The sequence below is a fragment of the Heterocephalus glaber genome, unplaced genomic scaffold, assembly GCF_053883595.1.
Source record: "Heterocephalus glaber isolate CG9 unplaced genomic scaffold, H.glaber_assembly_v1.0 deba00000122, whole genome shotgun sequence".
In the NCBI taxonomy this organism is placed as follows: Eukaryota; Metazoa; Chordata; class Mammalia; order Rodentia; family Bathyergidae; genus Heterocephalus; species Heterocephalus glaber.
In genome coordinates, this window is record NW_028258138.1 from 33,896,023 (window position 1) to 34,472,738 (window position 576,716).

The 576,716-nt window shown below is 34.4% G+C and overlaps 1 protein-coding gene, 1 long non-coding RNA gene and 1 pseudogene across 4 annotated transcripts; all 3 read right to left on the reverse strand.

Moving 5' to 3' along the window:
• Positions 1 to 1,948: 1,948 nt before the first annotated feature.
• LOC147830393 (uncharacterized) lies at positions 1,949 to 76,183 on the reverse strand. Of its 2 annotated transcripts, XR_015452298.1 has the most exons (6): positions 75,368 to 76,183; positions 72,967 to 73,091; positions 72,717 to 72,837; positions 63,428 to 63,746; positions 63,202 to 63,333; positions 1,949 to 2,321 (listed from the first exon to the last, which is right to left on the reverse strand). It is a non-coding gene; the product is annotated as an uncharacterized LOC147830393 (long non-coding RNA). The 2 variants fall into 2 exon arrangements; XR_015452299.1 differs by lacking the exon at positions 1,949 to 2,321 and having other exon boundaries at positions 61,275 to 63,746.
• Positions 76,184 to 141,760: 65,577 nt separating this feature from the next.
• Gbe1 (1,4-alpha-glucan branching enzyme 1) lies at positions 141,761 to 426,584 on the reverse strand. Of its 2 annotated transcripts, XM_087213936.1 has the most exons (17): positions 426,223 to 426,582; positions 420,667 to 420,719; positions 376,919 to 377,088; positions 340,950 to 341,065; positions 299,933 to 300,058; positions 298,884 to 299,019; positions 296,328 to 296,418; positions 286,812 to 287,021; positions 233,852 to 233,967; positions 231,196 to 231,323; positions 226,864 to 226,962; positions 221,397 to 221,507; positions 217,355 to 217,526; positions 172,117 to 172,301; positions 170,409 to 170,542; positions 151,607 to 151,721; positions 141,761 to 142,492 (listed from the first exon to the last, which is right to left on the reverse strand). In XM_087213936.1, exons 2-17 carry the CDS (start codon positions 420,702 to 420,704, stop codon positions 142,436 to 142,438), a joined length of 2,004 nt encoding a protein of 667 aa, XP_087070062.1. In that variant the 5' UTR covers positions 420,705 to 420,719; positions 426,223 to 426,582; the 3' UTR covers positions 141,761 to 142,435. The 2 variants fall into 2 exon arrangements, with proteins under 2 accessions (XP_087070062.1, XP_087070058.1); XM_087213932.1 differs by lacking the exon at positions 420,667 to 420,719 and having other exon boundaries at positions 426,223 to 426,584.
• A 41,343-nt stretch (positions 426,585 to 467,927) lies between these two features.
• LOC147830394 (small nucleolar RNA U3) lies at positions 467,928 to 468,010 on the reverse strand (annotated as a pseudogene).
• Between the last annotated feature and the right edge of the window lie 108,706 nt (positions 468,011 to 576,716).

The window sequence follows — 576,716 nt, forward strand, 5'->3', positions numbered from 1 at the left end:
GAATTTATGAATTAGTGTTGTGTTTATCTACTATACAAACAGTAATGTAACAATTTTCTTTAAACTATAATGGGCCGGGGATTTAGCTCAGTGGTTTCGCCGCCTGCTGCGCAAGCGCAAGGATCCGAGTTCGATCCCTGGTACCAAAAAAAAAAAAAAAACTATATGCAATAATTACTTGTATAGATATATTTGTATTGATATAGCTTTGGTTCTTCCTATTATGTACAATATACCTAAAATTAAAATATTACTGTAGTATTAATTTCTTAGTTTTAATAATTCTTTGGTAAGAGGTTATTAATATTAGAGGAAGCAATGTAACTTCTATACCATTTTATAACCTTTTTGTAAGTCTAAATTTTTCTTCAGAACAAAGTTTTTATGGCTTGTGCTTAGATGTACCCCCAAAGCGTTATGCAGTCATAGGTGGGGCTTTTTTACAGGTGGCTGGATCTAGAATGTGTGATGCTGGAATAATTGAAGGGCACTAGGATTAAGGGTATTAGTGCAATCTGGCCTAAGTGGTCTTGATAAGATGAAAAGGACAGAAAGGTACTGTGAGGTTCCGTGTTGCCTTTGATGTCTTTCCCTGCAATGAACTGTTTCACCTCTGTGATGCTGCTCTCCCATATGCCACTTAGAGCCAGCCAACTATGGACTGAAACCTCCAAGAGCTGTAAGCCAAATAAACCTTTCCTCCCTTAACTTGTGGATGTCAGGTATCTTGTCTCAGCAATGAGAAAATCGACTAAGAGAAAGGTTTAAAAATTAATTGTGCTGAAAAAATCAATACAGAAATGAATCCTCTTACATAATCCCATTTATGTGAAAATTTTAGAAAAGTAAAATCTAAAGCAACAGCAAATAAATGAATGTCAGGGTCTAGGTGACAAAAGGCAACTTTTTAAAGGTGATAAAAAAGTTTCAAACCTGGTTTATCATGATCATTACATGACTGAATACAGTACTATAACTCAGCAAAATATATATAGGGTTTAAAATGGGTGTATTCTGTAGAATAATGTATATTATATTCAATAAAGATTAAGAAGGACTATGTAGAGATATTCATACCTATGAAAAGATGTATAAAGAAATTTCATTGCAGAACTGATCATAAAGAAGAAAATAGTGAGAATATCTTTCAGATTACAAAATATTCAATAGTAAGACACTGAATAAATTATTACTCAGTTATACACTAGACAATGCACTGCTACTAAAAGTGAAAATGTAACATATTTATATCCTGATACAGAAATATTTCCAGAATAAATTAAGTAACAGCAGCAACAATCAAAGGAGAAAAAAAAACCCTGCACAAAAGGGTATATATAGTAAAGTTTACTTTTTATTTTATTTATTGTTTTTTATTAAATTCTTTTATTGGTACATTGTAGGTATACAACACAATTACATTTCTCATTGGGAATTGTACCTTTACATAATGCATCTTGGTTCTTATTTTTTCCCCATTCCTAGCCCTCCCTTCACCCCCTCCACCCTTCCCTATTTACAAAGACTTTATTTCCATTTTTTCCATTTCTCATCGTTTTTCCTTTCCCTTCTTTCCTTTCCCCTGCCCCTCCCACTACCCCTACCCCTTTGGACCTTTTGTTCCTATTTTGCATTATCGATTATTCATTCTAATCATTGGTACATTTTAGGTATACAATATAATGACTTTCATCATTGGAAATTTGCACCTTTACATAATCTCTCTTGGTTCTTTCTAAAGAGGAAGAAATAGTAACCTGGATATTTCCAGTAAGTATAAAAATATCTGAAAAGTCCACAAAAATTAGTAGTAGGACTAAAGAAATGAAAAAAGAAAATAAAATTTATTTTTCATTTAAATTCCTCTAATTTTAATCACATATTCACACATATATGTAAAATACATACATATATATATATATATATATATATATATATATATGTGCTCATTATCCCACAGTATTTTCTTCCCCCTTCTTCCTCCCAATCTGCCCAGTAGTAACAAGGCTCATATCAGTACTGCTAAAGATCTCAGTTGTCAGCCTCTCTTGAAACTAAGTGGGATGATGTAATTAAATTTTTGCAGTGAAAAAGGAGCAGAGATGGGGTATGCAATTGCTTGAGTATTTCCTCGTAATAAAGCTGCTCGCCTTGCACCTCCTTGTCTGTTACTCTTCTAATAGAGTGTGGGATGGAGTTTAGCCAACTTTGCTTGGGCAGATGAGGACAGCACCTAGGCAACAACGCACCACGGAGATGAATTGACCATCATGGGGCTGAGAAATCTGACTTTTACTTCCTCCATTCCTTGAAATTTTTATCTGCAAAAAAAATAAATATCTGTCCTTTACAAGCTCTTGCATTTTGAGATCTTTTATAGCATCTCAGTCTAATACCCTCACAGAGAGAGAATATATTGTTTTAAATACAGATTGAATTTTGAAACAAACACATTTTAAATTAAGAAATTAAAGTGTGGATTTCAACATTATCGACCCAATGTACATACTTCAGTAGTATTTGGAACATTCTCTTAAGAATGGGATACCCATTTACTGTTGATGTTTTAAGCACTTGTACTATAACTCTGAAGTTTTTGATGACATATTTGTGTTAAAATATTGATTGATTGTTATGCTTAAAGGAAAAAGGTAGTTCTTTTCAATTTGTTTCTAAGATTATTTTTTCATATTTATTCTTCATCATTTTCCTAGATGACCCTCTTACAGGACTATATTTCATTTTTTAAAATTATTTTATCCGTACATTTTAGGTATACAATGCATTTACATTTATCATTGCGTGCTTGTACCTGTATATGATGTATCTTAGTTCTTATTTTTTCCCCATTACCAGTATGCCCTTCATCCCCTCCACCTTTCCCTATTTACATAGATTTAGTTTCCTTTTTTTCTTTTCTCATAATTTTTCCTTTCCCTTCTTTCCTTTCCCCTTCCCCTCACACCACCCCTATACCTTTTTTTTTTCTTAAATTCTTTTATTGGTACATTTTAGGTATACAATACATTTACATTTATCTTTGGGTGCTTGTACCTGTACTTGATGTATCTTGGTTCTTATTTTTTCCCCATAACCTGTGCACCCTTCACCCCAAACCCTTCCTTATTTACATACTTCATTTCCATTTTTTTTCTTTTCTCATAATTTTTCCTTTCCATTCTTCCCTTTCCCCTTCCCCTCCCACCACCCCTACCCCTTTGGACCTTTTCCGATTTCAAAGTATCAATTATTAGTTATTGATCCTTTTAGTCCTTATTTACACTCTCAGTTTCTCACACTAGAAAAACTATTTGGTATTTACACATGTGTCTTTATTTCACTTAAGAGTATGGCCTCAGTATACATCCATTTAGCTATAAATGACTCTAGTTTCTCATTCTTTAAGGCTGAGTAGTACTCCATTTTATAAAATAACCACATCTTCTTTATCCAGTTTCCAGTTGATGGGCACTTGGGCTGTTTCCAAGCTTTAGCTATTACAAACTGTGCCACAATAAACATGGGTACACATATCTCTGTGATATGATTCTTTTAATTCTTTTGCGAAAATACTCAGCAGGGAAATAGCTGGGTCAAATGGGACCTCTAGCCCTAGTTCTTTGAGGTATCTCCATACTGATTTCCACAGTGGTTGCACCAGTCTGCACTCCCACCAACAATGGAGAAGGGTTCCTTTCTCTCCACACACCCACCAGCATTTGTTATTGGTTGATTTCTTGATAGCAGCCACTCTTTCTGGGGTGAGGTGGAATCTCAGTGTTGTTTTCATCTGCATCTCTCAAATGGCCAGTGATGTTGAACATTTTTTCATATGTTTATTTGCTGCTTTTACTTCTTTGTCTGAGAAATGTCTGTTCATTTCAGATGCCCTTTTTTGAATTGGGTCTTTGAATTTGGGAGGTCTGATTTTTTTCAGTTCTTTATATATTCTAGATAGTAGCCCTTTGTCTGAGTTACATCTGCTAAAAAAATTTTTCCCACATTGTAGGTTGTCTGTTAGCTCTGTTGGTGGTTTCTCTTTCAGTGCAGAAGCTTTTCAATGAGATGAAATTCCAGTTGTTGATTCTTTCTGCTAGTTCCCGTGATACTGAGGTTTTGTTCATAAAGTCTTTTCCTATGCCAATATCTTCAAGAGTTCTACCTAACTTATCTTCCAGGAAGTTTAGTGTTTCTGTCTTAATATTTAGATCTTTAACCCATTTAGATCTTAGTTTAGTGCATGGTGATAGATATGGGTCTAGTTTTAATCTCTGACAGGTTGAAATCCAGTTTTTCAAACACCATTTATTAAACAGGCCATCTTTCCTCCAGTGAGGGTGGTTGGCTCCTTTGTCAAAGATGAGGTGGCTGAGTATGTCTGGAGTTGTTTTCCATCTTCTAATCTATTCCACTGATCCTCGAACCTGTTTCTTTGCCAGTACCATGCTGTTTTTATCACAGTAGTTTGTGGTATAGTTTCAAGTTGGGGATTGTGATACCCTCAGCCATGTCTCTTGCCCAGAATTGCTTTTCCTATTCTAGGTCTCTTCTGTTTCCAAATGAATTTTTGGATTGTTCTCTCTAGCTCTGTGAAGTATATTGTTGGAATTTCAATCGGCATTGCATTAAATCTATATAGCAGTTTTGGAAGTATGGCTATTTTCACTATATTGATTCTTCCTACCCAGGAACAAGGGATGTCTTTCCATTTTCTTATATCCTCCTTGATCTCCTTTTTCAGAGTGCTGTAGTTTTCAGTGTAGAGGTCTTTTGCTTCCTTTGTTAGATTGATTCCTAGATATTTCATTTTTTTGGATGCTATTGTAAAAGGAGTTGTTTCCATAATTTCTCTCTCAATGAGTCTGCTATTTGTGTATAAGAAGGCTATTGTATTTTGAGTGTTGACCTTATATCCAGCTACTCTACTGAATCTGTCAATTAAGTCTAGAAGTCCTTTGGTAGATTTTTTTGGGTCTTCTATGTAAAGTATCATATCATCAGCAAATAATGACAGTTTAACTTCTTCCTTTCCTGTCTTCATTCCTTTTATTTCTTTCTCTTTTCTAATTGTTGTGGCTAATGTTTCCAGAACTATATTGAACAAGAGTGGTGATAGTGGGCATTCTTGTCTTGTTCCTGATTTTAGCATGAAAGTTTTCAGTTTTTGACCATTTAGTATGATGTTGGCTGTTGGTTTTTCATAGATAGCCTTAATCAGGTTGAGATAAAGACCTTCTATTCCAATTTTCTGGAGGGTTTTTTATCATGAATGCATGTTGGATTTCGTCGAATGCCTTTTCTGCATCTATTGAGATGATCATATGGTTTTTGTCCTTGACTCTGTTAATATAGTGTATTACATTTATTGATTTATGTATGTTGAACCATCCTTACATCCCTGGGATAAATCTGACTTGTTCAGGGTGAATGATCTTCTTGATGACCCTCTGTATTCTGTTTGCCAGTATCTGGTTGAGGATTTTTGCATCTATGTTCATTAGGGAGATTGGCCTGTAGTTCTCTTTTTTGGTTGGGTCTTTCCCTGGTTTTGGAATCAAAGTAACACTTGCTTCCAGGAATGAGTTTGGAAGCTTTGCTTCCCTTTCAATTTCCTTGATGAGTTTAAAGAGTAATGGCATTAGTTCTTCTTAAATGTCTTGTAGAATTCAGCAGTGAAGCCATCAGGACCTGGGCTTTTCTTTGTTGGTAAATTTTTTGTTACATTTTCAATTTCATTCATTGTAATTGGGGTGTTTAGAATTTTTATATCTTCTTCATTTAACTTTGGCAATTCATATGTATCTAGGAATCTGTCCATTTCTTCTGTGTTTTCCACTTTATTAGAGTACAGGTTCTTGAAGTAAGTATTGATGATCCTCTGGATTTCTGCTCGTTCTGTTGTGACTTCCCCTTTTTCATTCTTAATTGCGTGGATCTGAGTCTTTTCTTTCCTTTTTTGATAAGGTTGACTAAAGGTTTATCGATTTTATTTATTCTTTCAAAAAACCAACTCTTTGATCAATTTTTTGTATCGTTCTCTTAGTCTCCATTGCATTGATTTCTGCTCAGATCGTTATAATTTTCTCTCTTGTGTAGGCTTTGGGTTTGTTATTCTCTTCTTTTTCTAGGAGTTTGAGGTTCTGCATTAGATTATTTATCTGAGTTCTCTCTGTTGTCCTAATATGGGCATTCACTGCTATGAATTTCCCATGTAGAACTGCTTTCATTGTGTCCCATAGATTCCTGTATGATGTAGTGGCATTTTCATTTACTTGTAGAAACTGTCTAATTTCTTCTTTAATTTCTTCTGTGACTCATTGGTTGTTCAAGAGGGTGTTATTCAGTTTCCCTGTGTTTGTAGGGATTTTGTGGTTTCTTATGTTATTGATCTCCAATTTTATTGCACTGTGGTCTGATAATATACAAGGGGTAATTTCAATTCTTTTACATTGACTTAGACATGTCCTGTGAGTTAGTATATGGTCTATTTTGGTGAATGACCCATGTGGAGCTGAAAAGAATGTGTATTCTGATTTTATGGGGTGGAACACTCTGTAAATATCTTTTAAGTCCATTTGTTCAATAGCTTGGTTCAGTTCTAGAATTTCATTGTTAATTTTTTGTCTAGATGACCTATCTATTGTGATAGTGGGGTACTGAGGTCCCCAACTACAACTGTATTAGTGCTTATTTGGTTTTTCATGTCCATTAATATTTGTTTTGTATAGTTGGGGGCATTCATATTTGATGCATATATATTTAGGATTGTCATCTCTTCCTCTTGTATTGTTCCCTTCCCAAGGATGTAATGACCATCTTTGTCTCTCTTAATTAATTTTGGTTTGAAATCTACTTTGTCTGCAAATAAGATTGCTACCGCTGCTTTTTTCTGGGTTCCTGTTGCGTGGAGAGCCATTTTCCATCCTTTTACTTTCAGTCTATGAATTTCTTTTTGAGTTAGGTGTGTTTCTTGTATACAGCATATTGCTGGATTTTGCTTCTTAATCCATTCTGCCAGTCTACTTCTTTTGATTGGTAAATTGAGGCCATTAACATTGATAGTTATAATTGAGAGATATTGACTGATCCTTGTCATGATGTTTTAATATTGTTGGCTCTTATTTCTTTTTCACCTTTCCGTTTAGTTTCTTGCCTTGTCTGGTGGCTTCCCTCTGTTGAGCCTCATGGAGTTGTGACCTTCGTTGCCTTTTTCTAGGATATTGCTTAGAATTGTTTGGTATGCTGGTTTGGTGTTCATGAAATTTCTCAGGTGTTCTTTGTCATGGAAGTATCTAATTTCCCCATCAATTTTGAAAGATAATTTTGCAGGATACAACAGTCTAGGTTGGAAGTTATTTTCTTTTAAGGCTTGAAATACTTCATTCCAGGCTCTCTTTGATTTGAGGGTTTGTGTTGAGAAGTCTGCCATGATTCTGATGGGCTTTCCTTTATAGGTGATTTGTTTCTTTTCTCTAACTCCCTGTAGGATTTTGTTCTTCTGTTGGGTTTCTGGGATCTTGACTATTATATGTCTAGGTGTAGATTTTTTTTGATCATGGCTGGGTGGAGTTCTATATGCCTCGCTTATCTGTATGTACAATTCTCTACCTCTGTCTGGGAAGTTTTCTACTATTACTTCTGTGAACAGTTTTTATATCAGTTGTACTTGCTCCTGTTTTTTTGTGGACTCCTATCAGTTTTATGTTATTCTTCTTTGTATCATCTAGCAGCTGTTGAATTGATCTCTCGTGGTCCCTTACTATTTTTAAGAAATCTCTGTTTTCATAGTCCTTCACCACAATCCTGTCTTCTATATCTGATATTCTACCTTCAGACTCCCTTAATCTGCTCTGCATGCTTTCAATGGTGTTTTTAATCTCCTGAATATCTGTTTGAATCTGTTTCATGGATTCCATTTCTTTCTGATGTTGGGCGATCATGGTTTCCATTTCTTTCTTATGCTGGGTATTCATGGCTTCCAGCATGTTTCTGAGCTCATCTATTTTTTTATCAGTTTCTGTTCTAGAGCCTCTAATCATGCCTTTCACTCTGTTCACCATCTCTGTAGTTATCTGGGAGATTATTTCTGCTTTGAATTTTTCTAGAGCCTCTTTCTTCTGTTTTGTTACTTCCTGTGCTATCAGTTCAGGGTGTCCAGGTGGTTGATTATCAGACTTTTGCACCTCATTTCCCCCAGAAATTGCCTTTTGTGGGGTGGAAGTCTGGGGTTGTGACTTGCTTAAATGCCTTCTCATTTTTGTTTTTGGTACTGTCCTTGGTTTAGTTCCTGGGTTGATATTATGAAATTGTTTATTGTAAGTATCTTTGTTGATCTGTTTAAAACCCTTACAGAATGATTGCTTCTCAGAGGTGTCTACCAGATATAGCTGGTCTTTCGGTTTTGAGTCTCTAATGACTCTGAGGCTATCTCATTTTCATTATACCAGGAAGGAAAACTGTTTAGATAAAGCATGACACCATAGCCCAAGTCATACAATCAGCAACACCATAGCATCAAATACCTCTTAAAGAATGACACTTTGTGGTAGTTATTAATCTATCATCTTTAAAAATTAAAGGGCCTCCTTCAAGGTGTGTCTCTGCTGTCACAGTAGACAACATGGGCAGCAGTGTGCAGTTATAAGTCAATGAGTCCCAGTAAGCTAGTCCCAGACCTGTGAGATTCAGGCAGATTTCTGGTCCCAAGTCCCAAGTTGAGGTCCCTGTCCTCCTACAGGGTTGCACTATGCAAGTTTCTACTGCAGGTTTCAGCTCCTTTTCTCCTGAAGAAAATCCAGTTCACGATGGGAGCTGATAATCCCTCCAATTTACCAATCACAGTTGTCTGGTATACCTTTATCGCAGAGATTTCTTTCACTTTTCCAGTGGGCTTGTTTTCATCAGGGAGCCTGAGACAGGCACTCTCTCTGTTGTTCACTTCTGGAGCACAGGACAATGGCTTTTGTCCCCCTGTGCCTCTACAGTGTGTAGCCAAGTAGCTGCATACCCAAAAGGCCAGAGGCCGGGGGGATGGGGGTTATTGTTGGAGGTGCCCACGTGGCCCAGCCGTCAGCTGGGGGGCCTGTCCGGGGGTGGGGGGATCCTCCTCAAACTGTCCTGGTGGCTGGTGGAAAGCTGGTGGAGCAACCTGGAGCAAACAGGTCCCGGTCTGCAAACGCTTGGACCCACTCAGCCCAGCCATCAGCTGGTGGGCCTGTGGCGGGGTGGGGGGGTGGGGGTCCTCCTCACCCTGCCCTGTTGGTTGATGGAAAACTGGTCCACCCCTATACCTTTGAACCTTTTTCCTATTTCACATTATCAATTATTCATTTTAATCATTTTACTCCTTATTTACGCTTTCAGTTTCTCACACTAGAGAAACTGGTATTTACACGTGTGTCCTATTTATTTCACTTAAGGGTATATTTCATTTTGACAGCTATGATATTGTCACTTTTCTCATCAGATAATGGACTTTTGTATCTGATTAGCTTTACTTTATTCTTGAAAGAAAAATGTCATCCTCAGGCTAGCAAATCTTACTGATAGGTGTCATAAAGTAGCCTTTAGCACCTTTCCAAAACTACTCCAACAACTTCTACAAAACATACCCTATACAAGGCTCATTGCATTCAGAAATTGACAGCCATAATTCAAAAAATAAGTTTTCCAATAATTACAGTCTACAAATATATAAAATTCTTAATTTGTAGGAAACTTAACAATTTAGCAATCACTTTCATGAACAGCTACTCAAAGTGAGTGCCACTATCTTAATGACTGTGATGTGGTTTATTTTCATTTGATTCCTCTAATTTTTTTTTAAATCTTGAAACTTTTTCTGCACAGTGAATAAGTTTGAACATCAATATTTAGATGAATAGAATGTTTTTTTATAGAGCTCAAGAGTCTGAAACCAGATATATCATGGTTAATCATCCAATTCAAGAAATGATACCCCCAAATATGGCTCCTTGGCATTTAAGGAAACTGCAGAAGTGGGACAGTTAATCTCTCCTTCCCCTACCCAACCCCCTTGAATCAAGCCATGGAAGAAATCTCTCACCATCCTCTGAAGAAAATCCCCATTCCAGAGGAACCTTGTCCTTTACATACAGGAAAGGAACACAGTCATCCAAGAAGAGAGACAAAGTCTTCTGGACAAGCTCACCAAGTCCCTCAGACTGTGACTACTAGGTCATACCCCTTTGGCCTAACCATATTTTTGTATGACTGTCAACTCTTCATCACACTTAAGCATAAAAATTTTGTTTCCCTTGTTCATATCTTCATTTCTGAAGATTTTACTGTCATGCAAAACTTAGCAGTAAGTAAATATTTTGCTTTTCTTTTGTTAATCTGTCTTTACCACAGGGATCTTAGCCATGAATATTGTAATGGATTGAAAAAAATCTTTTGTCCCATACTATGATCAGTCCTACATTTATAATATTTTTGTTTATGTAGACTTTGTAGCAAAAGCAATTTTTCTCAGAATTTTTACAGGATCAATTTCTATATTCATTTTGTTATTCTTTCTGAAAAATGCAAAATTATGAAAATATTTTCCATCTAATAAAAAAGAGTTACAAAAACTCATCCCAATGAAATTAAAACTGTGTCTGCCTAAGTTTAATGTAAAATGGACAGGCAGAACAGAACTAATATAGGAGTACAGTGCATTTGGGAAAATTGAAACATAGTAGGCATTCAAACACTTGGATTCCATTTATTACAAATTCAGAGAAGCATCTCATGGTCTCTTGAGGCATTTCTTTCTGTCAGAATTAACTCTTGGAGAAAAAAAGGTGGGAGAGAAAAATAGGTATTTGACATCTTTAAAAACTTATTTCAAACAAAGGATTTAAGAAAATTGCAATTCAACAATCATTTATTTGAAGATTTAGTGTTGGAGTTTGGGCTGCAGTTCTCCTCAAGTGGAAACACAATTATTCAAGAATTCTAAGAAGATACAGATTAAGTCAATAATTGTAAGGAAAATAACAACTTTGAATGGTTACTTTCAAATAAAGTTTATGTCACTTTTATTTAGAGATATGTAGGAAAAAATGGAACACATAGAATCTGTGTGGAAAATTTTGCTATGCTGCTTACCCAACCTAAATCCACTGCCTTCAGTCAGTGGAAATAGTGGTCACTGGCTTGTGAAGACATAAGTACAAAGATTCAAAGGATTTAGAGGCTTTGAGAGCAATTTGAAATTGTGTTTTGATTAAAATAACAACAACAAATTGGGGCTTATATTTATGTGACTTTTTATACTTATTTTATATTTGTGGAAATTTATTTTTTATTTTGCAGTGTTGAACTACAACTAACTAGGAACTGTCAAAAATCTTTCCTTCACCACAGAAGAGTTTTAGAAGCACTGTGTTAGAAGATGAAAAAAATATGTACATAAGTATGGAAATAATTCCCAGCATTTTTTCAAAGCAAAGCATTGCACATACACTAGAAATACAAGCAGTTTAGTTTCATTAAAGTAGTACAGTATGGATTAAATTTTAAAGATACAAAAGATTGTGAGTTAACTTTAGGTTATACTGTGAGAAGTCTTGAATGCTAAAGTTTAACTAATAAAGGGCCTCAGAGAGTGAACTTCCTGGCTCTTTATGCCAAGAAAGTTTACCACTGAAAATGAAACCATATATAGATAGCAGGCTAGTTGTAAATTTCTAGTATAGATACAATTTTAAGTAGTGATTTTTCCTTTGTTCTTTTCTCACTTTCTTAGGACAGATTAATACCAAGCAGAAAGGGATAACCAATACTAAATAATATGTTATTGTATATTTCCTTATCTATCCAATGATTTAACAAAAGTCCTTACCTTCAACCTCAAGTTTCATCAACATCTCCGTAAATAAGGTTCTGAATAGCTACCTATCAGGCATTTGAATGTAAGTTCAAGTTATCCCATTAGTCTTTCATGAAAATAGGTTATGAGTTCCCTTTCTTTTTCTTACTCCTGGATACATTTAAATTTGAAGGGAAAATAAGAAAGGATTTATAATTTTCCTTGGAGAATTCATTCTGGTTTATTAAGACACACTATATTTGACTGATTTTAAAATATTATTGAAAGGAAGGAGAAAATGCTTTCCAGAAAGCCAGATTCCTAAACATTCATGACTTGTAAATCAAAGCCTTCAACATAAATCTCATTCAAGTGAATAATGTGGTATGGTGTGACTTCACAAGTGTGACCTATAATGCACTACCAGAACACAGCTTTTTCTTGGCTCGTAGTCAAAAGTAGCTATTGGAGAATGTGTATGCTATATAATGAAGCAGACATAGCCTACAGAGCTAATCCATTAATCTCTTAAATTCATTTTTTTTCTTTTGTTCTATGACAACATTCATTTCAGTGAAGTTGCATCAAAGCATACAAATAGAAGAGTTTTTTAGCAGCATAGTTTCTTGTCTATGCTATATCCAACATCCTGAAAGACTAAAGGGAAAAACAGTCTGACCCTGTATTTTTGCTACCCAATGATTGTAATCTTCATTTTAAAAATTATATTGTCAGCCTAAAATTAATTTTAAAGAGATTTAACATAAGTATTGCATTGAAACCAAACAAAAACAAAACAAAAAGTCCCCTAAATTGATTTTAATAAATATAATATTTTTAAAGTTTAATATAACTTGCAGAGAGATATAAAATGAGTATTACCAAATATTTTATTTAACTCATTAATTAACGAGGAAACCAATAAGATATAACAACTGGTTCAAGGGGAATTCAAACTATTCAAATGTACATAGGCAATCAAGAAGGCTGCAATCAATTTGCAAATAGATGTAAATTTGATGAATATTAACATAGCAAGAATAAGCTGCCTTCTACCAGACAATGCAAATTTTTATTTATGTGACAAGAATTATTTGCATTACTAAACAGTTGATAGAGGATGCAAGGTATAGGACCTAATAGAGAGCCTGATCCCAGGAAAAGTGTGCCCCACAGAACACTCAGTAATCTTTGAGTTTTGTCTGCCTCTGTGCAATTCATGCAATTTTCCCCTACAGTCCTATCAAATGGAACCTTCTGTTTTTGTTCCGCTGTGATTTTGATCATGTTATTATTCTTTTCCCAATTTATTGTAACAAGAGAAGAAAGACAGCTAAGCTTCTGTCAAGGTAGGGTTTCAATTCAGCTGCCTTTCAAAAAAAAAAACAATGTAAAGTATTTGAGAAAGCGGTGCATTAAGGCACCCAACCCTCTGTGCCTAACACCTTTAGATGACACTTACAAATAACCATCTGCTGTATGTATACGTTTCTTTCCATTCTCCAAGTAGCAAATTCACTTCTTTTTAATACACAAGCATTAACTGGCACTTAAAAGATTATGTTTCTCTCAGGAAGTTGGCTTGACAGCCTGTGATGTAGAAGAAAGATTCCCTGGACACTTTGTTATCCCTGTCAGTGGAGTGTGGGGTGAGCATCTATCTGCTCAGATTAGCAAATGGGAGTGCCAGCAAGTGATGCGTTGTTTAACAGCAAATGGTTTCAGAGGAGGAGGCTCATACCTTACTGTGGCTACTCTACCTTGCACTGTCAATTTAAAGCTCCAACTGAACACAGCTTAGACTTGATTGGTGCCCTCTGAATAGGAGCTCATCCTTTCCAGAAAGGCCCTATTAGGCAGGCATCAGTGCTCCCTGGAAACTTGAAAGTGATATCACAACCCTAAGGGGCTTTCTGGCTCACTCCTCTGAGCCTTGTTGGTTGATTAAGTTTGAGGCTCTTGTGTGAAGTGCTTTGGGGGAGTCCACACTGTGAGGCTGGCAACACAATACTTCTTTTTGTGATTAACTTCCCCAGGGCTCTCAACTCAAAACCTTGCACTTGCACTCACTTCACTTAAAATTTTACAAAAGCCAGAACCCCTGAGGTCTCATTGGCTTCTACTGAAATCTATCTTTTCTGCCAAAAATTTATCTTTTTTAACAGAAGCCTATATCCTCCTACCCATTCTCCCTTTGGGAAATTGTCCAGCTGTGGATCAGACCTCAGATGCTCTCCTTCTGATATCCAAGATAAATCTGACTTTGTTCATACAATCATTCTGATTCAAATAATTACATGCCTGGTTTAGTAATGGGTGCCAGCCACAAATGTGATAATTTCTTCTTCCTGCAGCCTCACACAAAGAGGTAATTTGTTTCATGCCCCCAGCAACAGGTGAATGGCTCAAAACATGAGCAATGTGTGCATGGAGAGAAAGCCACGCTTTATGGATAAAATGGGTGACAGGGAAATGATCCATGTGCACAATTACTAAATTTGCATTAATCGTTTTGGGATGGATGCTCTCATTGTATGAGTCTTGGGAAATTTGGCAGAGGAAAGCTGTTGCCTAGAGAATAAAAATAGCTTTATTCTTGCCGTCATAAGCCTGAGCACTGGGGAATTCAATTCCCTTGCCAACTCTCTGAAACTCCAGCCCAAGGCACTGGAGTGTCACTTAAAGCCCTCACTTCTTAATCAAATTCAAACTTTTCTTTTTCCCAATTCTTTGGTTTTATTTGTTCTCAAATAATACTATCAAGTAAGTGTAGGTGTCTTTTCAGAATTATGTGCTGTCCCCATATTTATATGAGAAAAATTAAAAGTCAGCCCACAGGCAAATATATGGAAGGCAGAACACAGCTACTAATGTTTGTTTTAAACCATTTACCTTTCTTCCTAACCATTTATTCTAGTTTATAAACTGCCAAGAAGAAATGGTCACTCACTCTGAATGCCACGAAAAACCAATGCTTAAGCCGCAAGTAAAAATGAAGTAAAATCTATGCCAGCAAGGCAGTATGAAGAAAACTATTCATCTCCAGCAGCATCACAACTATAGATAAACAATGAAAGTATTGAAGGAAAACAAATTAGAGGTTATAATGGTTACATGTTGGTTACATCAATCATACCAACACTAGATCTTTAGTTACCTAGGGAATAGTGCTCTCTATACCCAGAAACTTGGACAGCCACTCTTCAACAATTTCTTCTCCATCACTCCTAAAATCACTAAGAGCCAATTTGTACCTTATCAAGACTGCTCTCTTCCACTCATACACACACATGCTCAATATTTTCCTAGCCTCTACTTCTTACATTTGCTTTTACAGTCCCATCATTGTAAGCACTGACAAAACTCCTTCCCATTGGACCCAATTCTTTCTCCATTCTCCTGCAAAAAATATTGTCAGATAATATTTTTTTTTTTGCTTATGAGGCTACTCTCACTTGAAAAATGGACTTTGAATTTAGGATCTCCTTTGATCTATCTTCAGATAACAACAGGTGTAGACCAAGCAGATGGGACAGGGGTGTATCAATATCATCCATTATCCCTTTCAACTCCAATGTGTTTCTTCATTCATATCATTTCCATATTTCAAAGCTTTGTCTCCCTATGAAGCTGATGAAGAGAAGTGTTTCCTGGTTGAAAAATTGGGGAGTGGAGAACTACCTATATTTTACCGAATATGTTGGACTTTTAATTATCAAATAATAGTTTCAAGTCAACTTAATTGTCACAGTTGAGGCAGAATGATGAAGGCACACAGCCTAGATCCATAAAGCTGCTTATCCAACTAGACAAAGACACGTGAATGGTAGCACCAAGTCAAAACCAGGTCTGCATAACTACTCATAAGTCTCTTTGATACTGCTAATCTGCAAAAGTCTATGCTAACTAAATGCTCATTGTTGTATGTTACTAAATTTGAGAGTGACTTCTTGCACACATATTTTCATCCATGTCATATGACTTCAGAAAAGAGTGCACATGACTAGATATTTATATACCCAGATTCCTGCATGCATGAATTTTGTAGCAAGGAAATATAGCAATATGTATCATATAACCTAGGTTCTTAGTCACTTTCTTATCCTTGGGACACAATATCTGATGCTCAAAAATTAAAGGTGAAGAGGTTTACTTTTTGTTACTGTTACAATACCTGGTTGGCCAGACCCAAAGCAGAAACAGGATAGCAGAGAGGTACCGAGGAGGAAAAGCTGCTAACATCATGGGTGGCTTGGAAGCATAAAAGGAGGAGATGGGGAGGAAGATTTCCTAGGTCATGCCCAGTAACCAACCTCTAATCAGGCCCCACCTCCTAACTAGCCAACTGTAGCATCCCATAGTCCAATCACCTTCCATGAGCCATGCTTTTGAACCAATGAGGCTTTGGGTGGACATTCATATGTAACCCCTAACATTTGGCCCTCAAATTTATCTGTAAAATAAGAAAAGTCTAAATGTGATATGCTTTATGCCTCTAAGGATAAAAAGAATATTAAAATATTTCTTCTATTAAAAACAAACAAGCAAATAGAGTAAGCACATCAAACATTATCATTCTCACTTTCCTGGGGAAATGAATTTTAACAATTCTTTTTTTGTTTTTGTTTTGGAACCAGGGATCAAACTCAGGACTTGGCGCTTGTGAAGCAGGCGGTGGAACCACTGAGCTAAATCCCTGGCCCAACAATTCTTAAAATAAAATCAAACCCTTTGTTTGATATGACACATTAAATATCCTACTTTCTCTCATTTTTCATATATCATCATAACAGAAGAAAATGAAGAATAGAGTTTAGTAATATAAAAATAGAAAATTTAGGAAGAAAAATGGTTGAATTTTGAGATATCAGGTCATATTACTGTTAGTAAAAATAATACTGTATTTCTATATAATGCAAACTGTAATTTTGGATTTATAAACAATCTAGGAAACCCCTCTGTAGATTCTAAAATAGAATTAATCACCACCAATAAGTTGAATATTTGATTTATTTTAAATGTGAGAGTAATAGAAATCGCATGGGTGCACCCACACATGTAGTGTTACCAATTATTCCTCTTGGTCCCAAATCCACATTTCTTACCACTTATTTTGTGGAGTTGAAGCAGAACTAAGATTTCTCCTTTGCCAGCAGGCACTTAACAAAACTGGTCAGCAGAGGGAGCTGGAGGGATTCTGAAGACCCAAACAGGAAGGAGCTCCTTCTGTTCTAGGTTTAGAACCTTCTGGAACAGCTGCTAGCACAGGGGTATGCAGTTAGCCCAATAGTGGTCACTCCCTGGTTAGTTTCTAGGACATAGTGTTCCATTACTATGGTCCAGCTCAATCTACAATTACTGTGACAAGTATCTCTGCTCCCGTCTGGCTGCTCCCTCTGAATGTACTCCAGTTCTTGGTATTTTCATTGATCAAGTTCCCTTATAAAGAGCCAGTGCTGTAATAACACTTTGATCCTATTTTGTCAGCTGTCATATGTTATTATATAAAAATATAAGACCAAAAAAGTACATGAACTAATAATCTATATCTCTTTTTGAAGTTTCAAAAATAAGATTTTCTACCCCTCAAAGCGAACAATGTAATCGCACTATCAAACTATAAGCAAATTAGGAAGCTTACATTCAGGATTCCATTTTTTTTTTTTCAGGAGAATATAACTTTATTGATTCTGTTAAGAACAAAGCCACAATCATTCTTAGTTCCTAAAATATCAGTCATGATTTTAGGAAAGTATCAATCTGATATAATATATCAGTACTGGAAATACTTCAGAATTTTACTAAGAACTAAAGTTTCTGTAGAAATTTCATTATGTCCATGAGCTACAAGAAATTAGTCATGTGGCTTGTAGTTTGTTTCCAGTCACATTCCACAGAAACAGGTCCTGAAAAGAAGAGCCTTTTACTAGTGATTAAGAAAGAGCTCCCAGGAGAGATCTTTGAGGGGGAGGGGTGCCAAAGGGTACAACTGCAAACAATATCCCCCACAAAGTTCTGTTCAGCCCACTACTGCAGAACTCTGGCATATTAAGAGATGGATTGTCATCATCTCATAAGATCAGTCATTAGCTAAGGACCAGGCCAGTAAAAAAAATCTCCTTTCGGGCATTTTGGATTCTCTGCCCATATGAACAGAACCATTCCAATAAACTAAGGTCAGATATCAGAAGAAGATGAAAGAACACAACAGACAAGGGAGGGAATGCAAGGTTGGATGGGGGTAAGGATAAATCCAAAGCCATCTGATCAGAAAAACATCAGTGTTTGCTACTCAGAAAAAGGAAACAACTCTTCTGTGCTCCTTAGTATCTTAATTTCAGATAATTGTCAGAATTATCTAGAACAACATGCAACTGAGCACAAATATGGTATCAAAAACTTTATCAAAATATCAGCCATGGGTAAAAAAAAAACCAACCCGGATAATCAGTGATAGATTTAGTAATCCCATGGTACTCCATAAGTCAAGACCCATCTCTTGCAAAATAAATAGACATGATCTGAGGGAACAGAGTGAATCATATGCCTAGAACTCAAAAGATTCCATAATGTGCTGTTTAATTAAAATGACTGAACATTCTAAAAGTGGAGGAATTCTACAGGGGACACTATAGCCTCTTTTCTTCTTAACACTGTCACCTTGTGTATTCATTTGAGACTTTAGATTAAACCTGAAAACTTAGGTGTGTTGTCTAGTTTGGATTCAGAACATTTCTCTTTGATTCTATGCAATCTGAATCTCAGTCATATCCATCTTCTGACAGATGTGTAAACAATGAAAGTAAAGGGGTGGAGGATAAACTGCTGAGCCAGAGAATATAAAGGATTCAGAGAAAGGAAATTTTAAAGGCTACAACTAAAAAGAAATTTGGCTGCTGATATTAAAAATCTGCACTCCACTCTAATAAAAGAAATATAAGGAAAAGCAGGATGGCTTCAATATAGCTTACTACAACCAGAAAGAGAGCTAAGGTTTAGAGAGGACTAGTATCTGTATTTATGCCAGGTAATGAATTTCCCTCACATTCAGAAAATGTGTATTTACCTGAAAATAAATCTCAGATAGCTTAAAATTACATTCTAAGAAGGTAGGATAGACAGTGCATGTTAAGAACAATATGTCACTATGTCAAATGGTTTTTGTTTCTGGCACATGTCACCTTATGGGAAGTAAATAACATATACATATAGTCCAGTCTTTGGCAAAGAATGAGAAATATATATCAAAATGAATTTGAGATAAAACAATACTAATTAGATTAAGTCAGACTAATTTGGAAAACTCATTCTCTAATTCACAAACATAAAATGAAAGAAACAATAATATCTTGGAACAAAGAGGAAGTTGAAATGAGAGATAAGTGGAGAAAATAGAAATTTTAGTTATACTAACAACAGGCATTCTTTTTTTCTATCTCTGCTCCCTTTTATCTCTCCCTCTTTTTTTCTGAAAAAGAATGAACTACAGGAAATGCACTGAATATACTAATTTTAGCATATAGCCTAATGATTGAATTTTTACATGCACATGCAGATCGTTTTCACCATAAAAACTCTCAATTATTTTCCTCAAAAAGTAAATGTCATGCTGATGTCTATCAACATATATAAATTTTGCATACCTTTTAACTATCATAAATAGAATTGCTCACTATGTATTTTAGATGTGGCTTTCACAACTCACTATTATATTTGAAATCATTCACATTGCTGCATCTATCAGAAATTCAGTCCTTTTTCACTGCCATGTGTGCTACATTGTTTGACTATAGTAAGAAACCATTCTAGTTATGAATAAATTACACTTAGTTTTTCTTTGGAAATTATTATGAATACAGCTGCAATAAATATTTTCATCCATGATATTGGTGTATATCAGACACATTTCTATATAGTAAATGCCCAGGAGGGAAACTGCCAGAACACAGACGATGAAGTTTGGATTTGTAAGTACAAACAGGTTTCGAAAAAGGCTGTTTCTATCTATAGTATGCTAGCAAATATCAGTGTTCCAGCATGCTGGAAAGATGCAAACTTCCATTTTATATTGTCAAGAGAAACAGTATTAAAATTATATTTATTTTAGTGTTAGGTTTAGCCTTTTGAGGATCTTAAAAACTAACTATTAAATGGCCAAACACAGCCAGGCATATGGTGCCGCAGGTCTACAGTCCCAGTACTCTAAGAAGTTGAGGCAAAAGGACTGCAAGTCCAAGCCCAGACTGTGCAAGTTAGGATCTTTGTCTCAAAATTTTTTAAAAAAGGCTGGAGATGTAGCTCAATGTGAAGGCCCTGAGGTCAATCCCCAGTACTTGGGCAAACAATTGTCTAAATACAATGTAGAAATTTAGGTACTTCCTTCTACTAAATATACTGCATTTGGGTAAAAGGTTAATAAAATCCAATGTAACAGAATTTCAGAATGTGGTAACAGTGATTGTGCTGGTAATGATAATGGCCTGATAATTATTAAAATGATGATGATGACAATGATGGCGATGATGATAAAAACCTCTAAAGTCTATTGGAAGCTAAACATAACAGTAATTCACATGTTCATCTATTTATTTCTCCTAAAAATTCATACAGATTATTGTGTTAGTTTTGCATTGCTTTGATAAAATACCTGAGATAATTACCTTTGAAGGAAGAAAGATTTATATTGGCTTACAGGTTCAGAGGTTTCAGGCCAGGGTCACTTGGCAATGCAGATTTGGGCCTGTGGCTACATGGTATCTCCTGGCAAAGTGCATGGTGGAGATTTCCTCCATAAACAAGAGAAAGAGGAATGGTTCTGGCTCCAGTGCCCCCTTCAAGGACACATACCAGTTATCTAACTTCCCTGCACAAGGCCTTACCTCCTGAAGGTTACACCACCTCCCAAACAGATTCACAGGCTGCTAACCAAGCCTCTGATACAGGGCCTTCAAGAGACACCTAAAATCTAAACCACAGCAGTTATGCGTAATTATCTAGCCTGTTTTTCTCAGATACAAAGAGGTTAAATGTGATATTCAAAGCCATATAATCAGTAACTTTTAGAATCAGATATATATAGATATATATATGGATTTATATATCTATATATATATAATTTTGTCACTAATTTGTGTCTATTATTTTTAGCCAATAGAAAGGAATACTAGCAAAAGGCATTTTTTTTGTTCTATGACTTCACAAAGGAAAGCTGGTTAAAAGAAAAATACATTATGTATGAGTTTGTATGTGTGTGTGTGCTTGCGCACAGTGGGAGCATGGTGTGGTATGTTATAACAATGACCTGAACTTTATCTATTGGATGTATAAAAATCAAACATTGAACTCTATTTAGGGATTTAAGAGCCAATTCTTCATCTTTTCTAAGCTTAGGAAAAAGTATTTTGTCTCTTTCCTTTACAGGAGTGAGAGGTGGCCTTTTTACTAATCTCCAAGAGCACTTATGAATTAATTCAAACATGATAAAAACATTTCACTTGAAAGAACAGAGGTTGTTATGTTATGGGACCTTTGTTAAAGAAACAGTGGCTTTGAAGGTACTACCATATCTGTACAAGTTATTTATTGTCAGGAAGATAACATCAAAACTACTCCAATTCTATTCAGAAAATAGTGCTTCTTTTATGTGTTTTATTATGAGAACCAATCTAACAAAATTACTTTAATCTTCTGTACTAATATTAAAAATTTTAGAGTTTTAAATTCTAAAATATTGTCTTTGAACAAAATGAGGATGGGGTGGCAATTTGGTGAGGCATTATGAGACCCTCCATAAGACAATCAGAGAAATACACTGTAAATGAAAACTTTATGAATGAAACTTTAGCATTTGTTTAGTATTTGTTTCTTAACCTCTTGAGCGGTTTACAATTATTCATTGAAAAATAGATACTTTTAATGATTTAATTTAAAATTTGTAAAGTACAGTCAACTAAAACTCATAGTTATAGATTTTTGCTTGACTCACAGTGTGAATTATTTGCCTTCCGAATGACAGAAAATTTCCACATACCTGGTTAGAAACTATGAAAAACATATGAATGCTTATGTTTTATACAACGAAAAGAAAAGTACATTCTATTTTCTACACTTGACATTTCTTTACAACGATGTCAAGTGTTTTCAGCAATAAATCTGTATTTCAACAAAAGCTGAAAGAACTACCATCCCTTGAGTATTCATGAAAATTGCATAAATGATTACAGTGTTACTTGTAACAACTCCTAATATGTTCAATACAAACTTGGTAATTCTGGGAGCTCTTATCCCAGTGAGCAAAGAGGCAAAATTCAAAACCTGTATTGAGACTTTTCCAACTTTTTCAATCAGGCCATAAAGTAAAGTAAAATGATTTCACAAGTTTCAACCAAACAAACACTTCCAAGCAAATCAGAGTATAAAAGGATCATTTTTAATCCTAAGACATTTTCAGGTCATGTAAAAATTGTTTGTCAAATATAATTGTTCTCTGTCCTTTTTTAAACATCATGATGTTTGGCTTTGAAATGTATTTGACTATACTAAAACTGACAGTACACAGCAATTTATATGTAGATTCCAAAATGGTGAATACAAAGACCCAGAACCTCAAAGAGAGCCTGCAAAGCATAATTATGAACTGGAATACAAAGCATCCTTGGTTTCTACAATCTACCAAGAGATATTCCTAATAGGAATATAGTAGAGAATGTCATAAATATTCCAATATCTACTCCTAGGAATTCACTTATATTTCTAAGCTCCCTTTTCTCATTAGGGAAGAAATAGTTACTCTTCAAACAATTTATTTACCTAAAAATAGTACCGTTTTATGTTGTGTGTTGTCTTAAAAAGCACTTAGGTGTTTAAACATTAAAGTACACCTAAATTTACACACACACACACACACACACACGTATAAAATGTACCAATAAAATAAAACAATAAAAAATTAATCTTTCAGAGTTGAAGTTCCATGCATTTTGCAGTATACTAAAAAAGAAAAAAATCCTAAAAGTATTGTTTTTTATTAATTATATTGACATATTTAAGATATACAATATAATGATATTCATCATTGGAAATTTGCACCTTTACATAATCCATTTGGTTCTTATTATTTCCCCATTCCCCTACCCTCTCTTCAACCCCTCCACCCCTCCCTATCTACGAAGACTTTGTTTCCATTTTTTCTTTTTCCCTAAAAGTATTGTTTGAAAGACATGTTTGATTCAAAGAGAAAAGGAAGATCTCTACGATACAGCCTAAATAATTAACACTAAAATGTAGTACTTATTGTGCCCACTACTGAAGTGTCCCTGTAAGCATCACCTTTCTCTATGCCCTTACTAATACCTGCTGCAGTATAAAATGATTATCCAGAAAGGTAAATCAGGTAAATCAGTTCTTAACCCACTAGGTGAAAGTGCATAAATGATTACTTTCCAAGGTTAATTATCTCTCCTGGGGAAAAACTGGAATCCCAGGAGGAATGTGAACACACTAATATATCAAGAATTAAACTTATACTTTCTGAAATTGCAGTGATTTTCTTCACCCAACAATAAGCTAACAGGAACTACACCAGAAGCTGCAAAATAGGAACAGAATTTCCAATTTTGTTTTTAATAAAAGGATTTACTCCACAAGCTTTTCACTTAATCATCTCCCACTAAAGAATGTAAAGCTCCTAAGTCCTGCAGTGGGAGTCATTTCAAAGGATTCCAAATATACCCTGGTTCCAAAGCACACCATAAATTTAGTAGATGAAGATTATTCATCATCTTCAGTCTCAGAATTTATATTCTCAACTATCAGATCGTCAGTTGCATGATGATCATTCAGAAGTCAATCATCCTTTAGCATTATTTATTCTGAACACTTACAAATATCTTGCACAGCTGGCAAAAAGAGATCTATAATATCTAAAAACAAAAACAAAACAAAACAAAATAAAACAAAACAATTGTTCTGGAGGAGGAATGTATTTGAAAATGTACCAACAGTTTGACAGTTCCTAAAGTTGTGTGAGATTTTTCTGGTAATGGAGTAGATAAAGTTAGCTCACTATAGCTTACTGTAGCCTATAGCTTGCAATGTTAATAACTAAAATCTGGACAAAATACAAAGAGAAATGAAAAATTGAACAATAATAGGTAGATTGGAAGGTCAGTCAGAACTTGAGGAAGGCCCAGCGTGGTCATGAGTTAATAAGTTATATTTTTCCAATTCTTTATCACCCAGGTTTGAACTGAGAGCTAGCTCAGCCCCTGAACTCTGCAGAAGAATGAATATCAAAAGTCTTGAAGTCCAGCAAAAAGAGTGGAAAAACTAAGCTCTTTAATTTGTGAATGTAGGGGGAAGCAGGAGGGTTGCTTTTTACTTTTCTTTTCTTTTCTTCGTTTGTTTGATTGTTTAGTTTAACTTATTTTTTTAAAAAAAATAGACTTTTTTCCTTGGCCAACTTGAGTTCAGCTCCAGTTGACTTGTTACAGCACTGAAGATATCAAAAACCCTAAACCAAATGAATCATTCGTACATTGCTGGTGAGAATGCAAGATGCTACAACTGTTCTGAACAGTTTTTACAAAACTAAATACACACTTTCCATACAAGGTAATATTTTTTTACTCTTGGGTAATTAGCCCAAATAAAGAAAAACACATTTTCACACAAAAAAGTTCCACAGAAATATTCATAACAGCTTTAGAGGGCTCTAGCTTTCTATAGGTGAATAAAGCTTAGCACATCCATAACAAGAACATACCGAGTAATAAAAGGAAAACGTAATGATAAATACAACAACATGGATGGAGCTAAAGAAATTATGCTCAGTAAAAAATCCAATCTTAAAATCTCACACCCTGTATAAATATGCACATGTAACATCGTTTAAATGGCAAATCATAGAATGGAACAGAGCAGAGAATAGAAGAGTTTAAGAAGTTGGGAATAGAATTTTATGAATGTGGCTGTGATTATAAAAGAGGTAAATGACACTTGTGATGGACCTGTTCTACTTTTGAATGTTACGGTAGTCACACAAGCATAAGAGAAAAATTGAGTACAGCCGAACTAAATTACATACACACCAATCAGTGCATCAAGACTGGTGAGATCTGAGGAAGTTGTTAGTTGTACCAATTTCCTAATTACAATATTGTGCTACAGCTATGCAAATTATTATTAAAGGAAACAGTAAAAGGTATATGTAAGCTCTCTATATTATTTTTACACCTGTGTGGGAATATTACAAGTATCTCAAAATAAAAAAGAGAAAAACAAAACCAAAAACCTCTGAAAGAAACCCTGACCGGCATGTATATCTATAAATTTCCTTCAAAGCATTGCCTAGCTGCACCATAAAAGTTTGAGTAGTTGTGGTTTTATTTTTATTCATCTTTAAGTATTTTCCAATTTCCTTTATGATTTCTTCTTAGAACCACTGATCACTTAAAAGTAAGTTTTTAATGTATTATACATATATTTGTGAATTTCTTGCTTAATTTAGCTGTAGTCAGAGAAAATACTTTGTAAGATTTTTAATATTTTAAAATTTACTTAGACTTGTTTTAGGGCTTAACACTTAATCAATCTTTAATAATATATATTTTATGGCAGTTTCTGTCTTTTAATTTTAGGCACTAACATTTATTACAAGCCAATCCTCAAATTTGTATAAAATTTTAAAAGCATTGTATAGGTGAAAAAACTTATAAAAAACAAAATTGGGGGTTTACATATCCCAATTTCAAATCCTACTAAAGCTACAATAGTCATATAAGTGTGACTTTTTAAAAAAGCATAATGATAGCCAGGGATTTAGCTCAGTGGTTCCGGCGCCTGCCTTGCAAGCCCAAGGTCCCGAGTTCAATCCCTGGTACCAAAAAAAAAAAAAGCATAATGATAGACATATAAACCAAAAGAAGAGAACTGAGAGTCCAGAAATTAACCCATGTATGTATAACTAGAAGATTTCCGACAAAATTCCCAAGTTCATTTAATGAGGAAATAATAATATCATCAATAGATGATGGTATACAGTCAGATTTCCACATGCAAAAGCACCATCTTGGATTCCTACCTCACAACATATTCATAAATTTAGGAAAAATTGAACCATGCGCTAAGCATAAAATTAAATCTGTAAAATTCTTTGAAGAAATCATAATAATAAATCCTTATGACCTAAAATTTGACATGGATTCTTAGATACGATAACAAAAGCACAAACAAAAAGATAAACTAGACAATCAAAATTGAAAACTTTTATATATCAAAAATAAGACAGTGAAAAGACTACCAAAAATAGGACAAAAATTATAAATCATATGTCTGATAAGGATTTAATGTTCATAATAGAGAAGGAATTCTTAAAAATAAATAATTAAAATATATCATAATTAAAATATGTTTTAAAAACTTGAACAACATTTCTTCAATACAGAAAACAAGCATGGAAAATACAAATCAAATCACATGACATACTATCTCACACTTGCTAGAATAATTATAACTAAAAACAAACAAATAGAAAAAGTAAGTATGAGTAAGCACTAACAGAAGTTGGAATCTTATATATAGTTAGCCCAAATAAAATATCCTACAATAATATAATAATAAATGTAATGTGGAGTAGCTGCTGTGGAAAACAGTTTGGTGGCTCCTCCAAAAGATATTCAAAACAGTCCAAAGGTAGAAACTAGCAAAATATTAATCAACAAGTGAATCAGTAAACAAAAAATGTGATAGATACAAAGAGTGAAATAACATTTGGCTATAAAAATGAATAAAGATCTGATACATGTTACAACATACATCAACTTTGAAAATATTGTGCTCAATTAAATAGTTCATACACAAAAGAAAAGATATTTTGTAATTTTGCTTATACTATATACCTGCCTAATACAGGCAAATTTCTACAGGAAGCCTGTAGATCTACCCAAGGGTGAGGTATAGAGGAAAATTAGGAATTATGGCTTGGGGTGATGGAAGTATTCTATATTTTGATTGCGCTGGTGGGTACACAAATGCTTTATAAATGTATAATGTTTTTATCCAGCAAAATAAATGATTGATGGTCTTCATTTGTTTTTTAAGAAGTTCTCCATTTTTGTATGATGCCTATTTTATTTTACTAGTATTATTTCCTTATAATTTGAAAACATTTCCAAGTAATGTGAAGAAAGGTGTGTGTACTTTGGCTCTCTACAGAGGATAGAACTATAATTATAGACTATGCACTCATATACCATTCACAAAAATTGAACAATAATATTATTATTAAGTACTTCATCAACTCAAAAGAATATCATGATTTTCTAATGGAATGGGATGGTTCACTCTTTAACAATTGACAGGCTAAGCCCATCATAATATTTAAACTTTTATTTTGCCTCAGGTTTAATTCTGTTCCTGTTAAGGACAATGGCCATTGGTCCACTGAGTCTTGCTATTGTTTCTGAAGTTATGCCACTAAAATTTTTAGTAATTTTCATAAGATTGAAGAAGGGCTCTCTTTTTTCACTAAAATAAAATCCAGCTATCTTCTATATTCTGTTTCTTCCTAAAGATTCATGAGCCACATTATCTGTAACTATTTCTGATTTTCCATATTAGGAGTATTCATTTTTCTCCCAATGCATTTTTAATAAGTCCAATGGTGAAGAGTATTACAATTTCAGTTCATTCAAGGTGTCTAAAGTGAAATCAGCTATGCTTGTCATAACTGCCTGTAAGACTTTGAATTCCTTACCTAATAGTTCAGCTGCTATAACTTCTAGGATGCCTCCCTTTTTCAGAGAGGCTTGCAACATTCCATCTGTCCCACCCACTAGCTCACCCTACCTATTCTCTGAAGCAAAATTCTCATAGTGATAAGAATTCCTCTGTAACTGCCTGTTTTTGTTTTATATTTTCAAACATAGCAGGGTATGCAGAAGTTCAGATTTAACAAAACCCATTCTTTATTTAACATGACTTCTGATCTCCCCAAATAAAAATCAAAATTTCCTAACTCAGAAAATTCCAGTGAAGTCATAAAGCTTTCATTCAGTTGCATATAGAAACATCAATTTCATCGTTGGTCTCACAATAACCATACAAAATGATATTTGTAGTTGTAGGTGTGAGCTGGATGATCTGTAATGTGTCATGTTTATGGAAATCCCTTTGGAAAGAAAACTCGTGTGTTCCTCTCCAGTACGTAAGATCACTTTTATTGGAAATACTGTTCACTGAGCTGAAACTCTCTGCACTATGATTTATTATACTTCATATATGGATTTTACAGTTATAATCTAATGGTAATAGAAGCAGAGTTATCTACATGCACAAAAGGCCTTGTAATATTTTTCTCTGTCTTCTGAGGCATAGGCCTATTACAATGTATTTACATCTTACATTTGAAATGATTTAAGTTATGCATTACATATTCATAGGTTTTAAATTATTTTCATCTACTTGAAATAATGTGAACAAATCTTATGGCTCCTATTAGGCCCTTAATAGATCTTCCCCCTCCCTACCATCAAGATAAGATAAACAAAGGCCCATAGGTAGAAATAATATCTAATATTATGTTCTATTGGCATCTGTCATGCATGAACACATGTGCACCATTGCACAATGGGCTCAGATATAAAATAAAATAAGGTTTATTGGGAAAACATACAAGCAGAAATGCAGCAAAGTACATGACTCCTCCATGCTCTTGGCATCAAGGAGACAGCAAGGTTTGGGTGGAGCATAACTGGAGAAATTTGAAGCTTCTGGTATCAGGTTGTTTTACTATTGAACCAATTCATAACTGCTATGCCAGTGTCCAAAACAAAGAGGGGAATATGGAATGAGCCTCAGAGCCTTCCAATTTTTTTCTTCTCTGTCTACTCTCTGGCCCTTGGAGGCTCACTGAATGTGTCTTTCCACTAGCTTTCACGAATTCTGTGTTAGAATGACTCTTGCATAATTGCTAGAGTTCTCTTAAAGCTAATACAGATAGCAAGCCATTTTTTGAAACAAATATATAAGACCATTTTTTTTCTTTTTCATCCATATCTGAAACGGGAAATGTACACCCACCACATTCTTTTAGCAGTCAGTGGCGTTCTTGCTTAATTGAAGGCTGTTGTCTCTCTTTGTTTATAAGATAAGTATATGGGGGAAATGTTCTATAAGAAATTAGGAATCACACTTTTGTCATCAAAAGCAACCCTGGGGTAGAGAAGATGGTAGTCATACAATTATGTCACTATTCAGGGTCAAATCTCTCCAGGTATCCACAATCTTAGCTACATACATTTCTTATTCACCAAGGTCATAAACTATTCATCCATATATCACTGTTAAAACAAACATGAATTTAAGAACTATTTAAATAACCAAACTGTTCATCCCAGATGCTCCTGGCTTACTGTTCCATCACTCTTGGGTACCCTGTTGGTCAGCAAAATAGAAGAGATATAGAAATGTGCAACTTTGGAATAACATCAGGCCCAGCCTTGCCAATCTTGCTACTAAAATTAATCAAAAGGCCTAAACAGAGGACAAAAAGCAGAACCTATAAACATCAGGATTTTTCCCATGGGGCACTGCAGTCAATTATGGCAGCTCAACTATCAGAGTGGGTTCAAGCCTGACTCAAACAAGCAGTAATAGAAATGATGGCAATATAGGTCTGATTGGCTGCTTCAGTGGAAATAGTTTCTCCTAATTGTAGTTACTTCATATGGAAATACACATGTGTAACTTTAAGATTGAGTTCATTTTATTTAGTTGTTCTGTTTCAATAGAAGGCAGCTGTTAAAGACGGTTCTATTTTGCCTTTCATAGTCCAGTCATGAGTGGTTCAAAGATAGAGCATATATGTAAGTCAGAAAGACACACAAAGGCATGTATGTAGATGGTTGTTTTGGTCAATTTCAAAAGAAACTGATCAGGAGAACTAAAATTTACTGCGTGGAACCAACAGTGCTGTAGAGTACCAACATTTTTCCATGATTATGTTTAGCAGATGGTAAAGGAATTTCACAAGAGCTATCCTCCCTGTAGAAGTGATATTTTGTTTGTTTGTTTGTAGGTTTTTATTTTTGTTTTTATCATTGATTCATGCTCTTTACCAAAGTTGAAAATCTTGTTCACAAGACCCCTACAGTGATAGGAGCTTGGGTAAAACCATGAGCATGTCAATTTGTGAGAAATTAGTAGTAAGTCACCTAAGTCTCAGAAACTCATGCTGGATGTTGATATGTTGTATCATATACATTTTCAACTGAGTATTTTTATACTCACCTTTTTTACAGGGCCTTATGGTTCAGTGCAAATGCTTTACAAGAAAAACTCACAAAGCTCCTTTTAATAAAAATGACTTTCTTTCAGTAGGATCAAATTACAAGATATCAGCTGTTGCTAAACATCAGAATAAGGTTCTCAAGCCCAAAAGCCCAGAAGTAATTGAATACTAGTGGAAATTTTTGTTTATACATTATCTTTCATTTTGCTTTTGTTTGAACAATTATAAGGCACTGAACAAATATAATAATGGTTCTAGGAATTTGGAGTCCTAAGTAATTGGAAACCCATGAATAGGGATTCTTTTAAGGCTTGAGAAGCTTTTCAAGACAGTGCCCTGCCAGTCAAGTATGGTAAGAAATTTTTGTCTAGAGATAGAGATTTTTGTAAACATTCCAATTATAGGATGTATTTCCTCCAGTATCCAAATAGGTCAAATATTTGAAGGACCTCCTTATTTTGGAAGGAGCCAAAAGAAGGCCAGCAAATTTTATTCAACAGACTTCAATATAACTAGAGATTACAGTCCGGCTAGTTGTGTGGCAGAGCCTATGCTCACTGAAGATCCAATTCATATTTAGTCACTTATGTTTGAATACCATGTAATGCGATTTTTTTCAGAGGTGACCACTCTCCAAACATCATCAATACTCTGGAATGTTTAGATTCATCTGTTGGTCCACATAATACTCAGGTTTGTCCAATTTCTGATGACATTTCCCAGAGAAGCTTGGGAAAATAAAAACATACGGTGTTACTTGTCAGGCAAAGCAAACTGATTTGGGGGCTGTTATTATGGGGATATTGAAGAAAGCAATATTCATGGTTCCATGTAACATATCATTCGTGACAGATATTTGTTCAGTCATTGTAATGGAATATGGCATTAAAAGAACAACAGCTCTTTTCTTTCCAAGGCTCAGTAGTTCACAGTGAGTCTCCAAGTACTATTGACTTTTAATGACTTTTCACTGGGCAGAGTGGGAGATTATTTTATACCACTGCTTCCTACAATGAAGCTTGGATGAGGAGAGTACACTTTTCTCCTTTGTAGGGGGAGGTGATATTGTTTCAGTATTACAACCATAAATAAGCTTTAACTTACAATCAGATTGAAGTGAAACTTCCAGCTACTAGAAACACCACCAAGAAATCACAATGAATACATTTGATCATCAGGTCACGTAGCTGTACACTCAGAACATCCATATTTAATCAAAAGTCAGGATACTAGAGCAAGCACAGTATCCTTTCTGGGATCTACCTCCAACAATATGATTAACAACCATTAAAACATGATTTACTGGATAAAGATGTGTTGTTGTGGGTTTTTTTTATAAAATGGAGTACCACTCAGCCATAAAGAACAAGAAACTAGAGTCATCTATAGATAAAGGGATCCATATTGAGGCCATACTCTTAAGTGAAATAAATAGGACACACATGTGTAAATACCAAATAGTTTCTCTAGTATGAGAAACTGAAAGTGTAAATAAGGGTTAAAATGATTAAAATGAATAACTGATAATTTGAAATAGGAAGAAAAGTCCAAATGGGTAGGGGTGATGGGAGGGGAAGGGGAAAGGAAAGAAAGGAAAGGAAAAATTACGAGAAAAGGAAAAAAAATGGAAAGAAAATCTCTGTAAATAGGGAAGGGTGGAGGGGGTGAAGGGCGCACAGGTAATGGGGAAAAAATAAGAACCAAGATACATCATGTACAGGTACAAACACCCAATGATAAATGTAAATGTATTGTATACCTAAAATGTACCAATAAAAGAACTTAAGAATAAAAAAATTTTAAAAAACATGATTTACTCAAAATTCTCTTAAATGCAATAACCTGGATTTTTTCACTATAGAGGCAATTAAATATATCCCAGGTATTCTTGTCAGTCAATTAGACTGGATGCATTTTGGAGCAGCCCCTGTCTTAGTTTCTTCCTAGTATGTTTGTTCTCCAAATGTATTCACCTCCCCCCACATACCAAAATATTGCTGGTTTTGTAATTTTCTTAAATCTCTTTTAGGCACTATCATCCTCAAAGTTAGCCACAGCACAGTTCCTCTTGTAATTCCCTCTAGCCTTAGAAAATTTACCTTAAATGAGATGTTTTCCACTTCCCAGACTATCCTCTACCTAATGCCATCCCAACTCTCCTAAACTCTGCCTACTTCTCATTAGTTACTGACAGCCTCATTAATTTATTTTGCTTCTTTCCCACAGAATCCATCACTAAAATTTTGGATTATGAGTTTTGATGCCATGTCCCCCCAAACACTGCATATATCTAAACAAACACTACTAAGAATTATTCCATGAAGAGCTTGGAATACCATGGTTAACTCACCCAACAAGAGTGTAGAGGACCCCTAAACACTAGCTAGCCAATCCCCCTTTCCTTCTTCCAGGAGGGAGAATAGCCTAAGTCTGCCATTTCCAAAACACATACCCTAGAATGGAATGCTGCAGCTGCCTTCATGGTTACCTGATATTATTCAAAGGAGACTTCCCACCCCTCCATACACAGCCTAAATGTAAAAAAAGAAAAGTATTTTAAGGAAACTTGAAGACAGTTAGATAGGTGAGGTGGAGAAATTGCAGGCCATTTGTATTTAAGTGGCTTTACCTCAAGGGAAAGTGAATATTGTCTTCATAACAAGAGGTAATTTTATAGTTTGGAGCAAATATCTTGTCTAAATTACTCTCCTACAAAAACTTGGAAATAGAAGACTATCTTTTTTATTTTTTTTTTTTTTGAGGCATTCAAAGCAGTGGCCCACAGATTCTCGAGAAAAACAATTTCTGGATTCTAAAACTGGCAAGAAGCATTTAAGAAATTTATAACCCAAGGGGCAAGGAAAGAATTTATAAGTTTCTCCAGTCAATGCTCAACTTATGTGGAGGTGGTGGTTATAGCCTAGAGTTGGGAGAAGCTCTTAATGCAGCCTAATTAAGCTGAGAGAACATGTAGTAATTATTGCTCATGAAGCGCTTTCCTGGAGCAAATGCTCAATAATACAAGAGCAATGAATGAAGGCAGAAAAATTCTGGCTGTAACCAAGTAATATCTATTATTCAGGGAGTCACTATTCATTGAGTAAGTGGCACTGAGCCCAAGAAAGAAAGTGAGTAAAGTGTGAGGGATCCAAATGTTACCTTCTTTCAATAAAAAAATGGAATATAAGTCAAAGAAGTTAAACAATGTGTTTTATTCTGTCTGAGGCCATACATTCTACTGAACGTTGCTGAATATCAAATTTCAAGCATATTTCTTCAAAGATTCCGTCATCACACAGGGTTCTCTTCCAACCTACCCAATAGCTGCACTATCTTTGACTTGAGTAGGTTTTTTTTACCTAGAAGTCCCCTTAAAAATCTACTGAAGCTGGATCTAGCAGCAAAGGACTGGTAACCCAGCATTCTTGGAATCTGAGGCAGGAGGATTGCAAGTTCCAGCCCAACCAGAGTAATTCCTCAATTTTATTTTTAAATGTAAGAGATGGGTTGGGGACACAGCTCAGCATTAAGCTGAGGGGGTTGTTCAATCCCCAGTACTGTTTTTAAAAATTATTGGAACAGATTTAGTTGGTTATTCTTGATCAAAGTCCTCAATTTATTGAGTCCCACACATTTTTCAAAAGTCATCCAGTCTCAGAGGCAGTGCTTTCCTGTAGGTCAAGCACAGGTGCATTGTGATGGAATCATTAGTTACTGAGGAAACATATCAGGTGGGCACATGGAGTCAAGCAAAAAGGGAGAGACACCAAACACCCTCCAGCACACTCATCACTACCAGTTAAATTAATGGACACATTAGCCACTTTCATGCTAACATATTAAAACTATTTGGTTTCATCTTGTCTAAATGGGATACTTAAAATAGCTATTCCTTCCCTTTAATTCCCATCCAATGCTGTCACTGAGCTTTGCTACACTTAGAAATAATCCCATCAATTTCTTTCAGTTTTCCAGTGGCTCTTCTCAAATTGACAATAAAGTTACTATAATACTCTTTAACCTAGCAAGAAGAAAAACACATTTGAAATGTATTTCTTCTTCCCCACTTCACACTAGTGGGTCTCACTCACTGGCACATGAAAGGTATTCCCCTACTGAACCTGCCCTCTTACCCAGCAAAAGATATTAGTCCAAGCTTCTAACAATATTATAAGTTGTAACAAAGATAGCGTTTACTACTGTAGTCAAACTCCTTCATTTGATTCCTCATATAAACAGAATGTAACCTCTTTAGGAATTTGTAATGTTGTACTTATTTTTGTTATTCACATTGAGTACAGCATAGAACTGGCTATTATGGTTTGGATAAAGGATGGCTTCCAAAAATCTTGTGTGTTCAGAGGTGTGGCTTTCTGAAGGTGACTGGATCATGGGGTCATTGTACTAATGCATGGATTAATCCATAGTTAAATGTGCTGTTGGGAGGTGGGGTGTGGTTGGAAGAGGGTCATTGGGAGCATGACTTGGAGGATGCTTCTCTACCCCTCATCATTCCTTCTCTCTGCTTCCTGGTCACCATAACTTGAGCAACTTTGCTCCTCAGCAGGAACTTCAACCATGCTATATGTGTTTTGGAGCTACCTGACCAGCGGCTGTAATAATGAACCAAAATAAACCTCTCTTCCTTTGAGCTGTAAGAGTTGGATATTTTGCACCGCAACAAGAAAATTGACTAAGACCAATTTGGTGCCAGAGAAGTGGGGTTGTTGCTGTGACGGTACCTGACTGTGTGCTTTAAGTCTTTGGAACTGGTTTGCGGAAAGATTTGGAGATGCTGACTAGAGATGCTCTGGAATGCTATAAGCATAGCTAAATGGGAGATTCTGGTCAGAGCTCAGAAGACCACAATTCTCATAGAAATGCAGACAGGAAAGACAAGGATAAGAAGACTTCAGCTAGGAGGAAGGAGTCCATTGGCATTTGGGCTTGAAATCATGTATGCTACACTGTGGCAGAAAGTTTGTCCACATTTTGTTCATGTCCAGAGACATTATGAGAGACTGAAATTAAGAGCATGGACTAAGTCATCTGGAAGAGGAAATTTCAAGGCAGCTCAAAGTTCAGGCTATGGCATGGGTACTGCTGGCAACTTTTAGCCAGAGAGGAAGCATGTGCAAAGTAGGAGCATTTGAGAAATTGGTTACTAAAAAGATTAGCATTAAAAAGAGGCCAAATACTTTGGATCATGACAAAAGGAAAGATGCCTGGGGGGCATCTAAGGAATCAAGGAGACCTCACCATTCACTGGCTAAAGGATATAAAAGAGTAAAGATAAACTTTGGAAAACATTGCTTTGAGAAGAGAGTTCTAGGGATCCCAGTACATTCAGGGCCAAATAGAAAAGAATTTCCCATGCTCAGCCATCCACACTCTCAGAAGCCTCTAAAACCATGATTCAATGGGGCCAGCCTATTGTAAAATCTTGGCATTATCCAGGTTGTGCTGGTTTTACTGGAATGCAGAATGCAATAGTTGTGGAATCAGGGAGAATTTGACCCAAATTTCAGAAAGAGGAATGAGAGATTAAGCAGTGTGCACCTGAAAGGGCAGTGAATGAAGCCATTAGAGTAAAGATAGCATACAGCACAGACCCCAGATGTTGGAGATGCCAGGAACATGAATATCTACTGAGGAAGGCCACAGGCAGTGAGCAAACCCACTCCAAAAGAAAAAAACATCAGTCTACATGCAGCAGTGATGTGGTAATGGGGCTACCCAAGCCATTTGGAGTTTACATCTCATTCCAACTTGTTCTGAGGGACAGACATAGGGCCACAGGATTTAATGTTTGCCCTCCTAGGTTTCAGCTGTGCTTTGGTACAATTTCTTCCTATCCTCCTACTTCTCTGTTTTGGAATGGAAGTGTTTATCCTCTGCCATTGTATGTCAGCAGTGTTTCACTGTCTTTTTTACTTTTATAGGGGCTCACAGCTAAGAGTTTGCCTTGAGGGTCAGGGGAGGCTTAGACTTGAACTTTGCAGCAATGCTGGAACTTTTAAAAATTTGAAGACACTTAGAGATGGACTAACTTTATACATAACTAGTATTATGTATAAAGAGATTCACCTGGATCTTTTTAGGGCTAGGAACAGAATGTTGTGGTTTGGATTAAGGATGCCTCCCAAAAGTTTCATGTTTTCAGAGGTGGGACTTTCAGAAGTGGATTGGATCATGGGGGTGTTATACTGAATGTGGAGTTAGGAGATGAGGTCTGACCAGAATATATCTCCCTCCTTAGCTCCTCCCTTCTCCCTCTGCATCCTGTCCACCATAACATAAACAGCTTTTCTTCACAGCAGGCTATTCCATCATGACATTTCTGCCTTGGAGCCAACTGACCATAGACAATAACTGAAGCAAAATAAACTTCTCCTCCTTTAAATTGCAGGTGTCAAATATATTTTCCTAGTGACAAAACAAGTGAATACAATACTGGCTCAGAGTTGACCCTCATTTAGAGTATGCCAAATTAATAAAATTAACTGTTAATGAGTGAATGAATAAATAACCATGGGAAAAATAGTTGGAATTAACTTATAGCTCTGCAAAAGAGAATTATAAATATGCCCTCCATAGAATCAAAGTGATAGTGTAATATGCATTAAGTAGGCTGAACCACTGAGTCAATGATTTTATATATATATAATATATATATAATATATATATTATATATATTATATATATATATATGTTCAACAGCAACAATGGCACAATTCCTAGGATTCTTTTATCTCATTTCCTCACTTAGAAAGAAGGAAAATGAATTCTATTTCCCTTACCCTGACAATTTTTTCAAGACTCTAGTATTGATTAATCTCCATCAATTTTAGCCTTGAAATGATAAAAAGGATGGAACATAAACAATAAGATGCCTGTACAATATTTAGATGGAGAACATTCATAGTGAACAGCTTTAACTGAAAAGCAGTAAAGAAGAGTAGTCGTCCAATATCCAAGTATAGTTCTCAGCTTTAATGAAAAAAAGACAATTAGAACAAAGTCACTTGCTCACTTCAAGTCACAATTCATCAACCTGTCAAAGACAATAAAATGCTACATACCTAATCTTTCCTTTAACCATAATGTAGGCAATGCAATTACATTGTTGCAGCAAATTGGCAAGAATTAGAGGAAGAATTAATGTAAAAACCTTGTGAAATTTTCTGTTTCAATAAGTGGTGTCATTCACATTTAAAAATCTGATAAAGAAATATTAAGTATTAAGTGAATTAGCAATAAATACTTCTTATTGGGCACATTTCCATTAGAAATTTTAGAGATATGTTTTTAAGTATATGTGCAAGGAAAATCAATTAACACCACAAAAGCTCACTACTAAAATTAAAACCTACTGATAATTTTGCATGAAATAGAAAGTAACAACACAAACAATTTACATACACAGAAATGAAAAGAGGACAGGTAAATTTAATTCTGAAAGTTGTCAAAATGCTTTAAGCACACTTCTTCCAAATAGTAGATCATGTACACATAGAAAAGAAAATTGTACTTGATATGAAATTATATAATTAAATGTAAAAAAAATTCTAAATATCCATTGTTTTTCCAAAGTGACTTTTTGACACTATAAGGAATATAGAAAAATGAAATAAGATCTCTCCACACTAAAGGTACAAACATACATTAAGGACTTGTTAATGCCAATCCCAAGGATTAAATAGGTGAAGAGGGGTCATGTCTGACCTACAGAAGCCCCAAATCCTCTTATGTCATGTAAACAAATAATTGTGATTTATACTTACTTTTCACAAATATCAAGAAAATGGAGGATATTTATTTCTACATCTGCTTTAATCTTTCTTTCAGTTTCCATACAGGTACACAGCAATGATAAGATTGGTTTCCTAGGTGTGTTTGACATCCTCATTGTATTATTTATTCATTTAAGTCAGTTTTACCTTATTATTGTTATTTTTCCTTCCACGAGAAAGCAAGGCATATATGGAGAGGTGGAGCTTACAAGAGTTAGAGATTTCTACTGTCTCTTTAATCTGTCTCTTGTTCTCTGGATCCTGGCTGCTCTTGCTGTGGGTTTGTCAAACTCAGTTCTCTTTTGCTATTTCATTCCACTTTGGTTCTTGTTGCCATTTTGGTTCTGCTTTATTCTCGTTTTAGCTTTGTCCATGTGTGTACTGTGGCCCACATGCTCAAATATTTCCCTTCATTCCTGTCCACTGCGAGCTCATCAGGCAGTAGTATCAGCCACCTGCATCCTTTTTACATCATGGAAAGCGTTCACTTCTACCCTTTCCATATGCCACATGCACTGAAATCACCACTAGTGCTCTCTCGCTCTCTTTTCTTACTCAAACAAGACATCTATTTCTACTCTGATGTGGCCACCCATATTGAATTCTCATTTTAGTTTCAGAAAAATGGAATAAAAATATCACCTTTTTTTCCCACAGTGCTAGGATCAAACCCAGAACCTTGCACATGCTAGTGAAGCACTCTGCCACTGAGCTACATCTCCAGCTGTCTCTTTTTTGTTTCATTTGTTTGTTTGTGTTTTTCCTCCACAAAACACTTTCCTACACAAACTCATCTATCCTACAATTCTCATGCTGCTCTAGAGAACAAGAAGAACTTTCTGATACTATTTTTTGTTAGATAATATGTACCACATGTTATATTCTTCCTACGTTTCTTCCAGGAGGTTTAAAACCACCTACTTTAGCCCTAATTACGAACAAGTTTCAGGAAGAGGGAATATTTTTTTTCTGTAAGTAAATAACATACAGAAATTTCTCCTAAATACTGTCCCTATTAGATTCATAATTTCGTTACAAGTATTGGATAGGAAAACCATGCCAATCCTGGGAAAGTATAAGTAAGAAAAATCATATTAACTTTGGACACTGCTGGTGAACCTACAGCATGCATGTCACAGTGAGCTCTTTGTATTATTTTTTTTGTATTAAATTATTTTATTGGTACATTGGAGGTATACAACACAATTACATTTCTCACTGGGAATTGTACCTTTATATAATGCGTCTTGGTTCTTATTTTTTCCCCATTCCTAGCCCTCCCTTCATGCCCTCCACCCTTCCCTATTTACAAAGACTTTATTTCCATTTTTTCCATTTCTCATCATTTTTCCTTTCCCTTCTTTCCTTTCCCCTGCCCCTCCCACTACCCCTACCCCTTTGGACCTTTTCTTCCTATTTTACATTATCGATTATTCATTCTAATCATTGGTACATTTTAGGTATACAATATAATGACATTCATCATTGGAAATTTGCGCCTTTACATAGTCTCTCTTGGTTCTTATTTTTCACCCTTGCCCAGCCCTCCCTTCAACCCCTCCAGTCCTCCCTATTTACAAAGATTTGGTTCCTATTTTCCCATTTTCTCATATTAAACCCATTCCCTTCTATCCTTTCCCCTAGCCCTCCCACTTCCTTCCCCTTTGCCTCTTTTCTTCCTATCTCACATTACCTATTATACATTTACTCCTTATTTACACTTTCAGTTTCTCACACCAGAGAAACTATTCGGTATTTACACATGTGTGTCCTATTTATTTCACTTAAGAGTATGGCCTCAATGTGCATCCACTTAGCTATAAATGTCTCTAATTTCTCATTTTTTATGGCTGAGTCATACTCCATTTTATAAAAAAAAACACATTTTCTTTATCCAGTCTCCAGTTGATGGGCATTTGGGCTGTTTCCAAGTTTTAGCTATTGCATACTGTGCTGCTAGGAACATGGGTGCACATATATCACTCTGGTATGATTCTTTTAATTCTTTGGGGAAGATCCCCAGCAGTGGAATAGCAGGGTCAAATGGGACTTCCAGTCCTAGTTCTTTGAGGTATCTCCATACTGATTTCCACAGTGCTTGCACCAGTCTACACTCCCAGCAGCAGTGGAGCAGGGTTCCTCTTTCCCCACAGCCCCACCAGCATTGGTTATGGGTTGATTTCATGATAGCAGCCATTCTTTCTGGAGTGAAGTGGAATCTCAACATTGTTTTCATTTCCATCTCTCCAATGACCAGTGATGTTGAACATTTTTCCATGTATTTATTTGCTTTTTCTACTTCTTTGTCTGGGAAATGTCTGTTCATTTCAGATGCCCATTTTTGGATTGGGTCTTTAAATTTGAGAGGTCTGATCTTTTTAAGTTCTTTATAGATTCGAGATAGTAGACCTTTGTCTGAGGAAAAGCAGGTGAAGATTTTTTCCCACATTGTGGGTTGTCTCTTCACACTGCTGGTGGTTTCTCTTGCTGTGCAGAAGCTTTTTAATAAGAAGAGATCCCACTTGTTGATTGTTTGTGCTAGTTCACGGGCAACTGAGGTTTTGTTCATAAAATCTTTTCCTACACCAATGTCTTCAAGGGTTCTACCTAACCTCTGTTCCAACTGGTTCAGAGTTTCTATTTTAATATTTAAATCTTTAATCCATTTTGATTTTAGTTTAGTGCATGGTGAGAGATACAGGTCTAGTTTTAATCTTTGGCAAGTTGAAGCCCAATTTTTCCAACACTCTTTATTAACAAGGCTAACTTTCCTCCAGTGAGGGTGTTTGGCTCCTTTATTGAAGATGAGATGGCTGTGGGTGTCTGGCGTTGTTTCTGCATCTTCTAATCTGTTCCACTGGTCCTCAGGTCTGTTTCTTTGCCAGTACCATGCTGTTTTTCTCACAGTAGCTTTGTAGTAGAGTTGCAGGTTGGAGATTGTGATACTCCCTGCCATGTCTCTGTTACCTAGAATTGCTTTTGCTATTCTGGGTCTCTTCTTGTTCCAAATGAATTTTTGGATTGTTTTCTTGAGGTCTATGAAGTATGCTGCTGGGATCTCAATTGGAATTGCATTAAATCTATATAGCAGTTTTGGAAATATGGCCATTTTCACTATATTAATCCTTCCCACCCAGGAGCAGGGGATGTCTGTCCATTTTCTGATATCATCGTCAGTCTCTCTTTTCAGAATGTCATAGTTTTCAGAGAAGAGATCTTTGATTTCTTTCGTTAGGGTGATTCCTAGGTATTTCAGTTTTTTGGATGCTATTGTGAATTATTTGCCATTTTTCTCTCTCAGTGAGTCTGTCATTGGTGTAGAGGAAAGGTATTGATTTTTGTGTGTTGACCTTGTAACCAGCTACTTGACTGAATTTGGTTATTAAGTCTAGAAGACTTTTGGTGGAGTTCTTGGGGTCTTCTATATAGAGTATCATGTCATCTGCAAATAATGACAATTTGACTTCTTCATTACCTATTTTTATTCCTTTTATTTCTCTCTCTTTTCTAATTGCCATGGCTAATATTTCCAGAACTATATTGAACAAGAGTGGTGATAGTGGACATCCTTGTCTTGTTCTTGATTTTAGTGTGAAGGATTTCAGTTTTTGACCATTTACTATGATATTGGCTGTTGGTTTTTCATAGATGGCTTCTATCACTTTGAGGTAGAGACAATCTATTCCAATTTTTTGCAGGATTTTTATCATAAATGCATGTTGGATTTTGTCAAATGCTTTTATGCCTCTACGGAGATAATCATATGGTTTTTGTCCTTGGCTCTATTGATATAGTGTATTACATTGATTGATTTTCGTATATTGAACCATCCTTGCATCCCTGGGATGAATCCCACTTGATCAGGGTGTATGATCTTCTTGATGATCTTCTGCATTCTGTTTGGCATTATCTTATTAAGGATTTTTGCATCTATGTTCGTTAGTGAGATTGGCCTATAGTTCTCTTTTTCAGTTGGGTCTTTCTCTGATTTGGAGATCAAGGTGATGCTTGCTTCCAGGGATGAATTTGGGAGTATTGCTTCCCTTTCAATTTCATTGAAGAGTTTAAACAGTAGTGGCAGCAGTTCCTCTCTAAATGTCTTGTAGAATTCGGCAGTGAAGCCATCAGCACTCAGGCTTTTTTTAGTTGATAAGTTTTTAATTACATTTTCAATTTCATTGGTTGATATTGGGTTGCTCAGAATTTTAAGGTCTTCTTCATTCAACTTTGGTAATTCATATGTATCTAGGAATCTGTCCATTTCTTCTGTGTTGTCCATCTTATTGGCATATAGGTTGTGGAAGTAGGTATTGATGATCCTCTGGATTTCTGCTGGGTCTATTGTAATTTCACCCTTTTCATTCCTAATTGCATGGATTTGGGCCTTTTCTTTCCTTTTTCTGACAAGGTTGGCTAAAGGTTTGTCAATTTTGTTGATTCTTTCAAAGAACCAACTCTTGGCTTCATTGATTTTTTGTATTGTTCTCTTAGTCTCCATTGCACTGATTTCCCCTCTGATCTTTATAATTTCCTCCCTTGTATGAGCTTTGGGGTTGTCCTGCTCTTCTTTTACTAGAAGCTTGAGGTTCAGCATCAGGTTGTTTAATTGAGCTCCTTCTGTTTTCCTAATATGTGTATTCACCACTATGAATTTCCCTCGTAAGACTGCTTTCATTGTGTCCCATAGATTCCGATATGTTGTATTGTCATTGTCATTTAATTGAAGAAACTGTCTGATTTCTTCTTTCATTTCCTCTGTGATGCATTGGTTATTCAGAAGTGTGTTGTTCAATTTCCACTTGTTTATGAAATTTTTTGAGTTTCTTTTGCTATGGATCTCCAATTTCATCACACTATGGTCTGATAATATACAGGGGATAACTTCAATTCCTTTGCACTTACTTAAACATGTTCTATGTGTGAGTATGTGGACTATTTTGGAGAATGACCCATGTGCAGCTGAGAAGAATGTGTATTCTGATTTTGTGGGGTGGAAGACTCTGTAAACATCTGTTAAGTTCATTTGTTCAAGAGTTCGATTGAGTTCTAGTATTTCATTACTTATTTTTAGTCTAGTTGATCTATCTATTTGTGACAGTGGGGTGTTGAGGTCCCCCACTCAATTGTATTAGTGCATATAGGACTTTTCATGTCTGTTAGTATTTGTTTTACATAGTTGGGTGCACTAGTGTTTGGTGCATAGATATTTATGATTGTCATCTCTTCCTCTTGGATTCCTTCCTTTACAAGGATGTAGTGTCCTTCTTCATCTCTCTTAATCAGTGTTGGTTTGAAATCCACTTGATCTGCCAAGAGGATAGCTACTCCTGCTTTTTTTCAGGTTCCTGTCACATGGAGTATTGTTTTCCACCCTTTAACTTTCAGTCTATGAGTTTCCTTTTGAATTAAGTGTGTTTCTTGTATGCAGCACATTGTTGGATTTTGCTTCTTGACCCATTCTGCCAGTCTATTTCTTTTGATTATTGAATTGAGACCACTAACATTGATGGTTATAACTGAAACGTATTGACTTATCATTGCCATGACTTTTTCTTTTTATTGAGTTCTCCCCCTTTACATTTAATTTCTTGTCATGCCAGATGGGTTCATTCTGCTTTGCTTCCTGGGGTTGTGATCCTCAATGTCTGTTCCTAGGATATTGTCCAAAATTCTTTGGAGTGCTGGTTTGGTATTCACCAAGTTCCTAAGGTGCTCTTTGTCATGAAAGTATCTTATCTCTCCATCAATTTTGAAAGATAGTTTTGCAGGGTACATCAATCTGGGTTGGAGGCTGTTTTCTTTTAGGGCTTGGAATATGTCACTCCAAGGTCTTCTTGCCTTGATGGTTTGTGTTGAGAAGTCTGCTGTGATTCTGATGGGCTTTCCCTTGTATGTGATTTGTTTCTTTTCTCTGACTGCTTAGAGAACTTTGTTCGTCTGTTGTGTTTCTAGAATCTTAACAATTATATGCCTATGTGTAGATTTTTTTTTGATCAAGGCTGTTTGGAGTCCTATATGCCTCACTCATCTGTATGTCAAGCTCTTTTCCCCTGCTTGGGAAGTTTTCTGCCATTATTTCTGTGAAGAGATTTTTTTATGTCATCTCCACTCTCTCCTGTTTCTTCATTTAGCCCAATCAGTCTTATGTTATTCTTCTTTGCATCATCTAGCAGCTGCGGGATTGATTTCTCATGTTCCCTTATAATTTTGAAGCAATTTTTCTTTTCCTGGTCACTAATTGCAATCTTATCTTCTGTATCTGAAATTCTCTCCTTACATTGGCTCATTCTGCTGTGTAGACTTTCAATGGAGTTTTTCATGCCCTGGAAATCTATTTGCATCTGTTTTATGGATTCCATTTGTTTCTTATGTTGGGATTTCATCATGTTCCTGAGCTCCTCTCTAGATTTATTAATCATGTCTTGCACTAGGGGCACAATTTCTCCTGTTATCTGAGAAATTATTTCTGATTTCATTTTTTCCAGATCCCCTTTTGCCAGTTCAGTGGGTCCAGGTGGTTGAGTATCAGAGTGTTCCATCTCATTTCCCTTTGGGGTTGCTGTAGGTGATCTGAAAGTCTTGTTTTGAGACTTATTTACATGTTTTCTCATTTTGACTGGGGGGGGGCTGTTGGCACCTGCACAGCTTACCTCCTCTGAGCTGGGTAAGGTGGGACAGGGGCCGGGAGCAGCTATAGGGATGGTGACCCAAAAGCCCTTTCCTGTGGGCTGGGAGCAAAGGGAGGGATGGTGGCCAGGAAGCCCCTTTCTCTGGACCAGGAGCAGTGGGATGGTGGCTCAGAAGCCCCTACCTCTGGGCCGGGAACAGCAGAACTCAGTACCTTGGTCTGGTGGTCTGGTGTCCTCTGCATCTTTGTATTGTGGAACCAGGTGGCTGCCTGTCTGCAGCGGTGTGATTCGGTGTCTTCCGCACAACTCAGGACCTCGGTAGGGCGTGCACAGACCTTCCTGTGTGCAACGGGCTGATTCGGCATATTCTGCGTGGCTGGGGACCTCGGTAGGGCGTGGGCAGATCTGCCTCTCTGCAGCGGGGTGATTCGGCATCTTCCGCGTGACTCCGGCTCTTTGTATTATTGAAAGATCTAAAAGATTTGCTGCCACTGACTTAGGAAATTGAACAAGGTTTGAAAAAGAAAGCATCTGATTTCAAATATTAAAAATCAAAGATCTAGTTATATCTATAGAAAATATCTTGATTTACCAAAAAGAGGTCTGTTGTAGACAGATATTTGTTTCTCAGAGACATCCTTTCAAAGATAAACTTCTGCTATGTTATAATACATCCACCAGATAGTCCTCAGTCACCAGCTCCTTCAGACTCTGCCTCAATCAAGGAAGTCACACTGTTTCAGAGCCCATAATCAGTGACTGAGCAAGGTGAGGTCACAAAATCCCATGAATTTACATCATTACCCACTCCAGAGCCCCCTGCCAAGTTCTCTGGGGATTTGTGGAGTACACACTGCTGTTTACTTAGATAACCAAATTTTGTACTTTCCATTTCCTTTTATACAAGTTGCCCCTTCACAACGACATTGCATCTCAAGCTCTGTCTCAAAACAGACAACCCAGAAGTGGGGTACAAGAAATTCTGCCATCAGTGGGGGCTGATTCAAACAGCAGATACCAGGCAATGGTAAAGCTACCAACACAGGTAGTTGAAGAACATCCACCTAACAAAGTGGCAGTTAATGCTTTACAGGTGGTGAAGGTATACCAAGGAAGATCATGTATTAAATCAAATAAAGAGCAGGTGTTGCACTTTAGGAAAAAAATAGAAGATATAAGAATAAAAGATAGGGATGACTATGGCTAGAAGCTATTAATGGACTGTTCAAAAAGATAACAAGCAGCTAACATAGCAGGCAAGCAAAAACTAGACATAAAAGATTGAGTCCTTGTTGATTGTCCTCAAAGAAGCTGCTATCACCTTCAGGGGCAGGGAGAAAAACCCAAGAACCAATCCAGGATATAAGAAGCAAAGTGGTTCAATGCTCCCAAACAAATGTTAAATGCTCAACCCAGTCAAGTCAGTTATTCCACATGCAGGGCTCTGTTTATGAAACCCTTGCACTGTGCCATGAGATGCAGCTATAATCCAAATGGAGTTAAGTATATCCTAGTGGTACAAAAAGTGACAATATCCCACCCAGCCCATCCTTAAAATAAGGACTTGTTACAGGGACAGTGTTCAGCAGACACACTCCAGCTCTTGTCCCCTTCAGAGTTTGTACTGGAGTGAACAGCCAAATAAGAGGTTGCATCCTTTATCCATAATACATACCTTGAACCTCATACTCCAATAACAGCTTCAGATGATGCCAGACCACAACGTGAATAGTTCAGATAGAAAATTGTTAGTACAAATATTAATGTACAACTTGAAGATCCTTGTATTGTTGTTGTTGTTGCCTAGAGATAATAGTTAATGAAATCTTGATATTTGATTGAAAGTATCTTGAGAAACTTTTTACAGTTCTGAGAAAAATATTCTTTTGTTTTTACTTTTTATTAGTCCATTCCTTATGGGAGTTTGTACATCTACATAACAATATCAATCCTTTATTTATCCTCCTTCCCTCCTCTCGCTCCCAACTCTCTCCATCTCATGAGTCCTTTGCCATTTGAAAATGATCTTTCTCCCTAATTCCTGCTATTTATTTTTTCTTTTTCTCTTTATTTATATTTTAGGTTTTGTAAGAGAAGTCATGTGACATGTAAACTTGTGTGTCTGATTTATTTCACTTAATATTATGGTCTCAAGGTGAATCTATTTTTCTACAACTGATTCAATTTTTTCTCATTTATAAAAACAATCCATTTTTTGTGGTATAAGGCCTAAAACAAAATATTATATCTGAATCATTCATTTCAATTTTCCTTTGAAAATTTCCACATTTTTGGTTTAAGCATAGCACATTTTATTCAAAATAAATAGAAAACCAGCAAAGTATATGGCTTCTCTGAGGTAGCTGACCTAAGTAAGATCATGTTCCCATTTATAAAATAGATAACACACATGAAGTGACTCAGATATAGTATGTGTTTAATAAAGTATAGCTGTAGTAACAATTATTATTTCATAGACATTCATTTTAGATATCTTATCTGGGGTTCAATGAAGGAAGTCATAAAATTGGAAAATCTTATTAGTGAAAGTTGAAAGAAAAGATCTACGGACTTCCAACATTAACTCCTCAGGGAAATGAAGAGAAACTGAAAATGAGCAGCCAGTAAGAAAAGAGAGACCCAGTGAAAAATGTACGTCATAAGCCAAATGAACAACTATGTGTGACGGTGCATGCCTGTAATCCTAGCACTTAGGAAGCTGAGGCAGGATGATCCTCATGAGTTCTAGGCTAGTCTGGACTACGTAGTAAGTTCAAAGCTATCCTGAACTATGTAGCAAGACCCTGCCACAGAAATCAAATAAATAAATAAATAAATAAATAAATAAATAAATACCAAATAAAAAATGTTTTACAAAGGAAGGAATGGCCATATGGTCAATCATATAAAATCCTCTGAAATGTCAACAAGAAGTGTAATTATCAATTAGATTTTGCAAAATGGAGATCAGTGGTAGTCTTAAGGCATTTTTATACTGTAATGGGTTCAACAAATGGATTGGAGTAGGTAAGAGAAGGCACATTCATGCAGCATATGTCAACATCTCTTTTTAGAATTTTTGTTATGAAAAGGGTAGAGAAATGGGAAAGCTGCTGAAGAGAAAAGGGATTACTAAAAGATGGATGAACAGAGCCCGTACATAAACTCTATCTCCTTTTCAACCTCCAGATTTAGCATCATGATCATATGAAGAGCAATCTAATGCAGTATTTTGCCTTGCTAAACCAATTTTTTTTCACGTATATAGCCTTTAACAAGATTTAATACATAAATGTCATTTTAAAATATTCCTGTTTTTCAGTCAAGTACTTTAAATTATGATCTACTCTCTTAAACACCTGCTCACTTGTAATACTCTTCAGAGCAGCTCACTGTTAAACACCCAAGTTAACTTAAAATCTCTTAACAGGTTAAACACTAGCACTTAACTCCTAAAGTATATTAGCTCCAAATTGAACATTAAGTAAAAAGCACTCAAGGCTATTTAAGGGGTTAGTGCCTTCTTATAAAGCTACCATATTTGCAATCAGATATGATTTTCATTAGCTATTATGGAAATAATCCACAGAACAATGACTCTAATTGGTATTATAAGAAAATGTTTCTCTTTGGACAGGCAATGAATCTAAGCAAAGGCTTAGGTTAAAGAAAATAGCTCCCTTACTCTCTGGGCCCATTTATTTTTGTTTCTCTCTAGTTATTTATCCAGACATAAGCAGGGACTCAGGGGTGCAGGTTATATGTAATTGACCCTCCCCATCAGTACCTGCTTGCTTTTGGAGGCAGGTGAACACCTGAGTATTGACTGCACCCCTCCCAGACTAAGTAGACATCTAACTACTGCTTTAGCTCCTGGCAGTAACTGCATTACCACTCACCTTTCCAATTTGCCATCCTGCTGCCCAGAGATGAGTTCTAAATGCCCGGGGCTCAAGGTGAAGAGATTGAAGCTAAGCAAAGTTATCCCAATTTCCACTGCATTTGTATTGTTAACAATTTAACCTTTCAAAGGATTTTGGAGTAAAGCAATCAACCCTCTGCTGGAATTGGGCAGGACACAAGGCTGAGATTGCTGAATCAATATGTGGAAACCTGACTGACAACTTAGGTAATTTGATGCAGGATTTGGGACAACTGGAGATAAATTACTTAACATAGTTGGGAACTAAAATTGTGTTCAGAAAGAGAGACCTTTTTTCTTGAGAGGAGTAAGGAGGATTGCACTGACAGGGAAGCAATGGACTCAAACAAATCTCTAACAATTATTATTCCATATGTTACTGTATGAGTTCTGTTGAATCTCTTTGAATTGTCTGTGTAGGGGGTGAAAATTATTGTGAAGTATATGTAAATCAACAATGATATAAATGTCTCCAGCTGGAAGTATGTAACTAGAGAACATTGAGGGCTAAAGTATAGGAAAATACTTACTTCATGGTGAGAAAAACTCAGTATGTAAAAGTCATATTTGTATTGTAAATCAAGAAGCAATCCATTTAGAATTCAATTTGACTTATGACTAACCTGGATAAAAACACCTTATTGAAGTTATTTGTAATTTTAACAAATGTGTTTACATACTAGAGGGACGTTTCTCCCAACTCCCCCAGCCCACTTCCATTGCCTACTAAATTAATATGCATTAAATTATAATGCAATATATCCAGTAGTTACAAAATTCGAGATGAATACATCCAGCCACCTGAATATGAGAGGTGAGGAAGAAAGGAGGGCTCATAGAGAGAGCACTAAGCTCCATCACTTGGTCATTTTCACAGCTACTACCAATTAAGAGAAGATGCTCCTAGCTTCACATATGGGAAGAAAACCAAAAAGGATCACTGCTTGTCTGCATGGCTGTGGTAAAGACCTAAAAGACAAGAAGGTGAATACTTTACAATATAGCACCAATGTTTTTAGATTTCATTTCTTCTTTCTAATAGAAGCATGCTGTCTCTGAGGAATTACCTTCTCCAGTTTGGCCTGTTTCTGCCATATTCAAAGGATGACATGTGATCTGACCTAGGCAAGTTAGAGGCTGAGTATTGAGCAGAAAGAGAATGTAGACATGATTGGAATCTACCCCATTCTGGCAGCCATGACTCATCTAAGTTATTACACTTCAAACTCTTGCTGTGCTGCCTGCTTTTTACTTTCTCAGACCACCTGAAAATCTTGCTCTCAGGACCCGTGTTCACATAGAGAATCTCCTAACTTTTATAATCTATTATTTTTCCCAATACATTTTCTCCCTTACTTTCTTCCTTCATATTTACAGGACTGAGGATTGAACCCTAGGCCTCATGCACGCTAGGCAAGCACTCTACCAGTGAGCTAAACCCCAAGTTCCCTGCCTTGCTTAATTTAATCAAACTTACTTTCTATCGTTTGTAATCAAAAATCCCCAAACTGATCCACAGGACTCCAATTGACTGGCCCCAGTGCTGACAATTCCATCATACCTTTTCCTCAACATATAAGGATCTGGGTATGGATGGAGCTCTCAATATAAGGTCTCTAACACTTGTGCTACATTTTGCCACTAACTTTTAAACTCTTTTGTAGTTTGTGCATATCATTATAGTAATAAAATTTATTCTTTTTTTAAATTACTTTCTTGGTAAAATTGATCAATGAAGAGTATAATTACAAATGCCAAATACCTAGGAATTATCCTAATACCTCTCCTTTTTACCCACTGCCTTTATCCAGGACTTCAACAAGGTTTTTAAAAATTTTATTAGTACATGTTTGCAGTACATGTTTACATTTCTTGTGTGGAGATGGTACATGTCCATAACACTTCTTAATTCATTTTTTATACCCTTTCCTCTTTCCCTTTCTTCCTATCTTGATCCCCTTCCCACTTGAGAAAAATTTGTCTTCCTACTTCCTTTTTTCTATCTTTCATTTTGTTCTTTATTTATAATTTGGGTTTCTCATATAAGAGAAATCATGCTATGTTTAAGCTTATGTGTCTGATTTATTTCACTTAACATTATGGTCTCAAGTTACATTCATTTTCTTATTAATGACTCAAGTCTATCTTTTTTTAATGGCAGAGTAGTACTTCTAAGTTTCTGTCAGTTCTATGTACAGGACTCTATCTCCGCCGTCACTACTATGGATGATGGTCATTTGTCTCCCAAGCAACCTCAAGTGCTGCCTAACAATTCTGCTCATAACTACTTGCATCCAGTCCATTCTTCATATATTATCAGCAGACCAGTCAGAATGAAAGAATAATTAAACATCACACACCTTGCTTTAAATACATCAGTAGAGTCCAGAGCTCTTAGAACAATGTCCAAGCTGCTTAAGTGTCCTCCAAGACAAGGAGTCTAGAATCTCTCACTCAACTTTTTACTTCGTATAACATTTGTATTTGATTCAAAATGTCTTTCACTGTCTGAAAGGAACTGTGTTCTGCCCCACAGGGCCTCTATATCTACCACTACATCTTTTGCCTTATAGTTTTTGCCACACTTCTTCTAGTAAAATCTTAAACAATTTAAAGTTAAATATTGTGTCCCAAGAAAACATTTGACTTTTGTCAACTTAGTCAAGTTTCATAAATATTCTCTCTTTGAAACCATAAGCTTTTCATGACACCAGTAATATCAGTTAGATATGCATTTGTTAACCTTTGATCAACCTGAAAGGCAAACAGAATAATACTACATATGAAAACAAAGAGTTCATACAAGGCAAAGTGAGGATGGTCAGCTGGAAAGATGATGTTCTAGTTGCTCAGAATAGGTCTCCAAAAAGGCATGTTGTTTTATAGGTTAAGAAGAGAGTTACAGCAAACCTTTGTTACAATTGCATTGGTCAACATGAATAGCACAGGATGTTGATTGGTCATTACTCATGTTATAAATTCCAGGTAAGACATCGTAATAAGTAATAAAAAGGCATACTCCAAGTTATTTTATTCTTAGAATTAAATTAGCACATCTATAAAGAACTAAGTTGAAATAGTTAGAGGCTAAAATAAATCTGATCATAAGATTTTGAAATCCAGGAGAATGTCATGGCTTTCCCACAACCCATGTCTACCAGGCCTGATAGATATTTGTGGAATCTCTTTTTTACTTATATCTTCACATTGTAGTATTATTTGGCTGTGATTATTTCCCACCTACCAAAAATGTCTAAAGGTCTAATATACATGAAAGTATAAATTGTTTTCATCATTGTTTCTCTAAAATTATGTGTAGTATTTGGCACAAGTTATATACACGGTAATAAATTAGTAAGATCAGTCTTCCTTGAGAAAACAAATTTTTCTTGAGGACAAGGACTGTAATATCTAGTGCAGATGACCAAAAATATTTGGTAATAGATCTTCTACCTGGACTTAGTAAAAGAACTTCACACTTTGACTACTAATAAAGGTTCTAAACATTGTCTTTCTTAATATAATGTAAACATTTTACTCACCATATAACGTTCTATAATTTTATAAAAGTTATTATCAGATTTCTTTTGTTTTATCAAACTTAACAAGCCAGAAATAAGTAAGATACACAAGCTTAAATATTACATGATTTCTCTTATGTGAGAAACCCAAAATATAAATTAAAGAAAAAAAGAATTAAGATGTGTTATGGTCATGTACCATCTCCCCACCATAAGTGTAATCGTAGTATACTTCAAACATATACTAATAAAAATATTTTAAAACATTCCTTGGTATACTTTTATTTCATTTTGACAGAGGCTATTTTAGAAAATCTGAAATAATCAACTTCAGCAAAACAATGAAATTTTCCACTAACAGGCTACTTGGTTATAAATAATTTAGATGCAAAGGCATAAATTAAACATCAATCTTACCCCAATTAACTACCATACATATGTCTCTGATTTTCTGGTGGCAATCCAGAGGTAGAGATTTAGACTAGGAACTCAAGGCTTCATCCAAGATCCTCCCAAGAACCCCTCTTTGGTCTCTTCTCATTTTTTTAAGGTTTGCCCTGGTCCTCTGACATTGACTATTTGCAGTTGTTTCTGGATGAAGATTGGCCACTTTTCTAGTAAATGGCAGTGATTTCATCTATTCAATAGCATTCATCTTTGATAACATTAAATCTCACTGAACTTCATGATATTCAAAAACAAAAATTGCTTAAGTAAACCAAAGAAATTTATATGCATATGATAAGATCAAAAATGTATTTGTATTTTGTATGTTTTCATGTACATTTGTCCCTTAATAAGTGTTTGTGTGAAAAATAACTACATTGTGAACTACATCATGAGTCCCATCCTTGTCAATTCAAATCTATTCTTTAGGATTACTTACTTCTCAAACCTCGGATGAAACAGAATGCCAACTAATGCCTATTTTTTACAACTTAAATATTAAAATGTGCCATGGATAATCAATTTTACCAAGCTAAACACATTTTGGGGTTCAGTAGTCATTGTAGCTGATCTAGCTTATAGTGATAGATCCCAACCTGTCATAACTGCATTACCTTCCTGGAGTGACTTTGTATCAGAAGAAGCCTCCAGATCATGGATGAATTTTTAGAGAAGTTATTCAGTAAATACTCAGTTAAAAAGAATGTTTGTCTATGTTGCTATTTAGCAAATGTATACACATTATTGGTTAATGCCTATGTAGCAATAAGAAAACATAATCCATTCATATATCAAGTTTTAGCTTTAATTTGATCAGCAATGTGTAGGGGTTATCTCTCAAGTGTGAACTGAGAAAGGTCTCCTACTCTAAGTCCTTACCAGTGCTGGACGGTACACATTGGAAATGCACTAAGAAAATAACTTTATTGTCTCTAATTTTATAATTCATTGTCAATCAGGATTAATCAATAGCAATGCTGATGCTCTGTGGTATAGACTTCAACAGGCACTGATAAATTCTGTGGAGATGGGGTTCCATTCATCTGTTACAGGTAGGGAAAAATGTCCCCCATAGGACAAGGTCCATCTGGCATCCTGAGGCTATTCTCAGTGTAAACCACAAAAACAATAATTTGACAGTCTTGCATTTGTCTTTGATCCTTGCTATCCTAGGTATGGTAGGTTAACAAGTAAAATGCTGAGCAGGAAGATCTGCAGTTGAAACAAGAACAAAACAGAAGCTATTTTCTTAGCAGTTATTCAAATCTTTAGTTCTTTTTTTTTTTCTCTCTCAAAGCACAAGATATTTATTCCTAGTATTTGAGATATTTTATATGGCTATGATTCTACTCTAGAAGTTTTTTATAAAATTTTTACCTGAAAAAAGAAGTAAAACTAATTGAAAAATACAGAGAGAACTTAGTCTGTCATGCAAATTTTCATCCCAAGACTAAATCATACCAAAATCTTTGCAATTCTGTGAGCCAATACTATCCTTTTTAAAACTTAACTTAGCTTGAATTGGATTTTCAGTATGTATAATTGGTTTATGGTCTATCAAGTATGGTCAAGGCAGACATTTCCCAATTGGCTAACCAAACACACAAACTTACTCACTGAGCAAAGACAATCATTACTATCAGTTCTGAGAACTCAAAAAGGAGACCACTAGAAGGAAAGCAGCTGGAGAGCTTTTTGTGGCCCTCATATTCTTTCACCTCTTAACTCGGATAGTGAGAAGGTCCTTTGGTGCTTCACTTTGGTTATCTGAAAGACTTAGGCTGACTCCAACCAAAGACAAGAGGATATAGTTTTTATCAGCTCTAAAGTTATACCAGAAACAGCCCAGGATTTTCTTCATGACCATTATTTTAAAGCTTCCTGCCTGCATGGATTGAAGTCCCTAGGATCCTGATGAAGAAGGCACACATCATTGGAAAAGATGTAGAAGAAGCCAAAACATCATGGGAAGGGAATGGCAAAGGTGGGGGGGGGGGGCGGAGAAGTATCAGAGAAGAAAACGTTTTCAAAGTGCCCATGTGATCTCAGTACCTCCTGAAGGGTGAGGATGTAAAAAGCAAAGGATTTTTTTGTTATCAACTCGTCTCCATGTGCATTTTTGTGTGTGTGAAAGTAAGGTTGTTTTTTCCCTGCTCACAGATTGTTCTTGCAAAGACCTTTAAATTGTGTAAGACATAGCAAAGCAGTTAGAAAAGGAACAATCCTGGAACATGTTTAAATGTTTCTTCTCATTCTTTCAGTCTTCAATCCCTTTCTTGGCTCCCTATGGAGATGTGTTTGCCTCTTTTATAATAAATCAAGAATTATATCTGAAGGCCATATAGATAAAAAATTCTTTCCAATAAAACCTTAAAGTGGAAAGAAAAATAACAGTTGCACTTTTTGTTTTTCTTTTTTACATTTCTCTAGTTGTCTATCATAAAATCTGTACTAGAGTCTATACTTGCACTAGCGCATAAAGGATCAATTTATTTGGAAGAGGAGGCAAATTTCTCATTGCTTGTCAGATTATATTACACTTCTTCCTTGTCCCTCAAAATTTCTGTGCAAAGAAATTTTACTTAGAAGCTGCACTAAGAGCAAAATTTTTATTGTTGATTTTAATAGCAATAATCATTTATAACTAAAATAGTCAAACATAAATAAAATGGGAACAGTAGCTCAACATATTTTGAACAGAGTCTAAGGAGCTTTTGTCCAAGGAACAATAGAAATTTAAATTGCTTTCTAAAATAGATTATACCAATTATAAAAACCTGGAGTGGGGAGAAAGGAAATGGGGAAACACTGTCTACCCTGTGTCTAGAGGGCAGATGTTTTCTTCCCCACTTGCCAAGAAAAGAAGTGAACTGAAAAAAGTGCTTACCCAAGGCTGCCATGAGTATGTAAATGCTTTTGGAATTTTTCCAAAGATTTTAACCAAATACACAAACCATAACAAATATTCCCTGTGGCACCATTGAAGCATGCTGCAGTTACACATTATAAATGGAAGCCAAATCACACACTTATGTAAAATGACTGGTATAGCAGAAAAACAAGTTATGTATTTAATAAGCAATCTTGAGCTTCTAATGTAGTGAAACCTACTTGTAATTTCTTTCAAAGTTTTTTTTCCGGCACACACTGTTCATTTTTAAAGCTCTCTACAAGGCTTTTATAGAAATCAACTTAGCCAATATAACATTGCTCCAATTTTCTTTGCCCATTCCTTTAAAAAATTGTACTTCCATTCACGAATATTTGTCATATTGAAATGCATGAAATATGGTTGCACTGCATTCCTGAAAGCACGATTTTACTTATGAAATATGCATGTTAAAGAAAGAAGCCCTCAGTATGTGTTTATATTTCATATAGGCATGCTTTCTATCTTTTCCAACCTGTGGGATATATTTACAAACAAAAAGCTATTTTCATCTATATTTTGTCTACCAAAAGAAAGCTATTATATAGTTCCTAATACTGACATGTACTACCCCATGATTGTGATTGTCTTAATGAAGTAGCCACGTGGGTATTTTTGCTAATTAAACATAAGGTTATCAATACAAATTCAAACACTGAATATGACATTTTATTTCAAGACAACCTCACCTTAAGTTCCCACCAGCAAACCAAAGATGTCCATTCAAAGACGAAAGAATGTATTATTGCCTTCAGAGAACTCTTTACTTGTTGGGTTCCCTCTACTAAAATATTTTATGAGTTCCTATGACATTCACTTTTATATAAAGAGATAATTATATAATTCTATTTGTAAATGTGTTTTCCTGTGTCCAATTCCTCAGAATATATTTCATTGTTTAGCAGGCATTCAAACACACTGCTGCCTAGCAGACAAGGGGAAAATATTATACTGATAATTAATTTCCTTCTGGGAAAATATTATTAGAAATTATTCTCTAATCAACTTTGATTGAAAAGAAAGAATAATATTTTACCAGTGTGTGCATGTTGTCTTAGGTGCATTTTAGATTTATTTTTAACCTTGGCCTTCGGTATGAGCCAAAAACAATCATCTTCTTCCTGAGGATTTTTCTCCTCTTTTGCTGATTAGCTATAGAATAAGGAGAAGCACCTGATGGGCCACATTAAGAAGGATGCTAAGCGGTTTACAAGTTTCAGTAATTAATGACTATTTTTATCACAATGAATATAGATTGGCTACCTCCATCTATCTGAAACTCAATGTAAGACCCTCTAAGCCTCAACATAACATAATTGGTGCAATAGAGCTGAAAATGAGATGGAGGATATATGCAGCCTCAATAATCCTGCCTTTTGCTAAAATGGAGCAGTAGAATCCTTGACAGCCTTCAATGTGGTTGCCACTAAGATTTAAAGTCAGCAGCTGTCTGGTGTTCCTTGTATTGCCCACATCACTGTTTATTCACTTAAATACAGTTCAAATGTTTTAAATGATTGTATTTATGAGAATGATTTATTGTTGTAAATAATTTGTTTCTCAGCCTTTTGGCTCTAATTGGATGTTTTCTCCAATTAGGAACAATCATAGACTGTATACTTGTATCAGTTTTTATTCTGACCACTCTGCGTTTATAATGTGCTCTCAAACCTCTTGGGATGAGCAAATGGGTTTTGCTTTCTCCGTGTTGTTATTAAAAACGCACTCTCTTGTAAATCATAATATGTAATAATAAGTCTGGAGATTCAATTGGGAAAATGAAAAAAGCCTCACATTCATGAAGGCATGCTAAGTGAGACCACAATAGTGCTGGGTAATGTATTTGTTTTAAATTTGTGACCATCCCCTCCAAAGCCTGGATAGCATTCCAGTGACTGAACAGAAATAAGCTCCTGCTGAGCTTTTTTTACAATATGGCTGAAAAGAAGACTCAAAACAAAAAGCAAACAAAGAAAGAGGCTGGGAATACCTTCTAGAAGACACTAAGACAAGTCAGTTATTTCACCGATCTGTTTAAATCGTGTGTATTTCATTCATGTTCTTCCTACCAGCTCTGGCACAAACCTCCATAAAAATAAAAGTTGTTTTGTAAAGAAGGATATGTTTGGAGATCCACTAGAGCTTGTCCCGTGAGTATTGTTTAACAGCTGCATGACACCTCTGTGTGGATATCAAAGTTAGAAAGGCTTTCTAAAATACCTCTTGAGTACATATCAGGTATTCAAAAATCAAAACAATAACTGAAAAAAAACAAATGGAATCAGATTACTCAAGGATGTAGTTAGAGCTACCATAATAATATAGCCAAACCTAGTAAGATAGAAAACATCTGTAGTTCAAATCTTTGAAAAGTTACAAATGATAAAATTTTATGCTAGCATAGAAGTCTAAAATATTATGTAGTCAATTATCCGTTATGTAGGACAGGGGTTTTAATATGAGATATGCTTTTCTGAGAGATTGTCTACCCAGTTAACTATTGCAGAAATCTCTAGTGGGGAAGACAAGTTCACAAGTCACAGATGAAGGTCCAAGAATGACTACAACTGTTGAATGAAAAATGAAATAAACAAAAGCAAAATTTTAATAGAACAGTCATCAGAAAAGAAGCCATTATCTGTCATTTTCATTTGACTATTCTTACAAGGTTAAAGACTTTTCTAACTGGATTTGTACTTTCCTGAAATATAGACTCAGGCACACAAAATTTAATTTCTTTAAACACAAAGCAGAATAGTTTTAAGATGTAAACTTATAGCATATAAGCAACATGACACAGGTGAGGTAGCATAGTGGTTAATGTTGATGGACTCTGTATCTAGATTTCCTAGGAGGAATTCTTGATTCTTCTAATTAGCAGTGTAACCTTAGGCAAGTTCTTCATTTAACCTTGAAATTGGGATAGTCATACAAACTACCTTAACAGGTCTTTGAGAGAACTAAGTAAATGCACAAACATACTTGGTATAGTAGTACTAGTAGATAGAACTAAATAAGCATTAGTTATTGTTATTTTTATAACAAAGCTATCATTAAATAATATCCTTCAATATGTATATATACATATGTTTCACAACATACGTCATTTGATAATCAACTAATAATCCTGTAAGACAGTAATAGTCAATATTATTTAATAAATGAGTAAACAGAAGTCCAAGTATGTATAGTACTTTCCCAAGGTCACATACTCAGAAAACAGTGGGGACAGAATAAACATCCTGTGATTCTGATATGTACTTTAAAGTACTTTCTTTTAACCTCTCTCCTCAAACCTGCTTTCTAAGATTACTGTTGAATTTTTAAAATATTTTTATTTTAATGAAAACATGATTTTTTGATGAAAGCGATTTTGGTGGCAGAGTACAAGTGAATGTAGGGACAAATAGTTAGAAGGGGAAGATTCAACCCAGAGCATGAACAAGATAAACTGAAGAAAGAACACAGAAAAGGTTAGAAGAACAAAGGAAGGTGGCTAAATGCTCTTCAGGACATGGATACTTGATTGGAACTAGTCTATCTTAGACGAGGAATTTCCACTCAATTGATGTTGACAACTGTTTCAGGTAGACAACATATGGCTTTCTTATTTAATTATTTACTGTATCATTGTTCTATGACATCTTTCATGCAGGGTCTAGAAAAACCACTGGTCCCTTAATCTCTTGCAAGTTGAGGGTACATTCTGTGACCGGCTGGCTAGTCAGCCTACCTCAAACATCTCAATTTCTTTTAAGTTTTTCATTATTACAAAATAAGTAGATATTATAGCTGCCATCTTCATTCTCTTCTTAGTTGTTTAGTTTTGATTCATGACCTAAACATACTGTCAAAAAGGTACAAACTATTCTGCATGAAAATGTTGGTAATATGGAACAGTATGTCATGTTTCATTTATTGTTCCTTCCAAGAAATTATTTCTATCTAACACTATCTATGCCAGAAATATCTCCTTTATAGTTTTATATTCTGTAATGTTACCTCTGATGTTTTGAAAAAAAAAATTTTTTTTTTTTGCAGTATGGTACACCTGCATCCAATGTAAAATGATTTCCTCACTGGATAACCTTGGCTACATCTGACTCAGAACAATTCTCCACATTTTTTATGGGATTATCATAGTATTACATGGTTCTGTTGCTACAGTGCTATTGCATTAAAATAATAATTCACCCAGCTAGGATAAGAAATTATAAGATGTTTAAGGCAAAACAATAAAATTATTTTCCTAACCACTTTGGAATTGAATATTCTTATGAATTTATTGTTATTTGCATTTAGAATGTCTATATACCTGTTCATTTTTGCTTAGTTTATCTCAGTTTCACATTTTTATGAAGACATTTTTAACTTTTGTGACTTATTTTGATTATAGAAGAATCAGAATCAATATATACATTAATGAAGGCAACTGTCTGCCCAGGAATAGAGAATGTTTTCACATTTTTTAACCTAAAAATACTCTGTAGTGCTCCTTGATTAGTGTAGATATACATATTTTTATAAGAGGAGAAGTTCCCTGCTACCACAAGTGTTTACAGAAGCAAAAACTCTACTTATCGCTGATATTATAGTGAAGACTCCTGACTCATGAAAGATTAGACAAAGGGCCTCCTGGGATTCCATGATTCTACACTAAATACCTCACAGAGGATCTGTCTGAAAAGGTGAACTGAGAAGTTTTCAAGAGAACCAATAATAATTTTGTTATATTTTTCTATTTAATATTTGGAAATGAAGTTATTAGATAAATGTTATATCAAGGCAATAGCCATGAACTCTGGAATCCTAGAGTTGACTTTAAATAACAGTTGTGATTAATTACATGTCATTTTTATTGATAAAATTAGATTAATAATATCTCTTATATATGATTAATATGCCCTTAATATAAGGGTAGAGTGATAATCTTTTCATTGTCAATACAATTCTTTGCATAAAGTACATGCACAACACAGGCACATCAATAGAAATAAAAGTTTTATGGGGCCGGGGATTTAGCTCAGTGGTTCCACCACCTGCCTCAAAAGTGCAAGGACCTGAGTTCGATCCCCGGTACCAAAAAAAAAAAAAAAAAAAAAGTTTTAAATAGTCACATTAATGAAAATGGTTAAAAAGATAAAATATAATTGTGCCATAGTTGTGCATAGAAATTACACATGTATAAAATGAGTAAATCATTTTATCAGATCAATAGATTCATCCTTTTTAGTTATTACACCTTGATCAATTAACATTTCTTTGCTTCCGGTATAGAACTCGTTTATGTTGATATTCTCTGAAATCATTTTAAAATGAAACGTGTTTTGTTGTTGTTTAGTAATTTTGCCTTTCGGAGAAGCTGTAAATTTAGAGTTCATTACCTTTGGATGAAGGATCTGAAGGAAGTGGGAGGCAGAGGAGGAAAACTGAAAGCACTCACTGGAAGGAAGCCATTTAGTGAGGAGAGAAGGAAATGTTAGCATATGTAAAATGAAGATAGTAAAAACATGAAAGGATCAAATAAACACTAAATCTCAAACATTAAATGGAAAATTAAGAAAATTGGAAATCCAACAAAAATAACAATAGAACAATTATTGAATATTTGTGACCTTGTGAAATGCTAATTTTTAAATCCCTTCATCTTTGTGTATTCAGATCATGGAATCCTGCCAGAAAGTGGCTAGAGTTATCTGTTCAACCCCTTGGCCTACATTAGGATTGAATTCTCTCAAGGGCATGATTAACACAAGCCTCACAGAGGGTGAACTGAATGAAACATTTGCCCTGGTTGTAAACCACTTCAAGAATTACTTATTTGAATAAAAAAGCTACTTAATCTCAATTTTGCAAATTATTATCAAGTAATCATTAGTTTTTATTTACTAAGGCAGTGAGCAATGCATCTTTATTATATTTAAAAATTTTCAATGATTTTTATTAATTGTTGAAAATGAGTGAGAAAATGAATGTCTCCAAACAGCAAATATCTAGCATCCTCTACTAAAAGGAGTAAATTCTACTCAACAACAGTATAAGCTTAGATTCATACCTTTTATTCTCCAAAATTAATTTCCATCAGAGATAAAGTCACTCAGTGTTAATAAAACAATGTTTTCTCTGAGCCTCAACTTTATGAAGTTTCTTCAGTAACCAATTGACAATACCCATTTTCTATTATACCACTTGTGTTCTAGTCTGTCTTTCCCCAATTTGTTACCTGAAGCTTGTAGATATGAAAATAAAAATAAAAATAAGAAAATAATTCCAGCTTTCCTGTCCCCTTGCCACTGAAGAGGGAAGGACATGCCTGCTAAGTTTCTTCCTTTTCCATGGTGAGGAGCACTCTGTAAGTCCAAGTATATCTTTTCATTATTGTAATGCAAAATTATGGGGAAAATGGAAGGAAGAGATTACACTAGAGGCTAGAAGGTTGGGAAGGTGTTTTTCAGCAGTTGGAAATTTGGTAGATGTTATGCTATGGCACACATGCCACAGTTTGCTTCTTGTTGTCATTGAAAGCTCTAAAAGGTTCACCATCACTGTGTTAAGGTTTGATGTTGGATCTGTTAGAGGTGGATAGAAGTCTATTACAACAAATCTTGTTTATCTTCCCATAAAGTTTTAGGCAGGCATATAATTCTCTCTCTCTCTCTCTCTCTCTCTCTGTCTCTCTCTCTGTTTCCTCCTCTCCTCTCCCTCTCTCTCATTTACTTTTTCCTTTTCTTTTTAATACTTAAGCTTTATTTTTACATTTCTTTTTTATAGTATAAATGAGAATGCACAACATGATGTTTTGAGACATGTGTATGTGTATATATGTTTATATGAGTAATACAGGAGAAAAATTTAATACATGTATCCAAATTTCTCATAGATACCATTTTGTGTGTGTGGTAAAAGCACCTAAAATACTTTCTTAGAAAAATTTCTGCATATAGTATAATATTATTACCTTAGTCCTCATGCAGTACTTTCGATCTTTAGATTTATTAACTCTACATAATTTCAAATTTGAATCCACTGGTCTAAGTATCCCCTTTCCCACCCTCACAATACCTTTGTAATCACCATTCTATTCTGTTTCTATGTATTCAACTTCTTTGACCTTTATTTTTTAGATTTCACTTCTTAAAAAGATCATATATTATTTCTCTATGTCTGGCTGATTTCATTTAGCATAACATTCTTTAATTAATACCTATCCTCACAAGTGACAAGTTCTCATTTTTAAAAGCTGAATAATATTCCATTATGTGTGTGTGTGTGCATGTGTATATAGAACAAAATGTGTTCATCCAGTCATCTGTTGACAGACAGACATTTGTTTCCATTACTTAGCTATTGTAAAAACACTGCAGTTATGAAGTGCAGATATCTCTACAAGGTGTTAATTTAATTTTCCTTGTATATAAATCCAAAATTAATGTATTTTGACATTTCTTCTTAGAAAGTAGCCTTGATTGACCAGGGCAAGGCTAAAAACTAGTCGACTATATTAGTTACCCAACAAGTGCTTTTTACTATCAGTTTATTGAATAACCATTATGAATATGGGAGAAGTAATAGCAGTTGGCAAGGAAGATTCATAGCAGAAAGCGGTTATACTACAGCAGAAGCCAAAAGACTGCCAAAACGGTCTAGGAAAAAATTAAAGTTTAAATGTATAAATTCATAAGAAACTATACAGGCTTGAAACAACAATACAAAAATTGTAGAAATAACAACGGAGGTCAAGCAGAGAATCAGCAAGACATTGCAGATGTATCTTTTTAGGCACAACAAATGAAGAGAACTGTAGACAGTGAAGATGGCTATTTTCAGGAGAGACTGCCCAATGTAGCACTCACCCGCATTTTCAGTTTCAGTAATACCCATCTGTGTATTATCAATGCTTTCATAATGTTGATTCAAACTTCAAAGTGAACTACAGGCTGAATCACATAAGGTCTGTTTTGATCCACCGAGGGGTGAAGGATAGGCTGTGAAACAGATTAAGAAGGAATTTGTGTTGTAAACACAACCGAAAGGTCACGAAAAAAATTTTTGAGTTAAGACTAAAGACCCAAATTGTACCTCTAATTTCAACTGAGCTCTAGGGTACAGTATACCATTTTCTTTGCCCACTGACTCAGGTCTTATTGGCACTTGTAATAAATCATGAGACTGCATGTCCGTGAAGTTCTGCCTCACCTACTGGCTGGCATCTCTCCCACAAGCAACACCCAGAAAGTGAGAAATGGAGAAATCTCTCTTCTGAGGCCTTTAAAATAGTCTGGGATGAGAAGAACAGTTGCACTTTGACCTTTCTGTCACCTAAACGGGCAGTGAGAGTGGAAACAGAGCACGAGCACTATTATCCCAAGCCCTTGATGTAGACGGTCTCCTTTAACACCTGTAACAAACAAATGTACTGTGAGTTATGTTTCACCGATACAGAAACTGACTCAGTTATGTTTTCCAAACCACAAAGGTAGCTGCTTTCAGGCCAGAGTTGAACCAAATCTAATAGTGTTCTCTTTTTTATTTTTTAAATTTCATATCACATTACGTCTTTTCAATCTGCATTCCTTTTTTGTTAATTGCTTTTCCATCTATAAGTATATGTCTCCCTAGACTATATTTTTTTGTTTTTTTAAAATCAGAACTATGTAAAAATGAGTTCAGCAGTATCATATTTCCAATAATACACCTTAGGCTACCTCACTGAAAGGAAGTATAAATCCTTGGTTGATATAAAACAAATTAACCTAACAATCAGATTTTTGTCCTAAATCCAAATAGCCAGAAAGTTTCACCACTCATTTTTCTCCCCAAGATTGTAATGCTATTAATGAAGATCCTAAATTAATGCTAGTTTTCTAAGGGACTTCAAAGCTATTAAAGAAATATTAAAATGCTTTAAATAGTATCAGTAGTATGTATATTTTATTGCATTATAATACCTGAAACAGTTTTCAATTTATGTATGGTGCATGTTGTTATCCTCTGCCAATTCCCTGATTTTGGCTTATAAATGAATGTTTAATAGAATTGTCTTTATTCAAAGCTCTAAGGTCACTGGGCTTTTACGCTGCTTTTCTGTACTAACATATTCACTTTTAAAGTCCTAGAAATTATTTGCAGTGAGAAGAGAAACATTCTACCAGGTTTGTAAAGTTTCCAAATATAACTTGAAGTATGATCTGTATAAATATTTAAATGCTCCTTGGCCTATTATTATCCTTGTGTTCATAGTATGAGATTCATCTATGAGAGGAATCAAAGGCTGAATTTAAATTCTCTATCAAGATAATTACCCATTGCATCTAATTTTGAGGGTAAGTTATTAAAGAAACCAGGGTCATCTTTTAGAAGACAGGCATTAGCTAAAATCAAGGAATGATCCTTCTTGTCATATCTTAAGATTAATTTCTTTCTCTTGTGGTCTTTGGGCTTGCTTTCTTACTGCATTGACCAAGTTTTCCACACTGCCTGGCTACTGAGAATTGATGTCTATTTACATACAGCCTGTTACTATGAAAAGTTATGTGACGATGATTCTAAAATAAAACTGCTGGATAACATGGATATACCAGTATTCTCTGGTGATGTTGTGAAGACATTCTGAGTGAGTTTGAACTCACAGGCTTTTAAAGAATTTCAAATCTGTGTCTACTCTGGGATGCTGCCTGCCGGCTCCAATTTCTCTACTTTCCAGGACTAATCTCCTTTTAAGGGAGGGCATTAACTTACCAAAAGGGAAACAGTTTGCTTTTGATGACAAATGAACATGACTCTTTTCTTCTAGTTCATAGAAGAGCACTTGTTCTGTCTAAATTGTGTATTCTTTTGTAAACAGACTCTCCAGCCCTCCAGCTAAAGGAATTAATGCCCTGTGCAGATGGTGCCAGACCTTTGTTCAGAAATGCATGCACTTGATTTATATTAAAGTTTTGATATTTAACCTTCTGTCTAAACCTTAAATCAAGGCCCTAGGGCAAGGACAAATGTCTTCATCTTTTTAAATTTAAAATTTTGTTTCAAACTCTGGAAGAGAAATTAAACTCCCAGAATGATTTGAGTCTGTGAGCGTAAAAATAGCCCTCTAGCATAGTATGCATTTATAACAAGAGTCCAGAGTCATAATCTAAGGATCAGTCTCTCAAAATGAGAATGAGAATCAAAAGGAATTACAAGAAAAAAGTTCTGTCTGTAAAAAGACATATATAAAGCCTTATGAATGTAAAATCCAAGCCAACCCAATTAAATTTCAAGCTTATTTAAATACATCTCTATACTTAGTCCTCCAACACACATACAAATATACACATAAAAAATACAATGCAACCTAAAATTATGCTATTTAGATTTTTTAAAAGTAATTATAGGATTTAACTCATATAGCAGCTAGGGAAATTATCACAGGTTGTAGCTACTGCCACCATTAGAATTGGTTTCAATTCAGCCTTTAATGAGATCAGCAATTTCTATTCATTTTCATGGGTACCTACTCCTGTAATGAAAAGGATTAATTTAAAGTCCTAGAAATGCATCATCTAGCTCATGTTGGAGGGTAGCTAGTCTATGGGCCATAAATATAAATTCTTCAAGTACTAGGTTGACTCATTAAAACTGATGATGTTTTAGTATTTCATATGCAGAGCCATGCAAAGGTTGTGTAAAGCAGGATTTTAATATAGACTGTACTTGAAGAGGAAAAGATGTCATGGAAAGGTGATCATTCGTTACTCAGAGATGCACTAGTGGGGGTGGAGGAATGCTTCTTTTGTCAAGCAAGTGCAAAATCATCTCTGAATCCCACATCTGAGAGAGAATGCAAAGACAGAAAAAAGGCACTTTGCCATGGTTACTCCTTAAAACCAATGATATAAATTTATTCTATTTTATGCTATGTAAAAACCACAATCTTTAGAGGGTAGGGTTAGTGGTATTGAAGAAGGGGATGCACAGATTATGGATGGAGCCACTCCCTAGCTCCCTCTGAGCTGGCCCCTGATCTAGTGAATATTTCCCATTAGTCCTTCTCCATCTTCATCTCCATAACTAATGCCATTTGGATTGACACTGTTGACAATGGCAGCTAAGTGCCATGCTAAATATGAGGGGCAGCAAAACTGACAGCAGTTCCACAAAGCAAAGTCTACTCCATTCTCTGAAAACTGACTCATGAATGACACTTCTGTGTAATGTAAGTGATGCACATATAATGATCAAGCAAGTAATTTAGTTCCAATTTGATGAATTCACTGAGGAGAAAAAAAAAGACAGCCAATTTGTTTTCATATGAAAACAGGGGCAATTGGTGCCTAGGCGTTTTACATTTTAATTAGGAGACTTATGGAATTAGGTTTACCCAATTTCTACTTTCTGATGATTTGATTTGGATTTTGAGAGTTGACCATTAAAAATGTTTAAAATACCATAAATTATTTGTAAAAATAATATTCCACCTAATTTTTAAAGTGAAATCATGCAGAAAATGATTAACCATATATTTATTTGAAAATTATTTCCAGAACTATTTTTCAATCTTAATATAATATTTATCAGCTTGCAAGTGAACAGTAACATATATAATGATTATTGGCCTTGCCACAGTAGCCCTGTTTTTGGACCAGTATTCTCCCTGACACCTCTAAACCAATGACAAGAGAAGATCACCAATAATGGTGCCCTGGACAGTAATCAGCCACAATGTACTGAGCCCATTCAGGGGTTATTGTTCTCCCTGGAACCAGACAGGTGAACAGGGGGATTGATAAATGATGTATGAATGCTTCTGTTGTACTGAACAGAGGTAGAGTGTTTATCTTCCTAAATATTTGTAAGACTCTTGTCACTTAGATATATAATACTCCAAAAAGGCAAAAGGGAGAGTATACAAGGCAGGTTTTTAAAAAAGAAGTATCTTTGAGGACATTGTGCTAAACCGTGATGGGGAGGGGTGATGCCAAGGCTGAATAACTCTGGGTTCCTCAGTGAATGTGTTTATTATGTAAAATGAAAACAGCACATTGATTCAATGAGAAGAGAACAAAAAGATTTCCAACATAGTTATTTCCATATTAGAGGCCAGATCACTAAGGCTCTTGTAATTTCCAAATTTTCAAATGGCTGTTTTATTAGGGTCATGGTAATCAAAGCTAACACTGACAAAATATTATATAGATAGGAAGAATGCTCATGTTTTCTTAAACATCCAAACTTGACTTCTAAGAGAAAGTATTTTTTCTACCTTTTGCTAAATACATTCCATTTCACTATTAACAATGAAGATTTAGAATCTTTAGTTTGAAGAATCTGTGAAATTCACATAATCCAACTCTATTAGTTGAAATATTAAATCTAGAGTTTAGAGAATGGCACAATGGTAATACCTAAATATAAGTTCTAAAACAAGTCACAAATTTTGCCCATGATATACAGTGCACCAAGTAAATAAAACTTTCTCAATTTATGATTATTACATATGTAAGCATTAGCCTTTTCTGTATGCATGTTCCCATTGTAAGAGAGGGAGAGGTCTTCTCTGCCTCCCTGTAGTTCTTATGTGGTTTATTGGCTGGGTAGAGGAATATAATTAATACAAGAGTTGATTAATAAGAGAACAGTATCACTACACATACATGGTGTTATGGTTTGTATATAGATATCCCCCCAAGCCTCATGAGCTTGTAGGTGGGGCTTTTCAGAGGTGGCTGGATCATGGGTGTGGGATACTAGATTAGGGTGTGTGGGCTTAAGGGTGTATAATAACCAAACTGGCTTAACATATCTCTAAGTGTGAATAATGTAAGCCCTGTCCTGGTTGTGGGTGGCACCAATCAATATGGTTGTAACCTGGATGGAATATAAAGAGACATAAAGAAAGCAAGCCTGCTACTTGCTGCTTGCTCCCTTCTATCTGCTCTGCCATGGACTGTTTCTCCTCTGAGAAGCCGCTCTACCATGCTCCCCTCCCTTGGAGCCTGCCAACTGTGGACTGAAACCTCTACAAATCTTGAGCCAAAATAAACCTTTCCTTCTTTAACTTGTGTGTTGTGGGTATTTTGTCCCAGTAATAAGAAAAGTAACTAAGCCACAAGAGAATTAAGTCTAAAGATATAAGCAAATAACAATGATTTTATACTTTTTGGCAAATAACAATAAATTTGTGAAGAAATGACGTGACAAATGGTATCAAGACTAAGGTGGTACATTCTAGGGATGTTACTATGAGATTTGGGGGAGGAGGGTTAGAAGTTAGAGGAATATAAGGACTAGTTTAGTTTGTCTGTTCAGCACCAATGATCAAGGTTATTTTCCAGCCTTGGTATGTTAAAGATATTCTTCTCAAAAGAGTGTGGCTTGCTGCCTGTAGCAATAAAAAGACCAAGGGGCCCATTTTGAAATTGGGCTCCATCAGATAATCTCAACTTGTAATGATACAATAATTTGGCAGCATATTCTTAACTTCTTCACTCTGTCTGTCTGTCTATCTATCTATCTATCTATTTATATTCACTTCCTTTAAGTGGTCAGGGCAAGTGTAAATGATAAGAGCTGGGCTGTTGTCAGACCTAGTTCCCAAATACAGTACTTCTAACACCTATGACTATAAACTCAGGCAATTACTCTATCACTCTGATACTACATTCCATCCATAAAATGGGATGAATAATTCATAGGGTGGCTATAAAGATTAAGCGAAGCAATATATGTAAAGTGGCTAGTGCATTACAAGCACTCAATAAATATTAAATGTAGTGTATTTATTTCTACAGCACAAAATATTTAAGTGAATGAATCAGTAAAAATCAAATTTTTCTTAATTTTGACAATGAAGCCAGTCTTATTCACAGTTGGAAAAACGTAGAACAAAAGATTAGGAGAATTTGAAGATCCAGGCAACTGTTAATCACTATAATTGAATTGCCACTTGTGGTTAAACTTCAACTTCTTAATGACTGACAAGATCCTAGAATAATGGGTCATAACATTTGTTGTGGGTACCACATGTAAAAAGACTGATTATTTCTGTCTATAAGGCACCAGTGCACTTACATTGCATTTTATAATTAGACATTATATGTTAAATGAAATAAGTCTGAGGCAGAAAGAAAAAGTCAACATGTAATTTCTATAAATAGATGTTAAAAAATAGTCAACATGAATGCATAATAGTGGTTACTAGAGGATAGGAGGGGTTGGAGGGAGGAGGAGTAGGGGAAGGGTAGATAACAAGTACCTAAACAGAGTTAGATAGAAATAATAAACTCTAGTATTTTACAGAACAGTGGGAACACTATAATTTACAATAACCTGTTATGTGTCTTATAAATAACTAGAAAAGTGGAGCTTAAAGGCTTCAAACTCAGAGAAATAATGAGATAGAAACATTAATTACTCTAATTTGATGAGTATGTATTGTACACATTTCTTGAAATATCACACTCCCTATAAATATCTACAATTATTATAGATTAATAGAAAAGAATTTAAATGTTTAATAGAAATGTTAACCACTTTTGCTTACTTGCATATTTGCTTACACATTATATAAGTGTGTAGAATTGTCACTCTGTTCCCAAGTTTGTACAATTAAAATAATAATTAAATAAGAATAATCCTAATATCAGTTCTTGATTTATATATCAGTGTGAATAATATTGCAGAAAAACCTGATTAAAATGAAATTCACTGTATAAAGAGCACTTTCTGCTGTCCTAAATAGCACATATTCTTTTGTCATTAATTTAGCAAATATATTTTGAGCACTTACTTTGTACCAAATACAATGCTAATGCTAACAGGAAATAGTAAAGGTAATAAAACAAGATAATGATTCCAATTTATATACACAGTCATTCACACACACACTGGTAATCAATTAGAAAACAATATTGAGCAAGATGACCATCTACATATCCTAGAGTGCAGTGGGTTGGTGACAAGTAGGTACAATGAAGAAGGACATTAAAGGAATAATAGTATGATCAACTGTCCAGAGAATGGAAATGTTGAGATGTTGTTTGTTCTTTCTCTCCTTTCTTTGTCTGGCAAAACCCCACTCTTTTTTAAAGCGCTAATACAAATTATAAGATGATCATTAACTTTCCCCATCTACTGATTATTCTCTTCTCATAACATTTTTCATTTCAACTCGGTAAATTAAGAGCAATTTCAGATGAGGAACAATGCCTCCACAAGGTTAAATTTCCTGGGACTTAATATGGAATAAGGCACACAATAGTCATTAAAGATGTCCACTCTAGAATACAGGCAGCTAGGAAAAATGAGAAATCAGGGTGATCTCTAAAACTGAAGTTTCAGTGACTAAGTAGAGATATACAGAAATGTATGGTCCTTGAATAAATAGAGATAATATTAGTTTTGATGACAACCCAACATTCAAGCAGAGGAGATTCTTGCTGGTGTTTATATATACAGAATTAAAATATTAAAGGAGGTCAAAATTTTAGAAAGAAATTTTAAGAGTAACTTTAATAGTGTAAAATAGATGAGGAGTGGTCTAATAGAGCAAATCTAAAGAACAACTTTGTATGGGATAAACAAAGAAAATTTGAAAACAAAATTGAGAGAAATTAAAAGAGAACTCAGGAAACTTATTGTTGGAGGGCTCAAGATACAAATAGAAGGAAAAAAAGAGAAAGATATGAAGGAGAACTGAGCGTTCTTAGATTTGTGGCTCTGGTAGCCACTGGTTATCATAAAAAAAATTTTCAGGACAGAATGGAAGTCTGTATAGCTGAAGAAATTTTTCTTCCCATACTTTCACACCTACACCACTGAACATCTTATTGCAAAATAGTCTATAAAAAGTAATATGATATGTCAGTAACTTTAGGAAGAGTGAAAAAAAGATGTTTGAAGCTATTTTACTGTTTTACTGTGATTTGCATGGTAACATCAATTTAATATTACATTAGAGAATTTATAGTTCCTCATCATTTTATAATATGAATTTTTAAATCTATCATTATTAACAATTGCAAAAGTTGTAAAATTTATACCAGCTATCACAATTAAACTACAGGAGGGAGTCATTGTTGTTGCAAGAATAAGAAGCCTACACACTATTTGGGGATCAATGGCTACCATTTTTATGAAGTACATGTATTATAAAATACAATAGTGGGAGAATCAGACTACTCAAAGGTAAATTAGGGCCGAGGATATAGCTCAATGGCACCACATCTGCCTCGCAAGGTACTGAGTTTGATCCTCGGTATAAAAAATGTTAAATTAGCTTACAAGTAACCTGTTTTCCATTTTGAAAATTGTGTACAGGTTGGAGGATAGGAGTAAAACAGAAAGAAATGAATATAGATGACCAGCTGCCCAAAAAATCTGCTTGATCTAGTGTAAAAAATATGTACTTAGGTAGATGATCACTTTTAAACTTTAAATTATTTAAATTCTGTTGAAGTTGATAGTCATGTTACAAATTGTGGAGTCCTTTTAGCTAAGGTAGTTGAAAAGAGGCAGCATAAATGCATATTGGGAATTGCCTTTCTGTATTATTATGTAAGGACTAAAGGCAACATTACCCATAGTAAAATGAAGGTAAATACATTTTCATGGTGGAACTAATGCAGTAATCTATAATCATATCCTGTGAAACCATAGAGAATCTGTATAGTATACTTAATCCCATTGAAGTAGATATCTATTCAACTATCTGCCAATTTATTCATTCAAAAAGAGTTGAGGACTAGCTTATTGTATGTCAGGCACTGTGGTAAATTCTGGCCATAAAATCATAAATAAGATGCATCCTTACCTCTCAGAAGCTGAACACCCAGATATTTCCGAGAGCTATTTAATAAAAAGAAACAAATAATAAACTGATCTTATAAAATCCACTGTGTTAGTTACTTTTCTCTTGTTGCTGGGACAAAATGCCCAACATCCAAAATTAAAGGGGGAAAGGTTTATTTTGGCTCACAGTTTGTAGAGGTTTCAGTCCATAACTGGCTGGCTCCAAGGCAGGCTGGGTGGCAAACAGGCATCACAGAGGAGAAATAACATGGCACACACAAAGAAGCAAAAGCAACAAGGGAATCTTGCCAGCATCTTCTTGCCCCTTTCATCTTATCCAGATCACTGGGATTAAGGTGGTGCCAAACCAATCAGTGCATTGATTTAGCGATCACGTGCCCTTAATCCCAGCATCACACACTTTAGATTCAGCCACTTCTGAAAAAGCCACCTAGGACTACATGAAGCTTTGGGGGAGACATCTAAACACAAGCCATAGCATCCACTACAGTTGCCAAGCAGCCACTGCATAAAAGTTTCATCAGATTGACATTCCCTCTTTACTCTATGACATATCATATGCGAGGTCTATATAACATACCTGGTATTCAAAACACCCTTGCAGTATACCCGAAATAAAAAGTTTAATATAGGGGCCAGGGATTTAGCTCAGTGGTTTCACCACCTGCTGCACAAGCACAAGGACCTGAGTTCGATCCCAGCTACAAAAAAAAAAAAAAGTTTAATATGTAGATGTATGTTTTAGGCTAATAAAAAGTCATTACAATATGCTTATAACAGATTTCTTTGTGATTTCTCATATAATCAACTTTTTATATGAATCGACTTACTAGTTGTCTTCTTCCATGGCCAGAAGATTTTTACTCTGCCAGTCACATACTAGTATCCCCTAAATGTATGGATAAGGCAAAAAGATGTTGCGCACCAAGTGATAGATGGACATAATTTCGTTACACTGAAACAAAGAAAGATGTTTAAGTTTCTTGGCTGAAATGCAGCATTGGGAAGTGATCATTCTAATGACAAAAAGACAACCCAGGAGTACCCAAATTGCTTCACGTATATTCATATGTCAACTATAGTTTTTATTGGAGAAAATGAGAGATTAAACTTCATAGTTCCAAGGCTCTGTTCTATGACCATTTCGTAGAGCCCAATACCTCTCCCCAACTGATGGATTAAAAAGTGCACCATATGGGAACAAAAGGGAGATAGTATGTCCCTAGAAGAGAATGAGATATGAGAGATGGGAAATGGAGTTTTCTATTGAATGTTGAGAAATTCAATTCTCAGTAGTTCTGGGTAAGGGTAAACGGTTTTATTTGGGATGCACATCCTTAAATGTTATGTTACAAAAATGTCAATAAAATAGGATCTGAACAAACTAGTTTTCTCCCATTATATATAATAACAGAAGAAAAACAAATATAGGGATATATTCTTTCCTTTATTAAACTACTATCACTTCAGTTTTATAAGTAGGTTTTTGAAAACATTTTCTCGTGCTACTCACTGACATGGAGGTCTTATAATCTCATTAATTTCCAATCATTAGCAGACTTACTGTCTTACTTGCTCACAATATAAAAACTAAAATAATCACATACTTTAAAGAAAAGGTCTACAAACTATGGCCTATGTACTTAGTATGGCTTATGTATTTTTGTATGTGCTAAGGCCTGACAAAAATTAGAAGAATGATATTTTTTCATATATGAACATTCAAATTTCAGTGTCTATAAACTTTTATTGTACCATAACTATTTTCAGTTTTTTCATACCATGTACAGGTGATTTCATGCCACAATGACAGTGCTGCATAACTTCAATCAAAACCTTTCTGTTACCTATAATATTTACTACCTGGGTTATGGTAGCTAATCATTATATATGTCCATATATATACATATATATATATGGACATATATACATATATATGTATTTAGATATATATGAATGTTTGTTATAACATCACACTACCTGTCATCATTATTCAATATTATGCTCTGTATTCCAGAGCATTTATATTTATGTATATTTGTATATTTAGATCTTTAGGAAATGTGTATTTTTAAAATTACTGTAGAATATTGTCAAATATTGTCAAATCAAAACTCAGTTTCACTTAAGAGTATTGCCTCAATGTGGATCAATTGAGTTATAAATGTCTCTAATTTCTCATTTTTTATGCTCAGTAGTACTCCATTTTATATTTTAAAAAACCACATTTTCTTTATCCAGTCTACCAAATAGTTTCTCTAGTGTGAGAAACTGAAAGTGTAAATAAGGACTAAAAGGTATAATAGATAATGTGAAATAGGAAGAAAAGGGGCAAAGGGGAGGAGGAAGTGGGAGGGGTAGGGAAAGGAAAGAAGGAATGGAATTAATATGAGAAAACAAAAAATCAAAACAAAGTCTTTGTAGATAGGGAGGGATGGAGGGATGAAGGGAGCATAGGGGAATGGGAAAAAATAAGAACCAAGAGAGATTATGTAGAGGTGTAAATTTCCATTATATTGTATACCTAAAATGTATCAATAAAATGTTTTTTAAAACTCAGTTTGCTGTTTATACTTAAAGGCCTCAAAACCTTGTAAAATGCAGTTGTTGATTTTTATCTATGAGTCTCTTGTCAAAAAGCGTAATTGAGATTTTAGTTGACATGGGCAAACAAACCACATGGGCAGGTTTCAAGGCTATAGATTGCTGATTAAATATCATTCTAAAAGTGAGGATTTATTGAATGATTAAGTTTCAGTCATTCTTTTAACACAGTAATCCTGCAGTGTATATGCAAAATTATTCCTATTTCCATCAGAGGTGATCATGTCGCAAAAAGGTTTTTAACTAACTTACCCATATTTGCAGAAGTAGGCAAGTAGGGGAGCTGGACTAGGAACCTAAATTATCTAACATCAGAGACATGCGATTCACCACTATGCTAAGCTGAGATAACCTTCTAAGCATCTAAATGTATGAGATTTATATTAGTGAATTCCATTTTCAAAAGAAAATTAATTACTTTTTCCCCACAAGGCAACAATTTGAATATATAATAAGGCTATTCAAATATATAAAATATTATCTTTGAAGACAAAACAGCACAGCAACCCACCCAACAAATGTACACATGCATACATATCGGCACACACACCATTACAGTCACAGTGGCAAGATGTGCTTCTGCAGTCACAAAGATCCTGTACTGAATTATGATGCTTATCAACTTACCAGTATTAAAGAACTCTGATAAGCCACATGTTTTGACCATAGAGGAGTTGCTTTATGTTCAAAAGAAGTGTCTCTCCTTCGGGCAACAGTCCCATCTAGCTTTCCTCATCATAAGATCTGGGTATTGTTAACATAAAATGTTTGGTATCATTAGTGGACTATAAATGGTGCATAAGGAACAAACAGCCTTGGGTAGCCACAGTTCACATAGTTGCCAAACGCTGATGAGCACAGAGATTGAGCTATCTTTTCAACCTTCTTACTGTTTTTAAGTTGATTTCAAGATATGAGGTCTCTGGAATGAAGAGGAGGAATCTCATGGCTGCTGGCATAACATTTGTCAGCAAATTGCCTTGGATATTTTATCAACACAATGCACTGCCTTTCACAGGAGATACACTATATAAAAAGACAAATGCTAAAATGATATTGTAATATTTAGACACTCTTTCCTTGAAGGTCGATGTAAGGACACCAAACAAGTAATTACACCATAACATGATATACTTAATTACAAATGCACATATTATTGCTACTAAATAAGGTCATTTTTATTATAGCAATTTCACAACTCAAAGAAACATTTTTTCCCCATATAGGAATTCTGAAACCTGAAATTGTGTGTAAATATGTACTTTTTATGAGGTGATATTCTACCTTAAATACTGATTTTAATTCAAAGGTATGTCTTTTTTATCAATATATACTTGTGATCCATAATAAATACATTCATTGGGAGAATCAGGACACATAAATGTCATATCTTAATCCATTTTACTTCCCCTTCCCACTGCCCCTTCCCTCCTCTCTCTCCTGTCTCCCCACATCCCCAGTCCTGCTTCCCATCTCCACAATGAGGTTCTATTAAAGTAGGAGAAGTGAAATAATCTAATATTGGAATGAAACAGAAGCAATAATAATAAAAAGCCCTTTCAGTATTTTCCACTGCTTTTAAAATTGAATTGATTTTTCCTGATCACATAGAATGCTCACCACCTCCTCCTGACAAATTGAAACATCAATAATCTCAGTAACCATAACATCTTGTCTATCTTGCTGCCAAAGCCAACACCCCATAACATGGTGAGAATTTAAGGTTCTTAACCTTCCACTCACTTGATAGGAAAGTTTTCATTAGAAGTAAGTTCTATCATAGCCCTATAACCTACATTTTAAAGCTCATTATCCTCTTTTAGCAGTGACGAGCTGACAACTATAAAGCATTCATGAAAACACAATTTCAGTCTTGATAAATGCTTCCACAATGTAATCTAATGTAGCAATGACCTATGTAACACTACTACCTGTTGAAGTACCAAAACCAACAATTTACATTGTTTACATAAATACACACATATACATGCATGCACACATACACAAATACATATATACACACACGTGCGTGCCCGCATGCATGGGGCCTTAAAACTTAGTTTTAGATTGATGCCTTATTTGCTTGTTATCAAGGAATTTTGCTTACCATACTCCTGTAGTTGTTCGACATGAATGACTTTTTTTTTCCATCCATCAAACACCAGTGCTCACCAGGAGTGCAAATAACCCCAAAACACTCAGTTTTGATAGTCAAGAAAGTGTTAATCATTACATACATTATGTCATATTTACCAACCTCTAATGTACTGTTTTCCCTGTTCTCCTACAGTGTGAAGAAATTTGTAAACCAACTTGCCTAAAAGATTTTGTATAACAACAACCAAATTGTATAAGTAAAAAAATAGAAGCAACCTGGAGTTCATTTAAATTAAAAATCCAAAGCTTAAAAATGTCATATATAGATTTAGTAACAAGTGAAATGTTCACCTCACCTTCATTTTCATTCTATTTAAGATGTTAAACATATAAATATCAGGACTTTATATTGTAGAAACTGTATTGAAAGTATTTTCCAAAGCATATCACTCTAGACCTCTAGATGGCAAGCTTTAGCAAATTTTTATGACTGGCCTAAATTCACAGTTTCTTACCAATTCTATATAATCCACCTATTGAAAAGATTTTCAGTTTAATAAGCTACTCAGATGTATTTGTGCTTTTATGAAAAAAGGGAAATGCAATTTTTCCCCAGAATTTAATCTTTTTCTTTGTGATTACCTAATTGTAACAAGATGGTGTCCCAGTGTCTTCTAGCAGTGCCTCTGTAGTGTGGTGAATGTTCTGGAAAAGTTTTACCTGATAAGTGATTTCAATTGGCTTCTTAAAAATCAAATATTGCTTTATAATTATAAAGATTAGTTACAGCTTTTGTTAAGGGATTTTAGAGATCTCAAAGGATAATAACAAAAGTCCTTTGAGAAATACAAAGTCAATGGTATATATATGAATGTGACATCAGAATCCTCTCTTCCTCAAGCATATCTTTTCCAAACCCTGACCAATTTCCAAATCAGGTGTGTTCTATGAATATATATATATATTTCTGTAACCATTGGTAGTCCTTCAGTCAAGTTAAAATGTTTATTTTCAGTGCTAACTGTATGTAAAGATTACCATGGGATGAACAGAAATAAAATTAGAGTTGATAATTAAAATATAAGCAAGTGGCATTGAAATGAACAAGTTAATTTTGTGAATAACATAATTAACAATACAATAAGACCCCAGCTCATAAACATTCAAGTTTTGAACATTGACAGGTGCACTGTGCAAGACTCCTTTTGTCAGCTTAGGAAAAAGAACAATTCTCCCAGAATAGAACTCATTCGAAGTCAGGGACTTACTGTAATGTTGAAATACAAAATACAGTTATACCTATGATACATATCCTAAACTTTCAGTGAGGACTTGAACATATCCTAAAGCTGTCTAAGAGCAAATCCATAAGTTAATATGTTGGATATCATAGAACCCTCTTTTCTAAAAGATGGCTCCTCCCACACACATATGGCTAACTGAGGATAATATTTTAGTGTGATGTAATACTGGATACTGATCACAACAGGGCATCTGACTTGATTAGTATAAACATCTGAGAAAAACTGGGACAAAGTTCTTTTCAGATTCCAACTTCTAGCAATCAGGATGGGTGCCTACCCAAAGTGAACCAAGAGTAGTTCCCAAAGATTATAAAACTGAAAATTCTGTATACATTTTGTAAAATAGTGAAAAATGCTTTCTCCTCCTATATAAATATAGGCAAAGGGAAAAAGAGTTCCTTTTTTGTTTTGCAGTGCTGGAAGGAAGCTAGAGCTTCACATGTTAGTTAGGGGCCTTACCACTGAGCAACGTCCCAGCTCTCCAATTATTCTGGGGTTGAGCTTTCTTAACTTCCCAAACTGTGAGATAGTCTAGAAGTCATTCATTAAGTTATCAATTTGCTTAAGGTTCCTTAAGCTTTGTTTTGAAAACTTGAAATCAATGGAAGCTTAACTAATACTCTTGTTTCTTTCTGTCATTATGTTTTGAAGGAAAATAATTTTAGAGCTAAATTAAGTTCATAGTTTTAATTATTATTTATGTAAATATTGAGACTGAATATACTTTTTAAGATATGATAGAATCATTATAAATACTTTCTCATAAAATTAAGCATATTATTTTATAAGAATAAATAAAATAGTACATTTAAATTAGATAACAATATAAAGAAGTCTGTGACCATATGTGTAAAGAAAACTCAAAACTAAGATTTCTTTTCATTAAAAGTATAACTAAGTTCTTTGGGGGTATACATGTATGTATCCTCCAAGAAATACACTAAGATAAAGACCTTTTCAAGCTTTGGGAAGATACTTTGGTTACATTGTGCATGCTAAATTGAAATGAGATGTAAAGAAGCCATGGCTTGAACTTGGCTCTCCTACTCACAAGCTTGATGACCTTTCAAAAACTCAGAACTCAGTGTCACATTTTTTTCTAGACGAAAAGACCTCCTCTTTGTCAACACAAAACCTTGAGATTTGCTCTGTATATGCTGTTTAGATGCTCATGGAATCTATTTTAATTTTGCATCATGAAAAATTCAGATGGCTTCTAGTAGATCCTAGCATCCTGCAATGTGGAAAACACCTGCCTGAGAATTCAGACAATCACAAGGGAAGAGAGAGGCAGGGTCATGAACAGCCACTTGGGCTCATGGATCCTCTTATACCTACATAACTCCTGCCTTTTTATTTTTATGTGAGCTAATAATTGTACATTTCCCCTAAACTAGTTAGTTTATAGCTTCATTTAGAGCTAAAGCAGTCTAGAAATGTACATGGTCAAACCTTCTGATTCATGTTTTTCAGTGAAATCTCTTACTTTTCATGGTGCTAAAGAGTAGAATCACAAATTGAAAATAAAAGGGAAACTACTTGTATTTTTGCACTCATCTTAGATTATACAGGCATCTTTTTCATCTAGATATAATTACATACATAAAAGCAGCATGGTATATATAAATTTCTATCAGATCATGTATACAGATATCTGTGTTCAGAAATGTTACTGGCATATAGAGAATGACAGACTAAGGTTTTTAGAAATTGAGACCCTTAAAGAAAAGTGGATCAAAATTTAAAATGTGAAATGTCAAAGAGATTAATCTGTTTAACATAAGATTAATGAAAACTGCCTAACATATCTTCAAATGGAAAATATAGCAGGGATTTTACATTACAGCAAAGATGTCCAGAATAAATAATACAACTTAACTGAAGTAAACATTAATAACATTAAAGAGAATTGTTTCCTATTTTTTCTTGGTTTTCCTTGCTCTGTCGTGTGACACATTCTTGGTACCAAAATATTCAGAAGCTGAACACTTGAAGAAGAGTTTGATTGAAAGAGTAAAAAAGGGTACTTAGCTAAACACTACTATAATGCAGGTTAGAAGAGAGAAATCTTTAGGGAAAAGACCAACAAAGACATAGTGCAACAAAACTAAAATGAAATTTGTGACATCATTTGTAGAACATAATGTCTTAGGAAAATTACCTGATTTCTACAATCCCAGTTTCTTCTTCTATAATATTGGATTGATGAGACAGAGCACGCGAGAGAGAAGACTTGTCACAGCACCCATTCCTAGAAACTATTCATCATCTATATAGCAGCAGCAGCACTATCTCTAGCTGCAATTGTGGCAAGTGCTGGACCATGATCCTGATCAGCCCATCAGGTCCTTCACTTGGGTTTGTAAACCAGAGAGAAGTCACATGGTCTTCATTAGCCAAAGTCGAAGATGACAGCAAAGAAGCTTCTGTCTGTAGTGTCAAACAAAGGAATGGAGCCTGCAGTAAGGAAGAACCTCATAAGCACAACAACACAATTAAAAACGGAGTCCTGTTGTTCTGATGCCCAAGTTACTCTGAGTCCAGCTCCATTTTGCAATACCTGATGCATAGTTTCACATTTTCTTGGAGTCATTGACCAGGACATTCCTCCTTTTCACTTCATCTTTAAAATTATTATCTCTCTCGGGGCCAGAGATTTAGCTCAGTGGTTCCACCGCCTGCCTCACAAGCGCAAAGTCCCTTTCGATCCCCAGTACAAAAAAAAAAAAAAAATATATATATATATATATATATATATATATATATATATATATATATAATCTCTCACTTGCTGCCAGGAAATTTTTATTAGGCTTCTCTAATTTCATGTTATTTTTTATCGTGTTGAAGTAACAGAGCTTTAAGAACTTTAAGCACTATCCAAATGTAAGTCACTGTTACCATGATTGTTATATACAGCTAATTTCAACGTTTGAAGGGCTTCTATGCAAAACAAGGATTTCTTACTGTAAGTAGTTTCAAATGGCAACATCAAAGAAAATGGTTTAGTGAAGCTTAAAGGGAGGAGAGTTTCAGATCAGTGTTAGAAAAGAGCTTTTCCAATCTGAGTCTTCTGGTTTTCTAATATTAAACCCTAATATTCTATGAAATTAAGTCTGATTGGTTCCAAAGGTTGAATCTGTCCTAGTTCAGCAATATTCCTTCAGCTCTATTTTTAGATAATAAGCTAACTTTAAAACTCCTCCATCATCTTTGTTTAATATACACCCACAGATACATATGCTATCTACAGACAAGATAATGTAGTACACATATTTTACTCATCATTTCTTGTGCTAGGACTACACAGTTACAAATTAAGGGAAGGATCCATTCCCATTCTTTGTCCATGTATTTCAGGTGAAGCTGAATATCTGGCTGCAACTGTTCAGTTAAACCCCTTGGTTTCAATTTCTGTGAAATCCCTTGGTGGGTTGAATTTCCTGCCCATAGAAATCACTTAATGAACAAACCCAAAACCCAAGCTGTTGTTCTGAACCAATTAAAGGGGCCATTAGGACTTTTTCTGGGACAAAAGCTCTTTCTTCTGTTGGAATCATTTGGCCCTGAAATCTGGGGGCAGATCTTTACATGACAGTGGGGAAAAAATGATATGGTAGAGCCTAGTATCTTAGAAACTGGATGAAGAAATAAGCCCAACTAATCCCTTGATCAAATTGGATCCCTGGATGAAATCCAATGTTAAACTTATCACATAAATGAAGTGTTAATGTTTGTTTTGTTTTTATGGTGCTGGGAATTGAACAAAGGGCCTCACACATGCTAGGCAAGTACTTTACCATTGAGCTACACCCCTACCCTTCCCTTTTAATGTTTAAAACAGTTTAAGCTCAATTGTCCTTTACAGGTTACTAAAGCATCCTAATAATGCAAATGAAGGGACTGAGAGAAAAGACTGTTTTAAAATCTTACTTTTATAAATTGCCCTGCTATATTTTTATAAACTCCAAACATTTGTTCATTTCCACATTTTATTCTCCTGACAACACCCATAAAATCCCCAATGCAAGGATTAAGACAGCAAAATTTTAAAAATAAAAATTTTTTTTAAAGTTTGTGAAAAAAATTACTTCCCTGTTCATAGACTATGAATTAATTGCCGGGCAAACACACTAAGGAAAACACTGAAAATTCTGAAATTTAGGTGAAATTATGTAATACACAGAATATGGCTTCTGAGTCATATTCTTTCCCTTGCATTCTAAATCTATGCCTTTTCCTCCAAAGAAACATATATACCGAATATTTACCTTTCCCCATCAGTATGTAACACATCCTGAATATTTCATGAATTCCAATGTCCTCCCCTGCCACCCCCCACTCCACCCCCCCACCCCCACCTAAGAAATCTGTATCTTAAGTGGGTACAGATTCTTTATTGTATGTTTCCCAGAGATCTCTGCATTTGAAGTGCAAATAGCTGTGTAATTCAACAGGTGATGAATTCCCATAAAACATTTTTACAAAAATAATTATAATAGAAAAACAGAAACTATTGTAGAAGATGTAAAAAGTCATAGTCTACTAACTCAGGTGGTAAAAAAAACTAGAAAAACTTTCTTTTTCAACTACTTAATTTCTGTCTTCAGTCCTCATTCTGTGTCATGACAAAAACTTACCATATCATTGTTCATTGTTTGGATCATTGTTTGCTCTCTGCTTTCTATTATTATTTTAGGAGCAGGGAAGAAGAGGTTGCATACATAGTGACTAATTTGAAAAATATTCCAGTATGAAGAATAAAAAATGCCAAAATATGTTCTACTCCAATAATTTATCAATAATTTTAAATGTAAATTGAGAAGTTTTAATATGATTGCTATAATAACTGGAACTTTACCTTAACCCAATCTTCAACGTGAAAGCTCACTTTATCCAAAAAATGTTGGTATTTGGATAAATTTGGAAAGGCAATGATTATGATACCGGGATGAGTGGGTAATGGTGAAATCTACATCAATTATCAGAAGACAGGAATCTGACAACTCTATGCTAATGGTTGAGAAAGGAAAGAATGGCTTTCAAAGAGAATGTCTGAGAAGTATAATTTGCATATAGTTTCCAGAAAACAGGTCTGATAAAGCAAAAATAGAAGATAATGAGTTGGGATATTTCTTCTTCCTGCAATTCTGTGCAACCTCATCAAGATCAAACATAATCTGGCCTGGCTAGAAGTCAATTGGTAAAATAATCAAAAATATAATTAAGTAAGCAGAGAGGCTTGGGCAAGCTTCTTGGACTTTCTCATATCAAAGGTATAAAAATGGAGCTTTGGGGGTCAAATCATCAAAATTACTAACAAAGGCCACATCTGGCTTGACTCTGTGCGAAGATCACTCTTCAGAATCAATTAGGGCAATTACTAACCAGTGGTGCACAAAGACAAGTCTGTGGCTAATTGAGTAAAACACAGTTAACTAACCTTTCTAAGTAGGAAATATACAGAAAATCAAAATTCTTGGTGGTTGTTGGTGTTGGGTCCTAAGCCCTGCTACCTAAAATCTGACTTTCATATGGCTATGAAAGGAAAATGTTTAAATAAGGGGAATGGATGGCTCAGGATGTTTTTTATAAGATAGCATTTGGTATTTTTTGCAAAGAGTTTAAGACGCCATACCACAGTGATACATATATGCATACCAATGTCTGTAACAGCCTAATTCATAATAGCTAAATCCAGGAAGCAGCCTGTATGCTCATCAAAAGACAACTGAGTAAAGAAAATATGGTATCTATATAGAAAATATCTATATAAGATATCTATCTATATCTTATATCTATATAAGAATCTATATAAGAAAATCTATATAAGTATCTATAAAAGAAAATATAGTGTCTATATATAGAATGGAATATCTATATATAGCATGGAAAACTACTCAGCTACAAAGAATGACAAATTTGAGACATTTGAAGGAAAATGGATACATCTGGAAAATATAATATTGAGTGAAATAAACCAGACACACAACCTTAAATACCACGTGGTATCTCTCATCTGAGTGAGGCAAAGTATAAAGAGAATAATGCAGGATGGATAGAAGAGGACAGGGGGATGGATCTCTCACAATAGGGAAGTGGTCCAAAGGAATAAGGGGGAAGGGGGAAGGGTGAGGGGAAGGGGAAAGGGAAATAAGTAGAATAAAGATATGCCATGTACAGGACCTAATAACTTCAATGAATGTAAATAGTATATGTCATAACTTGAGCTAAGATTAATAATAGCAAGAACCAGAATAGGGGAAGGGATTTAGAGGAGGAGGGAAGGAGAGAAGAAGAAGATTAACAAAAAAAGAAGCAAGCTGTGTATTGTAAACTGCATGTACTGCAAAAATGTACTAATGAAATTGTTTTAAATAGTAGAAAACATGGAATGTGAAAGGCATGTTTTAGGTACATGCATAATTACAAGCAATGAACCATAACACAATCTATTGGGATTCAACATAGAATAGTACAAGCAGCATATTTTGTAGTTACCTAGACCAGAATTAAACAGTGCTTCCTGAAATTAGCTCTTTGAAAAGGGACTAGTCCTTTAAACTCTCATCCTCACTTTGATTATGTGCAAAATGGCAGTAAAATATTTATTTAAAATATTTGTCAAATTTATTAAATGAAGTAATGTAAAAAAAAGAGGGCATTAGAGGGGATCCCTTCCTATTATCACCTTCCCACCGAGCCCTATTCGTAGCACGGAAGACTCTGTGCACAGGTGAGAGCACAGGCAGGTAAAACCAAAATAACCAAGCCAAAGCAGCTAACCTGGAAGCTGTGCTGATCAACAAACTAAACTTTGATCTAAAAGTGAAACTGTGAGAAGATTTTAATGAAAAATTCATTTGTCATTCTCCTCTTGATGATATATTCTCAAAATTAAGTGGAAAAAAATAAACCAGTATTAATTTTATTCAGCACTCCTTTTGTTTTCAGGATATTCCTAGAGGCAAAGGGCATAGCCTGCCTGCTATGGTAAGAAAGCAGAAAGTACAACTCCTTGGAATCCAGGATTTTCCAAACAGGGTTATGTCCAAAAATTTATGTAGCTTACTAGAAAACAGATTTTTTACAGAAAGAGCCAAAACATCCTTCACAGCCATGGAGTGTTGGAGAGCTAAGAGGTAATAATGAGAAAATTATTTACCTCATTTAAGTCCAGAGGTTTTTACCGTGTAACACAATTTCTAACCAAGCTATTTGAGGAGTGGCCCTCTTGTGTCTGTGCAAAGACAATTCTCTAATTGTTATCTTAAGCACCAGGCAAATAAGCAAAACTATTTTAAAGAATCAAAACAGTTCATATTCTCCTCCTGCTGGGTACATTTCTAACAAGTTGGCATTAGTACACACCTTCCTCTGAATGGATAAGAACAAAGAGAAAGAACAAAGGAGATATAAAACAGAAAACAAAAATGCCCTAGGGTTGTTCTGAGCTCCAGTGGCTCAGCCTAGGTAAATGGTGCTTCATCAGCACAGTGGGAAGCTCCCAGGCACACAAGTCCCGTGCCTTAGAAAGCACATCTGATGCGGATCTCTAATCAAGCTAAACAAAGAATTTTAAAGGGAGGATGAAAAACAAGAGAAAGTGGCATGTTTTTGTAGGAATTATATTAAGTTGCCTCACCTGCTCTGGAACCATGTAACTGGAGTTCTCTCCCAGCAAAACCAGACTGGAATTATTTATGTTTTCATTGCATCACATTACATGAGGCTATAATGCATAATAATTGACAAAAAGAAGCCTCCAGTGACACAGATGGTAGCACCAATTGTTTAAGGAAAAAAAACCCTGATCACAAGCTTCACATTAAAACTCCGCTGACAAATGAAATCATCATAAGAAGAAAATAGAGCTTTGATTGAATAATAATTCTGAGTTAGTGTCAACTCCTCCTCCATCCACATTCATCTCTGGCATTAAAGATGGCTTCAGAATAAAATAAAATGGACACTATTTCTTGTTTCACATGAATAAAGGTTAAACACTACATGATCATTGAGAAGCAAGAATTCCCACAAGGTTCAAATAGGCTATGATTTAACAAGATGTAGTGCATATATGTGCAGCCTACTCATACTCACCATGTACGTTTCTAACATTCAGTCTCTCAGCTGTGTGGGAACAGAAGCCATCATGCTAGAAGAGTAACAGAGGGGAACAAAAGATGCTAACTAAGTTTAAATACACTTTTCCTGTGGCCTACATGGAGGTATCAGTGTATATAAAAATAACAGATACATAGAGCATTTAAACAATCTTTTCTGAAATGTGCTGTGTATGGTTGTGATCTCATGTTGAGAGTGTCATTTATGTAGCCTTAATATTTAAAATGTCTCTTCAGCTCTTTAGTCTCTTGCCCTTTATATTGAACAATGACACAGATGACAGCAAGAGCATCAAATAAAGCTGTCAAGTTTGATAAATAACCCAGAGTCCTTCAGAATCCAGTGTTCAAACGGATGTGACCCTGCATTCGCAGCTGCTGGCTTCCTGAGCAGGTCTTATCTCTAGGGCAGGCACTGCCCTTGCACACCCAACGTGGCCTCTGTGTTATTTTTCTTTCTGTCTATTTGCTTCTGCAGAGCTAAGCCAAAGATTTCTCTTTTGTGAGTCTTTTTTCAGTTTTGTTGCCTGTCATTCCCAGTCTGCCCCCTTTCTCATTCTATCCGTAAGCTATTTTAGCATCTTACTGTCTTCCCTCTCTTGTCCGTGACTTGCCTTATGAGGCTCACTTACAGCTGCACACTTTCCACGCTGGTTAGTAGGCTGAGCTGCAGGATTTCATTTTTAGTGAGCTTTGTGTTACTTGATGTTCCTTATGTTGTAAAAAAGAGCTCTGACTTCAGGAAGAAAAAGGAGCATACCAATCAAAGCCTTGATAGTAATGGTAGAAGACTTAAAGGAGATTAATGAACTAGTCCTACTTAGGATTTCTTCCCCACATACACCCAGGTGTATCCATGAACTGTTCTATTGCTTCACTTTTCCCTTGTTGAAGGGTGGTCTTGGTAAAGGGATAGTGCTTAATACACTTCCATGAATTTCCAAGCTATTTGAGCATCCTCAAGTGAAGGTAAGGCCTTTTTTCTGACCAAATGCTATTAATAACCACTTTTCAGAAAGTTTATAGCCAGTAGAATGTACCATTTAGAGACAGCTTTCATCTTGAATCTCCAAAGAACATCTTCATTTTAGCATTCTAAATGGTCATCACGGGGTAAGGTGATACTGTTATTCTAGTCATCCAGATAAAGACACTGTCCTATATTTCTCTGGTGTGTATGGCTGATTCCTATTTTTCAGAGTTACCATGTGTGCAGAATACTTTCACAAAATTATAAAGGTGTCCATAATTTTTTTGAGCTGAAACAGCTTCCCCAGAGCCCAAATTTATATTCTAATAACATAATCTTCATTTCTCATCTCCCTAAGCAGGCCCTCAGGAAAAGATTATTCCAATGCCAAATCTACAATCCATTCATGCTTCTACACCATTAGCAATGAGAAATGGATCTAAAACAGCTCCACAATTGTCTCCCATAGGCCACGTTCTCACATACTGGCTTTGAGTCATAACTAATTTTATTCACATCCATATCTCTTTAGGTGCACTATAATTTTGGCTTGCTAATAACTGAAAATATATCAATGTGAAGTTCTGAGAGATGTATCATTCTTTGTATTTTTCCTACCAAGAGACTATTGCTCTTACAGCAGGCAAAAATTACAAACATTAATTTAGCACTGCTCATGACTGATTGAAAACAGTCAAGGATTGTGCCAGTGCTGGAAAGAGAAGAGTCCAGTCAAATACTGCAGTCAGATAGCAACTTGACTCTTCTTGCAGCTAGTATGGGTGGCTCCACTGCATCTTGAGGGCTTTATGGAAAGCCTCCTCATAGCTGTCAAAGAAGCCCTTTTTGGTTTTTTGTTTGTTTTTGAGGCAAGGTCTCACAATGTAGTCAAGGCTGGCCTGGAATTTGCTATGGTCCTCCTGCTTCACCCTCAGAAGTGCTAGTGCTGGGATGACAGGTATGCACCACTACACCTGGCTCCATTTTTGGTTAAAAATCCTTGGCAATACTGTGGCAATTTCCAAGGACTTTACTATTTTTTTTTCTGCCTGCCCTGGCAAATCTGTGTATATTGTCCTAATTGGCTTTTTGAGTTTTCTGTATAATAAAACCTTGTACATAATTGTAAAAAGTTTTCAGAAGATTGATAAATTATCACCATAAAGGATTCCTTTCTAAAGAAATGTGGGAAGAATAGAACTTTTGCCTTTTCTGTCACTGTATACATGTGACAACCCACAGTAGCAACTAACAGGAACCCAAGGAGGTGTGGAATTAGATAAAATCCAGAACTTAGAAAAATACATCAGGTCTTAAGGTTAGTCCAAAGTCTCAACCCTTGAGGGTCTACCAGTGCTGATCTGCCTGAAGGGAAATATTCTCTAGATAACTTTGAAAGGAGGTGAATGTGGGCAAGAAGAATACCAAACTTAAGATTTTAGAGTTAGGACATTGGCTTTGTTATGAACAAGCTTTAGCTCCTCAGCCCATAATTATTCAAATTTTATTGGTATTTCTCAAATGACTATCTCAGAAAATCTTTTTCATCACCGCTTCTATAGTTACCTGAATGTGTTTTACAATTTCTCATGCTGCCAGTTCTGATTTCAAAAGAATTCACATATTGAATGACAATGATGAACCAGAATTTTTTGTACAACTCTTCATAGAACTATGCACTGTGGCCAAAATGAACATAACATCATGATCAGCAAGGTAAAGAGAGGAAGTCCATTAAACAAGGTTCTATTTATACCAATGAACAATAACTAACATTTCTTGATACTTATTCCATGCTAGGCACAGTTCTAAGTATTCTCTATATATTAACAAATTTAATATACACAGCAAAATTTATAAGGTACTAACTATAGTAATTTGATTAAGGTCAAACTTAATAAATGGCAAACATGGGGCTAAAGTCTGAACTGTCTGGTTTTAGAATAGTCTACCTTAACCATTATTCTATACTGCTTATAGTCAACATTATTATGTTGCATTTACCAACAGCCTTGTGGGTTAAGATCACAAATGATCATGAATGTATCATGTGTAAATTGTGACAAATAATGCTGCATAATGGATCACCTAAAATTTCAGTGTCATGGAACAGTGAGCATTCATTGGTGGGATTCCTTTGATGTATGTTAGGCTTTGCTGAAATTGGCTGTGGTCACTCATTCTTCTGCAGAGTGCTTTGGTTTCATAAGTCACTCCAACAGTCTCTGATTGCATCTTGTTTACCAATAGTGAGAGACATATCACACAATGCAATAGTCAAGAGTTCAGAGACCCTAAAAAGGTATGTGGCACTGGGCATAGATTCAAGAAGAGATAAAGAACTGGGTATTTATTTCAATTTACCATAATTAGTAACAAAGGAAGTGAATTACATTTAAAACCAAAATCTATTCTACTCATTCATTCATCCATCCATTCTGTAAACTCGCTTCAGTTTTTTAATCATTGACCTAACATCTTAGACACACCAAGATAATATTCAGAGTTTATACTTTAAAAAGACTTGTGATCTTATGGGCCTGATAGATAAGTCAGTACTTCAATAAACCATGGCATTTCAGAAATGTTATGAAAGCAAAAAGTAGAGCTCCAAAGAAGGGGTCTGTTAAAGCTGGGGAAAAGAGACAGGGTAGAGATGACCACTCACTAGACAACTGCTGGATGAATCCTCAATTATAGGTGGTTCTAAGGAGAAAAAAGAGACTAGCAAATGTGCATTAGTATCCTTTGCATGAAATAGAATGGCAGGAGATAAAGATATGAAAGCCAGATCATTAAGGGAATCATTGTGCATCTCCCTAAATAGCCTTGAGTAACTGGTTTGCACTAATAAACCCTATGTAGGATAAACACCAAAAGGTTATTTTACATTTTGGGATTGAGATATATAATTCTCATTCCAACCATAAATATTTGAGTCAGCAAGTCTGATGCACTGGCTCCCAGTGGTAAAAGTATATGGTCATGCAGTAATAATAATCAAAGCCTGTTTTATTGATTTACTATGAAATATTACAGTGACAGGGACTATAAAACAAAGGGTGGGCAGACATGGGGGTCGGGATTTTTGATGAGCTGAGCATTTAATCAAAACAATGGCAGATAAATGAAATTGAAAGCTTAATTGCAACAGGGGAGGACACCTGATGTTTCTGTTCTATGACAGAGTTGAGATTTTCATTCAGATTAGAAATAGCTTAGCCCCTGACTCCAAATCCCAAATCTTCCCTTTCCAGTGGCCATAAATGCTTGATGTCCAATGATAGATCATCCTCTTTATTTAATGGTCATTACTATTTTCACAAATATATCACTACTGTTTGGCTTTCTATGGGTGACTGGCACCCCTAGTATGTGGCATTTTTTTCTTAAAATATATTAATATTTCAACTAGAAACCCCTTGTTCTGTCATAAGTCTGTATCTATAATAACCTATAATAATCTATAATATAATATTGATTTTATCATTTATCTCCCAGAGAGCCAATTATTTCCTTCATTGCCAACATTCCTAGTGAGCTGCTTATTATAACTTTTAATAATGTAAAACAAGGACACTGGAATGTCTAGTCAATAACTTATGCAAACATACATATACAGTGAGGTTAAAAAAAATCTTTAGTTACTTAATGATGGAGCCTCTCGGTGAGTTTTGACCTATAATAAAAAATATGAGTTTTCCCTATGTAATTTAGATCAATATATTCATGAAAAAATGTTTTTTATACAGTGGAAAATTTAACTTCAAGTAATGCATCTTTCTAATTATATAGTAAAGGGCAACAGATATCTCCAGGTTATCTTTGAAACAGAAGAAGAAACAATTTGTTTGTTCTTTGATTTCTCATTTTTTTCTTGTCCACTTTATTACTATGAAGAAAATATTTGAATGAAGCAGGATTTTTGTTTATAGGTGACTGTCTTCTGTTAATGTTGAGAAATCCTCTTGACTTCTAAGTAATACTTTGATTACATTATGTAGATTTCCCTGGCAACAAATGAAAGAAAAGAAAAGAAGCAGTCTGTAAATTGCATGCTGATATTGGGTGTATATGGCTTCAACTATGTTGAAAAAAGATAAGCAATTAAAATAAAGAATTGCATATACCCAAGATACACAAATCATGCACAAAATAAGAAAAAGTTTTTCCTACTCAGAAATAGTGCGATTTTTGTTTTTGTTTCTGCTTTCATTTTCTTAGATCAGAGTTAGAGATTGGAGAATGGAGGATTACTACATTTATCAGAATGCTTTTGTTGGCAAGTAGAAGAAAACACAATTTAAACAAGCTTAATTAATAAAGAAAATTACTGTGTGCTTGAAAGTTTTTATGGCAGTGCTTTAATCATAACTCAAAAGGTATCACCAAGAATTGCTTTTATTTTATTTTTGTATTTCTCAACTCCTCTTCTTATTTACTTGATTCCTTGGGTGCTTCTCCCCTCATGAGCTGAGATGTATGTCAGTGGCTCTCAAGGAACCATACTTCCTCATACCTGTACAGTATTTTTATCTTGTGCCTGGCTTCTTTTATTTAAAATTCCTACCACAACCTCCAAATCAATGCTCTAATATGCATTCTGATTGTATCACCAAACCATAGGCCAACCTTCCAGCAAAGTAGTATAGCCAAGGTGCTATGTGCCACTTTTATGTCTCACAATGTAACAGCTTCCTGCAGTGCATGGTTATCATAGGAGAGGAAGGAGATGCTCATTAAAATCAGAACAGTGTGCCAAGAGAAAGGAAATACACATGATTTTATATCCTAATTTTAACACCAAATATATGTAGTTTATATATATATATATATGTATGTATATGTATATAACAATTATTTCTGCCAGCTATTAACTCACATATTAATGGTCAATTGAGCTTCAACAAAGGTGTCAAGAATACACAATGGTGAAAGAGCATTCTCCAATAAATAGTGCCAAGAAAACTCAACTTCATTTGGCAAAAGGATGAAAGTAGGCTCTTATTTCATACCATCCTAAACAATCAACTTAAAATGTATTAAAGGCATAAACATAACATCTGAAACTGTCAAACCATTAAAAAAAACAGAGGAAAATCTTCATGATATTGATTTGGGCAATGATTTTTTTTTCGATATGACCCCAAAAATTATAGGAGCAAAAGTCAAAATATCTGGATGGGCTATCATCAAATTAAAAACTTCCATATAACAATGGAAACTATCAACAAAGTGAAGAGACAAATTACGAAATAGGATAATTGGCTCTCTGGAAGATAAATGATAAAATCAATATTAGATCATAGATTATTATAGGTTGTTATAGATACAGACTTATGACAGAACAAGGGGTTTCTAGTTGAAATATTCACATATTTTAAGAAAAAAATCCCACATACTAGGGGTGCCAGTCACCCATAGAATGTCAAACCAATAGTGATGTATTTGTGAAATGATAATGATCATTAAATAAAGAGGATGCCCTATCACTGGACATTAAGTATTTATGCCAACTGGCAAGGGCAGATTTGGGATTTGGAGCCAGGGGCTGAGGTATTTCTAATCCCTATGTAATTTAAATCAATATATTCATGAAAATATGCTTTTTATACAGTGGATATTGTGGTAGGAATTTTAAGTAAAATAAGCCAGGCACAAGAAAAAAAATACTGTATAGGAATGAGGAAGTATGGATCCTTATACAAGAAAATTCTACAGAATCACTATCAAGAAAATGAATAAGCCAATTTAAAAATGGGCAAATGTCCGAATAGATATTTCTCAGAAGACATACAAACAAACAAGAGTTATGTGAAATCACTTAATATCATTAAATCATCAGGAAAATCCAAATTAAATTCACAATGAAATCTCACCTCATACTTATTAGAATGACTATTATCCAAAAGGTGAAAGATAAGAAATGCTGTTGGGTGGAGAAAAGGAAGCCTTGAACATTGTTAATGGGAATGTAAATTAGTACTGTCATTCTGAAAAAAGAATTTCCCCCCAAATTAAAAATAATACTATAGGACCGGGGATTTAGCTCAGTGGTTCTGCCTCCTGCCTCCCAGGAACTAGGACCTGAGTTCGATCCCCGGTACCAAAACAAAACAAAAAACTATAAAAATTATCCAGCAATCCCACTACTGGGTATATACCCACAAGAAATGATCAGTATGCTGAAGAGATATCTGTACTCACATGTTCATTAAAGCATTCTTCATAATGGCCAAAATATGCAATCAGCTAAATGTCTGTTAGTGGATGGATGAATAAAGAGTATATGCTATATGTACACGATAAAAACATATTTGCACTTAGAATGAAATACTGTCATTTTTTAACAACATAGATGAACCCAGAGGATATAAGTAAAGTAAGCCAGGTACAGCAGGTGAAACTCTGCATGATCTCATATGTGCAATCTGAACAAGTAGAGTAGAGTGGTGATTACGGGCTGACTGAGAGGGCAGGGGTTAGGAAGATGCTCAAAGGACATTTTCAGGTAGAGAGGGGGAGTAAGGTTAAGAGATCTATTGTACAATATGCTGAATATAATTGATAGTTAATATATTTAGAAAATAAATAGGAGCAGATTTTAAGTGTTCTTACCATAAAAAGTAAGATGTGAGGAATCATATGGTAATTACTGCATTGAATCACTCCATGATTATACATATTGCAAAATATCATGTTGCAAGCCACAAATAAATGCAATTTTTGTTTTTCAATAAAAACTAAAATATTAAAAATTTTATTTGTAGTAATATATTTGGGCAGCACGAATGGAACACCCCCAAAATAATTTTGATGGAGTTATTCAATGAAATGTTAGCTGTAAATAGATTGAGACAATTGATGTCTTCATTTACCCTCAATAGAATTCCATAACCATGTTTCTTTCCCGTTAGGATTCCCCTGAAATACCACTATACCACTGCTATTTAAAGGCTGCTGTAAGCCACTAAGAGCAGCTTCCACTTTTATATCCTAAGAAGCCAACCTGCTCTTCAGTTTGCTTACTATCTTCTGTCATCACCTTTCTGTATACCAAGAGAATGATAAATAATGAGCCAGGAGGAACTCCGACACGTCACTAATGAGGAACAAATGTTTAGCACAACTCCAGGATGCTCTTTGTGATCCAGTTAGGAGACTGGGTTATTTAAATACTAAAAAGAAATATCACTGCAAATGTAAACATATATTTCTCCATTGTAATGTTCTGCCTGTTTTGTGCTTTCTCTATATTGTGTTTTAAATTGGCTTTACTGGGAGATTTTTTTTTTCTAAAGAGCTATTAATTGTCCTTTAAGAATGACTAACCTGAGTCTGAATCTCCTTCTTTAGGAGTCTTTAAACTTGTTCTGTATTTATTTGCCAGAAAACATTTATTGTATTTTAGGAGGCACAGAAAACTTAAAGGCTTTTGCAAAAGTAAAATTTTTGCATATCATCTAATAATAAGGTAAGAGATATGACAGCTCTTCTCTTTATCCTCTTTCATGGTGAATTGCCATTTCCCTCATACTACTATCCCTGAGCTGAGGGAAAATTCTAAGGTGTCCACCTCATACCATCTAGACTTCGATACACAGAACCATCAAACTCTTCTGCACATTAACTAAATTGTGCACGGGCAATGAATATTTCTCTGGCCAAGGTTGGTGTTATAAAGATTTAAAATGCAGAAGCACAGCAATAAAGTATATATATATAAGCAACAGTTGGAAAAGAATTGATTGAATGTGAGTTTAAAATAAAGTTTTACACAATCTCATGAGTGCTTTAGTAGTAAATTATTCGGTAGTTTTTCCTAATGAAAACTTGCCTTTTATGCTAAACAGCTAATGAAAGACGTAGTTGTTTTATATTAATATTTCTCTGTAATGAAACTTAATTTACTTTCAAGAACTGCTCTTTTAATTATTACCAGCTTGTACATTATAGAGGGGAAAAACACACTGTGAGTTATAGTTACTTGTTTAAACAAGTATGATATTGTATTGCTTAATCCCAACATAAACCTCCTTATCCACAAGTATTTATTATAATGATAGTTGAATTCAAAAGTTGTTGATATTACAAATACTTAATGTTGTCTATTAGATGAACACCTAAGATAAAGAACACTGCAATAGATCAATAAGAATGTTCCACAGTATATCTTCATAATAATTTATAGCCATTTTTTGTCTTTGCAATTCTTACTTAAACTGCCCTCAGTATTCCTAACTCACATAGAAGCCACTGCCTTCTACCCAGACTTTTTTACTTCACCTCCTGATACAGTGTTGTGCCCTGCTTTCTCCCACACAGGAGTGAGACACTTATTCCCCAGGTGCTGTGAGTGTTACTGCTAGAAGCTTTCATCTGACTCTCAGAAAACCTAAAACCAGTGGCTCTCAAACTTTAGTGCACATTGGGAGAACCATTGGCTGTGCCCTAGGCTTGTCATTTACTAGACTTTGGCTTGGGCCTGATATCCTGCCTTCCTTAGCTGGGTGCTGCTGCTGCTTTTACTGCTGCTGCACTGTGATCTACACTTCAAGAATCACTAACATGAGCTGAAGATTTCTGGTCACTCAGAATGTTAATTCTCTCCCTGGGAGCAGCACAGATTCACTGAGGGCATAAAACCCTGGCCTACACTGCCTCAAAGGGAAAAATCTGAAGAACCATGTCGGCTACAGCTCTCCAGGTGGAAGTGGCTGGTCACTTGTCAATACTGCAATCCTATGCTGTCTGTAAGCATTGACCCAGGGAGTGTTTTAAGACCCAACTGATCTACTTAACATACTTATTTAATATTTTAGTGGCTTTTCAGACCTTGTAGAATGTCATCCAAACTTTTATCCCTACTTTTTATTATCCCCAATTCTAGATTAATAAAACTTCTTAGTTTCTACTGGGTACTGAGTGCTTCTGAGGGGAAAATGTACAAATTCATAATACCATGCTCTAAATGACCCCTTCACACTGATTCAAAGTACCAGCACATTTGTCTAGGTAATATTCCCTCCACATTAATATCTTTTCCATTTTTCTTCCTACCTTCTGATAGATCAACTCCCAGTGCAGTCTCAGAAGATGGCCAGATAGTTCAATAGTAGTTAGCTAATTGCACAAACCAGGTGCCAAAGTCAGCTTCCATGATGCCCTTTTCCTTATTCTTCAATCTACTTCAATATCAAGTCCCATTGATTCTATATACAAAATACTTCTCTAATTTTTCCATTTATCTTTTTCCCAAATGTCCATTCGTGCCCTGTGCAGGTAAATATGATTTCTCACTCAAGTAGCATGTAGCCTTCTGGAACAGACAGAGCCTAAAAAACTTCAAAACTTCTTGGAGAAGCAACAAAACTTAAAGGTAGCATGACACAATTAGGTGGAGAAGAGACTCCAAAGTGATGTTCTCTTCATTCTCCACAGTCTGGGAAAAGGGTGGAAGAAAGCATGATGTTTCATGTTACACCTTAGTGGATACAGTGGTACTTGCATTCATGAACTTAATTCTTCCCACTATTCTAGTTGCAAACCAAAATTGGATGAGAACCAAATCAAATTCCATGGTTAAGTTCAATGTTGATCTTATGGGGGAATTTTATTTGGTTCTTGTCCAATTTGGTTTGTGACTGGAATTGTGGAAATAAGTTCATGGACTAAGGTGCTACTGTATGTGCTAAACAGCTCTGAATCAGACTTTGACATCACAGTGTCTGGAATCCCAGGAATAACTGAGTTGTGTGACCTGTATTGCCAAAGATAACCAGATTTCCAGGAAGTTTCTGAAAGACAGACAGGACATTCACAGACTTCACAGAATTTGCATCACAGGTGGACACTAAGGCCTGTGAGTAGGCAAGATGATCTACACCTCAACTAAAGGTACCCAGAAGCCACCAGATACAGATCACATAATGTGATCCCTGCTTTCAGTTTGTGCTGAAAGAAGACTCAAAAACAGAAGTATTAGAAGAAGGAGGAAAGTCTGCAGTTTGGGACATGTATCGGATATCTTAAACGGCAGAATTAAAAAATGTAAAGTGGAAAAGGCTATTATATATTTAATTGCCAAGTATGCGACTTAAAATGTGCCACAATTCTACTTTTCTTTTAACACTCTTTCTCTCCATTAAAATATTCTGACCTGTCATTAAAACTTAAGAAGATTATAAGGTGATTTCTAAAAATATAACATGGGATATCATAAGAAGCTTGGGTCAAAAACAATGTGATTTTGTGCTAATATTTTTGGAACTAAATAGTTAACTCATTTCCCTTTACTATTCAGATGATGAGAGATTAATCTATGCCTCATGTCAATACCCTAGGGTAAAACAAATTTTCAGACAGTTCTTGCTTATAAAACTAATCTGCTTTGTACTTTTTGATATAAAAATATTCTTGGAGTCTTCCAAAATATGTGAAAAGAATAAAATATGAAAAGGATAAACAGTTGATAAATTGTGAGCCATTTCTGGATAAATATGTAACTGAGAATAGAATGTACTGCATCTAACCATAGAGCAGTATAATCCATGGCCATTTGTGTTATACTTCAATGTTTCAAATGATTGTTGGATTTTAGTGTATGCCTGCCACTATGTATCACTGGACTAAGTGGGCACTGAGGATTACACAGTTGAGCAGGATAGAACTGTTACCCTATCAAATGTGATTGTCTAATTCTATGTGGAAAACTAAACCATTACCAAACAATTTATACAATAATGCAACCTGTGGCACATTCCATGTGCTAAAGGATCAGTGAGTTGGGTCTGTCTTCTTGTACTAGGAGGATTCAAAGGCAAAACTGTGAGGGATGTCTTTACAAAGAGGTAACTGCAGGGCACTTCTCTCCTTTGGACTTACCTAGCTATCCCTCCACCCTTCTTTGCTCATAGGTCTCAAGAATAATGGTAGAATATGCTGGGAATCTAACATCTAAAGATAGAGAAGGTCTGACCAGAAGAGCCTGACTGTTCTAGAGCCACCCCCTCTCCATGAAATATGATGTCCCCTAATGCTTTAACCCTTTGTGGACTACTTTCCGAGGTCCTTCAGCAGGGATGCAATTGGGACACAGTGAGATAGGTCTTCATCTTTCCCAAGCAACTTCCCCAAGTCTTGGGGGATTGGCTGGTAATGAATACTAGGCTTTGCTATCTCTTACTGCCTACCTACTAGTAATAAATGCACTTAGTGTACTTTGCTGCATATGAATGTGCTCTATTTCACCAGACTCAGATATGTTGGGAAGCAGTGCACCACGAACCTTCTATACAGTGACAACTGGCCTAAATCATGTTATGTGCAGGAATGTTATGGGTTTTTTTAATAGTCCCTTTTTTATATATATGGAAGAGACCTGACTGAATCCTGTTAAAAATATTAGACTAGAGTAAATTGGTGCCACAAAAAAATGAATATTTAATTGTGACATTTTACTTCACAATTTCATGGGTTGAATACTATGAAAATTCATGCAGTAGATTTTTATTTTGACAAGACTGCAACATACACTTATAAGCATGAGCAAATACTAATATTCCTAATATTACCAGAGTGACTACTTGTGGCTTAGAACAAAATATCCAACATTAATAATATGTGCCAGTTCCAATACTGGGATCCTTGTTGTCTTGATTTCTTTGGTTTGGGTGCTTTTAATTTTAGTCCTTTGCAAGGCACAGCTACACTTCCCATTTTTGCATTTCACAGGATATTCCAAGACTGCTGTAGGTTTTACCTAGGTAATTATGAGTGGGTTTTGTTACTCTGAGAAAATGATTAACATTCTTGGGTCTTTTAAAAAAATTAGAAGCTTTGTTTCCATTTTTTTCTCTCTTCTCATACTTTTTTCTTTCCCTTCTCCCCCCCCCCCCCCACTTCTCCTTTGCACCTCTGCTTACTATTGCTCATTTTCTGTTAGGAAAGACAACAAATAGTTTAGTACAATGTATATTGCATCTCTATCACACTATTCTTCTATTTATTGACTCCACTAAATGTAAAAAAATAGAATATACATCAATTTTTATGCTGCCTTTATACTCACCTGTGGTGCATAGTTATACTAAAATTATATGTGATCTTGGCTGAATGAGATTGTTCCATAGTTTTATCTATAAATGTTCAGTTTAGTGAAAAATTATTCACTCTATCTGTTCCATGTCTATTCTTTTGTTAAACAGATTAAATTAAAATGCTCAGGGTGGTAATGAGATGTTGTTTGAAATTATGATTTTTCCATCTGGAAAGAAGGTTAAAAGAACAGTAGTTGATTAGCCATTTATTTTCAAATACATTCGCTGAGAGTCTGATTGAATTTTTCATTAATTATCTGGATTTTGTACATATATAGAGTAAAACAGAATAACAACTGCCACTCAATAAGTCATAGGTTAGGATAGCATTTGGCATAGAAATAACTTGAAGAGGCAAATGTGTCTTTAATGACATCAACTACATTTTCTTATTGAGTGGTTGCTCTCACCATCCTTTTCTATTATGCAGTAACTTTATAGAAGCTCTCCTTGTCACTGTCCCCTTCTAAATTCCTTTTCATATTAAATTTTCAAAAATTCCTTCACACAAAAGGGATTGATAGTTGCTCACACAAAAGAGATTGATAGTTGCTCAGTGTAAGCCCTCCCAGGAGAACTGTCATTTTAAGCTTTTAATTAAACAGAACAATCTTTTACTTTAGGATTTTGCAAAATGTAGTGAATAGAAAAGAGACTGTCTGAGAGACAAAAATTTCCCTGCTATTCTTACATCGTATCATAGTAGGAAGCTCTCTATTTCATCCACCATCCGCAACAAAGCAGGACTTTCTTGGCCTCAATATATTGAGCAAAAATAGTTCCAATCCTAATTCTGCCTTGTCATTGAAATGATCATTACTATTTTTCATATATCATCCTTTTTGAATCTATTTAAACAAAAATAATTATATGAACAATAATGTACATAAAGGATCAATGGTAACTTAATCAAACTGATTCTGTGCATGTTGGTCTTCTGCAAAGTTTCTTGAAAACTCATAATATTCAGATGCCTAAGGCAAATAATGCTTGTAGGGTGCTGAAATGGTGAATAAGCCACCTCTCTATAACATCATATTAGCTGTAGTGGTAGAGATGGATCCCAGTCCATGACTAAACCAGGGCAGGGGCTGATTCTTTTCAAGCCAAAACAGAAGAAATGGCAGATCATGCCATTTGCCAATATACTAACTACCTACAATCACAAGGGTTGGATCTCTGACAATGGCAGGAAGGGGATAAGTTCTTTATAATTAAAATAATAATAATTACATCTCTTAAAGACCACCAGCCCAGCTGAGGGGTCTCTTCCTCTGTCCTGGCCATAATGCTGTAGTCCACACCAAACCAATACCTCTTACTCCAATTCATGGTGAGGAGTCTCTGAATTTTTTTCCCATAGGACTAGCACACGTGAGGTCTGGCAATTTTTCTTCATTTTGTATGAAAATATAATACACAGCATACAAAAGAGATTTAACATATGCATGAGGCCAACTCTGCCAGAAACTGTGTTATGCATAGTACTTATGCAGCACTGGAATACTAGACAAAGAGCAAGAATGGGCTTTGAATTGGGACAACAGCTTAGCACTTCAGTGGCATCAACAAATGGAACCATGGCTTGAGCAAGTGATACTCTCTAAATTACAGTGTTAATCCCATAAAATGGATATGCTTTCAAAGTTGTCATAGGAATTAATGAAAACATGAATAGTCCTTAATATTATGAAAATGACAACTAGAATATTCCACTTTGGTCAATATATTATCACTTTTCTTTGAAAAATAAACCTGATACAGTAATCAGGATGTGTAATGGATTCTTAATTTCAAAAATAAAAATGATTAAGAAGCATATTAGAAGAATATTAAGATCATGTTTTTGTTAAACTGCTTACTAAAACATGGGATGTGTCTTCTATTGAAATAGTCTGTAAAAGCATGAACACTTTAAAACAGTATTTGTAAATAGCTTCTTCCAAAATTCACACCAACAATTATTATTAAGCCATTTGTTAAAGGGAAAAATATCAGATTTCAGTGTCTAAAAGCAAAATTACAAAAAAAACCTTCTGAAGAAATCTCATCTACAATTTTATAGAACCCATCTAAATAAGTCAGTAGCGTGGGTGGGTTGCTAGGGAATGCTGTAGTTTAGAGTATGTATGTGATAGCTTTGAAAACTTGGGTCCACATAGAAATTAAATCGTAAGAATTAAGCAGCCAAATCTAGCCACAGCATACACTGAAGACACTATCTAATGTCGCAGATTGTAAGGAACTCTCCACCTATGGCTATGGTAACCAGTGACTTATGCTTGATAAAGCTGCTCATAATACAGCCAGGAAGATGTAACATTTCAGTAGGAACAGTCTTTGCCATACCTTGCTCTAGGTGCACCCTAAAGGATTTTAATTTAAATGAACAAGTCAAAAGTTTTCAGTATAGAGCTCTGAATATCAGGATTATTCCAGGGATACAAAATAACCAATGAACTTAACTGATTGGTTCCTGAGGACTTGGATACCCAAAGTATTCCTATTCCTATTAATTCCTGAGAAAATTTCTTCCTAAAAATATCATAGTAGAATAAAGTTACTTTGCTTATGTACATGGGAAACCATAAAGAATAAAGGTATTTTTAAGAAAAAAGAATTGAAAATCTTTGGTTGCCTCTTAGGAGCTGAATTTACTCCTAAAACAGGATCAGAATTCTAGTGTCCACTAGGTCTTAAAAATATAAATAATTTGAATGAATAGGACCTGGACCATCCTCAACTTCCTGGCAATGTGGAAGAATGAATGAATAAATGACTCCTTGTCATCAGATGATTTAAATATATGCTCTATTTCATCTCCACAAGAATTATATTTTATATACCAGCTATTTAAGAGACTGAAGCAGGAAGGTCACAAGCTGGAAGCCAGTCTGGGCTACTCAGCAAGATCCAAATAAATAAATAAATAAATAGTCTGGGAATGTAGACCAGTATCACAAAAAATAAATAAGTAGAATAAAAGGAATTCATTTTACAGATGAAGGAAACTAATACACAATGACCCTTTACCCCCAAAGACAAAGTAGGGATGTCAAGATCCTTCTAACTAGAGTTACATCTTCAAATCAATCTTCTTTACAAAGGATGTAGGTTACAATTAAAGAGCAGTTATGAAGATACATAAAATATATAAATATATAAGGTTAAGAAAATGATCCAAAAAGTTTCTGACTTGAGTGGCTGAAAATGACAGGCAGAAGTGACATATTTGAGCTTCCCTATAACTGTGCATCAACTGTATTTTTGAAGATTAAGAATCATTTTTTAAAAAACAATGAGTTTCTCTTGAGGCATTGTCATTTACTCTGTATCCCTCCTTAACTGAAGGTAGTTAGTTATGTTACTTGTTCCTAATGTAAAGCATAAAAATAGAATTCATTTTTGAAATTAAAATCTATGAGAAATAGTGAATTTTATAGAACTTCTATAGCCTTACCATCACTTTTACAGTGTACAATTACATTCACTGAAGACTGGGAAAAAATACACTCCGGGGAGTCATTCAGTATTGGCTAAAAAAATACAGTACATTTTAATTTGTTGTTGTTGCTATTTATTTCATCACTTGTTTCTAAAATGCTATGATCAAGCTTTTGGAAATCCAGACTTCTCAGTTTCTTGCACAGATTCTGTGGAACTGCAGAATAATTTAAGCTTTTCATCTGAGTTAGAATCTTTACTTCTGTAGTTCATCAACCTCATCTGTCACGTATATGTCACTAAAATGAGAAAAACCTTAGAAGGCAGGAAAAAATTAAAAACAAATTAATATGGGAAGATGATATAAATCAAGTGGTGAAGTCAAGAGTGAATTATCAAAAGATCTTTCATCAGGAGTGAATATATTTTCCTTTATCTCAAGAGGAACCTATTATGTGTTTTTGTTTGCACTACTATCCTTCAAGTGGCATATTGAAGAAATAGATTTATTAGAATTTACTCTGTGTTTTACTCTGATAGGAAAGACTAGTGGTCCTTTAAATTTAATTTGAAAAGACTTAAACCTTGAAAATCTATGTAGAACCGGACTAGTAATGAATGCTAATAAAAAATACTATTTTTCACTTAAAACACACAAATGAGTCCTCTTACAAATTAAAAACACACACACAATGCCTTATTTACTCTATCAAATATCCTCAGAAACTATTTGGTCAAATATGGCAATTTGACATTTTTATGGCAAATGCATGTTCTGATTAAGGATAGAGGAAAGAAACAATTAAAACAAAGATTGCTTCTGTTTTCTAGGGTTGTTTTTCCTGAATCAAACTGATTGGCCTTACCAATGGGTTTTTACAAGACATCTGCATAAAAGAGAGATCTCAATAACATGTTTGATATTGCCAAGCAATTTAAGGGAGGATCAAAAGTAGACTGAAATTCAAGATACAAAGAAAGATTTGCTTTTCAGTGGCCAACTACTTATAACTGTCCAATCACCACACCTGTTCTTTTATTAGAGAAACATAAATAACCAAGTTGGACTCTTTCTGGAGGTGTCTGTGTGTGTGTGTGTGTGAGTGTGTGTGTGTGTGTGTGTATGTGTGTACATGAGGGAGAGGCAGACAGAGGCAGAGAAAGAGAAAGACAGAGACAGAAAGACTGATCTGTTAGGGAAGAAATGTCTCAGGATTTAATTTTATCTAAGGTACCAATAAGTGAAGTGATAACAGGAGAAAAAGGCCTGTTGCAATAGGGAGAACTGTTTTTAGATTACGAGATATAAAAGTGTATCATAGGTTGGACAAATAGAGCTTTACTTTTATAGGGCAGAGAAAAGAAGACTAGAAACAACCAGATTTGAGACAGCAGAAACAAGTGTTTGACGGGGTAGTAGATCAGAGGTTGTTTCATTGTGATGCCAGGCTGTTAGTGGCAGGGCTCCTTAAGGACTGGGTTTTTGTTTTTACAGGCTGAGGATACATCAATGCTCAGGGATAAGGGGAGAGGAGAAAAAAATGCATTTGGCTAGCAGCCATTTTGTTCTCATGAGTCAATGAGGAAGAGCTGTTCATGTAATCTGTTAGGAGGCAAAGAATGGATTTGGAGAGACTGTATCTGGCCTTGTTATAGGTAAACAGGAGAGCTTAAGGGTGGTTCTTTGCAGTACACTCATCTGAACCCAAAGGCTCGAGGATTTCTTACAAAGTTTCTTTTTCCGCAGTACCAATCACAGAGCTAGAATAAAATTCACCACTGTCAGTCTTGATGTCAGCTCTGAGACTTTCTTCTTGTTCTTGCCTTAAAAAAAATTTCTTCCATTTTCTCTTCTGTTGCAAAGATCCTCAAAGAGCCTGATCACTGTACCAAAGTGCTTGAGCAGGGCCTCAAGAAGGAATGGCATTGGGAAGATTTTAAAGAGGAAAGAGAGCTCCTGAGACAATAGTATGTGAGCTGATAATGACCACATAAAATAATCATGGTCTTTCAAACAAGATAAAAGCACATAAAAGGGATCTATTAGGTCAGAAAGTCAATTAGGCTGATGAGAGGGTCTCTACTAGAGCCTGTGGTTGGTTTCCAAAGCTCTGAGACAGGGAGATATTGAGACTTCCCATGGTGAAGGGGGATAGGTACAGAAGGAAGTAGCATAAAGGAGTTAAGTATGTGTTGGAATTCTCTTCCATGCAGATGTTCACTGAATAGGTGTGAACTGAACAGAAAGAACAAAAGGGGCACAACTGATAAGAGATCTCAACAGAGTGAAGCAATATACACCAATGGTTTTATTATGTCTCAGAGACTTAGGATGAGGAGGTATGTGGAATTAATTGGGTGGTGTTATTTTTCCTCCTGGGAAATGCTGCATTAACTTGAATTGCATAAAATTCATAAATCTTTAAATTCCTTTTAGTTTATTTTCTTAATCAAGAACACTACTTATCATGTTGTAAGTTTATCCCGTGAATTCATAGGCCAATAAGGGCTTGGAAAAAAAAAGTCTTCAAAACAGACCGAACATCGTTACAATATAGACAATAGTACTATCAAAAGCATCAAAAGTATACCATAAATTATATAATTAATTCCATAAAGGTAGAAATTAATTTTACTCATAAGTAACCCAGTGCTGATAACTTGCATTCAGTTTCATCTTTTGGAAATAGATCTTTTATCACTATTGTGATAAATTAGAAGTGGAACAGAGTCTGTGCTTTCTATAATTTTGCAGTAATAATGTCATTTCTGACAAACTTTGTCTCTGTCATGAAGGTAATATGATTTGCTTCTTAATTACATTTCTGGGCGAAGGTAAAATAACAAAGAAGCACACAAGTGAATTCATCTTCTTATAATACCTGTTACAGTGAGCCTTGGTTAATGCTAAAGAGGTAGAGAGGAAAGAGGTTTGGCAAACTAGATTAGATTTTCCTTTTCTCTTACTTGTCCTAGTTTACAGAATGTTATTATTCTGCATTCTATAAATTAAATGTAATTACATTTTAGTGTCATATCCATTTCTCATAATGTTGAAGTATTCACTGTAGCTTACCAAGAAGGCTGCAATGTGGGAGCATGGGAAGTAGGAAGGAACAAAAAAGATACTAGTTTTGATTTCCACATGGTATTATCAAATCTCCCTTTAAACATTCTCCTACAGGAGGGGCAGTCATACCTAAATTACACCACCAACTAAAGAAGACCACCTGTCGAGACTCTAAAAGTCTTATACACAGTAATTTTAGAGCTTTTTCATTATCTTTTATTCACCAGTATTCACAATACCCATATTAGTATTTGGTGAATGATTCTGAAATTGAAGCATCATTTCCTCCCTTCTCACCCACTCACCAACATCCAGGTAAGTTCTGTCCCCTTCCAGGTCTTCTCTAAAGTTGCCACCTCTCTGTACCTGCTGTAGCACAGACTCAAGCACCAAGTGACAGGCATCTAAAAAGAGATCCCCTTTCCTCCTTCTTACCTCCAACCTCAAAAAGTCAGCTCAGAGTAATATGGTACAGCAGGTTGACCTCAGCTATTTCCAAAAGCATTTATTTAGTAGTGTGCTACATGTGAATAGAAATAAAGATAAATAAAAATAAGGCCCAAACCCTCCAGAAGCTGACAAAGTAGTAATCCACTTGGGAAGATTGTGATAAGTTTATTCACACGAAACTGGTACCAGTTGACAAGGGTTAGCTCTGTAAGGTGTTATTACAACAAGTTTCTTAGCAACACAGTTCCACCTCCTGTGGCTGGAATGTCCAGGAGGCAGAGGCAGGATTACTTCAGTATTGCTATGCAGAAAGAGCTTCAGAAGAAATCGGTCAGAGAATTATAAAGTTGCCCAACTGAAGCTCTGGAGAATCACTTGCCACCCTATTTCTTCCCAGGCCTGTTACACAATGGGATCCTAGAAATGTCCCATTACACATTTTCTGCCAACCAAGATGGCAAGTGTGCAGAACTGACCTTGGAGCCTGTATCTTCAAGAGACTCATTTTCTCATTAAGGATTTTATTTCCTTTAAAAGCACCATAATGTAGCATGAAAAACTGCTTTCCTAGAAGAGCTTGTTTCACAGCCTGATCTACGTTGTGGAGTAGTGGCCACAGAATTTAGGTTTAACTTGCTGTTATTCTAAAGGGCACCATGGCAAATGTTCAGAATGTTAGTAATTTAGGCTAGAAATTAAGTAGCCTCCTGAGTGAATTTCACATTTCAGTGAGTGTATAAATGAGATGTGTCCTGAGCAAAGGTTTTGAGTAGAAAAGTATTTTCATAGAAAATATCTATATGTATCTCTAAATATATTTACATTCTATAATATGTACTTATATTTGTGCATATAAATTATATATATTTTATTATATTCAATTTGTGATTATTTAATAATAAAAAATTTCAAAACAATGGCTACAATACTTACAAACTAAGTTATTTCTTTTATTTGGTCTGTAAAAATAAAATAATAAAAATTAAAAGTAAACTAGGGGTTTTACAAAAATTTTTTTGAAGCAAATTATTATGGCCTCTCCTATCATTTAGTCAGGATACTAAGCTTAATATTTATAAGGTAGCTGTGCAGATCCAACAGGCTTACAATAAGGTTCTTTTCATCTATGAGCATAAGGATTCAGTGAACTGTCCTTAGCTGTGGATGAGATCCAGTTTTCATCTGCTCTAATCCAAGGGAATAATTTACCTAAATTAAGTAGGAAAAAAATAAGAACAGGAGCATTCTATAGTTTGTGTCTTGCAACTTTTCATGAAAGTGTTCTACACACTTACCTATTATGTAATTCTATTACAGTAGAAGATATGGAATGCCCACTCCTCAGTGGCACAATAAGGAAGCAAAATGGTAAACTTGTTGTTCCTACTGCTTATCACCTCCCATACAAAAAAGGCAGGTGAGTCAGGAGAACAGAGCAAGTGCAGTGGAGGGACTAATGGAGGGGACTGAGAGAATGTGAACCATTCTTATTTAGGAGGCATTGGGCTGGGTGAAGTTTTAAGACATGATGGACAGCTACTTCCAGTTTTGTCTGGAGCTTCTACCATCATAGAATAGGAAATGTATGTAGACTATATATATTAAAGTTATCTGAAAGGAAAAATTTAAGGAATTTTTTTAAAGAAAAGCTCTTCTGACTGATATTTCTCTCCTGAAGTTTGGAAAGTTTTGCTCATATTCTTAAAAAGAAAAACTATTATTAATCAGGGTCTTCTGAGAAGAAATAAGAGTGCCAGACTTTAACCAAGAAGTTGCATAGAATAATAAAATATACCAAGTTAAAAACATGGTGGCCACTCAATAAATGTTTTCTCTCAATGATGAGATTAATAACAATAGATGATGTGGGAGGGGGGCTTACTATGTGCTAAACACTTGGCTAAACACTATACTCGTGGTTCCTGCAGTGCTATCAATAGCTTTTTATAATTTAATTGGCAGCGAAAATTGACTTGACCTAAACTCCTTTTATGCCAATACTGGACCTGATCTCTATAAAACCACTGCTAGTCTTTACTTATTCAATTTAGAAGCAGTATTTGTGTAGCTCCCTACATAATTGTTGATGTGTTTCACTATGCAAGGCTTCCTGACACTCTTACCATGGGAAATATAAACACATCTATACACACATACACACACACACATGCAATAGGTTCTCCTTTTAAAAATAAAGAATTCTCAGCTCTAAAGAGCTAAGAATATCTTCTGGATAAAGTTTTAGATAAGAGTTATTGACTCTAAATCATTTCAATAACCTTTGAGTCAGTAATATTATGTTTATTTTCTACTTTTGTGGCTAGGACCTTGAAGCACAGAGAGGTTGAGTAGTTTCTCTAAGGTCACATAGTTGGTAATGGTTGGAGATACAACTTGATTTTAGCCTCTCATCAATATTATGGCCTTAACCATAATCTTGTGTTTCATAACACAAGAAATAATTGCTCAAATTCAGTAGTAAGGTAAAGGAAATGTCTATATGTAAGAATAAGAAAATACAGTATTATGAAAAAGTAAAAATATTTCTGGTTATATTTTTGACAACTAGTCATTAGAGCTGCAGACACAAGAAAGAAATTTTGGATAGAAAAAGAATGGAGGACACCATGTCAGTGCAGGACCTGGGATACCCAGGATATCAGGGAGACATCTTTGAAATCTTTATGTCAGAGCCACTGGGTCAAGGACCACATATAAAAAGCAGAAGACCCATAGTCCTTGTGGGTCCCCCAAAGTGGCTGGGGATCTGCTTTCTCTCCCCTTCACCTTGAAGTTGCTCATGTATTATGAGTCACAGCCAGTTCTCTGGATTCTCTTCCTTTTACTTTTTCCTGACTGATAAACAGATTTTGGGTTTAGGAGCATTGATAATGAAGAAAGTCCCTTGTTCCCCACACATAAACAAGCTACTGCAGAAGTTTTTGGAGACAGAAGGAGAGAGACAGGAGATAGAGAACAAACTTGCATGATGTTAAATATCCACCTTGAAAATATCTCAGGCAAAAACATCTTCCAATCATTTCTAATATTTAGATATATACTTAATAAAGTAAAAAGAAGAGATAGAAAGTAGAAAAGGATATTTTCTATAACAAAGGAGGTAAGGTATCCTTTGCAATAGAACTGGTTACTGAGAAAGAGACCAAAAAGTCTTCAAGAAAAGGATGAGGACAAGCAAGCCAGGGAGAATTTGACAAAAGAGATACTAATGAAGGTGAGAGATGTGAGTGCTCTAGAAAGTTTTATTTTCTTATGGTGTATTCTGGAGCTGGAAGGGGCTCTGAGTAAGTCAGTACAAGTGAGGATAGGATAATTGAATTTTCTAGTCTCTGAGCTCAATGCTAGGAAAGTAAATGAATTGTTTAATGTACTCTGGAAATTGGTGTCCAACTGTTTTCCGTGACTCTCAGGCCCTGACTCTAGAATTCAGAAGGAGAGTTCTTAAACTAAGGAAAGTTGCTTATTGAAGTGCATAATGATTTATTTTCCAGTATGATTTTACAAAGCAATGGTATTAGAAGATAAGTCTTAGATTAGCAAGAGGGCAGTGATGTGTTTTAAAGTCTTTTTGTTCAGAGGTCAAGATGTGAAATAAAAACAAGCTTGTTTAACCTCGAGGTGATGTCAGAGATAATTTACATGTAGACATTGGGTGATTTGCATCTAAGACTAAAAAATAACTTCAAAAAGATTTAAACTCTTCTTACCCTTTACCCATATAAAATGGCCCTTCTGCATAGAACTCTGATGAGTTTCTAATAAGCAAGTTCTTGCAAGGCTTACAAATCAGCTAAATGGGCTTTTTTAATCACTATAAAAATGAAACATTCTTGAGAGATCAGAATGCCAATTATTTGATCTAACAATTCCTTCAGAGAAACTACATCATAAACTGTTAAAACCTAGCCTAGAACTGATTACAGCCTGGTGATGCATTCATTCGACTATCATTAGGGGCTAAGAAACAATATTGAAAAGTCAAAACATACACATTGTATCATATCCTAGCACATGTGTCAGAGGTTTTGACAAGACAAACAAGATTTGGGTTCGGTGTTCTCAGATAAACTCTCTAGATTCATTTTACATAAGCAACCCTTTGAATTACATTGCAAGAAGAAATCTGGTATCTTCATGCTTTAGAGAAGAAGGTAAAGAATAATAGAAAATAATTGTAGAATAAGATTTCCATTAAAATAAACACCATAGTATGGCTATTTAATTCCTGCATATCCTTAAACTGTAGTAATCATCCTTTTTTGTCCATTTAGCATGCATTTTTATTCTGGAAACCAAAATTCTGTTTTTTCTCTTTAAAACAATTTTGGTAAGTTTTGCTTTCAGCGTTCTCACTGTTAGGGATGGGAAGCAGAATATATGGAGTCAAAGAGATTTATCATGAGTGGTTCAAGGACAAGTATAGGACCCTATCTCAACCAGGGAAGGAAACACAAGACTCTTTCAAAAGCCATTAAAATTCCATGATTTTATTATTTTAGTAGTTTCCCAAACAGAGATTTGTAAAACTGAAACAATCCAAAGGAAAACTTGTGGACAAAATTAAGTTAAAGAAATATACTTTTTCATAGCCATTTACATGACAGAATTGTACAGAAATTTCTCCACTGCTGGTGGGAGTGTAGACTGGTGTAATCACTGTGGAAATCAGTATGGAGATACCTCAAGTATGGAGAACCAGGACTGGAGGTCCCATTTGACCCAGCTATCCCCCTGCTGGGCATCTTCCCCCCAAAATTAAAAGAATCATACCAAAGTGATATATGTGCACCTATGTTTATCACAGCAGAGTTTGTAATAGCTAAAGCTTGGAAGCAACCCAAGTGCCCATCAACTGGAGACTGGACAAAGGAAATGTGTTTTTTTTTTTTAATAAAATGGAGTACTACTCAGCCATAAAAATGAGAAATCAGAGACATTTATAGCTAAATGGATGCACATTGAAGTGATACTTGTAAGTGAAATAAATAGGACACACATGTGTAAATACCGAATAGTTTCTCGAGAGTGAGAAACTGAAAGTGTAAATAAAGACTAAAAGGTATAATAGATAATGTGAAATAGGAAGAAAAGGGGCAAAGGGGAAAGGGAAGTGGGAGGGGGAGGGCAAAGGAATTAATATGAGAAAATGCAAAAATGGAAACAAAGTCTTTGTAAATAGGCAGGGATGGAGGGGTTGAAGGGAGGGCAGAAGAATGAGGAAAAAATAAGAACCAAGAGAGCTTATGTAAATATGCAAATTTCCAATGATGAATGTCATTATATTGTATACCTAAAATGTACCAATAAAATTAATAAAGAAAATAATTTCGAGTTTTTACATTTAACAACTATCTACTGAACATACATTTATGTAAGGCCCTTAATGGAAGCCTAGGCTAATGGCTGGGATACAAACAGATTTAGGAAAGTTTGGGGACTTCATCTCAAGTGAAATTCTGTATTGCTTCACAATTTGTCTGTAAAGCTATAGCTACAGCAACTTCTCTGTATAGCTACTGCATTTTTTTTTTGTATAGCTCTAGCACCTTCAGCTTGGATAGCTAAAAGAACTAAATGTTAAATTCAAGAATGTGTTTTTCTGCCTTGTGAAGTTTAGATCCAAGTTTAACTGTCAATGGCCAACTCCATGGCAGATGAAAAACCACTCTTGGAATACAGCCAGCTCCTGCTTCTGGGCTGATTTCTAACAGATGTCCTACCTTTGCAAATTAACCCTTTTCATTTCAGCTCCTGTCCTTTTCAATAACAAATGGAGTCTCTTGGTCATTTAATGTGCCCATGGAAAGCCAAGTAGCCTAGTAAATAGAAGCACATCTAAATTAGGATTGGCTTTTTCCTTGGGCAAACAAATATGCAGTACTTCATTGTAGTTTGCAGTCTTTGTCTCTCAGTTGCTTGCAAAGGGCTGAGCAGTCTGATAGATTTAATACTATGACACTAAGATCACAGAACCACAGGACTGACATTAAAGCATTATGGTGAATGTAAGATGTGACCATTAAAACAAGTGACCACACACACACAAAATATTACCTAATGTAAAGACTATGTTCAAGGAAGGAGTATGAAACATTGAAGAGTAGCCACATTCGCTTCCTTTGGAATTATACTAACTGCAATCATGGTTCCGATTAGGGCTGACTTCAGGTTCTCATTTTTAGGAAGGTCTCATTATTGTCATCAAATGTAGGCCAAAAGTTAAAATAACACATGTTTATTTCAAATGGCACAATTTCATCTGGTAAATGCTGTGTTCTCCCACAGCTCCATAATAAGTACAAAGCTAAATAAAAATGGAAATTATTTTGTAAGCTTCCCCCCAAGTCAAAAAAAAGTAAAAGATACCTTGGGATTTATTTTTGAGATACAGATTCTTGAAATTCTTTATTCTTTTATCAGCTCTGTTGCCCAAGGGGAAATCTGTTCAACAGGCATCATATGTCTTTAATAATGAAACAAACTACTGTAGCTCAAATCTTTTGAGCAGCTAAGAAACCCAATTGTGTGTAGGAAATGCCAGAAGAGTTTGTTTTACAGAGCTATAAATTCAGCAACATTCAAGGGTTAGGCTCATTGCAATCGAAGGCAGCAAGGCAAAAGTGATGAAAGCATTTTAAAGGATAATCCACAAGGGCTGAGTCTGAGGAAAATTTCCCATGAAGCAAGTACCTTTCTTATATACCAAAGAGTTCTAGAATCCTCTCACTGAATTTTTGTTTAGGAGCTCAAACTCCACAAGACACAGAACAATCAGTTTCATCCTACTTAGCAAAGGAAAAAAAAAGATTTGATTTTAAAACCTTTCTATGAAATTTCACCAAGTGAAATGTTTATAAATTTATAAATTTGCATTTCAGATTGAAAACTGCAAAATTAGATTTAGTAAATTAGATATTGAAGATTTTGCTTCTAATGACACTTGGTTACACGAGACAGCACATTATATGCCTTAGCCAGTGAAGAACAATGACTAAATGCTGCTATTAAACAAAGTAGATACATTAAAGATGACAAAAATAACTGTGTTTAAAGCATTGAATAAACAATTTAGGCATTATTCCCATATGGTCTTCTTGGAGTTTCAAGTTGATGTTTAGGTACTCATCCATCCAAAAACGCTCAAGGTCCTAGAGATTTAAAGAATAATTAGTGAATAATTTGCTTTTCTTTCAAAAACATCCATCAGCTGACAATATGTGTAATATTAGTGAAGACCAGGTTTACTTAGATGTTTTCACATGGGAAATCCAGGCACTATAGAAAACAATGTACTGATAGCATACCATCTCCAGTTTTAGCTGCGTAAATAAGAGAAAAACCACTGAGCCTTGATACTTAGGTCCCTTTTGTGAGCTAAAGGATCATATGAGATCTTGGCCAATGCATATTTTGTAAGACTCTTTACAGATATAAAATTTAAATGTTATGTGACAACAAGCCTACTTCAGGGAAAAATCCAAATTAATTCTGTGTAAATATTGCTCATCATAATCCTTTATTTTATAAGGTTTAACAGAAAAAAACCTTTCATCTACAAGTGATCTTTTTATTTTTCAATTAACAAACACTAAGACTGTACCTGTCTTAAATATTTAGGTATCTCAAATGAAATAACTCAATATCCTTGTTTCAGAACTTGGTATATGACACACATACCCCTACTAAAAACTCTTGACTTCTTTTTTAGATACAGTTCTAAAAAGCAGGAATATTTGACTTTCTAATCTAGAATAATTTAGAAGCAGAAAATTAGGAAGGGCATGACCATATTGGTGGGCCATCAGAGAGCAGCAAGAAATGACAACTGACAGTTTGACAGAAAGGGGCAAGGCAGAGGAACCATAAAATATACAGAAGAATTGTAAAAAGTAAATAGAACAAACTGACCTAAGAATTAAAAAGGTGTAGTCACTTGAGGCAAATGTCGCCTCAAATAATTACTTTATCATACACTGTACATTTGGTATGCACAATGATGACCTTGAGTCATCAGTAAAACATTAAATTATGTACCATGCTTCAATAAGGCAAGAAGTATTTTATACACTAGAAAAGTATTCTCAGAAAAACTTAGCTATTATTTTTTTTACAGAATCAATAATCCAAGTAGTCTATTTTGTGGAATACCTTATTCCTAATTTTGTCAGAATATTGAGACCTAACAACATTAACAACAGAGTATAAGATACTTATATAGGATTGCCATATGCTGACTAATAACTGAAGTAATAAAAAGCAAAACAAATTATTTGTAATCTTAAAGACTAACAAAAAGTCCTCATGGTTATAATGCCTAAAATATGCAAAATACTTCTTCAAATATTAGAAGATTTGTTTTCTATTAATTTTTGCCTGATCATTTAGGTTGTTCTCAATAACATCTAATTAAAGTTATATGTCTCAAGATATTTTATTGTATATACAACAGAAGAAAAGATCATACATAACTCCAATCAGATAGACATGTATTTGTTGACGTAGCTGGATATGAAGAGGTAGGAAAACTTTCCTTCTCCCAATATAGTGGTGTTGGCTTTATTTTGCTGTGATTCCTTAGCTGTGCCCTTCCAGGGATTCCAGTCCCAGGACTGCCTTCTGTTATGGTTGCAAAATGCCTGGAGTACTTCCAAACTTTCTCTGTCCACAAATCAAGATGTGGGGCAGAGCAGGAAACTTCATTTTCATTAATTCTTTCTTATAAAACCCCCAAACCTCATTTCCATTATCCCCAGAAAAACTCCCTGGAATTTCATTTTTGTTGGCTCTTTTATTTCTTATTTTTTCCCCCCTTTCCCTTTAGTGTCTTATCTTGCCTGGTGGCTTCCCTCTGTTGGGCCTCATGGAGTTGTGGCCTTCATTACTTGTTTCTAGGATATTGTTTAGAATTGCTTGTAGTGTCGGTTTGGTGTTCATGAAATTTCTCAGGTGTTCTTTGGCATGGAAGTATCTAATTTCCCCATCGATTTTGAAAGATAATTTTGCAGGATACAACAGTCTAGGTTGGAAGTTATTTTCTTTTAGGGCTTGAAATACTTCACTCCAGGCTCTCTTTGATTAGAGGGTTTGTGTTGAGAAGTCTGCCGTGATTCTGATGGGCTTTCCTTTATAGGTGATTCGTTTCTTTTCTCTGCCTGTAGGATTTTGTTTTTCTGTTGGGTTTCTGGGATCTTGACTATTATATGTCTAGATGTAGATTTTTTTTGATCATGGCTAGTTGGAGTTCTATATGCTTCACTTATCTGTATGTCCAATTCTCTACCTCTGTCTGGGAAGTTTTCCACTATTACTCTGTGAACAGGTTTTTTTTAATGTCAATTGTGCTTTCTCCTGTTTTTTCATGGACTCCTCCTATCAGTCTTATGTTATTCTTCTTTGCATCGTCTAGCAGTTGTTGGATTGATTTCTCGTGGTCCCTTACTATTTTTAAGAAATCTCTATTTTCATGGTCTCTAACCACAATCCTGTCTTCTATATCTGATATTCTATCTTCAGATTCCCTTAATCTGCTGTGGATACTTTCAATGGAGTTTTTGATCTCCTGAATATCTGTTTGAATCTGTTTCATGGATTCCATTTCTTTCTTATGTTGGGCGATCATAGTTTCCATTTCTTTCTTATGCTGGGCATTCATGGCTTCCAGCATGTTTCTGAGCTCATCTATTTTTTTATCTGTTTCTGTTCTAGATCCTCTAATCATGTCTTTCACTCTGCTCACCATCTCTGTAGATATCTGGGAGATTATTTCTGCTTGGAATTTTTCTAGAGCCTCATTCATCTGTTTTGTTACTTCCTGTGCTATTAGTTCAGGGTGTCCAGGTGGTTGGTTATGGGACATTTCCATCTCATTTCCCCCAGGATTTATCCTTGGTGGGGTGGAAGTCTGAGTTTGTGCCTTGCTTAAATGTCTTCTCATTTTTGTTTTTGGCACTGTCCTTGGTTTAACTCCTGGGTTGATAGTTTGAAATTGCTTATTGTAGGTATCTTTGTTGCTCATAATTAGAACCCTTATGGAATGATTGCTTCTCAGAGGTGTCTTCCAGATATAGCTGGTCTTTAAGTTTTGAGTCTCTAATGACTCTAAGGCTATCTCATTTTCCTTATACTAGGAAGGTTCATTGACTAGATCAATCACAACACCTTAGGCCAAGTGATACAATCAGCAACACCACTGCATCAAGTACATCTTCAAAAATGACATTTTGTGGTAGTTTTTAATCTATCACCTTTAGCTGTGTGAATTAAATCAAGATTGAGGACCAACCCAACATATAGTGAAAAAACTCTTCAATATAACAACTTTACCCTCTGGGATAGGGAGTTAGAAAGAGTTGGGGAGGGAGGGACAGATGGGAAGAAGGATAGACCAGAGGAGCTGTTTGGGGGTGGTGGTGGTGGTGGTGGTGTCCAGTGGATTGTTGCCGGGGCATGGGCTCATTCGGCATGTTCCACACGACTTGAGACCTCGGTAGGGTGTCCGCAGACCTGCCTGTCTGCAGCGGGCTGATTTGGTGTGTTCCGCGCGACTCGCGGCCTGGAATTTCATTTTTATGAATTACAGTTATCCTGGTACTTGAGTTCTGGGGCCCATAGAATGCTACTCACTGACTGGCTCAGGTTTGGGGCATTGAACTGAGCTAAATGGAATGGGAATTCCTTAAGACAATCACGCTCACCCTGGAGGTCACAGAGGGAGAGAGGACTTTGAAAGAATGAACACTTGTGAAAACTGGGCTGGGTATCATGAGGATGAGGGGCAAAGCAAATGCTAGGTGGCAAAAGACACTGACTTTTGCATGATAATGAACATTCTATATTTGGAACTTTCTATGTCCTTTGGGTTCCTTTTTTAGGATAGCTTGTCTTACATAAAAATGTGATTTAATAATTTAAACATTTTTGGTGACAATGGAATTCATTTGTATTAAGCAAATGAGGAAATACTGGAATATGTAAGATATACTTATTACCTTGCTTTTCCAGGGTAGTACTCTGCTGTCCTCTTTCCAGGAAAGTGTTTTTAATGAGTACAGCCTTACTTATTTTCTGTTTGGTTGGTTTTGAGTTTTTACATATGCTTTCTTTCCTGGCAAGAAGAGTGTGGTTAAAAGATAATCATCTCATGCAAACTCAGCCAGTCACGGTTCCTTAGATCCCTGCCTAGAATGTGCTTAGTCTAGAGGAGGGACACATGGCCCTGGACAGATCTGCCTGCTTTACTAAGAGTTTTGTGAGACAGGGTTGGGTGGTTGAAACCCGATTTCATCATACCTTTAAAAACTGTGTATGACCATAGTTGCAGCTTGTGGAGAAGGTAAGTTTTCAGTAAATGGAGCCAGAACCAAACAGTAACAAAAGAACAGAAAGAATAGGTGGAACAAATGAATCCTAAGATACCCTAGCATCTTTCTCTATTTTTTCTGGCAATATTCTGGCCCTCTCCATTTATTTCTGTAAGCAGTTTTCAGAAGAATGTTTGTCTGTGGGTATTTCTACAGATGTCTGCTACAAATTTCCATTTGCTGTCTTAAAATTTACTAACTTATACACTGCTTACATATTCATCATAAATCAAGAAGTGATTTGCTACTTAATGATTACATAATGGATACTTCTAAAATAAGATAATACCACAGAAAAGTAGTAGTTGTAATGGAAATCGATAGTGGAAAATATGAAGCCTTTGGGTTCAGACAAATACGAATTCCAAAATCCGCCCTTCCTGCTTACTAGCCACAGAATTTTTGGACAGATGCTGGAGTATCAATCATTTTCATTACAAACTGGCCATAATACCTCAACAGTGTCCAGGTAAAAAGTCCAGTATTCAGTTAACATTTCTTTTTTCCTAATAGGTAAAGATCTGTTTTATTTCTAATTTAAATACATTTATCTAGAACTCACACCCATTTCTCTGTATATCACCCAAATTTTTACCTGAGACCTAAAATTTTATATCAAAAATGACTAATAGCTCCAGACTATTAGACATTGTTGTAGTTTAATTTAAAAGTGAATAATTTAAATCTATGCAATAAATGTACATCTTATTTTTTTAAATCTGCATACAGAGAATGGATAAATGATATTTCTTGATGTTCTTTGAGCCATAAATGAGCCTGATTTTATTTGACTGGTGTCATTAAGTCAAGTACAAAGGGAAGCAAAGATTTTGGTATTTCCACAAAAGACATTCCAAACTCTGTATTATCTTTGTTCCTTTGTTAACAATTTGTTCTGACAAAATTCTATCTTTGGAAATTTAATAGTACACTTAGGAAAATGAAAAACCTGTGTGTGTAAAAATCAGTGGTTTTATGAGCTTCCCAATTATATACTCAAAACATATGCAATAAAGTAAATTCCATGTGTTAATGAACTTCTATAATAAAACCTTGGCTATATATGATTCATCAGAACTCTTTTTTTTTTTTTGGTACCGGGGATCGAACTCAGGTCCTTGCGCCTGCACAGTAGGTGACGAAACCACTGTGCTAAATCCCCGGCCTCATCAGAATTCTTCATTGATGGATAGTTATGTCTTGGTAGATTTTTCCAACTTAATTTGCAAGCTATCTAGGAAATATTCATTAGTATATATTCTTATAGACTGAATTATTTTTAAGGGCTTAATGAATCATTTCAGCCAGTTCACTTTAATTCAAAGAGAATACTTTATTGCTCAGCCTTAAATTTTAAATTTATATGTATGCGCACATCAGGAAAGTACCTTAATTATTTAAGCTTTCCTTAACATATGCAGATATAAAACAATAGTTTTATGAAGGCCAAAATATTTTTACACTAGAAGAGACTAGGAAAAATAAATAAGAATAGAAACACCGCTGTTTTTCATTTTCTTACATGCATTTGTCAGCTAAAGGTTACTTTTCAGGTCAAGAAAACTCGTATGATAATCCCTCTGATGAGAGAATGAAGGAAGTATATTGAAATTTGCTGTCTCAGGTAAAAAAGATTACAATCCTCAGATGTAAAGATGATATTACATTCAATTTAAAGTTCCTTTTCCTTTATTATCAAACATGTATAACCCAAATATATATAAACATATACATCTTAACATTTATCCTCATTTTTTCATTTATTTAATACTTACTTAAACAAGGGAGCAAAGTTTTCAAGTTCTAAATCTTTCTGTAATTCTCAGATTACAATACTCAATCTGGAAAACTTCTAGACACTGTTATTCAAGAAGAATTGCATATTGCACAAGGGTAGAGCAGAGGGGCACTGGTGAAGAAAAGAGAAGTAAAAAATGTTAGAGGAAATTGGAAGAAGGTGGAGTGTAAGAGCTGCTTTCTAGTTAAGTAAGGGATTAGATTTAACCCTTCATGTTTCAGTGAAAAGAAACACGAATATACACAGGAGTCACAGCAATCATTAATAGATATTTAAGGAAGTGGCAGACTGACATTAGTTTTCAGACATCGAGTGGACATACTGAAAGTAGATTTGAGGAACTAAGGTTAACAATCATGGCTGTTCTCAGAGTATATCCCAAATAGGTAAAGGGAGGTGGTAGATTGTGGCATATATTCAGGATTGTAGCCTGGCTTTGTTGACATGAGAGGAGATTTGCAAGAAAATGAAGGGCATCAGTTGTTTATGAAGTGCTTTTATTGAAGGAAGAAATGGCTGGTGGTTACTGAGACATTATCAAAGAGGACCACAGGTGTAAGGGAGATGAAGAGAATTAGAGATTGTGGTCTTACAAAACACTAGATTTCAGATTTCGGAGGCAGACCCTAGTTCCTTTTGTCTGATCATGGCATACAGAGGAACCAATGATTTAGGTATCAATGCTTCAGACTTTTCTGAGTCTAATAGAAGATTGGAGAATGGCAGCTGTTAGGAGAGATGAAATATGACATGAAACTGAAAGAAGGGATTTTGTAAATGAATAACAGAATAAGTTTTGGGAAACTGAAATTCTTCCCAACATAATGAAAACACATCAATCCCTGTTTTGCAGCCACCCAGGGGACCCTGTGTGTGTAATAGGTGTATGCTCCTGTGTGTGAGAGCAGTGTCAGGAAAGATCACTTCCCTGTTACCTGGTGGCCTCCTACACACTAGCTTGGCAGTGACACATTGCCTTTCAATGAATAAATTCATTGAACATCAAGGTGGCAGAGCTAAGAAAACATGGTGAGCATTTTATTACTCATTAGAGATATTTAGCCATTTGTAAGGCTGGCATATTGCTGACTGTGTTTTCACTTCCATTTTCTTTAGCTATATGGTAAGGCTCGACTGCGCCTTCTTTCAAAATGTCTCATATTTATACTTTCCTCTCCATCCTCTTTTCTTTCTCAGCATTAGTTCAGTTGAAATCTGTGAATATTAATTCCAATTCTCACCTCTATCCCCTTTCAATCATTTTAGGACACAGATATGATTAATCTTTGCAGAAGAATGATGTCATTTTCTAATTCCATTGCTTAGAAACATAAACAATATTTATTCTTCATGGGGCTCACTATACAGTTCTGAGAAGTCTTTCATAAATCTATGTCTTTATCCTCACCCCCCCAATCGCACGACATGTGTTCTCCTCTGCCTCTGAGTGTCTGAATGTCTCTCTGACCCCTGGCATGCAATGTTCATGCCTATAATTGTGTCTTTATGCTATTTCACCTGATTTAGTCGATAACTGATTGTTCCTTTGGTGAATCTATATTCTACCCCATTTTGTGATCAAATAATATCCTGGGTCAGAAAAATAATCATTTGAAATATTCCCACTTACCCTCCTCTAAATTTTATACTTATAACCACTTGCTCCATTGTCTCTTAAAATCGATTTCTAACTATAAAGAGAAAGTACCATCTGATATACTTTCTGTTCATTGTCATTTTGTGCAAGAACATGATAGTGGTGTTGTAATAGTTGACACAGTCTCTCAGTATGCCATTAAAATATAACATTTCTTGAACAGCTGACTTGATATATTTCAAGGAACTTCATGAAAAGTTGATGACTATATATTTCTTATGTTGCTCAATTTTCTAATAGTATTGCCTTTTATGGAATACAGATACCTGCTAAAATCAGCTCATAATAAGCCATCACTAAAATTATCAAGGCCAGAGCACAAATGGACTTTGATTATAGGTGGATGCTAACTTTCAGATAGCAAATTTTGACTATTCAATTTGTAAGTCTCCATTAAAAGACCTTCATGACCTCATCCATAAGCCTTAGGAATGTCAATTTGTAGTTTCATAACCTAGGAAGGCCAGACACTGGTCTACTAAGCTCTGTGACAGAAAGTAATATTCAGAATCATCTGAAGGTCAGTCATGAGGAAAAACTGTAGCTCAATAAAAGAAAAAAAGAGAATAATTTCTAAAGTGATGCATAACACACCATTTCGTTGCAGTTAATTCTATTTTCCACCTCTTTACTGTAAGAGTCCAAACATAAGAAATTTTAATTCTTGTCATACCCCGGAAAACACTTTTATGAAGAATTAAGTGTGAAAGTGACTTAGATTCAGAAGTAATGAAATTATTCCTATGCCTCAAACTTGTATTGTAGAAAATCTAGACAAACCCAATTTCTACAGTCAAGGGAAGGAAAGTCAGGCAACACATTTTAGGGTAGAAGTCAGCCCTGCTAAAGATTTATGTGGCTTTTGCCTTGCCTGTAACTATTGCTTTCCTTCATAGTCTTCAGTAAGTTAAAGTCATCTGACAGTCTTGTTTCCAAAACTGCACAATAAAATAGCTAAATCTGATCTGCTCTCCTACTTTAAGCAACAACGTAACAAAAACTACATTATAATTTCAGTATGTTGGAGTCAGTGAACTGAATTACATGAACCTTATATAAAACTGAAAGACAAAATATTGAGGGATAATTATATACATTAGGTAAAATACTTTTATAGGAAAGATTATTTGTTCATGCAAAAATTAACAAAATATTCTATGTATAACTCTGCTATACACTACATTGTATTTTTTTTTAAAAAAGCAAGCAAGCATGGAATATAAAGAATTGAGCTTTAAGATTGTATAATAGTATAATTAGGGAAATAAAATATAGGTGAAATGTTCATAACAATGAACAACTTTAAAAACAGTCCCTGGGAAATGCCACCACATGCTAAGAATTCAGGGAACAGGGAATCTGGGAATCAAGATAAAATTCATTTCAGCCAGTGTATTAAAACTTTAATATATATTTAATGTCCTAGATGTTTTTCCTATCTTACCTCCTTTAAGGAAATTTAAAATGGGCTTTGAGGAAGAAGAGTTTTAGCCCAGAAGGAGGGCCTAAAATCTGAGGTCTGCAAAGGAATTAACAGAAGTATAAACAGGATGAGCAAAACAAAGAGAAGTTTTGAAAGTAGGGAAATGTGGAAATTAAATGGGAGGAATATGTAAAAATTTAAATACTACTGGTCCCATCACAGCAGCCAAACAACTGCCTTCCTGAGGTGCCTTTACCAGTTCACCAGCTGTGCCATCTAAATATACTCTTTGGGAATTGAAAGCACCACAGAGCAAGTACTCTTTTCTTGGAGCTTGATTTAACACACAACTCACAATTGTCACATGCAAAGCACTTTTTAGCCAAACATTTGAGTACCTGTGAACTGCTGTGGAGCACCAAAGTTAGAGCTGTACTTAAGTAGATATGCTGCACGTACATATTCACATATACGTTTCTTGGTTTCCCTTCATGTAAGCCAGGCCTTCTTTTTACCAAGTTTCTGGGTCTGCTGCCTCAAAATGCTCATTCTTTCTTTTTCCATTGTCACCTCATTGTACCATGGATAGAATTCTCTATCCATAAGTCAAGATCCTATTCTGGAAACTGAGTACAGTAAATAAAAATTACTATTATAATAATTTCAGCAATTATACTCAACTCTTAGGTTGATTGCGACTTTATACCTTTCTTGGACATATTAAGGTTTTAGTTATTAATTTTAATATTGAATTCAGTTATACACAAATTTATTTGGTCAATATCCAGTTTAGGATTATGATTTTATATTTAAAAAACTAATTTCTCCATTTCTTAACTCAAAAGTTAATCCAAGTTAAATTTCTTCTTTTAATCTAACAGTTTTTTACCAGGTGGTTCCAAAAGAAGAGTCAGTTTGTTTTGTAGAATCTATGTACAGCCATACTAAATTCATAAAATGATTGGGTATGACTGACTTATAACCAGTTCGTGGTTTAGCAAGAGCCACCTTTCCATATGGAAATAATTATGTAAAAGGAAAACTACTTGTAAAGGCACTGACCTATTAGACTTTGATTTTACTTTATGTTTTAGACTATGTTTGCAGTATAGAATAATGATTGTTCATTTTGGTGAATTAGTGCATGCATATAACATATCTTCATCATTTTCAATTCCTTTACCACCCTTTTAATTTTTTCCTCCTTAATCATGATACCTTCCTCATCCTCATCTCTAACTAGTTTTTTCTTCTTTTCTCTTCTCCTTCTCTCCTCTCTTCCTTCCTTTCCTTCTATTTTTTCTTCCTTCCTTCCTTTTTCTTTCTTTTCTTTTTTCTTTCTTCTTCCTCCTCCTCCTTCTTCTTTTTTCTTCCTCTTCTTCTTCTTCTCTTCCCCTCTCTTTTTCCCTCCCTCATTCTGGAAATCAGTTTGATAGGAGAAAACTCAAAACTAAATTACACTGAATAATGTTGTCAAAAATGTGGTCAAGAACACTGCCACCCCCAAGCTACAGATACCACAGGCTGACTTAACTATAGAAAAAGAGATCAACATATGTGGAGCTAAAGGGTATCCTATAGTTGTGTGAATATAATTATGTATTTGAACCTCAAAAGTACAATATTTGACATTGGTGAACCACTCTCTGAACATCAGTCTTAAAAAATTTTGACAGGGAACAAAGAATTGCTTACTACTCAATAAACTCATTTTCTATCACCCTGATAGTCAGTGTATATTCTTAATTCTCTTAACTTTGTTTTATTATTCTCAGGGATCCTTTTTAATGATGATTTTTCTAATACCGCAAGGTCATTACCTTCTGCTACATCACTATCCTTGTAGAAATATAATCATTCTCTAAGTAGAAGACCCCCTCAAAATACACCAATAGACTCCTAGAAATAACAAATTCAGCAATGTAGTAAGATACAAAATCAATACACAAAAATCAAGTGTTTCTATACACCAATAATGAACTCACTGAGAGAAAAATTTAAAAACTACCATTCACAATAGTATTAAGAAAAATTAAATACTTAAGAAATAACCTAAGCCAACAAAAGACTTCAACAATGAAAACTAGTATTCTGAAAAAGGAGATCAAAGATGGAAAGATATTCCATTTTCCTGAATAGTCAGAAGCAATATAGACAAAATGAGCATACTTCCAAAATTGATATACAGATTTAACACAATTACAAGAAATACCAACAGCATTCTTCATAGAACTAGAGAAAACAATCTTAAAATTCATGAGTTGCCAAAAGAGAACCAGAGTCCAAAAGTAGGGTAACAAGAGTAAAGTAGGAGGCATCATAACATCATAATCCCAGATCTGAAGTTTTATTATAAAGCTACAATAATAAAAATAGCATGGCTGGCTACAAAAAAAAATGTGCATCAATGGAACACAATACAGGATACAGAAACAACCCAAAGCACACTCAACTATTTGATTTTTGCAAAGGTGACAAAAATATACATGAGATGAAAGCCTCTTTACTAAATGGTGCTGGGAAAAGTGGCTATTCATGTGCAGAAGGTTGAATTTAGACCATATCTCTCATCATGTACTAAATTAAATCAAAGTCAATTAAAGAGCCAAGTAATAAACAGAAACAATTTGCTGGAAATTAACTAGGGTAAATTCTTGAATTCATAGGCATAAGCAAGGATTTTTTGAAAAGAACCCCCATAGTGCAGGAAAAAAAAAACCCATAGTGGAGGAAATAAGAACCAATAAATTAAGAACCAATAAATGCGGCATATCAAATTTAACAGCTTCTGTACAGCAAAAGAAACAACCAACAGAATGAAATGGCAATGTACAGAATAGGATACATTTTTCCAGTTATTCCTGACAGAGAAGTAGTATCTAGAATATATGAAGAATTCAATATATTAGATTTCCCCTAAATAAAAGAAATAAGCAAGTGAAATGAACAGACATTTCTCAGAAGTACAAATGATCAATAGATACATGAAAAATTGTTCAGTGTTGCAGGCCATTAGAGAAATGCAAATTAAAACATTGAGATTTCACCTTACCACAGAAATAATGGCCATCATCAAGAAATCAGATAACAGCAAATGCCGGTGAGGATTAGGGGAAAAAGAAACACTTCAATATTTTTGGTGGGAATGTAAACTGGTACAACCGCTATAGAAATCAGTATGGAGGTTCCTTAAAAAACAGAAACTAGAAAACACACAATGGAAATATTATTCTGCCAGAAAGGATATACTTGAGCCATTTGTGGGAAAATGGATGTACCTTGAGACTATATGTGAAATAAATCAGACACAGGAGCTTAAATATCACATGGTTTCTCTTATATGAAAATTATAAATAAAGATAAAATAAAAGTTATATAACAGGGAGTAGGAAGCTATATCTTTCTCAAGTGGAAAGTGGAACAGGAGACAGAGGGAGAGGGGATGGTAGAAGAGGAAGAAGACGAAAAAAATAAATTAAGGTGTGTTATGTACATGTACCAACTCCCCACAAAGAATGTAAACAATATATACTACAAACATGTACTACTAAACAAATAAAAAATTCAAAAGAAAGAAATATGAACATTTCTTTCTTATATATCTATTCTCAGGTAGTTGAAACTGAGAATATTAAGAACAAAGAAATTTAATTTTTCAAGGTTCAATCCCTGTGTTATAATTTATGATAAGGTAACACAAGTACTAAATCACTTTTTTTTTTTTTTACTGGGGATCAAACTCAGGTCCTTGCGCTTGCGAGGCAGGTGGCGGAACCACTGAGCTAAATCCTGGCCCCTAAATAACTTTTAAATATGTTTTATCAACACAATAAACAATTCTCAGGTTTTCACAAATTCTCAACTTGACATTTGCTCATACTCTCCGCTGAGTGACCCCTCTCATTCTATTTTGAGGTGAAGATAGATCCTAATGAAGACTCCACCAGAATCCCTGTTCTTTCCCTAAAACTCTCATTTGTCACCTTCTCTTTTCTGTCCAAAACAAGAGCCCTTACTCATATAGAAGTCATGTTAAATGTATCTATTCCAACCTTCTCCATCTCTTTTGAACCTGTGTTTTCAATTATTGTCTTTTTATTAACTTCCTCTCTAGAGGAAAACAGATTTCCTCCTCAGAAAAGACACAATGATTTTTCTCACTGTATTTTATAAACTACTATTTCCTTTAATAAACCTCAAACACATGGTCCACTGTCCATCAACTCCCAAATCTTTCTTGTCTTCTTCTCTTCTTAGCTCCCAACATTTTATCAACAGCTTTCTACTGAAGACTCAACACTTATTTTCTAAATGGAAAAATCTAGTGGCTTTTTACTTATTACTTATCTTTCACAGTATTTCTTAACCTTGCCTGTCATTGTTCATAGTTTCCCTTAGTTTTGTTCTAAAAATGAACTAACTACCCCATAGTGGAGGAAATAAGAACCAATAAATTAAGAACCAATAAATGCGGCATATCAAATTTAACAGCTTCTGTACAGCAAAAGAAACAACCAACAGAATGAAATGGCAATGTACAGAATAGGATACATTTTTCCAGTTATTCCTGACAGAGAAGTAGTATCTAGAATATATGAAGAATTCAATATATTAGATTTCCCCTAAATAAAAGAAATAAGCAAGTGAAATGAACAGACATTTCTCAGAAGTACAAATGATCAATAGATACATGAAAAATTGTTCAGTGTTGCAGGCCATTAGAGAAATGCAAATTAAAACATTGAGATTTCACCTTACCACAGAAATAATGGCCATCATCAAGAAATCAGATAACAGCAAATGCCGGTGAGGATTAGGGGAAAAAGAAACACTTCAATATTTTTGGTGGGAATGTAAACTGGTACAACCGCTATAGAAATCAGTATGGAGGTTCCTTAAAAAACAGAAACTAGAAAACACACAATGGAAATATTATTCTGCCAGAAAGGATATACTTGAGCCATTTGTGGGAAAATGGATGTACCTTGAGACTATATGTGAAATAAATCAGACACAGGAGCTTAAATATCACATGGTTTCTCTTATATGAAAATTATAAATAAAGATAAAATAAAAGTTATATAACAGGGAGTAGGAAGCTATATCTTTCTCAAGTGGAAAGTGGAACAGGAGACAGAGGGAGAGGGGATGGTAGAAGAGGAAGAAGACGAAAAAAATAAATTAAGGTGTGTTATGTACATGTACCAACTCCCCACAAAGAATGTAAACAATATATACTACAAACATGTACTACTAAACAAATAAAAAATTCAAAAGAAAGAAATATGAACATTTCTTTCTTATATATCTATTCTCAGGTAGTTGAAACTGAGAATATTAAGAACAAAGAAATTTAATTTTTCAAGGTTCAATCCCTGTGTTATAATTTATGATAAGGTAACACAAGTACTAAATCACTTTTTTTTTTTTTTTACTGGGGATCAAACTCAGGTCCTTGCGCTTGCGAGGCAGGTGGCGGAACCACTGAGCTAAATCCTGGCCCCTAAATAACTTTTAAATATGTTTTATCAACACAATAAACAATTCTCAGGTTTTCACAAATTCTCAACTTGACATTTGCTCTTACTCTCCGCTGAGTGACCCCTCTCATTCTATTTTGAGGTGAAGATAGATCCTAATGAAGACTCCACCAGAATCCCTGTTCTTTCCCTAAAACTCTCATTTGTCACCTTCTCTTTTCTGTCCAAAACAAGAGCCCTTACTCATATAGAAGTCATGTTAAATGTATCTATTCCAACCTTCTCCATCTCTTTTGAACCTGTGTTTTCAATTATTGTCTTTTTATTAACTTCCTCTCTAGAGGAAAACAGATTTCCTCCTCAGAAAAGACACAATGATTTTTCTCACTGTATTTTATAAACTACTATTTCCTTTAATAAACCTCAAACACATGGTCCACTGTCCATCAACTCCCAAATCTTTCTTGTCTTCTTCTCTTCTTAGCTCCCAACATTTTATCAACAGTTTTCTACTGAAGACTCAACACTTATTTTCTAAATGGAAAAATCTAGTGGCTTTTTACTTATTACTTATCTTTCACAGTATTTCTTAACCTTGCCTGTCATTGTTCATAGTTTCCCTTAGTTTTGTTCTAAAAATGAACTAACTACCCTTTTGATTTTCTAGATTTCTCTTTCAATGTGACTGTCTACAGTTCCCATGGATTGTTATCTCCCAAACATCAAATCCATGAGAGATCTTGAGAGTTTGAGTACAGCAATTTTACACACTCACTTTGCCATCTCTTTGCTGTTGATAAGTTGGTATTTGTGATGCCTAAATTTCCTGGAATACAGATTGGAATTTTAACAGGTTGGTGGGCATTTTCAAATGGATTAGGCTTATGCACCTAAAATTCAAGAGGTCAAAATTAATTTCCTCAGCTTTCCTCAATTTCTCCACCACTTGTTTATATGCATTGGCATTATATTTTCCATATTTACATTTTTAAAGTTAACATTGATTTTATTATCTTCCCAACTCTTGCTCTCCACACCAAGTAAAGGGGTCTGATCACTAAGCCATGTTGTCCTTTCTTCTGAAGTTTCCAGTGTGCATAGATTTCATTCTCCATATTTTAGTTATATAATACCAGTTCCAAAGAACTCCTTTCAAATTTCAGCAATGCAAAATGCTAAATGATAATACTGAAGTCATAATTCAAATAAAATATAAATAATATTATGGAAAACAGCTGACCAGAGGGATATTGCTATGACCCACATTGGAAAGAATCAGTTATGCAGGTAGATTTTCACTAGTCTACTCAAGTAGGCTTCATGAATAAATGAAGAAAGTGGTTATAATGAAAAAGATAATGTTGTGCCAGAGAAAGTGATATGGGCAAAGAATTTCACAGTAAGGGAGTTCTCAGACATAACTCATGGCACTAAACATATAAAGTATAAAATGTTGGAAGCTGATCCAAGTTTAGCAAGGGCTATGCAATTCACCAAGACATATAAAAGATGCTGTCTCCATAGAGTAAGTTATATGATGAGAAGTCAAGTACTGTTTAAACTACTCTTGGCATATTTTATAAAAAAGAAATAAAATGGGTTGCCAGCTTGTGATGTTTTAAATTAAAGAACTGTGCACAAATATTAGTTTTGTTATTTTTCTTTTCCTTATACTAGTATAACTAAATATGAAGGTTACTAATAACTTACGAAAAATTTTAAGGGCTGTAAAACAGTTATAATTTTTCTTGATTATTAAAATTGATTTGCATGGTTTTCGCTTGTACAGTCATTTTTCTGCTTCTTCATTACTTTGCAAAGTGAAGACTTGTGCAATATCAATTCAGTTTCAGCAGTCTTTCGCACATGTCTTGGGCTGAATAATGGGTGTTCTTTCTCAGCAACTTCCTTATACTGCTTAGAGTAAGGGCATCAGCAGATGGCAAAAAGGGAGTTTTGCTAGTGGCTTTCAGGGATCCTCCTGAGAATTATCCACTTTAGTGCCGTAGGCAGCTGTGATAATCAACAGCAGCTTCTAGCAATGTATGGGCATCCTCCTGAGAATCACTGACTTTGGTATTGTTAGAAAGCTAAGTTTACTAGTAATGACTTTTTTGTAATTCTGGCATTTCTGAAAGCCAGAAGTAACTTTCTGACCTTTCTTTACCAGCCCTTGAAACATGTCTCTCCAGGTCACGATAATAAATCATCTTATGTTGATAATTATCTCTAGCGATGTCTGTTTTCATAACTGCCCCAACTGGTAGACAACAGAGTACTTTGTAGGGAAAGGACCACCTACAGATGAAACTTGTCTTGGTTTTCTCACTTAGTGAGATCTGAAGGCAGTAATGACTTCAAAGGTAAATGAAACTGTTGTCCATGAGACACATTGATCAACATTTACTTACATTATCACTTGTAGCTATGTGCATAGAAAGCTTAATGAGAGCAAATACAGGGTCCTAGTGACTCTTGGAAAAGAATGACAAAAAGGGAATAAGCACAGGACTGTACACTGAAACTACATAAAATGCTCAGGGTTTTAGCTCTCTGCTTGAGGTACAATGAGTAAGCTAGAATGCTAATTCCTGGAATTAAAGAATCTTATTTTTCATAGCCTCAAGAATGAAGCATCAAATAGCTAGACCCAAAGTTTGAGGCTGCAGGTTGCCTCAAATCATAAGGTAAATGAAATGTCCAGTCTCAATAGTTCTCTTTAGTAAAATACAGGGCATTGACTGGGTGTAAGTCAGGATGCAATTAGAGAAAAAAAAAAATGCTACTGTGAGGATTTTTAACACAAGGAAATAAAAGCAGAGACCTGTTTACACTACTGATGAGGGAGGCATAGAACCCACTGGGGTGACTAATATACATTCACTTAGTTCTTTTGACTCTGCCCTGGCCTGAGGCTATCACCTCTCTGGAGTAGCAAATCAACTAAGTTTTATAAGTAGTTGTCCAGTCTCCAACATTTGTCCCTTGGAAGTACATTTCAGATTATCTGGGAGCACAGTTAAGATATATCCATAACATAAGAGAGGAAATTGGCTAATGTTCTATGGATTGGGGCCAAGTCCTAATTCACAGTGCACAAAAGTCTCCTCTGAGTCAGTTTTTTCCAGTAACTATAGTAAAATTTTTGTGTCAAGTAGTAGATTCCTAATGTTAACTTTGGAATAGTTTTTCAAAGAAGTGCTACACTGATTAATAAACAGACAAAAGCAGAGTTGTCCTGAATGAGGATCACTCAGTGCTGAGGACCTGTCTTTCCCAAACTCTGCTTCCACACACTGCCCATCAAGTAATTCTCATGAGGTTTTTCCCATAGCATATTTTGAAAATTACTGCCTCAGGAGATTTTAAGGTCCATTCAGCTCTAAATTTTTCTCTTACTTTGTAAATAATTAGTGATGGCATTATAATTTAAAAAAAAACAGAATCCATTCTTTAGACACTGAAGACTATAAACTCTTTATAACTTATCATTTCACCCTATTTCTTTTCTCTTTTTTCATAGACTCTGTGGTTTAGCAACTATGGATCACTAGTTCCATGTTGGATGAATAAAGGTGTATTTAGAGACTATTCAATGTAATTTCCTACTTCAAACATACTAGTATATTTTCTTCCTGTATGTCTATGGCCCCATTCACCTATTTATATGAATCTTAGATATTCAAGGCCTACTTGATTTATTCATAAATTGGAACCATTTAGTTTCATTGATAAGTGAATCATATAGGATTAGATTGGTTGAATATAACAAAAAACTGTAAATATATTAGTAAATATAAAACAACTTATTTTCCTTTTATATAAAATAAATCCAGAGGAAAGGCTTTATAGTCATGATTGGTTCAAAATTGACAGAAGTCTAGCATTTTATTTTTCCCATATGACATCTACCATGTAAAGTTGTCTCATAGCTAAGACCAATATAAATACCTAGGCATTTAATCGACATTCAAGGAAGCTGAGAGGAACATAGATGTTTTTATCAATAAATGTCCCCAGTTTTCTGTTATTATTTTTAAGGGGTTATCATAGAAGTTTTACCAATCTTCCTTCCTTCCTTAGAATTTAGCTGCATGGCTGTAAACATGTTTTTGACACCTGAATATTAGTTCATTATTGTGGAAGATAGAAGAATAGACATTGAATACACAATTTGTAGGCTGCCACAGTAACAAATTTATTTGCTTCCCTGCAACTATAATCAGCCAATGGCTAAACTATAAACTGTGAAATTCTACACTTATTTCTCTTTATAAAATTCCTAGCACTTAGCAAAGGTATTAATACATAGAGGAATAATAATGAAGGAATAACAACACTATTTATTTTGAACTGACGTTTGGCCTGCCATCCAGCATGTTAAGAAGAGGCCCACATTAGACTAGTACTAATAGTATGAGAAACAATAAGCGATAACTGGTCAATGGAGAGGGAATGCTTGTTCGGGAATGCGCTCTCAAAAAAACCAGAACTAAAACTGAATATTACTAACCTCATTTCTATGACTAAATTCAATCTTTATATATATACAAGTCTACCTTTTAGTTTTAAAAATTGAGTTTATCTCAATTTTTATATTACATTTAGATTTCTAATATATAATAAATCTTTAATGATATAGGTGTATAAAGGAAGTTTGATAAAGCATATGCAAGCATTTATTGGTTTTGTCACATATGGAAAAGTCATCATTTTTCCAAATATTTTGCACATTATAATGAGATTTAACATATTGTTTTCAAAACAATGGACAAAAAAAAATGAAATATCAAGGGAAGCTCCTGTACTTCTCATTAACTCTTAAGTGGTTCCTCAGCAACCAGTCACAAAATACAGAAACACATAGCTGCCAACTATGCCATCACTGCAACTTTTGCCATATTTTAAAAATCTATCTGTCATCTACTTATTGCTTTGCTCCAAAAATGATTTTCATAGTTTATGAATATACATATACTATAATAACTGAAATAGAATGAAATTTTAAATATATAGGTAACAGTAATAGAGAAAATGAAAAGTAGGCTAACGACAATCAGATTAATTCAGCAATTAGATAATTAAATAAAATACATACCAAGATATCCTACCATCTTCCTAGAAGTGGGCCATTAATGTCATTCTAAGGTTTCTCATAACTCAGGTGAATTCATTCCATGTAGTGAGCCAATCTAACACCTATCAGGACAAATCTATACTTAGGAAAATAAAATTGTCCACTGCTGGTTGGCGGTTGACTTTATCATGAGATCATCGTATTCCTAAAAATGTCAACTCCTAGAAAAAAACGACCTTGAAGCTAAAGACACACACATACACACAAGTTTGAAAAGAGGAAATGTCAGTTATCCAAGCATTAAAAAGAATAATAACAATGTATCTTCAAGTTCATACATACAAATTGTTTAATAAAATAGTGCTTTTTTTCAAGGAGTTACTAATGTTCCCATGAACAAGGACTGAAGTAAACTGTGTTATACAAACTTGGGAAATACCAAGTTAAACAGTCTTACATCAGCTTCCTTATTATTGGAATTCTCAAGGTCTCTACTATTTAATTTGCATCATCAGTCAGTAAAAGGGGAGTGAAGTATGCAAGATATCCTGAATGATCTGACAGGCTGTGCTTTTACTGTACTTTTCAGTGTGGGAGACCACCCACTGATTGTAGCCAAAGGAGGCTGTAAGCAGTGCAGGCTGTAAAGTTTTAACCCTGTAATGTAATTGGCCTGTTTACAGAAGCGAGTCCTGCCGCAGCCTACATGCCAAGGTCAGAGTGACTCTTACCCAAATTCTGTTCCAGAGTTAAAACCTTTACTAAAAATACAAGGCTAGTTATTAACCATGACCTGTATTTTGGCTGTTCTGTTCCTAATTCAAGAATGCTTTGTCTCTTCCTTTACAAGCCTTTCTTGCATCAGCAATGCAACCATAGCAACTCCATGTAGTTCCTCCACGTAGCCCCTTTACCTCAATCTAACTATGATGTCACCAATAAATATCAACAACTCTGGGTGCTCAGGGCCTTTGCTTGTTCAAGCCTCTGACTGCTCAAGCACTGGACATCCTGGCTCCCCATATCTCTGTCTAACTGTGTATTTCTTCTCGTCTTGGACTGTAGCACCAAGCAGGAGATTGAAACCCACTACGAGGATCTCTGATATTTCCCCTTCCTGACACAGTGACCCAGCCTTATCTAAAGTTAAGATCAGGACACTGTGATTGAGCTAACAGCATGGAACAGGACCATGGGAATTAGATAAACCACTATCATCTAGACTTTTTCTTGTAATTCTTCAGTTTTCTTTTTTTGCCTTTATGATTTTGGAAGCCACATGCTTCAGATAGCCCAACAAGATCCTCTTCAACAATTAAATGTGATATGAATCAAAATATACTTTATTTTGTCCAGTCATTAAGCTTGGATTTGCTTCTAATTTCAGCCTAGCTAAGCATTGTAATTATGTCTAACTTTTAATGTAATTATTATGTTTCAAAACTAAAACTAATTTCATTGTAAAATCTTACTACATATTCACATATACATTTAGAAAGTATCTTTTGTACACTTCATATGAATCCAAATGTGATTTCTTTTACTTTTCTTATATGTTTTAAGCATAGTGACATCTCTTTTCACAGTCTATTTTTATATCATTTATTTGCTGAAAAAACATGTAACTTCATCACAAAATATTTTATATTGTTCATTACTCATACCATTTATCATCTTACAAACTTAAAAGAAGTGAAACTTATTTAAAAATTACAGTGAAAGATATATTAGCATTAATTACTGTCAAAATACTGCCACTCATTTCAAACACACTTATCCCATCATTATTGCTACTTTCTAAAGCAATTCTGGAAGTCCACTTTCATAAGTCTCTTTCACTATTAGGGCTACCAGTGTGATAGAAAGGTAGGCTTAAAACATCACTTTGTCCTCTTTCATCTTTTTTCATGGGATCTGGCAATGTGAGGCTTCTTTCTTCCCCAACGTTAAAATAACCATAAAAGTTAGAACATTTTTAATTGATTCAGGACATTGAGGCAGCCATAATAGCATAACTATATACACTCACCAAACTAAATTTCCAGAACTGCTTCAGAATGTGGGAGGAATGATGGGATAAGTGTGTTCAAAGTGATGGGGAGTATCTGCATTGAATAGCAATGTGTCTTCTACTGTAATCATTTTTTAAACATTTATTTCATGTTTCTATCACAATTCATACTCTCTCTTCCAATGTTAAAGTATACAGTACATTGTTATTAGCTGTACTCACAATGTTGTGGAATAGTTTTCTAGAGCTTATTCATCCTAACACAAACTTTGTATCCTTAGATCAATATCTCTCTCCCATCCCAAAGGGATTCCAGCTCCTAGAAATCACCATTCTACTTTTTGTTTCCGAGTGTGTCCTTTTTAGATCATGAAGTATTTGTCTGTCTATACCTGGCTTATAAATTTTTCTGCTTTACATGAGTAGAATGAAGAATTTAAGTAAAGGAATTAAGATATAAGTGGCATGCTCAGTTGCTTTTTTAAAAAGATGACTAAAGTAGAAACTGAGAATTATTGTTCGTTTCATGACAGACTCAAATGAAAATAACAGGGCCGAGGATTTAGCTCAGTGGTTTCACTGCCTGCTATGCAAGCGCAAGGACCCGAGTTTGATCCCCGGTACCAAAAAAGAAAAAAAAAAGAAAAGAAAAGAACAGTGATATGCTGATGAGTCATATCACAAAATATAGTAATGATGAGGTAAGATAACCAAGGAAAAGAGTGAGAAAGTGAGAGTAAGAGTAGAAAATGGTGAAGAAACAGTGTACATTCCCTGGTGTAAGCTCTCTGCTAAATTACAAGGAGTGAGCTGGTGCTCAACAGAGTACAAGCTACTGCACCATGCAGTTTGGGTTCAAATTCCACTCTTATTCCATCAAAGACATCCAAATGCAATTAAGAAAACAGATAAATAATACAACAGAGAAAGCCTTGTTTTCCTTTTACTAGAACATGTTTGCAGTACATGATTACATTTATTATGTGAAGTTGGTATATGTAAATAACAACTCTTAATTTTTTTTGTTCCCTATCCCTCCCAACTCTCCTTACTCCTTCCAACTCTTGAAGATCTCACTGCTTCCTATTATCTATCTTTTATTTTGGTCTTTATACATATTTTGGGTTTCTCATGTAAGAAAAACCATGAGGTATTTATTTCACTAAATATTATGGTCTCAAGGTACATCCATTTACCTAGTAATGCCTCAAGTTTATCATCTTTTATGGCAGAATAGTACTTCACTGTGTGTAAACACCACACTTGCTTCAATCATTCATCTGTTGATGGGCATATAGACCGTTTCCAAGATTTGGCTATTATAAATTGTGCTACTATAAATATGGGTATGCATGTATAAATGTAATACCATGACTTCAGAAAACATCCAGAAGAGAAGTAGTTGAGGCAAATGGAATTGCTAGTTTTAGTTTTGGAGGAATCTCCACATTGATTTCCAAAGTGGGTCATACTAGTATAGATTCCCACCAACAATGTAGAAGTGTTTCTTCCCCATTACATCCTTGTCAACATTTGGCATTATTTGATTTCTTGATAAAGGCCATTCTTTCTGGAGTAAGATGGTATCTCAGTATTTTTAAAATCTGCATTTCTCTAATAGCCAGTAATGTTGAAAAATTGTTCATGTATTTATTGGCCATTTGTACCTCTTATTCTAAGAAGCGTCTATTCATTTTGGTTGCCAATTTTTTTTTGATTGGTTCTTTTATTTTGGAAGGTCTAGTTTTTTGAGCTCTTTGTATATTATAGTTGTTGTTCCTCTAGGCAAGGACTTTCTGAACCAAATCCCAATAGCACAAGAAATAATACCAAAAATCAACAAATGGGATTATATCAAGTTAAAAAGCTTGTGCACCTCAAAGGAAACAAGTGAACAGACAACCTACCAAATGGGGACTTTTGGCAGTTATTCCTTGGAAAGTCATTTTTTGACCCTTGATCTAGAGATCTGTAATGATTTTTTTGTGGAAACAGCATGAAAGACAGCAAAGTACAGTTTGAATAAGCACAATCCTAAACTCAAAAACAGATAGTAATCATCATTTTGCAGAGTTTGCATAGCATTCAGACTAAAAAGTCTATAAAATGTCCAACAGCAGGCACAGCAACAAGAAAGCTCTCGATACATGGTAGCCAGTACATTGTGTCTTTAAAAACATATGTATTTGGGGGCTGGGGATTTGGCTCGGTGCTGCCACCTGCCTTGCAAGTGCAAGATTCGAGTTTGTGTGTGTGTGTATTTGGAAAAGATTTATATATTCTATTGGTTTTTCTAAATTGAAAAGTCCCACTGAGTGATACCTACTTTTCTTAAGAAAGAACAGACTATGTGTATGTGTTTGTAGGACCCCTAAATCATATGATCAATTTTAACCAATAATTAATGATATGGTTAAGGGGATTCACAGAATAAAATTACATACAGTGTTTTTAACCATTTATACTGCTTGATTGAATCAAAGTGAGAATACAAGCCCAGTTAAAAAGAACCTTGGGATGTAAATAAGAAAGTGATAAGGTAACTTCATTTCTCCCTTCTTTCTAGAAGAAAAATAAAAGACATAGGAGAAACATTCTCAAAAGCAATTGAAATATACACAGCATTTCACTGCAAACATTTGGACACTTCTTTAAATCCAAATAAAATTTAGATTTTGTTTGTAACAAAACCAAGTTAAGTACCTGAGTATTAGCAATACAAAAAGAGATCAAGATATTCATTCATTTGAGATAAATACTGGAATCTGTGAAATTTGTGTATATTCAGCTAATCTACAAATTATGTATGTGTGTATTCACATACTCATATATACATTATAAAACCATGTATTAGATGAGTTTTCCCACATATTTTCAGCATTCTCCTATTTTAATTTATGTAAGTATTTATAAATAATTTGAAAATTTGTATCATTTCATTTATATCCTTTGTCGCAAAGTAATTTGGTGTGATACCTTTTTTTTTTTTTTGGTTGCTGATTTTCTGCTTTGCATTGTGTTACTGTAAATGCCAGAAAACTGTCAACATTTTAGATCACTGGTTAGTATTTCTCCCTTCTTCAAAAAATTAATATTCAGTTGTACAAATGCTTACTTAATGAAGAGGTGTGCTTCTGATGAGAGCAGGCTTTCAGGCCAAAGTATGATGCATTAAACTATCTCTCTAAATGTGAGTTCTCTCTTTCAGTTCCCAAGATGCTGCTGTCATTTATCCTTCTTCCAGTGGCCTCTTTTAGGCTATGAGTTAAGGGGAAGACAGAAAGGAATGGAGATTCTCAACATTAGTTGCTGAGCTCCTGCTGCTATTTCACTTAGTACTGAGGTTATATTGCCCTTTTGGTTAGTACGAAGAGGTTGTGAACTTACATTCACAAGGCTGGGTTGCACAGTACAAAGTATTACAATAGCTGAAAAGGCTAAGGGGCCACTACATTGACCACAGGGGAAAGAAATTCACTGAGACATTCTTGTATACTAGAGAAAAAGGTAATATAAGCAAACAAAAGTAGTGACGGGACTGGAAATCTGCCTCATCTGTAATGGTGGAGGAAATGCAAAACTCAGGTAAAAAGTAGACCACACCTTATCTGAGGTTACAGATAACTTAGTGTAGAAACCCTGAATGACAGACAAGTGATGGAGACACTTGCACCCCTGATAATAAACTTGGAAGGTGTCTGGAGTCACTGACTCACTATCCAAGTATCTAGCTATTGGTTAACTAATGACATTTATAGAATCAACGGCAATGCCCCTGCCCTTTCACTGTAATTTCCTTGAAACCTGGATAGGAACAGTCACTGAATGCTTACTAAAATGAGGCACAAGGAATACAGTAAGTTGAATGAGGGTATTCTGTCCACTGTACCACACTTCTCAGGTAAAATAGCCTACAGTCCACACAACAAGGGCCAAACACCTTTCTGATCAAATAGAAATTATGGGAAAAAAATCAAGTCATAAGTAAGCTTCCAAATGTTGTGCCCTTTAGCATAAGCATATCTAGTACCAAAAAAAATTTTTATATACATGAACATTACTTTCTCTGCAAGATTTTTGCCAAGAGTTAAATCCTGATGTAAAGTTTTAAATTACAGAGACAAAAGCACTTATAGCTACTGTATCTTAATTCTTCACAATACCAATTAAGAAATTTTGCCCAAAAGTATGAATGTTTCTCTGCAATACTCTACAAATCATCAGTAATAAGATAATACAGCAGAGAAATTAGTAGGGAGTTCATTTGATTCTTTTCCCCATAAAAGCTGGCTTTAGTGAGAAAATTTATCTACATTTCAATTCTAACACATTGTGAATGATAAGTGAACTCCACTGAATAAAGGACATGACATTGCTCTGCTTCAGATTTCTATTTTCTTTCATCAGAATATTTTACCTAGCAAAGTTCACAGCTCAGTGTTCATCCCCTTATGAGGAATAGATAAATGAACTCCACCACTCTGAAGAACCCAAGTTCAGAGCACGACTCAAAATAGGCAAAAAGAAATAGTGTGAAAAGCACAAGGCCAGCTAGAATGCTGCTTCACCATTTTGGCTCCTATCAGATAGGTCAGCTCCCACACCCAAACAGGAAGAGCAACAGCAAAGCTGTTTTTCATTGCTTTCATTGCCAAAGTCCATGGCCACAGGACCAGAGACAATGAAAAGATATCTGTCCTGAAGCTAGAAGCTGATTTGAGAGGAAAATACATTACCCTTCATTGTTTTCCCCTGGATCTTTCTGCATGCTCTTGCGTATTATTTGAAGAATAGGCTCCTTATTCAGGCAAGCTCCTGTACAGTCCTGCGTAGTGATGGCTATAGCCCTGATGGGCAACAAATGTTGGACTGCTATTGCTAAGGGGAGCGCTTTAGTCAGAGGAAAAAAGAATACTTGCATTCTTTACAGTTGCCATGAGAAAAGTCAGTTTATTGTCACCAGTTACTTTTTGAACTTGAGGAACGTGGTGGCTAAATTCTGCATTTTATGTTAGAGATAAATATATCAGCTATGAACAAGGCAAAGTGAGAAATATCAAACTTACAGAAGAGAAAATATGAGAGGCATTGACTCTCAGAATTCAAGTGGAATAAAGTGGGGAACACTGTAGGAAAAATATTTACAATTTGATTTTTGGCTACTACAAAATCCTATTTCTGAGTAGGATAATATCAAACTAAAATACTATTATCAGCATTGGAGGAAATCTCATTTTGGATAATAAAGCAATGATTAGCACTTATTTGCAAATATCAGAAAATGATTCAAAGAAATCTGTAGTCATCTGTTTTTTAAGACATAAAAATTAAACAAAAATACTCTCAAAAAGTCAACAAAGATGAGTTAGTCTCATTTCTTATGTTAGCAATAAGCACATCAGAGGGAAAAATAGTTATATATCACTGATATAAAAACAAAAGTCCTATAGTGAAATATACTAGCATATTAGAATGCTCTATAAAAAAATGTCCATACCACGAGAGAGAAAAAAAACTCTGCATTTGATTTTGGACTCTTAATATTTTATTTGTTTGCCTATATTATTATAACGACTACCAAGCAACACAGATTTATTACTCTTCTTGGTGTGTTTGTGTAGTGGGCATTTGAGAAGGGCAATTAACTTACATTACATTGGTAAAATCTAACTTTAGACTGTGAAATCTAAAGAACATTTTGCAAAGTCAACCAATATACTGGAAATATAGCTATCATGACTCTGGTCTTTTAACACTGCCACAAGGGTCACAATGAAAAGAAAATGTATTCTGGATGCTAATTTCATGTCATTTAAAATTATCTTTGACAGAAGAATTGCATATCACTTGATACACAATAAATGCAAGGGTAAGTAATTCTAAACCAGAACACAAAACATCATGGGTACATGTGTTGTTATTAATGGCAGGTAGACAACAGAGATCATGGCAGTGCTAGGATATTAATACATCTCTGTAAAGGGGAAAATACCATGGGTGATTTCAGTGATGTTCCCATGCATACTCTCATCATCTGACATTGTTGAGTCTTTCAGGAAGTCAAACTACTATTTTATTTGGAATTTGAAGTAAAGGACACATTCCAGGCCTAAATATTCTAGGATTTACTTAAAATAGTTTAAAGATGATAGTTAATATCTCATCCACCACTGAGTTTTTAAAGAAGTATTCATTATTAATCATAAAAAAACCAACCAGCCAAACAAACAAAACCACCAAGTAGCTATATTGATATTAGGGGGAAAATGTGATGTTTAAAATAACATTACAGGGATCATAATTTCTCAAGTATGAGTGAACTAAATATCAGTGATGTGAAACCTTTGACTCACTGTTTAATAACTGAAGGGCAGTATCCTGATGAATCGAAATAGTTAATTCAGCTTCTAGAAGTGCTCAGATGTAGTGCTGAATAGGGTCTTAGACATAAGAATTGGTTAATATGATTTTAAAATACAAGATGCTTTCCCAAAAAAGACAAATAATTTGCTTACTAGACCATCATGCACATGTGAACACATGTGGGAAAGCTGTCAGATCTGAGAACAGGTATGTTAATATTCATTCCAAATCAATCCCTACAATAGGACAGCAAAATAAACAGAAGCAAAAGCAATTTTGCAAGTTTTTTAATTGACTGAAAGAAAAAGACATTTTCTGATATGCTACAATTACCATTCCAAGTCTTCAGAAAACAAAATAGTATGTGAACAGATCATAAGATACTTAATGCAAAGTGAGGCATAGATAAGTTCACAGGCATGGGCTTTATATTACCTTTGATACAATTCTTAATTTTATATTATTACTGCTATATATTTATTACAATATTTTAAAACACAATTTGAATGAAACCCAGAGAAACAAACTTGGCATCTCATAATTTAGACAAGTAGATACACATAAGGCCACCAACTATCCATCTTAAAAGATGCTGTATACATTCAACAGAAATAAATGTATATCATATATAATTCAAATTTGAAATTAAAAGGATTAAATGCTTACCTAGGAAAGTAAAATGTTTTTAAGACATACATTATACTTTATTTGAAAATTCTAGCTGCTCGGATGACTTGAAAATACAGATCCTCAAATTTTAAACATACCACTCTCTGTACTTCTTAAAGAAAAGCTTGATATAGTTGCGTCTATAATACTGAATTTCAATCTGACATTTTGGCTCGGTAACTGTATTTTGAAAAGCTTACATATTATAAACTCTGTGACAATAAGAACCACAAAGAAAACACATATCTGCAAGTAGAGGAGTTGAAATCAGATCTCTTCAGTTTGGCAGATCCACATTCTGAAGGATGAGGGCCACGCGGCTTGGAATGTACACCTAGGTCAATACAATCATTTCAGTGAAATTGAAAGAAATACTGAACATGCTGTCATTATGTCAAACAACACAGACATGACACAGACTCATATTTCACTAAAGGTACAGTTATTTTCACAATTCTACCGGTTCTTCAAAGGCTCAAGATCACACACACTTCCAGCAGCTCTGGCAGCAAGGTAAGAGCACTTTAAAGCAATCACCACAAGAGGGCTCCCTACTATGTACAAAAAAATGTACATCATACAGGAGACATCATAAAGGACACTCTTACTGCCATATTTAGGCACAATCAGGTAGTGAAGGAAGGCTGCTTTAGAGTTCACAATGTTACTCTACTTAGATGGATAAAAGCAAAATACAAAGCTTGGCTTTGCCTCAAGACACTTTTATAATACCATTCTTTTTTCTTCCCATTTAAAGAACAAAAACTGAAATATAAGGGTTTTAGGCTCATCTTTACTTTAACCCAACCAAAAAACTTGTGTTTCCCTGTGAAAAAGAATACACATCTCTTCAATGCCCTGTACAGCTATGACTCAACTCCTCCTTGCCTATGTCTGACCTCCCAGCTCATCTGCCCATTTGTCTCTTCTTTCATTTACTGAGCCCCAGCTACTACAGCTCTCCAGTTCCTTAAATATTTCAAACTCTTCCTTTCTGAACCTTTGTCTATAATGTGCTTTCTGCTCCAAACACTCTTTGCTTTGCTTGTTTCTATATAGATGTTCAAAAACCATAGGTCCAGTTGTAAAGAAGGATACATTTGAGTCATTTCTAGGAAAACTGATACACCTTGCGGCCATAATGCTAAATGAAATAAATCAGACACAGTTTAAATATCTCATAGTATAAATAATTTAAATAGCAAAATAAAAGATAGATATAGTAATAGGAAAAAGGAAGACATTTTTGAAGTAGGAAACCTAAGTATAGAGGGACTGGGGAGGGAGGTAAAAGCATTAAGATTGGATATAAATATGAGTAAACTACCCATGATGAATGTATTCATTATGTATTGCAAACATGTACTAGTAAAAATTCCAGCTCCTTGGTGAAGCTTTCCTTGAAAATCCCAGATACACTTCATTTTCGATCATAGCATCTGTTTTGTCTTTCCCATGGACTACGAGATTTACAAGGATAAAGGTCATATGTCTTTTAATTTCTCACACTTAGCAGGTGTCATTGGACAAAGCAGGTGTCAGTGATGTCTAAAACAATATCTAATGAATAAAGGAATAACAGTGGATCAATGTGTGCAAATTTCAAAGATATCCTCTAATATGTTTATATCTGAAATAACTTTTATAAAGTTTAGGTGATGTAAACTTGAAATCTTATCTATGTGTTATTCTATGTACAACATACTTAACTATTAACAGTTACCAGTTATTCTCAATATTTTGACAATCTCTCTGCATTTCTGACTTTATTATTTTACCATATTTAGTTACTTTAGCTTTAAGCAAAAGCTTGATGGTTAAAAAAAATTAAAAGTGTTTTTTAGAAGAGCTTAGAACAGAATGGAGGATGCAAAGCAGGCATAGTTTTAGGAAAAAAATAAAACAGCTGATTTTCACTGAATGAGACTTGTATGTCCAAAGCACCCTAACTTTACAAATGAACAAAATGCTTTCCTATCAGGTACCTGCAAGAAATGTGTGTGTGTGTGTGTGTGTGTGTGTGTGTATCTATATATATCTATATCTATCTATCTATCTATCTATCTATATATATATATATATCTCAGATACCATAAGGTGGTTAGTTTTGAACATCAAACCTTAAAAGTAATTTTAAAATGTTAGCATTTTAAGAAACTTATGGAATGTAATATGTAGAGAACAATTTTTCTAATCTTCAACTAAATGTGATAGTGATTTAGAAAATGATATTCATCTGAGAAAAATGCACAAATGTTAACAAACACTATGTAGCTCAATGACTTCCAGTCTGGTTTGAAATCAAGTATCTCCAAAAAGATAAATATTAAATCCCTATAGTCATTACGTGTAAGGAAACCAGATATTTCAAACCTACAATCTGTTTCCCCATAATTTGCACATTGTATTTAATGCCTTACAACTTTTAAACCACATCAGAATTTAATTCCTAAAGTAATTTCTTCTGTGTAGAGTTTTCTCTGTGAGATAGGTCAGATGGTATGAGACTGATTCAACAAAAAGAAGGAGGAAGTATCCACAAAGAATACAGAAATATTAACATTACAGGCAGGCAGATGCAGGCCAAAGGCTGGCATATTTCAAGCTACAGACAAAAGCAACAGAGACCAAAAACAGGAGAAAAAAACCAATAGTCTGATCCATCTTAATCCTTCCCAAATTCATCAAAATGAAGCCAAATTAAGACTGATCTGCCCTTATAAAGAACAGGCTTCCAAAAGAGTTTCTCATATACTCATTCAAGGAATTAATTTATATAATTAGTCTTAAAGATAACAGTTACTGGGGATTAACTAATTGGTGAAACAGTAGATTCTAATTGTTCTGATTGCTTTTTCCGTAAACAATTTAAAACTGAAGATCAATTTAAATTTCTCACTTGCACCAGAAACTGCACACAAAAATTTCAGTTTTCTCTATATTAAAAATGTTTGTCTGAAGCAGGGTTCCTCTTTCTCCACAGCCCCACCAACATTTGTTATGGGTTCATTTCATGATAGCAGCCATTCTTTGTGAAGTAAGGTGGAATCTCAGCATTGTTTTCATTTCCATCTCATGAATGACCAGTGATGTTGAACATTTTTTCATATGTTTATTTGTTGTTTCTACTTCTTTGTCTGAGAAATGTCTGTTCATTTCAGAGGCCCATTTTTGGATTGGGCCTTTAAATTTGGGAGGTCTGATTTTTTTAAAGTTCTTTGTAGATTCTAGATAGTAGACCTTTGTCTGAGGAAAAGCAGGTAAAGATTTTTTCCGACATTGTGGGTTGTCTCTTCATACTGCTGGTGGTTTCTCTTGATGTGTAGAAGCTTTTTAATAAGGAGAGATCCCACTTGTTGATTGTTTGTGCTAGTTCACGGGCAACTGAGGTTTTGTTCATAAAATCTTTTCCTACACCAATGTCTTCAAGAGTTCTACCTAACCTCTGTTCCAGCCAGTTCAGCGTTTCTATTTTAATATTTAGATCTTTAATCTATTTCGATTTTAGTTTAGTGCTAGTGGGAGTGTAGACTGGTGCAACCACTGTGGAAATCAGTATGGAGATACCTCAGAGAACTAGGACTGGAAGTCCCATTTGACCCAGCTATTCCCCTGCTGGGTTATCTTCCCCAAAGAATTAAAATAATCATGCCACAGTGATATATGTGCATCCATGTTCATAGCAGCACAATTTGTAATAGCTAAAACTTGGAAGCAGCCCAATTGCCCATCAACTGGAGATTGGATAAAGAAAATGTGTTTTTTTTTAAATAAAACAGAGTACTACTCAACCATAAAAAATGAGAAATTAGAGACATTTATAGCTAAATGGATGCACATTGAGGCGATACTCTTAAGTGAAATAAACAGGACACACGTGTGTAAATACTGAAGAGTTTCTCTAGTGTGAGAAACTGAAAGTGTAAATAAGGACTAAAAGGTATAATAGATAATGTGAAATAGGAAGAAAAGGGGCAAAGGGGAAGGGGAAGTGGGAGGGGTAGGGGGAAGGAAAGAAGGGAATGGAATTAATATGAGAAAATGAAAAAATGTAAACAAAACCTTTGTAAATGGGGAGGAATGGAGGGTTTGAAGGGAGGGCAGGGGAAGGGGGAAAAAATGAGAACCAAGAGAGATTATGTAAAGGTGCAAATTTCCAATGATGAATGTCATTATATCGTATGCCTAAAATGTACCAATAAAATAATATTTTTTAAAAAAATCTTTGTCTGATATGGTATTGTCCTATTATACTGATAAAGGAACTTTTGATAAGTCCAGTTTCCTGATAAATTTGCAATGAAACACATAAACAGGCCTAGGACAAATAATGGCAGGTTCTTTCAGTGTGTGGATAGTGATACATCAGGAAAACCCCATCAATCTCCTATTTGGATCCTATGAATTATGACATCTATTCTGGTCCCTAACCTTATGATAATTTCACGAGTGGAACATAATAATAAATATATACTGTACTGACAGTCTTAATCTCTTTGGAACTTTTGATATTTTAGCTAGCTTATATATGATAGTTAAATAAAAGAGTGCCAGTAGAAGTTTAAGTTTGCAATATATATGCCAAGTTTTCTTTTTTGCATTTAGTGCTTTAAAAAATGCTCCAAGAACTCTAAATGATGATGCTGGTCGATTTTATGTAAGGAGTCTTATATTGCCAATTCCAGTCACACTTAGAGACTTCTTAATACTATCAGCATAGGTACTTCAGTTGATTATTGTATTATAGCATTAACAAGGATATTATGTAATTATATTTTTTTACTGCAGTGTTAATTACCAGAATGTGTTTACGTTGCTTTAAGGTTTATGTGGTATAAGCAACATGAAAGAATTTCCCCAAGCAAGTGATTTTTCTTAACTATGACTATGTAATTTTGAGTTTTCTTCTTTATTAGAGTTTTTCATATATAAACAATTTTCTAAGTAGTTAGGGAATGACTACCAATTATACTCAATAACTAATAATACGCAGAACTAATCCCTATGAGGAGACAATTAGAAACATGAACATTTTGGGATCCCTAAAATTCAGTGTTAAATTTTGGCTGCATACTCTAACATTTTATAATTTTAATTGAAAAGCCAGTTTTGATTCACAGAGTAAGAAAAAAGAAACATGAACATAACTAGACTGAAATATAAATGCTTAAATATAATTAAATAGAACAATTTATAATTTCAATTTCTCACATACAGCAAGCGCTATTGGACTTGTATGTTACACATAATACATACTGGTAAACATATCTACCTTGTATATTTATTAGCCTTGCTCTAAAGATTTGGCAATAAGGATCACACTTTGTATATATGAGACAATATGGCTATATGTTTCATTTTTGCTATCTATATTCATCATCAACTTATCTGAAGGAAGTAGAATGATGCAGTAAAAACCAATTCCTTTACTAAGAGTCAAATGCATGCTAATCTATTCTGTTATTTTGACTATAACATCATAATTACTCCAGTAACTATTAGTGTGGCTAAAAAGGTAACTGATCACACAGTGATTTATTATAGTATGTCAACCAGGCAAAGTGTTATTTTTCTCTAGGATCATATCGAGTTGTAAAAATTATTTACATAATTTTTGAAAACAAGTGTTTCGCAAAGAGAAAATTTTTAAACAAGAAAGGTTTAATACTACAAATGCTAATTTCTAAATCTTAGATGCTGTTAAATTTAGCAAGAACACATTCAGATATAAAATTGGTAGGATGAAAACATTTCTCAAAATATATCAGATCTTTTAAGTCTACATACACTCACTTTATGTAGAAAACTTTTACAACTTATTTTGAAAAATGAAAGTGACATATGAAGTAATTTTATTCTTCATATTTATATGCTTTAGGTAACAGTACTTAGAAAAAATTCTAACTCTCATTACTTTGTGTCAGGGGAAAGTGATGCTAATAATTGTTTCTGTGTAGAAATGTATAATCTCATCTAACTTAGAAAAATAAGAAAAAAACTTGAAGAATTAAGAACTTTTCAATTAAAACAATAAAAGATTTTTGTAGCTAAGTTAGAGCTAAATACGTCCAAACTGTTAAACGGTATTTTCAAACTTAAAACTAAGGGACAATAAAAGATGCAACTAAGCCAAATCCCATATTTAAACTAAAAATCTACTTTTGGATCCTCAAATTTAGATGTGAATAAATATATCTCTTATCAATAGGAACCTTAACTGGCAAAATAACGATTGGTAAATCTATCGCTTTACTCATATTTTCATTATTGAAACACATCAATTGCTATAAAGAAATCTAATTCACTTAAGTTTCAATAATCTCTTGCCTCCCATTTGTGAAGCCTTCCCACCCCACATGCACAAATTAACATTTAGGTTTGTGTATCAGGAGCCAAAATAAAAGGAAATGATTATGATAAAATGAAGTTTTCAGTAACTGATAGTAAAGCAAAATGGAGAAGTCCTGCCCTACCACTTTTTGGCATTTGCAAGGTACTCTAACTTTAATAAAAGTGCTTCAATGGTTGTACCTGTGCAGTTATCCCCTGTCTTCATGGTTTCAACTGAAGGAGCTCAGAGACAATGCTAGGGCTCTACCTGCTGATACTGCAGCAAGGATGGCTATTTTAAGATTCCTTCAAGCTCTGTTTGTTGCTATCTTTGAAAACAGATTTGATACTTCTTCAGCAAATCCTTTGGATTATTGAGCTTGCAAATTAAACTTTAGAAAATGCTTGTACTAGTTATCCTGGGCAGAAATTTAATGGAAGAGCTAAAAGTTTTACTTGTCCTCCCTTCCTCCTTTTAGTCTACGAGTGTGGAAGGCAGGCTGGATATCACTGGTAGAGATATGAGATCTATAGCACTTTGGGTCATGTTTAAGAATTTGACTGGATTCTAACATATATGAATTCAATTTAATAAGGAGATCATTATAATAAGGCATTCCTGTATAGCTACTTGTTCATGTGCTTTTTTCTCCCTTTGGCTCTTTGCAGGAATATTCTAGCAAGAAGAAAACCTGTTTTCTTGGATTTTCTCTATTTTACTGGTTCATTAGGGATCCCTTCTTCTGATATTAAAGCTAGTAAACATTTCTTCTGGGGCCTAAAGACTTATTAAATGAGCAATTCTTGAAGCACCTGTAGTCATTGAAAACAAGATGCTGCTTCTGGAAAAACAAGGCTCTTATTTTCCTGGCTGAGTTGGATCAGAATTCTATTACCAGCAGTGGTTAAGCTCTTTTCTATTTATTCTGTGCTTATGGTACTGTATTCCTCTATGTGTTATTGAGACTTAGGAAATATTCCTTGTGCTACCGGCTAATTTAGAACTACACATTCCATGTTTGTGAGATCAATTCAATTAGAGCTCAGAAAGTAATCTCCTGACTGCTGCTGCCACTGCTTGGTTGATTGTTTTAATTATGGGAGAATAGTTTTGCTACCACAAAATCAAAAGGATGCTATTTTCTGTCCAACCACAAAAACTGTGAGCCTTTATCTAAGATTAAAATTTTCCCAAAGTTGAGAGAAGGTATTTTTAATCATGTGCCCTCAAAGCATTTAGTGTCTTGCGGTGTTTAAAATATCTAAACAATTATTAAATGGCCTCAGAGATGATAACTTTTAAATATACATGCAGTAACATTTTACAGTTTCTAAAAAAGTTGGCTATGTTTCTAAATTTATGTTTTCTGAGACTCTCTTGCAGTAGGGAGGATGCTATGCTTAGTCTTCATTTTACATATGAGGGAAACTGAGGCACACAAATGATATATTACTCAAGTTTTCAAAGACAGTAAATGGCAGACAGGGTAGTATATCCCAGGTCTTTACCATGACATCTGTCATCTTTTCACCATAGCATCAGGACCCTGTCTGTAATCAAAATTTGTTGGTCTCCATAAACATTCAGGAAAGTTTGCTACATAAGAGTTTGGCTAAACCTTTAAAGCCCCTTTCAGTCTAGTTCAGTTTGTTAAAAAGTTCAGTTTTATTGCTGATCCCCCATAATTCCTCTTTGTGAGCTGAACATCTTTCCTAACCCCTCAAGAGTTAAAGCGTCTTTAAGCCTTTTGTTTAGAGTTGAAAGGTAATTTTCTTATTGACTACTTTTTTATCAATCTTACATGTCAAAATTGAATGTTCTGATAAACTATAACAATAATTCTTTGGAGAAAAGGTAATAGCACCTTTGAGATCGATCTCTCTTAATAATATTCATGCACCTCTGCATGTATCTAAAACTATAAAAATGTCATCATCAATACATACTCATATGTACACACATACATTCAGGGTAATACCTAACTCTGCTGTGGTCACTGCACTTTCCTAATAGCCTACAACCAAACAACTTAATCTTTGAAATGCACTGTTGTCATTTACTTTATGGCACATCAATTCTGTATATAACACAGCAGCTGACCTAGTGAAGGGTTGGCGCCACTATAAGAGTTGAAAAAATAGTAGGAAAACAAAAGGTCCAGGAGCATCATAATATATATTCTTATGCTTAACATACATAATTTTTGAAAAGTGAAATAATTTATCAAGTTTGGAGCTTTAAGAGCAAAGATAAATCCATGTATTTGTTCAATAATTCCTTCCTGAGGTAATGGATGTGAAGTAAATCTTTATCTTAAAAAAGGCGGGGTGCAGGTCTGGGATAAAGAAATAGATGGAAAGAGTGAGACAGCCATATAAGCAGCCATATAAAGAAGAAAGGAAGATAATGTAATGCAGATTTGGACTTGAGTATACTATAAGACCATAAATTAAAGGAAGAATTCCCCAATCTAAAATTGGAGAATTCTGTATCTTTTTAAAAAAATTAAATATAGTAGTGTAAAACAACATTCTACCATTTGTGTCAAAACCACAATGTAAAAATTGGTTATATGATAAAAAGCTTTCCTCAGTAATATAACTACAGACATTTAAAACTAAAATAAACCCAGCCTTCAATTTACTACATGAAAGGAAAAAAAAAGATACATTTTATTGATTCCTTTAAGGTGTTTTAAATTAAACTTCATTAGAAAGTCAATAATGTGGAAGACTTCTTAGTGTAAATTATTACAAAGAAAGCAAAAACAGGAAGGAATTATTGCAAGAACAAAAATGTTCATAACTGAAAAAAATTAAAAAACTTTCTTCCTGTCTTTTCCTAAGAATAAGGTCTGTTTCTATTAATACTCAAATTTCCTCCCCAATTGTCCTCAGATAACCTTTGCTATTAAATTTTCAAACACCCAATTTGTTTCAGCACAACATGTTATACCTGGTTTCAAATGTAGTGTCCTTTTCCTGTTCCTCTTCCTTTTATTTCTCATGTTGCTACTTGAAAAGATATTTCTTTGAACAAAAACATGACTCAAAAATAAGTGATTAAAACAGAATTAAAATTAAAATAGAATAAAAGTATCTTAAGAGCCTTACTTACCAAAAGAGAATAGTGACGGCCATTATGCTCAAAAGGCTCAGAGAAGAAATCCGTATTGTGGTCCAGTCTCTGGTGTCCTCCATATTCTGTTGCATCTGAGTCTAGCACAATTTTGTATGTATAGCTCTTAAGGAATTCACAGCAGTTTAGCAGTTGAAGGAAACATTATTCTGAGAGAGCAATTTAAAAGTGAGTATTCTGATGCTATTAAATCATGATTTGTGCTATGCACTTGTTTCTTTTCTAATATTGTGGACATTCTTGTTTGAAAGGTGCTTTACAGGCTAGGTAGTCCATACACCCATGAGACAGATCCTTGTTATACTTTATCATAGCTCATCACATGTCATACAGCCTAAGACTGAATGTCTCTATTAATATCAAATCTTCTTTTCTCTTAAAGTAAACCTATTCCATTAGTTAGGATCTTCCCCATATTGAAGAGAAATTTGACTCCTTGGGACCATTTCTACCTAGAAAAGCTATAAGGAATAAATTTAATATATAGTAACCTTTGAAACACTTAATAATAGCTATGCTAGTTCCACATGTTCTTTAAATATATTATGAAATATACACTAAATGGGACCCCAGGACTTGTGATCATTCCTCATTTGTTAAGACTTTTTTACTCTTTCCTCATCTTTGAATTCATTTCAGTTTTCTTGATCCTGATTATCACAATGAGGCACACAGAAGTGAACACAGTTTATGGCCTGAAGAGGGAAGCACCTGTGCTCTCTGCTCATACCATTGTTATAGACAGCATACTCCTCCTAACTATGGGCAGTATGACTAATTAAGCACATTTCATGTCACAGGTCATCATGTGGCAAGTGTACAATCTGCTACAATACTGAAGCTTTGTTTTGTTGTGTAGTGCAAGGTATCAAGACAAGGGTCACAGCATGCTAGGCAAGTATTCTACTACTGAGCTACATCCTCAACCTTAACATTTAATTTTTCATAGGGAGTTACTAATCTTGTTATTGATATTTAGAATAAAATCATGAAAGTTACTCTTATGCTTAAATTTATCATGTTCAAATGTCTAGAAATTGTACTCAATGCAAAATAAATTTATTTATTTAGCTACTGGGAATTGAATGAATACTGCATGCATCCTAGGCAAGGACTTTCATTAAGCGACACCCCCCAGCCCTGGTATACAAACTCTTAATCTCAGAAATGCTAACATATTTTCATTACAACAAAATTACCACAATAATAGTACATATGGTTAATGAACAATGAACCACCATTTTCATCTTCTGAAATCTTGTCTGGATCAGAGATCCAGATGCACAAACCACAGGGACTTTGTTGGAAGTAGTGGCTCCATCTCAGGCAATCTATTTTAGCCTTCCCTGGCTTAAATTGAAGCTGATAATCTTAATATTAGTGTTTAAAGAGAGGTAGTGAGGGGGAAAGAGAAAGATGGAGAGAGAGATACAAATGATTATTAGGCTATTAAGCACATTCTAAAGTCATTCACTATAGTTAAAATGATGGAAGCCTACTAATGCATTAATGGCAAAATATGGATGGTGAAAAACATTTGTAGGCAAAGTAAATAAAGCATTTTAGAATGAAAAGAATGATTATAATAAAAGTTTCCTTTTGTCCTTCATTCTAGTTCATTAAGTACTTGGTTTAATCTTCAAAAACAAAATAGTACAGTTGTAAGACTAATGTCCTAGAATACATTTTTATAAGTACTGAGTAAAGTGACAACTAATAAATTATTGGCTAAAACATAGATTTTTGAGAACAGTGGCTAAAGAAAGCAAGTATATCTTCAAAAGCAGCAGTTTTCAACTTGTGGCCTACAAATCACTGAAAGATAAGTTATCAAGTTATTATTGTGTACATAGTTATGCTATTAAGGGATAAGGAATCTATATATTCATTACATATTATCCAAAACTAAATTATACCAATACACATTTGAAACTATATTTTGAAAACTGTACTTCTTTAATGAAAATGCTGATTCGTGAAAAATGTCACAATTTAATGATAAGTTTTTGCCTATATATTTTCTCAATCAAAGAACATTGAAACAACAATTGCCGTAAGAGGGTCTATTTCTTTAAGCATCTGAAAGGGATCATCAAATTGAAAATAGCTAGAATCTACTTACTTAATACATGTCATTTGTAGCCATAAAGGAAAAGCTTATGAAAGTCACAAAGAAAGTTTCAAAACATCAGTTTAGACATATTTTTTCTAATCTATAATTTAAAGAAAAGATTCTACCATATCCACTTCTAAAATTACCCAGCTCTGTGACCATGCTATCCATAGAACACAATATCTTTCTTTAGAAAATGCAACCCTTAAATTGAGAAATTTTTACAGAGTAAAACACCAGATTACAGATAATGGCTGAGAAAGAGCTTTGTACTTGTACATTCCTGCTACATATTATTCAAGTTTATCAGGAAACTACACCTTTTAAAGAGTACGGCTTAGAATTAGAGCAAACATTTTAAAAGGAGATTATTATAACAACTGACTTTGTTTTGTTTGTTCTCCCATTTGGTTTTCTCTGTCTCTGTTGCGAACACGTGTGTGTGTGTGTGTGTGTGTGTGTGTACACCTACACATACAGACATATAGATCATATCAATACAGCATCAAAATACCTACATCATCCTTCTTCCGCTACAGAATATAAATCAGAAAATAAAACCCAGAGACAATTTATACTTATTTTAAATTAACCCTTTAATATGTTTTCTAAATTATATAACATATAGAACTAATTTAGCAGGACCCTCAATAGGCTGTTATTGTCAGTAACTACCTACTTCTGCCTAGCAGAAGGCCTTCTCATAAGAGGTTGTCAATAAATGTTTGAAACTGGTATTAAGGATAACACTGACTCTCCAAGAAGGGTCAAATTTCATATATTAATTTTTTATACTAAAAGATAAGGTATAATAAACTGTTTTTCCTATTCACTTCTAAGGACATACAATGTGCAATGTACTGTGCAAGATACAAAAACGATTAAGATATCATCTTAGTCTACATGCAATTTACAATATCTATAAATAGAGCAAAAAAGGATATATTATGAGGGAGGTAAGAGAAAAAAGGTAGGATTAGCAGTCTATATATTAAGAATTTTGAAGGGTGGAGCAGGCTTAAGACTTATTTTATAAAGAATGATGATGCTAAAAGTTCATGAGAAATGATGTAACAACAATCAAGAAAACTCAGAGTTCAGAAGCAAAGTAAAAAGAACAGGAAAAACAATGAGAAGTCTAACAATCCAAGGACAATAAGTATGGCTAAACTATAATAGCAATATAGAGAACCATGAACTGATAGATATTTGAGACGAACATGTGATAGCACTCAAAAGTAAGAAAATGGATGGTCAGTTTGGGAAATCAGAAATGGAAGGGGAGAATAGCTGTGCTCCAAGACAGACAACTAGCTACAATAAGTGGTAAGGCTGAGATGCACACCCAGGCCTAATGTAGTTCTGACTCCCCTACTCTCTACAAGTGGCCACCTGTTTTATGCCAAGAATCATGTGCAGTTTCTTGTCCAAATGTGAAGTTGAGCTGCCAAGTATAAGTGGGCCAGAATGAGCCCAACCACAGAAGAATACAAAGAAGAAAATTAGATAAAGTGATATCCAGCTAAATTATTATCACAGTTAAATTTAGAATAATGTTACTCCTCACATTCCTTTTGGAGTTGGGCTACCTGAGGTTTACTACATTTGTTTTAGGGCCATTTAGTATTCATTTGATTCATCTGATCATATAATTGGTGAATATAAAACACTGAATCAAAAGATTTTCATTGCTCCTTTTGGAAAAATATAGGAAAAGGAGAATGTTTTAATAGAGATTTTCTCTCTTTTTTAAAAGAGGAGATCAAATAGGTTCCTATCAATTTAGATATCATTTTAAAATATTATGATTTATTTTAAATTCAAGAGCTTCCTAAGTATTTGATATATATATCAACAGGTTGAAGTAGATAAGAAGTTCTAAGCATTATTTTATAATCTATGTCCTTAAATTTGAACCAAGGGAGAGCTATGTTCTGAAGGAGGCCTGTACTAATAAGATTAAAGAATAGTGACGGCATGAAGACTCTCAAATTCAATAGCTCTTCAAATACTTCAAAAGCTGCTGTGTTTGCTCAGCCACTTGATAAAGTGTCTGTTCAAAGTATAAGGATTTTGATGTAAGAAGTACTATCATTTATATCATTCTGCACTAAACTCATTTCACTCTCACTGATGAAGCTAAGCAAATGCATTGTAAGGTACAGCCCCTGAGGTTTCAAACTGAATGACTGGATGGCCATAAAGATAGCAAAGGTGATACCTTATATATATCCTCTAATTAAGATAGCATCAATTTTAATTTGAAACTGTTCTACATATATCCAATAAAGAGAAAAAATATTACTATTGTGCTAATCATTTTAAGAAACATCACACTTGAACACATGCTAAAAGTGAAAAGATACAGATACTTAGAATATAAACTTATCATATGCTATTTTTATTTCTAATTCTTTTATTAACCTATTCATGATACCACGATTACAATAACTTCTGGGAGCTGAGAGATGCCAGGAGATAGAATCTATACCAAAGGTAGGAAACATTAACTTCAAAACTGTGAGTGTTCTAATCGAAGTAACTGGGAACAAAAAATGGGTAGGGTAAGAACTAGTACTGGAAACCACAGAAAATTTTACCATTTTAATAGTCTGACAGTAACAATCAAGCACAGGGCTTGCCACAATGTTCTCCTATCATCCTTCCCTTTTTATGCTTCATGAACTGAATTTTATTTATTGCCAGCTATAATTCACAAAGCCTAGGGATACAGCTACATACAATCTCAAACAGATCCATCCATTAGTTTTATAAATATCATTAAATTATGACTAGTTTATTGTTCCAAATTAAAGGGCTATGAACCACAACTTTTAATTGTACTTTTGGTCTCTGTCCAAATGCTGGAATGGCAAAGGTCTGTGGTGTGTTGCAGTATACTTTGTAAATGTGTATATCTATTAGTATATTTGTAAATGTACCTAATTTGGGAATTTTTACATTTGTGTGGCCTAGAATATACATTAAACATAAAACAATTCATCACTGGAAATGTGAGTTTTAATATTTTAGCTAATTTTAAAAAATTTCAGAATGTGATATTTATAATTATATTGCTTTTGATGGGAAATATCATTGAGATTTTTACCTCTGACTTTAAAGAATGCCTATTATATAATCTGTAAAATAAAATTTAAAAAATATGAAAATAAATAGGAAACTTACTATTGAAGGTAGGCAAAACATATTTTAAAATATAATAAATGCTAAATACAATGTCTGAAGGGGAAGATTTTTTTATTCTTGATTTTGAAGTCCTTGAAAAAAACGCAACAGCTTCATGCATGAGCTACATATGCATTCAAGTCTCTGAACAGTGCCTTCATTAAAAACTTAAATGACAAGCACACATTTTAATTAAGTGCAAAAGAGAAGCATATTTCTATTATAGGCTGGGATGTGCTTATTTCATCAACAAAAGGTTTCTGATTTAGACTACAAAATAAACTCCAATCCTTGCAAGTTTGATGCCTTACCTATAATTTTTTTAGAAACTGTACAATGGCACAATAACAATAAAACAAGCTCAAACGATGAGAAGCTCAAATGTCATTATCTACCATGTTAATTAATGGATGCTATGCTTTTTGAAATGCATTTTCATGCAAATTATTAGTTTATTCTTAGGCATGCTTAATGACACACATCAGTAAATAGTAAATTGAATAATACAAAATACTGAGTATGACATATTTCTTTATGCAAATAGGCAAATTATTCTAAATATTTTACAGAATATTTCTGACTACTTAGGAGCTTTTCTTTATGCTAGAAAATTATATAACATAAGCTTTACAAAGTCACTCTTTCCCAGTAACTCACAAAAGGAGAAAAAAGAAAAGCTGTGCCCATATTTTTACCCCAACCTTCCCATAAAAATTTCCTCTTTCTCTATGCTATTAAGGATTATTCAATTTAACTTATAAATTCAATTCTCTCATGAAGCAAAAAATACTTATTTAGAACTTCAAAGAAAAAATAACAGATTTTTATTTAACCAATAACTTTGTTATCAAAGCAAGTTTATATATACCATGCAGACTTAATATTTAAAATAAAAACACTGTGCTTTTGAACTGAAAATAAATTTGATTTAGGCTACAAAGAAATGCCCTCTCCCTGAAAAAAAAAAAAAACTAACTGCAAGACAGCCTGTCATGAAGTCAAATGAAATACATGTAAATGGAAAAATAATTGGGAAATTTCGAGTCTGAAAAAAAAGACAAACATAAGCAGAAAGAAGCATCCTCTGAGCCATTTCATGTAGACAGAGTTAGGAGATAGCATTCTAAAACACTAAAGGTGGGTATATCTGTGGACATCGGGGTTCCACAACTGCATTCTACTCCCAGTTCTGTCAAAAATCAACTGTGTCTCTCACCAAATTATTTCACGTCTTTAAGGCTCCGTTCCTCCTTTGCCAATGAGGTAATAGTTGCTACAGGGATTAGCTAAAACAATCTATATTGGGTACTTAACATAGTAACTAGCAAAATGCAAAACTATAACCTGCTGTTGCTATTATTATTATTAACCCTGGAATACTTAAACTGCTATGGAAGATGAAAAATACAAAACTGGGTCTATTTATTCTTCATCTTAATTTTTATACTTAACTTGGCTTCCCTTTCCTTTTGGGTTTTTATTTCTATTCTCTATTCTCATGTCTTTGTTCCCCTCAGAATCTGAGATTTTTCTGGTTGTTTTAAATTTTTTACATTAAAGTTTAATCAGATCATATATAGACTCCTTTGAAAACTAAACAACTTTAAGATCTTTTTTTCTTTTAAGGAAAGTGTTCCTCAAAGTTCTGAGAAATATTGAGTGTTTTTAGTAAAGCCTACTCTGATCACCCAAACTAAAAACTAAATACCCTTCCTCCACACTCTAGCTACCTGCTTTCATTTTTATCAGTATCAACTTTTAGTATACCGTAATTTATCATATTTTGCTGTCTCTTTAAAATACAATTTCAATAAGAGTTTTAATATTTTCCTACCATCTATAACTTAGATTGGCAACTGAAACACTTTTTTTTTGTTTGTTTGTTTTTTTGAGGGGGTCTTGGTACTGGGGATCAAACTCGGGACCTTGCGTCTGCGAGGCAGGCGGTGGAACCACTGAGCTAAATCCCTGGCCCGAAACACTTTTAAGTGTATATTCTTTTCTTTATTTTCTCTTGAAGTCTCCTGGAGTTTTGATTTTTAATTGTGTTTTTATTAATTTTTAAGAAATAATTTAACATAACTCTGGGCCTAAAAGACCAACCATGATACTTTCCCTCATTTTACAGAGTTAACATTTCAGAACTGTACATTGTATCTTCTAACATAACTCCATTTCATTACCTGTAACATTTCACTTCAGACATTTTAAAAGATTTTGGAACCTTTATAACTAGATCAATTTATAATAGAGTATTTATAATAGGAAAGATAACTTCGTTTGATAACTCACAATAGTTAAATTAAACAAATGCATGTCAGTTTGAAGTAATTAATTAATTTAATAACTGATTTGTATAATCCTTGGAGATGGACATTTTATATAATTCTTGACATGGATAAATGATTACAAATTTATTAAAGACAGTACAAACTCAAAGACTTTCATTATCAACTTGACTCTTTGGCTTTCTCTATATAAATAATTAAACTTAAGCACACAATATCAAAGTAGATTGTCAAAATCATATTCTAATAATTAGAGAGAGCCAGAATATGCCCTAAGGAATAGTATTTTCTATCACTTAGCATCTGCCACTTAAAGACTGTATGTAAAGTGTATAAATATTAAGATTTTCTCTGATTATTTTAGCCGTGGTAACAAATATTCTTTTACTATTAGAAGTAACAAATAGTTAATGTTCATTCCTTTTTCTTGGTTAATTTTAAGAATAAATATAGTATTCTGGCATGGGTCTCACTCTGTTTTAGAAAGCTGAGTGAACAGGCTGAGCTGCTTCCCGTGGGTGGACTACCATTCAGGTTACCACGCTGGTGTGTTTGCGCATGCTCACAAGCATCATCGCCGCAGTCATTCCCTAGGGCTTCTGACCCACAGCCCGTACTTGTATCAGTTGCTCGTTCCAAGCAACAAAAAAATTCAAAGTAAATACTTAAAAGTGAGAGAACTTTGAACACATACAAGCACATGCACTGATTAGGGCTAATAAAACAACCAGGGGTATAATAAATCTAACATAGTAGCTTGTAATCATGTCTACAACAACCATTTTAATCTTACTACACAGAAACAGGAAAGGTAAAAAAAAAAAAATAAGAGTAAAGACAACTTATTTCTGCAAAATGAACACTTACACTATTCACAATGAAATCAGTACGTTTTTACAAAGTTAGTCAAGCAGAGATGATTTTCATAATTTCAATGAGCAAAATATTCTGGAATATTTTAATCTAATTATACATAGAATCACTTATTAGTCGATTTTCATAAATACTTCCCAAACAGGAGTCTTACAGATAATCTAGTTTTCAATAAATTTCCAAGTTGTAATACTCTTATGGTCATGAGCATGATTATATACATCTCTTAGGTAAATCATTTGAGGGATCCAAGGGAAAAAATGTAACATAAAGAACTGGTGAAAAAGAAAGAAAATCAAAGTAGTGCTGTGGCACACAGAGAAGGGACAATAAGAAAAATAAATAAATAAAAGTGAGAAAATGGTACCAGAGTGGGGAACGTGTTTACCAACCTTTTACCATTAAAAGATGTTTAATCTAGTTCTGTGAAAGGACTAAATGGAACAGATGTGAGGTAGTGGACTGGTGAACAGGACAGAAAGCAGAAACAAGATGAGGAAGCAGGCAACAGAGAGGAACAGTATCTACTTCTCGTTCATTCACCTCTTTCCTTTTATTATAAAAATTGTTTAGAATATTGGTGATGACAGTAAAATTGATCATTGCAGCTAACATTTGCTGAGCTCATAGTATGTTGGCAACATTATTGCTAAGCTTTTCATACACATCACTTTATCTGACAAGTCAGTGAGTAGGTGCTTTACAGATAAAAACATAGACAATAATGCACAAGAAGCTACTTTGGTAACACAAATAAGTGATGGAAATGGAACTTGAACCCTCAGCTGGTTATGTTCTAGAGCCCATCCTCTTAGTCCTTATCCTAGCAAAAATAATAAATTTCTGTGTTTACAAATGTAAGATTAAGAAATACTTACTACTTCTGGAGGCCACAGAAGTTACATGAACTTTTAGAAGACAAAAACTGTGGAAAACAATGTTTCAAAACCAGACAAGAATGCTACCAGCAGATAAAGGTATGTTGATATTTTATTTTTACTTTAGCTGTTGGTTATGAAGGCTGGAAAGTGAAAACTGACTATGTCCCTAAAAAGTAAAGAGGTCATAGGGCAAAAATTCATAGTAATGTTTGTAATTTTATGGACAAATAAACCAATTTTCTGTTTTAATTAATGTTGCCTGAAATAAAACTTATTTGATTGCCAATAAAGGGAAATATAATTATACTTCATTAAGTTATATATTAATTTTTCTCAATAATGACTAAACACTTTGCTTATTCAATAGTTACTACAATATAGCTACAGAGAACTGTAATTAATTCAGCAAATAAATTCTTATTAATAGGAATTCACTGGGCATTGTCCCATCATTGGTCTGAGAGCAACATTTATAGAATTAGAGTTGATTCTTTTACATGGTTACAACTGAAGTTCATGGCTTTAATTTTTCCACTTTTTCTCTACAAAAATAGAAACTCTTCTTTTAGTTGGAGTGCCCAAATTTGCTTAGTAGTCCTTTAATAAAAACAGTAAACCAATAATTAAAACTGATTAATTAAATAATTATTAATTAATAATTTAATTAATTGTTAATTATTTACTTATTAACGTTAAGACTCTAAGGTATCCAGGTATCATTTTTCACATCTAAATAAAATACTGATCACTTAATTTGATCTGGTAGGATTCTAAATTAGAAAGCTTAACATAAAATATCTGAAATGCACATTGTATCTCATAGAAAGAAGAGCTACATAGCTTTATGGCAGGCAGGAGATATGCGTTAAGAAATGAGAAAACATTTCTACAGAGATCCACAAAGAAAATAGTACCCATTCTGAAAATTTTATTTAGAGAGAAAAAAAAAAAAATATATATATATATATATATATATATATATATATAAAGCTAGCCAGGTGTGAAGGCACGCATCTGTAATTTCAGCACTTGGGGGGCTGAGAGAGGAGGACTGATGCATGTGAGTTTGAAGCCAGCCTGGACTACAAAATGAGTTCAAGGCCAGACTAAACTACAAAGTGAGACCCTGTCTCAAAAACAAAAACAACAAAACTAAACAAAAACTAGCTTTAGGTATAAAAGTGGTACTATATTTTCTTTTTCAAAGTAGAAGAGAATGATCTACTTTGCACAGATTAAGTGCAGGACAACTTTAAAAGAAAGTGTTAGATGTCATATCTTTCACACCAACACATTCACTATAGATTGCCTTCTTTAGTATTTGTAATTTGTAATGACTATACCCAAGGAAAGGAAAGCATTAAGTGAGGTAAAGTGCTTACAGAGGGCAGGGCATGTAAGTTTCTAACAGATGTTAGATCTCATTACAAAAGTTCATGCATTAAGAATTTTAACTGAAAGCAGATCCTACAATGTAAATTTTGAGTTCTACCAGATTATGGTACATACTATTGATAATGTTATCAACGATCAATGCTTCTTTTCTATCATTTACTTAAATGACTGCATTAAGGGAGGCACAAGTCATTATAGTAACTTTTGTAGTTAACTGATTGATTGACTGATTGATTGACTGAGTTGTGGTTTTGGGCATGGAACCTAACTAAGGCTTTTCGCATGTTAGGCAAGTGCTCTACCACTGAACTATATATCCAGCCCTTGATTACTTAATTTTAAACAAGTTCAGAGGCTCTTTCTCTAGCAGATAGCTATCCATTTATTCATTCTAGCCATTCACCTGTCAGTCCATCAATTCCTCATCCAGTATACATCAGCCTATTAAAAATTTAGCTTTATGTGGCAAGGACTTATTGTATTCTTTGTAAAGATATAATTGTTGACATGCAGATACAATGTTCACTCTTACTATTTATCATGCTGTCAATTAAAATATAATAGTTCTTTCATATTGGTGAAAATGATCACCCTGGGCTAAAGTGTTTTGTTTCCATTAGTGCTACTATTACTGAGTAAGAATAGGCTATAGTAATAGTTCTGATTTCTTTTTCTATAGAGGGGGACAAGAAATGCGAGAAGAAAATCTTTACTAAGCTATTGTGAGATCACATTCCGAATTTTGGTCTGATAACCAGGAGACTATCCTACAACTGAGCTATGAATCAAAAAATAAAATATTTATGTATGAATATTTCACAGCACCCTGATGGCTATTCAAAGCAAAGCAAACTCCTCTCCTTCCCCATCAAAAAAGAAAAAGGAAAAAAAATAACAATATTTGCTCACAGCGAGGGCTTGCTTATTATTCATATTGCCTACAAGCTTATGAATACATATTAAGCTAATCTAAAATTATTACAGTAGTTATATTTTAATCAGGTAAATTCTTTTTTTTGTACTTTGTGATTCATTTCAAATTTTTAGATAGAAAAATAAAGATAAATCATAGCCTCTTTACAATTGGAAGAGAAAGGGGATTTGTCAGTCATTATCATTAAATCATATTGTTAGAAAGTGCTGAACAATGATGAATAATCTAAAGGACCCCTAAGTAATGTTTAAAACTGTTTTAGTATCTTGATACTAAAGCAGGCTAACCTAGTTAATGGGTAAATATGCATTTCCATTTTGATCTATAGAAACAAAAGATGTATATTAAATACAAAATCGTTAGTAGGATTATGGGTCCCTATTCACATAAAAATTATTAAATTGCAGTATAACAAAGACACACAAACACACACACACACACTTAAGGAAAAGAAAAATGCTCACATCTGTTCAACAAAGTCACGATGTAGATCTTTCACAAAAAGCCTTTCATTTGTTTGTTTTTAACCAAAACATATATTCTTTGGAAAACTAGAAAGTAATGTCTACTCTATTTCGTTAGTCCAGAAATTAATCCCTACATGTATTATATAATCTTTACAGAATGTGGATTTAGCTAATCATAAATTAAGTTCCTTGTTTTTATTTCTTGCAAAAAGCACTGATTCTAATACAGAGTTATATAACTACACTTCAAAGGCTTCTCTAAATCAAGCAGCTCACAGCCACCTCTGCCTTCAGCAACCACACTCTAGTGAGTCATCCAAGTGACCTTATGTGCTCATTAGAGACTGTATACAGGTTGCAAATGTCAGAGTCTGAATTTACATTTTTAAAAGTACATCTTGCAGTAGTTTAATGAAAGTATTTCCAAGGTATGGGATTAAATCCAACTATTTACTCATTTGTTCCTTTACCTTTAAATATTTTTGGCCTGGATCACATATTCTTCACAAGCCATGTTTGTGATCACTCCTCTTAGCATCTCAGTACTGTAACAGTTTGAAATACCATTTGCAAAGGGAGCTACTATTACACTATTATGTCCTCCCCCACTTCAACAGTATTCTGAGAAATCACTTTAAAAATGGGATGGTTCTGTTGCTTTTGCTCTCAGAATCATATTCATCTGCATACACCAAGTCAAATAACCTTATAAATACAGCTGACATTTTATCTTTATACTGAATATTATATGGTAAACTTAAACTGATGTGCTGCATTAGATTTTAACTTTGAACATAGAATTCTGACCCACTCAGATTCTACTCTAGAATACAGAAATATCGCAATAATTGAACTAAGTATGCATGTTTTGGTTTTTAAAATTATTTTCTTTCTTTGTCCAAGATGGAAACAGAGATCACAAGGAAAAATTCCTGGGAACAAATTTGTGCAGGGTGATGAAGGATTCTCTGAGTTTACGAGGGGGAAGCCTATTTGTGCCATGAATTTGTATACAATTTTCTAATGCTACCTACTTTATGAGAACTACATAGAGATCATTTTGAACATTATGGAAATCAGTATTCTCAGTAGTATCACCATTGCTACCCCAATCACAGGTACACAGCAATGAACAGACAAACAATGCACCATAGTACAGAGGAAAGAAACTGTGCTTGGAATCGTATTGATTGAACATCAGCAGCTTTCTGCTGATGGGAAATACTCAGTTATATACACTCTCCTGGTCTTCTTTATGAAGCTAATCAACTTACCTTATACTGTGGCCAGGCATATTAGATGAAATTCCTGTTCTTAATAAAAATGGTCAGAAAACAGAGGGCCCTCAAAAGAGGTACCATAATGCCCACATTCTCTTTCACATCACTTAAAAAGTACCATCATTTTGATTATTCAAAATGGATTAGAAAGAGCAGTTTTTCCTTGGGGGGTTAGCAGTTTTCATTTTAATTCAGTCCTGATTTAATAATGTTCTAGGTGAAGAACTGTAAGTACAAAAATACAATAATAATTCCAATAATATAAAGGGCATGTTTCTTTCTTTGCAACAAAACAATGGGAAGTCATAAGTAAATATAACACATCAGGAAAATGCATTCTATATTTCTAAGTATGAAATGTGAAACCTGCCTATTTACCAAGCACATTTAGGTTGCAGCTGCATTACTCACATTGTTATCTACTATATTAAAGAATACTGGTGATCATTACACTGAAGATTTGCAGCTAAAAAGACAAACCTGAGATAGCATATAGGCACAGAGTTTTTTGCTTTGTTCTATTTTTGTTATTTTCCTAGGATAAAGCTAAGAATTCTTTTACAGAAAAATAGTTTCCTTTAGCACTCACCATGATGACCATGTTCAAAACCTTATTGATGCAAGTCAGACTTGCCTCTCAGTTTTCCAAATATATCATCTTATTTTGAAGAGATAGTTAAAAGCATCCTTAAAGTGTTCCTTCTACCTTGCTTAGCATTACCTCCAAAATAGCTCCCTTTACAACAGTTTCCTGAGAAGACAGCCACCATCTATTCTCCACTGATGTGAGTGAAAGTTGATGCTTTGTCATTTGATATGCAAGATATACTGGTTCAAAACATGGAACTGCTCAAGAATTCAGAAATGTTACCCATAGCCAGTTTATATTTCATAGTGACAGAAGTTCAAATGATTTCTTTAAATTTGTTCTGGCACCAAATTCTGCTTTCCAGGGAATTAAAAATTTGATAAATTTCTTTACTTGGTGAATATATCCAATTTTTTCACTGGGCTTTTCACAGTGAAAATCTGTATTCAGTTTACTTTTCCAGTAGTTGGGTATACATATAACACTTTGTTAAAGTCAGAAAATACAGCATTAATACCATATTTTTTAAACTTTCTATATTTAAATATAAATTGTATTTATAAAGCTGATTTAAAATGTAGTTTAAAAATAAAAAATGTGAAAAAGATAAAAAGCCAGAAAGAAATGACTTTTAAAATGTTAAGTATAATAATTTAAAAAGAAAATTCAATGGTAAGCTTAGAACAACAAGAATTTGAAGAAGAGGTCTATCTGGTGCTTACAGAGGATGGTACAATCTCAACAGATTAGAAACAGAACTGTTTGTACTTTTAATATTTTGTCTTCTTTATGAATAGTTAGAAAGCAAAAATTAATACTGATTATACTTCTTCATGTTCAATGCTAAATTTGAAATTTTAGATTAAAATTACTAATTGAATAAATAATATGGGACATAAGACACACTAGGAATAAAGACAAATTTCTATTTTATAGGTTTCTATTTGAATGTAGATACAATGTGACCAGAAAATTCGGTAACTGACTAGTTTACTTGAACTCTATTAGTAAAAGAATAACGTTGAGATGAAGATGGCGGGACACCCTTCATCCTCCTTGCCACCATCTCTAGAATACTGTGCTCTTGGTTCTGGTGGCTCAAAGGAGGATGAATGGGAGCAATGCTGGGTGAATTTATATAAGAGACATATATAGGTATGAACTCTGGCAAACTCATGAGAAGTTATTTTAAAAACTACAGGTGTTTGATATAGCAGTGGGAGAGCTAGGGAGAAGTGGTACTGCAGTGCTATGCTCAAGGCCTTTTTTCATTGGAATATCTGGCATATAGAGAAGGTACTGGCCCTAGTGCATGGGTCTAACACATTAAAATTAAACATCTTTACTGTTTATCTTGTTATTTAGTGAGTTTCTTAGGACTGGAAAGTATTCCAATAACAGTTACTTATTTATCTGTGAAGAACTATCTAGATGGAACTCACAAATTGAACTGTAATGGTAGAACAGTGGCCCTCTCAAGATCCAGATTTTATTTGATTCTTGGAATTTGGGAACCCCTGTTTTTATTAACGTACGACTAAGTAAAAAGTGCAGTGTAAAGTATGTTGGGAATGCTCTCTTTCTCACCTGCTGCCCTCAAATCCTTACTGTAATAAAAATATTCAATTAGATATCTAGCCATTTAGTCTTCAATACTTTTTATGTACTCAGAGAGACTTGTTGAAATATGTGTCTTTAGATGAAGCACTAGCATACATGAATTAATTATTTCTTTTTGACAAAAAGATGTGCATGAGATAGGTAGTAGAAATTAATAAAGTCCAACTAGGCATAACTTTATTGTAGCCAAAATATAGGAAATGTGCCAATAATATTTCTCCATTACACTGTGGGAGATCCAGTAAATGAATGAGACTTTACACCTTCTGTAAAGAGACAGCACCATTTTCCAAGCTGTACATGTTAGTAAAATTTACCATCATTATGACTTATGTGAATAAAGCTTTGAAGGAGCTCACGTATGTATGTATGTATGTATGTATGTATGTATGTATGTATATATGTATTTATGGTACTAAGGACTGAATTCAAGGCTTTTGCACTGATCTACATCTCTAGCCTTTTTATAATTTTTGAGATAAGGTCTTATTAAGTTGCCTGAGATAGGCTTGAATTTGTGATGCTCCTGCTTCAGAGTACTGGAATTATATATGTGTGCTACAATACCCAGCTTAATATTTATTCATTAAAATAGGCAATTTCTGTGTAGCTTGTAGACACTGAACAAGATTACCAAATTTCAGAAGATTCAATTAAGGTCGATTTATCAAAATCAAAGCAGGTGATGATAATCAGTATAATTCTATACTAGTAAATATAAACTAATTTTTGCATGCATTCTACTCAATAAATATGCTATTTTGTTAGATATTTTCATTTTGTAATATCTGTTAATCAAAAGTAACGGATTTTAGATCGATCATTTGAGCTTGAGACATGGCTTTTATTCTAAATATCACTATTCAGAATCACACACATTTCTACTTTTTGATAATTTTAAATTAAGCTCATATTGTCTATTTCCTCAACTGCTTATTTCTTGCTTTCCTATCCTCAGGAACAATCCTACTATCATTCTTCTCATTGTTCACAGTGAAATCTTACATTTCCTCCTCTACTCTCCACGTCCCAAATGTTGATGAAGTTTTTCACTATAGAAAAGTGCTCCAAATACCTTTTCCTATCCCAGAGCCATTACTTTATTTCATGCCCTAATTATCTTTCAGGTGCACTTCAATTTCTCAAAATTAATATCTGTACTTTCCATCTCTCTTTTCATGACAGCTCTCTTACAGCCTGATACATGAAAAATTTTCCTACAGCATATATTCTTATGAAGTAGTTCCCTAGTTCAAAAACCTTTAGCAACTCACTATAAAACCATAAAAAGCTTAAACTAATTAATATAGCATGAAAATCTTCTATTATTTGATCTCAATCTATTAGCTTTATCTTTTAGCACTTCTTTTTATGGTCATCATTCTTTAATTAATCCATTATACTGCCTATTATCTAAGGACACTCTATGCTTTCCAACCACTGGAATGACCTTCTGATTTTTTTCTCCTATAATCTTACCCATTTCCCAAGGTTTGGGCTTAAAGGTCTTTTCCTTAATAGCTTATTATACTTTTTTCTTTTCCTGGTTCTCTGTCCTAACATGTAACCTACTTCCTCCCTTCCCATTTACTGCACTGTGTCTCACATCATTTGGTTTCATACGTATCTTCTCCCCTACTTAGAATCAATAAAGACTGCAATAAAATACAAAGTAATCTGTAAATACATTCTAGTTTGATTATATTATATCATCAGGTATAGAAGGATTTGGTCTAGCAGCATTCCATCAGTATTAATTTTAAGAAAAGAAGGCTCATGTATGAGTTGTTATATGTCCAGTATTTGCCTTTCTTCTAGTGCAAGTAACCACATCATACAGATTTCTTTGTACAGAGAAGAGAAAGGTAACACAGAGAACTCTCTGGGTTAAGTGGGGAACAAGTGGGCATCTGTTACAATTACAGCACCTGCTCTGAAATGTTCGGATGTAGGAAAAAAGCAGGGGACCATCTCTCACCACCTTATTGTCTCAGAATGGCACAGGTGAAGGCAGATGCTGCAGCAACTTACTGGACAACACTTTCTTTCTTCCTGTTTTGAACGTATTAGGTCTGCATGTCTCCCAAGGAGTCTACTTCCTGAGGCTCACTTAAATGAGAATGGGGATACCATTCTCATTTCTGGATATCTGGAATATCTTGGGAAAACCCAATTTTGGTCAATGAAATACAAAAGAAAAATTTCTAAAAAAAGTGACTTGACTGTTGAAAACACAGAAAAAAATAGTGTTCTGTTGTATCTAAAGGTTGTAACACTTAAAACTATGGTTCTTGTATTACAACTGTAACATGGAGCACCATTTGGACATTGCTGACATCTGAGAGTTGAATGGCAGAAAGAATGAAACAGTAAAGTTGATACTGCCACATTACTAGGCCACTCTAACTTAGAACTTCTATTATGTGAGAAAGACATTTTTTCTTTTTCATTCAGCCAGTTGAAGAGGTTTCTCTTATTTTAGTTGAAGTCACCATACAGGACTTCATGTTGGTGTCAGACATCCTTGGCAGATATTAACCATTATCAGAGCTTTAGAGGAGAAACAAACTGTTTCTTTGTTGATTTGTTGCTAGGTCCTAAATCTGTAATTTTTTTAAAATATAGAACTAACAGTCACAATGCCTTTAAAATAGACTGTAAATTCTCCTTGTAACAATTTCCAAACTTACAATGCTGCTATGTGTCTTTTTCACAATTTTAAGTGTTATATGAGGATATTGTATCTGTCAGGAAAATTACTGTCTTTACAATATTTAGCATTTGAGAAGAAAAGATAAAGAAAAGGGAAGAAAGCTAACCTTACAGCTACAGTCTTTCCCTCCGTGGAGAAGTAGAAAGAAGATGACCCTCAGAGTTAACTTAGAAAAATACTTTCATAAAAAAACTACAATTGTCTCTTAAATTTATTAGGCTTAAAATTATTTAAAAATGTTTAGAATTATACTTTTTTAGAACCAGAACAAAGCTCAGGAATAATTCAGTATAGCTGAGCTAAGCAAAAATTGATGGCTCAAGTGCTTCATTTTTAGGATGAGGAAATTGAAAGCTACTGTTACAAGATCAGTGTTAGTTTTACGCTCTGACATAATAAAAAGGTGAATTCTGACAGACATATTCATTGGCAACAAAAAGGATATTTTCCTGGCAATGCTGTTCCAACTCGGTAATCAGTGAAACTCTTGCTTGGATGAAAGTTGAAAATAAAAAGAAGATTTGCTCTCTCAAAAGTGATGACCTTATTGCCTTCATGTTTTTCACTCACATAGGCCTGTAAGAATTAACTCATATGTTACATTTAAATAACCCATAGATGCCACCACAAGTAAATTATTTACAAAAACATCATACCGTCTTCCTTAGTAGTCTTATTAGTTACTAATCCAGACATGAAAATCCACAACTTTATATTTTTAAACATTACTGTCATATCAAATTCTAAGTCAACAGGCATGTCAAAATATACTTAGTGAGTATAAAAATCTCACTCGCCACTTGCTAGTCTCAAAACACAAACAGAGAGTTAATGTTGCAGTTCAGGTATCAAGTAAAAACTTGGTATCTGAACTACATACAAAACATTCATCTGTATATATCACATCTCTTTATAAGTGAATTTTTTTGAAGACTTTTGTTTTGGTCTCCAGCCTAAAGTGTTCATAAAGTTACTTTTCAAAACTTAATGTTATATTGTAACAGATTCTGAAATTATAGGCATCATACACATTTTACAATTTTACTCAACTTGACAGATTCAATGGCCACTCTATTATAATATGCTCAAGTTTTTTCCCATCAATAAAAGGAAAAGGTCTGAAAAGAAACAACACCTGCAAAGGCCCACATTTTATACATCATGTATTTACAGTTGGCTGTGAGAAGCCTTTGCTTTTCAGCATCATCCCACCCCTCCCCTCCTCAGCTTTGAGAGGACTTATTGTCATGCATATCAGCAGCACCACTCTCAGTAATTTAGAAATGTGAACCAAGGCTCAGAGTAAACAGTGTGCCTTTTGGTATTCAACGTTGCTCCTACTGAAAAGGAGCATCGTTTTGCTCTGTCTTCCAGAAATAGCATTACTAATAAATGTGATTAGGGCATTTGTGTCATGTAGCCAATCTTATTGAATATATAAGTACCTTTGTTCAGCCATTAAAAACAAGAATCATAGACACCAAAGTAAAAACACATCAACAGTAATTTCAAACAGCACCAATATAAAGTAAATGAATTATAACTAACACATACTATATGCTAATTTTTGTAAGGAAAAAAGCGCCTGTATAAAATTTGCACCTGTTAATTACATTTTCTAAAACTTATTGAAAACTGAGACTTTAATTCCAGAGGAGAATCAGGCTCATGAAAAATACAAAACAGTACACAGGTATAATGACATCTATTGAAATGACAAGTTAGAGACCAGTAAAGAAGGGAAAAAAGGAATAAAGAAATCTACATGTTGTCAAAGTAGTTTATGACAACATAATTATTTATATACGGAAAAGTAGTCAAAACAATTAAGATGTTTCCACAGCAATTTCCAAAATGGGTTCCATGCAGTGCTTTTGCCATTTATTTTAACCAAATGAAATGAAAATTACTAAATTTAAACGACAACAAACTAACCAGACAAGTAAGCAGGGCACTATGTTGAAGATTTTCATTACGTACTGGAGAGACTTCAGTGACATGTTTTGACAACCTGAAGTATGTTACAGGGCACTACACATTGAATAATAAAGTACTGTTGAGAAGATCTGCATATGGATTCAAATCCATTGCCATTCTAAGCATGTACAGCATTGCTGACTAAAACATCACATTTAGAGTAAAGAGCTTACCTGTGGAGCTGATAGCCAACCATATCTTTCTTCCAATCTATTCATATCCCTGTCAAAGTTATTTAGGTGTTTATATCGAAGAAGGTCATCATCAGTTAAATGAAACTGCCTTCTGGCATAGTGGTAACTCTCATTGTTTCCTTTTCTTGGGAAGTCTAACCATTCAGGATGCCCAAATTCATTGCCTGCATTAAAAAGAGTAAATATTATCTAGTAATATTATCAGTTGTAATTAAGAAACATCACAGTTATATGCTTTAAAATTTTTTTTTTAATCAGCTTATAGTAAAATTTACTATAGCCTTACCCCGTGAATGATGTATAGGCCTGTTCAAATTCATGTTGTAGGGCCGAGGATTTAGCTCAGTCGTTCCACCGCCTGCCTCACAAGCTAAGGACCGGAGTTCGATCCCTGGCACACCCCCCCCCAAAAAATGCATGTTGTCGTGCAGAAAATACCACATTTGGACAATGAAGCAATAGATCAAACTTTAGCTTGGCTACTCAATTCTTGTTGCACATCTCAGTTTCCTCATGCAAAAACTGAAGGACAGTTATGTCTGACACAATTATTTCATCTCTGAAATAATCTACGAGATGTTTGAGGAATCTCTGAAATCTCTACCCCTCTAATCTCTGAAATCTGTACAATGGCTTACAATTTCTAAGGGATTTGCACGTATGTTAGTTTTTGATCCTTAGAGAGAATCTCTATTACAGTCCTTTAACAGATTAGAAACCCAAAGCTCTGGGCAGCTAAGGGATTTGTCCAACTTCACATAGATAATACTAAGTGGAGAAGTAATCATTACAATTTACTTCTGATTAAAATCCGACGTTTCTTCCACCACATCACTTTAGGAAGCATGTTTCCAATTTCAGGTATCACAGAAATCCTAGCCATCATTTATTATTATTAATTTTCCATATTTCTTTTCACTCGTCACTACTAGATATGTATCTTTAATTTTAAGTATGCCTGCATGTGTGTGTGTGTGTGTGTGTGTGTGTGTGTGTGTGTGTGCGCGCACCCGAGTGTACAGCTGGGACATCTGGTTGGGAATCCATTTAAATATTATTTCTCTAATTAATAATGAAATCCAGAAAGCCAATAAACTTTAAAAATAAAATGATAGTAAATACAGTCTTCATTCTAGTAATTAAACTTAAATTGATTGTTATTTTTATTCTATGTTGGGTTTCTAATTTAAAGTTAAATTTTTAAAATTTACTTTCATGTATCACTTGAATGTTACAAGTTCTAGGCCATACATTTCTCTGAGTGAGAAAGTACCAATGAGTGTATCCCACTTCAAAGAAACTAGTATATTAATATTCTATTAGGTAAACACTAATAAATGAATATAACTCAAAAGTATTTACTATACATTTGCCTTAAATAATGAACTCTGCTAAGAAACCCTGAAATTTATATTTAACTTTTTAGGAGCATAGTTACAAAATTTTTAAAAACCCTAATAAATAGTTCTATAGAAATTTCATAAAAATTAAAATACCTGCAATTTTTTCTAAATATAAATATTTCAGTCTGTATAACAGTATTTCTCATGATGTTGTCCACAGTATCACAGAGGAGACTCAGGTTTCTGACTCTGTGAGTCTACATTTATTTTTGCATGCTTTAAATTGGCACAAGGCACTTCTCTCTGCTACAATTAAGAGTCCTGCCCAGACTCACCCAGAAAAATATAAATGTAGAGACTTAAAAGTTCTTCATGTCTAGGTAAGGATAGTTACACAACATGATGCTCATGAATATACATTTCCAAATCATCCAGACCAAGGTTTAAATTACTGTGAGGCCACTTAAGATTAACATGATTGGAAGAGATTCCACTTGGTGGAATTGGAAGAGAATCCACTTGGTGATTGTTTGTGCTAGTTCACGGGCAACTGAGGTTTTGTTCATAAAATCTTTTCCTATACCGATGTCTTCAAGGGTTCTACCTAACTTCTGCTCCAACTGGTTCAGAGTTTCTATTTTAATATTTAGATCTTTAATCCATTTTGATTTTAGTTTAGTGCATGGTAAGAGATATAGGTCTAGTTTTAATCTTTAGCAAGTTGAAGCCCAATTTTTCCAGCACCATTTATTAAAGAGGCTATCTTTCCTCCAGTGAGGGTGTTTGGCTCCTTTATCGAAGATGAGATGGCTGAGTGTGTCTGGCGTTGTTTCTGGGTCTTCTAATCTGTTCCACTGGTCCTCAAGTCTGTTTCTTTGCCAGTACCATGCTGTTTTTATCACAGTAGCTTTGTAGTAGAGTTGCAGGTTGGGGATTGTGATACCCCCTGACATGTCTCTGTTACTTAGAATTGCGTTTGCTATTCTGGGTCTCTTGTTGTTCCAAATGAATTTTTGGATTGTTTTCTCAAGGTCCATCAAGTATGCTGCTGGGATCTCAATTGGAATTGCATTAAATCTATATAGCAGTTTTGGAAGTATGGCCATTTTCGCTATATTAATCCTTCCTAACCAGGAGCAGGGGATGTCTGTCCATTTTCTGATATCATCTTCAATCTCTCTTTTCAGAGTGCCATAGTTTTCAGAGAAGAGGTCTTTGATTTCTTTTGTTAGGTTGATTCCTAGGTATTTCAGTTTTTTGGATGCTATTGTGAAAGGAATTATTTGCCCTATTTCTGTCTCAGTGAGTCTGTCATTTGTGTAGAGGAAAGCTATTGATTTTTGTGTGTTGACTTTGTATGTAGCTACTCTACTGAATTTGGTTATTAAGTCTAGAAGACTTTTGGATCCCAACAAGTGGGATCTCTTCTTATTAAAAGGCTTCTGCACAGCAAGAGAAACCACCAGCAGTGTGAAGAGACAACCCACAATGTGGGAAAAAATCTTCACCTGCTCTTCCTCAGACAAAGGTCTACTATCTCGAATCTATAAAGAACTTAAAAAGATCAGACCTCCCAAATTTAAAGACTCAATCCAAAAATGGGCATCTGAAATGAACAGACATTTCTCAGACAAAGAAGTAGAAATAGCAAATAAATACAAGGAAAAATGTTCAATATCAATGGTCATTTGAGAGATGCAAATGAAAACAATGCTGAGATTCCACTTCACTCCAGAAAGAATGGCTGCTATCATGAAATCAGCCAATAACAAATGCTGGCGGGGCTGTGGGGAAAAAGGAACCCTGCTCCACTGCTGGTGGGAGTGTAGACTGGTGCAGCCACTGTGGAAATCAGTATGGAGATACCTCAAAGAACTAGGACTGGAAGTCCCATTTGACCCCGCTATTCCTCTGCTGGGGATCTTCCCCAAAGAATTAAAAGAATCATACCACAGTGATATATGTGTGCCCATGTTCATAGCAGCACAGTTTGTAATAGCTAAAACTTGGAAACAGCCCAAATGCCCATCAACTGGAGACTGGATAAAGAAAATGTGGGTTTTTTTATAAAATGGAGTACTACTCAGCCATAAAAAATGAGAAATTAGAGACATTCATAGCTAAGTGGATGCACATTGAGGCGATACTCTTAAGTGAAATAAATAGGACACACATGTATAAATACCAAATAGTTTCTCTGGTGTGAGAAACTGAAAGTGTAAATAAGGACTAAATGTATAATAGGTAATGGGGAATAGGAAGAAAAGAGGCAAAGGGGAAGGAAGTGGGAGGGCTAGGGGAAAGGACAGAAAGGAATGGGATTAATATGAGAAAATGGAAAAATAGGAACAAAATTTTTGTAAATAGGGAGGAATGGAGTGGTTTAAGGGAGGGATGTGCAAGGATGAAAGATGGGAACCAAGAGGGATTATGTAAAGGTACAAATTTCCAATGATGAATGTCATTATATTGTACACCTAAAATGTACCAATGATTAGAATGAATAATTGATAATGCAAAATAGTAAGAAAATGTCCAAAGGTGTAGGGGTAGTGGGAGGGGCAGGGGAAAGGAAAGAAGAGAAAGGAAAAATGATGAGAAATGGAAAAAATGGAAAAAAGTCTTTGTAAATAGGGAAGGGTGGAGGGGGTGAAGGGAGGGCAGGGAATGGGGAAAAAATAAGAACCAAGATGCATTATGTAAAGGTACAATTCCCAATGAGAATGTAGTTGTGTTGTATACCTACAATGTACCAATATAAGAATTTAAAAAAATAAAAAAAAGATTAACATGATGGACTGATGTGAGGAATGTAAACTGGAACAACTATGAAAATCAAAAAACTAAAACTAAAAATCCATTCTACCTACTTATACCTCTCCTGGATATCTTGCCATACAGCTTAAAGACACTGCACCACAGTGATACATGCATATCCATGCTTACAACAGCACAGGTCATAACAGCCAAATCTGGAAAATGGCCTAGACATTCACCAACACATGAATGTATAAAGAAAATGTGGTAATTATACATAATGGAATACTACTCTGTCATAAAAGACAAATTTGAGTCATTTGTAGGAAAATGGTTATGCCTTGAGACCATAATATTACGTGAAATAAATCAGATAGACATATCACATAACTTTTCTCATATGAAAAAATCCAAAGTATAAATAACTTTAAGAACAAAATAGGGCTGAGGATTTAGCTCAGTGGTTTCGCCACCTGCTGCTCAAGCGCAAGGACCCGAGTTTGATCGCCCCAGTACCAAGAAAAAGAACAAAATAAAAGATGGACAATAGCAAAGAGGGAAACAGATCCTTTGCAAATGGGAAGGGGATCTAGAGATGAAGTGAGGGGGGAGGAAGGAAAGGGGAAAGGAAATATAAAGAATTAAGATATGTTAAGTACATGTATCTAATCCATATGATGAATGTAAACATTATGTACTGCAAACATGTACTAAAAATAAAAAATAAAAACAAATATAAGATAAAAAAAAGATTAACATGATGGACTGATGTGAGGAATGTAAACTGGAACAACTATGAAAATCAAAAAACTAAAACTAAAAATCCATTCTACCTACTTATACCTCTCCTGGATATCTTGCCATACAGCTTAAAGACACTGCACCACAGTGATACATGCATATCCATGCTTACAACAGCACAGGTCATAACAGCCAAATCTGGAAAATGGCCTAGACATTCACCAACACATGAATGTATAAAGAAAATGTGGTAATTATACATAATGGAATACTACTCTGTCATAAAAGACAAATTTGAGTCATTTGTAGGAAAATGGTTATGCCTTGAGACCATAATATTACGTGAAATAAATCAGATAGACATATCACATAACTTTTCTCATATGAAAAAATCCAAAGTATAAATAACTTTAAGAACAAAATAGGGCTGAGGATTTAGCTCAGTGGTTTCGCCACCTGCTGCTCAAGCGCAAGGACCCGAGTTTGATCGCCCCAGTACCAAGAAAAAGAACAAAATAAAAGATGGACAATAGCAAAGAGGGAAACAGATCCTTTGCAAATGGGAAGGGGATCTAGAGATGAAGTGAGGGGGGAGGAAGGAAAGGGGAAAGGAAATATAAAGAATTAAGATATGTTAAGTACATGTATCTAATCCATATGATGAATGTAAACATTATGTACTGCAAACATGTACTAAAAATAAAAAATAAAAACAAATATAAGATAAAAAAAAGATTAACATGATGTTAGGCAATTTAAAACCTCCAGTGTTCAGTGTCATCATCTACAAAATAGGACAGTAGGTTTCATAAAGCTCTTTTAAGATTTCATGAGGTGATTTAAGTGAGATGCTTAACATAGGACCTGGCAGCTGTATGTTCTCAATATATGGCAGCCCTTATGTTACACGCTTTCACTCATCACTGATGTGAAAGAAAGACCTACAAAACAGGGGATATTAATACTAAAATTTCTGTCTCCCATCATTCTGAGCTGAAATCTGGCCAGCCCTGATCTGCAGCAGACATATAAGTCACCAGGATAAATTAAAATGACAGGTATTTGGCTCTTCTTCACTCATTGCTTTATTTAAAAAGCCACAATTCTATAATGGAGAATTCATTCATATTTTTAATAATACAATCACATATCCTAAAGCCATGTGTTAATACACTTTGCATTACCTACCATTTTAGAATTTAAATGACAGAATTGATTATGAAAACAATTTTGTTAAGATCCACATTGATAGGATGAAACAGGTTACTAAGTTAGGTATCTTTCCTCCACCCTCTTGGAATTTTCATTATTCCCATGTTTACCATTCCAAGCCTTCTGATCAAGCTCTCAAGAGCTACTCACATTATAACCCACAGTTATATTTCATTTGAAAGTAACATTTTCGGCACCTTCTAAAAGTGGAATTTTGCTCAGGCTGGAACACTCCTGGCACCTGACGACCTTCCTATTTCCTAGTACTATCTCCCAGCCTTCTTGAAAATATGAATGCAGGTCACAGCCCCTGTTGTTTGCCATCCTTTCCAACTGCCACAGGTGGATTAATGAGGTGAAAACAACAAATGATTATTTCCCAGATAGTTTAGTTTGCTCTAAGTATCTCGCCTTGCAAATACAATTTTCATTAGAACAGAACTGAATGGTCAGTTTGACCCATACTGGTAGAAGGTATTATTAAACCATCCTATAATCTGATTTAAAGCTAAGTACCTACCCTCCAAAACACACACACGCACACACACACCCACACACACAAATTTAGGCTTAAATGGTTCACAGAGTCAATTAAGCAAAAAATCCAATGTGAAATTACACTATCACTTATTTCTAATATTCCAGAATGAAAACTCACAGTTTTATAATGTACTACATTAAAAAATGTGATGGATTGAAGTTTGTCTCATCCTAAAATTCCTCTGTTGTAACCCTAAGTCCTAATGTGAAGGCTTGGGTTGGTGGGGCTTTGGGAAATGATGAGATGATGAGGGAAGAGCCTTCAGGACAAGGATCAGCATTTCTATAAAAGAAACTCAGAAAGCTCTCTCTTGTTCCTGCTGCCATAGAAGAAACAGCAGGAAGACAACCATTTATGAACCAGGAAGTGAGTCCTCACTAGACAACAAGTCTCCCTGTACCTTGATATTGGACTTTCCAGTCTCCAGATTATAAAAAATACTTGTGATTTAAGCCACTCAGCCTATCTACTATGTAATAAATATACCCACAGATACATTATTTTTACAAACTACAATTATATACTCATAGTACAACCTGAAATCTTACAAAATGTCTTTCTTTTCAGTAAATATTTATTTTTATTGATATTATCTATCTATATTCACACATACAGATCCTTCATATATATACTTTTTTCATATATATACTTATATCCATTCCATTTTTCTAACTAGTATCTACCTACATTTAACTTGGTTTTGAACAAAGACTCATACGCTAATCTTGAATTTTAATATCACAATTTTCTATGTTAAAAAGTATACATCTGCATGGCAGTATTACACCATGTGCATGAAATGAAATTTTATTCAACAAATCACCTCAAGTTAGTCATTAGGCTTTTTCTTATACTTCAATATTGTTTAAAAATAATCAATGTTATAGTTTTACCTTTGGATATTTGTCAGTTATTTCTCCAACATACACTGAATAAGTATAATACCTGCTTAAAAGGTAAACAGTACATATGGTTCTAAACTATCCCAAACTTTAAACATTTCTAATTATTTACAGATACAGCCACAAATTAGCAAATTGGTCCAGAAAATATTGTTGAAAACACATATGTTATATTCCTTAATGTATATGTTTTGAATTATAGTTTAAAAGTATTCTGCATTATTTAAATTTAGGACTTTTTTAGTGTTCCCTAAGGTATACAAAATTCGAATATCCACTTAATTTTTTAACATTATATCTAAATAATTAATAGAAAAGTCATTTTGTGAGGTCAAATTAAGTACTAGGAATAATATAAGAAAAAGTTAAAAGAAAAAAGTGTCACAATCTAATTTAGGATTTTGAATATATTTTAAATTTTACTTCATTTATTTTTTTAAATTATAAGATCGATTATAAGAACATCCCAATAAGTATACTTACATAATATGTCAATTAAATTTCTAAGTTAGGTAACAGCTTTTTTAAATTTTATGTTTTGTTAGAGAATCATTTACTTATTTCTATTAGGTTCATTTAGATCTTTTTGAAAATCTTTCCCCGGAGAAGAACGCTGAAAGATACAGAAATTTATATATACCTCAACAACAAAAAGATAGAAAATTCTATCAGTGATTATAGATAAAAACATTCTATAGGTTGGCTTTTGAATGTTATCTCTTTTGTAAATGAGTTGACAAGGGGCAAATTAAGTTTAATGTGGACAAACGCAACATTAAATTTCATTTTTGGTTCAAAACTATAAACAGAAGCATAAAATAAATGCAAGCAAATCACAGAAAGACTTTCAAAGTGACCTTGGGATAATAGTGAAGCATTCTCAGGCTGAACAGAGAAACTGCAGAATGCCTGTTAGTATCTTACACTAGCTCACAGCTCACATATCTAACGAAGAAAAATACTGTCATTAAAAGAAGTAAAAAATGTTCTCAGCTATGGTCTACAAATTACTTAGAAAATGTGGCAGTACTTGAGACAGTACAGTGAAATATCGCCACCCAAATGAGCTTATAACTAAGGGCTGCTGTACATAAAAATGAATCACAAATCTAAATTTATTCAGGTGATGGCCAAGAAGGTAATTGTTCAGTTTAGTACAGATAACTTGATGGATTGGGAGCAACATGATCTGAATCAACATTTGAATTTAACAAAATTAAAAACTATATTTTTTAATCATATGAAAATTTGTTATACAGGTATACATATATGCATGTATATGTTCCTCAATAAATGGATCCTAACCTAGTGTCAATGCATCTCTAGTGGCTGTCTGGTATCTTATGGAAAATGTCACATGTATATTTATATGTACATTTTTCTAAGGTAGAAAGGTTTCTGTCAGGTTTTCTAGGCATCTAAAGCTAAATGTTTTTGTGAATCATTTATTGTATTAGAATGCTTGGAGCTAGTAGAATACATCACAAGAAGGAATTTGTAAGCACTATTAAAAAAGTAAAAAAAAACTAGGGAATTTTGAAGGAAGCATTTTAAAAACCTATGGCGGGTTTATTCAATAGATAAGAGGCTTAAAAAGTCATCTATGAACAACTGTAGCACAGAGATGCAATGACTGTGATACCTGAAAACAATACTTCTCAGCCTCAAACACACGTTACAAGTAAGCAGTCAGTAACCATTAAAGCATGATCTTTCTTCTCATTAAATTATAATTGTGATCAGTAATGTAATACATCAAATGTTACTCAATTCAAAGTGAAGAGAAGATAGCAATTTTTGAGCTGTCACTTGGGACATTTTGCAAGAAAACTCATAGTACATGCTATGATTCACTGCATTCAGTACGGCAGCAGACCTGAGTACTCCAAGAAATGAGAAGGCTAAAAACTTTGGCTAAATAGCTTTAAAAGAAAACCAGGGAAGCAGGTTGACTAACCCTGCTATAGTCAATCAATGATTCTAGAAATTTCTGTTTCTTCTCTCCCTCTCTGTTTCTTCTGTACATATTTCCATTCATGTTATTTAATTGTGAAAAACCTCTAAGCACAAAATTCCTTCTGGAATTCCTTTCCCTGTAATTAATTTTTTTCCTGTTTGATGTAAAGTTCTAAACTATAAATAGACAAGAAGCCAGCTGCTACATTGATGAAATTCAAGACAATATCACTCATGAAAAAGCTTCAGTTCTGTTAGCTGAAGATTCTGATTAGCAGGTTTGTGTATTTTGTTTCTCTAAACTGTAATGCATACTAATTTTACCTTGGAAATAATTAAAGTCTATCACAGCCTCCATGCTGTGGATGTTATGTAATTCTTTGTTGTTTCCAAGTTTATGTATATATGAAAATAAGGTATACACCTAATGAAAATATAATAAACTTCAGTTCCTACTCAGCTTAAATATATTGAAGTAACTTTTAAAGGGAAATACCTATTTTAAAATAACGTTTTGGCTTTCTCAGGTCTTTTAGTGAGTTCTTAACCACAGAAATGGTAGAACACAGCACAGTTTTCCAAATAAACTTACAATCACCATCCTCCTCTTTTGATACTGAACAGTACTATTATGGGCAGGGTCATATGCAATGTTTCTTTTAATTTTCCAGAGCAAGCTCTAGTGTGGTGTAGTTACAACAGGAAGCCAAATTTTTTTTTAAATTGTTTATTTTATTAGCACAGGTCTGCAGTACATAAAGTTTAAATTCATCTTGAGGAGTAGGTACATGAACATAATACAGCTTGTTTTCTTTGTAAAAATCCACTTTGCTTTCCCACCACCTCCTTCCCTGCATCTCTAAATCCCCTTTCCCCAAATTCATTCTTCTTGTCATTATTATTCTTAAATTGTTCATGACAAGTAATGTTAATATTCATTGTGGTTATTTGGTTCTTACACATGGCATTTCTTAATTCCTTTTATTTGCAAGAGAGTTATCCTCTTCTTTCATTTTTTCCACCCTTTATTGTGCTGTTTGTTTGCTATTATGAACTGTGCTGTTAAAAACACTGGTATGCATGTACCACTGTAATATGAGGTCATTAGTTCTTTGGGGAAGATACCTAGGAGAATACCTGGGTCATATGGAATTTCTAATTTTAGTTCTTTGAGAAATCTCCATATTGATTTCCATAATGGTTATACTAGTTTACATTTCCACCAACAAAGCAGGAGAGTTCCTTTTCACTGCAACCATGCCAGCATTTGTTATTCTTTGCATTCTTGTTGATTGCCATTCTTTCTGGTATAAAGAAATTTACTGTTGCTTGAATTTGCATTTCTCTATGGTCAGAAATGTTGAACATTTTTCCTATATTTTTCAGCCATTTGTACTTCTTCTGAGAAGTGTCTGTTCATTTCACTTGCCCATTTCGTGATTGGGTCTTTTATTTTAGGTGATCTAATTACTTTTTAGTTTTTTATATATTCTAGATATTAGTCCTCTTTCAGAAGAATAGTTGGCAATATTTTCCCCTTTTTGTAGGTTGTCTCTTCACTCTACCAAATATTTCTTTAGTTTGTGTATTTCTACCTACAAATGGTAAAGGTCTACCCTAATTTCTTTTGGAGCACAGAAACTGTCTGTCTGTCTGTCTTCCAGAAGATGACAAAGAGTTAGTTGCCAAATGAGGCAAGCAGAACAGAATTTAACACTGCTCAGGAGAACAGAGATTTACCTTTACAGTCCAGCACAATCTCCCTGCTACACATACACACACACAAACACACACACACACACACAAAGTTGGATCTCCATAACCATGGGTTCTGCATCCATGAATTCAACCAATTACAAAATGAAATGTTTGAAAAAACAAATTCCAGAAATTCGCAGAAAACAAAAGTTGAATTTTTCATACATGGACCACTATGCTGAATCCAGCAGCTGAAGTTATAAATAGGCACAGGCAGCTGTAGCCTCACAATTACCCTCAGTTTCTCTCCTACACTCACTCTAAGAGTATTGTTGGGTTTGTATCTCATCTTTTTCATTGCTACACTATGCAGTTAGTTCTATGATGCTTGTCTCTATACTGAACATGTATGAACTTTTCCCTCTCATAATGTTTCCTTAAGCAATATAGTATAATGACTAATTATATAGTCTTTACATTGTATTAAGCATTCTAAGTAACATAGGGATGATTCAGAGTTTGTTGGAGGGTGTATGCAGTTTATATGCAACTACTACATCACTTTATTTGAGAGACTTAAACATCCTTGGATTTGGGAGTATGGCTGGAACAAGCTCTGCAGTTAATATACATTAGCATAATTAATATACATTAGCATGATGTCCCTTACCACAGAGTTTATACCTAAAGGGAAAAGAAAGAAAATGAAACAAGTATAAGAAGAGACATGTGTTTAACCTGGGAGTATAGAAAAGAGGACTTCAAGAAAAGCTTAAAGCATAATTTATAGTTAAAATAATACAAAGTAGTAAGGGAATAAAGGCAGAATACTCCTCTCTGAATACCCAAAAAGAATGAAATGCAAAGGCTCAAGAGACAGCAAGATGAAAGAAGACAGCTCTTAAATGATGTCAATATACAGAGAGAGAAGGAATAGTCATTTTTAATAACTAATCCTAGAAATTTACGCTATTACTTTTAGTATTAAGAAAAAGGTACACACACACACTCACACACTTTTTATACTAGACATATGCTTGGTCTTGAGAAATATACAGGGAAATTGACAAGATGGGAGTGGACGGTATTGCTGGAGAAAAATATGTAGGTTAAACACAGCAGGAAAGTGTGCATAATAAGACAAATACTGAGACAAATATTTCTAGGCCAGAAGAATCTGGGAAGGAATCTGAGGAGGAAAGACAGAGACACAAGAAAAATCATGGAGGATGAGAAATGGAAGATTGAACCAATGGAAGGAGTGATTCCCTGAAGAAGTAAGTTCTGACAAGTTGAATTAAAATCTAAAATACCTGAGTAGATTTAGTGAACATGAAGACCTCAAAAAATAGAAAGGAAGCAACAGCTGTGAAAATTAAATACTGTATCAAGAATAATATATGCTTTAATTTTCCTGTTTGTTTATTCCAGGATATTGGCAGAAGAAGGATTAAGTAAACACTTGACAGAAATGGTCACTCTTAACTACAGTTATAAATTCATAAACACATGTACTCTATTGTAATACATTAAAGAAACTAATGAACTACTGGTTTTCCCTAAAATCACTATAACAAATGTACAAAATTTTTGAGTATAATACAAGATAAATTCCAGTACTTCACCTCTAGATAAACGAAATAACGGCATGAGAAAAATGTTACATCTGTTTTCTTGTCTCCTCTAATAATATGGCAGTGACTAGTTTCCATGCCTCCCATGATAGGAGAGAGATCAGGGACCAGGAATGAATGTTGGAATAATGGTAGCAGATTTGCTCTATCCCTTTCTTCTGCTCTTGGATGTCTCCTTCTCATAAATTAGGCATGAAAAACTCTTAGCAATAGCCAAGTGAGCTATGGGCACTTGGGAAACAATTTTCAGCTTACATTATTTGGTCATAGCCAAATCCATCAATCAGACACAGGACACTGAATGAAATAAATGCTTAGGTCAAGTGTTTGGATAGGTTGTCAAAACATAACAAACAGAAAACATCGTTTACCACAGATGCCCATAGGTACAAAAGCAGACTAACTTTATATTACATATAGATGAAGTAGAATGAATGTAGGCATATTTATGAACAAGTCTTATTTGAAATGTTAAAGATTTAGAATTATTATATTGAGGGGGAATTATATGAGGCATGACCAAAATATACAGAGATTGTTTAAATTAAAAAGCTCTTGTAGTAAAAGACATATTTCAATTAATATCCATCAAAATATTCCTCTCACTTCAAATACACTTATTCCATGGAAAAAACATTTTAAATAAATTAAATATACTCATAAACAACACTGAAAAAATAATCACTTCTCAAGAACCTCCAATGTACATGGACTACTATGCTACAATTAGCAGTTATTTTAAATAATCTTCATAAAAGTTTTTCGTTCAAAAGGATGCATTAGTCTCATTTCCAGATAACAAATCAGTAAATAACATAACTTTCTAAAGTCATGCATGTTTAAAACACCAAGACTTAGATATATGTATTAGAAACTTAGATAGAGGTCTACTTTCCATTGTATCCTACTCTAGGTACCTGACTCAAACAATATGAACTGTAAACCTATGAATGTACAGCCCTTAGGTAAGATAGTGAAAGAGCTATAGAAAGATGTGTCAGAGTGTATTTCCAATTCCACTATCAAGTGTACAAGGCAAGTATATTTATTACTAACCTGAACTTTCTTTGTACCTGGCATGTTCTACTACTTTTGCTGTTACTACTACAGGTCATAGCTCTTTAGTTTCCAAGAGGCGTTTTTAAGACTCCTGTAGAAAGGCTTTGGTGCTCCATGTGTTCATCCACTTGTATTGAATATTTTTCTTACTAGAGCAACTATTTAAATAGTATAATGCTGTATTTGGTGTGTGAGTGTAACTAGTATGATGCTGTGTTCTGTTTTCACATATCTATGGATTACCTTATATTGTATCTACTACCCCTACTTACTAATAAAACAGTAAGAATATAGTGCATACACAAAAATTTATTAAATAAATGTTAAGGAAAAATAATGTAAATTATGTCTGCTTCCTTTAGCAGGCTATATAGTCGTCATTGTCAGCAACTATTTTACTTTTAGAATACCCAGTTTGAAGCACAGGAATCAGATAAAGAAAATGTCTAACACCTTTATTTACTGATTGCAAAATTGGTTTTTATGAGGGCAATAAGAAAAAAACAAAGTTTAATGGAACAGAAAGTGTAATTATAAAGAGGAGCATATTTACACCATCAGAAAGGGAAAGATATAGATCAGGGGAGAGTAGATGAATCACTTTGATTGTCTATTTTTCAGAGGCCAGGTTTTGTCTTTTCAATGCCATGTCAGGGAAAGAAAGAATTCAAGAAAAAAAGAAAAAGAATTCAAGAAATTCATGTTGCTATATATACTTTGAACTACATGCCATTCTGGCACATTTTTAAATTTAAATAAATTATAAAAGTATAATAAAACTAAGAATAAAATAATAAAAAAATTGCATATGATTTGAGACTACTATGCAAACCATGTTTGAAGAATTATGTTTACTTATTTTTTTTCTTAATTTTTTGACAGTTCTTGGTATTAAACTTAGAATCTTCATACTGAACGACATCTTCAGCCATTTTTTATTTTTTATTTTGAGGCAAGGTCTTGGTAAGTTGCCAAGTTGCTCAGGCTGGGCTCAAACTTGCAGTTCTCTTGCCTTAGCCTTCCAGAATTCTGGGATTACAGGTGTGTGCCGTGACTGGTTTAGATATCATTTTCTAATAAGAACATTGATAATAGTAATGCACTTCTCTTATTTATTCTCGTTATTTTATGATACATGAAGCAAAAGAATCAAAATACTATTTTAAGGGAAAATAACCCCCTTACACACACACACACACACACACACACACACACACACACACACACACAAAGATAGTGGGAGAAAGAAAGTTTATTTTTTAAGATTCCAATTGAATTTAAATTTCTTGCAAGTTGAAAATGTCTTAGAAAAACATTTGGTAATGAACAATGTGGTAAAAATAAATATAAAAGTTTTGCATTTGAACAGTGTACCAATTGAAAAATTCTATACATTTTTTAAGTGGCAGAAAACATAGCAGGAAAACAGAAATGTAAAAATGAAAAAATCAATTGACTATAAAACACTTAAGGCTCTATATCTATTATAACTTCTAGTTTATACATAAGACTGTAGGAGTCGATTCAGATTCTCTTACATTTTCCCTAAGATTTTCCTATAATTAAGACAGGCTACCCAGGTGTGGTGGTGCACACCTGTAATCCCAGTACTCAGGAGACTGAGGCAGGAGGGCTGCCTTGAATTCAAGTCCAGCATGGACTACATCGTGAGTTCAAGCCCAGTGTGACCTACATAGCAAGACACTGTCTCAATAAATAAATAAACGAACAAATAAATTTAAAAAGATGTACTACCACTACAGCAGGTTCAGTTTTTGTGGATATGTTAAACATTTTATAGTAGAGGAAACTAATCAACTTGCTAATCAATTACTCTATTTTTTTTCATTAAGTTTATTGGCACATTTTACGTATACAAAACAGTTATATTCATCATTGGGATCTTGTACCTTTGTATGATGAATCTTGGTTCTTATTTTTTCCCCATTCCCCTGCCCTCCCTTCACCCCCTCCACCCTTCCCTATTTACAGAGTTTGTCTCCATTTTTTTCCTTTTCTCATATTTTTTATTTTCCCTTTTTTTCCCCTACCCCTCCCACTTTCCCTACTCCTTTAGACCTTTACCCTTTAAAGGCAGAACAGAGACTTTAAAAGGTAATAATGAAAAGAAAATGTTCATTTAAATTTCTATCCTTGTTAGCTTACATCAGTTAGCTGAATCCTAGTATCATTCCTGCGCTAGATAAGTACTTCAGTAAGAATCCAGTGGTCTTTCAAACTGCCTGCTACCTCTTTCCTAGTCTTCTATCTCCTACAGCCTGTCTACTGCATTTAAGCAATTCTAATTTGCAAGGCTTAACTATCTGCCTATGAGTTAATCAAAGGGACAGTATCAGATTGCTTTTGGGTGGTACCTTACTGCTATGCATTTCTGCCAACAGCCAGTCAGCCCTGTCTGCTTCACTGCTAGGAGCTTCTGCTTCCTGTTAGGTCACTGGTACCAAAGAATGAGAAAAATGTTCCACAGAAGCAAGACAGGCTGTGAAGACTGCTGAGAACTTCTTCCTCTATAAGAAAAAAAGGTTTTCAATATTTGTATTTGCTTGCTTCAGGCTTCTCCCTTTGTAATGGGAAATACTTATTTTGATTTTTTTTTTTTATGAAGGATTCAAAAATCACAGAAACAGGGCTAGGACATTTGCAAGGTTCTATGTTTGAGCCTAGCACAAAACACAGACACACACACGCACACGCGTGTGCGTGCGCACGCACACACATCTTTAAGACAATGGTATTAAAAATATACCCAAAGCTCCTAGAGAGGTTTGACAGACATCAGTACATGGCAGACATCAGTACATTTCATTTTGAATAACCATAAAGGTACAATCATTCCTGCATTTCCAAAAAGGACAAAGTTCTAGATGAGAGAAACAATTTGGCAAAGAAAGAATGTGGACATGAAGTGAATTACTGTTCTGGCTTTAGGTTTGTCACATCTTACCTGTCTCTTACTTAAATTATATCACTTGGAAATTCTCACCTCTACATGACTGAGGAAAGTTCTTTGCTATTTTTTGAGCTTTGAGTTCCAAAATAAAGCTAGATGACAGGCCTTCCTGCCTCAGAGGGGTGAGTGATCACCTCAGGTGAGTTGGGGACAGAGAACCCATCCTTCCTTCTATCCTTTCTTTCACTCCAGAGAAGGAAGAGAACGAAAAGAAGTTTTCAAAGACAATCCCTTTACAAATCCTAAAGAAGATAATTAACACTGGGACGTGAGGAAACTGCTGAGCACTAAACTGGCCAGCTTCCACGAATTATACGATAAGCATCATTTGAGATTTTAAGATTTTCCCTTTTCACAGAGGCTTCCAGGCCACATTACCACTGCTCTCAGTGCAGAGTAGGTGAGGTGCACAGGCAGCGGCAGCAGCAGCACATGCACACCCCACCCCGCAACGCTCCCCACCCGCTTCGAAATGAGAAGACACGTAAACAAGTTTCAAAACCAAACTTCCAGATCACCTACGGCAACCCCAAAGGGAAACAAGATGGAACACTCTGAGAGTCAACCACCTGGACTCCCTGAATTGGCAACAAAAGAGGCTCTGGAAAAAATGAAATCAGAAATAATTTCTCAAATAAGAGCAGAGATTGTGCTCATAGTGCAAGAAATGATTGACAAATGTAGAGAGGAGCTGAGGAACATGATGGAATCCCAACAAAGGAAACAAATGGAATCCATAAAACAGATTTCTAGGAGATTAAAAACTTCAATGAAAGTCTATACAGCAGAATGAGAGACTGTGAGGACAGAATTTCAGATATAGAAGATAAGATTGCAATTAGTGAACAGAAAAGAAAATTGCTTTAAAATTGTAAGGGATCATGAGAAATCAATCCAGCAGCTGCTAGACCATGCAAAGAAGAATAACATTGGAGTCAATAAAGAAAGAGGAGAGAGTTCAGATGAAATAAAAAAAAACTGTTCACAGAAGTGATGGCAGAAAACTTCCCAAGAAGGGGAAAAGAGCTTCACATACAGATAAGTGAGGCACATAGGACTCCAACTAGCCTTGATCAAAAATAATCTACACACAGGCATATAATTGCCAGAAACCCAACAGAGAAACCAAGTTCTACAAGCAGTTAGAGTAAAAAAACAAATCATATGCAAAGGAAAGCCATCAGAATCACAGCAGACTTCTCAATGCAAACCCTCAAGGCAAGAAAAGCTTGGAGTGATATATTCCAAGCCCTAAAGGAAAACAGCCTCCAACCCAGATTGATGTACCCTGCAAAACTATCTTTCAAAAATTGATGGAGAAATAAGATACTTTTATGACAAAGACCACCTTATGAACTTCATGAATACCAAACCAGCACTCCACAAGACTTTAGACAATATCCTAGGAAAAGACCATGAGGATCACAACCCCAAGAAGCATGGCAAAATGAATCCATCGGGTATGAAATGAAATTAAATGCAAAGGGGGAGAATCCAACAAAAAGAAAAAGTCATAACAATGCTAAGTCAATATGTATCAGTTATAAGCATCAATGTTAATGCTCTCAATTCACCAATCAAAAGAAAGAGACTGGCAGAATGGGTCAAGAAGCAAGATCCAACAATATGCTGCATACAAGAAACACACTTAATTCAAAAAGAAACTCATACACTGAAAGTTAAAGGGTGGAAACAATACTCCATGGGACAGGAACCTGAAAAAAAGCAGGAATAGCTATCCTCTTTGCAGACCAAGTGGATTTCAAACCAACACTGATTAAGAGAGACAAAGAAAGACACTACATCCTTGTAAAGGGAACAATCCAAGTACAAGAGATGACAATCATTAATACGTATGCACCAAACACTAGTACGCCCAACTATGTAAAACAAATACTAATGGACATGAAAAATCATATAAGCACTAATACAATAGAAGTGGGGGACCTGAATAACCCATTGCCACAAATAGATAGATCAATTAGACAAAAAAATTAAGTAATGAAATACTAGAACTCAACCAAATTCTTGAACAAATGAACTTAACAGATGTTTACAGAGTCTTCCACCCCACAAAATCAGAATACACACTGTTTTCAGCTGCACACTACATACTCGCTCATAGAACAGGTTTAAGTAAGTGCAAAGGAATTGATGTTATCCCCTGTATATTATCAGACCATAGTGCGATGAAATTGGAGATCCAAGCAAAAGAAACTGGAAAAATTTCATAAACACATGGAAATTAAACAACACACTTATGAACAACCAATGGGTCACAGAGGAAATTAAAGAAGAAATCAGACAGTTCCTTCAATTAAATGACAATGACAATACAACATATCGGAATCCATGGGACACAATGAAAGGAGTCTTATGAGGGAAATTCATAACAGTGAATACTCATATTAGGAAAACAGAGCAAGCCCAATTAAACAACCTGATGCTGAACCTCAAGCTTCTAAAAAGAAGAGCAGGACAAACCCAAAGCTCATACAACGGGGAGATTATAAAAATCAGAGCAGAAATCAATGCAATGGAGACTAAGAGAACAATACAAAAAAATCAATGAAGCCAACAGTTGGTTCTTCGAAAGAATCAACAAAATTGACAAACCCTTAGCCAACCTTGTCAGAAAAAGGAAAGAAAAGGCCCAAATCCATGCAATTAGGAATGAAAAGGGTGAAATTACAACAGACCCAGCAGAAATCCAGAGGATCATCAATACCTACTTTGAGAATTTATATGCCAATAAGATGGAAAACACAGAAGAAATGGACAGATTCCTAGATACATATGAATTACCAAAGTTGAATGAAGAAGACCTAAGAATTCTGAACAACCCAATGTCAACCAATGAAATTGAAAATGTAATTAAAAACTTATCAAATAAGAAAAGCCCAGGCCCTGATGGCTTCACTACTAAACTCTACAAGACATTTAGAGAGGAATTGCGGCCACCACTGTTTAAACTCTTCAATGAAACTGAAAGGGAAGCAATATTCCCCAATTCACTCCTGGAAACAAACATCACCTTGATCCCCAAAGCAGAGAAAGACCCAACCAAAAAGGAGAACTAAAGGCCAATCTCACTAATCAACATAGATGCAAAAATCCTTAATAAGATACTGGCAATCAGAATGCAGAAGATCATCAGGAAGAAGATACACCCTGATCAAGTGGGATTCATCCCAGGGATGCAGGGATGGTTCAATATATGAAAATCAATCAATGTAATACACTATATCAATAGAGCCAAGGACAAAAACCATATGATTCTCTCCATAGATGCAGAAAATGCATTTGACAAAAGCCAACATGCATTCATGATAAAAACCCTACAAAAATCTGGAATAGATGGTCTCTACCTAAAACTGATAGAAGCCATCTATGAAAAACTAGCAGCCACTATCATACTAAATGGTCAAAAAATAAAATCCTTCATTCTAAAATCAAGAACAAGACAAGGACGTCCACTATCACCACTCCTGTTCAATATAGTTTTGGAAACATTAGCCACAACAATTAGACAAGAGAAACAAATAAAAGAAATAAAGATAGGAAATAAAGAAGTCAAACTGTCATTATTTGCTGATGACATGATACTCTATATAGAAGACCCCAAGAACTCCACCAAAAGTCTTCTAGGCTTAATAACCAAATTTAGTAGAGTAGCTGGATACAAGGTCAAAAATCAATAGCTTTCCTCTACCCAAACAACAGGCTCACTGAGATAGAAATAGAGCAAACAATTCCTTTCACAATAGCATCCAAAAAACCTGAAATACCTAGGAATCAATCTAACAAAAGAAATGAAAGACCTCTTTTCTGAAAACTACAGCATTCTGAAAAGAGAGATTGAAGACGATATCAGAAAATGGACAGACATCCCCTGCTCCTGGGTAGGAAGGATTGATATAGTGAAAATGGCCATACTTCCAAAACTGCTATATAGATTCAATGCAATTCCAATTGAGATCCCAGCAGCACACTTCATGGACCTTGAGAAAACAATCCAAAACTTCATTTGGAACAAGAAGAGACCCAGAAGAGCAAAAGCAATTCTAGGTAACAGAGGCATGGCAGGGGGTATCACAATCCCCAAACTTGAAACTATACTACAAAGCTACTGTGATAAAAACAGCATGGTACTGGCAAAGAAACAGACCTGAGGACCAGTGGAACAGATTAGAAGATGCAGAAACAACTCCAGAAACACTGAGCCATCTCGTCTTCAACAAAGGAACCAAACACCCTCACTGGAGGAAAGATAGCCCCTTTAATAAGTGGTGCTGGAAAAATTGGGTTTCAACTTGCCAAAGATTAAAACTAGACGTATATTTCTCACCATACATTACATTAAAATCAAAATGGATTAAAGATCTAAGTATTAAAATAGAAATGCTGAAAAGGCTGAAAGAGAGGTTGGTAGAACTCTTGAAGACATTGGTGTAGGAGAAGATTTTATAAACAAAACCTCAGTTGCCCATGAACTAGCACAAACAATCAACAAGTGGGATCTCTTCTTATTAAAAAGTTTCTGCACAGCAAGAGAGACCACCAGCAGTGTCAAGCGACAACCCACAATGTGGGAAAAATCTTTACCTGCTCTTCCTCAGACAAAGGTCTACTATCCACAATATATAAATAACTTTAAAAAATCAGACCTCCCAAATTAAAGACCCAATCCAAAAATGGGCATCTGAAATGAACGGACATTTCTCAGTCAAGGAAGTAGAAATGGCAAATAAACATATGAAAAAATGTTCAACATCACTGGTCATTCGAGAGATGCAAATGAAAACAATACTGAGATTCCACCTCATTCCAGAAAGAATGGCTGCTATCATGAAATCAATCAATAACAAATGCTGGCAGGGCTGTGGGGAAAAAGGAACCCTGCTCCACTGCTGGTGGGAGTGTAAACTGGTGCAACCACTATGCAAATCGATATGGAGATACCTCAAAGAACTAGGACTGAAAGTCCCATTTGATCCAGCTATTCCCCTGCTGGGTATCTTCCCCAAAGAATTAAAAGAATCATACCACAGTGATATATGTGCACCCACGTTCATAGCAGCCCAATTTGTAATAATCAAAACTTGGAAGCAGCCCAATTGCCCATCAACTGGAGATTGGATTAAGAAAATACGGTTTTTTATAAAATGGAGTACTACTCAGCCATAAAAAATGAGAAAGACATTTATAGCTAAATGGATGCACATTGAAGCAATACTCTTAAGTGAAATAAATAGAACACACATGTAAATACTGAATAGTTTCTCTAGTGTGAGAAAGTGAAAGTGTAAACAAGGACTAAAAGGTATAACACATAATGTCAAATAGGAAGAAAAGGGGCAAAGGGGAAGGGGAACTGGGAGGGTTAGGGGGAAGGGAAGAATGGAATGGAATTAATATGAGAAAGTGAAAAAATAGAAACAAAGTCTTTATAAATCGGGAGGGATGGAGGGGTGGAGGGGAGGGCAGGGGAAGGGGAAAGACAAGAACCAAGAGAGATTATGTAAAGGTGAAAATTCCCAATGATGAATGTCATTATATTGTATACATAAAATGTATCAATTAAATAAAAATTTTTAAAAATAAATAAAGCTACATGACATACAGGAATCTGATCATGACCTGAATTTCCTACTATTGCATCATTTCTTCAGTTATTTTTGGAAGTGTCATACTTGATTTTTTTCCAGGAATTTTGTGCATTCTTTCACAATCAGGTTAAATATCATCACTTATGACAGAAACCTATCTTTCCCACAGTCAAACAAACATTTTTTAAGTTACACAATTGCTCCCTAGCAAAGAGATATTTTCTCTCTTCTATTACTATATGCCTAAGTTTTGTCCAATGATTTATAAGGAGAATTGCTATGATTCTTTCAGAGATCTGACTCCAATAGCAGATATTCACAATTTCTCTTCTTGTGCAGAAAGAAGTTTTAGAACCTTGATTTCAACTACATAAGTATGACAGTACTTCAGTTTTGTGCATGCTCTTTTGCATAGTGAAATATTTTATACATTGAGATATACACTAAAGTGCATTTAATGTAGTTATATCAAAAATCTGAACTGTATGACAAATATTTAAGTAAACTTCCATTCTTCAGATTTGAAGTTTCTGAGTAGAATAAGAAACATAAAATGAAGTGTGCTATTAGAGAACATACTTCTTATATATTTACTTACATTTACTTAATGTAAAATGAATATATATATAAAATTAAATAATATAAAGCTCTTTAGAAATAAATGTGATAGCATGCCTAAAGACTAAAGGAATATCCAAGAGATCTAATTATACTACGAGGAAGATTAAAATAAGTATCCAAAATGATGGAACAATAGTTACCCGAGTCCTTTATAAAATGCAATAGAAAAAAAAACCATATATATATATATACACATATATATATACATATATATACATATATATGTGTATATATGTATATATATATGTATATATATATAGTATGTGTGTGGTACCAGGAGTTGAACACAGGTCCTTGTATTTATGAGGCAGGTGCAGTGCCAATGAGCTAAATCCCTGGCCCAGGAACGTATTTTTCAAAACTTTGCATCGTAGGTTTCCTCAAATTTCTCCAAACTTTACAAAGGATCATTAAATGTGTCAGGAATTTGGGAGGGAGAAGAAACTTTTAACATTCCAAGTTGACAGATGTCAAGACTCATGAATATCTAAATATTCATAACTTGGCAGACATTCTATACTACTATTCAGTAATATATACATACTTTATTGCTTTTTCTCAGATTCATTAAAAAAAAAAAGCCTTGTAGGACTAGTTGGAGAGTAAGATAAAAATAGTTTAGAAAGAAACTTCTGGAGCCAGGGATGTAGCTCAGTTGCGCCCTGCCTGCCTGGCAAGTACAAGGTCCTGAGTTCAATCTCTGGTACAAAAAGTAAATAAATAAATAAAGGAAGGAAGGAAGGAAAGAAACCTCTATTAAAGGACTTATCTAACTGTAAATACTATTGCACAGATACTTGCTTTTATAAAATTGTCTGACTATAAGTCAGTCCAGTCCCCCAAAATAACGCATTTTGGGGGTCAGTTTTGTCTCAATTTGTCAAGTCACATAGCTTTTTATTAGTGATACAGAAAAATTTTACATTGATTGAACACTTATTAAATACATTCCAACTTCTTCATCATTAAATATTTCAATTTTTAGAAGTGCCCAGAATCTCATTTGTTTTGGATGGATGATGAAGGTGAGGCACAAAAAGATTAGGTAACACACTAAAGACAGCACAACCAGGAAGGTCAGCAGGCAGGATCAGACTGTAGACAGAACAGCTCCAAACCTGAACTCTTAACTACTAACTTATACTGTCTCAAAATGAAAACTGGAAAAAGAATACTATCATGTAGACTGGTGGTAAGAAGTGAAACTATGCATTAGTTGTGTAAACTTTTAAATGTCTAAATAAATACAATGTACAAAATTATGTGGGAGAGTATGTGGGCAAAAGAACATGAAGAATAAAGATAACATGGCTACATGATGAATGTTTAGAATAAAGTTCAATGGCTGGTGACTCAAATGTGATGATTTGATTAGTGCTAATAGCACTACTACTATTGAGTACAGCAAAACAAATAATAAAAGGCCATCAATAGCTGGGAGTATGATTATAGTTTTGGATTCAGAGACTTAAACAGCCATCAACTATCCACGCAGAGATGTCAGGGAGGAAGAGTCAAAATTTATGTTTAGATCGAAATTTTGAGCTAAAATTTTGATCTATTTACCTAGAATTATCTATATTATAAAGAAAAGGCAATAGTATAAAAGTAAATTAATTTTCTAAAAACAGAGAGTAGGAAAGTAATATAAGATGCCAGGATAACACCTGAGGAAATATGCCCATTATAGGAGAGGCAAGAGGAGAATGAGTCAGTGAAGGAGACTAGGGAAAGAACAAAAGGAGGAGTCAAACTGAACTAAATAGTCAAGAAATCCAGAGATCTGCTAGAAAATGATGACGTTGGAAATGGAAGTTTCCCCATTATAAAGGTGGGGACACTTGCAATGGATTGAGTGTGAGAAAGAGGGGCATGCACTCCTAACTACATAATGAAATTGTCAAACAAGAAGGAAATCACAAAATCATAATTGGCTTTATAGGTTACTAACCTATTTCTCAATTTGAAAAGTATGCTTTTTAAAGCAAATATTTAAAATTTGTGAAAGTTTCTTATAATCGTTTCCAACTTATTTTTTAAAATTATCACAAGAGTTGAAAAATGTGTATCAACATCACAGGTACAATCATTTCCAATCCAGTGCTTAGTGCTCATATTGCATATTTTAGCCACACAGAGAAAGGAGACATTTACTGTTTTATTTTACTAAAAATTTCAAACAAAAATAACTTAAATGTCACTAGTATATATCATCAAAGTGCGGAGGAAATGCTGCTTGGTATGAAACATTTTGTGCTGAAGATCAGCAAACAGCAAAATATCTGCTAATTAGTAATATTTAAAAATTCATATTTTCTAGATGAAAATCTAATGATATCTGCTTTTGTCTAATTAATCTTTCCAAGGCAAATAAGACATCATATATAAAAATATACTTAGCTCACAAAGAAACAAGTCTTGCGTGTAGCCAATGTTATACAGATGAAAAACTGTCTTTGGAAGACAAAATCAGGCTTATAAAAATTGATTTCATTATAATAGATGTTAATGATATTCATGTGCATAATTACATTATTTTCTTCTCAAGAATATAATTTTCAAATCATATATATATATATATATATATATATATGTTATAAGTAACATAGAGATATCGGACCTTTTCTAATTTACAGGTGACCTTAAAGTCAACTGATTAAAAATGAACAGATTTCCTTGTCTTTTACTAAAACCTGATGGGTGTCCATAGGAAGTGAAATTTGAATTTAAAAGCATCAGCTCTTTATCTTAAGCTACCTGGCCTTTGATGGTGCATTTGCTCAGGCAATCTTTGCCCTCATTTAGTCAGGGGCAGCATACACTGGCAAGGGATGAAGAAAAATGGTGAGTAAAAGAAGTAAGTACAAAGTAGGCTGACAGTCATTTGAAACTTTTTTATTTTTCATTTTCAAAATAGTGAAACTTGTATCTTTTAACTTTTAACTACTTATGAAACATTTTCAAGAGAAGAACTCTCCTGGACACTGCTAAAATTTGAATTTGTCCCCCAAACTGCATGCATTAGGAACTTAATCCCCAGTACAATCATGTTGAGAGGTGGAACATTTAGGAGGTTAATGCCCTTATTTTGGGAGTTCCTGATTAAAGGATCAATTTGGTCTCTTTGCCTCCATGATTTCTTGCCCTTACCCCTTGCATCATGGCATAATCCAGCAAGAAGCCTTCATCCAATGTGGGCCTTGACCTTGGATTTCTCAGCCTCTGGAGTTTTAGAAAATAAATCTCAGTTCTTTATAAATTGCTCAGTTTCAGGAGTTCTGTTACAGCAGGGGAAAACAAACTAATATAAATACCAACATAAGAAAGAATATGAGGATAAACTCTCTGCTTTATTTTACATCAGAGAACATTTACTTACATGGGAATGGAAAGGCTGGAACAAAAACCTTAACCCCTGTCCTAAACCTAAAATCTACACATAAAATTAGAAAACTAAACAATTCAGCTTGAGGCACTATTTTGAATAAACAGAATCTAGTAGGCAGCCCTTGAGCAGAGAAGGTCAGAATGAACAATATAAACAATGAAGCATTTCTCTACCTTTTATTTGTAATTTACCCTTTTTACTCCCTCCCTCCCACACTGCCCAGGAGCCATTCCAGATATTTTTACCTAAATGCTCCCACTCCATGAAATTTTAATATTACAGATATACTACTTATCTGGTTATATGCAAGCGTGCTCTGTAGAGCAATAAACCATTGTAATATATACGATGTTTTTGCTCTCCCTCAACAATCAATTTCCACCCACAAATGTGGGTGATGTATATATATATATGTATATATATATATGTATGTATATATATATATATACATATATATATATCACATTTATAAAACTTCAAAGAAAGTTATCATGCTGAAATTGGGTGTATGGATTCTGCTATATGTATGAAGGGTACACATTCCCTGCAAGAAGTAATCATGCAACTATTTGCTTTTACTTTTTCAAAGAGAATATAAAAGGATCTTACTATGCTTACTATCCAGCTCCTTTTAGTAGCTTTCAGAAAAGACTGCTCTAATAATATTGAGATCGGATAACAATCATAATAGATTTCCATGATTACAAATAAAAGAGCACACGCAACTATACAACTATTTTTAGACTATTAGTTTGGCTTCTTTAGAGTATAGCCCATATACACTATATTTAAAAATTTTCTAATTAAGAGATAGAAGGTGGGAGGTAGGGAAGGAGGCTGGGTGGGGGGGGGAGAGGGGGGGAGAGAGGGAGAGAGAGAGGGAGAGAGAGAGGGAGAGAGAGGGGGAGAGAGAGGGGGAGAGAGAGGGGGAGAGAGGGGGGAGAGAGAGAGGGAGAGAGAGAGGGAAAGAAAACACAAAAAAGTACTCTATTAATTCACATAGCATTCAGAAGACTCTTGCTGTAATAACAAGCCTTTCAAAAAGCCAATAAATCGACTTCAAAATAAATCATGGCTATGAATGTTTATTTCTTTAGCCTTTACTAATTAAATTTGAGTGTCATTGTTATTCTAAAGTTTATACTTAGGCATAAAATAAGGTGATCTTTAAATAATATTTTAAATTGATTCCATTCTTTCCAGAGCAAGATGAAATCTAGAGTATGAAGGATAAACAAGTCATTTGTGGAAAAATGGATACACCATGAAACCATAATGCTAAGTGAAATAAAACAGACACAGAAGGTTAAATATCACATGGTTTCTCTTATATGAGAAACCCAAATAGAAATAAAGAACAAAATAAAAGATTATAGGAAATAAGGAGATAGATCTTTTTCAAATGGGAAGAGGATCAAGAGATGAAGTCATGGGGAGTCAGGGAAGGGGAGGAGGGAAAGGGAGGAAAAAAGAAATTGAGATGTGTTATATACATGTACCAACTCCCCACAAGGAATATAATAATTATGTAATACAAACATGTACTAATAAAAGTGAAAACATTTTAAACACACGGTATTTCTATATAATTATATAACTAAAGAAAACACAAAATATGAAATGAATAGCTATATTAAAATTATCTTTTTAATTACCTAATATAAGTGATATTTCTTATTAAATATAAGATATTGGAATAGGCCAAGATATCTATGTGTTGTTTTGGGAAAGGGCTTTCAAATAGTGAGAAAGAGAGATTATAAAAATAATTCAACACAACAATTTTCCTAGCAAATTATTTGACTGTCATTTAAAACTTCCCATCAAATGAAATTTTAATCCATGACTCCTTTAAGTATTTGAAACTTAGTGGATAAATGGTTAAGTTATTAAAGTTGCAAATTATCTAAGTTTTTAGGCCTAATTTTATTATCTTTTCTTCTACACATGGTCATTTCAGTTTTTCTCAAAATAGAACCTCTGAATGACTGTAGTTTTGTTAAGTTTTGGTAAAACTCAAATATCTATAACATTTAGTTTTATTAAAATACATTATGAAAGTCTGTTAGACAATAGTGTGCAAGCAAACTTGAAAACCTTTCTCCCAAGCCATAACATTCCTTTATAAACACCTAAAATGGAATTATATTTTCAGGGCTATGAGTAGAAGCTTTTTAGTTAATTGTCAGTAGGATTTTCTAAATGTATTTTTTGAAGGACAGATAATATATTATACTGTAAGTATTACCACAGCACTGTTTATACTTTAAAAAGTTACAGTATTTTTATTTGTAATTTGTTTCTATGGGTATAGTTTACTTTAGGCAACTTAATTATATAAAATCAAGTGGTTATTTTTGCTATATTACAGAATTCCTTTAAATGACATTATTTTTCAACTCAAATTAAAGACACCTGTTTCAAATGGCAGCTATTAGACAAGATGAGTTTTATCTGGGCTACCTTAAAACCCACATTGTTCAATAAAACTACTTAAGGCAAGTACCTGCAAAGTCAAGTTCCTGGGTTATTTTTGTGTTATGAAATACAATAAAAAAGTTCAAAGAACTTCTCGGACAATCTCTGTACCTTCACAGTAAAAACTTATCCACATGGACTAAAGTGATAGTCAATAAACAACCAAAACATAATGTATATAAAGTATACATAAGCAAAAATATAATTTATATAAAACAATATAACTAAGAATTAAGTAAATCTCTCATTTGAGTAAAAAATCAGAGATTCTAGTATTCATGTGGTCTTAGAAAACAGGAACTTTATTTTTACATAATATTCAGAAACACTCTATTTTTTTTTTCTTTTGGTACCAGAGATTGAACTCGGGACTTTGCACTTGTGAGGCAGGTGGCAGAAGAAACACTCTAATTTAAAAAAAAATAAAGCAGGTGGTTTTGAACTCATCTGGGGAGGTATGTTCAATAACTTGACCAATGTGAAGAGTGTGGAAGGAATTTAGACATATTATTTTAAACCAACTGAAAAGAATTTGGTGGCAAAAGATCTTGCCATGCTATGTTCAGTTTGGAGTTACTGCCCCTTCAAATCCATCTTTCAAGTCTTCAATCAAGAAACATATGGAAACTGTGGATCTGAGTATGTGAGCCTTTTGTCAAACCCTTCCACAGCTCTCTGTGAAGTGGCCTCTGCTTACATGTTCGGCTTCTCTCGCATCATCATTCACATTCTAAATGTGTCCCTTACTATTTCACTTTCTTAGCTTTGCATAGCGACTGTCCCACAGACAGGTATTTTCAGAAGACCAGGAAGGAGAGGGAAGGGCTACTTTATACTCAACCTCTACCTTTAGAGGAAGTCTTCCTTGGTGGCTCATCATCTTCTTGCCTGAGTAGATCATTCATTGCTCTTTCTTGCAGTACATATAGTGCTCTATGCAGATCTTGAAGGAAACATTTATCAATGAACACACCTACATCTGTCTTAATTTGTCTCCTCTCAGGACAGAGGTACACCATGAGCTATGGGCTAAGTTTTAGTTTTCATTCCCCAGTTCCTCAGCTGAGCCTGACTCCACTGTAGGGAGCAAATCAGTGCATAATGAGAAAACAACTACATCAAATTATAGGGGAGACGCTTAAGTAATTTGTAATATTGCTCCTAATTTGGAAATCAGTTTTTTCTCTCATTTTTTATAGATCACTACATATGAAATGTGATCTTCTGTGTTCTGCAGACATTTCATATCTGATCTGCTGTATGGATATTGTGACAGTTAATCTGGATTGTCAAAATGATTGGCTTCAGAGCTGCTGAAAGGATTAGTAAAGCATACTATTGTGTAGGTCTGGGTGGTCACAGAGACATGTCTTAGGGTACTATATCTGGTTCTTTGCCCCTTCCTCTCTGGGGCTCTTCCCCTACCATGAACTAGAGAGTATTCCTCTGCCAATCCCTTCTGCCATGATGTTGCTGCCTTAGACTAGCTGATCATGGATTGAATCTCTTTAACCTGGGACCCAAATAAACCATTTACTCCTTTAAGCTGTGAGGGTCAGGTATTTGGTCACTGTAACAGGAAAGCTATTCAATACAGATGTCTGCAGTTGGAGTTCCACCAACATCACTGCGAGCCTTAGCATTCATTTCAGGTAAAATATTACTGGCTTATATGGGTATTAGTGCCTATGTTTTGGACAAAGTTGGGTTCAAACTCTAGTTGTCATGTAAATTTGAAAGTCAGTTAACATTTCATTTTCTTATCTGTGAAATGAATGTAATCATACCTGAACCTCAGGGACATAACAGAGTTTCCAGTGAAATCTTATATGTTAAGCACTTAGCATAGTTCATCACTCAAGGTAAATGATCAGAAAATTATAGCTATTTTTAGAGTAGTATGTTAAACTACCGACAAGTTCAGATTGACATAATCTGCAACCCTTCATGTATTTTAGGGAAATATATTCTCAAGGGGAAACCTATGTTTCTCTTAGACATGAAAAGAAAAATTACTTCATTTTCCAAGGAATTAAAAGAATATTTCTCTATTCTTAACTGAGTACTGTGCACGGCTCACTTTGATCTACTTTGCCTGCTCTCCCTCACTTTGAAGTAGAGAGGTACATACTAAGATAATGATGTAAAAATTCATCTTCTAAAGTCTTACTCTCAAGTTGGCAAGTTGGTCAGGAGAAAGGGTCCCAGACTGTGATATTTGTGTTTTGAACACTGATCATCACATTGTAAGAGATGACAGCATCGAGCTCAATAGCTCCAGCAACAGTCAATCACATTTTTTGCCTATGAAAACTTACAAGTTGCTTCAATAATATTGACAACACCAGGCATGCATGCGTGTGTGTCTGTGTTTGTAACTGCTAAAAACTATTAAAAGTGCTAAGAGGCTGTGAGTCAAAGAAGATTAATATAGTAAAACTAGAGAAGAGAGAATTAGTAAAGAGAGATGACAAAACAGCAGAAATTTCATGAAGGAAACACATAATATGGGACTGTATGGAGCAGAGTGGTGCTAGTCCTTCGGTGGAATGTTCCATCAAATAAAGTAAGGTTGTCACTCAGCTGGGCTTCTGGGACAAATCAGCCTTAGTTGAAAATATAACACTAAATTTCAGACTCAGGGCTAGTGATAATTTCAGTGTATATTATTTTATCTTTACTCATACCTCCTAGAGTAGCATCATATGCAGCCCCTTCCACCAACTTTAGGAAGATGACAAGTGTGACAGAGCATCCTAGAATTAGCAAACCCTCTATATTTAAAAGAATCTTCTGTAGAATGTTGGGCTCATGGTTAGGAGGTGAAGCTTTGGAGTTCTTCTAAAATGCTAGGCAATAAGTAATAAAAATGGTTTGATGAAATTTCAATATATAATGTTAAAGTGTATAGTACCTCGAGTATAGTTTGGATTTGGAAATTTCTGCAAAGGCCCAGATGTTAAAGGCTTGGTCCCTACAGTGATTGCATTGAGAGGTGGTGATCTTTAAGAGGTCCTTAGGTCACTGGGTTCACACTTTTGTTGGGGCCTGTGGAACTCTGGTCCCTCCACATTTTTTTTTGTTTCCAAGTGATTAGGTAAGTGGGTTTGCCTTGCCATATGCTCTCACCATAATGTGCTGCCTTAACTCATGCCCAAAGAAATGGTGCCAACAGACCATGGGCCAGAACCTCAAAGACTATGAGCCAAAATAAAACTCTTCTATTTAGAAATTGATTATCTTGGGTATTTTGCTTAAGTAAAAGAAAGCTGACTAGCACAACCTCCATTCATCAAACTCAAGTCATCTACAACTTAACAAAGAGAACTAGAGAGGTTTATAAACTACAGGTCTCCTTCTAACCCAGATCCAAGTGGATAATAACTCCATTCAAAGAAATAATAATTATTATTACTATTAGATATATAAATATATACAGAGCATGATCAAAATATATAGTGAATGTTTCAACTGAAACAAATATATTATAGTAAAAGACACATTGCCATTCATTCTCCTAAAAATACTGTGCCCTCTTCTTGAACATATTTATACTGTCTTACTTTTGTCTCATTGCTGAGACAAAATACCTAGCAACCAAAATTAAAGGGGAAAAAGCTTACAGGTGTAGAGGTTTCAGTCCATAATCAGCTGGCTCCAAGACAGGGTAGCAGAGGGACAACAGTTCATGGTGGTAGAAGACAGCAAAAGCAACAAGAGTTTTTAACAACGTCTCTCTTCCCATTTTATCTTATTCAGACCATCCGGATTAGGGTTGTGCCAAACCAGTCATTCATATGTAGTGGTTTAGTTATCACGTGCCTTAATTCCAGCATCACACACTCTAGATTCAGCTACTTCCAAAATAAACCCATCTCATTCGAATGTGGCTTTGGGAGGATATCTAAGCACAAGCCTTAACAATACTATTTATTGTTCTTGCTATTTTTGATGCCATTTTGTAGTAAGCTTTTGTGTATGTCTTTATGATGTGTGAACAAAAACACAGTGAATGCTAATACTGAGCATCCAATGGAAAGACAGGTCAGTAAAAACATTATGGTATATTGTCATCCATCTTATTCACTGTATTTGGCACCATGTTCCTTCTGGCTCTTCCCCACGTCAAAATGACCATAAAAGATAAACATTTTTAATGGATTTAGAACACTGAAGCAGCTATAACAGTGCAACTAAAGCAATCAAAAAAGAGGACTTCCAGAGCTGCCTCAGAAAGTGGCAAGAACAATGGGATATTTTCAAAGTGAGGGGGAGCATTTTTATGGGGATTCATGGAAATGCCTTTTAATGTAATAGATTTAGTATTTAAAGTTAACATATTTAATCATAGCCCTTATATGTACATATACAAATATAGAGATAGATGATAGACATATATATAGATAAATATTCAGCATAAGTGTGTGTATGCATGTCCATAATAAAATGGGATGAAGTTTCTCTGTGGTCCTCAAGGTTAAATCACATATACAATTCAAAGAGAGGAAAATATAGATGGTAATTTCAGAAGCAAATGTTCTTGTTCCATCAGAATTACTTTAAAATCTAAGGCTATTTTATTGTGTGGTTTTAGATTGGAATTCTGCTGTGCACCCTCCAAGTTGTAATTCCTATTATGTGATGATCTTATAATGAGAGGTAGAGATGAAAAGAAAAGCAAGTGCATGAGACTTTCCCATGTTTGGAAATTTCCCTTCCAAATGGTGATAAGATGATATCCTTCCTCAAGGAGAAAGACAGATACTCTACATAGTAAGTGTTGGTCTAAACTTGACACATGAGGAATAATACTGTCTTGGTTAGCATCTTCTGGAATAGAAAAACAATTTTATTTGCCCAAGTCTCCTTAATGAATATAAACTATTGGGCCAATAGTAATAATCCTCCAGTCTTCGGACTAGGTTTCTCTAGTAATAAATCAAAGACAGAGAAGTTCCTGTAATTGAAGTAAAAGGCTATGAGGCAAGGAACCAAAAAGTAGACGTTGCATCTATTTTCTTCTCTCAACACACAGATTATTAGTATAAAATTTTCATATCTGTGCAGGATTTAATAGATTAAATTTTTGTCAAGTTAGTAGACAGAGAAAATGGTGATGTTACATTAAAACATTCTTTAAGAGATTAAGATGAAGTTTCTCTACAGTGACCCATTCTTAGGTTATGATCATCAGCAAAAATTTGGAGACAAAATCTCATTAGTGAAAGCAAAGCTGGCAGAGAACCTTTCCAGGATAGGGCATTTAAATCTCCTGAGGAAGAAGAGCAAAGACATTTTATAAGCCTCTTCCAGTGATTCCAACGCAGTGTGGGTCTGTCTGTCACTGGCCCTACTTTATTATTATTATTGTTTTTTTGCATTTCCCTTGTCAGTGGATAGCTATGTTTTACAATTTGTGAAAGTTGCATGGTATAATTTTTAAAAACTACTAATGCCAGAGCCTCATACTCAGTAACTCTGGCTTAAATGGTAGCACAATGTCATAATCATAGTAGGTTCTCAAGTGCCAGCTATAATTGTTTATCAGTATGCCATTATTAAATCAGGCCTATTACCTTTAGGTCTCTGACATTCAGAGTATCTGATACTTGTGTCTCTGAGTATTTTAGTGGAACACCAAACTGTTTATAACTGCTCATACCTAGAATTTTTCAGTTTTTCACAGCTCAGTTTTATAGACTTCTCTGAGTCATGTTACATTCAGTAAACTTGCCTCAACAAGCTAAGTGAAAATGCCAAAAATTAGCACTCCTACTGTTCAGGAGAGTGTATTCTGTCTTTCAACAACTGCTTCAATTCCAGCACTTAGCGGGAAGACATTTAAATTTTTATTGTATTCCTATCTATCAGAAAAAGGAAGAATTTAAAAGTTTGACAGTAAACAATCACAGATGGAAGATTTGAAGTAAGATCACACATTTTATGCTGAAGTCTAATGCAACTATCAATAAATGCAGACTGACACTTAGGACAAAATTCATCTAACTTTCCCTGTGGCTTTGGGGAGAATGTAACATACTCATTAAAGAATGTCCCATAGAAATTTCAAATGTCAAAATACAATATAATCATATTGAGAAAATCTTTCAAATTTAGTAATGGAAATTTTATAATACTGCTGAGAGAGAAAATTGCCAGTTTGTAATTGCACCTCTTTCTCCACAGGTATCACTCATTACAGAAAGTAGAATAACATCATGATAATGAAATTCCTAAACAAGAAAGCAGTAGAAACATATGTCCACATACCACATGACCCATATTATAAACAAAAAAATAGTTTGTTGTTTTTCAACCTGATTTTAGTAATCTTATTTATCCATACATTTAAATGCAAAGCTTTTATATGAAACAATCTAAGAAAAGTAGAAAAGGCCTCTGATTTAAATTTTATCTACTGATAAAGACACATTTTAGAGAGCTTCTCAATAACATCTAGGAGCATCCCCATTTCACTTTGCCTTTTTTTAAAGGAAGTCCAAATACAATCTCTTGGCTGTGTATTAACAGTTGAACTCAAAATACACTGATCTGTCTTCTCTTCCTTTCTTTTCCTTTCCCTTCCCTTGCTTCCTCTCCTTCCCTTCTCCATTCTCCCCTCTTCTTCCTCTTCATCCCCTCCCTTCCCTTCCTTTGTCAGCAAGTTTTCTAGTTCTTTATTATATCAATTATTTGTCAGTTTTTCAAAACCTTTCCTCTTTTTGGACAGGTGCCTGAAAAAACCCTAATCATATATCAACCCTTAGCTTATAGAAAAAAATGGAACAAAACCAAGAGGTTGCTTCAATCTGTAGTCCTGATTACAGTTATCAAATCAGCATGCAGCATTACCTAGATCATAGTTTGGTTCTCTCATATTTTTACTGCTGAAGATATCTACTTCGTACCTTCTATTCTTTTCTCCAGCATCTCGTATTCCTTCTTCCTTTCCCCCTAAGGTGATGACCTCACAGAGTCATTAAAGAACTTCACCTTCGTGAAACTCCACTTACCTCCAACTGTACCTGTATCCCTTTCCTCTTTCTGAGGAGGAGTGCTGCTTCATATAAATATCAATCTTTCCACTTGTTATGGAACTACAGTGGTTCAATTGGTCATCTTTTTTCTTTTATATTGGTTTTGCTGTCACCACAGGACCATGCCCTTTGAATGATTATATCTGAATATAAACATGTACTTGTATTTCAAAAGGAAACAAACCTCTCCTGATCCCCATCCCACTCCAACTATCTTTTCATGTGCTCACTTCTTTTGACAGCAGAAAAAAGCTGCATACAAAAGTGTTACCTGACTTCTTTCACTCTTATGCCTGATCCAGTCTACTTCTATGTTCATTATCCCCTAAAATTACTCTAGTTTGTTCACTTTTTTCATTTTATTTAATTTAGTATTTATCCCTTTTTGAAATACTGTGCCTTGGTTTTCATGCTGTTACATTTCCACTGTTTCCTTTGTTCCTATGGTTCTTTTCAGTCTTCTTTACTGACTTCTCTTTGTTTGAACATTAGTATTCCTTGGGGGCCTACCTTGGGCCTTTTTCTTCTTGGGATATAATTTTCAACTCCAGCAGCAGGCCTTATCAGAATCATGGCTCTAGGAATATGCTTATGTTCAAGTCTTCCAAATTTTATTACTCACACTCTGATATTCTGAGTTCAACTGTTTGCATTTCAATTGAGTATTTCAAACGTGAAGGTCATAGGTCTAAAATTAGACCCTCATTTTTATTCTTATTCTAATTCTCTAATTTTACCTTACATCATTAAGTGGTACTACCAAACATTGGTTTCTAAGCCAACATTCTTGAACTCATTCTTTCATTACTCTGTCATGAATAAAAACTCCTATTATCAAGACTTCCTGATTTATTCTATCTCCAAAATTATATCTTACCCCTTTTCAGCTTTCCCTCTCCACTGCCATCAGTACAGATCTTCTTGACCACTTTTACAACCTCCTCGGTAGTATTCTGCTCTTTTTCGTCCTACTCAATTCTTACAAAGTAACAAAAGTGACACTTGGTAAACAGTATAGGATCTTCAAATGTTTCTCGTTAAGCCACCTGAACTTGTAATGAAGTGTCCATCTCTTTACAAAGGCCTGTTACCTCCTTTACCATGCAACAGCAACTTACTTTCCCAACCAAATACATCTACTTCATTTTTCTTTAGCACCAGATTCCAATCACAACATTCTCCTTCCATTTTGTTGTATGCTCCCAGGTTTTCCTCCTGGGGATCTTTGAACATTCTGTTTACTGTCTCTTTTTTTTGTTGTTGTTTTTGTTTTTTGCTACCAGAGATCAAACTCAGGAACTTGCGCTTGTGAGGCAGGCTGCAGAGCCACTGAGCTAAATCCTCAGCCCTCCGTTTATTATCTTTAAAATTTTCTTTTCTATATTCTTACAAAGCAGTTTCAAAATTTAAGCATCTACCAAACCATTATTTTGGTATTCTCTACTTTAATAATATTTTTGTTTTGTTTGTGTCACTTGTCTGCAGGCAATATATATATCTATCTATCTTATTTGCCATTTTATATTTGTTGCCTCTAATAGAGGTTAAGTTCTCTGAGAGCAGGGACTATCCTGTCATGGCAGTATTTGAAACATTTAGTGCAATATCTGAAACAATTTCTGGCATAGAATGTATGTGTACTGAATAACTACTGAATTAATGAATGAATGAAAGCAAAGACTCTAAAAGTTCCCAAATGCCTTATGCTTTATGGACTGTTCTTAAAAGATTGGCTTTCTGAGAGGTGAAAACACTATAAAGAATCTGTGTGTGTGTCTGTGTGTACACCTGTGTGTATGTAGGTATATGAATACATGTATACATGTACAAACATATGGAGATATATGTGTATGTATACAATATGCAAATGGAGAGAGAATGTTCTCACACACTGGCACTCACTAGAAGCTATAAAATATTTTAATGCCACAAACATTCCAGCTACTTCCCACATAAAAATCTGAATATACATTTTGTATATGATAATTTCTTAGAGGGAATACTAAAGTAATTGAGGATGATCAATATTAGGAAATATGTATCATAAATGTCTGCTCAATTCACTAGTCACATCACTTTTTATGGAACATTTATAATTACATGGAAAAAATTTCCATATTTCCAAAATAAATATGGAAACAAATTAATGTTTTAATTATAGTTATTACTGATATTAATAGTAGTAAGGGGAAAAATTTAAACTAATTTAAATAATATGACATTTCAAAAATATTTCAGTTTCAATAGTATTAAACAGATATACATAGAAACTAACCAATATCTTTTTAAAGTATTCTGCTATTTCAATGGGATGGCGGAAATTGGACCAGCAATGCTTCTTAAGTCTCTGAGTTGTTAGAATAAAAGAAGGCATGAGTTTCTAAAGAGTCTATAAAAACTATGAAGTAATTCTATTTGTAAACTTGTCCATATGTGCTGGAAAATGACAGAAAAAAAAATTCTATTTTGATCTTCTATCACACCCTGTACTAAAGATAAAAATAACACAAAGATTTAATGAGAGTAATCAACTTTAAAGTCAAAATGGTATACATTCACTACCTAAAATACTCTTTTAACAAGAAAAGTAGCATAATACTCTGAAAGAAAATTTTTAAAAAATGGAAAGAGATAAATTTAAGATAGATGAATGAGAGAAAAGATAGAATTTTGGTAGCTTGGTTTTACTCTCTTAAGAGTTATCTGCACATAACAGTTCTTTGTAGAGGAAAGAAACTGTGCATTGAAACAAGTTTAATTTGCATGAATAAGTGAGTCTAGTTGATTCCATATTTTCCAGATATTTTAATTTATATGTGTTAGCATCTAATAGCATGAGGAATATATGTTTTATGATGACAACCTGAGTTTTCAGTTTTCTTGATTATTGTGCTACGTAGTACAGTGGTGAAATCTTGATCATTTTGTCGATTTAACTTTGATACTTCAAGGTTTTTTTAATGAGAAATTTGAATCATTTATGTTTTGAAATATATCCAGAGAATTATATGTAGCATTAAGATTTCAAATGGAATAAAGGGGTGCTCATTTAAAAAGTGCTCTTCTATAATGCTATAATCCCCAAAGGGAGAAGAAAATGACAAGCGAGAAAGCAAAGCTTCTATTCCAAGAAGAACTACTTTAGTTCAAAGGTTTTCTTAAGAAGTAAAATATGAACATGACAGAACTGGAAGTGATTCAGGTCACTCTGTGTTTGAATATCTACTTATATATGATAAAACTAACAAGGATAAAGTCAAACCAGGGAGGAAACAAAACAATTTCCTTTAAAACTAAACTGGCAGCAAGCTACTGACAAAAAGATTGCAATTTGTACCAGAAAAAACAAACGAAAATCCAGAAAAGTTATTTTTAAATGTTTCTTAAAGTTTAGATAAAAGACTTGATTTCTTCAAATAAGGAAAATGTTTGGCATTAGTTGTCCACTGTAACTTTCTCCTTACTGTTGTTATAGTTTAGTGTAGTGTAGTTACTAAAAGATGTTTCACAAAAAAAGCTTGTAAACACATTGATAGCACTTTTTATAGTTTTTTATTAAAATTCACATTAAAATATTAGTAATTTTATTAAATTTTTTATTTATGATCAATTTTTCTTTATTTTGTTTTTAGTTGGCTGATAATAAAAATTACATTCTACCTTGTTTACCAAGTTTAGATGACTAAGATACATGTTTAATAATATTTTAATTTGAATTTTAATTTAAAATGTGTGCAATTTTTTTTTTTGGTACTAGGGATCGAACTCAGGACCTTGTGCTTGCAAGGCAGGTGCAATGCCACTGAGCTAAATCCCCAGCCCTGTATTTTTTTTGTTTTTTGGTACTGGGGATCAAACTTGGGACCTTGCGATTGCAAGGCAGGCAGCAGTACCACTGAGCTAAATCCCCGGGCCCCGGCCCCCGGCCCCCTGCTCTGTATTTTTAAAAAATTTTTAAAAACAAGGTCCAAAGGGGCATGTGCAGTGGGAGGGGCAGGGGAAAGGAAAGAAGGGAAAGGAAAAATGATGAGAAATGGAAAAAATGGAAATAAAGTCTTTGTAAATAGGGAAGGGTGGAGGGCGTGAAGGGAGGGCTAGGAATAGGGAAAAAATAAGAACCAAGATGCATTATGTAAAGGTACAATTCCCAATGTGAAATGTAATTGTGTTGTATACCTACAATGTACCAATAAAAGAATTTAATAAAAAAAATAAACATTTGGTTTCTTTTTAGAATTCAAAACAGTCTTTAATACAAAATTCTGTAAATACTATAATTTTGGCATTATACAGATTTAGTAGTGCAGCATTGGTATTGGTGGTGTTATTCCTGATAGTATGATCAATACACATAGTAGACAATTTACTTACCTACTCACAACTCTTTACATCAATTCCTGAGCTGTCACATGATGAGGCCACCCAATTCTACTCTCTCTGCCTCCACTGTTTGGATTAGGAAAGGATATCATTCCATGATAACCAGATACTCACTAGCACTTAAACTTTTGCTGTTGTTATTACTATTATCACTGTTGTTATTATTGCAATACTTAAAACTTTTGTTGTTGTTACTATTGTTGAGGAGATCTTACTGTTGCCAGACTGATTTCAAGCTGGAATTCTCCTGCTCAGCCTCCTGAGTAGCTGGGATTATAGATGTGAACCACTATGCTTATTTAATATACATTCTTATCTTTATTTTTCTCTCCTCTTAATTGGTTTTTTGCTTTATGTGCACACAAATAACATGTTCACTGAGGTCATTTTATATGTGAGCAGGTGTTTTTCAATTGATTCTTATTTTTAACCACCAAAAATACTTATCCAATGATTATAAAAAATAAATCAGGATATTCTTATAGATTATCAATATTAACAAGTTTTGTTTGTCTAAATCCTGCCCTTTCAGTTATGAGAAAAAAAAAAAAACTATAAAGCCAGTCAACCTTTAGTATCCAGTCTTTCTTACCAAAGAGTTCACAATACTTTAAACGGATTGAAAAAAAAGCATAGCTTTTTCTTTAAACTTGCCAATAAACTGACAGGAGTGGTGTTGAAGGCTTGTAATCCCAGCACTCTGGAAGGCTGAGGCAGGAGTATTATAAATTCGTGCCCAGCCCAATCAATTTAGTGACTTAGTGAGACCATGTCTCAAAATAAAAACTGTGGCTGGGGATGTATCTCAATGTGAAGGCTCTGCCCTAGATTCAATCCCCAGTACTACAAAAAGCAAAACAAAACAAAGCTTGCCAATAAGCAAATTACCTCTAAAATAATATCTTTAGGCTGCGTTTTTCACTTATTTGGTGTTTAATATTCTCAACTGATTTAAATCTTACATTATCATTACACTACTTCAGCTATACTCTGAGTTTTGTTGATCTCACTGCAAGGCTATTCCAAATTGGTCTGGTTGAAGCAGCTCATTAATTCCACCAATAATCTCAGAGCCCAGTTCCCTACACATTTACAACCTCTGCTTACTTCTGACACTGCAACTAGAGCATACACAAATATAAACATACTGGCAGATTACCAATCTGTATTTTCTCATGAGTTTCAAGAGCCTGAAGGCAAGAACCATTTTTCAGCTTTGAATATATCACTTACAAATTCCTGGTACACAGTAGATACATAAAAATGTCTGTAAGATGAAGAATTTTATAAATTGTATTAAAACACATCATAGAATGTGCAATGAATAAAGTAAATTTATAGTTAAAATTGATATATATATATATATATATATCTCAAACTCATTTTTTTTTTTTGGTACCGGGGATCAAACTTGGGACCTTGCACTTGCGAGGCAGGAGCCAGAACCACTGAGCTAAATCCCAGGCCCTCAAACTCATTAGTGTATTAAGTTGAACTTGCCTTAAGGGTGACTCTAACTTCTCTCTTTCCATCCTCCCTCCCCACTCCTATCTTTCTCCGTATGTGTGCATGCGCACATATGTGTGTATATGTGTATAGAAAGTCTGTGCTCAGATACACCAGAAAACATATTAAATCTGTCTTGATGTTATATGTGTAATACAAATTACACAACAGTCACAAATATGCTGTCGTTATTTTCTTTGAGAAATGAAAAAAAACTTCGACCTCGCACACATAAAAGTTAAGGTTGTTTTAGCAGCAATATTGAATAGATAATATTGAGAATAAAAAAGAAATAAGTAATATTTATTCTTGATAAAACTGCAGAAAATGGCTTAATTTATTACATACTATAAAATGGGAAAACACTGATTTTTTACAAAAACATACCTTTTCTTACATTTTAAACCAGAAATAAATTTAATACTTTAGAGGAACTTTTATATTAAATAATGCACCATGAGTCAAGATTTTTAAAAAATGGAATTATACAAAATTTAAGTATTAATTTCTTATATGCTACTTGAAAAAATTACTTTGCTTAAAACTACAACTGGTAATTGTAGATAATGAATACATGCTAAAAAGATTACAAGGTAATACCCCCCCCATAAACACATATGGTGCCCTTTTAAGAAAATCATGACAGCTTTGTACCATGGTAGTTCTTGGAGATATAAAAGTGAATATGAAACAGATGATCCCTATTTTCACTCAGTATTATATTTACCAAGGAAGTCATACATTTAAGAGTTTTTCAAAAGTGATTTTCTTAATCCCATAAAGTAAGTAGAGGTAATATAAAAACGATAACAGGAAACACAAGCCTCATATGAGGCTTTAGGACAGGCCTCCCTAGCAAATGAGGTTTGAAGACAAGAGATTTGGTCAGGTCAGCAGATGCTGAGCGGGACGATTCCAGGCTGAGGAAGAAGGTGGCAACACAAGCTGAGAGAGTTCAGAGAGCAAGGAAACTGGCACACTGGCTAAACCGAAAGCCAGCTTGCTTGGCTGGAGCTAAGCCATCACTGGGTAGCCCCATGGGAGAGCTTCCGTGAAGGCTGAAAGTTCAGCTGCATGGCACAGTATTTACTAAAGACTTTTAGCAAGACAGTGACATGATCAGAAAACAGGGAAACAGACATTTACAGCCATGACAGCCTATGGGCAAGCATTATGTTTCATTAAATAACACCAATATTCAAAAATTATATAGTGATTAGAAGATTATTGACTTCAAAGTTGGAGAAATGTTAGATTTAGATGAGAAAAAAAATTAAAGGCTGTAAAAGGGTTAGAAACCATTTGTCTTAAAGACAAAAAGTAAGTATAAAAGTACAAAATATCTCTTAGCCGTAAAGCAAAGAATAACTTCAAAATTGTATATGATACCACAAATAGAGTCAATTCATCTATTTTCAGATAGATGTCAGGAATAATTATTTTTCTTTAGTCACTACTGAAAAGTTACATGAGAAGAGCTTCTAAAACATAACAGACACAGCCTACCCTAGGTTGGAGATTTTATATATGTGTGTGTGTGTGTGTATCATATAAATCTGTATAAATGTACAGTATGTATATATATGATATATAACTATATATAACTATACACAGTGATAAATATAAATAATATATATATATCACTTTATATATAAAGTGTTATATAAATCTCAGAAAGTTTCTGAAGTTCCTGGATATTAGTCAGTTTTTTACCTCTCAAAGAGACGCTTCTACCCTCAGGAAAACCACTGACTAAGACCCAGGAAATAGGTGACATTATGAACTTTTATCAGACCTTTCTTAAAGTTAGTAATTTTAAATTAAACATGGCCATTAAGTCTCTGATGATTTCCTGAAGGCTCTGCTCTGCACCAAAGGCCAGAGTTCATGTCTTCAACAGAGACCAGCCTCAGGAAAAGGACTTTGTTATATCTCCAAATCTTGACACTACTTGCAAGGGTAAACTGATGTCAATTATACAACTTCCAGGATAAAATAGTAGACTGAGTCAGGACTTCTAATTTTCAGATACAATGGGCTTTAAAAGAATTAATGATATAAGACTGCCATCAGGGATACAGACATCTATTTTATTTTGAATCTTTGAAAAAAACTGTTTTAATTTCTAGATATATAAGGAAAGCCTTTCCACAGCCTATGAAAATTTAACAAATTATACTTTCATAAATGAAATAAATCATTTGAAATCTCCCACTAATCCTCACCACCAAGTCTTCTTATTTTACATGTCAATGAACTTATTTGGATAGGGTCAGAGACTCAAACTTTACATCAAAATATAGATGAATGAACTTCTTGTGTAACCACTGGTTACTGAGATGGTCATATTAGAGAATAATGCTTAGGTGGGACCAGTTGGTTTTAAGGAACTAAGGTTAATTTGTTTATGGATCCACTGCTGCAAAGTTGCCCCGGGAAACCTGGCCTTTGGCCTTGCTTACAGGGTGCAACCACACAGGTCAGGGCAAACATTTCCTAGTGGGCAAAGAATGTTAAGGAATTTGGTGACTCTGAGAAGAGAAGGTATTGCTAGCATGAGTGACATCCAAGAAATGGTTTCTTGGACTCTTCTTCCTAATTTACACTGAGTAAACAAGAAGATCACAAAAATCCAATCTGAGACTTCATATTAAAACTTTCATATAGAAATGAATACAGTTCTAAAGTTTTTATCTTAGAAAAAAGTCATTCTTTTGTATATATTTTTCAGTCTTTCTGCTTTTGTCTAGCCTAAAAATAGGTAAGATTTCCTAAAACACAAATCTTCAAATGTTTGTTGTTGACCAAATAGAACAGAAACACTATATAGTTAATTTTTATATTTTACCACTAAACATCTGTCAGATATTAAGTGACCTTCAAATTGACCTTGTTTTCTATTTATAAATATAAATAATATTTTGCGCATCACAATATCCCTAAGTACTGGCTTTCACATTTACAACACAAGTTTCCTGTTGTACAATTACCTTGAAGAAGACCAATAATATTTACTTAATATGTAACTACATGACAACTACATTTTTCTTATGTTTTATCTACAATGTGACAATAATAAAACTCAGGATGATTAAATTCAGGATAACAGTAACTTCAGATTTTAAAAAAGCAGTTCAGCATCCATGTTTCAAGCAATATTCAATAAGATGCTAGCTTTTAGAGTATGCTTTTGCATCATGTTATTATTATAACAATAATCCTACAATAGTTTAATTTTGCAGTTTACGTATGATAGTGTATTAGAGAAATAAAGACTTTATATTTTAAATCTGAAAAGCCAAGTCAAAATATTCTACATGATTTATGTCATTTGTGTTAGTTAACATTTTAAATTGATTAGATATGTGCTTAACTCACACTCACCCATGAAATTGAGATAGCCTTCTCCACCGAGAGCATGAGTAATAAGTCGAATCATTTTATGAAGCTGTATTCCACGATCAATAACTGGAGTAAAAGGAGCTAGAACACTCATGTTTGTATACATTTCAGCATCCATCAACCAAAATGCCAATGTCTTATCACCTACCAGTGCCTACAGAAATAAAAGCAACTGAAATAAATGAAGATCACAGGTATGAAGTAGTACAGATTCCTGCCAGAATAACACAAAGTACACAGAGGGGAGACAAGGTAGGAGAGGTGTATGCATTATTATTAACTTCATCTATTTTCCCATGGTTACTTTCTATGCTGATGGTGCACTGATAAAAATGGAGACCAACACATGTGTTTCTAGAATTCTGTGTGTGTGCTACTGAGGAATGAACCCAGGGTTTTTGCACTGAGCTACATTTGCAGCCCTTTTATTTTTTATTTTGAAACAGGTTGTTCTAAGTCACTAAATTTCCCAGGCAGGGCTGGAACTTGGTATCCTACTGTATCAGCCTCCCCAAATGCTGGAATTACAAGCATGTGCCACCATGTCCTATTGAATACCTCTTTTTTAAAATACAAATTTGGTCTCTCATTATATTTGCTATTTAACCTAAATTTAGTCTGTTTTATCAAAGAATAATAATAGATAATGGAGAAAGGTAGCTCAGAAATGCCCTGAGAGGCCTACTAACAATCTCAATTATTCATGGCTAAAAAGTAGCTAACTAATGCAAATTGTTCAACACTGATACAACAATAGTATATAGTGAAATGTAGAACAGAAATTAATCTGCAATTTCAGGACACTGTTACAACTGTTTTTACTTTTAGGAAAAAAGTACTTACCAATCTATTACATCACTAACCTAATTTATTTATTTATAAATTTAAAAAAATTTACAGTACTGGGAATTGAGCTCTACTACTAAACTACATCCCCAACACACATTTCTATTCTGATACAAAGTCTTGAAAAATTGCCCAGGCAGGACTAGAACTTGCCACCTTCCTGCCAGCTTCCCAAGCGATGATAGGCCCTTGCCACACTACTCCACCATCACTACACCTTTCTAATTAAAAATGACTTCTTTAAAACTGTACTATGGCACTAATTCTCTTTTAAATTTTATTTTTATTAGGACAGTGTGCAGTACATAATAATTACATTCACTGTGGGGAATTGGTATATGTACACAACATCTCAGTTCTCTTGCTTTCCTTTCCTCTCCATCCTTGTTTTTAAAAATTCTTTGTGTTACTAACAGATTCATTTATTTATTTTATGTTCTTATCAAGTCAATTACCATTAGTATATATTAAGAGCTAGACTAACAGACCAAAAAACATATAAACCATGTAAGGCATTTGTTTTTTGAGACAGAACCTCCCTATGTATTCCAGGCTGGCTTTGAACTTACCTGGTGGCCTGGGCTAGCCTGGAACTCGTGACAATCCTTCTGCCTCAGTCTCCTGAGTGCTGGGATTACAGCCACATGCCACCATGCCCTGCTCTAACTGTGCTTCCTTTTGACTGTCCAATTCTATTAAATTTTTTTCACGTCTTTTGGTTATGTTCACAAATGAGATTCATTTTTGCAGCTATTTATTTATTTATTTGTTTGTTTGTTTTTGGAGACAGAGTCTCACTTTGTGGTACAGCCTGGCCTCAAACTGACGTGATCCTCCTGCCTCAGCCTCCCCAGTACTGGGATAACAGGCATGCATCATCATGCCCATGATGTACTTTTCGTAATCCCAGGCCTTTGGAGGCTGAGGCAAGAAGATCTTAAATTCAAGGCTGGCTGGGAATACAACACCAAGAACTTTCATAAAGTCCTTCAATAAAGAACTTCCAACACCAAGTCTTCCACAAAATTAGAAAAAAGAAGAATGAAAGAAAGAGAGAGAGAGAGAGAGAGAAAGAGAGAGAGAGAGAGAGAGAGAGAGGAAAGGAATGGAAAGGAAAGGAAAGGAAAGGAAAGGAAAGGAAAGGAAAGGAAAAAAGAAAACAAAAGGAAAGAGAGACTAACATAGTAAGGCATAGCTTTTAATTCCAGCACCCTGGGAGGCCTTGTTAGGAGGATCCCACATCCAAGGCTCAAGTGCTATCTGGGCAATTTAATAATTTAGGGAAACCCTGACTCAAGAAAAAGTGGGGGGAGCTGGGAATGTAGCTCAGTGGTAGAGCATCACTGGGTTTAGTTCTCAGCACTTCAAAAAAACTGGTGATACTTACAAAATTTAATTTCATGAACTTAATTGTTAAAGTTAAGAATTTATCTAAATTTTTCAAATACCTACTTTAAAAATATTTAAAATATTTTACTATGATTTATGTATTTGTTTATTATTCATCTTATAAATGAGAATTATATATATTTAGGTTTTTATCTGCCTTATGGATCAAATGATACTTGCTTTTAGAAAGATTCAGGCAATTTACATCATTTCCTACATTTTTTTTTGTACCAGGGATCGAACTCGGGCCCTTGTGCTTGCGCAGCAGGCAGCAAAACCACTGAGCTAAATCCCCGGCCCTCATTTCCTACATTCTTGACAACTTATAAGAGTGAACTACCTCAATCTTTAAGGTACAAAAAATTTCTTCACAATTTAGTTTCTTTACAACTGGGCAGTGAATTAAGAAAGAAATCTATCAGTTTCATCTTCAATTTGTTTATTCTACTCATGTATGCATTCTTTTATTTATTCATAGAATAAAACACATATTATAAATTTACAACATGCTGTAACTCCTCGGAATTTATAATGGAAATACATAAATTACGCATGCATTTGAATTTTTACTATGTTACATATTTGGGGAGAGGTTCCCACTCCTCATCCCCTTGCCCACCACCATTTAAACTAATATTATTCTTTTCTCTAGTTTGGGTTTTAGACATTTAGTAGATGCTTATTTGATCTGCTCCATGGTCAAGGATAGTATTTATTCAAGTTGATAAGAAAGCACTGCCCCTAACTGGAAGATGCAAAATTTAGCATAACCACTTATGGGTTAGCAAATTTCTATGAAAGGCCAAACATATGGGTTTAGGTGCTGTGGGCCATGTTCTCCATTTCAACTACTCAAAGCTGCCAGTGTGACAGTGAAAGCAGTATGTAAAGAAATGAGCATGGCTGTGTTTCACATTAACTTTATTTACAAATCACACAGCAGGCAACATTTGATGATGGACTTTATATAACTAATTCCTAGTTACGTATATTTTCTTAGTAATTAGAAGAGAAAAATCTGAAAAAAAAATATGTTTACATGAAATGGCCAATTTCTGATGAAATGATGGAGAAATTTATTTTTTATTTTCAATTTTCCTAATAGGGATACTTTTAGGAATTTAATATTTTTACTGCTCTCTTTTTATCTACAAAACAAATTATATTTTTGATGTGTATGAAGATTACAGCTAAACAGCCTTTGTTTTATAGAACAGAAGGCTTAGTTGGCTAGGGAATGGAACTGGGAACTAGGCCTACTCTAGCATGAGTGACCTTGAATGACAAGCAGAAACCAATAGACCTGGGTTAAAAAGAGCCTTGCTCTTTGGGCAGCACTTCAGGCTGCATTAGAGAGGAGGGAATGAAGCTGTAAGGGGTGCAGTCAAGATTTTCATGACTGAGCAAAAAAATGAGAAAACTTGTTCTGAGCATAAAAGAAAAACTCTAGAAGAAGGAAACCTAAGATAGAAACTAAAATTATACTGTATCAACACCAATATTCTCCTTTATGATAGAGGTAAATATATAACATTTGCAACTGCAACACAGAAATTATTAATTACAGTGTGGCAGGGTAAACATACTGCATTGTGAAGCTAGAATTTCTAGATCTAGAAAATTAAAATGTTTTCAAGTATGAGTTTTCATATAAAGATATTCATACACACAAAATATGCTATAGTAACTGTATTAAACTATAGAAGTTTGTGCTTAGATGTGTTTTTAAGAAGAATGAGAGAGTGATACATATTAAGAGAGGTATGAATTTATACATGTGTTCCTTTACCTGATCATGGCTCTCTGCATAAGCAATGCACTTTTCAAGGTGGCGTCTATTTGTGAGAGTATGTACTATATTGCCCATATTCCAATCTTCATCTTTAAATTCTTTAAGTAGCTAGATACAAGACAGAAAAATAAACCTGTGAGTAAACCATTAGTTTTCTTTAAATCTCAATTTGAAAGCATACATCGCATAATTTCAAAATGTCTGACATGTAGATATTAACTTACCAAAATATCAGTGATATCATAGCTAAAACCTTTAAGGAAGTCACAGCTTTTAGTTAGAATATCTAACTGATAGTGGTGTACCATATGTATGTATTTTGGTTTTGTACAGATGACTTAAATCACAGTTAACGATGTTTGCAACTTTCTTTCTGTAGTAAGTGCTACCTCTTAAACAGTGCCCACAGAAAGTGATGTTGTACAATGTGTTCCTGTAACTTTTTAACAGGTAGAATGTTTGGTTCCATTCTTAAACAAGGTTCACTAAAGCAATCATTTCAAAGTTTAAATGTTAATTGTCATAAAATACTATAATTATCACTGTAGTTTTGTTTCCACTTCATGTTCTTCAACCAGGTTTATACTAGCTAACATTGCTTTGACTGGGTTTATCCTGCCAAGGTCTCAGATGGTCATCTCCTGGGGCAGTAATTGCTCTTGTTCTGGTTCACACTTGGTGCACATGACTCTTGTTGACCGTCTCCCTTCCTAAGAATTGCTCCCTTTCTTGGTCTACCCAAGCGAAACTTTTGTTTTATTTCGCTTACTCTGAACATCCTGAAAATTCTTTCTCTGGCTGTACTATAAAAGCTGATATTCCTCAAGTTTATGTACTGAATACAGCCTCTTTCTCCTTTAAGATACTCTTCCTACAAATGAAGTCACTGACAGAATTCTGAAATGGCCTCATAATTGTTTCTCTCCCGTTTATGGATTTGTGCAATTCCCTCACCTTGAGTGTTAACGGAATCTGTGAATGTGTGGCTCTCCTCTGAAGAAAAGGTAAGATAATAATTGAGTAATGTTTTATACTGCTGAATTTGTAGTCATTTTTTACCTAACTAATCCCAATTTTGGTACCAGATGGCACTACAGATACATGAAGCAACTTGGCTGAATCTCTGATGAGATGAATTAATATCTGGATGAATTTTTAAGAATTTTGCTCATATTTTCCTTTGCTGAGTTACTTCTCTATGGAGTTCAGACCTGTTTATTCAGTCCCAATAACCCTACTGGGAATCATTGGGCACCAAAAGGCAGATGACCACAGGCAAAATATGAGCTACCTACACATGTTCACACCCAATTTCCCACAACCCGTGAATGTGTTATAGAGCAACAAGGATTTTAAAGAGTCCTTAAAGCTGACACTATCGATATGGAAAAAGTATCCTGGATTATCCTTTTTGGCCCAAAATAGAAACACAGATCCTTCTAAGCAGGAAGCATGAGTGGCAGACTGAGAAAGAGATTTGTGATGCCGTTGTGCTGACTTTGCAGATGGAATAAGAGGCCATGAGCCAAGGAATACAAACCAACATTTAGAAACTAACAGGGGCAAATAAAATGGGTTCTATTTTAGAGACTCCAGAAGAAATAAATACCTTGCCAATACCTTCATTTTAGCTTGGTAGGAACCACTTCTATGACAATCACAACTGTAAAATACTAAGTTTATGTTGTTTTAAGACACTACATTTTTAGTAATTACATATAACAACAAAGGGAAACTAACGTACAGGAATATATGAATATGTCCAACCATTTTGTTTTCCAATTCTAGGGACTGAGCCCAGGTCCCAGTAGAGGCTAGGCAAGCACTCTACCACTGAGGAATACCCAGCCTCTCAACTAATTTAAGATAAACTAATTTATGAAAAAGCAATTTAGTGGAAGGGTAGACTTTCCCATAAATGATGCTGGATTATCCACAGACAGGAACCTCAAGTTAAATCAAGATAAAATATTTATATCTTGCACACATACAAATACTCAAAATGGATCATGTACTTAGAAAAATAATTCAGAATGGATATGTATGGGAATATAAAAGTTAAAAATATCATACTTTTAGTTGAAAATATAGCAGAGCCAAAGTATTCTTAAACACAGTACCAAAAAAAGAACTACAAATGAAAAAAGAATGATAAAATGGCTTTCATTAGTTTTTTAAAAAAAAGAATAAAAACTAAAAAATAACCACTTAAAAGTGATAAAAAGATAAGCTATAAATGGGAAGAAAAATACTTGTCAATCATATATTCAATAAAGGAGTTGAATCTAGAATATTAAGAATCTCAAAACTACACAGTAAATAAACAATCTAATTGGAAATAGTCCAGAGATATAAGCAGACATCCCACTAAAGAGGACACATAGAGGCAACTAAAAGCATGTAAATATTTTACCAGCATAAACAATTTAGGAAATATAAATTAAAACCACATTGAGAAATAACTTTATACCTATCAGAATAGCTAAAATAAAACAGTGCCAATAAAAATGCTCACAAAAACATGAAGAATCAAGATTGCTCAAATATTGCTATTGGGAATGTAAAATGATACAGCTACTTTAGAAAACAGTATGACAGTTTCTTTAAAAATTAAATAAGCTACTATTATAAACTATTATGAGACTCAGTAATTGCACTGTTGAGCATTTATCCTGTAGCAAATATAACATAGTCATTAAAAAGATTTCTATACAAAATGTTTATAATACTTGTATTCATAATAGTTACAATATGGAAACCATCTACATGTTTTTCAGTTGATAAATGATTAAACAAACTGTGGCATATCCATGCCATAGAATACTATTTAGCAATGAAAAATAATGCACTAATGATACTTGAAACAACCTAGATAAATCACCAGAGAATTCTGATAAGGGTAAATGTCAATCCAGGAAGGTTATATACTACATGATTTCATTTACAAAACATTCTGAAAATGACAAAATGAGAGACATAAATGGTTACCAGAAATTAAAGAGTAACTGAGGGTAACACCAAAATATATTTGGCTAAAAGGCTACATCTGGTTAGCTAGTGTTGATGTAAGCATTGTGTACCTTGAATAGATCACTGTCAGCATACTGGCTATGATAGTGTACTATATAGCTTTGAAAGATGGTACCACTGAGGAAGATATTTTTTACAACTAAGTAAATATACATTTCCTCAATATAAAAATTTTAAGTACTAAGTACTCAGTAACTATTTGTTGCAATTAATAAATCAGTACTTAGAAGTGATAAATTTCATAATTCATAATTTCTATTGTATATATAGTGCCATTACATGACTACTTCAGTGATTCAAACTGATTAAAATAAAAAGAGATATAGCAAAGTTCACATATTTTAGACAGTCAAATATTTATTAAATACATATTAAACTAAAATTACATTCCAAATTAGAGATTATGAAATCATACAGGGGAAACATGTATATAATTTCCTTTTGAACAATAAAAATGAGTAAAATCTAGTATTCTAACTATGCTTACTCTAAGTGCATGTCACACATATTCATCTGTCATTTGATTTAATACTTTTGCAAGTTTCATTTTCATTTAGGGGAAATTACAGTCATTTATTAAGCTATGTTTTTAAATTCAAAACTTAGAAAAGTAGAGGAAAATCACTGTATCTGAGGGTTTTAAAAATACTCTCTCTACTTTTATTAACTAATGTCTCCATTTTGATGATACAGAAAGATTTTTAGAGAATTACATATATTAGAAGATGACATGTGCCTTTAACTGAGGATGATAGGACAGTCATAAACATATGACCATACACTTTCCTATTTTTATGTTGCAATGCCTTCTATTGTTCCTTGAACATATGAAGTAGTAAAATGTTTATTAGGTTAAATCTAAAGAATTGGAAAAAAGGCCCCATCACTATTCCAAGTACAGAATATATGACTGTGAGCCATGATTAAATGGAAAATAATTCTACACTGATGTACATTTTGAAATATTCTTGAATTTGCACCAAACAATAATCCAAGTTTTTTAGCAAGAGGTTAACAAGTAAGATTTGACACTTTTGAGAGAAAGTAGACTATTTTAAAGACTACAAATAGTAAGATAGGGGAACTGATAAAGTTTACACAAAGGTGAGAAATTTGAAAACCACAGCATTTTAAAAATAGTAACAAATACAAGGCTACCTTTTGATTAAAGCCTAATAGTCATTTACATTTGATTTCTTAGTCTAATAATCTTTGTAAAACATTGCTTTTGAACCTGATAATGTTTAAGAAATTATTGTAAATGCAAGAGCAGAAGTCATGTTGGTAGAAATTTAAATATCACAGCTGTGCATTGTACAAATTCCCTTGGGGTATAAGAAGGATAGTAGGAGATGATTTCAATAATCACACTCTCAGAATAAGTTTTGACTTTTCTTCAAAAAGTTAAACACTTCTACCACTGTAGTCTCATGGAACCAGTTCATGCCTGCATAGTACTCATCAGAGTCCTTTATATATATTTCTGATTCCTTACATATATGCAGCCCATGATTGTAGATGTGGCTACTCAAAAATGCTCCAAGTCAAAACCTAAATTGACTTTCACCTTTCAGGTAAAAAAAAAATTATACAAATATTTATTTATATATTTCTTTCTATGTGTATTTTATCAAATATATATGTATATATAAAATCCAAACTACTCGAACTATCATTAAATTTAATAAAATTGCATTGAGAAATAATGTGTAAAGTTCCATTAATTATAGTATTCATTCCTATTATCTGGCATAAGATAAGGACTTTTTAAATGCTGAATGAAGAAACAGATGAATTCAATTTTTTTTTTTTTTTTTTTTTTTGGTACCAGGGATAGAACTCAGGACCTTGCACTTGCAAGGCAGGTGCCGGAACCACTGAGCTAAATCTCCAGCCCTGAATTCAATTTTTTTGAGGAAAGGCCATAGCATAAAGCAAGTACAGGGAATTGAGGTGTAAGTTCTACATTAACATGTTCATCACAGGGCCTTAATTCCTATGTCTTGCAGCCTGGCAATTTGGACCACTTGTGGGACATCTATGACTGTTCTGTCAGATGGTTGTTTATTAATTTTATTAGTAAAATGACTGATAAAAGTGATTAGGTCCATTTGTATCACCAGTAGTACAAGCTGCCCAATGGGATAGTCACCATCTACCACAGGTGGTTCCAGCTGGCTGGGATGTGTTAATGGGTGATGTTCCAGCAGAAATGAATGCTTTAATGATGTTCAAAGTGTTTAAAGTATCAGCACTAAAGTTTCATACAATTGTATTAGAAATGGAAAATCCCTTATTAAAAAGCACAAGAATCAACACACTAATGGGAGAATTTAATAGTTAATTTATATTATCTGTAACTAAGAAAAAGTTGAAGAATAAATAAGCCAACTAAGTATCCAAAGGGAAAATAAATATTGACATGAAATCTTACCTGAATCCATTTATCTGGAATTGCCATGGCTAACCGATAGTCAAAACCACCCCCTCCCTGGGAAATGGGAGAACACAGAGCTGGCATTCCGGACACATCCTAAAACAAAGTGGATCAGCATTATCTGTCTGTCTCGCTCGAACATTTTATAAATACAAAAATACATGTGAAACGTAACTGCTATGTGTTTTTCTCCATATATGTTGTAGTCCATGGTTCACAAGAGAATAGATTTAATACAGGATACATAATTTATAGGATTATTTTATAATATTCACCCAAAAAGTCAAATGCAGAAGAGTGCAAGAGATCTGTCTGTATCAGAGACCGGAAGAATCCAGCCCCAGCTGAGGGCCTGGATCCCATGGCAGTGGCCTGCACAGGCCCAGCCGAAGGCCTAGAGCCCTCAACAGGCAGTGTCTCATGCAAGTCCGTGTCAAGGATCTGCACCAGGAAGGCCCCAAGGCCAGTGGTGGAAGCTAGAAAGTCTCCCCAGCATGTTGAACAATCTGTGCCAGAAGACTGAGAGACCTGCACTGGAGCCAGGAAGTGACGCTCAAGGCCAACACCAGAGCTCCCCCAAGAGAACACCAGCCATTCCTGGTGACAGCAAGGACCTGCACTCCTCTGACAAAGAGAACAGCCGAGTTTTTATCAGAAAAACCAGACTTCACAGGTCCTCCGGGAAAATCAACAGCATGCAATCTTCCTCTCGCATTCTCCCTTTACGCCTCTGGCAACAATCTTCCAGTGGGTTTTGATGGGTTTTCTACACCCAGAACCAGGATGACTCAGTTCAGCTGGGCGTTCCCACACAAGCTGACCATTAATTAGTCCACCACAATATTCTTCCCAGACATGGAGTGTATTTGTAAGTGGTGCCTTTTGATGAAATAGAAAGTGAATTAACACATTAAAAGTAAAGCAATAAGATGGCTTTCATCATAGTAAGTAAGATATATGGGGAAGGGATGGGGGGAGAGCTCTTTGAGTGGAGCCTCTGCTTTGGCAGATATGGAGACAATGGCCACTGAAGTGAAGGGGTCTTGAATGAAGAGGACCATTAATGGTGACGTCAGGACTCAGACCTGAACATTTTTGAACTAGGCTCTTTCTATTATTATTCCACCACTAGTCTATTGATAATCAAATAATTAATTGAATAGATTAGTTTAAAATTAGGTATAAGGATGCAAATGTAACAAAAGATATTACAACATATATAACAAAATATGAACTAAGTGCTATCTTTTGTAACTCCATATTATCTTTCAAATAAATAGTTTTCCTTGGGCTGGGGATTTAGCTCAGTGGTTCTACCACCTGCCTCGCAAGTGAAAGGTCCCGAGTTCGATCCCTGGTACCAAAAAAAAAAAGTTACTTTTGGGCCGGGGATTTAACTCAGTGGTTCTGGCTCCTGCCTCGCAAGTGCAAGGTCCTGAGTTCGATTCCTGGTACCAAAAAAAAAAAACTTTTCCTCAGCTTCATTTCTTGAGCCACAGTCTTATGTACTCTTCCTTATCACTTGCCTTGACAGCTCAAATGCTGCTTTTACTACAGTAGCATCCCCAAACTCTTACCAAAGAAATGGCCAAAAAAAAACTGTCTGACTTCTATGGAAATAAAATAACATTATTTTATGGAAGAAATGTATAGATAAATATGTATATAGTGTAATACAGCAATAAGAAAATAAAAATCTTGTCAATATCTTATTTCTGCATAGTTCTTTATAGTTCATTAAAAGCAAAAAAATCAACAAAAAAGCATTTTAAAGGTTATATTTATCAAAATATAAGTCACAGTTTCACAGATAGTATAAGTATTCAGTTTAATTGATTGTAAGCACTGGCTGAATATAAATACTGAACATCAAGCACTAGACTGGAATCACATACAATGCTTTCCCAAGGACTTTGACTGATGAGGCAAACATGAGTAATGATTTGTACCAGTTTGGTGTTAAAATCAAGATAATTTTTCTTGAGAAGACATTAAGATATGTTCTGTATTGTAGCATCTAAATCTTATTTCAAGAAAGAGAATCTCTAAGACAAATATATGGATATTAATTTGCCTTGAGTGTTAAGTGAATCCTAGATCGGTGTCCTGTTAACACGAGTGATTTGTAGCTCGCTTTTCGAAGTGCACAGCTGGTGACTATATTTTAAAAATTTAAAAGAAAAAAAGGTAAATATACAAGTCAAGAAAATAAATATACTTTTACAAATTGGAAAGGTACCAAGAGATGGGGGGGTTAAAAAGAATTATGATGTATTATGTACATTTACCAACTCCCTAGGATGAATGTACTGCAAACACACACTAATGAAAAAATTTAGAAGTCGATGTCTGCTGATATAATATATAAAAATGATTGTGTTTTGAATGAAATGAAGATATATCTAATTCTCTAATATCTAAAAACCACATGGCTATTCCAGAAGGGAGATAATTCAATTAAAATCATTTAAATTAATAAAATAATTGCATAGAATGGTAGATATATTCTTGAAAAATGATTTCAATCATAATTTTCATTATAAATTCATATTTCTACTACATAACTTTATATAAAATTATATTACTTATTCATTACATATTTCTTTTTTTAATAGTTCACAAGGATCAATTCTACATTTTGAAGAGACCCCACTAGACAGAAAAGCGATGTATTGAAATTGATGTAGTTTTCAATTTAAGAAGAATAAATTGAAGACACATCTTGTTTAAAAAAAAAAATCTAAAACCAAGTAATACAAAGTAGGCTAAAGGTAGAAACCCTCGTAATCAGAGAAGAACTCCCTGGATGATAAAAACCATTTTACTTGAAATGAATGGAAATATCAATGTAACAACTTCAACTTTTATGTATTAAATAATTGCTTCTTTTTCTTCAAAATACACCTTTGATTTGTGCTGTCATTAATTGTCTGTAGTAATTTGTCATATATAACATCTCTGCTTTGGATTGGTATAAATATAACTGACAAAATAATTTTTTGAAGTTTGACAGATTAAACAGTATGCAAAAGAACACAAAGTTTAAAATACACTCTCATATTAAAAGACATTCAGCATATAAAGTATTGTACTAGTACAAGTATTAGCAAGACTTATGTGCTATGATCAAATATAAGTAGGTAGAGAGTATGAATTGATACTGAGTATATAAATTATATTATAATTTTTGGTTTGTTTTTTAATTCTACCTAAAAAATCATCTGAGGAACTTAAGTATTGCTGCTATATTCTCAGAAGATATGTAGATGGCAAAAAGCCTAAAAGGAGTACAAATGTTCTCTTATCTAAGGGACAAATAATGAAACTACTCCAACTTGTTGAAAATTTTTGCTTTTGAGAAATGATGCATACAAAAAGGCTATACAAATAATTAGTACTATAGGCTGGGGATTTAGGTCAGTGGTTTTGTTGCTTGCTGCGCAAGCACAAGGACCCGAGTTCTATCCCCAGCACCAAAAAAAAAAAAAAAAAAAATTAGTACTATAAGGGGACTCACACAGCATTTCATTCCAATGAACTAAATAACATCGATATAAACATACACCTTAATTCCAGCTTTTTCTAAAGATAATTTTACTGTTTTTAGATGCCCACCACTGTACTCTTATGGTACAGTTTAAAAATGTTAAATTCAATTTTCATATAACTCCTAGTTAGAGGACTCAGAAAACCAGGGATATTTTAGTACTAAATCCAAATTAGCATAAGCATTTAACACAGTTCTTAATTTATCACATTTATCACCAAGAAGGGAATTGTCAGTTATGTATATACCAAATTATATCATTACAGTGCTGCTTTGGGACAGTTAATCAAGAACTTTCAGTAATCATGAATAACTATGAACATTTGGCAATCCAAGAGCACTAACATAAACAAGGTAATCACATCAGAACAAAAAAGGTTTGAGAGGAGCTTGCAGGCAGTGATCCATGCCATTCTAATGATTTCACCAGAAAAGAAAAATAAATAAATAAACAAATAGACACACATAAATATTCAATTATTTGCTGAAGGTCTCGGGGCAGAAGGACCTTCCACTGATGAGGATATTTTATTTTCTTACAACTGGCATTTTCTTTTTAATAATAGAGTGGTGACAAGTAATTAGTATATATTATCCCCTTAACAGGAAAACAAAGACTTCTAAATAATGTGCCACCCATACAACATGGCTGTATTACAGTTAGGGCACAATGCCATTTATGCAGTTATTGATAACTTCAGATTAATTATTCAAATACTGTAGGGTAACAAAATGTTCTGTATTAAAGGGAGTCAGAAGATAAGAGATCATTATGGCTTTACCTCAGCTATTGTTATGGAATCTGGATACAATGTGTGAATCAAATAATTTGCCAACATGAGATAAACCAGGGCATCTTCATCTACTTGTAGTCCAAAATATTCATTATAATCACCTGAAAAACTCTGACCTAAAGAACAAAAAGAATCAATATGGATATATTATATCAGTCAACATGCAAATCTTAACTCTTGTACAATCATTTCTGAAATTGATATGAATTTTATTACATTAAAGTGTAATGATATGTTATCATCAACAAATGTACTAACTCAGAAAAATGCTTTGTGTCAATAATCAGAGTTTAAACAATCTTGTAATATAGTTTTCTTGCTTTAAAAAGAAAGGTGAGGGCTGGGGATATAGCTCAGGGATACAGCCCTTGCCTAGTATGCTTGAAGCCCTGAGTTTGACCCCTGAACCACAAAATAAATAATGAGTAAACTTTAAAGTTTTAATTTTAAGTAAATTGTACAACAGAAAAATTATGTGATACTGAAAAGAAACTCTAAATTTCGAATTAACAATTCACTTCAGGTCACATCAATAAAATAACAATATTTTAGTCAATCTATCTGAAGTAAATATGAAAACCATTATGAAGCTCAGATATAATATTTATATTATTTTCTATATCTGCTTTAATTTATGCAAAACAGATATTCTAAGAGGATCAATTATAATCAACCTTCCTTCTAAATCCTCTTTTCTCACTATAACTTTGGTTGCTTAAAGTATATTGCACTTATTTGGACAACACTGTTTACATTCTACTCTTTCAGTAGTTTACTCTTATTTTTATACTTATATCAAATCGGTGTTCAACACTAGCTTTTTTATTCTACTTCCCTATATCTAAATTCTTTTTATTTTTATATTTTTCAAATTGGTGAATTCCATCATTCAGGAGTATTTTTAAGTACTGTATCATTATGAAAGTTTTATACAAGTTTTTTATGTTTATACAGATTGGTAGTAATTCAACCACATTTCCGTTTTGATTCTGTCATTCTTTTTTAAAATATTGAGTTGATAAAAATGTATATATTCAAGATAATTATTTGATATAGGTATATGTTGTGTACTAATTACCACAGTCCACTTAATTATATCCATACCACCCAGTTACCATCTGTGCATTTGTGTGTATGGTGAGGACCCTTAAAATCTGCTCTCATTGTATTATAGTCATCATATAATACATAAGATCCTGCAATCTACTCATCTTATAATTGAGAGTTTGTATCTTTTGACAAAAATTTCCCAATTTCCTCTACCCTCCCAGCCAGTGGCAAGTACTATTCAATTATCAAATTCTTAAGTCATATATTGTTTCCCCACCAAAACTGAGTCCAGCCAATTATTTATCCATGAAGTGAATTACTTTCCCTTCTCATATATTTCCTGATAAATTTTGATGAGTTATACACTAAATATTCTTCCTTAACATTATTTTTTCACAAATTCTGTGGTCTTTTTCTGTGAAGTATCAGGTTTTATATTTAATTTTCATTTGTTTTCTCATCCCAAGAGAGAGAAATGTGTTAACTAACTCACAATATTTTCCTTTACCATTTTTTGGGCTCTCTACAAATGAAAAGCCTATCTCACATTGGTGAACAATTTCCTCAACACCATAAGTCCCTAGAATATATCTCACACTCAGCAGCAGAGGGAGTTAGTTTTAAACTAGGAGGTCTTCACTGACTTTTGCCAGATTTACCTCTATATCCTCAAGGCTAGTTTTTCCCCAAACTTCTTTTCTTCAGACATTTCATTTAGGCAGCATCATGATTAAGAATAAATAGCACACTTTAAATACTTAGGTTCTTTCCTTAGCATCCCCTTTTCAAAATTTACAATCTGTAATTCCCTACCCTTTTTGATTTGGTTTGTTGGTTATGAGTGTTGGTCCCATGTTTTATATTGTGATTAAGATCCTGAGGTCCCACTTTGAAAAAATTTTAAGTGGAAGGTTTGATTACTGTTTTTAATTTATGAATTAATTTACAATTTAATTTAAATTGAAAATCCACATTTAAAATACATTTTTTCTTCAATGTGTATATGTAGAAAAACATACATTCACTAACATTCTCAATTATAATTTTTGTGTATAATTATTTTCATTGTAAATGCTATCAGTATAATTTTTTCATATTTTTCATTGTAAGTGTTATCCTGACGATGCTATACAAATGAATTCCCTAAGCTTTTCCTTAAATCTACCTATTAAACAAACTATTATCATTATAATTGTTTAGTTTGTTGAGATAGTGTTTTGCTATTGAGTTTTCCTTGAATCATTACTTAGTCCAGGCCTTGAACAGCGATTTCCTGCCTCAGCCAGCCTCTTAAGTGCTTAGATAATAGGCGACTACCAACACAACCAGTTAAGTATAATATTAAGACAATACACTGAAAAGAAAATAATTATCTTTTACTTTCTTATAAAATCTATTTATACCTTACCTCTTGCCACAAAGGATCAGAAATGACTACAATGATACACATACAATGTAACAAGTAAAAATGAAGCCACCAGTAGTGATCACTGTAATTTCTGAAACTGAACCCTAAGCCTGGTGCTATTTATTTAGTAAAGAAATAAATGAATAAAATCACTAGCTCCATCTGTTAATACGCCAGGTTACATACCCATTCCATGGTGATGATACAGCATAGATGTAATACCATCGAAACGAAATCCATCAAAGCAATATTCTTCTAACCACCATCTTATGTTCGACAGAAGGAATCTTAAAACTTCCCAGCTAAAATATTAGATAAACATGTTTTAAGCACAATACAAGTTAATGTATTCCTAATTGTTATTTCCTTTACTAAAGTATTAAGATGCATAAATCTGTCAAGAATCATGATGTTCAAGGAATATATATACAAAGTCCAGAAAACTACTAAAAATGTCATTTGTTAAATGTAACTCATCCTAAAGGAAAATTAAATTATTTTAAACAACAAGATAAGTTAATATCTAAGAAAAACAGAAAATTGGGGAAAATGAATAATGTGCATTCAAAGAGCAAGGAATCTGTCTTGTTCAATGGTGTGTTCCCAGTTACCAGAATGCTAATTAGGCACAAGAGCACTAAAGAATGTTACTTGTCTCTGAATTTTCATTAAGATGTTTCATATAGTATATAACCATACTTAAAATTTTTATCTCCTTTCAGAAAATACATTTTCATTACCAGTAGAAAAAAGTACCTTCAATGATTGCTTAAAATATTTTCTCAGGTTACAATTTTTAACAGGTATAATTCATAATAAAAAGGAAGAGATTTAATGATTTAGAATCAACCACATGGTAAGTGATATAACATTTATTACACAATTGTTTTTGTGGGCTCAAAAAAGAAATCCTAATTACCAAAAAACACAAGTTTAATAAAGTAGAAAGTTCTATGTTAAAGAGCTCCACATCCATAAAGACAGAAGGAAAAAACAGAACTATATAACTCAATTAAAAAACACCACACGAAACAAGTCTATTTTGGACAATTGAAAAGAGGGCCTCGTCAATTAGTATTTTCCTTAGTTGTACAGTTATGGTTGAGTTCTCTATCTTATTACAACTGTGGTTGTAAGACTTTAATACCTCATTTAGTTTAATGACAAAGCTGTAATAGTGTACACAAATCTTTAACCCAGTTAAAATTTATGTATTTTTTAATCTTTCCATATATTAAAGAGCAATCTGACATAAGTAGAGATTAAGTCGTCACAATCAACTGCAGAAATGTAAATTCAAACTTTAGGGAGAGATGAGTATTGTTTGTGATTAACTACTTTAAATAAGTTACTTTGAGTTTCGAAAACAGTGAAAGTTTTTTTTAAGATAGAACAAAACATACATTGAAGAAAGCTAGATATGAAAAGACCTGGAGAGTTTAAAATGTTTAAATTAGACAGTGATGAAAGGAGAATTTGCTTATGTTTTTATAAATACATATTAACTTACAGCTAAATATATATAAACTAAAAACATTAATTTACAGCTAAATACATATAAATACATATTAACTTACAGGGGGTAAATAAAATTTAACAAAAAGTAATTACACAGAGGTAGGCTACAACTGTATAAGATCAAAATTATTCTATGTGGAAATATCCAATTACTATATAAGTTTGATTTTTTTCTTTTTTAATTAGTAAACTATATGTTTTAGAGAAGTATTGGATTCACATAAAAATTGAAAGGGAGGTACAGAGATATTCTGTATTTGCCCTGTTCCCACACATGTCTACATTTATTTTTTATCTTAATGTAATAAAAGTATATATTAATAAAGAAAATATTTTAAAATTTCTATTGAAAAGTAATTTTACATAATAAAAATAGAGAATAATACATAGAGTATATACTGTGTATCATGATCTTAAAAATATTTTTAATTGCTAATCTATTTTTCAACTCATTTCCCAATAATACTATACCTTTTTTGCATAAAACATTTTAATTATTAATAAAGTATCTCACAGTATAATTTTGAACATTTTGAACAATTTCTTCATATTTCACAATATCTATTACATATTTTGGTTCTTATCTATACTTTCAGTTTCTCACACCAGAGAGCAGAAAAAAGACATGAATGAATTTGCATGTCAGTAATCATTTGAATGTTTTGAAAACTACATATGGTATATACTTTTCTAATCTGGTCATGGATTAAAATGTGTATTTTACCTTTGAAAAGTAATTGGAAGATATGTTTTAGCCCAAAATACTCCAGGGTAAGAATAAAACTTATTTAAATGCTAAATAACCTGGAAAGATATATGATATGAATATATAAACTAGAAATCACAAACTGTCCCTGAGCCTTATCTGACATGCACTACTGTTTTGTTGGTCACAATGATTGTGAACCTTTTAGAGCTTTCAATGATAGAAACAGCCCACTGTGGCACATGTGTCATAGGTTCGCCACCAATAGTCTAGCAGAATAGTTTCAATTTTTCATTTTCAATTCCTGAAGATGAATTAGGAAACTTCTAGTTCTCCTGAATTCCTGTCAATCCACATTTTCTTATGTCAGGCATATTCATTCATCTCCTTCACCAGCTGGGACTTATAGACATTAGTTGTCAGACTCTTACATACATATCATGGACTAAAGGTTTTCTAGAAGACGCAGATTTCTATCTAAGAACTGTATCCCAATATCTACAAAGATAAAAGAAAATGAAAGAAATGAAGAAATGATATTGTAATCCAATAAACTAAGAGAACAGGAAATTATGTGAATTTAATCACTGAAAAAAACCACTTTCCTATGTCACATGTTTGATTAAAGGCAGAATTAATAAATGTCCCTCTGATTCTTATCACTAAAATACACTATTCTTTTCTTGATCAAAGGGGTAATAAAACTGTACTTCACATATCGAAAGAAAAATAAACATTTAAGTCTAACTATAAGAATAGATAAATTCTTAATAAGAACGAATTTTTTAAATTCTTATGATTATCAGAAAAAAAGAAACAATAATGAAAATGGACCATCAAATTAAAAATTTCCACTGAGTAAATTTCATTCTTTATATCAGTAAATACTCTTAACCTGAAATAATATCTTCTAAAAGTCCTTTTTAAAAAACCATAAAACAAATCACTACAATATTAAACATACAGGAATAAATCAAATTTCTATTACTTTTAAAATGATGTCTTTTATATTTAATGATTCATTAATGGACCAAAATAGATATTTTTCACATAAGTGGGACAGAAAAAAAGAAACACAATATTTTAGAAGAAAGCAAACTATCTCGAACAAAATTAGTACAAAAGCAATATCTAGAAAGTTTTAGTTTTAAAAAACATACCTCAGGAAACAGTTTCACAGAAAAATAAAATTGGAGCTAAAATTTTAAAGTTAGTATCACTAAGTAAAAAGTAAAAGCTAAAATTAATTCTCTGGTTAAATGCACATTCTAAAACTAGAATTGGAAACAGTTAATCATAAATTATAGCTTTATAATAGTTATATTTTATTAAAATCTTTGGCTGTATAAGAAAAAAATGAAACTACCAGAGCAGTGGGTAGGGGAAACACAAAATCATAAAGTACATTCCAAATTTCTGTGGTCTGAAGTTTGTGTGTTACCATGATAAATTTAGACAAACTAATTTACTCTATAAACTCGTCAGCCTGTTTAAACTAATTTTAAAACACACATTGATTATACTAGTTCAGTAACCTAAATCCTTTGAAATTTACCATGTAGATTAATGTCTCTGTCTTAACATAATCATATCTCACATATGAGTACATATCTGCATGGACACAATGGAAAACCCAAAGCTGAAGTATAATAAAGCATAGAGTATGAGAGTGACATTGGAATAAAGGTGCAGCTTTTAAAAAATTTTTTCTTATAATAAGTAAATATCCAACTTGATAAAATTGATTTAATTATTATATAAATATATTTATCTCAGATCACTGAGTCATATTCAAGAAAAATGCTGTTCCACCGGTCCTCAAAACCATCTCCAGTTTCAGCAATTCACTAGACCAGTTCAAAGAAGACTCATCATATAGACATAGTCATGACTAAGATTTATTTAGACATAAGAATATACAGCAAAATCAACAAGATAAAATGTGCATGAGACAAAGTTCACAGGAATCTAAGTATAAATTCTAAAAGCCTATTCCTGTTCTCATCTTAACCTTAGAATATACTTAATAGCTCTGAAAATATATTATCACAACACTTGTGAAATGTTGCCTTCTAAGGAAGCTCACTAGAGACTCAGATTCCAGAGCTTCACTGAGAAATAGTGACAAGGTGCCCTATGCCTTAGTATATATCAAAATCTAAATTCCCAGAGGAAAGCAGGTGTTCAGAATAATCATATGGTACAAAGAATTTAGGTACATTGAACATGTTATCGATGTTTACAAAGGACAATCTGGCAGGCAGGTTATTTTCAAGATTGCAATCTTGGAGCAACCCAGTTTCTGGTTCCCCTTCTGTCTCTCTTAGACAGAAGCTTTCTTTCTCCCAATAAATTTTTCCTACTCTTAACCTCCATTGTTCCTAGAATTCATTCTTCGATTTTAGAGAATACGAACTCATGTTTCAACTATCTAGTCGGTTTGGAAATTACATCTCTTCCCCTGTATCATTTTGGAGGTCTTCCACCAAGATTACTGATTGGAGATGGCATCCTACTAAAGGATAACAAATAAAGAGTTTTCTTTATGTCATTTAATGTTTTGGGATCAGGTGGAGGTGTTTGACTGAAAGACTATTCCATACTAACATGGATATGGATTCAATTCAACTACTAAAATGACCATGGTTGATAAAGTATATTTTAAAAGTGCTTAATGTCCAGATGAAATTATAATAGTTAAGCTTACTGCTCCTACTGAAATACTTATGTCACTGATCTTCTCTTCTGGGTGTTTAACAACTAAAGTTTGGAGACCAAAACTAGAAAGAGGCTGCCAAATTCCAAGCAATCATACAAATGGAACCAATGACAAATGTGCTAGACTTCTTTTACCAGGATTCACCAGATTGACCTTGTAAACGGCTTATAACTACTAAACTATACGACTTCTATGTTGGATTATGAAGTCCCCTGGACCTTCTCCTTATCCTCTTTGTGGGAAGCTATTATTAGTTCCTCCAGGTGGAAACCCTTATTGGCTGTATTCATAGCAGTCCTGCTGACCTTATAATTTGATCCATATATTAACTGTTTCTTTGGCTTTGTCTCCTCCAGACTCAAAGCTATATGGCTACCAAGATGACAATGCCTGGCACCTATCGAGGGCCTTTAGATAGACTCTCTGTAGAGTAACTCTAACTGCTGATCACAATTACAACCCTCTTTCGTTGAAAGTAGCAGGAATGGTCATCGCCCTTTGCCCCCTCACAACAGTTAGGGGTACTTCTTCAGAGGAGGGAATATCATAGATAAATAAGTTAATTAGATATCTTGTTGGCAGGCAGAAAGGGCCTCCCTTAAGGCTCCAGACCTCCAGCAGCCAACACAGCAAGGAACCAATATGGAGAACAATTGAGGCACATTCACTGGTTAACATTATAAAAGTGAAAAGAAGTACTACTTGCCCTAGAGATAGACTGCAGTGACTGATATTCTAAATGGGAAATTCTTTGTATGTGACTTGTCTTCCCATTTGATTTCCATTTAATAAATATTGCCTGGGTGACTGTACTTGTAATTTTATTGGTTGGTCATGGTTTTGTCCCACCTCATGTCCACCTTGTAAATTTCCATTGGGTCTTATAGTTTTGCCCCATTTTGTACCTGCCTCACCACATGGCTTTGCTGTATAAAACATCTTTGAAAAGTGGGGTGGGTGGCCAAACTACTTTCTGGTCCCCCTTCTGTCTCTCTTAGGCAGAAGCTTTCTTTCTCCCAATAAATTTTTCCTACTCTTAAAAAAAAAAAACAGGTTGCAATCTTACTTCTGCTATGTTTAATTAATGTCTGCACAAAAGCAGAACGTAACTTTGATTATATAATCATAAAATACAGTAATACATCAGTTGCTGAACACTTCTGTTTGCAAACAATTCAGTTCACAAACAAAAGAGTTCAGCAAAATTTTGCTTTCATTCACAAACTCTGCATCAGGTGACAAACAGGACCATGGTAATCTTCCCCACATAAATACAAATGCAACCATATTTCCAAAAACTGTAAAACAAATTAAGTTTGTAAACTGACATATCACTGTACAGTACTGTTACAAGTTTCTTGAGGAAAAAAAATCTACTTTTCAAGTCATTCTATCTCAGAGCTACCTAGACTTCAAAACCAATCAGAGGAATTTTAAGTTTACATTAAAAATCTAAATATGGAAAGACATCCAGCAGAGTTACTCTGTTCTCCTCTCTACTTTACACAGACAATGAAACCATTAATCTCATAAATAAACAGCATAGTTTCCTGAATCGAAGATTTGCCTTTTAAATGGAATACTACAAGCTTAAAAAACATTTCACAAGTGAAAATACATAGTTTTGAAAGATGTCCTGTACTACTTCTACTCTCATAATTTTCAGGTTTAACTTTCACAAGTTCCATTTTTCATTCTCAGAAAATTGAGAAGAAAAGTTATGATGTATTCCAAACTGTGACTGAATTAGAATCATTGCTCAATGTGCTCTCTAGTAATAAATGAACTGAATCATCATACTGAATGGTTTGCCTTGAGTCAAAGTATGAAAATGTCTGGCAAAGGGTACAATAAAAAGGCAATTTACTTTTTCTACCTTAAAATGTCATCAGACAGTCCATAATACAGTTGATATATCCAGGTGATTAGAGTTTCATAAAAAGTATAAAGCAGAATTTAAAAACACAGTTTTACTTAGGTGTGTTCCAAAAGACAAGGCAAGATAGAGATTTTAAAGTTGCTCTATGGACATAAGGAGGCTAAAGCCTATCTTTACAACCCCCTGGGAATCCTAGTGTCCAAACAATTGGAGGAGCTAGATGCCAAGTTTTAGATAGTGACATCAAAATACATATATAGTCACTATTCTCAATGATCACCGTAAGAATGTATGAGAAATAATCTATTTTGGTTATTAACACATAAGTTTAGAAACTAACTTTGTCATTCATGCTACCTATAATCAGTTGATAAGCACTCTCCAATTTTATTTTTTTTTGAAACAGAAACAAAACTTTTAAAAATCCAGAAAAAGATAATTAAATTCATCTAACTTTCTCGTGAATCATAAGCCACTAAAAATGTTTAAATCACAGGTGTCTAATACAGAAACTGAATATAAAGATGCATAATATACACATTCAAGGACTTCTGGCAATCAAAATGATGAAGATTCTAATTGGTTTAGGTGTTTGAAATATTCAACCTGGAACCAAGTAATGAGGATTTATTAAGGAAATTTCTGTCACACACAGATGATTCCAATATTAAGGTTTCTAGAAAATATCCCTAAAATCAAAAAACTGTTGATTGTCTCACATTCTGCCAATAAACTTTATAATGAAATAAAACACAGCCAAATTTTCTTGGCAAGCAAATATAATCAGATATAATGACATTTATTTAATGAAATTACAGTTTGTAATCTAAGCCTATTTGCCTAATGTTCTATTTACTTGCAGTCCAGAATAACCTCTGAGATTTTCAAAATAGGCAACTTACTTCATCAGATGTTACTAAACCAACTAATATTGTATACTAATAAATAGAAGGCAATGTTAAACAGTGGCTAAATTTCAGAAGTATAAAGAAAATGATATGCTCCTCTTAGTTATTCCACAGTCTTTGATGCTGAATGATAACTAAACAATGTATCATAAAACCAAGAGGCAAAAACCTCAATGTTTTGATCTGAGCATTTCAACTGAGGCAACAGATTGACCTTGATGAAACAAAGTACTTTAATATTTTCTATTTTATGAGAAAGGTACATGGCAACAGAAAAAACAGAATACTAAATTACATAAAAGGGATTCTTCTTTTGTTGTTGTTAAATTCTTTTATTGGTACATTTTAGGTATACAACATAATTACATTTCTCATTGGGAACTTGTACCTTTACATGATGCATCTTGGTTCTTATTTTTTCCCCATTCCTAGCCCTTCCTTCACCCCCTCCACCATTCCATATTTACAAAGACTTGATTTCCATTTTTTCCATTTCTCATCATTTTTCCTTTCCCTTCTTTCCTTTCCCCTGCCCCTCCCACTACCCCTACCCCTTTGGACCTTTTCTTCCTATTTTGCATTATCAATTATTCATTCTAATCATTGGTACAGTTTAGGTATACAATATAATGACATTCATCATTGGAAATTTGCACCTTTACATAATCTCTCTTGGTTCTTATTTTTCACCCTTGCCCAGCCCTCCCTTCAACCCCTCCATTCCTCCCTATTTACAAAGATTTTGTTAACAGGGATTCTTTTAATAATGAATTCTACATCACTGTTAAAAATAGGTAAAAATCTAACAACCTACTGTGTTTTAAAAAATTAAAAGAATTCATTAACCTAATCTTAATTAAAATATCCAACCCATTAAAATGTTATATTTTTGCTTATACATTGTATTAAACTCAAGCAACTAGAATCAACCAACAGCAAATTTTGAAAAGAGAGGGAATTTATATCAAGTATTAAGAATCTCAAATAACTGAAATTTCACAATATATGTACTTATTCTAAATTATGCTTTTAAAGTTTTCTTTTCAATATCACATAATTTTCCAGAGTTCACCCTGTGCAACTTTATATGACATAAATTAGTATTTAGTTTAATCAGATTATGTCCACTGGCTGGGGTTATCTATATCCATTATCAGAATAAAACATATATTTCCCTTAGCATCTGAAGCGTACTTAGCTTATGAAATGTTACATTAAAATGACCTCTATTTGAATTGTCTATAAGGTATTCTTTAGGAAATAAATAGGAAAGGATAGCATATTGTGTTCCTATATGTTAAGTCTTTACAATTATTCTTGTACTTAAAAAGACCCTTGAGAAATTCTCAAGTCTTATTGTTTTCAAATAAAACTGATATTACTAAACTTGATTATCTACTCTAGCAACCTTGGGAAAAGGCAAACTTGAATGGGGCTGTGCCTATACCTGTCTCAGTGTCTAAGAAGTTGCAACTGACCAAGAAAGAGAGGGTAAATGAAAGCCACTGGTCTAACAGCAAGGAAAGATGCAAAAGTCAAGTACAACATACTCCAATAATGACTGCCCTGCCATGATTAAGCAATTAATAAATTTTTATACCACTTGCTTTTAAATTGGCTCATCTCTCTCTTCTTTTTTTTACAAAGATTGTTGCCAAAGGTGACGGTTCAGAGAATTAGTGCATATGAAATACAATTTCAAAATTTGGAAAGAACTCAAAACAATCTCTTTCAAAATAGAAAACCAAAAGAGCTCAGAAGTTTGTGGCCTAGAAAGCAGAAAGCCAAGCAAAGCTTTTACAAGTATTTAAGGTCATCCTCTTTAATGAAACATAGATGGGGTGTTATATGACATTCTTAAATACCTAAACAAGGCACTGATCTTCTGCAGGAAAAATCACTGTAGTTTAGCTATATATATGTTCTGGTTTAGATATAAAATGGCCCCCGAAAGTCCTATATGTTTAAAAGGTGACTGAAGGATGGGGTGTTGGACTCATTAGCACATTCATCCATTGATCACTTTAGTATCTGATTGTGCAGTTAGTAGGTGGGGTTTAGTTGGAGAGAGATCACTAGGGACTTGCTTGAAGGGTATATTTTTCTTCTCATCTCTTTTTTTTCTGGTTGTTTATGTATTTATTTATGCCATAGGATGAGCAGTATTTTTTGGTGTTTTTTTTGTTTTTATTTGGTACCAGGGATCAAACTCAGGACCTTCTGCTTCCAGGGCAGGTGGCAGCACCACTGAGCTAAATCCTGGCCCAGCAGCTTTTTTTTTCTGCCACCCTATTTTACCATGTATTTCTGCCTTGACAGTAGCTGACCTTGGAATGAAAACACTGGAAATGGTGAGCCAAGTGAACCTCTGCTCCTTTAACTTGTTGGTGTCAAGTAATTTGTTCCAGCAATGGGGAAGTGACAAATACAGAACAGTGCTGACAGGAATGGAGTTACTGCTGTGACTACCCTGACCATGTTGTTCAGAAGTCTTTGGGACTGGTTTAGAGTTTGGAAAGATTTGGAGATGCTGGCTAGAGAAGCCTTAAAATGCTGTATGCAAGGTAAAGAGATATTGATGGATGATTCTAGTGAGAGCCCAAAAGACCAGAATAGTGAAAGGAATGCATAGAGTAAAGACCAAGCTTGGGAGGTTTCAGATGGGAAAAAGGACTCCATTGACTAGAGTTGGACTAGAGTTCATGTGTATTACACCCTGGCAAAAAAAAAAAGTATGAATTTTGCTCATATCCTGAGACTTTGGGGAGACTGAAATTAAGGGTAATAGACTAAATCATCTAGAGGAGAAAATTTTCAACCAGTCTAATGTTCATGCTGTGTCATAGGTAAGACTGGCTAATTTAATTCCGAACTACAGTGAGAATCAGGATCAAAAAGCAGAGCTAAAAAGTTTATAATATTTTGCCAGCAAAAAGGAAGTCTGTAAATATGGCACCTAGGAGAACTTGATTGCTAAGATTAGCACTAAAAAGAAGCAAAATATTATAAGACAATAAGAAAGATGGCTTAAAGGCATCTTTGGAAAATGTAATGCTCATCCTTCCGTGGATCAAGGGTGCATAACAGTAAAGATTTCATTTGAAAAGACAGTCACTGAGCCCACTGTTCAAAAAAGACTGCCTAAAGAATTGGTCCCCTGGGATTCAATTCACAATATTTAGCAACACATGCACTCAAAGGACTCTGAAGCCATGATGCAAGGGAGTCCAGTTACTGTTTCAACTGGTGGTTGACCTTGGCATCATTCATAAGGTGCTGCATTTTCAGACACACAGAATGCAACAGTTGTGGGATAGGGGAGACTTCCACTCAGAATTTAAAGGAAGCCCCGGTAAGGCAGGAATGCACTCTTGAGAGAATGGTGTAAAAGCTGTGAAGGTAAAGCCAAAGGTGCAGTGAAGACCCCAGGAAGTTAGAAATACCAGAAACCTGGATCATCTGCTGAGGAAAGCCATAGACAATGAACAGAGAGAGCCTGAGACAGGTCATGTGGGGTGCAACTAGTAATGCTGTTGGAGCAGGGCTGCAAAGCCTTTTGGAGGCTTTTTAATCTCTCTCCATGACTTTCTTTGGGTGCTGGGTATGAAACTACAGGGTTTAAAATTTAACCTGCTGAAATTTGTCCTTGCTTTGATACAATTTTTTTCCATCCACAAATCTGTCATCATTAGGATGGGGACATTAATGCTGTGTCAGTGTATGTTAGAATATTTAACTTTCTATTTTTACTTTTATAAAGGCTCAAAGCTAAACATTTGCCTTGCGTCTCAGGACACTGTGGACTTGGACTTTTCAGCAATTTTAGCTCCATTAAGATTTTGGCACCTCTTGAAGATAAACTAAACACCTATTACTTAATTATATGGACATAAGTCTTTTGTGGGATGGGGTAGAATGTTGTGGTTTAAATCTAAAATATACCTCCAAAGCCTCATGTGTTTAAAAGGTAATTTAATTATGGGGATGCTATCCTAATCGGATTCATCCATTGGTAACTTGAGTAGCTGAGGCTGTTAAGAGAGAAGTGTCACTTGGGATCATGATCTGGAAGGGTATATTCTTGTCCCTGGCTTCTCTTTTTGCTCACTGTTTCCTGGCTTCCCAGGGATGAGCAGCTTTCTGCCTCAATGCACTTTTATGGTGAGTTTCTGCCTTGGAGAGAGCTGACTTTAGTTGAATCCACCAAAACTTTGGGCCAAATAAACCTCTCCTTCTTTAAGTTTCAGGTGTCAGATATTTTGTCCCAGCAATGAGAAAGTGACATATACACCATATACATTACAGATATGTACATATGAATATAGGTATCTATGATACACACATTTTTCAAACAAAAGTCCTATTTTATTTATAAAATGAAGCTAATTGCTATTTCACCTTAAGTACCTGTGACTTGAATATTATATAATATACAGGATGCCAACTGTTATATCTTAATTGGTAAATGGCTTTAAGAGCTTATTTTAAAAGTATGTTTGGAAATGTTAATTGTTCATTTAATTTCTTTTTTCATTTTTCCTTTTCAATGTACTTCTAATAGATGATATTTAAATATATTTTAATACATTTATTATATAAAATATATTCCCAAAGTTGATAATTTCTCATTAGTAAAATTTATAATTAGGTATATAATTTACTTGGAATTATCCAGTTTCATTACAAAAGATGATATCAGGGAACTTACAGAGAGAAATACACCTAAGCAGTATCAAAAATAAATGAGAAAATATAGATAAAGGAAAATAAAGCTCTTCAGATATATAAGCACAAATAATCTGGCAATTAATTTTCTTTTCCAGTGAAAAATAATTATAATTTTACAGGTTATTGTAACTTAGGCTACAATACAATTCTCTTTGATTATTATTCCAGAAAAAGTAATATTTTAGGCAATATTTAAGGAAAACCATATTATAATTTACATATGCAAGCTATAAGGCATAAAATGTTTAAACATTTTTACTGCAAAAAAAACCCACATTGCCATTAATCCCCCTCAAAATCTTCCCATTCAATTCAAACACCCTTATCCCATCATTCTTGCCACTTTCTAAAACAGTTCTAGAAGTCCTGTTTTGTATCTTTCTGAGATGTTTAAAAAATACAGTGAATACTGCTATTGAGTACTATCCAATGGAAAGGCAGGCTTGCAAAAACATTACAATGTGTCTTCATCCACCTTATTCTCAGATTTGGCACCCTGTAACTTCTGGCTCTTTGCCAAAGTCAAAATGACCATAAAAGCTTAACATTTTTAGTTGATTCAGAACATAAGAGGCAGCCAAGACAGTACAATTAAAGACAAGAAAGTGGACTTCCAGAAATGCTTCAGAATGTGGCAAGACTGATGGGATAACTGTGTTAGATATGAGTGGGAGTATTCTGAGGAAGATTAATGGCAATGCGACTTTTATTGTGAGAAATTATTTTAATTTAAACATTCACTGTATATTTTGATCACCTCTTCTACAGAAAGAGTCAAATATTTATAACATAAGGAAGCTGTAATCATAACCTTTGTATTTTCTTTGAAACTTGTTGAATCTGGTAACCAATTTATTTTGATGTGAAAATCTTGGTACTCACTGTTTGAGACTCGAAGTGCAAGCCACAACTAATTAGTTGAGATTGCCTCTTGACTAGCTACTCCTTTCCAGCTAAAACAATTTGCTTAGCACTGTTCAATTTTTGTATTCTTCCTGCCTCCCAGAACCAATTAATGAGCAGAACAAAGGTACCACTGTATTTTAAACATGCAGCAATGTCCTCTGGAACTAAATATGGGTAAAAAGTGAAATGGAGAAAGTTATTTGCACAAGAATACAGACAGGGTAGGGTGAAAAGTGAAAGGCCTATAAGTTCCTAAAAAATGGTATGAGTTGCATAACCATATGTGCTAGTGGCAGAACATAAATACAGTATCAGGATGTGCTGTTGATCATACTTAACAGTGGTGTTCGAATCTACACAAATCTTGACAACTAAAAAGTGTTCATATATATATATATATATATATATACACACACACACACACACACATATATACATATATATATGCATACATTCCCACAAACAAAATTAACTAGTTTTTACTGGGTTGAATGGAATAGAGTATAAAGGAGAAATTTGATATTATGTTTTCATTACATAGGAAACAAAAAAAGAATTCCAAAACACTATCTAGTAGCTAACAGACTTCATGTATTATATAGTCTCACTACACAGATTTGTTTTGGTTGGGGAAACAGAGGTTAACAAATGTTAAAATGCTCATAGCCACCCCAGTACTAGGTATAGGTAGAACCCAACCTTTTGAATTCAAAACCACATAAATATACGTTTATGCTACTATATTCAGCATTACCATATGGAAATGATTTCTTCTTTTTGGCAATTTCCCAAATACTTAGCTTTTTGAAAAACTATATAACCTACATATTCATATCATTAATATATGGTCATATTAGTTATATTAATTTGGATAAGTTATTTAAGTTCTCTAAACTTATGTATTTCCATAGTGTAAGTGAAAGATCAATTTTACACACTCTTGAGTAGGGAGTAAATGGAATGACGTTATTAGAAGCATTCAATAGTCAAGAAATCAATCAGGGAAAAATTCCTTTGAAATAACATGTTTTAAAGATATTTGTTTAATAGAATTGCTACTAATGGTTGCAATAACCTAGTACGTTCTAATAGTTGCAATTTTATACTCTAATTAACTTTAATAAATATAAGCATGTTTTGGCTTCATATGAAGGCAAAATAATCCTTGTTTTAAACTCAGCATCTATATTTTCCTGGGGTAGTATGGTCTTTATTTATCTGTCATTCAATGTGTATTTCTTAAAGACCAGGCACAATGGGAGGTGCTAGGGATATGGTCATGAGTAACAAATACATACAGAATATATTTTAGTGCAGATTAGTTTCTAATAAGAGAGAAAGATATTTAAAAAATACTAACAGGAAACATTTAACTACAGTAGTAACAATATAAAGAAAGACTATGGTCTTATGAGATTGTATTGAGAGAGAAGCTATTATTCTAGCCTGCTGAGGTGAACCTGTTTCTCACAAAATAACAGGAAGGTTGATATAATAAGACACATTTGACAATGTGTTACTCATTTGAATATATTGGAAATCACTAACTCATTTGAGAAAAGCTGACATTCCACTTCTGACAGATATAGCAGAAGTATGTTTAATCAGTGCTATATGTCCTCCAGTATGGTCTTTAACACAGGACCTCTGAAAAAAAAATCTCTAACATGGGCAAGACAATCAGATTTTATACAAGGGTATCTATTAAGTAAGCCATCTGTCTTAATTCCACATGCTACAACAAATTATCTTAGACTGAGTTAGTTATAAACATAAAAAAAGTTATTTCTTAGAATTCTGGAGGATGAAAATCTGAGATTAAGATATCAACATATTTGTTTTCTGGTGAGGGGTTTCCTTTGGTACAGATTGCTGACTTTTTACTGTAACTTCTCAAGATGGAAAAAGAGAGCTCTTGGGGTCCTTTCTTAAAAGTATCAAACACATTTACAAGGGTGGAATCCTCCTAAAGTCTCCACAAACCAATAATATCACATTAAAGGATAAAATTTCAATATATAAATTTAGAGGGAGACAAAACAGTCCTTCCATAACACTATCAAAAAATAGGTGAGGCAAGAAAAAAATAAGCAAAGATGAACATTTTTAGGTGATAATTTTAGATGACGAATCCCTCCCATAATGTTCTTTCCTACTTTAATCACATTTCTGCAAAACGTTTTTCTTTAAAGAGAATACCTTTGGGATAGTTGTTGTTTGTTTTTTCCTAATAGCATGCCTGTCGGAAATTCTGACTGTCACAGCTCTTTCTCTATCAAGTTTCACTGCTTTCTGTGGCAGCTCAGGCCCAGATTCTTGCCACCTTCAACTCAGGTTCTGTCTTTGTACTGACAGTTCATTCCTTCCTTTCTTACACTCTGCAGTTTTCCATCCCTATGCTAGCTCTCCACATGATCTGATATTCTCTTTCCTTTTTCTTTTCTAACTTTACCTCCTCTCCCCTTTTTCTCTTGTTAGCCCCTCTTCCTTTTAATTTTCTTTGAAAAAAGTGAAAGTAAAAGCTTTCAAAAAATAAGGTGATAATCCAATAAGCATAGTTAAATATGATTTTGTAAAAATAAAGATATCATGTGCCTTGCTTACTCCATTTTATGAGAAAATTATGTCATACTTCACTTAATAAAAATGATATAGTCCTAATATACAAAGAAATAGCATTGACTGAGGAGCAGGAATATATTCTAGCCAATTTTGCAAAAATCATATGAACACTTAATCGGAGCCTTAGTGTGACAATATTTGAAAAGAACATCCTGAGTTATTTGTTCTCCATTTAATTTTATATATTTTTCAAAAATATAAATTTAGACCAAAAGATGAATTCAAAATCAGAATCTTTGAATTTCAGAATAAAGATAAGTAATGTGAATTGTCTCACACATGCTCACACAACTCAGACTAAAACTTTTATCATATCAAATGTGGTTTAATATCAACAGAATCATAAATTACCTGAAAAAGTCAAATCCCATGTTTAAAAACAAAACACAAAACAACCCACTCCAAGCCCAAAGTAAAAATCTAGGAATTATTTGTCATTGCTTTTCCATGCAAAGTCTATCCACTTACTAAAGCCCAGCATAAAGTTCATAACATCTTCCTTACTATTGTGTACTTCAATGCCATCTGTAAGATAACAGGGCACATACAGGTTCATCTAAGGTCTGTCTTCTAAACTAACCATAAATGTCTTTGTGCTAGGAATCATGTCCTATATGATACTTTTATCAATTTTAACACAACTGACCCAAACTAAACAACTTACAAAGAAATTCCACAAACTCAAGTAAAAAAAAAGTAGCATTTTTTTAAGCCAACCTTCAATAAACAAATTAGGATATATTAGTTGAAAAATACTATTTTAGAGTTATTAATATAAGAAAAAGAAATTAAAAGCAAGAAGGCTCTGCTTCCCTGGAATAAATGAAACATGTGCAATTATTATACCTAAGCAAACTACAAAAATGGCCCTGTCGTTAGCATGATGTAGGCTTTACAGAAGTAATATGATTAGAGAATGCAATAAAAAATGGTTTAGTTAGAACACTCAAATAAAATATCATCTTGATCTTTTTTCTTCAGAGTTTAAAAGCTCTCTTTACAAAATATTTACTAAACCAGAAAAAGTAAAATCACTAATCATATTTCCTTATTAATGCATGAAGTTTTTTATTAGAAGTTTTAATGCACATGGGCATGCATGCAAACATATACTCCAATTAAAAATAAAAATATGTCCATCCTCTACTTAGAGTAGGTTCAAATTGTCCTGTATGTATAGCCTACATTTGAATGAGAATGCTTATGATTAAATATTGAAAATTTCCCCAAATGTTATATAAATCTCTAGTGAGGACAAAAAAAGGAAGAAACCATAAAAACATCAGTATCCTTAAGGAATCATCAGCTTCTCTTTGTTTGTTCCACTTATAAATTTTGCATTTTCACGTTGCTGCCTAGATTTTCAGAGTTCTGCAATGATTAATTTAACAATCCACCCATATTCCTATAATACACCCAAGAACTTTCACATACATAATTTATGATATCTATATCATTAGTGGACAAAATTGAACTTCCAACACCAAGAAATACTATTAATGTAAAAACAAACAAGTGTCACAAAAGTAGACCACTATCCTTAAATATAAACTTCTCAAGTTTGGGTATCTTGCCCCTAAGGATATATGAAAATTCAGAAAAACAATGGAGTATCTTTCTGGGAGTCAACTTGATTTATTTGGAAGTTAAAAATAATTTTAAATTATAATATATTCTAATATAGTAGAATATATTCTGTAGAATATATATTAGAAATATAGATGTAGATTATATAGATTATAGATTAGCATATATTCTTTATTTTATATATATCTTACTAAATGCTAGATCTTGTACTAAGTTTTTTGCATAAATTATTACGTGTAATTCCTAAGGTAACCCTCAGGGGTACACATTGTAACAATGGTCAGCAAACTTATGTACAGGCTAGCAATAAACATCTTAAACGTAATGGGGCACATAAGGTTTCAGTCTGTCACAATGACTTAAATCTGTTGTTGTAGCGTGAAAGACAATATGTAAAGGAATAAGTGTGGCTGTATTTCAATAAAAAAACTATTTGCAAAACCAGGTAGCAGCCAGACTTGGCTCATAGACCATATAATTTGCTAACCACTATAATTAAAACTTGAATTTTATTAATGTTAATATTTAACTTTCATATGGCCACACAGATGGCCAGTGATGAAGTCAGAATATGAACTCAGGTTTCTTACTGCAGTCAAAGCTGTTGACTAATATGAATATTTACTTCCTGACAGCAATTTAAAGAGCAATTAAACAGTAAAATACACACAAATATACTTGTAGAGTAAAAAGCAAACTGAAAATAAATAGGTTTTTAAAAGATAAAACAGTATAGTAGAAGAAACTATCCATTAACAGGACTCAGGATACAGACCCTAGGAAATCAAAGCTTTATGCTTTTCAGGATATTAGGATATCTGGTGAGAGTTTGAAGGCACTTTAGTCGGTGACTTATAACTGAGCTTTCCTTAAAAAGTCACATTAAAAAAAATAAAACTCCATGATAGGTTTTGGGATTCTTCTTTATATATAATGACACAGGGTAAATTCCCAAAGCCACCCAAGGGCACTATATATTGTCACCAATGATCAGACACTTTGCAAATATACAATGTATAGCCAGAATGACAATGATCCACATCAAATCCTGTCTACATAGAGTGAACCTCCCCTGTTAAACAAAGTCCTATCTCATTTGGAATAAAATCTACCCCACAGCCCTTGTGAAGAGATCCAACATGATCTGCTGCCAGTTTAACATTATGACTTTCTTTTACTCACTAGGCCATAGCCACAGCAGCCTGATTCTGTTCCTGAGGCACAGTCAAGCTCATCTCAGCTACTGGTATTTCACACCACCCATCACTCTGCCTAGAATTTTCTGCCCCTATTTCAGACCCCGGCTCAAATGTCAACCATATTTCACTCAAATATGACTTCTGAGACCCTTTCTCTGGACAACCAGATATTCTACCATCCTCATTTATGTTTTCTTAACATTATGTGACGCTATGATCTTTTTTCTGGTTTATGATTTTTTCCCTTTACTTTTATATAGCAATTATGCATTCTTTAGCAGCAGTATTTTAAAACTGATTATCAATCTTACTCTCTGCTGCAGAAGCATGAGCACTTGTTTCAGTCCTGATGTACCCCAGAGTCTAGCAAAGTGCCTGAACTTAGAAAGCACAGTGAACACTTGGAAAATGAAGAAATGAATGAGTCAAACGAGGGGAGATATAAACATAGAAATCTGAGTTCTCAGTCCAGTGCACTACATTGCCTTTTTCGGTTTTATGAACTTTAGTTTGCAGATCCATGCACAGTGAAGAACAAAAAAAAAATTATATAGACTTCACAGAAACTAAAAAGGCATCTGAAATTCAGTGTCTTGCTATTCTATTCAAGGGGGAAAAAAAACTTTTTAAAGGTCATGATGGAAAGTTGTTCCTGCATGAATATGGGGGAAAATGTTGTTTGTCTCTGCATCAGAAGATTTTCTTTTATAAATAACAGAAATGCATACTAGTATTTTATTCATTTTTGTCTTATCACATTATTTTAATTATTTAAACCTAAGTATCTATATCTTTAATTCCTTTTGCATGTCACCTTGTTCATATAATCTTATTTTTCAAAATGTATATCCATCTTAAAATTATTTTTAATGATAACTGCCTTCACTTGACTTTATAATGCTATTATGTAATTTATAACTATTATTTTCTTTTAAATTCTTGTATAACTAAATTTCTCAAAAATTATATTTCTTTTAATTCCTTTAACTTTTATGTTACAAATTTTATCATTCTTTCTTCGTACTTGTTATCATTCTTAAAGCTTTATTGTAGAGTAGCATACAAAGTACAGATAAACAGGGAATATATATAAGAAGAGCTGATGGCTTAAGCAAGGCATGTTATAATTCTGTTCATCTCCAATTATTTTGTATTAAACCTTACAATTCCTTATGGCGAAATCTGTTACTCTTACCAAAACTATTTTTTTTTGCTAAAACTCACTTACTTGGATACAGCTTGTAACATATCAGCATGTCACTACTTATACAACCTTCAAAGGTTCTCTGGATCACTATTGAGCTTTGGTATATCAAAGCACTGATTTACATGGATAAGGAATGTATAGCTTAACTCTAGGACCTCCTACTCTCAAAGCACTGCCACCAGGCTCTGATTTCTATGAGAACTCTGCACAGGGAAGGAAAGTATGGGGAAGCAATCTCTAGTTATAGCTACTGTACTTCCTCAACTGAATACTCTTTGAAGAAAAATTTTATTTAAGCAATATAAATTCTGTACGCTGTGATTTGATTAAATCAAGCATTTAAGGAAGGTGTTTATTTAGGTAACAATCTCTTCATCTCTTTCAGACAAGCCCTCCCGAATTACATTTTCAGTATTTTTTTCATTTTCAAACTTCACTAAAGGTCACTGAGTAGTTTTGAGATATTTGCTGGTCAACTGACATGTAGAACTGTCACTGTGAACAATTCCAACTATATTACTCAATGATTCCCAAATACTGTGCAACATCAGCTAACTGGTCACATTCACTATATATCTATTAACTTTTTAAGATGATTTCCTCTCCCCTTTCACTGCTGGTAGTGTGTATTCTGGGACAAAGAAAGAACAGAAAACTACTGAGAATTCATAATGTGTCAAATGCTTTAACTATATAATCATGGTTAATTTTCTCATTACACTATGGTAGGTTGTAAAAAAGGCAAAGTCCTTCTACATTCTTAGGGTCTCCAGCTTAGTCTGAAAATTAAATTGAAATGTGACAACTTAATGGGAAAAAAATCATACACATGTGTTTAAGGTTTACATGATACAGGAATCTTCATAATGAAATGAAGATCCAAAGGAGTGACAAAACCTAAATACTTACCTCGTAGGCTTAAGAAAGAATGGCAATTGTGGAAAAATAACTAAATAGGGAAACTAAAGGAAGGTAAGGTATTTTTAACAAGGAGTATTTGTACATAATTCTCTCCTCCCATCTCTGGTGATAAAAATGTTTCTTTCCAGCTGGCACAGGGAGAGCAGCTAACACATAGGAGTTTCATCTTGTGCTTTCAGGAAGAAAACTGGAAATACATGTTTTTGTACCTGGTGTTTTTCTCATACTATTTAACGTGTTACTGTCAATGTGCCAGGCTGGAATATTCTGGAGTGGCATGTCCTAGATTCCTTCAAGAGATTTTCATTTAACTATACATGAAATATTGGAATAAGAGACGTTAGTTGATTTTCCAAAATCACTCAGGCAGATAAATGATTTGGGAAACAAGTTCAGGTCTATTTCATTATCCCCACTCCAAAATACTGCTTATAGTGAAAAACTTTAAAGTCAAATTTTAGTCTCAGACACTGACATATTTCTCTAGCACCGGCATCTTATTGTTTAATTTTTGCCTCGTAAGTATTTTTGTCTTGTTTACATTTTCTGTTTTCTCTTGTTATTCTGCTGGACGTAGATATATTAGTGAAGTTTAAAAAAAAAGGTTTGGCATGTACCATAAGAATCCTGTGAGCCTTGTAGCAATTTAACTTCCCTTTTCCAGAGTCCTCTTGCTCACAAATTCTTGCTTTTGATTTATTAATGACCTTCACAATTGAATTCATTGTTAATATTGTTGAATGATAATGATCAAACCTTTGAAAAGAAAGCTTCAGAATATCTTAAATCAGATATTAGAAACTGTAAACATATGAATTACAGTAGAGGGTGAAACAGGTCAACTTTAGTACTTCCACTTGTCAGTAACATAACAATGATTCAAATTCATTCACAGCCAGTTATGTAAGGGATAAATGAGAAAAATAGGAGAAGAGTACAAAAAATAGGTAAAAATGTGAATGGGACCAAAAAATGAAATAGGCACATAAACAAGTAGAAATGCCAAGAAAATAATGGATGTATATGAAAAATAGTATTCCTCTGGAGTATAAACTGTTGGCTTAATCATCTGACGTTTTTCAAGTATTATGCGATATCACGTCATATGCGTGGTTCAAATTTTCAAATTTTTATTCTCTCTGGAGCAACAGCAACACCAAGCCAGCAAAAGCAACAGTGTACTCGATGTATCTACCTCTCCTGTATACCCAACTATACAATTCCTTGACTTTTGATTTAGCAAGTTAATCAAAGAATCATTTCAAAGATCCTTTGTTTTAAAGTACTTGTTAGTCTTTGGCGATGATTTCAAAATAACTAAAGAGTGTGTCTCTTTTAAAGATGAAAGAAGAGAAGATCTAGTTGAGGACAAATCCATTCTTGTGAATAAAATTTTGTCATGTTTGTAGATAAAAAGCCTGCATTTGTTTATCATAATTTGTAAACACTTCCCAAGGAAAGACTTCCTTAAAGGTTTATAATCTTATTAAAACAAGAAAGAAAAGATGATTTTGATAAATTGAGGGTGGTATATGTATTTCTAATGTGGCTATTGAGAGATCAAAATTTACATTGTGGCCTAGTGATCTCCGAAGCAAGGTCACCACAATGGCTGCCAGGAACAGAAACACAATTGCTCTCTGAAGGCCCAGGGCTTGTTGATAACACCTGTGATTACAGGGTCTTTATCTGAAAAGAACTGCACCTCTCTCCCTTCAGAGGTGGCTACTGTGTTCCACCCCAGCTCTGGGGTGACCAGGGTGCTTTCAAGTGAAGAGTATAAGCCCTGACTAACCCAATTTGGCTGGTTAGAAGCACAATAGTGATCTGCTTTCCCTCCTTTAACACAAATCTTTCTTCACTAACTTCAGCAGTTGTTTTTAGTCTACTGACCTTTTGAAATCCAATTTGAAATAAATGATTGATTTTTAATATTTTGACCACATATGTGCTGAAGAGTTTAAAAACAACAGAAAAAGTAATCTTTATGGTACTCTTGATGAAAATGAAACAAAATACATACTGTCACTAAAGAATGATTTTTCCCTTTTCTTGTAGCCACATTATTTAAGAAACTACAAGACAGAATAGCACCAAATCTTCGCACACAGGAAGTGTTGTGATACAACTGCTCTTTTCAAGTATGTATAAAATAGCAAACAAGAATGTGGATCCTGAGCAATGGCTAAGACATTTCTGACCAAAATAAAATAAGAACCGTTGAAATTTATCTTGTATATTACATTCAGTTCAGAATTTCACCTTTAAGAAGGATAGAAGCAAACTCAAATTTGTTAATAAAAAATGTAAAACTATGTAATCCAGTAGAAAAAAACACCTGGGGGTAAATGGAAATACACTCTCTGGAAACAGAAGCTGCCACAGAGTATAATACTCAAATGCACATTTTGTAAAAAAGAGACTCGATCTGTTTGTGAGTCACAAGTTACACACTGGGAGAGAGAATTTCGACTCAATATAAAAAAGAATTTTCTAATGGACAGACCTGTTCAAATATGGAAAGGCCTACTTCATGACTTTCAAACTACTTAGGGCATTCAATGTCAAAGTTAATTAGGGATTATGAAGAAAAGCTAAAGAGTAAACTATGCCACTGAGACCCTTTCAAAGTCTTGAGTCCAAATTTCCTAGGATGAGAATTATCTATAGTAAGACAGCTCCCAGACCAATAAAAAAAAACATTCTGGTGGAAAATAAATAAGAAGATACAGTGAATAACATTTGCTGTTGGCAGAGATACATGTTACCTAAGACATAGTTTACAAGTGCTTTGTTCATGGTGAGTTAGGTAATACTCAAATACATTCAATCACTGTGAAAAGTTTAAATTATCAAAACCAAGATATACAGAAGAAAAATTTTTTAAAAACTCAAGAAAATTAATGTGTAGAGAAAAGATTAATGATCTACATTAAGCCTAGTAAAAGCAAATACCATTACTAACTTTAATAAAGTGCATTAGACCTATTGCAGCAATGACTGGAAGAAACACTAGTTGATGAATTCAAACTTTTCAATTATAGTTACAGTAACATTAGTTAGGCAGGAATGGTACATAAGACACTTCCATTACCAAGAATATACTCCTTCTGAGATCATGGAATATTTACAGTGCTTATTTCATGCTCATTTAAAAACTATTAAATTTTTAAATATTTTTAAATATTAAAAACTATTAAACTATTGGAGTCACAAAATCTTTGGAATAAAACAAAGTTAACTTGCTTAGTAAACAATCACTTTTAAAGTGTCTATTCTATGGTATCATTAAATCAACACTGTTTAATCTTTCTCTTACAAGTTTAGTATAAATGTGTTCCCTAGAGCTAAATCTAATCTAAGGAGAAAAAAAGAACACATGATTTCTGAACTCTGAAGTTGAGGACTAGCTATAAACTAAAATGATCTTAACTGGTTTTGATGTTCTGATTGCATAAGCAACAGATGTCCCTAATTTGACTAAACTCAAATCCACATTACTTTTTAAGGATCTATGTAACACCTCAGGAGAATGGGGTTGGAGGATTGGGATTTTAAAACCAGACTGGGCAATATACAGCAGCTCCTCAAGTTACAACTGACCTGACATACAAACAACTTGGGTTAATTAGGCTAATAGAAGATTCATCTGCCTCTTTTTATCTATTGCATGGATCCAGGTAAGCACCTATATCTCAGCTGTATTGACTAACAACCAGCTTGAGTTACAACTCGCCCTTGGAAACCAATTGAGTTCCTATAAAGGATCTACTGTAGTAAGATACAGTCTTAAAAAACCAAAAAAAAACTATATAAGAGAAATTATTACCTATATGACTATGTTTTGAAAGTGATGTCTACTGTCAAATATCTTAAAGAATAGTTACATAATTAACATTTTCGTATACTTTCTTCCACCCACTTTAGATTTCATACATGAAGAATTTTTAAATGTTTTATTTTGAGATAATTATAAATGATCATACATTTATTAAAAATCAATATAGAAAGAATCTGAGTATATTTCCCCAGGTTTCCCAAATGATAACATTTGGAAAACCATAGTACAGTATCACTACCAGGGCTTAAGCACTGATACATCAAGATACAAAAAATGATATCACCAGAAGTAGCCTTCTTGACCTTTGATAGTCACACTCAAATTTCATCCTGTGTTCCCACCACAATCCTTAATGTTTGGTAACCAAGAATGACATATAAAAAGGGATCAAAGAGTATGCATGTACCCATTTAGTACAGGGTTCTTGACTCAGCATAATCCTTTAACATTCTTCCAACTTGTGTGTATCAATCAATTGTTCTTTTAATTGTTGAATAGTATCTCATGGTATGAATGTACTATACTTGTTTAAATATTCATCTACTGAAGGACATCTGGGCTGTCCCCACATACTGGCTTTATGAATAAAGTTGCTCACAACATTCATATTGGTGCTTTTATGTAGGGAAAAAAACCTTTTATTTATTTGGGATAAATCCCAGGACTGCAAGTACTGGGCTATATAATAGCTGCATAGATTTATAAAACAGCACCTCATTATTTTGCAGCATGATTGCAACATTTTACAAGCCCATCAATCTTCCTGAAGACAATCATTTGGTATAGTCACTCCTTTATTGTTATTCTTTTGCTATTCTAATATATGAGTAATAGTAGCTCATCGTTTTAGTTGATATGTTCAAATGGTACTGAAAATACTTTCATGAACTTACATGCCATCTATATATCTTGTCTTCCAACCATTTTATAATTGGGATTTTATTTCTTTCTTCTTACTGTGAAGCTTTAACACTTTCTTATATATTCTAGATTTGAGACCTTTATTAGATGTTTGGTTGGCAATTATTTTCTTTAAGTTTGTCACTTGTTCTTTCATCTTTACAGAGTTTGTATAATTTTGGTGAAGTCAAATTTGTCAATTTTTCCTTGTATAAAGTTTTTGTATCAAGTATGACTTACTTGATTATCCTTATAAACTGAAGATTTTTCTATTTTGTTTTTACTGTTTTTGATTTTCACTTTTACATACAAATTCATAATCTCTTCCAAGTTAACTTACACATAAGGTACGAAATGAAGGCTGAGGTCTATTTTTTGCACATACTGTTCAATTGCTCTAGCATCTTTTGTTGAAAAATCTCTCATTCCTACATTGAAACAGTTTTGTGCTTTAGTCAAAAATTAGATATATTTGAGTAAGTCTATTTCTGGGTTCTTCATTCTGTTCCATCAATTTATGTGACTAAACTTCCACTTATAATACACAGTCTTGATTTCTATAGCTATACAATGAGTCGAAAAATTGGGGTGACTGATTCTTCACATTTTATTCCTCTTTTAAAAGACTGTTTTAGTAGTTTCTTTCCTTTCCATATAATTTTAGAATAATCTTCTCTATGTCTGTATACATAAAAATCTTGTTAAAAATTTTAAGAATGAACTTAACTGCATTTCACTTGGAAAGAAATAACATCTTTACTATGCTAAATTATTCAATCTATGAGCACAGTATGTATCTCCATTTATTTAAATACTTATATTTCTTTCAATAGTGTTTCCTACTTTTTAGTATGTAGTACTAAATGTGCTTTATTGGGTTTAAATCTAAATATTTCTTTTGAGAAAGAAGAAACGGAAGGGAAAAAGACGAGGTTACAGAATAAACAATTATAAATGATAGCAGAATTTTGATTTTAGTGATCACATGTTCATCATTACTACTGTGTATAGAAGTACAAATTATTTTTTAGTACTTTATGGCAACCTGCAACCTTGGTTAACTGTTTGGAAGTGTTTTTGTTTACTTAGATTTTTTGCAATTTTCTACATAGACAATTAATGTTATTCTTGAAAAAAAAAGGCAGTTTTATGTCTTCTTTCTGATCTATATGTATTTTATTGCCTATGTGGTATTGTTGCTGTTGTTTGGTCTCATTGGCTAGAACTTCCCAGCATTACACTAGATAAGAATGCAAGAGCAAACATCTTTGCCTTGTTTCTAAACTTAAGAAAAAAGTGTTTAGTCTGCAACCATAAATATATTGTTAGATTTAGGTGTTTAGCAGGAGCTCTTTATCGGGTTTAAGAAGTTGCCTTCTATTCCAGTTGCTCTGAGTCCAATCATTATAAATGGATGCTGAATTTTGTAAAATATTTTTTCTTCATCACTAATCTTTTTCTTCTGTAGTTTGTTAATATAGTAGATTATAATAATTGATTTTAAGTAACCAACAAGTTTTACATCTTTGGAATAAACACTACTTGTTTTTTTATATATTGCTGAATTGGATTTAGTAACATGTTGTTAAGAACTGTACATCCACATTCATGAGGAATGTTGCTGTGTACTTTTCCCTTTAATTGTGTCTTTATCAAAGTTTGGTCTCACAAGAGACTGATCACTGGACTGTGACCTGGAAGGGTGTATTTTGCTCCCCAGATCCTTCCTTCACTCTCTCTGCTTCCTGGCCTATCTGACTTGTACAGCTTTTTTCCACCCAGGCCCTTCTACCATGCCATTTCTGTGTGCAAGCCTGTTGAACATGAACTGACATCTCTGAAACTCTGAGCTAAAATACAGTAAACCTCTCTTCCTTTAAATTGTGGGTGTTAGGTATTATGTCTCAGTGAAGAGAAAGTAACTAAGACAGAGTTCTTCCTTCTTTTTCTAAATTTTGTAAGAGATTGTATACAATGAGGGTGAATTCTTCTTTAAATGTTTCATAAAATTACCCACTTAAAATACCTGTATTTGTAGGTTAATTATTTTGGGTATTTTTAAATTGCAAATTACATTTCTTTAATAGTTATAGAGTATTCAAATTATCTGCTTTATATTAAAATGTTGTAGTGGGTTATGAGCAATATATTCATTTTATCTAACTTGTTGAATTATTGTATGTGGAATTTTTCCTAGTATTCTTCTGAGATCATTTTTATTTTTGCAGACATAAAACATAAATTGAAAACTAAAGAAAATAAAATATCTTGTTTTTAAATATATTTTTATTCTTTGCATTTTCTTTCTTGCTTTGCTGGTAACCTATTATTTCTTTTAACATTTCTTTCTGTTCAGAAAATTTCCCTGACCCATTCTTTTAAGCTAAGATTGTTGGAAACAAATTCTTTTCTTTTTCTTTGATATGAGAAAGGCTTAATTTATCCCTTATCCTGGAAGAATTGTTTCACTGCTTTTTAATTAATAAGTTTGCAATAAATATCATTATGTACAAAGTGTTTTAATATATAGTAGGTGTATGGCCCTAGAATAAATTGCTTTATATTTAATAACCCAGTGCTAATGCTGTAGCACTTTTTAACGTAAGTACTGACAAATTGTTTTCCAAAAGGCTTGCAGAAAATTCTGTACTGAATAACTGCACATAATTGTGATCTCTCATCTTAGAGAAAGGTTGAACTAGTTGACTCAGACTCCAGTCCACGATTCCACAGGATACCATTACGAAGAATCATTTATCATGTTAATTTTTAGCTATAAAATAGAACACACTAAATATTACTGAGAAGTTTCTCTTGTCTTTGATATTCTTAACCAACACTTGTTTACTCCCATTTCATTTCCCTTTGGCAATTCTGTTTCACTTCTCTCCCACAACTCAGAAGTTTCATTGATGATACATATCCTATACCAAATTTTCTCTATATAAAAAGGTTCAGAACGAGTTTAGATCAATCTTCATTTTATCCATGTAAAATAAGCCTTTGCGAATTACTCGATCATATACATAGTTGAAAAGACAGGATTATAGAACCAGAGATAACAGTGCTCCACTACTAATTCTTTTTCTTTATTATTCATCAGACATTTTATGTGCCTGAAAAATTACCGCATATTCATAAACATGTTACCTAAAACTCTTGGATATCTCTGACCTTTTTAAAGGAATACTTTAAAAAATATAAATTCTATGAAAATAATGCATTTTATGGAAAATTATATTAAGTTGTCATCTAATGCAAGGAACATGTACTTTTCACTCATTTATTTTTCAGAACATATATCCTAATTGTTAAAATCATTAACAATATTACTATGTTAAGCATTTGCCTCTGCCCTACAAGAAGTGAAACAAAAGAGCACAGTATACAAATGGTTCAGCATCATGGATAATCTAAACCCATAGTACTCATTCTATAAAACTATGTACTTTATATTACCCAGGTCTAAATAAATTTGATTCAAATTTACCTTTAAAATATATCTACATAGAAAAAAAAGAATAGAAGGAAACAAAGCTTTTGTAAATAAAGAAGGAAAGAGGAATTGAAGAAAGGAGAAGGGAAAAAAAAGCAAGATGTCATGTACAGGTACAAATTCCCTATGATAAATGTTATCATTATGTATATCTAAAATGTACCAATAAAATAAAAAACACACAAAAATATATACCCATATATATACACATGTACCTATATATACACAAATATATATATATATATATATATATATACACATAAAGAATCAATTTTTCCACTTAAAATGAACAAAATGGTTTCATGGTTTCTGTCACCGTTAAAATCAGCATAAAGACAATCATATTTCATATATAGTAAGGGTACACTTACAGTGTTATAGTAATGAAAGAAACAACCAGATTGCTTATTTCTGGATTTAAGTGCATATTGCAGTTATTTGCATATTTATACATTATTTATAAATAAAAATAATAATGGCAGTCAATTACACTGATCAATAGAAAATGCAATGGAACATTTAAACTTACAAATTATTTAACACCAAACAGTATTTCTTAGGAGTGCGTAAGATAAGTACTCAAAATTATGACTGTACAAGGGATAGAGAAAAATTATAAACCAAATAATTATGTAAAGAATTGTTTTAAAATTACCCTCTAGGTTGGAAACATCATATTTAAAAAGTCTTTTGGGACTTAATTAAAACAGAAAGTTATCACGTCTCAAAAATATGATCAAGAGTTTTAATTTTGGCTTTCAATGTTTATTTTGACATTTTAAAATGCATTTAATGTGAGGAAACAAAATATTTTCTATGTAAAATAAAGTTTTACTTTTTACTTTCTTTAAGTGCGTCTCTTACTCTAAAACCTTTTCTATGAGAAAACAGCATAGTATTAAAATATCACCAATATTTAAAAATATACAAATGTATGAACTAAAATATCTCTATACTTAGCAAGAACTAGACTTTATAAATCAGTATCTAAATCATGACTTTCCATTTTTAAAAATATTGCACTAATAAATTTCTCAGGACATAAAATTAATACTGAGTCATATGAAACAAAGCAATTTATAAAGCTATTGTGGCAGCATGGAATGATGAATATATCTTTGAAATACAAATAATTTTCACTATTAAAAAAGTAAAGAAAACAGAGCATCTTACATTAAAGTATCTAATGAAATTTATGAATATGTATATTAAAGGTAGTATAAACAATATTAATCCTACAAGTTCAGTATTTAGCTAAAAAAGAGAAGTCTGGATTAGGTCTGTTGGAACAAAATAATGAGTAAAAGGTAAAGACAGCAATAAGGATGGGATGGAAGGGGTGTTATGATATTATCATCCAAGGGCAGATGGATATTTCATAAGCCAGAAGAGGGAGCCATTTCCCAAAGAAAAATAATAACTATGAAGATACAAATACTCCGTACGTAAGAGCTCCAGCTTGTAGAATTTAGAGTACCAAAAAAAAAGACCAGATATGGAAGTTCCACATTTGCCAGGAACTAGAATTCATCCTCTGGACCCATCACTTTACACATGTGATCTTTGTATTCTAGGACTTCAGGAAGAACCCTCAGTACCTAGTGCCAGGGCTCACAGGACATCTAAAGGACACAGAACCCTACCTCAAAGCTCAAAGCACAGACAGGATTAATCCACTGAGACTGGTGTCTGTTGTTCTTAAAAACTGTGCACTCCCTCCCAGAGATTGGTAATGGGACTATTACAAGGGTGAAGAAAAATAACCACATCCTTATTACATGGAATTAAAAAAAAATTTAATATTTATGTTAAATGTCTTTCAAAATGGATGCTTTCCTAAGATTTAGAATTGAATCTTTTCCTGTAAATCAAAGGGGCAAAAAGAAAGTTGCTATATGCAAATGGTCCCATAGTTTCTGCTCTCTAGGGAAAACAATGAAAAGTGTTAGGCCATTGCTGCCATTGGCCAAGTCACCAACCCAAATGCAAGCACACACACATACATACACACTTATTTGTGAACAAACACGCACATTGTGCACAACCTCCAGGTTTTTCCTAAGATACCTGAACAACATCCTTCTGTTTTCCGCTGCTAATTCAAACTCTAACCACCTGGGGAACAATATGATCTTGTGCTCATGACAATTTAGGGCAATTGAAGAATCCCACCTTCAGTAATGAACTAAGAATGGTAAGAATAATATTCAAGAATTTTTGAGATTATCTTTAATATGGAATAACTGGCAAGTGATACGCTGTTAATATATCCTTAGGTCCTTTATTTCTCCCTCACATGATCAAGAAATGATTGAGTGATGACACAGTCTACAGAGGTAAACTGCCTCCAGTATAAGAGGACCTACCATAGACTTGAGATCTTTTTTACAGTAGTATAATAGCTATTAGCATTCATCTGTTTAGAAAAGAAATACTGTTGGTTATATTTTACCACTGAATGATTTAGATTTGTGAGTACCACATCAAATTTCACTTAGAGAGCTTAATCTATAGAAAATATATTTGATTATACATACAGTATATCTGAATAAATTTTCTCTCAAGTTTACCTTATATCTCCTATGGTGCCTTCATTTAATATTATTATTTAATAGATTTGACCTGAAAAATTGTGATTCATTTTTCTGTTTTTGTTAATTTTGTGGCAAAGATAACTATATGAAAATTTAAAGGAAATGGAGAAGCATAATTGTCATTCAAATATTGATGGACTCCTAGAAGATTCTCCTTTTCCTGGCCTTCAAAGAGCTGAAGGTGTGATTTAAGCAAACTCACTGCATTCTTCCTTTTCCTTGTAAGACTGCTTCATAAGCCAAAACATGGAGTGCTCTTATTCTAACAATTATTCATCCTCAGTTGAACCTCCAGCCCATTATTCCTGTCACATCTTCACTACCTGTTTCCTCTCTAATGTCCTTCTGCTCATGCTCACCCAATTTAGGATTTCTGAAGGCCAAAACTGTGAATCACTGCCTCATATTACTCATCTAGTCCTAGAAAAACTCCATTCATCCCTAATTAAATCCAACTTTCTGCTAAGTCCACACTAACATAAGCCCTCAAAATCACTCAAGAATCCCATCAATTTCTTTTGTTGCAATTTTCTTACTTTCTCAGAGGACAATTCCATACATCCTGTAATAATTCTCCCTTACTTTTTCACTTTCAAATGATCTTTTATTTAATTTAAAAAGGATATACAAGTAAAGAATATCATCAATCCCCAAACTATTTTACTCCCTACATAATACCCACATATGCCATTCCCTTCTTATCATGTCAGATAAATTGTCCCTTCATTTATCTAAAACCAATCCTCTATTAATACACAAAAATCTCATCTTTTTCCCTCTCAAGGGATTTTTACCTACAGTTATCCATTGTCTACTGACTCATTAATTTTGCCTTGCCCATCAGCTCAATCTTATCAGCTGATGAACTTAAAAAACTTTAAAAGAAAGTTTTTTACTTCTGACTTCCCTTCCAATTAACACATTTTTCTATTCTCATTTAAAGAATATTCACTAATAAAAGTTATCTAAATGTGCAGCCTTCCCTTTTTTTTATTCCCCATTCTCCTAACATATCTGAAAAAAAATTCCAAAACAAAAAGTGTGCTGCCCCCTTTTTTAGCCTAAATAAATAACTATTAGGGTAAAACAATGGCCAATTCTCAATATGGTACTTATCTAAATTCAAATCTACAGATAACAACTGTCATTGTTGAGTACTACCTCCTTCTTAAAACATGTTTTTTTAATACCCCTCATAATTCCTGCAGATCCTTTTATACTTCTTAGCTTGCCTCTGTTCTTCATGACCTTTTGATGTTAAAGTAACTCAGAATTTGGTACTCAGAATATCTCTCCCTCTACTCTCACTCTTCAGGTGACTACATACAATCATAGCTTCAAATATCTACTTTAAACAGGGAATTTATATTTCAAACTACCAATTCTCACCTCTTCACTGAATTCCAAGCTTATATACTTAACTGTCTACTCAAGATTTCCATTTATATATCAAACAGTCATCTCAACCTTAAGATATCCAGCACTAAACTCTTGACCTGTTATAGTTTAGATCTAAAATGTCTCCCCAAAGGTCCATGTGTTCAGAGATGGGGCTTTTGAAAAGTAATTGGATCATGGGGCACCCTACTTATCAATCCATTTATGAATTAATAAGTGAATGTACTATTAGGAGGTAGGGCCTGATAGGAAGAGGTGGGAGTATCCCTGAATCCTCCTTTCTCTCTCTGCTTCCTGATTGCCAAGCGTTGAGCAGCTTTCTTCCATCATGCTCTTCCACCATGCCATTTCTGCCTTGGAGCCGGCCAACCATAGACTGAACCCTCTGGAATTGTGAGCCAAAATAAACTTCTCCTTTTAAGCTGTGGGTGTAGGTTATTTCACTCTAGTGATGGGAAAGTGACTGATAGAACCTTCTCCAAACACCCTTTCTTCCCAGTTTCCCATGGATCTGTGAATGGTCACTATATTCTACACTATACTTCATGCCTCAAAGGTATTTAAGTACTATATTTAGAACCCATTGTATTAGTCAGCATTTAAACATTATAATAAAACTGAAGACACAGGCTATTATGAAGAAAATCAGGTTCATGTATCTTGCATCTATCACCCTCAAAGTTCAACCATACAACAGGTTCTCCAGTGAGGGCTCCCCCTTAGCTGCATCACCTCATGACAGGAAGAGCAATGGAGAGAATGTAAGCTGGAGCTAGCAAGTGATTACCTCTTCAACCAGGAACATGGAAGACCAGAGAGGCCAGGTTTGCTCTCCTTTTATAACAATCTTCCTGCAAGAACTTCAGGGGATGCGCAGGAGCTTTCTTTCAAGATCTAAGCTCCCAATGACCTAAAGAGCCCCACAAGTCCCCACCTGTAAAGGACTCACTGTATGTCAGTACCACCACTCTCGTGATGAAACCTTCAAACACAAGAGACTTGTGGGACACACAAGCCGAACTCAAATTATAGCACCCATTTACTACTTGGACAAAATTTAGGATTTTTCATATTTCTTTTATATATAACCATTCAGCAAGATTTTCAGTTTTCTTTTTTTTTTTTTTTTTTTTTGGTACCGGGGATCGAACTCAGGTTCTTGTGCTTGCGCAGCAGGCGAAACCACTGAGCTAAATCCCTGGCCCCTCAGTTTTATTTTCAAAATATATTTCATTTTAAAGATAACTAATTCTTACACATTTCTCACTGGACTTTTGTAGCAAAAATGCCTTTTAAATCTGCCCACCAATTCCATATCACCCAATACCCCTCTTCCTCATAGTTTATTTAAAAATAAGCAGAATGATCTTTTCAGAAAGGTGACACTATTCCTCTGACCCAAGCTTTTAAAAAATGTTAAAACAACTTCACCTCAAACACAGAATAAACTGAATACAACAGACGAAACCCCAAAGTCCTTAAAAAAAACCCTTAAAAGAGTCTACAAGGCTTTACATGATGTGACAACTGCCAAACTTCTAGCAAACAGACATTCTCCTCTGTTACCATTCTACTTTTCCCTGACCTTCCACGAAACACATTCATTCCACAGGGACCACATACTCTTTTTGTTCTCACAGTTCGCTCATTCCCCAAGATCTTATATTACGCCTCATTTCACTGGGGCCTCTGCTTAAATAGCATCATTCAGAAATACTTATTTACCCACACTAATAGAAAATGCCACAGAGCATAGGACTGAGCACTATTAGCTACCTACATTTTTGCTGTTATTTTAGGGGAGACAGGGTCTCTTCATATTACCCAGGCTAACCTCATCCTCTTGAGCTCAAGGAGTCCTCCTGTCTCAGCCTCCTGAGTGCTGAGACTACAGAAGTAACCCACCATACCTAGCTAAGTCTCGCTGTATTCTTCATGATATTTAGCGGAAATTTATTTTATCAATCTTCCTTAACAGAGGATGGAGTTATGATGAGTTATCTGGCTTTTTTCACTGTTTCACTTCCAGGATTCAAGAATGTTACATGCACAGTAAATATTCGAACTTTTGTTAAATTAGTTAATTAGTTAATTCACCATATATTGTCTGTTAGTTTCTTTTCTCTTGTTGCCAAGACAAAATACCTGACAATCAAAGTTAAAGGGGAAAGATTTATTTAGCTTATAGTTCATAGAGGTTTCAGTCCATAATCAGCTGGCTCCAAAGCAGGATGGCAGAGGGGCAACAGTACATGGCCAGGGAAGATAGCAAAAGCAACAAGCGATCTTAACAGCATCCTTCTGCCCCTTTTATCTTATTCAGGCTACTTAGGGCAGACTACTTAGGTAGAACTCACACCCGTAATCCTAGTGCTGTCAAGCCTAGATTTAGTCACCTCCAAAATAGCCCTACCTCATTTGCATGAGGTTTTGGGGGGACATCTAAACACAAGCCATAATATGTTGCATGCCAGACTTATTTCTGTTATGATTTTCACAAGTAGTTTAGCTAAGCATGAATGTTTTTTCATAAAACCTTTTCCCCTAACTTGTAACATTCACTTTGAAAGGCAAGCCACTTAGAAGTTTTAGATACACACATAGAAGCGTGCACACATACATACACAAAGATAAATACACCTCTGAAAAACATCTTATAGACACTTTTTAATACATAAAAAGATTTTACCTCTTTTTATAGCAAAACTTCCTACTTGCATAATTCAGAATGCATACTCCTACATTACTGTCTAAAAACTTTAACTGTATTTATATTATGAGCTGTATTTAACAGCAAGATACCAAAATATTAAATAATCTATAATTAGCCTGCATATACATTTAGGTTTTAGATGTGATACACACATATGCATGTTTAGAAATGATAAGAAAGCACAAGAAAATTCCTAGTCGATATTTATATTCAAATGGTTCATACCCATAAGATAATGTAAGTTTTAAAATATACATGATACAAGAATTAGATTTTCACTTTCTATAGCATGTTAATGCAGTCTTCATAAAGAATGAATAAAGGACTTAAGTCTTCCTCTTATTTATTCCCAGTTGCTCTGAATTGCCTAGGCTCATGCTCAAATAGCTTCAAAAGTTCAACTTTTTAGGAAACTTTTTAGCAACAGTCAATTTTTTTATACATGCAAAAATAATCAGCAGAGCAAGGAAAAAAGCCACATATGGGGAAGACAGAGGACAGCCCAAAGTAAAGAACCACAGCTGCACTTTTCCTGGACACAAATCCGGGAACACTAATCCTTCCTTGCCTCAGAAATGTGTCCTTACTTGTGTCATATTTTAAAAGAGGGAGAAAAGGAAAGAAGGGAGGGAGGCAGGGAGGAAGGAAGGGAGGGGAGACAGAGAGAATATCAAAGAGAGAAGAAGGAGAGGGAAAGAAACACAAAAGTAAAACACAGAAACAGAACAGACAAAATGCATCATTCTTGCACTGATGGGAGGTAGTCTCAGATCTTCATCAATTGAGAGATCACTATCTAAGCTAGACACTAAGGACCATTTCTCAGAATATCTGTTCCTGAGTGAGTTATTTTTGCACTGACTATAATGATTTAATATTTTACACCTCAATTACTTGTAGGAACTGAACTCACTGAATATTTATTAAGGCTTTTAAAAAAGTCAACGTTCCCCTAAAATCTTTCCTAAAATTAACAAGCCCCAAGGAAAAACAAAACCTACAATTGTATTTCTATGATCTGAGCCATATTCTTTTAAATATCACAAAACTTCTTGGCAAAATGTACAACTGAGATCAATGTGGGAGAGGGAGAGGAAGAACAAGAGCAAAACTTGGGAGAAGTAACACAGTCAAATAAACCTGTGAAATAGTTTCAGAAGTTCACATTTCTTAAAGCAACTTTCTAGGGCTGGGGATTTAGTTCGGTCACACTGTGCTTGCCTCATGAATGCAAGGTACTGAGTTCAATCCCTGGTAACAGAAAAAAATAAGTGAATAAAAATAAAAGCCAACTTTCTAGTTTAAATGCCAAAACAAATCTAACCTATTCCATTTCTGAACTACCTCATCTTACTATCACTGTATCTTCTCTGGTTATAATACTAGAAAAAAGTAATTCCTTTTAAGGACATAAGGTTCAAACAGGATATTCTTTACCAAAAAAAAAAAAAAAAAGTAGAATTTCCTGTTAACAATATTTGCAGCATGAAATTTACGTAAGCACACTCATACAATGGAACACTGGAATACATCTTGAAGGAAAATAATATCAAAGGAAAAATAGGTAAGTTATATGTACTTAACATTATGAAATGCCAACAGAATCACAAATTTTAATTGTACATTTTGGTGACTACATGAAGAACAAAAATAGGAAATCATGAGCGAGCATTCCAGAAGGGCTAATTTTAATCTAGTGAAGTTAAGAAAAAAAATATTTTACATTGATGACCAGAAAGTAAACTGAATAGCACCATCGAGGAGAATATTATAAACAGAAGGAAAAGCAGGTACTAAGATCCCAGTTCAGGGAAGGCAACAGAGGAGAGAATGACAGGAAGAGGATGTGAAGATGAGAATAGGGCAGGATCCTTCAAATCACCAAAAGCCAACAGATTTTTTAACCATTTCTGAATGTATGGAAGTGCTTCAAGGTCAAAGAAATTTGAGAAATAAAGTATTACTGTATAGCACTTACTTGGATATTCAGGGTATGCATTACCTAATTAAATATTGCAAGTATTTTCAATGATAAAGAAATGTGTGGAACTTGATTTAATTCAGGGATTTCCAAAGTTATTTGAGCACTGAACACCCTTCATGGGAAGTAAACACACTGATATCCTGCTGAGCTCCCTTCCTTGGTGGATCATTTCCCAAAGCAGTTACATGGAACAAAGAGCTGTGATAAACCTAGATGCCACTGTTACTTTATGAATGAATTGAAATGCCATTTTCTATATCTGGGAATAAAAGGACGTAAGATATTCTAAGTATTATTTAAAAGAGATAATTGGTTTCATTTTCACTCTGTTGAACAAATATTTGATAGTATAGTCTCTGTTAGACTTTGAAGAATTTCCTAATCCAAAGGGTTAAACTATGTCTATAAACTGTATTATAATGTGGAAGAATTAAAAAACAGAAATGTATTTATTTATTCTCTCAACAAATCTCTGTTTAAATGAGCCAAGCACTGTTCCAGTGCTGAATGATAAAATGGATAACAAGACAAATACAATATTGACCCTGCTGAAGCTTATAAGTTTGCTTGGTGTAGATTTAAAAAAGCAAACTAAATAATAATGTAATCCAATAAGTAGTACAATAAAATACATATGAACATGTAAGAAAGCAGAAAGTGGAAGCTATTAATTACAGCATTTAACACAGAGTAGAGGAAGGAAACAGCAACTGAATTTGAGAAATAATTTGGAACTAAAATAGAATAACTCAAATTGTTAAAAAAAGGACACATGTTCAGAGTCTATATGATGCATACATTTGAGCTCAACAAAAAAAGTGTTAAGGCAGTCAAAAGAAACAATACTAGTCATGATAGTTAAAAGAAACAATGCTAGTTCTTATAAGCCAGGAACTGTTTTAAGTAAGATAGGCACCTTTTAAATCACTTTTAAAAAGGAAGAACCTAAAATACAGAGTTTAAGTCACTTGCCTACCTGAAATTTGGGATAGGTAAGGGTCATTTTTCCAGAGAGGCTTCCTTAACGATTCTACTTCCTGCTCAAACTCAGGTGATCTATTTATTATCTGTCTTTAATTATCAGTATATCATCTTGTGCTGCAATAGCCTAGGTCGGTGGTGGTGAACCTATGGCAGGAGTGCTGCAGCAGGCTGTTTGTTATCGTTGAAAGCTCTAACAGGGTCACAATCACTGACATAGATGTTAAGAATCAAACTGATTAGATCTTTAATTCTCTGAAAATAGGGAGCTGTGTCTTTCTCTTTTTCGAGGTGAGAAGGCTAGCACAGTCCCTATAGCAAAGGAAGTATGTACTTAATTGTTGAAAGAATGAATGCCATGTTCGTGGGAGACAGAACAGAGGAAAAGAGTAGAAGAGAAAGTTAAGACCCTAAATGGAACCTTGTAGAATCTGAGTTCTGGAAAATTTGAAAATAAACATTACCAAATACAAGAAAGTGTGACACTAACCAAAGTCAGGCAAAATATCAGTCCATCATGTTTCTCCACTAGTGCTAACATATTTTGTTTTCTTTATGATTTATCATGTTTATAAATTTTAATTAAATGATATCTTTAATTAATAAAAAAGCTTCTTTTCCATTGCAATATATACTTCATAATATATTTATCTGTGCTGTCATTTAAACAAATAACTTACCCTTTAAAATGTAAAGGAAAAACAACCACATTTATATCATTTGCAACAGAGTATACTGCTAAATTATTTCATGTTTATCCTAGGATGAATGAATCATTCATTTGAAGTCACTTATGCCTGGGTCATTTGTTAGTGAAAAAAGAATGCAAAAATAATTAAATTTATATGTGTTAATTGACTCTACAACTGGGGGCCCCTATTATCCTGGTAGTTGTTTAAAGCAGTTCTAAGGTAGTTGTTAATAAATGGCAGTAAATATTTTTTTAGGTTGCGTGTTCATCATCAATTTCTTGGGAAACAGAAATTTAGTACTTTTCATGAAATACACTTTTATTTTTGAGCTCATTGCTTCTGAAAGGATTTACTGAATAAACAACTAGATTATAAATTAATACAGATTTCTCCAATCTAGTGAATTATAAAACCATAATAGCAAAAGCCATACCTGTGTCAGTGTGTCTTGCAATATAAACCACATGGGGCCACTGAGCTCCTGAAATGAGTCTAGGAAGACGGCAGAAATGGGTTTCTAATTGTATTTTACATTGATAAACATTTAAATTTAAAAACTGACACTCCTCAGTATGTTTAGAACAACTCGAGCATCTGAATCTACTTTTCTCACTTTAAATTTATGAGGTTTAAATGTATGTCAAGTATTTATGATAAAAATTTAACATCTGAATTGAGATGTTCACATATGTAAAACATATACTTGAGTTCAAAGTCTTACTACTAAAAAATGTAAAATATCTCTATATTAACTTTACATTATTTTTCTATTATTACATGTTAAAATAATACTTTGGATATACACAGTTAAGCAAAATATATATTTACTTGACTTGTTTCTTTTTGTTTTTAATGTGCTTACTAACATACCTTAAATTTTTTTATGTTTTTTGCATTGGATTTATTTTGTTGTACCTGCCTCAGCAAGACCACTGGGTCTCTCATTTGCACACTGATCTCCTGTACACCTCATTTAGAATTTTCACATTGACCCACCACTCGGATCTGACAGTGTCAGTGGTATCTATCCACTGGCTTCAGAATTCACTTCATATTTTCACTTGGAAGGGCTAGATAAAGATAGAGAGATGGGCTACTTTGGGCAATATTTCAAATGTAACTGAAAAAAACCATGAATGAACCCATGGCAGAAGTGAGAAGGACATATAAGAAGGTCTATGGAAACCATGGTATCTATAAGGCAACTGTTAATAACATTTTGTGTAACAAAACAAACTCCAGGGGTGAATGTTATACTAGACTGAGAAAATACATAACTAGTATACAGAAATGATTTTTCTTCTCATAACCATTGCCACATCAATAGTCACTTCAAACAGAAAGGAGACTGTGAGAAACAAGTAGACCTTTCTTGCCTGAATTAAGGTAATATACAAATAGATTAACCGTGACACAGAAAGAAAGAAAGAAAGAAAGAAAGAAAGAAAGAAAGAAAGAAAGAAAGAAAGAAAGAAAGAAAGAAGAAAGAAAAAGAAAGGAAAGAGAGAGAGAGAGGGGGGAAGGAAGGAAGGGAGGGAGGGAGGGAGGGAGGGAGGGAGGGAGGGCTGGGGATTTAGCTCAGTGGTTTCACCACCTGTTGCACAAGTGCAAAGACCTGAGTTCGATCCCCAGTACCAAAAAAAAAAAAAGAAAGAAAGAGGGAGGGAGGGAAAGGCAAGAAAGAGGAAATGAGGGGAGGGGAGGGGAGGGGAGGGGAGGGGAGGGGAGGGGAGGAGAAAAGCTATTGGAAAACCTGAAAATTGTGATTTGGAGTAAATGAGGAAAAAAGAAAGAAGACGACAAAAAAACCTTTCCCCATCCCACTAACAGCACCACAAAGCACAGGCCTAACAAATATATCATATATTCCTGGATTTAAGATACAAATAAGCAGGGTACTTAATTTAATGACTAATTAACACAATGCTTTTGGCACCTGAAATTTAAAAATAATAATAATAATAGTAAGCACGGGGATGCTTCACTTATTCTACATTGAGAGGAACAAAGCAGTCCACATTAACAAAATCTTCATAGTAATCTTCATGAAAAACCAGATGACAGGGCTGGGATATAGCTCAGGGTAAAGTACTTGCTTAGCACATGCAAGGGCTAGGGTGTGAAGAAAACTAAATGACAGGTAACTTTTAATCATTAACACGACATTTAAAATTTTAACATTGTTACCAAAAATACTTTGAAATCACATTATATTTTTCCCTGCCATCTTAAATATAAAATTTTGAACACAACCTGAAGTTTTTTTAATGACTCAGGTTCGTTATGATCAATTATTATACCACACTGCAGTCTAATGATGCCCACAGGGACAATTACGTGTGCAGAACTGTTTGCTGCTGCACCTAAGAGGCCCCGCAGTGCTGTGCTTTCAGTTCTGGTTTCTGACCTTGATAGGAATTTCTCTCTCTAACATTGCTCTCAGTGGTGACTTCTCAATACTATTTGATGTTGACCATAACGGGGTCATTTCAACAACTGTTTCTAATTTTGTGCTTCTACTAAAACAGCTTGACAAGCTTTTAAAAAGTAGTGTAAGACTACCGTGAACAAAGATCCATAGCCATTATGGCATATGTTTTGCTTATGAAAAAAAATTATTACTTGTTTTCCTGCATTCTAATTATGTTTCAGAGGACAAATTTGACTAATAAGTTTCTCCACAAAATGACACTGTAATCATGGTCTGAATGACAATTATCCCAACTGCAGGTTAGATATTGGTATAAGTGTACCAATGACTCTTCACAAACATACAAAGTACATAAATATAATCTTTTTTTTTAAGAGCGGAAAATCAAATTCAGAAAGATTAACTACCTTAGCATTGGTAATACAGTAATAAGCACTGAACTGGTATTTGAGCCCAGGCTGGGGAAACCCATTCTCTATAGTGACTGCATGTATAGTGACTGTATCTAGATTTGTAATTTTTAAAAAATTACTTACAACTTATTTTCAAGGTACTGAAAGAATAAATGGTTACCAAATTTTAAGGTAGTAGATTTCCTCAGTGAACATATAGTTTGGTCTCTTGAGCCTGATCTAAAAGTCAGTTTGTTTCTTCACTCATCTTTGCATAAAAATCAGCTATGTGAATCTATTACATGATACCATATTACTAGTGTAGGTTTATAAAATTCTTGTTAATATAAAAGAAACTGGATTGTGATATTTTATTTAAGTTATAAAAGTACAGTATTATTCCCAGCTGGTTTGCTACCTAAGGTATTTGGAAGTGTATAGACTCTGACATTCTCACAAGCTAAGGTACAGACTGGAGTTCAGAGAAAGCCCTGGCAGCATTGGGATTACACAACCACAGAGTCAAATTTCTTCAGTCTGCACAGTGGCTGAAATATACACTAAATGCATGATATTTAAAAATGGGAAGATTTTATACAAAATACAGGTTTTAGACTTCTTTTAAATAAATGGAAGATGTGGCTTCATGGAATAACTGCCAGGAGCTTGTAAGCGGCAGGCATCTCAGACAGGACCTATTGGCTCCAAGTTGCCCTGAGCACCACCTGGCCTTGCTTCCCTCAGTGACCTGCCTCCATTGTGGATCCACTTGCATCCTTTAATAAAAATCTGAAAAGAGAGCTCCAGAATTCCACAATATTCTATACTGCAATGTGCCTCACATTTTCAGTTATGCTGCTTTATACAGTTTGAAACACTGCCCTGTGGCATATAAATAATATTATCATTATGAGTTATTTATATGTGAAAACAAGTTTCATATGTTAGCTATGTGGTTTAATCTGAGAGATACAACAACCTACTTTATGTTAGATCTTCAATATCTTAACTCTTTATAGTATATATTATCATTATTATTATTTTACTTGGAAGTAACTTATCTACCCTTCTTCACTGAATTCAGTTGTAAATAAAGGTGACTCTAAATCATTTTGTAGTGTCATCTCCCTGTCAAGCATGATGTTTAAAAGTTTATGAGAAAGAGAAATAGAAAAAAATAGAGAGGGAGGCAGATAAATATAAATATATTTAACAAAAAACTACTTCCATGTTTAATACACAAACAACAAACATATCACTCAAATTGAAAAATAACCAAGTATATGTTTAGAATGTCATACAGTGTTAACTGCCGTGCAGAAAAATTAGGAAGGGATATGCAATAGGCAATGGTGAAGGACTGGAATGGTAATTTTCTATCACGTGGTCAGGGAAGTAAGTATGTACAGCCTTAATGCCTCAAAATTGAAGGATGCTTAAGAAAGGTTATCACTGTAATCACCATGATTACCAAAAGTTAAAAAGAGCCAGGTGAACTCCTTTGGACAGCTAGTCAGCCTCTTTTGCTATCCTTAGCACAATGCTAAGAACGGAGCTTCAGTTTCTGAAGAGCTACTTGGTACACTGTTTTGTTTCCTAAAGTGCTACAAGAAAATGTTAACTATAACTGCTCCAAATTTTACTGATGATTTCAGTACATACAATTCTGAAAGGTTTTAAGTCAAAAGTCTAAAGTTGGGGATGTATTCCTGAGAAACAATACAATAAATTCTGAGGCTAGCAACTTCTTACATGTATGGTGAGAGAAACATAAGAAAGACTGAAGACCCAAGGTACAATTAAATAAGGATCCTCAGTATTACAACATGTGAATGGGAAACTAAGGAATTAAAGATAATATAGGTGATTACTAATTTAAAATAATGGAGAAAAAGTCCTCAAAATGAAGAAACTTTATATTACTTAAAACTATGAGTCCCTTCAAATTAAAGAGATAAAAAGAAGTGGCTCAATGTAACATGGTTTATTGACCTCCAGCATAACACTGAGGAAATCATCCAGCTGGAAACTACGAAATATCTCTCATAACTTCAAAACTGCTAGTCCATACTCTAGAAAACAGATATGCTTAAACAAGATGTTTTGTTACACACAGATAAAAACAGAAAAATTGATTTTTCCCCACTTTTTACCGGCTTGCTTCAAAAGGTCATAAACAAAGCTAGATATCATTATTATTATAGACTCCATGTAATTCTCTGACTTAAATGGTTAATGACTGAAAAAGAGACCTTAAGACCATGTTCACAAGCATGTGCATTCCCTTCAGCTAAGGGTGTTTTTAGGGCAATGTGCCGCATTTTCAAAGTAAGAGAAACTATCCAACTTTTGAATGAGTTTGGATTTGGGAAGGTGAATGCTATAGGTGAGTAAGACCTAAATACTCAGGACACTTTCATGATATCCCTGTGCACCTCAATTTTAAACTTGTGGGGAATAAATGAGGCAGATAATACCAGGAACAAAGTGTATACAAAGACACTAAATCCTTACTTCTCTGCTATGCTCTGCATCAATAGAAACCTTTCTGCTAGGCTGAATAATCTCATAAAGCCTGTGAAAGAAGTTATATTTCTACTATTCAAACTCAATTCCAAGCAGATTAGATTGATATGCCAACTTTCTTAATCTCTTTTACAAAAGGGAATTAGTGTGCCTGAATTTTGAAGTGAACTTGACTTTCTTTGAAATAGTAGATTTAACTGTTTTTCCTTAATAAAGTTGAAATGAGATTCTGATTTTTAAAAAAAAGTACTACTAAAAAGAAAAGAAAACAATACTATAAAAGTAGATAGATAATCATAAGACTTTTTATGGGACACCCAGTTATCTCACAAGTAATTAACAATCTTTCTGTGATTATAATGTTCTTAGTGAATAACAAGCCATAAAATCTATTTTTCAAACTATTATTTGACTTCCCTTTAGACTAGTGAGCTGTTTCCTACAACTACATAAAAAAAATTATGTGGTAATCATTTGTCATTGGCTTTATAAAGCTAATAGGATAGGTATTTGTATGACTAAAATTATACTGCCTTACTTCAATATAAACAAAATGTCAAATCTTCTGGAATATAGCCAAAAAATTAAAAGAAAATATTTTATTTTAGAGTCCCATGCTATATAGAAAATATCACCTTCTTAAAGATGTGCAATATGGGAGAAGCTGAGCATTTCTGTTAAATAAGCAAATTAATATACTTTTTAAAATTAATTAGAAAAGCTTTTTCAGTTTTAAAACATCTATGAAGTTAAAATTCATTTTCTTAAACAATGATCTAATTCAGTGATCTATAAACTTTTTTGGTTGAATAAGCTATCAGAAGACATCATATTTCTCTCTATATATTTTTATTCATTAAACCACTTCACTCCACTTTACTACAGTGTACACTGTGAACTTATTTAAAAATAATAATTTTAAGACATTGGTGTAGGAAAAGATTTTATGAACAAAATCTCAGTTGCCCGTGAACTAGCACAATCAACCAACAAGTGGGATCTCCTCTTACTAAAAAGCTTCTGCATAGCAAGAAAAATGACCAACAGTGTGAAGAGACAACCTCCAATGTGGGAAAAATTTTTCACCAGCTGTCCCTCAGACAAATCTCTACTATCTAGAATATATAACGAACTTAAAAAAAATCAGACCTCCCAAATATAAAGACCCAATCCAAAAATGTACATCGGAAATGAACAGACATTTCTCACACAAAGAAGTAGAAATAGCAAATAAATACATGGAAAAATGTTCAACATCACTTGTCATTCGAGAGATGCAAATGAAAACAACCCTGAGACTCCACCTCACCCTAGCAAGAATGGCTGCCATCATGAAATCAACCAATAACAAATGCTGGAGGGGCTAAGGGGAAAGAGGAACCCTACACCACTGCTGGTGGGAGTGTAGACTGGTGAAACCACTGTGGAAATCAGTATGGAGATACCTCAAAGAACTAGGACTGGAAGTCCCATTTGACCCAGCTATTCCACTGCTGGGGATCTTCCCCAAAGAATTAAAAGAATCATACCACAGTGATATATGTGCACCCATGTTCATAGCAGCACAATTCATGATAGCTAAAACCTGGAAACAACCCAATTGCCCATCAACTGGAGACTGGATAAAGAAAATGTGGTTTGTTTTTTTTAATACAAAATGGAGTATTACTCAGCCATCAAAAACGAGAAATTAGAGACATTTATAACTAAATGGATGCACATTGAGGTGATACTCTTAAGTGAAATAAATAGGACACACATGTGTAAACACCAATTTCTCTAGTGTGAGAAACTCAAAGTGTAAATAAGGACTAAAAGGTATAACAGATAATGTGAAATAGGAAGAAAAGGTGCAAAGGGGAAGGGGAAATGGGAGGGGTAGGGGAAAAGAAAGAAGGGAATGGAATTAATATGATATAAAGAAAAAATGGAAACAAAGCCTTGTAGATAGGGAGAGGTGGAGGGGTTGAAGGGAGGGCAGGGAAAGGGGAAAAAAATAAGAACCAAGATGGATTATGTAAAGGTGCAAATTTCCAATGATGAATGTCATTATATTGTATACCTTAAATGTACAAATATAATTTATAAAAATAGTAATTTTAAAACAAAGATAATCAAGATCTGATCAGAAATAACTTTGAAACCTGATTTTTAATGCTTGTTCTTACTGCAACAGATAGCTCACTGAAATGCACAGATGTAAATAAAAGGAGAGGACCAATGGCTATCATTACTAACTTATAAAGCTCTTTCTTAAAAGTGCATTCACAATCTATCAACTACTGTGATGTTCAATTTCCATTTTCGATTATGTGTACTCCATTTTCCCTGATGTTAATCAGGTGATTGCCACCTAATCAAAATATGATACATTTGTATTTATAACCAATGAGCTTAAGGATGTATGTAACTGGAACAATTACAGAAGTCATAATGATGGAAATTATTGTTTTCTGGATGCTTTCCTCAAAATTTTTTATCCAGAGTAGAATTTTCTTAAAAACTTTTATTTCAATTTAATTTAAATATCAACTACTAACTAACTAAATAAATAAATAAATATCAACTACATCCTAAAAAAAGCAAAGTTTTAGGTCTATTTTTTTCTAATATTCCCAGTTAATGTATACTCGGGAGTTTCCTAATTAATTTATCTAATAATACATCCTAGTATATGTCCATCTCTAACTTTATAGGATAATACCAAAGTGTTTTCAAACGTATTTATGTACATTTACCTTTTGCATTCCATTTTCTCCCTGTTGTTTTTGGCCATTTTTGCTACATGTTAAGTATTCCTAACCTAAAAATCCAAAATTTGAAATGCTTCAACATCTGAATCTGTTTGCCAACATGTCACCACAGCAAGAAAATTCCACACCTGACCTCATATGACTGGCTGTAGATGAGATGCAGGTACACCAAAAATACTGTAAAAAGAACCAGGGATTTGGCTCAGTGGTTTCGCCGCCTGCTGCGCAAGCGCAGGGACCCGAGTTCGATCCCCAGTACCAAAAAAAAAAAAAAAAACTGTAAAAAATTACATTCAGGCTATGTGTATAATATACAATATATAACATAAATGAATTCTGTGCTTATAACTGGGACTGATCTCCAAGATATCTGATTATGCATAACTATCTCAAAGTCCATCCAAAATATCCAAATTTCAAAACATTTGTAGCCCAAAACATTTTGGTAAATGATATTTAATATATACAGAAAAGAGCAATTATTTTACCAAATGGCAAAAATATAGAGTATGACTTTAAAGTCCTCCTATATATAATTTTTCATTCATTCATGTTCTCAATGATTAGTTTTTAAATATATTGCTAGTCGTAACACTGTCATACACCCATTAGTTAATATATTAATATATAATAACCCTTAAAATTTATCATTTTAACAAATTTAGTCATGATGTAAAAACATATGTAAATATGATAAAATTTTGCCTAGAGTACTTGCATCTATATTTATGAGGACTTATCTCAGGAGTGCAAGATTGATTTAACATTTACAAATCAATCTATAAAATTCACTATAGTAAAAAAAAAAGAAAAAACAACTAATAAGATATCATAGATAAACTAGTTAAGATCCAAAAATCCATTCTGAGCAAGGAAGGCTTGAATAGAATAGATTTCCTTGGGCTGGGGATTTAGCTCAGTGGTTCTGCCACCTGCCTCACAAGCACAAGGACCCGAGTTCAATCCCCAGTACAAAAAAAAAAAAGAATAGATTTTCTTCTATATTCTAACTTGTGGAAATGTCCTTTTTGGTTAAAAATACCTAAGCATTATAGTGTCTATAATAAGAAGTATTTTATTCCATATACTGATAATCCTAAGAAGGAAACTTGGATTCACTTTTACTTCTGCAAAGAACTCTAATAACTTAACAAATGTATTTTTATCTTTTAGCCTATATTATTATATTATAAACCTATAGTGATAGAACATGATTATACTAATTTTGTGTCCAAATAGAAGCTTAAGGGGAGGAATGAGCATTTGCTTTATGATGGTATCTCCTTTGAAATTTAATATCTTATCTTTGGGTTGAATATCTAACAAATATTCTCACATGAAAATTTAGTAAGGATTAAAGAACATTAGTTATTTCAGATGAGATTGGGCACATTCAGGGTGGTATGGCCATAGATTCTCATTAATTATTTCAGCCCAACAAATAAACTCTTCACTTGTTTTACTGTCTCAAGTTCTTTTATATAATGCTGAAGAACATTTAAATAGAATTGAAAACTCAGACAACTAAGTTATATACATTATTTCTTACTCTGGAAATTCCTGGATTCCTTATGGGTGACAGATTTGTCAAAGTTCTCTATACCAACTGAAGAAAGGACAAACCAATCTCTGTTATGAACTGTCATTAGTAATTTAGCAGAGCTACAAGGCAGTTCAGCCGAGTAGACAGAAAATTAAAACATGGGCAGCTCCTGATTGGAAATTTATTCATAGCAGGTAATGAAATAGCATAGTCAGGATCCCTAGCATTACTCAGAGTGAGAGATTTAATTCTGATAACTTTGATGATGGCACTTGAATCAGAGACTATAAATGGTGACAAGTTGTGACATATAGATAGAATGAAAATGAGCAACACATCTCTGCAGAAGTGATTCCATATAAGATCATTTTTTTTAAACAGTACATATAATAACTTCAAAACTTATCAGAAAAGTTTTCAAAAAGGCTTAAGACTTAAGTAAAGCAGATACCATTTCATGTGCATTTGCCAATGTGATTATATTAATCAACCTACCAGAGGTAAAGGATGGGAAAGAATTTATATTAAAATATATAATATTAGATTCTGATTTCATCAGCATAAGGCACAAACTCAAAATTATAGGAAGAGTAGCTATCACAAGGAGATGATTAAACTGAAGGATTACTTTTTATGTTTTTATATACATGTATGGGATATTTATTAAATGCATCACACACAGCTAAATAAAAGTACATTATAGTATTCATATGAACAGTAATTTTTATTGTGCATTTACTGTATTTTATATTTTTTAAACAAAGTGTGGTTTATAAAAATTATGTCTTTCAAATATAACTCTATAAAACAAAAATACTGTTAAGTATCTTTCCACATGGATAGGTATTTTAATGTATCTTTGATCTGTGAAATGGCAACTGTTTATTATATGTGATCAAATCTTGTTACATATGGAAATTTTAAAACTATGTTTTAAAGTACTCCTCTCACTGAAAGGCAGGATCTATGTCCCCATCCCTTAAATTTATGATTTGTTTGTCCAACAGTTTACAGCTGAAATGACAACTACTTAAGTTTCCAGACCCAGACTATATCAAATCCTGTCCTGTATTCTAACTGTTGTAAGAAAGTCCAGAGACACAGAGGGGGCTACAAAGAAAGAAACTGAGGCCCTTCACCATAAAGCCTTTGATGAGATCCTAACTGACAGTCACATGATTCAATCATCTTCAAACTAGATGTTCCGCCCCTTAATTAACCCATTCCAAGTAATAAAACAGTATGAGAAGATCCATCTCTGCCAAACTGTGCTCAAATTATAAATCTAAGAACAAAATAAACACTTGCTATTGTCTTAAGTCACTAAATTTCGAGCTGGTCTATTAAACAGTAATAAAGAAAGCAAAGAGCCGAGTAGATCTTTAATCATTAATGCTAAGATTATGAAAATGGCTTCAGTTAAATTACACGTCCTGCATGTAATAAGGAGGTAAGTGTAAATGAAAATACCTGGAAAATTTCATCAGGCTAATATAAATTATATCAATAACTTTTAAAATAAATTGTGTATGTAAGTACTGAGACAAGAACCGAAAGTGTTTCAGAACCTTAAGTATTTCATATATTGAAAAACTTAATTATTAAAGAATTGCTTTTGAAAAATTGGGTTGTATATACTGGCTTTGTCATACTTTAACTGTATTATTTAATCATGTCATAACTAATAGTGTAAATGTATACAGAAAATACTGACTCTATAAAAAAGACAAAATATAGGCATCAAATAACAGAAGTAACTTCTAATATAACTACATTTACAGAGGACCAAGTCTAAATGACATAACAAATACTTTTACATATTCATAATAAAAATAATATAATCGTAACCTAAAACTGTAACATGTATACCAAAAATGTGTATCTGAGAAAGATTGCTTATTAGTTCAATAAAGAAGAAAATAAGTATTAAATAACACTTAAATTTGTCTCAACTTTAATAAAAATGTCCCTGAAATAGTTTCTTTAGAAAACTGGGTAAGTTCAATTATACTTTGAGGGCTTATGATATATAAAAGTACACTAGAGTAAGTGTTTTAATAAAATAAAGAATTGTTTTACAACATAAAATTCTGCCCACCTAATGAATTTCTTTTTAAGATACAGTTCTACACAATTGTTTTAGAACATAAAAACTATAATTTAATATATGTCTTTTCACAAGGTTCAGTTTTACAAAATAAAGTACATCCTAATTTGTCCAAAAATGACCAGAGATTTCAATTAATTGTATTTCTTGTGCACAGTCTACTTTTGGGATATTTCTCAATAATCAAAGAATTAGCACTAGTTCAGTCTTTTTTACATGCTATAAATCTATAGCATAAAAAGCAATGTTCAAGAAGGTCACAGAAATAAAAATACTTTCAGAGAGGGAATACTATTAGGGACAAAATTCTGCTTCTTTTTATAATACAAAAGGTGAAAATGAAGATGATTAATCGATTTGTACCAGAGTGAAGCTGGGCTGGAACTCTGCCACCTTCTTGTGTCTTTTCTCATATATTATGCAGCCATACCTGACATGAGTGATTCCTATATGGTAATGAAATATAAGATAACGTATGATACTAAGAAAAGAGTGTACCAAAACAATTTCTTCTGAGTAAAAGTCATCAAATTTCTCCTAAGAAATGGAAATTCTTCATTTTATAAAAATATTTGCTGAAGTATTTTTATATTGTCCAGGTAAGCATGTGTTCGTGTATGAGACAATATCCAAAAGAAAATTCATTAAACTTTTTCAAGAACATTTATTATAAGAATTATATAGGTTGAGTAGCCCTTGTCTAAAATACTAAGGACCAAATGTGTGTTTGTCAGATTTCCAATTTTTTTATGGGTTTTGAATATTTGCGCATACAAAATGAAAAACCTTGAGGATAAGACTCAAGTCTAAACAAAATTAAAATTAACTTATATTTTATATATATCTTATTTATACACATATCCTAAAGGTAATTTTATGCAGTATTTTTAGCATGCATGCATCCTGACTGTGGCCCACTGTATGATAATGGGTATGAAATTTTACACTTGTAGGATCACTTTAGTACCCTAAAAGTTTCAGATTGTAGAGCATTCAGATTTCAGATTTTCAGATTAATGATGTTCAACCTGTACATTGCAAAGTACTTTACTAGCTTTAGTATGAATAACATCATATTTTTATTATATTTTTTACTTATGTTAAATATTAGTTGAAAAATAAGATGAGTTTTCTTTTTAAATTTTGTTACATCATGCTACTCAAAACACTCTTCTAGATGGTCAAAGAAGTTAGTATGTATTTAGTCTTAAAAAACTGGTTCACCCTTAACCCTTAATTTACTTATTCTTGACAGAGTATGAACTAGTAAGTGCTAGTTGTTATTATGGTCATGAATTAAAAATTTAACAACAATGAAAACCATGGAAATATACTTAAGATATTAAAATAGAAAATATTATTTTGAAAAATGGCCCATTTAAAACAATGTGTATTTCTTTATTAAAAGGATATTTGCTATATTTATGTCAACCTGGTAATCTTTTAGATATTAAAAATATTTTGAAACCAGGTCCTTCACATTGACCTATATCCCCAGGCCTTTTCTTATTCTTTATTTTATAGTGAGGTCTCACTAGGTAGCCAAGTTACCCACCTAGGCTCCAACTTGAGATCTTCCTGACTCAGCCTCCCAGCATGCTTAGATTACAAGCATGTGCAAACACTGAGCTTACATTTACAATTTTAAATGGCAATAAACCAGTATATTTTAAATACATAAGATCTGTAAATCTAAAATTTAAGTAAACATACTATGAATATATGTGCTACACCATGGTAAAATTCCTCATATAATTTTTAAAAATAAAATTTAAAACATTCAGTGAGAGAAGGCATATACATAAGTGAAGTGTGTACTAAATAAGTGAATTTAGTGAATTCCTTGAACTTCATTTTTTAAACAAAGAAAACATTTCCATATTAGATGTACTAACCTGGAGTAAGCAAACAATCTACTATCCCAAAGCTCATGAGTCCCTCTAGGTCCAGAATGGAAATAACAGGAATCGGTCCCATCAAACATATTCAATCCATCTTCTGCATTTTTGGAAGCATGACTATGCACCACATCTAAGAGGACTATGATACCCATTGAATGAGCTGTGTCAACAAGTTCTTTTAGGTCTTCAGGAGTTCCATAGCGACTAAAGGTAAAGAACACAACAAAAACATTACATTATAATTAAAGCAAATGGCCAATGGTGCATCATTTTACCCAGTATATTACTAAATATTTTAAATATGCAGTATATGATACTTACATACAACTTAAAATGGCTTAGTACTTGTTACTAAACAAATTTAAAAGGATCAGATAAAAATAAATCAAGCTATTAAGTGTAGCTTTTTATACCCTAAAAAAAATTCATATTTTGAGCATGTAAATCAGTAATACTCTACTTCTCTATCCTCAGAGATTCCTATTTCCAACTCTAATCCTAGCCAGTCATAGTCATTCAAACTCACATGTCTGTCCACCTCTTTGAGGGTAGAAAGTTGCCTTGAAGATATGGGCTTTTAGAGTATTTCCTTGAATCCCAATAATGCCTTCACTAAGACCATCCCATCTCCACTTGTTCAAACACTGGAATGTGCTCAGTTACCAGTGGACCAAGAGAATAAGCCTTTGGGGCCTGGCGTGGCTCCCAGCCTGGAGGAGGCATCTGGGTAGGCTTGTCGTGGCTCCAGCCTGGAAGAGGCTTCTGGGTAGGCATGCCACAGCTCCCAGCCTGGAGGAGGCTTCTGGGTAGGTGTTCCACAGCTCCAGCACAGAGAAGGCCTCCGGGTCGGCGTGCCTCTGCTGCCAGCCCAGAGGAAACTTCCAAGTCAGCGTGGCACAGCTCCCAGCCAGGAGGAGGATTCCAGGTAGGCGTACCTCGGCTCCCAGCATGGAAGAGGCTTCCGGGTAGGCAAACCATGGCTCCTAGTCTGGAGGAGGTTTCCAGGTAGGCATACCACAGCTCCCAACACAGAGCAGGTGAGCCACTTGGGCTCCAGGAACGCCCCCCCCAACCCCGTTGAAATGAGAAGACATGTAAACAAGCCTCAGAACCAGACTTCAAGATCAACTACAGCCACAACAAAAGGAAATGTGATGGAACAAACTGATACTCAACCACCTGGACTCCCTGAACTGGCAATGAAAAAGGATCTGGAAGAAATGAAATCAGAAATAATTTCTCACATAAGAGCAAAGATTGTGCCCATAGTGCAAGACATGATTAATAAATCTAGAGAGGATACAGATAAAAAAATAGAGGAACTGAGGAACATGATGGAATCCCAACATAGGAAACAAATGGAATCCATGAAACAGATGAAAACAGATTTCCAGGAGATTAAAAACTCCATTGAAAGTCTATGCAGCAGAATGAGCCAATGTGAAGACAGAATTTCAGATATAGGATAAGATTGCAATTAGTGAACAGGAAAAGAAAAAATTCTTTAAAATTGTAAGGAACCATGAAAAATCAATCAAGCAGCAGCTAGACGATGCAAAGAAGAATAACATAAGACTGAATGGAGTCAATGAAGAAACAGGAGAGAGTGCAGATGACATTAAAAAACTGTGCACAGAAGTGATGGCAGAAAATTTCCCAAGCTGGGGAAAAGAATTTGACATAAAGAAAAGCGAGGCATATAGGACTCCAAATAGGCTTGATCAAAAAAAAATCTACACATAGGCATATAATTGTTAAGATTCCAGAAATCCAACAGAAGAACAAAATTCTACAAGCAGTTAGAGAAAAGAAACAAATCACATACAAAGGAAAACCCATCAGAATCACAGCAGACTTCTCAATACAAACCGTCAAGGCAAAAAGAGCTTGGAGTGATGTGTTTCAAAGTCTTAAATGAAAACAAACTCCAACCCAGACTGATGTACCCTACAAAACTATCTTTCAAAATTGATGGTGAAATAAGATACTTTCATGACAAAGAGCACCTTACAAACTTCATGAATACCAAACCAGCACTCCAAAAACTTTTAGGCAAAATCCTAGGAAAAGACAACGGGAGTCACAACCATAGGAAGCACAGCAGAATGAATCCACCAGGCCTAACAAAAAATTAAAAGCAAAGGGGGAGAATCAAACAAAAAGAAAAAGTCATGACACTGATAACTCAATACGTATCAGTTATAACCATCAGTGTTAATGGTCTCAACTCACTAATCAAAAGAAATAGACTGGCAGAATGGGTCTAGAAGCAAGATCCAACAATATGCTACATACAAGAAATACACTTAATTCAAATAGAAACTCATAGACTGAAAGTTAAAGGGTGGAAAACAATACTCCATGTGAGAGGAACCGGAAAAAAAGCAGGAGTAGCTATCCTCTTCGCAGACCAAGTGGATTTCAAACCCACACTGATTAAGAGAGACAAAGAAGGACACTATATCCTTGTAAAGGGAACAATCCAAGAGGAAGAGATGACAATCATAAATATCTATGCACCAAACAATAGTGTGCCCAACTATATAAAAAAATACTAACGGACATGAAAAACCATATAAGCACTAATACAATAGTAGTGGGGGACCTCAATACCCCATTGTCACAAATAGAAAGAACAACTAGACAAAAAACAAGGAACAAAATACTAGAACTCAATCGAACTCTTGAACAAATGAACTTAACAGATGTTTACAGAGTGTTTCACCCCACAAATTCAGAATACACATTCTTCTCAGCTGCACAAGGGTCGTTCTCCAAAATAGAAAACATACTCGCTCATAGAACATATTTAGGTAAGTGCACAGGAACTGAAGTTATCCCCTGTATATTATCAGACCATAATGCGATGAAATTGTAGATCAATAGCAAAAGAAACCACAAGAATTTCATAAACACATGGAAACTGAACAACACATTTCTGAATAACTAATGGGTCACAGAGAAAATTAAAAAAGAAATCAGACAGTTCCTTCAAATAAATGACAATGACAATACAACATATAGCAATCTATGGGACACAATGAAAGCAGTCTTACGAGAGAAATTCATAGCAGTGAATGCTCATATTAGGAAAACAGAACGAGCCCAATTAAAGAACCTGATGCTGAACCTCAAGCTTCTAGAAAAGAAAGGACAGGACAAACCCAAAGCTCATACAAGGGAGGAAATTACAAAGATCAGGGCAGAAATCAATGCAATGGAGACTAAGAAAACAATACAAAAAATCAATGAAGCCAAGGGTTGGTTCTTCATAAGAATAAAGAAAATTGACAAACTCTTAGCCAACCTTATCAGAAAAAGGAAAGAAAAGGCCTAAATCCATGCAATTAGGAATGAAAAGGGTGAAATTACAATGGACACAGCAGAATCTAGAGGTTCATCAATACCTACTTGAGAACCTATACACCAAAAAGATGGAAAACACAGAAGAAATGGACAGATTCCTAGACACGTATGAATTATCAAAGTTGAATGAAGAAGACCTAAAAATTCTAAACAACCCAATATCAATCAATGAAATTGAAAATGTAATTTAAAACTTACCAACCAAGAAAAGCCCGGGTCATGACGGCCTCACCGCTGAATTCTACAAGACATTTAGTGAGGAACTACTGCCACTAGTGTTTAAACTCTTCAACAAAATTGAAAGGGAAGCAATACTCCCAAATTCATTCCTGGAAGCATGCATCACCTTGATCCACAAAGCAGTGAAAGACCCAAATGAAAAAGAGACCTATAGGATAATCTCACTAAAGAACATAGATGCAAAAATCCTTACTAAGATACTGGCAAATAGAAGCAGAAAATCATCAAGAAGATCATACACCCTGACCAAGTAGGATTTATCCCAGGGATGCAGGGGTGATTGAACATACACAAATCAATCAATATAACACACTATATCAATAGAGCCAAGGACAAAAACCATATGATCATCTCAATAGATGTAGGAAAAGCATTTGACAAAATTCAACACACATTTGATAAAAACCCTACAAAAAATCGGAATAGACAGTCTCTACCTCAATCTGAATAAAGCCATTTATGAAAAACCAACAGCCAATATCATACTAAATGGTCAAAAACTGAAATCCTTCACACTAAAATCAGGAACAAGTCAAGGATGTCCACTATCACCACTTCTGTTCAATATAATTTTGGAAACATTAGCCACAACAATTAGACAAGAGAAAGAAATAAAAGGAATAAAGATAGGAAATGAAGAGGTCAAACTGTCATTATTTGCAGATGACATGATACTCTATATAGAAGACCCCAAGAACTCCACCAAAAGACTTCTAGACTTAATAACCAAATTCAGTAAAGTAGCTGGATACAAGGTCAACACAAAAATCAATAGCTTTCCTCTACATGAACAACAGACTCACTGAGAGAGAAATGGGGCAAACAATTCCTTTCACAATGGCATCCGAAAAACTGAAATACCTAGGAATCAACCTAAAAAAAGAAATCAAAGACCTCTTTTCTGAAAACTACAGCACTCTGAAAAGAGAGATTGAGGATGATATCAGAAAATGGAAAGACATCCCTTGCTCCTGGGTAGGAAGGATCAACATAATGAAAATGGCCATACTTCCAAAATTGCTATATAGATTCAATGCAATTCCAATTGAAATCCCAGCAGCGTACTTCACGGACCTTGAGAAAACAATCCAAAAATTCATTTGGAACAAGAAGAGACCAGAATAGCAAAAGCAATTCTAGGTAACAGAGACATGGCCAGGGGTATCACAATCCCCAACTTGAAACTATACTACAAAGCTACTGTGATAACAACAGCATGGTACTGGCAAAGAAACAGACCTGAGGACCAGTGGAACAGATTAGAAGATGCAGAAACAATGCCAGACACAATCAGCCATCTCATCTTCGATAAAGGAGCCAAACACCCTCACTGGAGGAAAGATAGCCTGCTTAATAAAAGGTGCTGGAAAAACTGGCTTTCAACTTGCCAAAGATTAAAACTAGACCTATATCTCTCACCATGCACTAAACTAAAATCAAAATGGATTAAAGATCTAAATATTAAACCAGAAACTCTGAACCGGCTGGAACAGAGGTTAGGTAGAACTCTTGAAGACATTGATGTAGGAAAAGACTTTATGAACAAAACCTCAGTTGCCCGTAAAATAGCACAAACAATCAACAAGTGGGATCTCTTTTTACTAAAAAGTTTCTGCACAGCAAGAGAAACTACTAGCAGTGTGAAGAGACAACCCACAATGTGGGAAAAAATTTTCACCAGGGGTCCCTCAGACAAAGGTCTACTATCTAGAATATATAAAGAACTTAAAAAATCAGAACTCCCAAATTTAAAGACCCACTCCAAAAATGGGCATAGGAAATGAACAGACATTTCTCAGACAAAGAAGTACAAATACCAAATAAACATATGAAAAAATGTTCAACATCACTGGTCATTCAAAAAATGCAAATGAAAACAACACTGAGATTCCACTTCACTCCAGAAAGAATGGCTGCTATCATGAAATCAACCAATAACAAATGCTGGCGGGGCTAAGGGGAAAGAGGAACCCTGCTCCACTGCTGGTGGGAGTGTAGACTGGGGCAACCACTGTGGAAATCAGTATGGAGATACCTCAAATAACTAGGACTGGAAGTCCCATTTGACCCAGCTATTCCCATGCTGGGTAGCTTCCTCAAAGAATTAAAAGAATCATACCACAGTGATATATGTGCACCCACGTTCATAGCAGCACAGTTTGTAATAGCTAAAACTTGGAAACAGCCCAAATGCCCATCACCTGGAGACTGGATCAGGAAAATGTGGGTTTTTTTATAAAATGGAGTACTACTCAGCCATCAAAAATGAGAAATTAGAGACATTTATTGCTAAATGGATGCACATTGAGGTGATACTCTTAAGTGAAATAAATAGGACACACATGTGTAAATACCAAATAGTTTCTCTAGTGTAAGAAACTGAAAGTGTAAATAGGGACTAAAAGGTAAAATAGATAATGTGAAATAGGAAGAAAAGGGGCAAAGGAGAAGGGGAAGGGGAAGTGGGAGGGGTAGGGGAAAATTAAGAATGGAATGGAATTAATATGAGAAAATGGAAAAATGGAAACAAAGTCTTTGTAAATAGGGAGGGATGGAGGGGTTGAAGAGAGGGCAGGGGAAGGGGCAAAATAAGAACCAAGAGAGTATGTAAAGGTGCATATCTCCAATGATGAATGTCACTCTATTCTACACCTAAAATGTACCAATAAAAGGATATGCAAAAAAAAAAAAAGAAAATATGCCATGTCTGTCACAATCCAAGTAGAAAAACTGAGTAGTTCATAGGCACACATGCATCCATAAAAAGCAGTCTCCTAGTCTGTGTGTAATAAAAAACAAATTGCCAAGAGAAGGTGGCCTTAAGGTATAAAATGTCTTATATACTCCAATCTACCATAGCATCAACTTTGTCCTCTAAATAAATAATTGTCCTTGTAATTGTTTACAGTCTCTCTTCCTCTCCTTGAGCACAAGGACTATAAAAATCTGCTTTCTTATGACATAGTACAATACTTGGTAATAGGTAAATCATGGTCAATTCCCATAACCAACATAAGCTATCTTTTTAGACTGTAAATACGATCGTGTCATCCTTCACAGAAAACCCTACTGCATTCCTAATGTCCTAAGATTAAAAATCACTATCCTTAATACGGCCTTGTTTCCTGCCTATTCTGGCTTCTTCCAAAAATATTAGATTATCTTATGATAGTCTACCCCTTCTTCTCTTTATCCCAGGGACATAGCCTTTTTCCACTCACTGAACAACATGTTCAGTAAGTGAACAGCCTTAAAGTTTCATTCTTTATTCATTCATTCATTCATTCATTGTGTTTTTCACCAAATATATGAGTTATCCATTATGTGCCATAACATTTTTTATGCTCTATACATACTGCAGTGAAATCACTGTCCTCATAAAATTTATGCCCTAATTAGGAGACAAGCAACATATGTGGAATACCACACAGCCGTCCATGTTTTAAAGACAAATGAAGAAAAGCCACTAGTGGAAAGGGCAGGTTTTCTTTTTTAAATAGAGTCATCCATGAAAGCTTCATGGAAAAGGTAATACCTGAACAAGAAAGAAGAAAGGTCTAGAATAAGCAGAAAAGAGTTTGGAGCAGAAGGAATAGTAGTAGTGGGTACACAGGCATAGGGGCAGCAATGAGCTAAGGCAATTTAAAGAAAAACAAATAGCGTAGTAAAGCTCAAGTGGAATGGTCAAGAGAGAAAGAGTTATTTTTATGCCCAAAGAGTCAGTCAAGATGCAGATACGTGGGTCCTTTTGAGCCAGTGTAATGCCTTTGGTTGTCATTCTTAACAAGAGAATGATTGATCTAATATTCACTTTGAAATAATTACTCTGGCAATGGTATAGAAAAGGGACATGTGAATTAGGAAAAGTTAGGGAAGAAGGGATAAAAGAAAAAAAACCCGATTAAAGAGCTACTGAAATAATCCAGGAAGAGAATGTTAATTCAGATCAGGCTACAGTGGACCCAGGGGAGCAAAATCAGGTTTGAGCTATGTCTTAGTAAACTTTTCTTGTTGGTGAGACAAAATACCTACCACTGTATTTAAAGGAGGAAAGGTTTATTTAGCTCACAGTTTGTTTCACTCCATAATCACTTGGCTGCAAGGCAGATGGTGTCACAGAGGAGAAATAGTTCATGTTGGGCAGAAGGTAGGAAAGCATTGAGGACAACCACAGCTCTTTCTATCCCTTATTTCTCTATCCAGGCTACTTAGGGCAGGTAGCACTCAAACTCTTAATCCTAGTTCCCTTGGGCCTCACATTGCACCATGAATCAAACTCAGCATCTAGATCCAACCACCTCTGAAAAAGCCCCACCTATAACTGCATCAGGCTCTGAGGGACATCTAAACACAAACCATAACAGGATACATTTTTAAGTAACAGATGGGTAGGTTTCAGAATAACTAAAGTATAGGAAGAGACATAAATGAAATAATACAGTGTAATGTCAAGATTTTGGCTGGAACAACTGGAATATGAAAGCAATATTTTTTTAATTAGAGGAAGTGGTAAAAGGAGGAGTTTTGGAAGATAAGATCAGGAATTTAGTTTTGGATACATTCAGTTTGAGATATGTATTAGATATCTTAGAAACATCATCTGAAGTTCACAAGATAGGCCAAGAATGAATATTTAAAATTTGAGAATTGCCATAGAGAATGTATTAAGGTCATAAAAATAGATATAGAAGCAAAAGGAAGCAAGGATGGAGCAATGGGAGGAACAATATGTAGTAGTTAGAAAGATGCAGAGGAAAGAACAAAGGAAATATAGAATAAGCAATAAATAAAGAGGGAAATACAACAGCAGATGTGCTGGAGGCCAAGGGAAAAAATACTTCCAAGAAGGTAAGAGTATGAAATTGTAACAAATAATACTGACAGTTCAAATAAGTGAAGAACTAAGCATTGTATTTAATGATGTGAAAGTCATAAGTACATTTAGTAAAAACACTTTCAGTAAACCACTTATTTGAATGAGTTCAAGAAAGAACAGGAGTTTAGATGATTTTCCTAGGACCTTGAGGTGCACCTTTGGATTATTTATTTGTGCTTCAAAAAAAATAGTTAAAGAAAAAAATAAGAATGAAGAATTAAGACACAGTAAATAGAGATAACTTATTCAAGTATAACTACTACAAGAAAACCAGGGAAATGGATAATTATTGTCTCTTTGTATGGAATGCTATCTACCTACGCCCAATTCATCCCTTCTTCTAGCTAATATTAATCATGCTTTAGGTATCAGTTCCAACATTAATTCAGACTTAAATTTATCTAAACTGTTAAGATCCCCAATTCTATGCTACTATAGCACCATTTTCTTCTTAGTTTTTATTACCAGCAGAATTCACATATTACATGATTATTGGATTAATATGTATATATCACCAAACTATAAATTTAGGTGAGACAGAGACATTGTTGCACTTGTTCTATTTGTGGTTATGCAAGTCAGACCTCTTCAACCACATAGAACCCTCTACGGTCTTTATATCCAGAGAGCTATATGCCTGAAATTCCAGCCTCAGAAGTGCAGCCCTTCTGTACATAGTTATATATCCTACCACGGACCTGCTCACTGACCTTCCTACGTGAGTCAATATCTTTCCAAAAAAGGATTCTATAGGACACCATTTTCCAACTTAAGAATGGGGCCTCTAACCATGTGACAATTTCAACAGGTAAATAGACATTCTTTATCAAAAGTCATTCCATGAAAAGCCACATTATATCAGGGCCAAACTGTAAGTCTAGATGGGAAGTGAGTCCATGACTTTGGTAAAAGAAAATGTATAGCTCAATTACTTCTGTTAATACAAAATAGGCCACAAAACAACACCACGTAGAATGTGAAAATTCAGTTTTAATTAAGTGAAAATGAATGTAAGACTTTAATTTTACCTTGAAGCTGCAAAAAAGCTTGTGACTTGGTACCCAAAACTGGCATAATAAGCATGCTCCATGACTGCCATCAATTGAATGCAGTTGTATCCTATATAAGCAAAGGTCAAACAGAGATTCAAAGACACAATTTTTTTAAAAAAAGCAATGAAGAAAAGCAGCCAAAAAACATAACTTTATTTATAAATAATCTATAAATTGTGATCATCTTCAAAAGTCCTACTACTAAACACTATTTGCTTGTTTGACCTAACACAAAATCGGGTTCTTAGTTTATTAGTGTTAGATTCTGACTAGCTAGTTGAAATGTCTTCATCTTAACAAGCAATAAGTGATATGCAAATTTGCTCTCTAATTGGCTTTAGAATATTAAAGATGGCAATTTGTATATGCTAGACTTCAGCTGTACTTGAATACATGAACATTTTGTAAGTGAATATAAGTAACTGACTATATGATACATATTTTTAATTTTGCCTTTTTCTTTATATTTCACTCATTTTTTAACATACAACACAAGAAATATCACCCAATTAATTTTTTCTACAAAGTAGCTTTTATAAGTCATTATTAATGTTTCCACTTTCCACTACTTTTACACATGTTGTATGTGTGCATGTATGTGCGTACACACACACCCTTACTCAGCACTTTCATTTCTCCATTTCAATGTATTTTATTCAAATACTAAGTGAAGTGACACAAAATGGTGACTATTGTATTTAAAAATCCATAACATTTACAAGTATTTCTAAGGATGTAATAAGTGAAAAATATCTTTAATTTCTATAAACTCTGAAAAAATCAAGTTTTTCTTCTTTAAAATACAACTTGGTAATTTTTCGAATATAATTTATTTGATTGCTTTGAAAGCTATACTTCTGTATCCTACATAGAAAATATTATTATTGTGTTCTAATAATTCACATAAGGTTTCCAATTTTCTAAAGGTTTAAGTTCATATTCATTACCAATTCATTAAAATATATACCTGTACTTACAAACAAAAGTATCAAATTAATCTTATTGATCTCTTATACAGTACTTTCTCAGGCTTATATTCAGTACATCATTAATACTCAAATAATTACAAATTCACATTTGGAATTATGGATTTATATATTTAAGGAAGAACATACAATTGTATGTGCCCATGACTTCATAAGATACTGAAAAGTTATTGTAATAAAATCAAAGGAGCTCTATCAGGAGTGATAGGAATATAGACATAAAATTTTATGCCTATTACATAATCATTTATTCTATATCTTGGAACAAAATTTAGAGTTTATAATTTATTTCTCTACTATAAAATAAATAGTCTTATGACCATGCTCAAATTTTTTCAGGGATGAGTAATGAATCTAGGATCTTCACACTGATCTATGTCCCCTCCTTTTTTTTATTTTGAGGCAGAGTCTCACTAAAGTCACTAAGCTGCTCCAGCTGCACTCAAACTTGCAGTCTTCCTGCTTCAGCTTCCCAGAGACCGCAGATGAGAAGTGTGTACCACCATTCCTGGCTTTATAACTAATTTTTATAGAATTAATAAATCTGAGATTCATTTATGTTCTAAATACTTGGCTAGGCATGTAAACATAAACATGAATGAGAGAATCCTTGCACTGCTGAACATGTAAAAACTGGTCATAAATAACTTATCATTCAATAAAAATCAAAGAACATCTTCTAAACAAAAATTTTAGCATTGTATATATTAAATCAAACTAATATCAAGTTCTTTATGCATTTATTTATTTACTGGAATTTTACTTTTGGCATCATAGGTAATTAAGATTTATATGTCACTGAAGAATTTAACCCTGACTTATAAGCCTTACCTGTAGCCAAAATATGGACTCTCTGGCAAAAGTAGTATAATTAAATTATTCTATCTTCCTGTCTAGTCATTGGAACAGATTTTAATAATGCTGTAAAATTATTTTAAAAGCATTACTTATAAGAAAAATAACAGACAAACATATACTGAATCAATAATTCATTATATTGATTTATTATACTGATTGTTCTCATGAAGACAGGGTCTTTATCATGACAATCCAATACTTGAAAATCTTGCATGCATAACAGAAATGATGTTCCATAAATGTTTGTTAAATAAGTCATCCTGACAGAGACTTTATACAATGATTCCAATTCAATCTGAGTTCTAGGCACCTTAAAAATATAAGATTGTCTCCCTAAAATACTAAAATGAACAAGCTATAATCAATGACCACTTCAATTAATAAAGGTTATCGCCTGTAGAAAAGTAATTATGCTCACATATTTATCTACAATTTTGAAAGCCATCAGTTCACATTACTTAAAATTGAAATTGGAAGAGTATCTTGAATTCTTACACTCTATCTTATTCTATTTTTCTTCTCTATGCTATCACTATTACAGGGCAATTCTAAAAGCCTGAAATAAAATGCATTTTTATTACATATTTAATCTCTCAACACAAAAAAGAGACACTTGTAATTAGCTTTTCTAATAAGAGAACAGACTCATTAAAATTTTATCTGAATAAAAATCATAGTTATTACTTACCAAGGTCTTTGATTCTTGGTAGTACATTACATGTAAAATGTTTATAAGAAGCTATTTTTCCTTCATGGGAAGAAATTCCCACATGAGATTCATAAATTCTCAGGCTTCTTGGCTTCTTGGGTCTGGAATGCTTAAACTACAGAATACAAAATTACATATAAAATTAAACCATGAATTCACATATGACACTAACTGATCAAGCATGTTATATAAAATGGTGAATAAACTCAAACACTTGAGACTGTTCTCACATATAAAAGGCATTCACTATACTACCTGTACAGCATTTTCTTTTGCAAAAATAAAAATCCTACTTAGGTCTCATTAATAAACCTATTTTAAGAAATAAAAATTGTGTAATGGCTTATGCCTTATCATTGAGTAGAAAATTGGGGTTTTCTTAGCCTAAGATTAAAAAGTACAAAAGCCAAGAAATGCATATATAGATATCAAATGTAAAGTATTTATCAACATGTTACAAAATTTACCCTAATTAATACACTTCTAAGATAGCCCTCCCAATTTGCTGTTCCTACGAATGCTGACCTTGCTTCAAAACTGTGACAATGAGAAATACTACATTATTTGAAGAGTCTTTGAAAATCAGAAATCCTAGCTGTAAAAACAAATTAGCATATCTTATCAACTAGTATGTTGAAACTTAAGTGTTTTTTCTCTAATTTCAAATACAGAATAAAACTGCCAGGCATGCTGGCACATGCCTGTAATCCCAGCAACTCATGAGGCTGAAGCAGGAAGATTACTGTGAGTTAAGAGACTAGACCGGCCTACATAGTGAGTTCGAAGATATACTGAACTACATAGTGAGACCTTGTCTCAAAAACAAACATAAAATTTAAAAAATTGTATATTTTATTAGCTATACATGATGGACTTTGATATATGTATAGCCTAACAGGAGCATTATGATGTGCAATATTAAAATAGTGGTGAAAAACGACACTGGAAATTACTATAAAATTATAAAAGTAATAATTAGCTTTTCTAGAAATATTAGAACAAGTATTTAAAAAAAATTTTTTTCTCACTTTGTATGGGTGTTCAGGATCCCAGTGTATCCAATCGTAATTCACATTAGTACCTTCACGAACCACATACTTTGCCCATGGTGAAATACGATACAAGATCTCTCCACTTTTACTAGTAATAACTACCTAGAAAGAGATGAAAAGTTATTGGTTTAAAATATTTCTAAAAGTCTAAGATAAGACATGATACTTAATGAGCATTGCTATAAACAGGAAATCAGGAATGATCTGAAGAATTCAGACCACTATTCAGATGCATGGGCTTAAAGAACCTACTTGGATTCTAGGAGCATAATTTTCCTCATTGTCTAATATTATATGATACTTAAATTCATTTACATGTTGAGTATTTTATCAATCTCTAGCAATTTGCATGATTGCAAACCAGCCATTAGAGTGGTTAACTAAACATACTGTAGATACTAAAAAGACTAGTAGATTCAAAAGACAAGATTATTTCGAAGCTCCTGTCAATAAATCAATCAAAAGGAAAGAATTTTACTCTTAAAATAGGGGTGATTCAATTATATAATCATTTATTCATTTTCCTCTTCATGGAAATTAATGATAATATTTTCAGGAAGCCAAAGGGAAAGAATGGTTTGATTAACACTTGCGTAATACATACAGGCATATTTTCCACACATTTTAAACTTCTTTTAGCAATATCCTTTACCATATAAAAACAAACAGTATTTCCTTTAGCCAACTACTCCTATATTTGCAAATACCATCACTTGCATTTTAACAATGGAAGATAACAATAAAATAAAAATATAGTTTTAGAATCTATCATATTTTACTTAATACTGAATAAAGGACTCTGAATTTAGTTAGCCAAATACATGTGGCTTCCAAGTAATTAAAATTGTAGCTTCTTACAAAGCCATCTTTTTTTTATTAAACTTTCTAAAAGCAGGTAGAGTGTGATCAAAAATGTTCAGGTTAGAAGCTACATTATTCTCTTACCATTGAGAGAAAACATACATTCCAGTCTGTCTTCTTTAACAGAGAAAAGCTCAAGTACTTATAATACTTGGAAATTAAATATTTGTATAATGCTTTGTAATTTAGTAAGGACTTTCACACTTGAATCTCACTTAATTCCAGAAAAGCTTTATGACTCAGATATTAAGTGAGATTAAGTAAGTTAATGTCCAAAAATCACTAAGTGGCAGAACCAAAAACTGAACACAGAGCTTCTGACACTTCCTCGCTCAAAACGGGCTTCCTTAGCACTTCTTTCAGATGTCAAAAGGGAGCAAGTCACAGTTTAAGACAGGTGGGCAGGTGAGTGGTGAAAAAGAATGCTTGATTTACATGAACATAATTCTTTCCCTTTCTTCAATATGCCTCCTACTCACTAAAGCTAAGAACAGCCAGAGTACTGCTATTATTTATTATCACAAAAGCACGAATTGTTAAGACTCAACTTGCATTAGGAGTATTTTAACCTAAAAGATGAGTTCCATAACCTACATGAATTTCTAGCGCAATGCACAACATTGAAATGTTTGGGAAAAGGCACTCACTTAAGAATTCAGAATAGACTATAAGAAAACAAAATACCACAAATCAGTTTCCAATGAATAGCATTCTGCCTAACCTATCCAACTATACTTTCTGTCTCTCAAGTAGGTCAACAACCACTCCAAGGGTAGATCATAAACAAATAATCATTGTTGAAGATGTCTATTAGCAGGGCGATATTTGAAAACATAAGAGTTTAAGAAAACTATTATATGCAGGATATATTTCCCACATCCTTTGGACATTACTTCATTTATCTTGCTGTACATATAACTATCTTCAGAGGCTAATGATTCCTGAGTGTTCTAAGAAACAGTTCCTGTGTGGGCCTTTGAATTGCTCCTACAGCTTTTGATTGGTACACCAAGAATGTAATGCCCTGGCCGTTGTTACTGGAGATAATTTCTTAGGGTTGTGCTTGTAGCTAGTAATCCTGAGGAATGAAATAATATCTTAAAGACAACATAAACTCTCCTACTGCTTGTGGTAGAAGAATGGATTCTAAAGCCTCAATAATCCCAGGCTAAGATGTAAAGTCACTGCATAAATTAGCCATCCAGGATATACAACATTGCCCGCCTTGAGATTAGAAGAGGAACCAATGCAAATGGATGCTCATACTGTTTACTATGCTATGATTAATAAAGTCATTATTTTAGACCCAGGGAGCCCAGGTTTTCTGCCAGAATCAATGAATGAAAATAAGAAAACTTCTAATTTTGTAGATAGGTTAAAATTAAATCAAATCACACACCTGACTAAGGATTATTTGTTCATCTACTGAATAATCTGAATATTTTCTTTCTAAAATTTCTCTTCTTTCTCAAAAATTTTTTTTTCTACAAGCGTTGCCTAGCAAAAAGGAGCAAGACTTTCAGTTTTTCAGTTTCCGAAGGAGATCCTCATGGCCAGCTAGGTTGTAAGAGCAAGGGAGGGAGACTCTGAGTCTTGTACCATATGAAACCAGGCACAATTACAGAGGATCTATACATAAAGCCAGATACTGGTAGATGACAGGAAAGAAAAACTCACTGGAACAAATTCAAGTTTGTTTTTTGGAGGGGGTAGTAAAGGGAAACTGCACCAATCCTGGATCACAGCACCCCTTACACCCCAGGTCCAGCATATAGGCTATCTTGCAAGAAGATCAAGCTCCCTGAGAAAGCCTGATTTCAGTGGCCTACCTGATAAAATAGATTCCCAATCACTCTACTCTCCTCACCAAAAAGAGGAAGAGAATATGATATTTGGAAATTAGGGCTTCAGGGTTACTGAAAGCCAGAATGTAGTGTATGAGAGGATGTAGGCAGGATCTTGAAAATTTGAAAACAAAACATGCCAATCAGATTAGGAACCAGAATCCAAGAGCTGAGAGGACTGCAGCCCAGCAGCTGTGCGAGTGAACAGCATCTGGGACTGGAGGGGTCCTGTAGGAACTGGAATCTGAACACAAAGAAATCTGGCTGCCTGCACTAGTGACAGCCACTGGGAGTGGCAGGATCAATTAGGTACTCAAATCTGAGTGCTGAGAAAACTTTCTTTGATGGCTGCATGAGCAAGCAGTATTTGCAAGCAGCAGGGCCCTCAAGACTCAGGAATAACTGCTCAGTCACTTCTTCCCCATACGTGGGCAGTGGTGTGCTTACATGGCATGCTGTGTGTTCTCCATGCCCACAGCAGGTACCAGTGAAGGGAAAAACAGAGTCAACCACGGGATTTGCCCTGCAGGGAAAGGAATCAGGAGCAAGATGCCCTGGTAGAAGTGAATGGAGAACTGGGAGCTAGGCCAATTACACTGCACCCTCTCCTTGCCAAATTAACTGAAGTAGTCAGATTTGGGAACCAAGAAAACAAAGATGTACAGCTAGCTACTCCCAGAGCACTGCTTGTAACCAGGAGGTAGGCACAGAGAGTCATCCAGTTCAACAAGTCTCCTTGCTCACAGACAGGCAATTAAGCAAACTCTGGGAATAGGGACCAGCTTGGAGATCTGCAAGTAAATTTCAATTGCAATATAAATGAGACTGTGAGGATGTTTTGATTTTGTACTTTTGCAATTGTGTGATAAATTTTTTGGTTGCTATTTTAAAATTTTTTTCCTTCTCTCTCTTTTTATCTTTTATTCTCCTCCCTTTCTAATTTTTTCTCTTCTCACTCTGATTCCCTTACCTTCCTTCTTTGTCTTCCCTCCTTCTGTCTAGCATATAAATGAGAAATTGGAACAAGAAGTCACCAATGCTTTATTTAAATAGTACCTTTCATGGGTAGGTCATGGGAACCCTTACTAAAATCATGCAAAAAAGGAAGCAAACACAAATTACTAACCTAATAACAGGTTTGACAATCTCCAAGCTTCCCTCAGTCTTTAATTACACTTCCTTCCCTATGCATCCCTCCTCCCACTACCATAAATAATCTCTCAAACCCACTAAACATAAGCCCTTGACATCAGCAATAAAAAGAATTACAACTGAGTCTGATCTCCTATCTAATTTTAACCTACTAATACTTCTTTTCTCTCCCTTTCTACTGACTTACCGCTTTCCTTTTGATCTACCATCTTTCTTTCCTCCTCCCTCTACATCCCTGTCTAATTGTTAGCAGCAGTATAATATAGTTTGAAAGGGACATCAATAAAAGGGTGATATTGTTAAAATAAGTATTAATGGGGCCGGGGATTTAGCTCAGTGGTTCCGGCGCCTGCCTCGCAAGCACAAGGCCCTGAGTTCAATCCCCAGTACCACAAAAATAAAACAAAACAAAATAAGTATTAATGTACATGACTGCTCTATGGTGGGATCAGTTGATGCTGTAATAACCCATAAGGATTCTCTTCTTATAACACAATGACCCTATCTAGTCCTATTAAACTGAGTAGGTAAAAGAGGTAGATACATACAAACAAGCAAATAAATCCGAGATGATATCACTAGAAAACACTAAAGAGATCTCCATACTAGCAAGAAAGTCTTTTCACTCTGATCCTCAACCCTAGAGTGTGTGTGTGCACATGGACAGACATGGGGTGTGGGGGGAGAATGAGAGTGACAGAGAGAGACAGAGACAGAGAGAGAGAAGACAAGAAAATAAAATGTCTTCAAAAACTCTCAACTCTCCTAAAGTAGATCCAAGAGGCCTTGATGGGGAGGAACTAAAAAAGCCAAATTGAATTATAAAAAAGGATAAAGGAAGAAACAAACTCAGCAAGAGCAAAGATGATATAACTAAACAACAGAAATAATAAACTGATCAGTGAACTTTAAAATGATATAAAATAGCAGAGTTAACCAAAATGATCCAAAATATCATGAACAATTTAGCAAATAATTAGAGTCCACGAAACAGCACTTAGATAGAAAACCAGAAATAGAAAATTCTATTAAAAGAATGGGCACAGAGGTGACCACTAACGAGACAGAATAAGAAGTAGGAGACAGGGCTCATGAATGTGACCATATACTCTGGAATACCTTAAAAACCACAAGAGGGGAGGGAAACGGATCCCAAAGCTGCTAAGATGATGCAAAGAAAACTAACAAAGGATTAACAGGACTGGCATAAAAATCTGTTTACAGAAATTGTAGCAGAAATCTTTCCAAGTATGGAGAAAGAATCCAACATACAAGTAAGCAAGACATACAGAACCTCAAATAGCCACAACCACAAAAGAATTTCTCCCCAGAACACCACAGTCAAAGTACAAGAAGTTCAACACAATCTTCCTGCCAGAGAAAAGCAAGAAATCACTTATAAAGGTAAACCCATTAGGATCACAACAGACTTCTCATCACAAATCTTAAAGGCCAGAAGAGCTTGGAGTGAAGTGTTTCAACCCCTAGCCCCCAAAAAACAAATTTCAACCCAGACTACCCTTCAAAATTGACAGAGAGATAAAGGTCTTCCATATGAAAGAACACCTTTAGAAATTCGTGACCACAAAACCAGCATTCCAAAAAATTCTCAGGGTCATCCTAGGTAAAAATAATGAAGCCTACAATGCCAAAAAGTCTGAGGGCTAAAAATATCAAGTAGGGTGAGCAGTTAAGCAAAAGGAGGAAAAAAAGAATAAGCATCAGAAAAATAATGTAATGACAAGTTTAAATCAGTATCATTCAGTAATGTGAATAATCTCAACTCCTCAGTCAAAAGAAACAGACTGGCAGATTGGAATAAAATAAAACAAAACAAAAACAATGGTTTGCTACAAAAGATACATTTAATTACAAAATAATTTCATAGACTAAGAAAATCAAAGCATGGAAAACAATATTACATACAACAGGAGCCTGAAAGAAAGTAGTGGATTCTATTTTCAGGTAAAGTAGACTTCAAGCCAAAACTGATCAGAAGAAGAAAGAAAGTCACTATGTATTGGTTAAGGGGACAATTTAACAAGAAGGAAAAACTTAACTATATCTATATCTATATATCCATCTATCTATTGAATACTGGCATATCCACATTCATAAAACACACACGACTAGACATAAAAGATTGGATAAACACAAGCACAAGTATAATGAAGGACCTCAACATCCCACTTTCACAAAGAGACCAATATCAGAGTATATCTACACTTTCAAACAAACAGACTTAACAGATATCTACAGAATCTTCTACCCAATAATATCAGAATACAGAGTCTCCTCATTTACTAGTCTAAGGCTTGCTTAAATAAATATAAAACAACTGAAATTATCCCATGTATATTATCAGATCATAATGCAATCAAAGTAAAAATCAGTAGCCACAAAGAAACCTCAGAAATTTTGGAAACACTGGTAGATTAAATAATACACTGTTTAAAATCAATGTGTCACAGAAGACATCAAGGAAAAAATTAAACAGTTCCTAGAATCAAAGGATAACATGGTACAATATACTAGTACCCATAGGAGAGAACTTTATTGTTGTGAATGCCCACATTACAAAAACAGAGCCCAATACATAACCGAATAATGAACCTCAAGTTCCTAATGATGCACAATCCAAATCCAAATCTTATTACCTTATCCCACTAAAACAAAGCAATCTGCTGGAAGATAAAAGAGGCATATATAAATATTTTTTCAAAAGAAAGCCAACTGCACAAGAAATAACATAAAGAGTCAACAAATTGAAAAGTCTGTGCAAAGTAAACAAAACCACCAAGTGAAGAGACAAGTGACAGAATGGGAAAAAAAAAAATCTTGCAGCTACTTCTCAGAAAGAGGTCTAATATCTAAAATATATAAAGAAAACAAAAAATTACATTCCTAAAAATAAAAGACATAACCAAAAATTGAAATGAATGCACAATTCTCAAACAGTAAAAGTGGCCAATTAATTCATGAGAAAATGCTCAATTTATTTTTTTCATGTGAAAAATGCAAATGAAAACAACATTAAGATTTCATTTTACTCCAAGAATGGCTTTCATGAAGAAGTCAAATATTAACAAAGGCTGGGGGGTTTGATGAGAGAAAGGAACCCTTCTACATTGTTGGTGGGAGTATAAAGTGGTACAATCACTACAGAAATCAGTATGAAGACCTCTCAAAATCTAAAACTAGAAATTCCATTCAAACTAGCTATTCCCATTCTAAGTATCTTCCCTAAAAGACTTAAACACATCTGACAGTGATACATGCATACCCAGGTTCAGAGCAGCACAATTTATAAGAGCTAAATTTTGGGAATGGGCTATATGTCCAACAACAGTAAGTTGATAAAGAAAATGTGGTATTTCTCCTACTCCCCCATAAAGAAGGATAAATTTGAGTCATTTAAAGGAAAATAGATACATGTTGAAACCATAATCCTAAGTGAAATAAATCAGAAACACAAGCTTAAAAATCATATGGTTTCTCTCATATGAGAAACCTTAAGTATGCATAATGTAAAGAGCAAAATAAAGGATGGATAATAGGAAACAGGGAGATAGATCATTTGCCATATGGGAAGGGGAAACAAAGATGGAGAGAGGAGAACACATGGGAAATAAAAAACATTAAAGTACATGTATCAACTCCCCATGAAGAATGTAATTATTATGTATTGCAAGCATACTAATAAATTAAATAATTAGTGAGTCAATTAATTTTACAGTTTCTTCCTTCTTAATAAGTACTGGCATTATACCCAAATGATATGTAAAACAAAGCTTTCCATTAAATCTGTATGACTATCTGTGATCATTCCATAATATATTTCTCTATCCTTTAGACTCCTAAATTTTGGAAATGTCTTTGTTATAGTAATTTAGACTTTCCAAACTAACACTTTTTTATAGACACCACCTCACTTTGCCTTCAATTTTCTTCCTATGTTGGTGTGACCTTGAAATCCAATAAGAGTATTACATCTGAAAACTATAACTTGAAAGATATTCAATGATTAAACAATAGTACCTTCTTGTATTTAAGTATGCTTACAATTTTTTTAATAAAGGGTGAAAGGGCAGGACATTCCTGGATTTCTGCTATGCTTCATAAAGTTCAGATCCAAGATGAAAAAATATTTATACGATCAAGATTTTGTGTAATTTAACTCACAACATCAAGATAACAGCATGCTATATAACAAATGGCTCTCTCAATGGTAATAAACTTAGTAGCTGATAGGTAGACGTATTCATTTGCTCAAATGGAAAGTCTTATTCACTGCTACAAGTGAAAATAGCATAAAATCTGAATAGCGATTTAGCAATAAGTGTCAGAGGTTCCACAAAGAAAAAAAGGAAATTCCAATGATTCAGCAATTCTTACTATGGAGTTTGCTCACTGGAAATAATCAAGGGTGTGACCAAATATCTATTATCTTTGTCTATTAATCTTTTAATTTTTACTAGCAAACACTGTGATTAAATAATGAATAATTATTAAAAATTATACTATCGAACTATATTGAATTTTGCAAAAATGTTTTCTAATTTATAAAAGAACATATTGCATTTTCTTAATCTAAATTTAGGAATGATAAGGGACTATTAGTAATGTTTGTTATCTAGTTATATATTTCTATATGACTTCATTTCACTTGTATAACTCCTAGAATCTAAAACATGTATATTTAGTAAAGATTTCAAATGTATAAATTATGTAATCACAGATGTATATAAAGCTGGGTTATTCAAATTCTACACTTTATACAAACTACATATGTTAACATACTGTTAAAAAATAAAACTTTAAAAAATACATCAAATCACTTAAAAGGAGTATATTAATGAAAATATTTCCATATTTTATGCCGAATAGATACTTTGCAAAATTTTAATGTTTTACATCACTTTTAGATTTTACTTGTTTTCACACACATTTTTTATTGGCTCAAATTATCTCATATATAGAAAGTTACCACCAAAGGACATTAGATTTTTAAAAAACCTCTAACCGTACAAAAGTCAAACAGATTTAATAAACTATTTGAAGTCAAATTTTATTCAGAAAAAGTTATTTACCACTCAAGCACACAATGTAAGAAAAGGTTTAGTACATAATGACCATCTAAAAAATGTGTGTGTGTGCTCATTTATGTTAGGAATGACTTGAAAGCCTTGTCAAAAATTGTTTTCCCATGCACTGGAAAATTATTGAGATGAGATGGTCCTCAGGTGCCAGGAATTTTAAATAAAAACAGTGGATGTGCTCAGCTGGTCAGAAGTGTTAGCAAACTGCAGGAGACAGTGCTGAGTGTTACTTAGATTTCAAGATTTATTGTAGTAAACGAATAAAGATACATATGTTAAAACAGGATTACTCAAGTTGCCAAATCATAGTACCAAAGTCTTCTTATGCTAAGAGGAGAAACTTTCTTTGGAAAAAAAAAATGTATAAAGTACAGAGAAAAAAAAAGATACTGACTGAAACAACTATTTCATGAGATACAAGTCAAAAGGAATAACCAAACAAAATAATTTCTAATTTCTGAAACAAAATTACTGCATCCTCTTTTATACCTCTTTTTATTCACCTTTATTGAGGGCATGGCTGAAACAGAAAGGGTAAATATTCAAGGAAAACAACATGCTTGATCTATATAAACATTAACACGACATATTTTAACAACCCTCATAGTATACATGCCCATCAATCACCTGAAATAGCGGCCACAGAGATCAAGACCTCTAATTTGCCATCTGTCAGTCCTTTAGTAGCTGGGATATTCTGAGTTCTGGAAGTACTACAAGAAGTACAAAAGTGTAAGAGTGGTATTAAAAAGGCCAAGCAATGGCTATTTGACAAGAAGTATAAAAAACATTTTTATTTCAACAATAGGCACAGGCAGACCAAGGTGCAATGTGAAGTGTTCATATTTTCTATGCATGTGTTTTTACTATGACTGAAATGTATGTAGTCATCCCCCTGTGATGGTGGGAGATTGATGACAAGAATTCAGATACTAAAAGGTGTAGATGCTCAAGATGCTTGAATAAAATGACATTGTATTTGCATATAGCCTATGCACACCCTATGTTCTTTAAATAATCTCTAGATTACTAATAATGATTAATACAATGTAAATGGTTATGTAAATAGATGTTACACTCTATTCTTTAAGAAATATCCACAAGAAAAAGTCTGTTTAGTATGGACATAATAATTATTTTCTGAATGTTTTCAGTCTGAGATTGGTTGAATCTCTGCGTATGGAACCCACAGATACAGAGAACCAGCTGTACATGTTGACCCTAAACATATAGGAGCTGGAGAGAGGGGAGACAAAAGGGGAGAGAGAGGCACTTATACACACGCATACTGTAATTTATTCTTAAGGAAGTTTGAGAAGCACTGGAATAAGCATAAACCAAAAAACCTGTTAGAAAAACTAATCAGAAATTCATAATTAAAAAATAACCTGAACACTGAAAAAGTAAATGTGTATTCTTAATATGAACAAATAACATAGTACAAAAATATTTTAAAATGCACAAATACAGTCAGACATGGTACATGCACATCTGTAATAGATTCCAATATTCTGGGAAGTTGAGGCAGGAGAAACACAAGTTCAAGCCCAGTGTGGGCAACTTGGCAATTGAGGAAGATCCTGTCTCAAAAAATAGAAAAGGGCTAGGGATGTAGCTCAGTATACAAGTTTTAAGTTCAATCCTGAGCACCACAAAATGAAACAAAACAATGAACAAAAATAAAATACACAGGCAGAATTTATAATTATTAACCCTTGCAATATCTTAATATGACTTACAATGATGCCCTTAAATCTCATTTTAATTCAATTAAAATTTTACTATAATCTTTTTTAAGGTATCTATTAGCATAAATTCTAGTGACAGCTTTACTGGTCATTTCTGCTGGGACAATTTAAGGTTTAGTAAGATTAAGAAACAAAGAATTGTTTTGCCATTCTGAAGGCTGAAAATAGCCTCCCAAACAATATCCATTCGACTGCCTTACAATCTGTGAAGTAAGGATCTGTAGATCGCTATTATCTGGACTATGTAGGAGGGCAACCACCTATATTCTTATAAGAGGGAACAAAGGGGAATTTTACACACAGAGAAAGGAAGAGATGGTGTCAGGATTTAGAACTAGAATATCCTCCCTTCTGGAAGCCTTTTTAGCTTCTGGAAGGTGCCTAGATCACAAGAAACCTATACATTCATCAGTGGATTAATTCACTGATGAGTTTACAGCTGAAAGTGCTATTAGGAGGTGGAGACTGGTCAGAAAAGGAGAACCACTGGGAATGTGACCAGGAAAAGTATATTTCCTTTCCCACCTCTTCTCTTTGCTCTCTCTGCTTCCTGGATGTCACGGGATGAGCAACTGTCCTCTGCCCAGGCCGCTCCACCATGCTCTTTCTGCCTTGGAGACAGCAGCTATGGACTAAAATTTCTAAAAATCATGAGCAGAATAATCCTCTCCTCTTTTAAATTATAAGTGTCAGGTATTGGACACCAGTGAAGGGAAAGTACTATAAATATGACAGAAGGCAACATGATCAAGAAGGAGAGATGTGAGTGGTATGACACTAGCTAAGCAAAGCCAACAGATACTAGACTCTTGAAGTGTGCAGGAGCTGACTCTTCCCTAAAGCCTCCAGAGGAAGTATGGCTTTGCCAACACCTTGACTACAGCCCAGTGTTTTTTTTAATTTCCAGCTCCAATCCTGTGAGAGAACAAATTTTATTATTTATTTATATTATTTTGAAGCCACCAAATTTATGCAGCAGCCACTGGAAACGAATAGTATACCCATAAAGGAAAATTGGAAGTAACAATTTTTCTGAGAATTAATGAATGTACTTAACTTTTGTTAAACCTTGGCAGTGCCAAAAAGAGGTAAAAGATAAGGCTATTGTAATCAGAAGTCTAAAAAATACAGTTCATCTTATATTTATTTCCTACGGCCCAGAACTGCATAAACATGTACAAAGGCATTTTAGTGACCTTCACTAAACAAGACAACTCTTGTCAACTTGTAGGAAAAGTAAACTCTTTCAAAATAACATTATCAAGTCTCAGAATTGATAGAAGAGCCTTTAGAAAAAGTGAATTGGTAATAGTTTTAATTGCTAGCCTTGGCCCGGGGATTTAGCTCAGTGGTTCCAGCGCCTGCCTCGCAAGCGCAAGGTCCCGAGTTTGATCCCCAGCACACACACAAAAAAAAAAGTGAACATTAATTGCTAGCCTCTACCAACCTAATTATGTTCAGAGATTAAGAACAACCACTCTTTGCAAGATGTAAATAAAAGCTCTAATGTCATATGTAAAAGTTAAAAAATTATTTTTCCACCCAATATCTGACATATTAGCTTCATTAAACAGAGATGAGACCATAAATAAATAGATGTTCTGTGGGCAAGACAAAAAATGCTTTTTGAAGAAATTGCAATCTAAATTGTTTTAATTAGGAAGATGAAAATCAGAAAGACCTTCTGATATTAAAAGCCTTTCCACAGTGAACTTTGAGTCTGTATTTCTACAAACACAAGGAAAAAAAAACACAATGATAACCAAATTATCAAAGTATGTTTAACAATTATAGGCCATGATATATAAATGACCATTACTTACATAAATTTTTATAAAACTGCCTATAGCTGACTGGTAAAATTATATAAAGTAGGGCTATATTTAGGGTACAATTAACATTACCAGTTTTTAATATTGACCTTGCTGTGGTCCCAAATAAGCATAATTCAGTTATCTTAAAATTATTTAAGTTTTCTGAAAATTTTATTTGACACTAAAGTTTATAATTTTAAGTTTAAAATTTCCATCTTTTGTTCTATGACTTGGTTAATAATTTTCAATTACTCAAATAACCTCAAACAAGCCATGTACGTGGAAAATAATCCTTGTCATGCCCTTTACATCTATAAAGGGATTGAAAGAGGTGGAAAAAGAGTAAATAATTACATTAAACTCCTTTAGTTCTTATGTTACACAAACCTGGCACTATGCAAAAGAAAAGACGACAGATTTACTAGTAGGTTAACTAAGGAAAGACTGAAAACAGCTGAGCCTCAGAAGCAATACTCTTTGTATGAATTTTCATTCATTTCTATTATTTTAGCTTTGCATGGAATTTATTTTAAAAACATGCCATCACAATTCACTTCGCTTTTTCTTTAATAAGAAACAAGAAGCATTTCCAAGGCTGAATATATAACAACTAAGAATAGTAAAAAGATTTAACAAAAAAGCTATTAATTTAAAAACCACTCTTTAAAATAGAAACCATATTAGTTATGAAAAATAAATCTATAATGTGATATAATGTGATAGAAATGAATATCAGATCAAATGATATTAAAATTTGACATAAAGGACATCAATGTATAGAACAAAAGCAGTCTATTTTCAAGGCATAATATTTATAGGTACTCTGCCCTTCATTTACCACCAATTACAGAATTACAGTTATAAGTACTCATATCAGTAATACATATAAGAGAAAAATCTGCAAATTATTATCAGAAGGAAATAAATGAAGCTCTGTAGTAATTCCAAAAGCAAGTCCTTATTGAGAATGATTTAGAAAGACAGATGTTTCTATACTTACAAAAAGAATTATTTTCCCTCAAGGTTTATATCCCTGTTCCCCAACCCTCTAGGCTCCATAATAACTGTTTAACCTCCATAATTATTGTTTTTCTATCTCTGCCTACACTGAGGCAAATCTTTAAAGAAATAAACAACTAGTAGAGCTGATTAAGTGTTTGCTTCATTTCAAGAACATTAGCTGAACAAAAACCTTATAAAGTGAGGTCACTACAAAAAGACAAAATCCAAAGGGATTATTTGAGATTTAGGAAGCAGGCAATGAAAATGATATCCCTGAGCAAGTGAGAATAACTCCTCCTAAGTTAAAAGAATAGAAACGATGCTGATGAGATGTTGTAATCGGGTAAAGATTGATTAAGTGTCTTAGCCTACAAAACAAATGAATTACCAATGATATAAAAATATAGGATTTAAGTGTCCAAGATATTGAAAGATCAATATAGTAATAAAAGAAAAAAGCCATGAAAAGGGGAAAAAAATCAGTGAGTTTTCATTACTGCAAAGTGTGCTTCAAAGAGACTCATCCATGTGCAGTGAAGGCTAGAATTCTATTAAGTAAACAGAGTTATAATCTGGTACAACGCCAATAAAAAAACTAACAAGTATTTTCAGAAGTGATAGAAGAGGCACTATCATGAGTTGAAGCTCTTTTAAAAATACCTTACTAAGTGTAATTATAAAAGTCTATCTGTTGATAAACTGAATCATTTAAAGAAAAAAATATGATTCCTAAGTATTCTAAGTGCTATTTCAAATAAATGAAATATAAAGTGTGTAGGACATGAAATAATTCAATCTCTAGAGGAACTATACAGAAAAAAACTAGATACTAAATACATAATTCTTAAAATTATAAGATCGTTTGAGAAAATATATGTGTACAATTATATATTTAATACACACAGAGATTAAACTCTAAGAATACAATCAATAAGGAGACTTATTGAATATTCAAATATTCTTTACAAATTAAAGTGTCATAATATAGATTTCAACATTACTATTTTTTTTTTCCTCTCTTTTCTTCCACCAAAGACCAGTATTTTTCCAGGGGAAGGCTGTATTTAGGGAAAGAGAATTACAAGTAGATACGTATGAGCAATGATAGAGAAATAACTAAGTTTACCCACTGAATGAGAAAACCCACATAATGCGAAATAGAGAGTGATTATACACAGGAGAAGTAACTCTAGATATGCATTTGGATGACTTCTTATCAACTGAGTTTTTAATAGCAATCTTGTTTTTAAAAGATGAACAAGAACTGAAATGATCTTTTGATCATGAAGGGAAGTACTGAAGGAAGAAAAAGTGATTATGGGAAAAAGTGGTGCTAAACAACAGGAGTCTTCAAAATAGAGCTACTTACTTTTTCTCTTTTTTTTTTTGGCGGTACCAGGGATTGAACTCAGGACCTCATGCTTGCAAGGCAGGCACGGTACCACTGAGATAAATCCCTGGCCCTTACTTACTTTAAATCCTGCTAGTTCACTGTATTTAAATTGCTAAACATTGATGACCCTGGCTCCTGTACTCGGAAAGCAAAGGCACGGGACAGTGAACTTGAGCTTTGCTCTCCAACTGTGATGGGGTCTGGAGAAGTAAGGAAAAGCTAGTGAATAATAATAATAAAGAAGTGAATATATTGCATTCAATAAAGTACAGGTAAAATATATTAACCACATGATTTCCTTGTAAGAGACAAAGAATATTCACATGATAACCCGTAGTGAGCTATGGAAAACTGATTTTAAAAAACCCGTTTATGGGGCAAGGAATTTAGCTCAGTGGTTTTGCCACCTGCTGCACAAGCACAAGGACCCGAGTTCAATTCCCGGTACCAAAAACAAAACAAAACAAAACAAAAAACCCATTTATTACACTTATTTTCCTAATTAGGGTAAACTGAGTCACCAGGAAAATTTAATGACAATGATATGAGGATAGGTAAAGATGAACAGACTGAAGAGTAAATGAAATAAATTTTAAATCAAAGAGGGTTAAACATTAATTTTAATACTTAACATACTCTTACTGTTGTATTCAATAAGAACTCACGTTAAATATAAATGTTTAAATTATAAAAAAGACTGTATAGTATGTGCTTTGCCATGACAAAAAGATTATTTCCTATAGGTGTGCCTTTATTAAACATATCCAAAAATAATGCCTACCTAAAACAGTAACAAAATGTAATTTTCTTCCTTTTTGCTGGCATAGTATTAAAAGATCAAATATTATACCAAAGCTCTCAAACAAAAAGAAAGTCTACATAATTTAGAGCAAAAAGAAAAACCAGCATGAAACACTTTCATTTGAAAAAAACACATCTCTAAAGAGAAAAAAGAGGAAATATTCATTCTACAGACTTATAATCATACTTAAAGTCTCATATACCCATATTAAAGGATAAGAGAATAAAGTTTATATAAAAGAAATACACAAAGTACATATATTTAGAGGGGGAAATTCTAATAATACACTTAAAGGGCTTCTAGAATCAATGTTAAGGGAGCAATTAGGGAACAAATACATGTGGACAGTCTGATTTTCTAGAAACCTGTGATTTACTTCCATGAGCACTAAAACAAAAACAGGAAAAAAAATGGTTTTTGTTGTCATTGTTGCTGTTGTTAGTTTTCTAAAATCTATTATACATTCGCTTGTGGCCGTGACAGAATTAAGCACTTGTTGAGACTGACTTATACGTGGACATGCTTCAAATAAGAATATTTTCCCGAATTCAGTAAGGGAATATTAGATGTTTATAAGTGTCTTTGGCAGTAGTTGCCGACCACCGGTATGCAAAGAAAATCACCTGAGGAACATCTTAAAGATGGCTGAGCCCTATTTCTCACCACCACCGCCACCCTAACTGCTCTCCCTTCCTCAGATTCTGTGATCTGCAGGCCAGTGCCAGAAGAGGTAAAAGCTACACCCGAGAAAGCAGAGGGAAAAGGAGCTACTGGGACCAGCACTGGAATAATAAAATGACACAGTTTTATATAAGAAAATAAAATTATCACAGAGAAAAAAACATTAACACCATGGTTACAGGGAATTTATTTTTTGTTTGTGTGGTACCAGGGATCGAACTCAGGACCTTGCACTTGCAAGGCAGGCGCAGTGCTGCTCAGCTAAATCCCCAACCCCTCAGGGAATATATTTTCTAAAGCCTTGATAATAAATGTTTGTAAATGATAGAAAATATTTATTTAGCAATAAAAACTGTCTCAATTTCTACACTGTACTTTAAATTTACTTCTTATATTTAATAACAATTTATGATTCTTTTCTAATTTTTACAGATAGCTTCTGTATAATTTACTACTCGCAAAGAATAAAAATTAAAATTTCTTTGAAAACTTAATCTTACTTAAACCACTGAAGACATCCATGTTGGCTGAGAAATTCATACACCTGTGGTCCTATGAAAATTAATGTGTTCATGACTCACATCATTCATTTATGGAAAATTTTCTAGTACACTTTGGAATGTACTCATAAAAGTGTATGGTGAAATTTATTCAAGTCCATAATCTTACTCTGTAGTTCTAACCCATCCATTTTAGAAAAATTCACAATTCCCATACTATGTATCTCAAAAGTTACTTTGGAAACATTTAACATATTGCAAAAACTGTATCATTAATTATTACTAAAATTGGATGACTTTCTTTTCAATACTATGTCTTTAGATATTCAAATAATTTTTATTAAAATCATAGCAGATATTTGCTCTTTAATTAGATAAATGACCTTGTGGTATTCATTACGGAAATATTTTGTTTTTGAGAGACTGTAGGACCTAAAAGCACAAGTTTTCTCACTCCTTTGCTAGGTTTCTGCCTAGTAGATGACCTGTGTCAGATCCAAAAGTATATGAAGTAGATCATATAGTAAATCAATCAATTCTGCTTATAATCTCTTGGAGATATTCCACCTAACAAAATACTATAGTCCCTATATCCACAAAGAGTAGAAAACTAAAAAATAACAGCATAGCACAATTAATCAATTCAGGGATTCATCATTTCTATCATTCCACCTTTCTACATACAATTGTGTATAAACTCAGAATCTGCTTTTTCATGAAAAATAACCATTAAAAGATTGTCCATGTGGGAAATTCCTCTCCCTGCATTTGGTTTCAATGCTTAAATTTTAAAATGTGTATTTTCTAAGCAGAGTTTATGTGCAAAAATAAATGGACATTGTCAATAAGTATGAATCTTCAAGGGGGCAGAAGAAAGATGGAGGCTGGGTAGGATTCAAAGAAGGGCTCTTTTCATGAAAAATAAGATGCTTCAGGGCCTGGGATTTAGCTCAGTGGTGCTGCCGCCTGCCTCACAAGTGCAAGGTCCCGAGTTCAATCCCTGGTACCAAAAAAAAAAAAGAAAAATAAGGTGCTTCAACCTAACATAGGACATGACCTTAGAAGAATACACTACTCCAGAATGAGCAAAAACTCAGAATAAATATGAGAGATGAGGTGGAAAAAGCAGGTTTGTATGAGGAAAAACTGGATGTATAATTAAAAATGAACCAGAGTCAGAAGAGAATAAAGCACCTTTCAAAATTAGACAGCCAAAACTAGAAAATATGGACATGTTAAAAATAAATGCTAGCAGTATGAAAAAAAAAATCATGTAGGTATGCTCAAACCTGAAAAGAGAGCCTACAATACCAAAATGTTTTGAAAATAAAAAGAAAACACCTACAAAACTAATTTAATTTTGGCATAATTATTACTCTAAAATGGAAGGAACAGGGATTTAGCTCAGTGGCCTATCTTGCAAGCGCAAGGCCCTGAGTTCAATCCGTGACACTGGGAAAAAAATAAAAATTAAAAATAAAATAAAATGAAGTTCATGTCTGAAGAACCAAAAGCATGACTGGTCATCTGAGGAACAACAGAGAAAGACCATGTTTATAAAATAACCTATAATTGTTTCAATTATTAAATATTTATTAAAATTTCCCACAGTAGAATTATTTCTTTGCAGAAATAGTTTTGAGATATACTGATATGTGTAGTGTTGTCTTCACAGATATCATACAGATTTGAATAAAAGAATGATCAAAATATTCTTATGAACAGAGATTTACAAAAATCATTCACTGTAACTAATAGTCCAGAACATTATGGATTATCATTTCATTATTATTATCCCTTCAAACCTCTCAACAAGATTGTTTATAAATGTGACTTCTCAAGTCAATGGCATACAATTAATTGTCCGTCACACAGCCTGGGTTTAATGTAAATATGCAAATGTAAATGGCATTACTGTTCACAAAGGTAAAAAAATTATATATTCAATTCATACTATTCCATGACAATCTGATTTATACAAGAAATATTGAGCTTTTTAAGAAAATTCAAAGACAATGCACAACCATGATTCACAATGTTAACACACCTATATTATTTCTGTACTACATCCATGTAGTTTCTGTTGGGTGAAGTAGTGTCTCTAATCTTAGGAGTGCTGATTAAATGATGAAGTTCTGAAAGTAATTTATAAAACCTAAACAAAGAAAAATCTGAAGTATTTCTTCACATTCTATAGGCAAAGTTACAAAAGAATATACAATAAAGTCTTCACAGACCATAACCAAGAAGGCACACAAAATTGGTGAACAATTTACAAGATAAATTCAGAGCACTTTGAAAGTCCAGATGCAGGCAGTGAAAAGGGAAGAAAAAGAAATTTATTTTTTAAAAAGAGTAATGAAGGAATAGTCTTTATTTTAAATAAGTTAAACATGAAATTTGTATGAAACTATTAAAAGAAAAGTTATATGACAGAGTATAAAATACATTTTTGTATCTTCTTGTGATAGTTATTCAAGGCAAATTGCAATGCTCAGCCAGACAAAATGTTAGGTTTTACTTTGTAGCAACATTCCATTAACATGGATATAGAAGTGACTTAAATAAGTAAAATAATACATATTTCGAGATTTGCATGATATATTGAGGGGGAGGGGAAAAACTGGAAAATCAAGGCACAATATACAATTTTATGATAACAGAAAGTATATTAATACAGAGAGTCAAGGAAAAGGAGAGAAACAGAGCAGGAAGAATACCCTTAAAAACGGTCAATATTGGATGGTAAGCACAGGGCCAAGACACTGATTATTACAAGAAGGACAACGTTGATGATTTTTTTGTTTGCTAATTAAGTTTATTTTACTAAAAGAAATTATGAATCACATTTACTACTTTCAAAAGAAAGTTTTTCCAAGTTGAAACACATCAAATACTCTGTTGTTCTCCACATGTTTAAAAAGTATATATGCATTTGCATATGGAAATATGCAAAAAAAGTTTTACGTTTTAATGCTATAAACTTCTATAATCCTATAAACATTATTCTTGTATCTAGATGCTCAGGAAAATACAGTATGTAATTTGAAAAAAGAGTTCATCTTAATCAAAATGTCATCCCTTAGTTTTCCAAAAGAGGGAGCACTAACTCCACTGCCACAAAACATCAATTTGATACAGAAATACAACTTATTGAGTCACTGAAAGAAAATAATTTTAAGGAAAAACTGTAAACTATGTTTATTTTAGCCTTATGATTTTAATTGCCTAAAGAGCATAGATAAATCTATGAAAAATATCATAATCTACAATAATGAAAGCTGCTCCAACGCTAATACAGCGAGCTCTCAACTGGAAAATAAGACAGAAATATCAAGAGTGTCTAGATTTTGAAAAAGCTATAGGCTCCACAATTATGTATGTTACAAGTCCAAAACTACAGAGATTACAAGTTACTAAAATTTATGCATTCTGATAATTACTTGAAAATTAAAATTTATTATAGCTAAGAAGAACTAGAGACAAAATGTTGCCTGTGTATTACAAAGATTATTAAAAGTTTTAAAATTAAATGTTATATCTGGGTCCTCCCTACAGAAAATAATTTCTACAATACTTTATGAATCCACTCAAGTTGTAAAACATGTACTACATTTCTGAAAAACAAAATAGTATCTAGCTTCTAAATTAATTAAAAGAAAATTAACCAATAAATTAAAAATCTCAAAACAGAGGAAATATTTGAGCTGCAGAGAAAATACACTAATGATGAAAGAAGTAATATTAATATCAAATTCAAGACATTAATTCAACTTGATAAAAGCAATCATCATTCTCTAGAAGTGCACTGTAAAAAAATGAAACATTGTTGTAGTTTAACACACACATATACACTTAAACATAAAATGCAAGTAAGCAAAAACAGCTGAAAAAAGGGCACCTATTTATTCAAGGTTCTATTTAACAACTATTCTACCCACTTGCTACGTGATTATAGTTAAAAATAGATGGTTTGTTTCTCTTCAACATGTAGTAAAAATTGCCAGATTTCCACACATTTTAAAAAAGCATTTGAGCTAGGTGATTACTACAGTTTTATAAGCTTCAACATGAACTCAGTAAATTGAAGAGGATAGAGCTGAAGGTAAACAGCTCACTTTGTTTCAGCTACTTATGACATTAGACAAGATAGATAAACTAGCAAACATTCAAAATCCTTAGTTAAAATTGCAAGTAAATATATCACAGGACTGTTGCCAAGGGTTAAAACAGAACAAGCTGCTAAGCAAATAAAATGTTAAAATAACACCATTAATGTATTGAACATACAAAATAACATTTTTAAAAAATTTGAACTAAAAGGTTCTAACACTTTAAACACATACCAAGGAAGACTATCTATAGTCTTCAAATATACTGGAAATAATCTCTATTCATAATGTTTTGGTATTTATACATTAAGCAAGTACTGATGATATATTTTGCAACAAGCATGAGGTGGTACTTTGCTATAGAGAAAAATATGATCTTTTAGATAGACATATTGGTCACATTCATCATATGGAATTTGTACCTGTACATGATATATCTTTATTCTTATTTTTTCCCATTCCCCTCTCCTCCCTTCTACCCCTCTTCCCCTTATTTATAAGAACTTTGGTTCCATTTTATTTTTCTTTCTCATTATATTTTCTTTTACCTTCCTTTCTTTCCCCTTTCCCCTTCCCTTGTGCCCCTTCCAATTTGAACATTTTCCTATTTCATAATACCTATTATACATTTTGATCCTTGTTCACACTTTCAGTTTCTCACACCAGAGTAACAATGTGATATTTGCTTACATGTGTCCGATTTATTTCACTTAAGATTATGGCCTCAATATGGATCTACTTAGCTAGAAATATGTCAAGTTTATCCTTCTTTATGGCTAATTAGTACTCCATTGCATAAGAAAATAAACCACATCTCTTTTTTATCCATTTATTGGTTAATGGGCATTTGGGTTATTTCCAAGATTTAGCTATTACAAAGTGTGCTGTTCTGAACGTGGATGTACATATATCACCATGGTATGATCTCCACACTGATTTCATAGTGGTTTACCAGTCTACACCAATAATGCAGAAGGGTTCCTTTTTCCCCACAGCCCTGCCAGCATTTGTTATTGGTTGATTTCTTGATAGCAGCCATTCTTTCTGGAGTGAGATGGAATCTCAGCATTGTCTTAATTTTTATCTCTTGAATGATCAGTGATGTTGAATATTTTCTCATGTACTTATTTGCTATTTGTACTTTTTCATCAGAGAAGTATATATTAATCTCAGATGTCCATTTTTCAACTGGGTCTTTAAATTTGGGGGGTGATTTCTTTCAGTTCTTTATATATTTAAACTAAAATCAAAATGGATCAAAGACCTAAATATTAAAACAGAAACACCAAATTTGCTGGAAGAGAAAATAGGTGGAGCTCTTGAAGACATAGGTGTAGCCAAAGACTTTAAAAACAAAATCTCAATCGCACAAGAAATATTACAAAGAATCAACTGGGATCTCATCTTATTAAAAAGCTTTTGCACAGCAAAAGAAATCATCAACAGAGCAAAGAAACAACCAACAGAGTAGGAAAAAAATTTTGCCAGACGCTCCTCAGAAATGTATGATCTTGAGTAAGTTATAACCTAAAATTCAAATTTCTTAATTCTAAAAGTAACTGGCAAATTGAATAGAAGAAAGTTTATTATGAAAAACAATAAAGCAAATGAAGTATAATACTGAGGAGTTTAGGATTATTCTTGAGCAACAAAGAATACAAGATAAAAATACTGACATATCATAGATTACTTTCACATTTTAAAGATGTCTTCACAAAATCTTTAGGCAAGATGTGTAATGTATAAATATACCGAGTAAATAAACTGAGGAATGAATGAGTAAATATCATGTAGTTAATTATCAGTGGTCAAAACATAACCCAAAGCTTCTGACCTCTTATTTTTATAAGCTAGTAGTTCTGAACCTAATCATGCCTCACAATCATCAGAGGCTGTTTAAAAATAGAGATCTCTCCCTCTCTGGTGATGATACAAAACTATCTTTGAAAACTACTGTGTTATTAGAATAGACAGTTCTCTCACAAAAACACAATGTTCAAAATAGGCATCTATCACCAAGGTCTTCTGTAGTGGAAAGAGGAAGCCACTGGAGTAATTCAAACAACAGGCAATAAAGGCTCAAGCTAAAAATGAAAAGAACAATATCCAAGAAATCCTACAGAGGAAGAATCAGCTAAATTTCTTGACGGATTTGAATGTGATGTTAAAAGAAAAACAGGGGCCGAGGATTTAGCTCAGTGGTTTCGCCACCTGCTGCGCAAGCGCAAGGACCTGAGTTCAATCAACGGTACCAAAAAAAAAAAAAGAAAGACAAAAAGCAAAAGAGCTATTAAGTTTATAGTTTTGGGAGACTAAGAGGAAGGCAGATTCTTTTGAGAGTAATAAGTAATTCTGAAGGTTATACTGTTTAAAAGTTTAAAAACTAGGTTTGTTTCTTCATAATAAATGTCAACTGTAAGCTTGAATCTCAACAGAATCTACATTCTCAACAGCTGCTACATTCATACATATCATTAAACATATGTATTATACTTTATTATATGTTCAGAGATTTTTAAATCTGTTAATCAACTTAAATACTATACACAAGATGTGAGGGTATATGTATAAATATATTTTATATACAGGTTTACTCTCTCCCACCCCGAGCTTAGAGAACATACACATTGTTGAAATCCATGAAATATTTGATTTCATCATTCACTTTTCTAAAAGAAAAAACATTTTATTTTGAATTAGAGCAGCATAAAAGAACTCTCTACTAAGTTTATATTCTTATAATCAAACATGTTACATTTAAAGCTTAGTCTAATTTAAATTATCATCATGTAAATGTAATAGAAGCCCAGTTTTTGTTAACAAGGAAGATTTATAAGCAATACACGATATCTAATCTAAATAAAGTCAATATTTCCTTGCTAGTATGCATTTTATATGTGTGAGCTGCCCTTTTTAAGAAAGTTGAAACATATTAAAAATATGGATCTTTTTGTAAAGGAAACTCCATTTTATAATACATTCTCATTATACTAGTAAACACCTTTTTTCAGTGTATCATCCATTATATATGCTGTTGAATTAAAATAATGGATATAGTGTTTAAGCAAATTTCAGTGTAACGTGTTTGGTTACAATAACCCACAAAATAATTGCACTAAGCAGTAATCAATATATAATTGACAGGCTTCAAGACTTACAGGCAGAAACAACCAAATTTGTCATTGGGACTTGTTAAAGGTCACTGACAACTCTACAGGAGTTATGTTCAGAGAAATATGAAAGCCTATCTTGGTTATTAGATGGACTAAAATGAGCAAGCTGTATGAGAACAGCATCCAAGTGGCTTCCAGTGCTCATAGCTGCAATATATTTTTTAAAATAAGCTTTTGAACATTAATCATATCTTCTTAATTATTCACATCCAGACTTTGATTAGTTTCAAAATAAATGGCGTTTCTCATATGCAGTAGTTCCTTACTTCATTAAGGATTCTCTATACACCTTCAATGTGCTACTTTCATTTGGTCTTATACTTTCCTTGATCTCTGGAACATATTTCCTTAAGATCTCTCCTAATCTGTTTGGAGATATGAACATTAAATTTTTTAAAAGCACTCAAAACACACAAAAAATTCTTTGAATGAATTAAATACTGGGCAAAGTTCTGTTTCTATAAACACCTTCATGAATTTTCAACTACTTCTAGGAATTTTATAGAGAAAAAAAAATCCTCATTTATATACAATCATCAGATCTTGCCTTGCTGCACAAATTCATAAAATATTTGGTCTGTGCTAACAAAGTCTACAAAGATATGACTATTGAGAGTTCAATACATGACTTCTGAGCATATGTATAGGAAAAAAGTTAGGACTTAATGTAATATAAACTATGTACCAAGTATTGTTTCACTGTCTTTCCTCCATCAATTCTATGAGTAAGTACTATTATTATTTCCACTGTACATATGAAACTACTGAGGTAAGAAGTTTCAAAAATCACACTTCTGATTTCTGGCAGAAGAGGTGAGCCACTCCCAGTGGCGAGGAGGAGGCTTTTGGGCTGCCATACCACCACCACCCCCCAGCACAAAGGAAGTGAGCTATTTCCAGCACCCAGGAGGAGCCTTCTGGGCCACCATACCACCCCCTGCCAGCAGAGAGGAGGTGAGCCACTTCTAGCACCCAGGAGGAGCCTCCCAGGCTGCTGTACCACCCCCACCACCAGCCCAGAGGAGGTCAGCCTCTCCCAGCGCCCAAGAGGAGGCCGCCATAATACCACACCCACCCACCCCACCCCCCGGCCCCAGCACAGAGTAGGTGAGCTGCTCGCAGCACTCCGGACAAGGCTTCCGGGCCACTGTACCACCCCGCCCCCCAGTGCAGAGGAGGTAGGTCGCACAGGGGCCAGCAGCACCCACCCCATCAAAATAAGAAGACATGTAAACAAGTCGCAAAACCAGACTTCCAGATCACCTAAAGCAACCCCAAAGGGAAACAAGATGGAATACTCTGATACTCAACCACCTGAATTCCCTGAACTGGCAACAAAAGAGGATCTGGAAAAAATGAAATCAGAAATAATTTCTCAGATAACAGCAGAGATTGTTACCACAGTGCAAGACAGGATTAGTAAATCTAGAGAGGAAACATAGAAAAATAAAGGAGCTGAGGAACATGATGGAATCTCAACATAGAAAACAAATGGAATCCATAAAACAGATGCAAACACATTTCCAGGAGATTAAAAACTCCATTGAAAGCTTATGCAGCAGAATGAGCCAATGTGAGGACAGAATTTCAGATATAGAAGATATGATTGAAATTAGTGAGCAGGAAAAGAAAAATTTCTTTAAAACTGTAAGAGAACAGGAGAAATTAATCCAGCAGCTGTTAGACCATGCAAAGAATAACATAAGACTGATTGGAGTCAATGAAGAAACAGGAGAGAGTGCAGATGACATAAAAAAAAAAAAAAATGTTCACAGAAGTGAGGCCAAATAACTTTCCAAACAAGGGAAAAGAACTTGACATACAGATAAGTGAGGCATATAGGACTTGATCAAAAAAAATTACACATAGACATATAATTGTTAAGATTCCAGAAACCCAACAGAAGAACAAAATTCTACAAGCAGTGAGAGAAAAGAAACAAATCACATACAAAGGAAAGCCCATCAGAATCACAGCAGACTTCTCAACTCAAACCCTCAAGGCAAGAAGAGCTTGAAGTGACATATTTGAAGCCCTAAAGGAAAACAGCTTCCAACCCAGACTGATATACGCTGCAAAACTATCTTTCAAAATTGAAGGAGAAATAAGATACTTTCATGACAAAGATCACCTTAGGAACTTCATGAATACCAAACCAGCACTCCAAAATCTTTTAGACAATATCCTAGGAAAAGACAATGAGGATCACAACCCCACAAACAGCAGCAGAATGAATCCGTCGGGCATGACAAGAAATTAAATGCAAAGGGGGAGAATCAAACAAAAAGAAAAAGTCATGGGCCGGGGATTTAGCTCAGTGATTCTGCTGCCTGCCTCGCAAGTGGAAGGACCTGAGTTCGATATCTGGTACCAAAAAAAAAAAAAGAAAAAGTCATGACAGTGATAAGTCAATATGTATCAATTATAACCATCAATGCTAGTGATCTCAATTCACCAGTGAAAATATTTAGACTGGAAGAATGGGTCAAGAAGCAAGATCCAACAATATGCTGCATACAAGAAACACACTTAATTCAAAAAGAAACTCATAGACTGAAAGTTAAAGGTGGAAAACAATACTCCATGCGACAGGAACCTGAAAAAAAGCAGAAGTAACAATCCTCTTTGCAGATCAAGTGGATTTCAAACCAAAATCTAAAACACTTCTGGTCCTAAGAATTTCAGATAAGGGAGAGTCAACTTGTATGTACAAATCTATTGTGAACATGTGTTTTCATTCCTCTTAAGTAAAACCTTAAGAACAGAACTGTTGGTTCTTAACAGTAATATAAGACATTTCTATATTGTTTTCCAAAATGGTTTTATCATTTTACATTCACATTAGCAGTATTAGAAAGTTCTAACTAAAGTTCACACCTAAGCTGACATTTCTTCTTTTAAAACCTTTAACTTAATCCCCCTAATGAGTGTGTAATATGATCTTATTGTACTGATTAGTATTTTTCTGATTCTAGTGATGCACACCTTTCCTTGTGCTGTACTGGCTATTTATCATCTTCTTGTGTCTACTTTTTAATTGGGTTGCCTATTAATGAGCTATAAGTGTTCTTCATATATTCTGATCATAGGTTATATGTATTATAAATATGGTCTGTTTAAGGACTACTTTTCATTTTCTTAACAATGACATTTAAAGTTCTAAATTTTAATGGAATCCCATTTATCAATTTTTTTCTTTGATACATCATGTTTTTTGTATCCTAGGAAATTCTTGCCTACTCTAAATTCATGAACATTTCCCCTTATAATTTCTTCTTAAAGTTTTAGAGTTTTAGTCTTTCATATTTAGGTTCATAGATCCTTTCAAGTTATTTTCATGTATGGAAATAAAGGGTTGAGGTTAATTTTTTATATACGGATACCAGGTGTTCTAGTATAATTTGTTGAAAACATTGTCTTTTCCTCTACTCTTGAGTTTATGTTCTATAAAATGTTAGTGTTAATCTTTCAAAACTCAGTGGACCATATATGTGTGGTTCTATTTCTAGATTCTCTATTTTATTCCAATGATCTATATGTCTTTCCTTATGCCAACAATACCTTAATTATTGTAGCTTTAGAGGAAGTCTTAAAATTAGGTAATAAATGTCTTCCAACACTGTTATTTTCTTCTTTATTTTTCTTTTTACTTTTCTAGGTCCTTCATTAATAGCAAGTATACATAGACCTGAATTTTTATATACATCTTGTGTTTTCTAATCCTGCTAAATTGAAATATAAGTTCTAGGGGCTCCTAGAGAATTCTTAGTATTTTCTCTTTAGATGTTCATTTCATCTACATATAAAGATTTTACTTCTACCTTGCCAACCCTATAATAATTGTGTCTTTTTATTGCCAGACTATTTTGGTTTGGGCCTATCTTTCAAAGTTTAATGGACAGATGAAGAGTACACATATCTACCCTTGTTGCCAACCTTGAGGGGAAGCATTGTATCTTTTCCATTCATAAAAGGCATTTTTGCTGGAAGTATGGAGTACATGGCTTATCTGTTGAGAAGATTCTGTTCTACTTCTAGTCTCCTGATAGCTTTTACCATGAACAGCTGTAGAATTTAGTCCAATACTTTTTCTGCAACTAATGACAAGATCATATGGCTTTTTCCGTTCCTCTGTTAAAACGATGACTTATGAGGGTGGATCTTCCAATGCTGAACCAACACTGCCATCTTTACACTAAAGCCACTTTCCACATACTGCCAGATCTGACTTCTAATAGTTTGTTTTGTTAAACAATTTTTTATCTATGTTCATACTTTTAACTTCTGTTATCCAGTTTTAGTATTAAGACAGTGTTAATTTCCTAAATTGAAGGGGAAGTGTTCCTTTTTACTACCTTAAATGTTTGATATAATTCATCAGTTAAAATGTATATGAGCCTGTTGTTTTCATATAGGTAGGTTTTGAAGCTAGGAATTTTCTTTCTTTAATAGATCCTATTCAAATTTTATATTTCCTCCAGAGTCAGTTTCATGAATTTGTCTTCCAAGGTACTTCTTAGAAACTGTCAAATTTACTTCAAAAAAGATTTTTGTAATATTTTTTCTATATCCTCTTAAATTCTGTAAAATCTGTGGTAATGTTCTCTAAATTTTGATACTGTAATTTTAAAAATGTATAATTGATATAGTGTAATAGAAAGAAAAGGTCTAAAGGAGTTAAGTGAAGTGGGAGGGGTACGGGAAAGGAAAGAAGGGAAAAGAAAAAATATGAGAAAAGGACAAAAATGGAAATAAAGTCTTTGCAAATAGGGAAGGGTGGAGGGGGTAAAGGGAGGGTAGGGGAAGGGGAAAATTTTCTTGTCAAAGACATTGTCATTCTGGTCCTTGACAAAGCAATATGAACAGTATCCTGCTTAATACAATGACACAGAAAAATACTTACACCCACTGGAATAACCTTAATAAAGAGTTATAGGCTTTTCAAGTCAACCAAGGGTGTTCCTGGACCAGCAAAGAACATTATAATCCAAATATGAGAAATATCATTGTGAATCTCCAACATTATTCTCACCTGGTTCACTTAATTTTATTTTCTTAATCCTTTTCACTACAACTTCACCCATTCTCAGTCTAGCCATACCAGCTTTATAAACATTTGGGTTTCTTTCAGCTTCTAGCTTCATCTTTAGTCTCTTACTTTTTTGACTCTGTAATGACACTGATGACTCTGTAAGTACCAGATTTCAACTCATCTGGACTCTGAGATCTCTCTTTCTGACTCCCGTCCTTGTAGCATCCCCAAGATGAAAGGTAAGCATGTCATATCTTACTACAAACATAAGACATGAAAGTATTTTCATATAGGTTTAGGAACTAGTCTAGATTTTAAAATTTAAAGCCCCTTGCCTTTTAATGTTCTGGTGTGCAGAGCTATAAAACTACATATATCATATAAACATGCATTTGTAGTGACTAGCAATATCATAAGATCATCTCAGTTTGTATTCATAGCCTCTTCTGAGGAAATATTCTTGATCGTTTTTTGTTCTGTTTGTCTTGTTTTGTTTGAGACAAAGTCTTCCTATGTTGCCCAGGCTCAGCTCAAATGATCCTATCTCAGCCTCCCGAATACTGGGATTACAGGAACCTGCCACTTCTCCCAATTTCTACTGAATATTCTTAACAAAAGATATCAGATTGTTTTGCTGTGTTCTCTCAAGTTTGTTACTGTCATTTTTACTTACCCACAAGAAAATATGTATTCTAAAAACATATTTTAATTTGCAAAGATTTATTATTTTAGCCAAAGGCTATACTAAGTAGTATTTTAAAATATAGTCCTCAAAAGGTCAAAGAAATTATAATTAAGCTAATAAATTATCACACCAAAGTATAAGGGTTAAGAACACCACCTCCGTAAGTTTGAAATCTAGCTCTAGCAACCATCATAACCTATGCGACACTGAACAAATTATATAATTTCTCTGTGCCTACGTTTTCTCATTTGATGATAATAAGGTGTTTGTGAAAGAGCTGTTAGTAGTTCCAAAGTTTTTAAAATAGTAAAGGAGACAGTAAGTGCTCTATAAATCTCTATAAAAGACAGGAATAAAGAAAGAAATAGAGACAGAAAGATGAGTTTTCAAGGAACAAATCTGATTATAGCCTAGCTCAGGCTATAAATTCTGGCTGGCTAATCACTGTGCATTTGTAATTATGAAGTAATTATTTTTAAAACTACACACTTAGTAGAAGGAACAGAAAACGAAAAAACGTAGGAGAAAAGAAAAAACATCAACAGATTTGTGGGAGTTCTTTCCTTGTGCTTGTCTCTGAAGGTGACCTTTTTGGAAAACGTATGTTATTTGTTCCCTGAGCTGTGTATGATTAGTTTTTTCATCATACACAGACAAATTAGGAAGGCTGCTGTGGTGCCCAGAAATCATCCATTAAACAAAGTCAAAATTAATGATAAAATTGAGTTCCCTTTGTGTTTGATTTTCATCTATCTGCAGTCAATTATAAACGAGCTATCAAAGAAAGCTACCCATTAGCTGTTAATTCATAATGACTTCAGAAAGCAATTCCTATACTACCATTGATATCTCACTGACAACCTCCTACTCTCTGCAGGGCTTTAGTTGAAAATGAAAACGGAAAACAAACTACATAATACAAGCCGCTCCTCACTCTTCGCTTTGCCATGAGAAACTCCAATGTACAGAAATCAGTCTTAATATAAGCAAGCTGTAATAAGATTTGATTTATATATTTAAAAGAGACAACTGAACTATTTTTATCTTTTACCATGATTTATTGTATCTTAAGTACAAATAGACATAGATGTAATACCAAAACATTTCAGAATTAGATTTCATATGTCAAAGTGAATATTCTTCAAAGTTTGAGAAAGTTTTCAATGAGGAAAATGTCTGAAGAAGGACTGATGTGTGCTTCACCCAGTGAAGAATAACATTTAATTATTAATTTGAAATGAGAGTGACATTTTCCCACAAAACTAATGGAATTTTCTCTCCTCACAATACTAACGTAAATGACTAAACATTCTGACTTCTAGCACATCCGAAGCAAATCTGATTTGTAGCCTCTCATCATCTGCCTCTGTACTTTATGAGGTATACAAGCTAGATATAGTCCATTTATAAACAGTGACTTAAGGAAATATTAATCAATCTTGTTTTTAATATAAAATAATCACAAAGTAAAGCCCTTATTCACAAACCTATATACATTCATATATTCTTATTTACAAAAGTATTTGTAATAAAAGTTACAATAAATGAAATTATATGCTTTACAATAAAATTTAATTTAAAAAAATATAGGACTCTGAGGGGTAGGGTGGTTATTCCGATTGTATAATTTATTTACCAGGTAGCATTCTCACAGAAAGGGGAAAAAATAAAAATTTGTGTTTAAAATCTCCCTGAGAATGGCAAACTTCTCTAGAATTGAGTTCTCAGCGATTAACAATATTACTTGTATAATAAGTAACAGAGAAAATAATGAAGACTCATTAAACTCTGCTTTCTATACCAGTATTTGTTTATTTTGGATTTTTTTAACCTATCCTACTGTTAACAGAAGTCCTCCAATAAATAGCAATTCTATAGGTAGGTCTCAGATGCTAACCAGGAATGTAATATTATCAGACAGAATTCTATAAATTTCTTTTACTTCCTGTTTAATAGGATATGCAAAAAAATTTCTAACAGTGACATGCACTTCCTAAAAGTACATACTGGTCACAGTGAGAAAGAAACAGGCTCTGAATTAGGGGGTGAAGAGTAAAAGGCAAGGGAAAACTGAAGTTTGAGATGATGGAAAACTTCAAACACATGTGACACATGAGATTTGTATCACACACCAGGACCCTATCAGACTACTAAAACAGAGGAAAGTCATTTCAAATAAAATGGATATTTTCTTGGCAGTGTTAAGACATAACCAGGGTAGTGTTTCCAAACTCACAAGTAATTCAGTGTGGACAGTATACAGGAAAGGACAAAGCTGGAAAGGAATCTAGAGGCCAGGGTTTGGAGGATTTTTTGTGTGGCAAGCCAAGAGGCATGCAATTAAAAGGGCTAATGTTCATATTTATTTTAAAACAGACAAGTCTTTATTTAAACGTAATCATAAATGAGAATGAAACAGGAAAACAGTCTGCCTTATTTCACTAAAGGGTTGAAAATCTGAACTCTGACCAAGTCAATTTCTTGTTACATGATCTGAAAACCTCAACTATAAGCAGAGGGGGAGAGAAGGAATGGGGACGTATCACAAAGGCTTTAAAACAAGAGAATAATGTGAGCATTTTCAAGTCTTAGTGAGGACAGAACCAAGAAGCACAGATAACATATGTCCATTTCAAGAAAAGAGTAAGAAATGAAAGTCTGTGTTAGGACAAATGGTACTCAACTTTTTAGAATATCAAAGACAAAATCCAAGTAACTACCAGGAAAAAGGGCCAATTTCATGCAAAGGAATAATATTCAAACTGACACCAGGATTTGCAGCAACAAGTTAAATCAAAATTGTAGTGTCTTAGTTAATAACCTCTTCTTTGGGACACAATACCCAACACCCACAAATTGAAGGAGGAAAGGTTTATTTTGGCTCACAGTTTATAGAGGTTTTAATCCACAGTTGGCTGGTTCTAAGACAGGGCAGCGTGGCAGAGAGGCATGGCAGACAAGAAGCAGAGAGAGACGAAGGGAGGAGGAAGAGAGCCTCAGTGTGCCATCTCCACTGGACCAGGCTTTACCTTGAAACATTACCTTTAGCTATAGGCTCATTAGTAGACTGATCCACTCAAAAGTATCACAACCTGTGATTCAATCACCTTCCAAAAGCCCCACCTGCGAGCACATGAAGTGTTGAAGAGACATTGAGACATAAACCATAACATGCCATATGTTTTAGATGCTGAGAAAAAACAACCATGAATCTAGATTTCTATAATAAAAAAACTTAATCCTAGACTAAATATGAAATACATGAGATTTCCAGCTATCTCTAGAAGGAATTCTACAAGATGTCCCGTAAGAAAAGAAAATATTAATATTAACCTGCAAAAACACTGATTTACAACAAGTTTGGGTTGGTAGGTATAATATATACTTTTATCTGTGGCATAGCTAGGAATGGTAATTGGAGAAGATTGAGACTAAAAACAAAAAGATTGAGACTACTACAGGAAATGATGCAATTGAACTTACAAATTTATGTGAAATACTGATGTGGATATGTGGACCTAAATAACTCATAATAGTGAGAGCCACATTCATTGTTTCATTCATACTCCCTGAATTTAAGTTACCTTTGTCTAGTCATTTGTACTATTTTTTTTTGGGGGGGGGGGCTACCAGGGATCGTACTTGGGACCTTGCACTTGCCAGGCAGGCAGTGGAACCACTGAGCTAAATCCCCAGCCCCTCATTTGTACTATGTTATTTTTTATCATTAAATCACAGTGGAGAAGAAAAGGAGGATATGAAAAAAGTAAATAAATATGATACTTTTCTTTCTAGGCATTTTGAAAATTTTTTTGTTAAATTCTTTTATTGGTACATTTTAGGTATACAACACAATGAAAATATTAAATATGAGAGAGCATTTATAGACTATTTGGACTATTTATAGACTATTTATAGACTAAGTGGCTTTTTTTTGTTTTGCTTTGTTTGTGTCACAATGTCTTACTATGTCACCAAGTTGCCCAGGCTGGGGCAAAACTCACAATTCTCCTGCTTCAGCCTCCCAAAGTCCTGGTGTCACAGGCAGTGCCACAACACTTGGCTTAAATAGCTGATTTTTGTCAAATGAAAATGAGATCACTTCAGTGCTTTTATATGTTTTAAACAAAAGAATATAAATGTGTGAGAAAAACTGAAGGCTTTAAGGGTTAAAGTCCTGAATAACATAAGAAAACACAGGTTAAAAAACAAGTTGGTCATGATTAAAAATTATTAGGTTTTTTTAAGTTAATAAATGCAAGATTTAGGAAAAGCAAAAAAGACTCAAATATGTTGTCTTATATACTTTCAGAGTAAAATTTCCTGAAATGGATTTACTATTTCATTTGATCTTCTTATAAATGTGACACCATTACAAGTCAATGCAAGTTAAACTGACTACTATATGCCACATAGAATTAGTTAGTACCTATAAAATCTTGGTTGTGTTTGAATTTTATCATTCCATAGTTGACCCTTGACAACTTTTCATTTAAAAACATTCATCAACTCCTTCAAGAAGAAGGATTTGTTCCCATAGACCTCCCATAATTTTCAACCTGTGACCATTACTCTCTTTTTCACTTTGCCATGCATCTAACTCTTCTTAATCATGTCCTTTCTCTGTCACACTCTCTCTTTGGATCCTTCTTGGCTCCATCAATATTTAGCCAAAAAACAAAGAGAGATAAATCACCGAAAATTAAAAACAGAAACATGTACATTTTCAATTTACTCAATTCTAATTTTCTCTCCAAAACTTCTCTAACTATAGAAACTTCTTCCCTGACTCCCTACTATCCATAGAATATTTGAAAAACTCCTCCGTTCATGGGGAGTTTTCTTGGGGTTGTCTAGCAATTCACAAGGAAGCATTTCAGCTGTCTTCCTTCACACTCTTCTAGGACTGACACTTTAATGCTTTGAATGTGCAAAATATAAAATTAAATATTTGTTTACTAACATATTAAGAAACAAAAGGACCAAAGTTGAATAAAGAAATTAATATGCAATAAACTCCAAATAGAAAGAAATACTTCCACTTTCTCATACATCTCTCTAGGCAAAAACACTTACTCTACAGACTGACAAGTACACTGTTTTAAAAACTTACATATTTATTTTGTGTTTCAAGATTCTAGGATGCTTCAGAAAAAAAAGAAAAAGAAAAACGATCAATTAACCAGCCTTTATTCTCATCTACAGAGGACAGACCATTTCCTAGTACATTATTTAGGTTCATTAACATTCATATTGTATTTTGCAAACACAAAGAATTACCATCATTGTGGTAAGGGAAAGTGCATCTAATTTTAACTATGCATTCTCCCACAAATTAGATGTTTCAGGGTCTTAAAGGTTGATTAAGTTGAGCTAGGTAACAAATGAATTGAGTAAAGGATTTTCTGTAGGTCAGGAAAAAAATCTTTATCACATATAATAATATATAAAGACATCACAAGCAAGAAATAATCAGTTTGACCAAAATCTTATAAACACTGTGTACTACAAAATGCAATGATCAAATTGAAAAACAGTATCATAAAATAGTCTCCTACCCAGCAGATACTTTTTTCTTCTTTCATTTAAAGGAGGATATTTTGAAGTTTGAATTAATAAAGACAAACTTCAACAGGGCTTCTTTCCTCTCCCCACAAACGCCCACTGAAATAAGTGATAGCAAGGATGCAAAAGGCATTGACCAAGGACAAAAAAGATAAGAAACCACAAACTTAAACATAATTTTGAAAGATGAAACAAAGTTGGAGGGATAAGGAATTAAGAAGAAAGGCAAAAACTAAAATCTGATTTTGCAGAAGAAACTAAAGACAGGTTGTCAATTTGGTCCCCCCAAAATCCTAAGAGAAAGTTCACAGTACTCCTGCAGAAGAGAAAGTTCTGCAGTAAAAACAAGAAGTCTGTAAGCTCTAGAATAAAACCTTTCCCCTAACCTGTACAGGTAAATATAAATAAGCTTTCAAGAAACCAATCCCTGGTGCTGAAAAGGTTAGGGACTGCTGTACTACAAGACAAAATGTATCTGTCCAAATTTCAATGTTGAAGCCCTAACTCCTAATGTGATATTTGGAGATGGGACCTGTCTTACTTTCCTTGTCAAATATCCAACAGCCACAACTTAAAAGAGGAGATGTTTATTTTAGCTCTGTTCAAAAGTGTTCGTCCATGTTCAGCAGTTTAAACACAGAAAAAGCTTGGTGGAATGGTCTGGGCAGAGAAAGCTGCTCAAATCACAGTCACAGTATCTAGGAAGCAGACAGAGAAAGAAGGACCTGGGGAGGGAGTTACACCCTTCCAGGTCACACCCCCAATGACCTGCCTCTGGACCAGACCCCATCTCCTAACAGCAAGTCAGCTACATTGCCACCAAGATTCAGTCACCTTCCAAAAGTCCTGCCTATAAGCCCAGGTGGCCTTTAGGGGACATTCTTGATCTAAACCATAACAATCGAGAGTTAATCCAGTTTAGAAGAAGTCATGAAGTTGATCATCTCTCATGATGGAATTAGTGCCTTTATAAAATACACCAGAAAATTTGCAACTTGCATGCATATGCCTTCTGCTTCCTCTCCCCTCTCCCTCTCTCTCTCTCTCTCTCTCCCTCTCTCTCTCTGCCACATGAGAAAAATTATTATCTGAAAGAAAGAAAACTGGTCTTAGTCATTTTGCCTTTGCTGACACACAATACTGACACCCACAACTTAAAGGAGAAGTTTATCTTAGCTCATGGTTTTTAGAGGATTCAGTCCCCAGTCAGCTCACTTCAAGGCAGAAATGGCATGTTAGAAGGTGTTAGGTGAAGGAAAGTTACTCATCCTACAGCAGTAATGAAGCAGACAGCGAAAGGAAGAGCTGGGTAAGAATACAACCTTCTAGGACATGGCCCCAATGCCCCACCTCCAATCAAGCCCCACTTCCTAAGGGCGCATTCAATTACAGGATTCATCAATATATGAATCCACTCAAGTAAAGTGTCCCCATGACACAATCACCTTTCACACACATGAGAATGCAGGGGATGGGAGCACATTTTAGATCTAAATTATAACAGAAGACAATCATGCCATCATCTAGGACATCTAGCTTCCCAAACAGTGAAAATATAAATTTCTGTTATTTAGGCCACCCATTCTAACTATGGTATTTTGTTATGGCAGTCTGAGGTAAGGAAATGTTTTTGGAAATGTTTCAGTTTTTAAATCTATGTTCTTGTCTGGATTTTACTGATTGGTAAGGAAAAGTTCAAGTACACAAACATCTAAAAAACAAAAAGAAGGCAATTCTGTCATTGCTAGTCATTTGGGTATTAACTGGAATGAGAAAAGAAGTGAAAATAGGAATAAGAAAAAGACCTTTTCACAATTTGCCTCCACTTAACCTTTCTAATTTACCTGACTTGACCTCTGAAAAATGAGCTACATTTTGCTAGTTAAGACAAACCTAGTTTTCACCCAGCTCTCTGCTGGGGATAAGGGGGGGATGTGGACTATCTTTCCCAAAACTCCAGTTTCTCATTGAGTTTTCCCCAAAAAGTGGTCAGAGAAAGGAGAAGAATATGAAAACAAAGTATTTTGTTTCTTTTATTCCTCTGGCTCTTTTGTTGCAAGGTTACCATGAATTATCTGAGATTCTCAATCAAAGCTCAGTGCTCCTCTCAAGATGGCCCACTCTCTCCCTCTGGGCTTCTAATTATCGATCCCTTGCTTCCTGTGGCTTAGTCAGGGTTAAAATTTGAATGCCTTCCAACTCTATCCTCCTTTGAACTCTCAGGGTTTCTCCTGTATGTTCAACTGTGAAAATAATACCTATTCAATCTGTCCTATTTCGAGCATGCCATTTGCTTCCTGTTGGGACCTTGATCAATATACACTTTTAATCAAGCAGCACTTTCAGGTTAGAATACCTTTCTTCACTCTATTTCTCTGGTCAACTTCTAAACATATTACTGAGCATGACTAAATGTCAAACACCTCTAAATGTCTCTGTTACCTTGAAAAAATTAAAAAACTAAATTACTCACCCTTTTTATTCCAATAGCACTTTATGTTTAAAATACACACACACACACATATCACAATCCAATACAAGCATCACAGATCAAAAACAATGCCTGACACAAAGAAGACTTTTTTTTGGTAAGGGGGATCAAACTCGGGATCTTGCGCTTATAAGGCAGGCAGCACCACTGAGCTAAATCCCTGACCTACAAAGAAGATTCTTAATCACTGCAATAAATTGCTATGAAACAACTTGAGAAAAGTGGTTTTTTTTAAATATAATGTTATTATAGGTATATATTTTTATTCATAAAAAATGAATAAAAGTCTTTAAGTAAATTAGTTGGCTATATATTCAAAATAAAACATGTTAAAGGCATGAATGTCTAACTGTCCTCCAGGAAAGTAGTGTCCTTTCCTATATTGTTACAGCCTTGTATGCTCAATTCTATTTTATTATGTTATTTTTAATAATTTGCTTAGAAAACTCATTTAATTAAAATGGAGAAGTTTACATGACCATACGAACAATTAAATATTTTTTTCAGTATTCAATTGAAAATATCAGGTATTTTGCAGGGCAAAGAGTTATTTTTCAATGGTAGATAATGGTTCATTTTTATTAACAGTTACTAGATAATTCATAAGGACATATCCTCAAATGAGTTATAAAGGTCAGTCCCTTGTAGACTGAAATAAATTCTCAAGTTCCATTTGAAACAAGATTTTTTAATTACCACAACTGACAACCTATAGACAACTTCAGAATTAAACTCCAAAACCTTCAACTTAGTTGATTTTTATAGCAAATTTAATCACTCCACCAAAGAAAATTTGATAATCACTTTCCATAAACAAAAAACTAATTATTTATCATTGTATTAATACATACTAGCATCTAAATGTTTCCCTAACATTTTAAATGTCTACAGAGTCTGAATAGTATTTGTGACCTAAATTTCCAGTTTATCATCTCCACTGAAATTTTTAGAAAACAATAATGAAGAAACAACCCAAAACAATTTACCTGATGTTGATTCAATGTTTCTTTACTATTATACATTGACTTTTAAAGACCAGGTGACAATGTAAAATCATTAGATAATTTCATTAAGACAAACTTGAAAAGAAACCATAATATAGTACATAGCATGGTTTAAAGAGAAAAAATTATAAAAGATTTCAGTCAGACTGGAGAAGCATAGGTCTAACATAAATCCAAATATATATAAATTATCATTTATTCCTGGTAGAGCTTAAGTATTCTTTACCCGAATTCCATAGGTTCTTAAACATTTAAGATTTTGGAATATTTGCATATAAATAATTAAGTATCTTGGGCAGGGATTAAAATCTATATACTATAAAGTTTTTTTCACATTTCATAAACAAACATCCGGAAAATAATATATACAATATTTTAAATAATTTGTGAATGAAACAAATTCATGGTGCTGAATTTTCCACTTGGGCCATCATGTCATCCTTTGAAAAGTTTCATATTTTAGAGTACTATGAATTTCATATTTTTGGATTAGAGCTGTCCAATATGAATGCAATTACCACTTGTAGAGAAACAACAGTGAAATTAATTTATACAACATTTACTTTAAAAGTAAACTGTGTCAGAACTCATGAAATTTTCTAATTGGAAAAGGCAGAAAAAATTCTCCAACATTTTTAAATACTAAATTCAGTTATTAAAATAATAAAACATTAATAAAAAAAGAATTGTCTTGCCTCACAATTTATATATAATCAGGACTTATAGAAGAATCAAGCTATTTGATAGGTTCCTACAAAAGAGGGCTAAAAAAAAATGGCTTTAACATTCAATAAATACTTCCTGAATGTATTTTCTGTGAGGCTTCATTCTTTGAATTGAGACTACACAGTAACAGCAAACAAAAAAGCAAAGGCCTTGCTCTTGTGCAGCTTGGAAAAGGGCTTATTTATATTAAATTTAAATCCCTTTTATTGTACATACTGTAGTTACTTTCTCTCTAATTTACTACAGATTAAAAGAACTTTGGCTGCCACTCCATGTTAAAATGTCTCCTTATTCCATACACTGTGTTTTTCTGGTAACTATATTATGTGTAGCAATTTTTAATAATTTTATTATTTTGCTGTTTGCAAAAAAATTTAAACCTGAAAAACACACTTACTATTATCCATCTGTATTTTAAATATGCTTTAAGTAATCAGGTTAATACTGATATGTAACAAATACTCATAAAAGTAATTTAGTCACAGGAGGCATCATAATTGACTGAGGAAGGAAAAGAGATATAGGGCCACAAAATATTATATATAAGTATATGTACACAGGATCAAATGAAGTAAAGGTGAAGGCATTAGAGTGCTTCTTATATAACCAGGGGTCTTAAATCTGTAATTCAGACTTTGGAACCAATGGGCCAAGCATCACTCGCTAAGAGAGGCCAGGTGTGTTTTCCCCACAGATCATGAGTGCTGAGCCATATGGTCAGCCAGAGGAGGAAAAGTGTGGAGAGTGCTCAGCCTACCTGCAACACTCAGGTCCTGAGCCCACCCAGGGGGCCTTAGCACAGGAGATGATCACTGAGAAAGATCATCAAATTCAGAGGACAGAAGAGGAAAGAAACAGAAAATTCATGTCCCCCAAATGCAGAGAGGCACCTAACACAGCATCTCTTCTCACAGTTGATGTGGTTCACTGTAACATCAGTTTTCTCAAGACTCTCTTCACAGATAAAAATCCTTTCTACAGCTGATGATTCAAAGATAGGTTTCATTTTGTATTAAACTTTCTATTTTCCAGGGTCAAATTTTGGGATTCCTTTTTATATATCATTTCTTATAAAAAGCTTCTAAACATCTGATGATACAATAAAGTTTGGTACCTTACAGTTAAACACTTCTAATGTAAAGCATTCCAATTCTCTAATGCACACTATTAATATCTTTCTATTTAAACATTTTTACTGTTTCCCCCATTATTATCTTACTTTAGTTGGACTATGATATTTTAAGTTAAACTTCACAACACGATAAAAACAAAATGATAAGTTCAATAAAAATAAAAGGGGGAAAAATACCTTTAATTTGGATCCATGTGGTACGATTACAAATTTATTCTGTTTTGGAGGGATATACAGCTCCCATTTTCCATAATCCAGTTTTTTATAAGGGTATGAAAATGGGTTCCAGCCACCTAAAAAGGAAAAGAAGATCAGTTAACCATAGCTTGGCAGGACTAATATTTAATACGTTCCAAGTAAAGCACAATATGTTGCTTACGTGTACAAAATCAAACTGCCTTACAATATTGTTTTCTAACTTCATAATCAAAAGATCTTACTAGGTATTTAAAAAAAGCAACCTTTCCTAAACATAAGAAATGTAACTGGGGCTTCGGATGTAGCTCAATGGTAGTGACTGCTTGGCATGCACTCAGCCCTTTGGATCTTCAGCACTGCAAAAAGAAAAATATCCTAAAATTAAATTAATATTATAACATTTTTAATTGTCATTTTGATTAATATAGCTACCAATAAATAGAATGTAAAAGAAAGTAATAATTTTTTTAAAAAACTACCATCAGGCCGAGGATTTAGCTCAGTGGTTCCGCTGCCTGCCTCGCAAGCGCAAGGTCCCAAGTTCGATCCCCGGTACCAAAACAAAAAACAAAACACCATTAACAAAAAGATGATATGAACAAAAATAGTTATAAGACACATAGCATGGAAGAAAAAATGATGAACAATAATGAAAATCATATAATATGTACCTAATTCATAAGAATGTAACAGAGCTCAATTAAAACCTTAAATGCCTCCACTAAAGAAGGAAGAAAGTTACATTAACTATATGAGGTAAAGGAAATCTATATTGCAAACCTAGGAAGAAAGCCAAAATGAACAATAGTAAATTGATATACACATGGAAAAAACATGTAATAGAAGTGATATGAAAAATCAGTGAATAAAAGATATATTATTTAATAAGTATCCCGGAAATTTAGTTATCCTTATTTTTAAAATGAAATGGATCTATAATGATGTATTAAAAATCATTCAAATATAGATTAATGCTTAAATATGGCATATAAAGCTTTAACATGCTTAGAACAAAATACAGACAAATATATTTACAATTTGGGGATTTGAAAAGAATTTTTTAAGCTGAGTGTGGCAGTGCACACCTGCAATCCCAGGACTTGGAAAGGCTGAAGCAGAAGGATTGGAAGTTACAGTGAATCCTGGGAACTTTAGCAGAAGGTGTAGCAAAATTTGAAAGTCTTGGGTTCAATCTCCAGAATGAAAAAAAAAAGAATTTTTAAAAATAATATACCAAAAATTTCTATAAAACTTAGAAAGGACTGATCAATTTGACTACTAAAACTATAAAATTATCTTTAGAGATAGAACAATAACAAAAAAAATCTACAAAACAGGTGAATATATTGTAAGAAAAAATAGCATACAAAATATATGAAGAACATTCTAAGTCAATGAACATAAAGAAGCCAATAGAAACTAGGCAAAGAATATACTCAGAGGATGACACCTGAATAGCCAATAAACACATGTAATGATATTCAAGCTCACTTAAAATCATGGAATCACAAATTCAAACAAAAATCAGATGTCATTTTCCACTCATTGCACAGGCAAAAATTAAAAATTTCAAAATATTAAGTAGTCAGGAAGGATACAAAACAACAAGGCTGCTGAGGGTATAAATTATTTTAAAATTTCAGCATTATATACCAAAGTTGAAGTTCCATTAACCCTAGAGTCTAATGATCTTATTCTCACAGTTAATCCTGGAGAAATTATCATAAATGTGCCTTAGAAAGCAGTCAGAAGTGTTCACTGAAGAATTGTTTGCAGTGTGCAAAAGTGGTAGACAATCAAAATTTTATTAGTCATAAAATGAGTATGTAATTACATTGTGTTAACAGTGGAATGCTATACAACAGTACAAAAAGAATGGATTAGAGTGAATATATATATATATATATATATCCAAAACATAAAAGATAGTTTTAAAGGAGTACAGAGGAATATCAGTTATATCAAGGTCATACAATAGGCAAAAAGTAACACTTATAAAGAGACATGTATGTAATAAAAATACTAAAACCGAAATATCAAACAATAGTGATTCACTATGCGCAAAAAAAAGAGAATACATGAAGCTTCAGTAATATCAATAATATTTTCTGCACAGTGGGTGGTATACACACAGATGCTCATTACATTATTCCCTATTTGCTTATGCTTAAAGTACTTCATTGTATAAAAAAAATTAAGCAGTCTGCCATATACACTGTGTTGCTGACTGATATTAAATTTTCAGCCAAGGCAATGTAAAAGCATACAGAAACTCAGCCAGTTTTTCTCCTTTCCAACTGTCTTTCATCCCATGAGCTCAGAAGATCTTCACTCTTAGCCAATCTAAACAATACAGGTAACCCAGGAGCAAGAAATGATATTGAAATAAAAATATTTCTGAAAGTTTCTCAGTTCTCCATCTGAAGATAACCTGAAAATTTCTGAAGGCAATTTACATTGAGGGGCAGGCCAACAAAATCAGTGTTGTTATATACCCTTTCACTAAAAATTTCAGATATGTAAGGGGTGACAACCTTTACTAAAACAAAGTTTAATCCACAGTTCAAGGGGAAAAAAGTTTGGAATCTAAATATCTGGGTATACTGTAACAAAATATACATTTACTGAATTTCTGTTCATGAAAAACACTTCAGAAAATTTATAAACTTAAGACACGCAGCAGATCATTTTCTGCTTAGGTCAAAAACTAAAGTGTACAGTCACTAGTTCATTTATTCATTAACTATGTAATTTATGTTTATTGTAGATCCTACTCAATGGTAAACTGAAACTAGTATTCAAAATGAGTCATATTTCACCAAGAAAAGACCAAATTAATAGTAAATTAAAATAAAATAATAAAATTATGGAGTATCCGTGAAAAATTCAACTATAAATAAGACTGTCATTTAAAGGAGAAACTTTAATGATATGTGAAGTCTATATGTGCAGATCTACTGAAAGGAGCTACTCACAACTGTGAAAATATTTTTGAGAATTAGCTGCAATAGTTCCTAGTTTGCCATCACTTGAGTTGTAAGATCTATTTTTTAAAAGTATTACTATTTGAATAAAAATACTTTCTTAATATATCATTTATTCTTTTGTAATTATTTCAATGATCTACAACTGTGAGGATATACATAGTTTATTTGCAATTCTACATTTTGGAAAAAAAATCTACTTTTTGTCAAGTCAATTATTTCATTTTGCTTAACACCCTGATCTGCAGGGAAACTCAGATGTTGACCATCACTGCAGGTACATTTCTCTTGCCCAGACCAACCTTCAAAGCAAGACTTAGAACATCTTCACATGTGCCCTGAAAGAAAAACACTACACCAACAACCACAGGCAATGTAAGACATGCCAAAGATTTCATATGGGCAAGTAGAAGTTATGCAAGCATATACATATAAAACTACTTAAGCTTTCTGCATAAATCTACATAAATATCTCCTCAGCATCACCATCACGACAATCTTCAATTTCCTGGACTGTTTCTCCAATCATTCATCAGCCCTGAAGTCTCCTTTTTCTTTCCTTTACTAAATAGTGTTTCTTCATAGGCAACAACTGAGATACCCACTTCTACCACAATGTAGGCATATGAAATATTCTTTTTTAATAAATCCAGTTTCTCCCTAATATGGATTTCTCAGAGTATCTTTTAATGTGAGATTTTCTATATTAGGTATACATATCTCAAATTGTTTGCCCAGAAATAATCCTGGTGTGGTGGTACATGGCTTTAATCCCAGCCAGCAATCTGGGAGACTGAGGCAGGAGTATCACAGGGTGGAGCCCAGTCAGGCGACTTAATGACTTAACCAAACCCTGTCACAAAATTTAAAAAAAAAAAAAAATTAAACGAGGATGGGGGAATTGCTGGGGATGTAGCTCAGTGCAAATTCCCTAGACTCAAACCAAAGTATTATTTTAAAAACGGTGGTGGCCGAGAAACAAAATAATCAAAAATCACTGGATTTGGATCATTTGGATCGGCTCTCATAAAATTAACATGAAATGTTTAGTTTAAAAAGAGGATCTGGGGCTACAGCTCAGTGATAGAGCACTTGACTAGCATGTATAAGACACTGGGTTCAAGCCCAAGCACTCAAAAAAGATAGAAGGAAGAAGAGGGGGAGGAAAAACTGACATTAAAATATATTTAGATATGATTATAAGAAATAATTATGAAGAATATAACTAAAAATAAATATACAAAATTAAACATTAAATGATAGAAAATACTGAATAACACTGATTTTGTTTTTAAATAAAAATTAATTTAGAAAACCACAAAAGGCAAATAATAAAGGTTGACAGACACACTTTAGAGGAATGTACATTTATGAAATATAATTGAATACAAAATAAAATAATAAGAATAGTAAACAATTCTAAGACATACCAGAGTATATCTAAACAGCATACTTTTAAACCAGATTGTCCAAACTTTTTTCATTTCAATCCTGTGTGACTTACATCCAGAGTATATAAAATACAATTAATCCAACTAAGTACTTAACCCAAATTGTATTGATATATGGGACTGAGGATACAACTAAACTTAACTCCTCATCATATATGACAATCACTTGCTGCTTTACCAAGTACATAGCTACACACAAAGGCTTTCTATTTAAATGGTTCTCACAGTTTAACTCATACCACAATCACTTGGGCTTGGTAAATCTGGATCTCATACCCAAAGATTTAAAATCTAAGGAGGACCCCAACTGGCTGAAATTCTAATGCACACTCCAGTATTGTTGAGACTGCTGGCCTCCAGACTACACTTTAGAAAACAACTGCCCATGTTGTTCATGTTGGTTCATGTTGTATGGAGGTGTTCTCCATTTAGAGGTTTGTCAATGACTTTCCAGGACAAACTGAACTTAAAAAATACAAAATAATATCCTAAATTAACAAGTCAAAGAAATTCTGAAATAGAAAATATCATTAATTATCTTTTAAAATAATTGTTATATGCAATTTCAGATTTAGGTTTAATTAAGGGTGTAAAGCCCAGAATATGACCAGGGAAATACAGAATACAGAACAGATCTGAGAGATTAAGAAATTTAAATGTATGAATATGGCACACACCCTACCGAAGTCCCGAGACAAGCAGAAGGTGCCGAATCAGCCCGCGCCCCAGCAACAATCCACTGGACACCCCACCCCCTGCTCCTCTGTACAGCTACCTGGTTCCACACTACAAAGACAAAGAGGACACCAGACCACCAGACCACGGAACTGAGTCCCGCTGCTCCCAGCCCAGAGGTAGGGGCTTCTGAGCCGCCGACCCACTGCACCTGGTCCAGAGGAAGGGGCTTCCCTGCTACGATCCCTCCCGCTGCTCCCAGCCCAGAGGAAAGGGCTTTTGGGCCACCTTCTGTCCCGCTGCTCCTGTCCCAGAGGAAGAGGCTTCTGGGCCACCACCCCTCCTGCTGCTGCCAGCCCAGAGGAAAGGGCTTCTGGGCCACCTTCTGCCCCGCCACTCCTGGCCCAGAGGAAGGGTTTTCCAGGCCACCATCCCTGTCACAGCTCCCAGCCCAGAGGTAGGGGCTTCTGAGCCACCATCCCACTGCGCCTGGAGCAGAGGAAGGGGCTTCCCGGCCACCATCCCTCCCACTGTTCCCAGCCCACAGGAAAGGGCTTTTGGGCCACTATTCCTACCGCTGCTCCTGGCCCCTGTCCCACATCTCCCAGCTCAGAGGAGGTAATACGTGCAGGCGCCAACAACACCCCCCCCCCAGTTAAAAGGAGACAACACATAAATAAGTCTCAAAACCAGACTCCCAGATCACCTACAGCAACTCCAAAGGGAAATGAGATGGAACACTCTGATACTCAACCACCTGGACCCACTGAACTGGCAACAAAAGGGGATCTGGAAAAAATGAAATCAGAAATAATTACTCACATAACAGGAAAAATTGTGCCCCTAGTGCAAGACATGATTAATAAATCTAGAGAGGAGCTCAGGAACATGATGGAATCTCAACACAGGAAACAAATGGAATCCATACAACAGATGCAAATAGATTTCCAGGACATGAAAAACTCCAATGAAAGTCTACACAGCACAATGAGCCAATGTGAGGACACAATTTCAGATATAGAAGATAAGATTGCAATTAGTGACCAGGAAAAAAAAAATTGCTTTAAAATTATAAAGGAACATGAGAAATCAATCCTGCAGCTGCTAGACGATGCAAAGAAGAATAACATAAGACTGATTGGCATCAATGAAGAAACAGGAAAGACTGCAGATGACATAAAAGATCTCTTCACAGAAATAATGGCAGAAAACTTCCCAAGCAGGGGAAAAGAGCTTGACATACAGATAAGTGAGGCATATAGGACTCTAAATAGCCTTGATCAAAACAAACTACAGATAGACATATAATTATTAAGATTCCAGAAACTCAACAGAAGAACAAAGTTCTACAAGCAGTTAGAGAAAAGAAACAAATCACATACAAAGGAAAGCCCATCAGAATCACAGCAGACTTCTCAACACAAACCATCAAGACAAGAAGAGCTTGGAGTGACATATTCCAAGACCTAAAAGAAAACAGCCTCCAAACCAGATTGATGTACCCTGCAAAACTATCTTTCAAAATTAATGGAGAAATAAGATACTTTCATGACAAAGAGCACCTTAAGAACTTGGTGAATACCAAACCAGCACTCCAAAGAATTTTACACAATAGCCTAGGAACAGACATTGAGGATCACCACCCCAGGAAGCAAAGCAGAATGAATCCATCTGGAATGAGAAGAAATTAAATGTAAAGGGGGAGAACACAATAAAAAGAAAAAGTCATGGCAATGACAAGTCAATACATTTCAGTTATAAAAATCAATGTTAATGGTCTCAACTCACCAATCAAAAGAAACAGATTGGCAGAATGGGTCCAGAAGCAAAATCCAACAATATGCTGCATACAAGAAACAAACGTAATTCAAAAGGAAACTCAGAGACTCAAAGTTAAAGGGTGGAAAACAATACTCCATGTGACAGGAACTCCCCAAAGAGCAGGAGTAGCTATCCTCTTTGCAGATCAAGTAGATTTCAAACCAACACTGATTAAGGGAGATGAAGAAGGACACTACATCCTTGTAAAGGGAAGAATCCAAGAAGAACAGATGACAATCATGAATATCTATGCACCAAACACTAGTGTGCCCAACTATATAAAACAAATACTAACGGACATGAAAAGTCATATATGCCTTAATACAATTGTAGTGGGGGACCTCAACACCCCACTGTCACAAATAGATAGATCAACTAGACTAAAAATAAGTAATGAAATACTAGAACTCAATCGAACTCTTGAACAAATGAACTTAACAGATGTTTACAGAGTCTTCCACCCCACAAAATCAGAATACACATTCTTCTCAGCTGCACATGGGTCATTCTCCAAAATAGACCACGTACTCACACACAGAACATGTTTAAGTAAGTGCAAAGGAACTGAAGTTATCCCCTGTATATTATCAGACCATAGTGCAATGAAATTGGAGATCCATAGCAAAAGAAGCTCAAAAAATTTCATAAACACGTGGAAATTGAACAACACATTTCTGAATAACCAATAGGTGACAGAGGAAATTAAAGAAGAAATCAGACAGTTCCTGCAATTAAATGACAATGACAATACAACATATCGGAATCTACGGGACACAATGAAAGCAGTCTTACAAGGGAAATTCACAGCAGTGAATATGCATATTAGGAAAACAGAGCAAGCCCAATTAAACAACCTGATGCTGAACCTCAAGCTTCTAGAAAAAGAAGAACAGGACAACTCTAAAGCTCATACAAGGGAGGAAATTATAAAGAGCAGAGGAGAAATCAATGCAATGAAGACTAAGAAAATGATACAAAAAAAATCAATGAAGCCAACAGTTGGTTCTTCGAAAGAATAAACAAAATTGACAAACCCTTAGCCAACCTTGTCAGAAAAAGGAAAGAAAAGGCCCAAATCCATGCAATTAGGAATGAAAAGGGTGAAATTACAACAGACCCAACAGAAATCCAGAGGATCATCAGTACCTACTTCCAAAACCTATACGCCAATAAGATGGACAACACAGAAGAAATGGACAGATTCCTAGATACATATGAATTACCAAAGTTAAACGAAGAAGACCTAAAAATTCTGAACAACCCAAGATCAACCAATGAAATTGAAAATGTAATTAAAAACTTATCAACTAAGAAAAGCCCGGACCCTGATGTCTTCATTGCTGAAGTCTATAAGACATTTAGAGAGGAAGTGCTGCCACTACTGTTTAAACTCGTCAATAAAATTAAAAGGGAAGCAATACTCCCAAATTCATTCCTGGAAGCAAGCATCACCTTGATCCCCAAAGCAGAGAAAGACCCAACTGAAAAGGAGAACTATAGGCCAATCTCACTAATGAACATAGATGCAAAAATCCTTAATAAGATAATGGTAAACAGAATGCAGAAGATCATCAAGAAGATCATACACCCTGATCAAGTGGGATTCATCCCAGGGATGCAGGGATGGTTCAATATACACAAATCAATAAATGTAATACACTATATCAATGGAGCGAAAGACAAAAACCATATGAGTATCTCCAGAGACGCAGAAAAAGCATTTGACAAAATCCAACATGCATTTATGATAAAAACCCTACAAAAAATTGGAATAGATGGTCTCTACCTAAAACTGATAAAAACAATCTATGAAAAACCAACAGCCAATATCATACTAAATGGTCAAAAACTGAAATCCTTCACACTAAAATCAGGAACAAGACAAGGATGTCCACTATCACCACTCTTGTTCAATATAGTTCTGGAAACATTAGCCATGGCAATTAGACAAGAGAAAGAAATAAAAGGAATAAAGATAGGAAAGGAAGAAGTCAAATTGTCATTATTTGCAGATGACATGATTCTCTATACAGAAGACCCCAAGAACTCCACCAAAAGTCTTCTAGACTTAATAACCAAATTCAGTCAAGTAGCTGGTTACAAGGTCAACACACAAAAATCAATAGCTTTCCTCTACACAAATGACAGACTCACTGAGAGAGAAAGAGGGCAAATAATTCCTTTCACAATAGCACCCAAAAAACTGAAATACCTACGAATCAACCTAAGGAAAGAAATCAAAGACCTCTTCTCTGAAAACTATGGCACTCTGAAAAGAGAGATTGAAGATGATATCAGAAAATGGACAGACATCCCCTGCTCCTGGGTGGGAAGGATTAACATAGTGAAAATAGCCATACTTCCAAAACTGCTATATAGATTTAATGCAATTCCAATTAAGATCCCAGAAGCATACTTCATGGACCTTGAGAAAACAATCCAAAAATTCATTTGGAACAAGAAGAGACCCAGAATAGCAAAAGCAATTCTAGGTAACAGAGACATGGCAGGGGGTATCACAATCCCCAACCTGCAACTCTACTACAAAGCTACTGTGATAAAAACAGCATGGAACTGGCAAAGAAACAGACCTGAGGTCCAGTGGAACAGATTAGAAGATGCAGAAACAATGCCAGACACACTCAGCCATCTCATCTTCGATGAAGGAGCCAAACACCCTCACTGGAAGAAAGATAGCCTCTTTAATAAATGGTGCTGGAAAAAATAGGCTTCAACTTGCCAAAGATTAAAACTAGACCTATATCACTCACCATGCACTAAACTAAAATCAAAATGGATTAAAGATCTAAATATTAAAATAGAAACTCTGAACCAGTTGGAACAGGGGTTCGATAGAACTATTGAAGACATCATTGTAGGAAAAGATTTTATGAACAAAACCTCAGTTGCCCGTGAACTAGCACAAACAATCAACAAGTGGGATCTCTTCTTATTAAAAGGCTTCTGCACAGCAAGAGAAACTACCAGCAGTGTGAAGAGACAACCCACAATGTGGGAAAAAATCTTCACCTGCACTTCCTCAGACAAAGGTCTACTATCTCAAATCTATAAAGAACTTAAAAAGATCAGACCTCCCAAATTTAAAGACCCAATCTGAAAATGGGCATTAGAAATGAACAGACTTTTCTCAGACAAAGAAGTACAAATAGCAAATAAATACAAGGAAAAATGTTCAACATCAGTGGTCATCGAGAGATGCAAATGAAAACAACGCTGAGATTCAACTTCACTCCAGAAAGAATGGCTGCTATCATGAAATCAACCAATAACAAATGCTGGCGGGGCTATGGGGAAAGAGGAACCCTGCTCCACTGCTGGTGGGAGTGTAGACTAGTGCAAGCACTGTGGAAATCAGTATGGAGATACCTCAAAGAACTAGGACTGCAAGTCCCATTTGACCCCGCTATTCCTCTGCTGGGGATCTTCCCCAAAGAATTAAAAGAATCATACCACAGTGATATATCTGTCTCCATGTTCATAGCAGCACAGTTTGTAATAGCTAAAACTTGGAAACAGCCCAAATGCCCATCAACTGGAGACTGGATAAAGAAAATGTGGTTTTTTTATAAAATGGAATAATACTCAGCCATAAAAAATGAGAAATTAGAGACATTTATAGCTAAGTGGATGCACATTGAGGCGATACTCTTAAGTGAAATAAATAGGACACACATGTATAATTACCAAATAGTTTCTCTGGTGTGAAAAACTGAAAGTGTAAATAAGGGCTAAATGTATAATAGGTAATGTGAAATAGGAAGAAAAGGGCCAAAGGGGAAGGAAGTGGGAGGGCTAGGGGAAAGGATAAAAGGGAATGGGATTAATATGAGAAAATGGAAAAAGAGGAACAAAATCTTTGTAAATAGGAAGGAATGGAGGGGTTGAAGGGAGGGCTGGGCAAGGGTGAAAAATAAGAACCAAGAGAGACTATGTAAAGGCACAAATTTCCAATGATGAATGTCATTATATTGTATACCTAAAATGTACCATGATTAGAATGAATAATCGATAATGCCAAATAGGAAGAAAAGGTCCAAAGGGTAGGGGTAGTGGGAGGGGCAGGGGAAAGGATAGAAGGGAAAGGAAAAATGATGAGAAATGGAAAAAATGGAAATAAAGTCTTTGTAAATAGGGAAGGGTGGAGGGGGTGAAGGGAGGGCTAGAAATGGGGAAAAAATAAGAACCAAGATGCATTATGTAAAGGTAAAGTTCCCACTGAGAAATGTAATTGTGCTGTATACCTGCAATGTACCAATAAAAGAATTTAATTAAAAATAAATAAATAAATAAATGTATGTATGAATATGAGGAAACTAAAATTGAGAATTTGAATATAAACAGACAAAATTCATTAAATAAACAATCTGAGTATATAGTTACTAGTGTAATAATATAATAATTTAATAATATTCTCACCAAGAGATTATACAACTAAGAGGTATAGACCATAGATCACAAAATGAATAAATATTTGAAGGCCTTTAAATCAGACATTGTTAGATTTAAGATTAGGTTCCCCCAAAGTAATGTGTTTGTTGTTTTGATAAAATTTTAAGAACATTTTTCCTGCTTTCACAAATTATTTTACTGTAATATTTCAGCAGATATTTGATGTTTATCAATGTAGAACATGCACATTCCCAAAGTAAACAGTTTAATAGGTATTTTATCATTAACAGGCTTAAATTCATCAACATATTTGAAAATGCAAAAGATTCTATTTATTCATAGAATCAAAAGCAGCAGAGAAAATTTAAATCGAGATATGGAAAAGAAATGATGTGTGTTGCAGTTTAATACGAACTGCAAACACACGTTCAGCATAGGCGATCAAACATTAACTAAGGTCACTGCAGCAGGCACACAAACTCTGTGTTTATCTCATACTGAACAACCTTTCTTTGTCTAATGTAATCATCCCCACATAAATTTCTTAAATGTCAGCCGCTTTCAAATATTCCCAACCTCTTTCATTCTCCAGTACAGTACTTTACATGCAAATTTTCCTTATACATAGCTGGCATGGTTTCAACTTAATGGCTGGGGATGTGGTTCAGTGGTAGAGGACTTGTCTAATGTGTACAAAGCCCTGAGTTCAATTCCAGGCCCTCAAGAAAAAACAAAAATTTGCCAGTATGGAGAGTCTTTCACATTTCAGGAAGATTTCAATGTGCTGAAGCACATGGTATACAGTGGGCCAATGCCTGCCACACCCAGGCTTCTCCAAAAAGTGAGACAAAATATCTTTAGGAAGTAGCAGGCAGGGCTCATATAAGGCCAGTACTGGGTCATGTGGTAGATGTCACTCTTAGTCACTTTCTCACAAGACTCAATACCCACAATTTAAAGGAGAGGAAGTTTATTTTGCCTCATGTTTTTAGTCTATAGTAGGCCAGTTCCAAGGCAAGAAGGAATGGTGGAGAGGGACTGGATGGAAGAAAGTTGCTCACCTCCAGGCAGCCAGGAAGCAGAGCTAAAAGAGAAGGGGGATATAATATCTTCAAGGTCATGTCCCAACTGATCTGCCTTTTTGACCAGGCCTCACTTCCCAACACCAAGCCAGCTAGCTTATAGGACCGTATGACCCAATGTTCATTCACAAAGCCTCTGAGCGCACGGGGTTTTGGGGGGACATCCACATATAAATCATAACATATTCCAATTCCTTCTTGGTGGATTATCCTTCAGGACTTAAGAGTTGTTAAATATTAGGAATATCAACTCTTTGAAGCAATTAAGCAGCCTCCTCATAAGTTATTTAATTCAAGATTTGTATCATGCAGAATTTATGAATTATAATAAATTTGTAAAGATGGAAGCTGGAGTACTTAATCATATCAAGGAAGAATACAGGATCAGAACTCCTAGAGAATTTTCCTCACCCTAGTTACAGCTACCACACAGTGTCTAGCAGGTGGAGGGCAGTAGTCTTTTCTCACATATACTCCAGTACTTCTTGATTTCCTTCTCTTCCCTTCCAGATAATTCTTCCTCTTGTTTGAGCATAGCAACTCAATCTTCTTTGAATTCTGCTGTAGCTGTTACCCTGGGAATGATGTTAAGACTCGCAGCATTAAGTCTTAAGGGAAATTCATTTTTAGCATATCAGTCAGGATTATGTGTGCTTTTCAAGGAAAATCTCTAGAGTACCCAGAATGCCATGAATTCAGAACTAATGGGGAGTAATCTCTTTATTTTAAAGAACCATTGTGGTCAATTCTGTAATACATAGCTTTCTGGAAATTAGAATATAAATCAAATAATCTAGAGTTTTATTCACTACTGTTATTTAAAACATGCATGGGGACCAGGGATTTAGCTCAGCCGTGTCTTGCCTACCTCACAATCACAAAGTCCTGAGTTCGATCCCTGGTACCAAAAAAAAAAAAAATTTAAAACATATATGGAAAAAAGATCCATGAACAAAAAAGTGTGACTTTAAATGAAATTAGCTCTGTTTCTTTATTATAGGAATAATGTTTATACTATAAAAATCTCTATGTGAAAAAATATCTAGTTGCTTTTTGCTTCAAAAAGTATTAAAATATAAGCCAAAAACTAAATAGAAATGATTAAGTATATGGGAAAGGAGAACACATACTGTACCTTATTATACAAATAATCCATATAATTAGAAAATTTAACAAGTCAAAAAGGGGAAAAATAAGAAAAAAATCACATAAAATGCAAACAAAGTGAAATAAATGCACCTATAACTGCACACTAAAAGTGGTATACTAGGGAAATCTGAATCTAACTGAATATAAGGACATGATTAATTTTCTTAAGTATGATAAATAGTACATATGACACAAAAATCTGATAGTAGAAGATACATTAAAAAGTCTTAATGATAAAATTTGCTAAAAAATACTTTCACAGAAAAATTGTTCATGACACAGGGAAAAAAATGTGAACCAAGATTGCCAAAATATGTATAGCTGTTGCAGCTCAGAGATAGAAACTTCATCTTTTCCACAGATTATGAAATATCCATATTAAAATCTGGAAAAAATTATATTATGAGCCCTTTAGGTTGCAAGCGTTTGTCTAAATCTCTTTCCCTGGTATCAATTACAAAAAGGTGCACTCAGGCAGAGGACATAAGAATTTAATTTATTTATGGTTCTACGTACAGATTAACAAGCTACTTTCTGAATAGGCAGTTTCTATTCATACTCCCTCCAGTATCATATCAGAATACTCAACTACCCATGTCCTCATCAACACCGGGATTATAGCTTTAATAACAAGGCATGCCTGCCTTGCTCAACCAAGTTTCACTAAGAGAATTAAGCCCTAAAGTCCTAAGGATCTATTGTATGCAATAAATTAACTTCTATGCATCTAGAATAATACTTGTTATGTACAGACTTCGGGAGAATTCTGAAAATAGGCATTCAAATCATTTTCTGTGTTTTGTGGATCAAATGCAGAATGAGCATAAGACGTTGCCTCTCATTATTGTTCTAGCTGTAACTGATAGCTTTTGAAACACAGTGTTTTCATTTCTTTTCAAAACAGGCTAAAATTGTAACTCTTATTATTCTCTTTAAGGTTATTTGAGAGAAAATGAGTGGTGGGTATTACATTTTCTCCTAAATGATTTTCATTAATACTTCCTTTTATTGAATGAAATTAATAATGTGGCTTACTCGGAGGCTTAATTCAGTGGCAATCAAATCATTTTCTTATTCACCAGCCTGTTTACTTTCTGCAGGTGAAACCATTTGATTATCTCAAGATAGATTTTATGGAGAATTCCAACAAAGAAACAATATAAAATTATGTAAAATCAGAGCTGCTCTGCTTGCAGTGTCACTCTGTGACTGGGCTTCCTCTTCACCTCTTATCCTCCCTCTCCAAGCCCAACACATAGTTCTCAAAAGCTGCCAGTATAATCATGGTCACAAGAGGTCAGGGAGGGGAGGAGAAAAGGAGGGAAAGAAATAGGCTGATCAGTGGGTACTAAGTCATAGAAAGAAGCAAGATGTTCTGATGACTATCCAACACAGAAGGGTAACTATACATAATAACATCCTGTACATTTCAAAAGGCTACAAGAAAGAATTTTGAATGGTTTCACCATAAAGAAATGACACACTTAAGAAAAAAGATACAGTTAACCTGATTTGAGCACTACACATTATATATGTATTAAAATTACAGGTGGTATCCATTAATATGTACAGGTTTTATCTTTGTATTTATCAGCCAAACAAAAAGGTGGTGCATGCCTGTACGCCCAGCACTCTGGGAGAGTGAGGCAAGAGGGTCTCAAGTTCAAGCTCAGCCTGGGCAACTTAAGTGATGTACTGAGACCCTGTCTCACAATAAAAAAACTTTTTAAAAGGGGTTGTGGATGTAGCTTAGTGAGAAGGCCCTGGATTCAATCCCCAATACTACAAAAGAATTAAGTACACACACATGCAAAGTGTTCCAGTGTATGATATTTGTGGGTATTCCAAATATCCTTGAAAATAGGCATTTCGTTTGATTCAACCGATCTATTTTTAGTTTAGCTGATCTACTGCAAGAGTATGTTAAATTCTATCATGACAAGTGAGTCTAAAAACTTATTCCAACAAGGCTTGCTATCTATATTTGACCAAAAGTGAACATAATTTGTATCTTAGGAATAACAACATTTCTGCTGTCATTTATCCTACAAAATCAAACTCTGCGCCATTTTACTTGTTATGAATTAAAATTCTGTGCCCCTCCAAACTTCAAACATTAAATTGCTGCCCCTGACAAGGTGATGGTATTACAAAATGGAATCTTCTGTAAGGTGATTAGACCATGAAGGTAGAGTCCTTATGAATGGGATTAGTGACATATAAAAGAGAAATGAAGACTTTCTCAACCTCCACTATAAGGGTAAACAAGGAGAAATCAACAGTCTGCAAGGAAAGGGCCTTCACCAGATCCTAAGCATCCTGGCACAAGGACCACAGGCTGCCATCCTTCAAAACTGAGGTTTATTTTGTTTTGGTTTGGTTTGGTTTTTGTCATTGTTGTTGTTGTTTCATTTGTTTGTTTGGTTGGTTGGGGTTTTTTGCTTATAAGCTACCTATCCTTGGTACTTTGTTATAGCAGCCCAAACTGCCTAAGACACCAGTTTGTTTTTTATCTGAAACTGACAATCATTTTACATTGTAATCTTCCAGCAACTGTACAGCAGAAAAAAATTAATGGTTAAAATTAGAAAGAGATACATTATTTGCTTAGAAAGACCATATCAAAGAAACAAACTGGAAACAGAAGAATTAGAAGAAAAGTGCTAAAGCAATAATGTCAATTTTATTGATCAGAGGCAGCCACAAGCATCCTATGGGCTAAGAAGTATGTCTTCCCCACTGTCCAGTTCACCAAACTCTCTCTCTCCCTGTCCACAAGCATTTAAAGCCCAGCAAGGGGGCTGTCTTTATACCATACATTACAGTTCATTGTTTCATGCTGTAACGTGCTGTTTCACACAGCTTAACCCATTTATGACTTCCTTGATTTCAGCATGGATTTGAGTGCAGGAGCTCTCCTCTACATCCAAAAACACAATCTTCTTTAAGTGCCTCCTCAGAAACCAATCCAAGCTGAGGGGGCATAGCTCCATGGTCACTTCTTCTTTGACAAAGATGACTAATAATATGCAACCCCAGGTTGCAAACAGCTGTTGTCAGGTTGTATCCTCACATGGTGAAGGCAGACATCTCTCATATGTCTCTTCCTATAGGGTAACTAATCTTGTCATGAGAGTTCTCCTCTCCTGATTTCACTATCTCCCAAAGGGCCCGCTTTCAACTGCCACCACACTGGGCAATACAGACTCATGAATTCTGGGGAAACACAAACTTTCAGTCCATAACAGGCTCTTAGCCTTAAAAGGTTAAGAAAGTCTACAGCAGCTACTCTACAAAAAGAACTATTTGTCAAAACACAGGGCCTTACTTGACTACATTGCCAAGACACCATTCCCAGCCAAGTAAATGTGATTCAGGCTGCACCCTAGAAGTTCAACTTTAAATGGTCCTAAGTGTTTTGTTGTGTTTTGTTTTTACAACATGCCTAGTATTAACCTTGGTATATGGCCTTATGGAAGATAATCACAAAAGGGGGGGGGGAATAAAATTGCTTCCAGTATCTTCTCAGACTTGCACAGAATAATAAAATTGCTTCCAGTAGCTTCTCAGACTTGCACTCTTGCAGAAGGGAGTTTGCCATTTCATTGAGAAACCTAGCACTGCTGGACCAGAGTTCCAGCAGTTTTCTATGTTCAAACCTGCAAACCTATAGTATGTGCAGCCAACCTTACACCGCCTTCTGACTTCCATTTGTTTCCTTCATTGTTTTTTTTTTCAGTTGTTTTCTAATGTTTATTTTCTCTGCTCAGTCTCTTATTTCTCAGCATTCATATATGATGAACTGCTCTCTTTTAATCCAGTAGTTATCCTGCCATTGACAGCCTAAAATTCTGACTATTATCTTTACTTCCCTCCAGTTTCTCCTACTTATTGAGGCCCGAAAATATTTGAGAAATACTCTACTAAAGGTTACAAATGACCTACAGTTTCTAATCCCAACTGTATTTTCAAACTCACCTTTCATGAGTTTTCAGTGAAATCGCTAATCAACCTCCTTGGGCTTCACTGATACTCATTCAAGCTGGTTCTCCTGCACCACAAGAGTGAAGAAAGCTATTTTTAAAAGGGGCGGGGGGTGCATTTGAAAGCTATTTCAGAGTTGATAACAGGCAATGTTTGGCTGTTGGGAACGGCAGAGAGATAATTTATCGCTTAGGTAGTTACTTAATCAGGACAGAAAATACAAAAATAAGAAAGAAGAGAATTTAAGGAAATTAGAAGAACTCAACAGCAAATATTGCTGCAGAAACATCAAGTACAAGTATAGGAAGATATCTATACTGAGGTGAGGCAAGGGACAATTTAATGGTGAGTGCAAGTACAACAAGATACTATTCTCTAACATTACTTTTGTTTATTACAAAATAAGTACTATTCCATGTAGAATGAAAACAGATAATTTTACAAGTACCTTAAAACACTTCAATCCAGTCCTCATCCACAATATTACCTTAATACAAAATATTCTTATTTTTAATAATCTGACAATTTGTGGCATTTTACCACATACAATACGATTGTTAGAAAACAACAGACTCCACTCCAAATGTTTGAATCAGATCCAGGAATGGTTTATTTCATACAGCTCCCTAATTTTTTGCTGTGCACATACCGGTTCAGTAACCAATGAGTACAGTATCATTCTATAAATATTCAACTGGGGGCCGGGGATTTAGCTCAGTGGTTTCGCTGCCTGCTGCGCAAGTGCAAGGATCTGAGTTTGATCCCCCGTACCAAAAAAAAAAAAAATTCAATTGGGATTCTTTCATGTTCCCACATGTTTAAGGAAAGAGACCTATCTTCAACTCTGTATGCAGAAAGGAAGCTGCAGAAGGAAAGTCTGATGTATGAAAGAGGAAATGAATGCATAGATTTACATTATTAAGAAGACAAAGAGAAGAGACCCAAAATATATATATGTAACATCAATTTCATTAGTTTTTAGGAGCATATGAAAATAAATACAAATATCTTCTTTATGGAAAATATTTAAAAGATAAATATTTTTGCTTGTGCTGGCTTCTATTTTCTCTGAAAATTCAGGAAAAATTTTATTGCAATAAAGAATAATAAGGTGGTGAAACCGAAACACATCTTGGATGGGTGACTAGATCATGGATTAGTTCACTATCAGTGGACTGGGTTAATCAATTGGTGTTCATAAGTGAATGTGCTGTTAGGAGGCAGGACCCAATTGGAGGAGGTGGGTGGGTTACTGGGGTTGTGTCTTTGGAAAGTATATCCCCTAAGGGCACTTTTCCCTGTGCTTTGTTTCCCAGCCACCATAAAGTGAGAATTTTTGTTCTACCTTACCCTTCCACCATGATGTTTCTGCCTTGAAGCCAGTTGGCCATGGACTGAACCTCTGAAACTATGAGCCAAAATTGAAAGTTTTCCCCTTTAAATTATGGCTGTTGGTTACTTTTCCCATAATCAGAAGCTAACAAAAGAATATTAGAAAGAATAGATTCAGAAATATGCAAATTATTTCTGTAGAGTGCTGACAGACACGAATCTGTAGAACCAACAGCTTACATGGCTGTATGATTTTCCTTATGGTGACAAGAAACTGTTCAGGAGCAGAGAAATTAGAAAATTTGATGTATCCAACATGGTGAGTATGGTGGAAAGCAAAGGTTCAAAAGAGATCAAACATGCAAGAAGGTAGCAAGGAGTTTGGAGTAGGATCAAAGAGAAGTACTCATGGCACAGAAAACTATGGGTCTAGAAGTTCATTCAGTATGGAGTAAATGGCAACATAGGATTTAGAACAGAAGAACGCTACCACGGTGATATTTATATCTTTTACACAATAAAGTTTGATAATGATTTCCAACAGTCTCCCTAATATACCAGCAGCCTCATCCCTCACCAAAAATACAATTGTTACTCCATCTTCTTTATCAAGACTTCTAAAAAGCACTGCCACTGTAACAGATCTATAGATTAATGAATGAGAATTAAAGGCTCACTATTGTTCTAAACTGAGTTTGGGGATAGTGTGTTACATAGCATTACTGTGGCTACAGTTGAATTTTACACCAAGTAAGAGTGATTACTAACCTACTGAATTCCTACAAGTAGCCTAAACCTATATATACAAAGTATTTATTACATTCCTCTATATTGAGTTATTTGCTTTGCCCTTGTAAACTATCTGATTGTAAGGATAAATTATTTTCATTTTTGGACACCAAAACCTAGTATAGAATCTCCTCCATGATAAGCACTCAACAAGATTTTTTTTATTTTATTAGTATATGTGCGCATTTCATGCAGGTTATAATCGTCTTGTGGGGTAGTAACATGTACATACTACAGTTTGTTTCTTTTTTCTTTTAATCCCCTTTCCTCCCCTTTCCTGCCTCCATCCTCCAGTTCCCCTATCCCATTTTCATTCTTCAACAAAAATTTAAAATAATACCTCTTCAACTTTTTATGCCAAGTCAAGATCATATTAAGCTAACTGGGAAATTTAATAAAGAACAAAATTAACTGGAAAAAAATCCTTTGTTTTAATTTTACAAATGATCACAAATAGTATCACTTTAATAAGAGTACAATATAAATTAGGATTATAAAATTATCTCTATATTTAGGAAAGAAAAATGATTACAAAGCACAAAAATCTAGATAGCTACTTTTGTCTTTCTACTTCATACAGATCAGTAAACAAATTATAAAGACAAAGCTAATAAACAAAATTATAGTCATTTTAAAGACTAATAACATAAGTATATTAGTATTTTAAGATAATTTTAATGTTCTCCTTTATGTACTATATTCCAAAAGTATTAAATATATGTAATGCATACAATTATATAAATGAGATATACATTAATAACATATAAATCATTTGCTCAATATAGTAGATATCAGCACTAAACAAAGGGATCTAAAATATGGAATAAGCTATTTATCTAAAGTTTCATAAAATGTCTATTTTTTCACATCTAAACACTAGTAGCATCTAAAATAGATATCTATATGCGATTTCTACATTTAGAATAGATATAAGGCATAATTCATTAGGCTACATTCCTTCTTTTCTGAAATTCGAAATTCAAGGAAATAGAATCACTTTTAAATGAACCGATGTGTTTATTAGATCTGTGGGGTGTAAGAAAACTGCTACTCTGTGTCATGCTGATATAGGCATAAACTCTCAGGTTAAATTTCTCTCTTTGTAGTACAAGTTTCAATTTGGATTTTAAAAAGCTTGAGGCCATCAATTTTCACATCTTTTTCCACTCCCATTTCAAAATCAGAGACCCAATTTCAGGAAAATACTGGCAAGTTATGTGGAGGTTTAATATGATCAAAAATAAATCCAACTGCCCCTAAAGCAACTCTATTAAAATAAAAAATAGTAAAAAAACTATTTACTACTACTATTGTTACTGGCTTTTAATTTAATAGCCATTTATTTAAAGTCAAACAAGGATATTAGAATCATTGCTTACAAGTGTGATTAAGTCCTACCAGCAGAACTCAATTCTATTACTCAATATTTTTTTCTTCCACTGAGATAACACACTCACAACCACAACTCAGGTAGTTCTCCTCTGATATCTTCCTCAAAGGACATTCACATGCACATTCCTATATTTATGTATTGTTTATAGGATCAAAAGTTTGGTGTGTTATGTACATTTATGTGTTATTAAAACAAGCAAGAATGTACTGAACATTATATTCTACAACTTGATTCCTACCTCTTTCCCTTTGCAGACCATATTCAACTCACTATCATGCCATGTCACCCAACAAGCAAATATTTCCCAAAGCTTCCTTCAAGATTAGTTGCAGAATCACCTTAAACAGTGAAATTCGTGTGACAGAAACAAAGCAGTGAAACAATATGTAATAGATATGACTAAATAAGTGTAGACTTTAAAAAGGGTAGCTAAGATTAAAAGTAAATGTTATCTTACTGCGATAAATTTGGATTCTTCAGATACTATAAAACTAACAACAAAAGAAAACAGAATATTCATTTGTGAGTTCTCTTTAAAATCAGACTATTTTTTCAAATTTTCATGCTTCACAATTCAATGTTAAAGAAAATAGAGCATTTTATTCTCCACATATACACTTACACATATAAAAGATTATACACACACATTCATCACTAATGTCTTACATTGTAATTATGAAATTACCCCAAAACTGCGTATCAGCTCTTAGAGATATGAACTTGAGTTTCAGATATACATCACAGGAGTTATATATAATTCGAGAATATAGAATTATAGTGTTTCTAGTAAACATGGGCCTTAATACAATGAATACACACAGGATCCTTGCAGGTAAAACTTCCACTTACCAGATATGTGGTTTTTTGGAAGGACAAAATTTTATTTTGCTAAATTTCATAAATTTGAATGTCCATGTCTATAAAACATAGAAAAGAATTCTCTCTAAAAATACTTCTGTAGGGGGAAGGTTTAGGATTGCAAAGAATCTCCAAATGGAATTCACTTTCCTTACAACTCATGATCCTCAATTCAAAACCTCCTCCAGATCAGTTACATCAAAGTAAAAATGCTTTACTAACTTGGCCACATGTTAGCAAGGGTGAGTCCTATAGTGGAAGTCTCTATTTGCTCAACTGAAAAATGAGGGCAATAATATTATCTACCTTTCTGGGCTATTGGGAAGATTTAATAATACAATCTGAATCAAGTATCTATTGCAATTAAATGATATATATGCCATATATATATATATATATATATATATATATATATATATATATTATTCACTTTCTTTCTAGAGAAGCCCTCTCCTGTTGATGTATTATAAGACATCCTTCTCTTTTTCCTAAAGCTGATTTTTTTTAGTCATGCCTTTTCCACCTCTTCATTGTAAATCTCAAATGTGGATTTTTTAACAGTTCTATCTTCAATTCTCTACTAATATTTTTACAATGACTTACAAACAAACACAGAAACTTTTGGTGAAAGGATGAATCAAAGTACCCTAAAAAGGAATATTTTATCCTGGAGAAATGTAAGAGTGGGATTTACCAGGTACTGTTCATTTATGCTATAGAAATATTTTGGTAGGACTTCAATTTGGGATGATACCACCACTTATGACCCTATGAGGTACAACTGAAAAATATAGTAAATGTTTAAATTTTATTACAATAAGAGATACATTGCCATTAATCTCCCTCAAAATACTCTCACCTCACTCTGAACACAAATCCTATCATTCATTCCACTTTCTGAAGTAGTTCAGGAAGTCCTTATTTGTTAGTGTCTTAAGTTGCATTGTTGTGGCTGTCTTGATGAGCTGAATCAATCCAAAATGTTTAATTTTCATTATCATTTTGACTTTGGAGAAAAGCATGGTGCCAGATGTGGGGAATAAGGAAGAAGAGGTCACACCATAGCCTGCTCCTCTGCTGTATGGCACTCAGCAAAAGCATTTATCATATTTTTGAGCATATCTTACAAAGACATTCAATGAAACAGGACTTCCAGAATTGCTTTACAGAGACAAGAATGGTGAGGTAAAGTGTGTTCAAAAGGAAGGGGGTATTTTGAGGGGGATTAATGGTAATGCATCTTTTACTGTAAAAATAATAATAATAAATTATCATTTAAACAATCATCTCATATTTTGATCACATCTCATATCAAGAGTCAACCCTTGGAAAAGTTAACCCAGCAGGGGAATGTTTTAACATGCTAGATGATAATCTTTACATTTTCCATTTATGTCATTAGAAAATGCCAGAAAAAAGCAAAAATGAATACATGAATATTTACTATGAATGTACTATATTATTAGGCCCTATGCTAACAGCTCACATAAAAAAATTTAACTTGATCTTATTTGTTATATAGCACTGTACATAGCAAGTTCTTTACTTCAATGCTGATTAAAACGTGAAACAAAATAAAGTCCAGATGAGAATAATCCATCTGCTTGCAACAATAATGAATTCCAATTTCCTGTATGACTACCATGAACATTCTTTCTTAGTAAGTCTCTCAGAGTGAATGAATCTCTTCACTGAGAAAAGATTAACAACTCTATAATGTTGCAATTACCTTCTGGGTAATGATGGTATATTTATAGGCGATTTCATTTTATGATTCCTCATCCTGTGGAGAGGAAAAAGGAGAACAAATATGGACTATTCTCTACAGAAGTCTTTCAAAATGAACAGAAACTAGAGCCGAGGATTTAGCTCAGTGGTTTCGCCGCCTGCTGCACAAGCACAAGGACCTGAGTTCGATCCCCAGTACCAAACAAACAAACAAACAAACAAAAATGAACAGAAACTTATGATGAATAGACTTAGATTTTTGACAAGTTTGTTTTAAAAAAATAAGCATGGCCTGGCCATAAGAAATAAAAATTTAGTTCCCAAACTGGATAAAGCACCTAAGGTATTACTACCACTTATTTGAGTACATCTTAGGAGAAAGTAAACCAGCAAAACATAAAACCCATTTCTGACTTAATAACACTTAGGGAAAAAATATATCAATAAGGATCATAGACACACCAATTGGTGTAAGTCTCATCACTTATCTTCACTCCTCTGGCTTTTCTCAAGAGGGAGAACTGATATGGGCTACTCAGCCCAAAACTAAGTACCTGCTCAGAATAAGGAAGCCCCATGTCCTAAAACAAAGGGATGCGGACCCAGGTCTGGGAACAGCTACAGGGAGCAATGGTAGTTGGCTCCATATTCAGAAATTCTGTATTCAACATATGTTTTTATGCCTCAGGTTACACAGAACAACAAATAAGTCTGGAGCATTCCAATTTCCTCTAATTAACTTAAATCCAACACTATAAAGGAAAGGTTGCAATTTGGCCAACCCATAAGCACAATATATAGTCTCATTTATGTTTGCTTTGCTACTTTAGTAACTTCGTCCTTCATGTGCTTAAACTCTGAGAAGAGTAATATCCAGTGGATAGAATTATGAACAAGAAAAGAACCCATCAGGTGACAACAGTGAAATACAAGGAAATATAAGTAACTGTTTTGATGAGGTTTTGGGGAGTTGAGGAGGCAGGGCACCCTTCTGTTCTCAACTTTTAGATAGGTTAAATTTCCTTACTTTCTCCACCATGAGAAAAATAAAGCATATTTTCATTGAATATACTAAGTAATAAAATTCTTTCAGAAACTTTTTTTATATGTTCACTGCAATAGTTCAATTAAAATGTACCTTTTTGGAGCTAAACTTTACAAAGAATCCTGATTAAAGGAAAGTCCTGAATACAAGTTAAATACAAACTAACTACAAATTTAATTTAAGATTTTAAACCTATTTCTAACTTAAAGGTTAAAGCAATCTATTTTTAATTAAATATATCTATGGCAACTTAATTCCAAACCTTAAGGTTTTGCAACCCAATTTTTTATGATAAGAATATTACTAAAATTCATCTGCATTGAATGGCAATCTTCCCTTCCTTTTGGCTCTCTGAATCCATTATCTCTCTCATGGGAATGAATGCTTTGCTATGACTGATGATGAATAAGATATATACGACAAATGATGCAGTTTTTCATTTAAAAGACTAAAAAGGAAATTCACTTTAGTCTCCTTTCTGTCTAGTTTCATTAAAATCTAAATACAGCTATTCTAAGAGATTTTTTTTCTAGCTCAGTTCAGTTTGACAAAAACTGTCTCATGTATCATTTAAATCAATTATACATTCTCTGGAAATATACCAAAAAAGTTTCAGTTAAACACGTTGGGTTTAAAATAAACATATAAAACATCAGCAAAATAAACAAGCAATAACAAAAAACTTAAAAACAGTAATCTTAAAAGCATATTATTTATAATTATTACTAAGTTATATTGTAAGTATTGTTTTGACTTTCCAACATATAAAAAGTATCTCCAGTGATTATTTCCTAAAAAGCCTTAACAAAACAGTATCTTTGACACTATCAGCACATAGACAGTAAGAGTGCATATAGATTCCTATAGGAAGTGACAGAGGAGAGGTGAGAGAGGAGACCACTCCTCCATACAGAATTGGGCAACTATGAGTTAACTGTGTTATTAGGCAACTATGGGTTAACTAGGAAACTATGCTCTTTGTAGAATGTACTTGAGTAGCCATGACAACTTCTGTAATCTGTCACTAAAGTCCTGCCAGAACTCTTTGCTCTCCCCCTCTTCACTGCTCTACTTTGTGTAGATCCTGCTTGCTATATCCCCAGGGAAAGTTCAATGGAATTAATCCTCGTAGATGTAAAAAGAGGTATATAATGAAGTGCAAACTTCCATTCGGGACTCTCAAGACTGACAGAAGTCACTCGCTAAGCTGCCGGCATCATTAAAAGTCGCTTTTTGCTCCTATCTTCATGTTAAAGAGTTATCTGTGCTAGGGTCCTCACTGTTTCCTACTTCAGAAGGAAAACAGGGAAGGGAGAAGAAGCTATATATGTACATATGTATATATATAAACTTATATATGTACACCCACATACAACTATACAACTTTAGTAATTCAGATGCTAATTATAGCATTATTTAGGGCATAAAACAATTTTGAATAAGCACTTTCCTTTAAAATTACATTTTATAACTACAGGAAAATAACTTTGATATATCTTGTCTAGAGTTTAGATGTATAGGTAATCACACATAAACTGTTTAATGGTATTTTAGATACCTCTAATACAAAATTATTTGTTTTATATAGATTATGAAATAAAGTACAAACTTCTTTTCCTTAAGAACCCAGACCCTTTTGTAAGCCTGAAATTCTTTCACTTCTTAATATTTAGATATAGGCTTGCTGAGGATTGAGACAAGCAAAGAAATACTGAAGGAAAAAGAAAGCAAGAACAAACAAAGGAAGAGGAAAAGAAAGGAAAGGAAAGAGAGGAAGAGAGGTAAGGAAGGAGAGAGGAAGAAACTGATGTACCAGAAATATTTTCTTCTTCTGAACAGAAATGTATGTAACGCAGAGATGTAACAATTTAAAGAAGGAAGGTGTTTTTATCCAGAAAATCACATCACAAATATCTCCTGTGATTGTAATTCTCTAAATGTTGTGAAGTGGAGCGTGGACTCTGTACTAATCATTCTGTTTCCCAATGCTAGCAACCACTCTTGGATCCCTCTGAGATTCTCAAATGTGCTCAGGAACCTAGAGGCTATCATAAATCTGATCATTATGATTGCTATCTTACCATCCACTTTTAGACCTAATATAATTATTGGAAACCTTTTACTGCACCATACTTTGTTTCATTAACACTTCTCCCCTTATGATTGTCTGAGGTACAGTCTACTTGTTGATACTGAGAAAGGCAACAAGCACTGTAAGATACTGCTGCTACCAAGACAGGCAGACTTGCTTTAAGTCAGCAAAAATGGGCAAAGATTTGGGGAGACTTTGCTGACTTTTCCCTTCCTCTCACCTTCTAGTTTTCTACCAACATCCCTCAGTCCATTAATTCAAAAAACATAGAGGCCAAGGGAACTTGAGAAATATGATAAAGAATAGAGCCAAGAAGAGTGAAAGGTTGTCATGGCAAATAAAGTAATGACCAGCAGAAATGTTTGAATTTGGTAAGAACAATAATAACCTGTTTGGGTTACTTTCTCCTTGCTGGGACAAAATACCTGATACCCACAGCTTAAAGGAGGAAAGGTTAATTTTAGCTCATGGTTTGTTGAGGTTTCAGTTCATAATCAACTGGCTCCAAGGCAGGGTAGGCAGAAAGCAGTGAGGCTGCCTTCCATCTTTCCCTTTATTTCTTTCAGGCTACAAGCCTATTAGTTGGTGCCACCTACACCCAGGGTGGGCCTTCCAATTATCTACACATGTAATTATGATAAACCAATAAGTAGACTAATTTAATAATCATACACCCTTAATCCATATTCATACACCCTAGATCTAGCCACCTACAAAAAGCTACACCTATGAGCACAGGAGCCTTTGGAGGCACATCAAGATATAAGCCATAACACCTACTCAACCCAAGAGAATTAAAAATAAGTGTTCACAGGCCAGGGATTTAGCTCTGTGGCACCCCCACCTGCCTCACAAGTGCAAGGTCCTGAGTTTGATCCCCAGTACAAAAAAAAAAAAAGTGTTGACACAAAAATATGTCCACTAATTTTATGGCAGTATTATTCATAATAGAAACAATCCAATATCTATTCACTGGAATGTAGTATATAAATGGAACTTGGTCATTAAAAAGGAAGAATGTACAGTGTATTATAACACGAAATGTCTGAACCTTAAAAACATGATACTCATGAAATAGTCACATGTTGTATAGTAATATTTATATAAAATGTTCAAAATAGGAAAGTCATAAAGACGAAAAAGAGATTAGGGATTGCCAAAGGATGAAGAAGGGAACTGTACTATCTGCTAACAGGTACAGACAGGGTTTTTTCATGGGTGATGAAAGTGTTCTGGAATTAGACAACGGTAATTGTTATAAAACATAATAAACATGAAAAAAATACTGAAGTACATATGCTTTAAAGTGGTTAATTTTGTTATGTACATCTCAACTCTTAAGAGTTTAAAATGAAAAGAAAGTAAGCAAATATAAGAAGTAGGAGTATATTTCAGGCTTTCAAGATTTGAGCCTAGGCTAACTTATGTCTTTCTGCACAGCTGTTAGGCAACAATTTCTTGCACAATGGCACTGACATTGAAGATTGTTCATTCTTGCTCAGAAAATGTAATATTCTCAGGTTTCTAATCTCTAACACATGTGCGGTACTTCTGCCACTTATTTACAAACAACAAGATGGCTGCATCATTTTTTAGGAATCTATCATGACAGGAGAAGCTTGGCAGTAAAAGTTACAATTAATATTTTCACAGTTTCACATGAGGAACTGACAAACTACAAACAAGATAAAAACTTTTTCTTCCAAGATCTATTTGAATTTTTAAACACTTGCAAATTTTTATAAGAAAAAATAATTGGACATGAATTAAAATACAAATTAAAGCCAGTAATAGGGGAAAAGAAAAAAAGATATGGATGAGATGAAAAAAGAGTTATAGATTCAAATATTGGTGCTTCAAGGCCAATCAGAGAATTCTAATTGATCTGCTTGGGACAACTGTCTACAAGGGAGAAACAAACAAGGCTGTATACCTTTGACAAATTTAACACATTTCTATAAACCTTTTTCAAGATACAAAATTATATTCAGATATGTTATCTGTGGCATTAGAAAATATCAACAAAGTAAACTGGAGCTTCCTTGAGTGCCTATGATAAATGCTAGCTTCTTTGAATAATGTGACTTGAAATTAAAATGAATAGTTATGTTGTGATCAAGATACAGAAACGGTCGATATATGTTATAATCAGTCACAGTCTCAGTTAAATGTGACTACATATTATAAAATAGAACATCATTTCTCCAAGAAATCATTGAATTTGATAAAATAATATAAATAATATAAATTTGTGTAAGTAAATGGTGAACTTGATAGTCATTTTGATTGATAAAATTATTAAAATTTCAGAAAACTGCTAAAAAATTTCTTTAAATAATTTTATAGACATTAACTACAGGTGAATTACCAAAACTGAAATCTTACAGAAAGGACTATATTATCCACAGAGCATAAATTTTTAACAGGGTATTTATTTTCAAAAAGCAATATGAAGCTAGAAAATTAGTACTTATATCACACAGTTCAAAATCTACCTTCTAGCATTAAGGTTTTTAACAGTAATCTCTTAAAGTCTCAGGAAGTAAGAATTCTTCCCCATAAAAATAATCCCTTTAGGCATTATAAGGAAGCTGTCTTATCTAGCACAACTGGGGCCCAAAGTTGGTACATACAATGAAAATATTGCTTAAATCTGAGAATGCTGATATATGCACACATTCATACATGCATCCAGACCTTCAAACAAACATTTTAACTTAAAACATAAAATAAACATATATTCTCTCATCTTCTGATATAAGACTAAAGCCATATATTTGAGTCTGGATCCTCAATAAGGATTTTAAATTATCTTTTTATATAAATCAATACCTACAATGCAGCATTTGTAACTTCCAATTCCCTTTAGATTAAAATGGAGTGAAAGCTAAAAGATGTCTGCAAAATAATCTACATGTGAAATTCAGTTAAATTTATATCTTTTTAAATTTAGTTCACTTCTGTACATTTAATTCAAAATACGTCTTCCAACTTGTTCTTACTGTTTTCCTATAATTCAATACTTTCTTTGTTGCCACACTCAAAAGTTCATCACTTTATATAATATCATGTTACATGATTATGTGAAAAATTAGCATTCATGGGATTGGTCAAAAAAATGGCTCCCTATAAGTACACGGTATAGCTGGTAAAAGAATGAAGAGTATACATGCAGCAGATGATAGTCTAAGCTCAATATCCTGTGGGAATCACTCGGTATTATTTATAGTAGAGCCTGTCAAGCAGAAGTAAATCCACTAAATCTGGAAAGTAGATAAAAGTTGTGAAAGTTGAGGTTGGAAAGCCAGAAGAGGTACAAAAGACTTTATAAAACACCTATTTGCTGATTGCTTATCTTAGGATCACAAACATCACAGAAGCCCTTTCTCAGCACTGGCACTTGTTTGGTAAATAGCCCAAAAGCCTTCCATCTCTACCTGTAGTTTACCACTCCTTTCCCCAAATAAACATCTAGTTCCCAACCATCCCTAGACACTTGCTCTCTAGAAATATCACAATAAGCAAACTAAAAAGAAGTCATATAACAAAAATGCATTCACAAAGGATTGATTCACAGGGAGTTGAAAATGTCTACTTGGCAAAAGATTCCTTTGACGTTCCACTGGAATTCAGAAGAGAACAGAAATTTTTAAGAAAACTTCTCAACAATAAAAGTCTCCAGCACTATCCTATTTAATCAATTCCCTTCCCACAGAAAAGACAATAATATATCTAGAATATCAAAAAATCTAGAAAATGTACACTTTATACTAGAATAATGTGTTACTTTCCCCGGGGGTCATATACATAGTCATGGGCTACATAATGACCTTTCAGTCAACAATATATACAACAATGCTCCTATAAGATTATATAACCTCATGACCTCATAGTCATCTTCATTTTTCTAAGTACATTCTATGATGCTGACACAAGGAGATCAGCTAATGTCATCTCTCAGAAGCTATACCTGTACATAAGGGATGTATGACTGGATGATGAGTCCCTATTCTTCAGAAGCCTCAGTAAAACAGTATTCTGCTTCCATGCCTCACTGACATAATCCTGCTCCACATTATTTGTTTAACAAAATGGAAGCGCAAATCATCATAGTTGCCACTCTAAGGAGAAGCATGTAGAGTCATCATAGGATTCCTCCATTGCTCTTTCTCACCCTCACAGGTCAGCATGTCCCTTAAAGAAGTTCTCCATAATCCTAGATTCTGTAAAAGAATCTGACACATGGGGCAGATCCACAGCTTACAACTGCAGCCAACATGAGCAGGAAAGAAGCCTTCATTGTTATAAGCCATTGAAATTTTGAAGCTGTTTGTAACATGCCACACCATAGTGAATACTGACAAATAGACCTACCATAGATTTAAGTGCTTTCCAATCTGAAAGGACTTCTAAACCAATAAATTTGATAACAGTCTTCAGACCAATGTTTCCTAAACTATGATGATGAACCAATTACTTTAAAACTTCAAATCTATTCTAGACCAATACTTATGGATAATTAGTAAAATTATTCAAAAATCCAAAGAAAAAGACTGCAAATGCAAGACTCAAGATACAGTTATCGTTATTAGATTCAACAGAAATGAAATGAATCTAAATGCTAACTTCCAATTTCTGACAATACCTCTGCAAACTGATTCTAGTTTAAAAAAACAAACCCATCTACTGAATACATTTTAAGTAGCACTGCTTCACATCATGTGGAATTGAGAAATATAAAGGCTATCATGAACCTGTAAACTTCTTTGTCATTGCATACCTGGTAAAGCATTACAGACAAATTTGGTCCAGAAAAAGAAGGTAAAATTCCCAACTCCAAAAATATCAGTGTGTGTGCGTGCGTGTGTGTGTGTGTGTGTGTGTGTGCGCTTTAGTGTTTTAGTTCAGTCTATCAATGACAGACATTTAGTTATTTGAAAAGTGTCTGCCTGCTAGACTTAGTAATTTTAAATGAAATGTTTTCAGCTATAGTGAATAGGAACCCAATTATTTTATATTGACATACGTAGTTTACTGCCTTTCTCTATTATCATCTTGATATTGGAAAGTAGCTAGTTTTCTTCAATTATTTAGCAACCTGCAATAAACATGATTTAGTACCAAAATCCAAATATATTTTAAATCACATTTAATTTTCCAAAGAATGAATGAGTCTTTCCTATATTGCAGATGATTCAAAGTTTTAGAAATTCTTCTCAAACCTTTAAACTACTTTCTAGTTTGCCCAGAAATACCTTTTGGGTGGTAAGATTCCAATTCTGATGAATGTCATATATGCACACTATCTTTTTGGGTTGCTGCAGCAGCTGCTACTTGCTTAAAAAGCTGGCTCTTTAAACATGAGTGAAAGAAAAAGGAATGATCATTTCATTTTATCCAAATAAAGAAAAATATATGAGCTATATCCAATGTGAAGTTGTTTTCCAAAAAGTTTTAAAAATGTAAATGGCAAAAGCCAGAGCAGTTTGGAGAAAATAAACTCTATAATTTTAGCAAGATTTAACGATCTCTTGAAACAAAAAGCAGTATTTTAATAAGAAAAAGACTATCACAAATGAGACTATTTTTTCAATCTTGTTGATTAACACTAATGTAGCACCGAATAAGGTGAAAATTTTTGCAAGTGAGATAGTTAAGACAAATATCACCATTATTCCCACTAAGGCGGGGAAATAAAAGTGTTTAGAAAGTTCAACTATGTTTCCAAACTCTAAATTCTTATTTTATTTTAAACACAATTGTGCCAGTTTCTTTCTCAAAGATCATTTACATTTGACTATTCTAAGCACTTGTAACTAAAATATTCTCAGGTCAGCTGACAAAAAAGAACTAAAATAACAAACTGTAACAAGCAATTAGGAGTAAGCCATGAGCAAAGCAAATGGATATTACAGGCCATTTCTAAAAAGATTAAAGAATGACAGACATAGTGACAAGATGCTAAAGTATTTTGATTACAGGTATAATTTTCCACAATACAAAATTAAAATCTATCCATTCTTTAATTTTAATTTCATCTGAAAAATTATCACAAATGGTGAATCAACTGGGTAAAGATGAACTATTAATATTTTCTTTTTCAAGTAATATAAATAATAGTTTATCCATTAGCAGAGATAATATTATTTGTTGTTGGTTTTTGAAGGTCCGTTTTATATTAACTTTGAAGACTGGAGGGAGAAGTCAGTAAAAAAACAGTATTTTAAATTTTCATGATAAAACCTAAGTAAAAATATATTTTAAAATCTCTACCAATAGGTAAAGAAGCAATTGTTTCTTTAAGTGATATTTCAATGCATATTAGAAGCTGAATGAATGTCTGTTACATAAAATGACAAAGAAACAAAATTTTTTTAAAAGGTCTATACTATTTCCTTGGAATTATTTAAATTTATTGCTATTTCAATTCACCAATTCATACATATAAGATTATATGAGTAGTTGAATGTTTTTGAAAATATTTTAATACCATTAGTAAGACCACATAGAACACTGTCATCTTTATTTAAATTTTCAAATTAACAATCTATTATAATTTGTGAACTGATTAACATGGATTTCTATTCTTTCCAGATTAGTACATACTTAGATATTACAAGATTTACAATAAAATTTTCTAATCCATATTAATCCAGAGAAAAAACTAAAAAAAAAAAAACTTTTTCCCATTCAATTATCTCCAGAGGGAAGAAAAAATTTTAAGTTAAGAAAGTCAAAACATATAGAATACTTTATGTTTAGAAAAAAACAAAAAGAAAGCCTTAGTTAAGCTATGTAATGATATATTTTCAGCTACACTGTCATAATTATCAAAATTCTGTGTTTGTTAGAGTCATACTTGTTTAATATCCATGTATACATTTTTTCAAATAAATCTTCTTTTAAACACATGATTAGTTCATAATATTTTTTGTTCCACTCTCAATTTTCAACTTTTTTAAAACTCCAAGCTTTTTAGAGAAAAAAAGTTCACATCTCTTATATAAAGAGGCCTTGAGATTCTGTAACCATGGGCAGAAAAGTAGATATCCTTTCATCCAGATATTTTTTAAAATTGATTTGACATTTAAATTTCTCCAAGATACTGCCTGTTCTTAACTATTTTCTCGCACAATTTCATTTACCTTAAACTTTCCTATCTCTTCAGTAAAACAGAAAGGCCCACTGATTAAACCTGATGTTCTTCATGACCTTAGGCATTAAATAAATATTTGTTGATTGAAAATTATTGACTAAATGCTATCTTCAAGATATGCATAACAAAATTATGCAATACAACTTCACAAAGGTAGGATTTTAAAAATCAAATTGGAGTAAAAAGTAAACCTTAACAAAGAGCCTTTTGGCGTTTAGATAGGGACCATATAATTATTACTTTCTTTTAACAAAGATTTTTAAATAACTGCATTTTTTAATATTTAAGAATTAACCTTTATGTAGAGCTTAACATTTTTAAGTGTAATTCTCCAGACATATGGCATTTTTAATAAATCAGCATTAGTAATCATCATAGTTCACAAATCTAGTTTTCATATAAATTCTTTCCTATATTTTTATATTAATTAAAAGTATTCTATGGGTTTGACCATAAACATGGAAGGGGAAAAAATGCAAGCATCAAATGCTAATTGAGATTCTTATTTTAGTTTCAATATACATATTTAAATAAAAAATTAACTTGAACACTTTCAACGAATACTCTGAAATTTATAAATGGAAAAAAAAAGAAATAAAACAGACTATCAAAGAAAGCCTACATTATAGGCTAAGGTCTCAACAGTCTAGTAACAAAACTAGTAGTCAAGGTAGTCACAGAAGAGGGGAAATGAATGTCTGTGTATAGGAAAAATTATTAAAAACAGTAATTTATGTGAAAAATCTATCCTCAAAATATAGGCCATAATAATCATCATGCCAAAGTAATCTAAAATATCACATTTCATCATCTTTTACACATTGTCTGGTAAGTTTTCAAATAACATTCTGGAAATACAAGCATCTGACATCATCTACTCTTTGTGACTGCATACAGAATTATTTTAAATCCTTAGATCTTCATTTTCCAATAAAGGACTCAGTAGCCATATGTGGCTATTGAGAACCTAAAATGAGGTCAATGCAACTGAGCAACGGAATTTTATATTTTACTTTATTTTAATTACTTCATTAAATTTAAATTTTAAAACTTTCTAGAATCAGTTACTGGAAAAATTTTAATTAAGTTTGGAAAAACCTTGATATATGAACCTACTTTTAAACTGAAAATTTTATTAAATCTAAATATTATATGAAGTATTACCCATGAAAATTAAACATCTGAGATGGTACTTGTTATAACCAGATTTCAAAGATATAATATAAAGGGCTGGGGATTTAGCTCAGTGGTTCTGCCACCTGCTTCACAAGCGCAAGGACCCGAGTTCAATCCCCGGTACCAAAAGAAAAAAAAAAAAAAAAAAAGACATAATATAAAATAAGAATGAAAATATCTTAATAACTTTTATAGTGATTATATGTTAATTTCCTAGTATATATGTTACATTAATTAAAATTTATCATTAAAACATTCACATGTTCTTTTACTTTTTTAATATGACTACAAAAAATTGGAATTATTTTATCTTACATTTTATTCCTATTGGATAATGCTATCTTAGACAATATAAATAAAATAAAAACTTTTATTAAGTTGGGTTCCTTGAAGTATTTACATGCAGTAAAATTCATTCTTTTTATATGTACAGTTCTATACATTTCAATAAATATACAGTCATGTTACCATCGCCACAATTAGGATTTACAATATTTTCACAAGCCCCTATGTGCCTCTTTATAATCAACCTTTAGCTACCATCATCAAGCCCTATCAACAATAATTTGTTTTCTACCCCTGTAGTTTTGCCAATTCTAGAATGTCATAAAAAATGAAGAGATAGACCATGTAAACTTTTGAGTTTGGTAAAATTAAATTTTAAATATTATACTTCTCTGTGGTTATGATCACTCTGATACTTCTTTTCCTTTGTATCAAGGACATTTTATTAATGCTACTTTTCCCAGTTATTTCATTTTCAAAACTGTTCTTTCTTCCTGGCCACATTACCATTTAACATGAATACTTTCAAAGTACTTACTAAACTCTCCAGTAAGAAAAACTCCTTCTGCTCCTGGGGCCCATTCTTTGCAATACAAGCCACCATCAGCACATCTGTGAACGCCAAATGATTCATAGCCTCTGGAAAACTTATCAATACCACCTTCATTCTCTCCAAAGTTGTTCAAAATGTGGCTAAACTTCTTATACCTTTGAAAAAGTGCAAAGAAATAAAATTATAAAATTATTCTTTCAAAAAGATACTGCAATGAACTAGGTATATAGTCTAAGAAAATAAGACATCATTAAAGAATAATGTAAATAATTTCATTTACTGGTAGTAGTTGCCTGTTAGGATAGAAAAACTGTTAGGTCAGATAAACCAAACTAATCTACCTACCACCTTTTGTAATCTCAAATATTTTGGTATAAGAAATAAGATATTATGTTTACATATATTTGTATTAAAATTATAAGTGCAATTTCTATTTCAAGATAATATACTGAAAAAAAAAATCCCTACATCTCTCTCCTTTGACTCCTAAAAAAAAATAAATAAAGCAGTCAAAATCCTTAGAAGAACAATAAAATTACCCTACAACAGGGTTTCATAAACTTCCTATAAAAAGGCAGACAGTGAACATTTTAAGCTTTGCCAGCCATATGCTCTCTGTCAAAGGGACTCAACTATGTCTCTGAAGCATGGAAGGAGCCACAGACTACATGTAATGAGGGAGAAGGCTGAATTCCAGTAACATATCATTCACACCCAAAGAACTAGATCAGATTTGATCTGTGGGCTGCTGTTTGCCAAACCTTCCCATAAAGCATCTAAGCATGGCAAGAACATACATCATGTTAAATCACAAAAGCCAATGGCCATGAAAAGAACTGGAGATTCCTGAGCAGGAGCAAGAACAGCATATGGCTGCTCCTGAGCCTCTCTCATTCCCCCAAGATTCAGCCCTGGTACACCAAAACATACTACCTATTTTCCTTAAATGCCTTTTATATCTGGGGAGAAGCAAAGTAGGAAGAAACTGGAAAATCTAGAAAAGTAATATGTGACAGGTACTCCCAGTCAAAAATAAAGGAGCCCAAACTACATAATGAATTGGGTAGTGCCAATAAGCTTCTCAGGGCAACTCTGATTCCCTGAGGGGTAGCAGTGAAATTCTCAGAATTAGGGGCTATACAAGGAAAACACAAAATTTCAGAAGCTGACTAATAAAACACAAACCAACTTACTGGAAAAAGAACATTCCTACAAATATTTTATACCATGCAACAACTTAATTAAAAATAAATTGAATAAAGTAACAGGTAGGAGATTATGACAAAACAACAAATGAGAGGTAAAATGAAAATCCAGACCTAAGAAACAAATAAATGTAATATCAAAAAATATCACTAGAAAATAATGAATAAATCAGCAAAAATAGTCTATCAAATGAAAAATAACTAGAAATTAAAATACAGCATTTAAATAGAGAAGAAAAAGAAAATAAACTTATCCAAATGGGGACTGTTGGTGATCTTGAAAAATAAAATTGATACTGAAGTTAAACTGCAGAATTCTCCTGAAGTAAAGAATTAAACTCACATACTAAAAAGTGTGTGCTCTTTTGGGAAACAAATATACACAAATAAAATGTATGAAAATTTAAGCTAGTGAAATGTAAAAGATAAATATTTTCACAGAGAATTAGGTGTATCACATTAAAAGTCAAAAGATAAAGCCACAGCCCATAATTTGTAAAAAGGACAAGTAGTGATCTAATAATTTTGTGAGACAAATTCCTACATAAATCTAAGGGGTTTTTAAAATATTGTCAAAAATTTAAGGTTTTAAGTCAATATTACCAATGCACCATTGGTGAAAAGAGAGAAACTGGTTCTCATTTAAAAATTCACAATTAAAACATTTAAAAACATACACAGGAACAGACATTGTAGGAGTATGGCTACATACTGAATCTTTACATATAGAACAATGCATTGATGGGTAACCAGCTGCAGAAAGGGGTGAAGGTGATCACAAAAACAGAATCCCAACTGGCAAAGTTAGATATACATATACATAAAGAAAGATGAGTAAAAGGGAGATGCAGTTATATTGCAGACAATTACTCATTACTGGCTGAAATTTAAGGTTATTATTATCCTTTGTAATCTGTTTACTAATCTGAGACATTTGGAAAATAACATTAAAGAAAGATACATGAATTTCAACAACTTTTTCAATTTTTCATTTCACTCCAGTTTCATTGTTTAAAACAAGTAAAAGTAATTAAAGTTAAATAGTTACTTCACATATGGTTCATTATATTATTTCTAACTACCAAGCTTTTTTTCCATCTATCTACCTCCTGATAAGCATATAAAATAACAACAATGATATTCCCTTAATAGCAGTGATGATTATATTTTGGGAGTGAGGTTTCTTTTTTCCTTCTCCCTTACACTGTTCTAATTATATATAACAAGTACCATTTTAAGAAACGTAAATTACAGCTTTTCTAAAACAATATAAATTTTACATTATTAAAAGAGCTATCTAATTCATAGGAATTTTACTGAATATGTACAATTTTTATAAAACTCAAAAAGCTGAAAAAATTTGAAGACCAGTCTATAGAACAAAATTGAGTTTCTAAATTAGACATGAGAAGGTACAGAAATACATGATAAAAGGGCATTTCGAACCCACAGAGAAAGAATGGCATATCCAATAATACTGGAATACATAAGGGGTGACAGAAAGACATGAAGAATGTTTAAATTTTGAAAAAAACTTATTACAGTAAAGTAGTAAGAACTATGCCAAGAACAAAGGGATAGATATGTTCAACATGAAAGGGAGTTTTGAGAGTATGGTGGGAGGCATTAATGACAATGTGTCTTTTACTGTAATAAATTATTTAAACACTCACCATATTTTGTGAACAGAATTCATTAATCAAATGTCTACAACAATTTTTGTCAAGTAAAAACATTACAGTGTGTTCCAATCACCTTATGGACCAACTCTGCCATCCTCCAACTGCTGGCTCTTCCCCAAAGACAAAATGACCATGAAAGGTAAATGTTTTGAATTGATTCAGGACACTGAGGCAGCCACAACAGCTCATCAAAAGACACTCACAAAAAAAGACTTCCAGAATGCTTTAGAATGGCAAGAATTATGCAATATATATGCTCAAAGGAATAATATTTTGAGGGGTATGAATGGCAATGTGTCTTTTACGGTTTTTATTTTTTTTGGTACCAGGGATTGAACTCAGGACCTTGTGCTTGCGAGGCAGGTGGTGGAACCAACTAAGCTAAATCCTAGCCCTTCTGTAATGTTTTTTAATTCAAACTTTCACTGTATTTTTTATCACAGCTCATTATAATTTTGTTATTACACAGTTATTTCCAGAGAAATAAAAATTTTAAACATTTTTAAAAATAAATAAAACCAAGATTTTACAGAAAAATAGCCCAAAAAAGTATCACAAAATGTTCTACCTCATATATATATATATATATATATATATATATACACACACACACACACACACACAGAGAGAGAGAGAGAGAGAAAATGAATCTAAATTTCAAAATTCAATTTTCCATTTAGAAAGCCAGTCTGTGAAGACAGGGTAAGGATTCAGGAAAAAGACATTCTCAAATGCTCTTTGTTGGAATATAAATGATAGAACAGTTTCACATCAGCTATGAAAATTTCAAAATCACACTCTTGAAGTAAGGAATTCCTTCTTTTAGATATTTACCCTTTGGATACATCACATAGAAAGTAAAGACATTTATGGAAACGATGATATGCATTATGACATTATTTATAATACCAAACCATGGAAAATAATGAACATACTCAACATTAGGAAACTGGTTGAGTAGCCCTGAATACCCAAACAACAAATTAAATGAGAACTATTAAGAACGAGGTAGCCAGGTGTGGTGGTACAGGCCTGTAAACCCAGCACTCAGGAGGCTGAGGCAGGAGGATCACTGGGAGTTCAAGGCCAGCCTAAGCTACATTGTGAATTCAAGGCCAGCTTGGACTGCCTAGTGAAACCTTGTCTCCCTCCCTGCCCCCCCAAAAAAGAAGAATGAGGTGAAATGAAACATGCTGATATAGAATAATGCCAAAATAATCCCAGTCTCATGGACAGTTCTTATTCCAAGAGACACATACTGAACTACCTATGAAAGCTGGGCATGTATTATAAACATGACCACTTGGTCCCACATAAAAAACTTACAAGTACAAACCAGAAGATGAAAGAATGACCAATGAGACTGACCACAGAAAATGGAAATCAACACAGAAAAATAGAAAACTCTGGTAAGGTGAAGAGTACATTCCGTAAAAGCTACATCCTCTATCCACAGCTGCACTTCACTGTTACCAAGTATACTCTGCTTCTGGGAGCACTGTGCTGTAGATAACTATGGCCAGGCCTAACTTGCCTCCTCTGACAGAGGAGAACAGGTGACAAGAGGGCGTGGTGGAGTAACTATCTTCCTTTCCACCCATTTGCCAGAGAAACATCAAACATGATGTCCTGCAGACCTTAACTCCCATTATAGACCAGCCCCTTTTACCTCCCCCTGCGCTTCCCTTACCTCTACCACTATAAATAAATGTGCGGCCATTTGTTTGGTGGCCTTTTCCTCCCATCAGGAGTTAGAGCCCCACCTGGTCCCATCTGTATCTTATTATATCTCTGTCTTTCTTAATCTCTCATCATCATTTCTCACTCCAGGAACCCTTCAGCCTTTGGCCCGTGGCACTCTGCCAAGCTAGATTATTATTCAAGAACAGAAAAAAGTCCAGATTTTCTATGCATTCTCCTTAGTTTAAATATTGACACCAGAAAAAAAATGGCAAATCCTTACAATGCCAGCACTCTGGGAGGCTGAGGCATAAGGATTCCAAGTTCAACCCTGGCAGGGGCAATTTAGTGACTTAGGGAAACTCTGTCTCCCCAAAAGTGGGCTGGGGCTGTAGCTCAGAGCAAAGGCCTGGGTTCAATCCCCACTTCTAATATGTACATACATACATACATACATACATACATACATACATAGAGGCTAAATACAGACATACAGAAATACATACTGGCAAATGATTCAAAATACTTAAAATACTAACCTGGAAAAACAAAGAGATCTACAAGTCTGTTAAAACCTTATGCCTTATACAAACTTTAAATACTATAATATGAATCATTTGTAATTTGATCCAGATATTGGTCATCTGTATTTTTCACCATATGGAAACTTTAACCCATATTAAATGGCACAAGAAATAATAATAAAATGATCAAACAGCATAAACAATCCACAAAATTATCTGGTCTTGGGCTAAAAACACACATAAACGTATCATAATAAAAAGAAAATTACTGATTTTTTTAAGTACATAATAATATTATTATTATTGTTGATGTGGGTATAACACTTTAAAATATATTTTCAGGTTTAAATTTTTAAAATAATCACTTTTAAGAAGTTTCATAGGATATGTTCAAATAGTCCATTTGGTAAAATTACAATGGAAACAGGATTATAGCACTATATTACTTTAACTAAATATCTTGACTTCCCTCAAGGTCAGCCCTATAGCTTCTGATACAGGAACAGACATTCCACTTTGAAATCACTGTGGCTCAAAAAAGAAAAATGCCTGAGGACACAACAAGCTCATCATGCCTGTGCCCTTACAGTCAGTCTCTGTTAATATCTTCCTATGAATTTAAAGGATATTTTAAAACTAGGTCAAATTTTTAGCAACCAAGAACATAAATAAAGCTAATTTATGAACTAGCATTCTCTACAATTATAAATAAAAAATGGTTGAAAATATTATAAAATGTGATCTCTACACTGATGTTTTTAATCCTCTTTTTACAAAGGAAATAATGAGGCACAGACAAATAATGCAAGTTATCCAAGCTCCAGAAGGTGATAAGCAATAGAAGTATATCACCATTAATCACGAAAGGTATACTTAAATAAGATCTCAAATTTAAAGTCATCTTCTCCTTACAAATAAAGTCCATTGTGTTTTACTCTTAAGGCTATTAATCTTATAATTAAGAGAATCAGTGCTGGCTAATAGCTTAGTCTCCTGAAAGAAAAGTCTAGGTTCAACTCTGTTACATACTTTCTGTGACCCTGAGCAAGTCGCTTAACCTTTTTGTTCCTTATTTCTTCCTTTGTTAAGTAGGAAGAAACCTCAAAGCTCAGTGGGAATCAGTAAAATCACAACGTAAGCCTCACAAACCACAGTAGTCACCAAGTGTTCAATAAATGCCAGCTATAAATTTTCTCTATCTCAAAGTGGCAACACTTTAGTATACTTTTAAATTTACCAATTTTCTTTTGCATATAAAACTTGCTTAATTTTAATGCATGTAATAATTACTAGAAAACATCAAGAGTTTTTCCCTTGAATTCCAAAAGCCTTTGAGATGACTTTACATTTTTTCCTCGCTATAAAAAAATTATAAATATAAACATACTAAAAACCCACCTCACCTCATGGATTTGTCCCATGAAACACCTTTGAGAAGTTGGGTGAGTGAGCAAGCCACTTTCTGGTCCCCCTTCTGTCTTAGACAACTTTCTTTCTCTCAATAAATTTTTCCTACTCTTAAAAAAAAAATAAAAAACTGGGCCAGGGATTTAACTCAGTGGTTTTGCCGCCTGCTGCGCAAGCTCAAGGACCCGAGTTCGATCCCTGGTACCAAAAAAAAAAAAACAAACTATAACACAGACTAGGTAGTCCGTATTTATTTGAATATATGGATTATGGAAAATTAAGTAAATAAGGAAGTTGCAGGAAACACGAGTAGAGAAGAAAAAAAATGGAACAGGCTAAAATCCTTGTTCTTCTGGAAAATGATTCATCTTATATCAGTACTAAAACTCTAATTTCAGACTGGGTTGTGAAAGCAGGAGATACAGCAGGGAAGATGGATCATGCCTTATCTGGAAATGTCTTCCATGTAGAATTTATTCTCAAGTGCTTCTGAGTGAACCTAAAACCCAAGAAATCCCTCAGGGAAATTCTTTGCTAGCTTAATTTTTGAGATTTTATATTGCTGTCAGCCTCCTAAGGGACACCTTAGGATGTTTACAGGCAAGAAAACAGAAGTCCAAAAGGAATTTTTAATAGCTAAAAAGGAAGGAAACAAGAAAATCAGTCTTTCATAAATTCAGGTATGTGGCTTTTTAAAAATCTTTCTTCGTTAAGTGGTAAATACCCAGAATAAACAAAATTTTCCACATATTGAGGCCGTCAAATAAAGATTAGGACTTTGAGACTTTAAATATTTTATATTCTTCATCAGGGCCAAATGTTTAACAGAAATAACAACAACAAAAAGCAAGAAATTTATTCCAGGGAAAATATATTTACAATATGTAAATAATTTGGTTACACAAAACAATATCCTCTGAAGATGTTCATCATTCCATAGGAAAATACTGTTTAACTCAGGGCAGCTTAGGGGTAAGGTAAGTGAATTTTAATGGAAGCAAGACCACAGGAAGGGACTGCTGGTTCTGATGAGGAGGAGAGAAGATAAAAGAGGCTTAGGGAATAGCTGACACTTGAGCTACATCTTGAAGGATGAATAGTACATTTTGACAGCTACAAAAAAGACAGAGAAGGTCATTACATGTGTAAAAATTACATTTTTTGTCCACTTGACAACTAGCTGCATGAAATGTAGAGGAATCTAGTGGCCAATAAGGATACAAAAGATTTTTTTACCAAGATAATAAATTGAATAGAAATAAAATCCTTAAAAGACTTTATGGAGGAAATAACTGATATGATCAGAGTCACATTTTAAAGGTATAGTTTTGAAGGATGAATTCTGCCAGGCACAGTCCATAGAACAATGAAGCTTTATTAAATAGACTATTAAAAGCACAAGAACTCTTTTATTAGACAAGGTTAAGCAATGAAAAAAATTTAAAATTGACAACAGAGTATACATGCATATTAGTCACCTTTGTGTAATTACAATAACATACATGTGGCAACTAGCTTTATAAAGAGAAAAGGTCACAGTTTTCAAGCAGTAAGTCCAAGATTCAGCAGCCCCATCAGTCTGGCCTCTGATGACAACAGCACAATGCATGTAGAAGCAAAACGGTCATAGTCTCAAACCAGAGCACAAAGAAAGAGAATTTGGGCTTTCACAAGGGTTTTCAAGGCCAGCGATTACCTGAAGACTTCCAATAAGGCAATACTTCCTAAAGGTCCACCTTACCACCCAATGCTACCACTCTACGGACCAAGACTTTATACCTGGATCTTTGGACAACACTCAACATCCAAAGCATAAAAATGTAGTTTCTTATTTTAGGATGCTTTTCCTTCCTACGTTTAATTGTTCAAACATTTTTAATCACAAAGATTAATGCATGAATTTTTTAAATTCCATTCCAAATTTCAGTGGCATTTCCAATCTTCATCCAATTTAGCATATATTCCTGAGTTCATCTATCAGGAAAGAGCAGACATAGGTCCTTAAATAAAAGTGACAAGGGAAATAGTGAAATCCATATATTTATTACACAAACATTAGTGAATTTCTACTGCATAATCAGTACTATGCGAATCGCTGAGAACAGAGATGAAAGACTACAGAGTCTATGTCTTTAAGATACAGTGTTCTTTATATGTGGCAGATGGAGTAGAAAGCAAAGAGTAGGAAAACATTATACAAGGTATTGATAAAGACTTCTAATCAGAGCAGAAGTTGCCAGAATGTAAATGCCAAAAACACAAGGAAAATCATCTCTTCTGAAACTAGATATATCCCAAGCACATGAAAAACTGGCACACAGTAGTACTCATTTAACATGTATCTAGTGAGCACCTATTATTTTCCAGATTATATCAGGAAATGGTGAAAATAATAAAGGTTAGATTTCATATTAATATTATCATGTCTGAATTTGAATTCCAATCCTGCCTCTTAATAACTGTAACTAAGACTCAATTTCCTAGTCTGAAATGCCAATAGTAAGACCTACCTCACAGGGTTGCTTTGATATTCAAATGAAATAATGTACCTAATATGCTTAATTTCTTTCACATGAAATAATAAGCACATTATTAGAATAAACAGTCAAGATCGCTGTATTTAAGATCAACACAGGAAAATCAATAGCCTATTAAAATATAAGACAAAATTCGTTGCAATCGTACTCAACCTAGTATATGTACTTCCCAGATTCATTCAATCCCACTGGCCCTCCATACCTTCCTTATACAATGGCTTGGCTGGATTTATGCAGGTTGGAGTTTGCAAGCAACTACCTGAAGAGGCCAAATATTGCATGCCATTATATGGTTAGGCTGATCTAACTCATTACATAGAGTGGGTAGTTTAAACAACAAAAATTTATTTCCCACTTCTAAAAGTTGTGAAATCCAAGATCAAGATGCCAGCAGATCTGGTGTCTGAGGAGGTCATTCTTCCTGGTCTGAAAATGGCTGACTTCCCCTAATATCCTCACATGGGAGAGTAGAGAGACAATAAGGTGGTGTGTCTCTTCTTACAAGGGCACTAATACTATCATCAAAGTTCCCCTTCATAACTTAACTAGCTTACAAAGGCCCATCTTTTAAATATCCTCACACTGAATATTAGGATATTCACTTATGGGGGCACAAACCTTCAATTCACAGCACAACAGGGATGTATGGGGGAATAAAGGTCCCACAGGACACACTTTGTCTAATAAGAAATAGAAAATGGGAAGGAATCTTACAATAAATTCCTATCTTTCCTCCTTAAGTTCCTGTGTGACCAAGCAACCAGCTACATAAGAAAATATATTACCCCTAAGAATTCTCCACATTGGGCATATATATAAAGATCAAATGTATAGATCTCCATGGGCTAGTAACAGATGATTAAACAGAAATCATTAAAAAAAATTGAGGGGGGTGAATTCAACTCAAAACTTTTAGAAGTTAGAATTAGTATTATTTAAAATAGTACCCTTATAGGGGAAAGGAAAGAAGAGAATGGAATTCATATGAGCAAATGAAAAAATGGAAACAAAATCTTTGTAAATAGGGAGGGATGGAGAGGTTGAAGGGAAGCCAGGGGAATGGGGAAAAAATAAGAACCAAAAGAGGTTATGTAAAGGTGCAAATTTCCAATGATGAATGTCATTATATTGTATACCTAAAATGTACCAATAAAATTAATTAAAATTTTAAAATAAATAAATAAATAATTAGTACCCTGAAAGTAAATAATTGTTTATTAAATGTTTTTTTTCCTGATTCTGGTACTAGCCACAGATGTGAGAGGTTCAGGGGAAATTATTGCTGAAATCCTTCTACATCTAAATCTTACAAATATTTCATGAAATTTTGCATTCGATTAACAAAAAAAGTGGCACAGTTTACTGAGTAGTATCACTTAGAAAGCCTTCTACAATTCTTTGTTTCTTTTAATAATAAAGTACTTATTTTGAGAATTCTACATTTAGAATAGAAATACTATAAAGACACAATTTAAAGAACCTACTATATAGTCATTAATGTAAACATATTTTGACTTCTTAACAGATTAATTAATTAATTATAATAAATTAACAAAATATAGCTAGAAATTAATTTTAATCATTGTGCCTTGTCTCATGGCTGCAAGCAAATTAATAATATATTGCCCTTGCAGTTTACCAAGGTATGATTAATGGTCAATATTAAAATTTCTAGAGTCTTCTGGCAAAATGAAAACCTGACTGCCTAACTAAAAAAAAAAAAATCATCTAAATGCAATAAATCAGAATTACTTAAGGTAGGCCCTGTGAGATGGTCCATCTGGTCAGGCCTGGAAGTGTCAAGCATTGTCCCAAGCACTTGAAACTGCCAGCCTCTGTATGAGCCTCTCTCTTTCCAGTCACGCTTCTGTTCATGTCTTTGCTACATGCTCTGCTGATTACCTTGGAAAAGGGCAATGCTGTAACTGTTCAACTGACCTTTCAGTTTATTTTCTCTTGTGTAATATGAAACATGAGCTAACATAGTCTTAGTCTACTGATTTCTAGGAAGAATTCTGACTTAATGTTTCAACAGTCTTAGCACACACAGTCTGCTTTTCTGTGCTCAGGTGTTACTTTCCCAAAAAAATTAGAGGAAGTATAGGCTACAGAGACAGAAGCTTTGGGTCATCTGCTAGGTGGACCACAGTCTGCACAATGGTGTGCTCCTGAGAATGTATGGCCAGCTAACTTGCTAAGGGGCTATTCCAAACTTTTGAGACGCTACTTGAATCCTCTAAATGTGATTATATTAAGAAAGAGATTACAAGAAATGTTTGTCTTTTGTCTTTTCATAGAAATGTTACTCTTCGCCAAATACTGTCAAAATCTTATCATAGAAGAAAAAAATTGTAAGATTTAGAAGATAAACGATACACATTCTAGACTCACTCGAAAGGCAGCAGGCATGTGACCTTTGGGAAGACAAGCATGCAAAGCTTTGTGTTTCTCTTCCATAAAATGAAGAAGTTGAATTGAAAGATCCAGCACAGGTCTAAGAACTCTAAACTTCTTTCATTCTTAATTCTTAGTAAATTTTCACAACTAAGAAAGAAAAAATGTACCCCAACTTTTGATCTCCCATGTATATTAAAAAGTACACAATAACACTTTTACAAGTATCTTTTTTTTCTTAAAATGTAGCACATAATCCAAAGATGAAATGTAAAAGTCATAACACATAAAGCAAGAGAAACAGTCTGACAACAGAAAAAATAATAATTTTAAATATCACAATGTTATAATGACTAACACTTTACAAAGCACTTCCTATGTTCTAGGCATCATTCTAAGAATTAATAAATGTTACCCTTTTGTTAAGTTCTCACAATCAATCAATGTGGAAGAGGGGGTAGTGTTATTATTTCCATTACACAGATAAGGAAACTGAAGAGGTTAAACAGTTTTACCCAAGGTCACACAGCCAGTATATGGGTGAAGACAGAATAGGATCCAAGATTTTGCCTCCAGAGTATTTGTCCTTCTTCATAACCCAATAAGTTTTATGATTTTTGATTTTCCAGCTGACTTGAATTTCTATACTAAATTAGATTGTAACTTAACATATTTAAATAATTTTAATAAAATGAACTGTTGAATAAAAAAATCTGCTCTAGTTTAATAATGATAAAAATGGTCAAAAATAAAATCAGAAAACTCACCTGAAAAACATTCAAATGTATTACTGACAGTAACAAAACATAAAACAAAGACTTTGCTGGGCTTTTTTTGGTGTTTTGGTTTTTTTTGAGACAGGGTCTCACTATGTCCTTCAGGTTGTCTTTGAACTCACTATGTAGCCCAGGGTGGCCTTGAACTCATAGCAATCTTCTTGCCTCGGCTTCCCAAGTGCTGGGATTACAGGCCTGTGCCTCCATACTTGGCTTCTATTATTTTTGCAAAGTCCAACAGAGCAGATGCCACTCTGATGATGATTCTAATCGCCCAAAGAATTTTTTTTTTTTTTTGGTACCAGAGATCGAACTCAGGACCTTACGCTTGCGAGGCAGGCGGCGGCACCACTGAGCTAAATCCTTGGCCCCCAAAGGATTTTTATTTGGTGAAAGATATGCCTTCATAATGAATCTGAGTTGTGTTAAAGCAACATATGATAACAAGTACCATTTCAATACTCGGATTATACTTGAAGTACTATTTTACAGTACTCATTTAATTCAATTCTATGTGTTGAGAATTCTGTACTAGTCCACAAATGAAGAACTCAAGGATCAAAAGAGCTAAGTTGATTGACCAAGGTCATCCAGCAAGCTTTTGGCAGAATGAAAATTTAAAAAGATCTTTCTATATCTGTTAGAGCATCTTAAAAATAGTCATAAAAATGACTGTAATGGTAATTAATTCAACTCAATTTCAAATAACTTTCAATGATTCTCAAAGTTCTTGTGAGAAATTTTAGCTGTTAGGATTAATACTCTTGCATAATAGCTTTTAATTATTGAGCACTATCTATGTATATGACAGATATGATTTTACTGAATATGTACAGTATGTGACATTTATACATGTAACATTAAGAAGTTTTGGGTTCTATATTTAGTGACATAAAAAGAGGTTCAAAATATTCTACAATGTGAAAAAGAATCATACTTTTGTTGTTCATTTAGTTGCCGATGTATACTAATTAATAGTTATCTTGAAATTTTACAACAGAATACAGCAATGATCTCTTGTAATGAGGTTATGATTTTTATTTTTACGTCTATTTTTCCACTTTCCCTAGTATAAACTTGCAATAAAAACAGAATATGAAATTATAAAAGAATCTACGTAATTTAAAAATTAACTGTTTTAAAAAACAATCTTTCACTAGAGCATTTTTAATCCAATTGTCTACTTTAATAAAAGTTTAAAAGGATGTTTATTCTACTAATCAAATCTTATAAAAGAAGCCCCAACTGTCTTAAATCAACATGATGACCCACTAACACTAATCTCTCTGCTGATACCAAACATAGGAGGTCCTTTGTAGCTCAAAACTGATTGATTCTATGTTCACTTCTCCCAATCCTTTTATCCCATTAATTCATTCAAACAATGTTTAGACTCTACAGCCTGTGCCTAAACACACATATGCCCATGCATATATGTGCAATATATGATCTCATACAGGCACACGTGTAATCCTCTACTTAAAACTCCCTTTCCTAAACAGATACTTAAGTAACAGGCACAACTAAGTGAAATCTCTCTTAAACTAAGGAAGAAAGCAAGAAAGGGGGGAGGAAAGAAAGAGACAGAGAGAGAGAAGGGGGAGGAAGAGGAGGAGGGAAGGAGGAACTTTGTGTCTGTCCTGAGGAAATTCTAGTTTGGTAGGACTCCCTATGACATACATTTGTTCATACTATCATTTCCTCAAGGATATAACATATTGCAAGCTCACAGATAGTTCTTTACTCATTCTCAATATGTCAATCCCACCCAGCACCAGAAACTGGCACGCCTTTAGTTTTAAGTGAAAATAATTTTAAATAATGTTATAAGGCTGCGATATCAAAGGTACCATATTCCTATATTCAAATAAAAACTACCACATACAGGACAAGAGAATAAACTATTCTTCAATTTTTTCACCTATATTTTAAAAAAGTAGTGCAACACATCTTAAATTACTTTACTGTCTACTGCACAGAATCACAGTGATAGATCTGTTTTATTATTGTTTGCTTCAATACCTATTTCCCTTCTTTCTTCTTACTTCCAGCAACATTCTCAAAACCAGGCTTACAAACAATAAATACTAAAAGCAGGGGCACTGAAGCATGACATATTCATTCTCTTCTAAGACCAGCTACCACTAGAGCACAAAAGTCCAGCTCTGAGCCCTCAAGAGCAACATTATTTCTTTTTAAAAACTCCCAGAGAAGACAGAGGCAGCCGTGTAATTATAAATCTGCAGCTAGTCTTCCTGCTCAGCCTCTTGCTTGCAGTCCTTATTATGTAAAGAAGAAAGTCAATCGGGCTCACAAATTAACTCCAAAATCAAAGCTTGAGCTTTGGTTGTATGCTTGCTTGTTTTGCTTTCTTTGTTTTTATTCCTAATTTTTGGAAAATACAAGGTTTCAAACGCCCTCCCTTTAACTTGTGACTAAAATCAAAAACCTAAGCAATAATTGTACCCCATTAAGAACTGGGCAGCTCAACAGCAGCTGAGAAAAGTATATTTGACATTTTTCTCCACAAGACCCCATTCTATGTTCCTGCCCTGGTTCAGTGAACATGGCTATAATTAAGAGAAGCCAGAATGCAATAAAAGATTCATTCTACAGGAAATACGTATGTATAACTTTAAAATATTTTATACAACTCAGTTCAAGTAGAATTAGATTTCCAAATTCACATTAAAAATGGTTTCTATCAGCATTATCTTATTAACTGTCTAAATTTAAAAGAAAATATTTCTAAATATGATAATAAGTTCACTAAAATTCTGTTCCCTAATTATTTCCTACAGTTCCATGGTATCATATATATTAATATTATGTTCTTTTACCAATCACCCACTCTCCAAAATCTTACTAGTCCCAGAAAAAAAAAAAAAAACTCACAGATTTTTCAAGACAATAAAACATCTTTTTGGGGGGTACAACTAGAAAATAAGTATTGCAAAATCTTCTGACTAGTTTCCACAGCTCCTCCCACACAGCTCCACAAACCCTTTGTAGTGATACCACAAATTAGCAAACACTGAATTAATTATCTCAACTATACACATAAAAAATGTGGCAACTTCCACTGAAAGAAAAAAGGTTTCATTCATCAGAAGCAAAAATTAATTTTCCCAAAATAAAAATGCAAATCTAAAATTTGAAAAACAAATTGAAAATTACTTCATATCCAAACACTCTTGAAAATGTGAATACTAATTTTAGACATTTGAGTCACATAAATCCTTTAAAGACAATGATCACATTTTAACATATATTATTCTTAAAAAGTATACTTCTGAAAATACAGTCCCTCTGCATTTGACCCAACTGGAATACTTTAAAAGCAAGATTTCTGAAATCTTAATCAAAATTCCTGTTACTGGACTCAATTTCTAGAGTTAGAGGTCAGAAGCAGGCATCCATACAGAAAATTTTCACATCATTATTAAATACACCAGACTGTCTGAAATGTCTACTGGTGAATATCACTTCTTAATAAAGGTTATTTGAACTGATAATCAAAAAGGCATTTTTATTTTTGGCCTTTCTAAGAGAGTAAGATAAATGACATCAAGAACTCAGCTTTGGGCTGGGGATTTAGCTCAGTGGCACTGCTCCTGCCTTGCAAGTGCAAGATCCTGAGTTCGATCCCCAGTACCAATAAAAAAGAAAAGAAAAGAAAAGCTCAGTTTTGCCTAAAGTTCTAATTTTGGGAAAATTCAAGCATATTTATTTTTCATGCAATCATATTTATCTTTTCAGGATTATAGTCTCAACCAGTACATTCCCTCTCAAGGCATGTTTTTACTAAAAGTGACCTTAGGACTCCCCTGAGGCACATCAGTTCTGAGCCTATATACTATACAAGAAATACCCCTTACCTAAAGGAGTCCTTTGGTTTCCTTTTAAGAAAAATGATATGTTTGTTTCAGGACAAGATTCAAAGGGTTATATATAGAAGAGTTATATAAAGAAGATGCTAAGCAACTCGATCATTATGTAAACTGGGTGTTTCAAGCCTGTACCAACACAGAGCTTATTCCAAATGTCCCAGCGGTCACTGCTCAGAGCTGATGATAACTTGGCTAGGAGCACCACACAAAGAGGTATCGCCCAGCCAGGCTACGTGGCCATGCCCTGACGACTTGTGTAAAGGTTGGCAGTGAGCACGAAGGAGGTGGGGGAAAATAATGATAGGAGGTGGTGGGGGTTCCTAGTTCCTTTTATTCTCTTCTCTAAGGCAGAAACAAAGACCATAATCACCAAATTAACAATTTTAAGCAGTCTAATGACCAAGCTACTTCATATTCTCTAATAAAATTTTGAAAATTCAAGCATGCTTAATTCCTGGGCAAAATTCCCTTCCAATAGGAATTGTGCAGAATATTCATTTTCTTCGCTTTATACGATACATATAACATCTTCCTAAAAGAGACACACATATCATCATTATTTGAGAACAAACTGAACAGTCACAGATGATTAATCTACCACAAGAAAGGAAAAAAAAATCATTAATTATAAGTATTAGAGAATCTTTGAGCCCATAGATGGGAATTTGATCGCTGCATTCCAGAAGAATAAATCACTTTTTAAAGAACTATTATTAATCCAGACATGTTAAGTTTCTATATTTAAATGTTTACAGATAATAATTTTTAATCAGCTGCCATTTAACATTCATTACATAATACAAAGCCAAAGGTCTCCAATGCAATGCCATTTTTTTCAAAATTATGGTAAACTTTTTAACAAATTTCAAGCTGAAGTACAAAAGAGAATATGAATGTCAATATAAAATGAGAACTCCCAGCAAAAATAGGAAAAAAGTAGGCAGTATATTTTTAAGCTTCTTTTGGAAGATAAATTCATGCTGAATAAATTGAAGTGACATTTGGTTTCTCATAATTTCAGCCTGTCCTGATGGCCTCCTAAGTAACAGATTTTTAATGTAGCCTTTTTTCACTAAAACTGACACTCAGCCAAAACTGTCAAGGCAAAAGATTATTTTTAAAGATGTTCACATAATGATTATTTAGAAGCATATCATCTAATTATATAGAATTATCAATTAATCCTCCCAATTACCATGGTTACCAATAAATATTAGTTTCCTGGAAGTATCTATTTTATTTGTATATATATATTAGCTATTAAATTATAAGTACAATAAAACACTGCAAATAAGCCACAAGATATAATACTACTGAAGGGATAAGAGTCTCTTTCAGCAAGAATCCAGTTCACATACATATTATAGAAAAAAAAGTCTATAATACTAACCATGATTAAGTTTATTGAAAGCAATTTAAATTTTGTTTTTAAAAAGTAATTCCATAAGTAGGAACTCTATGGGTGTGAAGAGAAATCATAACAAAGCAAGAGAAACTGACTAATTCCAATTATATTCATAAGTCTTCTAATTACCCTGGCCATAGATCTATTCTAACAAAGATAGATAATGGAAATAATATGAAATCATATCACCTAATTTTTCCTACAAGACCTAAGACAGGCAGGTATTAGCAAAAAAGAAACTGGAGATAGTAAATGTGGCTAATATGAATAACCAGTCTAGTCAAGAGCTAAGAGCTTTACTGTAGCCATATCATAATGGAATACATTCTAATTGCTATTTGGCAGACAGAGGGCGAGAAAGGAGAGGCAAAGGCAGAGGCAGAGAGAGAGGGAGAGGGAGACACTGGATAGGAAGGAGAAAAAATAAAAAGAGAAGGAAAGGAAAAAATGTCATAGCTGGTATGGTGACACAGGCCAATAATATCAGCTACTTAGGAGGCTGAGACAGGAACATCACAAGTTTAAGACCAGCCTGGGCAATTTAGCAAGATGAAAAGAACAAGAACAGGAGCAGGAACAGAACAGAACAGGAACAGGAAGGCTGAGGATGTAGCTTAGAGACAGAGCATTTGTCTAGCATGCATGAGGTCCCTAGGTTTGATTCCAAGCACAAAAAAGAACAGAAAAAAAAATAACAAAAAAGAAAGAATAAAAAGGAAGCAAAGACAGGTTCGCAACAAAGAAAAAGGCACATAAGAAAAATCACTACTATGAAATTCTAATCCCAAATGAAATCATTACTGGTGTCCTCCTATACATAAAGTATGTAATAATAGAAAAGCTAGTAAAATGTTTATCGTACAACTCTTTGAAGTGTTCAAATATGTCTAATATGTTCCATTTGCCTCTCCAAACCCCCACCCCCCGATCAGTTGCCCCCTGCCCCAAGAAGCTGGCATGTGCGGTATGCACCAAGAGTCCCAATGCACTTCTCTGTAGTTGATTCCTATTTCTAAGTAGCTCCTACCTTACTACTGCATGCCACCTCCTCGTAAAACATCAAGTGGCTATTTGAACTGTCCGTTGAAATGGGTGCTATCCCATCCATCAAACCTTTCAAAATGCACATGCAGAAAAAAATTCCATTGCAAGATGGAAGCAGTATGTATAAAACCAAAAGTAGTGAGTTTATACAATAAAGGAAACCACACAAACAAGTGGATCATACTCCCAAGGCACTGGCTTCCTACTATGATAACTCAGACATTTAGCATCATAAAGAGGTTCCAAAAGCATGGAAACAGAGGAGGAAAAAGCCAGAGCCTGGAGCAAGCTGTGTCTGCACAGTACAGTACGATAGCACAAGTTAGGAATAAACTATGAATCCACTCAGTGGCAGCCTTCTCAATGAGCAGAACTTGGTTTCACACGGGAGTTTCCACTTTGAGTAAGAGGAAACTAGAAGTACAGTTCTACCTTGATGGATGGGCTAGTAAGTACATATCCTAAGCATTAAGGAATAAACTTCAAATGAAATTAAAAATCACTGACAGAGAAATATAGGAACTGACCTCTAGGAAAAATAGATTTAGGATGATAGTCATGCCCCAGGTAAATACCCATCATAAAACATGTACAAAAGAGTAATCTCTTAAATATCAAGTAAACAACATGACCTACTCAGCCCGCCCACTTCCCAATCCAGCTGCTACAAAGGTTCAAAGTGCTAGGGTGACAGGGACAGATGTACCAGTATATGTGGGTTCACAGTCCTTCCTTCTCTAAGGTTAATCTGTCTACCACATATGCTAAGTATGCAGCCAATGTAGGGAAGACTGCCCCTCTTTGTGCTCAGAAAGTCAACCTCCTGTGGTCCAGTCAACAGATGATTACTTTGGACCCCTCAGAAGGAGGAGGTACAGATCTATAATCTTCACAAGGAAAACACATACAGGCTGCAGCTGTGATAGCATTATCATTAATGGATTTACCTTATATTTTATCAATTACTACATAGGATGACACACAGTGGCTCTTAACAGAGCATTCTGTTTAGACAATGAGCTTACACTCACCTGATTTACTGGTTTTGCTATACGCCCCACCTCCCAGAAACAGCTGGCTTTATAAATTGGCAAAATAACATTTGGTAGACAACAGGCTGAGAGGCTGAGGTACTGTATAGGATCCATTATATGCTTCAAACTAGCAGCCAATATTTGGTGTTATCTCCCCACAGGCAGAATCAAATGGGGGAGGTGAGAGTAGTCCTTCTCACTACCACTGACAATATACTATAAGAATTTTGTTTCCCACACCAAGTTCAGTCTTAGTGAGCTTAGTGGTTCCCTTGTTCAATGAGGGAATTCTTCCACCAAAGAACATGTCATATTTTGATTAATGAACACCTACAATCACTGTGCAGCCACTTTGCGCTCCTCATTCCTCAACCATGGAAACAAGAAGAAACTGGGTTGTAGTTTTATCCATTCTTACAAGTGACCAAGAGGACTATGTTTAAAATCAAGGAATTTACTGTGAAGCCTCCTTATCTCAGTAAAGAAAACATGCAGCAACCTAATAATAAACAAAAACAAAGACCAAGGATCTATAGGAATGAACTTTGTGAAGGTTCCTCACAAAGTTTCATTTCACAGAACTCCATCCAGCCAAAGTGTAGGCAGCCGTGACTGCAAACTGAATCTTACATTTACAGAGGTGGGGCCTACAGCAAGCATTTGTATTAAATAAGTTTTTTTTTTTCTCTTTTTCTCTGCACTACCTTATTTGAAAAACACCAATGCTAGGTGATACATTTCAGTTTGGGTAAACTACTCTGGCATCACTTGATGATAGAGAGGTTGATGGGATATTGTGTATCACCTAAGATGGGATCCCAAATTTTTTACCCCAAAAAAGGATAAAAGTATAAGGTAACAGGCAAAAAAGGCAGACTTTGCCAGACGTATTTCATGTGCCCCTCCAGGCCTGTTTTTCGTCACCTTATATCCTGTTCCCTGCCCTAGAAACACCAACACTGTAGACAATATAAAAACAGATCTCTGTCCCAGTAGGTTTTGGCCATTGGAGAGATCAAGGAAAAGATCAGGAAGAGAAAGTAGAGTAGATCAGGATACTTATTATTGAGGCTCCTTCTCTGCAACTGAGATGGCTATTTCCCCTGATCTAAGGCCACCGCTGCCCTCAAAATGGATGACTACATAATTTCTCCTTTCAGATTATATGAATGGCTCCTTCCCTATTCTTTCAGACCAATGGGTGGTAGTGATTCAGAAACTAAGCACCTGGACTTACATTCTTACATCTATTCTAACATCTTTATAAATAAAATACTCTTTAGATGATACTATTGTTATTGTTTCCTCTTAAAAGTCCTACTGTCTAAAAACATATTTATCTCCCACATAAACATAAATTTTTGTTTCTAAATTCTTCAAGAAAAAATGGGAAAAACAAAACCAAAGCAACAAACTTCAGATATTATAGCACCATGGATAATAATATGTAAATAATGAATCCTTTGCTTTATTTATTCCTGTAGCCCAGCACCTAGCATAATGCCTGACATATAGTAAGCATTAAAATATAGTTGTTAAATCACGGAATATACATAACAATATGAGAATTGCACTGAGCCAAGTCAATAAATAAAGTGAAATGGAAAGTCTATTATTAATCAAGATGATTATCACTCACAAATAAGACAAAGTAGACTGCAATACAGCATATTTTATATTCAGCAAACATACACAACAAATCTATTTTCTTATAAAATACATTAAATCCCAGATTCAACTATATTAATAAAAATTTTCAAATATATATTTGAAATATATATATGTTGTTCCTATGATCTATGAGCATTAAGCACTTAAATGAAGCCAATCACTCTTTTTTTTGGAGGGGTTACTGGGGATTAAACTCAGGACCTTGCACTTAACAGGCAGGCGCAGCACCACTGAACTAAATTTCGGCCTTTAAGAACTTAAATCTACAAACTATATACATACATATATATATATATATATATATATATATATATATATATATATATAGAAATCCAAGTTCTAGTACAAGTCCTATAAGTACCTCAGTGCCAAATTCAGGTCAGTTTACTTATTCTTTCCTATTGTTCACTCAGAAAATCTTACAGTCATCCTCATTTCCTTTTCACTCACACCCAATCTATGAAGAGGTCCTTTTGACTCACCTTTCACAAGAGACCCAGAATCCAATCACTTTTTATAACCTTCATAGCTAAGATACTTATCCAAGCCTCCATCATGTCTCTTTTGGATTACACTATTGCATAACTATTAATCTCTTTACATTCTTGCCTTCTGTAATCTATTTTAAACATAGACACCCAGAGTATTTATTTATTTAAAAGTATAAGTCAGCGATGGTGAAACTTTTAGAGCTTTCAATAACAAACAGCTAGCTGTGGCACACGTGTCATAAGTTTGCCACCACTAATAGAAGTCATGTCACTTCTCAAAACTCTCTAAAGGCTCCCTATGTCATTCACAGTCTTTATGCCTTACAAGTATTTGTATGACCTAACCCTTGCTCCACTCCCTCATCTTTCTTATGTTCTTCCTTAATGCTCTATCCCAAACCGTTCTACTTGCTGTTTCCTAAATACTCCAGGCAAATCTCTGCCTAGGGACTTTTACACTAGCCCTTGCCTCAGTCTGGGACACTCTTCCACCAGATAACTACATGACTAATTCCCCTCCAGATCCTTCCACAAATGTCAGTCTCTCCATAGTTCCTTTTATGTTTTTCTCTATCTCCTGTTTCCTGCTACTTCAAAATAAGTTCCTCAAATAGAAGGACTAAATTTGCTTTGTTCACTTTTACATTCCAAATGTTTATACAATATCTGGCACATAGTACACACTCAATAAATTCCTGACGTGAATTCCACTTCTTCACTTGAACCAAGGGTGTTAGATGAATCCACTTTTCTTACCTATAAAAGTAGTTGTTTTCTATTGTCATCAGTTACTTTACTACTGTATATTTAATCAAGATTTTACTTGCTTAAGAGTATTAGGTATAAGCAATAAGAAAAAAATGAGGATAGAAACACTAATTTCTAATATTTTCCAAAATAACCTTTTTTTTTCTTTTTTACAGTTCTAGAGATCAAATCTAGGGTCTTGCACATGGTAGGCAAGCACTCTGCCTCTAAGGTATGTACCCAAGCCCCCAAATTACTTTTATTCTTAGTTTTATACACAAATCATTGAACTAGAACTATTTTAACTGCCTTAATTTTTACATAAGAATATATGCACATAAAACATACCAAATTTTATAAATGTATTTCTTACTGACAAATTTCAGTAAAAAATCATCACAATTTAAAGAAAATGCGATGTCAAAAAGCCATAAAAAAAAAAAAAGCCATTGAGAAATTTGTATTTCAGAGGTGTGACACCAAGTTGTTCAAAGTGAAAGCCTTTTTTTCAACCCCATTGTGTTTTTGTTTTACTTAAACACCTATCATTGGGGAAAAATAAAACCTGTAAACTCCAAATTATTGACCCGATATTGAACCCTGTATTGAATTAAGTTTTCTAGGGTGACCAGCTTTACAGCACAAAGAGTAGCATTCACCATCTAGCATCTGTGAATACTACTAAACCATCTATGCTCTTCAATACTTGCTGTTCATCAAGTTCCAAAGTATGACTGCTTTAATGTACTGGCCCAGGATGGTGTTTTCTAGATATCCAGATGATTAAGGTCCCTATGGACCAGATTTTGACAGAGATCAAGAAAACTGCCATCACCTCGTCATAGAACTGTGAAGGTGTTCAGCTCTCCCTGCTAGTTGAAGAAAATCTGCCTCAGAATGCCCTTAATAATTGGTATACAGGGAGGAAAAAAAATGCCAGATCAATTAGTGCATATGAAGTGCAAAGAACTATACTGATACCATGTTTTAGAAAGCATGGCAATTAGAGTCATTCTCTAATTAGGCTTTCTTTAGTTCATGGCAATTGTGTAAAATCCATCTATCAGATTAAATGACATGTCACAGAAACCTCCACTGTTGCTTCTTTCAAGTCTTTGAAGGGGGCCTACTCTGCAGTGTTGCCTGGGAGGCTCTGCTACTCAGTATTTTGTCTTTAGTTAGTGAAGGGCAATTTCAGGGACTTCCATCTGGTCTTTCTATAAAGCCCTTACTCCATACATGTCAATGTGAAAATTCTGGAAAGTCTCAGGCCTGTTGTGACCATGCAATCTGGAACTGAGAAAGTAACCAATGGTTTAGTTTGCCAAACCTTTGGACCCAGAAGCCAATTTCTCAAGTGACTCCCATAAACCTCAATTCTGACTGATACGTAACAATGGCATTTAAATATCCCCAAGAATTAATCTAGAGCCCACTTTTATTGATTTTTTAGAACTCTGGGCTTTTTCTTAGTGAGCAGCAGAACCCTTTAGAAAACCTTTGGAAGATTTAAAGTTATTTATTTGTGTTAATATTTCAAGTCATTTCTCAAGGGAAATAAGGCTTTATTTTAATCAAAGGGCTTCTATAACAGTAACACAAGTCAAGCTTCTGCTCACTGTACCTAGAACTGTCCCAATTAAAGATCAAGCAAACATTGAGTAAACTGCAATCTACTGTATTCCCAAGAAAATCATGATCAATTAGCTGCCACCACAGAAGGTTACAGTTCAAAACACTGACTTTAATTCCACTCTTGAAGCCTATTATGAAAATTACAGTTACTTTATTCATGAAAGCTAAGCACTGCCAAGCCCTTTGCCACTCCAGAATCCCATGATCCCTACTGAAATTTTGTCAAGTTCAATGACAGAATATCCCAATGACATTCCCCAGCCTAAAGCTACCACAGAGGTCTGCTCTCCTCACGAATACATTTCTCAATTCTTAATGTATCCTTGATCTAACTCAAAACAATAATATGTGCATTTTATCTAGCACACAGTAAACCTATTCTACCACTCTTATCCCCACAGCCTTCCTGCTTCCTTCATGATAGAGATGTCCAAGGATGTCAAACACATTAAATGTTAGCCATTGTTGAATCCAAGTTTCAGTCAAATAACCAAGTAACCTGCAGGAGCCATTTCCAGATTTCAAGTTAACACATTAAACCAGATTCCTATAAAGAGCATGCCTCCTGAAAAATGTGCCTCAATTTAGCTTAAATATAGTCAAGTCAATATGTTGCATTCTCCTTAGTCAACTTCCAGATTGCTGCTGGCATGAATTAACTTTCTATCTGATATCATCCCTGAGAAAAACTGGGACCTGGCTCAGTAATGAACCTGAAGGAAATGGGTGGCATAGAATTAGACAATGAAGAGAACAGTATGCTTTTGCCTAAAAAACATCCAAAACAGTGTCTAGACACAGGTTTACTCCTGGTGATCTTAATACTTGCAAGTCTCTTCAATCAGCATTTGTTTTTGTTTCATTTACACAACCACCAGCCCGTCAATTCTCCCATAAACACACACATGGAGTACTGTAATTGCCTCCTAACCCTTTGAAAACTGTAATTATTACTTATCAGTAAGCCATGGAAATTGTCAATTAAAACACGAAGCCACTAAAGCTTATCAATGGACTTGCTTTTGTAGAAAAATCATTCTTATAGCTATGTGGAAGATGGAAGGGAGGATGTGATATAGTTGAAGTAGGAAGGCCAGGACTAAGTTGGTTCAGATATGATGGTGGCTTTGGAGCAAAGTGTTAGCAGTGAAGACATAAATCAATGGTAAGATTCAATAGACTATCTATGATAAATTGGTTGAGTAGGTGGGGAGGAGAAAGAGATATTAATGACAAATTTCGACTGAATAGATATGTTGTCATTTACTAAGAAGGTAGAGATCCCCAAGTATAAATCAAACTTCAGATAAATGATCTATAGGTTTATCAATTTCCAAATAAATGAACATATGTATGATTTTTAACAATACTTCTGAAATCTATGATCCATGTACCGGTGCTAGGCTGCAAACTGTTTATCACTGGTCTAAGTCAAGACAAAAATGAAATTGAGATTAATTAGAAATTTGTATCAGTTGTGTCAAGTATTTTATATCTAATAAATCTAATTTAAAAACTGATGTTTTATTTTGTATGAGCTCTTTTTAAATTTAACTTTCCAACAATTCTCTTTTCTTAAAATGTATAAAAAAATAAGTGTCTGACAGACTAGATGTTATAAACCTGACCCTTAACCATAGTTAGGAAGCACTGACTTAAAGGTATGATAATCAGATGCACTCACTTGGAGGGTTGGGTATGATTATGTGTTGTATCCTTGTTTCCATCATCAGGAAAATAAAAATTATATATATCTCAAAATATAATTTTTATATCACGTTACTGATCACTATTAACAATATTTATGCAGCAATCACTTCTTGTCAGTCAATCTTTAAGTGGACTGTCTCATTTAATCTTCACGAAATCTCAACAAAGCTACTATTATTATTCTCAACTTATAGACTTAAAATTTAAGGTTAAGAGAAGAATGCCTTAAATATATCTCCAACCAAAGATAATCCTTAGAACAACCCTGGCACATAAATTTGCACCATTTTCATACATGTAAAAACTGTAGCTCTTGGAATTATAAAAGTTTCAAAGCAAAGCCAAAATTCAATCCTTTTCTCACTCCAAAATCCACAATCACTGTACTTTTTTACTTTCTTACATAAAACTCTCTGTATAATGATCATACCTACAAAGCAATTTACTATTTTCTTGGATTAATTTTTCTCTAGGAGGTTATAATAGAAATATTTCTGTCTCTGGAATTGTGAACATTAGTATGACACTAGATGATTTTACATAGATCAAGAAAAAGTCAAGTATTAAAAAGACTGATTTTCTAATTGAAAATCTAAATTATGATTCATTTGTGGTAAATTCCTGACATGTTAATTATGTTCCACAAGCAAAAAATCTCTGAGATATAAAGAATGCACTTTGAAGTAAGCAAGGCAACTTCTACTGGACAGATCACACAATCACTAGAATATCTGTTGGTTTTAACATGGACTTTTTTAGCACTATGTGAAGATTACTAGTCTGAGTTAAACTCTTTCAGAGAGAAATTCTATCTTGTATTACCCACTCAAAGTAGCAACAGCAAGGACTCCTTAATTGTAAAATAGGGTATAGGCACAAAATTAGTGTTAGCTGGAAGATTTTTGAGAAATTGACTTTTTTATGCAATAGAAGCACTATAGAAAAACCCCCACAAAATTAGAATATTTGTAATAAATTAAAACATGATTTCACTGAAAGCAAGGTTAGTATGCTTAAGCAACCGTGCTCCTTTTTCAATGCTGTGACAATATACCTGAGAAAATCAACTTAATGGAGGAAAGTTTATTTGGCTCACAGCTTCAGAGATTTCAGTCTATAGTTGGATGGCTCTACTGCCATAGCCCTGTTTCACGGCAAAACAAGATGGTGGAGGGAATGTGTGGCAGAGCAAAGCAGCTAACTTCATGTTAGCCGGGATGCAGAGAGGGTGACAGAGCCCCTGAGGAAGGGGCCCAGGATCAGACCTACTCCCCAGGGTTACACCCCTATCATCTACTCCTTTCAACTAGCCACCACTTCCTGTTTGCATCATCTCACTATAATGCCATAAAATTATGATCTCATCAGTGAATTAATCCACTAATTCAGTTACAGCCTTTTTAATCCAATCATTTCCCAAAAGTACAGAGCCTCTGGGGGGACACTTTGAGTCCCACCCACTAAGGCAAAGAAAGAAAGAAAATGACAGTCTGTCTGGGAGGGGAAAAAAAAAGGACAACAGAGAATGCAATCAACAACATTCTTTGCCCTGTGGGGCAGCAAGATCACCTGGTTCCTTTTGAAAAATGCAAATACACAGGCCCCAACCCAGATCTCCTGAAACTGTACATTAACAAGACCCATCCGTGACCTAGAGGTACTATTCTAAGCTATTTGTATTGTTCAAAAGAAAGCAAAAATCTCCTAATGGCCTTAGCTATATCTTAGTTCCTATTTTCAATTTCAGGCCTTACTGTGTAACCTTTGACTAGTTATTTCCCTGAACTATAGTTTTCTTCTCCCCAGTGTATTTATTTATTAAGCAATTAGAAGTTAGGTAGTCTCCAACATATGACCAAGTAGTACATGATTGTTCATTTGAGGATTTTAGTTTGTTTTGTTTTTGCTTGTCTTGAGGGCCAGTATAACAAATGAGTACACACCAGCTAAAAAATAGAAATAAAAACAAAAACCTCCAATGCACAGCTGAAACTCTGATAAATTCTCAAATGGTTGATCTTGAATTAGCCTGCAAACACCATCACTCAAATATATATAGGTATAACATTAAGTTTTTATCAGCTATTATCACTTTACTGCTAATTGGCTGACTAGCTGGAAAATCAGCTAAAGGTCACAGAACAGAAGTGGAACCAGAAGAAAGCAAACAGGAAAAAAGGCCTTGACAAAAGGGCAAATTACCACAAAACTAGCTAATATCTAATGAATATATATTTAGTTCTAAAATAACCAGTTAGCTTTTATTACAATCACACAGAAATTAGGTCAAAGGGTCACAAATATCATCTAATACATTCACTACTGCACACCAATCCTGACACATCTCACTACACAAAAACAGGATCCATCACAAAGTAATCTAGTATAAATTAATTCTTTCCTTTCATTCTAAGAATTCCTACAAATTTCTGACGACTAGACAAAGAAGGTGAAAACAAATGACTTAGAGACTTGTCAAAAAATTACTAAAATGAATTCTTAATTGTTGATATTACAACTACCTGTATCTATTCGGTCAAGAGCTAGCATTGTATTTATTGTCATGTTATGTAGGAAAATCTAAAATACAGTAAATGCTGTAACTTTTTTCAATTTCATTATTTCACCTTCAGGAAATAAATAGCTTCATTATTCCTTGCCATGCTTCCCTGAATGAATTATATCTGTCTATAACTTGTCCTCTGCCTTGCTTCCTAAAGACACTAAAACATTTAATGGTCCAAGTCTTTTCAATTTGAAAGTAACAAATTTTGGGAGATTTCTGTTTATTAGCTTTTGACAATACTTAAATGCAGTAGCCCAAGTAAGCACCACTCCCTAATTTCAATAAAGTAGTCCTCATTATTAAAGGTGGCTAACTCTATCAGTGATCACTAGCCTCATGGCTCCATTAGGAAATTACAATGGATGTCTACTATGTTGCCTAAGAGTGTCAGAAAATACACAAAACAATCTGTTTATCATGGAGAACGTAATTTTATCTAAAAGAAAAATTCATCACAGATACTAATAATTTTTTAAAAGTATTTTGCCCTTGAAGTGACTTTTGTGGGTGTGAAACAAATGGTGAGAACCTGAATTTGTCTATTATAGTAGTGAAATTAAATCTACTTATCGAGTCATGTTCATGCCCTGAGTTTAAATACTTGTATCTCTCAATAAACATTGTGATACTTGCAAAAAAAAAAGTCTTAAGGAATCAACCATTTCATGCCAATCTTTCAGTAAATGGACTAAGGTCCAGAGCAGTAATAATTCAGCTCAAGACAACGAGAGAGAGAGAGAGAGAGAGAGAGAGAGAGAGAGATGCTAAGTGACTGGAATTTAAAAAGTTAAAAAAAAATGGAGCACAAAGCCAGCATAAGTCACATACAGCACCACATCTTGCTGTCTGTGACTTATTTAGAGTATTTCCCAGGTTATTAATGGAAGCTTAATTAGAAATTAAAACCACAATGTTATCAATAAATAGAAATTAACTAACAATAACATCTTTATAAAAACATCTTTGATGTCATAAAATATTGTGTCTAAAACTTTAATAGTTATTATATTTTCAGACAGAACTTTCCATTTATGCAAAAATGGTTAGTAAATGTATAATAATCAGTAGCTATAAGCATAAGAAATATTTAGTTCAACGACGTTTGATGTTTTATAAGGCCGAAGAGAAAGAATTCATACCTGGAGTGAATCAAGATATGACAGGGCCTCAATTGTATTTAAAATTGTAAATTTTGTCTTAAGCTTTTTCACTGCACTTGAGAAAGAGCAATGACAAAATTCCCAAATGTCAACACAGACAGAATTTGAGAGGAACAGCACTGAAATTTAAAATGCAAAATATAACCCAAAAAAGAATTCTGCCTTACTTCTTAACACTATGGCAACTATCCCCTAAAGGAGGAAATTCCCATTTTTTTCCTGTTTATACACAAAAATCAGCACTATGAATGAGAGAACATTTATTTCAACTAAGACAAGGCATGATATAAAAGCCATTTATACACACGCACAGTATAAGATATACACAAATGTTGGGCCGGGGATTTAGTTCAGTGGTTCTGCTGCCTGCCTTGCAACCGCAAGGTCTAGAGTTCGATCCCCAGTACCAAAAAAGATACATACAAATGTATAATATTTACTCATATTTAGAGTTCTAATTTTACTTTAGCCCTGTACTCTGTATATATTCCCTGGAAACACTTGAAAATATTCATTATTTTAATAGGTGTTTCAAAATCTACCTCACTGTAAGCCAGAAGTGCCTGTAATAGGAGAATGAAGATTTTTTTATCTTATATCTTTATGACAGTCTTTCTCCATTAAAAACCTAAATCCCTCTATATTATGTCACTATTACCAAATAGAAACTCAAAGAGCAACTGCAAGAGCCTAAACTTAGGATATTATCTCATTTCCAGCCACAATCAAAGCTAATTCATGATTATTTGGGATAGCAATTCATGTAACTTCTTTCACTTTTGAAGTATCATCTTTAAAAGGGAATTTGCTTGAATTTCCTTGAATATTTTGTTTTGTTTTAAATGAAGTAAAGTATTCTCTACTATCGGGAATACTGTTGTTCAAGAAAATTTTCTTTATTACTGCAAAAGTTTAGATGGATTGTGGAATGTTAAATTTCTATTTATTAAGAAAACAAAGTATGGGCCAGGGATTTAGCTCAGTGGTTCCACCCCCTGCCTTGCAAGTGCAAGGTCCCGAGTTCCATCCCCGGTACCAAAAAAAAGAAAAGAAAAGAAAAGAAAAGAAAGTATGATTTATATTATAGAAAACTAAAACAGGTTTAAAATAATAAAAACTAGGCATGTCTTTCCCATAGTAATAATATTTTTGTGAACCAAAGTTATATCAATAAGTAAAAAAGCAAAGACATCATGGCATTTTCTATGCTTTAAACACAAAAAGACCAATCCCCAGTACCAAAAATGAAAAACACAAAAAGAAGACATTCCTAGGAAATCCACATAGAATTTTAACAGTGAAGGTGAATGAGACAGGAAAGGATAGAAATTACGATTGGCCTGGCTGGAAAAGCATGTTGGGCCTGAGGCAAAAGAAGTTTTTTAAATAGAAGAATGTTCTGAAATAGAAAGCATGTTAAACAGAATTGCCCAAGGACTGTTAGGAAATGAAAAATTACACTAACTGCATTGGGAACAGCAACCTGATAAAAGCACAATGCACAAATTACAATCTTCTTCATGAGTAGTATTAGACACGAGAAAAGTTAAGTTGTATGTGCAAGGTTTTGCCCACTACAGACCACTACATGATAGAAGAATTACTCTCAAGTGCTCATGGGGATCCTCCAACAACTATAGTAATAAATATTTCCAGATTTCTAATATTACAGAACAATCCTAACCAGCCCCCCCAGTCAATATATATTTGCAAAACACCCCTTGAGTCCAAACCTCTATTCTAAGCTCTATAAAAAAAAAAAAAACAATAAAAGACAATATTATGTTCCCTAAATATATTCCTGTCTTCTTAAATTCAAGACGCAAGTCCAGCATCCGAGGTTGCTCGGTGAATCGGCATAAACTGGGCAGCTAGGTTATGGAAAACACACTATTGAAGAAAAGCAGGAAAATAGCATTCCAGAAAGAACCCTACTGACTGCTCATGAGAACAAATACTTTTGTGAACAGCAATGTTTTCACTATGATTAGAAGGTTAACTATTAAGTATTTAAAGTGAATAGAAGCAAACAAAAGAATGTTAACACTGAAGGAACTACCATCTAGTGAAAACAAAAAAAGTAAAAATCATGAAGGACAGAAAACACAAGGCATACATATGTTAATGTATGTATGCACCCACAATATCATCAATAGTTCTAAAAGTGACAGACAAGCAATCTTTCTAAATCTCCTCTACTACAAGCAGAGATTAACTCTGGAATAATGCAAGTCATAATGAGTCACTCCACATAAGCAAGATTCTTGGAACAACAAAGTTAGGAACAGCTGTTATTTGGGCAGAGTCCAAGTTAAAATGGCACATCCAGAATGGTTTAGGGCTATTACAGCCAAGGACAGTCCCCGACCTCAGTTACCCTGTCAAGAAGTAAATTTTAGTAGGATGTGATGACACATTCCTATAATCCCAGCATTCTGGGAGACTGAGGCAAGTGAATCACAGGTTTAAACCCAGTCTGGGCAATTTGACAGCTTAGCAAAAATCAGTCTCAAATTTTTTTTAAAAGGGTGGGGCTGGGAATATAGCAGTGTGGTGTCTCTGAGTTCAATCCACAGTGCAGAAAAAATAAAAAATAAAAGTAAATCTTTGTCATATTCGTGGTTTTGGTTTTGTGCTGTGTTTTTGCTTTACAGGATAGATGTAACATAAAATATGACATAAGTAAGTCACCTCAATGAAAAGGGCAAGAGGATTAGCCATGCCAAATAGTCCAGGGAAAATGGTCACAACTCGAGCCCTTGTGTACATTTAAGATACCATTTGCTTATTTCTCTTGGACTGTAAAAAAAAATTTACTGATAAATAACTAGGGAGTCCCTTTCCTAGGAAAAAATTGGAATTTCTATGCATTTAATACCCTCTGTTATGAACACAGAGTGGAGTAAACTTTTCTCCCACTTTAATCTTCTCCTTTAGTCTCTTGTGGAGTCCTGCCAACTCTTACTCTAAAAGCTGTTCTTTCAAGTAACAGTGGACCATTGACTTACAAATTCAAATCATTTCTGAGGGCTGATTGTTAACTGAAGTTGTCAACTGAAGGCTCAGGCTCCTCTGCACAGCCTTCAAAGTCTCCCTCCTGTATACAGGCAGATCTCAGTGTCCTTAGACATTGCTTCAGGATTTCTCAATCAACCCCACATAGGAAAGGATGTTGTAATGTTCCTTCCAGAACTCTTTAACGGTTAAATCTGTATCTGAGACCATCTGGAAGCACAAGCAGCTGGCACTCTGGTCATAGCTCAGGACTTTGGTCATAAATTAAAACTAAAATTCCATTCATAATCTAAGTTGTTCCTACGTCAGGCCAGTCGTAACTCAAGGGTCCACTGTATATAATTTAAACATGCACTGTGTAATATGGTAGCTGCTAGCTATATATTGTTACTGAGCACTTTAATTATGGCTAGTCCCAAATATGCAGTAAGTATAACATTCATCAGATTTCTAAGATGTAATTTAAAAAAATTAAATATCTGGTCAGATTTTTTAAGTTACGGTTGCAATAGTGTTTGGAATACAATGGATTAAATAATATATTATAAAAACTCATGTTTTTTACATTTTTAATGTAGCACTAGAAAATTTTAAATTACATATATGGTTCATAGTATATTTCTACTGGATAGTGCTAATTAGGAAATACACTTAATGAGGGTTATAGAGAAGATATTCAGCACTCATGTTCTTTATTAGAGTCCTCCTGCCAGGTGACACTCACCATACCTCCCTGATTTATTCAGGAATGGGGCTTCTAAGCTTACTTTAGGAACTGATTCATTACCTCTAAAAATAGCCCACCATCCCTTCCAAATTGGTATTATTTGTTATAAAGAAACATGCTGATGTGTTAGTAAAGATGATTTACGAACTATTTTATAGACTTCAATTCTTACACAATGTGGTAATTCTTACACAAGCACATTTTCCAACTGAACCATTTTTGCAAGAAAACTTACTTTAATAAAACCTGTGTATGAGGTCATATGATATCTTCATGAACTGTTTTAATGAAGATTAATGTCTTACATTAATCTAGTACACTCTTTGACTTTTTCCAAGGAAGTCTGATACACTTTGTCAATATTCTTAAAAACTCCTTACTTCTTTTATACAAAAATAATTTGAAGAACTTAAGGCCAGAACTTCTCTGTGGTATATTTGTCACTTCTTTAACATGATAGAGTGTGCTTTCATCAGTATTCCCCTGAATTCTGCACATAAATAACTAACTTAAATGTGTTTACTCATCTAATTGATCTCCTGTCAGATATGAAGCCTATCTTGCTCATATGTATCTGGCTAACACATAGAAAAATACCTATGATGAAAAGAAAATAAATTAATGAAAAGAGCCTGTGATCAAATATTTATGCTTATCCTTTTAAGGTTAAGATTTAAAAATTCTTCCAAAAGTCTGATGTGTTCAGGGGCTTTTAGAAGGTGAGTGGACCATGGCTGCAGCGTACTCATCAGTGGTTTAACCCATTGATGAGCTCATAGCTCAGTGTGCTCTCAGAAGGTGGGGCCAAGTCACAAGTGGCAGATCACTGAGGAGGTGACCTTGAAGGGTGTATTCCTGCCCTGGACTACTCCCTTCTCTGCTTTCTGGCTACCAGGGTTTCCACTGCCAGGTCTTCCTTCCATGACATTTTTGCCTTGAACCAAGCCCACCTTACTATAAGCCCTGTAAAACCATGAGCCAAATAAACACTTCTTACTTTTAGTCTCAGAGGCCAAGTATTTTGTCTCAACAATGGAAAAGTGACTAATACATGAAACTGGTTCCAAAAATCAGATCACTTTATGACTATTCCTGACCATGTGGTTCAATACTTTTAAAACTGGTTTGTGGAAGACGTTTTGAAGGATTGAAAATGCCAAGTAGGAAAGTGTTCAAATGATATAAACACAGACTGATGAGAGCTTCTGTTAGGAACTCAGGAAACATAACCCCAGCACTCTAGCAAGCTGAAACAGAAGGACCACAAATTCAAGACTAGCCTTAGCAACTTAGTAATTAAGTAAAACCCTGTTTCAGAAACAAAACATATAAGAAAGGGCTGCGGATGTGGCTCAATCCAAAAGCCCCAAGTTCAATTCTGACTCCTAGACATGGAGGGACACAGGGAGAGAGGGAAAGAAGGAAAGAAAGGAAGAAGGGATGTTAGAAGGGCAGGCCAATTAATCTGATGGAAACAATTTCATGGCAGACCAACATTCAAGCATTGGCATGGGCACTGCTGATTGCTTTTGGCCAGATTTATAATAAGAATCCATAGCAAGATATAGAGACAGAAGATGTAAAAATTTTCAAAAAGGTATAAAACTGTTAAGGCTTGGCCAAAAAGAAAGTACCTACAAAGTTGGAGCCAAAGAGAGTATAGTTACTAAAAAGATTAACACAATTAAAAAGAAGCCCAAAGACTTTGTCCTGGGACAATAGAAAAGACACTTTGAGGGTATCTCAGGAATTGGCCAAACTCTACACAGTGAAAGCTCAAAGGTGTAAAAAGGTAAACTTCTTTAAAAGATTTTGCTTTGAGAGGGAGCCCTGCTAACTCTGGGCCACTTAGGAAAGTCCATCCCCACATTCAGCTATCCAAGCACTCAGCGGTCTCTACAGCCAAGGTTCAAAGGGGCCCAGTTACTGATCAAGCTAGTGGCAGATCTTAGCATCATCCACATGATGCTGGTTGTATAGACATGCAAAATACATTAATTACAGGTCATGAAAGCTTTCATCCATATTTTAGAAAAAAGGCTGGGGAGCCCAGATAAAAATGTGTGAAAGGGTAAAAATCCCATCCACAAAACCTCAAGAGTGACATATGAAGTTATGAGAGTATTAGGGTTTGAAAAGGTACCCCCAAAGTCTCGTACATTTAAAGGCAAAGCTTGTTTAAACTTACTGGATCATGGGAGCACTATAGCTGACTTGCTGTTACGAGGTGGGGCCTAGTCAGAAGAGGTGGGTCATTGATGGTATAACCAGAAAGTCACCTTCTCTGATGCCTCCTTTCTCTCTCTGCTTCCTGGGCACCATCATATGAGCACCCCAGCCACTTCCACCATGTAATTTCTGCCTTGGAGCCAGCCTACTATAGACTGAAATCTCTAAAAACTGTGGGCCCAAATAAACATTTCCTCCTTTAAATTGTGGGTATTGGGTATTTTGTTCCAGAAACAGGAAAGTGACTAAGAGAGTAAAATCAAAGCTACAATAGAGGCATCAAAATGTGGGAGATGCCAAAAGCATAAAAAAATCTGCCAAGAAAAGCTAAAAACAGCAGTGAAACCAGCCCAAGAAAAAGGCCATGTGAGCTGCAATCCACATGAACCATGTTGCCCAGGACCTTTGGAGTACACATATCAACCCATTCCTGGGGTGCTGGAAAGGAAGTTATAGGACTTACTGTTTGTCCTGCTGGTTTTCAGTCTTGCTTTGGCCTGACTGCTTTCTAGCCCCCTTATTCTTCCTTTTAAAAATGGAAATGTTTACCCTATGCTATTGAATGTCGGTTGTATTTAACTTTCTTTTTGATTTTTACAGGGGTTCACAACTAAGACGTTGCCTTGAGTCTCAGAAGACATTTTAAACTTGGAGTTCTGAGCAATGCTGAAATTGCTAAGACTTTGGCAACCCTTAGAGAGTGACTAAATACATTTTACATAATGAGATCCACATGAGCCTTTTGGTGGCCAGGGGCAGAATGTTATGGTTTAGATCTAAAATGTCCTCTAAAAGTCTCATGTGTAGAAATAGGAATTTTGGAAAGTGACTGAACCATGGGGCACTATACTCATCGATGCATTAATCCACTGATGAGTTCATAGCTAAATGTGCTGTTAGGAGGTGGAGCCTAGTCACAAGTGGTGGGTTACTGGGGTTGTGATCTGGAAGGGAGTGTTCTTGTCTGGCCCTTATCTCTCTCTGCTTCCTGTTTCAGGTAACTTTCCTCGGCCAAGTCTTACCACCATGTCATTTCTGGCTTGAAGCTATCCTACGTTGGACTAAACCCTGTAAAATCACTTTTCCTTTAAGTTGCAGGTGTCAGGTATTTTGTTCCAGCAACAGGAATGTAAGTAATACACTGTAGAACACTGTATTGGGGGAGATAATTCTGTGTGGTCACTTTCTATATTTTATCCTAAAGGCCTATTTGCGAAAATGAAACTTAGGAGGATCACCTCAAATTCAAGGCCAGCATGGACTACACAGTAAGCTCAAAACTCTGAACTACACAGTGAGATCTTTACTCAAAAAAAACAAAGTGAAATTCGTAGTACAGATGTAAGAAAAAACAACTTTGATAATACTAACAATAAAATTCATTTCACTTTACAGTAAGAGAAAACTCACAATGATCATCCAAACTTACATAACTTGGTAGTATATACCAATCACTTCTTTTTAAAATTTTGAAATATAATTAAAGCTTAAATATTTATAACCATTTAGCCTTTTGCTAACTCAGTTTTAGACTGAGATATGGGAGCACACAGTGTCTTGCTACTCAGAGTACTTTCAGTCAATATCAGTAACTCCCTGTAGCTTCTCAAGGCATACAGAATCTCAGGCCCATATGCACATAACATAGTTTGTATTAAACTATCATAATAAAAATTATAATAACAATGATGACTACAACCACAGTTCATTATCTGTAAAGTTGACAAAACTCACTTTGAGATGTTGAGTTTCTCATATTCATTACAGTGACATACAACTAGAAATCCTCAAACTCTACCTTTTCCTTTCTAAAAGTGGATACACTTTTACCTTTTTCCTTTCAGAAGTTTTTCAAATTTTATCAAATAAATGTACTATGAACTTTCAAGTGTCAACATCTAACCAATTTCTGTTTGGAAAATGATTTGATTTCTAATATATTTATTGAACATGAACCCTGATAAACATCAAGGTAAATATTCACACTGAAATAAACCAAAGATTAATTTCAATTAGATAAAAATAAATGAACTTGGGGAAATATTGACATTACCTTAGTTGAGATTTAACAAATCCATTCCTACAAATGAAAGTGGTACACAAAATTTTAGGGGATTTACCTGTTATATATGTGAAGTGAAGTAATGAACTAAATGAAACCTTTTTTAAAAATTGTTTTTTATGGGCCGGGGATTTAGCTCAGAGGCACCACGCCTGCCTTACAGTGCAAGGTCCTGAGTTCAATCCCCAGTACCAAAAAAAAATTTCTTTTTTTATAACATAGAACTGAAGACTAGACTATATGGTAGTGTCAAATAAAATTTTAAAATTTTATCAAATAAAAGTTATAATCTGATCTCTATACATATTCATATCAAGAACAATTTACAGGGGCTGAGGATGTAGTTCAGTGGCAGGGCATATTCTTAATATGCATGAGGCACTTGGCACAATTCCCAGGCCAAAAAAAAAGGGTAGAATATGAGTATTTGGAATATAAATCAATGAACTAATGATACAACATGATACCAAAAGAGAAAAATAAAAACTGGAAAGCAAAAAAACATACAACAGATGATACAGATTAAACTATTATATATTGCATAAATTATTCCCATTTCATAAAAAAAAAAATTGGAAGCTGCCTTTGGATAATAACCAAAAGTTAAATTAAAATCTTAAAAATAAGCTGACAAATTATTTTGTTTTCATACTTTAATAATCTACTATATATTCAAATGTATATACTCACTGTTTCATATTTCACTGACTGATACTACTATATTTGTGGTTAGGCAGCATCCCAACGCAAGCTTATCAGTTTATGATCTTAAAAAGAATAAATGTCCATACACAACAAAATAAATCTTGATTTAAACCTTAGTACTTATATAAAAATTAACTCAAAGTGGACCATAGACTTAAATGTATTAGATAAAACAAATAAATTTTTTGGAACAAAATATTAGAAAGTCTTCTAGTCCTAGAGGTAGGGAAAAAGCTCTTACAAATGACAACAAATGCATAATCCACAAAATGAACTCAACCAATTGTACTTCAACACAAAATTTTGTTCTGTGAAAGACATTTTTTAGAAGATGAAAAAATATAAACTGCAGACTAGGAGAAAATACTGTACTTGCCAACCACATTTCTAATGAAAGGCTTACTTATATAAAGAATATATAAAGAACTCTCGGAATTTAAAGGTTAAAACAAAAAAAAGCAATCCAGTTAGAAAATGAGTGAAGATATGAACAGACATTTCATCAAAGTGTACAGATCACAAATACCATTAAACAATCTCAACCTAATTAGTTATGAGAAAAAATCTAATTAAGTCATGATGACATATCAGTACACACCCATTAGAGTAGCTAACATAAAAAATAATGACACCAAATACTGGCAAGGATGCAGATAAACCGGTTCCCTCACATATCACTAATAGATACAAAATGGTACACATATTGTGGAAAATAGTTTGAAAATGTCGTGTAAAATTAAACATATACTTGCCATATGATCTAGTCATGATATGTCTGAGCATTTATTTCAGAGAAATAAAACCTACACAGAAATATTTACGGCTTTATTATAATATTTCTAATATCCAAAAACTGGAACCAATCCAAATGTCTTTCAATTGGATAGACAAACTGGATGGATGGTGCATCCATACAGTGTAATACTACTCAATGACAAAAAGGAACAAACTATTCATACATGCACCTTGGATAGGTCTCAAGTACATTATGCCAAGAGAATGAAACAAAGTCAATCTGAAAAGCTTGTATATGTTATACTTTTTGTACTACTCTCAAATTGAAAGAATTATGATGGAAACCAAGACAGAGATAGTGCAAGTGAGAGATGGAAGTAGAGTGAAAGTGTAATGTATAGATGAGGGAACTCCTCTGTAGTGCTGGAACAATTCTCCATATTAACTGTAGTGACAGACACTTTAATATACACATATGATAAAACTATAACAAAGTATAGACACACACAAAAATAAATATATATAAAAACTGAAGAAATCTGAATAAGGTTTATAGATTTTACTAATATCCATTTACTGGTCTTGATACCACACTATAGTTATGCAAGATACTACCACAGTAGCAATCTTAGTGAAGGTTACAGGAGCCTTCTCTGTGCTCTTCTTGCAACTTCCTGTGAGTCTATAATCACTTTGAAATGAAATATTTTACAGAGTTTGCAATTCTCTAAACAGTCTCTACTACATTTTAAAATGTCCTCTTACTTTGAACCTGCTTCAGCCAAGATTCAGGCTTGATACCACTTTTATTTCTATGTATGTGTTTCTGTTTATGTGTTGTATTTGTGAGTAGATTTTTGCTTAATACTACATGGCTCATATATAGGTTTTAATAAAAGTCATGTTCAGGAAGGAAAGCAAAACATGACCTGTTAGTTGCACTGTACTCAAACCACTAGGGACAATTTAAACATCCAAAACAGCACCGTCAAAAGAAATGGTTAGAGGATAGGAGACTTTCAAGCAGAAAGAACAGAACGAATAAAAATGAAAACAAAAGTGTCAGGTTTTTAATACAAAAAGATAAGAGATGAGAAGGGGGAAAAAGAACAGAAATGACAACCATGAATTCATTAGTGAAACTTCAGAATCCTGGCATACTAACTAGTCATCCTGAGAGAATTGTAAACTGAAAAGCAACAGTAATTCACCAATTCTTGTTCATAAGCTAATACTATTACTCATAGTAATACTTTTAAAACAAATAATAAACCTATAACAAATTTTAAAAGTTAACATGATCTCAGACACATTGTTAATCTTCTGATCTCAAAAAGAAATTAGAAACTGTCCCTTAATTCTATTTTCAAAGAAAAAGCACAAGGCTTTCCTATGATAATTCTATATCTGTGGCAGATATATTGAAAAGCATGATAGTTCTAACTATACATCTTAAGGTTTAAAAGAATATATTGAATGTATAATCATGAAATCTTATAAGCTAATATGTAGCTAGACACCAGAACACAATTTATGTTTTAAAGAATATATGAAAAGTCTGCAGTAGGTATACTCCAAAGAACTATGTCTAACTATACATATTAGGCTTTAAAAAGAATGTACAGAATGATTAATTGTAACATGTTATAAACTTGTATGTAGATACCAGAACACAACTCTTGCCTTAAAGACTGAGCATACATCGACATCTTTAAGTTAGTTCTCTTTTTTCTAATCCCACAAATATTCTGTACACCAAATAACTTAGTTGATCGTTTTTTTCATGAACTCAAAATAACATGGGAAAATTATTAGTAATTATCAAACTGATTTCTTCTCTAAATATTTTCATACTGTTTAAGGGTAAACTATCTGTGACACTAAAAAAGCAAAGATAAGATATAGGAGCTCCCCGAGACACACTAGCGAGTACCCAAAGAGATCAGACCAGCTCACTTTGGGATGGAGCAGCCAAAAAATATCTATATTTCCCCAAGAAAGGAATGTAGAAAAATACTGAGCATGTCTGGCAAAGTAAAAGCCCAATCTAGGGGCTAATGATAGTAAGGGGTATAGCTGTAGACTTCTCTACAGAAGAGTGGAAATGTCTGGGCTTTACTCAGGTGTATTTGTACAGATACAATGTTGAAAGACAGTAACATGATCTCACTGGGGTTTTTCTACTTTAGCCAAATGTGGTCTCCTCTTTGAAGCAAGGGAAAGAGCCTTGGGAAGGTTGATGAAGGAGAAAAAAAGGCATTCTCCAACTGAAAGCCTTGATAAGGCAGGCTCACTTTCAAGTAAGGATGTTATGGGTCACTTCTGATTTATAATTTGCAATCAGATAGAACATGGATGTGGTGTTAAAATTCCCCAGTTATCTTGTAAGAAGGATAGAGACTATATGTTAAGGACAATAAAGCAGAAAGATAAAAGATGAATCCACCCAGGCTTACAGTCCTAGCTACTAGGAAGGCTGAGGCAGGAGAATTCCAAATTCAAGGCCAGTCTGGGCAATTTATCAGACTTTGCATTTAAAGTAAATAAATAAATAAATAAATAAGGCTGAGAATGTAGCTCAGAGGCAGAGCATTCCTGGATTCTATACCTAGTAAGGCTAGAAGGGATGATCCATGCTAAGGCCCAAACAGCTCACCTTCTGTCTTCATAAGTGACAGTTAATCAGTTTGAGGGATATTCTACTGAAAGTTATATTGGGTTTTCAGTTACACAAGCCTAAATATATAACTGATATCATGTTTCAGTAATAGCATGCACATACATACAGTGTAGTTATACGTAACTAAATATAACCTGGGGCTAGAAGCTTATCATTTATGAACAATATAAATTAGATGAAATTGAAAAATATACAGTATCATTGGTTAAAACATAGCTAGCTGGGTTTTATGTGCTGGATATAAAACTTCAAGTTTATGCAAGACATTTATGTATAGACTTGGATTTTGATAATCTTATGGGGAGATTATAGAACTAGTATATCTCCCCAGGGACTATGCTTCATTGTAACTGATTACTCAACAGATGTATTAAAATACATATAAATCGTGATGACTAAACTTAATTGTTAAAATTGACTGGCCTGTGAACCACTCAAAAAATTAGTAAAGCATTCTTCTGGGTGTCTGGGTAGGTCAGGGAGGCATGACCCTGACTGGTACTGTATCTGGTCCCAGGCCCCTCTGCTTCCCATGAAATAAGCAGCTTTGTTCTGCCACCCTTGTCGCATGATGTTTTGGCCTTAGAACCAGATGACCATGGGCTGAATCCTGTGAAACCATGAGCCAAATAAACCTCTTTTAAATTCTGAGTGTTGGGTGTGTCATGGGAGAGCAAACCAATACATGAATATTCCATTCTTTTGTTTTATGCATCTCATGACAAAAATCAAATCTATTGAAAATAACTGAAATCATCAAACACCAAAAAAGAAAAAAAGGCAGAACACAGGATCTAACATATCAAACACACATGTTCAGACTACATTAGAACAGTTCTTTCCTTTAGAAGCTTTTAAGCCAATGTTATATATTTTTTTCTTCTACATTTGTCGTATTTTCAGTTTTTCCTGTTATTAATAAATGTGGTATAACCATTCCTCTAACATCTAGAGTTCAGGAGGAAGTAAATCCCTACAGCTGTTTGATGCCCAAGAAAATGAACACTTAGTCAGATGAAAGAAGAAAAAGGACAGAAACGGAAGATCAAGAGAACTATGATTGTGAATTTCTGCAGGCTAGCATTTACCTCTCTCAATAAAAGCAGCTTTGTGCTTATTATATCCTAGGACTCATCATGCCTTCGGCTTATAGTAAACTGACAATTGCCTTATCATTTCTACTCCAAATTAAGGATCAAAGTTTAAACATATTCTTTCCCTTGTCTATTAAATTATGATTAAAATTACCACATGCCTTACCTCATTCACACAATCACTTCTGCAGGAAATAGAAGGAACCCTCTGAAGTAAAGACACAGTTAACCAGCAAAACAGAGTTGTGGGGCATTTCTGGTATTTAGCTGATATTTGATTTCAAGATATAGCATTTTAAAAGCTAACAATAATGAGATCTCATGAAAATTAAATCGTATAATATTCAAGTTGGAATATCAAATTATTATTTGCTGAACATCTTTACATATATTTCTAATCCTCAAGACATCCTACGAATAGATTCAATCCATCTTTCACCAAAGAAGAACTGAAGTTCAGAGTTGAACGTGTTCTTAGACTCAAAGCTATTTAATAGTTAAGAGAACTAAAATTCAAGTCTTGTCTCACTGTTTTACTTTGTAACACATACACTCAACAAAATGTTTAATTTTTTTAATTTCACAAGTAATGAAACTAAATTTTGCCTATTCTAGCTATTTTAACATAAAGAAAAAAATCAATTGAGTTTTACAATTAGTCACCATAATCCAAACAATGTCAAATAATCTTCAGGGAAATTGTATAATAAATCAATAAATTATATAACATATGTTTAATGTGGAGTTTTACCTTTAGTCAGGAAATTGGATTCCTGTTGCCCTAAATACAAAACTGAATGGAGCTAAACACAAAAGAACCCTGGATTCAAATCAGTGGTGAACATATACTGATGAGCAGACATCACCGCAAGAAGAGAATCTATTCTTTAAAAAAAAAGAGAAAAGCTCACTTTGGAATGAAAGGTACCTGGAAGCAGCAATTCTCTTGGAAGAACACACTTTCATGTTTTCCTTTAATACCTGTAAATGTATAATCGAAGCTTAATGCATGCTTTCAAATAGCAGCAGCATGATATACTTATTACTCTAAAACTACAGCACATTTCACAGAGACTATATTATCATCTCACTGACTGACTAGGGTCCAGCATAGTGAGAACTGAAAGAAATCCTCTAAGAAGTTACCACATAAAGAGTCATTTCTCCAGAGGTGGTATAGCATGTACCAGAGCCTAAACTAAACCAAAATATTCCATCAAGTCATTTTCAGGCACTTTGAAAATGAGACAAGGTCAGAGCCTCTTGACCACTGCAGTAGAGAATTCAGGAGTGATTCTGGAATTAGTACAGATCTCAGCTAGAGAACAGAACAGCTATGAGAACAGAAGAGCAGGTCACATGCATCTCATAATCTTCAGATTTTTCCCTGCCTTCTGATATCACTGACATTTGACTTTTTTCAGTCTCCAACTTGGCTGGGTACTGTGACAAAAGTATACCACTCAGGCACCATTTAAAACTTTTATGCTGTGAGTATAGTTGCTGACATCATAAATCCAAATTACTTTCCAATTCTGATTAGATACCAATGTAAAAACTATTTTTATCTCTAACTTAGTGGAGATCTTCACATTAATCGTAATACCTAAACCCATGGGCTCACAAAACCTCTTCCCCCATTTTAAACATGAAGGATAGGAAGAAGCCAGGGAAGGCACACAACATAACTCTAAGCTATGTCATGAAGCATGCATAAAAATTTACCATGAGAACTGGAAAAAGAACGCCATCAAGCAAAAGTCACAGCATGTATAAAAGCATAACCAGACATGGGGCTAGACCAAAACATATGGCATTCAGAAAACCATAATATGCTGGCACACCTTCAAGCTGATGTCCTTATACATCTGTTATAAGAGCTACTTCATTGGATAAACTGTTTTATATTATTGTATATTAATAAAACTAAATACATGACAGGTTCACTTATTAATTCACTCCTGCTAAACTAAAACATGTCATTTTTCTGATAAAGACCAGAAAATTTCTCTTATTTTTGATCTGTCTTATCTTTTACTCTGATGCCCCACCCAACTTCTTGAGTATATATACAGAATAAATGTAAATCTTCTATATTCAAGGACAAAGGACTAAACATGGAAAATGGTACCCTGTCTCTGATTTATTGTACTGATATTTTTATGCACCTAACAGGACAGCCCTGGACATCTCAGTTGTTCCTCTCCTGTTAGGTTCCCTCTGGTTAGATTGTACAGTGTGAAAGGCAGGGTGCAAATATGAGGCTGAAAAGGTTGACAGGGAGTAGGTAATAAGCATGCTTACCAGTCATGAGGAGTATGTACTGTTCCTTAAGAGAAATGAGGAATTATTGAAAGGATTAAAGCAGAGGAGTATCATGCCTATTTCAAAATGCATTTATTTACTCTGTTTCTGAGGGGGGGGGGGGTGAGTAGAGAGGGGTAAAAATCTGAAAAGTGGACAAAACTATGAGACTGTTTTTTGTAAACCAAAACTTATCCTTGAAATAGGATAACAGTGGAAATGGAGGGTGGTACACATTTGAAAGAGTTAGCAACTATTTAGAAATGAAGGAGGAGAGAGGAGTAATTAAGAACATATCTTAAAGTTTCAACCTTGGGCACCCGATAAATAAAAATACTACACACTAAGATGGTATATAAAGGCACAAATAGGTTTGGTATGAAAATCTTAAGTTCAGTTTTATACATATGGAGCTTTGTACTTACAGGACATCAAAATGAAAATACTTATTAATATGTCTCAGATCATGAGAAAGACCTGGGGTGAAGACAGATATAGGTAGCCCCATGAAACAGAATCCAAAGGATGGATAAGAATATCTAGGAAAAGTACAGTAAGCAGAAATACATAGAAAGATCTAGAGAACTCCCCTGAGCATCTCTTACATTAATTGGTGTGAAAGAGGCTAAGGAGAAACCCCCAAAGATAATGGAAGAAAAAACTATAATGGCTTCAAAAGGCAATAATTAGTTCACAATGTGCAATGCTAAAAAAGGAGAGATGGACTCATTAAATTATCAAGAAGCTTGTGAACTTGTTGAGAACAGTTTTAGTGAAGATTAAATCCAGCTACACTTACTGGCCATGTGAACTCATGTCAGCCACTTGATCAAATCTCATTTTCTTCCTCTGTAAGATAGGAAAAATGCCTTCCCTATCTACCTTGTGGTATTGTTATGAGGATAACATATCATAATATATATATATGCAAGTACTTTATAAACTTTAAATACAAAGTACAGACTACTGTTAGAGCAATTGTATTCTTCTGAGCAGTGTTCACAATCGTCAGTCCTCTGTTTCATTCACATGACAAGCTGACCTGCACTGACCAATATAATGTATCAGAAGGGGCTCACCTGCAAGGCCAAATGCATAGTTTAACATGTTCTCTATTCCCTGTTCTCTATTCCACTACAATTATTGAAGCATGTTTCAAAACAAATTCTTCCTAAGCCCTAGATCTTTCAGTAACTGCTCTGAGGAGAAATCTCTGGCTAACTCAAGATAGGATGTCACAAAGGGACAATTAAATGTTCTTGATTTTAAACACCAAGATTTTGGAAACATAACCACAGCAACCAATTATAGTGTAAACAAGAGTTTGAAAATAAAACCAAAAGAGCCAAGTGTAAAATATCATCTTAAGGGGCAATTAATGAGACCTCCTGGAGGTAACACACACACCAATGTACCAATTTTTATTTATAGCACAGTAACTCACTAATTCTCCACCCTTGATTTAGAACTCTTACACACACAAAAGGTGAAAATAACAATAAGCTTGCAAAAGAGGATTTCAAATGGAGAAAAGCTGAACAAAGGTAAGACAGTCTATCAATGAGAAGAAACTGCCTTCCCTATCACCATACTTATATGCTATGGTTTGTACCTCAAATTTCTGTACTCTGTAGCAAGCATACTCTGCATGTAAATGGTTGGCTAGTTATATATTCATAGTGAGCCAAAGACAGCCTACCCAAGTGAGTTACTAGAAATAAACAGAAAATACAACTAATATCTTAGTCCATATGTGCTGTCTTAACTAAGTATCTGAAGCTAGATCATGTATAAAAAAACTGAAATTTATTTTCTAACAGCTTTGAAGCCTGGAAAAGCCCAAGAGCAAGGCACCAATAGGTTCAGTTGTTGCTGAGGACTGCTCTCCACTTTCAAGATGATGCCTTCCTTCCGCAATCTCCAGAGGGCAATGCTGTGCCCTCACGTGCAGAAGGCCAAACGGGATCAAAAAACTGCTTGAAGCTTTTTTTATAAGTGTTTTGGTTCCGCTTGCATGGCAGGAGCCCTCACAGGCAGGAACCTAAACACATTTTAAATATCCCACCTCTTAATACATCACACTGGCAACACCTGAATTACAGAAGAGACACATCCAAACCGTAGCAGTAAATACCAGCACCAAAGACTAGACTATGAAGGAGTAATCTTTTTTTAGTCTTCAATTGTTAACAAAAAAAAAAAAAAAAAAAACTACAGCTGCCAAATGCCAAATTACTGTTTGACATGACTAAATGGAACATGTGTGCTGGAAAATAGCAATTACTCAGAATCAAGGACAGAAGTAGAATCCAGGTCAGAATGGATCATACAAGGACCCACTGGACCAGACTATTCACGCTGAAACCCCCCTCCCACTTCTCTATTCTGGCCTTTGTCCCCCTTGTTAGTTTTGACAAACCATGAAAGATGACTGTAATTGTTTCAATCCCAGTGGAGCTCAAAGTGAAGTACATTAAACACTAAACAAAAGATGTTTTTCTGCTTGTGACTATTTAAAGGGGGACTGGAGAAGAAACAGAACATTTCCACCAGTATTCTTTTAGAATATCTCTATATTCTTTTAGAAATCTTTATAAGATCATTCTACAAAGCAAACAACTAAATTAGTCATTCTTACTATATTAGCACATCAAAAAAAAGTCTCACCTTCACCTTTAATTACCTTGTTTTACTCTAAAATTTTAGTATCTTTAAATCAAATCCAGTCTTTAAATCTGAAACTTATGTGGTAACTCCAAAATCATGTATGTACTTCATCTTCCGAAAGTAATTTCACAAGACTGCTCCCCAATAGTTTACATAATGGCATTGTCACCTGATTAAGTGAGCAACAGTCCAACATGGTACTTTGAGGAGGGCTCATTCATTATGCCATGTAAATTCTGGAATGAGCTGTATATTGCTGTCCCTTTTCAATCTCTATATAGTAGTGTTTGTGTTCATAGGAGCTTCTTTAAGAGATCTTGAATTGAATACAGGTAACAACATGTCAACGTTGGGACATGAATTTAAGTTGTGTTTTCAATCCACAAATCAATTCACTTTGGTTACTGTCAACGCTGCTTCATGTCACTAGCTAGATATTTTTCTATGACTTAAAAAAATTGCCTACTTATAGCCTGTTGCCAAGGGAGTTTTCATTTTGTAGTGACTGTGCTTAACAAGCAAGTGTGACACACACCAGTAATCCCAGTACCCTGAGAGTCTGGGGCAAAAGGATCCCACGTTCATGCCCAGCATGTACAATTTAGCAAGACCTTTTCTCAAAAAGGGATGGGGACGTGGCTCAGTGGGAAGGTCCTGAGTTCAACTGACCCTTGTTTCACTGGAAAAAGAAAGAGCAGACACTAAGTCACAATGGGCTCACCTCACAAGTGAACATTACCTAACACAGCCAGTATAATAGCTACTTTAATTTTTTAAAACTGCCTTTTTGAGTAAATTATAATTGGTAAATACTGCTAATCAGTAATACATCAATATACTGAAGCATGGTGGGAGATAAGCTGAAATTAAGTATCCTCAGGCGCCCTTTAGAAGTTTGGCTTTCCTCACTTCTTCCAGATGGCAAGGTCAAATATGACAAATTGTTGCATAACATTTGCTCATCAGTGTTGGCTCAAGGGAGGAAAAACTGATTAGAATAGGTTTAATCTTCCCTGAAAGGTGGAATATTAACAGGAACAAGAATATAGTGTGTCCCTAACAATACTGTTCCATATAAAATCACAGTATGGGGCTATGAACTAAACTGGAAAGTTCTGAAGTCACACTTATGCTCTCCGCGTGTCACGGCCACGCTCACTCACAGGACACACTGGTGTCACAAGACCTGCAGTGGCAATGGCCCCACTCTCCAGGGGCAACAGGAGAAAGGAGCTCTGAAAGCAAAGCACGTACTCCACGGCGCAAGACCGCTGATTAACAGGAAGTGAACAGGGGTTGAGAAAAGAAGTTTGCCAAAGGGGGCAGTTGAGAGCCCACAACTAGCAAAGGCAGGGAGAGCAACGCCCCGCCCATCAAACTTCCTCTCCGCGGGCGATGGGCGGCGACGGCGCGCGGGAGGGGACAAGCTGGGCGAGGTGAGGCGGAGCGAGCTTCCAGCGGCTCCTGGAAAACGAGCTGCTGGGCCAGGGAAAGTGTCCAGGTTGGGGGGTACCTGCGCTGGAAGTCCGTGGCGTAGGGCTTCAGATACGGGTCATTCTCCAGAAGGTGGCACAGTTCGGGCACGTCCGCCAAGGCGACAGCGAGCTCCGCTTCCGAGGACTTGCCCTGAGAAGCTGGAGGTGCGGAAGCCGCCATGTTCCGCCGCAGCCCGTGTAGCCGAGATCCGAGAGGATCGAGGAGAAGGCGGAGCCGGAGGCGAGCCTGGGCGAGCCGCGCGGCCAGGCTCCTTTATAGCCCGCAGGGTTTGCCCTCGCTCCCCCTTCCTGGGCCGGGGTTGGGGGGTAGGAGGCGCCGAAGCTTTCTGGCCACTCACGCGGCTAGCACCGGAGGCCAGGAGGACCTACCCTCCTCCTCAGCCCTGGAGCCACCAGAAGGCGGGTCCAGAGCGGACTTGAGCCCTGCCCTCTCCCACTGAGCGGCCGCTTTTCTTGAGCGACACCACTAGCGCGGTACCCTTGAAGTGGATAATGTACGTGGTTTTCTTGGAAGAAACTCTCCTCTATTTTTTTTTTTTTTTTTTTTTTAGGGCAGTGTCTCAAAAAAAGTAAATTCACAGGAAGGGGAACAGTCAAGTGTAGATAAGTAATAGTGTTAAAGATTTTAATGTCACTTCTTACTGAGGGCTCTCTAAAGTGTGCTGTTCTCATGAGTTTCACCAAGTTAGAATATTTTGGAAGACAAACTGACACTCTTGTACTATGCTCTAAACAATGCCAAAACTTTTCCCACTCCCCATAGGGCCAAAAAAAGAAAAGGCATGTATTTGTCTTTGGTAATAATTGTACAAGCTTTTCAATGATTAATCTTTGATGAGACATGACAGAGAAAATCATTAAATTGGAATTACACTCTGCTGCTTACAAACACTGATAAAGCAAGAAACCTCGGTTAGTTCCCAAGTCTTCCAGTCCCTTAACTGACTTTTACTTCAGTGATTCTTTATTAAAAACAGAATAGGACAGTAGGAAAAATGTTCTCACCACCTCAAGAAGTTCTTAGCTGCTTTGTGCCTGGAAACTGAACTAGCTTAAGGATATCTTTCTCAGTACTTAGGAATGGAGAATCCCAGGGTTTGTGGAGGAGAAACAATATTGATTAGCCTTGGGCTTTTGAGTTTTAAAACATTCAAAACTAGATATTTTGTGAAGAATTTAATAGAGACGTGAAAGATACTTGCAGTCCAGAGGACTATGTGAATGACTAGAGGTCTTAGATAACTCTGAGGCATAGCTTATTTTCTGTAAGTACAACAAAAAACATGCAAACGTTTGTAAAATATTAGAGCACTAAAAAAACAAACACTTTAAACCCAGAGGCAGGGACTGAATAGATTCATACTTGTGTATTTTTGATCCTAAGCTTTTTTCAGAAATCCTGACTTGCATCACCTCATACTGAAGATATCTATTTAGCTGGTTACGAGAAATAAACTAATCCCACAACATAACCTAAAATCAGTGTTCTCATCTTTGTGTTATCTTTTTCAAACAGACTGCTATCTTTTCTCACTTGGACCCATAGCATAGCTCTAACCAGTTTCTCTTCTACTCTTTCCCACCATAACCCATTATCTATACCAGTTTTCCTCAAACTTTAAAGTGGGTGTGAATCACCCGAATATATTGTTTGAAGTACCATTCTTAGTTATGGGGTGATGATGTCTTAAGGCATTTTTAACAAGTTCAGAGGTGATACAGCCCCTGCTGGTTGGGAATAATTTCACTAGGCCGGCTCTGTACACTGTAAGTCGTAACAAAAGAAATTGATCACTTCCCTTAGTTCTGGAGACTAAAATCTAAAGTCAGAGTGTCAACAGGTTTGGCCCCTTCTTAGTGCTTTAAAGCAGAATTGTCCCATGCTTCTCTCCCAATTTCTGAAAATGGGTCACATCTTTGCCCCATAGATACATCACTCAAGTCTCTACATCGGCTTCACATGGCCTTCTTGTGTCCCCATGTCATCACATGTTCTTTGCTATAATTGGCATATGGACTATCTCCCAAAGTCCAGTATGTTAAAGGCTTGGTTCCCAGTGTAGCAATATCAGGAGGTGGTAGAAATTTTTAAGTGGGGTCTAGTCAAAAGTCTTTGAATCATTCAGAGTGTGCTCTTGTGAAGTGCAGCCCTTTCCTCTTCCTTTATTTTTCTCCCTGACCATAAAGTGAGTAGTTTTGTGCTATTGTATGCTCCTGCCATGATGTGCTGCCTTACCACAGGCCTAAAAGCAGGACCAGCTAATTCTGGACTGAAGTATCTAAAACTTTGAGCCAAAATAAACCTTTTCTCTTTACCAGTAAATTATCTAAGGTATTTGTTATAGTGAGAGATAGCTGCCTAACATAGTGTTCTTTTTTTGTGTTTGTTTGTTTGGAATTAGAGATACTCCTTATTTTCACTGTGATCTCATCTTAACTAACATGTGCAATGATCCTATTTCTAAATATGGTCATATTCTGACTAGGATTTAGGACTTTAATATATAATTTTGAGGAAGGAGACGGTTCAAATCAGAACAGTATTAGAATGCAAAAAGAAAAGAAATATTTGGGAAAATGTGTAGGATTTGACAACTGATTGGATATAGAAGCAAAAGGAAGTTTAAAAAGAAAAGTCTTGGAACCTGGGTGAATTTGATCTTCTGTAAAAATAGCAAAGTCCTAGAAGAGGGAGAGTTCAAAGTGTTAAGTCCTAAACACACAAGTGTAGACGTAGGGCTGGAATTTTTGATGCCAAAGAGGACCTTTAGAAGCCAAGGATGCAATTAGAATACCATTCATGTATTTTCAATAATTGTTAGTAACAAATATTGGATAATCAATAAATTCTTTGAAATTGCTTTTTTTTGGTACTTGAGTCTCATACTACTTAAACCTTCTGTTACACTTTTTTAGAGTGCACCTTTTTTGTACTCTCAGAAATCAAAAATACTTTGTTAAGGTTTATTTTCTAATAGTTTGTATTATAAAACCAAAAGGTCATTGACAATGCTACAGCATAGATGAACTTTAACAGCATTATGCCAAAGTAAAAGAAGGCACTAACAAAAGGCCACATATTGTATGATTACATTTATATGCAGTAATTAGAATATGTGAATCTATAGAGACAAAAAGTAGAGTATTGGCTTTCAAGGGCTAGATAAAAATACAGTGGCTGATAATGGGTATGAGGTTTCTTCTTAGGATAATGAAAATTCAAAAATTGATTGTGGCCATGGTTGCACAGCCCAGTGGATATAGTAAAACTATTGTCATACCCTTTAAATAGATGAATTGTATGGTATATGAAATACATTTCAATAGACCTATTTTTTAAATACAGAAAATCGCCAAGTACATAATATGAAATAAGCTTTTTAAAATTACATATTCCCCTAGTCATGGTGGAGGAAAATCAAAGGGCTGAAAGGAAATTCTGGAGAGACAAGTAAAAAACAAAATAACAGTTAAAAACAAAGTGTGATAAAGAAGAAGATGACATTGAAAAAACAAAGGAGAAATGTCAGAAGAAAATACGCATAAACTTTTGATCTTTAATGAGGTCACTGAGGATTTGGCCTCATAGTTTTGTTCATAGCCTCACTGCCTTCATGTTTGTCTTCTCATGGTCATGAAATGGCTGCCATAGCTTCAAGAATCATTCCTTTATGAGACCACATGTAAACGAAAGAAAAATCAGTGCTTGTGGGGACATACCCTTACAGACTGTATCTTGTCCCTGGCCCTTTTCTCTCTGACTCACCCTTTCTGCTTTCTGGCTGCCATGATTTGAGCAGCTTTCATCTGCTATCCCATTCTGGCCTGATGTTTCTGCAATACCACAAGCCTAAAAGGATGGAGATAGCCACTCATGGGTTAAAACCTCTGAAACCATGAAATGAACTATATCGTTCCTCCCTTAAGCTGATTTTCTTAGATACTTTGTCACAGTGATGAGAAGCTACTATAGCACCTTTCTCAAAACTGCATAAAGATACTGTATGGGTAAGTAAGTAGCCCTGCCCTTAGTGTGTCCCCCTCACCCCCACTTCCTGTCAATAGTACTCCTCTTGCTTCATTACCAAATTCTTAAGAAATCTACTGCTTAATCCATTGTGAGTTCTGTGGCTTGTGACTGCATGTAGCCCCTATGGGATAAGAAAGAAAACAAAGACAAGGAGATTCCTGAACAATGCTGAGAGAACAGCTAAGGTAAGACATGAAACATCTGGAATAGTGGTAAGTGTTCCAATCACTAGTTTTGGTTTGGCACTGTTTAATTCACTGCTTATTTAATTAAGCTCAAAGAATAGATGTTTGAATAAAGCTAAGATTGGAGATGTTTAGGGTGAGTATAACAAAAGGTCAGTAAGGCCAAGAAACTTCTAATGCTAGTAAGGATGTTATACAGGTGCTTATCTGTGGAATTCAGCTAATAAGGATGGTATAACAATAAAGAAATCACAGAAGATCTTTTTCAGACAAACACTTAGCAAGGATGACCAAAACAGTTGGTACGAGGAAATTTGTGATCTAGACTAAGTGAATTCTAATCTCTATCACTTATAATATTGATAACGTTGACAAGTTACCTTATCTCTTTCTGCTTCTGCTTTCACTTCCTTTTTTTTTTTCTTGATACTGAGGATCAAACTCGGGACCTTGCACTTTCGAGGCAGGCGCTGACACCACTGCTGAATCCCTGGCCCCGTGCTTTCACTTCCTTAATAGCAGAATGTAGTCCTTAAATAAGAATATTTGATAAGGAGTTATTAGAATAATACCTGGCACAGAGTAGATCCTATACAAGTGTTAGCTATTATTGTGACTATTACCTTAAAAGAAAACATTTTTACCACTATCTGCATAATTTCCTGGTATTAATATTTAAAATTAATCAGTGATTCTGGATATGAAAAACTTAAGCATGGAAAAAAAGTGAAGATGGATAAGTTTTCTTATTTAATAGGAATTATGTTTTTTTTTGTACCGGGGATTGAACTCAGGACCTTGTGCTTCGGAGGCAGGTGGCGAAACCACTGAGCTAAATCCCTGGACTATAGGAAATATTTAATATGTAAAATTAAATACTTATGTACCAACCATTTCTATGGAAGTATGTCAAAGCTTTATGAAGATGGTATAAAAACTTTAATATGATTCATTAATGTATTCACAGTATTAGATTGTGTAAGTTAAAATTTAATGACAGCTCTACATAATATACAATTATATTAAAATGACATTTTAAGGTTTAAAATATTTTAAAATCCTATTATTCCTATTATTCCTCTTTTAATAGTATCTTACTTGAGTAAGGCATTTAATCAGATAGTTATTCCTTTAAATTTCTCCATAGGTGGGCCTAAAACTGAATGAGGCAGTGGTCACATAAATTTATTAAAAATAATTGAATAATATATTTAAGCAAGTAAATTTTATGGCGTGTAAGCTATATTTCATAAAGTTATTTTTAAAAATTTCTCCATAAGTTTGTTACTCATAATCCCATTGAAAAGTAGAATTAATGTCTAGCAAACTGATAGCTACTTATCTGCACATTAAATTCATCAGAGGCAATGACTTGCTACACTTCCCTTGTAGCACCTGCCAAGGCTTTCTGAGAACTCTAGGGGAAAATACTGTCTCTCTTAGTTACTTTTCTCATTGCTGAGACTAAATACCTGACACCCAAAGTTAAAAGAGGAAATGTTTATTGCTCACAGTTTATAGAGGCTTCAGTTCATAGTTGGCTTGCTCCAAGGCAGGGCAGCATGGCAGAGAGGCATCACAGAGCAGGCAGGCAGAAGGCAGCAAGCAGCATGCAGCAAGCAAGAGCAGCAACCCTTTTTCTGTCCTACATATTCTATCCAAGCTACAGGGCCTTAGGGCAGGTAGCACTCAACACACAGAGTGGGCCTTCCCATTATCCACACCCAAAACTATGCCAAACAGATCAGTGGACTAATTTAGTAATCACACACCCTTAATCCCAGAATCATACACTCTACATCTGAAAAGCCCCACCTATAACCACATGAGGCTTTGTGGGGTACATCTAGACACAAACCTAAATACTGTCATTTTATCTTGATGCCTACTCACATTTTAAACTCTCTATTTATTTGTCCACTTGGTGAGTATTTAATGAGATGGAAATTTTGGAAACCAAAGTGAGGCAAACACTTTCCTGAGATGGTATTGAATAGTTTTTAAAGGACAATGATTTGAGAATCACTAAAGTGGAATGAATCTTCTGAGCATATGGATGTCCCCATTGGAACTGAAATAATTTTTTTGAGCCTCAAATCTACCCATGCAAATGACAATTTTTATTCACTCACAGTTGCAGGTTTTCATTATGCCTTTATGTTATCTCTGCTGACTATTTTATATCTGAAATTTTCAGTACTCCTAGATCTTTTAAATTTTGCAAACTTCATAAGCAGAAATTCTTACAAGGATGGATTGGATAACTAAGCTTATCAATATGGAATTATTCTATAGGATGTCCGCAGTTATTATTCAGAATAACAATTGATAACACATTGCTTTTACAAGTCCAGGCACTCTTTTCATCTGTGTGTGTGTGCGTGTGTGTGTGTGTGTGTGTAAAATACTTAGTAACTCTATGATAAAGGTACACAGAGATGAAGAGTATTGCATAAGGTAATGCACTTCATATGAGTCAGTCATGATTTTAACTCATGTAGACTTTTGACAGTCCATGACCTTAAAAACTATCTTATACTGCCTTTCAAAAAGATGAATATGAAGGCTAATATAGACAGGGTATTTATTTTTTGTTTTTACTTTTAAAGAATTTAAAACAAAATCACATACACAAAATTTTAAACAATGTGCAACTATTAACATTACCTGTGTGAAGCCTAGCTCCCAGGCAAATGTAACCAATCTAGAGCAAACTAAAGTACCAAGAAATGGGCATTGTGAGAAAATTTATCATATAAATTTTAAATACCAAAGCCCCAGATTAAAGCCTCAGATAATATACTTGAATGAAATGAAGACAACCTGTTTTTGTTCCTTGACTGGCCAGTCCCCAAAAGATATGTCCTAATTCACAGACTCTGTGAACTTTAGCTTATTTGTAATAAGGATGTAATTAAGTTAAGACTCTTGAGATGAGAATATAATCTGTGATTATCAGGGTGAGTCCTAAATCCAATGACAAGTGCCCTTAGGAGAGACATTCAGAGGGAACAGAGAACAGGAGGCAGCAATGGGACCATGAAGTCAATGACTGGAGTGACACAGCTACAAGTGAAGAAACGCCAACAGGCACAAGTAGCTAGAAAAGGCAAAGACACATTATCCCCTAGAGTGTCCAGATGAAGTATAAGACTGACAACATTTTGATTTTAGACTTTGGCTACGAGAAATGAGAGAAAATAAGTTTCTATTGTTTTAAACCATCTAATTTATTTATTTTGGCAACTTTAGTTAACTACCACATCTTCTTATCTAGATTTTTTTTATGAGTTATCAATAGTCACAAGACCTAGAAAGGTACCACTGTGTTATGGCTTGTGTCTAGATGTCCTCCCAAAGCCTTGTGCAGTCATAGTTGGGGATTTTTCAGATGTGGCTGGATCTAGAGTTTGTGAAGCTCTGATTGATTCATGGTGCAATGCTAGAATCAAGCACTAGGATTAAGGGTGTGAGTGCTACCTATCCTAAGCATCCTGGACAAAATATGAGGGATAGAAAGAGCTGTGGTCCTCCCTTGTTGCTTTGCTACCTTCTGCCCACCATGAACTGTTTCTCCTATAAGATGACACCCTGCCTTGGAGCAACCAATTATGGACTGAAACCTCTACAAATTCTAAGCTAAATAAACCTTTCCTCCCTTAACTTTGAGCATTGGGTATTTTGTCTCAGCAACAAGAAAAGTAACTAAGACACACCCCAAGGCAACCTACTAATTTAGGATGAAGGAAACAGAGTTGCACTGTTATAGTTATATGTAACAGAAGTCCCAGCAGATATCTGCAAGTTTGTATCTTCAGTATCCCCCAAAAGCCATATGTTGAAAGATTAGGACCAGCTGTGGCACTATTGAGAGGTACTGGAACCTTTAGAAAATGAGGCCTTAGTGGAAGGAAAGTAGGTCAATGGTGGCTTGCCCTTGAAGGGAATATTTAAACCCCTACCCCTTCTCCCTGTATTTTCACTCCCAAGCTTTCATGTGAACAGATCTCCTTTGCCGTGCACTCTCATTATGGTGTACTGTGCCACCATAGGTCAAAGGACATGGAAGTAGGTGACCATGGACCGAAACCATGAGCCAAAAATAAAATCTTTTCTCCTTATAAGGTGATTATCTCAAGTGCTTTTTGCAGAGGGAGAAAGCTCACTAAGTCAGTAACCTCCCCTGACACTTCACTACAGTAGGAGGACTTAATGCAGTACTCTTATTGTCCCACTCAACAGACAAACAAGTCTGATAATACTAAAGTGAATTATAATATGATGTTTACAATGTATGTTTAGAATGCATGTTCTGTGAAAAAACAAATCACAATCATCTTTTAAAATGCAACTTTGTAACATTACATTTATAAATTCTAGATAACTTATATTGTTTACTTTGCTCTTTAAAACTGTGGTTAGTAGGTAGAGGAAAAGAAAGTGACCTGAGTTAGCTTTGGAAAACAGTGTTTCGATTGGATACTATAAGGCTAAAAACAAAAAGACCTATACATAAACACTATGTTCTAACTGATAAATTTATTTTTCACAGGATATGGGTTAGGACTTCTGAAGCTGCTCTGCATATATTCCACATAATCAGCACCAGGTTTTTTATTATTAGAGATAGAAGTTACAAATAAAGAATGGGAGAAGATACTGGACACCATGAGGCTGAATCAGTGATAGCCACAGAAATGCACACGCAAAAAAATATTTGTGTGTCTCTACGTGTGTGTATATGTGAGTTTGTATAATACATATTTTTTTAGCTGTGTCTGTTGAAATAGTATAGAAACAATAATACCACAGTAACAACAAACATAACCAGTTCCCAGAGGGGAGTTTCTAAATACCATTCTCCAAAAGAAATAGCCGATCCTAGGGGCAAGTAGAGAAAATGGAAGATAAGCTTGAATTTTATTTTTCTAAAAATGTATTGAGGCATGTCAAAAGGAAACAGATGCCAACCAAGAATAGTCCCGAGTGATGAAATTGTTTGAACAACAAGATAAATAACAAACCATTGAACTGTCACCCAAATGGTAAACATCTGAAAGTGTATCTTAATATAAATGATTGATTAAATAGATGGAGGTAGGTCAGAGTTTAATTCTAACATGTTCCCCAAAAGTATGTATTCAGAAGTGGGGCTTTTGGCAGATGATTGGATCATGGGGGTGCTATATGTATCAGTGGATTAATCCACTGATGAGTTCTTGGCTGAATGTGCTTCTAGGAGATGAGGCCCGGTCCAAGGAAAGGGGTCAGAGGGGTAAGTGACCTGGAAGAGTGAATTTTCCCTTTGCTAGGCTCCTTCTTTTGCTTTCTGCTTCCTGGATGCCGTGGGTTGCACACATTTTCCTCCACTGTGCCCCTTTGCTATTCTTTTTCTGCCTTGGAGCCAGCTGATCAAGGACTGAAATTGTGAGTCAAAATAAACATATCCTCCTTGAAGTTGTGAGTGTCGAGTATTTTGTCCCAGCAACTGGAAAATTACTAAGAAAAGGAGAAAGGCAAAAAACTGCCTCCCCAGAAAATTCCAAATAATTTATACAGAGCTTCCATCTTCCATGAAGTGAAGTTTCATTCTCCACCGCTTGAATGTGGGCTGCACTTAGTCATATACTTCCACATAATAGATGTGAAATGAGGAAAACAATTATTTTTACAGTGGAGAAACCTGTCAAACTCCAACTTAACCAAGTGATGAAGGTCATTGATTTGATGTAGCCATTGAAAGGATGGGATAAGACATGTACTTTGCCTCTGAGATATTCTTCCCCAAATCCATTGAGAACTTTTAATCATGTGAAAATACGCAAAATCAAATGAAAGGAGATTCTATAAAACATTAAGTGGTATTCTTTAAAAGTTTCCAAGGACATACATAAAAACCAAGGTAAGATAGAAGAAAGGACTAATTAAAGGAGACCCCAAGAATACAGAATGACTAAATGTGGAGTCCTGGAATGGATGGCTGGAAGAGGAATGTTAGAGGTGAAATCTGTAATTTAGGGGACAGTACTGTACTAGTGTTAATTTCATAGTTTTGAAAAATTTGGGAATATAAATCATTAGCGTTAGAAAAAGATAGATGAAGGGTACAGAGGAACACTGAACTACCTTGAAACTTTTATGAAAAATCTAAAATTATTCCAAAATATATATTTGATCTATAATATTAACTGATAAAATTTTAATATTTGTTTACTTGGAGATAAACTATATGCAAATTTTAAAATATTTCTCTCTAATTTTATAGAACAAAAATATTGTAATATTTACTCTGCTTTTTACCCCAATATTTTTATTCTGTCCTTACACAAACTTTAGTTAATACTGAACTCTAGTTAATATTTAAATGAAAAATATATGATAATATTTTAATGTTGCAGTTAATCAGAAATTTCAGCCTCTTCTAGTGGGATTAGGTATAATGGACTTTCTGAACTTCTATTAACTATTTGAGTTTACAAGCCTGCCTCTTAGTTATCTAGTGGCATAGTGTTCTGAGAAATTTAAAGTAACTGCTACAAGTATCTAATTAATCCTTCTTACAAAGGTGAGATAATCTGATTCATTAAAAGAACTACGTGTGCCTGGCACTGAATTAGAAATTTTTAATTACCATTTTGTACTTTGCTGATAACTTGATCTTTACTGGGGAAAAAAGGTGACCCCTCTAGGTGACATCCACAAAATGTTTAAAATGTAGACTTATAGGAAATATGCACAATAATAAGCAAATGACCTAAACTTTAAGAATTTTTTTATTAAGAACATATTCCCTAGGTTATTTAATTCTTCAAACAATTTTAATAGAAACTGGTCATGCCACCTATTTTTCTAGCCAATTATATTTCATTTTAGTAGCTGATAGGAATTTTCATAACACTATCATTTAAACACTATTACTTCAACTACCACTCTTTATTTGCTCCTAATTTCATTTTTATGTTTCAATCTCATCTAGAAATGTTTCCTTTTTTTTAATATTTTTATTTTATTTTTATTAGCAGTTTTAATGCATTTTAAACTTGAAATAATTCAACATTTAAAGAGAACAAGTTGAAGTCTAGGATACTTAATATTCAATGTTATAGAATTTTATTGTAAAGTTTCTGTTCTTACATAAAATTAATAATCTAGGTCTAAGGTTATTATATCAAAAGTATTTTTTGAAAACTTTTTCAAGGATAACTAATCTTACAGATAATATTGCATATCCCACATTCATCAACACCTGCTAAATTAACTCTCATCTGAAAAGACAGTATTTCCTAGGCGAAACATACTAAAGTACTTCATATATGTTCTCTGCTTCCTATCTGTCCTGCCATGAGCACCTGTTCTCAGCCATGTCACTCTGCTATGCCAACTATAGACATAAACCTATGTTTTGGAATTAAATTACAAACTCATTAAAATCATTACTTCTCCACAGGAATACAGTTTAAAAAGACACACGTATGTGTATATGTTGTTTATATGTATTTGTAGTAAGAAACTAGATTCAATATTTTATCATAAACTGGATTTTCTACTTAACTATATTTAGAGTTTCTTGATCTTTCTAAGGCCCATCTCCATTACTCAGATCAGCTGAGATTTAGTTTCCAGCCAAGATGGAGTAACAGGAACAGGATTTACCCTGCTCCATGAAAGAAGAACAAAAACAGCAAATCATGTTGCTGGGCATCAGTAACCAAAGATACTGATTCCTAAGAGATGGAAAACCAATGAGAAGAGTCCTATAAATAGTTTACTGTTGCAAGAAGAGTTTCAAGCCACAGTTCAGGGAAAAGAGCAGGGAAGAGTCCCAAGGAGATGGAAGCTAGAAACCACAGGGCTAGGGCTCCTAACACAGAATCCCAGAACACAGAGAACTGCACAGAGAAATGACCTCAGGGTCATGCTAAAGTTCTCTTGCTGAGTATTCAGCATGCTACTGGTTGGTGTATGTATTCAAATAGACTCCTGGGAGCAATGAAAGAACCATCCAAAAGAATTAAAGAGAACAATGCTTAAAATTCACATAAGGCCAGGAAAAGTAGCTATTCCTTAAAGAGTGTAAAAAACTCATGATTCATGTAGAAGTGCATAGAGAACTGAGGAAAGTGTTGTCTCAGTAATTGGGAATAATTAGCTCTAAACTGAATACTTTTCTGGAACCACTTAACAAGTCATAAAGTTAAACCTCTAAACCAGTGGTGGCGAGCCTGTGTCATGCTTGGTGCAGTGGGCTGTCCCTATCATTGAAAGCTCTCAAAGGTTCGCCATCCTTGTAACCATCTGTTTCCATGTAACATAGCTGCATATAAGAACAAACCTTAAGAGTATTATAGGAGGGCCGGGGATTTAGCTCAGTGGTTTCGCCACCTGCTGCACAAGCGCAAGGACCCGAGTTCAATCCCCAGTACCAAAAAAAAAAAAAAAAGTATTATAGGAATAAGAAAACATTCATTCAGACAGTAAAATCTGTAAGGTCTGGCATTCAATCCTAAAACAAAGTGAAACAGGAAGACACAGTTGAGGAGAATAATCAAAACTGGCTTAAAACTGACACAGGTATAAGAATTAGCTGACCCAGCAACACAAAGGCTGTTATTATAGGGGTTCCATATGTCTAAAAAGTATATTGAAGATGCTTAAAAAAAGATATCTAAATTCTAGAGATGAAAGTTACAGTGCTTAAAGTGAAAATTTAGAGTATTAAAGAAATGACAACAGGAATAATCCAAAATTTAAAACAAAACTGATTTGAATAAAAGAATGTAAAGAACCTCGGGGAGGTGTAGAGCAACCACAAGCAACTGAGACAACTGTGTGTGTGTGTGCGTGTGTGTGTGCACGCGCCCGTAATTGGATTTCTAAGGGAGAGAAAACAGAATACATTAAAAATTTTGAAGAAATAAGGAACAAAATTTTGAAGAAATAAGGAACAAAATTTTCTAAATTTTATGAAAATTAAACTTCACATTCCAAAAAGCTAATCACAAAATCCCTCAAGAAAATTACACCATGTACTTCATACCAAAGTTACTAAAAATGTCATAAAGGAAAATCTGAAATGAAAAAAGACATCATGCAGAGACAGACAAGAAAAAGAATAGATTTCTCATAGAGAAAAAACTCATGACAGTAGAGCAACATCTTTAACATTGTGAAAAAAAGCTTATTAGTCAATGATTTTATTATTTTAAAATGAGTGTGAGGGGGGAAAAAATGAATGTGAGGGCTGGGGATGTAGCTCAGTGGCATGGCACCTGCCTGGCAAGCCCAAGGTCCTGAGTACGATCCCCATTAACCACCACCCCCCAAAAGAATGTGAAAATATAGTTCAGAAGCACAGAAGCCTTAAGCATTTACTTTGAGGAAAGTACACTATGAAAAACTTTAAAAGGAAATTTGTCAGGTGCATAAAAAATGATACTAACTAAAAATACACATCTAAAGGAATGAGCAATACCAGGGAAACCTAAGTACATGAGTGAATTAATGATTTTTTCTTGTAATTTAGATTTTTTCAAAAGATAATTGTTTAGCAAAATTTTTCAAATCATTTAAAAATTATTTAAAAATACTCAAAAGAAGGAAGAAAAAGAGGAAGGTGGAATGAAAAAGGTGAGGATATGAAGAAAGCAAGTAGAATGTGATAGATTTATACTTAACCATATAAATAATCATTAATACAATAATTCCAACTTTCCCTTAAAAGTCATTGAGTGTCAGATTGGACTGAACAGTATGACCTAAAACAATGTTGCCTGTTATAAGTGCACTTTATTATAAAGATGAAAAAGAAATATTATGCAAACACTATTTTTAAAAAGCTGGAGTATCTATAAAATCAAAGTATCTGCTAAGTAGATAAAATTACCATAGTTTTAAAAAGTTGCTTAATAATAACAAAATGATTTATTTTTCAAAAAATGAGATCCTAAATTTTATGCAACTACGAATAGATTTTATAACTACATAAACTGGCTTAAAACTGACACAGGTGTATTTGTAGAAATATACAAATAGACATAACCTTATTATATAGAGAGCTTTCAATATTTCACACACAGTAATTGATTAAAAAAACCAAAAATTCAGTAACAATATAGAGTATTTGAAAAATACTATCAGCTGGGCATGATAGTATATGCCTGTAATTCCAACCTTCTGACAGGGCAAGTCAGGAGGACTGCAAATTCAAGCCAGCCTGTGCAATGTAGCGACTGAATGAGACCTTTTCTCAAAATAAGAATAAAGAAGACCTGGTCATCTAGCTGAGTGCAAAGGCCCTCATTCAATCCCCACTACCCCAGAAATTAAGAAATAAAAGTCTAGATCTATTCATTTACCCTAATCAACACAGAGCATTCTACTCAACAATAACATTCCCTCTTTTTCAGTGCACATGGAAAATTTACCAAGATAGAACATATGGAACAATCAATGTTATTTCAAAGACTGTATAAAGACTAAAGTAGTGGTCTCTGGACACAATAAAATTAAATGAGAAATCAATAGTCACATATCTGTAAAGTACTCCTAAATTTGATGTTAATAACACGTCTCAACGAATAGATTAAAGAAAAAATTAAAACAAATTATAAAATACATCAGACAAAAGAAAATAAAAGCATACTGTAACAGAACTGTGGTGATGTGATTAAAGCAGTATTTAGAAGAAAATGTACACTGAATTGAAAAGACAAGTTTCAAATCAGTAAATTTGGCTTCTACTTTAAGACATTAGAAAAAGAATTCATAGAAACTAGAATAAGTTGAAGAGAAGAAATGAAAAACCTAAAATGGAAGTCAGAGAAAGAAAAAACAAAATAGAGAAAATGAGAAAAACTAAAAATTCATTGAAAATATTTTTAAAGTGATAATCTAATCAGATTAAAGATAAGGGGACAGAGAGGAGAGACAGGGAGAGAAAGAGAGAGGGAGAGAGAGAGAGACAGACTGATATACCAATAACTAATATTAAGAAGAGAAGCTGTTATATTTCTGTGCAGTCTACAGATACTAAAAGCACATTATAGGAGTGTTCTAAAAAATTTTATGCCTAAAATTCTTTCTTTTTTTTTTGCTTACATTCTCTTATTGGTACATTTTAGGTAACAATATGTTTACATTTATCATTGGATGCTTGTACCTGTACATGATATCTTGGTTCTTATTTTTTCCCCATTAGCTGTAAGCCCTTAACCCCCTCCACCCTTCCATATTTACATGACTTTGTTTCCATTTTTTTCTTCTCTCAAAATTTTTTCTTTCCCTTCTTTCCTTTCGCCTTCGCCTCTGACTTTCCCTACCCCTTTGGACCTTTCCTTCCTATTTCCAATTAACAGTTATTCATTTTAATCATTTTAGTCCTTATTTACACTTTCAGTTTCTCACACTAGAGAAACTACTTGGTATTTACAGGTGTGTCCTATTTGTTTCACATAAGAGTATGGCCTCAGTGTGCATCAATTTAGATATAAATGTCTCTAGTTTCTCATTCTTTATGGCTGAGTAGTACTCCATTTTATTAAAAAACTACATCTTCTTTACAGTTTCCAGTTGATGGGCACTTGGGCTGTTTCCAAGGTTTAGCAATTACAAACTATGCCACTACAAACATGGGTGCACATATATCGCTGTGGTATGATTCTTTTAATTCTTTGGGGAAGATACCCAGTAAGGGGATAGCTGGGTCAAATGGGACCTCTAGTCCTAGTTCTTTGAGGTATCTCCATACTGATTTCCACGTGGTTGCACCAGTCTGCACTCCCACCAACAATGGAGAAGGGTTCCTTTCTCCCTGAACCCCCACCAGCATTTGTTATAACAGCCATTCTTTCTGGGGTGAGGTGGAATCCAGTGTTGTTTTCATCTGCATCTCCCCAATAACCAGGGATGTTGAACATTTTTTCATATATTTGTTTGCTGCTTTTACTTCTTTATCTGAGAAATGTCTGTTCATTTCAGATGCCCATTTTTGAATTGGGTCTTTGAAGTTGGGGGTGTCTCCTTTTTTCAATTCTTTATGTATTCTAGATAGTAGTCCTTTGTGTAAGGTACAGCTGCTGAAATTTTTTTCCCACATTGTAGGTTGTCTCTTAGCTCTGTTGTTTTCTCTTGCAGGGCAGAAGCTTCTTAATGAGATGAGATCCCAGCTGTTGATTCTTTGTGCTAGTTCCTGTGCTACTGAGGTTTTGTTCATAAAGTCCTTTCCTATTACCAGTATCTTCAAGAGCTCTACCTAATTTATCTTCCAGCAAGTTTAGTGTTTCTGTCTTAATATTTAGATCTTCAATCCACTTAGATCTTAGTTTAGTGCATAGTGATAGGTATGGGTCTAGTTTTAATCTTTGGCAGGTTGAAATCCAGTTTTTCCAACACCATTTATTAAATAGGCTATCTTTCCTCCAATGAGGATGGTTGGATCCTTTCTCAAAGATGAGGTGGCTCAGTATGTCTGTACTTGGTTCTACATCTTCTAATCTATTCCACTGATCCTCAGGTCTGTTTCTTTGCCAGTACCATGCTGTTTTTGTCACAGTAGCTTTGTAGTATAGTTTCAAGTTGGGGATTGTAATACCCCCAGCTATGTCTCTGTTGCCTAGAATTGCTTTTGCTATTCTAGGTCTCTTCTGGTTCCAAATGAATTTTTAGATTGTTTTTTCTAGTTCTGTGAAATATATTGTTGGAATTTCAGTTGTCATTGCATTAAATCTATATAGTAGTTTTGGAAGTATGGCCATTTTCACTATATTGGTTCTTCCTACCCAGGAACAAGGGATGTCTTTCCATTTTCTTATATCCTCCTCAATCTTCTTTTTCAGAATGCTGTAGTTTTCAGTGTAGAGGTCTTTTCTTTCCTTCGTTAAATTGATTTCTAGATATTTCATTTTTTTGGATGCTACTGTAAAAGGAACTGTTTCCATAATTTCTTTCTCAGTGAGTCTATTATTTGTGCATAAGAAGGCTATTGTTTTTTGAGTGCTGACCTTATATCCAGCTACTCTACTGAATCTGTCAATTAAGTCTAGAAGTCTTTTGGCAGAGTATTTTGGGTCTTCTATGTAAAATATCATATCATCAGCAAATAATGACATTTTAACTTCTTCCTTTCCCATCTTTATTCCTTTCATTTCTTTCTCTTTTCTAATTACTGTAGCTAATGTTTCCAGAACAATATTAAACAGGAGTGGTGATAGTGGGCAGCCTTGTCTTGTTCCTGATTTTAGTGTGAAAGTTTTCAGTTTTTGACCATTTAGTACGATGTTGGCTGTTGGTTTTTCATAGATAGCCTTAATCAAGTTGAGATAAAGACCTTCTATTCCAATTTTCTGTAGGATTTTTATCATGAATGGGTGCTGGATTTTGTCAAATGCCTTTCTGCATCTATTGAGATGATCTCATGGTTTTTATCCTTGACTCTGTTAATATAGTGTATTACATTTATTGATTTATGAATGTTGAACCATCCTTGCATCCCTGGGATAAATCAGACTTGGGCAGGGTGTATGGTCTTCTTGATGACCCTGTGTATTCTGTTTGCCAGTATCTTGTTGAGGACTTTTGCATCTATGTTTATTAGGGAGATTGGTCTGTAGTTCTCTTTTTGGGTTGGGTCTTTCTCTGGTTTTGGGATAAAAGTAATACTTGCTTCCCAGAATAAATTTGGAGGCTTTGCTTCCCTTTCAATTTCCTTGATGAGTTTAAAGAGTAATGGCATTAATTCTTCTTTAAATGTCTTGTAGAATTCAGCAGTGAAGACATCAGGACCTGAATTTTTCTTTGCTGGTAATTTTTTTATCACATTTTCAATTTCACTCATTGTAATTGGGGTCCTTAGCATTTCTGTATCTTCTCCATTTAACTTTGGCAATTCGTATGTATCTAGGAATCTGTTCATTTCTTCTGTGTTTTCCATTTTATTAGAGTACAGGTTCTCAAAGTGGGTATTGATGATCCTCTGGATTTCTGCTGGGTCTGTTGTGACTTCACCTTTTTCATTCTTAATTGCATGGATTTGAGTCTTTTCTTTCCTTTTCTTGGTAAGGCAGGCTAAGGGTTTATCAATTTTATTTGTTCTTTAAAAAAAAACTCTGATTCATTGGTTTTTTGTATTCTCTTAGTCTCCATTGCATTGATTTCTGCTCTGATCTTTATAATTTCCTCTCTTGTACGAGCTTCAGGTTTGTTATGCTCTTCTTTTTCTAGGAGCTTGAGGTTCTGCATTAGGTTATTTATTTGACTTCTCTCTGTCTTCCTAACAAGAGCATTCACTGCTATGAATTTCCCTCATAGAACTGCTTTCATTGTGTCCCATAAATTCCTGTATGTTGTACTGGCATCATCGTTTACTTCTAGAAACTGTTTCATTTCTTTTAATTTCCTCTGTGACCCATTGGTTGTTCAGGAGGCTGTTATTTAATTTCCATGTGTTTGTTTGAATTTTGCAGTTTCTTGTGTCATTGATATCCAATTTTATTGCACTATGGTCTGATAATATACAAATATTTACTTAGACATTTCTGATGAGCTAGCATGTGGTCTATTTTGGAGAGTGACCCATGTGCATCCAAAAAGAATGTGTATTTTTATTTTGTGGGGTGGAACACTCTGTAAATATCTATTAAGTCCATTTGTTCAAAAGCTTGGTTCAGTTCTAGAATTTCACTGTTAATTTTTTATCTAGATGACCTGTGTATTTGTGATAATGGGGTATAGGGGTCCCCCACTACAATTGCATTAGTGCTTATTTGGTTTTTCATGTCCATTAATATTTGTTTTGTATAGATGGGGGCATTTGTATTTGGTGCATATATATTTAGGATTGTCATCTCTTCCTCTTGGACTGTTCCCTTCACAAGAATGTAGTGACCTTCTTTGTCTCTCTGAATTAGTTTTGGTTTGAAATCTACTTTTTCTGCAAATAAAATTGCTACCCCTGCTTTTTTCTGGGTTCCTGTGGTGTGGAGAAATGTTTTTCATTCTTTTACTTTCAGTCTATTTATTTCTTTTTGAGTTAGTTGTGTTTCTTTTATACAGCATATTGTTGGATTTTGTTTTGTAATCCATTCTGTCAGTCTATTTCTTTTGATTGGTGAATTGAGACCATTAACACTGACAGTTATAATTGATAGATATTGACTCATCCTTGTCATGATGTTTCACTATTGTTGACTCTTTTATTTCCTATTTTTTTCCCCCTTTCCCTTTAGTTTCTTACTTTGCCTGGTGGCTTCCCTCTGTTGGGCCTCATGGAGTTGTGACCTTCATTGTCTTTTTCTAGGATATTGCTTAGAAATTTTTGAAGTGCTGGTTTGGTGTTCATGAAATTTCTCAGGTGTTCTTTGTTGTGGAAGTATCTGATTTCCCCATGGATTTTGAAAGATAATTTTGCAGGATGCAACAGTCTAGGTTGGAAGTTATTTTCTTTTAGGGCTTGAAATACTTCACTCCAGGCTCTCCTTGATTTGAGGGTTTGTGTTGAGAAGTCTGCCATGATTTTGATGGGCTTTCCTTTATAAGTGATTTGTTTCTTTTCCCTAACTGCCTGTAGGATTTTGTTCTTCTGTTGGGTTTCTGGGATATTGACTATTATATGTCTAGGTGTAGATTTTTTTTGATCATGGCTAGTTGGAGTTCTATATGCCTCAATTATCTGTATGTCCAATTCTCCACCTCTGTCTAAGAAGTTTTCTACTATTACTTCTGTGAACAGTTTTTTAATGTCAATTGTACTTTCTCTTGTTTTTTCGTGGACTCCTATCAGTCTTATGTTGTTCTTTGCATCATCTAGCAGCTGCTGGATTGATTTCTCTTGGTCCCTTACTATGTTTAGGAAATCTCTGTTTTCATGGTCTTTAACTGCAATGCTGTCTTCTATATCTGATATTCTATCTTCAGATTCCCTTAGTCTGCTCTGCATGCTTTCAATGGAGTTTTTCATCTCTTGAATATCTGTTTGAATTTGTTTCATGGATTCCATTTCTTTCTTATGCTGGGCATTCATGGCTTCCTGAATGTTTCTGAACTCATCTATTCTTTTATGTTTCTATTCTAGAGCCTCTAATCATGTCTTTCACTCTGTTCACCATCTCTGTAGTTATCTGGGAGATTACTTCTGCTTTGAATGTTTCTAGAGCCTCATTCATCTGTTTTGTTACTTCCTGTGCTATCAGTACAGGGTGTCCAGGTGGTTGATTATCAGACTTTTCCACTTCGTTTCCCCCAGACATTGCCTTTTGTGGGGTGGGAGTCTGAGTTTGTGACTTGCTTAAATGTCTTCTCATTTTTGTTTTTGGTACTGTCCTTCATTTAATTCCTGAGTTGATACTTTGAAGTTGCTTATTGTAAGTATCTTTGTTGATGTATTTAGAACCCTTATGGAATGATAGCTTCTCAGAGGTGTCTTCCAGGTATAGCTAGTCTTTAGGCTTTGAGTCTCTAATGGCTCTGAGGCTACCTCATTTTCATTATACCAGGAAGGACAACTGATTAGATCAATCACAACACCTTAGCCCAAGTGATACAATCAGCAACACCATAGCATCAAGTATATCTTAGAAAATGACAATTTGTGGTGGTTATTAACCTATCACCTTTAACTGAATTAAATCAAGATCAAGGACCAATCCAACATATATTTATAGTGAATAAACTCTTCAATATAGCAACTTTATACTTTGGAATGTGGAGTTAGAAGGAGTTGGGGAGGGAAGAATAGGTAGATAGATGGATAGGGGAAGGTTAGCAGTGAGGCCAGAGGGTACAGGTGAGAGAAGGAAAGAAAAATAAAGAAGAAATACGAATTAAGGCCAGAACAGGAACACAAAGGGAGATGAAGAACAACGTGGGATAGCAAGGAAGCGAGCGAGAGAGAATGAGACAAAGAAAAGAGAAAAAGAAAGAAAGAAAAGTTTTAAAAGAGTAGAAAAAGAAGAAAAAATTAAAAATGAGCAAAAAAAATAGTGGTAATTTTGAAAATAACAAATAAAAGATAAAAATGAAAGGCCTCCTTCAGGGTATGTCTCTAGCGTCACAATAAACAATATGGGTAGCAGTGTGCAGTTATAAGTCAGTGAGTCTCAGTAAGCCAGTCACAGACCCATGAGATTCAGACAGATTTCTGGCTACAGACCTGTGAGATTCATGCAGATTTCTGGCTGCAAGTTCCAAGTTGAGCTCCCTGTCCTCCTGCAGGGTTGAACTCCTCAAGGTTTTATTACAGGTTCCAGCTACCTTTCCCCTGAAGATAGTCCAGATTCAAATGGGAGGTAATGATCCCTCCAATTTACTAAGTACAGTGGTCTGGTGTGCCTTTATCGCAGAGATTCTCTTCACTTTTTCAGTGGGCTTCAGTTTTCATCAGGGAGCCCGAGAGGCCCTCTCTCTGTTGTTCACTTCTGCAGGTCAGGACAGTGGCCTTTATGTCCCCCTGTGCCTCTGTAGTGTGGAACCAGGTAGCTGCACAGCCAAGAGGCCCGGCATGGCGGGGGGAGGGGGGCTGTTGTTGCCGGCGCCCAACCCAAGCTGGAGGCTGGTGCGCCTGCCGAGTTTACATTTAATTGACTCCATTCCCAGTCACTCCAAGCAGTTTCTACTTGTAAAACTGCTAGAACTGGTCCTACCCTAGTCCCCAATGAGTTTCATAAAAAGGCCAATAATAAGTTTATATCATTTATTTCTGGGGGTAGAGTCCCACTTCACTATCTTTGGCCAGTTGGACAGATTATATTGTCAGATATTCTGATTGCTCCACTGCTATCCCTAAGGACATGAGAAAAAGAATGTGCTGCTATTAATATGGGTTGTGAGCTTAACCCAAAATAATAGGGCATCCTCTAACATTTATGTTTTGTAATCCTAAAACTAATGGTCATCAGAAAGAAGGATGACACTGAAGACTAACCTTTTCTCTCTCACAGTTTTGTAGAACTAATTTCAATGCCTTTAAACTTTACATGTACTTTGGGAATAATCCATTTAATCTGGGATAACAGAGTAATGATTATGTGATTTTTGTGTTACTAGCAAAGTGAAACCTGAGTAAATGAAATTAACTCTACAGTAGTAAACAGTGCCAAGTTTCATGACATACATTGAAGATAACCCAAACACTGGCCTTAAACAGCAACCTAAATTCAAGAGAGAATCAGTAAAATTACTTGCATATAAATTTGATTAAGAAAAGAACAGTGAAAGAACTGAGCTCAGTAAGTATAATATGCTTAAAATTACAGTAGAAGTAACATAAGGGGAAAACTACATCAACTTATATCAGTCAACTACATTTCCTCAATTCTGTGGTGCCTTCCATCCAGATTTTTCATCTATGAATAAGGAATGTATTTTACAACTGATAATGCTATACTTAGTTGGAATTACATTTTCTTTCATAGTGACACATATAATGGTGGTTCATATATATATATATATATATATACACTCATATATATTCATATATATTCATATATTTTCATATATATATACATATATATGGGAGAGAGGGAGAATATTTGCCTATCAATGTATACAGATAATATGTGCTTATTACCACATTTTCACTCCTTTAAAAACTGACCACTTTATTTTTGTGTTTGGTGAAATTTCTGCATCACTGATAGCCTAAGAAAGAGATGAAAAACTTATAGATATAATCGATGGAGATTTATAACATAACAAATTCTCCATGGATAGTACAAAACTCAGAATAAGACAATAAACTCTGCAGTAACCATTAACATTGCAAGGATTAGTAAAGACCCTGTATTCTAGAAAATAGTCATTAGAGAGAAAGAAAGAAATAATTGGAGGGAGTGAATTTTAGTGAGAGAGAGAGACAGAGAGAGAAAAGATATGCAGCAGTTAAGATACGTAGCTATCTTAAAGCACAAATAAAAGTTTCTTCTATTTAAAGATGACAGGAATATCTAGGAAGTTAGGCAGAAGAACTTCAAGTTTTTTTCTTTAACCGAAGACTTTCTCTTTTAAAGTTTACATTGAGTGATAACATAATTAGTTGAGTTGGGAAATGCCAAATGGAAACGAAATACCTAACACATGCTGCATATAAATGGCTTCTCAGGAAATTCTTATGGATTCTTTTTTCTTGTCAAGCAGTGTATGTCAGAGAAGTGCACCTAAAGAAATAAGACTATCAAATTGGTGGCATCAAAAAGAATCAAAATATGCTCAGTTCTGCTCATGAATCACAGAAGAAGGAAGAAATCCATGCATTAAAAAAAAACCCCAAACTAGTCCTGTAATGGACACAAACCAAAACTGATCATAAAAAACTCTGTTTTACCTTCTCACAAATATTCCTTAGAATGTAGCCCATTGTTTTATAAATAATTATTAATCAAAAGTCATTTTCAGTGAGAAATGCTGTAACTGACAAATGGCTTATCCCAGCAGACTTGTTCATTCATATTTTTCTCAAAACAGTAGTAAGATTCTTATAGTATTTGTTTTTGCACTTTGCAGAAAGCTCCAAAATAATGGAGAAGGACTGAGAACAAGGGAAAACAACATTATTTTTCTTTGAACCAGATCTGATCATGTATTGAACATAATGAACCTTAAAAAGAGACTCTGTTCAGGATGTGGGACTAGTAGAGGATGGTGGTACCCTCTGTCCACTATCCCTACTATTACATCCTTGGTTCCAACATGTGATTGCCTCACTGTGTGGTCCTGCACAGCACTGTGGTTGTGGCTAGTGGTTACTTTGTTATACATGACTCCTCTTGAAACCTGGATCTGCTGCTGCTCTGGAGTTCATTTAGTTTTTAACCGATTTTTTAAAAAAAGAGTAGGGTCACCTTGTAGAGTCATTTCATAATCAGGATATGAGAATCGAATTTTTGTACATTGTTGACACCCTAATTTTTCTCCTTGGAGGAGCAGATTGTTCATCACAGATCTGTCTTCTAGAATGTTTCATGTGGGAAATGGGGAGGAGTGTGGAAGATTACTTCTCCTTTGTTTGTTTACTCCTAAGTAGCCTTTTCTGGAAATAACACTTCATTTTATTTGCTGCCTCAATTGATTTATCTTGTCCAGTGAAATAAAGTTAGCAATACCAGGAATTATAACATTCTTGGTAATCATCAATTGCCAACTAATGCAAGATTGTCATTTTGTCTTTTGTAAAAATAAAAATGCTTACCACCCATAATACTTTGATACATATATTCTCCTTTCCTCATCTCTGTTGATGAATTCATATCAAACAAGAAATTTTTAAATCCTATATATAGATCAAAAATTTTTATTTCAAATCTGTTAGCATCAGTAAAAGGATTAAATTTCATTAAATTTTACACTTTGTAAAAATCTAATTAAAAGCATGAATATCTAATTAAGCATGAAATACAATTAAAGCTTGAAAAATATGAAAAGAATTTAATATATGTGTCTAATTTTCGTTAGAAGTTAGCAAGATTATATATATACTTTCAGCAGTGGCGCAAAATTTTACCTGTTGGAATCTTGTGATATCCCTTTTCAACTTACAAGGCTGACATAATAGGCCCAAATCAACTTCATTCAACCTTTGGAGCTTTTACTTGACAACTCTGGAAACCCACATAGACTTTTGGATTTAACAATACTTCTAAGTTAGCCTCTTGGATTTTTTTTTTTTTTGTACTGTGGATCAAACTTGGGACCTTGTGCTTGTAAGGCAGGCAGCAGAACCACTGAGCTAAACCCCTGGCCTGAGCCTCATGGATTTGTTAAGCTAACATATCAACAGATCTCTTCCTTAACCTGTTACTTTTGATTTTTGAAAGGCAGTGTTCTTGTCCAGCACTGTATGATATTGACTAATGATTGGACTTGCATCCTCTAATTGCTTTATGTGTAACAGAGCCCTTAATAAGCAAATTCTGCTTTTGACAATTGAAACCATAAACATAACAGATAGGATAATGATATGCACAAATCAATTACATTGATTTGAGCTTGCAGTGTTGATGCATCATTTAGTTTTGTAGACAGGTGTCCTTAATCAAACCATACCTTTCCTTCCCAAAAAGTTTTCTTTACAGCTCTGAATCTCAAATACACTTTAGCACTACCTTCATTCTAATAGTCGTCGATGACACTTGAATTTAAAGAGTGCTAACATTCAGTTGTAATTTTCTCAGTAATTTAAAAGAGATTTGTGACTTTGCTGTTGAAAGGAGGAAAGAACTATATCAGAGTTGTCACTTCTTTTATACCCTGATACAACCCCCCACTATCCACAGATTTTTATTAAATTCCACTCTGGAAGAAATGTGAATAGTCATTGAAATGGTTTCACTGCCAGGATTTGAAAGCTGATATACTGAAAAATATGTCCAGTGTATGTTAAATGAATACCAATCTCCCTGATGACAAGAGGGCTAATATGAAACTATGACACAGTTATATTTAGAAACAGTGCCTGAGTTTTCATTTTAAGGTCATTCACAGACACATTCCCAAAGTCCAGTGGGATTGTATCTCAGCTGGATACTATTCATATATCGGGTGTTTGGTTTTTCTTTTTAATCTATTCAGCCTATGAAGACTTTTGAAGAAAGGAAAGTAATATTTATTAAGTGTCTACTATAGTTTTAATATTGTGTTAAATCCTTCCTTTTGTATCTAATGATAATAATAATAGCACGAATAATAATATTAGCTGATAATTTTTGGAAACTGTGGGAAAAACATATATGCTAAGCAATTTATATTCCTGTTTATTCTTTTTTCCATCAAAAGCTTGTGAACTTTGCAAATGAAGATATTGATGATTACAGAGGTCCAGGGAGCTTTCAAAAGTAGTGCCACTAATTGGCAGAGTAAGATTCAAATCTTAATTTTTGACTCCAAAGTTTACATCCTCAGATGAATATTAATACAACAGTTTGTGTATCAGACTATGTCTTAAGTATTCCTTTGTGAAATACTGATAGTAATAATACATATACCATTGGATTATTATAAGAAAAAAATTGATGATATATATAAATATGTTATAATGATAGTTCTTGGCACTTGATATACAGCCAAGAAATACTAGTGTGATGATTAAGCTTGATAGTGTCAACTCAACTGGCTTGGTAGTGGCCCAGAAGATTGGTGGAATACACTTCTGAGCATGTCTGAGTAGGACATGGAGGCTTGACTTTGGGTATTATCTGTGGTCTCTATCCTTTTCCCTCTGTTGTTGCTCCACTGTTCTGGTTTCTGGCACCATGAAGTAAGCAGCTTTGTTCTGCCAGGCCCTTCTACCATGATGTTTCTGCTTGGAGCCAGCCCATATAATGAATTCCCTGAAACCATGAGCTAAATTACTGTAAACCACTCATCTTTTAAGTTGTGAGTGTCTGGGAATCTGACACCAATGGAATCTGACTAATGCAATTAATGATTAGTATTTTTGTGTAATGATTAAAAAAATTTCAGTGACATATTTCAAAATCTCATAATTTTCTCTTTACATTTTTATCTTATTTTTCTATTACAAAACACTAGAAAAGGAGAAGTTTTTTCTCTTCATTCTGACTTCCAAATAGTTTAAAATAGGAAAGTTTTAAATATTTATGCAAAATATTATTTTGTTGAATATTTCTGGGGTTTATCACCTTTTATATAAAATCAGCATGCCATAGATAAGGACATATTAAAAGCAACATTCATTTAAAGCTTCGCTATTTGATCCTTGAAACACTGTTTTATTTTCAAACTGAACATCATCCTTGAGAAAATGAGAAGTTAAGTATATGACAACCTGTAAAACTCTGATGTTAGTTATTCCCCCCATGCAGGTAATAGTCAGAATTTCAGACATTATTGTACCTTTTAAACTATCCTTAAAAATCCTTTTTTTATTATGCTCAATATTCAGTATTTGAAGCTTCAGTCTGTTTCTTAATTTATTAGTTATAATAATAAATTTATTTAGTAAAGTTTATTATTTAGTAAACTTATTTATAAGTTTATTTAGTAAAAGCCAGACAAAAGCCATTTTGGCAAGATACCTGTCATTAAAATGGCTGACTTTCAACAACTCCTTGATGAAACATCTTCTTTTTTTTTAAGGCTGAGATCATTCTCAGTTTATGATGGTGATAACAATATGTACTTGTTATTCCCTTCTCCAGACCCTTCTCTTATTTCCCAGTAGGGTAGGCTGCTTGCCGGTAATTGATCAATCTTGCTGAAGTGTTTTTGTAACTAATACCACTCTTCTTCTCAAAATACCAGTTTTAATATAAGCTTGCAATTAGCAGAAGACTTTGAGAGTTCATAGATAAATTACCAAGACTTTTTAGCAGGACATGGCTCTTAATATAGCTTCCTTTACTCTGCTAGGCCATGAAAAGTGACCTGTTCCTGTTACTTTATAGTGATGAGCGTGTTTCAAATAGGTCACCAATAAATGAGCTGTTCAATTGGTACTAGTTACCTTTAAATAAGTTGTACTATGTATAAGTACAGGGCAAATAGCAAATAGTGCTGCTCACTCTTTCTAATACCTGGATGACTTCTTAGATTTTCTTTCCTGACTTCTTTTTTCTTTAGTTTATTTAAGTAAGTCCAAGTGAGTAGTTCTATGCCATGGAATCATGAAGAGAAGCACCATGGCTCATTTCTGTTTATCAGAGTAAGATTCTTATGGATTCTTTCCTGATGCCACAATGAGTGGAAGCTTCCAAATCATTGCTGTACCATCTATGACCCTGGCCTCTGAAACACAATGAAGAGCGAATTCCTCACCTGATCTTCCTTGGACATATAATCTCAAATCACTGAAATTTTCAGAATTGGCACCACAGGGTAACCAACCCCTACCTGACTGATTCACACAATGGGAATTACAAATAAAATTGGTGAGTATCTGAAGAGTGAACTAGAAAAGGTAAGCAGATATTTTTTTAAAATGTTATACATATGGTGTAAATACATACATATTCCCATTTTGGGATAGAATGAAAATTTAGGTTTTAATATTGGATCTCTGACCTGAGTGGTCACTATGAAGAAAGCACTAATATTGAATGTTTGCAGTATCTTAAACTTTATTTGAAATATACATCTGACTGTAACTAATACAATTTCTTATTCTACAGAATGAGTGAATTGTCTTGCAAATCAGTTATACTATATTTACTCAAAATATTATCTGTTTATAGCATTCATCTTTCAGAAAAGCTGATATTACAAAAAATCTATTATATTGCCACCACAAAAAAAATGAAACATAACAATTAGAGGAAAACTACCATTCATCTGTTCTATCTCTAGCAGAGGCACCAAGTTATGGTTTCTTTCTTTGTTTTGACCAAAAATATACTTCCCTTAAAATTCATTTTCTGTAATATCCCAGATGTATAATGTCATTTATCACCACACCTAAATTTTCTATATGCTACCACAAAAGGATGAGGAGTCATCTATGCTTATAATTCACTATGAGAGGCAGTGCATACAAATATTTTCTAATTTCATTCTGATTATCTTTTAGTGCTGACAGTGATTTCTTTCACAATATGGGTCTGACTTTGGTTAAAATTCTGTTATGATCCCCAGATTAAAGAATACTTATTTTTGTTTGAAATAACAGTATTGGATTTCAAAACTGAACTCAGAAGATTAATACAAATTTTAAAAAATTAGTATGCATCTGTACCCTTATGTAGCTTCTTAAAACTCCACATCACAAGGTTGAGACAAAACTACTGTGAATGACTACCTGTTCTTTGTTGAATGACAAAACAGATGGACAATAGCAAATAGTTATATAATTTATTTGTTTGCTTGCAAATTTAAAAGCAAACTTTAACTTTAGCACATGGCTACAAGAAATGATAGTTAATATATATTCAGTTATCAACTATATAAAATTTTGGAAATCAAAACATTTTAACTTTTTTCAAAAATTTTAGGATTTCAAAAAATGCAGATTTCTAAATTAACAAACACTCCAAAATTATACAAATGAAAATTTATCACATATTTTAAGTAGGATAAAATTAAAATTTATTTTATTTATATAATATATGACAATATCAAGAAACAGGTCTAAGGTACTCAGTGATATATCGTCATAGAGAGTGTACAAATACTTTAGTCACAAGTTGTGGTAGTTAATGGGTCATGTCAACTTGAGTAAGAAATGCCCAACTAAATTGGTTCAGCATAGTTCTGGGTGTGGAAGACCCACTCTAGGGAGGATTATCACCAGATGATATAAATGGAAATGAAGAAGATAGGCTTGCTTCTGTTTCTTCAGAGGAGCTCCACCATTCACCTTGGACATTGTCTCCTCTGTTTCTCTAGTAAGCACTGACTGATACACAAGTGATAATTTTAACCTGCCCATTTTGAAACAATTTTGAGGCAGTTAATAGTAAAAGTATGAGCAGGGAAATGCAAAATTATTAGGCCAAAAGTAAGAAATAAAAATCCAACTGTAAAAGGTAAAGGGAGAAAAATTAAGCAGTTACTTTAAAAAAAGATACTTAAAAAGTTATTAAAAGCTACAGTTAGAAGGAATAAGTTCTGTTGTTCTATCACACAATAAGGCAACTATAGTTAACAATTTGGTGTTGAATATCTCCAAGGATCCTAAAAAGAGGATTTTGTGTTCATATGGCAAGGAAATGATAAACGTGAGTTGATGAAATGATAAAACACCCTGGTTTGATTATTACACAACATATGTATTCAATGACCTTTTACTCCATCAATGTGCAATTACTGTGTTGGTTAAAAACAAAGCAACAACAAAAAGACACAGAACTTCCACTTAATTCCTCACTTGAAGTAAAAAGTGAAAACCTGAAACATCAATCAAAAATTTTCAGATAAATGAATATTTATTTGTGTTTTAGGTTTGAAAGCATGCTAATTTGTAGATAGTTTGTAATTTCCATATTTTCCCCAAATTTCATTTAATCAATCAATTTAATCTCAAGTGTGTAAGGACAAGAGGTAGCCAGTGCATTAAAAAATGATGACAGAGGAAAAGATTAGTAGTTGGGCATAAAACTTAATTCCAAACAGAATTACCTTTACTATGTAGCTAATAAAGATTATGCTTCAGGCCCTGAACTTTGAAGAGGTTCTTCCACAGTTCCACACATAGTTGGGCATTCATAATTTTGTGTTCTTTGTTTTTTTTTTATATTGAAGTCTCAAAAATCTATAGACTTAAGGTCCCATTAAGCTTGGATTGGCTCCTAACTACAAGTTTCCTAACAGTCAAGGAAAAATACACCTGATAATATTTAATAATAGGAAAATCACCAGTTCATCAACAATAATAAACATTTTTCCAAGTTGATGTTCTCACAGCAAAGTTTACTGTTAGGAGCATTGAACTATTAATATAATAAAGTGTAAACTCTTGAGAATGACGTTACCATATAGCAGAATGTCACAGAACAATGCAGCATTATTGTACCTACAGTGTTTCTTCACATAAATAGCAAAAGCATGCTAATAAGTACATTTTATATATTGCTATTTTTTGGCTTTTTTTTGTTTCAGAAAGACACAAAGGGACTCTCAAGTGAACTTTTCTAGGAAATTTTGCCACAGAGTAGAAGATGGAAAGAACCGCAAATATAAGGAAGACTAGACAGTGAAATACAGATGAGCTAAAAGTATAAGCTCACTGTGTACAGAGAAGAAGCATCTGGCGACAGTAGAGTAGAAATATTAACCACTTTGTGGAAGAACAAAATTCAATAACTTGTATAAAAATTTCCATTGCCATCATGCATAAAATTAGAGCAATAAAATTAAAGTATTGTTAGTAATGAGGAAACTAGATTTTTCAATGCAAGTAACTGACAAGATGATATGAAGGTAATTGGTTATGATAATGTTTAGCATTAGTAATGGATTTTCTACTTTTAAAATTACTTTACTGTAATTAAATTTTAAAAAGTCATCATTTTATTGCAGCCTATCTTATACACCATACTAAAGAAAACGTAACTATTTCAAACAAAAAAAGACATTAGTTTCCAACCAAAAGTGTTAAAATTAAGATTTGTTCATTGCTCTATTGCTGGCATTGGCATGTACTAGTCTCTCAATAAGTAAATTATAATGAATAAAATATTCACATGTAACATGCAGTGAACTCTAAAAAAATTAAGTATTTTTATGCACAGTACAATATGAATATAAATACACATTGGACCCATTAATTATTAAAAGGGATTCAATGTACAATGAACTAGAGAAATCAATTCTGTATTATATATTTAGTCTGTTTTAAACTAGTAGCTAATCAGTAGTAAACATAAATTACAAAATGCAACCAATAATTTGTTTAAGAATACTGGGGGCAATTGGATGTCCTGCCTTCAGCCAGCTCTGACACCTGCCCAGGTCCTGTGTGGGCCTGGGAGGGCCCAGAACTGTGTGCCTCACCCTAGTCGACACTGGCCCTGCTGCTGGTTTCTCCACAGTACAGGGCAACAGAGGTGACAATCAACAGACAGATTTGATCAAAAAGGAGACCAGCATCTAGGAGGAGAGTTTTGCTTCAGAACCTGCCACAGGGACCAGGTGAGAGACAGACTGGGGAGATAGGCTTGGAGAGGATGAGAGCTAAATAAATAAGGATCTAATGAAATCCCCCAGAAGGTCCCAGGATTAGACCAGGAAGATAACTAGGCCTGTATTCTGGTATGGGAGGCCAGGTTTGGTGGGTGTAATCCTTAGAGGGGGCAGTCCTGAAGAAGTCTTTCAGTCTAGTGGTATGACTGAGCTTTGGTATTGCTGCCTAAATGAATTTCACTAAGTGAAATTAGTGGTCTGAATTATTATAGGTCAATGTAAGGGTGGCCTATTTGTCTTCACTAAAATCACAATGGACACTGCTGAAATCCAGAAAATTATTAGCAATTATTCCATAAACATGTATGCCAAATAACTGGAGAACTCAGAAGAAATAGAGAGATTCCTAGATACAGATGAATTGTCAAAACTGAACCAACAAGACTTAAAAGTCTTGAAGAATCCAATACAGGCAATGGAATTGAAGTAATAATAATAATAATAATAATAATAATAATAATAATAAAATCACTACTAACCACAGCCAAATTCTACAAGAACTTCAGGGAAGATCTAACACCAATTCTGCTCAAACTTTACAATGAAATTGAGAGAGAAGTTGTACTTCCAAAATCCTTCTCAGAAGCTAACATTATCCTGATCCCAAAACTAGACAAACATCCAACCAAAAAATACAACTGCAGGCCAATTCCTCTAATTAATATAGATGCAAATCCTTGGCAAGACACTGGCAGACAAAATGTACCAAATTATTATTATAGGTGCTGCCGAAGCAAGCACTGTACCAAATTATTAAAAAGATCATACTTTGTGACCAAGTAGTCTTCATCCTAGGGATGCAAGGATGGTTCAACACACACAAATCAATAAATGTAATTGATTACATAAACATAAGCAAAGACAAAAATCACATGATCCTTTCAATAGATCTAGAAAAAGCCTTTGACCAAATCCAACATCCATTCATGATAAACACACAGAGAAAAAATAGGTATAGAAGATCTTTATTCTCAAATTTAAAGGAGCCATTTATGACCAACATCATATTAAATGGGAAACAACTGAAAACTTTCCCTCTAAGGCAGGAAGAAGACACAGATGTCCATTATCACCACTCCTTTTTCAACATAGTCCTCAAAACATTAGCCAGAGCAATTAGGCAAGAGAAAGAAACAGAAAGGATACATATAGGAAAGGATGAAGTCAAAATATCATTATTTGTAAATGAAGTGATCCTTTATTTACAAGACCCAAAAGAGCAAAATGGAAGAAAAATTCGAAATAGGTAGAAATTTAAACAATCCCCCAAATTACCTGTTCTCTTGTTTCAACAATATTTTAATATATATGCCAATTTGTTTCATTTATGATATAGCTTCTTTTAGTTCCTTGAGAAGAAAGTTCTGTTATTATCTGTTTGTTACTTCTTTGTAAGAATTTTTTTTGGCTATGTTTTATAGTCTGAATAACTACCAGTACTTTGAAAATAATTGTACACAGTATATTAACTTTTGTTATTCTCTCATTTTGTTATGAAATCTTGTTTTATTTTTTCATAAAATAAAAAATGAACTATGTAGAAAAAAGAAAAATGAAAATCTTAATAGAATAACAAAATGTTAAATTTAAAAAAGAATACTGAGGGGGGGAAGGTGATTTCAAATGTTTACATCATTCTCAAAAGCTGTCAGTTGATAATCTGCCTGCACTTCCTTATGTAGCATGTAAAAATATTTATATATTCATTAAACATCAGAAGTGAGGACAGATTTTTAACAAATTCATAATTGAGCAATCTAGTATTTAAGACCTTTATCAGGAAGTCTCTGGAGACTTTTTCTCAGTACTCAGGATTAAAGCCAGAATCTTAGGCTTTCTAGGTAAGTGCTCTACCCCTGAACTACGTCCCAAACTCTTTTAATTTTATTTTTTTTTATTTTGAGGCAGGGTACTGCTAAATTTCTCATGCTGGCCTTGAGCTTGATCCTCTTGCTTCAGCCTCCCAAGTAGCTGGGATTAACATTGTGTGGTAGCATGCATAGCTAAGAGGTCTTTCTTGATATTAATTTTCTCTTTCTCTATACCTCTGGGCTTCCTAAGAAAAACTTTGAAGGGTAAAGGAATTCAGAAAATAACTAAAACTATGTATTTGGAAATATGTGTAGTGTAAGCAGCAGAAATATAATGGCACAATCATATTCTTCTCTTCTTGCAATAATTGGTGTTTATATTCTTGTTGTATGCTTTTGCTTATTTAAGCATTCCCTAAGACAGTTTCTTATCCTGTTACCTTCCTGACTACATGTTTATTGTCAGCAGCTTGGAACTTTGCTTTAACTATTATGAAATCAATTAAAACTGAAGTTATTTAAGCCATTAAGAATTAATCAATGGAGAAATTTAGAGACATTTAACTCGAACAATGATTTCCTATTTAAGTTTTTATGGTATAAGGTCTTAGTATTCCAGTCATCCTTTTTTCTTCCGTGTTAAAGACCTGGTGATACACTGAAAAAGAGAAAAAAATAGAAAGCAATCTTTCTCATTTGTATATTTCTTTTATATATTAAAACAATTAATATATCAATATGTCTACTTTAGAAGTAAAAAATATTAGTAAGTTATCACCTGAGTTATCCATTTAACCCTTTAAATTTAGTTACCTCATAGTTGAATTTACATTTTACTTAAATGTCTTGTGTGTGTGCAGCAGTTAATTGACTATACTTTTATAATTTTGAGTTATAGCTTATGATGCAGTCTTTAAATTATGTAAGTGAAGCAGGTCTATTCTTGCCCATCTGATAATTAAAACTTTGAACATATTTTATGATGGGAATTATAATCTTCATCATTTTAAGGAAAATTATAGATATTTGGGGAGAGTAAATGCAATAACCAGAGCATTTGCTGTTTTTAACATAAATGTTTCTTAGAATTACAAGTGCTTCATTCTTTATATTATTGGGACAGAATTGGTGAATCTTAAATGGCAAGATCAGATTCTTGTAGAGAATTATCATCTAAAGTAGTGTAAAGTACTACTTAGATGCAAGGAAAAGGGCATAAAAACACAAGAAGAAGCATAGATAGGGCAGGAAGTGCACACATTAGAAATAATCTAAGGTCTAAAAATAGGCACTTTTCTAAAGCAAATACAGAATTAATCAAAAGAGTGACACCTAATTATAGGAAGGTCCTGGGCTAACAAATATAGTCTAAGAAAAATAAGAAAATTAACATTTAATCTTAAAGGGTTAAACCTAGCTGTGATTATCTTAGAAATTGAAATGGAAATGTTCTTTCCTGGTTATAATGAATCAACCTTAAGTCCAAAGCTGTTAAGGTCTAAGTAAGGACAAAGGCAATTCAATAAAGCCACATAGATTTTTCTCATCCCACTTGTCTGAGAATCATATGTAATTATAGAGCTGGAAATGAGTTTGGAATAATCCAGCCCAACTCCTTTATTTCACAGATAAAAAAACTGAGGCAAAGCAATATTACTAGCTTTTCTAGTCACTCTGTTGGTAAGTAGTAAATTTCAGCTTGGAATCTAAGTCTGCCTATACCTAGTATCAGTAGGTTTTTTTTCTGTCAGAAAAATATATAGAACTAAATGCACAATTTTAAGTGGTTGCTTTCATGTTGAGAAGGTAATTAATTCATAGTTGATATCTATGCTTGTATTTCTAGGTGTGTGTGCGCATGCGCGCGTGTTTGCATGTGCCTGCACGCATGCCCATGAGTTGAATTATAGTAGTCCAAAGGCACAAACAGGACTTTTTCTAAATAGCACATCTAATCATAATTGACTAGATTGTTCCAAATTAAATGCATCCTTCCTAATGCTGGTGTGGGTATTTGGAAGTTATCAGAAGATTGCTGTCCAAATTCAAAATGTCTTAACAGACCTTAATTTGTTTATCTAGCAATTTCAACCTAGTATGATGTTCTTTTAAATATATTTTAAGCATCTACTTGTTATTTTAATCTCTATTTTTTGTCTATATTTTTTGGTCTCATATCTGAGGACTCTTTCTTATGTGCCTTGTTTTGTTTTGTGTTTTTGTACTGATAATGTCAAGGTGCAAATAGTTTGCTAAGTTGATTAAGTGTTTCTACTTTTAATTTGAAGACTTAAGTCAAGAAGGATTAAAATGTGTAAAAACTAAATGATTGATGAGATTTTATGAGAGAGGATCAATCAAGGAAAACTTGTATTACTGTTGGAGTATTTTGTCTACTTTTAGGCAGAGATACCATGAACAAAGGAAAGATTAATTTTAAATGATATTATAAGAGCCACATGATTATTCTATGATCAATATAATCAGATAGTAAAACAAATTAAAAATTGAAGCATGAATACAAATGTGAAAACAATGTTTTAATTTGTTTTCAATTTTGGCCTAAGAAGTATTACAAATTTTTGATGTAGTGAAAAGATAATTCCAGGTCCAAAGGCAAATATTGACATAATTCACTCTACGTAATAAAGAAGATTTCTTCGCTTTTGTTGATCTCAGTTTCTTCTTTGAAAAATAATGATATGCTCTTAGACAATATTAATCATACACTTAGACATATCAGTCTTCCCCGATGCACATACCAGAATAACAAAAATGATAAATTTCTGTCCCAGTCTCTATATCTTCTCCAAGAACCAGCAATCAACACTCGATCCAATCTGTCAAGACCTGTGACCTTCACCTCATTTGCTATGAACTCTGGTGCAAGACAAGAGAGATCTATGGAGAAATGCAATCTAAAGTTCTCTATCACCAATTTTCACAGCTTGAGCTGTTGTGACCAGGTGACTAACTCTTATTTTAGAAAAAGGTTTTCTGAAAAAGAGTCTGGTAGGAAATTAGAGGGTCTTAGACCTACTCCTGCACTGAATGTAGTCCAAATCTTCTGCCTGCTTCTCCAAGAGTCTTTATTTATTTTCTTAAGATTTTGAAATTCCTATTACCTCATCCTACCTTGCTTTTGGGCTTTTGGAAGAAAGTTATCTGCTGAAATTCACCAGGCTATGGACAAAGATGTTATCTTTCACTTTATACTGGGTAGTAAGCAATTTCTATATTCAGTGTATTGCAATTTGGACCTGATTTGCAATAAATAAGCACCACCTGGAAATCACACTTACTTCATATAATACTTTCCATAGGCAGTTATAACACTAAATAAACATAAAAATTTTTAAATCCATCTTTTCCTTAATAAAGAGAGTCTAGTAAAAAATAAACTAACAAATATAGCGAGAAAGAGATAGTAGAATTTTATTTTTGTATTTGCTATTTTTCTTTCTTTGTGTATGTGTGTTGTCCATTTGTTAGTGGGACTATTCCACCATTTATACTCAGGGTGGTCTAGCTATTTGTGATGGATTATTCTTCACAAGTGGGGTATGGTTATCTAAAAAGATAACAGTGGAAATACTTCAGCTTTAAAACTGATATGTTAGTCCATGCTCTATTTTATAACTTGCTTAAGGAGAATTTATTCATGCTAGTACAATGGAGCTTGCTTCCTTGATGTCAAAAAATTTGCACTTTTCATTTTTTGTGTGTTTTGATGAAATACATTTTCATGTATGCATCCCTTTAGTACACTGTTATGTAAAGATACGTATTTTGGGATAAAGAAATTATGTTCTAAAATATTAATTAGAAGTTAATTCTTGAATTTGATTATTGCCATTAGGTTCAAGGAAACCATTCAGGTTAACCACAAAAGACACTCTACCTATATATATTAAGTCCAAACAAAATAGGAAAAAAAATCTACTAGTGAAGCCAGAAAAAATAAAAAGCCATTTAAAACTTTATATTCTAATGTAAAGGTCATGAAGAACCTCTATTTAAATTCATTTTGTTACTTTTCTAACCTATCAACTGTTATCTTGACACAATTTGGGAAGAAAACTTGTGATTTTTCTTGCAGATTTCATACATTCACAAGCTCATTGCAGGTATTAGTTGTCTTCTTGATTTTTATAGTTGTAATTATTGAAGTGTTCATTGTTTTTGTGGGTGTTTTTTGTTTGTATATTTGTTTGCTTGCTTGCTTGTTTGGTTTTGATTATCCAAAATCTGAGTCTCTGAAGCTCTGTCCACTGGTAGGTTGAAAAACAAGATAAAGAACAAGAGGAATATTACATCATCTCTGGTAATGTAGACAAGCTACCTGATAGTTTTAAGTCTTAGTTTTCTTCTCTGTAAAATTGAATAGTAGCAATTATATTGTTACTGAATGTAGAACATAAATTTTGTACATCTCAATTAATTTCCCCTTATTCCTTTATTTCCTTTTCTCATAATTATCTGATTTCATTGAAGAGACAAGATATAAATAGTTGAAACAGTGAACAACAGGTCAATGTGTAGTTAAGCATTAAGTGGCTGCTGTACCTAATTATATATGCTGATTTGTGAGATATATTATAGTATGCACTATACCATAGTTGTGAGCTTATTTTGTAATTCAGTATATTTCAAAAACATTGTAATACTTTTCCTGCAGTACTTCCCTGTTCTGTTTTCCTTTGTTCGTGGCCATGCTTGCTAACTACCTTCCATTCACCCATATGCAGTCAGGTACTAGTTCCTATTGACTCTATTTTAATATTGTGACACTTTTGAATTCACAATTTCTTTTCCACTTCCCTCTTTAACTCTTTCTAGACTATATGTATGATATCCCACTCCCAGTCAGTTATTTAACACAAGTTAGATTCTTATTCAGTTTATTCTATAAACTCCACTTGGTTTAAATTTCCTAAGTAGCATCTGATCAGGAAGTTACCTTGTTCAAATACTCTCAATAAGTTCATATTTCTCTGCAAATGGAGCCCAGACATCTTTTCAGAGGAATTAGTATTATTTATGGCCAAGCCTCACCCTGACTTCTCTAGTCTTACTCTTCACTGTTCCACTTAACAAACCCATGGGCCTGTTATATTTGATACATGCTGCCTCCTTTCTGCATTTTTCAACTCTTGTCTTTGTGCAACACTTAACTTTTGTATTGGGCTTTTCTTCCTTTTTTCTAGAATTTTTACCATCATTAAATGAATATCTGAGCTGGCCGTGGTGGCATATTCCTGTAATCCGAGCACTTGGGAGGCTGAACCAGGAGGATCACTGTGAATTCAAGACCGTCCTGAACTACATACTAAGACTTTGTCTCAAAACAACAACAAAAAATATCTGAGATGCCACCTATACATTACATTTTCTTTGATGTTCTTAACTGAAATTGATTTCACTCTTCAGGATTCGGTAGCCCACTGTTGTCATCATTCAACAATCATACCATTTTTCTCAGTTTGTGAACATATTTAATCTCAACTATATTACTGACTGCTTAGGAGTAGTCTTTAAATCTGTCACCATAGGCAGCAGAATTTTAAACACACATAATAGGTTGAGCTTATGGAGGATAGGAACAGCTCCTTGCCCATGGTAGATATTCAATAAATGCCTATTGGTGAATCAAATAGTACAGAAATTAGATTATGATAAGAACTATGGCAAGAGGTGGGCAATGAAAACTTTATATCTTAGGATTATCAGAAAATATTTCTGAGGAAAGCTGTATTCAGGCCTTGAAGTTGCTTTACTGATAGAAGCAAATGTTGAAAGGTCATTAGTGTTGTAGATAACAGGAAAAGATGTTGCTTGGAAAGGGGACAGTCAAACAGTTAAAAATGTGAGGGAGCCTAGAGCAAACTCAGAAACAGGGAAAGGCTTAATTTGGCTGGAGCATAGGGGAATGGTGGAGGATAAAGGAAGTGACTAAGCCAGGCATGGTGGCCCACGTGTGGAATCTCAACACCTAGGAGGCTGAGGTAGGAAGATTGCTGTGAGTTCGGGGCCAGCCTTGGGTATGTAGTGAATCTAAGGCCAGCCTAAACTACACAGTAAGACTCAGTTTCAAAAAAACTAAACAAAACAAAACAACAAAAATAAAGTGTAAGTGGCTAAAATGTGTTTCATTCTCTAGGTGACTTGGGAATCATTGAAGATTTTTAGTTAGAGAAATACTGTGTAATATCTTTGCTTTTCTTTTAGCCATTACACTTTAATGTGACTTACGGTTATTAAATGTTATTCTTAAATAACATCTTCAGTTCTTAGAAAGTCATGCACTCAAAACGCGCACTGAAAACAAAAGCAAAACAAAATATAACAGCCTTTTCATTTCTCATCACTCTGGGATGCAATGTCAAGAATCAAATGGACTGTTTATTGAAGTTCTCATTCAGCCCAGGGTGGGGGAGCACTCAAGGAAGTAGCTGCACATGGTGATGGTGCTGAAATAGTGTTACAGACTTCACATTCCAACATATTTGAGTTTCTATTGACATTAAATTTACTATCATTAAAAGAGCAGGCCTATGTAACACAATTTTACAGTAGAACATCATATAAATCATATTAGAAAAGTATTTTTCCTTAACACACAAGAAAAATGTTAGAGCCGCCTGCCTCATAAGCGCAAGGTCCCGAATTTGATCCCTGGTGCCAAAAAGCCCCCCAAAACCAAAAAGAAAAATGTTAGATTTGTATTACTGGCTGCTATTTGCCCTAAAGTTATGCTAGAAAAAAAAAGTTATTTCCAGTCATCATGAGTAAAAGTTCCATTGTTCACACAATGTCATCATTAAATGATTTAATATTTCAAGAAATGTAATCATATTCCTTTGATTTGTTCTGGGAGATATAACCTAAGTATATTCTTATATGTTAACAATCAAATTCAATATTAACTGTTTATTTAACCTAACAATATTAATGGACAAAAATTTTGACTAAGTTTTTAACTAAGTTATTATTATAAGTGGATCATTTTACCTGAACGATCAAGAGGTTATTCCCCAAAGTATACAAATACATTTATGAAGTTTAAAATAATGTTGATAAAGTATTCAGAAAATGTGAAATATTATTATCTCTAATGCTTCATTTCTTCTTTGTGAAAGGCTTGTACCCCAAGCTGTTTGCCAAGTAAGTGCACTATCTCCTTCCCGCTAGGGTAGGCAGAGTATATTTTCCTCTAGCATCAATGTTGAGGTCAGCCATGTGACCTGTTGTAATAATGGAATGAAAGCAGCCAGAGTATGAGCCTGGTTTCAAATGTGCCAGTGTGAATCAGCACGAGTGTTTGTGTTCCTTCTACTTACCATGAGAAGAATAAGCCCTGGATAGCATCTGGACCAGAGTGATGAAGACAGATAGAATAAATTGGAGCCTGAGCCCAGGCCTAGAGTCCAGTCAGGCTTTGTTAAGTTCTGTTGAGCCCACCTGAAATTAGATGTTCTATAGCTGAATCACATATTGATGAGTGGGAAAAATATTAACTCATATTTTTGTAACCCATTGGAATTTTTGGTGTTGCTTATTATCCATCATGATTGTAGCTGTTGTGCTATATGCATATTGACTAATAGGCATATTATTTTACAGTATTTTTGTTGCTATACATTTCCCAAATAATGATAAATAATAAATGGAGTTTTAGATTATGGGATTTGTTGTAATAAACTGTTAATTAAGTGTTCTAATGTAAATATATCTCAGTAATAATAATTGGATTTTGCTCACTGAAATAAAATCTCTGCAAACTATTTTTAGTTTTGTGAACACTAAAAGAAAGATCAAATTGGAAAGGAGATTAGGCTACATAGTTTTTATATAGGAAAGCTTTAAATCATTGAAATTTTCTATTTTACAAACTAACATTTTATAAATTCCCCTTTGTTATCTTAAAGCACAGAATTAATAATTGCTTTGCTATTTAGATCATTCATCACTTGTACATTGTAATCTCTTTATAATTTAGTTATTAGGAACCATGATATGGGGCATAAATTACCTTTGTTCTACTGGAGACTTGCTTAGCATAAGTGGCCAAAAGATAAACCATATACAGAAGTTTTATAACTTTAAAACTATGTATAAATACTGAACGAACTATAGAAATGATCCCTGAAAGTATAGCCTTACGTATAAATACTATTGGAAAACGTTCCAATGTCATATGAGGATATGATTATGAATCACAGATTCAATGGAATAAGTTCCTCAATTTTAATGATGGCCTACAATATTCAAATAGGCTCATCTAAAAGTTTTTAGCATGAATATATATATTTTAAGAGTTGTGTAATTATACAGTGAATATTTCCATTTCAGATGTCAGACATCTTGTCAAAAGCCAAGAACTATGAGTAAGTGGATGAAAATACTTTGCTTCATAAACAAACTGGCCTATTTATTTGGCTTACTTTTTTAAAAAAGCAATTTCCTTTTATAGATAAGATAGCAATTGTTGGACAATTAATTTCATAAAATGTTATTTCACAAGAAGATGGAAAGAAATAAGGGATAGTAACTAAGGAATACTGAGACTAAAAGCATTTTCTGCATATTTATCTGTTAAAATTATAATAGTCATAATAGTTTTGTTTTTATGCATCTACAATTCAAATTTGTGTTACAGGAAGAAAATCTTTTAAAAATATCTTAATTGGGTATTGGTGGAAGATTTTATTTGTTAAGGTTTCCACATAAAAGTTCAGGTATAGTATAGAACTGATTTAGTAAAAGCTATATTTAGGTAGCTAGTTAGTTCTTGGATGGAAATGGAAGTAATTATAGCTAGCATTTCACATTTTAAAAATCTATATTGTTTCCTTGGATTTTAAACATCATAGTTACTCTTTTGATAGGATCATAATAAACTACTTCTATCTGTTCTCCAATTAAACATAGATATTTAATTCTATAATTAATTATGTTTTTGAAAGCTTGTAGCACAAAAAACAACATAATTAGAGACAAAGAAAACAAAGTCAACTAATGAACTTAGAATTGAAAAATTAGAAATCCAAAAAATTATTTGAACTCTTGCTTTGCATGTCACAGAAAATCTTTTGTCATTTTCTGGCAGGTATCTGGATAGATAGAAGCTTCCCCATGTATTGACAGAACTGCAGAAAGCCCAATTACTTCTTCAGCTTCACCAACCTCTGTTCTTTCCTGAGAAGTAATTTGAAACATTTTTTCAGGAAGCAGAAAGTTATCCACATCATAAAAAGTTTAGGAGTACTTTGGTTTAATTTTATTTTGGACTTTGTAAAGGCAGAGAATGTTACAAATACCAGGTTTAGACTAAATCTATAGCACAATAGGTCTGGTGCTTTACCCACATTAAAAAGATCAGTTGCCAAGGTGATGAAGAGGAACCACACATAGAGAATGTCAGAAGAGAAAGCAGGTGAGACATAAAATATTAAAAATATATGAATGCGCATAGAGATGGCATGTAAATGTGGCATTTGATTTCATATGGTACTTATACTGTACCCCATTATTCCAAAGATAACAGTTATCTTTCAACTATGGTATAAACTCCTTGAAATAGGCCTTGCATTTTCAAGTCCCTCTATTCCATAACACAGAGCCAAGCCTTGTGATGAACACTCAGTAAATAATTATTGATTACTTAATGAAGATCATAATTCAACTTTTTTAGGTCAATACAGTGTTGAAATATCATTTGCAAACAATATAGTTTCAAATTACTATGACATGGAAAGATTTAAATCACCTCAACACTTTATTTTTAATTTTAAAGTGACTACATGCTACTGATGCAAATTTTAAGACAGTTTTCACTACAGTTAAAAATATTTCTTTCCTATTCAAGTGTGTTGTGTGTACTTTTTTGTTCTTTTTCTTCTGCTTTTTTGCAAAAAGAAAAGAATAAATTATATGCTTATTAATAATTGCTTTCTTCAATTTAGACTCACATTTCAAAGGTGTGAAATGAGAAGACTGACTTTTTTTGACAATCTTTTTATCCTCACTCTACAGCTAAAGTTTGGAAAGAAATAAACTGTTGAAATTCAATACAGAATTGTGGGAGACTCCAGTCTTCACTCCCCCTAATCTCACCGTAAGAAGGTAGGTAAATCAAAGGAAGTAATAATTGTGCATGGTTAGCATTTCTCCGTGACAAAGGGAGATAGATGACACCAGCATTTTCAGATTCAGATCTTGTTATGAAGTTCCAAATAGGGATATGTTGTAGAAATAACAGCCTCTCCTCTGTGGACCATACCATGTTCCCAGGAAAATTCTTAGAAGATGATTGACTTCATAGTTTTATGTATTTAAATGTTTCGGCTTTGTTTTAGACATAGAATATTGGGTTTGTCTGTAAACCAGCTTATGCCTGACTACTTTACTGGAATAGAGCTGGTGTTGGAACACAGATCTCCCTCACAGGGTCTCTCTCAGGAATTCTAATACCCTGTGGAGATAAAAAGGAAAGGTGATTTAAGTTATCCTTTCTAGGTTCTGAATTTATTTTACACACCTTCTGATAAAGAAGTATGAGCTTTACAAAAGGATAGTGATCTTTTCTAAACAGAATACCTGGGAGTATTACTAAAGAAGGATGTCTTGATGATTGGATTATTGGTTGTATTTGACTCTAAGTCATGATACTGCTTTGAGAAAACTATTGCTAATAGTCCCTGGATAAAGATTTTCTGAGTCACCAATCATTGAAAAGCTGCCACAAATTTGATGTATAGTAAGTGCTATATTAACTAACATTCTTGTTTGTATGTGAATTCCACATGGCTTATCTTTTGGCTCATTGAACACAGGTCAATGAAAAGTGAGCATTGTTAGCACAAGAGAGCTTTCTATGCTTTATAACTTTAAGCTTAATGAATCACTGTAACATCCAAATTGGCATCGCACTATTTTTACTGTCTAGTCAAGAACATAATTTTACCATATCAAATTTGTAGCACAAGCACAGCATTGTAATTTAGCATGCATTTTGTTAATAGTGTTTTGTATCCCTTTAGAATCTCATCTTTGTAGCCCAGTGTCATATGTTACTGTTTTAGAGAAAACTTCTTAAGCAAGAGAAACAAAAGTGGGTAAAGTTGCACTGTGACATGTGCGAGTAACCTGTCAGTTATCTGACAGCAGTCATTCTTCTCTTCTTTTTTCCTAATTAATCCCCAATTTTGTTCAAGTTTGGAGAAAATATGCAGCAAAGATGAATCCCACTCACAACCCAAAGTGTGCAACATAAAGGGTATAGGTCACAATTTCGTTCTGCTTTCACTGGTGATTCCTTTGAGTCTGCACTTGACTGAATTCTGGCCAATAAACCTAAGAGAAAAATCTGTTGCAGGACTACTGGAAAAGTTTCCTCTTGATAAAATAAATAGGCACAATGAGAAAACACCTCAGTTCCCTTTCATTTCCTATATTTGGATGTTGCTACAAAGATCTGATGCAGAGTTGCTGCTGCTTAGGGGTGGGGATGAGGATGGTCGACAGCATGCAAAGTATGGCACCACTGAAAGTTAGAAAGGGCTTAGATACTTTAAGGCATTGTATGGCTGCTGAGCTAATTCTTAGATCTGCTTCTCTCTGGACTTCTTGAATGTCGTAATAAATGTCCTCATTGTTTAAGCCACATTTAACAGGGTCTTCTGTTACTTTACAGACAAAACATTCCAATTGATAAAAGGTAGTTAAAAGAATGCAGTTCATACCAGTGTGGTTGCTTCTCTCCCAGGCAAAGGAGAGGCAAAGAAAAGAAAGGGCATTACTGGTTTACTAATGAGCTTTTTGTAGATCTTGTAGTTTAGAACTTGAAATGCGTTTTCCCTATAGAAATGTTATAAATGGTGTCCGGGTTCCCAAGGTAAGCCCATAAAGCCTATTGAATCCAATAATGCCACAAAATCTGTACAGCCTAGTAGAATTGAATCACCTTGAAAAACAATGTTTCCTTTGAGACAAAAATGAATTCAGAAAAAAATCAGAGATCTAGTTTAGTGAAATAGAAAATCACCACTCCAACAGCAATAAAATTGAAGACTTCCCTCTCCTCCAGGACTGGGTAGTGGGAGCAGTTATTTACCCACATCCCAAAAAGCAATGGCTGTATCTGTTGCTTGGGAGCTAGCCCAAGTCAAAGCCTAGGTGACAATAGAGGAGCAGGATAGAAGGTTAGTGAAGGGGAGATTAAATGTTTTTTTTCTTTTCCACTCCCCAGCTCCAAGAGTTTACCTCTTGTCTATTTCTTTAGCATTATCTATTATTTCTAATCAAAACAATCCTCATCTTTGTTTTTTCCCCAAAACATTTATAATTTGTGGCACATGTAAGCAGAATCAACATTATTGTTGATGTAAGTGTTCTTGCTTACCTGGTTTTGTCACTCTGAATATTATATTTTTATGCCAATGGTAAGATATTTTCTCTCTCTCTCTCTCTCTCTCTCTCTCTCTCTCTCTCTCTCTCTCTCAACTTGGGACGAAATGGCAAGATGTTCTACCAATATAAATTAATTTAAACTACAATTGATACCTTGGTTCATGAACTTGATTCTTTCCACAATTCTGGTCTCAAACCAAATGGACAAGAACCCAATCAAATTTAATGGTTAGACTCAATGATGACCTTATGGGAGAATTTGATTTGATTCTTGTCCAGTTCACTTTGCAACCAGAATCATGGAGGGAATTGACTTATTGGACCAAGGTGCCACTGAACATGTGAACTTGGAAGATGTGAGAAGTCTCATCATTTTTTCTCCCTAAAATTTAAGAAAGTTGTTCTGAGTTTTCAAGTACTTGCCTTTGGGGTTCTTGAACACTTTCACAAGTATAGGACAAATGCTGAGATGGTTATGACTGCAATAGACAACTCTTACTTTTTAAAGCTTAAATTTCTGGATGAGGAAGGCAGACAACTAGGGAGGAGAAAGGTTTTCTCAGAGTTTTTTCTAAAGTTTAGGAAGGAGGTGAGGACAGGTGGGGCTCATATTGAATGACAGAGATATGAGGCCAGTTCCCTTTCCTGAGCCTTTGAGATGACCTTATTTATGATGGGATGATACAGGAATGTTGGGGAAAATAAATTCTTGTGATAGACAATGAAAAGATATGAAAATGATATAAAGAAACTGCACAGTTGATCACATAAAAATTTCTGTAAAAAATATGTACCTTGTAGGTTAAGATTTTTTCTTTTTCTTTGCAGCTGTAGGATTGCTGCTAGATTTTCTGACTACTGTCACAAGAATACCCTCAGGTTCTAGATGACACTGTAGTTTCTAGAGGCCACTTCCACTTTTTTACCATGGAGTCTTCCTCAAATATGGGCTTTTGCCTCATTAACCAGCAAGAAGAATCTCTCCAATCTTTTAAGACTCATTCTTACATAGCACAATATCCTCACAAGAGTGATATCCCATCCATCACTTTTACTCTATCCTACTGTTTAGAAAGAAGTCACAAGTCCTATACATACTCATGGGGAATGGGCTACATAAAGGCATGGACACAAAAAGCCACCAGGAAATGTGTCACATTAATATCTGTGCATCATACCAAGTTTCCTAAACCCTAACTACACCACGAAACTCTGAAATAATTACCAAATACGACTGTAAAAATTGTCTTTAGCACTTCTCTTAGATCTTTGTTTGGATTACAATTCTTACTTTGACTTTAGCATTATCTTGTACTATTGGATTTCAATAACATAAACAGTTTGTATGCCAACCCAAATGAGGACTCAGAGAAACATTAGACCTACAAGTCTTACTCAGAGATATAACAGTTCAGGCCTACTTCTGAAAGTCCTTGGAGCAGGAATAGCAGGAGGGTCCAACCAGTTCATTGCTTCTTAGCTAGCAAGGATTACTGTTGCATATTATTGATTCTCTAGTGATGGGACAGTAAGTGGTTCAGATCCTTGCACAGACTTTGCTGTCATTCTGTGTTTGAGCTCCATGATCGTGATCATAGTTTTTTTCAATGCTTTTGCAATCATAAACTAGTACAATTATGGTCATCTCTCTTAAGGGCATCCCAATGAGCCCATATGAACTGTATGTTTTCTTCCCCCTCTCTGAATTCCCATTAAAGCTCTTGAGTGTCAGCAGAATCTAGTCAGGGCTATCTCATTTTATAAAATAGCTTTTTATTAATTTATAAACTCAAGGAAAAGTGGTGAAAGTTTTGCCTCCTTCATTTGTCAAAAGTTCTGCATGCAAACTGGTATATCCACTTCTGAAACTCTGATTACTAAGAGTTAGGGGCAGCCTGGTAAATCTAACTGAAAATTTATTCAGTTAGGAGTGACTTTGTTCTTTAAATTTGCATAACTGTGTAACTGCACAGAGTAAAGAAGATCAGCTCTAAGATGGCTTTTTTACTTTTATCTAAACAGAAAAGCAGCTGGTACTCTGCTCAGTAAAACAAATGAAAGCCCTGCCTCACCAGGCATTTCAGGCACCCCATTACATTGGTATTTTATGATACCTAGTTTCAAAGCAGTGTTTAAGTGCTGAGTCTTTATCAATTGAATACAACGTGAGGTTTTACTCTTCTCCATTATGCTTTACCAAATGCTGGCTGGAACACTGTCATGCTACAATTCTCTGTCATTCCATCCTTGGAAATCTTTGTCTGCCTTCTTTATGCATGTTGTGGCAATGGGAGCAGTGTTTTAAGATCTCTTTGGTGGAAAGAACCCAAGCTAAAAACAGAAATCAGGAGTGCATGGCCTTTCTATGTCCACCAGAAAGTAGTGGAGAAGGTACCACTGCTTTTAACTCTTACATAATCTGGTAACATTTGGGTTCTGCAAGCACATAGGACATATGATATTTTTCTGGGGTCTTTAACTACTAATAAAGACAAGGTAGTAGAAATTGAAAGTTGGGCAAAAATTTTTTTCTGCTGGCTGTTGATTGATGGATTACAGTCCTGAGGATTGTATTCAGGGCCTTTGCACTGACCTAATCTCCCATTCTTTTGAAAAAAAAATATTTTATTTTGAGACAAGATCTCACCATGTTACTAAATTGCCTAGGCTGTGCTTGAACTTGCAGTCCTCCAGCCTCAGCCTTCCAGAGTGCCTTGCTACTTACACTTTACTTTGAACTTGCCATTTTGGCTGAGGATGTATGTACATCTAAATTGTAGGTCTATTTTTCTCTATTTAGATCTATTTCTGAACTTGCAAATGCTAATTATGGCTTTCAAGTACTGAAGTTAGATGAATTTCTATTAACAAAATTTGACTGAAACTTTCCTGGAAATTTTATTACAGCAGAGGCAAAGAGGTACAGTGAAGTACCTGGAGGTGAAGAAAAAATGTGACAGTGAAAAGATAGAGAAGTGGGGCAAATGTCTGAACCTGGGATATGCCTCTTTCCTGATAAGAGCCGTGCACTAGAACTGGAGGACTGGGCTATGTGGAATGGACACGGTGATCATGGTCTTCCTTGTTGGTGCTTACTTTGTTATTATTGGATGAGTTGGGGAAAAACATTGCATATTAAAGAATCACAGGTAATATTATTTGAGTTGAGAAATCTAAAATCTACAACACAAAGAATGAATAGGGTGAGAGTTCCCGTGGGCAGTTCTCTTCACAGATACTATAGATGTTGACACATAGCAATTTATTCATAAGGTGTGTGCACATGCACTAGTTCACCTGAGCCTTAGGTATTATTTCAGCTGATATAAGTAATAAAACTCACAATGGTCAGTTTTTAGTTACAGACAACAAAATCCACTCTAGCTAACAAAAGCAGAAAGTGATTTATTAAGAGATAATGGTAGCTCATAAATCACTAGGAGAGCTGAAAGAAGAAACTCAAGGCTGAATTCTACAATAGTTCTCTAGACTGTACGATAGAAATGGACTACTCAGGGAGCTGATGCCTCTACTGTGATCACAAATTTGCTGAATCAGAAAACTGTTCACATAATTGCTTGCTCCAGAATAGCTACTTCTTCCAGTAATGTATTAGTAATATGACATATTAATAATACAGATCTTATATTTCCTGTTTTCCATGTGACTAAGTTACAAGAAACTTACACTGGTATGCCCCCATGGAGAAATTTAAATCATTTTTTTACTCTTAGTTGCAAGAGAATCAGAGAAATGTTATTTTTTTCTAATTTTTCCAGTCCACCCATGCAAGGAGTTAGAATAAATGCCAATCAAGTCATACTACTGGACTATACAACATTGCTAAATTGGATAGACTACCAAAGAATCCTTAATCAAAATGAAGGATATATTGACAAAAGTTAAGTTAAAAGACAAGAAACAAAACATAGCAAACCAAAAACCAAAGGAAACTAGGAAATGTCACCTACCACTGAATTCCCGAGTTATCACCATTATCCACCCACCAGTAAGAAATACCTGTTTTGGACTTTATGGGGGAGAGAAAGAAATTTCTATTCTGATGAACCAATGAGCTATAGGGTTATCTGTTATAGCAACTAGCATTATCCTAAGACAGCCTTCTCATTGATATTTCCTCTGACAGCCCTAGTATTCATTAATTTGTCCTCTTTAGCCACAGCAATCATGTTGTTGGTATGGGTGATAAAGCCATTAGGTTTTATTCTCCTAGCATATCCTTCCAGTCTTATTTCTCTTCAATTCCTTTATGTCCTCTGTGCTTCAAAGGATACAATTACTGGTTTTCTTACTAGTTGTTGCTCTTGTATCTTTATAAATGCATATCTTCTTTCTAGAAGTCTTCCTCATCTGTACATTCTCCTATTCAATGACACTTTTCTGTACTCTATAGAACTTTTCCATAGAATTTGTTGTATTGTGATATTATTGCTATTTTACTTACCTCTCTCCTCTATTATGCTATAATTTCCTTGAAGACAGACTTGTTTTAAGATGTTATCTTAGTACTTAGTGTAGTATTAGGTACATAATAGATGCTTCATATTTTTTTAAATTTATTAAACATATTTGGACTTCATTCTATATGAGAAGACAGTAGAAGTACAGAAAAATAACTAGATAAAGGAACTTTAAATTATTGGCCAAGCTCTAAGGTGGCCTGAATTTCCAGTTTTCATTTCTTTCTGTATACTTCTTCTTTATGACTGGTTGATAAAATCAGTAAAATATAGTATATGACATCTGAAGCTATGTCCTATATTTTCTACATTATCTTCTGATTGTTTCCCCTGGGAGACTCCAGCCCCCCAAATAGTTATGATACCCAGTTCTTTAGAGAGATGCAGCTGCAGAAAAGCCTACTTGTTTACTTCCACTAGCTGGCTGGTGGGTGAGACAGGATGGAAGTAAGTCAATGGCTGCAGTCAAACCTTTGATGGCTGCACCTCAGCTGGTATCTGACTGTAACTTCCTGGAAGAGCCTAACTGCAGTATCCATCCAAGGCTTTTCTTAATTCTTGAGAGGAATGATAAAAGAAAATGCAGGACTATTGAGATTTTAAACCACTAAATTTTGGGGTAACTCGTTATATAGCCACAGATAACTAATACAATGTTTCTGTACAAAGAGATCAAGACAGCTTCTTTAAGGACATGCTATTTGATGTGACCTGAATGGGGGAGACACTAGCTACTTGACACTTTGGGACTGAGATGTTCCAGGCAGCAGTAGCAATGGATAACATTAAGGTAGGGGACAGCTGGGCTTTCCAAGAGATAGAAGGAGGCAAATGTGTGAAGAGTTTAAGTGGAATAAGGGTATTTTGAAGTGGGAGAGAATTTAGGTGCCAGGTTCTTTCAAACAAGGTAGGTTCAAATTGTAAGCAATTTGAACTTTTTCTAGATGCAATACAAGTTATTAAAAAGTTTTAATCATATTAGTGATGTGAGGTAGGCGTAGAGATAAGGCATCGAGACTTCTTGATGTATTTAATTCAGTTTTATTGTAAAAAGGGGGAGAGATCAAGGATCAAATGAATTTTTTTCTTTTTAAAAGTGTGGGAGAGATTAATAGTACAATAGATCAAAATGATAATGGCAGTTGTCTTTAAATAGGTAAAAGGGATGAATTCAGATCTTGAGAGAGGTGGTACTTCTGTAGGAGCAAGAGAGACAGGAGGCCAAATGCATAGAGACATTGGTAATTAGACTGTTGAATCTGTAAAAATGAGGTGACCTTGTCTGACTGCCTCCATTTTCTCATAAAATGATTATGAACTAAAGTGGGAATGGAAGAGGTTTGAAGAAAGATGAAAGAGATATTTGTTGCATGTCTGAATAAATGTAACACATAGTTGGAATTTCTGTAGTTTTCTACTCTAGAGAAAACAACAACTACCACAAAGAGAAAAACAAGTTGTTAGGAAGTATTTATTTCAAAAAAACATGGCTGGCAACACAAGAAGATCAAAAGGTAAAGAGAAAGTGAACTGAGAGGAAAAACTGATCTTATTTTATTACTCCTAGAATTCTTGTACTTTAGAGTTAGAGGGATCAGTTATTTAGATAAAAGCACACCCTCTGCAGTGGGTGTGCTTCAGCCTTTTTTCTTTATCCTTTCTGTTCTTTTTTGTTAGTTGATGCAGGAGTCCATATTTACAAAACAAACTGATATCACTAGAGGAACCAATACAATCATAGCTGAAAACTTGAGACTCTCACTCCAAGAAGAGACACCAAAGATTATCCAGTGGATTTATACTTTCATAATTTACCAAATTATGTTCATGTACTTCTCTAGGTCTTAGTGATAGGAAACAACAGTGAGCAATAAAACAGATGGGATCCCAGCCCTCTTGGAACCTCCTCCAGCCGTCAGTTACCATGTAGGTAATCAGGCATGTTTTTGATATTTCAGTAACATAAACACATGCACTGTAACATATGTTTTGGGGCACAGAGAGATAGTACAGTGTGTTGTTCAGAGTGTGGTCTTTAAGGCCAATAAGTTGGAATCTTTTGAACTTTGTACCCATATCTCCTCATCTATAAAATGGAAATGAGGTCTTTGGAGGAGCTTGGACATCATCTCCTGGCTTCCAGACTTTTCAGCCTTTCATCGCAGACTCTTGGGCCTCTTGATAAGGACACACATAGGACACTACACTGAGGTGCTGGCTTTCAACTGGATCCTTTGGATCTCCAGTGCAGATGGACTTTTGTGCTATTCTAGCTCTGACTCTGTGGGCGGCCACTCTCCCAGAGAGGTGACAGCATCTTTGCTAGAGGACAGGCTGGGCCAAGATGAGGGTGTCCATTGTTGACTACAAGCTGACATCTTCAGACAGGACAGGTGGACATGGACAATGAGCATGCCAGCCAAAATGGACTGAAGTTTTGAGATCCCTCCTGTGTTTTTTTTTTTGGCAGCAGAGAGCTGTCCCCAGTGCAGAAGAGGTGAAACTTCCGGGCTGTCATACCTCTGCCCCCAGCACTGTGGAGGTGATCTGTGCAGGTGTCAGCAGCATACATCCCTCCCCTCTCCCTCCACCTCCTTGAAATGAGAAGACACATAAACAAATCTCAAAACCAGACTCCCAGATCACCTAAAGCAACCCCAAAGTGAAATGAGATGGAACAAACTGATACTCAACCACCTGGACTCCCTGAACTGAGAACAAAAAAGGATGTGAAAAAAATGAAATAAGAAATAATTTCTCAGATAACAGCAGAGATTGTTCCTATAGTGTAAGACATGATTAATAAGTCTAGAGAGGACACACATTTAAAAAAATAGAGGAGCTGAGGAACATGATGGAATCCCAGCATAGGAGACAAATGGAATCCATAAAACAGATGCAAACAGATTTCCAAGAGATTAAAAACTCCATTGAAAGTTTACTCAACAGAAGGAGTCAATGTGAGGACAGAATTTCAGATATATAAAATGGAGATGACTGTGGAACACATGTCATTCAGTTCTTACAATAATCAAATGAGGTTTTGCATATAAAATGCTTAATGTTACAGCCTGGTACATAATACTTGTTATAAAAATAATTAGTATGAATTAACATGAGTATTTATATTGCAGGGTTGTGGGGAGAGCTTCTTCAAAAGACTGAATCTGGGCTCCTACTAGCTGGATTCATTCAGCTGCAAGCATCAAGAGAATAAGAAAAGCCTATAACAATGAAAAAATTGAGTTTTTCACAAGTTGGCTCAATTGGGAGGGCAGCCAGCCTGTTCCCCCTCCCACACAGCATACAGGAGTACAGTAGTCCTATTTATATAAGGAGTAAAGTAAGAGTCAGGAAGTATACATATGTAGATTTAGTGAGGTTTTGCACCACCAGAGTATCCAGAAAATTTTGAACCCTTCTTGATAACAGGGCTAGGGTAGGAGGCAGGGGTGGGGGGTGAGGGAGTGAACAGCTTCCACTCTCAACATGAGAAAGCTGGAGAAATAGCTAATCTTTTCTTTTAAAAAAATTTAATTTTTAAGGATCCATTCTAACCTCTCTCAGTCACATATCTTCATGTAAATGAAAAGAATACATCTTCATATAAATCAAAAAGACTCAAGCTTTTCAAATAAATTTTCACATTAGTTAAATTTGTTTTGGTGGTGGTACTGAGGTCAGATATAATATAGAAACTAAATAATAAGCTAGATGTGATGGTGCATATCTATAATCCTAGCACTTTGAGAGTCTGAGGCAATTGAACCACAAGTTGGAGCCCTGCCTGGGAAACTTAGTGACTTAGTGAAACTTTGCTGTAAGATAAACAATAAAGAGGGCTGGAGATGTAGCTCAGTGCAAAGGCATTGGGTTTAATCCTTAGTATTGAAAAAAGGAAAAGAAACTAAATAATCTAACATAACCCCTTCCCCACTCACAAATTCATATAAGGATTTCCAAAGCAGATTTGCGGTTATGTACATATTTATACATGCTATGACTCCTGTAGAAATTCTGTCATTTCTAGAAAAATCAGAGATTGGCTGTGACATTACCTTCATTCTAATAAAGTATATTTTCAATTTAATAAATTTGGAATTCTATTTTACAACTTAATACTAAATTTTGATTTAGTACTAAGACTGAAAATGTCATATCAAAATCAAATAACCCTCACAATTAGCCATTGAATAAGTTAATTTATATATTGTCCTACAAAAGCAAATCACATGAACATCAAGAAGTTACCCCATTAACATTATCTTCCCAATTATAATAAATGCTTCAATCATCTTCATGCATTTACAATCTGCACCTCCCTCCACACCCTGCATGATGAACAAACATAAGGCATTTCCATTTAAGTGTATACAGATCATTTATTGAGCTTTTTATACATTTCTTTTAAACACAATTATCTTAAGGAAGAAGGATGAGTTTATGAAAGCATCTAAGGAATTTATGCAAAAATGAAAACAGTGGTTCCCAAGTTGCTTTTCAATTTTAGAAGATGTTCTATGTATATTTAAAGGGTACATTATGCAGTCATTCATTCTGTAAATTAAACCTTTTGATTCCAGTAGTATTATGCAAAGCTAGCATATTGTACCTATTTGCAAATGCACTATATTAGTGAATGCTTCTTTTTCTTTACCTAAATTGCTAAAATGTCTTATAACATATAAAGGACATCTTAAAAATTAAGGAAATAGAAAGTTTTTGTATCATCTATGAGAAGCACAGAATATGATATGGTTACTCCAGGTGCCAAAGATATATGAAGCTATAAAATGGGGGCACCCAGAAAATGTTAAAAGCACACTATATGAATATCATGAAAAATTCACCCAGGAGCCTCTAATCATTGAAGCACAACTACTAAACATGAAGTGTATTTTGATGAAACTGGGCTTTGGGGAATTTTTCTAGTCCCGTCCTTTTCTTGCCACTCGAGTCACTGTTAGCACTTCACATTCCTTGAGGATATCAAAGGTGGACAAGAGATTCAATGAGGAGTAATGCCAAGCCACAGTTGCTTGAACATTCTGGATTGTTTTGTCACTATCTTTAGAACAATGGCTGACATTAAATGTTCCTCTTATGTCCTCCTCATTCTATAGATTGTATTTTTAGGAGGACAGCACTGTGTAGTCCTATTATGGGACAGAACCTGAGAAGACATGGTATTTATATAGCCAAAGTGTTTCTGTATCTTTTCATGTCACTTTATTTTTTATTTTTATTTTTTGGTACTTGAGGTCAAACTCAGGACCTTGCGTTTGCAAGGCAGGCAGCAGAACCACTGAGCTAAATCCCCAGTCCATTCATACAGTTTTTAATTAAGCACTTTCTTTAATAAATAGGAAAATTTTTAAAATGAAAAAAGGACGTAGAAATGCTTTTATACTACTTGAACCTAGAGAGTGGAGTTTTGCAAGGGGGCAAGAAATCAGGGAAGAGAAGCTAAGTATAGATAAGAAAAGGATGCTCTTACTAAAACAAGTGTCGGAGCCATTCTACATAATTTTTGGGAAAAATCATTTCACAATTAAATTATGATTAGGCCTAGTCTTCTTGTCTGGCTATGACATGCCAAACATAACTCCATTTTTGTCTCTAGTCACAGCTGAGACCTCAATGGTCCTGTGATGCTCTGACACCCAAGGCCAAGATTACATCAGTTGAAAATATCCTGGTTCCTTGAGAACCAAGTAGTAAGAGAGAGATTTCACCTGGGGAGGGACAAATTCATCATTAGCTTAACTCATCTCATCTACTGTTGTAAGACTGTCTTTGCTCATCTTACCATCCTGATCAACATAAGCTTCTCATTGACCTAAAATCCTCATCAGCATAAGATCCTCATGGTCATAGGATTACTACCACCCTCTGAGACATCTGATGCTTCCTCTGATTATAAGATCCTTGTCAATTTAGGATTGTTACCACCCTCTGAGTCATCTGTTACTCCCTGTGAACCCAATAAATAGAGGCAGGCTTGGATGGCTTCGTCTTTGCTGCCCAGAGCAGCATTGATCAGGTTCGGAACCCAGCTTCTTCTCTAAGTCTCATTTCCTGTCTTTATTCTTTAATTTGTCTTGTGCTGTCATGGCTCATAGGAGACCAGGACCCATTTCAGGGATTCTGGTAACATCCCTGTTTCCTATTCCCTACAATCAAGAAGAAAATAGACTTGATTGTGTTTTGCTTTCTAAAGTGTTGTTGAACTGAAGGTGAATGAGAAAGGTCAATGTCCTCTCAAATACACACACACACACACACACACACACACACACACTATACAGATATCATCCAGACAAGTGAGGAATAATCAAATATTCAATATTATTTGTCCATTATTTCTATATGTATAAAACTTATCTTCACAATTGTTTGATCATTTGCATACATTCTTGTGGTTCTAATAGCTCCTGTCTTCATTACCTCAATTCTTTTGATATGTCTTTTGAGAAGACTGGGAGAGAAAAAGTAAGATATGAAATTTATATGACACTTGGGAATAATGAGATAGTCAAACATAGAAATTCATAACAAATTATTGAAGTTGTATGACTGGGGAAAATAAGTCTTAAATTTTCAGATGTCAGATGTGCTGAGTTCATGTCTCCTAAATATCAAGGAATGAAGTTTGAGGATGAAGGAGATTAACAGTAGGAATGGTTTATGAGAGAAAGCTGCCAAGAGACAGGAGGGGCCCTGAAAGTGGGCTACTGTAGAGGCTATTTCTCCAAAAATGTTTTATAGAGCAAAATCACAAGGTGGATCTAACATGGATCAAACTACAATCAACCAATAGGATTACAAATATAATTACTCAATTATTAATCCAATAGTGAAGTGACACCTGTAGCAAGGGTATATGGCGAGTGTCATTAACTTTTAGCCTACTTATAACTTCTAAAATAGAACTATCAAGGCATTTTTGGGAAGGGATGAGTCCAGATGTTCTGGTCACTCATGTATGTGTCTGCTGCCTATCTGGGCCCACTCAACAAGGTGGCACTAATTATAATGTAATTTCAAGTTGCTTTTTATCTATGGAGGCATTAGGCCTAGGCATCTCCATCTTGATACCTGAGCTTTTTAGATGTGCCTCTAGCCACAATTTTGGTGTGTCTTCATTTTCTGCACTGACTTCCTCAAGGGCCTATCCCTGTCTGATTGTCTATTAATTTCTACCTAATTTAGCTGTCTATAACAGTTGGATCTGGGATTTTCCCTTTTTTGGTTATAGAATATGTGCACATGTGTCTGCAGGCTCATGCACATGAATGTGTGTATGTGTGTGTGTGCTTCTGTGAAAGAGATTTCAGTATACCAATGATATATAAATATTTAAATCTAATTTGGTTCTAGAAGTGATTATTTTGTGCACAGAAAAAACACAAAAACATGTTAGAGTGAAAAAGAATATTAGTTATAGGTTCTGTATGGGTTCTACAAGTGGATGTAGGATCCATTATATTAGTAATTTAGGGGAAAACATAACGGCAACCTTCTAGATGTCAGGTACTACATGTTCGTGTCCTCTGAAACTGAAGAATGAATTCTAAGGAACAACAGAAGTTAGGAGTAGAAAAGATTTATTGAGAAATAGGAGGAGACCTGAAAATGGGTTGCAGCTAAGGCTGCTTCTCTAAGAATGTTTTGTAGAGCCAGGGATTTAGCTCAGTGGTTTCGCCACCTGCTGCGTAAGCGCAAGGACCCGAGTTCAATTCTTGGGTACCCCCCCCCAAAAGAATGTTTTGTAGAGTAAAATCTCAAGGTGGGTACAAAATAATGAGATGAGTACAACATGGGTCAAACTATATCAACTGATATGATTATACATATAGCCATTTAGCTAATATTATCCAATAGGGAAGCAGGTCACATAGCAAAGGTACATAGAAAGAACAAAGGCATTTTGGAGAAGGAATGGTTCCAGAGGTTCTGGTCACCCACCTGGGTGACTGATGCCTATCTGGACTTTACCAGACCATGTGATACCAATTATAGCATCATTCCAAGTTACAGCTTATACCATGGAAGGTATGTAGGCTTGGTCATTACATCTTTATCTTGAGGCCGGGTTTTCAGATGTGTCTCAAGCAACAATTCTAATGTTTTTATTCTTTCCACTATCTTTCTTGAGACCCTAGTCCCTCTCTATCTAACTTAGCTGCCTATAATACTAGTAAATGTGTTCAAAGCTAACTGAAAGGAGATATGTAAATTCACACTAAAAATGCTGTGAATGGCATCTATTCAACTGACAAGTGACAGAATTGACCAAGGGCAAATAAAATAATATTTTAATCTTTTGAGGTAGAGTTTCCAGAAATATTGATCCCCACAAGCCTTGGTATGGTCTTGCAAACCTCATGTGCCCAGGGGCCAGGAAAATCTTTGTTCATGAGCAATGTCTGTCTGTTTATTTCAGTACAAACATTACTATTTTAAGACAGAAAACAGTGCCCCAATAAATCCTGACTTTATACATCTCAAATCACTGTGTATATTATTTTAAGTGAAGAAATAATCCTTGATTGTATTCTCTGTTGGATCTATGTGTATCTCTGTTTATAGGTATTCTATAAGTATTTTTGAGTGGATAAAATATGCCATGAACAGTATAAAATAATCAAAATACAATTTTGATGACTGCTACTCAGCAAGCAAAACATGAAATGAAAAGATAATTTACAACAACTAATGACTAGAAGAAACTTTCTCAAATTTATACAATATTTCTATTTATTATGAAGTGAATCTTTTGATCTTCCCCCCTAAAATCCATCCTTTCATTCTTTCCTGAGCTATGATCTAGGTCAGTTTAATTTCCTTGCTTTGTTTTTTTCTAAATATAAAACTTTGTTCTTTGTACCTGTCAATGAAACTAAAATACATCAACTTGATTATCTATTACTATTACTATTATTGATTTAAGCAATCCTCATGTTGGTATTTCTAAAGAAACAACCAAAATACTTTGGTATTTCTGTTTGTGATGATTCAAAAGCAATGAACCAAGATATTTCCCTTGAATGCTGTTACCCATGACAAAGGAGCTAACTGCTTAATTCCAGGAGTCTGTTATTATTTGTAAACTGGTTCTTAAATAAGGATACTTACAGATGCCTCTTGCTCCAGATGGTACCATTTAACTGCCTGTGTTACTCATGAGTGGTTTTTTGTTTTAGCTTTAAACAAATACTTAACACAGCATTTCTGTTATCAAGAATTCTTTCTCAAAATTGAAACAAAATCCGAAGTGCTGCATGAAGTGGCAGCACAAGCAATTTTCTTCAACATGGGACACATGGGTTAAAAACTAAACAGAGCATGATGCTGGGGGTGGGAATAAAAAGAGCTATAGCCAAAGTGGGAAGAGAAAAGATCTCTGGACTTCATCTGAAGACATGAGTGCAAATCCTTGATGCGGAGAAGAGATTACCTTTTCAGAGAATTTGTGTGAGGACAGAATAAGGTTATTAATATTTTGTAGCACTATTTCTAGCAAATGTTAGTAAATATTACCAGAAAAAAGTTTCTACAATTATACTCATTTCAAAATATTAATTAAAACCAGGAAATAAATTTCTTCATGAGAGACTTTTGGTCCTCAGTCAGCTCTCCTGTTGGAAAGATATCCCATGGAACACACTTTGGGAAAAGCTACTCTACAGTGCTATTCAAATGAAAACTGTATAAAGCTTAGGTGTAACAGTAGATGATTATCTAGGATCTATATTTTATTTATTTTTGGCAGGAAATACCTTGATTTTTTTTCTCAAAACCTGCTTCCCCAGGTAGAGCATAGTGGCAGGTACCTATAACCCTAGCTACTTGTGAGACTGAGCCAGGAAGATACCAAGTTTGAGACCAGCATGGGCAACTTAGAGAGACCCTGTCTGAAAACAAAACAAAGCAATGCTTGGGAAATAGCTCAGTACATCCTCCAAAATGTACTTCTTTGTTTTTGAGCTGTAATAGGCAAGCTTACCTTCCTTATTCACCTTCTGAATATGAAACACTGTTTCTTTTCCTTATCTATGAAACCCACATTAGAAAACATCTTTCCTATTTGATTATCAAAATAACTTCATTACATATAGTATTTTAAAATTAATTTGAGATTATGATATTTAGTACATCAATAGTTGAATAAAAAGCAAAATAAAAAATGCATTTGTATTCAGAGGTTCAGAGAACATTATATTTTTCAGCTTTATATTGAATATATACAAGTTTACGCAGCAGACTGAGCCAATGTGAGGACAGAATTTCAGATATAAAAGATAAGATTTCAATTAGTGACCAGGAAAAGATAAATTTCTTTAAAATAGTAAGGGACCATAATAAATCAAGCCAGCAGCTACTAGACCATGCAAAGAATAACATAAGCCTGATTTGAGTCAATGAAGAAACAGGAGAGCGTGCAGATGACATAAAAAAACTGTTCACAGAAGTGATGGCAGAAAATTTCCCAAGCAGCAGAAAAGAACTTCACATACAGATAAGTGAGGCATGTAGGACTCTCAACTACACGTGATCAAAATAAATCTATACATAGGCATATAATAGTTAAGAATATTGAATATATACAAAAATACTGTTTTGCCTCTCATGGAATTTTTATGCTAGAATGTTATGAGCATTGCTTAAGCTATGTGAAAAAGCTATGTGAAAAATTTTAGCTATTTTTGCATTTCTTTTAGAAACTCTTGCACAACATTGGAGTCTTAGATAAATGACTCAAGTACTAGATAAATACCTGATTTATATCCTACAGGCCATTTACTTATGAGCTCTGCAATTTGTGAGCCTCAGTTTTCTCATATATAAAGTGGATATAGGAATATAAACTTTCTAGAATATTTGCAGAACACAAAGATGGAATTCATTAGATGAAAGTTATTGACATGCATCTCTTTTGGAGCATATTAGAAAGCCAGGTATCAGAATTTGTCTTTTTAAATGAAGACAGTTTAAGTTTTAGTATATGATCACAAATTCCCAATTTGTAAAAATTAGGAACAAATTTATTTTTATTAGAAGAGCTCTAATATAAAAGATAATGCAGTGACTTCCAATTTATATTATAAAGAATAAGACAAAATAGCCAATATGTGCATCTGTGGGAACTTTCCAACAATATTTCTTCTATATTTATTTTCTATGCATATCCTCCTTCTGTTAAATTTCACTGTTACTTAGCTTTTATACTAGGATATGAATTTTAGTTATTGTACTTTAACATTTTAGAATACTTTATTGTTTGTTTTATTTCTGTGGTGGTTTCAGGTACACTATTAATTATTCTCACCTTTAAATTACTCTCTGAATCTTGAATAAATACTTTGTTCCATTTTTAGAGTCTGGTTCATCACTCTGGTGATGACAAGCATGTATGAAAATCATGCTGCGCATTGGCAATTATTGGGCCCTTCACTGGGACATGGAGGTGAAGACTTAGAGCACTGGGTTTTAGGGTGTGAAAGGAGGTTGCCCTCTGAGCTCAAGTTAGTTTATTCCCAACTGAAGTCACTTAGAGTAAGACATCAGCACCTCTCTGGAGCTTCTAGCACCAATAGTGCTAGTTTGGTAGATTGCAAAGCAGGATATTGGCATGGCTGTTCTGCAGCCTGTTGACTAATTTACTCAAACAGTTATCCCCAGGTAGTGTTTCCTGTTAGATTAGATTATTCAGGAGTTCTGATGGGATATCCTTTTCAGAGAAAATCTCTCTTTTCCTGTATTTTATTAAAGTTTACTCAGGTCTGTTAAGTTTTCCCACCTGCATTCATCTGTTCAGTATTTTTAGATTAAAAAAAATTTTCTGGTCAATAGTGCTACAAATTTATTCTAATGCTTCTCCTTTGTCTCCAGTGATTTGGGGAGTCAGAAGGAAAGATAAAATCATGTGCTGGTCACCCATTTTAATCTGGAAAGACTTAAAATGATTTCTTTCCTTCTAAAATTACTTTTAATTGGTACATGATAACTATACATATTTCACTGTGCATGTGCAAGAAGTTTGCAGGTGAAGAAATGGCTTGTCACCCCTGAAGATTAGTGTTTCTCAAATCAGGACATGTGTAACATCAAGGGTACAGAATGCTATCCCATGGTATATATGAAGCTGTGGATATACATGGTTCATGTTTTTACTATGTCAGTAATCCTAGGAAAAGAATTAGAGAAGAATGTTTTTTGTTTAAGCTTGCTCTTTATTATGAAAATGTGGATGGATTATAGAGTAAAAGCCACTTTTTTGCATTAATAAAAAATGAGACATCAGACTTCAAAATAATTTTGGACTACTTGGGACTCTTCTAAAGTGAGTCTCTGGGGGCATTCATTACATCTCTTCTGCTACATTTGTTAAATTCTGGTGGAAATGGCTGTGGTGGTCTAAAATTACTCATATTATCACAGCTTGAGTAACAAGTTTCAATGTTCATAGTTAATTTATCCAGATATTCAATAAAAAACTCTGCTTCAAGAATAGCATATTAAAACTTGATGCTTCAAGAATTTGATAAGCTGGGTGTGGTGTTGCATGCTGTAATCCCAGTACCTGGGAGGCTTAGGCAGAAGGATCATCAGGAGTTCAAGGCCAGGCTGGGCTACATGATGAGTTCAGGGCCAGCCTGAACTACAAAGGGAGACCCTGCCTCAAAAAAGCAAACAACAAAAAAAGAATTTGATAAAAGGGAGATGTAAATCAATTTCATTGTTGCTAGAGTTTTAGGGCAAAAATCTTGGCTCCAGGATAGAGCAGGGTAGGGAATCCATCCCATAATGCAGTTAAGAAGACAGTGGTGGTAAAGGACAAGAAAGGAGGTTTAATTAGAATGACCGTGCTGGTAAGCATAGAAAAGGAGGTTCAAGACCTGTCTTTTAGGTCTAATCAGCCCGCTCCAGACAGGCAGGTCTGCCCACACCTTACCGAGGTCCTGAGTCATGCGGAAGACAGCGAATCACCCTGCTGCAGACAGGCAGCCACCTGATTCCACACTACAAAGACACAGAGGACACCAGACCACCAGACCAAGGTACTGAGTCCCACTGTTCCCGGCCCAGAGGTAGGTGATTCTGAGCCATTGTCCCACTGCTCCTGGTCCAGAGGAAGGGGCTTCCCGGTCACCATCCCTCCTGTTGCTCCCAGCCCAGAGCAAAGGGCTTTTGGGCCACCTTCTGTCCCACTGCTCCTGGCCCGGGGGGAAGGGGCTTCTGAGCTGCAATCCCACTGCTCCTGGTCCAGAGGAAGGGGTTTCCCAGCCACCATCCCTCCTGCTGCTCCCAGCCCACATGAAAGGGCTTTTGGGTCACCATCCCTACCGCTGATCACGGCCCCTGTCCTACCTCACCCAGCTCAGAGGCGGTAATCCATGGAGGCGCTAACAGCCCCCTGCCCCAGTCAAAATGAGAAAACACATAAATAAGTCTCAAAACAAGACTTCCAGATCACCTACAGCAACCCCAAAGGGAAATGAGATGGAACACTCTGATACTCAACCACCTGGACCCACTGAATTGGCAACAAAAGGGGATCTGGAAAAAATGAAATCAGAAAAAATTTCTCAGATAACAGGAGAAATTGTGCCCCTAGTGCAAGACAGGATTAATAAATCTAGAGAGGAGCTGAGGAACATGATGGAATCCCAACATAAGAAACAAATGGAATCCATAAAACAGATGCAAATAGATTTCCAGGACATGAAAAACTCCACTAAAAGTCTACACAGCACAATGAGCCAATGTGAGGACAGAATTTCAGATATAGAAGATAAGATTGCAATTAGTGACCAGGAAAAGAAAAATTGCTTCAAAATTATAAGGGAACATGAGAAATCAATCCAACAGATGCTAGATGATGCAAAAAAGAATAACATAAGCCTGATTGGGCTCAATGAAGAAACAGGAGAGAGTGGAGATGACATAAAAAAATCTCTTCACAGAAATAATGGCAGAAAACTTCCCAAGCAGGGGAAAAGAGCATGATATACAGATAAGTGAGGCATATAGGACTCCAAATAGCCTTGATCAAAAAAAATCTACACATAGGCATATAATTGTTAAGATTCCAGAAACTCAACAGAAGAACAAAGTTCTCCAAGCAGTCAGAGAAAAGAAAGAAATCACATACAAAGGAAAGCCCATCAGAATCACAGCAGACTTCTCAACACAAACCATCAAGGCAAGAAGAGCTTGGAGTGACATATTCCAAGCCCTAAAAGTAAACAGCCTCCAACCCAGATTGATGTACCTGCAAAACTATCTTTCAAAATTGATGGAGAAATAAGATACTTTCATGACAAAGAGCACCTTAGGAACTTGGTGAATACCAAACCAGCACTCCAAAGAATTTTACACAATATCCTAGGAACAGATATTGAGGATCACAACCTCAGGAAGCAAAGCAGAATGAACCCATCTGGCATGACAAGAAATTAAATGTAAAGGGGGAGAACCCAACAAAAAGAAAAAGTCATGGCAATGACAAGTCAATACGCTTCAGTTATAACCATCAACGTTAATGGTCTCAGTTCACCAATCAAAAGAAATAGACTGGCAGAATGGGTCAAGAAGCAAAATCCAACAATATGTTGCATACAAGAAACACACTTAATTCAAAAGGAAACTCATAGACTGAAAGTTAAAGGGTGGAAAACAATACTGCATGCAACAGGAACCCCCAAAAAAGCAGGAGTAGCTATCCTCTTTGCAGATCAAGTAGATTTCAAACCAACACTGATTAAGAGAGATGAAGAAGGATATTACATCTTTGTAAAGGGAAGAATCTAGGAGGAAGAGATGACAATCATAAATATCTATGCACCAAACACTAGTGTGACCAACTATATAAAACAAATACTAACAGACATGAAAAGTCATATATGCACTAATACAATTGTAGTGGGGGACCTCAACACCTCACTGTCACAAATAGATAGATCAACTAGACAAAAAATAAGTAATGAAATACTAGAACTCAATCGAACTCTTGAACAAATGAACTTAACAGATGTGTACAGAGTCTTCCACCCCACAAAATCAGAATACACATTCTTCTCAGCTGCACATGGGTCATTCTCCAAAACAGACCACATACTCACACATAGAACATGTTTAGGTAAGTGCAAAGGAATTGAAGTTGTCCCCTGTACATTATCAGACCACAGTGCGATGAAATTGGAGATCCATAGCAAAAGAAACTCAAAAAGTTTCATAAACATGTGGAAATTGAACAACACACTTCTGAATAACCAATAGGTGACAGAGGAAATTAAAGAAGAAATCAGACAGTTCCTTCAATTAAATGACAATGACAATACAACATATCGGAATCTATGGGACACAATGAAAGCAGTCCTATGAGGGAAATTCATAGCAGTGAATAGGCACATTAGGAAAACAGAATGATCCCAATTAAACAACCTAATGCTGAACCTCAAGCTTCTAGAAAAAGAAGAGCAGGACAACCCCAAAGCTCATACAAGGGAGGAAATTATAAAGATCAGGTTAGAAATCAATGCAATGGAGACTAAGAGAACGATACAAAAAATCAATGAAGCCAAGAGTTGATTCTTTGAAAGAATCAACAAAATTGACAAACCCTAAGCCAACCTTGTCAGAAAAAGGAAAGAAAAGACCCAAATCCATGCAATTAGGAATGAAAAGGGTGAAATTACCACAGACACAGCAGAAATCCAGAGGATCATCAATACCTACTTCCAAAACCTATATGCCAATAAGATGGACAACACAGAAGAAATGGACAGATTCCTAGATACATATGAATTACCAAAGTTGAACGAAGAAGACCTAAAAATTCTGAACAACCCAATATCAACCAATCAAATTGAAAATGTAATTAAAAACTAATCAACTAAGAAAAGCCCAGGCCCTGATGGCTTCACTACTGAATTCTACAAGACATTTAGAGAGGAAGTGCTGCCACTACTGTTTAAACTCTTCAATAAAATTAAAAGGGAAGCAATACTCCCAAATTCATTCCTGGAAGCAAGCATCACTTTGAACGCCAAAGCAGGGAAAGACCCAACCGAAAAGGAGAACTATAGGCCAATCTCACTAATGAACATAGATGCAAAAATCCTTAATAAGATACTGGCAATCAGAATGCAGATGATCATCAAGAAGATCATACACCTTGATCAAGTGGGATTCATCCCAGGGATGCAGGGATGGTTCAATATATGAAAATCAATCAATGTAATACACTATATCAGTAGAGCCAAGGACAAAAACCATACGATTATCTCCATAGACGCAGAAAAAGCATTTGACAAAATCCAACATGCATTTATGATAAAACCCTACAAAAAATTGGAATAGATGGTCTCTACCTCAAACTGATAAAAGCTATCTGTGAAAAACCAACAGCCAATATCATACTAAATGGTCAAAAACTGAAATCCTTCACACTCAAATCAGGAACAAGACAAGGATGTCCACTATCACCACTCTTGTTCAATATAGTTCTGGAAACATTAGCCATGGCAATTAGACAAGAGAAAGAAATACAAGGAATAAAGATAGGTAATGAAGAAGTCAAATTGTCATTATTTGCAGATGACATGATACTCTATATAGAAGACCCCAAGAACTCCACCAAAAGTCTTCTAGACTTAATAACCAAATTCAGTCAAGTAGCTGGTTACAAGGTCAACACACAAAAATCAATAGCTTTCCTCTACACAAATGACAGACTCACTGAGACAGAAATAGGGCAAATAATTCCGTTCACAATAGCATCCAAAAAACTGAAATACCTAGGAATCAACCTAATGAAAGAAATCAAAGACCTCTTCTCTGAAAACTATGGCACTCTGAAAAGAGAGATTGAAGATGATATCAGAAAATGGACAGACATCCCCTGCCCCTGGGTAGGAAGGATTAATATAGTGAAAATGGCCATACTTCCAAAACTGCTATATAGATTTAATGCAATTCCAATTGAGATCCCAGCAGCATACTTCATAGACCTCGAGAAAATCCAAAAATTCATTTGGAACAAGAAGATGCCCAGAATAGCAAAAGCAATTCTAGGCAACAGAGACATGTCAGGGGGTATCACAATCCCCAACCTGCAACTCTACTACAAAGCTACTGTGATAAAAACAGCATGATACTGGCAAGGAAACAGACCTGAGGACCAGTGGAACAGATTAGAAGATGCAGAAACAATGCCAGACACACTCAGCCATCTCATCTTCGACAAAGGAGCCAAACACCCTCACTGGAGGAAAGATAGCCTCTTTAATAAATGGTGCTGGAAAAATTGGGCTTCAACTTGCCAAAGATTAAAACTAGACCTGTATCTCTCACCATGCACTAAACTAAAATCAAAATGGATTAAAGATCTAAATATTAAAATAGAAACTCTGAACCAGTTGGAACAGAGGTTAGGTAGAACTCTTGAAGACATCGGTGTAGGAAAAGATTTTATGAACAAATCCTCAGTTGCCCGTAAACTAGCACAAACAATCAACAAATGGGATCTCTTCTTATTAAAAAGCTTCTGCACAGCAAGAGAAACCACCAGCAGTGTGAAGAGACAAGCCACAATGTGGGAAAAAATCTTCACCTTCTCTTCCTCAGACAAAGGTCTACTATCTTGAATCTATAAAGAACTTAAAAAGATCAGACCTCCCAAATTTAAAGACCCAATCCAAAAATGGGCATCTGAAATGAACAGACATTTCTCAGACAAAGAAGTAGAAATAGCAAATAAATACATGAAAAAATGCTCAACATCACTGGTCATTTGAGAGATGCAAATGAAAACAATGCTGAGATTCCACTTCACTCCAGAAAGAATGGCTGCTATCATGAAATCAACCAATAACAAATGCTGGCGGGGCTGTGGGGAAAGAGGAACCCTGCTCCACTGCTGGTGGGAGTGTAGACTGGTGCAAGCACTGTGGAAATCAGTATGGAGATACCTCAAAGAACTCGGACTGCAAGTCTCATTTGACCCCGCTCTTCCACTGCTGGGGATCTTCCCCAAAGAATTAAAAGAATCATACCACAGTGACATATGTGCACCCATGTTCATAGCAGCGCAGTTTGTAATAGCTAAAACTTGGAAACAGCCCAAAAGCCCATCAACTGGAGACTGGATAAAGAAAATGTGTTTTTTTTTATAAAATGGAGTACTACTCAGCCATAAAAAATGAGAAATTAGAGACATTTATAGCTAAGTGGATGCACATTGAGGCAATACTCTTAAGTGAAATAAATAGGACACACATGTGTAAATACCAAATAGTTTCTCTGGTGTGAGAAACTGAAAGTGTAAATAAGGACTAAATGTATAATAGGTAATGTGAAATAGGAAGAAAAGGGGAAAAGGGAAGGAAGTGGGAGGGCTAGGGGAAAGGATAGAAGGGAATGGGATTAATATGAGTAAATGGAAAAATAGGAACAAAATCTTTGTAAATAGGGAGGACTGGAGGGGTTGAAGGGAGTGCTGGGCAAGGGTGAAAAATAAGAACCAAGAGAGACTATGTAAAGGTGCAAATTTCCAATGATGAATGTCATTATATTGTATACCTAAAATGTACCAATGATTAGAATGAATAATCGATAATGTAAAATAGGAAGAAAAGGTCCAAAGGGGTAGGGCTAGTGGGAGGGGCAGAGGAAAGGAAAGAAGGGAAAGGAAAAAATGCTGAGAAATGGAAAAAATGGAAATAAAGTCTTTGTAAATAGGGAAGGGTGGAGTGCATGAAGGGAGGACTAGGAATGGGGAAAAAATAAGAACCAAGATGCATTATACAAAGGTACAATTCCCAGTGAGAAGTGTAATTGTGTTGTATACCTGCAATTTACCAATAAAAGAATTTAATACAAAAAAAAAAAGACCTGTCTTTTAGGAGTTAACACAAATTTAGGGATTTTATAGAAAGAACAAGGGAACAAAGGCAAGTTTTGAGAATTTTCATAGCTGGGGAGTATGAATAGCTGGTAGTGTATATATTCTGGTCAAGCATCTCAGGACTGTTTCTGCAAGGTTCTGAGAGAGCATCATCATTTGAGGGGGCAATGTGGTGTTCATCATGAGAAGGCAGTTCTTTCTCAGAGGGGCAATCTAGTCCTGTCATGTGGTAATTTCTCCTACTTCAGGTGACCTTATCATGGGACAGTGATGAGAGTCTGCTTTTCCTGCAATCCAAGGTGTTTGTAGGTTAGAAAAAGCCTTCTAGGCATCTGGGCATCACTTCAGAGGGTCTGGAAACAACATTGTAAAATCTGGCAAATGAGTGTCTTTGCAAATCTTGAAAATTACCTCAGGTACTTTATCTTAGTGCCCTCAGTCATGAAAGGGGGTCTTATAGGCCAGCTAAACTTTGGTCATTGACTCTAAGTTTAGCTGGCCTATAAGACCCCCTTAAGTGAATGACATGTCTATGTGCAGAGCTGAGCAGGACTCTGACACCCAGTTTTGAGGTAACAAAGGGGAAATATAATGTGAAGGCAGAGATGCCAGTTTTTATTTTGATTTTTAGCTACCAATTGGGTATCTGCGGACCCAATCTCTAACTCCCTGTTACATAATAAAATTGTGAAATTATGCGTGTGTGTGTATGCTCTAGGTTATCATCTCACAGCTTTTAAAACGGAATCTCTACACAGAATGAAAATACTCTGGAAGTCATGAAGAAGTTGAAAATAAAGTGCATGCATATTCAAATTACTGAAATGACAGCTGTATTTTTAGCTGATTTTCATCTATGGATGCCTCTCAATTTTCTATCTAAATGTAGATAGAGCCATGAATTCTGGTGATTTTTTTTTTTTTCATTTTGGGCACTTATTTTAGAGATGGCTACAAGTAAGAAATATGTAAATATGGCTGTCCCTTGTTAATCTCACATTTTTTTCTCCCACCTAGCTTATTTAATTTGAGAGTCAGGGCCAACAGACTTTGAGGGAAGAACAGACACATTGCTTTTCTTGTTTTCCCTGTTCCTTCTTTCTCTTCATTTTAGAAGGCCCCTGGGGGAAAAATTTATTTGCCTATGGACTTTCTTTTTGTTCCTGTGGAGGACACCAGACTGACAGGTTCTGTGCCAGTGCTGATATATCTGTGAGCAGGAAAAGCACTGAGATGCATACTGTTCTATGCCCATGAGGCTCAATAGAAATAATTTCAAGGATGAATTTTTGAACGCTTGATTTGAAATCATGAATCAAACATTTCTAAAAGCAAATATTACATAATCAAAGCAATAATTCACACTTTAGAGTTGGGAAAGCAATGCATAGGAACAATTCTCTCCACAGCTCTGAATTCCTCCTTCAAAGGAATGTAGCTTCTTCTTGGACATTTTCACTAAAAAGTATCTCTTTAGATAACTTCAGTGAAAGCTTAATATGCAAAAAAGCTAATCACTGGCAAATTTCACCGTTAAAAAGTCAGTTCTTAGCTGGGTGTGGTGGAGCATCCCTGTAATCCCAGAACTTGGGAGACCAAGGCAGGAGGATTGCTGAGAGTTTGAGGCCAGCCTGGGCACCATAGTAAGTTCAAGGCTAGGCTGGACTACCTAGCAAAACCTTGTCTCTGTTCTTAAAATTGGTATAAATTCAGCTAACTTAGGTTGCATATTAGTGGTGATACCCTCTGGAATGAAATACTAAAGTTTTAATTACTCTTCCCAAGGATGTATCTTCAAATATTTGAAGAAGTAATACTGGTTTGCTACATCTGGCATAACCCAGATTGCAAAAGCAAATTTTTAAACACTCAGGAAATTTGCAAGCTTGTTAAAATAGGCATTATTGAAACTTCAATTATACAACTTTTAAGGGAATTACATTAAAAACAAAACTAAGGAAGACAGTTTATCGCTTTCCAGTTACTGTATTTTACTATTATCCATGATTAAGTTTACTTCAACTTATAGCTGCATGATAGAAATACTACATATTGCTATAAATTGATGTTCAAAACCTCAAAAATTCAGAAATTAAAAATCCTAGTCCATCATGTTATGATATTTTGAAGTAGGTCCTCTACTGATGATTAGATCATGAAGGGGATACTCTCAAGAGAGCGATTAAGGAGTTCAGAGAGATCATTTCCCCCTTCATTATGTGAAAATACAGAAAGAAAGTGACTTTCTGTGAACAAGGCAGTGGGGCCATACCAGACATGGAATATGTTGACAACTTTATCTTGGACTTCCTAGTTTCCAGAATTGTAAGAAGTAAATTTTTGCTTGGTACAAGTCTCCTATTCTATGATGCTTGGTTATAGCAACTTGAAAGTTTCACTGCATAGATACTATTGCATATCCCCTCCTAGCCCTGCATTTGACAATGCTGTATGTACGGGAAATTGGCTGTGGTGAAGATATTTTACATAATAGAAATTAACAAATGCTAAAAGTAGGATTTTTTTTCCCCTGGAGACTTAGCAGTTGGATATTTATTAGTACCCCACTACCTACTCTCCCCTCCCACTTAAAACTACATGCAGCTCTTTTTAATCATCTTATATCTCAAAGTTCATATCACTGTTATGTTATGAGAAACTCTACTGTCCCATATATCCTCCTTCAGATGCCAGTTAGTTTCTGTTAGCATTCAGAATTTGACACAAAACTTAAAGGCCTAAAAGAAGAATTCCTATTAATCATTATACATTGTTATCTCTTATATGGCTTAAGGAAATAGTTATTGTTGTTTCACACATTATTTGGAAGTTATACATAAAAAATGATCGAAAACTCCCATTAGTATTTTTGTGAGACTTAGACAATATCAACAAAAAAGCATCATGACACTATAATATGTTAACAGAAATTTGAATATGTATTAGACTTATTGTTCAGGTCACAGAAATTAATATTTCCATTATGTGCTTCAATGTTCAAAACAAATGTCAAACATTATTCTGTTTCTTTTTCTTTTTCTTTTCTTTTGGTACCCAGGATCGAACTCAGGACCTTGAGCTTGCCAGGAAGGGGTGCTGCCACTGAGCTAAATCCCTGGCCCATATTCTCAGTTTTATTCTTAATCTCATTTTAATAACAACACTTGTAAATTAGAGTAACTCTTCAGAACAGTGCTCAAAATGGCAAGAAGTCTGGTTTTGATTTTGTTATTACAACACATGGTTAAAGTAACTATGTTTTGCTGAAATTAAAACTAAAATTTCTTTATATTCTCAGATTAGTCAGTAAAATTGTTATAGATATTCTATAATTAGATAATATACATATTAGTAACTGAGAATAGATTCTATAATAAGTCTATTTTCCACTAGTTAAAAAAATTTGTGGAAGTAAAAATTCTTTAAAATAGTTTAATTTCCATTTTTATACTTCAAAAAATCTTCCATATTTTTATGAAGAAAAAAGACTATATTTTTACCCATATAGAAACCAAGATCTCTTGTAGAGTAAAAAAAATCAAAATTATTCTTTGAAGTACTATTATATTTAATGAATGGAACCAGAAATAATTGTGATAAAAAATCAACAGAATAGTGTCTGTGAAAAAATCTAGAGTAATATATTACATAAACAGAGATGCAAATTTGTGGCAGAAATGAAATGAAGAAGACAGAGCAAAAGACATTTAGAGTTGGAAAATGAGACCATAAATTGTTCATATATCTTATAAAAAGACAAAATACACCAGCGCAAGGACCCAAGTTTGATCCCCAGTACCAAAAAAAAGTTTTTTAAAAAGACAAAATACACTTTGTAGGCAGTAGGAGTCACTGAATATTTATTTTCAGCAACTGAGTGATCTGCAACACTTGTTTTGCAAGATAACTCTGTCAGTATTGTGGTTTGTATCAGAAAAAACAGGCCAATGGCAGAGTGGTTATTAATGAGTGTTTTGCAATGCAATAACCAGCATAAGCTGTCTGTTAAGTTTATGGGAGTGCCAAGAGAAGTGGAACAGCAATTCAAATTTCACAATCTCCATAAAATATTAGCTGAAACCATGAAACATAAATAAGTACGCAAATAAGCAAATTTATCAAGGAAATAAAGTATAGAGAAAATATAAAATACCCTGGTAAGAATCTTAGAAAAAAGAAAAAAATTTTTTTAATGATTTTATAATATCAAATGTCAGGAGATAAATAGCATATATAGTTCATTTGAAGAGTAATCTGAGTGAGCTTCTTCCTAAATATTTCATATTATAACTAATATTTTAAATTGATTGTTTTCTTTAAATTTACTTAAGCTATGTATTGCTATTATAAATAAAAATATTAAGTAAAAAGTAACTATAATATAAGTTGAAATCTGTTAATATCAAATGAGAGAAATATCACTGCAAGTAGAATTTTCTAAAATCAGTGGTTCATGCACTGTACTTTGGGAAATGTAAAACTGGGAGATGCTACTTATGATAGTGAAAATTGATAGGAGTTTCCTTTTAGGGAAGACAATTAGATAGTTTATGCACAGACTGACTAAACTGGGTTGTTCTTTAAAAGAACTGAAGGCTTAAAGATAAGGGATGTGCCTTTGAGAAACAAAAACTGATGTTTTTCTGATGCTTAAATGTGGCGTTTGGATATGTACATCAGCACATATAGGGGCAGTATCTTTCTCTTTCCAAACCTGTTATAGGACTTTTCCTTTCCCTACAGTTCTATCTCTGATACCATAATTTTCCAACATCACTGGGAAATTTATTTTTTTAAAGTGTCCTTCTCTGAATAAAAAGTAAAAACATGTTTCATGTGAAGATCAAATAAATTAATCTGTAGCATGAAATAATTATTTTAGAATTGATGTAACTATTGAATAAGCCGGTTTTCTTTATGCAGTGCTGGAGAATAAAGTTAAGGCATAAGAAATTTTTTCTTCAATTGCTTTTGAATCCATTTTTTTGTGTGGAAAAGAAAATCCTCTCCTTTTATGGCTACTTGTAAAGTTGAAGGAAGAAGATTCTTTTGTAGCAAGAGGATATGCTGTGATGTACATATCTTCCCAAATGTTAAAAATTTATTTAGGTTTATAAAGAAATTGTCTTCATACAATGGAAATCTCTCAAGAAGTCCAACTGCTTATTTGTTTGTTCTTTCAAGTGAAACAAATCATCATTAAAAAAGTTCAGTTTCAAATTAAGACCTTTTAGAAGCTTTCAGGAACTTGCTGACAAAAGTTCAAATCTCTTACAAAATGGCTCATTGCTGCTTTAGAGAAAGAGAAAAATAGCTACTGATGAGATTCAAATCATTCTCTATCTTCTCTTTCATTAATTTTAAACATAATTCATAGGCCATTATATTCTGGAAATCAAAAGAATTATTCCTTATTGTAGCCCACTATTTTTCATCATTATACACACACAATGTTCAATTTCACCCCACTCATTCAAAATGGCACTGAAAGCAGGCAGAAAAGATTAACTCCAATACTTCCATTTGGCTTTAATTCATAGCTTTATAAAGCCCTTTACTAATCTAAATATGTATTTACACAATAGAACATGATGAGTCATTTCTAAAACATAAACATACTAGTTTCAAATATTGCTTAAATATGTATTTCTGCCTGAGATTTTCTCAGGATATTCCTGATTCAGGGCAATAATTCCCTAATATTTGAATTACACCACTTCTCAGCACATTACAAATAATAAAACAAGAATGATTAAGGAATAGAGATACCTCTCAAAGTAGTCAAAATATTTTCATGTTTCATCTTTCTTCATATCAGACAGCCATAGAGGTACTGCCCCTTTTTCAAGTGGCTACACCTTCAATCTATTCTGACTATACCTTTAAATAATCCATTTTACATTAAAAACACTTTGAATCTTATTTTCTGTTTAGTGAGGTTGGTGATGAGTATCATTTTGGGGCCAGTGTCAATGCCATTATATGTCTGTGGTTGATGTCTCTTTTAGCATGCTATTGACAGTTACGAATCTGTACTACATGAAACAGGAGTGAAAGAGAATTGCAGTGACCACAGGTATGCACATCAGAAGAAAAGTAGCAAAGCTGGTGTTCAGTCTCTATATTATCAATGACATATATTTATACTGTAAAGCAGGCTAACATTATTTCAAACTATTTTGTAAATGTTGTGAGTATTCTCTGATACGTATTTAGCCTATTTGATCTTTTTGTTTTTTTGTACTGGGGATCGAATTTAAGACCTCGTGCTTGCCAGACAGGCACTACGCCACTGAGCCACATCCCCAGCCCAGCATATTTGATCTTGAACGACTTCTCAGTCTCTGTTTTCCTCACCCGTCTCCATTTGGTAAAATAACATCTGATGAGATTGTTTTTTCTGAGTAACAGACATTGAGGTGCCGAAGTTTACAGAGGACATTTTACTGACAAACATTCTCTAGATAAATAGCTATTGGAGAGTGAATGAAGCAAGACTGGGTAAGAAGAAAAGTTGAATTGAGAGATAATCATAACAAAGGGCTCCAGAGTTTTATGAAGGCTCTGGAACTGGGATTTCTTTTCAGACCTGTCTTGCACTGACACAAGGTAGGATCAACTAATGTTTGGTTAGGAGTCTAAGGATTCAGTGTTTAGAATTGTATAATCATTGGATCAGAGCCTGGTTCCAGATGTCAAATTTGTGCATAAGTTATATCTAGAAAAGTTGATGTTTATGCCTCAAGGAACTTTCTTAGGGCTCGACCCCCTTATCAGGGAAGTACTAGAATTAGGAATTTTGAAAAGCTTTTATTAAGGGTCTATAAGTTAGATATCCTATATAAATACTATCTTGATTAATATTAAAATGCACATAAGATGCTCACATAAGGTTTACATGCAAACCTTTACCTCCACAACTGTTGCATTGTCAAGATGTAAAATTGTTCACATATTGGTTTATCAGGAAAGCTTTGATCAGCTGCTTTGGAAATCACTGTAGTTTTTTTTAAAAGGATGCTTACTCTTTTTGGCTATGCTAGATAGATCTTTTTTCAACTCACTAAAAGTGGAACCACCATTTCTTAGAATCCTTTCCTTGTATTAGGGTAGAACTGAACAAAAAAGAAACTTGTGTTTGAAAGATGGAAGTGAAGCAAAGAATATTCACCACAGGTTGTTAAAATTAATTGTGGTAGCAGATGGTCATAGAGCTATTGGTAGGTAGCAAGTTGTCATTTCTCTCAACTTTGAATCTAGCTCCTCTTCCCGAGTAGCAGTTCTTCTGAGCATCAGCAACTACACAGTAATATCACAATTGCTCGGATGGGTACTCAGAGAAGTAAGAGCATCCCATAAATTTCTCTACTAGTCATATTTCATGGTCTCATTTACTGTGGCTTTATGTGGCCACTCTGATTGACCAGCTGGTGATTCTTCTGCTCCTCCAACTTTCCCTTTTGGGTCTTCATTATCCCAGTTTTTCCCACATTTACATGTTGTCTAATTTCTATAATAAGTCCTCTCTCTTGCATTTACAATGGTTCTATTTTCCTTACTAAGTGTTGAGTGATGAAAATCCTAAACCATGAGGCTTTAGGGACAAGGAGCGAGCCTCAAAATTTTATATAGTAAATTTATGAAGTTTTAAATAATACTTTACCAGAGAACTCATCATACAATAAAACCCAGAAGGACAAAGACATTTCAAACTAAAAGCTGCCTTGGGAGCCTGCTCTCAATAGGTAGGAAGTAAACTGAGATGGTATTCAACTGAAAATGTGGGTCATTTTTTAAAGAAAAGGAAAGCAATCTCAGGAAGAAAGTACCAAGATGCTAGAGTGAACTAAAATGGACTACAGAACTACTCTCAAAGAGCAGAACTGAGGACTAGTGAAATCCAGTGAGAATGAGAAACCTATAATATATTCTCTGCTGTATTTTTCTTTATTTTATTCTTTCATTTTATCTTTTCTTTTTACCCTTTTTTTGATCAGCTGTATAAACTCATGGCTATGATTCTAATTCTTAGCAATTATTTTTCTTTCTTGCCATTCAATATTTGCTATACAATGGTCAGATAACTTGTATTTTTAAAAATAAATTTTATTCAATTCCCTCCCTCAAGCCCCCTCCCCTATGTACAAAAGCTTTGTTTCCATTTTTCCTTCCATTTTCACTTTTTTCTTGTCTCTTTCTTCTTTTTTCCCTCCCTCTTCCCTTGTTCCTCTTCCCATTTGAACATTTTCTTCCCATTTTCCAATATTTATTATACATTTTAGTCTTTATTTCCACTTTCAGTTTCTCACACCAGAGAAACAATGTGGTATTTAAACATGTGTGTCCAATTTATTTCACTTAGTATGGTCTCAAGGTGCATCCATTTAGCTATATATAGATGACTTGTATTTTTAAGTTCATAAGTCTTTAGGTTAAATGGACTTTCATCTGATTAGCTGTATGTGTATTACCACTTTCCTATCATTGGGACAACATACACAACACCCACAACATAAAGGACACGAGGATTATTTTGGTATACAGTTTCCAATTGGTTCAGTCCATAGTTGGTTGTCTCTAAGGCAGAAACAGCGTGGTGGAAAGGAATTGGGGAGAAAAGCTATTCAACCTAACTATGGCATCCAGAAAGCAGAGAAAGAAGGAGAAAGCAGGAAGAAGTATGCAACTTACCAGGTCACACCCACAGTGACTCATTCCTTCAACCAGGCCCAACTCCAAACACGAGACTTTTGGGAAACATTTTAGAATTAAACCATAAGAGTCTACCTTTGGCCTCCAAAAGGCCATGCCCATTTTATATTGCAAAATGCATTTAGTCCATCTCTAAAAGTCACCAAAGTCTTAACAGTTCTAGCATTGTTGAAAAGTCCAAGTGCAGAGTATTCTCTGAGACTCAAAGCAAACTCTTAGCTCTAAGCCCCTGTGAAAATCAGTAAGAAAGTTAAATAGTTCCAACATATAATGACATAGGATAAGTATTTCAAGTACAAAAGGGAAGAATAGGGGGATAGGAAAACTTCTGACCAAAGTAAGACTGAAACCCAGTATAGCAAACATTAAATCCTATAGCTTCATATTCAGTACCTAAGGCAGCTGGAGTTGAACTGTGAGTTCCAAAGCACTTGAGCAGCCTTGCTCTAATGGCCTTGCTGGTTGCCACCCACCCAGCTTCCTTTTGGGCTGGCTCTGCTCACTGCCTGTGATTTTTCTCAACTGATATTCCACATTCCTGGAATTTCCAACTTTCTGGGGTCTCCCATTTACCTTTGCTTTCATTCTCAAAGGTTCATACATCATTCTTTCAAGGGCAAATGGTCTGAAATCTGGGAAAAAGCCTACATGACCCCACAACTAACACATTTTTTATGCCCGAAAAACCAGCACCATGTGAATGATGCCTAAGTCTTCTGTCATCTTGAGCAGTTACCTGGTCCTCTTATACCATGACTGTAGCCATCTCTAGTGCCTGGATGGCCGAACACAGGCCTACACTGCCTTAGCCTGCCCTGAATAAGCAAGTTACTTAGGATTATCTTCTCAAAGCAGTCTTTCAAAAGAGTTTATCCATTTATATTCTTGAGCTTGTGATAGGTGGGGTCTGGCTATTTCTTTTTTCTTTTTTTTTTTGGTACCAGGGATCGAACTTGGGTCCTTGTGCTTCCACAGCAGGCAGTGAAACCACTGAGCTAAATCCCCGGCCCGGGTCTGGCTGTTTCTTGAGATACCCTAAACATATCTCTCCTATTGTCCTGATGAAAAGTACTTGAGTTCTCTTTATGCTAATCTTTATAGCAATAATACCCTTTTTGCCATAATTTTTCAGGATCTCCTTTCTGGTAGAACTGAAAACTTCATTTTGGGCTCTACTTTTTGGTCCTGATTCTCACTATAGATCTGGCCGAAAACAGCTAGTAGTACCTATGCCACTGTCTGAATGTTGGATTGTTTTGAAATTTCCTCCATTGATTCAATTATTTCCAGAACCTCTGAAAACAGGAGACTTTTGAGGGACATTTTAGATCTATACTATAACAGCATTCATGGCTGAAGCTAATTTAAATGAGATCTTGCACTTTAAGCTAGAGATAAATTATGAAGCCATGGTCAGGTAAGACTTTGGGGTTCTTATTTGGAAATTAATCCATTTTATACATGGAAGGAATGTGAATGATAATCACTAAGCAATTCCTACCAAGCCTAGATGTGCATGTTGTTCCTCTAATCAAGAAACAGAATTCCTCTCTTCTTGAATCTTGGCTATCCTTGTGAAATTCTTCTATCAATAGATACAGAGAAAATGATGTATCACTTTTGGAGACAGTCCTTCATATGCTTAAAAGTTTCTACTTTTGTCTTCTTGGATCTCTGGATTACCATAATAAGTAACCAGCAACTCTCCTGAAGAGAGAAATTCGGTACTTCTAACCATTTGAATCAGCCTAACAGATACATCAATGGAATCATCTTCAAGATACCAGCTGCAGCAAAACCATGGAATGAAGCTTTATGAGGTACTCCATCTAACACCACATTTGAACAGAAAATACTTTTGATCCCATAAGAAATAATAAATTTTTTTTTGTTTTAAGCCACTAAGTTTGTGGTAGTTATACAGTAACTGATAATTTAACATCCTCATTTGACCATTTGACTAGCAACATTTTGTTTATTTCTATTTATTTATTTATTTTTGGTACTGGGGGTCGAACTCGGGTCCTTGTGCTTTCAAGGCAGGCGGCAGAACCACTGAGCTAAAACCCCAGCCAGTAACTGATGATTTAAAAAACAAATATGTGAATTAAATAATGAATAAGCAAATAACTGACCAGAACAAAAGCCTTTCTAAACAAAGGCAGATTTTTTTGGTACTGTGGATTGAACTTGGGAAATTGTGCTTGCAAGGCAGGTGGCAAAACCACTGAGCTAAATCCCCAGCCCCAAAGGCAGATTGTTTTTACCTATCAAATCATTCCAGTAACATTTTTGGTGAAGCTTTCCACCTGTGACTGCCAGTGAAAGGCAAGCCAAGATGCTATGAAAAGATTCCATATTTTTGTGTGTGTTCTGGTAAAAGTGACGGAGAAATTAAAGAATGTTGTTGGCTTGTCTCCAAAGGTTTAGATCAGAACAATTAACTTTTTTTCTATTTCTTTTCAGGACAGTATCATGCTTTGAATTTTTCTTTTGGACACTTCATTTCTAACAAATTTTAAAGCAAGTTGAAAAAATAAGATAGGAAAACCTAAATCAATAAAGGAAATGACATGGAAAGTAAAACTTTAATGCTGGGGTAGAAAAAAATTTCTAAATCAATATAGTCCAAAAATCCAAAAGGACCCAAATGTTATCAATTGGTTGCATATGTATACTAAGTGAATAAACTTTTAAAAAGCTTTATATTGAGATATTGTGATGGGGAATGTTTATTTCAAAACAGATCAGCTCTACTTTAGCTAGGGAGTTTGCATTTGAAACTGATTGCTTGTTGTCTTAGTTCCTCAGGGATTACAGAGTATGTAAATGACAGACATAAGGAAATAAGAAGGAAAGGAAAAGATAGACTTTATAGATACTACTAAAAAAGCAATAATGAGGAATGATTTAACAAACTTCAAAGGTTTTGGATCGTTTGAGAGTCTAAAACAGCAGATGGCAAATATAGTTCAATTCAGACAAACATTAAAAAAGATGTGTAGCAATGGAGAACTACAAAAGAAGGCTGTGGAAACACATTTCAATGGACTAATCACCAAGCACACCAGCCAGCAATTTTTTGAAAACTTTTAACTATCAGCCTAATGCAAAGAAACAATCTAAGATGAAGGCCAGAATAAAAATGAACTCCAAGTTTTCAGTCTTAACTGTTGGGAAAACAGCAAAAGCAGATAAGATGAAAAATTCTTAGAAATAGAAAAAGATACAGCATGAGATTCTGAGTCACAAATCCCAGGAGATTTAATTTCCTCAATAGATATGAAAAAAATTGGTAGGTGTGCTAACTTATTTAGTAGTGTACGTTCAGTACTTTATGTAAGGTAGTACCTAAAAATAGCCAAAAGAACTTCTCCATTGTGGAAATAGATTGTATAATCTGTAAACTGCCATTTGTTTACACTGATCCTGACAACAGAGAATTCATTATACATTTACATGGTTACAATGGTTGGAGCTTTTCTCTATCAATACAGGAATCTATTTACACATGGTCTCTATATTTAGGCAGGCATTTCTCATCTGGGAAGCTCAAGTGGAACTTCAAAGCCTTCACCTTCATTTTATTAGTAAAAAACAAACAGAAAAACTCACTGGGCTGTTCTTCTACATTGTACAATTTACTCTGAGACAGCAAAATTCATCCCTCTATTTTAGTCTTAGATTGACAATCACATTTTTTAAAAGAATCCTCAACAAATAATTTTGGAAGAGAATGGAAGCACTTCGTACTTTTACCTTTTTTTAGACACAATTTTGATCCAGGTGTATTAGTTACACATTCTTTTTCTTTTTACCCCATTAACTTTATTGGTACATTTTAGGTATAAAATACAGTTACATTCATCATTGGGATCTTGTACCATTACATGAGTCTCTTGGTTCTTATTTTTTTTCCCCTTCCCCTGCCCTCCCTTCACCCCCTCCACCCTTCCCCATTTGCAAAGACCTTGTTTCCATTTTTTTCCTTTTCTCATATTTTTTCCTTTCCCTTTTTTCCCTACCACTACCCCTCCCAATTCCCCTGCTCTTTTAGACCTTTTCTTCCTGTTACACAATATGTTATACATTTTTAAAATTACAATATTAAGATCTAGAAGACACTACCACAGATTTTACAGAATTTAAAAGGCTATAGAAAGCATATTACAAAAATCTTTTTTGAAATAAATTTGACAACTTCTAAGAAGTACCTTGGAAGACAAATTAATGAAACTAACTCTGGAGGACATATAAAATTTGAATAGCACCTATTAAAGAAAGTATATTCCTAGCTTGAAAATCTACCTATATGACAACATCAGGCTCATAAACATTTTAACTGATAAATTATATCAAATAATTAAAGCAGAAAAAAGAAGGAACACTTCTCCCCTCATTTTAGGAACTCAACATTGTTCTAATCCTAAAACTGGATAAAGATAATAGAAGAAAAAAGTATGAACATAGATAGAAATTTGTTTAACAAAACAAACTATTAGAAATCAGATCTGGCAGGATGTAGAAAGTGGTTTTGTTATAGGGATGCCAGTGTTGGTTCAGCATTGGAAGATCCACCCCCAAAAGTCATCATTTTAACAGAGGAAAGGAGAAAGCCATATGATCCTGTCAGTAGTTGGAGAAAAAGTATTGGACTAAATTCTACAGCTGTTCATAGTAAAAGCTATCAGGAGACTCGAAGTAGAACAGAACCTTCTCAACAGATTAAAGCCATGTACTCCATACTTCCAGTGAGAACACCTTATATGAATGGAGAAGATACAATGCTTTCTCCTTAAGGTGGGGAACAAAGACAGATATGCTTACTCTTTATCTGTCCATTAAACTTTGAAACCTAGTCCCCATCAAAATAGTTTGGCAATAAAATGACACAACTAGGATAGGATTGGCACGGCAGGAGCAAAATCTTTATATGTAGATGAAATGATAATCTACAGAGAAAATACTAAAAAATCTCTAGGAGCCCCTAGAACTTGTACTTGAATTTAGCAGGATTAGAAAACACAAGTTATATATAAAAACTCAGGTCTGTGTATACTTGCTATAAATGAATAATTGGAAATTGAAATTTAAAAGTTATGTAGGAATACAAAGGACCTAGAAAAGTTAAAAACAAAAACAAAAACAGTGTTGGAAGACGTTTAGTAACTAATTTTAAGACTTCTTCTAAAGCTACAGTAATCAAGGCAGTGTTGGTGTAAGGAAAGACATATAGATCATTTGAATAAAACAGAGAATCTAGAAATAGAACCACACATATATGGTCCACTGAGTTTTGAAAGATTATTTAACATTAGCATTTTATAGAATATAAACTCATTTCAAGAGCTGAGGAAAAGATAGTGTTTTCAGCAAACGGTACTAGAACACCTGTTATCTGTATATAAAAAATTAACCTCAACCCTTTTTTTCCATACATGAAAAAACTTGAAGGGATCTATGAACCTAAATAAGAAAGCCTAAAAGTAAAAAACTTTAAGAAGAAATTATAAGGGAAAATATTTATGAATTCAGGGTAGGCAAGAACTACCTAGGATACAAAAAACCTGATGTATAAAAGAAAAAAATTGATAAATGAGATTCCATCAAAATTTAGAACTTTAAATGACATCATTAAAATGAAAAGCAGTCCTTAAACAGACCATATTTACAATGCATATAACCTATGACCAGACTATATAAAGAATTCTTAGAGCTCATTAATAGACAACCCAATTAAAATGTAGACATAAGAAGGTGATAAATAGCCAGTATAGCAGAAGGAATGGTGTGCAACTCTAGAATCAGAAAAATACTAATCAGCACAATAACAAGATTGAATTATACACTCATTAGGGAGATGAAGTTAAAAGTTTTAAAAGCCTTGTCATGACTTTTTCTTTTTGTTGGATTCTCCCCCTTTGTGTTTAATTTGTCACACCCAATGGATTCATTCTGCTGTGGTTCCTGGGGTTGTGATCCACATTGTCCTTTCCTAGGCTATTGTCTAAAATTTTTTGGAGTGCCGGTTTGATATTCATGAAGTTCCTGAGGTGCTCTTTATCATGAAAGTATCTTATTTCTCCATCCATTTTGAAAGATAGTCTTGCAGGGTACATCAATCTGAGTTGGAGGCTGTTTTCCTTTAGGGCTTGAAATACATCACTCCAAGCTCTTCTTCCCTTGAGGGTTTGCACTGAGAAGTCTGCTGTGATTCTGATGGGCTTTCCTTTGTATGCAATTTGTTTCTTTTCTCTCACTGCTTGTAGAATTTTGTTCTTCTGTTGGATTTCTGGAATCCTATTATATGCCTATGGGTAGATTTTTTTTTGATTAGGGCTAGCTGGAGTCCTATATGCCTCACTTATCTGTATGTCAAGTTCTTTTCCCCTCCTTGGGAAGCTTTCTGCCATCACTTTGTGAACAGTATTTTTATGTCATCTGCACTCTCTCCTCTTTCATCATAGACTCCAAACAATCTTACGTTATTCTTTGCATCATCTAGCAGCTGCTGGATTGATTTCTCGTGTTCCCTTACAATATTAAAGCAATTTTTCTTTTCCTCCTCACTAATTGCAATCTTATCTTCTATATCTGAAATTTTATCCTCACATTGGTTCATTCTGCTGTGCAGAATTTTGATGGAGTTTTTAATCTCTTGGAAATCTGTTTGTATCTGTTTTACGGATTCCATTTGTTTCCTATGTTGGGATTCCATCATGTCCCTCATATCCTCTGTATTTTTATCTGTGTCCTCTCTAGATTTATTAATCATGTCTTGCACCATGAGCAAAATCTTTGCTGTTATCTGAGTAATTATTTCTGATTTCATTTTTCCCAGATCCTCTTTTATTGCCAGTTCAGAGAGTCCAGGTTGTTGAGTATCAGATTGTTCCATCTCGTTTCCCTTTGGGGTTGCTATAGGTGATCTGGAAGTCTGTTTTTGAGGTTTGTTTAAGTGTCTTCTCATTTCCATGGGGGGGTGTGCTTCTGGTGCCCACGTGGCTCACCTTCTCTGCCCTAGGAGCTTGGGATGGCAGCAGGGAGCTTCCTTCTGGTTTCTGGGACCAGTTCAGCTTCTCTGCCCTAGAAGCCTGGGATGGCAGTGGGGGAGCTTCCTTCCAGGTGCTGGGACTGGCTGAGATTCTCTGCCCTAGGAGCCTGGGATGGAGGCCGAAATCTTCCTTCCAGGTGCTGGGACTGGCTCACCTTCTCTGCCCTAGGAGCCTGGGATGGCACCGGGCTAGCTTCCAAGTTACACATTCTTAAATTAATCTATGCTGTCATAGTGCACATAGTGGATTTGGACTGAATTTTAAACTATCTTGTTAGAAATATGTGGAATCAAAGCACTAAGAAAGAAGATAGATACAGATATGTTCATGGAATTATGGGAAATTGTAAGCCAGAAAAACCTGAAATGGAGTTTTCTGGGAATATCTGTACAAAATACAAAACAACTATAAAAATACAGTAGTCACCCAAATCTGCTGTAAAGTTGTTGTTTTTTTTTTTTTTTTTTTTTTTTTTTTTTGGTATCAGGGATCTAACTCAGGGCCTTGCACTTGTGAGGCAGGTGTCAGCACCACTAAGCTAATCTCAGGCCCCTGATGTAAATAAGTAAGATGAACTCCTGTTTAATGTTCAGAGGTTGAAGATAATAGTACCTACAGTTCTTCTCAAAACAAATTCATCATTATTCTCTGTTTATTTTGAAAGAGTTTAATTGTCACTAGAATTATTTTCAAATTAAAAAGATAAGAGGATTGACTTTTTAAACTTTAAAGTGAACTTCATTGCAAGAATGCCTATAGTTCTCAATATGGGAAATTGTAAGTTTTCACAATGAAATCATAAAACTTTTAGTGTACTTTGATTGTTTGCTTTATGCCTCATCCATCTGCCACATGGGAGCATTCTAGTTAGTATACTAAGAGTTTGCACGCTTACTATATATAGTTTTCAACTTATTATCATATAGAAATTGAAATAATGCTTGTACATTTATTATTCATTAATATTATTGGCACATTTTAGGTAAACAATATGCTGACATTCATTATTGGGAGTTTATACCTTTACATAATATATCTTGGTTCTTTTTTTTTTCCCATTACTCTGCCCTCCCTTCAACCCCTCCACCCTCCCTATTTACAATAACTATGTTTTCCCCTTCTCCCTTGGACATTTTCTTCCAAATTCACATTATCTATTAAACATTTGATCCTTATTTATACTTTCAGTTTCTCATACCAGAGAAACTATTTGGTATTTACATATGTGTGACTTATTCATTTCATTTAAGAGTATGGCCTCAATATGCATCCGTTTAGCTATAAATGTCTCTAGTTTCTCATTTTTTTTCCTTAAATTGTTTTATTGGTATATTTTAGGTATACAATACATTTACATTTTTCATTGGGATCTTGTACCTTTACATGATGTATCTTGGTTCTTATTTTCTCCCCATTCCCTGCCCACCCTTCCCTATTTACAAAGACTTTGTTTCCATTTTTTCCATTTCTCATAATTTTTCCATTCCCTTCTTTCCTTTCCCCTACCCCTCCCAATTTTCCTACCCCTTTGGACCCTTTTTTCCTATTTTGCATTACCAATCATTCATTTTAATCATTGGTACATTTCAGGTACACAATATAATGACATTCATCATTGGAAATTTGCACCTTTACATAATCTCTCTTGGTTCTTATTTTTCCCCCTTCCCCTGCCCTCCCTATTTACAGACTTTGTTTACATTTTCCAATTTTCTCATATTAATTCCATTCCCTTCTTTCCTTTCCCCTACTCGTCCCACTTTCCCTTCCCCTTTGCCCCTTTTCATCCCAATTTTTTCAGCACCATTTAATAAAGAGGCTATCTTTCTTCCAGTGAGGGCGTTTGGCTTCTTTGTCAAACATATGGTGTTTGAAGATGTCTGGAGATGTTTCTGCATCTTCTAATCAGCTCCATTGCTCCTCATATCTGTTTCTGTGCCAGTACCATGCTGTTTTTATGACAGTAGTTTTGTAGTGTAGTTGCAAGTTGGGGATTATGGTACCCCTACCTTGTCTTTGTTGCCTAGACATTTTTTTTGCTATTGTAGTTCTCTTCTGGGTCCAAATGAATTTTTGGGTTGTTTTGTCAAGATCTGTGAAGTATGATGTTGGGGTTTCAATTGAAATTGCATCAAATCAATATGGCAATTTTGGGAGTATGTACATTTTCATTACATTGGTCCTTCCTACCCAGGAACAAGGGATGTCTTTCCATTTTCTAATATCCTCTTCAATCTCTTTTTTCAGAGTACAATAATTTTCAGAGTAGAGGCATTTGATTTCTTTCATTAGGTTGATTCCTGGGTATTTCATTTTTTTGGATGCTATTGTGAACCGAGTTTTTTCTCAAGTGCCTCTCTCAGGGAGTCTGTTGCTCATGTACAGGAAGGCTATTGATTTTTTTTTGACTTTGTATCCAGCTACTCTACTGAATTTGGCTATTAAGTCTTGATGACTTTTTGTGGAGTTCTTTGGGTATTCTGTATAAAGTATCATATCATCAACAAATAATGATAATTTAAATTTTCCATTTCCTATCTTTATTCCTTTTATTTCTTTCTCTTGTGTAATTGCTGTGGCTAGTGTTTCCAAACCTATATTGAACATGAGTGGTGTTAGTGGACATCCTTGTCTTGCTCTTGATTTTAGCATGAAGGGTTGCAGTTTTTGACCATTTAGTATGATATTGGCTATTGGTTTTTCATCAATGGCATTTATCAGCTTGACATAGAGACCATCTATTCCAACTTTCTGTAGGGTTTTATCATGAATGGGTGTTGGATTTTATTGAATGCTTTTTCTGCATCTATTGAGATGATCGTGTGGTTTTTTTCCTTGACTCTATTAATATAGCATATTACATTTATTGATTTACACATGTTGAAACATCCCTGCATCCCTGGGATGAATCTAACTTGGTCAGGTTGTATGATCTTCTGCATTCTATTTGCCAGTACTTTCCTGAGGATTTTTCTATGTTCATTAGTGAGATTGGCCTAGTTCTCTTTTTTGGTTGGGTCTTTTTCTGCTTTGGGGATCAAGATGATGCTTGCTTCCAGGAATGAATTTGGGTATATTGCCTCCCTTTCAGTTTCATTGAAGACTTTAGATGGTAGTGGCAATAGTTCTTTTCTAAATGTCTTGTAGAATTCAGCAGTGAATCCATTAAGACCTGGGTTTTCCTTAATAGGCAAGTTTTTAATTACATTTTCAGTTTCATTTATTGAAATTGGGTTGTTTAAAATTTTTAGATCTTCTTCGTTCAACTTTGGTAATTCATATGTATCTAGGAATCTGTCCATTTCTTCTGTGCTTTCCATCTTATTGGCATTTTGGTTCTCAAAGTAGGTATTGATGATTCTCTGGATTTCTGCTGGGTCTCTTATAATTTCACCCTTTTCATTCCTAATTGCATGGATTTGAGCTTTTTCTTCCCTTTTTATGACAAGGTTTGCTAAGTGTTTGTTAATATTGTTTATTCCTTCAAAGAACAAATTCTTTGCTTCATTGATTTTTTTGTATCATCCTCTTAGTCCCCATTGCTTTGATTTCTGCTCTGATTTTTATAATTTCCTCCCTTGTATGAACTTTGGGTTTGTTCTGCTCTTCTTTTCCTAGAAACTTTTTTTGTTGTTGTTAAATTCTTTTATTGGTACATTTTAGGTATACAACACAATTACATTTCTCATTGGGAATTGTACCTTTACATAATGCATCTTGGTTCTTATATTTTCCCCGTTCCTAGCCCTCCCTTTAGCCCCTCCACCCTTCCCTATTTACAAAGACTTTATTTCCATTTTTTCCATTTCTCAGCATTTTTCCTTTCCCTTCTTTCCTTTCCCCTGCCCCTCCCACTACCCCTACCCCTTTGGACCTATTTTACATTATTGATTATTCATTCTAATCATTGGTACATTTTAGGTATACAATATAATGACATTCATCATTGGAAATTTGCACCTTTACCTAATCTCTCTTGGTTCTTATTTTTCACCCTTGCCCAGCACTCCCTTCAACCCCTCCATTCCTCTCTATGTACAAAGATTTTGTTCCCATTTTTCCATTTTCTCATATTAATCCCATTCTCTTCTATTCTTTCCCCTAGCCCTCCCACTTCCTTACCCTTTGCCCCTTTGTTTCCTATTTCACATTACCTATTATATATTTTAGTCCTTATTTACACTTTCAGTTTCTCACACCAGAGAAACTATTTGGTATTCATACATGTGTGTCCTATTTATTTCAATTAAGAGTATCACCTCAATGTGCATCCACTTAGCTATAAATGCCTCTAATTTCTCATTTTTTATGGCTGAGTAGTACTCCATTTTATAAAAAAAAACACATTTTCTTTATCCAGTCTCCAGTTGATGGGCATTTGGGCTCTTTCCAAGTTTTACCTCTCACAAACTGTGCTGCTCTGAACATGGATGCACATATATCACTGTGGTATGATTCTTTTAATTCTTTGGGGAAGATCCCCAGCAGTGGAATAGTGGGGTCAAATGGGACTTGCAGTCCTAGTTCTTTGAGGTATCTCCATACTGATTTCCACAGTGCTTGCACCAGTCTACACTCCCACCAGCAGTGGATCAGGGTTCCTCTTTCCCCACAGCCCTGCCAGAATTTGTTATTGGTTGATTTCATGATAGCAGCTATTCTTTCTGGAGTGAGGTGGAATCTCAGTGTTGTTTTCATTTGCATCTCTTGAATGACCAGTGATGTTGAACATTTTTTCATGTATTTATTTGCTATTTCTACTTCTTTGTCTGAGAAATGTCTGTTCATTTCAGATGCCCATTTTTGGATTGGGTCTTTAAATTTGGGAGGTCTGATCTTTTTAAGTTCTTTATAGATTCGAGATAGTAGACCTTTGTCTGAGGAAGAGCAGGTGAAGATTTTTTTCCACATTGTGGGTTGTCTCTTCACACTGCTGATGGTTTCTATTGCTGTGTGGAAGCCTTTTAGTAAAAAGAGATCCAACTTGTTGATTGTTTGTGCTAGTTCATGGGCAACTGAGGTTTTATTCATAAAATCTTTTCCTACACCGATGTCTTCAAGAGTTCTACCTAACCTCTGTTCCAACTGGTTCAGAGTTTCTATTTTAATATTTAGATCTTTAATCCATTTTGATTTTAGTTTAGTGCATGGTGAGAAATATAGGTCTAGTTTTAATCTTTGGCAAGTTGAAGCCCAATTTTTCCAGCACCATTTATTAAAGAGGCTACCTTTCCTCCAGTGAGGGTGTTAGGCTCCTTTATCGAAGATGAGATGGCTGAGTGTGTCTGGCATTGTTTCTGCATCTTCTAATCTGTTTCACTGGTCCTCAGATCTGTTTCTTTGCCAGTACCATGCTGTTTTTATCACAGTAGCTTTGTAGTAGAGTTGCAGGTTGGGGATTGTGATATCCCCTGACATGTCTCTGTTACCTAGAATTGCTTTGCTATTCTGGGTCTTTTCTTGTTCCAAATGAACTTTTGGATTGTTTTCTCAAGGTCCATGAAGTATGCTGCTGGGATCTCAATTGGAATTGCATTAAATCTATATAGCAGTTTTGGAAGTATGGCCATTTTCGCTATATTAATCCTTCCTACCCAGGAGCAGGGGATGTCTGTCCATTTTCTGATATCATCTTTAATCTCTCTATTCAGAATGCCATAGTTTTCAGAGAAGAGGTCTTTGATTTCTTTCATTAGGTTGATTCCTAGGTATTTCAGTTTTTTGGGTGCTATTGTGAAAGGAATTATTTGCCCTATTTCTGTCTCAGTGAGTCTGTCATTCATGTAGAGGAAAGCTATTGATTTTTGTGTGTTGACCTTGTAACCAGCTACTTGACTGAATTTGGTTATTAAGTCTAGAAGACTTTTGGTGGAGTTCTTGGGGTCTTCTATATAGAGTATCATGTCATCTGCAAATAATGACAATTTGACTTCTTCATTACCTATCTTTATTCCTTGTATTTCTTTCTCTTGTCTAATTGCCATGGCTAATGTTTCCAGAACTATATTGAACAAGAGTGGTGATAGTGGACATCCTTGTCTTGTTCCTGATTTGAGTGTGAAGGATTTCAGTTTTTGACCATTTAGTATGATATTGGCTGTTGGTTTTTCACAGATGGCTTCTATGGGTTTTAGGTAGAGACCATCTATTCCAATTTTTTGTAGGGCTTTTATCATAAATGCATGTTGAATTTTGTCAAATGCTTTTTCTGCATCTATGGAGATAATCATATGGTTTTTGTCCTTGGCTATATTGATATAGTGTATTACATTGATTGATTTTCATATATTGAAACATCCCTGTGTCCCTGGGATGAATCCCACTTGATCAAGGTGTATGATCTTCTTGATGATCATCTGCATTCTGATTGCCAGTATCTTATTAAGGATTTTTGCATCTATGTTCATTAGTGAGATTGGCCTATAGTTCTCCTTTTCGGTTGGGTCTTTCCCTGCTTTGGAGTTCAAAGTGATGCTTGCTTCCAGGAATGAATTCAGGAGTATTGCTTCCCTTTTAATTTTATTGAAGAGTTTAAACAGTAGTGGCAGCACTTCCTCTCTAAATGTCTTGTAGAATTCAGTAGTGAAGCCATCAGGGCCTGGGCTTTTCTTAGTTGATAAGTTTTTAATTACATTTTCAATTTGATTGGTTGACATTGGGTTGTTCAGAATTTTTAGGTCTTCTTCGTTCAACTTTGGTAATTCATATGTATCTAGGAATCTGTCCATTTCTTCTGTGTTGTCCATCTTATTGGCATATAGGTTTTAGAAGTAGGTATTGATGATCCTCTGGATTTCTGCTGGGTCTGTGGTAATTTCACCCTTTTCATTCCTAATTGCATGGATTTGGGCCTTTTCTTTCCTTTTTCTGACAAGGTTGGCTTAGGGTTTGTCAATTTTGTTGATTCTTTCAAAGAACCAACTCCTGGCTTCATTGATTTTTTGTATCATTCGCTTAGTCTCCATTGCACTGATTTCTCCTCTGATCTTTATAATTTCCTCCCTTGTATGAGCTCTGGGGTTGTCCTGCTCTTCTTTTTCTAGAAGCTTGAGGTTCAGCATCAGGTTGTTTAATTGGGCTCGTTCTGTTTTCCTAATATGCATATTCACTGCTATGAATTTCCCTCATAAGACAGCTTTCATTGTGTCCCATATATTCTGCTATATTGTATTGTCATTGTCATTTAATTGAAGGAACTGTCTGATTTCTTTTTTAATTTCCTCTGTGACCTGTTGGTTATTCAGAAATGTGTTGTTCAATTTCCACATGTTTATGAAATTTTTCAAGTTTCTTTTGCTATGGATATCCAATTGCATTGCACTATGGTCTGATAATATACAGGGGATAACTTCAATTCCTTTGCACTTACTTAAACATGTTCTATGTGTGAGTAGGTGGTCTATTTTGGAGAATGACCCATGTGCAGCTGAGAAGAATGTGTATTCTGATTTTGTGGGGTGGAAGACTCTGTAAACATCTGTTAAGTTCATTTGTACAAGAGTTCAATTGAGTTCTTGTATTTCATTACTTATTTTTGTCTAGTTTATCTATCTATTTGTGACAGTGGGGTGTTCAGATCCCCCACTACAATTGTATTAGTGCATATATGACTTTTCATGTCCATTAGTATTTGTTTTATATAGTTGGGTGCACTAGTGTTTGGTGCATAGATATTTATGATTGTCATCTTTTCCTGTTGGACTGTTCCCTTTACAAGGATGTAGTGTCCTTCTTTGTCTCTCTTAATCAGTGTTAGTTTGAAATCTACTTGATCTGCCAAGAGGATAGCTTTTCCTGCTTTTTTTCGCGTTCCCATCGCATGGAGCATTGTTTTCCACCCTTTAACCTTCAGTCTATGAGTTTCCTTTTGAATCAAGCGTGTTTCTTGTATGCAACATATTTTTAGATCTTGCTTCTTGACCCATTCTGCCAGTCTAATTCTTTTGATTGGTGAACTGAGACCATTAACGTTGATGGTTCTAACTGAAATGTATTGACTTGTCATTGCCATGACTTTTTCTTTTTGTTGGGTTCTCCCCCTTTACATTTAATTTCTTGTCATGCCAGATGGGTTCATTCTGCTTTGCTTCCTGGGGTTGTGATCCTCAATGTCTGTTCCTAGGCTATTGTGTAAAATTCTTTGGAGTGCTGGTTTGGTATTCACCAAGTTCTTAAGGTGCTCTTTGTCATGAAAGTATCTTATTTCTCCATCAATTTTGAAAGATAATTTTGCAGGTTATATCAATCTGGGTTGGAGGCTGTTTTCTTTTAAGGCTTGGAATATGTCACTCCAAGCTCTTCTTGCCTTGATGGTTTGTGTTGAGAAGTCTGCTGTGATTCTGATGGGCTTTCCTTTGTATGTGATTTGTTTCTTTTCTCTAACTGCTTGTAGAACTTTGTTCTTCTGTTGAGTTTCTGGAATCTTAACAATTATATGCCTATGTGTAGATTTTTTTTGATCAAGGCTATTTCGAGCCCTATATGCCTCACTTATCTGTATGTCAAGCTCTTTTCCCCTGCTTGGGAAGTTTTGTGCCATTATTTCTGTGAAGAGTTTTTTTATGTCATCTCCACTCTCTCCTGTTTCTTCATTGACTCCAATCAGTCTTATGTTATTCTTCTTTGCATCATTCAGCAGCTGCTGGATTGATTTCTCATGTTCCTTTATAATTTTGAAACAATTTTTCTTTTCCTGGTCATTAATTGCAATCTTATCTTCTATATCTGAAATTCTGTCCTCACATTGGCTCATTCTGCTGTGTAGACTTTCATTGGATTTTTTATGTCCTGGAAATCTATTTGCATCTGTTTCATGGAATCCATTTGTTTCCTATGTTGGGATTCCATCATGTTCCTGAGCTCCTCTCTAGATTTATTGATCATGTCTTGCACTAGGAGCACAATTTCTCCTGTCATGTGAAAAATTATTTCTGATTTCATTTTTTCCATATCCCCTTTTGTTGCCAGTTCAGTTTGTCCACATGGTTGAGTATCAGAGTGTTCCATCTCATTTCCCTTTGGGGTTGCTATAGGTGATCTGGAAGTCTCGTTTTGAGACTTATTTATGTGTTTTCTCATTTTGACTGGCAGGGAGGGGCTGTTGGTGCCTGCACGGACTACCTCCTCTGAGCTGGGTGAGGTGGAACATGGGCCAGGAGCAGTGGTAGGGATCGTGGCCCCAAAGCCCCTACCTCTGGGCAGGGAGCAGTGGGAGGGATGGTGGCCCAGAAGCCCCTTCCTCTGGACCAGGAGTGGCAGGACAGAAGGTGGCCCAAAAGCCCTTTCCTGTGGGCTGGGAGCAGCGGGAGCAATGGTGGCCAGGAAGGCCCTTTCTCTGGACCAGGAGCAGGGGGATGGTGGTTCAGAAGTCCCTACCTTTGGGCTGGGAGCGGTGGGACTCAATACCATGGTCTGGTGGTCATGTGTCCTCTGCTTCTTTGTAGTGTGGAACCAGGTGGCTGTACAGAGGGGGCGGTGTGTCCAGTGGATTGTTGCCGGGGTGCGGGCTGATTCGGCACATTCTGTGAGACTCACGACTTCGTTAGGGCATGCGCAGACCTGCCTCTCTGCTGCGAGCTGATTCGGTGTTTTCCGCGGGACTCGCCTTTTCCTAGAGACTTGAGGTTCAGCCTTAGGTTGTTCATTTGAGCTCACTGTGTTTCTCTAATATGATTATTGACTGAATATGAATTTCCCTCATAAGTCTGCTTTCATTGTGTCCTATAGATTTTGATATGTTTTGTTGCTATTGTCATTTAACTGTAGAACCTGTCTGATTTCTTAATTTCCTTTGTGATCCATTCATTATTCAGAAGTGTGTTGTTCATTTTCCATGTGTTTATGAAATTCTGGTGGTTTCTTTTGCTATTGATCTAGAATTTTATTGCACTATGGTTTGATTATATACAGGGGATAACTTCAATTCCTTTGCACTTACTTAAACATGTTCTATGAGGGAGAGTATGTAGTCTATTTTGGAGAACAATCTGTGTGCAGCTTAAAAGAATGTGCATTCTGATTTTGTGGGGTGGAACACTCTATAAACATCTTTTAAGTCAATTTGTTCAAGAGTCTGATTGAATTCTAGTATTTTGATTTTATTCTTTTGTCTAGTTGATCTATCTATTTGTGACAGTGGAGTATTGAAATCTCACACAACTCTTGTGTTAATACTTATTTGATTTTTCATGTTTGTTAGCATTTGTTTTAAATAATTGGGTGCACTAGTATTTGGTTCATATATATTTATGATTGTCATCTCTTCCTCTGGATTGTTTCCTTTACAAGGATGTAGTGTCATTTTTTCTCTTAATTAGTATTGGTTTGAAATCTGTTTGATCTGCAAATAGGATAATTCCTCCTGCTTTTTTTCAGGTTCTGTCACATAAAGTATTGTTTTCCATCCCTTAACTTTCAGTCTATGAGTTTCTGTTTGAATTAAGTGTGTTTCCTGTATGTATAATATTGTTGAATTTTGCTTCTTGACAAGTTCTACCGGTCTATTTCTTTTGATTTGTGAATTGAGACCATTAACATTGATGCTTACAACTGATATGTATTGATTAATTCTTGTCATGACCTTTTCCTATTGTTGGATTCTCCCTGTTTGCATTTAATTTACTGTCTTACCTGATGGATTCATTCTGCTGGGTTTCCTGGGGTTTTGTTCCTCATTGTCTTTTCCTGGGATATGGTTCAAAATTTTTCAGAGTGCTGGTTTGGCATTCATGAAGTTCCTCAGGTGTTCTTTGTCATGAAAGTATCTTATTTCTCCCTCAATTTTGAAAGTCAGTTTTGCAAGGTACATCAATCTGGGTTGGAAGTTGTTTTCCTTTGTGTACAAAATACATCACTCCAAACTCTTCTTGCCTTGAGGGTTTGTGTTGAGAAGTCTGCTGTGATTCTGATGGGCTTTCCTTTGTATGCGATTTGTTTCTTTTCTCTATCTGCTTGTAGGATTTTGTTATTCTGTTGGGTTTCTGGAATCTTAACTATTATATGCCTATGTGTAGATTTTTTTTTTTGATCAAGGCTAATTGGAGTCCTGTATGCCTCACTTATTTGTGTGTCAAATTATTTTCCCCTGCTTGGAATTTTTTCTGCATTACTTCTGTGAACAGTTGTTTTTATGTCGTTTGCACTTTCTCCTATTTCTTCATTGACTCCAGTCAGTCATATTATTCTTCTCTGCATCATGTAGCAGCTGCTTGATTGATTTCTCATGGTTCCTTACAATTTTGAAGCAATTTTTCTTTTCCTGTTCACTAATTGCAATCCTGCCTTCTATATCTGAAATTCTGTTCTCACATTGGCTCATTCTGTTGAGTAAACTTTCAATGGAGTTTTTAATCTCCTGGATATCTGTTTGCATCTGCATTATGAATTTTATTTGTTTATTATACTGGAATTCCATCATGTTCCTCAGCTCCTCTATTTTTTTATCTGTCTATGCTTTAGATTTATTAATCATATATTGCACTATGGACACAAGCTCTGCTGTTATCTGATAAATTATTTCTGATTTTATTTTTTCCAGATCTTCTTTTGTTTCCAGTTCAGGGAGTCCAGGTAGTTGATTATCAGATTGTTTCATCTTGTTGCCCCTTTTGGTTGCCTTAGGTGATGTGGAAGTTTGGTTTTGAGTCTTTTTTATGTGTCTTCTCATTTCAACAGATGCAGTCTGCTGTACCTTTCAAGGCAATATTTTGCTCACCCAGTGGGCTTCAATTTTCAGCAAGCCTCAGAGAGGCCTTCTTTCTGCTGCTGACCACTGTGCCAATTCCTGGTTTCAGAATGGTAGATCCTTGTGCTGCACTTTTGTCCATGCAGGTTTCTGGCTGGGGCCTGTGCCCACTTAGGATTGCATCCGGGCTTGCTTCCACCTTGGGCCTGCCCACCTGTGTAGCTGTTGTTTGGGAGGGCCTTTGGCTGGGGGCTGCACACCCCAGTTTCTGGTGTCTGAGCAGGCTTCTGGCTGGGGTCTGTATGCACTTACCAAAGGTATCTGAGCAGGCCTCTGGCTGTTGCCTGTACACTTGCAAGCTGTTTTCCAGGTAGGACTTTGGCTGAGGCCTAAGCCCAAATCCTGGTGTATTGGCGTGGCCCTGGGTGGGTCCTGTGCACCTGGTTCAGCTCTCATCCACATGGGAGTTTTGCTAGGATCTCAATAATTGTATGTTTTAAAATGTATTCTTACCCAATAAGAAGTAAAGGTGGTTAATATTAAATCTGATTTTAGAATCATTAAATAAAATATACTTGGGTTTATTAAAGAGGTTATTTACCTAAAAATAATTTAAATTTGTGTGAATTTTGGTTTCAGTCTGTTGGCATATAGTTACCTGTAAATCTTGTTTTCCCTATTAAAAAGAAACAATGATTTTTGACTTCACAAGAAGCACAGTTCCTCCAGTGACACAAGAAATAATATTGAGAATCAACAAATGGGATCATATCACATTAAAAATCTTCTTCACAGCAAAGGAAACAACTGAAAGAGTGAATAGACAATCTACAGAATGGGAAAAACTTTCCCAAGTATTCCTCAAACAGAAGACTAGCATCTAGCACATACAAAGAACTTAAAATTTAGACTTCTTAAAAACAAGTACTCAGTCATAAAATGGGCAACTGAAATGAATAGATACTTCACAGAAGAAATACAAATGACCAATAAATACATGGAAAAATACTTATTATCGTTGGCCATCAGGAAAATGCAAATTAAAACTACACTGAGATACTAGTTTTAAAAAAATCTATTATCATAAAAATCTAACAATAATAAATGCTGGCAAGAATGTGCAGAAAAAGGAACTCTTCCACAGTGCTGGAGGGAATGGAAACTAGTACAACCACTATGGAAATCAGTGTGGAGATTCCTCAAAAAACTGAGATTAAAATCCATTTGACTCAGCTATCCTCCTTCTACATATCTTCCCTAAAATGTTAAAATCATCAGATTATAGAGATTCACATATACTCATGTTTGGAACAGCACAATTTATAGTAGCCAGATCTTGGAAACAGCATATATGCCCATCAACAGATCAATAAATGAGGAAAATGTGGTATTTATACACAATGGAATATTACAGTGCAAAAACAAAGACAAATTTGAGACATTCATAGGTAAATGGATGCAACTTGAGAACATAAAGTTAAGTAAAATAAGTGAGACACACAAGCTTAAATATAGCAATTATTTCTCTTATATGAGAAACACTATATATATGTATGTATGTATTACAAATAAAGAGCAAAATAGAAGACAGATAAATAAGAAGTAGGGAGAAATTGAAATAATTCCCCAGATTACCTATTCTGTTGTTTCAAACATATTTTAATATATATGCTAATTTGTTTCATTTATACTACTAGTTTGTCAGTTCATTGAAAAGAATGTTTTGTGCTATTATCTGTCTCTTCTTTGTAAGACAAAACCTTTTTTGTCCTTGTCTTGTACTCTAAGTAATTACTTTGAAGATAATGACATACACTGTATTAACTATTGTATTCTTTTATTATTTTATTATGAAATTTTGTTTTCTTATAAAATAAAAGAAGAAAAAGCAACCAGTATCCAGTATTGTTATCATATTATAAAGAAGATAACTCAAAATTAGAAAGAAACAATTATAATTAAACAAGTTTAAGTCAGATAAATTAAATATAATGGAAAGTTTAAAAATAAAAAGCAGGGTTCCTGTCCCTCACTTTTTATACCTATGCCCAGCACAGGTTTGCAGGAGGAAGGTTAGTGAACATTTTAGAAGAAATATTTAAACCATAATTTAATATTTCCCAATGGTTTCAAATAATATAAAATATTACATTACATAATCAAATAAAAATTAAGTCCAGTAAAATTTTTGTTTCATTTGAAATTTTATGAATATTTCATTTAATGACAACAGAAAAAAGGTCACAAAAAAATCAGAAGATGCAAGCAGCTACATTTTAAAAAAAGATCAAGAGTCACTGAATTCATAGAGTAATAGAAAGTTATATTTAGAAGTAGATTTAAAATATGACAGTTCATGACATGGTATTTATTAAGGAACACATTTCACATATGGGAGTTGACTTTTTGCTCTAGTATGCTTTCCCTTGCACCTCCTTTATATGGAACAAACAAAAATGCTTTGTACATGACATTGTGGTTAGGATTCTCAGTTCTCTGCTGTAGTTAAAAAGATTTTCCTACTGTATAAGTTACTATTTAAATATTAATATAAACTAAATATAAAATTTTTATCAGCAATAATGGTTTTTGAAAACTTACTTTAATTTTAATTTTTCTTAATTTATTATACCGTGTAGTGCCTAGTCAATATTTTCTTTATGGACCCTGTCTTAGTCAGCTCAGATAGCTATAAAAAATTCCTTAGACTGGGTAGTTTATAAACAACAGAAATTTATTTTTCATGGCTTTGGTTATGGAAATATGAGATCAGCATATCAGCATGGTCAGTTTCTAGTTAGAACCATTTTCTAGATTGTAGACTGACAGTTAGTATTCTGACATGGAGGAAAGAGTGGAGAAAGCTCTCAGGAGTCTCATAAGGAAACTAGTCTTCCTAGTGTTCTCCATCCTCATGATTTAGTTACCTTCCAAATGCCTCACCTGTAAATACAAACATACTGAGATTAGAATTTTGACACATGAATTTTGGAATGCTATAACATCCAATCCATTTCAGCCACCTTAACCAGGCTCTCTTTTCTGGAGCATAGAAATACTTAGCTGTCCAACAAAATATTTTCTTGCATTCTTCTATAGTTGATTTGTTGCTGGGGAAAGAGCTGCCCAGGTAGAGATCATATTTCTCAGACTCCCTTCCAGCTAGATGTGGTCCTTTGTTTGTTTTCAGTAATGCAATGTGACCGGAAGTGAAAGTGACACTTCCAGGTATGGATTTTAAAATATTGGGCTTGTGAGTTCTCTATACTTTCTCTTTTCCATGGGCTTGGGGATGGCCATTTCTGGGACCTAACAATAACCATATGCATAGAATGAGTGTGAGGATAGTGGAAAAAAATATAAGGACTTTGAATCTTTGAATGATTTCATAGCACAGAGATACCTGTTTACCTAGACTACTTATTTAGATCTTTTACATAAGAAAAAATTTATATTTTTGTATCTCTATATTTTGAACGTTTTTACTACAGTCTTTATCTTAACTAATGTAGTTAGACCCAGCAAAAGTTTTAACTCACCCTAGTCTAGCATAAAACCAAACTTTTTAGACGTTGACACTTTTCCTTCCAAAATGAAATTAGCTCATCTAATTTTATCTACTGATAAATATGTAGGCCATACTAGAAGTGATATGCTCATTTAAACAGTAACCACATAAAAACACGATTTTCCAATTTGTAGTGATATTGAATAGAATTTCAAGCTAAGTTCAAGTGAAAATATTTAGAGTGTTTAATAATTATTAGGTCCCATGTTTAAGCAAATTTCATTTTGTAGCAGCCTGAGTGTTCCAATATCGCACAAATTTGCTTTCAAATAGTGCTACTAAATGGTAAAAAAACACAAAGAGACTTGATATTTTTCATGGACTTCATTTCTTTTTCCCAGAAGTTCCTGATAACTGCTAATTTTCTCAGTCTTGATGTTATTTCTCAGCTCTGGTCTGAGCATTTTTATGGATGATTTTCTATCTGATCTTAGACAGACATGTAGTTCATTAAACTATGTATGCACTCATCTGACAGACGTGTGTTACCCAAGTGAATACACAGGTATTACTGAATTTACCATGAGTCAGGCACTATTCTGTTACAGAGAGATTTAGGAATGGATGAAAGAGACAAGTTTTCTGTCCTATAAGTCTTATATCTCAACTGGTAGAGAGAAAATATACAAGTAAACAAATAAATTGTTCTGGTATTGACAAATACTTTGAAGGAAATGAAAATGGGCCATATAGCAGTGAATGAACAAGGAGAAGGAATCTTTAGATTGGGTGCTCCCAAATTCTTTTCTGAGAAGAGAGGCTGAGTCGTGGGTGATAGTATAAGACAGTCATTGGAGAAATGGAAAGAGAGTGTTTTAGGTAGACAATCATTTTTAGATGGTATTGTCTAATAATAAATAGCATATTAATGGCATAAAAGTAAAATTTAAAATAATTTGTACTTCTATAAAGAGCCTAAATTGAAAGACTTGGAATTTCACCTTCACTTGGCTTAATATTAGATGCTATGTGAATCAGGTTTCATAACTCCTAGAAGAAGGTTTCTATCTAAAATAGATTCAAGAATATTGCCCAGCATAACAGTTTTTAAATTTATATTTTTTTGCAGTAAAAAATGCTAGCATTAAATAAAATTTTGTATGGTTTGGCAAGTACCATTAAGAAGTAATTGGCTTTAACTAATGAAATCTCATGGATTTTTTTACTTCATTGTAGGGGGTGGTTTAGACAGAGTCTGGCTTTGTAGTTCAGGCTGGCCTTGAATGCACTATACAACCTATGCTGGCCTTGAACTTGCTGTGAACCTCCTGTCCCAGCCTCCTGAGTGCTGGAGTTACACCTGTGTGCTGCCACACTCAGCTTTGTTGAAATTTTAATCAAATGGACAACAAAGTCCTGGATGGACTGAATAATAAAAAGTTACAAAGTTGGATATTTAGGTGGATATTCCAATAAAAATAAATATAGTTAAATAACATGGAAAGCAACTTAGCAAATGTTTCTCTTAAGCAATGCATATTAGGAATTCTTAAAAATATATAGCAAACACATAAACTTTTTTGGGTAAAAATCTCCAAATATCTGAACCTTAGCACTTTTGAGCATAAACCTATTAAAATATGACAATAAATGGAATCAGTGTTGTGTAGAAACTAGTAAGGACAATTTCACTGCCGAGTAGAGGATCTGTGACCTAGAAAACAATATAAGCATAAAAAATTACTCTCAACAGTTCTTTTAATAAGTTCAGGTAAATTGGAAATCAAATATGCAATATGGCTTTTACTTTACCTCTATATCCTGTCTGCAATGCATGAAAAAATCAAAATGATATTTGCAATAACACAACATGAGCCAATCTATGAAATTTAATGTCTCAGGGAAGATTCAGCATGCCTGAACAAGAATACAATGAAGAAAAAGTTACTATAATTATGAAATTTATGACCATTAAGTTATTTATGTTGAGTATATTTGCTGCATCTTTTTGTAAACCTTTAAATAAGCAATCTAAGAAAATAATTTTCTGGGAAATGACTAAGATAACCAAAGATAAGAAATTAAAATGAATTATTTGGCAGGCACTGTACAGTAACATCAGATTCAATTCTACTATTGAAATTGCCTCTGTATTGTAAGCAGTTAGAAAACACTTTCTCAAACGATCAACATCTATTTACAAAATCGTAGTTATGGATAATACACATAGTTACAAATGATCATGGACTTTCCTTCCCAGAATCAATCCATGGAGAAGTATTCAGAAAAATAGGTACCTTTTAATAAGTCAAGTTCTGGCTGTGAACTTCAAGGCAATCATAAGAAATAAACATAAAGAGTCTAGGCATAATACAAAATAAATAAGTCCTGTAAAAGTGGAAATTTGCAGGGTTCTAAATCTTCAGGAATCCACAGGACATTCACAAATGCACTTAGAGGGCAGGACTTACAGCACTAACATAAAATCTAACTTATTATGTTTCTGTATTTCCTCTTATAAGAATTCTAAATAGAGGATAGCTAGAATAGCTGAATTAATCTAAACTTTTTTTCATCAAAAGTTCATTACAAGTGCCCTTGGCTCTGTTCTCATCTCCTTCATCCCTGCACATCTCTCCTGCATGACTTCAAAGAGACTTTCCACACAGGAGATAGGAAAAGGAGGCTGAGGGATGAGAACAGGGCCACCTCTGTTAAAAGAGAGGCTTAATTAAGTACATATTTGAAGAGCGCCTTTGACATGAAAAAGCAGTAAGAAAACTCAGTACTATTGACACTGAACAAGAAGTGCCTGGTCCTGGGAGCAAAGCCTTATAGAGATTAAGGAAAAAGTTTATATTCTCCTCCTTCAGGCAAGCATTTTTCAATGGGGTTCTTTATTGAACTGTCACCCTGAGAGAGTCTGTAAATCTAGCATCTGCATATTGATTCCTAGTGGGCTTGGAAGGAAGCAGAGAGTAAATGTCTTAAATCTGAATAAAACTACTGTATGTGTGATTGTAAAGGTGCACCCATTTCCTTGCAGAAAGGACTTATAAAACATGTAAAATTTGTAGGCAAACAGATTACTTGCATAACAAAAAGGATCTTTCTTTTCATTTGTTATTTAAGAATTTAACTGGAATATTTTAATATTGAAATGACCAACATTAATGTAACAGCATGTAAAAATTGGAAGTTTAGACTGAGGCACTGTGATTCTGCAAATATAAAATCCTGAAATGAGATGCCAAACCAAAATACAAATCATTCAACAGCTGGCTAGAAGTCTCTAATGCCCATAACAAAAGATGAGAAAGAAAGTAGAGTAAGAAGAGAGTATTTGGGGGTAATTTCTTTGAATAAAACTGATTCTGGACTCTAAGTCTCACCACTTACCCCATTTTAAGTTCTGCCTGCCAGGACTCCGGGAAAGGCAACAGGGACTCTAACTGCTGGAGTCTATGCACAAAGGGGACACTGAAGGGATTATTGCTAAGGGGGAAGCAGGTTGTGAAGGAAAGGTATTGGACAAGAAGTCATAGGAGGTATAGCCAAAGAGAGTTAATCTCCCCAGTCCATGACAGTTTGAAATGCCTTCAAGGCTGTCATAATCACTTTCTCATTGCTGGGACACAATGCTCAAAACTCACAACTTAAAGGAGGAAAGATTTACTTTGGCTCACAGTTTGTAGAAGTTTCAGTTCATAGTTGGCTGGCTCCAAGGCAGGGCAGCATAGTAGAGGGCATGGCAGAAGAGAACTGTGGCATGAAAGACAGGAGAGAGAGAGAGAGAGAGAGAGAGAGAGAGAGAGAGAGAGAGAGAGAGAGAGAGAGAGAGAGAGAGAGAGAGAGAATATCAAGGGCAGAAGGAGGGAGCACATGAGGCTTTGTGTGTGTAGGTAGGGGGGATATCTAGATCTAAACCATAACAGAGGCCAAGTTCCTATGATCTATTTTGTGACTGTATTCATCCAATTAAGAACTTTTCTACTTTTATTTGGCCTCTACTCCTTTAATTTAGTAACATCATGTTTTAGTAATATGTGAGTACAGGAAGAGATGAAGGCACCAGAAAGATCTATCTCTCTTATTCTCCACTTGTGAAATGGCCAATCTACACTTTGCTTCAACTATTTAGCTGTCTTGTCCCATAAGAAAAGTGAATTTCTACCTTGTGCTTTAGAGAATGAAGAGTAGGATGGGAGAGACCATTATTGCAGCGGTAATAAAGAGGCACATAAGGTTTGAGTTGCAAAAAATATTTCTAAAGAGTGGTTCTGAGTAATCTTCAATTAGTAAAGTCTAGGCAAGTGACAATTTAAACAACGTATTATTTTCTTCTCTTTGAATCTATTTGCAGGACTGATTGAGAGTTTAGAAAAAAGACTGACAGATGAATCAGATTTGAATGTCTCAGGTTTTATTTACACTGTCTAGATCAGACCTTCATCTTTCAACTGGATTTTTACACTATCTTCTTTATTTCTTACTTCATTGTTGCTCTTTGTGTTTATCTGCATTTTGTTAGTAAAACAAAATACCTGAGTCTGCATAACTTATTCAACAAAGAAGGTAATTTAGCTCAGAGTTATGGAGGCTGAAACTCCAAACACCATGGCACTAGCTTCCCCTGCTCCTCTCCCTTCCTCTCCTTCTTCCCCCCCTCTTCAGCCCATTTGCATTATCTTTGGAGTGCAGGTGAGGGGGAGAGACCCAAGACTGACAGGAGAAGCCGCAGAGCATAACTCAGAAGTCAGGGTTGCTCCTTCAAAACGACTCCCTCTCAAGCAGAATTATTTCATCCTTTTTCAGGACAATATCCTCAATGACCTCCCATGAGGCTTCACCTCTTCTTTTTATCTTATGAAAAAATAAAATAAAATCTCATAATCAATTAGTAAAAGAATAATAATAGTTATTACACTGTATATCATTATCTTTGAAGTAGTTACTCAGAGTAGAAGACATACACCAAAAAGACTCTTACAAAAAAGAAGCAGATAATAACACAAGTCTTTCTTTTCACTGAATTAAGATAAACTAGTAGCATAAATGAAACCAACTAGCATATATATTGAAATATTTTTAAAACAATGGAATTTGTAATTTGGGAAAGTATTTGAATTTCTCCCTATTTCTTATTTGTCATATATATATGATATGATATATGTGTATATACATATATACATATATATATATGAAACCATCGCGATATTTGAGCTTGTATGTCTGACTTATTTCACTTAACATATGTTCTCATGTTGCATTCATTTATCTATGAATGCCTCAAGTTTGTCTTTCTTTATGGCAGTGTAGTATTCTATTGTGTATAAATACTATACTTTCTTTACTCATCTGTTAATGGGCATATATACTGTTTCCAAGGTCTAACTATATTATAAGTTATGCTGCTATATACATGGGTATGCATGTATCTCTGCAATATAATTTTAACTCCTTTTGGATGATACCCAGAAAGAGTCAAATGGAATTCTTATTTTTCATTTTTTTAGCAGTCTCCACACTAATTTCCATTAGGCTTCACCTCTCAAAGTTGCCATCATCTTTTAACATCACCAGCTGGAGACAAATCTTCCATATGAACGTTAATCCATTTTATACCATGGTGTTCTCTTCCAAAGGAATCTGCACTATACAGCAGATGATACTTAATGCAAATCTGTTAACTTCTCTCCGTTTAAGAGAATTGTCCATTTCCTATTTCCTAATGCAGTGTTTCTCCACAATGTTTTCTGCCTTAACACACAAAATAGATGGCATTTGTAGAAGGACAAAACAGTGTAACACACTTAGTTTCAGTACTGAGAGCTGTTTGGTCTGTTCTTTTTTCTCTACTCAATGTAAAGGAGTAAAAGATATATTAGAAGTCATTTATTAAAAACTGAAATTTGTGACTCCAATTGATGACTCTTATTAACACATTACTGATCTGATAGTATATTAAGATACTATAGTTAAAAATCCTTTGGACTATAAAGATAAATCCAAACTACTTAATTTGCTATCATTAGTTAGAATCTAAGTTGCTTATTTCTTATTTCATATCGGCTTCTGACAGAAAATAAATACAAAGGACACTGAAAGGGAGAAATATATAAACACATAAGAAGCTGGAGAACTATAGAATGGAAATTCATACTTTACCTAAAATAATCTAGATCCGGGAATCTTATACATTTTCAGGACTATTGTAATTAGGCATTGCTACATTATTGATAGCTCTTCAGTTTATATCTATGATGAAACAAAACTTAAAATATAGAACTATCAGTCACAAAACTTGTTAGCAACTCAGGTGATGAGAACTTTGAAATATAAAATTCATAGTTGTGCACCTTTTTTACTAACATTATGTGAACTTTTGGAGTGGCAGATATATATAACTAGATGTCAGTTATTAATATTATATTTGATTACCTTATGTAATTTTAATAAAAATATTAAGAATTCTACACCTATGAGATTTACAAAAATAAGATTAATTACTGTATCTGTGGGTAGAGTAATTCATCAGATCATAGAATTGATGAATTAGTGTCTCTAAGATCATTTATCTTTGAAAATTCTGTTCTGTTCTATATGAGTGGAATTTTCCATCTGTTTTGGTAGTGTAGTCCTTTTCTCAGTCAAAGATTCAGTGAAACTAGAACCTCATTTGCATAAATCTCTAAGTTATGATAAGAAAGGCCTATATTCTTAAAACCTGCATACATCTGGTTGATACAGATTTTCCTTTCTAGGTTTAATTTTCTTTCTAAGCTTTCATTTGACAATTATGTGTCACCTTGAGTGTACTTTTTATGGAGTTTTCTGTCTCCCTAACTAAATCATAGATTCTTTAGAGGAGGAAATATGCATTATTTCTCATTGTATCCCAAAGACATAGCACAGTGCTTTGAGGATACTAAGGAAAATTTAGTTCAGCAAAAAATAATTTTGAGAAGAAAATTTATGATAATGTATGATTTTTTCCATTGGCAAAATATCATTATCAACAAATATTCAGTTGCAAGCATTATTATAGATAGGAATATATTTTATAATTTTTGTCCCCATAGAGTTTACAATTTATTTAGAGAGAAAGAATGGACACTCAAGGCTTATTTATAAAAGATCCAAATGGATGGCACAAACAATACAGGTGGAGGAATTCAGCAAAGGATGTGGTCACTGTAGATGGTGTTCCTGGGAAATTTTTGGGTAAATACACATGAGAAATTAAATGATATTCTGTAACATATATACATTAGATTTTTTAAATGATTATCAAAGAAGTGATTATAAAAATCTTAAGGAAAAAGATTATCACTGTACTTATGCAAAATATAATGGAAAAGTTTGAATTCATTGTTTCATCCTTCAAGATAAGGCTTCTCTCAGTTATCAGTATAGTATATGTGAATGAATCACTGAAAATTAGTCTATCCCTTTTTCCAATGCACAAAATATTTTTCAATGAGAAATTATGTATATTGTTAACATCAGTTTTTATATTTACAAATAACTCAGAGACATACAAGTAATATAATTAAATTTGCTTCTACTTTTGCTATTGTAGTAGAGAAGTCCAAAAGTCAGAAATAGAAGAAAAATAGCAGTAAAGACCACTGTTTATAAAATTTAATTAAAATAATATTTCAACAATAATCTGTAATATTGCAGTAGTCTTACATTGTCAGGACTAAGTCTTATAAGTGAGACTAGAGCAAAAACTTCTGATTTCCTTTTTTGATTTTGCTAAATCTCAAAGGAAGAATGAAGTTCTGAGAGCTCTGATCCAATGATATATGATTTGAATCTCAGATTCAGTGTATTTGTCTTCAAAGCCCATATTCTTTCAACTTTACCATATCAAAATTAACTTGGTCATTTATGTGTTCATATATATACATATACAAACATATACACAAACACGGACACATAAGGATATACTCACATAGGCTTAGTTTGCTTTCAGGTTGGGGAAAATTTAGGCACTAAAAATTTCTCTTAATCCATCAACAGCATGTTAAGCATTTCATAATGAAAATTCTAATCTTAAATTGTTCCAGTTAAACCTTTGGATTTCTGCAGTCATTATTTGTTAATGTATTTATTCATTCATATATTCTGCTAGGTACTGGGGATGAATAAGATCTCCTTTATTCAAAGAACTTACTAGTCAACTGAGAAAAATAAGTAGACAAATACAGGCTGCAGGTAGTTAAGGAAAAACAATTTCTAGGTTTAATGAAGAAATAACAGGGATGGGTAGGCAATATATTATATGCACACTTTGGTAAACTGGAGCCTCAGCTTTCTGCCATCTGTTTTGTGTGTTTGCCATGAAGTTAAGACAGTGTTATTACAATGTTCTTTACACAACTGCAGCTTACTGCATCTTGGATGAGGTCCAACATGGAACTATCAAGTGATGAATTTAGTTCTTTCTCCTGTGCTTTTCTTTCAGGCTACATGAAATTCTATCATAGACATTAAAACATTTTCATCTTTATTATTTATGTAAATAATAAACTAATTTAACTAAACTAGTACTCCCTAAAGCAAATGGTTTTATTCTCTTTGTAACTAAATCCTAACACAGAATCAGGCTATACAAGGTTTACAGAGAATATTTAAAGGGTATGAATTAAAGAAATATGCAGCATTTGACAGTTTATAACTTCTTTCATAAAACATAATTTGTTATACGAATGCATACATATACACATACTATATATGTATGCACATCCATACATATGCACAAATATACATGTATATGTGAATGTGTATATATGTATATATATATTACTATTGTAAAACTGCCTAATTACTCAAGATTTAATCTGAACTACTGAAAAAAACTGTTTTATCCTAAGAATAGTAATTGTAAGAAAATAAGAACAAGGACTAATAAATTTATTTCATAGATGAACTAGACACAAGTTTATGGATCCCCAGATCAAATGTCATCTATTTTGCTAGACTAATAAATGAACTAACATAGAAAATATTGATAATAGCTCTTATTTGTTCCTTTCACCTAAGGTTCTCAGTATGCTTTGCTAATTGTTTCTATGGTCATAGAAAATAAAGCTCTTATATCTTCAAATTTTTGTCTAATTCTTTTTGCTGAGAATTGCTACGGTCAAATTAGTTTTTCCTTCATTTTGATCAAAAGATCATATTGGTTATGCCTATTAATGTCTAGATGAGCTGTAAGTTAAATTTTGTGCTTCAAAGGACAAAAAGCATTATTTTCTGTTTTAAGATGATATTCCTTTCTCCATTTAAAAAAAATCTGCACGTAGGAAATTCATTCAGCACACACTTCTTATAGACTTTTAAATCTATCTTAAAATAGAGATGTCTAGTTTCTGAATCTGTTAAAAATTGCTAATGTCAAAGTTAAGAATATGTTATTTAGTTTAAACTTTTAAAAGCAGTGCAGTTTATGAGAATTATTATACAAGATCTCACTTGGAGTAATGCAAATGCTAATGTCTAAGTGTTTATATTTTTCATCTTTATATTAGCCTTGGGATGTCACATTTATCAGAGATGCTTGACACACTACAGCCATTCTTTAATTTTTTGAGTAGGTAATGATTGTGGTTAAGCATTTTCATATAGTATTTTTGGAAATAAATGTATGCAATGGGATTAGAAATAAAAGATCTTATTAGAAGTAATAATTATAACTAACAATGTTTTGAAACTTTAAATTTTTTGAAAATTATGTGGAAAAGAGAATGGTCTAGCATATTAATATTTGAGTATATGGCAGTGTGAGATATGTAAAACAAATGTGAATGAAAAACACTGGACTTGATATTGCTTCTGCATTTAGGCTGTGCCAAAACCCAACTCTCAATATTAAACCTCAGTCAATTGTAACATGCTGACAAAATAAACACACTTACTGCCTGAAAAAATGAGGGCTACTATAGTGCAATGAGTGAAAAAAAATTTCAGACTCTAAAACTTCCTCTCCCTATCAAAGCAGCAAACAAAAATAAATATCTCCTCCTAAGTAAGATTGCATTTGTGCCTCTGTCAAAGACTTGAAAGATACACACCTGTTAACTTGCCTACTTGGCTTGCAAAGCCAAATGGATTCTGAAGAATGACAGTGGATTATCATAAACATAACCACCATGTCTATGCAATTCTAATTTCAGTTGCTGTTCTAAATGTGTTCTTTTTACAGGAGAAAATCAGTGTGGTATCTGTGAACTAATATGCATCTATAGACTTAGTGATTGCTTTATTCTCTATACCTGACAGCAAAGACTACCAAAGATTTCACCTGGCCAGGATGTCAGTACTCCTACTTTGTTACATGTTAGTGATGCTATGGCAAAATACAATCAAGTAGGTGGCTTATAAAAATATAAATGTATTTTTCACGGTTCCAGGGGCTGGGAAGCCTAAGATGAAGTTGCTGGCAGATTTAGTGTCTAATGAGGACACATTTCCTAGTTTATTGATGACACTTTTCTGTTGCATCCACACTTGTTAGAAAGCAAAGAGTTCCTTTTAGTCTGCTTTATTTATTAATTTTTGTTTTTACTTTCTAGTAATACTTTTTCTCCATATATATTTTTATCAGTGTATATTAGTTTTACAAAATATTTGGTTTCATTTAATAAATTGGTTTCATTTAATAAAATGACATTTTGTTCATGTCTATCACTCATTGCCCTTTCTATACAGCCCTATACCCCATAATCACCTTCCTCTTGTTTAACAGTCTCTTTTCTACTTGCATGTCATCTGTTTTTTGTAGATTCCACATATTAAGGAAATTATGTAATATTTGTCTTCCTGAGTCTGGCTTTTTTTGCTTAACTTGATGATTTCCAGTTCCACCCACTTTACTGCGAATGACACAATTTTGTTCTTTATGGCTCTATTATTTATATATAACACACTTTCTTTATCTACTAATTTGTTGATGGGCACTTAGGCTTATTCCACATCTTGAGCATTGTGCCTTGTGTTGGGTCTCTTTTACAGTGGCACTAAGGCCATCGATAATGGATCTACCCTTATGACTTAATCATTTCCCAAAAGGTCTTGCCTGCTAATAATATCAGATTAGTGCTGAGGGTTTTAACATATGAATTTGGACACAAACATTCAGATCACTCATAACACCTAAATTTTTATGGTTTAGGACTTTCTTGCCTTCCAGGTTTTCTGTCATAAATTAATCCGGAGAGGTTTTGTTTTGAAGAGACCCTACTTTTCCATAGAGCATCACACAAAGATGGTATATTGATGATGTTATAACTACTGGGTTTGATGAACAAGATCTAGCAAACCGTGGAAACACATGATGAGTCACGCATGACACAGCATGGGACACAAACCTACTGGAAATGTAGGGGACAGGTCCTCAGTTGTCAGTGGAAGTTACATTTCCTTGTTATGACAAGGGGAGGAGTAGCTTGGGGCAGATATTATGGAACATGTGTATTTTACAGACACATCAAACAGTGGATGAGCCTTTTGCATTCAGAGCTGGGGAAAGGAGAACAGTTTAAGTGGTGAGCAAAATGGGGTGGGAGAACATGGAAATGAGAAAGCTGAGAATAATCAAAGCTGTTTCAGTAATGGAGAGTAAAAATTGGAAAATAATATAACTGGAAATGAAGCTGAAAAGGCAGATCGGGGATAGAATTTCAAAGATAAGGATTTTGAATGTTATTTTTGTTATTACAGTTTGAATTTAAAGTAGTGGAAATATTTCTACAGATCCGTTAACCCTCAAGAGGTTGCAAGGACAAATGGGGTGTGTAGTTATATTACCCATTTTTCCCCTTTCTTAATCAACTGACTTCAGAGTTTGATAGGTTAAACATTAAAGAACCCAAGAAAACAGGTGCATCTTTAGCTGAACACTTATACAAACATGCTTTTTATAAAATGGATTTTAAGAATATCAAATGGTAGGAAAAAAATGGGCAAAATTCTAAATCACAATTGCATGAAGAATGTCCACTGGTATGGCAATTCATTTAAACTTTAGTTTTCAACTCTCTGAATAGCCAATCTCTTAATAAGAAAATAGATTTCAAATTATTGATTGAATATCTTATATAGAAATAGTCTGAAAAAAGAAATTATTGATATTTGTATTTTATAAAGAAATATTTCAATTATAAGGTTAAATAAAAAGATGTTACTGGTCCACAAAGCAATACTTACAGTTTAATAGACTTGCAGTTACAGTAGTAGGATTAATAGCAGTAATAATAGTGTTAGAAGTAATATTTAAGGCCATACTGATTTTGAAGTTATGTGTCAGAATTATTCCTATCAATCCTTCCAATTGCCACATTATGAAATATATATTGTTAACCCCTCTATTTTACAGATGAGGAATCTTTGGAACAAAAAGCCACTGATCCCGGTTAAGGTCATACAACCAGAAAGCTTTCCAGCAAGTTCTCCAGCCTAACCAGTCTGGTTCTGAAGGGTGAAACTTTAATTGAAGGATCATCATTCATAAAAAGCAAATAAGTCTTGGGCATAGTTAGAAACAGATTACAGTTGTCTGTTTTTCTTTGCATTTAATAGGCAAAAATACTTAATGTACATCTAAATATATGATCTCTGCCCTATTAGTATGTTTCTCTAACTCCAGAAATAATGAATTATAAGGGTGAATATAAACTTTACCATTTATCTTACTTAAATGAATTTACAACAGTTGTGTTCATTACATTATTTTGAAAAGCCTCTTCAATTTAAAATTTTATTATTAGTCTATTTGTGATTCTTAATCAATTTAATTCCAGTCTTTGGATTATAGCAAAGAAGACTTTAAAGTGTCTGGCTTTGTTATTAACTATGTTAACATTGTATTTTCTAGACTTTATTTCATGTTGATGACATGTTATTTTCATGTGTTCCACTTTTCATGTCCAAATTTTAAGCCTCACTTGTAAATCCTGTTTTTATTTCCACCATATAAGATAGTTAGGCCTGAGACCAGTGACCCTCTCTTAAATTCTAAAGTTGGTAATTCAGATCTTGTTGGATGAATATATAGCTATGTTTAAAGGCCAATGGTCTTATGCCAAGAACAAGGAGAAACACTTAGCAAATGAATGAACTATCCTTCTGTTTACAGTTGAATTTCACAATCTAATTCTGTTTAAACAGTCTTATGCGTTACTCATGAGCTCAATCAGGAGCTTAGTGCATTGATATTAAAGTTATAGTTGATCTTGGGTTCTCTAGGTATGGTTTCATTTATTGCTCATAGTAATGGCCACTAATCAAGGCATGGCCAATAAACTTTTAAAATAAGCAATTTCTATCTGAATTCAAGGACATATCAAAAAATAATTGTTTATCTAATTATTGTTCTCTCCTGCACATGATACTTTTTTGTCAAATGTGATTTATAGGCAAAGTATTCATTATATTCTTATTGATGTATACTTTACTATATTCATTTTACTTTTCTCAAATGAGAAGTCAGCTGAGAATATTAATGATTCTATGTAAAATCTAGAAAAAATACTCTAGATTTTATTACCAAGCAAATATTAACCAGACTAATACCTTCAACATGTTTAATGCCTATGCAATAATTAAAGACTTTTTGTTTCAGTCTAATCATAGAATTTCCCTTTATATGAGTACATTTGGTATTTTAAGCTAAAAATGCAATGCAGTTCTGCTATATCTTTATTGTTATTAAATGTTCCAAAATTTTAATTGTACTTTTACATTGGAAACCAAGCTTATCTTTCAGAAATTGAGGTCATCTTTGAGTTCAGTGGTCTTTTCAGGATATTAAAATGAATATAAACTTTATGGCAAATGTCAACATTATTCTATGAAATTACAGCCAAAAAATGAAATAAAGGTAACACTCTCTAAAAATTGAAAAGGAAAAGAGAAAACAAAATTATATTGCTTTTCTGGTAATGCATTGACATTATTATAACCCTACAAGTTTGTTACGTTAAATTTTCTTTTTCTCTTTTCTTTTTATATTTTATATTTAAGTATATAGTGGGCAGTTAAGTACTAGAACTAGTTGCCTCATATCTGAATCTTTGTTTACCATGGCTGAGCATGATTTCATGATCGTTTATCTTCAGTGGAACACACTAAGCTAGTGTTATAAAATAAAGATGTCAGTCTGAGAGAATGAAATGCATTTTAGACAGACAAGGTTTATATGAGATATTTAAATGGATGAAAAAGGTCAAATTGAGGTCCCACATTAGTTAAAAAGACTCATTCTGATTTCATGGACATTTTGTGATTTCTGGGGGAATTATTTAAAACATATAACATATATAGTTTGGCTTCTCTTTAAAGCATTGAGTGTTATTTGGGAGAATTGAATAGAATAAGTGAATTTGCATTTGATTTGAAAAAGATTGCTAGCACCTATGTCAGATAGTTTGTTGCAACTCCCTCCCCTTCCTTCCTTCCTTCTGTCTTCTTCCTTCCTTTCTTCCTTCCTTTCTTTCTTTCTTTCTTTCTTTCTTTCTTTCTTTCTTTCTTTCTTTCTTTCTTTCTTTCTTTTCTTTCTTCCTTTCTTTCTTTTCTTTTCTTTCCTTCTATTCTTTCTTTCTTCTTTCCTTTTTCTTTCACCAGCACCTCCACAAATCAAACTTTTTCGTATACTGAGGTCATTCAATATACCATTATTGAACAGTTGTTCAATAGGTGCAGAAAGGTAATGGTGAAAGAGGTACGGAAATGGAGAGAAGAAGAAGATGTGTAACAATGAGGGAGGAACTCTGGAATTTGAAGCGAAGTTCCCAAGTTTCAATTCATGTTGTATCCTTATGAGCCACTTGGGGACAATTCATTTAACCTCTTTTAAGGTTCACTTTCTTTACAAGTCTAGAGTAGGATGCAAGACTTTACAAAAATGATTGAGATTCTTGCCTCATGGGATCATTGCAAGAACTACATCAGATGATGTGCAATAAAACTGGGATATATTATTTAGGCGTCAGTGAGTGTCTGAAAATTACTGCTCCAAAGGTTATGGCTCATAATAACCATTCCAAGGAGTCTAATGATTTCTCTGGAGCATAAACATTTATGGTGAAAAAGTTCCTATTAAAGTATAGGTATTATTTTGATAATTCAGTTTTGTCTTAGCTACTTTCCTCTCATTGCTGAGACAAAATACCCAACAACCCAAAGTTTAAGTGGGAAGGGTTTATTTAGTTTAGAGTTTGTAGAGGTTTCAGTCCATAGTTGGCTGGCTCGAAGGCAGAGTGCCACATGGCAGAGGGGTGTCACAGAGAAGAAATAGTTCATGACACCCACATGGTAGCAAAGCAACAAGGGTACCTTAACAGTGTCTTTCTGTCCTTTTTATCTTATCTAGATTACCAGGATTAGACCAGTGACAAATCAGTGTATTGGTTTAGTAATCACAATGCCTTAATCCCAGTATCACACACTCTAGATTCAGCCACTTTTGTAAAATAAAGCCCCACCTCATCCACTTGAGGCTTTGGGGGACATCTAAACAGGAGCCATAACAGGTTTTAACCAAACATAGGCTATTTATACTTTCCTAAATATAAGAGTTGACTACAGGATAAAGAAACCTGCCTTTCCCCTTACAGTCTGCTTAGTAACTTTCAGTGTTGTTGACTTGTTGACTGCATAAAGCTTCATTTTATTTTCATAAAGCGTATGTGAGAAGATACCAACCTGAATTAAGATTTGTATTTTTCTTTTTTCTTTTTTTCCAGGGAATGTCAGCTGTGAACAATGCTGCATTCAGACTTTGTGGAATCAGAAGCTTAATCAATTTGAAGGACATTCATTGAGGAAAAGAATGCAAAATTATAAATATAAAATTAGAAATAAAAGTCAAATTTTATTTAGAATGCAAGAGCAAATTAAAACAAATCACATCTCTTTCTTCTCAGATCTTTTTAGGCTACTTACCAAAAATGCTTACATAGAAATGCTGTGTGATTGGAACTTGATTTCTTTCCCTCACCTGAAACTTTACATCTCAGAGGCTCCTGGCATCCACAGGGGTTTGTGCAAGAAGGAGACCTTACAGGTTTACCTGACCTGACAGGAATATCTATTTAACTATTCTTATTTCTCTTGAAACTACCAAGACATTTTACATACCTCCTGAAAGGTCACCAGAAGACTCTTCTTAAGATTATAGTCTTTTTAATCCACTCCCCTCTGGTGTAATTGTTAAGTGATATCAACAAGGACAATGCAACTCTTATAGGCAGTTTCCCTTGCCAATGAATTTAAGTAAAATTTCATGGGATTAGGATAAAGCAGAAAACTGTGAGGACTCTGGACAGACCACTCTTAACACCAAGATAGGAGCAAAAAGCAGCTTTTAATGATGCTGGTGGCTCAGGGAGTGACTCCTGTCAGTCTTGAGAACCCCAAATAGAAGTTTGGAGATTTTCTGGAAATATAGCAAGCAGGATTTATCCAAAGCAGAGTAGTGGAGCAGGGAGAGCACAGAGCTCTGGCAGGACTTTCTGAGTCCATTAGGTTCCTTTGGTGACAGATTACAGTAGTTGTCATGGCTACTCAGGTACATTCTACAAAGAGCATAGTTACCTAGAGAGCCCATAGTTGCCCAAATCCATACGGAGTGGGGAGTGGTCTTCCCTCTCAAGGAAAGGAGCTACTTTGTTTTTGTTTTTTTTTCCCCATAAAGTTTATTGGTACATTTTAGGTATAAAATACATTTACATACATCATTGGGATCTTGTACCATTACACGAATATCTTGGCTCTTTTTTTTCCCCCCTTCCCCTGCCCTCCCTTCACCCCCTCCACCCTTCACTATTTGCAAAGATTTTGTTTCTATTTTTTTCCTTTTCTCGTATTTTTTCTTTTCCCTTCTTTCCTTTCCCTTGCACCTCCCACTTCCCTTGATCCTTTAGACTTTACTTCTTATTACATAATATCAATTATACATTTTTAAAATTAAAATATCAAGACCTAGGAGACATTAGCACAGATTTTACAGAATTTAAAAGGATATGGAAAGCATATAACAAAAATCTGCTTTGAAATAAATTTGACAACTTCTAAGAAGTACCTTGGAAGACAAATTAATGAAACTAACTCTGGAGGAAATATAAAATTTGAATAGCACCTACTAAAGAAAGTATATTCCTAGCTTGAAAACCTACCTATATGACAACATCAGGCTCATATACATTTTAACTGATAAATTATATCAAACATTTAAAGCAGAGAAAAAAAGGAAAACTTCTCCCCTCATTTTAGGAACTCAACATTGTTCTAATTCTAAAACTGGATAAAGATAATAGAAGAAAAACATATGAACATAGATAGAAATTTGTTTAACAAAACAAACTATTAGAAGTCAGATCTGGCAGTATGTAGAAAGTGGTTTTATTATAGGGATGGCAGTGTTGGTTCAACATTAGAAGATCCACCCCCAAAAGGCCTCCTTTAACAGAGGAAAGGAAAAAGCCATGTGATCCTGTCACTAGTTGGAGAAAAAGTACTGGACTAAATTCCACAGCTGTTCATGGTAAAAGCTATCAGGAGACTAGAAGTAGAACAGAACCTTCTCAACAGATTAAAGCCATGTACTCCATACTTCCAGTGAGAACACCTTATATGAATGGAGAAGATACAATGCTTTCTCCTTAAGGTGGGGAACAAAGGGCAGATATGCTTACTCTTCATCTGTCCATTAACTTTGAAACCTAGGCCGAAACCAAAATAATCTGGCAATAAAATGACACAATTATAGCTTCTTGGCCTTTTGGCTAAGGTTAAGTGTAAAATGACACAATTAGGATAGGATTGGCAAGGTAGAGGCAAAACATTTATACGTAGATGAAATGATCATCTACAGAGAAAATACTAAGAAATCTCTAGGAGCCCCGAGAACTTGTATTTGAATTTAGCAGGATTAGAAAACACAAGGTATATATAAAAATTCAGGTCTATGTATACTTGCTATAAATGAAGAATTGAATATTGAAATTTAAAAGTTATATAGGCGTACAAAGGGCCTAGAAAAGTTAAAAAAATAAAACCAGTGTTGGAAGATGTTTAGTACCTAATTTTAAGACTTCTTCTAAAGCTACAGTAATCAAGGCAGTGTTAGGTGTAAGGAAAGACATAGATCACTGGAATAAAACAGAGAATCTAGAAATAAAACCACACATATATAGTCCACTGAGTTATGAAAGATTATTTAACATTAACATTTTATAGAATATAAACTCATTTCAAGAGCCGAGGAAAAGATAATGTTTTCAGCATATGGCACTAGAACACCTGGTATCCATATATAAAAAATTAACCTCAACCCTTTATTTCCATACATAAACATAACTTGAAGGGATCTATGAACCTAAATAAGAAAGCCTAAAAGTATAAAACTTTAAGAAGAAATTATAAGGGAAAATGTTTATGAATTCAGGGTAGGCAAGAACTACCTAGGATACAAAAATCATAATGTATAAAAGGAAAAAATTGATAAAAGAGATTCCATCAAAACTTAGAACTTTAAATGACATCGTTAAAATGAAAAGCAGTCCTTAAGCAGACCATATTTACAATGCATGTAACCTATGACCAGAATATATAAAGAACTCTTACAGCTCATTAATAGACAACCCAGTTAAAAAGTAGACATAAGAAGATGATAAATAGCCAATACAGCACAAGGAAAGATGTGAAACTCTAGAATCAGAAAAATACTAATCAGTACAATAATAAGATTGAATTATACACTCATTAGGGAGATGAAGTTAAAAGTTTAAAAAGTCTTGTCATGACTTTTTCTTTTGTTGGATTCTCCCTCTTTGCATTTAATTTGTTATGCACAATGGATTCACCCTGCTGGTCTTCCTGGGGTTGTGATCCGATCCTCATTGTCTTTTCCTAGGCTATTGTCTAAAATTTTTTGGAGTGCTGGTTTGGTATTCATGAAGTTCCTGAGGTGCTCTTTATCATGAAAGTATCTTATTTCTCCATCCATTTTGAAAGATAGTTTTGCAGGGTACATCAGTCTGGGTTGGAGGCTGTTTTCCTTTAGGGCTTGAAATACATCACTCCAAGCTCTTCTTGCCTTGAGGTTTTGCATTGAGAAGTCTGCTGTGATTCTGATGGGCTTTTCCTATTATATGCCTATGTGTAGTGTTTTTTGATCAAGGCTAGTTGGAGTCCTGTATGCCTCACTTATCTGTATGTGAAGTTCTTTTCCCCTGCTTGGGAAGTTTTCTGCCATCACTTCTGTGAAGAGTTTTTTAATGTCATCTGCACTCTCTCCTATTTCTTCATTGACTCCAGTCAGTCTTATGTTATTCTTCTTTGCATCGTCTAGCAGCTGCTGGATTGATTTCTTGTGTTCCCCTACAATTTTAAAGCAATTTTTCTTTTCCTGGTCACTAATTGCAATCTTATTTTCCATATCTGAAATTTTATCCTCACATGGGTTCATTCTGCTGTGCAGACTTGTGATGGAGTTTTTAATCTCCTGGAAATCTGTTTGCATCTGTTTTATGGATTCCATTTGTTTCCCATGTTGGGATTCCATCATGTTCCTCAGATCCTCTATTTTTTTAATCTGTGTCCTCTCTAGATTTATTAATCATGTCCTGCACTATAAGCCCAATCTTTGCTGTTATCTGAGAAACTATTTCTGATTTCATTTTTCCCAGATCCTCTTTTGTTGCCAGTTCAGAGAGTCCAGGTTGTTGAGTATCAGATTGTTCCGTCTCATTTCCCTTTGGGGTGGCTGTAGGTGATCTGGAAGTCTGTGTTTTGAGGTTTGTTTATTTCTCATTTCCATGGGGGGTTGGGAGGGTGGGGGGCTGTTTCTAGCACCCATGCAGCTCACCTTCTCTGACCTAGGGGCGTGGAATGGCAGTGGGGGAGCCTCCTTCTGGGTGCTGGGACTGGCTCACGTTCTCTGCTCTAGGAGTATGGAATGGTGGTGGGGGAGCCAAGGAGGCTACTTTGAATGCTCACCCGTTTTATCTATCAAGGAAATTTTATTTTGTTTTATTTTTTTACTGTCTTTCTTTCTGCCTTTCATCTTCTCTCCTCCATCCAAACTGGTGCATCTTTATTCTTTGAATCTCTCTAAATTTACTGTCTAGAGCAGTGGCTCTCAAACTTGGCTGTACACCATATGAAGAGCTTTAAGAACTACTCCTGTGGGGTTATAATCCCTGAGATAATTCTTTAGATACTCTGTAGAGATTTCACTATGTGGTCAAAGCTGAGAATCATTTTCTAAGATCCCAATAATCTTAGAAAATACATCTGATCTTTAAGATATACCCATATTTTTTAAAGGGGTGGAAATGGCTGAAGATTCACTGGCAAATATGTATATAAGACCCATTAATTTGTATACATTTTAGGTGAAAAGTAAGAAAGCTACTGAGTTATTTCCACATAGTAGAAAATAATTGATACCCTACTGATTCATTCCTAAAATCAACTCAAACATTGTAAATATTCTTTTCACATTGAAAAAGGCAGAATTTATTCTTAACTTCATTTTGATTGGGAAGTTTCTTAATTTAATTAAACTACATGTCTTGATTTATCAAGCTAGAAGTATTTTTGTCTTATGAATTCTGAAACTTTTAAGGTTTGCTTACTTGAGGATCGTCTGGGATAGATCATAGATGAGTGTAGAGCAGGGCATTCATGTAGGTGAAGACCAGAAGCTGTGCTACAAAGTGAAATGGCTGGTGAGTGGGAAGGGTTGGGCGGGAAGGTTGATGGGTAGTTCTGAGTCTGAAGTTTAAGTCAGACACTGTCTAGCTGGACCTTTTGAGGCCTACAGAGGACATGACATAGTAAAGATTCACCTTTGGAATAAACCTGGCATTAGGGTGATGGTGGTGGGACTAAGATATCCAGGCAGGTATTTTCAGCAGCCCTACAACAACTAAGAGATGACACTGATCCCTGTCTTTTTTATAGGATTTCTTGATGTGAGTGGGTGTACATAACCAGGGGCACAATCATCTCAAGAGTGAAGATGAGTTTTGTAGTTGCTGATGGTGTAGCAAAGGACAGTATCCTCTTGTGAGTCATTCAGTCAGTTTGGGATATTGTGAGCATCATTTAAAAGAATTGCAATTGAATACAATGATTAAAAAATGCTGCAGGGTAATTATTGCTTTAGAAAATTTAAGTAGACAGACCTAGACTCAGAGTAGGTGAGATGAATGGCCAGTTGTGTATAGTTAAGACAGGCCATATTACAAAAGGATTCCAATACTAGTTTGGTACTTTTAGCTCTAGAATATTTCAACAAAACCTAGGAGTTGTGGATAGGGTAATTGAATGCTGAGAAAGTATTTTAAGTGCCTCCTCTGGGGGTGAGGGTGAAACTGAGGAAAGTGTGGTACAGTGGTGCATTGCTTGACAATGGGGATAGATTCTGAGAAATGCATCATTGAGTGACTTAATTATTGTGTGTACATTATGGAGGGCATTTAAACTAAGATGATCATGATGTCACTAGGTGATCTGATTTATGGAATGTTATATATACAGCCTGCCCTTTTCCAAAATGTCATTATGTGGCACATAATGGTATTTTAAAATTCAATTATGGAAGTATTGTATAAATATGGAATGGAAAGAAAGGTCTTTATAAAGAAACTAGTGTACCTTGGTGGGACAATGAATTTTCCTGTTATTAGTTACTGAAAATGAATTCTTATGGTGAATGCAGGGAAATCCAAACTTAGACATTAATACAAAAAATAGTATATAGGGCTTCCACTCTCCTACAAGGAAAAGAAGAATATATAGCAAATTGATTAAACTAGCAAAAATAAGAAAATAGGCAATGCAATGTAAGATGAATAAATATAAAGAAGATGAAAAAAATAAAATAAATTATTTTGGTCATTGTAATAAAGATGTAATCTAATTGAGTGAGCTAAACTTTTTACCCCCTAGTCCCAGGTAAATATAGCTTACAAATAACTAAAGCAAAGTAATAAATTGTGCCAATATAGTATGATATCTAACTGTGAACCATGGTCCAAAAAATTGATATCAACTATTTTAGGAAGTTGAGTAATTCTAGCCTGAGAGTTACCCACTTTGTTGATTGATTCATTTTTTAAAAATTTGCTCAACAAATATTTATTAAATTTTTAACAATCTCTGCATATTGGGGAAAGTGTTTGAATTACAAGGAATAAAAATACATAATCCCTGATTTCATGGAGTCTGCTTTCTAATAGAGATAAATTATAAACTTTATTGTACTATTATATTTATTATATAACTTCATACTATATAAGGGTTATATGAGAAAGTATCAGGGTGCTTGCCAGAAAGTATCAGGGTGCTTGCTTACATAATATAGAAAGTGTGATCAGAGAGGGTGACTATGAGAAAGTGACATTTAATTGAATTCACTTTAATTTCTGTTAGATATAATGTTCATAGTTTCACATCTGATATACAGCTTGCTTCCTGTTTCTCAGTCTCAAACCTCACAACATTTAGAAAGGGAGCTATTTTTCCCACTATTAAATAAGGATCTAATTTCTACAGGCTTACAGTAGGCTCATTCACTTAATTAAATAATTTAGAATGATATCAGGATTATTTTATTTGCCTTTAAGTTTAAAAAATACATCTGAAGGTAAATGGAAGGAGATGAACCTCTTTAAAAATTTTCTCTAAAACAGCCTTCTAAAAATAACATCAAAAAACCCAAGCAATTAGCTAAATAGGCTTCATATTCAAAGAGAAATTGCCAATTAACCTTCCCATGGCCCCCTATGAGGAAAGACAGAGAGAGTTGAAGAGTGAGGGATTCCTACAGAGGGAGGATCTGATCCATTTTGAGGGATGCCCTTGCTGAAGGCAATACTTACTTGAAAGAAAATCCCAGCCACTGAATCCACTTAAGTTTAGGACCTCTTAAGGACTGAAAGGGAGAGCTCTGTTTGCTGAAAGAAAAACAAACAATCAAGACAAAAAAGAGTGATGGATTACAAAAAGCCTGCACAGCATCAGGTCTGTTTTCTGCCAGTAGGTGTAGGTTTGGCCCTGAATATGACCAAGAAGATTGTTTTATTTTGAGCTCAGCACTGATGAGGTGCAATAGACAAACATTGTCTAAACTGTATAATCTTAATTTGCTGATAAGGAGAGGATGTAGCATTTGTGTTAGAATCAACTACCTTCCTATAATTCAGATACTATGTGCCATGCTGACAAGCTTCTCCTTGGTAGGTTAGGCTGTCCTTATATCACCTACAGAAACAGCACATTTTCAGAAAATCTGTACATGAAAATCAAAAATAGAAAGCAAAAACCTGGTGTTCTCTTCGCTCCCACAACACTGTATCGCTGTGTCTATCCTGCTGCTTTCATATATAATGAATACCTTTTTTAAAAAACTGTTTACTTATATTTTTCTTTAGATTATGAAATCTTTTAGGAAGCCTGTTTAATATTGGTAATATCAGTACCAAATCGTGTCTGACCCATTCAGAGATTGTAGAATCTAAAACAAAATGGAGAATCCTTTATTCATGTTATTTAAAATGCATGAGTCCATCTCGATTTGGATTTTTATCCCTCATTCTTATTTAAAATTATCAGTTCTGCCAATGCCTACCATTGCCTCCAATGACTACTACTCTTATCTATTGGCAGCATCCGGCTCGGTTGACTATTCCCTCCTCTTGTAAACATTTCCTTTGCTTGGCTTCTAGGACAACATATACTTTTCTTTTTTTCTCTTCTCCATCACTCTCATAACCCAGGAATTAGGTCCAGGATCCCTTCTCTATCACTACCTGGATGATCCTATTCAATCTCTTTCAATCTGGCATCCACATATATAGCCACATCTTGGGACTTTCCCTTTGAACAACAGTATCATCTTCCTCGTAGCTTTTCTTTGATAATTTGATATCCCAGTTTAACGTGTCCATTATTGAAGCCTGATTTTTCTTCCTCTAGATGTTTCTTTTGAAGTGTTTCACTTCTTAATGAAAGAAAGCTTCATTCTTCCAGGAAGTCAATTCCAAGGTCTTAGGAAGTGGCTTTCAGTTCTTTATCTTGCATATCATCCAATGAATTAACCAGAATATGTGTTGTTTCTACCTTGAATAGTGTAGTAGAGTTCACTAAAGGAATAGAATCAATATGAAACATATGTATAATTATACAAGGGATTTATTAGGTAGACTTACAGGATCAGAAGGGGAAGAGTACCAGTGGCTATCTGCAGAATCAAAGTGGAAGAATCCAAAATAGCTGTCTGTGCACTGAAACACCAGAAGATCCCACAGCAGTTGAAAGTTGGGAGCCTGAAAGCTAACTGCAGTGTTACTGTGGAGTCAGTCACCCCTGCTTGGTTTGTGGCCAACTTGTCAGTCATCCATAGACATACTCAGCGCTTCACTAATCTTCTAGGTGGTAAGTCAAATTGACATATCACAATTAACTATCACAAACATATTTGGAAACCAAGAACATTTTATCATTACTACTTTACAAGCCAGTGCAATTTGTCACTTGAATTATCACTAAAGTTTCCTAATTTCCTTGGCTTCCACATTTGGCTTGCTGAAAAAATGTAGTATTCATGCAGGGGCAAGAATGATCCAATTAACTTTGTAGGGCTGAGGTTTATAATGGCCTTCAAAAAAACTGGGAAAGGAGAATGGTGGACCAAAGGAGAGGGTCTTTGAATTATCTTCTAGGGTCATAGACTACAGAAGATGGAAGGAGCAGAGGAAGTTGAGGGCACTAAGAGTCTTGAGATATCAGAGTCATTATTTGTATTCTGGTATCTAGGAATACTGACAGTGAAAAGATATAGGAAATGCAAAGGTCTATTAGCCCTGGACCAAGAAATGGGGCTTTATTCCAAGATAAACCAAAGAAAAATGTAGATGATGGGGAAAGGCATAATCCAGAAAATGTGACCTGTTTTTCTTGTAATTAATTTAGTATTATCAAAATAACCCCTGTATATCCATTTTTTCATTTAACCTAACAAAGGAATAAAAGTTGGGAGACAAATCTAATGGGAAAAAATATTGAGAGGTTAATAGTACTTCTAAGGTCACATTGTTTGAAAGTGCACAGAACTGACATTTGAACCTGAGAATTTAAATGCCAAGTTTATACTCTATTCACTAGTTCTCATTGGTTCTCTACTCTGTACATTAGACTATCCTGAGAACTTTTAAAAGATAACTCTTCACAAGCACCTCCCGCTAGACACTCTGATGTAATTTTTCTGGTGTGGGGCTCAAACACAGGTATTTTACTTATTTTGGAAAATTTCCCCAGAAAGGTATAGTTGGGTAAGAACCACTGCTATACATTGTTGGGGGTAGGTGAGTAGAAGGTATTGTACTGTAAAGTTTTTAAAGTATGGCTTAGGATAAACAGCAGCAGTCTTATCTGAGAACTTGTTATAAATGCAAAAACCATGAAACAGAAATCCACGAGTAAGGTCCAACATTCGACACTTTGGCAAGTCATCACTGCATGCTGAAATTTGAGAACTGTTAACATAGAGATTATGGGCCTTAGATGTGGGCTTTAAAAGATCTAGGTTTAAACTGGCTTTCAACACTTGCCATACACATTAAATCAAGAAAGTCAACATCTCTAAGCCACAATTTCCTCATATGTGATAAAAAGGATAATGCTATTTACTGTTCTGATAAATAATGGGGCATTATATCTAAATCATTTGAAACATACCAAGTGTTCAATACATAATAAGTAATACTGAAGGGTAAATATATCAGAAAGAATAATGAGAAGGAACTGAGACCATAAATGAGTACACTTTTAAAGATCTGGGGAAGACAATTATGAGAATAGAGACTAGGTAATTCAGAATCATGTGAGCACATTATGTTTGGAAACAGCTAATATTGAAAAATGTACAAAAATATCCTGCCTAGTGAATACTTAAAAGGTTGCCCTCCTGAATAGAATTGAAAATAATTCAGGCACATTGCTGCACATGGAATAGTTATATATGAACACTAGCACTTCTTACTTATCCACTTTATTGAATGAAGATATTACTGACTTGCATTCAGTCTCATCTGCTTAAATACTCTTTTAATGTTAGACAAGAGTATTGGTCATACAAACTGCTGGCAGAAAATGGGTTATATCTCAACTTTGGGCTTAAGTACATTTCCTTTTTGAGTCATATCTCATTTTCTCCAGGTAACTTAGAGATCCAGGGTTTTAAAGCAAATGAATACAGCCATTAAAAGGACAGTACATTTTGAGAGAAAGAATGGAAGGATTCTTGAGATTTTAACTTAGATCCACTTTTTTACTCTGGAATCTTTCTTTTTTCACTTCTCTGACAAGGACTTTTATGCTTGTGTATGTGTGTGTGTGGTATTTAAGATATCTTTATAAGGTTAATGAATATTATATATTTTAAATTATATAAAATAACTACTGAGTCTATATTTGTATATACATCATAAAATTATAATTCTGGTAAATGAGCTAAGTTTTTTTGGGATGTAATAGCATCACTGAAAGATGCTGTGAATAGAATAAATAAAATTCTGGAAATGCTTGAAAACTTTTGAGAACCAGTGAGAATTAAACTTACTTAGAGATTTGTAGGTAGAAAGAGAAGCTATTAGGCAAGATGGAACTATTTTTTAAATTAATTTTATTGGTACATTTTAGGTATAAAATATAATGACAGTCATAATTGGAAATTTGCTCCTTTGCAAAATCTGTCTTGGTTCATATTTTTTCTCTGTCTTCCCTTCAACCTCTCCATCCCTCCCTATTTACAAAGACTTTGTTTCCATTTTTTCATTTTCTTATGTTAATTCTACTCCCTTCTTTCCTTTCCCTCACCCCTCCCACTTCCCCTTCCCTTTTGCCCCCTTTCTTCCTACTTCACATTATCTATTATACCTTTTAGTCCTTATTTACACTTTCAGTTTCTCACACTAGAGAAACTATTCAGTATTTACACATGTGTCCTATTTTTTTTCATTTAAGAGTATCGCCTCAATGTTCATCTCATATTTTATGGCTGAGTAGTACTCCATTTTATAGCAAAACACATTTTCTTTATCCAGTCCCCAGCTGATGGGCAATTGGGTTGCTTCCAAGTTTTAGCTATTACAAATTGTGCAGTGGTATTACAAATATCACTGTGGTGTGATTCTTTTAATTCTTTGGGGAAGATACCCAGCAGGGGAATAGCTGTGTCAAATGGGACTTTCAGTCCTAGTTCTTTGAGATAAGGTGAAACTATTGATTTGAGAATATTTACTAGGAAACATGAGTGTAAGAGATATTTCATATGTATATTTTGTACATGCATATGAAGAGGCTTCTCAAAAGAGTCACACTACTTGAGAGAAAACAACAAGAACAATTTCCTCATCAATTTAAAAATCTTTTGTTTGACATTTCTCAAGTATATAAGATAAAATGATTTAGCTCATCATTTGATTTGTTTAAATAAGAGGTCCAGTGTTTATATTGAAGTATAATAATTTTTTGTATAAAGTTTAGAGTATGATCATTTCATTTATACTGAAAAATAACATCCACTGGATTAAAAGATCTATTGTAGTATAGCAAATTTTATTTTGGAATTCTGGCATTAATCCTACTAAAATCCTTTTTTAAAAATCTTTTTTATAAAAAAATAGAAAAATAACACAGGCAGGCACACATTTGGATGATCAAAAAGGAGTATCTCAGTTTATGCATCTAAGCAGATTCCAATAACATATTACTGTGAAACTATAATATCATGAATTCTATATCAGTATTATAAGTGAAGCAAAGCTTTGCATTAGCATATACTCCCTTCCTCCCCAAAATAGTGGTCACTAATTTTCTCTTTTATATATGTTTTTTTTGGGTACCGGGGATCTAACTTGGGACCTTGCAGTTGAGAGGCAGGTGGCAGAACCACTGAGCTAAAGCCCCAGTTCTTTTATATTTGTTAAAGAGAGAGCTTTATACTTTTACTCTGGTTAACCTTAATTTGCCAACAGATTATTGAAGATTTGTAAGGCTGCTTATTCTACTAATCAATAAAAAATGAGGTTACCATAGTAACTAGTATATCTTTCATACTCTGTTTATATAATCTCAGATTCAGAGTACTTTTTCATCTGAACTCTTCTATCAGCTACACTCATTTTAGATGCTTTCTTGTGCTTTAAACTATGAAGGAAAAATGCTTTTTTAACCAATTATACAAGCCTGAGTATTTTTAGACAGTTTGTTTATAATATAGACTATGTGCCTTGGATGTTTGGGAAATTTTAAAGGTGGAAATAATTTAAAAGCATTTTCAAAAAGACATTGGAATTACAGAGAAGTGGTGGTAGAATATCTTTTAAAATAACTGTGGACTTAGAATTTTAATTTTCACAAAAGATATTGAAGTAAAAAGGACGGGTCATTTGATGAATATGTTATTTTGAGAAATTTTATAAAAGAAATAGCAACTTGTTATTGGAAGACTAATTAACCGAGATCATGTAAAGCAAACCTTGCTTAGCTCCTAATAAGTTTGGGACAAATAACATGTGCATAACTTTTGTGGTGAATGAGTAGACTTGGAATCCTGGAAAGTTAACAAACTTTTCTTAAGGCCCTTTTCAGGTTGAGTTTATCAATAAGCTACCATCTCAATTTATAATAATCTCATAATTTCTGCACACCTCCATCCTAATTCAGCTCCAAATATTTCTTGGCTTACTCTTATTTGTTCTTTAGGTCTTAGCTGAGATACTATATTCTCTGAGATTATTGCTCGGATTCCCCAGGACTAGTACAAGCTTCTTTCTCTATGCTTGTACAATATCTATTGAAAAAGCTTGATGTTTAATTGTAATAGTTGCTTCACTTAGGTGTCATCTACTCAGTGAGGTATCCTGAGGGGAGAGGCTATGGTATTGTGTCCTGTAGGTTTTAAGACCCGTTTAGTGCTTGTCCTCTAATAGGTTTCCAATAAACATTATATTAAATTACATAATATATGACACTGTATTAAATATACCTATTATATAAATAATATATTAAATAACTGTATTTAGTTTCCCAGAGCTGTCATAAAAACCACCACAAACTGGGTGACTTATAAGATAAATTTATTGTATCCAATTATGGAGACCAAAAGCTTGAAAATAAGCTCTTGGCAGGATTGGGTTCTTTACTGTAGGCTCTGAGGAAAACTCTGCCCCATACTGCTTTTCTAGCACACTAGCAATTACCAGCAGTCCTTGATGTCCCTTGCTTGGCTCCTATATCCATCAATTATTCCAACTGCCTTGGTCCTCACATGGTGCTCTCTCCTATGCATGTGCCTGTCTCTTCTCTTCTCATAGGGTTATATTACTTGGGGCCCATCTTGTGAACTTATCTTAACTTGATTATATCTGCAAAGACCCTATTTCCAAATAAAATCACTTTTATTGTTATCAGGAATTAGGATTTCAACACGTCTTTAAAGCACACAATTTAACCTGTAACAGAAACAATCCAGTGCACATTTTACTTTAGGGGTTGGTTGATATAGAATGCCTTCTTAATCATGGGACTCTCCATTACTAAATTGTTAACTAGCACATTTTTTTAGGCATTTAACAGGACAATAATCACAGAATGAAAGATACTTGGTCTGATTTTTTTCAGTCTTAACATAAAGACTTAATAACTCCTTGAAAAATTTTATTGATTGTAGGACCTTGGCATATGAAATGTATGGACAACTTTGTTAGCTGGGCACAACTTCAATTGTACAAAGACTAAATTCATTTTCAGTAACTTCTGAAAGAGTGAGGCCCAAATAACTACATTGGATTCAGTGTGGCTGATTCTTACGAGTAACTGAAGTCTTATACTTCTAATTTAGGTCATTATTTGCCATCCACTGCAAGGTAGGGGGAGAAGAGGCAAAAGCAAAGTTATTTCTTGGCATTTAACAATTAGTTGATTAGCATGCAAATTTTATTCAAAGTTATATAAAATATGCATCTATTATTTTTGGTTCATCAGATTGAGTTATTTTTAATTTTAATAAGATGCAATAATAATTAAGTGATTTAAAATATATAATTTAATAATGAACTAGTTTCTCAGTATCAGTGACTGCCACAAGAGATTCCAAGTACAAGCTCTGCTAAAAGGTCCAACAGGCAGTAGGTGAGGAATGGACACAAAAACCAGCCCATGCTGGGAAGGACTACAGATGACTGTAGAATTCCAGGGAGAGGAAAGATACAAACTAGCAATAGGCAAGAAGGGGATTTTTGTAGATTTCTGTGTTTGTGTGTGTGTGTGTGCTATGTGCCTCTGTGTATGTTGTATATGGCGTTGAATTAATGTGTTTTGAAATCTGATTTGGTGTTAATGTGGGATCTCATTGTATATGAATATTGACAGATCTGTGCATTTAGTACAGGGATGTTGCTGGGACTGTTATCTATTTTAAAAAGATACGTATCCTTTATTCTCTACACTAATGGGATTTTCGTGTTTTCAAATTTAAAAAATTCTCACAAGTTTTTTTTTTTTTTTTTTTAAGTTTTTATTATTCTGCTAAACCAGTAGGGGGAGGTCAAACATTACTTTTCAGTGGGCTTCAGAAATATCTCTTCAGACTTTTTAAGAGTTATCTTTTTGTTAAAAAAATTATTTAAGACTGAATACTTGTGGTTATGATCCTCGTAAGCACACTATTACTAGTTCTAAAAAAGTAGCCTTAAACTTGCAAGTTCTTTGCTTTTCTACTTTAAAAATGTGAAAAGAAAATATTCCTGGTACATAACAGCTACATTGTTGTTGATGATATTCATAGTGCTAACAAACCGCTAAGTCCATTTGTGACAGCAGAAACTTAATTACTGAATTTAAGAGACAATACAAAGAGTAAAGAATAATCCAATGGTCAATGTTTAATGTTAAAAGTAAATTATTTTAATATTTGCTACTGTAGTCTCATCTGGCTTTATGTCTTTGTTTAGTTTAAACACATCTAAGGAAGAAAAGAAACATTTGAAATTTCAAGATACAAGCAAAAATAGCTCTTTGTCAATAGAAAACATAATGCGGGAACTCTGGCTATTGTTTTTGGGAATATGAATTGATTGTATCACATTATGTATATTCTGTAAGAAAAATGGTTTGATGCTTACACGGCTGATAATAGGATGATCTAAGTCAAAATATTGTGCAGTTTTGAGTGACACAGGGGTTAACACTATTATTCTTTGTATTTTGCTTTCTGTACTAGGTTAATCATGTTCACTGTTCCATCATCAATGATCATTCACTCCTTTTGTACATTTTGAGCATCTCTTTTAATGTTATTGTAGTGTTTTTGTTTACTACAGCTGGTTGCAATATACTCAAATGATAACTTCACAGCTACGCATAAAAAGTCACAAAAATAAACGTTCAAAATAGAAACATTTTACTTTGCAACAAGTATACAATTAAGTATGAGTAAGGTGATGCCTAAATTAATGAGATTGGTATAAGCTCATATCATTATATGTAAATTAAACTTTTTTGAAAAGTGTATTGTAATTTTCTTCTGTAAGTATTTAGGTGATTTTATGTTTGAAATAATAAATTATCAATCATTATGATTACTCTATGTTGCCAATTAAATAATTATGACATACTATATGTATATCATAATTATTATCATGTTATATTACATATATTATTATAATATGATATATTATATTACAAATGTTATGGAATATGTATATGTGTAATATATTATATATTATGTAATGTACAATTTAGTATTATATCATAATAATGTTAAAATTACAGAGAAAAATTCAAATTAAAAAGTAGAACAGAAGGCATTAAAATGGCACTTATTAGAAAAACAAAACCATATCACTTGTATATTGTGCATTTTGTAAATTTACTTACTTTATACATCCACACACAAGTCTTCTAAAGTGCAAAGGAAAAAATATGCATTGGAAATCAAGTGGTGGAACAAGAAGGTGATAAAATAGCAACAGCCCCAAATCTGTATCTGCCATCACCAGGATTTCATTAAAGGTGTCAAACCAAGAGTGTATCTAGCAACTGGCTCTCAGAAGAATTTTCCAAAGTGCTACTGAAATTACAAGTGGCTAGTCACATCGGTGTGAAATAATGATTTTTTTTATTTGATAGAGAGAATAATGAACTATGAGCTTTTTCTCCTCAAGTTACAACTTTAAGCATTATATTTTGAAAGGAGTGTCTTTTACATAAATGTTTTTGCTCAGCATCTAAATTTTTAAGCTGTTGAAGACCTAGCAGTCATATGCTAGGTGCTAGCATAAGCATCTAGTGCAAACCTAATCTAGATTATCTAGTTTCATTTACTAAAAGTAATGAAAAACTATCAATAATCTTTGGAAAAAGAAATCTAGAATAAGTAGCAATCTTAGGAACCAAAGACACCACCATCAAAACACAAAAATTTGGAGCTGAGCAATTAATTAGAGAGAAGTTAATCATTATCTACTTGTTAGAGTGTATGTTCTTTAACAGAAAGGTTTGCAGACTATCATATACATTTCTTCACTTGCTATTTTAAGAATAATTACCTTGCAGTAGGTACAAAAAATGTTTTTGAATGAACAGATTTCTCCTTAATTAATGATGCAATTTAATTTGGAAATGTAATCATAGAAAATCATCCCATTTGTAGTTCTGCTGCTTGGAGATCAGCAATGATATTACAATAAACATGACATAACAAATGATAGACCAAATGCATGAATTTTATATTTCTAAGCTTAATTTACATTTGCTATCACTTTATATTGTTATTTGTAATATCTTTGTGCTAATATACATCACACTAATTTAAGAGGAGAAATGTAGTTTTACTAAAAAACAAAAACATGGAATGCTAGGGCTCTTGGCTTAAATGTTCACTGGCATTTAATGGTACAGAAAATACCATGTTAGGATTAAGTGTCATCACATTCATCTCTGTAAGATAAAATGGAATAATGCAAGCTACTACAATCATATTGTACCAGTCATCAGGCAGGGCACAGAGGAAAAACACAACAGATTTTGAAACCAATCAAATTAATCACAGTCTACACTGCAAAAGAGAGAGAGATTGCTATTCAAGTCATGCTGTGAGGATAAAGGAAGCAAATCTTATCACCTGATTACTGGTCTATAGATACAGAATTCTAGAAGCCATTCCCAAGGAACTGACTTCTGGTAACGTGCTTCAGAGCACGTCTTGAGTCTTTCTTGTAGCTCATAATCATTTTATGGGAAAGACCTCAAGCACAGGCAAAATTATTGAAATTTCAATTTGAGCAATATCTCATAACAGGTAACAATTGGGAAAAGGAGTTAATAGTGTGAAATTGCAATACAAAATACAAGTGTAGTAGCTTTTGAAGAATTTAAATAGTTACTTATAAATACCCAGATTTAATGAAATATATAAATGTTTACTTAATGAGAGGCAGAAAGGTAGAGTAGCTCTTTGAAAAGAAGGTGGATTTGATTAAAATTCAAGATTTAACATTCTCTGGGTGACTTTGGACATGCTATTTATTCTCTTTTCCTCAGTTTCCAAATTTATAATATGCAATTGTTAATATCTACTTCATATGATTTTTGTAAAAATAAAATAAAATGATATAGGTAAACTGCTTAGTGGAGTACTTGACAGGTAGAAGATGATTTATTGTTAAAAGCTATAAGATTATCTTTATTATTTAAAATCTTCATATTTGAATGTGTATGTTTTCTTTAAACTTAAGTGGCTGATATCAAATGCATTTTCATATTTTCTGTTCTAAAAGTTTGATGCAAAATAAGTTATTACTAAAGAAATATCGATAGTTTTCAATCATGTCCATAGTCCAAGTAACACGAACTAAGATAAGCATTTCTGCATTTTAATAAGTGAAGCTCTTATATTAATTTTCTGATGTGATGCATTGTCATAGTTCCCATCACTGCAGAAACCAAGTATTCGAAGAAATATATTGAGAACATTAATGGATATTTGAATACTTCATCCCCACTCTTTTCTAGCCAAAGACAGACAGTGCAAGGGGTGAAAGGAAAGTAAAAGAATAATATCTTCAAATGGTAGTATTTTCTTCTTTTCTTAGATATTCCTTTCACATTGAGAATTCAACACCTCCTATGAACTGAATTTTGTCCTTCCAAAATTCCTTACATTGAAGTCAACTCCAGTGCCTCTGAATATGAACTTACTTAAAAGAAATGTAACAAGTTAAGTTGTGGTTATAGTTGAGGAGAGTGGGCCCCTTAATCCAGTGTGAGTGGTGTCCTGATGATAAGAGGAAATTTGGATACAAATTTGCACACAAAGAACACTGTGGGAACCTGAAGACAGAGATATGGATGATGCCTCTGCAGGCCAAGGAATGGCAAAGATCGGCAGCAAACCACTGAGGCTAGGAAAGCAGTGTAGGACGGAGTCTCCTTCATAGTCCTCAGAAGGAATCAACCCTGCCAAAACCTTCACTTCAAATTCTAGATCCAGAACTGTGAGCCAATAAAACAGTTACTTAAGCAACCAGTTAGTGGTAGATTCTTACAGAAGCTCTAGCAAACTAATGCAACACCACATTATTAATTGAAATACAATAACTGACGAATTGTATTAGGGTTAGGGTTTGAGTTCTATGTTAATAGCTTAAAATAGCACACCTTTATTATCTCAAGGTGTCGACCAGGATACAAGCCTCATTTGCAGCCTTGCCTGGGTAGAATCCACCTCCAAGCTCATTCAGGTTGTTGACAGGATTCTATTCCTTGTGATTGTTTGACTGAGCCCCTTACTTTGTGGCAGCTGTGGGCTGGGAGCTATTCTCAGCTCCTCACTGCTAATACATGCTCAGTGCCCCATTCCTAGTAAATTATATCATGACTGTAAACTTCTCCAGGACTAGCAGGAGAATCTCTCACTCCAGTCTACTAAGACATAATGTTGTGTAATGTAAGGTAATAATGTTAGGAACATAATATCACCTTTGCCATATCATATATATTAGGTAACTTCACGGGTTCCACCCTTCTTTAAGCAGAAGTAGTTACACATGAATGTAACTCACTGGGGGTCACTCTAGTATGGGTTGACTGTAATACTTAAAGTATTGGCTTTAGTAACAAAACAGTACTATCAGCATTCACACACACACACACACACACACACACACACACACACATCAAACAGATTAGCTTTTCAATTTAAAAAATCATTGTAGCATTCCAAAGCCTGCAACTCCTTCATAATCAAATTCTAAAGTACAGTATGAAGTTATGTTTATCTGGAGAAGATTAACCACGTTAAACCTTCCCCAGTTGTCCCCTGCTACTGTTCACCAGTCTCTTTGTTTTTTCAGTTTTTCTCAAGGTATGGCACAACTTACTGCCCTGTACTATGCCTAAAAATATACATTTAAACATTTCTGTATTACAACTGAAGTAGGGGTAACATGTTTATAACTATATAAAAAAGAAAAATATGAATGTGTTTAAAGTGCAGATGTCAAAAGAAGGCAAAAAATTGACTAGAATTCATGGATTTTAACCTTTTTTCAATGAGAAATACATGGAAATATAGTTAAGAAAGACCCAGAGATACTAATGCTATAATTTTTAGGAATTTCAGTTAAATACTAGTAGAAAACTATTTTCAGAGTTTTAAATATATTTATTCTAGAAACATTTAGATACTGTGATTGAGTTATAATTTAAGCATACAATACAAACTAAATCGCATTACAGCTAATATTATATCTTCTAGTGTACATTCAATAGATAAAAGTGAAAATATTTCAAAATTTAACTCAAACTTATATGTGATCCAATTCTAACAAGGCGGTGGACTACATCCTCTCTTTAAACTTACAAAGTTTTTCTCTGAAGTTATATATTGATTAGATTAAATAGACACATTTAAAATTAAAATGTACATACCATACAAGAGGGTCAGTCAGCAAGAATTGCTTTCTAAATTTTATGTCCCCAGACAACCATCAGGCAGCCAGCAGAAGAATGCATTTTGAAGCCAGAGAGTCTCCAGTTTTTATCTCTGACATTATGTTGAGATTCGACAGATGGAAGCCCAGCAGCAGACATGCAAAGTAGATGCCAAATGAGGCACATATACATAGCAGAGTGTTGCCCTACCCAGGTGGTCATCTTCTCCTTTCCAGAACCTTGAACATGGCTCACTCCAAACTTGACTATGCTGTAACTATATTGACATGTTCTTCAGTCTTTGGTGAATGTCAGTGGGCTCTTGGCTTTCTGCATAGGGAATTTTAGCATGCTCTCTGCTCTGTACATATGTCCAAGTTGGCAGCCAGTTGGCATGGTTGCTGATGTGTCTCTGTCAGATCCCCTCATCACCTTTGGGATGGAAACAGACGATATGAGTATGTCAGCAAGAATGTTATCATTGGCTAAGGATAGATAACTAGGGAAATTAAAATTTGGAGGTATTTTAGAAGTAACTTCAAAAATTATCATCTAAACCAAGGACCAACTTATTTTTCAGAATATAGGGAAAATCTAACTCAAGTAAGAAATACTTCACGATAATTTTAGTAAAGACCTCCACTGTCTTTATTAGTGAATAAAGTACATCTTGAGCAACTGAGCCAGAGAATATATAGAGTTCAAGTCCTTGAAACCCTAGAAAAACTGTCTGAAAAATATTATTCAAGGTGTTAAAACAAAGTAAACAAAAATAAGCAAATAACAAATATTCCTAATTGATCAAAATTGCAATTATGGATCATTTCATGAAATAAAAGTAGCAGATGTCTTAAATATCCATGGAATCCATTTTTAGACATTTATATGATGGTGTGTATGTTTTCATACATGCACATATGCTTATATTTCACATTTGTTTTGCCCATTATCCAGCTAATAGAAGACACCCAAATCATTTTTGCTTCAAATTTATCAGTTAATCTTGAAATAATTCTTCAAAGTTGTTCCATTCTTAATTGTTTTCATCATCTTTTAATTTCATTGATGTTATCTTTAACTGTTATGTTAATCCATCCATCCTTTCACACCAACAAATATGTATCGAACTCATTATTTCCTAACACTTTAAGATGTTTCTTGGATTATGCTCTCTAACTAATGCATGAAATCACTATCAAGGCAAAAACTTCACAATCTTCCTTGACTTTTTTCCCTTCATTTATCTCTCACATGCAATCAGTTATCAAAATTCTGTTTCCTAAATATCACAGATAAGTCATCCAGTTTCCAAAGCCAGCAGTAGTATTGCTTTCCATTGTACTGAAGTCACCATAATATCAATGACCTCATGATTTATAATAGTAAAGATGAATTTTCTTACAAAAGAATAAATATTGCCACTTTTGTTTGGGAGAGATCAATTATGGAATGGTAAGAATAAAGAAAGGGGCAAATGTGGGAAGGATTTTTTTTTTGTATTGGAACGGTGATGGTGGACAATTGTATCTCATTTTTAGATGTGAAAAAGTCAAAGTTCTTTTTAAAACTAATCATACCATTTACCAATGACCCCTTTACTAGGAATGGAAAACTTAAACCATAGTTTTTCTGTAATAGTCTTTTGATAGAACGGAAAAGCAAAAAAGAGAAAGATTGTAGATGTCTGCACACCCTAAATCCAGGATAGCATTTCTAGTCTATTGTAGGTCATAGGGATTTATCCAAGTTCAAGCTTTGTGGGTGAAAAAACTGCACCCACAATGAATAATCCTTTGGGCTATATTAGGGCTTTATATTTATCTAAGCAAGTATTGGCTAGGATCCTTATGTCAATCATCATTAATTAAGTCCTATGGAATTATAGTATAATTTACTGGATACAAGCATGGGATATAATGATAAATTCTGTAGGTTTGAGTTGAGGTGCTTCTGATTTTATCAAATAATTTAACTGATCTATGTTTTAGTTTCCTTTTATAAAAGGAGAGATAATAACAACACTTGTCTTGTTATGTATGGAGAGATTTAAATAAGATAGCACACAAAAAAAATCTATAAAACAGCATTTGCTGCAGAGTGAGAAATAGCTAAACATGTGAGCTATGATTGTAATCCATAGCATACAATGAAAAGTACAGCACATACTGACTTTCTGTACCTTCTACCGGCCTCCCAATTGCCTTAACTCAGCCTCTACCATTTCGCACATAATCTCCAGAATATTCGCTAAAACCAGAATTGATCATGTTGTTTTCCATTTTAACTTTCATTAGAGACTCTTCATAGCTTCTAGGTTCCATAACTTCTCCATTTGGAACGTGAGTAGGGTAGCCATATGGTTTATAATGTAAGCTTAGAAATGAAAGACTACAGGGCCAGGAATTTAGCTCAGTGGTTCCGCCGCCTGCCTCACAATCGCAAGGTTCTGATCCCTGGTAACCAAAAAAAGAGAAAAGAAAGACTGAACTACCAATGCCTACTTGTCAACAACAGGAGTCACTTAGACCCATCCCTGGCAAGCAGGGACTTATGAACATTATGGATAGAAGTCCTTCTGTGATCTGATCACTACCTTACCAGTTGGATTCTTGCTGCTCTACTGTGACATTCCTTGAATTGTCATGGTTTCTGTGTCTTTGTACATACTTCCCTTTCTGCCTAACCCTGACCCTAACCTTAACCCTAACCATTACCATCTTATTTTCCTCTCTCTGTTCTTTTACCAAAAAAATTTTTTTGGGGGGGTACTGGGGATCGAACTCAAGACTTTGGCCTTGTGAGGCAGGCCACTGAGCTAAATCCCAGCCCTCTTTTACCAATTTTATACCTGTCCTTTCAAGGCATTGTTAAATTCTAGAAATATCCCTGGATTCATTTATTTTTGAATCACATGTATGTCTATATGTAATATGACCTAAGTTTATCTTTATTAAAATGATAAAATGAATATGCACATACTTTTTGAAATTTTAAGATGAAGAAACTGGAGCCCAGAGAGTTTACATGATTTTCTAGGACCAGCATAGGTTATAAGTTGCAGGGACAGTGTTCAAGTTCAGAATGATTTGTACCTAAGCCAGTCTTATCATCAAATTGTCTTCTCCTCTAATCAAAAGATGTATCACAAAGAATTTTGATAAGCTGTGTGTTATCTCTCTACCTGCATTATAGATTTATTAAAGGTTATTTCTATTCTTTATTTTTGCTTTTACATTTTCCATACCTTAGTTCAGTATTCAGCATGTGGTAAGCACACAACAAATGTTTGATAGATGAATAAAACCCTGTGTCATGACTAATTTATTGATCTGTAAACAATAATCTGTTTCAGTTCAAAAGCATTCTTCCCAAGATTTCTATTTCCAGGCACAAAGCTCTACTTTGACTAGGGTTTTGGTTCTCATATCTTGGTTGACTATCAAACAAGTTTCTAGAAGCCTGAAACCACCACTGGGTTAAAGCATTTGCGGAAAATCAAGGCAAAACTTTGCATATGGAAAAGTGACAGAGGTACCACTTCAGAGAAGAAAGATGGATCAGGAAACCAAAATATTTACTCCATAATGCATCAGGAGTTTTAGGTAAAGATTACTTTCATTATTTTTTCTAAGAATTAACCAAAAAATATCTTTTTAAAAAACAAATTACTAGAAACATTAAGGAAATGGAAGTTCTGGTAATGATAGAGAAGAGAAATGAGGGGTAATTTTGGAGCATAAGGGTACAGTGGAGGAGGCCAGGTATTAATGGGATTTTGAAGCAGGGGACTTTGGATAGCTAGTAAGAGTATGGTGAGAGTGACAGTGTGGTGGCACAAGGATTCTGATGATTTGGGGAAGGGAATGTCAGCCCATGAAAGCAGGGCAGTGGCACAGAAAACCATGTGATCCTGTGAATCTGCCATTTGACTCATATTCTTGTCAGGTACAGGCTGACTGCTGGATATACAGATGAGACCTCTCACAAATATGAGTCCTTGCACTATGGGAAGAATGTGTGTTTGAGAGGACTTTATGACATGAGCATCTGAGCATGCACACAGTGTGCAAGTGCAAATCGGTAACCTTTAATGTTTTGCATTTGAAATGTTAAACTCTTATGATACTACTTCAATATACTACTCCCAGTTTTTATTTGTACTTCGGTTTTAACTATGCAACATTTGGAGAGAGCATGCACTATCCCTAACACAAAATCTTAGACTATCAGAGCCAGAAGAGGGTATGATGACCTAATTTAGTGACTTCATTTCGTAAGTGAGAAAATGGAAGCAAAGAGATAAAGCTGAAAGTTTCCCATCTAGATTGCTGATTTCTAGATTCAAGGTTTAATTTTCTTTCTCTTATAGTGGGTAGTTCTCATTACTTATATAACCTTACTACTCTCTCTGCGGTTTTAAATATCTGATAAAAATCTGGCATATGTTTCTATATTTTATCGCCTCATGTAGTTAGGGAAGTTAGGACCTTTCTGGTGTGAAGGGGTAGATGCTGATAGAGTTTATGGATAGCATTGAAATATGAAGACTTGCCAAATTTATTATTGCTAGGTAGACATATGCAGGACAACAGATAACTTATGGGAAACCATACTTCATGTAGGATGAATTGCTTAATGACAATGATGTGCTTTACATTGCAGACTTTTTAGAGAATCTGTTTCCCATTGTGTGGTCCACAGAGTGGCACTGTTTGCATCACTTGGGAATTTATTCTAAATATAATTTGGGGTCTCACTCCAAGCACCCTGAGTCAGAATTTATAATTGACACAACCCACAAGTGGTACATATGCACATCAAACTTTTGAAAAGCATTTTTATATAGCACTGATTTCTTCATAAGGGACACCTCTACCTGTTTTTAAATTTCTAATCAAATTCTTATGAGGATACAACTACAAAGTAGGTAGTTATGATAAAGGTAAAAATTCTCTATATTTTCATCCAAAAATAATAACTATTGATCTATGAAGGAACTAAATTTCAAGCAAATAAAAATAGGGATTGTATCAAGGTTTTGGTCCTTCACTGTTATTTTCTATTTTTTTATTAATTTTATTGGTACATGTACGGTATACAATACACCTACATTCATCATTGGAAATTTGCACCTTTATATAATCCATCTTGGTTCTTATTTTTTTTCCCCCAGGGATTTAGCTCAGTGGTTCTGCCTCCTGCCTTCTCAGTTAATTTGGACAATGTCTTCTGTTTCTTTACCTGATGGAAGTGAGGGTAATTATACCACAGGCCCAGAGGTGAACTGAGTTAGTAAATTACCTCATGAGTCTGAATTTTGCAACCTGGGTACCTGACTTGCTTTTCCCTAGTCCTTGCTCTGTTACACCTATATCATGACACTTGTGAAAGAAATGAATGAGGGATATATGAGAAAGTGCCATTTATTCCTTCTTTCATTCGATGACCACCCATTGCTCATCTTTAATAGAAAAAGTCAATGAGTGATTTACTCTCCAACATTGAGCACCTCATAGTTTAGATGGTTCAGAGGTGGCTTTCAATAAATGGATGTTGATCATAGGACCTCAAATAAATCTCCTGACCTTCTTATATCTATATTTAAAAAAATATATTTTAACTGACAGTATTGTGCAGGATAATCTGTAATGTATTTTCCAATTTAAAGACCTTGAATTATTATTTATCAAGTTAGACATTCTGAAAAAGCATAGAATTGTGGAGCCAGCCAGATCTGATATAAAATCCTCAAACCATCACTGGGTAATCTTGCAGAAGTTATGTAGCCTATCTATACCATTTTTCATCTGTAAAATGGAGTCATATTGCCAATCTTGCAAGGTTGCATTTGACTATCAAATGAGATCAAACGTGAAGCTGGCAGCATATCTCCTTGTGTATAAAAAATATCGATAAACAGGAGTTGTTATTTGGATTTTTTCATAGGCCAAGGAAAATCTCATTTCCTATGAGAGGCATGCCAAAGTGGATGCCCAAGTTACTGTTTGCAGTTTTCGCCCGTGAAGGTGTCCGTGAATTGAAATTAGCACTGTGTGTGAGCCTCATGGGATTCAAGTGTTGCTAAGGCAACCACTAATTTCCAAATCATGGTAAATAGTTTTCACAGAATGTACAGTTTCCTTTAACAAATTGGATTCCAGTGAAGGGCGCACCTTTCCTTCCCCTGCTGCTCCATACTCAAGTTAAGGTTGTGCACCTGCAGTTCTGTGCGTCAGGTAGGCTACTTTCATCTTCTGCCAATGACACTCTGAAGGTAACAGTTAGTAACCAAGACCCCCGAGGTCTGTCAGCTTTGCCCAGTCTTTACCTTTTGTACTTTGTCGAGTTGAAGTAACATTCTTGACTCGCACAGAGGGGCACTGAAACAGCTCCTTGGCACATTCATGTAATAGACATCTAAGCAAAGAGGCCATGCAGTTTACAGTCATCTTGTTCTGCTTCCCTTCCCCACCCAGCAACAGTCCTCATTTCCTCTACTCACTCATAGGAATTCCTGCAGAGAATGAACCTATTATTAAGCCAGTATTGCCTCTCCTGCTACATTTTTGTGTTAAATTAGTCCTCTTCATTGTTACAAATAATAGGCAACCACTTATATATCAATGAAAATTCACCGCACTGCTGCGGGATTATTTCAGCCCTCCATAAACTACACATTCTTGCTATTGTTTATGGGGAGTGATTTAAATCTTTTTCTTCCTTTTAAATCTTTTCATTTGGGAGGAATGGCCAATCTTCCTCATGTACTTAGCATATTTCCTCCTTGAACCTCTTTGCACAATGGGTGCTGTAACAGGGGCATCTTTTTTCAGTAATTCTTAGTGTTGGCTCCTGCTTTTGAATATGCCAGTAGAAAAGCTTGAATATAATACTAAAAACCCATAGAAGCATGTTAATTACCTTCCTTTAGAATAGAAGAGAAAATTTGTGGCTATTTCTTTTCTAGTCAAGTCTTAAAATCAGAAATATCATTACTAGCTTTTCACAGCTACCTTAGGAGAAGGGCTTGATCATTCACTTTCCCTGAAGTCCCACCTTGTGCCAGGCAAAATGCTAGACCTCTCATGCATACTGTCTGCCTTAAAGTTTAATATAATTCTGCAAAGTAGTTATTATTATGTCCACTTTACTAACCTGGAAGCTGATTAGAATATTAAAAGCTCTTACACTAAAAATGTTTACACTGGGAAGCCTGTATATCACTGCAATGTAACAAAGTTACTGATACAACCCACTAAGTAAAATATTTCACCTCATGCTAGGAGGAAAATAATTTTAAAAAAGTAATAAAAAGCATATCGCACATCAAAGAAAATATATGCAATGTAGATATTTAACAATGATAAAATGAGTACGCAAGTACTCACTACTTGCTTAAGGAAAATAATCTGTCTTCCTAATCGGTGCCCCTTCTGGGCCAATTGCTCTTAAATCTAATGCTCTGTAGCACAGGAAGCTTGGCCTTTGTAGATGGCGTATTATTCTTCCCATGAACAGTGTTAGGCCAGTGTGAACCCCGGTAGATGACTGGAAGCCAGGAGGAAGGTAGAGGACAGGGTGTCTCCTTTTGCTCTGCCTTCCTGAGCACCTTTCTTTGCAGTAACTGTGCATTCCTTGAAGTTCCTGAGGTCCTAGCCTGGGCTCGGATAAAGCCATCTTCTTCTCCCTGTTTTATTCGTCCCAGGGATGCCAGTGGATTCTTGATCTCATTACTGTCTTATCTACCATTTTCATATTTTGTTGCTCAGCAATTTTATCACTTAAGTCAGTACTTTCTGATTAATTTTTTTGTGATGGAAATGCTGTAGCAGTTTCTTTACTTTCTTTTTCTTTTTTCCGTTTCCATCCTTACCAATGGTCTTTAGAAGCCCTGTGTGCTCCTCCTTGAGCATATCTCTTATCCAATTCCAGAAGTAACTACTACCCCGAACTTCAACCTTAGTATTCTTTTTTCTTTATTGGTTTTTCCCTTTATGAATCCTTAAACGGTACATTTTTTACTTTTGCAAGTTTTTTGTTTTATATAAATCCAATGACACATAATTACTTATAAATTTCATATAAATGTTATTTTCCATGACTTCTTTTTTATGGGAACAGCGTTTTTGAGATTCATATATAAATATATTTATTCATTTTTCTCTATTGCATTTCATTGTATAAAATAGTACAATTTATTTATTCATCCTCCTTTAAAAAATTTTTTATTTTATTGGTACATTTTAGGTATACAATATAATGACATTCATCATTGGAAATTTGCACCTCTACATAATCTCTCTTGGTTCTTATTTTTTTCCCCTTCCCCTGCTCTCCCTTAAACCCCTCCATCTCTCTCTATTTACAAAGACTTTCTTTCCAGTTTTTTATTTTCTCATATTAATTCCATTCCATTCTTTCCTTTCCGCTACCCCTCCCACTTCCCCTTCCCCTTTGCCTCTTTTCCTGTTTCACATTATCTATTATACCTTTTAGTCCTTATTTACACTTTCAGTTTCTCACACTAGAGAAACTATTCAGTATTTATACATGTATGCCCCATTAATTTCACTTAAGAGTATTTCTTCAATGTGCATCCATTTAGGTATAAATGTCTCTAATTTCTCATTTTTGATGGCTGAGTAGTACTCCATTTTATTAAAAAACCACATTTTCTTAATTCAGTCTCCAGTTGATGGGCAATTGGGCTGGTTCCAAGTGTTAGCTATTACAAACTGTGCTGCTATGAACATGGGTGCACATATATCTCTGTGCTATGATTCTTTTAATTCTTTGGGGAAGATCCCCAGCAGGGGAATAGCTGGGTCAAATGGGACTTGCAGTCCTAGTTCTTTGAGGTATCTCCATACTGATTTCCACTGTGGTTGCATCAGTCTATACTCGCACCAGCAGTGGAGCAGGGTTCCTCTTTCCTCACAGCCCCGCCAGCATTTGTTATTGGTTGATTTCATGATAGCAGCCATTCTTTCTGGAGTGAGGTGGAATCTCAGCATTGTTTTCATTTGCATCTCTCAAATGACCAGTGATGTTGAACATTTTATCATATGTTTATTTGGCATTTCTACTTCTTTGTCTGAGAAATGTCTGTTCATTTCAGATGCCCATTTTTGGATGGGGTCTTTAAATTTGGGAGGTCTGATCTTTTTCAGTTCTTTACAGATTTGAGATAATAGGCTTTTGCCTGAGGACTAGCAGGTGAAAATTTTTTCCCACATTGTAGGTTGTCTCTTCACACTGCTGATGGTTTCTCTTTCTGTGCAGAAGTTTTTTAATAAAAAGAGATCACACTTGTTGATTGTTTGTACTCGTTCACGGGCAACTGAGGTTTTGTTCATAAAATTTTTTCCTACACCAATATCTTCAAGAGTTCTACCTAAGCTCTGTTCTAGCCAGTTCAGCCTTTCCATTTTAACATTTAGATCTAAATTGATTTCAATTTTAGTTTAGTAGATGGTGAGAGATATAGGTCTAGTTTTAATCTTTGGCACGTTGAAACCCAGTTTTTCCAGAACCATTTATTAGAGAGGCTATTTTTCCTCCAGTGAGTGTTTTTTTGCTCCGTTGTTGAAGATGATGTGGCTGAGTGTGTGTGTGGAGTTGTTTCTGCACCTTCTAATCTGTTCTGCTGGTCCTCAGGTCTGTTTCTTTGCCAGTACAATGCTGTTTTTATCGTAGTAGCTCTGCAGTATAGTTTCAAGTTGGGGATTGTGATACCCCCTGCCAAGTCTCTGTTGCCTAGAATTGCTTTTGCTATTCTGGGTCTCTTCTTGTTACAAATGAATTTTTGAATTGTTTTCTCATGGTCCGTGAAGTATGCTGCTGGGGTTTCAATTAGGATTGCATTGAACCTATATAGCGGTTTTAGAAGTATGGCCATTTTCACTGTGTTGATCCTTCCTACCCAGGAACAGGGGATATCTTTCCATTTTCTGATATCATCTTCAATCTCTCTTTTCAGAGTGCTATAGTTTTCAGAAAAGAGTTCTCTGATTTCTTTTTTTAAGGTTGATTCCTAGGTATTTCAGGTTTTTTGGATGCTATTGTGAAAGGAATTTTTGCTCTGTTTCTCTCTCAGTGATCCTGTTGCTCATGTAGAGGAAAGCTACTGATTTTTGTGTGTTAACCTTGTATCCAACTACTTTACTGAATTTGGTTATTAAGTCTAGAAGACTTTTGGTGGAGTTCTTGGGGTCTTCTATATAGAGTATCATGTCATCTGTAAATAATGACAGTTTGAGTTCTTCATTGCCTATCTTTACTCCTTTTATTTCATTCACTTGTCTAATTGCCATGGCTAATATTTCCAAAAGTATATTGAACAGAAGTGGTGATAGTGGACAACTTTGTCTTGTTCCTGATTTTAGTGTGAAGGATTTCAGTTTTTGACCATTTAGTATGATATTGGCTGTTGGTTTTTCATAGATGGCTTTTATCAGATTGATGTAGAGACCATCTATTCCAATTTTTTGTAGGGTTTTTATCATAAATGCATGTTGGATTTTGTCGAATGCTTTTTCTGCATCAATTGAGATGATCATATGGTTTTTGTCCTTGGCTCTATTGATATAGTATATTACATTGACTGATTTGTGTATGTTGAACAATCCCTGCATACCTGGGATGAATCCCGCTTGGTCAGGGTGTATGATCTTCTTGATGATCTTCTGTATTCTATTTGCCAGTATCTTATTAAGGATTTTTGCATCTATGTTGATTAGTGAGATTGGCCTATAGTTCTCTTTTCTGGTTGGGTCTTTCTCTGCTTTGGTGATCAAGGTGACAGTTGCTTCCAGGAATGAATTTGGGAGTATTGCTTCTCTTTCAATTTCACTGAAGAGTTTAAACAGGAGTAGCAGTAGTTCCTCTCTAAATGTAGTATTCAGCAGTGAAGTCATCAGGTCCTGGGCTTTTCTTAGTTGGTAAGTTTTTAATTACATTTTCAATTTCATTGATTGATATTGGGTTCCTTAGAATTTTTAGGTCTTCTTTGTTCAACTTTGATAATTCATACGTATCTAGGAATCTTTCCATTCTTCTGTGCTGTCCATCTTACTGGCATATAGGTTGTTGAAGTAGGTATTGATGATCCTCTGGATTTCTGCTGGGCCCGTTGTAATTTCACCCTTTTCATTCCTAATTGCATGGATTTGGACCTTTTCTTTCCTTTTTCTGATAAGGTTGGCTAAGAGTTTGTCAATTTTGTTTATTCTTTCGAAGAACCAACTCCTGGCTTCATTGAATTTTTGTATCATTCTCTTAGTCTTTATTGCATTGATTTCTGCTCTGATCTTTATAATTTCCTTCCTTGTATGAGCTTTGGGTTTGTCCTGCTCTTCTTTTTCTAGATGCTTGAGGTTCATCATCAGGTTGTTTAATTGGGCTTGCTCTGTTTTCCTAATATGTTTATTCACTGCTATATATTTCCCTCATAAGACTGCTTTCATTGTGTCCCATAGATTGCAATATGTTGTATTGTCATTGTCATTTAATTGAATTAACTGTCTTATTTCTTCTTTAATTTCCTCTGTTACTTATTGGTTATTCAGAAGTGTGTTGTTTAATTTCCATGTGTTTCTGAAATTTTTTGAGTTTCTTTTGCTATTGATCTCCAATTTCATTGCAGTATGGTCTGATAATATACAGGGAATAAGGTCAATTCCTTTGCATTTACTGAAACATGTTCTATGAGCAAGTATGTGGTCTATTTTGAGAAATGACTCGTGTGCAACTGAAAAGTATGTGTGTTCTGATTTTGTGGGGTGGAATACTCTGTAAACATTTGTTAAGTTCATTTGTTTAAGAGTTTGATTGAGTTCAGTATTTCATTACTTATTTTTTGTCTAGTTGACCTATTTGTGACAGTGGGGTATTGAGGTCCTCCACTATTATTGTGTTGGAGCATATATGGCTTTTCATGTCTGGTAGTATTTGTTTTATATAGTTGGGTGAACTAGTGTTTGGTGCATAGATATTTATGATTGTCATCTCTTCCTGTTGGTTTGTTCCCTTTACAAGGATGTAGTGTCCTTCTTTGTCTTGCTTAATCAGTATTGGTTTGAAATCCACTTGTTCTGGAAAGAGGATAGCTACTCCTGCTTTTTTTGGAGTTCCTGTCACATGAAGTATTGTTTTCCACTCTTTAACTTTCAGTCTATGAGCTTCTTTTTCCTTTTTTTTTTTTTTTTTTTTGTAGTACTGAAGATCGAACTTGGGACCTTCTACTTGTGAGGCAGACGTCAGAACCACTGAGCTAAATCCCCGGCCCTATGAGTTTCTTATTGAATTGTGTGTTTCTTCTGTGCAGCATATTGTTGGATCTTGCTTCTTGACCCATTCTGCTAGTCTATTTCTTTTGATTGTTGAAATGAGACTATTAACAGTGATGGTTATAACTGATACATATTGACTTATCATTGTCATGACTTTTTTGGGGGGGATTCTCCCCCTTTGCATTTAATTTCTTGTCAGACACAATGGATTCATTCTGCTGAGCTTTGTGGGGTTGTGATTCTCATTGTCTTTTCTTAAGACATTGTCTAAAAATTTTTGGAGTGCTAGTTTGTTATTCATGAAGTTCCTTAGGTGCTCTTTATCATGAAAGTATCATTTCTTCATGAATTTTGAAAGATAGTTTTTCAGGGTACATCAATCTGGGTTGGAGGCTGTTTTCCTTTAGGGCTTGAAATACATCACTCCAAGCTCTTCTTGCCTTGAGGGTTTGCATTGAGAAGTCTGCTGTGATTCTGATCGGCTTTCCTTTGTATGCGATTAGTTTCTTTTCTCTAACTGCTTGTAGAAATTTGTTCTTCTGTTGGGTTTCTGGAATCTTAACATTTGTATGCCTATGTGTAGATTTTTTTTTATTAAGGCTAGTTGGAGTCCTATTTGTCTCACTTATCTGTATGTGAAGTTCTTTTCCCCTGCTTGGGAAGTTTTCTGCCATCACTTCTGTGAACAGTATTTTTAATGTCATCTGTACTGTCTCCTGTTTTTTCATTGACTCCAATCAGTCTTATCTTATTCTTCTTTGTATCATCTACCAGGTGCTGGATTAATTTCGCATGGTCCCTTACAATTTTGTAGCAATTTTTCTTTTCCTGGTCATAAGTGCAATCTTATCTTCTGTATCTGAAATTCTGTCCTTACACTGGCTCATTCTGCTCTGTTGACTTTCAATAGAGTTTTTAATCTCCTGGCAATTTGTTTGCATCTGTTTTATGGATTTCATTTGTTTCCTATGTTAGGATTCCATCATGTTCCTCAGCTCCTCTCTAGATTTATTAATCATGTCTTGCACTATGAGCACAATCTCTGCTGTTATCTGAGAAATTATTTCTGATTTCATTTTTTCCAGAGCCTCTTTTGTTGCCAATTCAGAGAGTCCAGATGCTTGAGTATCAGAATGTTCCATTTCGTTTTCCTTTAGGGTTGCTGTAGGTGATCTGGAAGTCTGGTTTTGAGACTTGTTTATGTGTCTTCTCATTTCGATGTTTGGGGGAAGTGTGTGGGTTGATGTGTGTGTGTGCATGTGTATGGTGCTGGTGCCCACGCGGTTCCCTTCCTCTGCACTGGGAGCAGTGGTACGGTGGCCTGGAAGCCTCCTCTGTGCTGGGAGCGGTCTCATCCTCCTTTTGATAGAATTTGTTTATTTCCAATTTTCACTATTAGGAACATTCTACCATGAAAATTGCTCCATGCACTTCCTGGCACATATATTCAAGAATTTCTCTGCATCAGTCCATGAGTAGAACTGAAAAGCTGCACACTACATACATTTTCAGTATTATGTAATAATTTCAAGTCATTTCCCAAGTACTTGTACTGATTTACAATTCTATCAAGAGAATTAAAGTGTTCTAGTTATTCCAAACCCTATCCAGCACTTGGTTTTATTGAATAAGTAGTAAAAATTGAAATGAAGACAAAATCTATATAATATATCCAAATCTTTTTTCCACACTTGCCTTCTATGGGATACTCCTTTATTGATACTTTTTACATATTCTTCAAGCAAATATAAAGACTTTCAGTTTCTACAGGCAAAACTCTTAGTTTTTTAATTTATTTT

What these genes read in the sequence shown, in the direction of transcription:
- Gbe1 (XM_087213932.1), bottom strand. Translation starts at nt 426,365, where the DNA reads ATGGCGGCTTCCGCACCTCCAGCTTCTCAGGGCAAGTCCTCGGAAGCG. An exon ending in CACATGGATCCAAATTAAAG is followed by an intron (nt 300,059 to 340,949) that starts GTATTTTTCCCC and finishes ATCTCTTTCTAG; the next exon opens with GTAGTTATTACTAGTAAAAG. An exon ending in AGGCTATCTCAATTTCATGG is followed by an intron (nt 172,302 to 217,354) that starts GTGAGTGTGAGT and finishes TTTTTAATGCAG; the next exon opens with GCAATGAATTTGGGCATCCT.